Source organism: Corythoichthys intestinalis, chromosome 11 (genome assembly GCF_030265065.1).
Source record: "Corythoichthys intestinalis isolate RoL2023-P3 chromosome 11, ASM3026506v1, whole genome shotgun sequence".
In the NCBI taxonomy this organism is placed as follows: Eukaryota; Metazoa; Chordata; class Actinopteri; order Syngnathiformes; family Syngnathidae; genus Corythoichthys; species Corythoichthys intestinalis.
In genome coordinates this window covers 23816612-24230209 of record NC_080405.1, presented here as the reverse complement: position 1 = coordinate 24230209, position 413598 = coordinate 23816612, and the positions used below count along the sequence as shown (strand labels likewise).

The 413598-nt window shown below is 39.8% G+C and overlaps 8 protein-coding genes across 57 annotated transcripts; 7 read left to right on the top strand and 1 right to left on the bottom strand.

Annotated features, from left to right (window-relative positions):
* The first annotated feature begins 19366 nt into the window (after window positions 1-19366).
* Window positions 19367-332542, top strand: LOC130923821 (protocadherin gamma-C5-like). 50 transcript variants are annotated; one of them, XM_057849867.1, is made up of 5 exons: window positions 19367-21850; window positions 321369-321427; window positions 324890-324943; window positions 326104-326201; window positions 330480-332542. In XM_057849867.1, exons 1-5 carry the CDS (start codon window positions 19466-19468, stop codon window positions 330761-330763), a joined length of 2880 nt encoding a protein of 959 aa, XP_057705850.1. In that variant the 5' UTR covers window positions 19367-19465; the 3' UTR covers window positions 330764-332542. The 50 variants fall into 50 exon arrangements, with proteins under 50 accessions (XP_057705850.1, XP_057705834.1, XP_057705844.1 ...); XM_057849851.1 differs by lacking the exon at window positions 19367-21850 and adding an exon at window positions 45659-48270; XM_057849861.1 differs by lacking the exon at window positions 19367-21850 and adding an exon at window positions 49247-52494.
* Window positions 23474-123795, top strand: LOC130923830 (protocadherin gamma-A11-like). The gene is made up of 2 exons (XM_057849889.1): window positions 23474-26145; window positions 123705-123795. Exons 1-2 carry the CDS (start codon window positions 23776-23778, stop codon window positions 123711-123713), a joined length of 2379 nt encoding a protein of 792 aa, XP_057705872.1. The 5' UTR covers window positions 23474-23775; the 3' UTR covers window positions 123714-123795.
* On the top strand, window positions 32369-35560 carry LOC130923827 (protocadherin gamma-A11-like). The gene has a single exon (XM_057849886.1). It carries the CDS (start codon window positions 32528-32530, stop codon window positions 34952-34954), a length of 2427 nt encoding a protein of 808 aa, XP_057705869.1. The 5' UTR covers window positions 32369-32527; the 3' UTR covers window positions 34955-35560.
* Window positions 36895-40135, top strand: LOC130923828 (protocadherin beta-16-like). The gene has a single exon (XM_057849887.1). It carries the CDS (start codon window positions 37253-37255, stop codon window positions 39677-39679), a length of 2427 nt encoding a protein of 808 aa, XP_057705870.1. The 5' UTR covers window positions 36895-37252; the 3' UTR covers window positions 39680-40135.
* On the top strand, window positions 116582-120449 carry LOC130923829 (protocadherin gamma-A6). The gene has a single exon (XM_057849888.1). It carries the CDS (start codon window positions 116902-116904, stop codon window positions 119317-119319), a length of 2418 nt encoding a protein of 805 aa, XP_057705871.1. The 5' UTR covers window positions 116582-116901; the 3' UTR covers window positions 119320-120449.
* Window positions 161319-163913, top strand: LOC130923825 (protocadherin gamma-A3-like). The gene has a single exon (XM_057849883.1). The coding sequence runs from the start codon at window positions 161319-161321 to the stop codon at window positions 163809-163811; it is 2493 nt and encodes an 830-aa protein (XP_057705866.1). The 3' UTR covers window positions 163812-163913.
* Window positions 212098-217180, top strand: LOC130923826 (protocadherin gamma-A5-like). Its single transcript, XM_057849885.1, has 2 exons — window positions 212098-215149; window positions 217154-217180. Exons 1-2 carry the CDS (start codon window positions 212762-212764, stop codon window positions 217163-217165), a joined length of 2400 nt encoding a protein of 799 aa, XP_057705868.1. The 5' UTR covers window positions 212098-212761; the 3' UTR covers window positions 217166-217180.
* A 31386-nt stretch (window positions 332543-363928) lies between the features above and the next one.
* Window positions 363929-404658, bottom strand: LOC130923724 (protein diaphanous homolog 1). The gene is made up of 14 exons (XM_057849651.1): window positions 404636-404658; window positions 404403-404543; window positions 402302-402385; window positions 399674-399741; window positions 393857-393955; window positions 390492-390586; window positions 390308-390409; window positions 385277-385516; window positions 384793-384922; window positions 384546-384670; window positions 382164-382328; window positions 381642-381774; window positions 375772-375861; window positions 363929-365782 (listed from the first exon to the last, which is right to left on the bottom strand). Exons 1-14 carry the CDS (start codon window positions 404656-404658, stop codon window positions 365598-365600), a joined length of 1680 nt encoding a protein of 559 aa, XP_057705634.1. The 3' UTR covers window positions 363929-365597.
* Between the last annotated feature and the right edge of the window lie 8940 nt (window positions 404659-413598).

Genomic DNA, 413598 nt, shown 5'->3' with positions numbered 1-413598 from the left:
TGAAGTATGCAGTGCAACAAAATCTGATTAATATACAAAATATGGATGTATGGGTTGGATTGCATGTATGGGTTTCACAGTACACTGTGACGAAATGGTGGGCCAAAAATATGGGCCCCTTTGCGTTATTTTGCTTAAGGCCCCCAAATGGCCTGGGCCGGCCCTGATATAGAGTTTAGACATGCACGTGTGAAGTGGTCAGCCATGTATAGTTATCAACATGATCACCTCAAGACTGAACTGATTGAATGAACGCCATCGGATGACCCTTCATGTGATTCTTCTTGGATACAACGCGTCATACAAAGCCCCACACTTCCCTTCTTGTGAGCAACTTGATCCTCACAGAACAATAAATAAATCTCTCATTTCCATGCAATTTGTGCCTTTCCACTACACTCAATTTGATTTGGCAAATGTTGTAAGTTTAGATTTGGCCTGTTCCATCTTTATGAGTTCATCATGATGACGGGTATCTTGGCTAAGCTTTTTGACATTATTTGAGAATAATGGTTAATTAGCTTATTTATTATTTTATATTATTTATTATTATTATTATTACTATTATTATTATCATAAATAGTAAAAATAAATAAATACAAATTACACAGGCTATTACTTAAGCTAGGTTTTGTTTGTTTGTTTTGTGTGTAAAAATTATTTTCTGTATTATTAAATATTAATGTGTTTTTTTTTTTGAAGAAAATAAGTTGACACTTTCCTGACTGGTCTAACGCTATGCGTGTGACAGTTTTCATTTGGTTTCTGAGGGGAATGATGTTCAGGACTTTTGCACATGTCAAACTTTTCATCACTTTTCATTCTCATTCATTGGTCTTCAACTTCTCCATTAAACAGGCTTTTATTTATGTTTTTTTAAGTTTTTTTTGTTTTGTTTTTGTTTTTTTAAAGAGGGCCTCACTTTCTTTAACAACAGGAAAACAGAGAAGAGGATAACCAGTCATACCCAAGAGGTGTAATTTCATAGTATATGCCGACAACACTGTTGGCTGTTAATATTATAGTGCATCATGACTATACAGCTTTTAGGTAGAGTAATTTTCATGAACAAAATCAAAGTAATTACCTTTTTATTAGCAATAAGAAAATGTTTCATTCTAAATTTGGCCCATTTGAGTTAAATACAAAACCCCAACAGATGGAGAAACTGCTAGCAGATAATTAGCATGCAGTATACCTAGACTTTTAAGTGAACATGAATGCATGTTTCAGCAGATTCTGGAGCACTCTTGAAATGTGATTTTTTTTTTCTTTTTCTTTTACAGTATGTGTTCAACTTAGAAACAAACATGTCTATCATGATCAAATAATGTGTTTTTATTGTTTGATTTTATTTTCAAAACAAAGGCACTGGAACAATTATTTCAGTAAATGAGGCAAATATTAGAATGATAGTATAGTATATTTAAAAATGGAATCAGTCTTTGAAAATGTGATCAATAAACCTAATGCAGGGGAAGCGAGGTCCATTTGAAAGTAGTTGCATCCGTTTGACCTATAGAGCATAAACGGATGCTGACATCATTCACAGTGACTCATTGAAGCATCATCCTGCTGCTGTGGGAAAACAAGATAGGCATTGAATCTTTGAGCAACAATGAAGATGAAGATATAATGAAGTGTTGGAACAATACAGGTAGAATCAAGTCAAACAGTCAAAACACATGAATCATATTGACAGTAATTTGTGCCATGATGACCACCAGTAATTGTCTGTCCTTGCAGTCCAAGTTTAGTCTTCGCAATAAGGTGCGTGCTGATAATAAAATTTGTAAGTATTTAATTTCCTTTTTATTAGCTCGGACACAATAAGGCTTTGGGAAGTGGGCTGCTATTAAAGAGAAAAGGCACATGCTCACCATTGTGTAATAATTGATTACAGGCAATCACCATGTAACTGGAAATAGGTGACCCAGATCTACGACAGTTGATATCTGGTCTGTGCATGCAGTGTATCCCGATGTTGGGGTTAAAGGTGGAAGTCATTTGAAAGTGTTTCTCTGTGTTGTGTCGTTAAGGGAATTATGTACAAGACATATTACATGCTTCCATACACACTAAATGGAAGATCATTAGAAAAAAAAATAAAACACACATTGATCATAGGACTGTGTTAAATGATCGTGTATAAAAGTGACTATTAAAATGTTTATGTAGGAACTTGCATCACCAGCAGATCGATAACATAGATTTCTCATGTATTTCCTGCATTCATCGACCACCTTCTTCTACACGAGCCTACTGGTGACAGGAAATGAATGAGAGCTCGAGGTCCTATTTGGAGAAGTCATGAGTATAAGGCGCCATCTTCTGGGTAAAATATCATAGCACATTGACTCAACATCATTGAGAAGTGAGAAAAGAATGACACAGACTGTTCTGGAATACTCCGCAGTTAATAAAAGGGTGTGATATCATCAGTTACTCTCTGAACAAATATCCTTGATTCCTAGAGGATGTATGCTTATTTATAGCAGGGAGCTACAGTATTAGTTCACCACACATAGGGTGACTCCAGTGTCAAACACTCCCATTTTAACATAATAATTGTAGTCGGAAAATGCTCTTTTGAATAAAATAGTCATTTAAATAATAATTGAAGATGTATTTCTGGCTTAAATACGGAAAGCAGAAATCACTGCTCCTCCTCTTCTGGAATTATTGCACAGGCTGGTCATATTCAATTGAATCAGCAGCGCCTCTGATAGGCACCATGTGGAAATGCTGGACTAGACCCACAAATCTTCACTAAAGTGTATCTCAGTATAAAATACTGTACCTTGCTGTCATTGTGATACTAATAATGAAACCACTGTTCAGAGCATTGAATTTTTTTTGTTTTTATTTTAAATGTATGTGTTTTTTTTCTGTACGCATGTCTCGTATGTGAATGTCAAACAACAGTTATTATTTGACAGATGTTTTGGGATTATTCTCTTTTGTAATAATCACCATACTTTAAGATTTTAAAAATACAACAACCCAGTTGTGTGTTTTCGTATGTGCATGACAGCTGCGTTAATGAGAAGAATTGTATTTAAGAATTATTGTTATTATTATTATTATTATTTTATTTTTTTATAAGAATATAGTGATAATGCATATTAAACATGTACTGTATTTAATTTTGAAAACTAAACAAGTATGATTAAAAAAATCATTTTGAACATCCGGGTTTATGATGTACTAATACTATTACTGCTACCTCTACTACAAATTATATAACTACGAGGGGTATTCTAAAAGTAATGCACCCAACTTTATTATGTACAAACAAATTATAATAGCAACATGTATTATACATCAAAATAAAGGTACAAGTGTGAGGATTACATTTTTACTCCTCCACATAGTCTCCACCTCTCTCAAGAGCTACAGTCCACTTAGGAACGAGGGCATGTATACCAGTGTTGTAGAACTCAGCCGGTTGATCTCTAAACCAATTCTTGACAGCAGTTTTCACTTCATCGTCATTGCCATATCGGTTGCCCTGGAGTCCTTCTTTCATTGGACCAAAGAGGTGGTAGTCTGACGTTGCCAAATCAGGAAAATATGGCGGATGTGGTATCACAGTCCATCCAAATTAAAAGATGACCTCCATGGTCCTGATGCTTGTGTGAGGACGTGCATTGTCATGCTGGAGGAGCACGTTTGCCATGTCCAAGTTGGGCTGAACACGTCGAATTCTTGCTTTGAGCTTCCTGAGAGTCTCAATGTATACCTCCACAAACCAAATCCACAAACCCTAACCCTCAGAGGGGTTTCTCCCTCTGCAACAAGGAATTTGATTACAGCTCTTTGTTTCTGACGAGTTTCAAGAGGGGCAGCCATTTTGAAAGCTTAAACTAGTTTAAACTTTAAAAATCTGAAAATAACAAAAACACACATAACAATCGCACAAAGGTGTCTCCTATCATGTGTGTGCCAAATATGAACAAGATTGGTAAAATCCTGTACGAGCTATGCACTTGAGTGCATTACTTTTTGAATGCCCCTCGTACATATGAATTTTGTGGACTAATTTTATGGTCAAAATTCTTTGTATAGGTATATTTAAATCCTGAGAATTAATCCAATGCTCTTCACTTATTATATGTTTATGTAAAGATGATATGCATATCTGTATTTGATAACTTTATTGTAAATTGTATATATTTGGTTTGCCTTTTTGTTACTTAATGACGCTAGGAAAATGAAGGTATAGATTGAGACCAGTTGTGAAACTCTGGCTCATGCTCTTAATCAGTGTTGTTAATAACAGCGTTAGAGTATAACGGCGGTACTAACGGCGTTATTTTTGTCAGTAGGGAGTAGGGATCTAATTGATTACTTTTTCAATCTTTGCAATGCCGTTACCGTTACTAAGGATATGAAGGCTCTCGTCACTGGAATTTGGGTGAATTACATGGGAGACACGGAGATGGCCAGCAGAGCAGGAGGGGAGGGAGGAGGGAGGAGGGAAGGGCGTTGTGACGCAATGGCGTACCGCACGCAGGCTATTTTTAGACCGTGACGTCGCATCGTAAAGCGGAAGTAAAGCCGAAGTGGGACATTATAGACCCGCCCTCGCATAGACTCCACGTAAAAAGTGCTACTTTTCGCCGGTAATCTTTCAAAAACGAACATGGCGATCACGCATTGCTTTTTTGGAATTTGTAGAAACGACTCTAGACATTACGACCATGAAGGATGTTTTCTTCATACGTTCCCGGAAACCAAAAACTCGGGAGGAAAAAATGTGAAAACCGAATCAACATGCGCGGACTTTAACACCAGCTCGGCGAATCCATTCACGTTTCATATGCAGTAAACATTATGTTGGGTTGGCATGGTCTTTCAGAGGACAAAGAGGTAAGCCATTTTTATATTTTTACTTTATTTTTTTTAGCGTAACGTTGTGCCGTACTGCTTCTGTCTGACAATGAATGACCTGAAAAAACTACAATGGTATCTGACTGCCACTGTTACCGTTTCTGTTATATATATATATATATATATATATATATATATATATATATATATATATATATATATATATATATATATATATATATATATATATATATATATAAAAAACTTTAGTAAGGGGGAAGTGTAAATAAATTATAGGATTAAGATGTGTTATCAATGAAAAAATTTCAAGTGTTCGTTGGCTGTCACTGAGTAGCATTTGCGACCGCTACACAAAGCTAACTAAACTACCCCCAAGAACGGTAAGAGACGTAGGACAACCAGAGGATATATAAGAAAGACAGGGCTGATGGTAAAGGATAGCTTGTTGAAACCGGAGAATGTCATTGTCAGTCGCGTCAATTAAAAAAAAAGCTAAAGCTATGCTTAGGTCGGCTCGTTTTTTTTCGTCTTTTTCAGCCTTCGACGCTAAAGCCATCTCTTTAACTGAACATTTTTATGTTCTTCCACATCTATGCCAGTCAATTTGGCACCAGGCACATCATTTTCGGAGAGAATTGGTAGGTTTAGCGCTGTAAACATCTCCTTCGTACACGATTTCCATTCATTTCCTATTAGGGACAAATGGTGGCTTGTCCTTGCATAGCAACCGTAGCTAATGCCATGAATATTAATGAGCGGAAGTGACGTGTTGCTTGCGGTACGCCATTGCAAACGCAATGCTAGGTGGCTCAGAGCGTTAGCATAGCATTCCCGTTTTCGCTAGCATTAGCATTTAGCATGGCGAACGTCATTTTTAAACTCTCGGGCAACTTTTATTTATTTATTTATTTTTTGTTTTTTTAAATACAATTCAGGTGAGTACAATCAATTGAAAATAATGGACTGTTTTCCTGTTCTGTTCGCAATATCATCACCAACTGGGAGTTGTCCTTGCTACAATATGATAAAAATTTGTTTTTTTATTACCAAAAATAGTCACTTGCCCTAAACTTTTCTTGGATGACGTATCCATAAACTGTGTGTGATTTTTTAATTTTTTTTTTTAATCAAAACAACTAGAGCAAAGATAGAAGAGGGAAGAGATGCAGAGCCTCACCTACATATTGAAAAATATTTCTATATATATTACGGGTGTGAGGTTACACACAAGTCACGGTTTGGTGCGGGTTGAGTACAACAGATAAAACAAAAAGGCTTTTTTTTTCTCACAGCATGTGACAGTATGTTTTTTAGTAATGAAAAAGACAGTTCAATTCAATTAGTTAATATAAACATATTTGATGTGAAAGACCTTATAGAATGGATCAAGTAGTAACGTGTTGAACATGAAAAGTAACGTCAGTTACTTTGCCGAGTAACTAATTACTCTTATGTTAAGGTAACTGAGTTACTAACGCGTTTACTTTTAAGGAGAAGTAATTTGTAACTATAACTAATTACTTTTTAAAAATAAGATTACCAAAAATAAGATTACCAACAGCGCTCTCAATACTTAGGATGGACGAAATAACATTTTGTATCTGTCCGTGGTGCTGAAATATGAACAGTACAGTACAGTATGTAATTTTTGTTTTCTGAAATGGAACAGAATTGATATAGGTTTAATATATACTGCCTTTGCTTGAAATTGATTAAGTCAAATTACATTTAAAATTCTGAACATATAATATTTAGTTTTATATCAGACCACAGAACATATACCGTAATTTTTGGACTATAAGCGGCTTCTTTTTTCCTTAATTTTGAATTCTGCGGTTTATAGTCTAGTGCGGCTTATTCATTGATTTATTTGGGTTAATAGGTCTACTTTATTTGACAGTGGTGTCGTGTTAGTGACATAATTTGCCGGATGACACTTAAAGACATCTGTCATAGCATTCAGTAAAGCCCATGATAGTGTCATGTCATTATTATGACGGTCTTATGATGCCACTGTCAAATAATTTGTTACCAAATACCATAAATAGCTATATATGACACAACTTAAACAGTAACTGAAGAAATAGTTATCACAGAACATGAATTTTGATTGTCATTTACATCTGTAGCGCTGCAATGCATGCTTGAAGGCATTGTGGATAACAACAGTGTTGACAGCAGGTGGCAGCAGTGGTTGACTGTCTCCCCGAAAGGAGCAGCGATGGCCAAATTAAGCTTCTTGAAGCAATAAACCAATTGGCTGCAAAGCTTTATGGTGGTTTATTTGGTCTTATGACAGTCATATGATGCCACTGTCAAAGAAAGTGTTACCGGTCAATGTCTGTTGGTGTAAACACCCCGTAATACACTGAAGACAGCTGCGGCTTATAGGACGAAAAGGTCGGATCAAGCAGGTTGGGTCAAGTGCGATGATCAGCTGAGGATGGCCAACGAACAGCATCGTAGATGAACTGACACTGACTGTTTTGTGAGCAGTGGCAGCTGATAACAAGATATAGTTGGCAGTGATCAGGTCAATGAGCTGATGAGCTTCCTGATAGGTACAATGGCAGAAGGCAGGGTGTGGTAGAGTATCATCCCATTCGTGGAACAGGGAGCAAACTCATGACATATATAACTGAAGCTGTTATTGTAATTATAAAAAAAAAGTCTATTCAAAATAAAAATATTGGTCATGCATTGTCATGTAATAATATATTTAATATATACTGTATATATTGTTTTAGGGAAAATAGCTTTTCGTTTGTAGGAAAAGATACAAAAAGGATGGAATACTTTCATTGGCATGTCGCATGTTATCGTTATTATTTTTTATAGTGATTAAATGCATGAGGTGAAAACCTATGAATTGTCCAGAAAATGATCTTGTTTAAATGTCTTGACTAAAAATGGACTCTTGGTGTCGCTCTTGACTTGTACAACGTAAATCCACACCCAGTCCACTTTTACTGCACGGATTCTGGTCGCTTTGTCTTTCTCGTGAATGCGGATGGTGGGAACCTTGTAAATATTTTTGTTCTGACCTTTATCCCATTTGAAATTGTCTAGAGCCTCTGATTGTCTGTTCTGGACAGGATATTAAACACATTTTGGATTATTTCTGTCAACATGGGAGTCCGGGATTCATCTCTGCGACGTGTGATGCATGTTTTTGCCCTCGTTGTTGTTCAGATGTGCCTCGTCGAGGGAGACCTGAGCTATTCTCTTCCAGAGGAGATGAAACGGTCATCTGTTGTTGGAAATATTGCCAAAGACCTGGGTGTTGACCCGAGGACATTGTCTGCACGGAATGCTCGAATTGATGTTGAAGGGACGCGTAAGCAGTATTGTGAAATTAATATGAGCACTGGTGACTTGATCACAGTGGAGCGAATTGATAGAGAAAGTCTTTGTGACAAAAAGCCCTCATGTATGATAAAACTGAATCTGGTGTTAGAAAATCCACTGGAACTGCATCGCATTGTTATTCATATTCAAGATGAAAATGATAATTATCCTAAATTCAAAAACAATTTGATTGAAATGGAAATATGGGAGTCAGCAGAAAAGGGCAGCTGTTATTCCATTGAAAAGGCTCACGATGCAGATATTGGCCAAAATGACGTTCAACGATACATTTTACAGAAAAATGAGAATTATATTCTTAATATTGACAATAATAAAGTTGAGCTTGTTCTCGAAAATAAGCTTGACAGAGAAAAGCGAAGTGAGATGAATTTGCTTCTCACAGCTTTAGATGGCGGCTCTCCTCAGAGATCAGGTACCGTAGTCATCCACATTACTGTACTGGACGCTAATGATAACACCCCTGTATTCAGTCAGGCCGTTTATAAAACCAGCCTGCCTGAAAACTCTCCTTCAGACACAATTGTGATTAAAGTTAGTGCTACTGATGCTGATGAAGGAGTAAATGGAGAAGTGACGTATGACTTTGGCCATGTCTCAGATGATAATGTGAATGTATTTTCCATTGAGCCTTCTACAGGGGTGATTAGAGTCAAAGGTTTAATTGATTTTGAAGAGAAAACTTCGTATGAGATGAGTATCGAAGCTAAAGATGGTTTAGGCCTAACGTCCTATGGAAAGTTAGTTGTAGATGTTACTGATGTAAATGACAACTCCCCTGTGATCAATATAAAGTCATTGTCTAATCCAGTCGCAGAGAATGCATCACCTGGCTCTGAGGTGGGCATTATTAATGTGCAGGACAGAGACGCTAAGAAAAACGGACAAGTCCGCTGCTCCATTCAACAAAACTTTCCCTTTAAATTAGTTGCTTCAATTCCAAACTATTATTCTCTGGTAACTACTGGACAACTGGACCGTGAATTGGTGTCTGATTACAACATAACAATCAGTGCTACTGATGAGGGATCGCCTCCTCTATCCTCCTCTAAGAGTCTTCATTTGTCTGTAGGAGATATTAACGACAACCCACCCATTTTTGATGAAGATTCCTACAGTGCTTATGTGAGTGAAAATAACCAAGCAGGCTCCACTTTATGTTCCGTTAGCGCCCGAGACCCCGACTGGAGACAGAACGGTAGCGTGATTTATTCTCTGTTAGCCACAGAGGTGAATGGTGCCCCAGTATCCTCCTTTGTGTCTGTTAACGGGGACACGGGGGTTATTAACGCCATCAGATCATTTGACTATGAACACTTGAGGAGTTTTCAAGTCCGTGTCATGGCCAGAGACAACGGTTCTCCTCCACTGAGCAGCAACGTCAGCGTCAGTGTGTTTGTCTCAGACGTAAATGATAACTCTCCTCAGATACTCTTTCCCGCTCCAGAGGGCAACTCCTTCATGACCGAGCTGGTACCCAAAGCTGTGCACGGAGGCTCTGTGGTGTCTAAAGTGGTCGCGGTGGACGCAGACTCAGGACAAAATGCTTGGCTGTCCTATCATATAGTCAAGTCCACAGATCCCGGACTTTTCACCATCGGTCTCCACAGTGGAGAGATCAGGACTCAGCGGGACATTTCGGAATCTGACAACATTAAACAAAACCTGATAGTGGCAGTGAAAGATAATGGACAGCCCTCTCGCTCTGCCACCTGCTCCATGTATTTAGTTCTTTCCGATAACTTGGCTGAGGTGCCAGAACTGAAGGACATTTCCTACGAGGAGAAGAATTCCAAACTGACCTCTTATCTGATCATTGCCCTGGTGTCTGTGTCCACCTTCTTTCTGACCTTCATCGTCATCGTCCTGGGTGTGAGGTTTTGTCGCAGGAGAAAGCCCAGACTGTTGTTTGACGGAGCAGTTGCTATCCCTAGCGCCTACTTACCTCCTAATTACTCAGATGTTGATGGAACGGGAACTTTACGCAGCACCTACAACTATGATGCCTACTTGACAACGGGTTCCAGAACCAGTGACTTTAAGTTTGTATCTTCCTACAACGACAATACGCTGCCTGCTGAGCAGACGCTGCGGAAAAGTCCAAGTGACTTTACTGATCCTTTTGAAGACCTCAATAAGGCTGGAGAGGTAGGAGCCCTGTTTTACTCCAAATCAAATATAAATATGTTTGTTAATTCAAATAACTTTTTTTTGGCAATTATATTTGGTGGGTGGTCTCCTTTAACAAGAGAGAGCGAGAGAGAGAGAGAGAGAGAGAGAGAGAGAGAGAGAGAGAGAGAGAGAGAGAGAGAGAGAGAGAGAGAGAGAGAGAGAGAGAGAGAGAGAGAGAGAAATATTAGAAATATTATCATAGTATTGTTGTCCGTGTCAAAATAGATAATTTATCTCGCATTATACCCTCCCTGCATCATACCTATGGAGTGGGATTTGTGTCAAACAAGATTCAAATAATACTTTTGGATTCAAACAAAGCTTTAGGATATATAATGGTAATCAAGCAAACTACGCCATTTAAAAAGTAATACTCAAAACGTATTAGGTTTACGCTGCAATTTCTTCGTTTTAACTGCCCAGACTTATGCTCTCAATGCCAAGAATTCTCGCATGCGCCTCATGTCTTTTTGCATGGGAAACAGATTTCTCTGTCGCGCTGCCTTTTTTCTCTCTAAAACTGACAGTGAAGTACTACTTTTACAGGCACGTTCCACGATATATTTGTTGATGACGAACACACGGGGGCAAAGACACAAATTAACATGTTTTTAAACGTTTACAAATTTAAAACCCCTCCCGCTTCACACTTTTTTTTTTTCATGCAGTGCTGTTTATGAAAATGGACTCTTGGCGTCGCTCTTGGCTTGCGAAACGCAAACCACAACCAGTCGGTCTTTTACTGCACAGATTCTGGTTGCTTTGTCTCATGCATGCGGATGTTTCGAGCATTGTGTACATCTTCGTTGTCGATCACTGTTGAATTGGAAATCGTGTGCAGCATCAGATAGTTTGTGTTCGACAGGAGATTGAAATTTTTGATCACTGATGTCAACATGGGAGTCCAGGATTCATCTCTGCACCGTGTGACGTATTTTTTGGTCGTTGTTGTCCAGATGCACCTCGTCGAGGGAGATCTGAGCTATTCTCTATCAGAGGAGATGAAGCAATCATCTGTTGTTGGAAATATTGCCAAGGACATGGGTGTTGACCTGAGAATATTGTCCGCACGGAAAGCCCGTATTGACGTTGAAGGGACACGTAAGCAGTATTGTGAGATTAATATGAGCACTGGCGACTTGATCACAGTGGAGAGAATTGATAGAGAAAGTCTTTGTGACAAAAAACCCTCATGTATGATAAAACTGAATCTGGTGTTAGAAAATCCACTGGAGCTGCATCGTATTGTTCTTCATATTCAAGATGTAAATGACAACTATCCAAAATTCCAAAATAATTTAATTGAAATGGAGATAAGGGAGTCGGCAGATAAGGGCAGCCGTTTTTCCATTGAGGAGGCCCATGATGCAGATATAGGTCAAAATGCTGTTCAACAATATATTCTTCAAAGAAATGGAAATTTTATTATTTCTATTGACAACAACAAAGTTGAACTCGTTCTTGAAAATAAGCTTGATCGAGAAAAGCAAAGTGAGATGAATTTGCTTCTCACAGCTTTAGATGGCGGCTCTCCTCAGAGATCAGGTACAGTAGTCATCCACATTACTGTACTGGACGCTAATGATAACGCCCCTATATTCAGTCAGGCAGTTTATAAAGCCAGCCTGCCTGAAAACTCTCCTCCAGATTCAATCGTGATTAGTGTTAGTGCAACTGATGGAGATGAAGGAGTAAATGGAGATGTGACTTACGATTTTGGCCATGTCTCAGATGATAATGTTAATGTATTTTCTATTGAGCCCACTACAGGTGTAATTAGAGTAAAGGGTTTGATTGATTTTGAGGAGAAATCCACTTATGAAATTGGTATCAAAGCTAAAGATGGTTTAGGCCTGACATCCTATGGTAAAATTATTGTAGATATTACTGATGTAAATGACAACACCCCTGTGATCAATTTAAAGGCACTGTCTAATTCCGTAGCAGAAAATGTGTCACCTGGTACTGAGGTGGGGATCATTAATGTGCAAGATAGAGACTCTGGGAAAAATGGACAGGTCCACTGCTCCATTAAGCAAAATGTCCCCTTCAAGTTAGTTTCGTCTATTCCAAACTATTACTCCCTGGTAACGACTGGACAACTGGACCGTGAGTTTGTGTCTGATTACAACATAACAATTAGTGCCACTGATGAGGGCTCACCTCCTCTGTCCTCCTCCCAAATTCTTCACTTGACTGTAGCAGACATTAATGATAATCCACCCATGTTTGAGGAAGAGTCTTACAGCGCTTACGTGAGTGAAAATAATAAAGCCGGCTCCACTTTATGTTCCGTTATTGCCCGAGACCCCGACTGGAGACAGAACGGTAGTGTGATTTATTCTGTGTTAGCAGCTCAGGTGAACGATGCCCCAGTGTCATCCTATGTGTCAGTAAACGGAGACACGGGGGTGATCCACGCCGTTAGGTCGTTTGATTATGAACGTTTGAGGAGCTTTCAGGTCTACATTATGGCCAGAGACAATGGTTCTCCTCCTTTGAGCAGCAACGTGACCGTCAGTGTGTTTGTCATAGACGTGAACGACAATTCTCCTCAGATATTGTACCCCACCACAGAGAGCAACTCCTTCATGACCGAGCTGGTCCCCAAAGCTGCACAAGGAGGCTCCATAGTTTCCAAAGTGATAGCTGTAGACACAGACTCAGGACAGAATGCCTGGCTGTCCTATCACATAGTCAAGTCCACAGACCTGGGACTTTTCACTATTGGTTTGCACAGTGGAGAGATCAGGACCCAGCGGGACATTTTGGAATCTGACAGCATGAAACAGAACCTGATTGTGGAAGTGAAAGATAATGGACAACCTCCTCTCTCTGCTACCTGCTCCATGTATTTGCTTCTTTCCGATAACTTGGCTGAAGTCCCAGAACTGAAAGACATTTCTTATGAGGAGAAAAATTCCAAACTGACCTCTTATCTTATCATCGCTCTTGTTTCTGTGTCCACCTTCTTTCTGACATTCATCATCATCGTCCTGGCTGTGAGGTTTTGTCACAGGAGAAAGCCCAGGCTCTTGTTTGATGGAGCAGTTGCTATCCCCAGCGCATATCTTCCTCCTAACTACGCAGATGTTGACGGCACTGGAACGTTACGCAGCACATACAACTATGATGCCTACTTGACGACAGGTTCCAGAACCAGTGACTTTAAGTTTGTTTCTTCTTACAATGACAACACTCTGCCTGCCGAACAGACACTGAAGAAAAGTCCAACTGACTTTTCTGACCCTTTTGAAGATCTTGAGTACTCTGTGGAGGTAGGAGCATTTCTACTTAAAATATTTATTGCAAATCTTTTTGCCATTTGCACAAAGTACTATCTGGGTTCCTCACATAACAGCTATTTTGAAATACTTAGCTACACCACAGGAGTTTGGTGAGGTAAATTTTCTTCACTTGTTGTATTGATTTTGCAAATTAACCAAATCAAACCAATCTTCAGTTTATTGTTTTAGGCTCAGAGCGAATTATTTGAAAAAAAGCCCTTGACAGAATTTTTTAAATGGTGACTACCACCAGTTAACATTTGAATATATTTCAATAAGTGTGATTGTTTTCAACCCTTGCTTGACCACGTGTCAGGTAACATTTGAATAGATGAAGAAAGCATGACATGGTCCTCCTTTACATTACTTTTTGTCTATCCTTTTTAAAGCACTCCAGTTTGTGAACTGCAAAGCAAACATACATGTGCAACTTGTGTCATCAGGGTTTTTTTTAATAGTGTCAGCCGGCTCTGGCTGAGACATTCTTTTGGTCTATTTGGGTTTGGTTTGCATGTCAAGCAAAGTTAAGTCCCATTCAGTACAGGCATTCATGCAGAGTGATAAATATTTTTGGTCCATAGTTGTCTGTTGATTGGACTGATTCATATACATACTGTAGCGCTCGATTAATGGTCATGTAATACTTTACACTTTTACATAAAAAGCAAAATGGATAGCTTCTTATATTCCTTTATTTTTTAGTTTTGTGTGAACTTCATTTAAATCATATAAACAATTGAAATGCTCACTAAAGATGCCCATTTTGTTCACTGTTTACCAGCAACTGGTAACACACCATTAATGGATGGTAAATGATCCCTGTCAGATTTTCAGAAAATCTGGTGGAACAGTTTCAAATATACACATTGGTTTATTCTAATGTTTGTCGAGTGAAAATGTGGTTTTATCAAAGTGTTTTTTCTTAAAAGCACATAATCAACAACTCCAATATGACATATACACACCTGAGTGTGTCGTGATTGAGAAGATAACAACAGATTGCATTCTGTGTGTATTTGTTGAATGACTTCACCACCACCATCATCTAATGGTTTCATTTTTGGATGGTTTCGGGAATTACATTATTTTGTTGAACCGTTCAACTCTTGAGAAAATATTTGTTCTCTTGTTGAATTAGAGTAATTTCCACCTCTCTGTCCATGGTGCTGAATCCAGTCTTTTCTACAGTCCACTGACTCTTCAGCCTTTTCTATCATTTCTTTTTTTGGGATCTTAGAATACTGTATCTACCATCACTTAGAATACTGTATCTACCATCATATTAACATTATATTTAAATACTTTAAACTGACTTTATATTAGAAAATGCACCTTTTATTCATGTAAAATACTGTATCTGCAATGAGATGAGAAACGCGACCACAGCTTTCGTGATGTTCATGATTATCCAATAACGTTCAATAACAGTAGGTGTTATTCCGTTAATTGCACTCTAGAGGTCAGTATGCACTAAAGAACAAAACTGCCTAAAAAATTCCCACCCATTCAAGTCGACACGCAAATCAGATTTTAGTATTGTGGAGCTCTGATCTAAACGTCTGGTTGAGACTGCGTTCGACGAATCTGAGAATATACAGGAAACGATCATATTAACACCATCATTCATTTGCTACCAAATTAGAAGGGATTTACACATATTTTCAAGAAGATGGGGAACAAAGGATATACCCCGTTTGGCTTCGGCCTTGTTTTTCTTTTCCTTTTCCTCCATCGCATCACAGGAGACGTGAGTTACTCTATTCCAGAGGAGATGAAACGTGGATCTGTAATCGGGAACATTGCCAAGGATTTTGGAATAAATGTGGGACAGTTGTCTACTCGTAAAGCCCGCATTGATCCGGGGGATAGCGACGTACATTATTGCGGCATCAACTTCAACACTGGTGATTTGATTGTTCAGGAAAGAATTGACAGAGAGGGGCTGTGCGGTAAAAGAGCATCGTGTGTTTTAAAACAGGTACTTGTATTGGAAAACCCATTAGAACTACATCGCATAAGTATCCGTGTGGTAGATGTGAATGATAATTCTCCACAGTTTAATGAAGACCTGCTAAAATTAGAAATTAGAGAATCAGCAGACAAAGGAGAGCATTTTCTTCTTGGAGAAGCACATGACGGAGACATAGGAGAAAATTCTGTTCAAAGCTACACCTTGCAGCAAAATGATCATTTTAAATTAAATATTAATTCTAAACCAGGTGGACGAAAGTACTGTGAATTATTATTGGACAAAGAATTAGACAGAGAAGATAAAAAAGACATGACGCTCTTGCTGACTGCTTATGATGGGGGCTCTCCAAAAAAATCAGGCACTGTAGTCATACATGTTACTGTGCTGGACGCTAATGATAATGTACCAGTGTTTAGTGAGATGGTCTATAAAGCCACTCTGCCTGAAAATTCTCCTGCTGATACATTAGTGATCACAGTAAGTGCAAGTGATGCAGATGAAGGTTTGAACAGTGAAATCACATATGCAATTGACCATGTATCTGACGACAATGATAATGTCTTTGATTTACACCCAAGATCTGGAGATGTGAGAGTGGCTGGTGCTGTAGATTTTGAAAAAGTCAAATCATATGAAATGCAAATAAGTGCTAAGGATGGCCTTGGATTAGTCTCTTATTCAACATTACTTATTGACCTTACTGATATAAATGACAACCCCCCTATGCTCAATTTGAAGTCGCTATCTAATTCTGTAGCAGAGAATGTGCCACCTGGCACTGAAGTGGGCATCATTAATGTGCAGGATAGAGACTCTGAGCAGAACGGGTTGGTCCGCTGCTCCATTCAACAAAGCGTCCCCTTTAAGTTAATTGCTTCTATTCCCAACTATTATTCTTTGGTGACTACTGGACAACTGGACCGTGAACTGGTGCCTGATTACAACATCACAATAAGCGCCACTGATGAGGGTACTCCTCCTCTGTCCTCTTCTAAAAGTCTTCACTTGTCTGTAGCAGACATCAATGACAACCCACCTGCGTTTGAAGAAGAATTCTACAGTGCTTATGTAAGTGAAAATAACAAAGCCGGCTCCACTTTATGTTCCGTTAGTGCCCGAGACCCTGACTGGAGACAGAATGGCAGTGTGATTTATTCTCTGTTGGCTGCTGAGGTAAACGGTGCCCCTGTGTCCTCCTATGTGTCTGTTAACGGGGACACAGGGGTGATTCATGCAGCCAGGTCATTTGATTACGAACAGACGCGAAGCTTTCAAGTCCACATCATGGCCAGAGACAACGGTTCTCCTCCACTGAGCAGCAACGTGAGCATTAGCGTGTTTGTCTCGGACTTGAATGACAACTCTCCTCAGATACTGTACCCTGCCCCGGACGGCAACTCCTTCATGACTGAGCTGGTCCCCAAAGCTGCTCAAGGAGGCTCTGTGGTGTCTAAAGTGATAGCGGTGGATGCGGACTCTGGACAGAATGCCTGGTTGTCCTATCATATCGTCAAGTCCACTGATCCAGGACTTTTCTCTATTGGTCTTCACAGTGGAGAGATCAGGACGAAGCGGGATATTTTGGAAACTGATAGCATGAAACAGAACCTGATTGTGGCAGTGAAAGATAATGGACAGCCCCCTCGCTCTGCCACGTGCTCCATGTATTTACTGATTTCAGATAACTTGGCTGAGGTGCCAGAACTGAAAGACATTTCTAGTGAGGAGAAGAATTCCAAACTGACTTCCTATCTGATCATTGCCCTCGTGTCTGTGTCCACATTCTTTCTGACCTTCATCCTCATTGTCCTGGGTGTGAGGTTTTGTCGCAGGAGAAAGCCCAGACTTTTGTTTGATGGAGCTGTTGCCATACCCAGTGCGTATCTCCCTCCTAATTACGCAGATGTTGATGGCACGGGAACTTTACGCAGCACCTACAACTATGACGCCTACTTGACCACGGGTTCCAGAACCAGTGACTTTAAGTTTGTGTCTTCCTATAATGACAACACGCTGCCTGTTGATCAGACACTACGGAAAAGTCCAAGTGACTCATCTGATCCTTTTGAAGATCTGGAGACACTTTCTGAGGTAGGAACAATTCTCAACATATCCCAAGTTTTGTCTGACTATCAAGACAAAGGTGGTGCGAGTGAGGAGGTACAAGCAGTTTTTGACTGTGGCCGTGTGGACTGTGTCTGTGACTTATGGAGGTAAATTTGTGCCACAATTCTGAGCGTGCAATGATAAATTATGAGCACAGAAAAATAGATTTTGAGCAGAGAAAACTATATTCAGCAAAAAAAAAAAAAAAAAAAAAAATCTACTCTGCTCCATAATTGTGTTTGCATGTTAGTTTTACCTGCTCACTTCTACCCTCCCTCTCTCGCTAAATCTCTCGACCACAGCGCACCCGGTTTGTCCTCTGCGCGCTCAGTTTGTCACTCCCGTTACAAATGTGTAGAAGCCAACCAATCAGAGCTGGGGAAGTACACTCTGATTGGCTGTTTGCGCTCCAATTAGATCACTTGTTACATTCGCCCGGATAAAATAGAAAATCAGGAAGTCTTTATGGGCGCACCAGAAGTATCTGGCTTGCTGACTGAGGCCTCTAAAGTACAGACGCCTGATGGCTTGCACGCAAACTTCGTCCATGAACTGACCACTGGATTAAACGAAATACATAAAAAAAAACAATTAGATGATTAAAGACCAAATTTAAACTTACTTTATTTAAGGGTACGTCTTAGTAAAAGTGTTTCCTGACATTTACTTTGACGTTAATGTACCTGCAGCAAATGCAATATCATAACATATTTCCTCAATAAAAGGCCTAGGAGAGTGACATAATATTATGTTATTTATTGCACTTTACCCATGTCTCGCTTTCGTAACACAGGGCGATTAAAAAAAAGAATGTGCCAAAATCATCACGCAATTATTCATTTTAAAATAATTGAAATAGACTGAATTATTAATTGATTATTAATTGGTTTTTGCACATTTTTTTTTAATAACCCTGTATACTACTTTCTGGCTTTTATGTACTTAATGTAATTATAATTCTGTTATGACCACCCAAAGGTAACGTGTAAATTATCACGAACATTTGTCGAATGAAATGTAGACATGAGCTCATATAATGATATAATGATAAAGACTAGTCATTTTAAAAACGTGCTTATCCTCCCTCTCTCTCTCTCTCTCTCTCTCTCTCTCTCTCTCTCTCTCCTAGAGAGAAATACCTTGTTATGATTACAGTAATACTATTTTTTCTTAATTATCCGATGCATAACTCTTATCATTTTTGCAATTCTGTATTTATTATTATTGAAAAAGTAACAGTATTTATTACTAGCATTTTTACACATGGTGTTCTTGTTTATTTGTTAAGAATCTTATTTTTAGTTGCACTGATCTTTGTGAATCAAGGACATAAAATCTAAGTTTAGTCTTTTTTCTTCTTCTTTTCATTAATTAAAACCAATATAATTGCTTATGCAGTTTATTATTCGGGTATTATAAAGAAATAAGCGGCGGTAAAAAAAATTCTTACTGCAAATTTTATTTTATGAGCGTACTTTAAAAATGGAAAACGGACTGAAGATGTCGCCCTCGGCTCGCAAACCGCACACATGCACCACCCATGGCTGTAGGCATATAATAAAAATTGTGAGACGGTCAAACAGGGATTTGTTCAGCGTGTACTCCATACTACTCTATTTTCTTTTGTTCAATTTATTGGTCTGCGCGAGTGCCTGACTCTTGGATTGTGCGACCATTTCCGCCAACACCCGACGTGTTTTGTGTCAATATGGGGGACAAAGGATTTTCCGTGCTTGTTGCAATCCTCTGCATTGTTTCCTTCGTCGTAATGGTGCCCTTCGTTTATGGAGACCTGAGTTATTCTGTTCCAGAGGAGCTCAAGCAGGGATCTGTTGTGGGAAATTTAGCAAAAGATCTTGGAGTCGATCTGGTGAATTTTGCAGCCCGAAAGCCTCGGTTTGATTTTGAGGAAATCCGGAGACGTTACTGTGGAATTAATATGCGCACCGGAGATGTGATCACATCGGAGAGGATTGACAGGGAAATCATTTGTGGAACGAAACCTTCATGTGTCATAAAAGTCGATCTGGTTATGGAGAACCCTTTGGAGCTTCAACGTGTGAGTCTTCATATTCAAGATATAAATGACAATTCACCAAAATTCCGTGAAAAGATAATTGAAATGGAGATAAGAGAGTCAGCAGATAAGGGCAGTCGGTTTTCCATTGAGGAGGCCAATGATGCAGATATAGGTCAAAATGCTGTTCAACAATATATTCTTCAAAGAAATGGAAATTTTATTCTTTCTGTTGACAAAAACAAAGTCGAACTCGTTCTAGAAAATAAGCTTGACCGAGAAAAACAAAGTGAGATGAATTTGCTTCTTACAGCTCTTGATGGTGGCTCACCTCAGAATTCAGGGACAGTAGTCATACACGTCACTGTGCTGGACGCTAATGATAACGCCCCTGTGTTCAACAAAGCCGTTTATAAAGCCACCCTGCCTGAAAACTCTCCTCCAGATACAATTGTGATTAATATTAGTGCCACCGATGCTGATGAAGGAGTAAATGGGGATGTGACATATCATGTTAGTCACATATCTAATGATGACACAAATGTCTTCAAAATTGATTCCAAAACGGGTACAATTAGGCTATCAGGTAAGACTGATTTTGAGGAGAATAATTCTTTTGAAATGAAAGTTCAAGCTAAAGATGGGCTAGGTCTGACGTCCTATACGAAAGTTATAATAGATATTACTGATGTGAATGACAATGCCCCTGTTATAAATATAAAATCTCTGTCCAATCCAGTAGCCGAAAATGTGTCACCCGGCACTGAGGTGGGCATCATTAATGTTCAGGACAGAGACTCAGAAAAGAATGGACAGGTCCACTGCTCCATTGAACAAAACGCCCCCTTTAAGTTAGTTGCTTCTATTCCCAACTATTATTCACTTGTAACTACGGGGCGACTGGACCGTGAACTGTTGTCTGATTACAACATTACAATCAATGCCGTTGATGAAGGCTCTCCTCCTCTGTCCTCCTCTAAAACTCTTCACTTGTCTATAGCAGATATTAACGACAACTCGCCCATGTTTGAAGAAGAGTCCTACAGTGCATTTGTGAGTGAAAATAACAAAGCCGGCTCCACTTTATGTTCCGTTAGTGCCCGAGACCCTGACTGGAGACAAAATGGTAGCGTGATTTATTCTCTCTTAGTCGATGAAGTGAATGGTGCCCCGTTATCCTCTTATGTGTCTGTTAACGGAGACACTGGGCTGATCCAAGCCGTCAGGTCTTTCGATTATGAACACTTGAGGAGTTTTAAAGTTCACATCATGGCCAGGGACAATGGTTCTCCTCCACTGAGTAGCAACGTCAGCGTCAGTGTGTTCGTCTCGGATGTGAATGACAACGCTCCTCAGATACTGTACCCCAACACGGATGGCAATTCCTTCATGACTGAGCTGGTCCCTAAAGCTGCACAAGGTGGCTCTGTGGTGTCCAAAGTGATTGCGGTGGATGCGGACTCTGGACAGAATGCCTGGTTGTCCTATCATATAATCAAGTCTACAGATCGGGGACTTTTTACCATTGGTCTTCACAGTGGAGAGATCCGGACCCAGCGGGATATTTTGGAATCCGACAGCATGAAACAGAACCTGATTGTGGCAGTGAAAGATAATGGACAGCCCCCTCGCTCTTCCACCTGCTCCATGTATTTACTTCTTTCTGATAACTTGGCTGAGGTTCCAGAACTGAAGGACATCTATTACGAGGAGAAGAATTCAAAACTGACCTCTTATCTTATTATTGCTCTGGTGTCTGTGTCCACCTTCTTTCTGACATTCATCATCATCATCCTGGGCGTGAGGTTTTGTCGCAGGAGAAAGCCCAGACTGTTGTTTGATGGAGCTGTTGCCATTCCCAGTGCATATCTCCCTCCTAATTATGCCGATGTTGACGGTACAGGAACTTTACGCAGCACCTACAACTATGACGCATACTTGACAACAGGCTCCAGGACCAGTGACTTTAAGTTTGTGTCTTCATACAATGACAACACGCTGCCTGCTGAGCAGACGCTGAGAAAAAGTCCAAGTGATTTTGCTGATCCTTTTGAAGATTTTGAGCCCTCTGTGGAGGTAGGAGCCTTTGTTTGTTGTAGATATCTATTTGCCTTTTTCGCTTTGCTCTCCTAGACAATTACAGATATTTATATGAAAATAAATAAAATTTATCTACTTCACTAGCTTTTAGTGGGGCAAATCTTCTTGTTGTACCGCTTTTGCAAATTCACATAATCAAAGATGCACTTTATATCACTTTAGTCACAATATTATTAATTGAAAAATGCCCTACTACTGCTAGTTTTCATGACAATATATCACTAGGATTTTTTGGGGCCTACATATGAATAAAAACACTCTAAGTATTGTCCTATTGTTTTTGCTTTATTGCTCTTATTATTTTGTTTTAAATCTCTTGCTTGTGTTGTGTTGTTATGATTTGGACATTGAGTCTGTTAATGAATATAGGAATTGTGGAGCCAGCACAAAAGAAATACTGAGTTCTGTCGGACATTTACATGCGGGTCAATTGCTAACCGACAGTTTGTTCAGTTGTGAGAAATGTTTCTTTGATGGATCTTGGAACTCTCCAGTTATTCAAAGAGAGAAAAAGCCTCTAAATAAACAACATGATTATTCTTATATGAAATTATTCTTATAAGAAATTTGTATCTCAGCTAGAATATGTCAGTGTAGAGTTTGCGTCTTGACTTTTTGATGCTTGTTTTCGTCTGTCTATCTAGCTCTCACATCCTCTAAACATATATTTTTGCAGTTTGTTAAATTGTGAGAAATGTTTCTTTGATGGATCGTGGAACTATGCAGATATTCAAGGAGAGAAACATCCTCTAAATAAACGAAATGATTATTCTTAAGTGAAATTATTCTTATTTGAAATTTGAATCTCAATAGGAATATCTCAGTGTGGAGTTTGTGTGTTGACTTTTTGATGCTTGTTTTTGTCAGTCCATCTATCTATCTCTTACATCATCTAAACATGTTTGTCTGATCATTATAAACAAGAAGCTGCCAATAAGTGTTAATGTGATTTAGAACAGTTGTGTATGGTTAAATAATAAGAAAAGTTACTTTGGGTAGTCTTCGGTTACTGGTGTGTATGTTCACAAAAAGTGTAGAGAGTTGTAGCTTTGGATTTCACTGTTATTAAAGCAAAGCTTGAAAGTTACTCATACAGCATGTAATATAGGGAATGTTCACCTACTTTGTTTAAAAAAATTGAGTGAAATGAATTCAAGATTTAAGTGTTTTACATTGTGTTTGATTTCTTGGTCAATTTTGCTATAACAACAATGGTCTTCAAATTGTGTGTGCTTTTCCCATTTCTTTTTAATAATGTCAAGTGGGCAATCTATGCACTGTGAGATAGACGACAATCCGATCGGTTTCAAATTTTCTGGTTTTGTATTTGTGTCCAGGTCAGTTTGATATTTATCATAATTTTATTTTCATTCACATACTGGCCATGTAAAAAAAGGTAGTTAAAATGCCCCCCCCCACCCCCCCAAAAAAAATCATGCATCTCTCCATGGTGCTGAAACGTGATGTGGTTACTTACCTTACTTTAAACGGCGTGAGATTGCAGATTGATGGCTCTTCTTAGTTCTTGCTTTTTGAATAAATCACTGTACAGGGTGTAGGTTTGATTAGAATATTAGTTGTTGTTACAGTTGAGTCTTAACACATATTGTTGCTTGAAATTTCACACGTAACAGCGCTTGAATTCGAGTGACTTTCCCAATTGCCACAATTTCATAATTTTCAACAAAGTAAAAATTCTTGGACAATTAAAAAAATGAACTCCTGGTGTCGCTGTCGACTTGTATAACACCGCCACCCTCTCTCACTCCACACACTATTGTTCTGCTGGCGATGGTTACAACTTGCAAATGCATTTAGTGTGTCGATACTAATTCGTGAAGGACGTGAATCCGTGTGGAATATTCTTGTTTTGCAACCCATTTTAGGCAGGCTTTGTCACCATGGGATATCTTGGATTTTCAGAACACCGGATCGTTTTTATTTTTGCCTTCTTTGTTCCAGTGCACATCGTGCATGGAGATCTGAGCTATAGTCTTCCCGAGGAGCTGAAACGCTCGTCTGTTGTTGGAAATATAGCCAAAGATCTTGGTGCTGATCCGAGGACGCTGTCAACACGGAATGCCCGTGTTAATGTGGCGGGGACAAGTAAGCAGTATTTTGCGGTTAATCTGAGTACAGGAGATTTGATCACATCGGAGAGAATAGATAGAGAAAGCCTTTGTGGGAAGAAGCCATCTTGCATTAATAAGATTGATCTAGTGTTAGAAAATCCTCTTGAGCTTCATCGTATAAATCTTCATGTTCAAGATGTGAATGACAATTCCCCCAAATTTAAAAATAATTTGATTGAAATGGAAATACGGGAGTCAGCAGAAAAGGGCAGTCGTTTTGCAATTGAGGAGGCCCATGATGCAGATATAGGCAAAAATGATGTTCAAAGATACATTCTGCAAAAGAACAACAACTTTATTCTCTCTGTTGACAGCAACAAAGTTGAACTTGTGTTGGAAAATAAATTGGACCGAGAAAAGCAAAATGAGATCAATTTGCTTCTCACAGCTTTAGATGGTGGCTCCCCTCAGAGATCGGGTACAGTCATCATACACGTCACTGTGCTTGATGCAAACGATAACGCCCCTGTGTTCACTCAGACCACGTATAAAACCACACTGCCTGAAAACTCTCCTTTTAGCACATTCGTGATTAATGTTAGTGCGACTGATGCTGATGAGGGAGTGAACGGAGATGTGACGTATGATTTTGGCCATGTATCTGACGTAGATAATTTATTTTCTATTGATCCAGCATCAGGGGAAATTAAAGTAAGTGGTTTAATTGATTTTGAGGAAACTATTTCTTTTGAAATAAAAGTAGAAGCCAAAGATGGTTTAGGTTTGACCTCATATGCCAAAGTTGTAATAGATATTACTGATGTAAATGACAATGCCCCTGCCATCAATTTAATGTCACTGACCAATCCAGTAGCAGAGAATGTCTCACCCGGTACTGAGGTGGGCATCATAAACGTGCAGGACAGAGACTCGGATAAGAACGGACAGGTGCACTGCTTGATTCAAGAAAACGTCCCCTTTAAGTTAGTTCCTTCTATTTCAAACTATTATTCTCTGGTGACAACTGCACAACTGGATCGTGAACTGGTGTCTGATTACAACATTACCATCAGTGCCACTGACGAGGGCTCTCCTCCTCAGTCCTCCACTAAAAGTCTTCACTTGTCTGTAGCAGACATCAATGACAACCCACCCATATTTGACGTGGAGTCCTACAGCGCTTATGTGAGTGAAAATAACAAAGCCGGCTCCACTTTATGTTCCGTTAGTGCCCGAGACCCTGACTGGAGACAGAATGGCAGTGTGATTTATTCTCTGTTGGCTGCTGAAGTAAACGGTGCCCCAGTGTCCTCCTATGTGTCCGTTAATGGAGACACGGGAGTCATCCACGCCGTCAGGTCATTTGATTATGAACACTTGAAAAGTTTTCAAGTCCACGTCATGGCCAGAGACAACGGTTCTCCTCCACTGAGCAGCAATGTCAGCGTCAGTGTGTTTGTCTCAGACGTGAACGACAACGCCCCTCAGATCCTGTACCCTGCCCCGGAGGGCAACTCCTTCATGACTGAGCTGGTCCCCAAAGCTGCTCACGGAGGCTCTGTAGTGTCCAAAGTGATAGCAGTGGACGCAGACTCCGGACAGAATGCCTGGCTCTCATATCATATAGCCAAGTCCACAGATCCGGGACTTTTCACAATTGGTCTCCATAGTGGAGAGATCAGGACCCAGCGGGACATTATGGAATCTGACAGCATGAAACAGAACCTGATTGTGGCAGTGAAAGATAATGGACAGCCCCCTCGCTCAGCCACCTGCTCCATGTATTTACTTCTTTCTGATAACTTAGCTGAGGTGCCGGAACTGAAGGACATTTCTTATGAGCAAAATAATTCCAAACTGACCTCTTATCTGATCATTGCCCTGGTGTCTGTGTCCACCTTTTTTCTGACCTTCATCATCATCGTCCTTGGTGTTAGATTTTGTCGTCGGAGAAAGCCCAGGATGTTGTTTGACGGAGCAGTTGCTATCCCAAGCGCATATCTCCCTCCTAATTATGCAGATGTTGATGGAACTGGAACTTTACGAAGCACCTACAACTATGACGCTTACTTGACAACAGGTTCCCGAACTAGTGACTTTAAGTTTGTGTCGTCGTACAATGACAACACGCTGCCTGCTGAGCAGACTCTGAGAAAAAGTCCAACAGAATTCCTCGATGCTTTTGGTGACATTGATGAGGTAAGCCTCAAAATATTTTCCTATATGACATATTCTACTTCATAATTTTGAAAACAAAATAATGCTCTTTCACAGAAAAAACAGCATGTTAAATTGTATTTGCATTTGTGCTGTTTCATGTAGATCTCATATGTGTTTTGGCCATATTATGTCTTCACCTTTCTCATATTTGCCTGTTAAGTCATGCACCGTCAGATGCTGTTTATATCAGAAGTCTTCAGGTTTCGTGAGACATGGGTAGCAATGTCTGTTTTTGACAGCTTTTACTGTTATTTCTTCTTACACACTTACACAATTAGCTCATGAGTCAATAATGAATTTTGTACATATTTTCTTGGAAGACTCCATTCATACACAAAGCTGCCATGCAGATTTAAGAAATACAAACACACTTACCACACACACACCTGTATTATGCATATATCACAACTACACACTCCGCAGCCTTGTTACAGTCTTCGAATGTGGTGTAAACAGGTGGTTAGTCAGGGAACTGTAATTCCCCTTAGCAATGAACGCCTCACTGCAATTTTATTGCATGCCCCGCCTCTGGTGCGGTCTATTACTTAGTTTATGCACAACATCTGTGCATGCTTCTGCGTTGTCTGTGTCGCTGGCCTGGTGGAGAGACATTAGACCTGCTGGGATAAAATGGTTCCAGAAACTAGTTTGAGTTTAGCTGCACCTACCGTGTTTTAGAAGTGACCTATTGTGAGAAAGTTGCTCCGGGGAACATTTTGATCCTCGCTCGGCCGTGCATTCTGTCGCTGCATAATTGAGCTCCCTTGCTTGATAACAATTTAAATCAGGTTCTCACGCCAAGTAGCCCTTGACAAAGCTCTCAATTTGAGTAGAGCTTAAACCCCTATAGTAAATCGGAAAAACACTTTTTTGTATTTTGGCTGCAGTTGGTATATACACTGTATATGCTGGGTTGACGAGGCACCGAGAGAGTGGCCGAAGTGTACTATATGCATATTGCTACTTTGTCACTTTACTGCCAAACGGTAACACCTGATGGACCTTAATATTTTGCAGGCAACATTGTTTACTGACATGCTAATTCCATGACCTCTAAAATTATTAAGGCCTATGTATTATTTATATCTTGATATAGTCTAATATATATATACATATAGGGTGATTAAAAAAGAATATGCCAAACACATTGCGGTATATTTAAATTTTTATCAATTGTTTTTTTTATTTTATTTTGTTTAAAAAAAATAAATAAATAAATAAAATAAAATTAAAAAAAAAACAATAACTTGGATACAAGTATTGTATATAACTTCAAGTTGTTATATCATTCTTGTGCTCAATGTGACCACCACCAGCGGCACGGACAACATCAAGCCGATATGACTTTTAATTTGTTAAATTTACTTGTTAAAAAGACTTGGTTCTCATTATAATTCTTATAAATTTAATAAATGTAATTAATTTAATTAATAATTCAGTTGATTTCAATGATTTTATATGATTTTGGCACATTCTTTTTTAATCGCCTTTGTATATGTATTCTTTGCTGCTTATATGTACTTCTATTGAAGGCAGTTTGATTGAACTCTCCGTAACTAATTTTTATTAAGGAAAATAAGAATCTCTAATGATTAGGCATTCAGACGAGTTTGCCTTTCTTGATACAATTTCTCCTGCTTTGGGAGAGAACATTTGCACGACACGGAAGGGAGAAAGCTCTGACAATTGCTACATTTTACCTGCAGAAAAAAAAAAAAATGTTTGTTGCATTCGTTTTGATATTATTAGCGCTGGTTTACCTATATCGGTCAAGATCATCTAATACTCCAAATAAAGCAAATGTGATATTTTCGTTTTGTTAGACATTTGTGAGTTTGCTTTGCAAATATGATGATTTTTGCTTCAATGGTTATGGAATTATATTTTAATCTGTCAATGGCGTTATAAACATTTCTAGCTGGTTGTAAAAAAATTGAGTTTGTTTATTTGTTAATAGTCTTCATTGTGTGCTGTACATATTATTATCTATCTTTTATTTATGTTTTGTGATTTGAGCAAATTATTCCCGAGGGTGATGTCATCAAGCACAGGCCTGCATGGCAGTAATCCTATTAAGTGAATTTTGTCATTAATTCGTTCGTGTTTTTCCTAGTTTGTGCCGTGAAAAGCGTTGGAGACGGGTTTTTAGGACCATGCAGACGGAAAAAACGCGCTGTTTTGGATATATTTCAATGTTAAAAAGGAATTGACAAAGATTAACTCCAAAAAAATTCTTGCATGGCTATATCGTTTGTCCTGAAATGCAAATTAATTGCTTTTACATCACTTGATTTAAAATATCAGTCACTGCAATTTAACTTAAAAGCTGTTTTTACAAATTTATTAGCATTGTTTTTCTCACGTTTTCCTCTAATCGATTGCTTTATACTTTTACACCAAATAACATAGATTTAGTTTTTTTTTCAGTAAGTGTTCTTTTCACATTCTGTCGTATTTTAAATCCTTCCACTCTGTCTTTCATAATTCAATCACATGCACCATTTTTATATGAACGCTCAGTGTCGCTGTCTAACAACGTACTGGACTTGCAGTATTCGTTGCACATCTCCACCCATTTCGTATGGCTTTGTTATCCCATGTAGTGTCATCAGTGATCACAGCGATAGATTTTAGTCGAGCATTTGTCTCATTTCAACACTGCCCCCAAAACGCATTTTCACGTCAAATTGGATACTATTGGATTGCAATTTTGGATTACATTTTCATCTGACAGGATGGCAAACGAAGTCTTTTTGACGCTTGGCCTGGTTATCCGCTTTGTCTGCTGCCTCCTTGTGCTTCATCCTGTATCTGCCGAGGTCAGTTATTCCATACCGGAGGAAATGAAACCGGGAACTGTCATTGGAAATATCGCCAAGGACCTCGGTCTAGGTTTAAATGCATTGTCAGCACGCAAGGCTCGCTTTAGTGAAGGGAATAATGACCGATTTTGTGCAATCAATTTGAGAACTGGTGATTTGAATGTTGCTGAGCGGCTTGATAGAGAGAGCCTTTGTGGTGCTAAACCATCTTGTGTTGTAACACAGGAGCTTGTGCTGGAAAACCCATTGCAGTTACATCGTATAAATATACACCTTCAAGATATAAATGATAATGCCCCAGAATTTAAAAGGGAAATGATTTCGATGGAAATTCATGAATCAGCAGACAAGGGCACTCAATTTTTAATTGAGGAAGCACATGATGCAGATATTGGTCAAAATTCTATTCAAAAGTACATTTTAGAAAAGAACGAATATTTTATTCTCGTGGAAGATGGCAACAGAGTTAAACTCGGTTTAGAAAATAAACTTGATCGAGAAAAGGAACAGCAGATAAGCTTGTCTCTGAAGGCAGTGGATGGAGGCTCTCCACAGAGATCAGGGACAGTAATGTTCCAAATAGCTGTGCTTGATGCAAATGATAATGCCCCTATATTTACTCAAGATGTATATTCAGTCAAAATTCCTGAAAATTCTCCTTTTGATACAGTTGTGCTTAAAGTGAGTGCGACAGATGCAGATGATGGGATCAATGGTGATGTTACTTATGATTTTGGTCTTGTTTCACAGTCTGATTTGCAATCGTTTTCAATTGACAGCAAAACTGGGGAAATAACTGTGAGTGGCATAACAGACTATGAGAAAAAAAGTACTATCGAACTAAGGGTTGTAGCGAAAGATGGACTCGGATTAAATTCATATGCCAAGGTCCTCATAGATCTGATTGATGAAAACGATAATGCCCCGGCAATATATTTCAATTCACTGTCTAATTCAGTAGCAGAAAATGTGCCATCCGGAACTGAGGTAGGCATCATTAATGTGCAGGACCGAGACTCTGAGCAGAATGGACAAGTCCGCTGCTCTATTCAACAAAATGTTCCCTTTAAATTAATTCCTTCTATTCCAAATTATTATTCTCTGGTGACTGTTGGGCAACTAGATCGTGAACTGGTGTCTGATTACAACATTACAATCAGTGCCACTGACGAGGGTTCTCCTCCCCTATCTTCTTCTAAAAGTCTTCACTTGTCGGTAGCAGACATAAATGACAACCCGCCCATATTTGAGGAAGAGTCTTACAGTGCTTATGTAAGTGAAAATAACCAAGCTGGCTCAATTTTATGTTCCGTTAGTGCCCGAGATCCAGACTGGAGACAGAACGGCAGCGTGATTTATTCTCTTTTAGTCACTGAGGTGAACGGTGCCCCTGTGTCTTCCTATGTGTCTGTTAACGGAGACACGGGGGTGATCCACGCTGTGAGGCCGTTTGATTATGAACACTTGAGAAATTTTCAAGTCCACGTCATGGCCAGAGACAATGGTTCTCCTCCACTGAGCAGCAACGTGAGCGTTAGTTTGTATGTCTCAGACGTCAATGACAACTCTCCTCTGATACTGTACCCCGCCCCGGAAGGCAACTCCTTCATGACCGAGCTGGTCCCTAAAGCTGCGCAAGGAGGCTCTGTAGTGTCCAAAGTGATAGCGGTGGACGCCGATTCCGGGCAGAATGCCTGGCTCTCTTATCATATAGTCAAGGCCACAGATCCAGGACTTTTCATTATTGGTCTCCACAGTGGAGAGATCAGGACCCAGCGAGACATTTTGGAATCTGACAGCATGAAACAGAACCTGATTGTGGCAGTGAAAGACAATGGACAGCCCATTCGTTCTGCCACCTGCTCCATGTATTTACTTCTTTCTGATAACTTGGCTGAGGTGCCAGAATTGAAGGACATATCTTACGAGGAGAAGAATTCCAAGCTGACTTCTTATCTAATCATTGCTTTGGTGTCAGTGTCCACCTTCTTTCTGACATTCATCATTATTGTCCTAGGCGTGAGGTTTTGTCGCAGGAGAAAGCCTAGACTGTTGTTTGATGGAGCAGTTACCATCCCCAGAGCGTATCTCCCTCCTAACTACACAGATGTTGACGGCACAGGAACTTTACGCAGCACCTACAACTATGACGCCTATTTGACAACTGGTTCCAGAACCAGTGATTTTAAATTTGTATCCTCCTACAATGACAACACACTTCCTGCTGAGCAGACGCTGAGGAAAAGTCCAAGTGACTTTGCTGAGGTTTTTGATCAACTGCAAGACTCACCAGAGGTAGGTTAGCAATAAACATTTTAACACTAAGTTTTTCAAATGTAGTATTTTATAGTTTTGCATGTCCAATTAAAAAATGTCCATTTCCAAATTTGCACAGTCAACACCACTGAGGATATCATACAAAAGTGATGGTCTTTGGTCCCAGTTGTAAAGATCTTTTGTTTCTTGTCAGTTCCATGCTTACGTATAGCTGAAATCAGCTGTCCAAACTTGGCTTGTAAGCTGGGTAGTAATTTTAAATGGCAGAAATTCATCTTTTTTTTTTTTTTGTACTTTAGATATCAAACTAAGCTTTTTGTCTTGTCTTTGAATCTAGCCACCATTGCTTTTCTGTAATATAATTTACTTTGGAGGCTGCCAGTCCTCTAGCTGGTCTCGAATGCTTTGGCTCGCCTTTTAACTGGAACATATACAAAGAAGCATATAAATCTTGCCCAGGCCTTCTGCCTGGACACGTTCGAGTCAATTTTGTGAACATACTACTTGTCTTTTTAGCTCTACTTAGTTTCCCCCGCCTTCTCTCCATGGCTATGTTGCTCTTTCTCACTGTCCCTGCCCGGCTTCCTCAGGTCAGCTGATTGGCTGGTCCTGAGGTTCCAAAGTGTGAGCAGAACTTTAGGGGACATCAACCTTTTTCTTCTGTGGGTCTGAAATTAATTATCTAACCTGAGCACAATAAGCAAGGAGCCGTTGTTGCTTTTGTTTTGCTTTTGAGACAGCATTTTGTATTTTGCCTGCAAAGAGAACAAAAAAAAAAAACAATTTAGACAAGACATACCAACATTTATTTTGATTCGCTATAACTTTTTCTTTACCGTTACAACAACAAATTGGAAATGGAAAGGTTTTTAAACAATGAAATTCAAAATAACAAGGTCGCGTCAACACAAACACTGTCCATGGTGCTGATTTACGATGTCACTCTGTAACTGTTACCGGAAATTACAGGAAAAATATTTCCTAGACACAGTAGGCAAGTGTTTACTTTATACAACTTTATACGTTTCTATATGTGCAATATTGAAAATAGACTCACGATGTCGCTCTGTACCTGTAGATAAGAAACGATGGTATTTTTTTTCCCCCATTCCTCCCTACACAGAGCAGGCGTGTTCAAACATTACGAACCAGACCAGCTATTGTTTCCGGAGAAACGTTCATTTCTTTAAAAGGATTGTGTTATTTTCTTCAATCAAAGATACCAGGCAAAATTAATAGTGCCTATTTTACCAAATTAAAAAATGGATCCTCGAGCTCGTTTGCTGCTGCTCCTTCTCTACGGCTTTGTCCTTTGCACCGGGGCCACCATTGCAGAGCTCAGCTATTCTATTCCGGAGGAGATGAGACCCGGATCCATTGTTGGGAATATCGCCAAGGACCTCGCAATTGAAGGACGGTCCTTGATCTCTCGTAAGGCCCGCATTGATACTGTTAATGAGGATGTGCGTTACTGCGACATTGACATCAAAACGGGGAATTTTATGATCCGGGAGAGGATTGACAGAGAGGAGCTGTGTGGAGAGACTGTGACATGTGCACTTAAATACGAATTGGTTTTAGAAAGCCCGCTGGAGCTGCATCGCATTACGGTTCTTGTCCAGGATGTAAATGACAATTCACCTGTCTTTCCAAAGGATCATATAAAGCTGGAAATACGTGAATCAGCCGACAAAGGAACTCGATATCGCATTAATGAAGCAGATGACGCAGACATTGGTCAAAATGCTGTTAAACAATATTTCTTACAAAACAATCCTCATTTTGTTTTATCCGTTCGAGAAAACTCGGATGGATCAAAGAGTCTTGAATTGGTGTTAGATAAAGAGCTTGATCGTGAAACAGAAAATGATTTAAGTGTGGTTCTCACTGCCAGTGATGGTGGCACTCCACAAAGATCCGGAACGGTCCTCGTGCACGTCACAGTGCTGGATGCAAATGATAACGCTCCAGTGTTTGGTCACGAAATTTACAAGGCTAGTCTTCCTGAAAACTCAGCACTTGGAACTGTTGTTATTAGAGTGAGTGCAATAGATGCAGACGATGGCATTAATGGTGAAGTTACATATGATTTTAGTCGTATTGCAGAAAAAGCTAAAAAAGTGTTCTCAATTGATAATAAAACCGGCGAGATTGTAGTAATAGGGTCACTTGATTTTGAAAGTAATTTCAAATATGAAATGCGGGTAGATGCTAAAGATGGTTATGGGCTTTCATCACATTGTAAAGTAGTGATCGACATTTCTGATGTAAATGACAACTCGCCTGTAATTAATATTAAGTCACTGTCTAATGCAGTCGCAGAGAATGTGCCACCAGGTACTGAGGTAGGCATCATTAACGTGCAGGATCGAGACTCTGAACAAAATGGACAAATTCATTGCTCCATTCAACAAAAAGTCCCCTTTAAGTTAGTTCCTTCTATTCCAAACTATTATTCTCTAACGACTACTGGAAAACTGGATCGTGAACTTGTGTCTGATTACAACATTACAATCAGCGCCACTGATGAGGGCTCTCCTCCTCTGTCCTCCTCTAAAACCGTTCACTTGTCCATAGCAGACATAAACGACAACCCACCTGTGTTTGAGGAAAAGTCCTACAGTGCATATGTGACTGAAAACAACAAGGCTGGCTTAACTTTATGTTCTGTTAGTGCCCGAGACCCGGACTGGCGACAGAATGGTAGTGTAATTTATTCTCTATTAGCCACTGAAGTAAATGGTTCCCCAGTGTCCTCCTTTGTGTCTATTAACGGAGACACAGGAATAATCCATGCCGTCAGGTCGTTTGATTACGAAAACATGAGGAGCTTCAAAGTCCACGTTATAGCCAGGGACAATGGTTCTCCTCCATTGAGCAGCAACATTAGCGTCAGTGTGTTTGTCTCAGATGTAAACGACAACTCTCCCCAGATACTGTACCCCGCCCCGGAGGGCAACTCCTTCATGACTGAGCTGGTCCCCAAAGCTGCACATGGAGGCTCTGTGGTATCCAAAGTGATAGCGGTGGATGCCGACTCCGGACAGAACGCCTGGCTTTCTTATCATATAGTAAAGTCCACAGATCAAGGACTTTTCACCATTGGTCTCCACAGCGGAGAAATCCAGACCCAGCGGGACATTTTGGAATCTGACAGCATGAAACAGAACCTGATTGTGGCAGTCACAGATAACGGGCAGCCCCCTCGCTCTGCCACCTGCTCCATGTATTTGATCCTTTCCGATAACTTGGCTGAGATGCCAGAACTAAAAGATATTTCTTATGAGCAGAAGAATTCCAAACTGACATCTTATCTGATTATCGCTCTAGTGTCTGTGTCCACCTTCTTTCTGACATTCATCATCATCGTCCTGGGTGTGAGGTTTTGTCGTAGGAGAAAGCCCAGACTGTTGTTTGATGGAGCAGTTGCCATCCCCAGTACATATCTCCCTCCTAATTACTCAGACGTTGAAGGCACGGGAACTTTACGCAGCACCTATAACTATGATGCCTACTTGACAACTGGTTCCAGAACAAGTGATTTTAAGTTTGTATCCTCTTACAATGAAAACACACTTCCTGCGGAGCAGACCCTGAGGAACAGTCAGAGTGACTTCATTGATGAGTTTCAGGATTCTTTCGACCCATTGGAGGTAGGCAGTTTTCTTCATGTTAAAGCCTCTTATTGATCAAACTTGAACAATACATTCATCTGGGAGCAGAACTTTGTGTTTCCATTTAACCTCTTTTAAAGTAAAAATGACATTTTATAAAAGTAGTTTGTGGTGTTTTAACCGTTTAGATTTTTTTAATTTATTTTTTTTAAATATATTTTGTATTGCATTCCTTTGATGAAAACTTACTCTCCCATCATACAAGATTTATTAAATGTTACTGACCCATGAGATTGATCATTTGGTGAATAAAGCACTAATTTCAACACTTCAAAAAACTGTTTTTCAACTAATGTGAAGTTCCTTCTATATTTTTTTGTCACGTAATTATATACTTTAGGGTCGATTATGTAAAATAACTTGGTGATAACATTTGATTCAGAAACATATTTTCCCATAGCAATGTATTTGCAAATTTGGCAACTATACAAAGCTTCATCTGTCTACTTTTTTTTTTTCAACTTTTGGGATGAATAATGTTTATTTTTTTATTAAATCGTAGGAAAAGTCATATCATACTATTTTGATTTTCAATCCATATTGTACTGAGGCCAAACTATTTGGTTTTAACATGGATACTGTATTGCTTGATGAATCCTTAATGCACTTGATGAGAGACACAATAATGTCTGATTGGGTATTACGAAAGTGAACATCCACTTTTCAAAATACAAAGCTTCTGTTAAAAAGTATATTTAATATAAGACATTAAACATTGATGACTAAACCTGTGTAGTTTACTGTATATACAAAAACGTGTTAGCAATTTGTTACTGATAGTGGGCTAGTACATTTGCGTGACTCTTTTGCATCCAACATGGATCCATGCAGTCCGCCAATTGATGGTGTGAATGTCAGTGAGACCAGATTCATCTCCCTGTATGATGTCTGCCTTCCACAAATGGTTGAAAGGCAGAATTTGCAGGGTCAGCTTTGCAAAGTAAATTGGGATTGGGTCCAGCTCCTGGCTTCCACATTATAAATATGTATTTTTTTTTTTCTTTTAAATAATCTCATTATTTTGGATGATTATAAATGGTGGTGGTGGTATGGTGATATTTTTGCAAAACGTTCCAAATTTTATACATTTTAATATCCCTTTTTCAGTTCGGCCCTAGCTCGGCCATTCTTCTGCAATAGCCATTTTTAAAAATCAGATTTAGATAAATGTCTCAAACTCAAATTATTTTTCCACTTATGCTTTCAATAATGCAGATCCCTCAGTATTTGGTCGAAATTATCTGCTGTGTGAAATGATTTGGACCTTTTTGTTATTAGCAGAATTGGTTATCATTACTTGTTGTGGTTTGCAGTTAGTAGAAATGTGGAAACAGTGGCATTGTAGAAGTTACTCCAATCCACTTCATAACCACTGTATGTGCCTCTCTTTTTTTCTTTTCTTTTTCTTTCTTTCTTTTTTTTCTTTCTTTTTTAAAAAAAATATTTTTAACAAGATGATACTACATTGCGTATACCTTTTGAGTTTTGTATGAAGTCTTATTAGTGAAAAGCTAATAACTCAATTTCATTCATCATTTTAAACCAAATAGATAATTTTTTTGAAGCACCCAGAACCTATCTTAATTGTGAAGAAGACTTTTGATGATTGTTTCCTTCATTTTGATTTTTACATGGTGAAAATAGATCCTTCAAGTCTGTTGAAATTAAGGGGGGGGGGGGGGGTGCATTTATATACCAACGTTTTATGTTCATATGTCTTTGTAAATTCTGCTTAAAGGCATTCTTCTTGAGCACTTTTACCCATATATAGAACTATTCTTTCAACATCTTGGTGAATCTCGTTTCAATAACACGGCTTATCCCTCTGTCCATGGTGCTGAATTCTGTCAAACCGTTTCTTTACAGACTCAGCTTTTTCTTTGATTTTCGTTTGGTATTTTGGAAGATCAAAAATAATTTCTCGATTATTAGTAGAATTCAACTTTACTCTTGAATAAATACACCCTCTTAAATATGTAAATGGACTCTTATTACCTATTAATTCCGTTGCTAAAAGTGAAAAGATGACAAAACCAGAAGGTTACTCATATGTGAGGTTTATGACTATCCTGTAATATTGAGGTGTTGTGTCATCAAATGCACTCTAGAGGTCAGTATGCACTCATGAACAATAGCTGCCTAATAATTTCCCACCCATTCACATTGCCAGCAAATCAGATTTTATTTTTGTAGGGCTCTGGTCTAGATATCTGATACTGACTGCGATCGACGAAGCTGTGGAAAGGAAAGGATCATAACAACATTGTAGATTTGTTGCAAAATTTGAAGTGATTTTGAAATCTTTTCAGCGGAATGGCAGAGAACAAAGGATACGGCCACAGACTGGTTTTTCTTTTGCTTTTCCTCCACCCCGTTAGTGGCGACATGAGCTACTCTATTCCAGAGGAGATGAAACGTGGATCTGTAATCGGGAATATTGCGAAGGATTTGGGTTTAAATGTGGGCCAGTTGTCTGCTCGTAAAGCACGTATTGATCCAGAGGACAACGACGTACATCACTGCGGCATTAACCTCAACACAGGTGACTTGACAGTTCAGGAAAGGATTGACAGAGAGGGACTGTGCGGTAAAAAGGCATCATGTTTTTTAAAACAGCAACTTGTACTGGAAAACCCATTAGAACTACACCGTATCAATATCCGTGTTCAAGATATTAATGATAATTCCCCACAGTTTAATGAAGACTCACTAAAATTAGAAATTCATGAATCGGCAGACAAGGGTGCTCGTTTTCGTCTTGGAGAAGCACACGATGCAGATATAGGAGACAATGCTGTTCAAAGCTACACTTTACAGCAGAATGATCATTTAAAATTAAACATTAATACTAAACCAGGTGGACGAAAGTCCTGCGATTTGGTCTTGGACAAAGAATTAGACAGAGAGGATAAAAAAGACATGATGCTCTTGCTGACTGCCTATGATGGCGGCTCTCCTCAAAGATCAGGCACTGTAGTCATACACGTCACTGTGCTTGATGCTAATGATAACGAACCAGTATTTAGTCAGACCATCTATAAAACAAGTCTGCCTGAAAACTCGCAAATTGATACATATGTAATCACAGTCAGTGCAAGTGATGCAGATGAAGGTTTAAATGGTGAAATTACATATGCCATTGACCATATTTCTGACGAGAATAGTAATGTCTTTATTTTAAACCCCAAAACTGGAGAAGTGAGAGTGGCTGGGGTTGTGGATTATGAGAAAGTAAAATCATATGAAATGCAAATAAGCGCTAAAGATGGTCTTGGCTTAGTGTCATATTCAACATTAATTATTGACCTAACTGATGTAAATGACAATCCCCCTATTATCAATTTGAAGTCACTGTCTAATTCTGTGGCAGAGAATGTGCCACCTGGCACTGAGGTGGGCATCATTAATGTGCAGGACAGAGACTCTGAGCAGAATGGACAGGTCCAATGCTCCATTCAACAACACGTCCCCTTTAAGCTCGTTGCTTCCATTCCTAACTATTATTCTCTGGTGACGACTGGACAACTGGACCGAGAACTTGTGTCCGATTACAACATTACAATCAGTGCCACTGATGAAGGCACTCCTCCTCTGTCCTCCTCTAAAAGCGTTCAATTGTCCATAGCAGACATAAATGACAACCCACCTGTGTTTGAGGAAGAGTCCTACAGTGCATATGTGACTGAGAACAACAAGGCTGGCTCGACTTTATGTTCCGTTAGTGCCCGAGACCCGGACTGGAGACAGAACGGTAGCGTGATTTATTCTCTGTTAGCCACTGAGGTAAATAATGCCCCAATATCCTCCTTTGTGTCTGTTAATGGAGACACAGGGGAAATTAATGCCGTCAGGTCGTTTGACTATGAACATTTGAGGAGTTTTAAAGTCCACGTCATGGCCAGAGACAATGGTTCTCCTCCACTGAGCAGCAACGTGAGTGTCAGTGTGTTTGTCTCAGACGTGAACGACAACTCTCCTCAGATACTGTACCCTGCTCCGGAGGGCAACTCCTTCATGACTGAACTGGTCCCCAAAGCTGCACACAGCGGCTCTGTGGTGTCCAAAGTGATAGCGGTGGACGCAGACTCCGGACAGAATGCCTGGTTATCTTATCATATAGTCAAGTCCACAGATCCAGGAATATTCACCATTGGTCTCCACAGTGGAGAGATCAGGACTCAGCGGGACATTTTGGAATCTGACAACATGAAACAGAACTTGATTGTGGCAGTGACAGATAACGGACAGCCCAGTCGCTCTGCTACCTGCTCCATGTATTTACTTCTTTCCAATAACTTGGCTGAGGTTCCAGAACTGAAGGATATTTCTTATGAGGAGAATAATTCCAAACTGACCTCCTACCTGATCATCGCCCTGGTGTCTGTGTCCACCTTCTTTCTGACCTTCATCATTATTGTCCTGGGTGTGAGGTTTTGCCATAGGAGAAAGCCCAGATTGTTGTTTGATGGAGCAGTTTCCATTCCCAGTGCGTATCTCCCTCCTAATTACGTGGATGTTGACGGAACAGGAACTTTACGCAGCACCTACAACTATGATGCTTACTTGACTACGGGCTCCAGAACTAGTGACTTCAAGTTTGTTTCATCTTACAATGATAACACGCTTCCTGCAGAGCAGACGCTGAGGAAAAGTCCAAGTGACTTTGTTGATGAGCTTCAGGAATCTTTTGACCCCTTGGAGGTAGGCAGCTTTCCTTTCCAAGAAACTCCTTTATCCTAATCTGTGTTTACCGTATTATTGTATTTCAAAGTATGAACAATTCCGACATTTGTTAGTAGGTGTTTATTGCCTTTCAAACAGAAATCCCTCAAGCCTTGTGGAAATGTTTTCAAAATTACAGAATATTTCTTGGCAATTCAATTATGAGAATCTATTGTACCTCGTTGTGACTTTCATGTTTGAATATTTTCTATCAGTATCTTCCTACAATGCCCACGTACAAATAGGTAAACTTACAAATGGTTAAAGGACTTAAATTGTGCTTTTACCGCTGAGGTACTCGAAGCACTTTGACACTCTATCCTTATTTAACTACTGATGACGCCGCATCAGGAGAAACATGGCGCGTTCAGTATCTTCCTCAAGGATACTTAGACAAGGTCACCAGGGCGGGGAACCGAACCCACAGCTGCTGGGCTTTTTTTTTTTTTTTTGTCATTTAGAAAATCTTGAAAATTTGTTGGCATCAAATATGCAATAAAAATATATTTATAATGAATTACATTTAACAGTGGAAATCATCAAAAGGATTGGCTGTCTCGCTTTCATACGAAAGCTTACATGTGCGTGCAATAAATAATTTAATGTGTGTAAGATGACAATAATTGAACAAACTAGAAATTGCATGTCATGGTCGACTACATATTTAAGAGATTTGTGCATGTTAAATTAAGATGAGGCAATCATTTTTCTAGGGTGGAAATGGCATCACAAGTTTGGAGGAGTACAATTGAAAAGTTAACAAATATGGATTTTCATTGACAATCTTGGTTGAGGCCATGCGGTTGATTGGTTTTTATGTTTACAATGTCTGCATGTGCATATTTTCCGGATATAATGGTGTCCTCACACAACGCCAACATGACTTGGATTGGAAATTAATCCAAGACTAAATTTTCCTCATGTGTAACTTTAATTTTATTAACAGTAAATAAACTGTAATACTTTGAATATATATAATTGTATTCAACTTGTTCTGTAAATTAAGTCCAAACCAAGTCCATTAAGAGAGACTATAATCAATAAAGAAAAAAACCTATTATATATATATGTAAATTATTTTTATAATTTTTCCAGTTAAAAAAATATATTGTTAAAAATGTTACATATAACGCTCATCTGCCAAACGCATATCTGCATTATAAGTGAATGATTTTTTTTCCCTGACAAAATATAGGTGTTTTAATATACCTACAGTTATTTATTATTGATTTTGCCCGTGTATTTCTGTAACGAATAAAGCACATATATACGAGAACGAAATAGTTTATATGTTGTTTAGACTGCATTTTAATATATTAAAATGCGCTCTGGTGTCAAGCTCATGCGTAATATTAAAAATACGCTCTTAGTGGCGCTGTCTACCAGATGAATCCTTTCAGGCTGCATGTCCACGGCCACAGCTCGTAATCATTTGGTCACAATTTGCTGAATGCGGCAGAGGAACAGATTCGATCCCTGCCTCTGTTGTATTGTCGGCGGACATATTATATTTATATTTTTGCAATTCATTTGTTTCTCTCAGTCAGTTGTACTTATTTGCTTGGACTATGAAAGACAAGTTTTTTTTTATCTTGGATCTGGTGGCTTTGTTGGGCTTGTTTCTCTTTACGCCGCATATAGTGTGCGGGGATGTGGCCTATTCCATTCCCGAGGAGATGAAGAGTGGATCTATTGTCGGAAATATAGCAAAAGATATTGGAATTGAGGTGGCCAAGCTGTCTGTTCGACGGGCTCGTATTGATGGAGACGGCTACAGCAAACGGTATTTTGACATGAATTTGAACACTGGAGATATTATTGTTGCAGACAGGATTGACCGTGAGGGGCTTTGTGTCAAAAAGCCATCATGTATTTTGAAGCAGGAGCTCGTTTTGGAAGAGCCTTTAGAATTGCATCGCATCAACATTCACGTTCTTGACATTAATGATAATTCACCTCAATTTAAAAAGAACACAATAGATTTGGAGATTCGTGAATCTGCAGATAAAGGAAGTCGCTACCGTTTAGATGAGGCTCACGACGCAGATGTGGGGCAGAACGCTATCCAGAGCTATGCTATTGAAAAAAATGAACACTTTAGATTAAATGTTGTTGCAAAGGGCGCAGGCGGGAAGTATGCGGAGTTAATAATAGAAAAGGAGCTTGACAGAGAGCAAGAAAAGGAGCTAACTATTGTACTTATTGCAACAGATGGGGGCGCTCCTCAGAGATCAGGGACGGTAGTTGTGCACGTCACTGTGCTGGATGCTAATGATAACGCCCCTGTGTTCAGCCAAGCCATATATAAAACCACTCTGCCTGAAAACTCTGCTCCAGACACAGTTGTCATCAAAGTAAGTGCAGCTGATGCTGATGAAGGAGTCAATAGCGAGGTAAAATATGAGTTTGATCACATCTCTGATGAAACCAATAGCGTGTTTAAACTTGATAAAGAAACAGGAGAAGTGACTGTGAGTGGATCAATAGATTATGAGGAAGGTTCATCTTATGAAATGCAAATTACAGCCAAGGATGGCCTAGGCTTAGTTTCATCTTGTACATTAATAATTGACGTCACAGATGTTAATGACAATGCCCCTCTAATATTTATTAAATCTTTGAAGAATCCTATTCCAGAAAATACCCCAACTGGTACTGAAGTGGGTATCATTAATGTGCAGGACAGAGATTCTGAGCAGAATGGACAGGTCCGATGCTCCGTTCAACAAAATGTCCCCTTTAAATTAGTTGCTTCTATTCCAAATTACTATTCTCTGGTGACTACCGGACAACTGGATCGCGAACTAGTGTCTGATTATAACATCACAATCAGCTCCACTGATGAGGGCTCTCCCCCTCTCTCCTCCACAAAAAATATTCACTTGTCAGTTGCAGACATTAATGACAACCCACCTGTGTTTGAAGAAGAGTCCTACAGCGCATATGTGAGTGAAAATAACCAAGTCGGCTCCACTTTATGTTCTGTTAGCGCCCGAGACCCTGACTGGAGACAGAACGGTAGTGTGATTTATTCTCTGTTAGCCAGTGAGATAAATGGTTCCCCGGTGTCCTCCTATGTGTCTGTTAACGGAGACACTGGCGTGATCCACGCCGTGAGGTCATTTGACTATGAACATTTGAGGAGTTTTCAAGTTCGCGTAATGGCCAGAGACAACGGTTCTCCTCCTTTGAGCAGCAATGTGAGTGTCAGTGTGTTTGTCTCAGACGTGAACGACAACTTACCTCAGATACTGTATCCTGCCCCAGAAGGTAACACTTTCATGACTGAATTGGTGCCCAAAGCTGCTCAAGGAGGCTCTGTTGTGTCCAAAGTGATAGCGGTGGATGCGGACTCTGGACAGAATGCATGGTTGTCATATCATATAGTCAAGTCCACAGATCCAGGACTTTTCACAATTGGACTCCACAGTGGAGAGATCCGGACCCAGCGGGATATATTAGAATCCGACAGCATGAAACAAAACCTGATTGTGACAGTGAAAGATAATGGACAGCCCCCTCGCTCTGCGACCTGCTCCATGTATTTACTTCTTTCCGATAACTTGGCTGAAGTGCCAGAACTGAAAGACAATTCTTACGAGGAGAAGAATTCTAAACTGACTTCTTATCTGATCATCGCCCTGGTGTCTGTGTCCACTTTCTTTCTCACCTTCATCATCATTGTCCTGGGAGTAAGGTTTTGTCGCAGGAGAAAGCCCAGACTGTTGTTTGATGGCGCAGTTGCCATCCCCAGTGCGTACCTCCCTCCTAATTATGCAGATGTTGATGGCACGGGGACTTTACGCAGCACCTACAACTATGATGCCTACTTGACAACGGGTTCCAGAACTAGTGACTTTAAGTTTGTTTCTTCTTACAATGACAACACACTGCCTGCTGAGCAGACGCTGAAGAAAAGTGCATCAGACTTTGTTGATGACCTTCAGGATTCTTTCGACCCCTTGGAGGTAGGCCTCTATTGGCTATTTTTAATATTTTTGCATTGTTTGCTCTGCACAATAAGTAAACATTTTGAAGATTCAAGATGCAAAGTTTATTTTTTAAGTCTCCATATGTACTTGAGATCATGTAAAAGAATCAAAAAGGCGTTTCTTTACTTCCTAGACAAATACTGTATAACAACAGGACAAACATTAAAAAACAGAAAAATGTATCGTTTAAGATAATAGATACAATCTAAAACCAGTGTGCAACAGTGTGCATAAAAGCATGCAGATGTGCAAGGGTAAAGGCATTCTGTCTTGGCACAGTGTGTAGTTTGTTAAATAATATCGGCAAAAGTACAAAAGTAGAGGTTGAGGTGTGGGAAGGTACAGGTATTACTAACCTACTGGCACTACATGCTGGGGCAGAGTGTTCCTTCAGCACTCGTTGCTTTGCTTGAGGGGGAAAATATTTTACCATCACCACACATCTATTTAATATTTGTTGCTTTCCCTTTGTAACTGTAGTACTGATTTAGTTCACTAAACGACCTTTGACATTGGTTCTATCAAGATTTTTGTTGTTTTTCATTTTGCTTAATTTGCTAATAAATGGTAAAAGTTGCTTTGACTGTAAACCAAATTTGTGGTTTTATCTTTTTTATTTTGTTTTTTGATGATGAATCTCAATCTCAAAATGTGTCTGCAAACTAGCTTCTGAATTGGATGGCAGTGTTTCAGTCATTTTGGATTGGTCTCAGCCTTCTCCTGAACCAAATATTAAGTGAGGGTTTAAAATACTAAAATGTATGTTGTATCAAAATGTATTTAAGTTGAAATAACACAGGGTAGACATTTTTTATGCTCAGGTTTCATTAGTGGTGGAAAACCATGAAAGAATAGTGAACAAATTTTGCCTCACACTTCAGAGGTTACGGGTTCAAATACATGTTTTGGCTTTCCTGTGTGTGGAGGTTCTACCTGTGCATGTGTAGTTGTTTTCTGGGTACTCTGGTTTCCTCCGATGTTCCAAAAACATCCGTAATGGGTTAATTGAGACCTCAGAATTGTCTGTGTAGGTATAAGTCTGACCTTGGTTAGTATTTATAGACAGATCCTGCAATTACATTTACTAATTAAGCATAACAAATAGGTTACCCCCAACTGATTTTGAAGAAATGTTGAAGAAAATAACTGCCAAATTCTGAGAAAATCTTATTAATGTATACATATTTTCTCTGGCTTTATTGAAGTTCATTGACAGAGCTATTTTTTCAGTGAGTTATTGTTTCTTCATTTTCGCCAGACCACTATCGTTGCCATTTTAGTTGTTTTTAGAATTATCTCAATTATCTGATGGAGAAAGTAAACTCATTCTGCATACGCTATTTTCTGTACCTACAAGGGCTGTTTACTTCAAATCTCTGACCTTGGTGCTGAATCATGCAGCTTTTCATCAGAAACATTTTTGGAGTCAGTTACCCCTTTACTTGCTCTCCCTTCATTGCAACCATTAAATGTGTCTCCTCAAATATCCATGTATCATTTTAAACACTAGACTTTAGAATAAAAGGAACTTTGGAATGGCCATCCATTTATTGACGTAGCTTTTTTTCCCTTGTTTTTTTGGGAGGATGAAGTAAGGGATTGAGTAGATTTCAACATACATGGATTGATTTATTGTATGTTTATTTTTGTCTCACTGAGGCAAATTAAAGTTTCTGCTTCAATGTAAGTCTTCCAAACAAAGAAAAAAGTATATCCTTGCTTTGGACATAATCTTTCTCTGGTGTGAATGTTGAAATGGTCGTTATTATGATACAAATGGTAACATTTGATATTGCTACTGTTTTGAAACAACCGGAAAAGCATTATCAGCAAATCTTGAGTACTTTATAAGACTATCAAAGCCTTAAATGTCTACTCATTCAATTGTGTGTCAGTCTTTTAAATTATTTGCTGTGGCGAGGAACGCACATTCTACAAGCATTTATTAAAAAAAAAAAAAAAAAAAAAAAAAAAAAAAAAAAAAGGTAAAGGTACACTAGTTTATGTTAAAAAGATCACTTTCATGTTTGCTATTCTCGCAATATTTTATCTGGACACATGGTGTCACCCTAGACCAGCGGAGGATTCATAATGGAATGGAATGTTGCTCCCCGCACATTCAAATCCGTGTTCTTCATTGCGTTCAAATCAGAAGACAAAAGAAAAGGCGAGTCGTTCTGATTCAGATACATTTGCCGCGCAGGATTTTGTGATTTTATCAGGATGGCACTTTTATGGAAAATAATGTGCAGCTGGAGCATTGCCTTTTTCTTTGTTCTGGTCGGATATGCGCACGGAGACCTCAGCTATTCTGTACAAGAGGAATTGAAACGCGGATCTCTAATAGGAAATATTGCCAAGGATCTCGGACTGGAGGTGGGAAAATTGTCTGCTCGCAAAGCTCGTGTTGATATGGAACGAAACAACAAACAGTATTGTGCAATAAACATGCGTACAGGGGATTTGATGGTTGCTGATAGAATTGACCGAGAAGAGCACTGCGGAGAAAAACCTTCATGTGTTCTGAAATTCGACTTGCTGCTTGAAAATCCTTTGGAATTGCACCGGTTGTCTTTACTAATACAGGATGTTAACGATAATTCCCCCAATTTCTCTAAAGATTTAGTGAAACTAGAAATACGTGAATCGGCTGACAAAGGAGCAAAATATCGCATTCATGCAGCACATGATTTGGATATTGGATCAAATTCTGTTCAAAGCTACATTTTGCAACAAAATTCCAACTTTGTGTTCCACATTCAGACAACAAATGATGGCAACAAATATGGTGAGCTGGTTTTAGATAAGGAATTGGACAGAGAAGAGCAGGAGGAAATTAGTATATTGCTCACAGCTGTGGATGGTGGTTCTCCTAGGAGATCTGGTACTGTAGTCATAAAAGTCATTGTACTTGATGCAAATGACAACGCCCCAGTTTTCACTCAGGGTGTGTATAAAACCTCTGTGAAGGAAGATGTGGCCTCAAAAACTCCAGTTATCACTGTGAGTGCATTAGATGCAGATGAAGGAATGAATGGAGGAGTTACATATGAATTCAGCAGACTTTCTGATAAAGCGAAAAGTATGTTTTCCCTAAATGAGAAAACTGGAGAAATTGTTGTGATAGGTGAGCTAGATTATGAAGATGAAACAAACCATGAAGTGTTGGTTGAGGCCAAAGATGGTTACGGTCTTTCTTCTGAGGCAAAAGTAAATATTGATATAATTGATGTAAATGACAATGCCCCTGTGATCAATTTAAAATCAATGTCTGATACAGTAGTTGAGAATGTGCCCCCAGGTACAGAAGTGGGTATCATTAATGTGCAGGACAGAGACTCAGAGCAGAACGGACAAGTCCGCTGTTTCATTCAACAAAATGTCCCTTTTAAATTAGTTCCTTCTATTCCAAACTATTATTCCCTGGTGACGACTGGACAACTGGATCGTGAACTGATTTCTGATTACAACGTTACAATCAATGCCATTGATGAGGGTTCTCCTCCTCTATCCTCTTCTAAAAGTCTTCACTTGTCTGTAGCAGACATCAATGACAACCCACCTTTGTTTGAGGAACTGTCCTATAGTGCATACATAAGTGAAAATAACAAAGCTGGCTCCACTTTATGTTCAGTTAGTGCCCAAGACCCCGACTGGAGACAGAACGGCAGTGTGATTTATTCTCTGTTAGCCACCGAGGTGAACGGTCTCCCAGTCTCATCCTACGTGTCTGTTAACGGGGACACGGGGGTGATCCATGCCGCTAGGTCATTTGATTACGAACACTTGAGGAGTTTTCAAGTCCACATCATGGCCAGAGACAATGGTTCTCCTCCACTGAGCAGCAATGTGAGCGTCAGTGTGTTCATCTCAGACGTGAACGACAATGCCCCTCAAATCCTGTACCCTGCTCCGGAGGGCAACTCCTTCATGACTGAGCTGGTCCCCAAAGCTGCTCAAGGAGGTTCTGTTGTGTCCAAAGTGATAGCAGTGGACGCGGACTCTGGACAGAATGCCTGGTTGTCCTATCATATAGTCAAGTCCACAGATCCAGGACTTTTCACTATTGGACTTCACAGTGGAGAGATTAGGACCCAACGGGACATTTTGGAATCTGACAGCATGAAACAGAACTTGATTGTAGCAGTGAAGGATAATGGGCTGCCCCCTCGCTCAGCCACCTGCTCCATGTATTTACTTCTTTCCGATAACTTGGCGGAAGTGCCAGAGCTGAAAGACATTTCTTATGAGGAGAAAAATTCCAAACTGACCTCTTATCTGATCATCGCCTTGGTGTCTGTGTCCACCTTCTTTCTGACCTTCATCATAATCGTCCTGGGTGTGAGATTTTGTCGCAGGAAAAAGCCCACACTGATGTTTGATGGAGCAGTTGCTATCCCTAGTGGATATTTCCCTCCTAACTACTCCGATGTTGATGGCGCAGGGACATTACGCAGCACCTATAACTATGATGCCTACTTGACAACTGGTTCCAGAACAAGTGATTTTAAGTTTGTATCCTCTTACAATGACAACACACTTCCTGCGGAGCAGACCCTGAGGAAAAGTCAGAGTGACTTCATTGATGAGTTTCAGGATTCTTTCGACCCATTGGAGGTAGGCAATTTTCTTCATGTAAAAGCCTCTTGTTAATCAAATGTGAACAATACATTCATCTGGGAGCAGAAATTTGTGTTTCCTTTTAACCTCTTTTAAAGTAAAAATGACATTTTATAAAAGTAGTTTGTGTTGTGTTTTAACCGTTTAGATTTTTTTAAAATTTTGTATTGCATTCCTTTTATGAAAACTTACTCTCCTATCATAAAAGATTTATTAAATGTTACTGACCCATGAGATTAATCATTTGGTGAATAAAGCACAAATTTCAATACTTCAAAAAAAAAAAAAAAAAAAAAATCAACTAATATGAAGTTCCTTCTATATTTTCTTTCACATAATTATATACTATAGGGTCGATTATGCAAAATAACTTGGTGATAACATTTGATTCAGAAGCATATTTTCCCACAGCAATGTATTTGCAAATTTGGCAAATATACAATGCTTCATCTCTCAAAAATGTTTTTTTTTTTTCAACTTTTGGGATGAATAATGTTTATTTTTTCATGAAATCACAAGAAAAGTTATATCATACTATTTTGATTTTCAATCCATATTGTACTGAGGCCAAACTATTTGGTTTTAACATGGATACTGTATTGCTTGATGAATCCTTAATGCACTTGATGAGAGAAGCAGTAATGTCTGATTGGGTATTACGAAAGTGAACATCCACTTGTCAAAATACAAAGTTTCTGTTAAAAAGTATATTTAAGATAAGACATTAAACATTGATGACTAAATCTGTGTAGTTTACTGTGTATAATAAAATGTTAGCAATGTGTTACTGATAGTGGGCTAGTACATTTGCATCCAACATGGGTCAGCTCTGCAGCGTAAATTAATTGGGTCCAGCTCCTGGGTTCCACATTATAGTTTTTTTTTTTTTTTTTTTTTTTTTTTTTTTTTTAATAATTTCATCATTTTGGATGGTTATAACTGGTGGGGATGGTATTGTGATATTCGTTCCAAATTATATATATTTTAATATTCCTTTTTCAGGTCGGCCCGAGCTCGGCTATTCTTCTGCTATAGCCATTTTTAAAAATCAGATTTAGATAAAGGTCTCAAACTCAAATTATTTTTCCACTTATGGTTTCAATAATGCTGATCTCTCAGTATTTGGTCGAAATTATCTGCTGTGTGAAATGATTTGGACCTTTTTGTTATTAGTAGAATTGGTTATCATTACTTGTTGTGGTTTGCAGTTAGTAGAAATGTGGAAACAGTGGCATTGGAAAAGTCACTCCAATCCACTTCATAATCACTGTATGTGCCTCTCTTGTTTTCTTTTTTTTTTTTTCAACATCTTGGTGAATCTGGTTTCAATACCACGGCTTATCCCTCTGTCCATGGTGCTGAATTCTGTCAAACCGTTTCTTTACACACTCAGCTTTTTCTTTGATTTTCGTTTGGTATTTTAGAAGATCAAAAATCATTTCTCGATTATTAGTAGTATTCAACTTTACTCTTGAATAAATACACGCTATTAAATATGTAAATGGACTCTTATAACCTATCAATTCCGTTGCTAAAAGTGAAAAGATAACAAAACCAGAAGGTTACTCATATGTTTATGACTATCCTGTAATATTGAGGTGTTGTGTCATCAAATGCACTCTAGAGGTCAGTATGCACTCAAGAACAATAGCTGCCTAATAATTTCCCACCCATTCACATTGACAGCAAATCAGATTTTAGTTTTGTAGAGCTGTGGTCTAAATATCTGATACTGACTGCGGTCGAAGAACCTGTCGATACAAAGCAAAGGATCATAACAACATTGTAGATTTGTTACAAAATTTGAAGTGATTTTGAAATCTTTTCAGCGGAATGGCAGAGAACAAAGGATACGGCCACAGGCTGTTTTTTCTTTTTCTTTTTCTCCACCCCACCAACGGTGACATGAGCTACTCTATTCCAGAGGAGATGAAACGTGGATCTGTAATCGGGAATATTGCCAAGGATTTGGGATTAAATGTGGGCCAGTTTTCTGCTCGTAAAGCACGTATTGATCCAGAGGACAACGACGTACATCACTGCGGCATTAACCTCAACACAGGAGACTTGACGGTTCAGGAAAGGATTGACAGAGAGGGGCTGTGCGGTAAAAAGGCATCATGTTTTTTAAAACAGCAACTTGTACTGGAAAACCCATTAGAACTACACCGTATTAATATCCGTGTTCAAGATATCAATGATAATTCACCAATGTTTAATGAAGACTTGCTTAAATTAGAAATTCAAGAATCGGCACATAAGGGGGCTCGTTTTCGTCTTGGAGAGGCACACGATGCAGATATAGGAGACAATGCTGTTCAAACCTACACTTTACAGCAGAATGATAATTTTAAATTAAATGTAAATTCCAAACCAGGTGGACGAAAGTCCTGCGATTTGGTCTTGGACAAAGAATTAGACAGAGAGGATAAAAAAGACATGATGCTCTTGCTGACTGCCTATGATGGCGGCTCTCCTCAGAGATCAGGCACTGTAGTCATACACGTCACTGTGCTTGATGCTAATGATAACGAACCAGTATTTAGTCAGACAGTCTATAAAGCAAGTCTGACTGAAAACTCACCAACTGACACATTGGTAATCACAGTCAGTGCAAGTGATGCAGATGAAGGGTTGAATAGTGAACTCACATATGCCATTGACCATATTTCTGATGAGAATAGTAATGTCTTTACTTTAAACCCCAAAACTGGAGAAGTGAGAGTGGCTGGTGTTGTGGATTATGAGAAAGTGAAATCATATGAAATGCAAATAAGCGCTAAAGATGGTCTTGGCTTAGTGTCATATTCAACATTAACTATTGACCTTACTGATGTAAATGACAACTCCCCTATTATCAATTTGAAGTCACTGTCTAATTCAGTGGCAGAGAATGTGCCACCTGGCACTGAGGTGGGCATCATTAATGTGCAGGACAGAGACTCTGAGCAGAATGGACAGGTCCACTGCTCCATTCAACAAAACGTCCCTTTTAAGCTAGTTGCTTCCATTCCGAACTATTATTCTCTGGTGACGACTGGACAACTGGACCGTGAACTTGTGTCTGATTACAACATTACAATCAGTGCCACTGATGAAGGCACTCCTCCTCTGTCCTCCTCTAAAAGCGTTCAATTGTCCATAGCAGACATTAATGACAACCCACCTGTGTTTGAGGAAGAGTCCTACAGTACATATGTGACTGAAAACAACAAGGCTGGCTCAACTTTATGTTCTGTTAGTGCTCGAGACCTGGACTGGAGACAGAACGGTAGTGTGATTTATTCTCTATTAGCCACTGAGGTAAATAGTGCCCCAATTTCCTCCTTTGTGTCTGTTAACGGAGACACAGGGGAAATTAATGCCGTCAGGTCGTTTGACTATGAACATTTGAGGAGTTTTAAAGTCCACGTCATGGCCAGAGACAATGGTTCTCCTCCACTGAGCAGCAACGTGAGTGTCAGTGTGTTTGTCTCAGACGTGAATGACAACTCTCCTCAGATACTGTACCCTGCTCCGGAGGGCAACTCCTTCATGACTGAACTGGTCCCCAAAGCTGCACACAGCGGCTCTGTGGTGTCCAAAGTGATAGCGGTGGACGCAGACTCCGGACAGAATGCCTGGTTATCCTATCATATAGTCAAGTCCACAGATCCAGGAATATTCACCATTGGTCTCCACAGTGGAGAGATCAAGACCCAGCGAGACATTTTGGAATCTGACAACATGAAACAGAACTTGATTGTGGCAGTGAAAGATAACGGACAGCCCAGTCGCTCTGCCACCTGCTCCATGTATTTACTTCTTTCCGATAACCTGGCTGAGGTTCCAGAACTGAAGGACATTTCTTATGAGGAGAAGAATTCCAAACTGACCTCCTATCTGATCATCGCCCTGGTGTCTGTTTCCACCTTCTTTCTGACCTTCATTATTATTGTCCTGGGTGTGAGGTTTTGCCATAGGAGAAAGCCCAGATTGTTGTTTGACGGAGCAGTTTCCATTCCCAGTGCGTATCTCCCTCCTAATAACGTGGATGTTGACGGCACAGGAACTTTACGCAGCACCTACAACTATGATGCCTACTTGACTACGGGCTCCAGAACTAGTGACTTCAAGTTTGTTTCATCTTACAATGATATCACGCTTCCTGCTGAGCAGACGCTGAGGAAAAGTCCAAGTGACTTTGTTGATGAGCTTCAGGAATCTTTTGACCCCTTGGAGGTAGGCAGCTTTCCTTTCCAAGAAACTCCTTTATCCTAATCTGTGTTTACCGTATTATTGTATTACAAAATATGAACAATTCCGACATCTGTTAGTAGGTGTTTATTGCCTTTCAAACAGAAATCCCTCAAGCCTTGTGGAAATGTTTTTAAAAATTACCGAATATTTCTTGGTAATTCAATTATGAGAATAATTATTGTACGAATGTTTGAATATTTTCTATCAGTATCTTCCTACACTGCCCATGTACAAATAGGTAAACTTACAAATGGTTAAAGGACTTACACTTGAATACTCAAAGCACTTTGACAATCTATCCTTATTTAACTACTGATGACACCGCATCAGGAGAAACATGGCGTTCAGTATCTTCCTCAAGGATACTTAGACAAGGTCACCAGGGCGGGAAACCGAACCCACAGCTTCTGGGCTTTTTTTTCGTCATTTAGAAAATCTTGAAAAGCCAAGTTGGCATCAGATATGCAATAAAAATATATTTATTATAAATTACATTTCACAATGGAAATAGTCCAAAGGACTTGCTGTCTCTCATTCATACGAAAGCTTACATGTGTGTGCAATCAATAATTTAAAGTGTATAAGATGACAATAATTGAACAAATCAGAATTTGCATGTCATGGTCGACTACATATTTAACAGATTTGTGCATGTTAAATTAAGATGAGGCAATCACTTTTCTAGGGTGGAAATGCCATCACAAGTTTGGAGGAGTACAGTTGAAAAGTTAACAAATGTGGATTTGCATTGACAATCTTGGTTGAGGCCATGCGGTTGATTGTTTTTTATGTTTACAATGTCTGCATGTGCATATTTTCTGGATATAATGGTGTCCTCGCACAACGCCAACATGACTTGCATGGAAATTAATCCAAGACTCTAAATTTTCCTTATGTGTAACTTTAATTTTATTAACAGTAAATAAACTGTAATACTTTGAATATATATAATTGTATTCAACTGGTGTAAATTAAGTCCAAACCAAGTCCATTAAGAGAGACTATAATCAAAAAAGAATAAAACGTATTATATATATGTAAATTATTTCTATAATTTTTCCCAGTTAAAAAAAAAAAAATAGTTAAAAATGTTACATGTAACGCTCATCTGTCAAACGGATATCTGCATCATAAGTGAATGAAATGGTTTGTTTTGTTTTTTTTTCCCTGACAAAATATAGGTGTTTTAATATACTTACAGTTATTTATTATTGATTTTGCCCTGGTTTTTCTGTAACGAATAAAGCACATACGAGAACGAAATAGTTTATATGTTGTTTAACAAATACTGTAGACTGCATCTTAATATATTAAAATGCGCCCTGGTGTCAAACTCATGCGTAATATTAAAAATGCGCTCTTAGTGGCGCTGTCTACCAGATGAATCCTTTTAGGCTGCATGTCCACGGCCGAAGCTCGTAATCATTTGGTTACAATTTGCTGAATGCGGCAGAGGAACAGATTCGATCCCTGCCTTTGTTGTATTGTTGGCGGACATAATATATTTTTATTTTTGCAATTCATTTGTTTCTCTCAGTCAGTTGTACTTATTTGCTTGGACTATGAAACACAAGGGATTTTTTATATTGGATCTGGCGGCTTTGTTGGGCTTGTTTCTCTTTACGCCGCATACAGTGTGCGGGGATGTGGCCTATTCCATTCCCGAGGAGATGAAGAGTGGATCTATTGTCGGGAATATAGCAAAAGATATTGGAATTGAGGTGGGCAAGCTGTCTGTTCGACGGGCTCGTATTGATGGAGACGGCCACAGCAAACGGTATTTTGACATGAATTTGAACACTGGAGATATTATTGTTGCAGACAGGATTGACCGTGAGGGGCTGTGTGTCAAAAAGCCATCATGTATTTTGAAGCAGGAGCTCGTTTTGGAAGAGCCTTTAGAATTGCATCGCATCAATATTCACGTTCTTGACATTAATGATAATTCACCTCAATTTAAAAAGAACACAATAGAGTTGGAGATTGGTGAATCTGCATATAAAGGAAGTCGCTACCGTTTAGATGAGGCTCACGACGCAGATGTGGGGCAGAACGCTATCCAGAGCTATGCTATTGAAAAAAATGAACACTTTAGATTAAATGTTGTTGCAAAGGGCGCAGGCGGGAAGTATGCGGAGTTAATAATCGAAAAAGAGCTTGACAGAGAGCAAGAAAAGGAGCTAACTATTGTACTTATTGCAACAGATGGGGGCGCTCCTCAGAGATCAGGGACGGTAGTTGTGCACGTCACTGTGCTGGACGCTAATGATAACGCCCCTGTGTTCAGCCAAGCCATATATAAAACATATCTGCCTGAAAACTCTGCTCCAGACACAGTTGTCATCAAAGTAAGTGCAGCTGATGCTGATGAAGGAGTCAATAGCGAGGTAAAATATGAGTTTGATCACATCTCTGATGAAACCAATAGCGTGTTTAAACTTGATAAAGAAACAGGAGAAGTGACTGTGAGTGGATCAATAGATTATGAGGAAGGTTCATCTTATGAAATGCAAATTACAGCCAAGGATGGCCTAGGCTTAGTTTCATCTTGTACATTAATAATTGACGTCACAGATGTTAATGACAATGCCCCGCTAATATTTATTAAATCTTTAAAGAATCTTATTCCAGAAAATACCCCAACGGGTACTGAAGTGGGTATCATTAATGTGCAGGACAGAGATTCTGAGCAGAATGGACAGGTCCGATGCTCCGTTCAACAAAACGTCCCCTTTAAATTGGTTGCTTCTATTCCAAATTACTATTCTCTGGTGACTACCGGACAACTGGATCGCGAACTAGTGTCTGATTATAACATCACAATCAGCTCCACTGATGAGGGCTCTCCCCCTCTCTCCTCCACAAAAAATATTCACTTGTCAGTTGCAGACATTAATGACAACCCACCTGTGTTTGAAGAAGAGTCCTACAGCGCATATGTGAGTGAAAATAACCAAGCTGGCTCCACTTTATGTTCTGTTAGTGCCCGGGACCCTGACTGGAGACAGAACGGTAGCGTGATTTATTCTCTGTTAGCCAGTGAGATAAATGGTTCCCCGGTGTCCTCCTATGTATCTGTTAACGGAGACACGGGTGTGATTCACGCCGTGAGGTCGTTTGACTATGAACACTTGAGGAGTTTTCAAGTGCGTGTAATGGCCAGAGACAACGGTTCTCCTCCTTTGAGCAGCAATGTGAGTGTCAGTGTGTTTGTCTCAGACGTGAACGACAACTTACCTCAGATACTGTATCCTTCCGCGGAGGGTAACACCTTCATGACTGAATTGGTCCCCAAAGCTTCTCAAGGAGGCTCTGTTGTGTCCAAAGTGATTGCGGTGGACGCGGACTCTGGACAGAATGCATGGTTGTCATATCATATAGTCAAGTCCACAGATCCAGGACTTTTCACTATTGGACTCCACAGTGGAGAGATCCGGACCCAGCGGGATATATTAGAATCCGACAGCATGAAACAAAACCTGATTGTGACAGTGAAAGATAACGGACAGCCCCCTCGCTCTGCGACCTGCTCCATGTATTTACTTCTTTCCGATAACTTGGCTGAAGTGCCAGAACTGAAAGACACTTCTTACGAGGAGAAGAATTCTAAACTGACTTCTTATCTGATCATCGCCCTGGTGTCTGTGTCCACTTTCTTTCTCACCTTCATCATCATCGTCCTGGGAGTAAGGTTTTGTCGCAGGAGAAAGCCCAGACTGTTGTTTGATGGCGCAGTTGCCATTCCCAGTGCGTACTTCCCTCCTAATTATGCAGATGTTGATGGCACGGGGACTTTACGCAGCACCTACAACTATGATGCCTACTTGACAACGGGTTCCAGAACTAGTGACTTTAAGTTTGTTTCTTCTTACAATGACAACACACTGCCTGCTGAGCAGACGCTGAAGAAAAGTGCATCAGACTTTGTTGATGACCTTCAGGATTCTTTCGACCCTTTGGAGGTAGGCCTCTATTAGCTAATTTTAATGTTTTTGCATTATTTGCTCAGCACAATAAGTAAACATTTTGAAGATTCAAGATACCAAGTTTATTTGTCAAGTCTCCATATGTACTTGTCATCATATAAAATAATCAAAATGGCGTTTCTTCACTTCCCAGACAAATATAACAACAGGACAAACATAAAAAAAAAAAAATAAAAAAAAACTGAAAAATGTCTCGTATAAGATAATAGATAACATCTAAAACCAGTGTGCAGCAGCGTGCATAAAAGCAAAAAGATGTGCAACGGTAGAGGCAGTGTGTCTTGGCGCAGTGTGTAGTTTCTTAAATAATATCGGCAAAAGTGCAAAAGTAGTAGCAGTAATAGGTAGAGGTTGAGGTGTGGGCAGGTAAAGGTATTACTAACCTACTGACACTGTAGATGCTGGGGCAGTGGGTTCCTTAATTCAGCACCCGTTGCTTTGCTCATCACCACACATCTATTTAATATTTTTTTGCTTTCCCTTTGTAACTGTAGTACTAATTTAGTTCACTAAACGACGTCCGACATTGCTTCTATCAAGATTTTTGCTGTTTCCCATCCTCGTTAATTTGTTGATAAATGGTAAAAGTTGCTTTGACTCAGTAAACCAAATTTGTGGTTTTATCTTATTTATTTTGTTTTTTTTATGATGAATCTCAATCTCAAGATGTGTCTGCAAACTAGCTTCTGAATTGGATGGCACTGTTTAAGTCAATTAGGATTGGTCTCAGCCTTCTCCTGAAGCAAATATGACGGGGGGTTTCAAAATATTTAAATGTATGTTATACCAAAATTCATTTAAGTTGAAATAACACAATGCAAACATTTTTTTTATGCTCAGTTGTCATTAGTGGTGGAAAACTATGTATGAATGGTGACCAAATCTACCCTCGCACTTTAGAGGTTATGGGTTCAAATGCATGCTCTGGCTTTCCTGTGTGTGGAGGTTCTAGCTGTGCATGTGTAGTTCTTTTCTGGGTACTCTGGTTTCCTCCGAAGTTCCAAAAAACATCCGTTATAGGTTAATTGAGCCCTCAGAATTGTCTGCGTATAGGTATGAGTTTGAGCTTCGTTAGTAATAATAGACAGATCCTATGGAATTGGGTTACTATAACTAACCATAACAAATAGTTTACGCCCAACTGATTTAGAAGAAATGTTGAATAAAATAGTTGCCAATTTCTTTGACAATGTTCTTCATGTATAAATTATTTCTCTAGCTTTATTGAAGTTCATTGACAGAGCTATTTTTCAGAGTGTAATTGTTTCTTCATTTTCTACAGACCCCTGTTGTTGCCATTTTAGTTTTTTTTTTTTTTTTTTTTTTTTTTTTTTTGCATTATCTCAATTCTCTGATGGAGAAAGTAAGCTCATTACTCATACACTATTTTCTGTACAATTACATACAAGGGCTGTTTACTTCAAATCTCTGACCTTGGTGCTGAATCGTGCAGCTTTTCATCATGAACATTTTTGGAGTCAGTTACCCCTTTACTTGCTCTCCCATCCTTGCAACAATTTAATGTGTCTCCTCAAGTATATGAATCTATATATCATTTCAAACACTAGTCCTTAGAATGAAAACAACTTTGGAATAGCCATCACATTATTAACGTAGTTTGTTTTTCCTTGTTTTTTTTTGTTTTTTTTTGGGGGGGGGGGGGGGGGTGAATTAGGGGATTGAGTACATTTCCGCATACATGGCATAATTTATTGTTTATTTTTGTCTCGCTGAGGCAGATTAACGTTTCTGCTTCAATTCTAGAGTTCCAAACTAAGAATGAAATTACCCTTGCTTTGGACATTATCTTTCTCTAGTGTGAATGTTGAAATGGTAACGTTAACATCTGATATAGCTAATTCAAAGTTTTGAAACAACCTGAAAAGCATCATCAGCAAATCTTTAGTGTTTTATAAGACAGTCAAAGCCTTAAATGTTGTAATATATAAATGTAAATATATTCAATTGTGTGTCACTCTTTAATAATTTGCTGTGTCTAGAAAGGCAAATTCTACAAGCATTTAAAAAAAATGTCTGTCTGTAAAGGTAAACTAGTTCATGTAAAACAGGTCTTTCAGATTTACTACTCTCGCAGTATTTTATCTGGACACATGGTGTCACCCTAGACCAGCAGAGGATTCGTAATGTAATGTAATGTTGCTCGGAGCACATTCAAATCCGTGTTCTTTATTGCGTTCAAATCAGAAGACAAAAGAAAGGACGAGTCGTTCTGATTCTGATACATTTGTCGCGCAGGATTTTGTGATTCTATCAGAATGGCACTTTTATGGAAAATAATCTGCAGCTGGAGCATTGCCTTTTTCTTTGTTCTGGTCGGGTATGCGCACGGAGACCTCAGCTATTCTGTACAAGAGGAATTGAAACGCGGATCTGTAATAGGAAATATTGCCAAGGATCTTGGATTGGAGGTGGGGAAATTGTCTGCTCGCAAAGCTCGTGTTGACATGGAAAAAAACAACAAACAGTATTGTGCAATAAACATGCGTACAGGGGATTTAATGGTTGCAGATAGAATTGACCGAGAGGAGCACTGCGGAGAAAAACCTTCTTGTTTTCTGAAATTCGACCTGCTGCTTGAAAATCCTTTAGAATTGCACCGGTTGTCGTTACAAATTCAAGATATAAATGATAATTCTCCCATTTTCTCTAAAGATTTTGTGAAACTAGAAATAAGTGAATCGGCTATGAAAGGAGGCAAATATCGCATTAATGCAGCACATGATTTGGATATAGGATCAAATTCTGTTCAAAGCTACATTTTGCAACAAAATTCCAATTTTGTGTTCCACATTCAGACGACAAATGATGGCAACAAATATGGTGAGCTGATTTTAGATAAGGAACTGGACAGAGAAGAGCAGCAGGAAATTAGCCTATTGCTTACAGCTGTGGATGGTGGTTCTCCTAGGAGATCTGGCACTGTAGTCATAAAAGTCATTGTACTTGATGCAAATGACAACGCCCCAGTTTTCACTCAGGGTGTGTATAAAACCTCCGTGAAGGAAGATGTGGCCTCGAAAACTCCAATTATCACTGTGAGTGCATTAGATGCAGATGAAGGAATGAATGGAGAAGTTACATATGAGTTCAGCAGACTTTCTGATAAAGCGAAAAGTATGTTTTCCCTAAATGAGAAAACTGGAGAAATTGTTGTGATAGGTGAGCTAGATTATGAAGATGAAACAAACCATGAATTGTTGGTTGAGGCCAAAGATGGTTACGGTCTTTCTTCGGAGGCAAAAGTAAATATTGATATAACTGATGTAAATGACAATGCCCCTGTGATCAATTTAAAATCACTGTCTAATACAGTAGTTGAGAATATGCCCCCAGGTACAGCAGTGGGCATCGTTAATGTGCAGGACAGAGACTCAGAGCAGAACGGACAAGTCCGCTGTTCCATTCAACAAAATGTCCCTTTTAAATTAGTTCCTTCTATTCCAAATTATTATTCACTGGTGACGACTGGACAACTGGATCGTGAACTGATTTCTGATTACAACATTACAATCAATGCCATTGATGAGGGTTCTCCTCCTCTATCCTCTTCTAAAAGTCTTCACTTGTCTATAGCAGACGTCAATGACAACCCACCTTTGTTTGAGGAACTGTCCTATAGCGCATACATAAGTGAAAATAACAAAGCTGGCTCCACTTTATGTTCAGTTAGTGCCCAAGACCCCGACTGGAGACAGAACGGCAGTGTGATTTATTCTCTGTTAGCCACCGAGGTGAACGGTCTCCCAGTCTCATCCTACGTGTCTGTTAACGGGGACACGGGGGTGATCCATGCCGCTAGGTCATTTGATTACGAACACTTGAGGAGTTTTCAAGTCCACATCATGGCCAGAGACAATGGTTCTCCTCCACTGAGCAGCAATGTGAGCGTCAGTGTGTTCATCTCAGACGTGAACGACAATGCCCCTCAGATCCTGTACCCTGCTCCGGAGGGCAACTCCTTCATGACTGAGCTGGTCCCCAAAGCTGCTCAAGGAGGTTCTGTTGTGTCCAAAGTGATAGCGGTGGACGCGGACTCTGGACAGAATGCCTGGTTGTCCTATCATATAGTCAAGTCCACAGATCCAGGACTTTTCACCATTGGACTTCACAGTGGAGAGATTAGGACCCAACGGGACATTTTGGAATCTGACAGCATGAAACAGAACTTGATTGTGGCAGTGAAGGATAATGGGCTGTCCCCTCGCTCAGCCACCTGCTCCATGTATTTACTTCTTTCCGATAACTTGGCGGAAGTGCCAGAGCTGAAAGACATTTCTTATGAGGAGAAGAATTCCAAACTGACCTCTTATCTGATCATCGCCTTGGTGTCTGTGTCCACCTTCTTTCTGACCTTCATCATAATCATCCTGGGTGTGAGATTTTGTCGCAGGAAAAAGCCCAGACTGATGTTTGATGGAGCAGTTGCTATCCCTAGTGGATATTTCCCTCCTAACTACTCCGATGTTGATGGCGCAGGGACATTACGCAGCACCTATAACTATGATGCCTACTTGACAACTGGTTCCAGAACAAGTGACTTTAAGTTTGTGTCTTCATACAATGACACCACACTGCCTGCTGAGCAGACGCTGAGGAAAAGTCCATCAGACTTTGTTGACAACCTTCAGGATTCTTTTGACCCTTTGGAGGTAGGCATATTGTTGCAGCTTTTAACATTATTGCATATTTTTGCGCTTCACAAACAGTATATAAATAATTTCTGCGGACACTCGTTGCTTTGCGTCAGGAAAGGATAATATTTCCCAACCACCACATGTCTATTTGAGAAACTTTTTTCCCTACTTTGAAACAATACTACTGATCAACCTCTTTGGACAAATTCACTTCAGTTCATTAACTGATCAATACACTGTTGACCTTAGACATTGGTTCTATCAAGATTTAGCTATTTCCGTCTTCCTGAATTTGCTTATAAATGGTAAAGGTTACCTTTGCTTTGTAAATTACTAGTAAATTTGTAGCTGTGGCTCTTTTGGGTGGGGATGGGGTAGGGTTTCTGAAGTAACTCACAGGTGTACCTCATATTTCAAGGGTACTCAAGATTCAGGCAGTATATGGCTCTCAGTAACATGCCAAAGCCAGTGAGCATATCTGAGGTTGTGTACAATGAGCTGTTTTCTAATATGACAGCCACATTAAACTTGTCCAGTGGAAATGCATTCTGCTGAGGGCCTGTATTCTTAATCAGCAGTTCGAGCTTCATCCCTGTCATTATCACATTGAGGGTTTCGCTGCAAAACCTAAGGACATATTAAGAAATATACATATTAATCAACATCGCCAAGTTTATATCATGGCTGCCATTCTAATAAAGGCTATAACTGCCTTGTGAATGCTTCTATATAATTATTAGACTGTTGTAATTCCTTGTATTTGATCAAATATGACATTTCATTTATTTATTTATTCAAGCTGTTGAACACTTTGGATTGTATTTTATTTATTTAATTTATACACTTGCCTTTCTTGAATTCTCATCATTTTCATTGAAGACTGGTCTTTATTGAGTGGCTTCGCATTTCATAAACGTAGAGTTAATTACATTGGTGCAATTTGTGTTTTGTTCATGTGGTCCTGGCTTGAATAGCATTATAGTGTGGCCTGTTTGCTGTCGACTTTTTTGTTCAAAAGTTTTGTGGATGTAGCTTTGAATGTGGACAGACACTTACCATCAAAATTCCACCTGTTTGTTTGGGACTAAATTGTGTCCTAAAAACCATTGTAGGCTCCCTCCCTCTTGTAGCTCATCAAGAAAATGGCAGTAGTGTGCAATTAAGTAATCAGAGCAAAGTGTGGCTACTATAGAGATACTCGAATGTTATACATGTTTTTAGTTATTTCACCTTTTTTTGCTAAGTACATAACTTCACATGTATTCATTCAAGTTTTATAACCTTCAGTGAGAATTTACAATGTAAATAGTCATCAAAATAAGGAAAATGCATGAATGAGAAGCTGTGTCCTAACTCTTGCCCCGTACATTAACATTAACATTACCATTACATATTTGAAATTAAAATACTGTAAATGAATTTCACGAATTAAGAATATGATCAAACCTAAGAAATATATAATTTACTTTCATTCATCCAATTCAATGGAAATATTTCACTGGACTTTCATGCATACTTCAGAACTTAATACTCAACAAACATCGGCCGACTGTGTTCTGATGAAGACACTCGAAAAACAGTGGGATAACGGACACAAAATTGGTATATTGCTGGTAAAAAAAAAAAAACGGGACCAGCCACCATTTGGGTTAATCTGACCCTCAAATTTGTGTTCTTTAAGTTTTGTCAAGGCAACCTAAGTGGAAAATGGTCCCTTTTTGAACCATTTCTTGTAAGATACAGACTGAATTCAGGGTCTAGCTCAGCATCTGTTGAATTAATCATTCCAAAAAAATTCTGTATTGATGTGCAATTATCTTTTTTTTTTTTTTTTTTTTTTTAATAATTTCACAAGAGGTGTTGGAAAGTCATGATGTTTTGTGTCATGGTGTTTCAAATATAGACAGACAAATTTATGATACTATTGTTGTGTATATAGGCTCTTTGATTTAGTTCCTAGTGAAGCTTTAAGTGAAAGTATAGGTATTTTTTTGAAAACAAACTGTTTCAGTCTACTGTCGCAAGTATGGTCTTATTTGGAGTCGCACAATGTCTGCATGGTCTGTTGATACATTTTGCAGCGATAACAGCACAGTTGGTCAACTAGTATTTTCCGAAAATGTTTGGTCATTTCGAGGAAACCACACTTCACTTTAATCTCTGTCCATGGTTCTGAAACGTTTCCAAATAGCCCCGCTATTAACAGCTCACTTAACAAATAACCGCCACCCAAAAAAAGAATAGTTTAACTGATGCATGATTGTGATTATTGTACAGTACTTATGTCACGTAGGAATTGGTTACATGACCTAATTTGTACACTAGATGTCAGTATGTACTTGTGAACAAACGCGCTTTCATTTCCCACCCATTTGTGGACACACAAACCAGTTTTATTGTACATCTGGACCCGTTGTCTCGACGCTTTTTAGCAAGACTGCGGTGTAGGAACTGGATTAACAGGAAAATCTTAGTTTTCTCGTTGCTGATCTGGTGGTTTATCGTTTGGTTTATCAGCTGCGCATGGAGAACAATGGATATGCGCCGTTTGTCTACGGCCTGTTTTTTCTTTACCTTCTTCTCCACGTCAGTGGAGACGTGGGCTACTCAATCGCAGAGGAGATGAAACGTGGATCTGTAATCGGAAATATTGCCAAGGATTTGGGACTGAATGTGGGCCAGTTGTCTGCTCGTAAAGCACGTATTGATCCGGAGGACAACGACTTACATCACTGCGGCTTAAACCTCAACACTGGTGATTTGATTGTTCAGGAAAGGATTGACAGAGAGGGGCTATGTGATAAAAAGGCATCGTGTGTTATAAAACAGCAGCTTGTACTGGAAAATCCTTTAGAACTTCACCCCATTAATATCCGTGTTCAAGATATCAATGATAATTCACCACAATTTAATGAAGACTCGCTAAAATTAGAAATCCGAGAATCAGCAGTGAAGGGTGCTCGTTTTCGTCTCAGAGAAGCACATGATGCTGATATAGGAGAAAATGCTGTCAAAAGCTATACTTTACAACTGAATGACCATTTCAAATTAAATGTGAACACAAAAGGTGGCCGGAAGTTCTGCGAATTGGTCTTGGACAAAGAATTAGACAGAGAAGATAAAAAAGACATGATGCTCTCGCTGACTGCTTATGACGGGGGCTCTCCTCAGAGATCAGGCACAGTAGTAATACACATCACTGTGTTGGATGCTAATGATAATGAACCGGTGTTTAGTCAGTCAATCTATAAAGCCAGCCTGCCCGAAAACTCTCTTATTGATACCTTGGTGATCACTGTGAGTGCAAGTGATGCAGATGAAGGTTTAAATAGCAAAATCACATATGCGTTTGATCATGTATCCGATGACAAGAGTAATGTATTTTCTCTAAACCCCATGACAGGGGATGTGAGAGTGGCTGGTGTTGTTGATTATGAGAAAGTGAAAGCATACGAAATGCAAATAAGTGCTATAGATGGTCTTGGTTTAGTGTCTTATTCAAGTATAATTATTGACATAACTGATGTCAATGACAATGCCCCAGTGATCAATGTAAAGTCACTTTCCAGCCCAGTAGCTGAAAATGTGTCACCTGGTACAGAGGTGGGCATCATTAATGTGCAGGACAAAGACTCTGGACAGAATGGACTGGTCCGGTGCTCCATACAACAAAATGTCCCCTTTAGGTTAATTGCTTCTATTCAAAACTATTATTCTCTTGTGACTACTGGACAACTGGACCGTGAACTGGTGTCTGATTACAACATTACGATCAGTGCCACTGACGAAGGTTCTTCTCCTCTGTCTTCCTCTAAAAGTATTCACTTGTCTGTAGCAGATATCAACGACAACCCACCTGTGTTTGAGGAAGAATCCTACAGCGCCTATGTCAGTGAAAATAATCAAGCCGGCTCCACTTTATGTTCCGTTAGCGCCCGAGACCCTGACTGGAGACAGAACGGTAGCGTAATCTATTCTCTGTTACCCACTGAGGTAAATGGTTCCCCGGTGTCCTCCTTTGTGTCTGTTCACGGAGATACGGGGGTGATCCACGCCGTGAGGTCGTTTGACTATGAACATTTGAGGAGTTTTCAAGTCCGCGTCATTGCCAGAGACAACGGTTCTCCTCCTTTGAGCAACAACGTGAGTGTCAGTGTGTTTGTCTCAGACGTGAATGACAACTCCCCTCAGATACTGTACCCTGCTCCAGAAGGTAACTCATTCATGACCGAGCTAGTCCCCAAAGCTGCGCAAGGGGACTCTGTGGTGTCTAAAGTGATTGCGGTGGATGCAGACTCTGGACAGAATGCTTGGCTCTCCTATCATATAATCAAGTCCACAGATCCAGGACTTTTCACCATCGGTCTCCATAGTGGAGAGATCCGGACCCAGCGGGACATTTTGGAATCTGACAGCATGAAACAGAACTTGATTGTGGCAGTGAAAGATAATGGACAGCCTTCTCGCTCTGCCACCTGCTCCATGTATTTACTTCTTTCTGATAACTTGGCTGAGTTGCCAGAACTGAAAGATATTTCTTACGAAGAGAAGAATTCCAAACTGACATCTTATCTTATCATCGCTCTGGTGTCTGTGTCTACCTTTTTTCTGACCTTCATCATCATTGTCCTGGGCGTGAGGTTTTGTCGCAGGAGAAAGCCCAGACTGTTGTTTGATGGAGCAGTTGCTATCCCCAGTGCATATCTCCCTCCCAATTACGCAGATGTTGACGGAACAGGAACCTTACGCAGTGCCTACAACTATGACGCCTACTTGACAACAGGTTCTCGGACCAGTGACTTTAAGTTTGTTTCTTCCTACAATGACAACACGCTACCTGCTGAGAAAACCCTTAGGAAAAGTCCAAGTGACTTTGTTGATGAGCTTCATGATTCTTTTGACCCTTTTGAGGTAAGCACCATATTATATATAGTTATGGGAATAATTGCATTTGCCATTTTAATACAATTGCAGGAAAGCAGAGCTTGCAGGTTTTTTCAGGTGCTTGTGCGGTCATCAAGAAAAAAGCACCAAAAAAAAAATCTTACTCATAGTTGTACATAGTTTTCTGAGCAAAGTGTCAGACGCAGGATCCATTGTAGTGAGATCATGAACCAGTACAGAGCAAATGTTTTATCCTTGACAGGCTATCAACAGGGCAAATGCACGATGAATTGACTGCCTGTCAGTACATTGCAGTAAATGGGTTCTTTCCTCCTTTCCATTTCATTACCTTTTGATAATCTTGACATATTTGTGTGATCCAAAAGACTATGATTTCCACTGTATATGCTAAAACTCTAAATATCATCATACAACACTTTCAAACGGAAACACTTTATCAGTGTTTGGGATGCTGACTGCTGATTGTTTTATTTGCTATATCATCTATTCGTGTAGTGGTGCACTCAACTGACATTCATGCACCTGTGATTTTGAACACTGACAATTTGTTGGAATGTTTGGCTGGTATTATATGCCCTGAATGATTAGTGACTTTTCAATGGTCTGCCTTTTTCCCAAAGTCAGGTGACATGGTTTCCATGTGTCACCCTGAAAGCTTGAGCTGTTAAAATTGATTGTTTGGTATTAGCTTAATTTTCATTTTGTCTTCAGAGTCTGGCAAATATTTCCAGCCTTGTAAAAAATGAGACAACTTTTGCATAGTTGGCATTTTGGAGAGTTGGTCCATCTCAGAATAGACCAACAATAAATCAAGATTTATGTTGGGTTTTATGCCTACACTCATTTTGTGTGCACGTTGAAAGGAAAAACTATAAAGTTTAAGATTCAGTTTGAAAATGTAAAGCTGTTTATGTACAGCACTGTAATGCAAGTCCATATAGGGAATGTATTTATTTCTTTAGTGGGTGGATAGCAAATTTGACCCACAAACAGGAGATGTTGGTTTTAATCTCTGATGAAACATTATGTGAGTTTGAGTACTCCTTGCACTTGAATGAATCATTCAACTTGCACTGACATAACCATGAAAAACATAAATGCTCTGTTGTCATTTGAAAGAAGGAATATCCAAAACATTATCACAACTACTATTACTTAAAACATTCATGCAGGTTAAAGGTCGAGTCTAAAGTGGCCATTGGTGTGATTTTGGGTGTGTATCCTTGCTTGGCTATAGGTGCTGCGATTGACTGGCAACCATTAGTCCATGGTGTATTTCAGTTGGTTAAATTGGTTAAAAAGCCACCATTATTATCCAAGTTGAAGGCCTTTTTTTTTTTTTTTTTACTTGTACTCATTTATATGTTATATATTAAAAAATATATAGAAAATGGATAGGCAAATTATAGGCATCTGTATTGATCGGTTGTTGTAGCTCACATAATGCAAGTAATACTTTGTTACTCATCTGCTATCAGGCATTGTGTTTACTGTGAGATGCATTAATAGTTTATAACTTATCAACTTGTTTAGAAAGTACTATGTACAGTCCTTTTTGTTCCACATTTTAAAATATATTTTCCTTTTTTTTTTTTTTTTTTTAATTATTATTAATTAATGTATTTATTTATTTGAGTCTTCCCAGTCTACTTATGGAGTGCTGTCTGAGTCTCTGTCCATTTGACTGAAATGCAGTTGCCATGGATGTTTTTGCTGACTCTTCTCCGAATGTCTCTTTTGTACAAATCCACCATTTTGCAGTCAATACGTAAACATTTGTATTGTATTGTATATTATGTACTAATATTTGATTTTATTATCTCTCTTGCTCGTGCAATAATTCAGTCTCTTAATAGGTCCTCTTGGAGTGGCATTTTTCAGTGTAGATGTTGTGACAATGAAAATACTCTAGATGTCAGTATGTTACTATAAACCAAAAAAATTATGTGCACATAGAGACTCTAACACGCCCCGGTTTTTATGTAGCTCCGGTCTTTCTACACGCTTGACACAACTGTGGTGTGTTACGCTGTGGATATCCGTGGAGATCATTTTTGTATTTCTTTTGCAAAAGGGAACGTCGTCTAATTGTGGAGAAATGGAGAGCAAAGGATTTACATCGTTCAGCTACGGCCTGGTTTTTCTTTTGGTTTTCCTGCACCCTATAAATGGAGACGTGAGCTACTCGATCGCAGAGGAGATGAAGCGTGGATCTGTAATCGGGAATATTGCCAAGGATTTGGGACTCAATGTGGGCCAGTTATCTGCTCGTAAAGTACGCATTGATACGGAGGATAGCAACATACAACACTGCGGCATCAACCTCAACACCGGTGACTTGATTGTTCAAGAGAGGATCGACAGAGAGGGACTGTGTGGTAAAAAAGCATCATGTGTTTTAAAACAGGAACTTGTAATGGAGAACCCTTTAGAGCTACATCATATAAGCATCCGTGTTCTTGATGTAAACGATCACGCTCCACAGTTTAATGAAGATTCATTAAAATTTGAAATCAGAGAATCGGCAGACAAGGGGGAGCGTTTTCTTCTGAGAGAAGCACATGATGCAGACATAGGTGAAAATGCTGTTCAAAGCTACACGTTGCAGCAGAACGATCATTTTAAACTTAATATTAATTCTAAACCAGGTGGGCGAAAGTACTGTGAATTGGTATTGGACAAAGAATTAGACAGAGAAGATAAAAAAGAAATGATGCTCTTGCTGACTGCATATGATGGCGGCTCTCCTCAGAGATCAGGCACTGTAGTCATACACGTCACTGTGCTGGATGCAAATGATAATGTACCAGTGTTTAGTGAGATGGTCTATAAAGCTACTCTCCCAGAAAACTCTCCAATTGATACTTTGGTGATTAGAGTGAGTGCAAGTGATGCTGACGAAGGATTAAATAGCGAAATCACATATGCATTTGACCATCTATCTGATGACGATAGTGATATTTTTACTTTGCACCCCAAAACTGGACAAGTATCTGTGGCTGGTGTTGTGGATTATGAGAAAGTGAAATCTTATGAAATGCAAATAAGTGCTGTTGATGGCCTAGGATTAATTTCTTATTCTTCTTTAATTATTGACATTGTTGACACGAATGACAATGCCCCTGTAATAAATCTAAAGTCACTATCTAATCAAGTACCAGAAAATGTTCCAGTTGGTACAGAAGTGGGCATCATTAATGTGCACGACCGAGACTCTGAGCAGAACGGACAGGTCCGTTGCTCCATTCAACAAAATCTCCCCTTTAAGTTAGTTCCTTCTATTTCAAACTATTATTCTCTGGTGACGACTGGAGAACTGGACCGAGAACTGGTGTCTAATTACAACATTACAATCAGCGCTACCGACGAGGGCTCTCCTCCTCTATCCTCCTCTAAAAGTATTCAATTGTCCGTCACAGATATTAACGACAACCCACCTATTTTTGAGGAAACGTCTTACAGCGCATACGTAAGTGAAAATAATAAAGCCGGCTCCCCTTTATGTTCTGTTAGTGCCAGAGATCCTGACTGGAGACAGAATGGTAGCATAATATATTCTCTGCTAGCCGCTGAGGTGAATGGTGCCCTGGTGTCTTCTTATGTGTCTGTTAACAGCGACACAGGGGTGATCCACGCTGTCAAGTCCTTTGATTATGAACACTTGAGGAGTTTTCAGGTCCGTGTCATGGCAAGAGACAATGGTTCTCCTCCACTGAGCAGCAACGTGAGTGTCAGTGTGTTTGTCTCAGACGTGAACGACAACTCTCCTCAGATACTGTACCCCGCACCAGAGGGCAACTCTTTCATGACTGAGCTGGTCCCCAAAGCAGTGCACGGTGGCTCTGTGGTATCCAAAGTGATCGCAGTGGATGCCGACTCCGGACAGAATGCCTGGTTGTCCTATCATATAGTCAAGTCCACAGATCCGGGACTATTCACAATTGGTCTCCACAGTGGAGAGATCAGGACCCAGAGGGATATTTTGGAATCTGACAGCATGAAACAGAACTTGATTGTGGCAGTGAAGGATAATGGGTTGCCCCCTCGCTCAGCCACCTGCTCCATGTATTTACTTCTTTCTGATAACTTGGCTGAGGTGCCAGAACTGAAAGACATTTCTTACGAGGAGAAGGATTCCAAACTGACCTCTTATCTGATCATCGCCTTGGTGTCTGTGTCCACCTTCTTTCTGACCTTCATCATAATCGTCCTTGGTGTGAGGTTTTGTCGCAGAAGAAAGCCCAGACTGATGTTTGACGGAGCAGTTGCTATCCCTAGTGGGTATCTCCCTCCTAACTACTCCGATGTGGATGGCACAGGGACATTACGCAGCACCTATAACTACGATGCCTACTTGACAACGGGTTCCAGAACTAGTGACTTTAAGTTTGTGTCTTCATACAATGACACCACACTGCCTGCTGAGCAGACGCTGAGGAAAAGTCCATCAGACTTTGTTGACGAACTTCAGGATACGTTTGACCCTTTGGAGGTAGGCATATTGTTGCAGCTTTTAATATTATTCCTATTTTTTGCTCTTCCCAAACAGTATATGCATAATTTCTGTGCACACACGTTGCTTTGCTTCAGGAAAAGTATAATATTTTTTAACCACCACATGTCTATTTAAGAAACTTTTTTCCCCACTTTGAAACATTACTACCAATCAACCTCTTTTGACACATTCACTTAAGTTCATTAACTGATCAATTCACTGTTGACCTTAGGCATTGGTTCTCTCAAGATTTAGCTATTTTCTGTCTTCCTGAATTTGCTTTTAAATGGTAACGTTTACCTTTGCTCTGTAAATCAAATTTGTAGCTGTGTTTTTTTTGTTTTTGTTTTTTTTGGGGGGGGGGCTTCTGAAGGAACTCAAAGGTGAACCTCATACTTCAAGGGTCAAGATTCAGGCAGTAGATTGCTCTCAGTGGCATCTGAGGTTGTGTACAATGATCTTCTTTCCTACGCAGCCACATTAAAAATGTCCAATGCATCCTGCTGAGGGTGTTTATGTCCAATCACCAGTTCAAGCTTCATACCTTCCATTATCACATTGAGGGTTTCGCTGTGAACCTAAGGATACATTAAGATATGCATATTAATCAACATCTCCAAGTTTATATCATGGCCGCCATTCTAATAAAGGCTATAGCTGCCTTGTGAATGCTTCGATAGAATTATTAGACTGTCGTAATTCCTTGTACTTGAACAAATGCGACATTTCATGTATTTATTCAAGCTGTGTAACACATTGGATTTTATTTTATTTATATATTTTTACAGTTGCTCATCTTGACTTTTCATCTTTTTCATTTAAGGCTTTATGGTTTAGGTTAGGGTTTTAGCTGGTCTTTATTGAGTGGCTTTGCATTTCATAAACGTAGTGTTAACTACATTGATGCAATTTGTGTTTTGTTCATGCAGTCCTGACTTGACAAGCATGAGTATGGCTTGGTTGCTGTTGAGCTTTTGTTCAAAAGTCATTTTTGCGGGTGTTGCTTTGAATGTGGACAGACACTGTACCATCAAAATTCCAACTGTTTGTTCGGGACTAAATTTTGCCTCCACTATGAGATTGATTCACAACCATAGTTGACTCAGTTAACTTTTCACAACCATAGTTGACTCAGTTAACTCGATTCTTTGTTGTTTAGACTAAGAATCAATGTTTGACTTGTTACCTAGCAACAACTGTATTTTTATTATTTGCTCTTAACTCTCTTAGCACCATTGACGATAATAGATGCCAATCATGTGGCGTCCAGTCATTCTTATGCAGTAAACTGAAATGAGTTTGGAACTATGAGACATGCAATCCATTTGAACTTGAAGGGTTGGTGGCAAATGAACATTCGCTGACAGCCTGTCCACTTAAAATGGATTGGACATCTAGTGCCATCAGTGGCAACCAGCGAGTTAAAGAGTTAAAGACTGAGCTTGAATGTAGAAATGATGACTTTGATAGCCTGTTGTTCCTTGTAAAAAACATCAAATTCATTAGCCAGTGAATAGTGCTGTCATTATTGATGCATTGCTGTCAAACAAAAAAAAAAACTATTTACAGAAAATTTGAATGGAGTTCAGAAGCACCATCAAAACACATACAAAAACACAAGAAGCACAGATGGGAATATGATTTAAAAAAAAAAAATTCTGCTCTGACATTGACCTCTAGGATTTTTCTGAAACAGGGGCCAATAAGGGGCCATATGTAACCCTCAGGGACCAAGTGTTGCTGCCATCTTTGTTCAGTTTTTGTTTGTTTGTTTGTTTGTTTGTTTTAGTCAACAAGGCAATATGCAGATTATCCTGCATGTGGCTGTAAAAACATGACAGTGTCAAGCAAAGATGAGCCAGTAAAGTTTGTAATAATTTGGTATTTAATCATACTGTGTGCAAGTAAAGATAAGGAACAATAATTTTATCACTTTTTGAAAAGCCATTTTAAACACGAAAAGCAGCATTAATATTTAATATATTCTAGAAACAACATTATCACATTCTCTCTCTCTCAGAAAAGGAGGATTCACCGATTGCCATGCTTCTTGCTAAAATGGGAACGGGGCACTTCAGTTACCATTCAAATTAGAGGTGGGACCAGTCCCCCTTTGCCCCACCCCTAAAACCACCACTGGATCCACCCACGCCCCTCTTTACTTTAAAAATGTTTCTTTTTAAACCATTAGCTCCTCCCCTCAGGAATCACCTGATCCCAAAATACGCGGGAATTTTTCCCATTTAAAGGTTCCAAAAACCCCACGCCTGTTTGGCCCTCCTGTTTGTGGCTCTATATGCCTTGCCGTGCCTCCTCACTTCCTCATTGTCGGTAAGAGCTCTTAGAATGAATGAATGACAATATATTTGTTTGACAACGTGTAGAGCGGCGAGTGTGCGCCCCCGGTCGTGATACTAATTGCCAGGGAACCTTAGCAATTGAAACGTGTCCCGATTGTAGTCCAAACAGCAAAAAAAAAAAAAAAAAAAAAAAAAGCGAACGACGAGTGTCGTGGTGTGCAGGTGCAGTTGCTGTCTGTGAGAGAAAGAAATGTTTCTGATATTGCGTCTGATTTTGATTTAACAGCGGCCAATAGTGCACCCATAAAACCGCGATGGATAACATACAGAACCGGAAAATAACGAACAACTGATACTGTGTGAGAGTGCGGGCGTCTGTACTGCTGGATTTCCCGTGGGTTCTGACGGGGTTGCTCCAGTTCTCAGGCCTAAATTAGGACTTCTTTAATGCACAGTGTGTGAAAATTTGTGCCGCCAACGGCTGTGCCTCTGTTGATCTGCTACTAGTTGATTTAAATACCATACCCAATGACTTCATTCATTTTCTGAGCAAACTTTAAGCCTGCCAACAATTAATTTTATATTTTTAAATGTATATATCATCATTGTTCATAGTTTCTTTTTCTTGGCTGGCGCTTATTTATTCATTTAATTATTACAGTAACTTGAGCCACCAAGTGCATCGTAACTTGAACTTTTCATTTAAATCAGCATTATAAACTTGGAAATTTACCTGACTGTTCAAATTATTTTTTTTTACATGGGCTCTTTGACTTGGAAAGGTGGAACCAATTGTAGAGGACACTGAAACTGCTCTGAATTTTGAAACTGTTGTTGTCGTTAAAACCAATTATATTAACAACAATCATGATACTGATCAGGATGATAGTTCTAATATTGTTATTGATAAATCTTTTGAATTGTTATGTTAGGGGTAGCGTGGACTGCAACTGCTGTGTTTCGGTAACTATTAGTATTACAATTTAAAAATAATACTAATAACACTAATATAGTACGGGGCTGAGAGCAACTGATTTTCATCTTGATAAACAATATCGAAAAACAATTTAAATGATGGTAGCATATTAATAATAATAATAACCGCAGTAATAATAATAATAATAATAATCATAATATAGTAATGTATATTTTTGTGATTTCATTAATACTACAAGGACTAACTATAATAATAAAATGATCACCATTATTATAACATAAAGTAGCATTGCAATGTTTGCTTGAAATAGTCATTGTTGGAATGATTTATTCATTTATTTTTTCATTTCAAAATAAACCCCAGCGCCGAGCTGTTATACCGCAAATAATACTCGTGGTGTCAGTATACACCAACAGACGGGGATAGACGTTCATTCTCTTTCTTTGTGAATAAATTTATGGGCACAGTCAGCTTTTGTGTCGGTGACTGTGTTGACTTGCAGCGGATTCTCGCTGTATTACTCTTCTGATGGAGTTTTGACCAAACATTTTTATTCCATTTGGATTTGATTGTTGAACCAACATTCTCTGCAGCGCAAATGAAACACTGCAGAATGACGCTCCGTTACGGACTTGCTTTTGTGTTTCTCACCCTCCATTCCGTCCAATGTGATGTGACCTATTCCGTTCCAGAGGAGATGAAACGCGGATCTGTAATCGGGAATATTGCTAAGGATCTTGGACTGGAATCCGGTAGGCTCGCTGCTCGCAAGGCCCGCATTGACACGGAGAATAATAATTTAAAATGTTGCGGAATTAATCTCAACACCGGAGACTTGATTGTACAAGAAAGGATCGACAGAGAAGGGCTGTGTGCAAAAAAGCCATCGTGTGTTCTCAAACAAGACATTGTTCTGGAAAACCCGCTTGAGCTGCACCATGTTAATATTCGTGTTCAAGATATAAATGATAATACACCGCAGTTTAAGGAAGATGTGCTGAAATTGGAAATCAGTGAATCTGCAGCCAAGGGTGCACATTTCCTTTTGGATGAGGCCCATGACGCAGATATTGGCGAAAATGCTGTTCAGGGATACTCCCTACAAAAGAATGATCATTTTTCATTAAATGTGAAGGCAAAGGGTATTGGACGGAAGTATGGTGAATTAGTCCTAAATAAAGAATTAGACAGAGAGAACCAAAACGAAATTGTACTTCTGCTGACTGCATATGATGGTGGATCCCCTCAGAGATCCGGTACAGTAAGAATACACATCACTGTGCTGGACGCGAATGACAATGCACCTGTGTTTGGCCAGACAGTTTATAAAGCCAGTCTGCCGGAAAACTCGCCTATCGGTACATCAGTGATTACACTGACTGCTATTGACCCTGATGATGGAATAAACGGTGAAGTGTTTTTTGGATTTGATCACGTTGATGAAGATCATTTTTTTTCTCTCAATGCAAAAACAGGAGAGGTCACAGTAACGGGGATGCTAGATTTTGAAAAAGAATCAACATACGAAATGCAGATAAGTGGCAAAGATGGGCTGGGCTTGGCATCATATGCAACACTAATTGTTGACATTATCGACATTAATGACAATGCCCCTGTGATAAATATAAAATCACTATCTAATCCAGCAGAGAATGTTTCACCTGGTACTGAGGTGGGCATCATTCATGTACAGGACCAAGACTCTGAGAAGAATGGACAGGTCCGCTGCTCCGTTCAACAAAACGCCCCCTTTAAATTAGTCCCCTCAATTCCAAACTATTATTCTTTGGTGACTACTGGACAATTGGACCGTGAACTTGTGTCTGATTACAACATTACGATCAGCGCTACTGATGATGGCTCTCCTCCTCTTTTCTCCACAAAAAGTATTTACTTGTCAGTAGGAGACATCAATGATAATTCACCTGTGTTTAAGGAAGAGTCCTACAGCGCACAACTGAGTGAAAATAACCAAGCCGACTCCACTTTATGTTCTGTAAGCGCACAAGATCCTGACTGGAGACAGAATGGTAGCGTAATTTATTCTCTTCTACCTACTGAGGTGAACGGTGCCCCAGTGTCATCTTACGTGTCTGTTAACGGAGACACCGGGGTGATCCATGCCGTCAGGTCTTTTGATTACGAACACTTGAGGAGTTTTCAAGTTCACATCATGGCCAGAGACAACGGTTCTCCTCCACTGAGCAGCAACGTAAGCGTCAGTGTGTTTATTTTGGACGTGAATGACAACTCCCCTCAAATACTGTACCCAAACACGGAAGGCAATTCCTTCATGACCGAGCTGGTCCCGAAAGCTGCGCATGGAGGCTCTATTGTGTCCAAAGTGATAGCGGTGGATGCCGACTCAGGACAGAATGCCTGGCTGTCCTATCACATCATCAAGTCCACAGATCCGGGACTTTTCGCAATTGGTCTCCACAGTGGAGAGATCAGGACACAGCGTGATGTTGTGGAATCTGACAGCATGAAACAGAACCTGATTGTGGCAGTGAAAGATAATGGACAGCCCCCTCGCTCTGCTACCTGCTCAATATATTTACTTCTTTCCGATAACTTGGCTGAAGTGCCAGAACTGAAAGACATTTCTTATGAGGAGAAGAATTCCAAAATGACTTCTTATCTGATCATCGCTCTGGTGTCTGTGTCTACCTTCTTTCTGACCTTCATCATCATCGTTCTGGGTGTGAGGTTTTGTCATAAGAGAAAGCCCAGAATGTTGTTTGACGGAGCAGTTGCCATCCCCAGTGCGTATCTCCCTCCTAATTATGCAGATGTTGATGGAACAGGAACTTTACGCAGTACCTACAACTATGATGCCTACTTGACAACGGGTTCCAGGACCAGTGACTTTAAGTTTGTATCCTCTTACAATGACAACACACTTCCTGCTAATCAGACTCTGAGGAAAAGTCCAAGTGACTTTGTTGATGAGCTTCAGGACTCTTTTGACCCCTTGGAGGTAGGCAGTTTTCCTTAAGTGAAATCCTAGAAATTGTCCTTTATCAAACTCAATACCAGTATAGGTATAGATTACATCCAATTCCAGTCAAATATTTCTACTGTTACAAATACACGTTACTGCACAAAATTAATCATTACAATTCATAATCTAAAATTGAAATCAGTGAATCAATTATCAATGAATTGATCAAACCCAATAAATATGTATTACATATACAGTAAATCACTTTCATTTATATAATCTAATCAAAATATTTAATCGGGTTTTCATGCATGCTTCATGACTTTATACTTATACATAAGACACGGCCACTTTATGCATGCAGCTGGATGTGTTCTGATGAAGACACTCTAAAACAGTTCATGAGTTAACAAGGGGAAAAAATGCAATATTGCTGGTAAAAACAGACCCAGCCACAATTTGGGTTAATCTGACTCTCAAAATGGTGTTGGTATTAAGTTTTATCAAAGTAACTACGTGGTAATCGTGCCGTTTTTGAGCCAATTTTTGCACTACTGGTAAGTTAACATTAAGTAATATAGAATGAATATAGGAGCCAGCTGAGCACCTGTTGAATTCATCACTCAATAAATATTTATGTAGTCATGTGACTTCATCAGTTTTTAGTATCATTTAATGAGATTGATGGAAAGTCTTCAGGTTTTGTGTCTTACTGGTTTATATAGAGATGGACGACTTCATTATTTTGTTGTTGTGGATATGGGCTCTTTGTTTTGGTTTCCAGTGATACAGCATCAAATGAAAGTATGGGCACACTGGGTAGAACCAAATTTTTTCAGCCCACTGCAGCAAATATATTTTTATTTGTAATTGCACAATGGTCTGGTGATTATTTCTTCAGCTATAAAGGCTCAGTTGGTCAAGTAACATTTTCAGAAAATGCCAGGTCATTTCAAGGAAAGGACACGCCATTATAATCGCTTTAACAAATGAACTGCTACCCAACGAGAATAGTTTAACTGATGTATGATTGTGATTTTTGTAGTTATTTTTAAGTTACAACTGGTTACATAACCTGATTTGTACACTAAATGTGCAGTGTGTACTCACGAACAAACGCTCTTTCATTTTCCATGCATTTCTCGACACACAAACCATTTTAATTGTACCACACATCCCGTCATCTTCTTTTCAAAAAATATATACTATGTAACGGAAAGGCCATGTCAAATTAAATGCAAACGCAAAAGGTGGCCGAAGCTTCTGGGAATTGGTCTTGGAGATAGAATTTAAGAAGATAAGACATTATGCTCTTGCTGCCTGCATGGTGGCTCTCCTCAGAGATGATGCAGGAACAATAGTAATACAGGTCACTGTATTGGATGCTAATGATAATGAACCAGTGCTTAGCAGTCAATCTATGAAACCAGTATGACAAGTAGTAAAATATTAACTTTAAACTCCAAGATACGGGATGTGTGCGTGGCTAGTGTTGTTGATATTGAGAAAGTGAAATCATATGAAATGCAAATAAATGCTAAAGATAGCTTCGGTTTTGTGCCTTATTCAGCAATAATTATCAACATAACTGACAATGAGAAGGTTACTGTGATCAATACAAAGGCACTTTCTAATCCGGCAGAAAATGTGTCACCTGGTACTGAGGTGGGCATCATAATGGGCTTTGTCTGTTGCTTTGTTGTTTGTCGTAGGATATAAATTTGCCCCACAAACAGGAGATATTGCAGTAAATATCTAATGAAACCTTGCCATGTAGAGTTTGAGTTCTCCTTGCACTTGAATGGGACCCCAACTTGCTCTGACATAACCATGAGAAACATAAATGCTCTGATCATCTTTGAAAGGAGGAATATTCAAAGTATTATCATAATTGTCATTATTTAAAGCATGTACAGTATGTCAAGTTAAATGTAGAGTATTCATTGGCCATGGATGTGAATCTGAGTGTTTATCCTTGCTTGGCTATACATTCTGCAACTATAAGTCCATGGTGTATTCCAATTGGATAAATAGTTTAAAAGGCCACCAGTATTCGACAATTTAATGACATTTGTCCCTGTTCATTTATTATATATATATATATATATATATATATATATATATATATATATATATTTTTTTTTTTTTTTTTTTTTTTTTTTTCAAAAGAAAATGGATAGGCAGATTATATAGGCTTCTTTATCCATTGGAAGTTGTAGCTCACAGAATAGAAGTAATACCTTGTTACTCATCTGCAATCAGGAATAGTGATTTTGGGTGGGATGCATTAATTCATATAGTTTATAATTGATTACCCTGCCTACAAACTAATATGTAAGTCATTTTCGTTGAAAATCCAAATTTTAAAATATAACTGTTATTCTTCCTTTTTTTTTTTTTAATGTATTTTTTTTATTTTTATCGTCGCTGTCTTTTTGTGGAGCGCTGTCCATAGTGCTGAAATGCAGTTCCAATGCATGCGTGTTTTTGCTGTCTTTTCTCAGCACGTCTCTTGTAAAAATCAATCAATTTGCAGTCCATACATTTGTATTGTTTACATTTGTATTGTATGTGGTGTACTTATATTTCATTTTATAATTTCAGGGAAAAACAGATTTGATATATGAACGCTCGTGCAAAATTTAAGTCTCAAAAAAGATGCGTAATAGTTAATATTGGTTAACTACTACTTTTTTAGTAGTAATTGTTGTGTCAATGAATATACTCTAGATGTCAGTATGCAACTATTAACCAAAAATGATGTGCACAGCGTCTCTAACACGCCCCGGTTTTTGTGTAGCTTCGGTCTTTCTACACGCGCGACACCATTGTGGTGTGTAAAGCTGTGGGTATCCGTGGATACCATTTTTATATTTTTGTATCTCTACTACAAAAAGGAAACTCCTTTTATTTGTGAAGCAATGAGGAGTAAAGGATTTAAACTGTTTGGCTACGGCCTGGTTTTTCTTTTGTTTTTCCTCCACCCCATAAATGGAGACGTGAGCTACTCGATCACAGAGGAGATGAAGCGTGGATCTGTCATCGGGAATATTGCGAAGGATTTGGGACTAAATTTGGGCCAGTTATCTGCTCGTAAAGCACGCATTGACACGGAGGATAGCAACATACAACATTGCAGCATCAACCTCAACACTGGTGACTTGATTGTTCAGGAGAGGATCGACAGAGAGGCGTTGTGTGGTAAAAAAGCATCGTGTGTTTTAAAACAGGAACTTGTAATGGAAAACCCTTTGGAACTACATCATATAAGTATCCGTGTTTTTGATGTCAATGATAACTCTCCACAGTTTAATGAGGATTCACTAAAATTTGAAATAAGAGAATCGGCGCACAAGGGGGAGCGTTTTCTTCTTAGAGAAGCACGTGATGCAGATATCGGTGAAAATGCTGTTCAAAGCTACACTTTGCAGCAGAACGATCATTTTAAATTAAATGTTAATTCTAAACCAGGTGGACAGAAGTACTGTGAATTGGTATTGGACAAAGAATTAGACAGAGAAGATAAAAAAGAAATGACGCTCTTGCTGACTGCATATGATGGCGGCTCTCCTCAGAGATCAGGCACTGTAGTCATACACGTCACTGTGCTGGATGCGAATGATAATGTACCAGTGTTTAGCGAGATGGTCTATAAAGCCACTCTGCCTGAAAACTCTCCGATTGATACTTTCGTGATTAGAGTGAGTGCAAGTGACGCAGACGAAGGATTAAATAGCGAAATCACATATGCATTTGACCATTTATCTGATGATGATAGTGATGTCTTTACTTTACACCCTAAAACTGGACAAGTAACTGTGGCTGGTGTTGTTGATTATGAGAAAGTGAAATCTTATGAAATGCCAATAAGCGCTGTTGATGGCCTAGGTTTAATTTCTTATTCTTCTTTAATTATTGACATTGTTGACATGAATGACAATGCCCCTGTAATAAATCTAAAGTCATTATCTACTCAAGTGGCAGAGAATGTGCCAGCTGGTACTGAGGTGGGCATCGTTAATGTGCAGGACCGAGACTCTGAGCAGAACGGACAGGTCCGTTGCTCCATTCAACAAAATGTCCCCTTTAAGTTAATTCCTTCTATTGCAAACTATTATTCTCTGGTGACGACTGGAGAACTGGACCGAGAACTGGTGTCTAATTACAACATTACAATCAGCGCTACTGACGAGGGTTCTCCTCCTCTATACTCCTCTAAAAGTATTCAATTGTCTGTAGCAGATATTAATGACAACCCACCTGTTTTTGAGGAAAAGTCTTACAGCGCATACGTGAGTGAAAATAATAAAGCCGGCTCCCCTTTATGTTCTGTTAGTGCCAGTGATCCTGACTGGAGACAGAATGGTACCGTAATATATTCTCTGCTAGCTGCTGAGGTGAATGGTGCCCCGGTGTCCTCTTATGTGTCTGTTAACGGTGACACAGGGGTCATCCACGCTGTCAAGTCATTTGATTATGAACACTTGAGGAGTTTTCAGGTCCGTGTCATGGCAAGAGACAATGGTTCTCCTCCACTGAGCAGCAATGTGAGTGTCAATGTGTTTGTCTCAGACGTGAACGACAACTCTCCTCAGATACTGTACCCCGCACCGGAGGGCAACTCCTTCATGACCGAGCTGGTCCCCAAAGCTGTGCATGGAGGCTCTATTGTGTCCAAAGTGATAGCGGTGGATGCCGACTCAGGACAGAATGCCTGGTTGTCCTATCACATCATCAAGTCCACAGATCCGGGACTTTTCACTATCGGTCTCCACAGTGGAGAGATCAGGACACAGCGGGATGTTATGGAATCTGACAGCATGAAACAGAACCTGATTGTGGCAGTGAAAGATAACGGACACCCCCCTCGCTCTGCCACCTGCTCAATATATTTACTTCTTTCCGATAACTTGGCTGAAGTGCCAGAACTGAAAGACATTTCTTATGAGGAGAAGAATTCCAAAATGACTTCTTATTTGATCATCGCTCTGGTGTCTGTGTCCACCTTCTTTTTGACCTTCATCATCATTGTGCTGGGTGTCAGGTTTTGTCGGAGGAGAAAACCAAGATTGTTATTTGATGGAGCAGTTGCCATCCCCAGCGCATATCTCCCTCCCAATTACGCAGATGTTGATGGAACAGGAACTTTACGCAGCACCTACAACTATGATGCCTACTTGACAACGGGTTCCAGGACTAGTGACTTTAAGTTTGTCTCTTCTTACAATGACAACATGCTGCCTGCTGACCAAACTTTGAGGAAAAGTCCAAGTGACTTCGATGAGATGTTTGGAGATGCTGAAAGTTCTCCTGAGGTATGATAAAGACTCCACTTTTGCTGTTGGTTCTTGTCAACAATTTATTGTTTCCCAAAGGCCTTTATGTAGAGATGCGGTTCTTTGACAAATTCATTATGATGATCTGTTTTTTTGGGATGCATAAAGATCCATATGTGTTTTTATATTCATGTATGATTTATTTGACATTTAATTCATATTTTTAACCTTTAAATTATTCCTATTGTGGATTACTTAAATCCAAGTTTGGTTCAGTTGGTTGTTGCTATTGGCTTATACTGTATAGTAAGTCTGTGTGCTATCGATCCTGCAAGGGTTTTTTTTCTTTGGTGGTGCAATGTTTCAGTTTGTCACATGAATCAGGACTGGTGAATTGATTTATAAAATGAAAATAGTGTTTTATAGTCAATATAATAATTCTTCAGTTCCTAATGTTTTCCTTAATAGTGTCGTATTTTGCATTTCAGTTACAATCATATTAAACATTATGCAAGTTTTGGTGCAGTGTTAAAACGTGCTTGTGACTTAATTTTTTTTTTTTTCCCATAAATTGGGAGGACTATAGTAGCACTACAGTCTTTCCGTTAGTAATGTTGGTTACCATATTCCATTGTGAAAATATACGGTGTGATAATGAAATTGAGTGTTTTCTGCTGTGACAGGTGCAAAAGCATTTATCAGAAATAATATTACAGAAGAAAAAGATACTATTAACCATTAAAATTAGGTATTATACACTCATGCCTTGCCTAAATTGAGAGGCATACATGTTTCATTTTTGCCTCTTGCTGGTTTCCTTGAATGCATAACTCACCCAGCAACATCCAACTAATAAGTGGCCTTTTTTTTTTTTTTTTTTTTTTTTTTTTGATCAAAACAAAGAACAGCAAAGTCGGATGTGGGTTAAGATCAGACATTTGTATTCTTCCCAGCAACACTGGAAAAAAAAAAAAAAAAAAAAAGCCATGGCTGAATATACATTACTGCGCTGCTGTTTATCAACCATCTTTGCCTATAGGCACGCCACATGTCTCCGTCATATTGCCATTGCAAAACGCAATGCATCCACATTTTTACTTGTCAATAATGAGTAACTTAAATGTTTCAGTACAATTTGTCTGATGTTCGGGTATGTGCTGATCGGTCTGACAAAATAATTAAATGCAGTACAATGTGTTTCTGCACATGTATGGGGTACGTTACAAAGTATCTTCATTAGACTACTGTGAAAAGTGCCTGTAAGCTACTTACATTAAGTAACATTTGTTAACAGCATTATCAATATCATCAATGTTAATGTTAAAGTAAGAAGGATTGTTTTGGACATAAAACACTTTGAAAATGGTAATACAAGACTCCTTGTGAACAACTGGATCAGAAGCTTCGATTAATAGTTTTGATTAGTATGTTGAATATGAGCAAAACATTGCAATGACAACAAATTCTGAGCAATATGTAAGGAGTGTATTTGTTTGTTGTATGAAAAAAGAAGAGCTCAAGCAAGATAACATATCATACATACTGCTGTACCGGTAACAACATTGGCTATGATGAACACCATTGCTCTCCACAAAGAGAAAGCGTGTCATATGCTGCCCCACAGATTATTCTTAGCAGTCGTTTTTTTTTTTTCATTCAATCAATATTAAATTGACAAAGCATAAAAATAACAAAATGCCCCTCTAACTTCTTGTTTTTGAGGGTTGCAGTGTGACTGATACTATACCTCTGAGTCAACCTTATTGAACTGCCTACATAATCAACGTGAAACAAATTTATTAAATTTAAATACTTTGTTGGGGAAAAAAATGTTTGCAGGAGGCTGGTTTGATCAACATTTGAATGACTACAGTATATCTCATATGCTGTCATGTGCGTTTGGGAATGTTTGAGGTTGCATTCAAGAGCTGCTTGGTGTTAATAGATTACATACGTGTTTTTTCCACGTTGTTAAACAAACTCGGTGCGTTTTATGAAAGCAAATTGTTTTTGCCAATGACGTGGGATCACTCTTGTTATAGTCTGGCTGGCAAAAATTGGACATAACGTGTCCGTACTTTGACAGGGACTTTGAGGATTTAATTGATTGATAAATCAAACATTTATTTCATCATTAGATAAATAATTGTTTTCCAGTGTTTTTGTTTTTGTTTTTACAGTTTTGGGGGTGGGGGGGAGTAATTTGAGTTAAACTAATCATTTATTCTTAAGCGTTAACAACATTTGTTTGCAACATCATTGAGGTCTATGTTATCGTGCAAATTGACTCAAGGTGGCAGTATAGACCATGAGTCTTAAATTGCTGTCTCTCTCTTTTATGGAAGGGCGTTTTGGCTGCCCAAGCGATCTGGACATACAGTTGTAGCAAGGAAACGTCAAATTGCTGTTGCTCTTACGTGAACGATTACCTTTTAGAACTACGTTGTATTTATTTCCCTGTCTTCTGATTTATTTTAAATGATGGCTCATTCAACCACCACCATGTTTCCAACGCGGACCTTTTATTTCCTCTTCCTTTTGAGTCATTTGACGCACGGAGACGTGAGCTTTTCTCTCCCTGAGGAGTTGAACCGTGGATCGGTGATTGGGAATTTGGCCAAGGATCTCGGATTGAAAGCGAGCGCGCTGGCCGGCAGAAAAGCGCGCATCGACGCTGACGGGAGCGGAAAACGCTTTTGTGATTTGAACTTGAGAAATGGAGAGCTGATTGTGTCCGACAGAATTGACAGAGAAGGGCTTTGCGGCAACAAAGCATCGTGCGTCCTGAAGCATGAGCTTGTGTTGCAGAATCCACTGGAGCTTCATCGAATTAATCTTCATATACAAGATGTTAATGATAACGCACCAATATTTAATGATGGCTTAATTGATTTGGAGATACGGGAGTCTGCCATTAAAGGAGCTCGTTTTGTGATAGAAGAGGCTCACGATGCAGACATAGGACAAAATGCAGTGCAGCGATACATCCTTGAGAAAAATGATAATTTCATTTTAGCTGTCAGTGATAACACAATAGAGCTTGTTCTTGACAAAGAGCTCGACCGTGAACAGCAACAGGAAATTAATTTGCTGCTTACGGCTTTAGATGGGGGATCACCTCAGAGATCAGGTACAGTAGTCATACATGTCACTGTGTTGGATGCTAATGATAACGCCCCTGTATTCAGTCAAGCTGTATATAAAGCCACTTTGCCTGAAAACTCTCCCCCAAACACAGTTGTTATTAATGTCAGTGCTACCGATGTTGATGAAGGAGTGAATGGAGATGTTACTTATGATTTTGGACATATAACAGAAGATGTGAAGAAGATATTTAATATTGATCGGAAAGCGGGCGCAATAGCTGTAATTGGCAATATAGACTATGAATCAAGCACATCATACGAAATACGTGTGAAAGCCAAAGATGGACTAGGTCTATCAACCTATGCCAAAGTGATTATTTATGTCACTGATGTGAATGACAATCCTCCAGTGATACATATCGAATCAATATCCAGTTCTGTACCAGAGAATGTGTCACCTGGAACTGAGGTAGGCATCATCAATGTGCAGGATAGAGACTCTGAGAAGAACGGACAGGTCCACTGCACCATTCAACAAAATGTCCCCTTTAAGTTAGTTCCTTCTATTCCAAATTATTATTCTCTGGTGACTAATGGACAACTGGACCGTGAACTTGTGTCTGATTACAACATCACAATCAGCGCAACTGACGAGGGCTCTCCCCCTCTGTCCTCCCATGATACTCTTTACTTGTCTATAGGAGACATTAACGACAACTCACCGGTGTTTGAGGAGGAGTCCTACAGCGCCTATGTGAGTGAAAATAATCAAGCCGGTTCCACGTTGTGTTCCGTAAGAGCCCGAGACCCGGACTGGAGACAAAATGGTAGTGTTATTTATTCTCTGTTAAGTACTGAGGTGAACGGTTCTCCAGTTTCTTCCTATGTATCTGTTAACGGGGACACAGGAGCGATGCATGCCGTCAAGTCATTTGATTATGAACAATTGAGGAGTTTTAAAGTCCACGTCATGGCCAGAGACAATGGTTCTCCTCCACTGAGCAGCAACGTGAGTGTCAGTGTGTTTGTCTCAGATGTGAATGATAACTCTCCTCAGATACTTTATCCCGCCCCGGAGGGCAACTCCTTCATGACCGAGCTGGTCCCCAAATCTGTGCACGGCGGCTCTGTGGTATCCAAAGTGATAGCGGTCGACGCCGACTCTGGACAGAACGCCTGGTTGTCCTACCATATACTTAAGACCACAGATCCGGGACTTTTTAGCATTGGGCTCCACAGTGGAGAGATTAGGACCCAGCGGGACGTTTTGGAATCTGACAGCATGAAACAGAAATTGATTGTGGCAGTGAAAGATAATGGACAGCCCCCTCGCTCTGCCACATGCTCCATGTATTTACTTATTTCTGATAACTTGGCTGAAGTGCCGGAACTGAAAGACAATTCTTACGAGGAGAAGAATTCTAAACTGACATCTTATTTGATCATTGCCCTGGTGTCTGTGTCAACGTTTTTTCTGACCTTCATCATCATCGTCCTGGGTGTCAGGTTTTGTCGGAGGAGAAAGCCCAGACTGCTGTTTGACGGAGCAGTTGCCATCCCCAGCGCATATCTCCCTCCTAATTACGCAGATGTTGATGGAACAGGAACTTTACGTAGCACCTACAACTATGATGCCTACTTGACAACGGGTTCCAGAACCAGTGACTTTAAATTTGTGTCTTCTTACAATGACAACACGCTGCCTGCTGAGCAAACGCTGAGGAAAAGTCCAACTGACTTCATTGATGAGCTTCAAGATTCTTTCGACCCACTTGAGGTAGATGATTTTTCCTATTTAAAACAAGATGAAAGATGTTTCAATTACAAGCATGATTAAAAATAGTTTTTCACTTACCATTAGAAAATAGAGTAACAAAATGGAACGTATACATTTGATGCAAACCAAATAGTGGATTGGTAACAATATACGACTGTAGACCAAAGGCCTCTGTTTTCACATTTTCTAATTGATGTAATTGTTGGAATGGACTATTAATGTATATTTAAAACACATCATATTTTGTTTTCCACTCACAGTGTGTGAATATTTGACTAGCTGAGCATTCGTTGAGGAGTTACCACCGGTCCGGTGAATAGTTTGTGTGCCTTTTGTCAGTCTGAACTGGATAAGAAGTTGAAAATTGTGATTATGATTTCGATATGTAATTTCACTTAATTTGCAGTGAGTTGTCTGTATTATTCAGCCTTGCAGATGAGTGGATTACTGTTGGTTAACAACAGTTACCAGTTTGTTATGTTTGTTTTAGGTCCTTGAATTTAAAATGCTGGCACTCAGATAAAGTGGTGGACTCTTGCAGTACTGTAAACAACAAATTCCCTTTTTGTTCTTTTGCTGAAATTGTGTGAAATATGAGAGGAAAGCTTCCTGTCCAGACTATCAGATTTATTCATTAGCTGTCTACTCTAGTTGGTGTACTTTCAAATGCTAGGAATCCATTGAATGAAACTGCTTTGATTTAATCCAAGAGATTATTTTAAATAACAATTAAAGAAATTATTTTAAATTGAAGCTGTTTGATTTTAGTTGTTACTTCTTTTAGTTACCTGTCTGATATTGGTACCCAACTGTTCCATGAATTTAGACGGTTTGTCATGATTGTTTTGTTCTGTTTCATTTTTTGAGCTTCATGTCATGTGTTATCTTGTTTTATAAACACCAATAGACAGACAAACAGATAGACTGACTTTATTGCCCCATATAGGGAAATTCTTTTTCAGAGTCTGTTAGACACCAACTTTAATACAAGGACTCATCACACAATAATGTACAACATATATACTGTATATATTCACTATATGACCACAGTATTACACACCAAATGCAAAATAAATAAATAAATAAATAGACAAGGTGACATATACTCAGAAAGGTTGGCTTTTCGTAAAACCTGGCAGCCCTTAATCGATTACTTGAATTGATTAATCTCTCCAGAAAGCAATTAGAGGCCCTGACACCTCCCCACTTTTCCCCTTTTAACTTGACCTAATTGAATCTTATTGAATTTTGTTTATCATCTTATTCATGCTAGTTATTGTGTTATTGAATGTTCGGATTATGCGCTTTTTGTGGTGGTTGTTGTTTGCTGAATATATATATATATATATATATATATATATATATATATATATATATATATATATATATATATATATATATATATATATATATATATATATATATATATATATATATACTGGACTGTCTCAGAAAATTAGAATACACAATATTCTAATTTTTTGAGACAGTCCTGTGTATATATACAGGACTGTCTCAGGAAATTAGAATACACAATATTCTAATTTCCTGACTGTCTCAGGAAATTAGAATATTGTGTATTCTAATTTCCTGACTGTCTCAGGAAATTAGAATATTGTGTATTCTAATTTCCTGAGACAGTCCTGTATATATACACAGGACTGTCTCAAAAAATTAGAATATTGTGTATTCTAATTTTCTGAGACAGTCCAGTATATATATATATATATATATATATATATATATATATATATATATATATATATATATATATATATATATATATATATATATATATATATATATATATATATATATATATATATATATATATATATATATATACAGTGCCTTGCAAAAGTATTCGGCCCCCTTGACTCTTGCAACCTTTCGCCACATTTCAGGCTTCAAACATAAAGATATGAAATATAATTTTTTTGTCAAGAATCAACAACAAGTGGGACACAATCGTGAAATGGAACAACATTTATTGTATAATTTAAACTTTTTTAACAAATAAAAAACTGAAAAGTGGGGCGTGCAATATTATTCGGCCCCTTTACTTTCAGTGCAGCAAACTCACTCCAGAAGTTCAGTGAGTATCTCTGAATGATCCAATGTCGTCCTAAATGACCGATGATGATAAATAAAATCCGCCTGTGTGTAATCAAGTCTCCGTATAAATGCACCTGCTCTGTGATAGTCTCAGGGTTCTGTTTAAAGTGCTGAGAGCATTATGAAAACCAAGGAACACACCAGGCAGGTCCGAGATACTGTTGTGGAGAATTTAAAGCCGAATTTGGATACAAAAATATTTCCCAAGCTTTAAACATCTCAAGGAGCACTGTGCAAGCCATCATATTGAAATGGAAGGAGCATCAGACCACTGCAAATCAACCAAGACCCGGTCGTCCTTCCAAACTTTCTTCTCAAACAAGGAGAAAATTGATCAGAGATGCAGCCAAGAGGCCCATGATCACTCTGGATGAACTGCAGAGATCTACAGCTGAGGTGGGAGAGTCTGTCCATAGGACAACAATCAGTCATACACTGCACAAATCTGGCCTTTATGGAAGAGTAGGAAGAAGAAAGCCATTTCTCAAAGATATCCATAAAAAGTCTCGTTTAAAGTTTGCCACAAGCCACCTGGGAGACACACCAAACATGTGGAAGAAGGTGCTCTGGTCAGATGAAACTAAAATTGAACTTTTGGGCCACAATGCAAAACGATATGTTTGGCGTAAAAGCAACACAGCTCATCACCCTGAACACACCATCCCCACTGTCAAACATGGTGGTGGCAGCATCGTGGTTTGGGCCTGCTTTTCTTCAGCAGGGACAGGGAAGATGGTTAAAATTGACGGGAAGATGGATGCAGCCAAATACAGGAACATTCTGGAAGAAAACCTGTTGGTATCTGCACAAGACCTGAGACTGGGACGGAGATTTATCTTTCAACAGGACAATGATCCAAAACATAAAGCCAAATCTTCAATGGAATGGTTAAAAAAATAAACGTATCCAGGTGTTAGAATGGCCAAGTCAAAGTCCAGACCTGAATCCAATCGAGAATCTGTGGAAAGAGCTTAAGACTGCTGTTCACAAACACTCTCCATCCAACCTCACTGAGCTCGAGCTGTTTTGCAAGGAAGAATGGGCAAGAATGTCAGTCTCTCGATGTGCAAAACTGATAGAAACATACCCCAAGGGACTTGCAGCTGTAATTGGAGCAAAAGGTGGCGCTACAAAGTATTAATGCAAGGGGGCCGAATAATATTGCACGCCCCACTTTTCAGTTTTTTATTTGTTAAGAAAGTTTAAATTATCCAATAAATTTTGTTCCACTTCACGATTGTGTCCCACTTGTTGTTGATTCTTGACAAAAAAATTAAAATTTTATATCTTTATGTTTGAAGCCTGAAATGTGGCGAAAGGTTGCAAGGTTCAAGGGGGCCGAATACTTTTGCAAGGCACTGTATATATATATATTTTTTTTTTTTTTTTAAATAGCGTGATGTACAGTATGTATGGTTCGTGTAAAATAGATGGAAGTTTTGGTCATGTTACAGCCAAACACAATTATGTTTTCCCTTGGAATTTTGGCAAGCACTATTTAATTATTATTATTATTAATTTGTTTTTCTTTCATCACGTATGGAGCATGATGGGGATTCATTTTTACCTTTGGTTTGGCTGATAGCTACTGGATCATGTTTGTATATCAAAAAGTTCAAATAAAAAAGAAGTATTCAAAAGAAAGGTTGGCTCCTTCAGGTTTATCATGGGAGGGTATTGAGTGCTGTGATGGTAGATGGGGCAAAGCTTTTACTAATGTAAGCCTGTCTCCATCTCAGAGTTCAGTGTCTGTGACCAAAAGGCAGCAGTATCGAGTGTGGGTTGAGATGTTGGTCATTGACAGTGCCGGGTCACTGCTCTGTGGTTGAGCTCTGTGAGATTGGGTGTAGGATGGTTAATGATCTTGGATGCAGTGTGTGTTATTTCAGTCAGTTTGACCCTGTTGGTGGTGGACAGCATGTTATGAAACCAGTGGAACAGTACAGAAGGACGGGTAGAAGGATGCTTGTATACAGTAGTGACAGGTGGGAGGCAACAGAAAGAGCACAAAGTTTATGAATATCATGGAGTCTGTTGAGACCTTTTCTGGATATCTGTGATGTGTGAGGGGCTGAAGCAATTCTATACAGGTTGTGGAGGAAACCGCAAAGGACACAATCCTGCAGAGCCCTGGTGTTGGTGATGATGGTTGATGACTGTGCCTATCCTCACAGCCTGTGGTCTATTGGACAGGAAGTTGTGGACCCAGCGGATGAGTAGTGGAGATATGTTAAGATGAATGTTGAAGGCTGAGCTCAAGTCAATGAAGAGTGTGGATGCAAAGGTGCCAGGTGAATTCAGATGTTGAAGGAGGGGTTGGAGGCAGTGGCGTTGTAGGCCTATTTAATATTCCTAAGCCCCCCTAAATGATTTGTTGTTTTTTTATTTAGAAAAATAAATTAATTAATTAAAATATATATATATCAGGGGTCGCGTTAACCGAATATTTTCCGTCGTTGACCGGTTTTTTAAAACGGTGACGGAAAAAACTGAAGTCCGTCCGTCATTTTGACAGGTTGCAATTCACACCCCAGACCATATTGTGTATTCTAATTTCCTGAGACAGTCCTGTATATATACACAGGACTGTCTCAAAAAATTAGAATATTGTGTATTCTAATTTCCTGAGACAGTCCAGTATATATATATATATATATATATATATATATATATATATATATATATATATATATATATATATATATATATATATATATATATATATATATATATATATATATATATATATATACTTTTTTTTTTTTAATATATGCTGATATATTCACTATGAAGTTGCCAAAATATTAGTTTAAATCAATAATAAAAATTGTCATTATTAACTTAAATATGATCAAGAATCTGTCGGTTTACTCTCACACGTTTCCCTCTTCCTCACTTCGTAGAGTAGCCCCCTCAGTGCGTCGTTATCCAATCCATTCCATTTGTTCATACAGAGAACGCCGACGTCACTGAAAATCCAGTCCGCGTTTTCCCTTTGACCTTGCTCACAGTCGGTACCGTGTGTGGGTACCTCTGATGCACACAGTAGAGCGTAAATAGATGGGTGAAGGATGAACATAAGAAATATTTCAAGAAAGTGAGTATTTATCACTGCTGGTAGTAAGAGTTAGTTAGCTCCAGTCCCCAGTTTACAGCAGAAAGTACCATGTAATTAATAAACCAAATGCTCTGTGTTTGACAAATAAAAACCTGGCTTGCACACTACACAAATATTTGAGAACAAACAATTACTGTGTTGTGAGCGAAAGTCATGGCTTTTGCCTCTATGGTTAAATATTTATACTGTATATACGTAAATTATCAGTCTTTGTTAGCTGTTTGCAAAGTTTTGTGCTTGTACGCTGTACTCCTGGGGGCTAAGTCCCCCCTGTTCTTAAAACCTAGTGACGCCCATGGTTGGAGAAGATTTGCTACAGCATCCTCTGTTCCCCGTCTGACCGCATTATGCAAACTTATGTGGGTCTAGGCGTTGACTGACGACTGGCAGGGTAATGGGGAGATTTTTTTTTTTCTATTGGCCTTTTATCATGATTATAAGTGCAACTGGATGGCAGTGATTTGGCTCAGAGGGGGTATGTTTTTTTTTTCTTCGATATCGGAATGATGGCTGATTGGCTACAAGAGAGTTTTTGTCGAAAACTGCAAAATGAAGAAAGCATATTTTGCAAAGTATCATCACTGTATTTATGTATATTTTAGTCCGTAGTTGTTTTCTTCATTTACTGTAAATTGTTATATATTTCTATAAGTGTCACTTAACAATTATTCGTAAAAAACAATAATTAAATCCCACTTTTATGTTTTCCTGAAAATAAGTGTGACAACAAATGTACTTAGACAGTTTGCTGTGTTTTGCATGTCACAGTTCCTTTCAAGAACTAATTAACTGACTTCCTTGCGAGAACTGGTTTGGAGGATTTTTTTGTTTGTTTTTGTTCAGTTAGATAATTAACGTTTTCAAAAAGTCAACCTGCTCATTTTGCCCTTTTAGCATACTCTGTGTGGCTCTTAAATATGCTTTCATCTCTGTCCATGGTTCTGAAATGATCGTTTCCGTAGTTAAAAGTGAAATGTTTTTAACCCCGATTTTTCTCCTGTCATAACAAACATTGAGCTGCTCGTAATTTCAATTTATCTACATTTGTTTTACAACTTTTATTTATCTTGATCATTTCTTTTAACTCTAAAAGTACACATATAAGAATCCACTTTTATGAATTTTCCCCACATCAAATTTAAGAGTGTATGATTAGAATTATTTATGCAGAAATTTCTTTAACAACTGCTGACGACAGATGTTATGACAAAAAATGCACTCTAGATGTCAGTATGCCCTAATGAACAAACGTTTTATACTTTCACACCCATTTGTGCCCGTGCACAAACGATTATACTATTGTGGAGCGTTGCTCGAGACGCTTGATAACGTACATTCGGTGTGATAAACTGTGGCTATCACAATAGCTTAGCTTCATCTTGTTTTACCATTAATTTATTTTTGTTTGCTGCGCAATGGAGAACAAAAGATATGCACCGTTCAGCTGGAGCCTAGTTTTTCTTTTCTTTTTTCTATACCCCACCAATGGAGACGTCAGCTATTCTGTACCAGAGGAGATGAAACGTGGATCCGTAATAGGGAATATTGCCAAGGATATGGGACTAAACGTGGGCCAGCTTTCTGCTCGTAAAGCACGCATTGATCCAGAGGACAACGACGTACATCACTGCGGTATCAACCTCAACACTGGTGACTTGATTGTGCAGGAAAGGATTGACAGAGAAGATCTTTGCGGTAAAAAGGCCTCCTGTGTTTTGAAACAGGAACTTGTACTGGAAAACCCATTAGAACTGCACCGTATTACTGTCAGGGTTCTAGATGTTAATGATAATTCACCACAATTTAATGAAGACTTGCTAAAATTAGAAATTCGGGAATCAGCAGCAAAGGGTGCACGTTTTCCACTTGGAGAAGCACACGATGGAGACATCGGAGAAAATGCAGTACAAAGCTACACTTTGCAACAAAATGAGCATTTTAAATTAAATATAAATACAAAAACAGGTGGACGAAAGTACTGTGAACTGGTCTTAGACAAAGAATTGGATAGAGAAGATAAAAGAGAAATTATGCTTTTACTAACAGCAAATGACGGCGGCTCTCCTCAGAGATCAGGCACTGTAACTATACACGTCACTGTGCTGGATGCTAATGATAATGTACCAGTGTTTAGTGAGCCGGTCTATAAAGCCAGTCTCCCCGAAAACTCTCCAATAGATACCTTGGTTATGACAGTGAGTGCAAGTGATGCAGATGACGGATTAAATAGTAAAATAACTTATGCATTTGACCATCTATCTGATGACAAAACTAATGTCTTTACTCTAAATCCTAAAACTGGAGACGTGAGAGTATCTGGTATTATTGATTATGAGAAAGTAAAATCATATGAAATGCAAATAAGCGCTAAGGATGGTCTTGGTCTAGTGTCTTACTCAACAATAATTATTGACCTTAGTGATGTAAATGACAACAGCCCTGTGATAAATATAAAGTCATTGTCTGATCCAGTAGCAGAGAATGTGCCACCTGGTATGGAGGTGGGCATCATTAATGTGCAGGACCGAGACTCAGAGCAGAATGGGCAGGTCCGTTGTTCCATTCATCAAAATGTTCCCTTCAAATTAGTTTCTTCTATTCCAAACTATTACTCGCTGGTAACGACTGGACAACTGGACCGTGAACTTGTCTCTGATTACAACATTACAATCAGTGCTACTGACGAGGGCTCACCTCCTCTGTCTTCCTCTAAAAGTATCCACTTGTCTGTAGCAGACATCAACGACAACCCACCTGTTTTTGAGGAAGAGTCCTACAGCGCATATGTCAGTGAAAATAATCAAGCAGGCTCCCCTTTATGTTCTGTTAATGCCCAAGACCCTGATTGGAGACAGAATGGTAGCGTAATTTACTCTCTCTTACCTGCTGAGTTGAACGGTTCCCCTGTATCCTCATATGTGTCTATTAACGGTGACACGGGGGTGATCCACGCCGTCAGGTCATTTGATTATGAACACTTGAGGAGTTTTCAAGTTCACGTCATGGCCAGAGACAACGGTTCTCCTCCTTTGAGCAGCAATGTGAGCATTAATGTGTTTGTCTCGGATGTGAATGATAACTCTCCTCAAATATTGTACCCTGCCCCTGAAGGCAACTCCTTCATGACAGAGCTGGTCCCTAAAGCTGCACAAGGCGGCTCTGTGGTGTCCAAAGTGATAGCGGTGGACGCAGACTCAGGACAGAATGCCTGGCTGTCCTACCACATAGTCAAGTCCACAGATCCGGGACTTTTCACCATTGGTCTGCACAGCGGAGAGATAAGAACCCAGCGGGACATTTTGGAATCTGACAGCATGAAACAGAACCTATTAGTGGCAGTAAAAGATAACGGACTGCCCCCCCGCACTGCCAGCTGCTCAATGTATTTACTTCTTTCTGATAACTTGGCTGAAGTGCCGGAACTAAAGGACATTTCTTATGAGCAGAAAAATTCCAAACTGACCTCTTACCTGATCATCGCTCTGGTGTCTGTGTCCACCTTCTTGTTGACCTTCATTATTATCGTTCTTGGTGTGAGGTTTTGTCGCAGGAGAAAGCCCAGACTTTTGTTTGATGGTGCAGTTGCCATCCCCGGTGCATATCTTCCTCCTAATTACGCAGATGTTGATGGAACAGGAACATTACGTAGCACATACAACTATGACGCCTACTTGACTACGGGTTCCAGAACCAGTGACTTTAAGTTTGTGTCTTCATACAATGACAACACACTTCCCGCTGACCAGACTCTGAGGAAAAGTCCAAGTGATTTTGATGAGATGTTTGGGGATGCTGGAGGTTCTCCTGAGGTAGGAAATAAAGTGTTATTTAACTTTATTATTTTCGCCAAAGACTTGCTGTTAATGTTTTTTGTTTGTTTGTTTTTTTACATTTTCAACAAAGTTGTTCAAAAGTCTAGTTAACAATCGTGGAACTTCTAGGTTTCCTCCTTTGATTTTTCCACTGTTCAGTCACAGAATCCATCCATTTTATAATGTTTTTTTTTTATTTTTTTTTTAATATTCACAGGTTATATTTCTACAGTTCGAAAAGTATTCACTCAGAGTGAGCGCTTTTCCATCATATAATATTCTTCGAATAAATTTACTCTTGTCACCTTTTCTTTACCAACAATTCCTTCTGGATTGTTTCACGGCTTGAATTGTTGTCAAAGGTCAGAACATTTTACTTCCCTAAGGGTTCATGTTGTTTTTCTGATGTGGGGGGTGGCAAGCACCGATATTAGTGTTTAAAGTTGCTTTTTGGAATTTTTTTCTATTCAGCAATATTGATACATCGATTTTTAACATCACACTGCAAATGAATTTGTATTCTGTGGCCTCAGTCAAAAAATTGTGTTGTGCAGTAGCATAAACATAGCAAATTCTGACACATTTAGAAGGTTTGTATTCTTTGGGAGTGGGAAAATTTAATACTTTGTTTATTGCTCCTTTAAATTTGTATTTATTTGACCTCTAATTAATTTTAAATATACTTTATTTCCAATAGTTTTCAGTGGCTTGTATTAGCAAGTTTTATGTAGCTGATCCTCATGTTGATACATTAATTTTAATTTTAACATCTTAGGTATAGTTAAGGTGTTAATTTTCTGTGTTTTTTATGTGACCAACTATTATTGCCAATCCATACAATAGCTTTGGGTATGGTATTTATTTTAAATGTAGTTTGCTTCTTTACTTGCTCTTTTACCACATTGCCAATGGGCCACGGCCACAAAAATTACATTAAATAACTGGCAGCAATTGACGAGTATTGTACTGTAAAAATAATTTAAAGTACTTAAAGGAAATATTCAAGTAATTTACTGTATAAAATAATTACAGTAATTAACTTGCAATAATTAGTAAAACACTGTAAAATTCTGACTGTAAAACGTAACACAGTAGGTTCCTGTAAAAAAAAGGTACAGTAACTTATTGTAATTTGAGAAAAACATTTCACACACATTTTTATATTTTTTAAAAATACATTTTCATTTTATTATCATTATTATTATTATTATTATTATTATTATTATTTTTTTTTTTAAATACACTTTTTGTCATTGTAAAAAGCAAGTCACATTTGTCCCAACTTGGCTTGGTTGGTCGGTACAGAACATTTACAGCATCTTATACAAGATGTCTTCCGCCTCACAGTTCTGCCACTTCTAAAACTTATTTGGGTATTGACTGTGTAATTGGTGTAATTTTGATTGAGCAATAGAAATATAAATACAAGTTATACATCTCTTGGACCATTTGATGATAAGATCATTTTAACAGTATATTCCTCTCAAGACGGATCAATAGGTTTTAGAAATTAACCTGAAATAGAAATTTGAAGAATTAGTCAAACATTTTATCGATCTGTAAAACAGAAATTTGTCAATTTGTGTTCTTAATAAACAGCTTGCCCCGAATGAACAAATGGGCAATCACTTTAGAATTCATCTGATTTTGTCTTAACCGAGTTAATACAGAGGACATGTACCATGTACAATGACAAATACCTGCTAAACAGCTAAAAGAGTATACTGTAAATTCTCCCTTTTTTTTTTTTTTTTTTTTTTTTAACGATTTCTGAAATAGCATTCATTTATAAAGTTGAAGTTCCACATGAGATCCTAGACTCTTCTCTGCCTATATCTCCATCACACATCCAAATCGGATTTTATTGAAATATAGTTTTACATGTGCAGTGAGCCCCGGTGTGCTGCAAGATAAGTTGTTGACAATTGAGTTAAGTCAAGAGAAAAGTAACACAAAAAAAAAATATATATATATATATATATATATATATATATATATATATATATATATATATATATATATATATATATATATATATATATATATATAAAGTGATGCTCCAACTCTACACACAAGCTATATCGCCCTTTTGAACGATAAATGGCGTTAACATAAAGTGCAACATCCTACACAAACGAACACACAACGTTCGATTGATTTAATTCAGGAAAGAGATGTTATACTTGCAATTGTGGTATGACGCTCCACATAGCCAGCCCTTGCTCATAGAGAGCAGAAAGGGCATGCAGTCGTGTAAAGATTTACGTGATCTGTATGCGTGGGAGTGGTACCCAGGGTTGCCAAATTGTAAAGACAGTTATGAGTACTGCCTGGGAACCGTCAGGTTATGTGTGCGCATGCGCGTAGAGTACAAAGTGACGCGCGCGCTGGAGTGAATTTTTATGTGTGGCGACGTTTGAAGCAGCCGGGCGCTTTGTGTTTGCGGCAATTAAAAGTAATTCTGAGCAGTCTTTGTCTTCCAAATTTCACTCCAAAAGTCAGAATCAAGGGAGGTGACAACAGCCTCCAGTACAATCACACCATAAAACCTCATCAATTAAAAAACAGCCCAAATTACAACCTCCCGTTCGTGATGAGATTTTTCCCAAATAAAACTCTTATTTTTCCGTATTATGACCAGATAAAAGAGGTTAATAATGGCAAAGATTAAATCGGGTGTATTCCATCGCTCACCCTAAAAATATTTTGTGCTTGACAGTTGAAGCTGTTTCAGTCTGATCTCTTTATTCATATGATTGTAATTATGCAAATATCGGGAAAATTTGGATTGCAAGTATTTCATCCTCTAATGTATTTTTTGTGCATGTGTTCCATAAACAATGTTATATTACCTGATGATCAGGTATATACATTGGTGCATGGCTAAAGGGGAAGTTTATTTCATATTGCATTTGAAAAAATAGTTATTTTATAAGGTAATTCAGTATTCTTTTACTGTAGGCTTTGGGTCAGTCCTTTAGTCAATATTTGTACTTTTCGCACAACAATATAATGATTTTTGGAACAATCATTGGGGTCATTGACTAGCTGAATTTTAAGAACATATAACCCTTGTCTTGTGTTTGAAATCAGCCCATATTTTTGCTAGTGAATTAAATTTGATCTGTAAAGTAACTTTGGCCTGAAAATACTAAACCTTTGCAGTACTTTTGCAGTACTATTTTTGGTTCAAGATTGACCCGTTTTCAAGTTTGAGTATGTCAAAAATACCACTGATTTTTGCATATGAAAATTTGAAAACAGGAAACGAAACGAAAACATTTTTTTTGAAACAAAAAATCTGACCCAAACACAATACGAGGGTTAATTTATGTGAATTCATTTTTAAGTTAAGTGTTTTAGAGATATTATATATTTCACCAACAAACTCCACTTCAATGCGGTTAGATATTTATTATCATTATTATTATTATTATTATTATTATTATTATTATTATTATGACAATATAGTTAAAGGTATACAATAATAGTAAAAAAAAAGTAACGATTGGATTATTTATTTATTTATTTATTTATTTTTGCTACAAAGCAACCTACTCATAACCTTTTTTTAGGTTTGAAATTAATTGTACAATGCAATCCAAATGAGAAAATATCGAATGAATAACATTTAATTGAGTTTTAGATCAATTATATAGCATCATCTTCTTCCTCTTGATGATTCTATAACCTAAAACATTGTAAGTAACTTTAAAATTTGCATATCACATTTGTTAAAAGGGGGGAAAATCGTTTCATGCTGTCTGTTTTTACATTTATCTGCACTCAAGGTGGCGCAATAGACCAGCATTTAAATTATTGAACGCCCTTTTTTTGACTAGACTGACGTTATAGTAGACGTCAGTGATTTTGTGAACCACATTGTTCTAGCTTGTTACGAAGGCGACCATGATGGATTCGAAAATGTATTTTTTTCCATCGCACACCGTTTTTTACCTCCTCCTTTTCTTTCATTCCGCAAACGGAGACGTGAGCTTTTCCCTTTCAGAGGAGTTGAAACGTGGATCGGTGATTGGAAATTTAGCCAAGGATATCGGATTGGGAACGAGCGCGCTGTCCAGCAGGAAAGCGCGCATCGACGCTGACGGTGGTGGAAAGCATTATTGTGATCTCAACGTGAGGAATGGGGAGCTGGTTGTGGCCGACAGGATTGACAGAGAGCAGCTTTGTGAAGACAAGGCTTCTTGCGTGCTAAAATATGAGGTGGTTCTGGAGAACCCATTGGAGCTGCATCGAATCAATCTGCACATTCAAGATATAAATGATAACCCACCTGTTTTTAATGAGCACTTAATTGATTTAGAGATACAGGAGTCAGCTGTCAGGGGGGCACGTTTTGTGTTAGAAGAAGCGCATGATGCGGACATAGGACAAAATGCCGTGCAGCAGTACGTCCTGAAGAAAAATGATCATTTCATTTTGGACGTCAATGATAAAACAATAGAGCTTATTCTTGATAAAGAACTCGACCGTGAAAAGCAACAAGAAATTAATTTGCTTCTCACAGCTTTAGATGGAGGGTCCCCTCAGAGATCAGGTACAGTAGGCATACACGTCACTGTGTTGGATGCTAATGATAACGCCCCTGTTTTCAGCCAGGCAGTTTATAAAGCCACTCTGCCTGAAAACTCTCCTCCTAACACAGTCGTAATTAATGTTAGTGCTACTGATGCAGACGAGGGAGTAAATGGAGATGTGAGTTATGATTTTGGACATATTACAGAGAATGTTAAGAAATTATTCAACATTGATCGTAAATTAGGTGCCATCACTCTAACTAGTACTGTTGACTATGAATCAAGTACATCATATGAATTACGTGTAAAAGCCAAAGATGGGCTCGGTTTGTCCTCCTATGCAAAGGTGATTATTTCTATCACTGATGTGAATGACAATGCTCCTGTTATAAATATAAAATCAGTGTCCAATTCTGTAGCAGAGAATGCATCACCTGGTACAGAGGTGGGCATCATTAATGTGCAGGACAGGGACTCTGAGAAAAATGGACAGGTCCGCTGCTCCATTCAACAAAATGTTCCCTTTAAATTAATTGCTTCTATTCCGAATTATTATTCTGTGGTGACTACTGGACAACTGGATCGTGAACTGGTGCCTGAGTATAACATTACAATTAGTGCCAATGACGAGGGCTCACCTCCTTTGTCCTCCTCTAAAATTCTTCAGTTGTCTGTGGGAGACATCAATGACAACCCACCTGTGTTTGAGGAAGAGTCCTACAGCGCATATTTAAGTGAAAATAACCAAGCCGACTCCACTTTATGTTCAGTTAGCGCACAAGATCCTGACTGGAGACAGAATGGTAGCGTAATCTATTCTCTTCTACCTACTGAGGTGAACGGCGCCCCAGTGTCCTCCTATGTGTCTGTTAACGGCGACACTGGGGTGATCCATGCTGTCAGATCATTTGATTACGAACACTTGAGAAGTTTTCAAGTCCATATCATGGCCAGAGACAACGGTTCTCCTCCTCTCAGTAGCAACGTGAGCGTCAGTGTGTTTGTCTCAGACGTGAATGACAACTCTCCTCAGATATTGTACCCCGCTCCTGAAGGCAACTCCTTCATGACCGAGTTGGTCCCCAAAGCTGCACAAGGCGGCTCTGTAGTGTCCAAAGTGATAGCAGTGGACGCTGATTCTGGACAGAACGCCTGGCTCTCCTATCATATCGTCAAATCAACAGATCCGGGACTTTTCACTATTGGTCTCCACAGTGGGGAGATCAGGACGCAGCGGGACATTTTGGAATCTGACAGTATGAAACAGAATCTGATTGTGGCAGTGAAAGACAATGGACAGCCCCCTCGCTCTGCCACCTGCTCCATGTATTTACTACTTTCCGATAACTTGGCTGAAGTGCCGGAACTAAAGGATATTTCTTATGAACAGAAGAATTCCAAACTGACCTCTTACCTGATCATCGCTCTGGTGTCTGTGTCCACCTTCTTTCTGACTTTCATCGTCATTGTCCTGGGTGTGAGATTCTGTCGCAGGAGAAAGCCAAGACTGTTGTTTGATGGAGCAGTTGCCATTCCCAGCGCGTATCTCCCTCCTAATTATGCGGATGTTGACGGAGCAGGAACTTTACGTAGCACCTACAACTATGATGCCTACTTGACTACGGGTTCCAGAACCAGTGATTTTAAGTTTGTTTCTTCTTACATGGACAACACGCTGCCTGCTGACCAGACTCTGAGGAAAAGTCCAAGTGATTTTGATGAGATATTTGGAGATGCTGATGATTCTCCAGAGGTATGATCAAGAGCCCTATTTCATCTTTTTTTAATTAGTTATTTCCCTGTGGTATTCATCATTTATGCTGTGAGTTGTGACTCAGTTGCCCCTCACTGATTTTGAGTGCAAGTCAGACCTTTATTGAATTGGTGAACACTCAATCCATACGTTCATTCCTTTTTATTTTACTAAACATACAGTACACATTTTGTTTTCTTACGAAAACTCTTTCTCAAATGGTTTTTGGCTTCGTTTGTTTTCCTTAGTCAGCTCATAAGTTATAATGAGATAAAATAACAAGTTGTTACCATCTAACCCTGCATGCATGCAACATAATTAATGGTTCCCATGCAGTCCATATTACCTCTGTTGAGTTTCATGGAGATACAATTCTTTTATAAGTTTTACTCCAATTAGCAAACTTGAAATTTCCCAAAATATATATTTTTAGCATTGAGTCTGCTATATCCTGCATGCAACATAATTGATTGTTGCCAATACATAATACCTCTGTTGAGTTTCATGGAGATACAATTCTTTTATTGAGTTTTACTCCAATTAGCAAACTTGCAATTTGCCAATTACCCATGTACTCTAGTTGGATATTGACACTCGAACAGATCTTTAGTGGTAAATGTATTTGCTATAGTATTCACTGAATTAATTTCTATTTTCTTGCAGGATTTCATAACCCCCCCGCCCCCGCCTCCCAAAGGGAAGCTCTTTAGTACTCATGTTTTTTGTTTTGTAGCTGCAATACCTGCACACTTTTTCTCATGTTTGAAGCCTTTATTTGATTTTTTGATTTGTTGTCAGATTGATAAATATGTAGTTGTTTGGTGATATTGCTTTTTTATGCATTTGGTAGGCGATCCTCATTTCACTCCAACTTGGTACTCTTTTTCTTACATGTATTTTGTTGCACACATGCTTTTTTCCTTCTCGTCATATTTTAGATGGGACAACCTCTAAAATTTGCCTGATTTTATGACAAAATTGACACTGTGATGCTTAGGAAAAAAAACATTTCAGCTGTCATCTTATGTACATTGATTAGTTTGTTTGGATAGTGGTCGTACAGCTTGATTCAAATTTGATTTTTCCCCCTATCGTAACAGAAATTCCACGGCAGCCTTTAAGCATTCATGATGCAAGAGTTTCATTACCTTTCCAGCTTTCCTCGGATATTTTTTCTGTGATGCTGCATGCAAGTAGATGCTGAGCATTTGTTGAAAAAATAAACATTGTTTAATGCTGTGATTGGCTCAGTCTGGATTGACCAGTGTTTCATCCAGCAAAGATAACCGTAATTATATTTGTAGTTAAATTCTTTCTAATCACAGATAACCCCAAGTGTAAAAATAATGACACTTGAAATGCCTGTAATAGGGACCCGTGCAAAACATTATTATTATTATTATTTTAATTGTAGGGCCCTGATGTTTTTTCACTTGTCCCCAAATATCAGTGCTCCTCAGTTTCTAGCTGATTAAGTAAAAACCTCTATTACCTGATTACTGAGGTAATAATCTGGAGCTGCTTGTTCCCCTAGACATCTGCAGTCTATTGACATTGAACAAAATATGAGCAGTTGTTGTTACATGTTGTTGCATTGCTTCTTGTAGTGCCGGGAATTTATGTGGTTTAAAAGCAATAAATCTATACTCAGAATTCATCTTCATGGTATTTTCAACTTCTACTTTTATAACAAGGTGTACAAATAGTTTTTGGTTTTCTTGCATTGAATATTTGTCATCTGATCGAATTACATAAGGTATTATGAACAATTCGAGTCTACGAGGTGACATAGTTCACGGTGTATTTACAGAATATTTGTGTTTTGTAGTGCACATAAAATTATGCATTTGTCAAATAACATGAAAACCCACTAACTTAAAACACACTAAATATTTTTTTCATATATTAGTTATTGCTCCACAAATTATATAAGGTGTTTCCTTCATCAATAGTTTGATTTTTATAATTTATTTCTCTAGTACCACATTTTTGTTTCATTTTGCTCAAAACTTCTCGGACAGTAAAAATATAATGATATGCTTCATTACCAAATATCAATTCGTACAATTTATTAAAACTTAATTTTACAGTTTTAAAAAAGAAAAGGGAGCCTTTATTTACTTATTTTTAGCAGTAACACGTTCAGAGTAACGCATGTTTCGTTTGAATGCTGAAAAGAAATGATATTGATGATGTCGACTTCCAAACTTTACTCACGGTGGCGCTATAGACCAGCCTTCAAATTGCTCAACGCCCTTTTTTTTTTTTTATTTTAGACTGACGTGAGGCTCGGATATACGTGATTTTGTAAACCACATTGTTTCGTTCTTCAACCTGTGAGGAAGGCGTCCATGATGGATTCTAAAATGTCAACGTTTCCGTCGCGCACCTTTTATTTCCTCCTCCTTTTGTTTCATACCGCACACGGAGACGTCAGCTTTTCCTTTCCGGAGGAGATGAAACGCGGATCGGTGATTGGGAATTTAGCCAAGGATCTCGGACTGGAGGCTAGCTCGCTGTCCAGCAGGAAAGCGCGCATCGACGCTGACAGGAGCAGAAAGCGCTACTGTGATCTCAACGTGAGAAATGGAGAGCTTGTTGTGGCCGACAGGATTGACAGAGAGGGGCTGTGTGGCGACAAGGCTTCATGTGTCTTGAAACATGAACTTGTGCTGGAGAATCCTTTGGAGCTTCATCGCATTAATCTGCATATTCAAGACGTAAATGACAACGCACCAATATTTGATGATGACTTAATTGATTTGGAGATACAGGAGTCTGCCGATAAAGGAGCTCGTTTTGTGATAGAAGAGGCACATGATGCAGATATAGGACAAAATGCAGTGCAGCGATACATCCTGAAGAAAAATGATAATTTTGTGTTGGCCGTTAATGATAACACAATAGAGCTTGTTCTTGACAAAGAGCTTGATCGTGAAAAGCAACAAGAAATTAATTTGCTTCTCACGGCTTTAGATGGAGGGTCTCCTCAAAGATCGGGTACAGTAGTCATACACGTTACTGTGCTGGATGCTAATGATAATGCCCCTGTGTTTAGTCAGTCTGTTTATAAAGCCACCCTGCCTGAAAACTCTCCTCTTAACACAGTTATTATTAGTGTTAGGGCGACTGATGCTGATGAGGGAGTAAATGGAGATGTTAGTTATGATTTTGGACATATTGCAGAAGATGTAAAGAATATGTTCAGTATTGATCGTAAAGTGGGTGCAATCACTGTAACAGGCGCTGTTGACTATGAATCAAGCACATCATATGAATTACGCGTGAAAGCCAAAGATGGGCTCGGTTTGTCCTCTTATGCTAAAGTAATTATAACAATCACTGATGTGAATGACAATGCCCCTGAGATCAATTTAAATACTCTGTCTAATTCAGTGTCAGAGGATGTGCCACCTGGTACGGAGGTGGGCATCATTAATGTGCAGGACCAAGACTCTGAGAAGAATGGACAGGTCCGATGCTTTATTCAACAAAATGTCCCTTTTAAGTTAATTCCTTCAATTCCAAATTATTATTCTCTGCTGACTACTGGACTACTGGACCGTGAACTCGTATCTGATTACAACATTACAATCAGTGCCACCGATGAGGGCGCTCCTCCTCTGTTCTCCTTCAAAAATCTGTACCTGTCTGTAGCAGACGTCAATGACAACCCACCTGTATTTGAGGAGGAGTCCTACAGCGCTTATGTGAGTGAAAATAACAAAGCTGGCTCCATTTTATGTTCCGTGAGTGCCCGAGACCCTGACTGGAGACAGAACGGCAGCGTGATTTATTCTCTGTTAGACGCTGAAGTGAACGGTGCCCCAGTGTCCTCCTATGTGTCTGTTAATGGAGACACAGGGGTCATCCATGCTGTCAGGTCATTTGATTACGAACACTTGAGGAATTTTCAAGTCCATGTCATGGCCAGAGACAATGGTTCTCCTCTGTTGAGCAGCAACGTGAGTGTCAATGTGTTTGTCTCAGACGTGAACGACAACTCTCCTCAGATACTGTACCCCACTTTGGGGGGCAACACCTTCATGACTGAGCTGGTGCCCAAAGCTGCACAGGGAGGCTCTGTGGTGTCCAAAGTGATAGCGGTGGATGCAGACTCTGGACAAAACGCCTGGCTCTCCTATCATATCGTCAAGTCCACAGATCCGGAACTTTTCAGCATCGGACTCCACAGTGGCGAGATCAGGACCCAGCGAGACATTTTGGAATCTGACAGCATGAAACAGAACTTAATAGTGGCAGTGAAAGATAATGGACAGCCCCCTCGCTCTGCCACTTGCTCCATGTTTTTACTTCTTTCAGATAATCTGGCTGAGGTGCCAGAATTGAAGGATATTTCTTACGAGGAGAAGAATTCTAAACTGACCTCTTATCTGATCATTGCCCTGGTGTCCGTGTCCACCTTTTTTCTGACCTTTATTATCATCGTCCTTGGTGTGAGATTTTGTCGTCGCAGAAAGCCCAGGATGTTGTTTGACGGAGCAGTTGCTATCCCGAGCGCATATCTCCCTCCTAATTATGCAGATGTTGATGGCACGGGAACTTTACGCAGCACCTACAACTATGACGCCTACTTGACAACAGGTTCTAGAACCAGTGATTTTAAGTTTGTTTCTTCTTACATGGACAACACGCTGCCTGCTGACCAGACTCTGAGGAAAAGTCCAAATGATTTTGATGAGATATTTGGAGATGCTGATGGTTCTCCAGAGGTATGATCAAGAGCCCTATTCCATTTTTTTTTTTACTTGGTTATTTCCCTGTGGTATTCATCGTTCATTCTGTGAGTTGTGATCTGGCTCAGTTGCTCCTCACTGGTTTTGAGTGAAAGGCAGACTTTCATTGAATTGGTGAACACTAATTCCATAGATTTATTCCTTTTTATTTTACTGACCACACAGTCAAGATTTTGTTTTCTAACAAAAACTCCTTCTCAGTTGCTTTTTGGCGATGCTTGTTTTCCTTAGTCAGCTCCTAGGTTTTATAACAAACAATATACTCACAAATGTGAGTCCAAATCTTCTAATTAGCCCAGGGGTGTCCAAACTTTTTGCAAAGGGGGAGAGAATCGGTGTGGTAAAAATGTGGGGGGACAACCTTGGCTGACATCCTTTACATAGAACAATATATTTATGCAAATTTTACCAAGCCATTCTGTGTGTCACAGTTGCTTTATAATTTTTTTTTTAATTAATAATTTCCACAAAATCTTGCAACTAGCCTTTGTGGCGTTCTCTTTCATCTCTTGGGCTCTTGCGAAATACTGCTGCTGTAAAATTAAACTAGCTTTAAGTTGCTTCAATTTCTCGCTACTTATCTTCCCTGTAATCTTGTCGTACATGTCAGCGTGTCTTGTTTAGTAATATCGCCTCACATGGAACTCTTTCAAAACAGCGACTGTCTCTTTGCAAAGGAGGCAGACAATGCTTTTGCGTATTTTAGTGAAGAAATCGTCCAATTTCCACCTATCATTGAAGCGTCGGCCGACAGTCAACTTCCTTTTTTTTTTTGTTGATTGTCGCCATTTTAGAAAATTAGGAGTAAAGGGTCACGCGGGGTAATGTTGCTTAGAGTGCTGCTGCCTTTTAGTAAGTAAATGAGGAACAGCATTTAGTGTGTAAGCTACTTCATATGCTGGTAGCAGTACTGCTGACCAATTTATTAGGTCTGTGTGTGGGCCAGACATTATTGATTTTATGACACAGGCTGGGGGCCGGATGAAATTTGACCACGGGCCGCTTTTGGCCCCCGGGCCGCACTTTGGACATGTCTGAAATGTATTAGCCATTACACTTTCTTTCCAAACATTAATCTGATAATATCTAACCCTGCATGCATGCAACATAATTAATGGTTAACAATATACTGGACTGTCTCAGAAAATTAGAATACACAATATTCTAATTTTTTGAGACAGTCCTGTGTATATATACAGGACTGTCTCAGGAAATTAGAATACACAATATTCTAATTTCCTGAGACAGTCAGGAAATTAGAATATTGTGTATTCTAATTTCCTGAGACAGTCCTGTATATATACACAGGACTGTCTCAAAAAATTAGAATATTGTGTATTCTAATTTCCTGAGACAGTCCAGTATATTACCTCTGTTGAGTTTCATGGAGATACAATTCTTTTATAATTTTTTACTCCAATTAGCAAACTTGCAATTTCTCAAAATACACTGTATATTTTCAGCATAGAGTCTGCTATATCCTGTATGCAACATAATGGTTCCCAATACATATTACCTCTGTTGAGTTTCATGGAGATGCAATTATTCTATTGATTTTTTTACTCCAATTAGCAAACTTGCAATTTATCAAAAATATACATATTTTTAGCATCGAGTCTGCTATATTTTGAGCAAATGTTGATTACCACTGACTTTAGTTGGATATTGACACTAGAAATGATCTTTAGTGGTAAATGTATTTGCTATAGTATTCATTTAATTATTTTCTATATTCATGCAGGATTTCATAAACACCCCCCACCCCAAAGGGAAGCTCTTTAATGGTTCATGTTTTGTCTTTTATAGCTGATATAACTGCACCTTTTCTCATGTTTGAAGCCTTTATTTGCTTGCTTGTTTTTTTTTTTGTCAGAATGATAAATATGTGGTTGTTTATATTTGGGTGTTGATATTGCTTTTTTATGCATTTGGTCGGCGATCCTCATTTCACACCAACTTTTTACTCTTTTTCTTACATGTGTTTTATAGCTCAAATTTCTTTTGACCTTCTCGTCATATTTTAGCTGGGACAACCTTTAAAATTTGCTTTTTTTTGCAACAAAATGGACACTGCGATGCTTTGGCAAAGAAGAAAAAAATGTTTCAATTGTCATCGTAGAACTACATTGTTTGATTTGTTTGTTCGGGTAGTGGCCGTACAGCTTAATTGAAATTTGGATTTTTCCCCACTGTTACTGAAATTCCACGGAAGCCTTTGAATATTCATGATGCTCTACTTTCATTACCTTTTCAGCTTTACTCAGATATTTTTTTCTGTGATACTGCAAGGAGATGCTGAGGCTTTCTTGCAAATAATAAACATTGTTTAATGGTTTGATTTGCTCAGTCTGCATGGGCCAATGTTTCATATAGCATAGATAACAGCAATTATATGTGTGGTTAATTTTTTTTTTTAATCACAGACAACACCACGTATAAAAAAAAAATAATGGCATTTGAAATGCCCGTAATAGGGACCCTTAGAAAACTGCATTTTTTTTTGGTTTTTTGATTTTTAATTCATTTATTTTATCTGCAGGGCCCTGATGTTTTTTTCACTTGTCCCCAAATATCAGTGCTCCTCAGCTGATTAAGTGAAAACCTGTATTACCTGATTGCTGAGGTAATGATCTCAATCTGCCTGTTCTGCTAGACATCTGTGCAGTCTATTATGAACAAAATATTATCAGTTATTGTTGCATTGCTGGTATTCTTGTGGTTTCAATGTTCTGGGGGGAATTTATGTGGTTTAAAAGCAATCAGTCTACTCAGAATTCATCCTCATGGTATTTTCAACTTCTACTTTTATAACAAGGTACACAAGTAGTTTGTAGTCTTCTTGCATTGAATATTTGTCATTAGATCAAATTAACATAAGGTATTATGAACAATTCAAGTCCACAAGGTGACATAGTGCATGGTGTATTTACAAAATATTTGTGTTTTGTAGTGTACACACAAGTCTGCATTTGTCAAATAACATGAAAACCCACTGAAACTTGAAAAACCCTATATATTTTTGGGTTTTTATTAGTGATTGAATCCACGAATTAGATAAATTAGATAAGGTGTTTTCTTCATCAGTAGTTTTATTTTAATAAATTATTATTCTACAGTGAGCGGCACCACATTTTGTGTCATTTTATGCAAAACCTTTCAGTTAAAATCTAATGAGATTCTTCGTTACCAAATTTAAATTAGTACAATTTATTAAAACTTATACAGTTTTAAAAAATTAACAGGGTGGGTTTATTTGCTTATTTTTAGGATAGTGTACTGTAGACAGTAACACCTTATGAGCAGCACTTAAATGCTGAAAAGAAATTATGTTGTTGTTGTCGACTGCCAACTTAACTCACGGTGGCGCTATAGACTAGCCTTCAAATTGTTTAACGCCCTTTTTTATTTGGTGGAGACTGCCGTGAGGCTCGGATGTACGTGATTTTATAAACCACATTGTTTGGCTCTTCAGCCTGTGAGGGAGGCGTCCATGATGGATTCTATCATGTCTACATTTCCTTCGCGCACCTTTTATTTCCTCCTCCTTTTGTTTCATACCGCACATGGAGACGCAAGCTTTTCCTTTCCGGAGGAGCTGAAACGCGGGTCGGTGATTGGGAATTTAGCCAAGGATCTCGGACTGGAGGCTAGCGCACTGTCCAGCAGGAAAGCGCGCATCGACGCTGACAGGAGCAGAAAGCGCTACTGTGATCTCAACGTGAGAAATGGGGAGCTGGTTGTGGCCGACAGGATTGACAGAGAGGGGCTGTGTGGCGACAAGGCTTCATGTGTCTTGAAACAAGAACTCGTGCTGGAGAATCCTTTGGAGCTTCATCGCATTAATCTACATATTCAAGACGTAAATGACAACGCACCAATATTTAATGATGACTTAATTGATTTGGAAATAAGGGAGTCTGCCGTTAAAGGGGCTCGTTTTGTGATAGAAGAGGCACATGATGCAGACATAGGACAAAATGCAGTGCAGCGATACATCCTGAAGAAAAATAATAATTTTGTGTTGGCCGTTAATGATAACACAATAGAACTTGTTCTTGACAAAGAGCTTGATCGTGAAAAGGAACAAGAAATTAATTTGCTTCTCACGGCTTTAGATGGAGGGTCCCCTCAAAGATCGGGTACAGTAGTCATACACGTTACTGTGCTGGATGCTAATGATAACGCCCCTGTGTTTAGTCAGTCTGTTTATAAAGCCACCCTGCCTGAAAACTCTCCTCTTAACACAGTTGTTTTTAATGTTAGTGCGACTGATGCTGATGAGGGAGTAAATGGAGATGTGAGTTATGATTTTGGACATATTGCAGAAGATGTAAAGAATATGTTCAGTATTGATCGTAAAGTGGGTGCAATCACTGTAACAGGCGCCATTGACTATGAATCGAGCACATCATATGAATTACGCGTGAAAGCCAAAGATGGGCTCGGTTTGTCCTCTTATGCCAAAGTAATTATAACAATCACTGATGTGAATGACAATGCTCCTGAGATCAATTTAAAGTCTCTGTCTAAATCAGTGTCAGAGGATATGCCACCTGGTACTGAGGTGGGCATCATTAATGTGCAGGACCAAGACTCTGAGAAGAATGGGCAGGTCCGATGCTTTATTCAACAAAATGTCCCTTTTAAGTTAATTCCTTCAATTCCAAATTATTATTCTCTGCTGACTACTGGACCACTGGACCGTGAACTAGTATCTGATTACAACATTACAATCAGTGCCACCGATGAGGGCGCTCCTCCTCTGTCCGCCTCCAAAAATCTGTACCTGTCTGTAGCAGACGTCAATGACAACCCACCCGTATTTGAGGAGGAGTCCTACAGCGCTTATGTGAGTGAAAATAACAAAGCTGGCTCCATTTTATGTTCCGTAAGTGCCCGAGACCCTGATTGGAGACAGAACGGCAGCGTGATTTATTCTTTGTTAGCTGCTGAAGTGAACGGTGCCCCAGTGTCCTCCTATGTGTCTGTTAATGGAGACACGGGGGTCATCCATGCCGTCAGATCATTTGATTACGAACACTTGAGGAATTTTCAAGTCCATGTCATGGCCAGAGACAATGGTTCTCCTCCGTTGAGCAGCAATGTGAGTGTCAGTGTGTTTGTCTCAGACGTGAACGACAACTCTCCTCAGATACTGTACCCCGCACCAGAGGGCAACTCCTTCATGACTGAGCTGGTGCCCAAAGCTGCACACGGAGGCTCTGTGGTGTCCAAAGTGATAGCAGTGGATGCTGACTCTGGACAGAACGCCTGGCTCTCCTATCATATAGTCAAGTCCACAGATCCGGGACTTTTCAGCATCGGGCTCCACAGTGGAGAGATCAAGACCCAGCGGGATGTTTTGGAATCTGACAGCATGAAACAGAACTTAATAGTGGCAGTTAAAGATAATGGACAGCCCCCTCGCTCTGCCACCTGCTCCATGTTATTACTTCTTTCGGATAATCTGGCTGAGGTGCCAGAACTAAAGGACATTTCTTACGAGGAGAAAAATTCTAAACTGACCTCTTATCTGATCATTGCCCTGGTGTCCGTGTCCACCTTTTTTCTGACCTTCATCATCATCGTCCTTGGTGTGCGATTTTGTCGTCACAAAAAGCCCAGGATGTTGTTTGACGGAGCAGTTGCTATCCCTAGCGCATATCTCCCTCCTAATTATGCAGATGTTGATGGCATGGGAACTTTACGCAGCACCTATAACTATGACGCCTACTTGACAACGGGTTCTAGAACCAGTGACTTTAAGTTTGTTTCTTCCTACAATGACAACACGCTGCCTGCTGAGCAGACGCTGAGGAAAAGTCCAAGTGACTTTGATGAGATGTTTGGACGTGCCGAAGGTTCACCAGAGGTACTGATAAAAGCACACGATTACTTTGCTTGATAATTTCTTGAATGTGATTTCCTCATTTGAGTCAAAATCCATGTAATCTCTCTGTCCATTTGATTTTTTTTTTTTTTTTCCCTCGTACAGTATATTGAGATTAAGTATCTATCTTTGCTGTTTAATTTTTCAGCTCTGTGGCAGTTATCTTCATGATAAGATTTTTTTTTCCTTTAAATAATATATCCGTCTCCCCTTATATTTTCCATTTTACAGTGAACCTGCTAACAATCTGGGTATCACTTATTCATTTTAAAACTTGTTTTCATCTAACTGACCTCTTTTTACACTTTCTTAAATGATTAATAATGCATCAATCTATGATGTTGGTTTCAGTTTAGTAGGCTAATAATGTGTGACAGTTTACCTAAATGAGGAAAATAATGACTGCGCAATGCCAATTTATATTTGCAATGTGTGTTTCACACTGTCATCCCAAACGGCTGAACTTGTCATTATTTAGTTGACTGAGTTAGAACGTTTCAAGTTCTGATAAGATTCTTGCCACTTTAATTGAATAGGGCTTAATATTTTACAGCTAATTTGCGTCAAATGTTTCTAAAAAGATTAGGAACCATACTGTACATCACTAAAATAGTGTTATTTCTTATATAAACATTTTTGAATCTGTGACTGTAACAGGGTTTACAGTGTAATGAAACTGAATTTAAATGTAAAGAAGGAATCCAAATGAGAAATTATTATACATTTCTCGTGATGATGAAGGTAACACTTGTGTTTCTCTGCGGTTTAAGAAAGTGTTGGCTTGGACATCTGAGCTTATCAAACCCCTATAGCTACAATAGTCATGTTAAATCAGTCACATTACACTAATTAAGTCTGCTACTCGTAAAACAATATCAACTTGACATGCTTTTTATGTGATAACTGGCAATCATGCACAAATATTTAGTATTTATGCATGCTCACTGTATGTTTACCATAGGCCTTACTTTTTACTTTTTAATAAAAGGAGAGAGAGAGAGAGAGAGAGAGAGAGAGAGAGAGAGAGAGAGAGAGAGAGAGAGAGAGAGAGAGAGAGAGAGAGAGAGAGAGAGAGAGAGCGTGCAGGTGCCCAGCGGGGGTGGGGGTGGGGGGGGGGGGTAAAAAAAAAAAAGGTAACATTTGAGCAAAAGAAAATAAATAGCAATTAGTTAAAAAGTCTACACACCCCTGTTTGGATGACAGGTTTTTATATTTTAAAAAACTTTATTTTTTTATTTTTATTATTCTGATCTCAATCAAACTTTACAGTTCAATTTGAAGGTACTGTATGGAATTTTTAGGAAAATTGTAAAATACTTTTCTTCTCCATGCATGCTCCACCAGTGCCCTGATGACTACACAAGTCCTAACTGAGACTACCCCTAAAAGCGCCCATCAAGTGTTCCGCTCGAACAGGCGTCTGTGCACGTTTATGTTTTTCACCTAGTCCTCAGCCTTCGTCTAGTCTTTGTTTGGCAAAAAATTTTTTTAACCAACTAAAGACTTGCCACTAATAGTAAATAATAACATTTGCTGTTTTTGTTTCCGGTGCTTATCTGATGAGCCATACGCCCGTTGCTTTATGCTCATGCTTATACAAAAATGCACGCCATGGACGAGCTTAACGCAGGCTTCAGTTACATTTATGGAGGTGGCAGTCACGGGTATATAGTGACAAACTCCATATAGCAGATATAACAAAAAATATCAGAAGAAATACTGTAAATAAGATAATGTTATTCGATGCGCACACCCTTGGCAGTTGTCTGCCTTTGCCAAGAATATACAGTGCCCTCTATAATTATTGGCACCCCTGAAAAAGATGTGTTTTTTAGCTTCTAATTTTTTTTTTTTTTTTTAATTCAAATAATATGGGACCTTAATGGAAAAAAAGAGAAAAATCCAACTGTCAATACAAGTGCATTCATTCAGTGGGGAAAAAATCCCACATAAAGAAAAAAAATATTTGACACCAAATAATGTGTGTCACAATTATTAGCACCCCTGGTGTTAATACTTTGTACAACCCCCTGTTGCCAACAAAACAAGGTCTGGGGACTGAGATGGCCATGGGAGGAGCTTGATTTTGTGTCTGGTGAATCATTTCTGTGTAGATTTGGCCATATGTTTAGGGTCATTGTCTTGCTGAAAGACCCAGTGACGACCCATCTTCAGCTTTCGGGCAGAGGGCAACATATTTGATTTAAATTGTCCTGGTATTTCACAGCATTCATGATGCCATGCACCCTAACAAGGTTCCCTGGGCCTTTGGAAGCGAAACAGCCCCACAGCATCACTGACCCACCCCCATACTTCACAGTGGGCATGAAGTGCTTTTCAGCATGCCCATCTTTCGTGGCACGCAACACCCACTTAGAGTGTTTGTTGCCAAAAAGCTCAATCTTGGTCTCACACAAAAATACACACGGTCCCAGGCTTCAACTGGGACCGTGTGCTTTGGTCAGATGAGGCCAAGATTGAGCTTTTTGGCAACAAACACTCTAAGTGGGTCTGGCGTGCCACGAAAGATGCGCATACTGAAAAGCACCTCGTACCCACTGTGAAGTATGGGGGTGGGTCAGTGATGCTGTGGGGCTGTTTCGCTTCCAAAGGCCCTGGGAACCTTGTTAGGGTGCATGGCATCATGAATGCTTTGAAATACCAGGACATTTTAAATCAAAATATGTTGCCCTCTGCCCGAAAGCTGAACATGGGTCATCACTGGGTCTTTCAGCAAGACAATGACCCTAAACATATGGCCAAATCTACACAGAAATGGTTCACCAGACACAAAATCAAGCTCCTCCCATGGCCATCTCAGTCCACAGACCTTGTTTTGTTGGCAAAAGGGGGTTGTACAAAAGTATTAACACCAGGGGTGCTAATAATTGTGACACACATTATTTGATGTCAAATATTTTTTTTCTTTATGTGGGATTTTTTCCCCACTGAATGAATGCACTTGTATTGAAGGTTGGATTTTTCTCTTTTTTTTTTCCATTAAGGTCCCATATTATTTGAATAAAAAAAAATATTAGAAGCTAAAAAACACATCTTTTTCAGGGGTGCCAATAATTATGAAGGGCACTGTACTTGATAAAAATATTCAATCATGTTTTGAAATGTTACGAAAACACATTTGAAATCTTCTAAACAAATGTTGTGGGTGGTGGTGGTGGGGGGGGGGTTATTCTGATGAAACCAAGATTAAAAATTTGGCCATTATTCCTAAATGTGTTTTTAGTGAAAACACAACACAAAAAATCTCCAAAATAATGCTTGTTACATATAATATATATAATATAGTGGATGGAGGAAATTATGAAATTGTAAAAAGTTTGAAATCACACAAAATATTCAGGCTTCAGCTACAAAGTGGGGAAAAATAACCTGAGAAGGCTAATAAAAAGCTGAAATGTACACTGCAACTTTATAACATCTTAATGAGATTGTTTTTCTTCTTTTTTTTTATTTAATTCAATACACTAGATTATGCTCTCGCATTTTTAACTGTACTATATTTTGCATAACGCATCTTAATTGCTGAAAATTGTTGTTGATCATAAAGTAAAACTCATATGGCATGTTTCTGTTGTAATTATCCCTTTGTCCTCGTGGCGACGCTCTTATAATGTTTGAATCATGGATGGCGTGTTCTTCTGTAACTGTGTCAGTGAAACTGGAGCATTGGGTGAGAGCTGAAGGCTGTGTGCATGAGTCTGTATGCGCGTGTGTGTATGTGTGATGTAGGCAGAGAAAAAGTGTGTGTGTGCTTGCGTATGTATGTGTATGTGTGATGGAGGCAGCAAAATATCACATGTGTGGGTGTTTGGAGAGGGATGGAGAGGGAGAGAAAAAGAGAGAGAGATGCAATGGGAATAGAAGAATCCAAGCTGACAGCTTCCCTAATAGAGCATGAGTAACTCGGCTAGAGAAGCAGGGAAGCGTTGGATTGCAGCAGAATTTTCACTTCGACATTTTCAAGAGCACGTTTAGGATTTTGATCGTTTTTTGACTGTTTATAAGCATCAGAGAGGCTCTAAAAATGGACCCGGGAATCCACTTTGAACACTGGAGAGAATTCTTCTTTTTTTGCCTGATTTTTTCTGTGTCGTCTGGAGAGGTGCGTTACGTCCTTCCGGAGGAGATGCTGACAGGTTCTGTAATCGGGAACATCGCACGGGATCTGGGTCTGCAAGTGAGGGAGCTCGGTGCTCGTCGCGCCCGTGTTGTTGCAGACGGAACGAGCCGGCTGTGCGAACTGGACTTGTCATCTGGCAATCTTTTAATCAGCCAACGGATCGACCGAGAGGAGCTTTGCGCACAGGGAAGCGTGTGCACCATCCAGCATCAGCTTTTACTAGAGGACCCCCTCCAAGCATTCAGTCTACTTTTAGACATTGCAGACATTAACGACAACACTCCAGTGTTTGCTGCAGAGGAGATTAATCTTGATTTGGTTGAATCCACTGTGCTTGGGAGACGTTTTCCACTGGAGAGTGCGCATGACCCTGATCTGGGCACCAACTCTGTCAGTGAATACAAATTAAGCCCAAATGACCATTTTGGCCTGGAAATGAGTACCCAAATAAATGGTAATGCATATCCAGAGCTTGTTCTTAAAAAGGCACTGGACCGAGAGGCTGAAGCTGAACATGTAATGAAAATCAATGGCATTGACCGGGGAAGTCCAGCCAGAACTGGGACTGCTTCTATCCGTATCCGTGTTTTGGATGCCAATGATAATGTCCCAGTTTTCAGCCAACGCGTTTACAGAGCATCTGTTCCAGAAAACTCTGTCACAGGAACTTTAATTGTGCAACTGAATGCCACAGACTCAGATGATAGTTTATATGGAGAGGTTACATACTCTTTCAGTCATCTGACAGACAAGACGAGAGGAGTTTTTCACATTGACCCTCTGACCGGTGAAGTTCGAGTCGCAGGTGTCATTGACTACGAGGAGGCGAGTACTCATGAATTGGACGTCCAAGCTAAAGATGGCGGCGGCCAGGCCTCCCATTGCAAGCTGATCATTGATGTCATCGACGTCAATGACAACAAACCCGTGATTGAAATAAAGTCAGCGTCAGCAAACATCCTGGAAGACGCCAAACCCGGAACAATGGTGGCCCTCATCAACATTTATGACATGGACACTGCGAATAGTGGAAACGTTGCATGTTCCATTCCTGACAATGTCCCGTTTCAAATTGAATCAGAAGTGAAAAACTATTATATGTTGGTGACATCTGACATGCTAGACAGAGAGGTTCAATCGGTGTATAACATTACTGTTACTGCCACTGACTCGGGCACTCCCCCTCTGGAGAGTGTAAAAGTTTTAACAATAGTGATTAACGATGTAAATGACAACCCCCCAACTTTTACCCAGCACGAGTACACCGCCAACATCCTAGAAAACCAACCTGTTGGCACGTTTGTTTTGAAAGTCACAGCGCAGGACATGGACGATGCATCTAATGCTAAATTAATATACCAAATATCAAAAGAGACCGATTTGGAAGTTTCCTCTTATCTTACCATTAACATGGAAACAGGAGAGCTTTTCACATCGCGGCTTTTTGATTATGAGAAGTCAGTTTACTTCCAAATCAAGGTGGAAGCCCGCGATAGTGGCGACCCCCAACTCACCACCACCTGCACTGTCAACGTTTTTATAAAGGATCAAAATGACAACACGCCAGTCGTTCTATATCCTGTACAAGCCTTTGTAGCTGAGGATGTAGTACCCTTGGAAGCACCGAGAGGCTATTTAGTCACTAAGGTGGTTGCTGTAGACGCCGACTCGGGCCACAATGCGTGGTTGTCTTACAGAATAATCAAAGAAACACAGCCCAATCTGTTTATGGTGGGATTACACACCGGTGAAATTAGAACTCTGCGAACCTTTATGGAGTTTGATGAACCTAAGCAAACAGTTATTATTGCGGTAACAGATAACGGGGTAGAAGCCCTGTCTGCAACAGCGACAGTTAGTATCGCCATTGGAGAGGGGTTGCCAGTTCTACAAGATCTCTTTGAACTAGTTGATGAATCCCAGGACAACGATAGTTTGAGGCTTTATTTGATTATTGCCCTGTTCACCGTTTCTTTCCTCTTAATACTTTTAATCATCGGAGTTTTTTATTTCAAGCTTTGTCGCCGTAGTTATGTCTACCGTTCAACGGCAGCTAGTCTTCCTGTTTTCCCCACGTACTATCCACCTAGTTTCACAGATTTTAGTCACTGTGGGACATTGCTGAAAGATGATCGGTATGATCCGTTTCTGACCACAGGCTCATGGAGAGGCGATTTTCGCTTCGGTTCAAACACAGACACCGACACGCTAAAGAAAAGAAGCGCCGCATACCAAAAGAACACCTTAAGGCGCATCAGCGCTGACAGATCAACCCTGAAGGTTCGGGCTGGTCCGTCACATCCTTGTTATGTGGTCACTTGAAAAAGTCTGCACACACCTGTTCAAAAAGCAGGATTTTAAGGTATTAAAAAAATATGACAAGGATAAATTATTTTAAAACATTGCAAAAGTGTGCACACCTTAGAGTTCATAGCTAACCGATCACATTCAAACTCCATGAAATGTGAGTCTGTCACACCGATTCAACCTAAAAAAAAGAAAGACAGAAAGAAAGAAAGAAAGAAAGAAAAAAAAAATCTATTTTAATTCATGAAAACCTCTATTTGAACAGGATTCTGTACTTTTCTAATACTAAATGAAAAACATGTTGACTATTCAAACACATTAACACTCTACTTCATTATACTATTTGTTATATGATCTAAACTATGCACTACATTATAATACAGCACAATTCGAAATCTCTACAAAGTGGAAGCATAATAAAAGTATTTTGAATTCAATATCTTTGCTACTTTAGACTGTGCTGACGATGTAGCCATTGAGCTTAGTTTGTAATAAAAAGCTGTAAAGATTTGAATAGAAACCAAGGCATCAAGTTATATTTTTAAATACATTTATTTTGTGCAGTTTTGTTCTGTATATATGCATGGAACTATTCACCTTTAAAATAATTTTGTGAAACCAATTAAATGTTTAATTAGCACGTAAATTGATCTTTGTTTTGTTTTGTGTTTGTTAATTAAATGCACTTTTCTTCTAAATACTTCTTTTTCTTGTATCGTTAGTTAAGCTTTGTTGTTCTTTCATTGCTGCAAGTCACTAAGAACACCTCTCAACTGCAATATTTTCTCAATTGTTTCCTCATTTTCAACTTTCTCTCATTTGCTATGAAGAAATATCTTGCTATTGTGCCATGTGACCACCAAACTTGTAAGACCTGTAAAACATTCATTTACTAGCACAGGTTGGTGATTTCTAATTCACCTGACTTTTCCATACTTTCCCTCCACCCCATGTTTTTTTAAAATCATTTTTACAGCATGTGTCAGCTTTGTCTTGTTCACGCAGGTCAACGCTGTTCCCTTTTTAATCTGTGGCCATGAGTAATTCTATAATAAGTCTTTGTTATGTGACACTGCAATGCCATGTTGTAATCAAATGTTTGACTAAATTCTTAAATAAATTTTGATTTTGTAACAAAACATTTTATTTGTTTGTGACTCTTTTGAATGAGGTACAATCAAGCACAATTTACAGCCCTGAGCCACAACTATTATAATGCCAGTCTTACTACTAATAATAATGGTAAAGGCTGAAGATTAAGGTTAACATTAACTGTGAGGTCAGTGGTTCAAGCATAATACACCAGATTAATGCTGTCTGTGTAGTTTTTGTCTTACTAAAGTCCATGCAGCCACTGTGGTGAAACAGAGAAATAGTCAAAACAAAAAAAAACAAAACAAAAGGAGAAACACTTTATTTTTAAATTCTCCCTAATTACGATCATCATGTATGACAAACAAGATACGAGGAGTCAAGATCTCAACATTGGTAGGGACGCTATAACAGCCTAACTTGCATGTACACTTTTTGCAGGGGACGAGACATAAATGAGACCAAACAGATAGGGTGAACAGGGGTCATGGCTACATTTCTCACGAATATGCTGATGCGTTTCCTACTACTTAACTGATACACAAGTTTACAAGGTACTTCGCTTTACTTCCTTATTTTTGAAAGCAACTCCCGTTTTAGAATTTCTCCATTCAAAACAATGGTGGAGCTGGAGTAACATTACTCATCAAATCCCTTAAAAAAGACCATTTGGATATACCGCATCCATCTGCCCTCATCACGACAGGGGAGGACAACATGTTCATGAAGACAGATGTGGCACCAAGCTCGTGCCACCACAAAGACCAGGTGTTTTTGTAGCCATGTTGCCACTGTGTTATGGAAGGTATGTCTGCACGTTCATGTGTCGAGTGCTCGAAAAATACTAAAGCTAAAATCTTGCGCATGAAGCGACTTATTGCTTTTGATATTGTTATTACGATGATGATTGTAATTTTGGTGATCTTTAATATTATTTACTACAACTACTGTTATCTGCTACTAGCCTGTTGCTTATCAGTACATGTAGATGGCACAATTATGTCAACGCATAAAAGCAAATGTTACAAGTTTTTTGTTCGTTTGTTTACAGGTGGATAACGTTGTTAGGCAAGAGAAGACAAGTTGATGTGCCTCACTTACTGTACGTTGTTGGACATAAATCGAGACTACGTGCGTTCTCCCTGTGGGCGGCCAGGAGGCTGAGGCTGCTGGAGACGGTGGCTCGCCTCGATCCCGAGATCCAACTACGAGCTTTTTAACTGCAGCAACTTTAAGATACGCTATTCGAAGTAGAATACCGAGGACAGTGGGAAAAAGCCTGTCTGTAGGCCGCCAATGGTCCGGATAATGTCGGCTCAAAGTTTGGCGAGGCTCTCAAGCCGCTCCGGAGCTCTGCTGCGTGATATCACATTCTCATATGCTATTTTTTCAAATAATTTTATAAATTGTGATTTACTGACCTGTTTTGCACATGCGCCGATCGTTTTAAATAAAACAAGAAATGAAATCATGTTGTCCAAATGTTTTATTGCAATCAATATCTGCAATAACAAAGAATGACATAGTATTTTTGCTTATATGTACATACCTTGTAGTATTTCTTTGTAACAACAAAATCCGTGTCAGCCTATCTGCATTCGGCAAATGCGGCCGGCGTATAAATCTATACCTCACGTCAACACAGTCTGACAGTTTGCTATAATTTTGTCCACAAATGATCTATGAAGTGATAAGAACAATGATACAATCTCATCTACGTCTCATCTACGTCGTGCTGAATCCATTTTTGGGGATTCCGTGGGTTTCTCTGGCTTGATTTTGCTGTTTTAACTTCGTCAACACACTGCTGACTTCAGCCGCAACTCATGAGTTTTTTTCTGAACTGGAGGTGAAATTTTCCAAGATGGCGCCACCCATTTTTCGCTCAGGAAACGTGTCTATTAACCAATACATCGAACTACATGTTAGCTTACATTCTTTCCACAAGAGTTATACAATGTTTTAATTGATTGTCCCTTTTTATCTACTTTTCCCTTATTTTAATCTCTAAAGTGCATTAGTGGTTTGAGCAATTATGGAAAAAAATCTCAATCGAGATTAATTAAACTTTTTACCTACCTTACAATTTCCGTAATATATGATTGTCTGAAAAATGTCTGCATTGGCTACAAATAAAATTATTATTTTTTAAAAATAAATAATGTAGAAAATAAATACATTTTAATGAATTAATAAATGCTCTTATAGGTATTTGGTTTCAAATGTTTTAAAGTCACAACATTAACTACCCTTTTTCCTTCTAAACTAGGCCATTTACAAGGAGAAAAGCAGCAGCATGTTTTTTTCTTTTTCTTTACCGTCAACACTTTTCTGTTAATGGAATGGAACCTCTCTCTAAGCAGCTTCTTGCTCAAGTTTTGCTTGTTCCATAGTTTCCAGCAGAGTTCACTACATTTCTCACAGTTTAATTAACGTTAACATGAAAACACATACAGGAGGACACTTCTCTCTAAGCAGCTTCTTACTTGCTCTAGGATTTGGGTTGGACTTTCAGTAGTAAAATTAGTAGCGTGTCCCCACCTCTGCAACATTGACATATTTTTACATTACTTACAGTGGCTGTTGCTGCTGCTGGCGGGAAAAAAACTTCTAATATCCTTCCTCCCTGAAGGGTGCGGAGAAGGCAGCATGTAGACATGTATTTCTGTTGCGGTTGTGTGAGTGTGCGTATATGTGTGCGGGGTCGAGTCATCAGCCAATCAAATGTGCGTTTTAGGGGAAAAAAATGGACAGGCACATTCAGCAAGTGAAAAGGGGTAAATGTAAGTCTGAACATAATTAAATTAACTCACTTAATAATGGTAGGGTGAATTCTTTCCTTACAGCATATTGGAAGACAATGTAAATGACCTATACAACTGAAGTTATTTTATAATGTAAATAAGGTTGCTTAAAAGTTGGTGGGGACAATTTGAGCATCCTGAAAAGTTACTAGTATTATGTCCTTACCGTCCCTATGCAAACCTATACCCTTGCTAGAAATGACAAGCTGGAAAGTTGGAATAATGGGCAGCTGCAAACTGTGCTCATATTATTTTCACATTTAGTGGTAATAATTGTATAAAAATGGCACTATTTGTCTGGAGAGAGTTGGAGAGAGTAGAATTACCAATACATGTTCACACTCATGTATGTGAATTTTCTCTTTGTATAAAATGTCTCGGGCATTTCATGCGACAACACAACTTTTTAAGTAAATGTCATGATTGTGCTTGACACTGACATATTATTCTTTCTCTTTCTTTTTGGTGTTCTCCGTCAATGCAACTTCCAATGTGGGCACACAGGTAAGCTAATTTTCAATTATTTCACTTGTCACATGCACCCTACGGTTTTATAGTATTCAGAATATCACACAAACGTTAGTCTCATCAAAAGCACCAATTAGCTGACACAATCAATATGATACTGTCGACCCAGAATGTGTTTCCATTTGTGCAATCTCTTTGCTTTAGCCTCTTTTTTCACAGAACACTCTGTGCCAACAAACATGTTTATCATTCAGGTCATCCAGCTCAGAATCTTTCCTACACAAGGCTTACATACTCTAAGTCACCATTTGCATTCATGTAACTTATGCAGGAAAAGTGATCCTACAGGGAAGAAAAGTGTTTCCAGTGTAAGCTCCGTGAATATTAATAACCTGCTGTTGCTGTGCAGACTTGGCGTTAAGAATGCACCATCATGATGTGTACAAGACTATGCTCAGCAGCTGCATGCTGAAATGAAGTACACGATCGCAGGGGTGGGAGGCACAGACATGAGTCCCTGTGCTGGCTTTAATGTTGCAAATATGTGGTATTGATGTTAGGTCAAGGGACATTCATTGTGGATGCTCATTTCATACGGAATGTTAATACCTCACAATGTAGGTCACTGCTATTTGATAAGCCCTATATGTATCCGTCTATCTGTTTTGTAACATGCCTCAATGTGTTAGTCACGCTGGTGTGAGGAGCACAGTTTTGTGTGTCGTTCTACTTTATTTCCGTTGGCGGTGCTGCTGCATCAGCCTTAAAAGTGCATTTAACCACTTCATCAGCATATCATTTAAAGCAAATAATTACAAGGTATCTTAAACTATCACTTCATTTGAAATGACATGACGAATATGCAACCCATGGGACACAGTTTAGTAAGCATACACAGGACTGATTCTGATGCATCACTTGCAACAAGCTGACATCAGAAAAAGTCAACTTTGGTAAGTGGCATGTCAACATTCTTCCTTGTTTATTGCACTAATGATATTTAAAGAGTGCCAGAAAAGTGATCTTATAAATGAAACCGTAAATGTCATGTTTTTAAGTTGGTAAACCCAGTGTTGCCTGAGGAAGTTGTTGTACATTGCATTGTACCTTTCCTTATCATTTTGCTGCTACTTCACCACTCTGATAATCAATTAAAGAAGGCACTTTTGCAAAAAGGTCCCTTCAATTGTTATTTTACATCTAGTTTTTAAATATGTTTAAATGCAAAGGCCAGTATCTCCTTCACATAAAGCTTTTGGTTGATAACAGTCCATATGTCTGCATAAACAGCTACGATGGAAAAACAAGATAATTGCAAAATTCAAAATTGCAAAAGTTTATTGCCTACAAATTATTTGAGATGCAAAAACAGTGTCATTTCGTTTTCTGAAAACTTGGCTTTTATTGTGACACAAGGAACAGCAAGCAGCATTGAAATCCACCCTGAAATTTGTCTTTTCCTTTTTCACTTGTTAAAAATTAGCCCCCTTCCTCTTCCACCCCCTCCGCGACCCTCGTCGAGGATATCAATGAGGAATGAATGAATTGCAATGAGAAGCAAGACACTGACAGGTGGAATTGTGAGAACTGGCTGTTCTGGGTCTCTAGCCATGGTGCTGAATTACTGTTTAAATCATTGAAGGCTAACTGCACGTTCTCTGAGGAATACACGATTGGTGTTAAAAATGTACAGTATACTGTACACGTATAACAGCAATTTTACAATTGTATGGACTGCTGTTTGAGTGCAAAATAGAATTTTAGACCAAAGCATGAATGGCGTCTCCTTCTTCTCGTAGGCGTATTCTGTTTTCCTAATGCGCTCGTATCGAGAATATATATAGTATATGTTTTGTTTTGTTTTGTTTTATTTTTCTCCCCCCATTTGAACCTTTTGACACAACTAGCCTAATTGCACAAGATCGCCTCTAAGAGGCGCTGTTACATGAGAAATGAATATGTTCGTGCTGCATAATGCAGTGCAACTCCCTTCTCTATGACTCCCATTTCGCACAAGATATCTTGACTCGCACGACGGAACTAAAACAGTGCTAGAGTATGATTTGAAAACAACTGACTTTTTTAGTCATATTATTTTTTTTTTTTACATTGGTTCCTTTTATTCGAATATTACATTTCGACATGGAGTCAAAAAATGATAATCTGAGAGGAATACCATTGCGACGGTTTGGGCGACGTGCTGCCTGCCTCTTTGTCATTTGGGGTATTTTTCTAAATGCAGCGGTTGCACAAATACGCTACTCAGTCCCCGAGGAGATGAAGAAAGGCTCGCTCATCGGGAATGTGGCACAAGATCTCGGTTTGGATCTTAAAAGACTACGGTCTGGGCGGGCCCGCATTGTGACTGGGGAAAACGTCGAGTACACTGAGCTGAAGGCGGACAAAGGGCTGTTGGTTGTCCAAGAGAGGATAGATAGAGAACAGCTTTGTGGAGACGTGACGCCATGCAGCTTCACCTTTGAGATTTTATTGGAAAACCCCATGGAACTGCACCCCGTGACGATCGAAGTTTTGGACGTCAATGACAATGCCCCCACCTTTAAAAATAGCCATTTGCAATTTGAAATAAGTGAGTCTGCTGCGCTTGGCTCCCGTTTTGTTTTGGAGAATGCACACGATGCTGACGTGGATGCAAATGGTCTGCAGGGCTACATTTTAACACCGAGTGATAATTTTATTTTGAAACAACACGCGAGTCTAGGAGGGAAAAAACAAGCTGAAATGGTGCTTCAGAAAGCCTTAGACAGAGAGGAACAGCCGCGGCTCGCTTTAAAATTAGTGGCTGTGGATGGCGGCAATCCAACGAGATCAGGTACAGTAAATATAGATATTATTATCTTAGATGCAAATGATAATGCTCCTATCTTTAATCAAACAATTTATAAAGCCAAATTATTTGAAAATGCACCAAAAGACACCCACATTCTATCTGTAAATGCCACTGACACAGACAGCGGCTCGAATGGAAAAATAACATACTCATTTTCAAAATCTAATGCAGAAATTGCAGATTTGTTTCATATAGACGAGGTTACAGGTGAAATATATGTAATAAAACAAGTAGATTACGAAAAAGACAAAACAATAGAGTTCATGGTTGAAGCTAAAGATCAAGGTGGACTTACTGAGTCCACCAAAGTGGAAATAGAAGTGATGGACTTAAATGATAATGTCCCAGTCATTAACGTTATGTCTTTCACGAGTCCTGTGTCAGAAGACTCCCCCGCTGGTACCACTATTGGTATCATTAATGTAAAAGACTTAGATTCTGGTGAAAATGGTCACGTGAGGTGCGGGATCGAAGGCCGCGTTCCATTTAAAATTAAATCAAATGTGAGAAATTATTTTGCATTGACGACTGATTCTGACTTTGATCGTGAAAGTGCGTCAGAATATAACATAACGATTGTTGCCTCCGACAGTGGCTCACCTTCCCTCTCCACTAAAAAGACTTTTCATTTAAAAGTTGCAGACGTAAATGACAATGCTCCCATCTTTTCGGTCAGCTTGTATCGTGCAAGTATCGCAGAAAATAACTCTCCGGGTTGTCCGGTACTAGTAGTAAGTGCCAAAGACCCGGATGAAAACCAAAACGCTCGTGTCTCATATATGTTGGAACATAGTGAAATTGGAGGAAGTCCAGTTGCTGAATTTGTATCTGTTAATGCTGAAAGTGGAGTTATTAGTGCAGTACGATCATTTGATTATGAGCAAATCAAAGAAGTGATTTTTATCGTCAGAGCTCAGGACGGCGGCTCCCCTCCTCTCAGCAGCAATGTGAGCGTAGCCATCCTGATCCAGGACGCCAATGACAACGGTCCTCACGTACTGTACCCCGTCCAAACGGGCGGATCAATGCTGGCTGAAATTGTGCCTCGTTCGGCAGATGTGGGCTATCTGGTGACAAAAGTGGTGGCTGTGGACGTGGATTCCGGACAAAACGCTTGGCTCTCATATAAAGTGCAGAAAGCCACAGACAGGGCACTATTTGAAGTGGGCCTGCACAATGGAGAAATAAGAACTATCCGGCAAGTGACTGATAAAGATGCTGTCAAACAAAGACTGACTGTTGTAGTGGAGGACAACGGACGACCCTCTCGCTCAGCTACAGTCATTGTTAACGTGGCGGTGGCAGATAGCTTCCCTGAAGTGCTGTCGGAGTTCACTGACTTTAACATGAATGATAAGGACTACAATGACAAGCTGACTTTTTACTTAGTCTTGGCTTTGGCAGTGGTTTCATTCCTCTTTATCACCTGCTTGTTGCTTATTATATCAGTCAAAGTGTACAGGTGGAGACAGTCTCGCATCCTGTACCACTCCAACCTGCCAGTTATTCCGTATTGTCCGCCCCGGTACTCGGATACTTTAGGGACGAGGACTCTACCGCACGTGTACAATTATGAGGTGTCCAGGACCACAGATTCCAGAAAAAGTGACATGAAGAATATGCAAGCTATGAATCAAAGTTTAGTGAGTGTGGATGGAGTTAATGCTGAAACACCACATGAGAACAAAAACATCGCAGGATATCTCTCCCAGATGTCAACTTTGGTGAGTGAATAATATTTCACCTTAATATCTTTTGTGGTTTGATTATATTAATGTGGTTTGTTTTTACTTTAGAAAGACATTTATCTGACCTTAGTGAACAAGTATCCACACAATGTTAATGTCTGTGTGAATGATTGTCTGCTTCATTATGTGCCGCTGGATTTACTGACGACCAATTCAGGGTCAGTTCTGCCTTTCAGAAATGTCCGCTCTACCACCTTCAATAAGATAAGCAATGTTGAAAATGTTTGTATTTGTTTCAACGGATATGAATAGAAACACATTGGAACAGTGTTGTTGCTGTGCATTTTTCTGGGTTTTAGGCCTAATTGTGTATTTTTCTGATTAAGTATTTTTCATTTTGATATTTATGGGTTTCTATCCATGATGATCACTTAAGATGAAAAAATAGAACTTTTTGGTCAAATTTGGTAAAATGTGTTCAGCGGATGCTCATTGTCGCTGTCCATGGTGCTGGAAATGCTGAAAAAGAAATCCAATCCATACACACGTTACTATAGCGTAAAGGAAATGTTCCTCATCACCTGTGCTTTTTTTTTTTCAATTTACTTAAACTGTTTATTTCTATAAAATGTTGAGTACAATAACGTGTAAGTATACAGACTTAGCATCTGTGTATCACAAAAATGTAGGCTAGTTTATTTGAATACATATACGTTTGATTGTTAGAGAATAATCTGGATTCAATATTGATCTCATAAAACCTGGCGTCTACAAATGTGGATGACATCAAATTTTGGTTATGTATGCCACAATATATATGCACAACATATTTGGTCTGGAAGTGTGATCAATATTACAATATATGATTTCCTCAAATCAATCTTTTGGAATCTGTAAATGTGATTAATAATTATGATTTTGTCAAACCTATTAAAAATGACAAATCCCTATCATTATGGACCATGTCTTGTGCATTGTTATTTTAGTAATTTTGTCATATGAACAAAGAGTATACTTATATAAAGTAGGTATACGTAATGGAAAAAATGTACAGAGAATGTATGAATGTTTAGGCCAACGTGCACTACTGTGAACATGCTCTGAGGGACGCTATTGTAGCGTCATAGAATCAGAATGAAAATAGTCCGTGCAGCAGACCTCGTCTTGGACTCATTTTAGAGCTTCGCTACCAAGAAAGAAGGCGCCATTCGAGGAGAGATCTTTTCTATTGATTCTCGGGTATATTTTGGATTGTTCAATTGAGGATCATGTTTTCATTTTAAAGGATTTATCACGATATTTTTGGATTCCCGATGGATTTCACGAGAGTGCGTGTTTTCAGAGACCAATGGCGTATTCTGTTTGTCATTCTTTGTCTCTTTGAGCTGCGCTCCGTGACTGGACAGGCTCGCTATTCAATACCGGAGGAGCAAGTGGAAGGCTCTATTGTTGGAAATATTGCAAGAGATTTGGGCTTGGATGTTGCTAGACTCGTGGCAGGTAAAGCTCGTATTATTGCCAAAGGAGGCCGACAATATGTTGATTTAAAGCGGGACAAAGGGACTCTTGTTATTAAAGAACGCATTGACCGAGAGGAGCTTTGTGGAAAGACGACGCCCTGCAGCTTCAGTTTTGACATCATATTAGAAAATCCAATCCAACTTTATCGTGTAACAGTGGAGGTCGTGGACATTAATGACAACAGTCCGTCCTTCCCTCAGACTGAAATTAACATGAACATTGCTGAAAATGCTGCAGTGGGAACACGATTCTCCCTTGCCAATGCGGTGGACGAAGATGTTGCGATAAATGACATACAGAAATATGCACTAAAACCATCAGATCATTTTAAATTGGAAATAAATAATCAACCAGACGGTGAGCGTTTTCTTGAAATGGTTTTAGAGAAACCTTTAGACAGAGAGCAAGAAGAGACTCACACATTCATGATGATTGCTTCAGATGGTGGTGAACCGCATAGATCAGGGACGGTGAGAATTCAAATAACTGTGCTTGATGCAAACGATAACGCACCAGTGTGCAGTCAACCTGTTTATAAGGTTGAAGTGCCAGAAAACTCACCTTCAGGAACACTGATCATTGCTGTTACTGCAAAAGATGCAGATGCAGGCCTCAATGGTGACATCACATATTCCACTCCTCACATTACCAAAGGGGAAAAGCAGCTTTTTAGTATAGATGGTAAAACGGGAGAGATTAAGCTAACTGGTGTCTTAGATTTTGAAAAATTAAAGAACTTTCAATTCAAGGTTCAAGCAAGTGACCACGGAGGTTTATTCGATACATGTAAAGTTATTGTTAACATAATTGACGAAAATGACAATGTCCCTACCATAGAACTCATGTCATTTTCAAAATCCCTACCTGAGGATTCTCCCCCAGGTACAACTGTTGCTGTTTTTAACGTGAATGATGACGACTCAGAGAGCAACGGTGTTGCCAAGTGCTCTATTAACTCTGACGTCCCTTTTAAAATTGAGTCTTCATTAACAAGTTATTACACTATACTGACTGAAAATTTCTTAGACAGAGAGAGTCTTCCTGAATATAATGTTACCATAGCAGTTCAAGACCAAGGCTCTCCACCTCTGTCTAGTAGTAAAATTATAAATGTTAAAATATCTGATGTGAATGATAACCCACCAAAATTTCATCAGTCAGAATACAGTAAAGCTGTACCAGAGAACAATGCTCCTGGTTTATCTGTGTTTACTGTCAGTGCTAGTGATGCAGACTGGGGTCAGAATGCCCAAGTGTCTTACTTCCTCGAGGAGAAAGAAGTTAATGGTGTGGCTGTGTCTTCTTTTGTATCTGTAAATTCCGAAACTGGTGTCATCCACACAGTCAAATCATTTGATTACGAGCAAATAAAGTCCTTTGACTTTAACGTCACTGCCCGTGACTCTGGATCTCCTCCACTGAGTTCCGTAGTTACAGTCAGCATCCTGATTCAGGACACCAATGACAACGGCCCTCAGGTGCTGTATCCTGTCCAAACGGGCGGCTCAGTGCTGGCTGAAATGGTGCCTCGTTCAGCAGACATGGGCTATCTGGTGACTAAAGTGGTTGCTGTGGATGTGGACTCTGGGCAGAACGCCTGGCTCTCATACAAGATGCAGAAAGCCACAGACAGGGCGCTGTTTGAAGTGGGCCTCCACAATGGAGAAATAAGAACTGTCCGCCAAGTGACTGATAAAGATGCTGTCAAACAAAGACTGACTGTTGTTGTGGAGGACAACGGGAAACCCTCACGATCAACCACAGTGATTATTAATGTGGCGGTGGCAGACAGCTTCCCTGAAGTGCTGTCAGAGTTCACTGACTTTAACATACATGACAAGGAGTACAACGACAAGCTTACATTTTACCTAGTTTTGGCTTTGGCTGTGGTCTCCTTCCTCTTCATTACCTGCTTGCTGCTCATCATATCGGTCAAAGTGTACAGGTGGAGGCAGTCTCGCATCTTGTACCACTCCAACCTGCCTGTAATTCCATATTATCCCCCACGCTACTCAGATACTTTGGGGACGGGGACCCTTCCGCACATGTACAATTATGAGGTGTGCAGGACCACAGATTCCAGGAAAAGTGACATGAAGAATATGCAAACCATGAGTCAAAGTTTAGTGAGTGTGGATGGAGCAAATGCAGAAATGCCGTATGAGAACAAGCAGATGTCAGGAAACCTTTCACAGATGTCAACATTGGTGAGTCAAAATGTTTAAAATATGTTTTAATATTTGCAGGGTTTGTCTGGTAAAAAAAAAAAAACATGGGAAATTTAAATCTAACCCTATTTGTATTTGAAAACTACTAAACATTTGTCACAATGTTTGACGTACAAGGCATGCATTAATACTCGAGTTACAGAAAACAATTTTGGTAAATGCTCAACTTCGAAGAATATTGGTTGAGTGGACATCATGGAGAATCTGACTTGAAGTTTGGGCTTCTTAAGTATCGATTATACTCAGCTCATATTGGAAGAAAAGTATACTAAATTCATAAAAGTAAAGGTTTTTCAGTGACTTGTTAGAATTCCTTTGTACATGTATTCTCGTCACAATTTAAATTATTCTTTAATTTTACTTGCAATGTCTCATAAAGACTGCACCATGACGTCAACAACCTATAGGTCTTTGGATTTCATTTTACCAAAACAGCAACAAAGTGTGGTCTGGAAGCCGAAGACATTGTATTGTATTGGATATGTATAGGAAGACATTCTATTTCAGGAACAAAGTTGAGAAAAAGTGAAAGCTGCCAAAAATATGTCAGAATTGTTGAGAAATAAAAGAATGTACTAAATGCAGTATTTTCTGGCTGCTCAGTTAAGTTGCAACAACTATACCTATATGTGTTTAGGCATTTTTCAATATGATTTGAGAACTGTGCGCCAACTTTCTCATTTTGATGAATGCATTATGTAGACTTACATTTTTTTATGGAAAGTTTGCACAGTCAAAGTCTAGACTTACATTTCCTCCTATATGTTTGTTGTTCTTTTGTTATGGACATTCAACCTCGCTGGCCATGGTCCTGAAATGCTTGTGGTTAACATACATTAAAAAAAAAAATAAATAAATAAAAAAGTCCTATATATAAAAAAATAAAAAAGTACTATCACTTCAAGATATTATTGTTACACACACTTTTAGTCCTGCTCTTATTTTAAGCATAATTTAATTGAATATTTAAACATTCAGATCAGTTTGAAAACCACTCATTTTCTGGCAAGATTGTAATATTTTTTTTTAAATCATTCTTGCAATGTGTGTGACTTATAGGCCTGGAAAATGGAATTTTGACCGTTTTAAAAATATATATTGATACAAAAATAAATACATGGGCCAATCGGTATGAAAATATACTTTTAAAAATCAGTACATTTTTAATAGATTTTGTTAAAAAGAATACTTTTAAATAGTCAGTAAAGTACTGTATTTACATTTGCACGTGTGAAATATTTAAAATTATTATTTAAATTCATTATACCAATGCCATGGTCACTTAATCATGTTAAACAGTTAATTGTATATTAGTATAGTAATATGGTTTACGGGCATTTATTCCACTTTAGTAGAAGACCGACATAAAAATGTTTTGAAATCGCACTATTGTGGGACGCAAAATAAGGAAATGCATTACAGTGAAAATACTCAAGGCGCCGCTCGTGATACATCATTGGATTTGAGGAAAACCATGCAGTGCGGGAATCCTCCTCTTGGACTCATTTTAGCGCGTCCCTGCTGAAAAACAACGCTCTGCTCGCCATTTGAAGGAACAATTCAGGGGAAAAAGGAATGTTCAATTTGACTTTTTAGATTGTGGCTCTCCTGCACTTATTTTAAAGGAGTCATCTTGACATTTACGTATCCATGATGGATTTTACAAGAATACGTGATTCTGAAGGCCGATGGCGCACGCTGTTTGTCATTCTTTGTCTCGTTGAGCTGCCCTGCGTGACTGGACAGGCTCGCTATTCCATACCCGAGGAGCAGGCGGAAGGTTCTTTTGTTGGAAATATTGCAAGAGATTTGGGCTTGGATTTGGCCAGACTCCTAGCAGGTAAAGCTCGTATTATTACCAAAGAAGATCGACAATATGTTGAGTTAAAGCGAGACAAAGGCACACTTGTGATTAAAGAGCGCATCGACCGAGAGGAGCTTTGTGGAAAGACGACGCCCTGCAGCTTCAGTTTTGACATCATTTTAGAAAGTCCAATTCAGCTTTATCATGTAACAGTGGAGGTCGTGGACATTAATGACAACAGTCCATCCTTCCCACAGCCTGAAATTAATTTGAAAATTGCTGAAAGCGTCGCATCAGGGGCCCGTTTCTCGCTCGAGAATGCTGATGACGCTGATGTTGGAATTAATTATATTCAAAAATACATTCTTAAACCATCAGATAATTTTAAATTGGAAATACAAAATCAACCAGATGCAGCAAAATTCATCGAAATGGTTTTACAAAAGCCTTTAGACCGAGAAAAAGAGGAGACCCACACACTGATGTTGATTGCTTCAGATGGTGGTGAGCCACATAGATCAGGGACAGTGAAAATTCACATCACTGTGCTGGATGCAAACGATAACGCGCCTGTGTGCAGTCAACCTGTTTACAAGGTAGATGTGCCAGAAAATTCACCTTCAGGAACGCTGATCACCACCGTTAGTGCAAACGATGCAGATGCAGGCCTCAATGGTGACGTCACATATTCCACTCGTTTTTCCAAAGACTTAGAGCAGCTGTTTGATGTAAATACTAAAACGGGAGAGATTAAAGTTACTGGTAAATTAGATTTTGAAAAAGCAAGCAGTTATCAATTTAATGTCCAAGCTCGAGATCATGGAGGATATACTGATACATGTAAAATTTTCGTCAACATAATTGATGAGAATGACATTGTTCCCACAATTAAGTTTATGTCATTTTCTCAATCCATCCCTGAGGACTCTCCTCCAAGTACAACTGTTGCTGTTTTCAATGTAAATGATGAAGACTCTGGGGGCAACGGTGTGGTCAAGTGCTCCATTAACTCTGATGCCCCTTTTAAAATTGAGTCTTCCTTAACAGGTTACTACACCATCGTGACTGAAGACATCTTAGACAGAGAAAGTGTTCCTGAATATAATGTTACTATAACAGCCCAAGACCAAGGCTCTCCACCACTGTCTAGCAGTAAAATTATCAATGTTAAAATTTCTGATGTGAATGACAACCCACCCAAATTTAATCTTTCAGAATATAGTAAGACTGTACCAGAGAACAACTCTCCTGGTTTTTCAGTCTTTACTGTCAGTGCGAGTGATGCAGACTCGGGTCAGAATGCTCGAGTGTCTTACTTCCTTGAGGAGAAAGAAATTAACGGTGTCGCTGTGTCTTCTTTTATATCAGTGAATTCTGAAAATGGTATCATCCAAGCAGTAAGGTCATTTGATTACGAGCAAATAAAGTCATTTGACTTTAACGTCACTGCCAGGGACTCGGGATCCCCACCACTGAGTTCCATGGCCACAGTCAGCATCCTGATTCAGGACGCTAACGACAACAGCCCTCAGGTGCTGTATCCTGTCCAAACGGGCGGCTCGGTGCTGGCTGAAATGGTGCCTCGTTCGGCAGACATCGGCTATTTGGTGACAAAAGTGGTGGCTGTGGATGTGGACTCCGGACAGAACGCCTGGCTCTCGTATAAGGTGCAGAAAGCCACAGACAGGGCGCTGTTTGAAGTGGGCCTCCACAATGGAGAAATAAGAACTGTCCGCCAAGTAACTGATAAAGATGCTGTCAAACAAAGACTGACTGTTGTTGTGGAGGACAACGGGAAACCCTCACGATCAACAACAGTCATTATTAACATAGCGGTGGCAGACAGCTTCCCTGAAGTGCTTTCAGAGTTCACCGACTTCAGCATGCATGACAAGGAGTACAATGACAAGCTGACTTTTTACTTAGTCTTAGCTTTAGCGGTGGTCTCCTTCCTCTTCATCACCTGCTTGCTACTTATCACATCAGTCAAAGTGTACAGGTGGAGACAATCTCGCATCTTGTACCACTCCAACCTGCCCGTCATTCCGTATTATCCGCCACGTTACTCGGACACTTTGGGGACAGGGACTCTCCCGCACGTGTACAACTACGAGGTCTGCAGGACTACTGACTCCAGGAAAAGTGACATGAAAAATATGCAAGCCATGAGTCAAAGTTTAGTGAGCGTGGATGAAGCTGATGCTGATATGCCACATGAAAATAAACAGGCATACGGACTATGTTCCCAGATGACAACATTGGTGAGTAAAATATTTCACCTTTTGCAGTGTTTTTCTAACTCTCATATTGCAAAGTTATGATTTCTTGTATTGGATGCATGTCTCTTCATTGGAATTATGCTATAACAAATTTTTAAAGGATGATGGGGTGCAGGTCTGATCATAATTTTCTGCACCTGTATGGAACCACGGGGTTCTCAACAGTTTTCATCCATCATACCTACTTTTCCCCCACTCTTTTAGAATTTAAACTAAGCACAATACAATTTTTTGAAAAGCTGCGCAATATGTCCTGTACATAAAACTATTAACTAATTTGACTAATAATCTATGCAGTAGTTATTTAATAATTTATCAAGTTTATCAACTTGTGGTTGAATCAAATATTGAAAATACAGAATATAGGGTAACACAAATATGTATGTTTGTATGAAAGCCTTTTGTTTTAAAAGAACAGTGCGAATATGCAAAATCCAACTTCACAATGCAACGTTAATGTCATTTAATTCTCAGTGCACAATGATGACCATTTTTGTCATATTTCCTTATTAGAAAAAAGTGAAAATAAATAAATAAGCCAAATGTTTTATGAAAACATTAGACTGCCAGAATTTTTCAGTGTCTGCAGTTTAAAGGTAAAGTCCCAAGGATCGTGGGCATGAAATTATTTGTTATTATCATTATTATTATTTTCTACTCCTCCCTGACTGCTAATTTCGATTTTGACATTTTTTAAAATATGATCGAAAATGAAATAAAATGAATGCAAATTGATTGTTCTGACAGTTGCCACGTTTACATGGAGCCAAATATTCCAATTACAATCGGAATATTTGTTCAAACCGAATAAATGTGTTCCATATAAACACCTCATTCGGAATGAACAGGCCCAAACCGAATGGAATTTCATTCCGATTCACAGGGGTGGAATATTCCTTTTCCCAAACCGATTAGAAGTAAAATTATATCATGTAAAAAGGGAAGCTGAATGGTGTCTGGTTGCGTTCTTTCTGCGCATGCTCCGTACTGACGTGGTGACGTCACTTGGTGACGTAAGTAACGTCACTTGCAACATGGCTTCCAAGCACACGCGCAGCGCACCCACACAACTTTTTAAATGAACGGCGTATCATTCTGAAGTTTTGTTTCCACTCGAAAAGTTAAAACAGCAGCTGATCTGACGATCGATCTCCATGTTTTGCAACGTGACGCTTTGTTTTGATTAATCTGCGCATGTCAGACGGCAGTTGTCAAACGTCCTTTCGGAATAAAGGCAGTCACATGTAAACGCTGGATCGGAATAGATGAAGTGACATGTAAACAGCTGATGTGAAATTTCCATTCGGAATGATTTGAATCGGTATGAATAAAAGTCGGCATGTAAACGTGGCTAATGATAGTTTTTCAAGTCCTCAAGAACATAATTAAGCAGAAAAACATATAATTTGAAATAACCCTTTTTATGATCAGCTGATTTTTTTCTTTTATCCCAGACAATAGTTATTGGTTGTTTTAATTATCTGGCATGTTTCGGCGAACACTTCCGCCTTCATCAGCGAGGGCAGCAGAGGAGTATGTCAGATTGACAGGCGAGTCGCCCTCTGCTGCCTAATGCTACCTGCTGCCAATCTATAAATGTAGACAAAATTCACTAAATACAACAATGTTTATGATCTTCCTGATCTTGTTTTCTCAACCTTATTATTAGACATTTCTTTTTTTTTTTTTTCCCCCTTTGTCCTGGACCCAACCGTTATGTCAAAAGTAGGTCTTCAAGTTTTTATTTAGTGACTAAAAGTTTTGGGGAAACTATTGGAATATTATTAAGAAATTGGGCGGGAAAATATTGTAGAATACACATGACAGTTGCCAGCAACGTAAATAAAGAAGTCATGAATAAACTGTAGAAGTAAAGCAACGTCTTAACCCCGTAAAGCAGATCCCAAGTTATATCAAAGGACAATAGGTGCACTATACTTTTATGCATTTTAAGAATGATCACAATTATTTTAAAATTCATTATTACGATCGCCATTAAATCTTTTTCATGGTATCATTGCAATATTTGAGTAGCATTGACAAAACATAGCTTTCTGTCGGGTTTCTTCTACCGAGTTGTCCATGGCCCTGAGAGTGTTTGACTGACACATCTATGTCCTGCAATCAAAGATAATAGATCAATCTATTCTTTCAAGGCGGCATTGTTGCAAAACGGCGCTGACTTGCTACTTTATGTTGCATGTTTTTGAGAGCATTTGATACAATATTTCACCATATTGTAATGTGATGATTGGTTTACAGATGGTTCCTCCTTAAAATATATATTTTTTGTGGACGTAGACTCATGGTAATCAGTTTTCATAAGTGTTCTTTTATTTCGCGAATACTGTGTGTTATGGTCATGATCAGTTTTAGTTAGATATACATGACTTTTGAATCATTATAACATTGGGGCACATTGGAAGAGTGGTATAAGCACAGCGGCCTCACAGTTCAATAACTGTTGTCCCTGTGTAGAGTTTGCTTGTTCTCCCTGTACCTGCGGGTTTTCGCCAGTACCCCGGTTTCCTCCCACATCACAAAAACTCGCATATAGACTGATTCACCACTCCAAATCATCTGTAGGTGTGAGTGTAAGCGTGAATGGTTGTTTCTCTCTTTGCCCTTCGACTGGCTGGGAAGCAGTTCAAGGTGTGCCCTGCCTCCTGTCTGTTATTGGGTGGGATATCTGCTCCAACACCCCCACAACCCTCATGAGGATACGCGGCTCAGATGATGAATGAACGAATTTGACATTAAAATTGCTGTCCATGGTGCTGAAAATGCTTGGACCTAATTTATATTTTGGGTTTTCACGTGTTTTTAACTAATTTGTGCTTCCATGGTTGTGTTTTCTGTTCTTTGAAATCAATTTGTGGAAACTGATTTCAAAGTACAGAAAACGCAGCCAAAGTAAATCCATAAACAACAAAATTACATCAATTTAATAATGTTCACCATTCATCGTAATCGCATTCGCCATATTCATTTTATATGGATTTCGATGTGTAATGGATTGATTCCAATCATGATATAAGTCAAATAAATAAAAGGATTATACATGTTTTTTTATTTTACCTCAAATTGAATTGTATATTTTAAAATTGCATATTTAATAATAATAATAATAATAAAGCTAATTTTGATTGACATTTTTTATTGAGGGGAGTGACCCTGTTAAGTGAAAAAAAAAATAAAGTATGCAGTACAACATTCATTTTTCAAGCCATACTGTTTTATTTGTTTCGTAATTGAATGCCCTACCCCAACCCCCCAATGGCAATGATAAAAAATATAATATGACTTTGCTCATAGTATGGAAGTGCACTACTGTGATGGTACTCTGGGCGCCGCTCGTGATACATCATTGAATTGGAGTGAAATAGTCGGTGGAGTCATTCCCCTTTTGGCTTCATTTTAGAGCTTCACTGCTGAGAAACACGACGCTCTAGTCACCATTTGAAGGCAGAATTCCGGTGGATTGTGATTATTATTATTATTTCTTTTTTAATTGAGGAGTATCAGTTTTTTAGTGGGAGTCATTTTGGTGTTTTTGAGTTCACAATGGATTTGATGAGGATGCTTGTTTTCAGAGGACGATGGCGCACTCTGTTTGTCATTCTTTGTCTCTGTGAGCTGCGCCCCGCAACTGGCCAGGCTCGCTATTCCATACCGGAGGAACAGGCTGAAGGCTCTTTTGTTGGAAATATCGCAAGAGATTTAGGATTGGATGTGGTCCGACTAGTGGCAGGTAAAGCTCGTATTATTACCAAAGGAGGGCGACAGTATGTTGATTTAAAGCGAGACAAAGGTACACTTGTGATTAAAGAGCGCATCGACCGAGAGGAACTATGTGGAAAGACGACGCCCTGCAGTTTCAGTTTTGATATCATATTAGAAAATCCAATCCAGCTTTATCGTGTCACAGTGGAGGTTATGGACATTAATGACAATAGTCCGTCCTTCCCTCAGACTGAAATTTATTTTAAGATAGCTGAAAATGCTGCAGTGGGAACTCGCTTCTCACTTGAGAGTGCGGATGACCCCGATGTTGGAATTAATAGTATTAAGAAATATGCACTGAAACCTAATAATGATTTTAAATTGGAAATGCAAAATAATCCAAATGGAAGGAATGTTATTGAAATGGTTTTACAGAAGCCTTTAGACCGTGAGAAAGAAGAGACTCACACACTCATGTTGATTGCTTCAGATGGCGGTGAACCACATAGATCAGGAACGGTGAAAATTCAAATAACTGTGCTAGATGTAAACGATAACGCACCAGTGTGCAGTCAACCTGTTTATAAGGTGGATGTGCCAGAAAATTCACCTGCAGGAACATTGATAACGACTGTCAGTGCAAAAGATGTGGATGCAGGACGCAATGGTGACGTCACTTATACAACTCGTTCTTCTAAAGACTCTGAGCGGCTGTTTGATGTAAATGATAAAACAGGAGAGGTTAAAGTTACAGGTAAATTAGATTTTGAGAAATTACAGATTTACGAGTTGAATGTACATGCTAGTGATCATGGAGGATTCACAGATACATGTAAAGTTATTGTGAACTTAATTGATGAGAATGATAACATACCTTCAATGGAAATTATGTCATTTTCTCAATACATCCCTGAGGATTCTCTCCCAGGTACAACTGTTGCCGTTTTTAATGTAAATGATGAAGACTCAGAGGGTAATGGTGTTGTCAAGTGCTCAATTAACCCTGAAGATGTCCCTTTTAAAATTGAGTCTTCATTATCAGGTTACTACACGATAGTGACTGAAAACCTATTAGACAGAGAAAGTGTTCCTGAATATAATGTTACTATAACAGTCCAGGACCAAGGCTCTCCACCTCTGTCTAGTAGCAAAACAATCAATGTTAAAATATCTGATGTGAATGACAACCTGCCCAAATTCTATCAGTCAGAATTCAGTAAGTTTGTACCAGAGAACAACTCTCCTGGTTTTTCAATCTTTACTGTCAGCGCTAGTGATGCAGACTGGGGTCAGAATGCTCGAGTGTCCTACTTTCTTGAGGAGAAAGAAATTAACGGTGCTGCTGTGTCTTCTTTTGTCTCGGTAAATTCCAAAAGTGGTGTTATCCACGCAGTCAAATCATTTGATTACGAGCAAATCAAGTGGTTTGACTTTAATATCACTGCCAGGGACTCTGGATCACCTCCTCTGAGCTCCGCAGTCACAGTAAGCATTCGGATCCAGGACGTCAATGACAATGGGCCTCAGGTGCTGTACCCAGTCCAGTCGGGTGGCTCGGTGCTGGCTGAAATGGTGCCTCATTCAGCAGATGTGGGCTATTTGGTGACCAAAGTAGTGGCTGTGGATGTGGACTCTGGACAGAACGCCTGGCTGTCATATAAAGTACACAAAGCTGCAGACAGGGCATTGTTTGAAGTGGGCCTCCACAATGGAGAGATAAGAACTGTCCGCCAAGTGACTGATAAAGATGCTGTCAAACAAAGACTGACTGTTTTAGTCGAGGACAACGGGCAGCCCTCTCGTTCAGCTACAGTCGTTGTTAACGTAGTGGTGGCCGACAACTTCCCTGAAGTACTCTCGGAATTCACTGATTTTAGCATGCATGACAAGGAGTACAATGACAAGATGACTTTTTACTTAGTCTTGGCTTTAGCGGTGGTTTCCTTCCTCTTCATCACCTGCTTGCTGCTTATCATATCAGTTAAAGTATACAGGTGGAGACAGTCTCGCATCCTGTACCACTCTAACCTGCCCGTCATTCCGTATTATCCACCACGTTACTCGGACACTTTGGGGACGGGGACTCTCCCGCACGTGTACAATTATGAGGTGTGCGGCACCACTGACTCCAGGAAAAGTGACATGAAGAATATGCAAGTCATGAGTCAAAGTTTAGTGAGTGTGGATGGAGCTGATGCTGATATGCCGCATGAAAATAAGCAGACATCAGGCCTCCGTTCCCAGATGTCAACATTGGTGAGTAAAATATTTCACCTTTTGCCTTTCTTTGTAACTGTTGCAAGGTTATTATTTCCTGAATGGCATGCATACGTCTTCATTGGTTATATGCTATAATGGATGTTCATGCGAAACTAGTTAAATTAAATTGATGGACAAAATAGTGTTGTGTAAGTGCTTCCGCAATTTTTTTCAAGATTCGTAGTGTCATTTACTTAATTTGTACTTTTATTTAGAAATGTGTAATATAAATATATATGAAGGTGTAAATGTGTTGTGATTCTTCTTTAGCCCATTTTTATTTCCTTTGACATAACGGTTGTTGTGAACCTTTTTATGTTTATGTCTGAGCAAGTACTTTAATAATATTATTGTACAGGATGAGTTCTTGTTTTGAACTGTAGTAGGTTTGTGAGTTTTTGTCATTTCAATTTGAAGATACATTTACTTGCACTTGATTTGGGCATCATGGATGAATCTTACTCTTCATAACAGGTTAGTTTTCTTTTTCAGGTTAGTGTTTTGTACCTGTATTGAACTGCCTTTGATGTATAGATGAAGTGAACTTTACAGTTTACCAGTTTAAGCAGGAGAGCCATCATCTCACTTGACATTGTTTTAAGCAGAAAACATATTTGTATGTGATTTTTGTGAGGCATTTTTGTGACTCATTGTATTTTATAGCGCTCAAAAACATACAGTAGTTAGAGTGGTATATATATAGTGAATATTTACACAAATGCAGTGTATCAATATTATGTTTTTTTAATATCATAAGTGGGAATAGAACGCATTGTGCTTTTACAAAAAATGGATAGCTTGACCTGTGGCCTATACTACGAACCGAGTTCAACCTCCCCAGAAGTAATCCAGTTTACCATCGGGTAACCGGAGTTGACAAAACCTGGTTGTCTAGTTTGTGGTCAATCGGTGCTACGACGCTGATTATGAGGTTGATTAGTCGAACCTGTGTCAACCCAGTCAGAGTTACTGCGCGTTCACATAAAAGGGGGCGGTGACCAGAGTCAAACACTACTTGTGACGATGGCACGGGCACCTTACTTCACGGAGGAGGAATGCGCGATGATCATGCGGAATTATGAGGAATTAAAATCCACCCTCACCGCGAAATCCAACACCGCTTCGGCGAGTAGAGCGCAACGGGTCTGTTGACAGCGAATTTACAGATCGTGTGATTTGTGAATGCGTCAATATGCCAGTTTACTTATGTCCATGAAAAGAAATAAAGCCTGCTGTCAGGACAATAAAATAAGATTTCGTACATTAACAGTAAGAAATAATTGTCACGCATCACCACACGAAACAGGATGATTGTATGTTTAGTCCCCTTGACTGTACGAATACGTATGTTCTTTTTTTTAGTTTGGGCCTAAAAAATCCAGCCCGACCCGACCCGAGTCCGATCAATAAACTTGATTTGCAGGCCCGAGCCCGACAAACCCCCCCCCCCCCCCCCCCCCCCAAAAAAAAAAATTATGTTATATTTGTGAGGACTCAGGAGAAGATGGAAATGCGGGGATGCCATGCGTTGTTGCGTAAATAAAAGCCCGTCTTTTGTAACGATTTTTCACAGTTAAACAAGACTGTAAGATGCATATTCAATAAACATTTATATCTTTTATATTTGTGCGTCTGTCCTATCAGTGGATTTGACATTTAATTTAATCTCCTCGAGTTGGCAGAAAAAAACGCAAGTTTTCTCAATGTTTAAATAGTCTACATATTTCTATGATTATTATAAATGCATCAATTTGAAGCGTTTCCATACCCCACTCCGAATCGCAAGGCATACAGTGTTCTTACGCAGATATTCAGCATCACCGATGGAATACATATATTGTCCCTGGCGAAAGAGTGCACGGACAGGCACACACAATCTGCGCGGTTGTGAGGGCCTGACTCGGCGGGTTACATTAGTGACGTCTGCCTAGATCAGTTGGCACAGGTAAAGAATTCCCTCAGCTGAAAATCTATATCTTTCATGGAGAACATCTTCCGGGTACGCCAGCGGATTCTGGCGGTCCCGAAATACCCGTGCCCTCCGGAGAGAGCCCCTCACAATCCGCGCGCCAATGTCGTATGGGTCGTCCAAGTACGCTGTCATTGTCAGGAGGACACGTCCGCGGAGGAGTGCTGTTTAAATAGAGTGTGGTTAATTGGAATCCTGATGTTAAGCAAGAGCTAACTCTGACACGACCACGGCGTGTGTTGCCATGGCAACACACGCCGTGGTCTAAACCCTTTCGTAGTCTCGCATAGCCGCGAACTTACGTCGCACGTGATAAAGTTACTTTCGAAGTTACCCTGCTAAGCTAGAAAACCGGCTTCGTAGTATAGGCCACAGGAGTGAGAGGCGATCTCCCTTTTCAGCTTTGCCTCTGTCCATGGTACTGAAGAACAGTTTCTAATGGATTTGTTGACATTCACTCACTATAAATTAAGAAATTTACCATGTTTTTTTAAGTATTATTTTTTATTTATTTAATTATCTTATTTAAACCAGAAAAACAAGTAAGAAATCACGAAAAATCTTGCAAGTTTCTCTCGCATTTGGTGTATTTTGGTACTGGTTTTGAAGGTTTTGTACATACATGCTAGATTTTGCAGGGTTTTAATATTGTATAAAATCATGTAATTTGGTTGACCCACTGTATGTGCAAAGAATACTTACTATACTAATATATATATACTGTATATATACATATATATATATATATATATATATATATATATATATATATATATATATATATATATATTTATTTATTTATTTATTTATTAATTTCCACTCATTCTCAACGTGATAACTCAATAGCAAGTACGTTATTCAAACATGTTTATTTCCCCATTTTTAACATAATAGTCACAGGAGAAATTTATATTTCCGCCTCTTAGGGGCGCTGTTACCTGATAAATGGAAGTGTTCGTGCTTTGTGAAGCGGCGCAGCTCATTCCTCTGTCACTGCCATTTTGCTCTAGAGAGCTTCGTGTGAAGAAGGTGTAACCATTGTGCAAAAAGAACGCTAATATTGGGATCTGGATGCGCCTGGTATATTCCATGCAGTGTTTCTTCGATTGATTTACGTCATTTGGGAGGTTTTCACTTTCATTCATGGGCTTCAAAGAAATTCATCTAATCCGAGAAGGAATATGGCGACGTGCGGTTGGCCTCTTTGTCTTTTGGTGTATTTTTCTAAATGCAACGGATGCACAAATCCGTTACTCAATCCCCGAGGAGATGAAAAAAGGCTCACTCGTCGGGAATGTGGCACAAGATCTCGGTTTGGATCTGAAAAGACTCCGTTCTGGGCGGGCTCGCATCGTGACAGGGGAGAATGTCCAGTACACAGAGCTGCGGGCGGACAAAGGGCTCCTAGTTGTCCATGAGAGGATAGATAGAGAACAGCTATGTGGAGACATGACACCGTGCAGCTTCACCTTTGAGTTATTATTGGAGAACCCCATGGAGCTGCACCCCGTGACCATAGAAGTATTGGACGTCAATGACAACGCTCCCACCTTTGAAAACAGTAATTTGCAATTTGAAATAACTGAACTGGCAGCACTTGGTTCCCGTTTTGTTTTGGAAAGTGCACATGATGCAGATGTGGGTACAAACGCTGTGCAGAATTACATTTTAACACCAAGTGATAATTTCGTTTTAAAGGAGCACGACAGTCCGGGTGGTAGAAAACATGCAGAAATGGTGCTTCAGAAAGCCTTAGACAGGGAAGAACAGCCACGTCTCACTTTAAAATTAGTGGCTGTGGACGGTGGAAATCCACAAAGATCAGGTACTGTACATATAGAAGTTATTATTCTCGATGTGAATGATAATGTTCCCGTGTTTAATCAAACCTTTTATAAAGCAAAAGTAATTGAGAATGCACCAAAAGGCACCCACGTTCTGACTGTAAATGCCACTGATGCAGACAGCGGTTCAAATGGAAAAGTAGCTTACTCATTTTCTAAATCAAATGCAGGAATAGCTAACTTGTTTCATGTAGACGAGACAACAGGGGCAATATATGTCGCAAAACAAATTGATTATGAGAAAGACAAGACCATTGAGTTTATGGTTGAAGCTAAAGATCAAGGTGGGCTGACAGAGTCCACTAAAGTGGAAATAGAAGTGCTTGATGTGAATGATAATGTCCCAGTCATTAACGTTATGTCCTTCACTAGTCCCGTGTCAGAAGACTCCCAGGCTGGCACAACTATTGGTATCATTAATGTAAAAGACTTAGATTCTAAAGAAAATGGTAACGTAAAGTGCGCAATTGAGGGCCGTGTTCCATTTAGGATTAAAACCAATGTAAGAAATTATTTTGCATTGATGACTGACGCTGTCTTGGATCGTGAAAGTGTGTCAGAATATAACATCACAATTGTTTCATCCGATAGCGGTTCACCGTCCCTCTCAACTAAAAAAATGTTTAATTTAAAAGTTGCAGATGTTAATGACAATGCTCCCGTCTTTCCCGTCAACTTCTATCGTGCAAATATTTTAGAAAACAACTCCCCAGGTGTTTCTGTGCTAAGAGTGAGTGCCAAAGACCCGGATGAAAATCAGAACGCTCGTGTCTCTTATATGTTGGAGCAGAGTGAAATCGGAGGAAGTCCAATTACTGAATTTGTGTCCGTAAATGCAGAAAGTGGCGATATTAGTGCGGTTCGATCATTTGATTATGAGCAAATCAAAGAAGTAACATTTATCGTCCGAGCTCAGGACGGAGGCTCCCCTCCTCTTAGCAGCAACGTAAGCGTGGCCATCCTGATCCAGGACTCCAACGACAATGGCCCGCAGGTCCTGTACCCGGTCCAAGCGGGTGGGTCAGTGCTTGCTGAAATGGTGCCTCGTTCGGCAGATGTGGGCTATCTGGTGACTAAAGTGGTGGCTGTGGATGTGGACTCCGGACAGAACGCCTGGCTCTCGTATAAAGTGCAGAAAGCCACAGACAGGGCGTTGTTTGAAGTGGGCCTCCACAATGGAGAAATAAGAACTGTCCGCCAAGTGACTGATAAAGATGCTGTCAAACAAAGACTGACTGTTGTAGTGGCAGACAATGGGCAGCCCTCTCGTTCAACTACAGTCATTGTTAATGTGGCAGTGGCAGACAACTTCCCTGAAGTGCTCTCAGAGTTCAGTGATTTTAGCATGCACGATAAGGAGTACAATGACAAGCTGACTTTTTACTTAGTCTTGGCTTTGGCAGTGGTCTCCTTCCTTTTCATCACTTGCTTGACACTTATAATATCAGTCAAAGTGTACAGGTGGAGACAATCTCGCATCCTGTACCACTCTAACCTGCCCGTCATTCCGTATTATCCACCACGTTACTCGGACACTTTGGGGACAGGGACTCTCCCGCACGTGTACAATTATGAGGTGTGCAGGACTACTGACTCCAGGAGAAGTGACATAAAGAATTCACAAGCTATGAGTCAAAGTTTAGTGAATGTGGATGGAGCTGATGCTGAAACGCCGCATGAAAACAAGCACATGTCAGGAAACTGCTCACAGATGTCAACTTTGGTGAGTCAAAGCTTTCCTTACATATTTGTAAATTTCAATTTTCAGAGTTGCATTGAATGGCTGCCATGCACAATACTCTTTCGCTTTTGTTTTGAAGTAACATAGTTACAACATTTATGAAGTGATGAAAACACATTGTGGAATGTTTGATCTTCCTATACTGAAGATTTTTGATACATGATCACATGTTACTAGCTTCACAAAAAATACAAATACAAAATATGCTTGTGATAATGCATTTTCTGAGTCACCTTTACAAGTACTTTTCTTTCTAAATCTTTTTTTTTAACCATTTTATTTCCCCAAAAAATCTACTGCATATAACTTTGATGTGATACCTTTCAATTGTTTTGAACCTATTGCTTCAACTTAGCAGTCTTTATTTATGTGTTAATCATGCTTTTTCCACCCCGACAGTGTAAAAATGATCTATCATGCAAGATTATGACAAAATTGTTAGACTGCGTCCCTTTTAGTTTTTTATTCACCATGCACACACAATCACTTGAAGAAATCTATTTAATTTCTTCCATATTGTCAAACAATATTGCTATAACTCAACTTTGACATTTCTGCCTCAAAATAACTACCGTATGTATCACAAAAGTTCAGTGCTCATTTTGACATGCAACAATGCAGGCATTGAAGATCACATTAAAATAAACAGAATTTTAATCAACAAAACAAACTGTTGTTTTCTTGATAAAGACATACGTTTGGGACATTGGGGTTGTGTTTTTGTTGTATTTTTCATTTTCATCATTTAATTTAGTCAATATGTCAAAATATTATTACAGTGTTTGAGTCTTGATAAGGTTTCAGCACCATAGACAGCGTCATTTGGAGTCAATGCACTCGTATTTCAATTTGTATTATTTTATCATTGTTATCTTATAACTTTTGCTTTTTTGACGTCACACCTTAAATTTTTATGATGATGGTGTATGCGGGTCTCTTTTTATCTTATATATATATATATATACATACATATATATATATATATATATATATATATATATATATATATATATATATATATATATATACTTTTTTATTCATTATAAGATACGTAATTGAAATATTTGTTCGCAAATATGATTCAATCCCACAATGAACTCAATAAAACAGCAAAATATTGTTATAAGATCAACCATAAATACATGGGAGGCGATATTGTTTGTAATAATCCAAGCATTCATCATCAGCATCACAACATTCATCAGATGTTGTATTCAGATAAATATATCAAGTAAAACCGTACTGAACAATACAGTAATTAACAATTATCATAAGCCAATGTTGTTATACATGTAAAATGTCTAAATTACTTTGAATGATATCGGATTTGATTGTTTTCCATGCTCTTTCATGAAACTTGTCAGAAATTCGAGGAATTGTAATGGAAATTCCATCAAATCAGAAGCGCATAAACCACAAATATCGATACACTGTTGATATACTGATTTTTTTAAATTGTTTATTTATTTTTTTCTCCTGCATACTTTCAAAAATACATATTTTATTCTCATTAGTGAAGTCCAATTGCACTATCACTACTCTCTTCCTAGCAGTTTTGAGAATGTTAGCAATCACAATCCGTTCAATAATAGTATTTAAAAAATGGTCCTATGACCAATATATGTTTATGGAAAATAAGCTTATGATTAGTGAATTATTATTTGACTTTTAAAAACATGCTCCAGCAATAAATATTTCCAAATGTTTGTACTTGCTCACGCAGTACTGTGAAAATGCTCTGAGCGCCGCTGTTGACTCGTCATTGAATTGAAGGGATAACAGTCCATTCAGTTGCCTCCTCTTGTGCTCTTTTTAGTGCTTCGTTGCTCAGAAAGACGACAGTCGATTGTCGCTTGAAGGGAGAGTGTTTATTTTTTCAGATTCGAGTATTTATTAGTATTATTATTACTAGTAATATTAGAAACAACTCCTTTTATTTTAAAGGGGCCATCTTGGTATTTTTGTATACACGATGGATTTCATGAAGATGCGTGTTTTCAGAGGCCAATGGCGCAATTTTTTGCTGATTCTTTGTCTCTGTGAGCTGCGCTACGTGACTGGACAGGCTCACTATTCCATTCCCGAGGAGCAGACAGAAGGCTCTTTTGTTGGAAATATTGCAAGAGACTTGGGCTTGGATGTGACCAGACTCGTGGCAGGTAAAGCTCGTATTATTACCAAAGGAGGCCGACAGTATTTTGATTTAAAGCGGGACAAAGGCACACTTGTGATTAAAGAGCGCATCGACCGAGAGGAGCTTTGTGGAAAGACGACACCCTGCAGTTTAGGTTTTGACATCATTTTAGAAAATCCAATCCAGCTTTATCATGTAACAGTGGAGGTCCTGGACATTAATGACAACAGTCCATCGTTTCCACAGCCGGAAATAAGTGTGAAAATAATTGAAAATGCTGCCATGGGCACTCGTTTCTCGCTAGCAAATGCAGCTGACCCTGATGTTGCTACTAATGATATTCAGAAATATGTTCTGAAACCATTAGATAATTTTAAATTGGAAATAAAAAATCAACCAGATGGTGATAGTTTTATAGAAATGATTTTACAGAAGCCTTTAGACCGGGAAAAAGAAGAGCATCTCACGCTCATGTTGATTGCTTCAGATGGCGGTGAGCCACATAGATCAGGGACAATGAGAATTCAAATCACTGTGCTGGATGCAAACGATAATGCACCAGTCTGCACTCAACCTGTTTATAAGGTAGATGTAAAAGAAAATTCACCTTCAGGAACATTGATCATGATTGTTAGTGCAAATGATGCTGATGCCGGTCCTTATGGTGAGGTCACTTATACCACTCGTTTTTCCAAAGACTCAGAACAGTTATTTGACATAAATGTTAAAACAGGAGAAATTAAACTTACTGGTGTATTAGATTTTGAAAAATCAAAGAATTTTCAGTTGAAGGTCCAAGCTAGTGACCATGGAGGTTACACAGATACATGTAAAGTTATAGTGAACGTAATTGATGAAAATGACAATGTACCGTCAATGGAAATTATGTCATTATCTCAGTCCATCCCTGAGGATTCTCCTCCAGGTACAACTGTAGCCATTTTTAATGTGAATGATGAAGATTCTGAGGGCAACGGTGTTGTCAAGTGCTCTATTTCGTCTGACGACGTCCCTTTTAAAATTGAATCTTCTTTGACGGGCTACTACACCATAGTGACTGAAAACTTCTTAGACAGAGAAAGTGTCCCTGAATATAATATCACCATCACAGTCCAAGACCAAGGCTCTCCACCTCTGTCAAGTAGTAAAATTATCAACGTGAAAATATCTGATGTGAATGACAACCCGCCCAAATTTTATCAGTCTGAATACAGTAAGACTGTCCCAGAGAATAACTCTCCTGGTTTTTCCATCTTTTCTGTCAGTGCTAGTGATGCAGATTGGGGTCAGAATGCTCGAGTGTCTTACTTCATTGAGGAAATAGAAGTTAATGGTGTCGCTGTATCTTCTTTTGTATCAGTGAATTCCGAAAATGGCATCATCCACGCAGTCAGATCATTTGATTATGAGCAAATCATGTCATTTCACTTTAACGTCACTGCCCGTGACTCCGGATCCCCTCAACTGAGTTCTGTGGCCACAGTCAGGATACTAATCCAGGACGCAAATGACAACGGTCCTCAGGTCTTGTATCCGGTCCAGACCGGTGGCTCGGTGCTGGCCGAATTGGTACCTCGTTCGGCAGACGTTGGCTATCTGGTGACTAAAGTGGTGGCTGTGGATGTGGACTCTGGACAAAATGCCTGGCTGACGTATAAACTGCACAAAGCCACAGACAGGGCGCTTTTTGAAGTGGGCCTCCACAATGGAGAAATAAGAACAGTCCGCCAAGTGACAGATAAAGATGCTGTCAAACAAAGACTGACAGTTGTAGTGGAAGACAACGGGCAGCCCTCTCGCACGGCTACAGTCATTGTTAACGTGGCAGTGGCGGACAACTTCCCTGAAGTGCTCTCAGAGTTCACGGATTTTAGCATGCATGATAAGGAGTACAATGACAAGCTGACTTTTTACTTAGTCTTGGCTTTAGCTGTGGTCTCCTTCCTCTTCATCACCTGCTTGCTACTTATCATATCAGTCAAAGTGTACAGGTGGAGACAATCTCGCATCCTGTACCACTCCAACCTTCCCGTCATTCCGTATTATCCGCCAAGGTATTCGGATACTTTGGGAACGGGGACTCTTCCGCACGTGTACAATTACGAGGTTTGTAGGACCACTGACTCCAGAAAAAGTGACATGAAGACTATGAAAGCCATGAGTCAAAGTTTAGTGAGCGTGGATGGAGCTGATACTGATACGTCGTATGAGAAGAGGCAGATATCAGAAAACTGCTCACAGATGTCAACAATGGTAAGACAAATGTTTCACCATTATTTGTTTTGCTTTTTTATGGCTTTTTCTGGTAGCAATTTTCTGCACCTGTGTGGAACGCAGGGTTCTGAACAGGTCTCATCCTTCATACCTATGGATACATTCATTTCCACACTTTTAGAAGTTAAGCCATGCAAGCACTTGTTTCTTGCATAATTAACTTCTGAAAAGCCATGCAACTTATGTATAAATATATTTGTCTAAGAATCCCTGCAACTTTTATGTCAGAACTCATCAAGGAACTTATGGTTCAATCAAATATTAAAACTACTAATCTATAGTGTGTATACTGCACTACATAATACTGTACACAATACTATTGGGGAATAAATTTAGACTTTGTAAAGAAAATGTTTAGTTAAACTTTTTGTGTAAAAAAAAATCATGCTAATCAACAACCTGACTTTTCACAATGCAACAGTAATGTCCATTTTAATTATTAATGCACAAAGATGACTATTTTAGTCATATTTATTTTGGGGTAACAGATACTTTGCCATCGTTAATCCTCAAGAAAGCTCCAAATGCAAAAAGTTTTCTGAAAACGCTGAACTGACCTTTTCAATGCTTCACTTTCAAAGTCGAAGTCCGAAGAGCAGATGGGATATAAGTAAAAATAAATGTAATATATATACATTAATATAAATATAAAATAAATATTTATAAATATAAAATAAATGTAATATATATATATATATATATATATATATATATATATATATATATATATATATATATATATATATATATATATATATATATATATGTGTATATATATATATATATTACGTTTATTTTTACTTATCTCTGACTACTGAAAACTTCAATTTTCCATTTTTAAATGTAATTGAAATAAAAAACCTTAAAAAAAAAAAAAAAAAAAAAACTTTAAAGAATTCACACTGATATTAGAGTACACTTACTAACACTTCTAATTAACGTCTTTACAGAATAAATGTTGTGCGAATACGGAGAAAATACATATTGATGGATAATTATTTTGATGTAAATTGTTTGACGTTTTTTGAAAAATCAAGTTACTAATCGTGTTACATTTTCATGAATACTTTTGAGTACCACATCAATGATGTACTATACACATTTGTATCTGTCGAAGTGCTCATGGCAATTTTACAGTGACAACTCTATAGTCATATGAATGTGTTAACTGCGTTTGAAATCACCGTTTTTTATTTTTAGCATAGAAGTTAAAACAACAGGGGCGTCTCCGTTTTAAGAGTATTTTGTTTTGAAGTTGTTGTTTAAATTTCTAGGAACATTATATGTTTTTTCTAAGATATTTCGCTAAGTCAATTTTCTTTACTCTTCAGAATAGCACTTTTGTTTTTCTGCAAGCACCTTGGTGGGCAATTCATGAGTGTTTTTTGCACTCCTTACACCTTTTCGACTCTAAGAGACGCTGTTGGCTTGGATATGATTTTGCGTGCGTTACCGTCATGCAGCCCTACATTGACGAGACACGGGGAAGATTTTCGCTCTTTTGTTGGCAGTGTGGGCAAGAGAACAACGGTCTGGGCTTTACATTCATTTGTATGTAAACCTGGAATATTTCTTCATAAAAGGATTATTTACAGGAAATTCAAATTAGCGCACTGCTCTTATTTTTGTCGTCATGGATAATCACCGACCTCGCTCGTGCACAACATGGAGGCTATTTTATGGATGGCGATGGCAAATTGGAACGCTCATGTTCCTGCTTCGTTTGGTCACCACGGTAGGTGGTCAGATTCGTTACTCTATTCCCGAGGAGATGAAAAAGGGCTCGGTGATTGGAAATGTGGCGCACGATCTCGGTTTGGACATGAAGAGACTCATTTCAGGGCGGGCCCGCATTTTGACAGAAGATAATATCCAGTATACGGAGCTGAAGGCAGACAAAGGGCTTCTGGTCGTCAATAACAGAATAGACCGAGAGCAGCTTTGTGGAGATGTGACGCCATGTAGCTTCAGCTTTGAGATCATTTTAGAAAACCCGTTAGGACTGCACAGAATAATTGTTGAGATTTTGGACGTGAACGATCATGCTCCCGTCTTTCCAAGTAAAGAAAAAGCTCTCATTTTTGAAATAAGTGAATCTGCTGCAATAGGGGTGCGCTTTCCTCTTCAGAGTGCAGAGGATCAAGATGTGGGGCAAAACGCATTGCAAAATTACATTTTATCACCAAATGACAATTTTATACTCAATCAGCATGCAAACCCAGATGGCGGTAAATATGTTGAAATGGTGCTTCAGAAGCCTTTAGACAGAGAGACACGTCCCCATTTGTCTTTAAAATTAATTGCAGTTGATGGAGGAACACCACAGAGATCTGGTACCATAAATATTGAAATAAATGTCTTAGATGCAAATGACAATGAACCCATATTTAACCAGTCAGTGTATAAGGCAAATATTATGGAAAACACATTGAAAGGGACCAGTATAATTACAGTAAATGCAACAGATGCTGACAGTGGTTCAAATGGATTCATCACTTACAGTTTGTCTAAAATGAAAGGTAATGCAGCAGATATATTCAATATTGATGAAAACACTGGGACAATTTATGTCTCTGGACAAATAGATTATGAAAAAAACAAAAAACATGAAGTAAGGGTGGAGGCAAAAGATCAAGGTGGGTTGACTGGAACCAGTAAGGTTATATTTGAGGTTAATGACATGAATGACAATGCACCGGTAATTAATATAAAATCATTTTCAAGTCCCCTGTCTGAGGATTCACCTCCGGGCACAACAATAGCAATTCTGAACATAAAAGATGTCGATTCTGACCGAAATGGACAAATTGAATGTTCAATTGATGGAAAAGTTCCATTTAAAATCGAGCCGTCTCTCACAAAATATTACAACTTGATTTCAGATCAAAATTTTGACAGAGAATCTGTCTCAGAATATAACATAAGAATTACAGCCACCGATCTTGGAACTCCTCCTCTTTCTAGCTCAACAAAGTTACATCTTATAATTTCGGACATTAATGACAATGCACCATTATTTGAAAAAAATATTTATACAGCCTACGTCCCGGAGAATAATTCTCCCGGTGTTTCCATATTTTCTGTCACTGCTCGGGATGCTGATTTGAATCAAAACGCTAGAATATCTTACCTTTTAGAAGACACCCAGATTAGTGGCAGTCTAATTTCTACTTTTATTTCTTTAAATTCGGAAACTGGTGTTCTCAGTGCGGTTCGATCATTCGATTACGAGCAAATGAAACAACTGGACTTAGTGGTCCGAGCTCAGGATGGGGGGTCCCCTCCCCTAAGCAGCAACGTGAGTGTGGCCATCTTGATTCAGGACGTTAACGACAATGGCCCTCAGGTGCTCTACCCGGTCCAGACGAGTGGCTCCGTGCTAGCCGAAATAGTGCCTCGTTCGGCAGATGTGGGCTATCTGGTGACCAAAGTGGTGGCTGTGGACGTGGACTCTGGACAAAACGCCTGGCTCTCGTATAAACTGCACAAAGCCACAGACAGGGCGATGTTTGATGTGGGCCTCCACAATGGAGAAATTAGAATTGTCCGCCAAGTGACTGACAAAGATGCTGTCAAACAAAGACTGACTGTTGTCGTGGAAGACAACGGGCAGCCATCTCGCTCATCTACAGTTATTGTTAACGTTGCGGTGGCAGACAGCTTCCCTGAAGTGCTGTCAGAGTTCAGTGACTTTAGCATGCATGACAAGGACTACAATGACAAGCTGACATTTTACTTAATCTTGGCGTTGGCTGTGGTCTCCTTCCTCTTCATCACCTGCTTGCTGCTTATCATATCAGTCAAAGTGTACAGGTGGAGACAGTCTCGTATCCTGTACAATGACAACCTGCCCGTCATTCCGTATTATCCACCACGCTACTCGGATACTTTGGGAACGGGGACCCTTCCACACGTGTACAATTATGAGGTTTGCAGGACCACTGACTCCAGGAAAAGTGACATGAAGAATATGCAAGCCATGAGTCAAAGTTTAGTGAATGTGGATGGAGCTGATGCTGATCCGTCACACGTGTACAAGCAGATGTCAGGAAACTTGTCTCAAATGTCAACTTTGGTGAGTGAAATTTTGAAGTATTTCCTGTATTTGTTGCAGTATTAATTATTTGTTCACAGTCTAACTAGTCAGTTAAATGTAAACAGTTTTGTGTCAAGTTATAATATATTTCAAGATTCCTAAGTGGCTTTCCAGTGGCTTGATATCTTTGCAAATTCATGGAATTTTGGTCCGGTATTTAAACAAACAAACAAACAAACAAACAAACAAACAAACAAACAAAATGACATGTTTCCCAATTTTTGTTCAGCATACACAAAAACATAATTTATTGTGTCTACAAAGTGCTTTACTGGTCACACAACGCTAGACAGCACTTTTTTTTTTTATGCATACAGTAAATAGATTTTTTAATAGTAACGTACAGGTAATAGAAATTAAGAATTTTATTCCAGTCTATGATGAGCAAGACATAATTTGGAGCCCAATTCCATGTCTAAGAAATATTTCAATGCAAGTAACAACAACAGAGAAATTATTTAACATTTTTGTGGAATTGTAAAGGAAATGTGCAACCTTCGCCCATTATTTAGGTTAAAACCAAATACAAATAGAAATTCTGAACGTTCCCATCAAAGTATGCTTTTGCTCAACTTCCACTGTCCATGGTGCTGGAATTGCTTTACAACGATTCTTTCATAGAGAATGTCCAAGACAGTAACGCCATTTAGACATGGTCACATCTACAGAACAACATTAATGATAAAAGCACATCTAACTAATTGATTATAATGTTGTTATATATTCACAGATTGACATTGAGTTAGGTAAAAAGATCAATATTGATACATTGACTGGTTTTAGCAAGAAAAGATTAATATACGTAGTTAAGGGATTTGTACAATGACTTTTAAAATAATTTAAAATTTGTATCCCATTGCAGTGGATTCGCCTTTAACTGGAATAACTCTAATAACTTTATTTTTATTTTATTTATTTTATTTTTTTCTGGGGGGGGGGGGGGTGTCTCTTTTCCAATTGAGCTTGTTGTTGTTGTTTTTTTATTTTTTTATTTGTGAATATTCAGGCGTGTACTTTTGGTGATAATTTCAATTATATTGATTTAGCTCTATAGCTCCTTATTCTTGCAGATTGTTTTGCTAAGATTTATTCTAATTGCATTATTGAATTTAACTTTGGGCTGTGGGTGCATCATTCATATCAGTGCAGTGCTCGTCCTTACACCTTTTCGACTCTAAGAGACGCTGTTGGCTTGGATATGATTTTCTGTGTGCTGTCGTCATGCAGTCCTCCTGTCTTGACGAGACGCTGAAGAAGATTTTCTGTCATTTGTTGTCGGTGAGGGCGAGTGTGATAACCACGGTGTGTTTTGGATTTATTTACATAGCTGTGTTTTTTTCTGCAGAAAATTATTATTTACAGTTCATTGGACATCGCTCTCTTCTTATTTTTGCCGTAATGGATAATCATGGCCCTCTTCCTGACTGGTACGCAACATGGAGGTTGTTTTATGGGTGGCAACGCCAAATTGGAATGCTCATGTTTCTGCTTGGTTTGGTAACCACGGTAGGTGGTCAAATTCGTTATTCTATTCCCGAGGAGATGAAGAAAGGCTCAGTGATTGGAAATGTGGCTCAAGATCTTGGTGTGGACATGAAGAGACTCATTTCAGGGCGGGCCCGCATTTTGACAGAAGATAATATCCAGTACACGGAGCTGAAGGCAGACAAAGGGCTTCTGGTCGTCAGTCACAGAATAGACCGAGAGCAGCTTTGTGGAGATGTGACGCCATGTAGTTTCAGCTTTGAGATCATTTTAGAAAACCCGTTAGAACTGCACAGAATAATAGTCGAGGTTTTGGATGTGAATGATCATGCTCCCATCTTTCCAAATAAAGATAAAGTGCTCGTATTTGAGATAAGTGAATCTGCAATGGTAGACGGGCGCTTTCCTCTACAGAGTGCAGAGGATCAAGATGTGGGGCAAAACGCATTGCAAAATTATATTTTGTCACCTAACGACAATTTTATACTGAATCAGCATGCAAACCCAGATGGCAGTAAATATGTTGAAATGGTACTTCAGAAGCCTTTAGACAGAGAGACGCATCCCCATTTGTCTTTAAAATTAATTGCAGTTGACGGAGGAACACCACAGAGATCTGGTACTGTAAATATAGAAATAAACGTGTTAGATGCAAATGACAACGTACCCATATTCAATCAGTCAGTGTATAAGACTAATGTTATTGAAAATACAATGAAGGGAACCAGTGTAATTGCAGTAAATGCAACAGATGCTGACAGTGGCGTTTATGGACTCATCACTTATAGTTTGTCTAAAATGAAAGGTAATGCAGCAGATATATTTAATATTGATGAAAAAACTGGAACAATTTATATCACTGGACAAATAGATTATGAAAGAAACAAAAAATATGAAGTAAGGGTGGAAGCAAAAGATCAAGGTGGGTTGACTGGAACTAGTAAGGTTATATTTGAGGTTAATGACATAAATGACAATGCACCAGTTATTAATATAAAATCATTTTCAAGTCCCCTGTCTGAGGATTCACCTCCTGGCACAACAATTGCAATTCTTAACATAAAAGATGTCGATTCCGACAGAAATGGACAAATTAAATGTTCAATTGATGGCAAAGTGCCATTTAAAGTTGAGCCGTCTCTCACAAACTATTACAACTTGATTTCAGATCAAAACTTTGATAGAGAATCTGTCTCTGAATACAACATAACAATTACAGCCACCGATCTTGGAACTCCTCCTCTTTCTAGCTCAACAAAGTTACATCTTATAATTTCGGACATTAATGACAATGCACCATTATTTGAAAAAAACACTTATACAGCCTATATCCTGGAGAATAATTCTCCTGGTGTTTCGATAGTTGCTGTCACTGCTCGGGATGCTGATTGGAATCAAAATGCTAGAATATCTTATCTTTTAGAAGACACCCAGATCAGTGGCAGCCTAGTTTCTACTTTTGTTTCTTTAAATTCAGAAACTGGTGTTCTCAGTGCAGTTCGATCCTTCGATTACGAGCAAATGAAACAACTGGACTTGGTGGTCCGAGCTCAGGACGGAGGCTCCCCTCCGCTGAGCAGCAACGTGAGTGTGACCATCCTGATACAGGACGCAAACGACAATGGCCCTCAGGTGCTGTACCCGATCCAGACGGGCGGCTCGATGCTGGCTGAAATGGTCCCTCGCTCAGCAGACGTGGGCTATCTGGTGACAAAAGTGGTCGCTGTGGATGTCGACTCTGGACAAAACGCCTGGCTATCATATAAAGTGCAGAAAGCCACTGACAGGGCACTTTTTGAAGTGGGCCTTCACAATGGAGAAATTAGAACTGTCCGCCAAGTGACTGATAAAGATATTATCAAACAAAGACTGACTGTTGTCGTGGAAGACAACGGGCAGCCATCTCGATCATCTACAGTTATTGTTAACGTGGCAGTGGCAGACAGCTTCCCTGAAGTGCTGTCAGAGTTCAGTGACTTTAGCATGCATGACAAGGACTACAATGACAAGCTGACATTTTACTTAATCTTGGCGTTGGCTGTTGTCTCCTTCCTCTTCATCACCTGCTTGCTGCTTATCATATCAGTCAAAGTGTACAGGTGGAGACAGTCTCGTGTTCTGTACCATGACAACCTGCCTGTTATTCCGTATTATCCACCACGCTACTCGGATACTTTGGGAACGGGAACTCTTCCGCACGTGTACAATTACGAGGTTTGCAGGACCACTGACTCCAGAAAAAGTGACATGAAGAATATGCAAGCCATGAGTCAAAGTTTAGTGAGTGTGGATGGAGCTGATGGTGATCCGTCACACGTGAACAAGCAGATGTCAGGAAACTTGTCTCAAGTGTCAACTTTGGTGAGTGAAATTTTGAAGTATTTCCTGTATTTGTTGCACTAGTCAGCAAACTAGTCAGTAAAATGTAAAGTTTTGTGTCAAGTTATAATATATTTCAAGATTCCAAAGTGGCTTTCCAGTGGCTTAATATGTTTGCATACTCATGGAATTTTGCTCCGGTATTTAAACAAACAAACAGACAAAATGGCATGTTTCCTAATTTTTTGTTTAGCATAGTCACAAACATAATTTATTGTGTCTACAAAGTGCTTTACTGGTACAGAAAGTCACACGGCACTATTTTTACTGCATACAGTAAATAGATTTCTAATACTAACGTATACTGCAAATAGTAATTAAAATTTTTATTCCAGTCGAAAATGAGCAAGACATAATTTGCAGCCCCATTACAAGTCCAAGAAATATGTCAATGCAAGTAACACAAGAACGGAGAAATTATTTAACATTTTCGTACTTGTAAAAGAAATGTGCAACCTTCGCCCATTAATTTAGGTTAAAACCAAATACTAATAGAAATTCCAAACGTTCCCATCAAATTTTGATTTTGCTCAACTTCCACTGTCCATGGTTCTGGAATTGCTTTACAACGATTATTTCATTAAGAACGTCCAAGACAGTAATTTCATTTGGTCATGGTCACATCTACAGAACAACATTAATGATAAAAGCACTTCTGACTAATTGAATCTGGTTATATTGTTGTTATATATTCACAGATTGCCATTGAGTTAGGGAAAACGATCAACATTTATACATTGACTGGTTTTAGCAAGAACAGATGAATGTACGATATTTGTTGAGGGATTTGTACAATTACTTTTAAAATAATCTAAAATGTGTATCCCATTGCAGTGGATTCACCTTTCACTGGAATAACTCGGGTCTTTATTTTTATTTTATTTAGTTGATTTTTTTTTTTTTTTTTTTTTTTTTTTTTGGTGGGGGGGGTGGTCTCGTTATCAATTGAGCTTGTTGTTGTTGTTTTTTTTTATTATTATTTGTGAATATTCAGGCATGTACTTTTGGTAATAATTTCAATTATATTGATTTAGCACTATAGCTCCTTATTCTTGCAGGATGTTATGCAAATATTTACTCATATTTCAAGGGTAAACTTAATTTTGAGCTGTGGGTGAATTATTCATGTCAGTGCAGTGCTCGTTTTTACACCTTTTAGACTCTAAGAGACGCTGTTGGCTTGGATATGATTTTCTGTGTGCTGTCGTCATGCAGTCATCCTATATTCACGAAACGCTGAATTAGATTTTCTGTCATTTGTTATCGGTGAGGGCGAGTGTGATACCCACGGTGTGTTTCGAATTTACGTGTTTTTTTCTGCAGAATATTATTATTTACAGTTCAAAGATCGTTTCTCTCTTTTATTTTTGCTGCAATGGATAATCATGGCCCTCTCCCTTTCTGGTGCGCAACATGGAGGTGGTTTTATGGATGGCGACTGCAAATTGGAACGCTCATGTTTCTGCTTGGTTTGGTAACCACGGTAGGAGGTCAAATTCGTTATTCTATTCCCGAGGAGATGAAGAAAGGCTCAGTGATTGGAAATATAGCTCAAGATCTCGGTGTGGACATAAAGAGACTCTTATCTGGACGAGCCCGCATCGTGACGGGAGGAAACATCCAGTACACGGAGCTAAGGGCAGACAAAGGGCTTCTGGTCGTCAATGACAGAATAGACCGAGAGCAGCTTTGTAGAGATGTGACACCATGCAGCTTCAGCTTTGAAATCATTTTAGAAAACCCGATTGAACTGCACAGAATAATTATAGAGGTTTTGGACATAAATGATCATACGCCCACATTTTCCAATAAGGAGAAAGCGCTCATATTTGAAATAAGTGAAGGGACTGCAACCGGAGTGCAATTTCCACTGCAGAGCGCAGAGGATCAAGATGTGGGGCAAAACGCTTTGCAAACTTATGTTTTGTCACCAAATGAAAATTTTATACTGAATCAGCATGCAAACCCAGATGGCAGTAAATATGTTGAAATGGTGCTTCAGGAGCCTTTGGACAGAGAGAGACGTTCTCGTTTGTCTTTAAAATTAATTGCAGTTGATGGAGGAACACCACAAAAATCTGGTACTGTAATGATAGAAATAAATGTTTTAGATGCAAATGATAACCGACCAGTTTTTAATCAATCTGAATACAAAGCCTCGGTTATTGAAAATGCAATAAAAGCAACTAGTATAATTACAGTTAATGCTACAGATGCTGACAGTGGTTCAAATGGACTCATTACTTACAGTTTGTCTAAAATGAAAGGAGGTGAGGTTGATATTTTTAATATTGATGAAAACACTGGCACAATTTATGTGTCTGGGCAAATAGATTTTGAAAAGGACAGAAAATATGAAGTGAGAGTGGAAGCAAAAGATCAAGGTGGGCTTACTGGAACCAGTAAAATTGTATTTGATGTGATTGATATGAATGACAATGCTCCGGTAATTACTATAATGTCGTTTTCAAGTCCTTTGTCTGAGGATTCGCCACCTGGTACAACTGTTGCAGTTTTGAAAATAAAAGATGAAGATACTGACAAAAATGGACAAATCAAATGTTCCATTGATGGAAATCTTCCTTTTAAATTGGAGACATCTCTTACAAACTATTACAATTTAATTTCAGATCAATATTTTGATAGAGAATCTGTCGCAGAATATAACATATCGATTACAGCCAGTGATTTTGGGTCACCTCCTCTTTCTAGCTCAACAAAGTTACACCTTAAAATTTCAGACGTGAATGATAATTCACCATTATTTGACAAGAACATTTATACAGCTTATGTCGCAGAAAATAACTCTCCCGGTGTTTCTATATATGCTGTGACTGCTCGAGACGCCGATTGGAACCAAAACGCCCGAATATCTTATCTTTTAGAAGACACAATGATAAGTGGCAGTCCGGCTTCAACTTTTGTTTCTGTAAATTCAGAAACTGGTGTTCTCAGCGCGGTTCGATCATTCGATTACGAGCAAATGAAACAACTGAACTTAGTGGTCCGAGCTCAGGATGGAGGCTCCCCTCCTCTGAGCAGCAACGTGAGCATAGTAATCCTGATTCAGGACGCCAACGACAATAGCCCTCAGGTGCTTTACCCTGTCCAGACAGGTGGTTCGTTGCTAGCCGAAATAGTGCCTCGTTCAGCAGATGTAGGCTATCTGGTGACAAAAGTGGTGGCTGTGGACGTGGACTCAGGACAGAACGCCTGGCTCTCGTATAAAGTGCACAAAGCCACAGACAGGGCGCTGTTTGAAGTGGGCCTCCACAATGGTGAAGTAAGAACTGTCCGCCAAGTGACTGATAAAGATGCAGTAAAACAAAGATTGACTGTTGTCGTGGAAGACAACGGGCAGCCCTCTCGTTCAGCTACAGTTATTGTTAATGTGGCAGTGGCGGACAACTTCCCTGAAGTGCTGTCAGAGTTCAATGACTTTAGCATGCGCGACAAGGAGTACAATGACAAGATGACTTTTTACTTAGTGTTGGCTTTGGCTGTGATCTCCTCCCTTTTCATCACCTGCTTGCTGCTTATCATATCAGTCAAAGTGTATAGGTGGAGACAATCTCGCATCCTTTACGATTCCAACCTGCCCGTCATTCCGTATTATCCGCCACGCTACTCAGATACTTTGGGGACAGGGACCCTCCCACATGTGTACAATTATGAGGTGTGCAGGACCACTGACTCCAGGAAAAGTGACATGAAGAATATGCAAGCCATGAGTCAAAGTTTAGTGAGTGTGGATGGAGTTGATGCTGATACGCCACATGTGAACAAGCAGATGTCAGGAAACCTTTCACAGATGTCAACTTTGGTAAGTCAGATATTGCCCGTTAAAGTTTGCCTCAACATCTGTTGAGTTTCGAGCAACTGTGTATAACCTGCACATTTTTAACAGGTCTCACAATACAGTAATACACAAACTTGAACATGGCAATTTGATAGAAGTAAAATTGAGCAGTTATTTACCGAAACTAGCTTAGAACATATTTAATTTACTATATACAAAAATAATGACATTTTAAAAGGGTGTGGTTTTTTTCATGGTTTGTTAATCAAGGAACTTGTGAATAAAACTGTATCATGATATTTAGAGCTGTTAAAAGGATGTCAACTACAATATTATATGAAAATGATAAAATACAGGATTGTGAATCTAGCCTTTTGAGTTAAAAAGTATTTTCAAAACAAATGTCGCAAGAACATATTAATGGTTTTTGTGTAATCCTCGCGCAAACATTTGAGTCTACTTCAATCTTCTAAACCTTTTTCATAAGAAAGATAGAAAATCAAAAACTTCTCAGATGTCAACTTTGGTGAGTGAAATTATGAAGTATTTTCTGTATTTGCTGTACTGTGCAGTATTTGTTCACAGTCAAACTAGTTGAATGAAATGGAAACAGTTGTGTGTCAAGTTATAATATCTTGCAAGATTCCAAATTGGCCTTCCAGTGGCTTAATATAGCCACATGCTCAATAAGTTTGGGTCCAGGATCTAAACAATAAAACAAACAAACAAGATGTTTCCTTTTTTTTTTTGTTTAACATAATCAAAACATAATTTATTGTATCTACAAAGTGCTTTACTGGTACAGAAAGTCAGACTGCACTATTTGTACTGCATACAGTAAATAGTTTTTTTTTTTTTTTTTTTTTTTTTTTTTTTTTCTTAGTATCATACTGGAAATGGAAATTTAAAAAAAATATTCCAGTCGAAGATAAGCAAGATATAATTTGCAGCCCTATTACATGTACAAGAAATATTTCAATGCAACTAACACAACAACAGGGAGAAATTGTTAAACATTTTTGTTGACTTGGAAAGAAAATGTGCAAACTTCACCCATTTATTTAGATTAAAACCAAATGCAAATACAAATACTGAACGTTCCCATCAAATTTTTATTTGGCATAACTTCCGCTGTCCGTGGTGCTGTAATTGCTTTCCAATGATTCATTTATTATGAATGTCCAAGACAGTCATGCCGTTTGGACATAATCACATGACAGCAATATAAAGGCACTTCTTATATGAATTGAATCCGGTTATAATGCTGTTATATATTCACAGATTGCCACTGAGTTGGGGGCAATGTAATATTTGTATCCCTTCGCAATTTATTCACCTGAGTGACTTGGATCTATTTCTTCTTTTTTTTTCTTTTGATCATTTGTGAATATTCTGGCATGTATTTTAGGTAACGGTTTCAATTATATTTGATTGAAATTGTGTGGCATTAACTCATTATTCTTGCACTTTATGTTTTGCAAATATTTATTCATATTTCAAGGGGAAATTTAAATTTTGAGCTGTGGGTCCCATAACTCATACTGTGTGATGGTCGTTCTTACACCATTTCGACTCTAAGAGACGCTGTTGGCTTGGATATGATTTTCCGTGTGTCGTCGTCATGCAGTCATCCTATATTGACGAGACGCTGAAGATTTTCTGTCTTTTGTTGGCGGTGAGGGCGAGTCCGATAACCACGGTTTGTTTTGGATTTATTTACATAAACGTGGATTGTTGTTTCTGCAGAAAATTATTATTTACCGTTCAAAGATCGTTTCTCTCTTTTATTTTTGCTGCAATGGATAACCACGGCCCTCTCCCTTTCTGGTGCGCAACATGGAGGTTGTTTTATGGATGGCGACTGCAAATTGGAACGCTAATGTTTCTGCTTGGTTTGGTAACTACGGTAGGTGGTCAGATTCGGTATTCTATTCCCGAGGAGATGAAGAAAGGCTCATTAATTGGAAATGTGGCTCAAGATCTCGGTTTGGACATAAAGAGACTCTTATCTGGACGAGCCCGCATCGTGACGGGAGGAAACATCCAGTACACTGAACTGAGGGCAGACAAAGGGCTTCTGGTCGTCAATGACAGAATAGACCGAGAGCAGCTATGTGGAGATGTGACGCCATGCAGCTTCAGCTTTGAGATCATTTTAGAAAACCCAATTGAGTTGCATAGAATCACAGTTGAGGTTTTGGATATAAATGATCATGCGCCCATGTTTCCTAATAAGGATAAATCTCTCATATTTGAAATAAGTGAAGGAGCGGCGGTTGGGGTACGTTTCCCCCTGCAGAGTGCCGAGGATCAAGATGTGGGGCAAAACACACTGCAAAATTACATTTTGTCCCCAAATGATAATTTTATACTCAATCAGCATGCAAACCCAGATGGCAGCAGATATGTTGAAATGGTACTTCAGAAGCCTTTAGACAGAGAAAAGAGTCCTCGGTTCTCTTTAAAATTAATTGCAGTTGATGGAGGAACACCACAGAAATCTGGTAGTGTTTCTATAGAAATTAATGTTTTAGATGCAAATGACAACGAACCCATTTTTACCCAATCAGTGTATAAGGCTAATGTAATTGAAAATACTTTGAAAGGAACTAGTATAATTAGAGTAAATGCTACAGACGCTGACAGTGGTTCAAATGGACTCATCAGTTACAGTTTGTCTAAAATGAAAGGTAAAGCAGCAGATATATTCAATATTGATGAAAACACTGGCACAATTTACGTATCTGGGAAAATAGATTATGAAAAAGACAGAAAGTATGAAGTGAGAGTGGAAGCAAAAGATCAAGGTGGACTTACTGGGACCAGTAAAGTTATATTTGATGTGATTGATGTAAATGATAATGCTCCAGTAATTACGATCATGTCATTTTCAAGTCCTTTGTCTGAGGATTCGCCACCTGGTACAACTGTCGCAGTTTTGAACATAAAAGATGAAGATACTGACAAAAACGGACAAATTAAATGCTCCATTGAAGGAAATCTTCCTTTTAAATTGGAGACATCTCTTACAAACTATTACAATTTAATTTCAGATCAATATTTTGATAGAGAATCTGTCACAGAATATAACATATCAATTACAGCCAGTGATCTTGGGTCACCTCCTCTTTCTAGCTCAACAAAGTTACACCTTAAAATTTCTGACGTGAATGACAATTCACCATTATTTGACAAAAACATTTATACAGCTTATGTCGCAGAGAATAACTCTCCCGGTATTTCTATATTTGCTGTGACTGCTCGAGACGCTGATTGGAACCAGAACGCCCGAATATCTTATCTTTTAGAAGACACAATGATAAGTGGCAGTCCAGCTTCAACTTTTGTTTCTTTAAATTCAGAAACTGGTGTTCTCAGTGCGGTTCGATCGTTCGATTATGAGCAGATGAAACAACTGGACTTAGTGGTCCGAGCTCAGGATGGAGGCTCCCCTCCTCTGAGCAGCAATGTGAGCATAGTAATCCTGATTCAGGACGCCAACGACAATGGCCCTCAGGTGCTCTACCCTGTCCAGACGGGTGGCTCGGTGCTAGCCGAAATAGTGCCTCGTTCAGCAGATGTGGGCTATCTGGTGACAAAAGTCGTGGCTGTGGACGTGGACTCAGGACAGAACGCCTGGCTCTCATATAAAGTGCAAAAAGCCACAGACAGGGCGCTGTTTGAAGTGGGCCTCCACAATGGTGAAGTAAGAACTGTCCGCCAAGTGACAGATAAAGATGCAGTAAAACAAAGACTGACTGTTGTAGTGGAGGACAATGGGCAGCCCTCTCGTTCAGCTACAGTTATTGTTAATGTGGCAGTGGCGGACAACTTCCCTGAAGTGCTGTCCGAGTTCAACGACTTTAGCATGCGCGACAAGGAGTACAATGACAAGATGACTTTTTACTTAGTGTTGGCTTTGGCTGTGGTCTCCTTCCTTTTCATCACCTGCTTGCTGCTTATCATATCAGTCAAAGTGTACAGGTGGAGACAATCTCGCATCCTTTACCATTCCAACCTGCCCGTCATTCCGTATTATCCGCCACGCTACTCAGATACTTTAGGGACGGGGACCCTCCCACACGTGTACAATTATGAGGTGTGCAGGACCACTGACTCCAGGAAAAGTGACATGAAGAATATGCAAGCCATGAGTCAAAGTTTAGTGAGTGTGGATGGAGTTGATGCTGATACGCCACATGTGAACAAGCAGATGTCAGGAAACTTTTCACAGATGTCAACTTTGGTAAGTCAAATATTGTTCGTTAAAGTTTGCCTCAACGTCTGTCGAGTTTCGAGCAACTGTGTATAACCTGCACGTTTTTAACAGGTCTCACAATACAGTAATACACAAACTTGAACATGGCAATTTGATAGAAGTAAAATTGAGCAGTTATTGACCACAACTAGCTTAGAACATATTTAATTTACTATATACAAAAATACTGACATTTTAAAAGGGTGTGGTTTTTTTCATGGTTTGTTCATCAAGGAACTTGTGAATAAAACTGTATCATGACATTTAGAGCTGTTAAAAGGAGGATGACAACTACAATATTATATGAAAATGATAAAAATGGAAAAGTGGTATCGTAAAAAAATAACCCTTTTTCGTTTTACTAGTAGCAAAATCATAAGCAGCATACAGGATTGTGAATATAGCCTTTTGAGTTAACAAGTATTTTCAAAACAAATGTCACAAGAACATATTAATGGTTTTTGTGTAATCCTAGCGCAAACATTTGAGTCTACTTCAATATTCTAAACCTTTTTCATAAAAAAAGATAGAAAATCAAAAACTTCTCAGATGTCAACTTTGGTGAGTGAAATTTGAAGGATTTTCTGTATTTGCTGTACTGTGCAGTATTTGTTCACAGTCAAACTATCATACTGGAAATGGAAATTTAAAAAAATATCCCAGTCGAAGATAAGAGATAATTTGCAGCCCTATTACATGTACAAGAAATGTTTCAATGCAACTAACACAACAACAGGGAGAACTTGTTAAACATTTTTGTTGATTTGGAAAGGAAATGTGCAAACTTCAACCATTTATTTAGATTAAAACCAAATACAAATACTGAACGTTCCCATCAAATTATTATTTGGCTTAACTTCCGCTGTCCGTGGTGCTGTAATTCCTTTCCAATGACTCATTTATTATGAATGTCCAAGACAGTCATGACGTTTGGACATGGTCACATGACAGCAATATAAAAGCACTTCTTATATTAACTGAATCCAGTTATAATGCTGTTATATATTCACAGATTGGCACTGAGTTGGGGGCAATGTAATATTTTCATCCCTTCGCAATTTATTCACCTGAATGACTTGGATCTATTTCTTCTTCTTTTTTACTTTTTATCATTTGTGAATATTCTGGCATGTATTGTAGGTAATGGTTTCAATTATATTTGATTTGAATTTTGTGGCATTAACTCATTATTCTTGCAGTTTATGTTTTGCAAATATTTATTCATATTTCAAGGGGAAATTTAAATTTTGAGCTGTGGGTCCCATAACTCATACTGTGTGATGGTCGTTCTTACACCATTTCGACTCTAAGAGACGCTGTTGGCTTGGATATGATTTTCCGTGTGTTGTCGTCATGCAGTCATCCTATATTGACGAGACGCTGAAGATTTTCTGTCTTTTGTTGGCGGTGAGGGCGAGTCCGATAACCACGGTTTCTTTTGGATTTATTTACATAAACGTGGATTGTTTTATTCTGCAGAAAATTATTATTTACAGTTCAAAGATCGTTTCTCTTTTATTTTTGCTGGAATGGATAATCACGGCCCTCTCCCTTTCTGGTGCGCAACATGGAGGTTGTTTTATGGATGGCGACTGCAAAGTGGAACGCTCATGTTTCTGCTTGGTTTGGTAACTACGGTAGGTGGTCAAATTCGGTATTCTATTCCCGAGGAGATGAAGAAAGGCTCATTAATTGGAAATGTGGCTCAAGATCTTGGTTTGGACATAAAGAGACTCTTATCTGGACGAGCCCGCATCGTGACGGGAGGAAACATCCAGTACACTGAACTGAGGGCAGACAAAGGGCTTCTGGTCGTCAATGACAGAATAGACCGAGAGCAGCTTTGTAGAGATGTGACGCCATGCAGCTTCAGCTTTGAGATCATTTTAGAAAACCCGATTGAGTTGCATAGAATCACAGTTGAGGTTTTGGATATAAATGATCATGCGCCCATGTTTCCTAATAAGGATAAATCTCTCATATTTGAAATAAGTGAAGGGGTGGCGGTTGGGGTACGCTTCCCCCTGCGGAGTGCTGAGGATCAAGATGTGGGGCAAAATACACTGCAAAATTACATTTTGTCACCAAATGATAATTTTCTACTGAATCAGCATGCAAACCCAGATGGCAGCAAATATGTTGAAATGGTACTTCAGAAGCCTTTAGATAGAGAAAAGCGTCCTCGGTTCTCTTTAAAATTAATTGCAGTTGATGGAGGAACACCACAGAGATCTGGTAGTGTTTCTATTGAAATTAATGTTTTAGATGCAAATGACAACGAACCCATATTTAACCAATCAGTTTATAAGGCTAATGTAATTGAAAATACTTTGAAAGGAACTAGTATTATTAGAGTAAATGCTACAGATGCTGACAGTGGTTCAAATGGACTCATCAGTTACAGTTTGTCTAAAATGAAAGGAAGTGAGGATGATGTATTCGATATTGATGAAAACACTGGCGCAATTTTTGTGTCTGGGAAAATAGATTATGAAAAAGACAGAAAGTATGAAGTGAGAGTGGAAGCAAAAGATCAAGGTGGACTTACTGGGACCAGTAAAGTTATATTTGATGTAATCGATGTTAATGATAATGCTCCAGTAATTACGATCATGTCATTCTCAAGTCCTTTGTCTGAGGATTCGCCACCTGGTACAACTGTTGCAGTTTTGAACATAAAAGATGAAGATACTGACAAAAATGGACAAATTAAATGTTCCATTGATGGAAATCTTCCTTTTAAATTGGAGACATCTCTTACAAACTATTACAATTTAATTTCAGATCAATATTTTGATAGGGAATCTGTCACAGAATATAACATATCAATTACAGCCAGTGATCTTGGGTCACCTCCTCTTTCTAGCTCAACAAAGTTACACCTTAAAATTTCAGATGTGAATGACAATTCACCATTATTTGACAAAAACATTTATACAGCTTATGTCGCAGAGAATAACTCACCCGGTGTTTCTATATTTGCTGTGACTGCTCGAGACGCTGATTGGAACCAAAACTCCCAAATATCTTACCTTTTAGAAGACACAATGATAAGTGACAGTCCAGCTTCCACTTTTGTTTCTTTAAATTCAGAAACTGGTGTTCTCAGTGCGGTGCGATCGTTCGATTATGAGCAAATGAAACAACTGGTCTTGGTGGTCCGAGCTCAGGATGGAGGCTCCCCTCCTCTGAGCAGCAACGTGAGCGTGGCCATCTTGATTCAGGACGCCAACGACAATGGCCCTCAGGTACTCTACCCGGTCCAGACAGGTGGCTCCGTGCTAGCCGAAATAGTGCCTCGTTCAGCAGATGTCGGCTATCTGGTGACCAAAGTGGTGGCTGTGGACGTGGACTCAGGACAGAACGCCTGGCTCTCATATAAAGTGCACAAAGCTGCAGACAGGGCGCTGTTTGAAGTGGGCCTCCACAATGGTGAAGTGAGAACTGTCCGCCAAGTGACTGATAAAGATGCAGTAAAACAAAGATTGACTGTTGTCGTGGAAGACAACGGGCAGCCCTCTCGTTCAGCTACAGTTATTGTTAATGTGGCAGTGGCGGACAACTTCCCTGAAGTGCTGTCAGAGTTCAATGAGTTTAGCATACACGACAAGGAGTACAATGACAAGCTGACATTTTACCTAGTTTTGGCTTTGGCTGTGGTCTCTTTCCTCTTCATCACCTGCTTGCTGCTTATCATATCAGTCAAAGTGTACAGGTGGAGACAGTCTCGCATCCTTTACCATACCAACCTGCCCGTCATTCCGTATTATCCCCCGCGTTACTCGGACACTTTGGGGACAGGGACTCTCCCGCATGTGTACAATTATGAGGTGTGCAGGACCACTGACTCCAGGAAAAGTGACATGAAGAATATGCAAGCCATGAGTCAAAGTTTAGTGAGTGTGGATGGAGCTGATGCTGATTTGCCACAAGTGAACAAGATGATGTCAGCAAAGTGCTCACAGATGTCCACTTTGGTGAGTGAAATATTTCACTTTTCTCCCATTTTTGTGTCCAATATTTTTTTCATCTTGGCATTTGAAGTGTAAGCCATCTCATTGCCTTTCATCATGGTATATTGGAAAATGCACATTTTCATGGCATCAAGCTTTTTTAGTGTAACATCTAAGTTTTTCTTCATGGGACCTTTAACTGCTTTTTATATGAGTTTGCCTTCTTCATTTCTTGTAAAAATCCTTAGTGGGCCTTTTGTATAGCCACTGATTTTCTTAATTCTGTCATGATAAAAGCCTCTAGTTCATTGTTTAACTCATTGACTGCTATTGTACATTGTGCAACTGATTTGAACTGGGAGAGCTGCCAATGCTCCCGGTTCAAATTAATTTGACATCAATTGCCATCAATGGCAACTGAGTTTATAGGCCAGGTCTTTTTCATTCAAGTTCCATGTGAGTTATTTCGAGCTGACACTTTGCAGTTTTGATATATCCATTCAAGATAGATAGATTGTGATGATGTTTATGCGATAATCGTGATGGTGATGATCATTATGGTGAGATGGTGAAAGTGATGTGATTGTAGTATGATGATGAACCTTGTTGGTAATTACTATTTTGTCTAGATAAAAAAGATTTAGAGATTTGTCTAACTTGGCATCATTTGTCTGTGAAAAATGAAGCCAACTATTTTGAAAATAAAAAAATAAAATAAAAATAAAAAACAAGGAGAGTAATAACAAAATAATAAATAAAGTAAAAAGGAAAATATAACAATTATTAAACAGTTTAGAGGAATAAATCATTGTCTCATCAAAATTAAGAATCATTAATTTCTAAAATCCAGTGAAGTCTCAAAAAATTATCACAGTTTTAGTGCTCTATATTATTTTTTTATATATGTTTATAGTTATTTTATTTTTTTAAATCACATTGTTTCATTTTTAATAATTTTCAAATGTGCATGTTACTTTATTTCAGCGTTATTTTTTCTAACTAGCACGCCCGTTCTTACAAAAAGAAAATCTCTTGCGTTACTCATTTTTAACTCCAAGGGACGCTGTAGGTCAATCCAACAGCGAGTCTGTTATTCCAGTCTTTATCTTCTCATTTGGTGGCAAGCATCTTTTGAGCCGGCTGTGAGAGGAACGGACGCACCTCTCTTGTTCCCCATAGAGGCCCTATGAATCCAGCATTTTTGTCTATTTTTGGCATCATTTGCTTTGACGAGAAAACGCATCGTTTTGGAAAGATAATTTTGTAGCACATTTTATAGTTGAATTTTCAAATGGCAAACGGAATACATTTCAACGCTCTGTGCAGAAAATGGCGCATCGTCTGCTTGCATCTGTCACTTCTCCTTTTTCTCAGCCGGCCAGTCGACGCAAATATAAGGTATTCAATTCCGGAGGAGATGAAGAAAGGTTCTGTGATTGGAAACGTAGCACAGGACCTCGGTTTGGATGTGAAAAGACTTTTGTCCGGGCGGGCCCGCATCGTGACGGGAGACAGCAATGAGTACACCAAGCTGCTGCCAAACAAAGGGACTCTGGTGGTCAATGAGAGAATCGACCGAGAGCAGCTTTGTGGAGATATGACGCCGTGCAGTTTCAGTTTCGAGGTGATTTTAGAAAACCCAACGGAGCTCCATCACGTTACTGTTGAAATTACAGACATTAACGACCACTCCCCGACGTTCAAAAGAAACAACATCCATTTTGAAATTAGTGAGTCTGCAAATACTGGTGCTAGATTTTCTCTGACTAGTGCCGAGGACCCCGACGTGGGTATGAATGGTCTGCGTGAATATTTTTTGACTGAAAATAATTATTTTGTGTTAAAACAACATTCGAATATAGATGGCAAAAAATATGCGGAGATGGTTCTCCAAAAGCCGTTAGACAGGGAAACGCTCCCAAATCTGTCTTTAAAATTAATAGCAGTGGACGGTGGAAATCCACAACGGTCGGGTACGGTTAATATTAATATTTCTGTACTTGATGCGAACGACAACGCGCCTGTTTTCAACCAATCGGTTTACAAGGCCGCCGTCATGGAGAACGCTGCTCTCGGTAATTCCGTCATTATTGTTAATGCCACTGACGCAGATTTTGGGTCTAATAGCCTTGTAACCTATCATTTTTCAGATATGGACAGCGGCCTGCAGGATGTGTTTGCAATTGATGAAAAAAGTGGTGTTATTTCGGTGAAGGGCTCTATTGATTTTGAAAAAAATAAAAAGTTTGAGCTGAGAATAGACGCAAAAGATCAAGGGGGTTTGACGGATTCCTGTAAAGTGGTCGTTGACATAATTGATGTAAATGACAACGCTCCCACGATGAGCGTCATGTCCTTCACAAGTCCTGTGTCAGAGGACTCCCCGCCTGGGACAACAATTGGTATCATCAACGTTAAAGACATTGACTCGGCTGAAAACGGACAGGTAACATGTAGAATCGAGCAAAATTCGCCTTTCAAAATAAAATCTAACTTGAGAAACTATTATACGTTGTTAACAGACGCGCCTTTGGATCGTGAAAGTGTGCCTGAATATAACATCACAATTGTTGCTGCTGACTCAGGACTTCCAACTCTGTGGACAAAAAAAACTTTTAATTTGAAAATCTCGGACATAAACGACAATACTCCTATTTTTTCAAACGCTGTTTACAGCGCGATTATCACAGAAAATAACCAACCTGGTGTTTCGATTATGACTGTTAATGCTAAGGATCCCGATGAAAATCAAAATGCACGTATTTCTTATATTTTAGAAGAAGCAAGTATTAGTGGCTCTCGAGTGTCGGACTATGTTTCCATAAATGCAGAAAGTGGAGTGATCCATGCAGTCCGATCATTTGATTATGAGCAAATTAAACAACTAAACTTAGTGGTCCGAGCTCAGGATGGAGGCTCCCCTCCCCTAAGCAGCAATATGAGCGTGGGAATCCTGATACAGGACGCCAATGACAACGGCCCTCAAGTCCTGTACCCAATCCAGACAGGTGGCTCTGTGCTGGCCGAAATGGTGCCTCGCTCTGCAGAGGTGGGCTATCTAGTGACTAAAGTGGTGGCTGTGGACGTGGACTCTGGACAGAACGCCTGGCTCTCATATAAAGTGCACAAAGCTACAGACAGGGCACTGTTTGAAGTGGGCCCTCACAATGGAGAAATAAGAACTGTCCGCCAAGTGACTGATAAAGATGCTGTCAAACAAAAACTGACTGTTGTAGTAGAGGACAACGGGCAACCGTCTCGTTCAGCTACAGTCATTGTTAATGTGGCAGTGGCGGACAACTTCCCTGAAGTGCTCTCAGAATTCACGGACTTTAGCATGCATGACAAGGAGTACGATGACAAGCTGACTTTTTACTTAGTCTTGGCTTTGGCTGTGGTGTCCTTCCTCTTCATCACCTGCCTGCTGCTTATCATATCAGTCAAAGTATACAGGTGGAGACAGTCTCGCATCTTGTACCACTCCAACCTACCTGTAATTCCGTATTATCCGCCACGCTACTCGGATACTTTGGGGACGGGGACTCTCCCCCACATTTACAATTACGAGGTGTGCAGGACTACTGATTCCAGGAAAAGTGACATGAAGGATATGCAAGCTATGAGTCAAAGTTTAGTGAGCGTGGATGGAGATGACGCTGAAACAAGCAAGCATATACCAGGAAACTTTTCTCAGAGGTCTACATTGGTGAGTGTATTTTTTATACATATGTTTTTACTGGTTTCATCAATTTATCAATTTTGGACTCGTTACATCTTTGTCAGAGTGTTTCGTGAAGTTGTATCATTCGAGGAATACAATAATTCTTAACTGTAAATAATTTTGCAAGAAGATATAGTCATGCATTTAGACTTGAGTACTTGACTTATTATATAACAGCAAAAGGTTGGCTTTGTTTAAATATGAATTGTAATTTGCTTAGATTACATACAGTACTCAAGTATTATAGCAAACTTTTTTTCAATAGTGGTTAGAATTAGAAATGGATTATATTAGCTGTTTTATCCACAATTGCATTTCTTCTACTTGAGTGTGTTATGCTGGCTTTAGTGAGAGTATTTAGACGGGCCCTCACGTGACGCTACGTCTATGACAGCTAGTGAGAGTCACTTCTGGTCCACCCTCATTTAAATAAAATACCTCGACTGGCAAACCCAACACATCATTCAACATTCATTGGCTCTGTGCGGTTTGGGTAAATGTATTGGAATGCATTCACTTTTGGAAATGTTTGAGGAAAGTGAAATCAAACTAAATTGGGTACAAATACGTAAACATATACAGAAGTACAGTAACGGGGTACATGTGAGCTACTAATTTATTACAGCATGGCAACTCGGTCAACATGTCTAGGTATTGTTTAATTTTAACTCAGATATACGGGGCTTAATAGGGGCCAAACGTATTGTAATGTAGAAAAAAATTGAAAGACTGAAAAAAAAAATGTTGAAACCTAAAGCAACACTAGGTAACTTTGCAGTTTTAGTCGATTTTAGCGATGCCGGTGGACAAAAACGGTAATGTTTTGCCTTAAGGAAGAGTGCGTTTCCCATGAGGACCAGCGCACACCAGCACAGTGTCGTGAAATCGTGATCTCCCGGTCGCCTGTAGATATATTAAACGACATTTCTGTTTCCAGCGGCTGTGTAAAGGATGAATAGTAATAAGGTAATGAATCCATAGTTGTGGCTGAACAATAGCATGACGGTTAGCAACCGTGTGGCTTAGTGTGGCTAACACCCCACTCCACAAGAACTCGTCAGCATTGACGAGTTCGGGAGGGCTTCACGCCAGCGAGTGAAGGCCGGACCAATGTTTATTCTTGAGTATCCTTTTACCCCTGGTGGCCACCCCTTTTTTTCCCCTCCTCCTTTTGTTGTTCTCCCATCTTTGCAAAATAAGCACGAAAGCGTTCGCATTTACCGTCTTTATAATGAATGGGGAAAGGGGAAGTGACATATGCCATAAAGCAGTGTGTACATTTGTAGTTTTTTTGTGTGGCAGGGTTTCTGCCACCCTCTTCAAAGTTAGAGTCGGTGAAAACGATACAGACCACTCTCAAGATATAAGAGAGGTGTCATTCAACTAGTTGTCAGTCGACATATAACAAATGTTATTAAAATATTTTACAAAGATTGAAAAGTTACTTAGTGTTACTTTAAAGTTTCAGGATTTTTTTACGGATTTTTTTTTTACGTAAAATCACACTTTTTTCAGTAATAAAGTTGAAATTTTCATCTCCAAATATTACCTATCGGTTTCAGTTCTTTTTTTCAACTTAAGATTTTTTTTTAAACATTCCAATCTTATTTTTCACTTTCATAATCTTTTTTTCCCCTTTCAAATATTTCTGACTTTAAGATCTTTTTTTCCCTTTGTCTTTCAAACCTTTGTCCTTGTTTTGGCGTGGGGGAGGGAGAGGGCCGGCCCCCAAATGTTACCTTCAGGAAACCTGGCCACTTAGATAGATAATGACCCCCACTCTCTCACGTTTATTTTCTTGATATCTTTAAATAAAGAAATACTAAGAAAGGGTGTTTTCAAGTCATTCTGCTTAGTTTTGATATGAAATGAAAAATATGTCAGCTTGACGAAATCCAAGCCAAGCGAAGGCAGCGGTTTGAAACGTTACCATGGCGTCCGACTCGTCTGGGCAACCTGCAGGTGCAGGCACACATGCAAGAAATGTCGCCGATAAGATGCAGTTCAAATTAGGCTAAATAGCAGTAACTCTTTAGCTTTTGAGACATAGGGTCACCCAGAAAGACATTTTTGTGTGTCTGCGAATTAGGCAAGCTTTAGGTCAGCATGCTTGAGCTATACGTGCATGCAAGCTGTGAAGAATTACTTGCAAAACTCACCCCGCCCCCATTTTGTGCAGCATTACTTGAAGTGTCCACTTTTCATGATGGGAACATCACTGGTGGATGCCAAAAAGTCCAAAAACTTGTGAAGTTGAAAATATCAACTTTTTAACTGAAAAGAAAATGTGTTATGTTTTGCCAGATTCATGAATAAACCTGAATCTTTCGCTTTCAATATTCTTTTTTTCATTCTTTTTTTTTTCAGATCATAATATTTTTGTCCTCATTTAAGCTTCATATTGACACACAATGATTATGATTCATAACCAGTCAACTAATCCTCAACAAAATAATGAAATATAGACTTTATGAGCATGTAAATATTTGCGCAACCAAAATCGAAATTATTTAACTTTACCAATCAGTTTCTTGTTTTTTTCATATGGATGATCCATAATTTTGTCCATGACACTGAAATCCTTGTGGCTACAATACACGCCCTTCAAAATAAAAAAATAAATAAAAAATGTTAAATGAACTCAAGCAATATATAGGGTCATTTAAAAAGAATGTGCCAGAATAATCACGCATTTATTCATTTTAAAATCATTGATATAGACTGAATTATTAATTAATCATCAATTAATCAATTTACATTAATTAATCAAAAATGGAATACGAATTAAAAATAATAATAATAATAATAATAATAATAATAATAATTTTAACAAATTAAAATATCGGTATGATGTTGTCCGTGCCGTTGGTGGTGGTCACATTGAGCACTTGTAAAGCATGAAATGAGAACTTGAAGTTATATACAATACTTATAGCTAGTTATTAATAGTTTTTTTTTCTTCTTCTTTTTAATATACCGCAATGGTTTTGGCACTTTCTTTTTTTAATCACCCTGTATATTCATTTATCTTCAGCATGGCTTATCTTCAAATGCCGCTGGGGTGCTGGAGCCGATCGCAGCCAACGATGGGCAGTATAAAAACACAACTGTTACAAGCTGTATTACTAAATCTTGAATGCTTTTTCTTTCAGAATTTATTGAAATGATTTATTTGATTATTGAAACAACCAATTGCCTTGTTGCGACTGTATTATACGAATCACTTACTCGCATAATGATGACTGACATTCAAACTTTGGTTATGTTTTGAAATAATTAATAAACATTGCTACAAGCGTAAATGCGAGACATACTGTACGTATGTATCAAAAATACTTTGTTGTCGAAATGTAAAGTTTGTATAATAGCTTTCGATAAAAATATTAGGTGTTTTTTTAGCTCATCATTTGACCTGTTTAATATTCAAAATCATCATTGAACTTAATTATAATGTTGTAATATTGTAAACAAAAGAGTAACCATTCCAATATTAATATTTTTTGTAATTAATGTGTTCGGGAAATTTACTTTTTAATATTAGATGTAAATCCAGATTTAAAAAAATATATTGCATTGATGTTGAAGGACGAATAATTTGGAGTTGTATTACTCTTAAAATGCTCTTGGCGCCGCTCGTGATACATCTTTGAATTAAAGTGAGCTAGTCCGTGCTGTGGTCCTCCTCTTGGATTCATTTTAGAGCTTCCTTATGGAAAAACAGGACGCTCTGTTTGCCATTTTAGGAGACCATTCGGGTGGATTATAATTTTCGGTTTGAATTTTGGCGTTGAGGAACTCCTGGTTTTATTTCAAAGGAATTACCACGATATTTTATTTATTCAGGATGGATTTTATGAGTTTACGTGCTTTGAGAGGCCGATGGCGCACACTGTTTGTCATTCTTTGTCTCTGGAAGCTGCGCTTCGTGGCTGGACAGGCTCGCTATTCCATACCGGAGGAGCAGGCGGAAGGCTCTTTTGTCGGAAATATTGCAAGAGTATTGGGTTTGGATGTGGCCAGACTCGTGGCAGGTAAAGCTCGTATTATAACAAAAGAAGATCGACAATATGTTGAATTAAAACAGGACAAAGGCGCACTTGTCATTAAAGAGCGCATCGACCGAGAGGAGCTTTGTGGAAAGACGACGCCCTGCAGTTTAAGTTTTGACATCATTTTAGAAAATCCAATCCAGCTTTATCATGTAACAGTGGAGGTCCTGGACATTAATGACAACAGTCCATCTTTTCCACAGCCTGAAATAAGTGTGAAAATAATAGAAAACGCTGCCATGGGCACTCGTTTTTCGCTAGCAAATGCAGCTGACCCTGATGTTGCTACTAATGATATTCAAAAATATGCCCTTAAACCATCAGATCATTTTAAATTGGAAATAAGAAATCAACCAAATGGACGAAAAGTGATCGAAATGGTTTTAAAGGAGCCTTTGGATCGAGAGAAAGAAGAGACACACACACTCATGTTAATTGCTTCAGATGGTGGTGAGCCACATAGATCAGGGACAGTGAAAATTCAAATAACTGTACTGGATGCAAACGATAATGCACCAGTGTGCAGTCAACCTGTTTATAAGGTAGATGTGCTTGAAAATTCACCGGTGGGAACATTAATCACAACTGTTAGTGCAAAAGATGCAGATGCAAGCCTCTATGGTGACATCTTGTATTCGACTCCTCATATTACCAAAGAGGAAAAGCATCTTTTTGATATAAATGCTAAAACGGGAGAGATTAAAACTGGTGGAAAATTAGATTTTGAAAAATCAAAGAGCTACGAATTAAACGTCCAGGCTAGTGATCATGGAGGTTTTACAGATACTTGTAAAGTTATTGTTAATTTAATTGATGAGAATGACAATGTCCCTACAATTAAGCTACTGTCATTTTCTCAGACCATCCCCGAGGATTCTCTCCTAGGTACAACTGTTGCTGTTTTTAATGTGAATGATGAAGACTCTGAGGGCAACGGTGTTGTGAAGTGCTCCATTGACTCTGATGCCCCTTTTAAAATTGAGTCTTCATTAACAGGTTACTACACCATAGTGACTGAAAACATTTTAGACCGAGAAAGTGTTCCTGAATATAATATTACTATAACAGTCCAAGACCAAGGCTCTCCACCTCTGTCTAGTAGCAAAAAAATCAATGTTAAAATATCTGATGTGAATGACAACCCGCCCAAATTCCATCAGTCAGAATACAGTACGACCATACAAGAGAATAACTCTCCCGGTTTTTCCGTCTTTACTGTCAGTGCTATCGATGAAGATTGGGCTCAGAATGCTCGACTTTCTTACTTCCTGGAGGAGAAAGAAGTTAACGGCGTTGCTGTTTCTTCTTTTGTCTCGGTAAATTCCGAGAGCGGTATCATCAACGCTGTAAAATCATTTGATTATGAGCAAATCAAATCTTTTGACTTTAATGTCACTGCCCGTGACTCCGGATCTCCTCCACTGACTTCCATGGTCACAGTCAGCATTCTAATCCAGGACGCCAATGACAACGGCCCTCAGGTGCTCTACCCCGTGCAGACAGGTGGTTCGGTGCTTGCTGAAATGGTGCCTCGTTCAGCAGATGTGGGATATCTAGTGACTAAAGTGGTGGCTGTGGACGTGGACTCTGGACAGAATGCCTGGCTTTCGTATAAAGTGCAAAGAGCCACTGACCGGGCACTATTTGAAGTGGGCCTCCACAATGGAGAAATAAGAACTGTCCGCCAAGTGACTGATAAAGATGCTGTCAAACAACGACTGACTGTTTTAGTGGAGGACAACGGGCAGCCGTCTCGTTCAGCCACAGTTATTGTTAACGTGGCAGTAGCGGACAGCTTCCCTGAAGTGCTGTCAGAGTTCACTGACTTTAATATTCACGACAAGGAGTACAATGACAAGCTGACTTTTTACTTAGTCTTGGCTTTGGCTGTGGTCTCCTTTCTCTTCATCACCTGCTTGCTGCTTATCATATCAGTCAAAGTATACAGGTGGAGACAGTCTCGCATCTTGTACCACTCCAACTTACCTGTCATTCCCTATTATCCGCCACGGTACTCGGATACTTTGGGGACAGCGACCCTCCCTCACGTGTACAACTATGAGGTGTGCAGGACCACTGACTCCAGGAAAAGTGACATGAAGAATATGCAAGCAATGAGTCAAAGTTTAGTGAGTGTGGATGAAGGTGATGCTGATACACCACATGTAATCAAGCAGATGTCAGGAAATTGCTCACAAATATCAACATTGGTGAGTAAAATTTTCACATTTTTAACTTTGTTATGACCTGTACAGATTTCAAGGTTGGGGCATTTGGTTTGCATGAGCGTTCACTGCACAAATACTCCGTCTACAATGTGATATTGTATAAATATTAATTTGATTTAAAACAAAAAGTCAGCGTAGAGGAAGTTATTATTATATTTTATTATGTTATATTATAAGCTATACAGACAGTCGATCGTTTTATTCATCTTGATAGATTAAAAATGCATTAACTTTTATTTTGGATCAATATGGATGTTTTGTGCGTGGTTCTGTAGCCGAATGCGTTTTTCCTTCGTCACATTCATTGTTAGTCGATGAGATCTTGGATGAATCTACAGAAGGATTGTTGGTTATTTTTGTGGAGTTTCAATTTGAAAGTAATTCCAGCTGCACTTAAATTGAGCATATTTTATTTTCTCGGTTTTGGAAGTGTTTTGTTCTTATATCTTCTAACACTTTCGTGCCCTAAATGCATTCTTCACTTCCATCAGTTTGAACATCAGTGTCAACAACAAAGGCTATCTTCTCATTTCAAATTGTTTTGAGTGGAACGTAGTTGTTGCTTATAGTCAAGTGCCTCTTCATGACTCATTTATCTAATTCCCCAAAATATTCAGTTTCAAAGTGTTCACTCATTGATTACAAGCTTTGGAGATGCATATATGGTTAATATTCAGTATATCATGCGAACACATGATATATCATTATCATTAATTAATGTTTTGTTGTGAGTACTGTACAGTATAAGTATAAGAATGGAGCTATATGTCCCAAAGTGGGCAAATGGGTTCCTCCTTAATCTTCGGCACTGTCCATGGTCCTGAAGGACAGCTTCCAACACGCGGTCGCGCCAAATAATTCAAGTCGATCTTTATCTGGGATTCTATTTGAATTTCATTTACTTTTTCAACTTCACCCATGCAATTTTGTTGGATGTCATTTTGGCAAATACATAGCTGTAATTAGATATAAATCAGTTTATTATTATTATTTTATTATGTCATTTTGAATCATATTAACTGAGGATTTTTTTTTTTTTTTTTTTTTTTTTTTTTTTATAAGAGGTGAAATGTTTACAGTTCTTTCCCCTTGCTGAACGTATTAGCCAACCGGAAAATTTTCCACAAATTGGCCTCTAAGGGGCGCTGTTACCTGATAAATGGAAGTGTTCTGTGTGTGTGAAATTCATCGCAGCTCCCTCCTCTGTCACTGCCATTTGGCATAAGAGAGCTTCGTGTGAGCAACGTGTAACATTTGTGCTAGAACAACGCTGATTTTCGGATCTGGATGAGCCTGATTTTTTTCTATGTGGTCTTTTTTCGACTGACTAACTATATTTGAATATTTCTTACATTCATTCATGGGCTGTAAAGAAATTTGTCTAAGCCCAGGAGGGAAATGGCGACGTGCGGCCTGCCTCTTTGTTTTTTGGTGCTTTTTTCTAAATGCAACGGATGCGCAAATCCGTTACTCAATCCCCGAGGAGATGAAAAAAGGGTCGCTCGTCGGGAATGTGGCACAAGATCTCGGTTTGGATCTGAAAAGACTCCGTTTTGGGCGCGCCCGCATCGTGACGGGGGAAAACGTCCAGTACACTGAGCTGAGGGTGGACAAAGGGCTGCTGGTTGTTCATGAGAGGATAGATAGAGAACAGCTCTGTGGAGACGTGACTCCGTGCAGTTTTACGTTCGAGATTTTATTGGAAAACCCTATGGAGTTACACCCAGTCACCATCGAAGTATTGGATGTCAATGACAATGCTCCTGCATTTGAAAATAGACATTTAAATTTTGAAATAAGTGAGTCTGCTGCGCTTGGCTCCCGTTTTGTTTTGGAAAATGCGCACGACGCTGACGTGGATGCGAATGGTCTGCAGAGTTACGTATTGACACCGAGTGATCATTTTGTTTTGAAACAGCACGTCAGTCCGGGAGGCAAAAAATATGCAGAAATGGTCCTCCAGAAAGTCTTAGATAGAGAAGAACAGCCGAGACTCGCCTTAAAATTAGTGGCTGTGGATGGTGGAAATCCACAAAAATCAGGTACAGTAAATATAGAGATTAGTATTCAAGATGCAAATGATAATGCTCCAATCTTCAATCAAACTTTTTATAAAGTGAAATTAATAGAAAATGCCTCAAAAGGCACCCATGTTCTTTCTGTAAATGCCACTGATGCAGATAGTGGTTCATATGGAATTGTACTGTATTCGTTTTCAAAATTAAATGCAGGCATAGCAGATTTATTTCATATAGACGAGAAAACAGGATGGATATCTGTAGCAAAGCAAATCGATTACGAAAAGGACAAAACAATTGAGTTCATGGTTGAAGCTAAAGATCAAGGTGGGCTGACTGAGTCCGCTAAAGTGGAAATAGAAGTACTGGATGTGAACGATAATGTCCCAGTCATTAACGTTATGTCCTTCACTAGTCCCGTGTCCGAAGATTCCCAAGCTGGTACCACTATTGGTATCATTAATGTAAAAGACTTAGATTCAAATGAAAATGGGAACGTAAAGTGCGCAATAGAAGGTCGTGTTCCATTTCGGATTAAAACTAATGTAAGAAATTATTTTGCATTGATGACTGATGCTGTCTTAGATCGTGAAACTGTCTCAGAATATAACTTCACACTTGTTGCGTCTGATGCAGGTTCACCTCCCCTCTCAACTAAAAAGACTTTTAATTTAAAAGTTGCAGACGTGAATGACAATGCTCCTGTCTTTCCAGTTAGCTTCTATCGTGCAAACGTTGAAGAAAACAACTCTCCAGGTGTTTCTGTGCTAAGAGTGAGTGCCAAAGACCTGGATGAAAATCAGAACGCTCGTGTCTCTTATATGTTGGAGCAGGGTGAAATCGGAGGAAGTCCAATTAGTGAATTTGTGTCCATAAATGCAGAAAGTGGAGTGATTAGTGCAGTTCGATCATTTGATTATGAGCAAATCAAAGAAGTTTTATTTATTGTCCGAGCTCAGGATGGAGGCTCCCCTCCTCTGAGCACCAACGTGAGCGTGACCATTTTGATCCAGGACTCCAACGACAACGGCCCGCAGGTCCTGTATCCGGTCCAAACAGGTGGGTCAGTGCTGGCTGAAATGGTGCCTCGTACAGCAGACGTAGGCTTTCTGGTGACTAAAGTGGTGGCAGTGGACGTGGACTCTGGACAGAATGCATGGCTGTCATACAAAGTGCACAAAGCCACAGATCGGGCACTTTTTGAAGTGGGCCTCCACAATGGAGAAATTAGAACTGTCCGCCAAGTGACTGATAAAGATGCTGTCAAACAAAGACTGACTGTTGTAGTGGCAGACAACGGGCAGCCCTCTCGTTCAACTACAGTCATTGTTAACGTGGCCGTGGCGGACAACTTCCCTGAAGTGCTCTCAGAATTCACTGACTTCAGTATGCACGACAGAGAGTACAATGACAAGCTGACATTTTACTTAGTCTTGGCTTTGGCCGTGGTCTCCTTCCTCTTCATCGTCACCTTGCTGCTTATAATATCAGTCAAAGTGTACAGGTGGAGACGGTCTCGCATACTGTACCACTCCAACCTGCCCGTCATTCCGTATTATCCGTCACGTTACTCGGATACTTTGGGGACAGGGACCCTCCCACACGTGTATAACTATGAGGTGTGCAGGACCACTGACTCCAGAAAAAGTGATATGAAGAATATGCAAGGCATGAATCAAAGTTTACTGAGTGTGGATGGAGTTGAACCTGATGCACCAAATGCAAGCAAGCTCATATCCGGAAACTGCTCACAGATGTCAACATTGGTGAGTGAAATATTTCCCATTTTAAATGTTGTTTTCCCAAATTGCACTGATTGTAGGATAAAGTACATAGTTAGCATGAGTCGTCACTGCGCGTGAAAATACTACTGTCTATAATGAACCAGTGATTTTCCAAGTGTGGTACGAGTACCACCGCAGTTGTACTTGGGCTCTCTCTAATGGTACCCCAAAGAATCACTGAATTGAGTACAATCAAATTGTTAAGGGTGTAACGGTACATGTATTGAACCGTTTCGGTACGTGGTGCTCGGTTCAGAACGGAGGCGTACCGAACGAGTTTCTGACATAATATAACGCTCACTTTTGGAGGCTGTGAGTCGATCGGGTTACAGTTTCTTTGTGTAGATTATATTTACTCCGTCTTCTCTACTATAATGAGGACCAACACGGTATGACAGTATAACTCAGAAACGTCAACGGCGCGACAACGTGGCCCCCGCGAGAACGCAGTGAAACGCGGGCGTTAAAGTCAATCAGCCAATGCACACCAGTCGCAGTGCGGCCGCGTGTTAGACGCGTCCCAGAAGCGGCTTTATGAGTCCATCAGATCTCTTGAGTGGTAAATCGGGGCACATATGACTTGTCTTTGTTGATTTACTGCTGTCTTCTCTGCTATAATAATAACCAACATGGCCCCGTGTTCAATACAAAACCCTCCTACCACAACAAAACAAGTAGGAACTAATATTCACATGGGAACTAAAGTTATACAACATAAAATAAACAATATAAATGAATACTACATCACATTTGTAAAATATAAACACATAATAAAATAAATAATAGCTCATTTGAATAAAATAAATTGAAATGAGCTAAAACACTTGCAATTGAATAATAAGAATGATACACAGATCCTGCTTACACAATTAAATTTATCAATTTCTGTGTGGCGCTGTAACTTGAGAAAATCCACCAATAAAGCTTTTGAAAACATTTCATAAGAAAAAAAAAAGATTCATTGAGGCATTTCATTTGTAAAATACATGTTAAAATCTTTGTCATTGGGAATGATTTTCTCTTTAGCACAGGACTTCTTTTTTTTTTTTTTTTCCTTTCAGAAAGAAAGCTGACCAATACGCGGGGTCTGAAAGGCAAATTGTTGTTGAATTATCTTTAAATACCCGCTACTTTTTGAGCAGAATTCTAGCTTTGTATAGGCTAATGTTCCTGTTGTTGAAAGCACAAAGGTGTGTAATAAACAACTAGCACATTTATATTTTGCATTTTGGTTTCTTACTGTACCGAAAATGAACCGAACAGTGACCTCAAAACCGAGGTACGTACCGAACCAAGATTTTTGTGTACCGTTACACCCCTACAAAATGTACAATATTCAAAATAAGACACACAATCAATCATGTTTTAATTACGTTATAGCTGTCTGTATACATGATTTTAAAAATCTAGTACTGTACAGTTATTACTTTTCAAGAACAATACATTACTTTGAAAATAATTCGGTTCAGTTACTTAAAGTTTTAGGTATAGTGAAGACTTGTATCACTGATAAGAATAAAAAGAAAAAGTGCAATTATTTATTGATATAATTGAAAATTCAATCATATATATACTGTTAACCCCCTTTAACATATTTAAGAACTATTTTAATGTTGAAACAATAATAAATATAGCTTTGATAAACACCGACACGCTATATTACTGTATTGTTGATCTCTTCTTGCAAAGCTCTGTTACCTTTGAGGTGGTACTTATTCAAGGGTGTAAAATCACTGTTATACTGCAAACAACAGGTTGATGCACAAATTGTGTTGTGGGATTTCTAATTATTTTTTAAAGTTACGGGTATCCTAACATGTTATATTTCTTAATCTATAAATACATATACAGGTGATACACAGTAAGAAACTGAATTCATTTTGGTGTGGTTCTTCTTCAGCCAATTGTTGTTTCCTTGGCCAAATTTGTTGTTGTCATACTTCTGTCTGAGGAGGTTTTCTTGTATAATAATTTTTATCATATTGAATATTTGATCTTGCATGTGGGCCTCTCGAAACAATTCCGGTGTATGTTTTATGATTTCAATTTGAGGATAAGTCCACTTGAACTTGAGTTGAGCTTGAGTTGGATCAATGGTATTCTCCTCAACTATTCAGTCAACCTTTTTAGCTTTGGTAATGTTTTTTGCCTGTATTTGCCTTTGGTGGACACAAGTGCATATACCACAATTCCATCAATTTCAAAACGAGCACCTTCATTTTAATTTGCATTGTTTTAAGAATAGAGGACTGTAGTTGTGATTATGCATTAGTGCTTCTTTGAGACGTGTTTTTAAGTCCCAATAATATGCAGTTGCAAAGTGCTCAGACCACTCATTACCAGAGTTAGTGGCATTCATATTGAATATTTTGTATATCAGAAATTGATTATGTATCATTATTATTATTTATTGTTTTGTTAAGTATAGGCCGGAATCAATACTTGTATTACATTTTATTCAAAGGTGAGTAGAGTCGCCAAAATTTTACTCAAGTAAGCGCAGCATTACTTCAAAATAATTTTACTCAGGTAAAAGTAAAAGTAGTTGTCCAAAAAATGTATTCTCAAGTACAAGTAAAAAGTATATAGTGAAAAGAAGACACTAAGCCAAAGAAATACGGAAAAAAAAAAAAAAAAAACATTCTGACGAGAGAAAAAAAAATACATCGAGGAAACATTATTCGTCCAAAGAGCATGATTGCCCTCTGGTGGAGAAAATTGTTCCCTGTTTGAATAGTCAAGAGTTCCTTCATAATTATTGTTTTGAAATTTAAAGGATCATATCTCCGGTTTTCTTTGGTCAATCGGTGTCAAATAAAAACTGGGAGAGAGTTTAAATCCGCGCTTACAGGCTGTCGTAAAGATAGAATGGCAAACTTGTGTTCCATTGGTATAATGGAGTCATGTGATTGTTGTTGTGATGTCTAATTGGTGAAATCGGTAGAGCTACTCTTAGCATCGCTGGCTAAAAAAATAATAAATCTAATACATGTGTAAACAAAAGAGGAAAAATGTAACAACTCTTGTGTCACCCAAAGTAGCGGAGTAAGAGTAGCGTTTTTCCTTCACAAATATACTCGTATAACGTATAGCTTTGTAAAACTACTCTTAGAGGTACATTTTTCTCAAAAAGTTACTCAAGTAAATGTAACGGAGTACATGTAACGCGTTACTACCCACCTCTGATTTTACTTTTACTCAAAATGTATTTGCTTGTCCCAAACAATAAGCAGTGAGCTTCTTTTGTCCCCAGCTTTATCTCTGTCCATAGTGCTTAAGGACATCTGCCATTCTTTTTGCACGAACTATATGAAGAAATCAGTGGTCATCAATGATTTGATCACCTTTACGTCCACATTACATTCATACAAATGGTATAAGTTTAGCACCAAAAAAATACTTTGATCGGGGGGAAATATATTGTTTTTGTCATTCAGGTTAATTTTCAATGTGGTTATTATTTAATAGGGCACATTTTAAAGCTGTGTCTCTCCCAGTGGTGAACATTGTCATCCACTGGACAAATTTCACATATTCTCCTCTAAGGGGCGCTATGAGCTGATAAATGGAGTGTCCGTGCTGTGCAATGTAGCGCAGCTTTTTTTCTCTGTCACTGCCATTTGGAATGAGAGCTTCGCGTGAACAACATTGTTGTTTTATTAACGCCGATCGGGTCTTGATGCGCCAGGTTTATTCTTATAATTTCGATTGATCCACTTCACTGGACTATTTTACATTTTATTCATGGCGTTCATTAATCTAAATCCAAACCGAGGAGGAATATGGCGACGTGCGGCCTGCCTTTTTTCTTTGTGGTGTTTTTTTCTAAACGCAACGGATGCACAAATCCGTTACTCAATCCCCGAGGAGATGAAAAAAGGCTCGCTCGTCGGAAATGTGGCACAAGATCTGGGTTTGGATATAAAAAGACTCCGATCTGGGCGGGCCCGTATAGTGACGGGGGAAAACGTCCAGTACACCGAGCTGAAAGCGGACAAAGGGCTGCTGGTTGTCAATGAGAGGATAGACCGAGAACAGCTGTGTGGAGACGTGACGCCGTGCAGCTTCACCTTTGAAATATTATTGGAAAATCCCATGGAATTGCATCCTGTGACCATCGAAGTATTGGACGTCAATGACAACGCTCCCATATTTGAAAGTAGACATGTAGAATTTGAAATAAGCGAGTCTGCTGCTCTTGGCTCCCGTTTTGTTGTGGATGCTGCATATGATGCTGATGTGGGTACAAACGGTGTACAAAGCTACATTTTGACACCTGGTGATAATTTTGTTTTAAAACAACACGTCAGTCCTGTAGGAAGTAAATATACAGAAATGGTGCTTCAGAAAGCATTAGACAGAGAGGAACAGCCGCGACTCTCGTTAAAATTAGTGGCTGTGGATGGAGGAAATCCACAAAAATCGGGTACAGTAAATATTGAAATTGACATTCAAGATAATAATGATAATGCTCCAGTCTTTAATCAAACTTCATACAAAGCAAAAGTGACTGAAAATGCACCAAAAGGCACTCATGTTTTGACTGTTAATGCTAGTGACGCAGACAGTGGCTCAAATGCTCATGTAACATACTCGTTTTCAAAATCGAAGGCAGGAATAACACATTTGTTTCATATAGATGAAATAACAGGATGTATATCTGTTGCAAAACAGATTGATTATGAAAAATATAAAACAATAGAGTTCATGGTTGAAGCCAAAGATCAAGGTGCATTGACAGATTCTACCAAAGTGGAAATAGAAGTACTGGATTTGAATGATAATGTCCCAGTTATTAACGTTATGTCCTTCACTATGTCTGTGTCAGAGGACTCCCCTGCTGGTACCACTATTGGTATCATTAATGTAAAAGACTTGGATTCTGGTGAAAATGGTCATGTTAGTTGTGTAATTAATGGTCACGCTCCATTTAGGATTAAAACCAATTTGAGAAATTATTTTGCATTGATGACTGATGCTGTCTTAGACCGTGAAAGTGTGTCAGAATATAACATCACAGTTGTTGCATCTGATTCCGGCTCTCCTTCCCTTTCCACAAAAAAGACTTTTATTTTGAAAATTGCAGACGTAAATGACAATGCTCCCGTCTTTCCCGCCAGCTTCTATCGTGCAAACATTGAAGAAAACAACTCTCCAGGTGTTTCTGTGCTCAGAGTGAGTGCCAAAGATACGGATGAAAATCAGAACGCTCGTGTCTCTTATATGTTGGAGCAGGGTGAAATGGGAGGAAGTCCAATTAGTGAATTTGTGTCGGTAAATGCAGAAAGTGGAGTTATTAGCGCAGTTCGATCATTTGATTATGAGCAAATCAAAGAAGTAATATTTACCGTCCGAGCTCAGGACGGAGGCTCCCCTCCTCTGAGCAGCAACGTAAGCGTGACCATCCTGATCCAGGACTCCAACGATAACGGCCCGCAAGTCCTGTACCCGGTCCAAGTGGGTGGGTCAGTGCTTGCCGAAATGGTGCCTCGTTCGGCAGACGTGGGCTATCTCGTGACTAAAGTGGTGGCTGTGGATGTGGACTCTGGACAGAACGCTTGGCTTTCGTATAAAGTGCAGAAAGCCACAGACAGGGCGCTTTTTGAAGTTGGCCTCCACAATGGAGAAATAAGAACTGCCCGCCAAGTGACTGATAAAGATGCTGTCAAACAAAGACTGAGTGTTGTAGTTGAGGACAACGGGCAGCCTTCTCGTTCCGCTACAGTCATTGTTAATGTGGCAGTGGCAGACAACTTCCCTGAAGTTCTGTCGGAGTTCACTGACTTTAGCATACATGGCAAGGAGTACAACGACAAGCTGACTTTTTACTTAATCTTGGCTTTGGCGGTGGTCTCCTTCCTCTTCATCACTTGTTTGCTGCTTATCATATCAGTCAAAGTGTACAGGTGGAGACAGTCTCGCATATTGTACCACTCCAACATGCCCGTCATTCCATATTATCCGCCACAGTACTCGGATACTTTGAGGACGGGGACTCTCCCACATGTGTACAATTACGAAGTGTGCAGGACCACTGACTCCAGAAAAAGTGACATGAAAAATATGCAAGCCATGAGTCAAAGTTTAGTCAGCGTGGATGGAGCTGATGCAGAACCACCACATCAGAACAAGCAGATGTCAGGAAACTTTTCACAGATGTCAACTTTGGTAAGTCAAATATTCAATCATCTGTGTGTATAACCTGCACCTTCTTAACATGACTCACAATACAGTAATACACAAACTTGAACATGGCAATTTGATAGAAGTAAAATTGAGCAGTTATTGACCAAAGCTTCGAACATACTTAATTTATTTACAAAAATACTGACATTTTAAAGGTATGTGTTTTTTTTCATTGTTTGTTCATCAAGGAACTTGTGAATAAAACTGAATCATGACATTTAAAACTGTTAAAAGGAGGATAACAACTACAATGTTATAGGAAAATTATTAAAATGGAAAAGTGGTAAAAATAAAAATAACTGATAACGTAAAAATACGTAAAAATAACTGATATTTAGTTAAGCCCTTTTTCTTAGTAGCAAAATCATGAGCAGCATACACTATTGTGAAAATAGCCTTTTGAGTTAAAAAGTATTTTCAAAACAACTGTCGCAAGAAAAGGGTAATGGTTTTTGTGTTGTGTTGTGTTTGTGTTACTTTAATCTTCTAAACCTTTTTCATCAGGAAGACAGAAATTCAAAAACTTTTCAGTATATTAACATGGAATAATAAAATGCACCATGTTCACCAATAACTGAATGATTAACATTTCTGTAATTCAGCATTCCGTATTTTGAGCTGCACTTTCGCTGTCCATGGTGCTGGAAATGATAATAAGAACCCCTGAAAACCCAATGTCATTCATTGTTACGGCGAAGACCTTTAAAAATCAACATTTATGAACGTGCTGATAAATATGCTGTGTTTTGATATATATATATATAATAATTCTAATAGTTTCCATTTATATGATATTGGGGGGGGGGGGGAATCATGTAAATTAAATTATTATCATACATTTTAAATAGTATAACAGTTAACATATCCCGTTTTTCTATGCTGTCACTAGCAAAAGTTATAATTTCCATTATATTGTATTGAAGAAAAAATTATATTGACATGGTTTTACGGCGTCTGTTCATAATTTTATGCAATAGAAAACTATACTGTACTTCAATATTGTATGTCTAGTCTGCTTAGCCGTGCTCGTTCTTACACATTTTCGACTCTAAGAGACGCTGTTGGCCTGGATATGAATTTCTGTATACTGTCGTCATGCAGTGCTCTTTATCGACGGGGAGATACTTTTTTGTCTTTTGTTGGCTGAGAGGGCACGAGAAAGAACAACGGCGTGCTTGGTGTTGACTGACAAAAGTGGAATTTTCCACCAGAACACAGATTATTTACAGGACATTTAGAATATCACTCTATAGTTATTTTTTTCGTCATGGATAAACGCGGACCTCTCCCTTTCTCATGCGTGTCATCATGGAGGTTGTTTTATGGATGGCGACGAAAAATTGGCACGCTCATGTTTTTGCTTCCTTTTTTAACTACGGTAGGTGGTCAGATTCGCTATTCTATTCCAGAGGAAATGAAGAAAGGCTCGTTGATTGGGAATATAGCTCAAGATCTGGGTTTGGACGTAAAGAGAATTATTTCTGGACGAGCCCGCATCGTGACGGGAGGAAACATCCACTACACGGAGCTGAGGGCAGACAAAGGGCTTCTGGTCGTCAATGACCGAATAGATCGAGAGCAGCTATGTGGAGATGTGACGCCATGTAGCTTCAGCTTTGAGATCATTTTAGAAAACCCGTTAGAACTGCATAGAATAATTGTTGAGGTTTTGGATATAAATGATCATGCGCCGATATTTCCAAATAATGATAAAGCCCTCGTATTTGAAATAAGTGAATCGGCTTTAGTAGGTGGGCGCTTTCCTCTGCAGAGCGCAGAAGATCAAGACGTAGAGAAAAACGCATTACAGAATTACATTCTGTCACCAAACGACAATTTTATACTCAATCAGCATGCAAATCCAGATGGCAGTAAATATGTTGAAATGGTGCTTCAAAAGCCTTTAGACAGAGAGACACGTCCCCATTTGTCTTTAAAATTAATTGCAGTTGATGGAGGAACACCACAGAGATCTGGTACCATAAATCTAAATATAAATGTATTAGATGTAAATGACAATGAACCCATATTTAACCAGTCAGTGTATAAAGCTAATGTTATGGAAAACACAGTGAAAGGGACCAGTATAATTACAGTATATGCAACAGATGCTGACAGTGGTTCAAATGGAGTCATCACTTACAGTTTGTCTAAAATGAAAGGAAGTGCAGCAGATATATTTAATATTGATGAACACACAGGCACAATTTATGTCGCTGGACAAATAGATTATGAGAAAAGCAAAAAATATGAAGTAAGGGTGGAAGCAAAAGATCAAGGTGGACTGACTGGAACCAGTAAAGTTATATTTGATGTTATTGATGTAAATGACAATGCTCCAATAATTTCCATTATGTCATTTTCAAGTCCTTTGTCAGAGGATTCTCCTCCTGGTACAACGATTGCAATACTGAACATAAAAGATGAAGATTCTGACAGAAATGGACAAATTAAATGTTCTATTGATGGGAAAAATCCTTTTAAATTAGAAATGTCTTTAACAAACTATTACAATTTGATTTCAGATCAACATTTTGATAGAGAATATGTTTCTGAATATAACATAACTATTACAGCCACAGATTTAGGAACGCCTGCTCTTTCTAGCACAACAAAGTTGCATCTTAGAATATCAGACGTAAATGACAATGCACCATTGTTTGATAAAAATATTTACTCGGCTTACCTCGTAGAGAATAATTCTCCTGGTGTTTCCATATTTGCTGTCACTGCTCGAGATGCTGATTGGTATCAAAATGCCAGAATATCTTATCTTTTAGAAGACAAACAGTTAAATGGCAGTCCAGTTTCTACATTTGTTTCTTTAAATTCTGAAACAGGCATTCTCAGTGCAGTTCGATCATTCGATTACGAGCAAATGAAACAACTGGACTTGGTGGTCCGCGCTCAGGATGGAGGCTCCCCTCCTCTGAGCAGCAATGTAAGCGTGTCCATCCTGATCCAGGATGCCAACGACAACGGACCTCAGGTGCTCTACCCGGTCCAGACAGGCAGCTCGGTCCTGGCCGAAATAGTGCCACGTTCAGCAGACGTGGGCTATCTGGTGACCAAAGTGGTCGCTGTGGACGTGGACTCTGGACAGAACGCCTGGCTCTCATACAAAGTGCACAAAGCTTCAGACAGGGCGTTGTTTGAAGTGGGCCTCCACAATGGAGAAATAAGAACCGTCCGCCAAGTGACTGATAAAGATGCTGTCAAACAAAGACTGACTGTTGTAGTGGAGGACAACGGGCAGCCCTCTCGTTCAGCTACAGTCATTGTTAATGTGGCTGTGGCAGACAGCTTCCCTGAAGTGCTGTCAGAGTTCACTGACTTTAGCATGCACGACAAAGAATACAATGATAAGCTGACCTTTTACCTCGTCTTGGCTTTGGCTGTGGTGTCCTTCCTCTTCATTACCTGCTTGCTACTCATCATATCAGTCAAAGTGTACAGGTGGAGACAGTCTCGCATCCTGTACCACTCCAACCTACCTGTCATTCCGTATTATCCGCCACGGTACTCAGATACTTTGGGGACAGGGACTCTCCCTCATGTCTACAATTATGAGGTGTGCAGGACCACTGATTCAAGGAAAATTGACTGTACATTGGACAGGGCTGCAAGTCACAATGTTCTGGGTATGGTCCCAAGTTCTACAGGGACAATCCAGAAGGTATACAGAGAGAAAAACATCCTGGATGAACCTGACTCACCTTTAGAGGTTAGTTAAACAACATTTTAATGTCTTGTCTTAATTATTCATTTTGTTGAGCGATTTGTTGTAACATTTCTACACAGATTGGATTTGCTCATTGTGATACATACAGAACATGAAGCTGAAGTAAAGTGAAGTTTAGCTTCAGCACCTTGGAGAGCATATCATTTTAAGTGGTAGCTCCCAAGGGCCTCTTCTAAAAGAAAATTTAATCACTTATATGTCTCTGTTTTGGTGCTGTTCTTAAATGGCGAAAAAAAAAAAAAAAAAAACATCATCACTTACTAGCTGCATCAAAAATTCTAACAAAAAACTGTAAGCTTAGTTAAAATGGTGCTCCATTAGACAAGGAACAACAGTAGGAGGATCTCTCACCAAGTAATTTAGCAAGTGTGTTACAGTATGTCAGTCGCGTATATCACAGTGTCTTCTTTTGCATTACTCTGAAGTGGCTTACAAGTTTTAAAAATGTTGGTGACATTTGACACTCATTCAAATTTCACTGTCATACTAATTGTTTGAATGTATTTTATTTATAGTACTGCATGTGTTTTTCACAAGTTGGACATGTGGTTAGTACATTTGCCTAGCCAGGGAAGTGGATTCAAATCTTAGAAAATCTCTTAACAGGTTTTTTCTGACTGGTCTTGTCTCCCCCTACATTCAAAACTTATTAGGTTCACTAAAAGTTGTGCTATCCTGTTGGTCTAAATGTGAGTGTGGATGGTTGTTTGTCTATGTGGTGTGCTATTAATTGGTGAAGAGTCCAGGGTGTAATGGACATTTTGCTGGGATAGGTCTCCTACATACCAGCAAAACCTAATGAATGGTTCAGAAACAATGAACAAATGGGCCGTAAGACTCATATTCTATATAAAGTGGCATTGCTTTCGTTTGTTGACAAAGAAAAATGTCACTCACGTTGTAGATGAGTTTTTGTTGTTTTGTGGACATTGAAGATTTTTTCCATTTTTTTCTTTCTTTCTTTGTAGAGAAAAGCAAACGTCATTAACTTGTAAAAAGCTTGGTCCAACAAATATTGCTTATCAATATGTTTGAAAGGAACCAATATGAATTTGATATTTGAATCTAAGCCCCCCTCCCCCCCCATCATCAATGATAAAGCTATTACTACGCAGGGTTGTCATTCAATTACATTAAAATTATCCCATTAGTTTGGATAAAAGTTTTCCATGCTTCCTTACTTTGATTTCCTTACTTGAATTTAAAATATTACTCGTAAAAACACTAGTTTATTGGGTGACAGTGGCTTAATGGAAGTAATATAACCTTTTACCAACGTTGCAGATTTAAATCCACTCTCTTTTATACTCATATGTAATCCGTAAATCCAATATGTGACACAATGGTAACTTTAAAGTTACCATTTAAAGTTTTAAAGTGTGTACATTGGACATCTGTGTTCTTATGTCATACCAGCAGTCAATCAGAGCTTGGAAGAATAGTTATATGAAGTATTCTGTAAAATTTCAGTGATTTGTGAAAACTTGTCAATCACTTTTTGATTGTGACACACAAATCACGGTGTTGTATTGTGCCTTGCGCTGGATGTAAAACTTATCTATTTGGTCATGTTTGTTGTGTTTTGGAAGTAGAGCTGTCTTGATCCAGCCTGCAGTGCTGCAATATGGACTCTTAGGGACGCTGTAGACTAGAAAGTGGATGAGTGGGGCAGCAGGATTGGAGCCAGCGCCTGCCATGTTACGTCGGCATAACAGAAGAGAGAACACGACGGGAGAAGAACGGATAATTCGACAATCAAGTCAAATTTATACTATTTTTTTTACCTAATGATGATTAATTTCGATTAAGGCTGGATTATAGTCGACATTTACCTGCGTGGAGTATATTTTTATTGGAATATAAGTAGAGTGGAGCTCCGCTGGGGAGAATTGGACAGAACAATGAATGGGCAAGTACTGATGTTTGTCTCTCTCATCGCCCTCGACGCAGTGTACGGCCAAGCCAGCTATTCTATACCAGAGGAAATGAGCAGAGGATCTTTAGTGGGCAATATAGCAAAAGATTTAGGTTTAGAAATACAGCGTTTGGTTTCTGGTAAGGCTAAGATCTATTCCAGGAACAATGAAGAATATATCGAGTTGAACCGAGAGAAAGGAGTCCTCCTCGTTAAAGAGAGGATCGACAGAGAGGCTCTTTGCGCACACAACGCGCTTTGTGCGCTGCATTTAGAAATTATTTTGGAGAATCCAATCGAATTTTACAGTGTCACTGTGCAGATAACAGACATTAATGACAATGCGCCAAGCTTTGAAAAAAATGAGATGAAATTTAAAATAAGTGAGTCAGCAGCCAATGGAGCGAAATTTGTTTTGGAAAGGGCAGTAGATCTTGATGTTGGAATTAACGACCTTCAAAATTATATATTAAAACCAACGGATCATTTTGCCCTAAAATTGCAAAATAACGCAGATGGAAATAAAAATGTGGAAATGGTTTTACAAAAGCCTTTAGACCGAGAAAAGGAGGAGCAAATGTCTCTTGTGTTAACAGCTGTAGATGGGGGAGAGCCGCGCATGTCAGGAACGATGTTGATTCTTATTACAGTGTTAGATGCTAATGATAATGCCCCCATTTTTACACAATCCACATACAAAGCTACTGTTACTGAGAATTCACCTTTAGGAACAAATGTGGCCACTGTTTCTGCCTCTGATGCAGATGGAGATTTAAACTCTAAAATATCGTATTCAATCACAAATACACTAGACAATGTCAGAAATATATTTGTTGTAAATAAAGAAAATGGTCAGGTTTCATTAATTGGAAATATAGATTTTGAAAAGTCAAAACATTTTCAAATCAATTTACTCGCAAGTGACGATGGGGGTCTCACAGATTCTTGTAAATTGATTATAGATGTCCAAGATATAAATGACAACAAACCTGAAATAAACATAATGTCCAAAACAAATACAATACCTGAGGACGTAAAAGTAAACACTGTTGTTACTGTAATAAATATAGAAGATTTGGATTCAGGAGAAAATGGAATTGTGGAATGCTTTATTAGTGAAAATATACCATTCATTTTGAAAAGCTCAAAAAATAATTTCTATAGTTTAGTAACAGATAGTGAATTAGACAGAGAGAAGTCCGGCCAGTATAATATCACAGTGCTGTGTTCTGATGAAGGTGTGCCCTCTCTCTCCAGCAGTGTCACTCTCACTTTACACATCTCAGATGTAAATGACAATGCGCCTATCTTTGAGAGGAGCTCATATGAGGCTAACATTGTTGAAAACAATACACCAGGGATATCTATCTGCACAGTAAAAGCCAGTGACGCTGATTGGAACCAGAACGCTCGTGTTTCTTATATCCTTGAGGACTCCTCTGTGAACGGAGTTCCAGTCTCCTCATACGTGTCCGTTACTGCAGAGAGTGGAATCATCCACGCAGTTCGTTCTTTTGACTACGAACAACTCAAAGAATTCCACTTCCGGGTCAGAGCTCAGGATGGAGGCTCCCCTCCTCTGAGCAGCAACATGAGTGTGGTAATCGTGATCCAGGACGCCAACGACAATGGCCCTCAGGTCCTCTACCCTGTTCAGACAAGTGGCTCTGTGCTGGCGGAAATGGTGCCTCGTTCGGCAGATGTGGGCTATCTAGTTACTAAAGTGGTGGCTGTGGATGTGGACTCTGGACAGAACGCCTGGCTCTCGTATAAAGTGCAGAGAGCCACAGACAGGGCGCTGTTTGAAGTGGGCCTCCACAATGGTGAAGTGAGAACTGTCCGCCAAGTGACAGATAAAGATGCAGTAAAACAAAGACTGACTGTTGTCGTGGAGGACAACGGGCAGCCCTCTCGTTCAGCCACAGTCATTGTTAATGTGGCAGTGGCGGACAGCTTCCCTGAAGTGCTGTCAGAGTTCACGGACTTTAACTTGCATGACAAGGAATACAACGACAAGCTGACTTTTTACTTAGTCTTGGCTTTGGCTGTGGTCTCGTTCCTCTTCATCACCTGCTTGTTGCTTATCATTTCAGTCAAAGTTTACAGATGGAGACAGTCTCGCATTCTTTACCACTCCAACCTACCCGTCATTCCGTATTATCCGCCACGTTATTCGGATACTTTAGGGACGGGAACGCTCCCGCATGTGTACAATTATGAAGTGTGCAGGACCACTGACTCCAGGAAAAGTGACTGTAAATTGGATAGAACTGCTAGTCACAATTTGCTGGTGATGGACCCTACCCTGACGAGGACCATGCCGATGAGACAAAGTGAAAAGAATATTCTGGATGAGCCTGATTCTCCCATAGAGGTTAGTTTTAACATTTTGATTTTGTATTCTCTGATTTGGTTTTGGAATTGTTTTGATCAATTCCTTCGTAATTTTTCATTCACCATTCACGTAGTTGTAAAGGCAAACCCACAAGTTTTTCATTTACTTGAGTTTGCTCGTTGAGGAACATGCAATTGTTGAGTTTCAGTACCATGGAGAGCATATTATTTAGTTGTAGCCGTAAAAGACCAGGAGAGTAGTTTGAGGCCTTGTTCTAAAACTAGCTCATTTGTGAAACAGCTTAGGTCTAGTGGCAATTTCTCAAAGGCAGTCATTCTATTACCTCCTTTATGCACAAGTATAAGTAAAAATGTTGAGGTTTTCTTTTATTTTACTTTGATTTTTTTCACTGATTAACATTCATGTAGTTTAAGTATAGGGCTTTTAGATTCATGCTTTTCTAGACTGGTAAATTTGTTTAAGTCAACTTTGCTTCGTCATTTTTCACTCTGTTGACTGCTAAACTATGACCTCATGTCAGCTTTATATTCGGTTGTGTTTCATACAATCAAGCAATTGACATTTTATTTCAAACATCTTAATTTTGCATATAGTGATGTTTGTTTTTTATGACATCTACACAGACAGTAGGCTAAATCTTAGTTTTGTCTCTATATATGAATTATTTATTGTTCCTTCTGCACTTTCCAAATCCTCCTTAGGATAACTAAAGATCTTGTGTAGATTTGAGTTTATGGATGTTTGTCTATGTGACCTTTGACTGATTGGCAACCAGTCAATGGTGTAACCATCCGGTCGCCCATGGTCAGTGTGTCTTGAGCTACAAACCTGCAAATGTAAGAAGGACAATCCTCTCCCCATCACATGTTTTAAGAATGTCTAAACTCTTGACGATTAATGTGAAAGATAACTAATAACATTCCCCTGTATCATATCCTTAAAAGTAAACACTGTTACACAACAGGGAAGATTGGGCGAAAAAAAGTTTACGTTGTTTCAAGGCAACTTGTATGGACTTGACATTTTAATTCAATTACCCCCAACATTGTGCAAAATAAAATTGCAAATAAACATGATTATCACTGTCATTGCAAAGTAATCCCATTGTCTAAAAAAATGATTAAAATTCTTTGTTCCTTACTTGTATGAATATGTGATTAGATAATAATGTTTGGGAATTTTCAAAATATTTTAAATGTCCTCCAATCTATTAATGCTTAATAAATAGCAAATGTTTCTTTGAGTTTCAGAGGAACTTGGCTAATTTGTAGTTGAAATTCCAATAATCAATATAAAAAGGACTATTGCTTATTTCTTAAAATTACACACAGTATAAGAAACCACTGAGTTGTTGTTAAATGGAACTAATTCCATGCTGCCTTTGTGAACTGTTAATGTGTGACTAGTATGTGTTAGGCATGTTTGTGTACTGTCGCTGAGGATTTGGTTTGCTGACTGAATTAGAGTTGTGAACCCACAATATGTTGTGTTGTGGCAGCATAGAATAATATTTCTCAATTTCACATCGTCAATTGATTTACTAACTCATTTTTATCTGGGTTGCGTGCGGTATTGTTCTGGCGTTTGTAATACTGTGGAAATAAGAGTTGATATGTTCCATCCTGCAGTGTTGCAAAATGGACTCATAGGGACGCTGTTGACCAGAAGGTTGATGATTGGGAGCAGGATTGGAGAATATAGGCTCCCGTGGTACGGAGGCAGAACACAGAGAGAACAAGACGGGAGGAGCACGGATCATTCGACGTGTTTGTCAAATAGAAAACACATTTTGACCTAATTATTATGTACTTCGATTAGGAATGGATTAATTTTGATATTTGACAGGAAAGAGATTTTTTCATTGGGATACAAGCAGCGTGAAGCTCCGGAGAGGAGAATTGGACAGAACAATGAATGGGCAAGTACTGATGTTTGTCTCTCTCTTCGCCCTCGATGCAGTATACTGCCAAGCCAGCTATTCCATAAGAGAGGAAATGAGCAGAGGATCTTTAGTGGGCAACATAGCACAGGATTTAGGTTTAGAAGTACGACGATTAATTTCAGGAAAAGCAAAGATCTATTCCAGGAACAATGAGGACTATATTGAGCTCAACCGGGAGAAAGGAATCCTCCTCGTAAAGGAGAGGATCGACAGAGAGGCTCTTTGCGCACACGACGCGCTTTGTGCGCTGCATTTAGAAATTATTTTAGAGAATCCAATGGAATTTTACAGCGTCACTGTGGAGATTACAGACATTAATGATAATGCGCCAAGCTTTGAAAAAAATGAGATGAAATTTAAAATAAGCGAGTCTGCAAACGTAGGGGCAAAATTTCTTTTAGAAAGGGCGGTAGATCTTGATGTTGGAATTAACAACCTTCAAAATTATGAGTTAAAACCAACAGATAATTTTGCTCTTAAGATGCAAAATAATGCAGATGGAAATAAAAATGTGGAGATGGTTTTACAAAAGCCTTTAGACCGAGAAAAAGAGGAGCAGATGTCTCTTGTGTTAACTGCCGTAGATGGTGGAGAGCCCCGGATGTCAGGAACAATCCTGATTCTTATTACAGTCTTAGATGTGAATGATAATTCCCCTGTTTTTACACAACCCGTATACAAAACCACTGTTGCAGAGAATTCACCTCTAGGAACAGTTGTGGGCACTGTTTCTGCTTCTGATGCAGATGGTGATTCGAATTCTAAAATATCATATTCAATAACCAACACTCGTGACAACATTAGAAATATATTTGTCGTAGATAAAGAAAAAGGTCAGGTCTCGTTAATTGGAAACATAGATTTTGAAAAGTCAAGACAATTTCAACTTCATTTACTTGCAAGTGATGAGGGCGGTCTCACAGATTCATGTAAGGTAATTGTAGATATAGAAGATGTAAACGATAACAAGCCAATAATTAACATTATGTCCAAATCAAATGTGGTATCAGAGGATGCTGAAATGAATACGGCTGTTACAATGATCAATACAGAAGATCTAGATTCAGGAGAAAATGGAAACGTGAATTGTTTCATAAATGAAAATATTCCATTTGTTTTGAAAATCTCAAAAGATAAATTCTATACACTAGTAACAGATGGCGAATTAGACAGAGAGAAATCAGGCGAGTATAATATCACAGTGACTTGTTCTGATGAGGGCGTGCCCTCCCTCTCCAGCAGTGTCACTCTCAATTTACACATTTCAGATGTGAATGACAACAAGCCTGTCTTTGACAGAAGCTCTTATGTTGCCTCAATTGTAGAAAACAACTCACCAGGTGTCTCTATATGCACTGTGAAAGCCAGTGACACTGACTGGAACCAGAATGCTCGCGTTTCTTACATCCTGGAGGATTCCTCTGTCAACGGAGGGCCAGTCTCCTCGTACGTGTCAGTTAGTGCTGAAAGTGGAGTCATTCATGCAGTTCGCTCGTTTGACTACGAGCAACTCAAAGAGTTCCACTTCCACGTCAAAGCTCAGGATGGAGGCTCCCCTCCTCTGAGCAGCAATGTGAGTGTGGCCATCAAGATTCAGGACACCAATGACAACGGGCCACAGGTCCTCTATCCTGTCCAGACAAGCAGCTCGGTGCTGGCTGAAATGGTCCCTCGTTCGGCAGACGTGGGCTACCTTGTGACTAAAGTGGTGGCTGTAGACGTGGACTCTGGACAGAATGCCTGGCTATCGTATAAAGTGCACAAGACCACAGACAGGGCGCTGTTTGAAGTGGGCCTCCACAATGGAGAAATAAGAACTATCCGGCAAGTGACTGATAAAGATGCTGTCAAACAAAGACTGACTGTTGTCGTGGAGGACAGCGGGCAGCCCTCTCGCTCAGCCACAGTCATTGTTAATGTGGCAGTGGCGGACAGCTTCCCTGAAGTGCTGTTAGAGTTCACCGACTTTAACTTGCATGACAAGGAATACAACGACAAGCTGACTTTTTACTTGGTCTTGGCTTTGGCTGTGGTCTCCTTCCTCTTCATCACCTCCTTGTTGCTTATCATTTCTGTCAAAGTGTACAGATGGAGACAGTCTCGCATCCTGTACCACTCCAACCTGCCCGTCATTCCGTATTATCCGCCACGTTATTCGGATACTTTAGGGACAGGGACGCTCCCGCACGTGTACAATTATGAAGTGTGCAGGACCACTGACTCCAGGAAAAGTGACTGTAAATTGGACAGAACTGCTAGTCACAATTTGCTGGTGATAGACCCTACCCTGACAAGGACCATGCCGATAAGACAAAGTGAAAAGAATATTCTGGATGAGCCTGATTCTCCTTTAGAGGTTAGTTTCATTATATTGATTCTGTTTTCCCCGTCTGTGTCTCATTTTTTTTTTTTTTTTTTTTTTTTTTTTAAATCAATTCCTTTATATTACATACACCAATTCCGGATTTTCAAGGGCAAACCACATTGCTTTTCATTTACTTAAGTTTGCTCACTCAACAACATGTTATTGTTGAGCTTCAGCACCATGGAGAGCATATTATTTCAAACAGTTGTAGCTCCAAAAGATCAACAGAGTAGCTTGAGGCCTTGTTCTGAAACTAGTTGATTTGTGAAATGTCTTAGGTTTAGTAACACTCTCTAATAGCCAATCATTCTATAACCTCCTTTCTGCACAAGTATTCAAATGTTGACATTTTCTTTTAATTTACTTGAATTTGTTAACTCAAAAACATTCATACAGCTGAAGTAATGTTTATATCCAGCACCCTTGAGTGCTGGCTTTTAGATTCATGTTTTTCAAGACTCTTAAAACTGTCGAAGTCAACTTTACCTCGTCATTTTCCATTTTGATGACTGCTAAGCTATGACCTAATGTCATGTTCATAATAGCTGGAGTTCAATAGAATCTGTCTTAATGTTTGCTAAAAAAAAAAAGTGGCATAATTGAAATCAAACGTCTTATTTTTTCACACTGATGTTTGTTTGTTATGATTGCATCTCCATAGTCAGTAGACTGAATCATAGTTTTGTCTCTATATATGAATTATTTACTGTTTCCCCTGCACTTTCCTTCCATGTTCCAAAAACATCATTCTTAGGATAAATTGGCTGTGTTGGATATGGTATAAATTTGCGTGCATATGCGTTTTTGGCTTTGTGACTTTGACTGATTGGCAAATCAGTCTGTGGTGTAACCATCCTCTCGCCCATGTGTTTGGCTACAACTACCTCCAAAGTAATATGGACAATCATTCAAAGAAAAGAAAATTGATCGCTTGATGGAAGTGTCTTTTGTCTTCTAAGTTGTGTTCTTACTCGATTTAGAATTATATTGTAAATGTCTTTTTCATGCTTTGGACCTTTGGTCTAGTTTGTCATTCTCTTCTCGTCAATGATTCAATGATTGTTTATGTTTAGACACATTTTATTTAGCCATTAATATATTGTCCTCTAAGCTTTTTTAGATTTTGGAGGGGGCGTCCTCGTTCATCTCAACAGTGAAATTTGTCATCTGTCGTTAAATTTGGAGATGTACTTTATATGTAGCACGATAAAAAAATGCTTCCTAAGAAACTGCTTTACTGCTCAGGAGCCTCTGCAATCATGTCAGATAATGCAAAACTTTTGATCAGATAAGAAAATACACTCTATATTATTCTGGGGACTGGGGCGTAATCTGCCCGTAAGGCTGAGATATTCAGAGAATTTACAAGTCATCCTTTTGTTTTGAAGATACTAAAGCAAAAAGGCAATCTTTTTTTTCTCCTTTTTTTCCCCCCTTGATGATTGATTGGTAGATTGGGATCGACATGATTTGTAGATTGTTGTAGATGCACTATATGAAGCGCTATAAAAACTACTTTATAAGAGACTGCTTAACAAATTTGAATGCTCAGGTGCCACTATCATGATGTCAAATAATGTCCAATATGTGCAAGACTTTTAATCATATAAGAAAAGCACCTATACTGGGAGTGGGGGGTAATCTGCCGATATGGTTGAGCTATTCAGTGAATTTAAAAGTGATCCTTTTGTGTGGAATATATATTATATAAACTTCTCTACACTTCCCTGTATCTTCTCCTTAAAAGCAAATACTGTAACACCACACTGAAGAAAGGTTGAAAATTGTTCTTTACATTGTTTCAAAAGAACTTGCATGGATGCAATATTTATTAATGCAATAACCCCCATCATGCCAAATAAAATTGTAAATAAACATGACTATCACTCAGTCATTGCAAACTATTCCCATTGTTCCAAAAATGGATCAAAAAATACATTAAAATCTTTTTTTGTTGTTGTTGTTGTTGTTCTTTACTTTTATAAGATTGTGATTAGATAATAAGGTTTGAGGCATTTGTGCCATGAGATGCATTCCTTACTATAGTGTAAATTTTTACCTTAAATAGCTTGCTGATGTAAATTCCCTTTCATTAATATTCACACTATTTTTAAATGACCGCCTATCCGTTATTGCTTAAGTAATAGCACATATTGAGAGCAAATATTTGAGTTTCAAATGAACTTGGCCAATTTATAGTTGAAATTTGAGTAATCAATATAAAAAGGAATTTTTTCCACATAGTAAAAATAATTCCTGAAAATAAAATTATAAAAAAAGAAAATAATAATAATAATCCCCTGAAATGTGTCAAAAGAGCTGCACAATTGTTGCAGCAGGAAAAAGAAACCACTGAGTTTTTGTTAAATGGGACTGTTTACATGCAACATTTGTATTCTGTTCATATGTGACTTTAGGATGTCTTTGGCTTGTTTGTGTGCTGTCGCTGCAGAATTGGTTTGCTGACTGTATAACAGTTGTGATTGTCGTCTTGTGGCAGCATAGAATAATATCCCTCAATTTCGTATAATCGATTTAGTAACATTAATTTCTATTTGGGTTACATGCAGTATTATTGTGGCGTTTGTAATGTTGCATGTTCAATCCTGCAGTGTTGCAAAATGGACTCTTAGGGACGCTGTTGACTAGAAGGTTGATAGGGAGGCGGATTGGAGGATAGGCACCCATGTTACGTCGACAGAACACAGAGAGAACAAGACGGGAGGAGCACGGATCATTCGACGTGCTTGTCAAAAAAAAAAAAAAAAACACATTTTGACCTAATTGTTCTCTGTTTCGATGAGGAGTGGATTATTTTTCATATTTGACAGAAAAGATCATTTTTCATTGGAATAAAGCAGCGTGGAGCTCCGCAGAGGAGCCTTGGAAAGAACAATGAATGGGCAAGTACTGATGTTTGTCTCTCTCTTCGTCCTCGACGCAGTGTACGGCCAAGCCAGCTATTCTATACCAGAGGAAATGAGCAGAGGATCTTCAGTGGGCAACATAGCACATGATTTGGGGTTAGAAATACGACGATTAATTTCAGGCAAAGCAAAGATCTATTCTGGGAACAATGAGGACTATATCGAGCTGAACCGAGAGAAGGGAGTCCTCCTCGTTAAAGAGAGGATCGACAGAGAGGCTCTTTGCGCACATAACGCGCTTTGTGCGCTGCATTTAGAAATTATTTTGGAGAATCCAATGGAATTTTACAGCGTCACTGTGCATATAACAGACATTAATGATAATGCGCCAAGCTTTGACAAAAATGAGTTGAAGTTTAAATTAAGTGAATTGGCAAACGTAGGAGCAAAATATGTTTTAGAAAGGGCATTAGATCTTGATGTTGGAATTAACGGCCTTCAAAATTATGTATTAAAACCAACGGATCATTTTGCTCTAAAATTGCAAAATAACGCAGATGGAAATGAAAATGTGGAAATGATTTTACAAAAGCCTTTAGACCGAGAAAAGGAGGAGCAGATGTCTCTTGTGTTAACTGCTGTTGATGGAGGAGAGCCGCGGATGTCAGGAACAATCCTGATTCTTATTACAGTGTTAGACGCTAATGATAATGCCCCTGTTTTTACACAACCAATCTACAAAGCCACTGTTGCTGAGAATTCACCTGTAGGAACGGTTGTAGTCACTGTTTCTGCTTCTGATGCAGATGGCGATTTAAATTCCAAAATATCATATTCAATCACCAACACTCGTGACAACATTAGAAATATATTTGTTGTGGATAAGGAAAAAGGTCTGGTTTCATTAATTGGAAACATAGATTTTGAAAAATCAAGACAATTTCAAATTAATCTACTTGCAAGTGATGAGGGCGGTCTCACAGATTCTTGTAAGGTAATTATAGATGTAGAAGATGTAAATGACAACAAGCCAATAATCAAAATCATGTCCAAATCAAATGTGGTATCAGAGGATGCTGAAATGAATACGGCTGTTACAATGATCAATACAGAAGATTTAGATTCAGGAGAAAATGGAAACGTGAATTGTTTCATGAATGAAAATATTCCATTTGTTTTGAAAAGCTCAAAAAATAACTTCTATACATTGGTGACAGATGGTGAATTAGACCGAGAGAAGTCAGGCGAGTATAATATCACTGTGACTTGTTCCGATGAGGGCGTGCCCTCCCTCTCCAGCAGTGTCACTCTCAATTTACACATTTCAGATGTGAATGACAACGCGCCTGTTTTTGACAGAAGGTTTTATGAGGCCTCAGTTGTAGAAAACAACACACCCGGTCTCTCTATATGCACTGTGAAAGCAAGTGATGCTGACTGGAACCAGAATGCTCGTGTTTCTTACATCCTGGAGGATTGTTCTGTCAACGGAGTGCCAGTATCCTCATACGTCTCCGTCAATGCTGAGAGTGGAGTCATTCACACAATCCGTTCTTTTGACTTTGAGCAACTCAAAGAGTTCCACTTCCATGTTAAAGCTCAGGATGGAGGCTCACCTCATCTGAGCAGCAACGTGAGTGTGGCCATCCACATCCAGGACGCCAATGACAATGGGCCTCAGGTCCTCTATCCTGTCCAGACAGGTGGTTCAGTATTGGCTGAAATTGTCCCTCATTCGGCAGACGTTGGCTACCTTGTGACTAAAGTGGTGGCTGTGGACGTGGACTCTGGACAGAATGCCTGGCTCTCATACAAAGTGCACAAGGCCACAGACAGGGCGCTGTTTGAAGTGGGCCTCCACAATGGAGAAATAAGAACCATCCGCCAAGTGACTGATAAAGATGCTGTCAAACAAAGACTGACTGTTGTCGTGGAGGACAACGGGCAGCCCTCTCGTTCAGCTACTGTCATTGTTAACGTGGTGGTGGCGGACAGCTTCCCTGAAGTGCTGTCAGAGTTCACTGACTTTAACTTGCATGACAAGGAATACAACGACAAGCTGACTTTTTACTTGGTCTTGGCTTTGGCTGTTGTCTCCTTCCTCTTCATCACCTGCTTACTGCTTATCATTTCAGTCAAAGTGTACAGATGGAGACAGTCTCGCATCCTGTACCACTCAAACCTGCCCGTCATTCCGTATTATCCGCCACGCTACTCAGATACTTTGGGGACAGGGACTCTCCCGCATGTTTATAACTACGAGGTGTGCAGGACCACTGACTCCAGGAAAAGTGACTGTAAATTGGACAGAGATGTTAGTCACAATTTGTTGGTGATGGACCCTACCCTGGCAAGGACCATGCCGGTGAGACAAAGTGAAAAGAATATTCTGGATGAGCCTGACTCTCCTTTAGAGGTTAGTTTTAACATTTTGATTTTGTATTCCCTCTCTTGCTTTGGTAATTGTTTTAATCAAATGGTACATCATATTATATTCACATCACATATTTCCAAAGGCAAAACAAATAGTTTTTCATGTACTTGATTGAGTTTGCTAGCTGAGGAACATGCATTTGTTTAGCTTCAGTACCATGGAGAGCATATTATTTAGACCAGTTATAGCTTCAAAAGACAAACATAGTAGCTTGAGGCCTTGTTTTAAAACCAGCTCATTGGTGAAATGTCTTAGATTTAGTAGCAGTTTCTCAAAGCCAATCATTCAATTACCTCCTTTATGTAAAAGTATTCAAATATTGACGTTTTCTTCTAATTTACTTGAATTTGTTAACTGATGTTTGTATCCAGCACCCTAGAGAGCTGGCTTTCAGATTCATGCCATTCATCCAGCACCCAAGAGAGCTGGCCTTCAGATTCATGCTATTCTAGACTGTTAAAACTGTTGAAGTCAACTTTACATCGTCATTTTTCATTTTGATGACTGCTAAGCTATGACCTAATGTCTTGTTCATATCAGCTTGAGCTCAATAGAATCTGACTCATTTTTTTTTTTATCAAAAATTGGCACAACTGAAATGAAACATCTTATTTTTTCACATTGATGTTTGTTTGTAATGATGGCATCTCCACAGTGGGTAGACTGAATCTTAATTTTGTCGCTTTGTTATTACTAATATACTTTCATGTTCCAAAAACATCCTTCTTAGGATTGCTAAAGCTATAGTGTAAATTTGTGTGCGTATGGGTTTTTGTGTTTGTGACCATTGACTGATTGGCAACCAGTCCATGGTGTAATAATCCTCTTGCCCATGGTCAGCATGTGTTTGGCTACAGCTACCTATAAATGTAATATGGACAATCATTACAGAAAAAAAAAAAAAAAATTCCGCCTTATGAAAGTGTCTTACTGTCTCCTACTTTGTGGTCTTGCTTGATTGCGTTTTACATGCATGACATTTGGACAAGTTTTGTCATTTTGTTCTCTGCAAGGATTCAAATATTGTTTTATGTTTAGACACATTTTATATCGTCATTAATATATTGTCCTTTGAGATTTTTTAGATTTTGGAGGGGGCGTCCTCATTTATCTCAACATTGTAATTTGTCATCTGTCGATAAGGTTGGAGATGTACTGTTTATGTAGCGCTATAAAAAGTGCTTCCTCAGAAACTGCTTAACATATATGAATACTCAGGTGCCTCTGCAATCATGTCAGATAATATAAAACTTTTGATCAGATAAGAAAATACTCTCTATTATTCTGGGGAGGGGGGCATAATCTGCCGATAAGGCTGAGATATTCAGAGAATTTACAAGTCATCCTTACTGTATATATACACAGGACTGTCTCAAAAAATTAGAATATTGTGTATTCTAATTTCCTGAGACAGTCCAGTATGTTATGAAGACACTAAAGCAAAAAAGCAATCTTTTTTTTCCTCCTTTTTTTCCCCTTGATGATAGATCTGTAGATTGAGATTCAGATGATTTGTCGATTGTTGTAGATGAACTACTTACTTATGCAGCGCTATAAAAACTACTTTATAGGGAACTGCTTAACAAATTTGAATGCTCAGGTGCCTCTAGCATCATGTCAAATAATGTCCAATATGTGCAAGACATTTTCATCATCAAGAAAATCACCTATATATTATTTGGGGTGGGGGGTTGTCTGCCGATATGGCTGGGATATTCAAATGGTAAATGGAAATTACTTATATAGCGCTTTATCTACATTGTTACAATGCCCAAAGCGCTTTACATTAGCACACATTTACCCTTTCACGCACACATTCACACACCAATGGTGCTGCTGCCATGCAAGGCGCTGCCAACCCATTGGGGGCAAGTTAGGGTTCAGTGCCTTGGCCAAGGGCACTTTGACTGTGGGCAGTCATAGCTGGGAATTGAACCGCTGACACTTCGGTCCCAGGACAACTCAGGCTATCAACTGCGCCACGGGCGAAGAGAATTTTAAAAATTGTCCTTTTGTTTGGAAAAGTGTATATATATATATATATATATATATATATATAACTTCTACCATTTCCCTGTATCATATCCTTAAAAAGCAAATACTGTAACACCACACTGAAGAGTGGTTGAGAATTATTCTTTACAATTTTTATTTGCAATATTTATTAATGCAATAACCCCCATCATGCCAAATAAAATTGTAAATAAACACGATTATCACTCAGTCATTGCAAACTATTTCCGTTGTTCCAAAAATGGATTAAAAATAAATTGAAATCAATTTTTTTGTTCCTTGCTTTTATAAGATTGTGGTTAGATATTAAGGTTTGAGGCATTTGTGCCATGAGATGCATTACTTATGAAAATATTTAACTTAAATAGCTTGCGGATGTAAATTCCATTTCATTAATATTACCAATATTTTAAAATGACTGCCAATCCGTTATTGCTTAAGTAATAGCATAGATTAGTAGCAAATATTTGAGTTTCAAATGAACTTGGCCAATTTATAGTTGAAATTTCAGTAATCAATATAAAAAGGAACATTTCTCACTTAGTGAAAAAATAAATAAATAAAATTATAAAAAAGAAAATGATAATAATAATTACCTGAAATGTGTCAAAAGAGCTGCACAATTGTTGCAGCAGGAAAAAGAAACCACTGAGTTTTTCTTAAATGGGACTGTTCACATGCTACATTTAAAATATGTTCATATTTGACTGTTGTATGGGTTTGGCATGTTTGTGTGCTGTCGGTGCAGAATTGGTTTGCGGACTGTATTACAGTTGTGAACCCATAATATGTCGTCTTGTGGCAGCATAGAATAATATCCCTCATATAATTAACTGATTTAGTAACATACGTTTCTGGGTTACACGCAAGTATTGTTGTGGTGTTTGTAATGTTGCATGTTCCATCCTGCAGTGTTGCAAAATGGACTCTTAGGGACGCTGTTGACCAGAAGGTTGATGATTGGGAGCAGGATTGAAGGATAGGCACCCATGTTACGTCGACAGAACACAGAACAAAACGGGAGGAGCACGGATCATTCGACGTGCTTGCCAAATAAAAAACACATTTTGACTTAATTCTTATTTACTTTGATTAGGAGTGGATTATTTTTTATATTTGACAGGAAAGAGAATTTTTCCTTGGAATACAAGCAGCGTGGAGCTGAGCAGGGGAGAATTGGACAGAACAATGAATGGGCAAGTACTGATGTTTGTCTTTCTCTTCGCCCTCGACGCAGTGCACGGCCAAGCCAGCTACTCTATACCAGAGGAAATGAGCAGAGGATCTTCAGTGGGCAACATAGCACAGGATTTGGGGTTAGAAATACGACGATTAATTTCAGGCAAAGCAAAGATTTATTCCAGGAACAATGAGGACTATATCGAGCTGAACCGAGAGAAAGGAGCCCTCCTCGTTAAAGAGAGGATCGACAGAGAGGCTCTTTGCGCGCACACTGCGCTTTGTGCGCTGCATTTACAAATTATTTTGGAGAATCCAATGGAATTTTACAGCGTCACTGTGCATATTGCAGACATTAATGATAATGCGCCAAGCTTTGACAAAAATGAGTTGAACTTCAAATTAATCGAATCGACAAATGTAGGAGCAAAATTTGTTTTGGAAAGGGCAGTAGATCTTGATGTTGGAATTAACGGCCTTCAAAATTATGTATTAAAACCAACAGATCATTTTTCCCTAAAATTGCAAAATAACGCAGATGGAAATAAAAATGTTGAAATGGTTTTACAAAAGCCTTTAGACCGAGAAAAGGAGGAGCAGATGTCTCTCGTGTTAACTGCTGTAGATGGAGGAGAGCCGCGGATGTCAGGAACAATCCTGATTCTTATTACAGTGTTAGACGCTAATGATAATGCTCCTGTTTTTACACAACCAATCTATAAAGCCACTATTGCTGAGAATTCACCAGTAGGAACAGTTGTAGTCACTGTTTCTGCTTCTGATGCAGATGGCGATTTAAATTCCAAAATATCATATTCAATCACCAACACTCGTGACAACATTAGAAACATATTTGTTGTAGATAAAGAAAAAGGTCAGGTTTCGTTAATTGGAAATATAGATTTTGAAAAGTCAAGACAATTTCAAATTAATTTACTTGCAAGTGACGACGGTGGTCTCACAGATTCATGTAAGGTAATTATAGATGTTGAAGATGTAAATGACAATAAGCCAATAATTAACATCATGTCCAAATCAAATGTGGTATCAGAGGATGCTGAAATGAATACGGCTGTTACAATGATCAATACAGAAGATTTAGATTCAGCAGAAAACGGAAATGTGAATTGTTTTATAAATGAAAATATTCCATTTGTTTTGAAAAGCTCAAAAAATAACTTCTATACATTAGTGACAGATGGTGAATTAGACAGAGAGAAGTCAAGCGAGTATAATATCACAGTGACTTGTTCTGATGAGGGCGTGCCCTCCCTCTTCAGCAGTGTCACTCTAAATTTACACATTTCAGATGTGAATGACAATGCGCCTGTCTTTGACAGAAGCTCTTATGAGGCCTCAGTTGTAGAAAACAACACACCTGGTCTCTCTATATGCACTGTGAAAGCAAGTGATGCTGACTGGAACCAGAATGCTCGTGTTTCTTACATCCTGGAGGATTCTTCTGTCAACGGAGTGCCAGTATCCTCATACGTGTCCGTCAATGCGGAGAGTGGAGTTATTCACGCAATTCGTTCTTTTGACTTTGAGCAACTCAAAGAGTTCCACTTCCACGTCAAAGCTCAGGATGGAGGCTCCCCTCCTCTGAGCAGCAACGTGAGTGTGGGCATCCACATCCAGGACGCCAACGACAATGGGCCTCAGGTCCTCTATCCTGTCCAGACGAGCGGCTCAGTATTGGCTGAAATTGTCCCTCATTCGGCAGACGTTGGCTACCTAGTGACTAAAGTGGTGGCTGTGGATGTGGACTCGGGACAGAATGCCTGGCTCTCATATAAAGTGCACAAAGCCACAGACAGAGCGCTGTTTGAAGTGGGCCTCCACAATGGAGAAATAAGAACTGTCCGCCAAGTGACTGATAAAGATGCTGTCAAACAAAGACTGACTGTTGTCGTGGAGGACAACGGGCAGCCCTCTCGTTCAGCTACTGTCATTGTTAACGTGATGGTGGCGGACAGCTTCCCTGAAGTGCTGTCAGAATTCACTGACTTTAACTTGCATGACAAGGAATACAATGACAAGCTGACTTTTTACTTAGTCTTGGCTTTGGCTGTGGTCTCCTTCCTCTTCATCACCTGCTTGTTGCTTATCATTTCTGTCAAAGTGTACAGATGGAGACAGTCTCGTATCCTGTACCACTCCAACCTGCCCGTCATTCCGTATTATCTGCCACGTTATTCGGATACTTTAGGGACGGGGACGCTCCCGCACGTGTACAATTATGAAGTGTGCAGGACCACTGACTCCAGGAAAAGTGACTGTAAATTGGACAGAACTGCTAGTCACAATTTGCTGGTGATGGACCCTACCCTGACAAGGACCATGCCGATGAGACAAAGTGAAAAGAATATTCTGGATGAGCCTGACTCTCCTTTAGAGGTTAGTTTTAACACATCAATTTTGTTTTCCGTCTCTGTTTCGATGTTGTTTTGATGAATTCCTTCATATTAAATACACCAATTCCATATTTACAAGGGCAAACCATATTGTTTTTCATTTACTTGAGTTTGCTCACTCAAAAACATGCATTTGTTGAGCTTCAGCACCATGGAGAGCATATCATTTCAACCAGTTGTAACTCCAAAAGATCAGCCAAGTAGTTCTAAAATGTGTGAAATGTCTTGAGTTAAGTAGGTATTTCTCAAAGCCAGTCATTATTTTTGCCTCCTTTCACAAGTATTTAAATGTTGTTGTTTTGTTTTGTTTAATTTTACTTGAATTTGTTGATTGATAAACATTAAAAACAGTTAAAATAATGTTTATGTTCAGCACCATAGAGAGCTGGCATGTGCATGCTTTTCTTCAGTGTTAAAAAAATTGTCAAATTTGCGTTGATATTTTCCATCCTGATGACTGCTAAGATGTGACTTATTCATATTCATTTGTATTCATATTAGATTGTCTCTAATACAAAATATGACAATTACTACAAAACAATTGGCACATTTTTATTCAATCTCATTTTTTCACAATGCGGTTTGTTTGTTATGACTAGATCTCCACTGTCAGTGGACCGAATCTTAGTTTTATCTGTACATGTGGCTTACGACCTTCTTAGAATAACTAAAGCTATAGTGTAAATTGGACTATATATCGAATTTTGTCTATATGACCTGCGACTGATTGACAGCCAGTTGTGCGTGGTTCTATCAGCCTCTCACCCACGGTCAGCTTGTGTTTGGTTACAACTACATGCAAATGTAATTAGGACAATCATTCCCTAAACAATGATGAGCTGAGGAATGTATCTTTTGTTTCGTTTTGTGGTCTTGCATGGCATAAAAATAGATACTCTAATTGCCTTTCAATGGCTTGGACTTTTGGTCTTGTTTGTCATTTTGCTCTTGGCAAGGACTGAAATACTTTTGAATGTTTACACACTTTAGCTCTGTTTGATCTTCTTTGGGCACTTTCATTCATCTCACATTGAATTGCTTTCGAATGAAGCACTATAAAAACTACTTCTTAAGAAACTGCTTAACAAATTTGAATGTTCAGGTGCCTCTATGTCAAATAATGTCCAGTATGTGCAAGACTTCTGATCATATGAGAAAAGCACCTTGACTGGGGTTGGGGGGGTAATCTGCCTATAAGGCTGAGATATTCAGAGAATTTACAAGTCATCCTATTATGTGGAATATATGTATATATTAAGGGTCGCAGTCGCAGTGCGGCCGCGTGTTAGATGCATCCCAGAAGCGGCTCAACGCAACACACGCGAAAAGAACGGCAGAGTTTATTATTTGACACGAGACGCGGCCCTCCTCCGTCAATACTACTAGCTAGGATGGGGCTGGAAGTCACTCGTGTAATAATACGGTGGATCCGGTCGATTTTCAAACTAATATGCAATCGTAACCTAATTTTTGACTCCATCAGATCTCTTGAGTGGTAGATTAGGGCACAGTTGACTTGTCTTTGTCGATTTACGGCTGTCTTCTCTGCTATAATGATAACCAACACGGCCCCGTGTTCAATACAAAGCCCTCCTACCACAACAAAACAAGTAGGAACTCATATTCACATAGGAACTAAAGTTATACAACATTAAATATACAATATAAATGAATACTACATCACATTTGTAAAATATAAACACATAATTAATAATAGCCCATTTAAATAAAATAAATTGAAATGAGCTAAAACACATGTAATTAAATAATAAGAATAATACACACATCCTGCTTACACAATTAGATGTATTAATTTCTGTGTGGCGCTTTAACTTGAGAAAATCCACCAATAAAGCTTTTGAAAACCGTTCATAAGAAAAAAAAATGTTTCATTGAGGCATTTCATTTGTAAAATACATGTTAAAATCTTTGTCATTGGGATTGCTTTCCTCTTTAGCACGTCTTCTTTTTTTCTTCTTTCTTTCAGAAACAAAGCTGACCAATACGCGGGGTCTGAAAGGCAAATTGTTGTTGGATTATATTTAAATACCCGTTACTTTTTGAGCCAAATTCTAGCTTTGTATAGGCTAATGCTCCTATTGTTGAAAGCACAAAAGTGTGTAATAAAACAACTAGCACATTTATATTTTGCATTTTGTTTTTTTACTGTACCGAAAATGAACCGAACCGTGTCCTCAAAACCGAGGTACATACCGAACCGAGATTTTTGTGTACCGTTACACCCCTACTTTTAACATTTCCCTGTATTCTTTCCTAAAAAGCAAGTACATCGAGGAGCCATTGCATTTTTTTTTTTTTAATACATTGTTTCAAAGAACTTGTATGGACGTGATATTTTGACTTAACTGCCCCCACCATCATGCCAAGTAAAATTGCAAATACACAAGATTACAAGTCTGTCATTGCAAACTAGCCTCATTGTTCCAAAAATGTATGACAATATTCTTTATTCCTTACTTTGTTAAATATGTGATTTGATAATAACTTTTGAGGCATTTTTGCCACAACATACATTAGCTACCATTAACTACTAGTGCACTGGACTCACAGAGCCTTTCTGCTATCCAGCGAGTTAAAGGCCTCCATAAAATAATTTACAGAAGCTAGGATGGGTTTGGACCTCAATTTACATGGCAGGTGTGAAACTGTAACATCGAATTACACAAAAACAATTAGTGTGCTTTACAATCAGACACATCTTAAATATTAACAAAAATGTTTGGCATTCCCTTTAAATATACAATGTAAGAACTTAAAATGTGCCACACATCCACACAATTTACATTTCTTTTCTACCGAGCTTGGACTGGAGCACATTCGCGCGCACCAACTTCCTCACTGTCTTGAAGGGTCAGTGCACCCGTACAACACATGGCAATATTAAGGCAAAATAAAGGGGGCAAAACAACTAGAATGTACATTTTTACCGTGCTGCTTGCTGATGTAAATGACCTCTTTAAAATTCACTTTTATTTTAAATGACTGCCAATCAGTCACACATTGTGATTTATTGCAAATGGTTCTTTGAATTTCAAGGAACTTGGCCAGTTCATTGTTAAAATTTCAGAAATCCTTATAAAAAGAACATTGCTCAGTTGGTGACAATAATTCCTAAAAATAAAACATTGAAATAAATAGGAAAAAATCTATAATGTGTTAATAGAGCTGCACAATGGTTGCAGCAGGAAAAAGAAACCACTGAATTATTGTTTAATGGGACAAATGCTGAATTTATAAACTGTTAATGTGTGCCTTTAGCATGTCTTTGGCATGATTGTGTACTGTCGTTGAGGAATTGGGTTGCTGACTGCAGTACACTTGTGAACATGTGACACCATAGAATAATATCCCTTAATTTCAGTTGATCAGTTGATTTCGTAAAATCAATTTTTATCCAGGTTCCATGCAGTATTGTTCGGCGTTTGTAATGTGGAATAGAGTTGACATGTTCCATCCTGCAGTGTTGGAAACTGGACTCATAGGGACGCTGTTGACCAGAAGGTTGATGATTGGGAGGAGGATTGGAGAATAGGCTCCCGTGTGACGTCGGCAGAACACAGAGAGAACAAGACGGGAGGAGCATGGATCATTCGACGTGCCTATCAAATAAAAAACACGTTTTGACCTAATTATTATATACTTCGATTAAGAGTGGATTATTTTTTTTTATATTTGACCGGAAAGAGAATTTTTCTTTGGAATACAAGCAGCGTGGAGCTCCGTAGTGGAGAATTGGACAGAACAATGAATGGGCAAGTACTGATGTTTGTCTCTCTCTTCGCCCTCGACGCAGCGTTTGGCCAAGCCAGCTATTCTATACCAGAGGAAATGAGCAGGGGATCTTTAGTGGGCAACATAGCACAAGATTTAGGTTTGGAAATACGACGTTTGATTTCAGGCAAAGCCAAGATTTATTCCAGGAACAATGAAGAATACATCGAGTTGAGCCGAGAGAAAGGACTCCTCCTCGTTAAAGAGAGGATCGACAGGGAGGCTCTTTGCGCACACACTGCGCTTTGTGCGCTGCATTTAGAAATTATTTTAGAGAATCCTATGGAATTTTACAGCGTCACTGTGCAGATTACAGACATTAATGATAATGCGCCAAGCTTTGAAAAAAATGAAATGAAATTTAAAATAAGTGAATCAATGACAGTTGGTGCAAAATTCGTTTTGGAAAGGGCAGTAGATCTTGATGTTGGAATTAACGACCTTCAGAATTATGAACTAAAACCACCAGATCATTTTGTTCTTAAACTGCAAAATAATGCAGATGGAAATAAAAATGTGCAAATGGTTTTAAAAAAACCTTTAGACCGAGAGAAGGATGAACAAATGTCTCTCGTGTTAACAGCTGTAGATGGAGGAGAGCCACGTATGTCAGGAACGATGTTGATTCTCATTACAGTGTTAGACGCTAATGATAATGCCCCTGTTTTTACACAATCCACATACAAAGCTACTGCTACTGAGAATTCACCTGTAGGTACAATCATGGCCACTGTTTCTGCTACTGATGCAGATGGTGATTTGAATTCTAAAATATCATACTCAATAACAAACACCCTAGACAACGTTAGGAATATATTTGATGTAGATAAAGAAAACGGCCAGGTTTCATTAATTGGAAATATAGATTTTGAAAAGTCTAGACATTTTCAAATTAATTTGCTTGCAAGTGACGGTGGTTTCACCGATTTTTGTAAGTTAATAGTAGATGTACTTGATGTAAATGATAACAAGCCTGTAATTAATATCATGTCCAAATCAAATGTCGTGTCTGAGGATGCTGAAATAAACACGGCCGTTACAATGATCAATACAGAAGATTTAGATTCGGGAGAAAATGGAAATGTGCATTGTTTCATAAATGAAAATATTCCATTTGTTTTGAAAATCTCTAAAAACAATTTCTATACACTCGTAACAGATAGCGAATTAGACAGAGAGAAGTCAGGCGAGTATAATATCACAGTGACTTGTTCCGATGAGGGCGTGCCCTCCCTCTCCAGCAGTGTCACTCTCAATTTACACGTCTCAGATGTGAATGACAATGCCCCTCTCTTTGACAGAAGCTCTTATGAGGCCTCAGTTGTAGAAAACAACACACCCGGTCTCTCAATATGCACTGTGAAAGCAAGTGATGCTGACTGGAACCAGAATGCTCGTGTTTCTTACATGCTGGAGGATTACTCTGTCAATGGAGTGCCAGTCTCCTCATACGTGTCTGTCAGTGCTGAGAGTGGAGTCATTCACGCAGTTCGTTCTTTTGACTTCGAGCAACTCAAAGAGTTCCACTTTCACGTCAAAGCTCAGGATGGAGGCTCCCCTCCTTTGAGCAGCAACGTGAGTGTGACCATCCACATCCAGGACTCCAATGACAATGGACCTCAGGTCCTCTATCCTCTACAGACGAGTGGCTCAGTATTGGCTGAAATTGTTCCTCATTTGGCAGACGTTGGCTACCTAGTGACTAAAGTGGTGGCTGTGGACGTAGACTCTGGACAGAATGCCTGGCTCTCATACAAAGTGCACAAGGCCACAGACAGGGCGCTGTTTGAAGTGGGCCTCCACAATGGAGAAATAAGAACTGTCCGCCAAGTGACTGATAAAGATGCTGTCAAACAAAGACTGACTGTTGTCGTGGAGGACAACGGGCAGCCCTCTCGTTCAGCCACAGTCATTGTTAACGTGGTGGTAGCGGACAGCTTCCCTGAAGTGCTGTCAGAGTTCACTGACTTTAACTTGCATGACAAGGAATACAACGACAAGCTGACTTTTTACTTGGTCTTGGCTTTGGCTGTGGTCTCCTTCCTCTTCATCACCTGCTTGTTGCTTATCATTTCAATCAAAGTGTACAGATGGAGACAGTCTCGCATCCTGTACCACTCCAACCTGCCCGTCATTCCGTATTATCCGCCACGTTATTCGGATACTTTAGGGACGGGGACGCTCCCGCATGTGTACAATTATGAAGTGTGCAGGACCACTGACTCCAGGAAAAGTGACTGTAGATTGGACAGAACTGCTAGTCACAATTTGCTGGTGATGGACCCTACCCTGACAAGGACCATGCCGATGAGACAAAGTGAAAAGAATATTCTGGATGAGCCTGACTCTCCTTTAGAGGTTAGTTTTAACATATGTATTTTATTTTCCCTGTCTCTGTTTGGTAATTCTTTTAACCAATTCCTTTATCAGATTACATACACAAATTCCATATTTCCAAGGTCAAACCCAAATGTATTTTTAATTACTTGAGTTTGCTCACTCAGAAACATGCAATTGTTGAGCTTCAGCACCATGGATAGCATATTATTTCCACCAGTTGTAGCTCCAAAAGACCAGCAGAGTCGACTCAGGCCTTGTTCTAAAACTACCTCATTCATGAAATGTGTTAGGTTTAGTGGCTATTTCTCAAAAGTCAAAAGTTATTTTTACACAACTATTTAAATGTTGTTGTTTTGTTTTATTTTACTTGAATTTGTTCATTGATAAACATTAAAGCAGTTAATGTTTATGTTCAGCACCATAGAGAGCTGGCATTCAGATGCATGCTTTTCTTCAATGTTAAAAAGTTGTTAAAAAGTTAAATCTGCCAAAAGGCTGAGATATTCACAGAACTAACAAGTCATCCTTTTGTTTTGAAAATATATACTGTAAATATGTATATTATGAACTTTTAACATTACCCTGAATATCCAAAAAAGCAAGTACTGTAACCCCACAGAGACGAGCCGTTGAAGTTTTTATTTTATTACATAGCTTCAAAGGAACTTGTAAGAACTTGACATTTTGACTCAACTGCCCCCACTATCATGCCAAATAAAATTGCAAATAAAAAAAGATTATCACCCTGTCATTGCAAACCAATCCCATTGTTCAAAAAATGGATTCCAATATTCTTTATTCCTCAATTACATTAATATGTTTATCAATTGTAAAGTCTGAAGTATTTGTGCTACAACATATAGTAGAATTTACTGCACATCTTAAATGCATTGCTAATGTAAATTCCCTCTCTTTAAATATCACTTTTTAATTTTTTTAATGACTGCCAGTCCATCACACACCCTGATTAATTGCAAATGTTTCTTTGAGTTTCTACGGAAATAGGCCAATTTATTGTTGAAAATTCAGGAAATCAATATAAAAAGGAACACTGCTCAGTTAATGAAAATAATTCCAAAAAATAAACAATTAAAATAATAAACACGATCCTGTAATGTTTAAATATATAGAGCTGCACAATGTTTGCAACAGGAAAAAGAAATCACTGAGTAATTTATAAACTGTTAATGTGTGACTTTAGCATGTGTTAGCATGTTTGTGTACTGTCGCTGAGGAATTGGTTTGCTGACTCCATTACATTTGTGAACGCATAATATGTCACCTTGTGGTAGCATAGAATAATATCCCTCAATTTCACACATATCAGTTGATTTAGTAACATCCTGCAGTGTTGCAAAATGGACTCTTAGGGACGCTGTTGACCAGAAGGTTGATGATTGGGAGGAGGATTGGAGAATAGGCTCCCGTGTTACGTCGACAGAACACTGAGAGAACAAGACGGGAGGAGCACGGATCTTTCGACGTTCCTGTCAAATAAAAAACACATTTTGACCTAATTATTATTTACCTCAATTAGGACTGGATTATTTTCGACATTTGACAGAAAACAGAATTTTTTTATTGGAATACAAGCACCGTGCAGCTCCGCAGGGGAGATTTGGACAGAACAATGAATGGGCAAGTACTGATGTTTGTCTCTCTCTTCGCCCTCGACGCAGTGTACGGCCAAGCCAGCTATTCTATACCAGAGGAAATGAGCAGAGGATCTTTAGTAGGCAACATAGCACAGGATTTAGGTTTAGAAATACGACGATTGATTTCGGGCAAAGCAAAGATCTATTCCAGGAATAATGAGGACTATATCGAGCTGAACCGAGAGAAAGGAGTCCTCCTTGTTAAAGAGAGGATCGACAGGGAGGCTCTATGCGCGCACACCGCGCTTTGCGCGCTTCATTTAGAAATTATTTTGGAGAATCCAATGGAACTTTACAGCGTCACTGTGCAGATTACAGACATTAATGACAATGCGCCAAGCTTTGAAAAAAATGAAATGAATTTTAAAATAAGTGAGTCAATGACAGTTGGTGCGAAATTCGTTCTAGAAAGGGCAATAGATCATGATGTTGGAATTAATGACCTTCAGAATTATGAATTAAAACCATCAGACCATTTTGCCCTTAAATTGCAAAATAACGCAGCTGGAAATAACAAAGTGGAGATGGTTTTACAAAAGCCTTTGGACAGAGAAAAGGAGGAGCAGATGTCTCTCGTGTTAACAGCTGTAGATGGAGGAGAGCCACGGATGTCAGGAACAATGTTGATACTTATTGCAGTGTTAGACATAAACGATAATGCTCCAGTTTTTACACAACCCACATATAAATCAACCGTTACTGAGAATTCACCTGTTGGTACAATTGTGGCCACTGTTTCTGCTTCTGATGCAGATAGCGAGTTGAACTCTAAAATAACATACACAATAACAAACACTCATGACAACGTTAGGAATATATTTGATATAGATAAAGAAAATGGCCAGGTTTCATTAATTGGAAATATAGATTTTGAGAAGTCCAGACATTTTCAAGTTCATTTGCTCGCAAGTGATGATGAAGGTTTCACTGATTCTTGTAAGTTAATAATCGATGTATTAGATGTAAATGACAACAAGCCCATAATTAACATTTTGTCCAAATCAAATGTTGTATCTGAGGATGCTGAAATAAATACGGCTGTTACAATGATCAATACAGAAGATTTAGATTCAGGAGAAAATGGAAACGTGAATTGTTTTGTAAATGAAAATATTCCATTTGATTTGAAAATCTCAAAAAATAACTTTTATACATTAGTGACGGATAGTGAACTCGATAGAGAGAAGTCAGGCGAGTATAATATCACAGTAACATGTTCCGATGAGGGCGTGCCCTCCCTTTCCAGCAGTGTCACTCTCAATTTACACATCTCAGATGTGAATGACAACGCACCTGTCTTTGACAGAAGCTCTTATGAGGCCTCAGTTGTAGAAAACAACACACCTGGTTTCTCTATATGCACTGTAAAAGCTAGTGACGCTGACTGGAACCAGAATGCTCGTGTTTCTTATATCCTGGAGGATTCCTCTGTTAACGGAGTGCCGGTCTCCTCATACGTGTCCGTTAGTGCTGAGAGCGGAGTCATTCATGCAGTTCGTTCTTTTGACTATGAGCAACTCAAAGAGTTCCACTTCCGCGTCAAAGCTCAGGATGGAGGCTCCCCTCCTCTGAGCAGCAACGTGAGCGTGGCAATCCTGATCCAGGACTCCAACGACAATGGCCCTCAGGTCCTTTACCCTGTCCAGACAGGCAGCTCTGTGCTGGCCGAAATGGTGCCTCGTTCAGCAGACGTGGGCTATCTTGTCACTAAAGTGGTGGCTGTGGATGTGGACTCTGGACAGAATGCCTGGCTCTCGTATAAAGTGCAGAAAGCCACAGACCGGGCGCTGTTTGTAGTGGGTCTCCACAATGGAGAAATAAGAACCGTCCGCCAAGTGACTGATAAAGATGCTGTCAAACAAAGACTGACTGTTGTCGTGGAAGACAACGGACAACCCTCCCGTTCAGCCACAGTTGTTGTTAACGTGGCAGTGGCGGACAGCTTCCCTGAAGTGCTGTCAGAGTTCACTGACTTTAGCATCCACGACAAGGAGTACAATGATAAGATGACATTTTACCTAGTCTTGGCTTTGGCGGTGGTGTCATTCCTTTTCATCACCTGCCTGCTGCTCATCGTATCAGTCAAAGTTTACAGGTGGAGACAGTCTCGGATCCTCTACCATTCCAACCTGCCCGTCATTCCATATTATCCTCCACGGTACTCAGATACTTTAGGGACGGGGACTCTCCCTCATGTGTACAATTACGAGGTGTGCAGGACCACTGACTCCAGAAAAAGTGACTGCAAATTGGACAGAGCTGCTAGTCACAATGTGCTGGTAATGGACCCCAGTTCTACAGGGACCATGCAGAAGATGTACAGAGAAAAAAGCATCCTGGATGAACCTGACTCTCCTCTTGAGGTTAGTTTTCCTACATTTTAATGTGTAATATTAGAGGGATATCTTGGAAGTCTCCATTTTACTATAACTGACACCGAATGCAAATATTCAAAGTAAGAGGTATTGTTTTCATTTTACTTGAGTTAGCTTGCTGAGAAAAATATGCACAGTTGTGTTTCAGCACCACGGAGAGCTTACCTTGAGTAATCATGTCATTTTCAAATATATTTTATTCAGTCTCATTCAAAAATTAGCTAGAGTGTATTAAATTACACTACTGGACTGTTCTAGTTGATAATGTGTGTTCTTCCATACATTAATATTGTATTCCGCATCTGAATGATCATTGATTCACAAATAATTAGTGCAGTTTGTCGTAATATCGGATCCGTAATCAATAAATTCACTGAAATTGCATTGCATGTTTAGAGTAGTAAAACAACCAAGTTTTGCGCAATTCACTTTATTAAACTATTTCGACGGCATGGTGCTTAGCGCATCTTCATCCCCGTCAATCAAAATAGGTTTATAGCTCCAACATGTCTTGTTTGCCTTGTATTGAAAAAAACTGAACATGTGAATAGATTTCTGCCTTTGATGCTGTGTTTGGCATTGAAATTATTATATTTGTGCTGGTTGGATCTTTGAAATTGGTTATCTGTCTTGGTTCCCTCAGTTAGAATTCAAATAATTTGAGTCCACACCTTGGACATTAATAGCTCTGTGTCAGTCAGAATGTTGATGCTGTTATTTAGCAGACAATCAAACATTTTCTTTTCTTTGTGAAAAATCAAAATTCTTTACTTTGAACCATATTATCATTTTCAATATTTACCTACAGTATATGCCAATATAGATATAACTTTCAAATAAAAGCTGCCAGCATTTGAAAATGTTTTTTTACAATAAGTTTCACAGGAAATTAATTGAATGATATTTGACCGCAGCTGCCCCTCATGCCAGTTATTTTTTTTCCAATGTTCCCTTCTTTGATTTAACTATAGAGTATGATTTAAATGTTTATAGAAGACAGTGTCTTGTCCTCAGCATGTTAATTTTCTAATATACTATTTTTACCATTTGAAAAATAATGCACTCTCTTTAACTTTTACTTTTCAAGCCAATAGCCTAATTGACAATTAAAGAGTGACAACAAGTGAAATACTTTCTTTTTAAAAATGTATCAAATGAAAATGTTCAATGTACAATACATTAAGACCAAATCAACAACAATAATACAGAACTATGTCGTAACAACCATCAATTATACAAAGTGATTTGTTCAAACGTCCCCGTATAGTTTCAGTTTATTGACGTGGTTACAGTGACAAAAGAAAAAATATTTATTACAGTATGTATATAGCTAATATATTAACCAGCCTATCATACTTGTGCTGTTTAATTGTTGTTTTTTCAGGTCCCGAGTGTTGTATAGCTGTAGTAAGTCAGTCTTGTTTGTTAGTAGTCGTTGATGCAGTTCTTTTCTCTCTTTTTTTTTTTTCTTTTTTTTTTTTTTTTTATTTTATCAGGCGTCAATTTATTTTGTTTTACATTGATTGTACAATACATGCGTGATACTGAGGTGTGCCATCTTGTGGCAGCACATAATAATATCCCTAAATTTGATGTAGAGACAGATTTAGTGGCTTCTACAGGTTATATGCTGTCTGTCTCAGGATTTTTTTTATTTTTTGGAAACGGACATGGCATTTTCCATCTTGCAGTGTTGCAATATAGACTCTTAGGGACGCTGTAGACCAAAAAGTTGGTGACTGGGAGCAGGAATTGAGGCGAGCCTCCTATTTTACGTCAACGGTACAGAGAGACAACAAGACGGGAGGAGAACGGATCTTGCGACGTGCTCGTCGAATTAAAGACATATATTTGGACCTAATGATGATTTACTTCGATTAAGAGTGGATTTTTTCGACATTTGTCTGCGAGGAGTATCTTATTTTATTGGAATAAAAGCAGAGAGGAGCTCCGCCGGGAAGAATTGGATAGAACAATGAATGGGCAAGTAGTGATATTTGTGTCTCTCTTTGCCCTCGACGCAGTGTACGGCCAGGCCAGTTATTCGATTCCAGAGGAAATGAGCAGGGGATCTTTAGTGGGCAACATAGCACAAGATTTAGGTCTGGAAATACGACGTTTGATTTCAGGCAAAGCCAAGATCTATTCCAGGAACAATGAGGAATACATCGAGTTGAGCCGAGAGAAAGGAGTCCTCCTCGTTAAAGAGAGGATCGACAGAGAGGCTCTTTGCGCACACACAGCGCTTTGTGTGCTGCATTTTCGGATCATTTTGGAAGATCCTATTGAATTTTATAGCATCACTGTGCAGATTACAGACATTAATGATAATGCGCCAAGCTTTGAAAAAAATGAAATGAAATTTAAAATAAGCGAGTCTGCAAATGTAGGAGCCAAATTTGTTTTAGAAAGGGCAGTAGATCTTGACGTTGGAATTAACGACCTTCAAATGTATGAGTTAAAACCAACAGATAATTTTGCTCTTAAGATGCAAAATAATGCAGATGGACATAAAAATGTGGAAATGGTTTTACAAAAGCCTTTAGACCGAGAAAAGGAGGAGCAAATGTCTCTCGTGTTAACAGCTGTAGATGGAGGAGAGCCACGCATGTCAGGAACGATGTTGATTCTTATTACAGTGTTAGATGCTAATGATAATGCCCCCGTTTTTACACAATCCACATACAAAGCTACTGTTTCTGAGAATTCACCTTTAGGAACAAATGTGGCCACTGTTTCTGCCTCTGATGCAGATGGAGATTTAAACTCTAAAATATCATATTCAATTACAAACACCCTAGACAATGTGAGATATATATTTGGTGTAGATAAAGAAAAGGGCCAGGTGTCATTAATTGGAAATATAGATTTTGAAAAGTCAAAACATTTCCAAATTAACTTACTCGCAAGTGACGACGGAGGTCTCACAGATTCATGTAAGTTGATCATAGAAGTACAAGATGTAAATGACAACAAACCTGAAATAAATATTATGTCCAAATCAAATGTGATATCAGAAGATGCAGTTGTGAATACTGTTGTAACTGTAATCAGTGTAGAAGACTTGGATTCGGAAGAAAATGGCATGGTAAAATGTTACATCAATGAAAATATTCCATTTATGCTCAAAACGTCAGAAAATAACTTTTATAGTTTAGTGACAGATAATGATTTAGACAGAGAAAGGTCATCCGAGTATAACATCACAGTGACGTGTTCTGATGAAGGTGTGCCCTCGCTCTCCAGCAGCGTCAGTCTAACTTTACACATATCAGATGTAAATGACAACGCACCTGCTTTTGAGAGGAGCTCCTATGAGGCCTACATAGTTGAAAACAACACACCCGGTCTGTCCATATTGGCTGTAAAAGCCAGGGATACTGATTGGAACCAAAACGCTCGCATTTCTTACATCCTTGAGGACTCCTTTGTTAACGGAGTTTCAATCTCCTCATATGTGTCGGTTAGTGCTGAGAGTGGATTCATCCACGCAGTTCGTTCTTTTGACTATGAGCAGCTGAAGGACTTCCACTTCCGTGTCAGAGCTCAGGACGGAGGATCCCCTCCCCTGAGCAGCAACGTGAGCGTTGCCATCTTAATCCAGGACGCCAATGACAACGGCCCTCAGGTCCTGTACCCAGTCCAAACAGGCGGCTCAGTGCTGGCTGAAATGGTGCCTCGTTCCGCAGACATTGGCTACCTGGTGACTAAAGTGGTGGCTGTGGACGTAGACTCTGGACAGAACGCATGGCTCTCGTATAAAGTCCAAAAAGCTACAGACAGAGCATTGTTTGAAGTGGGCCTCTACAACGGAGAAATAAGAACTGTCCGCCAAGTGACTGATAAAGATGCTGTCAAACAAAGACTAAATGTTGTTGTAGAGGACAATGGGCAGCCCTCTCGTTCAGCTACCATCATTGTTAATGTGGCGGTGGCGGACAGCTTCCCTGAAGTGTTGTCTGAGTTCACTGACTTTAGCATGCATGACAAGGAGTATAACGACAAGCTGACTTTTTACTTGGTCTTGGCTTTGGCAGTTGTCTCCTTCCTCTTTATCACCTGCTTACTGCTCATCATATCGGTCAAAGTGTACAGGTGGAGACAATCTCGTCTGCTGTACCACACTAACCTGCCCGTCATTCCATATTATCCACCACGGTACTCGGATACTTTGGGGACGGGTACTCTTCCACACGTGTACAATTATGAAGTGTGCAGGACCACTGACTCCAGGAAGAGTGACATGAAAAATATGCAAGCCATGAGTCAAAGTTTAGTGAGTGTGGATGGACCTGATCCTGATACGTCTCACTTGAACAAGGAACTGTCAGGAAATTTTTCCCAAATGTCAACACTGGTGAGTCATAAGTATCGCCATGCCTTTGTATTTAGTGAATGTGTCTTTGAGGGAATTTCTAATACCGCTATGGTGCTGTCCTTAGTACTGAATGGTTGATGTTTAGAATTTCACTGAGATCTTATCATCCTAAACCAGGCTGTGACAGTATTAATGTAATGTAGCTGAAAGTGGACATATATCATAAATGTATTTAATCAGAGAAAGAATCCTAGGTCACCCCCCCCCCCCCAACACACACACACATCAAACACATAAGTTTACATAAAAAGGATCCACTTACTCTGTGTGAAATATGTTGGAGAAATTGTCAGTTCTGGCATGGGATTTTATATATGAATATACTGTATAGCTTCACTTTGTTATTGTTGATACCTGGCAACTTGTGTAAAAAAAATCAATTTGTGTTAAATCACTCTTTTGGAATGCATGGTCATTTGCGTCCACTTCGTGTTGCTTGCATGGTAGGTATTGCAAATCAAATTGATTTTATAATTCTCAATGTTGGCTCTTTAAATGTCAGTATAATACAGGGTGATTCAAAAAGAACGTGCCAAAATTATCACACATTTATTGATTTTAAAATCATTGAAATAGACTGAATTATGAATTACTAATCAATTAATTTAATTAAATAATTTAATTTAATAAGAATTAAAATAAGAATCAATCTTTTTAACAAGTAAGTAATTTTAACAAATTAAAGGTCATATCGGCATGATGTTGTCCATGCTGCTGGTGGTGGTCATATTGAGCACTTGTAAAGCATGAAATAAAAACTTGAAGTTATATACAATACTTGTATCCAGCTAATTATTAATAATTGTTGTTATGTTTTGTTTTTAATATACCGCAATGGTTTTGGCAAATTATTTTTGAATCCCTGTATATCTATCTAATTGTTTCCTTGGGCTTTAAGCAAATTAAGCTGTGATATTTTTTTCTTGTTGGTCTTTTGAATTGATTTATTTGGGTAAAACGGGTTATGACTGATAGAACAAGTAATTTATATCTTCTATTCTGAATAGAATAGAATATAGGATATATTACTGATTATATTACAAAGCCTTTAACGTAAAAACAATATTGGAAAATAAGATTAGGAAAAGTGTCTTTGTCGACACAACGATACGTTCATTTGCTCCAGCATTATTGAGTTAGTAATTGTTGAGCTGAATGAAAATATAGCTCATAATTTTATGAATGTTATTTAACTTTACCTTAATTTAACTTTTTTTTTTTTTATGTTTGTGAAGGTACGCGGTAGGGATAATAATTGAATGTATGAATGTATAGAATTATTATCAGTGTTCAGGGGTGAAACCAAAGCATGACATACATCATTTCTACTCTAAGGGACGCTATTGGCCAGTTTAAGGTTCATTCTTCCATTCTGTCGGTACTAGGCTGACTGCGCAGTGAAGCTACTCGCTCTGTTCATTTTAGTTTGAGGACACAAAAGAATGAACGCGTCGTTCCAAGCGGTTTTGTCTCTCGATCATTTTTATCTCCTGAAAACGGATAATCTAAAAAGGAAGCTGTGATATTCAAGCATTTGGAGTATTATCTAACGTTGGAATATGGCACGGCGAAGATGTTTCCCCGACGCGCACTGGAGATGGCGACTGTTTTGTGGAACACCAAGCCAGCAAATGCTGAGTATTTTGTTCTTTTTTTGCATGTTAAATGCAGTGGCTGCTCAGATTCGTTATTCTATTCCCGAAGAGATGAAGAAAGGCTCCGTCATTGGTAACGTTGCACACGATCTTGGCTTAAATATAAAAAGGATGAGAGCAGGGCGGGCCCGCATCGTGACGGGAGAAAACATCCAGTACACTGAGCTGAGGGCAGACAAAGGGCTTTTGGTCGTCAATGACAGAATAGACCGAGAGCAGCTTTGTGGAGATGTGACGCCGTGTAGTTTCAGCTTTGAGATCATTTTAGAAAACCCGATGGAGTTGCACAGAATAATTATAGAGGTTTTGGATATAAATGATCACGCGCCCACGTTTCCTAATAAGGATAATGCACTCTTATTTGAAATTAGTGAAGGGACTGCAACCGGAGTGCAATTTCCACTACGGAATGCAGAAGATCAAGATGTGGGTCAAAACGCTTTGCAAAATTATATTTTGTCACCAAACGACAATTTTATATTGAATCAACATGCAAACCCAGATGGCAGCAAATATGTTGAAATGGTGCTTCAGAAGCCTTTAGACAGAGAGAGACATCCGCATCTGTCCTTAAAATTAATCGCTGTTGATGGAGGAACACCCCAGCGATCTGGTACAGTAAATATAGAAATAAATGTTTTAGATTTAAATGACAACCGGCCAATATTTAATCAATCAGAATATAAAGCCTCTGTTACTGAAAACACAATGAAAGGAATTAGTATAATTACAGTCAATGCCACAGATGCTGACAGTGGTTCAAATGGACTCATTACTTACAGTTTGTCTAAAATGAAAGGAAGTGCTGCAGATATATTTAGTATTGATGAAAACACTGGAACTATTTATGTCTCTGGTCAAGTAGACTATGAAAAAAACAAAAAATATGAAGTGAGGGTAGAAGCAAAAGATCAAGGTGGGCTGACTGGGACAAGTAAAGTTATATTTGATGTTATTGACGTAAATGACAATGCTCCAGTAATTAATATAATGTCATTTTCAAGTCCTCTATCAGAGGACTCACCTCCCGGTACAACAGTTGCGATTCTTAACATTAAAGATGTCGATTCTGACAGAAATGGAAAAATTGAATGTACCATTGATGGAAAATTTCCCTTTAAATTAGAGACATCTTTAACGAACTACTATAATTTAATTTCAGATCAGTTTCTTGATAGAGAATCAGTCTCTGAATATAATATAACAATTACTGCCACAGATCTCGGAACACCGCCTCTATCCAGCTCATCAAAGTTACATCTCAGAATTTCAGATGTGAATGACAATGCACCACTTTTTGCCAAAAAGATATTTACAGCCAATGTGGCAGAGAATAATCCTCCTGGTGTTTCCATATTTGCTGTCATCGCACGAGATGCTGATTGGAATCAAAACGCCAGAATATCTTATTTTTTAGAAGACACACAGATTAATGGCAGTCCAGTTTCTACTTTTGTTTCCTTAAATCCAGAATCTGGTGTTCTCAGTTCAGTTCGATCATTCGATTACGAACAAATGAAGCAATTAGACTTTGTAGTCCGAGCTCAGGATGGAGGCTCCCCCCCTCTGAGCAGCAATGTGAGCGTCGCCATCCTAATCCAGGATGCTAACGACAACGGGCCTCAGATCTTGTACCCAGTCCAGACAGGTGGCTCAGTGCTGGCTGAAATGGTGCCACGTTCGGCAGAAGTGGGCTATCTAGTGACTAAAGTGGTGGCTGTGGACGTGGACTCTGGACAGAACGCCTGGCTTTCATATAAAGTGCACAAAGCAACAGATAGGGCGCTTTTTGAAGTGGGCCTCCACAATGGAGAAGTAAGAACTGTCCGCCAAGTGACTGATAAAGATGCTGTTAAACAAAGACTGACTGTTATAGTGGAGGACAACGGGCAGCCTTCTCGTTCAGCTACTGTTGTTGTTAACGTGGCTGTGGCGGATAGCTTCCCTGAAGTGCTGTCAGAGTTCACTGACTTTAGCATGTATGACAAGGAGTACAACGACAGGCTGACTTTTTACTTGGTCTTGGCTTTGGCAGTGGTCTCCTTCCTCTTCATCACCTGTTTGTTGCTCATCATATCAGTCAAAGTGTACAGGTGGCGACAATCTCGCATCCTGCACTCCAACCTGCCAGTTATTCCGTATTACCCGCCAAGGTACTCGGACACTTTGGGAACAGGGACCCTCCCTCACGTGTACAATTACGAGTTGTGCAGGACTACTGACTCCAGGAAAAGTGACTGCAAATTGGACAGGGCTTCTAGCCACAATATTCTGGTGATGGACCCCAATTCTACAGGGACGATGCAGAAGTTATACAGGGAGAGGAACATCCTTGATGAACCAGACTCACCTCTCGAGGTTAGACTTCCCTCTCTTTTTCCCCCCAAATTGTGCTTAATTCATACCATCACTGTGTTGTGAATCAGAACCATGGTCAGAGACATAAGGGCACCATTAGCTTATAACAACTGGTTTTTAAGAATGGTGTTTCATATCACTGAAAGTGGTAACAAATTCATCGAATTTCTGCTATCTCCAAATAATCTCCTCCAATTATGTTTCTTCTTGTTTAAAAATGTCCGTTCAATACATACAGTGGGGAGAACAAGTATTTGATACACTGCCGATTTTGCTGGTTTTCCCACTTGCAAAGCATGTAGAGGTCTGTAATTTGTATCATAAGTTCTCTTCAACTTTGAGGGACGGAATCTAATACAAAAATCCAGAAAATCACGTTGTATGATTTTTAAATAATACATTTGCATTTAATTGCATGAAATAAGTATTTGATACATAAAAAAAAAATCGAACTTAATATTTGGTACAGAAACCTTTGTTTGCTATTACAGATACCAAACGTTTCCTGTAGTCCTTGACAAGGTTTGCACACACTGCAGCTGGGATTTTGGCCCACTCATCCATGTCGATCTTCTCCGGAGCCTTCAGGTTTCGGGGCTGCTGCCGGGCAACACGGACTTTTCAGCTCCCTCCATAGATTTTTCTATGGGGTTCAGATCTGGTGACTGGCTAGGCCACTCCAGGACCTTAAGATGCTTCTTACGGAGCCACTCTTTAGTTGCCTTGGCTGTGTGCTTTGGGTCGTTGTCATGCTGGAAGACCCAGCCACGACCCATCTTCAGGGCTCTCACTGAAGGAAGGAGGTTGTCAGCCAAGATCTGGCGATACATAGCCCCGTCCATCCTCCCCTCAATACGGTGCAGTCGTCCTGTACCCTTGGCAGAGAAGCAGCCCCAAAAAAATGATGTTTCCTCCTCCATATTTCACGGTTGGGATTGTGTTCTTGGGGTTGCACTCATCCGTCTTTTTCCCCCAAACACGACAAGCCGAGTTTAGACCAAAAAGTTCAATTTTGGTCTCATCCGACCACATGACCTTCTCCCATTGCTCCTCTGGATCATCCAGATGGTCAGTGGCAAACTTCAGACGTGTCTGGACATGCACTGGCTTCAGCAGCGGGATCTTGCATGCGCTATAGGATTTTAATCCATGACGGCGTGATGTGTTTCCGATGGTTTTCTTCGAAACTGTGGTTCCAGCTTTCTTCAGGTCATTGACCAGGTCCTTCCATGTAGTTCTGGGCTGATCCCTCACCTTCCTCATGATCAGTGATGCCCCACGAGGTGAGATCTTGCATGGAGACCCAGAACGAGGCAGATTGACCGTCAACTTGAACTTCTTCCATTTTCTAATAATCGCTCCAACGGTTGTTACCTTCTCACCAAGCTGCTTGCTTATTTTCCTGTAGCCCATCCTAGCCTTGTGCAGGTCTATTATTTTATCCCTGATGTCCTTACACAGCTCTTTGGTCTTGGTCATTGTGGAGAGGTAGGAGTTTGTTTGTTTGAGCATGTGAACAGGTGTCATTTATACAGGTAAGAAGTTCAAACAGGTGCAGTTACTTCCGGTCATGAGTGGAGAACAGGAGGGGTTCTTAAAAAAAGAACTAAGAGCCAAAATATATACTAGTTGGTAATGTATCAAATACTTATTTCAGGCATTTGAATACAAATTTATTATTTAAAAATTATACAATGTGATTTTCTGGATTTTTGTATTAGATTCCGTCCCTCACAGTTGAAGAGAACTTATGATACAAATTACAGACCTCTACATGGCTTGCAAGTGGGAAAACCAGCAAAATTGGCAGTGTATAAAATACTTGTTCTCCCCACTGTAAGCTATTAAATTAATTCTTATTTCAATATTGAGACTGAAAATAGTTACTGTCTAACGTGTTGTTTAGCTGACACTAAAAAAATCTAAACCATTAGCTATTCACGCATAAACTGGGCAAATAGTTGTTGTTTCTTTTTTTTTTTTTTTTTTTTTTTTTTTAAATCCTGTTTTTGTCATTTTTCCTTTTGCGAAGACAAAGTAAGACAGATGAAAGACTTAACAGCTTTTGTTGATGCAACATGCTTAGGAGAAAGCAAAAAGACTGGCAGTTGACCCAGATGGCAAAATCCAAGTCCACATATTAAATAATAATGTTTGTGTTAATTTTTCATTGTCTGGCACTATACCTGAATGATATCATTGTCTTTCTGGAACACGGAATATTTAAATATTTACAGTTTTGTCTCTGCGCTTAGTGTAATCACATTGAAGTTTTTTTACTTTGCAATAAATGTAATAGGATTTGAAGAAGTTAGTCATCTGTGTGACAAATGATTCATATAGTGGTCAACTTATTTACTTGTATGCATCAGATATTGACTCATGAAGTGCATATTATTATTATTATTATTATTATTATTACTATTTTTTTTTATTCACTTCATTCTTAGCATTTTTCTTTTTTTTTTTACATATAAATGGACTTGTTCTCGCCATGAAATTAATTTTTTAACACAATTTACTATTTTACCTAATATCAGTTTTTCTTCTTTTAAATTTAATACATTACATTACATTAATTACATTACTTCCCCAATGTTCTTTTTCCAGTACCATGAACATTTTACTGTGCCTGCTTGAATATTTTGCATGCATGCAAAATATTGCTTCTAAAACCACAATGCCCTGCCTTTTTATGTAGCCATTTTGTGCTGACTCATATATGTTGCTCTCGTCACACATATTTCACATTTCAAAGTGGTTATGTCATATTTTTATATCCCGTAAAGGGTCAGAGCTTAAAGTATGGCTCATTCAGAATCACATATTTGCAGTCAGCCTGCATGATTTATCATATTTAAGCAATCTGTGAAGATATTACCCCTAAAAAAAATCAGTCATCTTTGATGTCATGAATCGTCTTTACAATGTAAACATATTGCATGGAACAATGCAAATACATATTTTTTTTAAATTGCAATTCCAGAACCTGAGAATTGAAAAAGCAGGTGACTCTGCATGGGGTGTATTGAATACAAGCAGTGAGTGTTTATAGACGCCCCTCAAATATCAGCCCCCTCAATGCTGCGCCCTCATTTACTTTTTTTTTTCCCTCAATATGGGTGGTTAGGAAATAATTGTTTTCCTTTTGGATTAAATGTCAACAACTTAATTGATGACAATTTGACATGTGGGGGATTTTTATTTTAGAGCCTGAAATAAATTGATGGTTAACATATTACCAGCATCACCTCGTACAATAATATATCGTTTTTCCTTCCAATATAAATTGATAGCTTTGGGGCGACTTTAAATGCGAATTAATACCTGCAGGGCTCCTCGCATTGCAATTGGCCTATGGGGATGTATGTCCTGAATGCAGTACAAGTGTTTGGACTCTTAGGGACGCTGTTGACCAAAGATTGCCCCGTCATTTGTCCTTTTTCCCAGCACACAAAGATCCACATCGACATTACACCATTAGAAGAGGGAACACGCGAGCATATCCAACCGTTGAGTCGTTTTTTCCTCTCTCTCAACCAACGCGGATATATGTATTTTCTAATTTTGAGTCACTATTTGGATTAAAGGGTCGAATTGCGTTTTGCCTCTAATTTGGATCATCACCCGTCGTTTGGAACAATGAAGAAGCAAGTACTATTGTTCGTCTATGCGTGTTTTGTCGGCTCTGTGCTTGGGCAGGTCACCTATTCCATTCCCGAGGAAATGAGCAAAGGCTCCCTGGTTGGAAATATAGCGCAGGATTTAGGTGTGCACGTGAAAAGGCTGAAATCTGGGAAAGCTCGCATCTACACGGAGGGCAATGCAGATTACATGGAGCTGCATAGAGACAGAGGGGTGCTCGTGGTAAAAGAGAGGATCGACAGGGAGGCGCTGTGTGGACAAACAACGCCGTGCGCGATACATTTGCAAATCACTCTGGAAGATCCTATTGAATTCTACACCGTGACCGTTGAAATTAATGACATTAACGATAATGCGCCCACTTTTAAAAAGGATAAGATGACTTTTAAGATAAGCGAATCTGCTGTTATTGGAGCCAAATTCGTGCTGGAAAGAGCTGTGGATTTAGATGTGGGTGTGAACGGATTGCAGGGCTACTCGTTAAAACCAACTGATCATTTTCAACTAAAATTAAAAAATCAGCAGGATGGAAGCAAGAGTGTGGAGATGGTCTTAAAGAAAACTCTAGACAGAGAGACCATAGATCATCACTCTTTAGTTCTCACTGCAGCTGATGGAGGTGATCCACAGCTGACTGGAACAATGCGTGTTGAAATTACAGTGCTAGACGTGAATGATAACGCGCCTGCATTTACGCAGGAGACATATAGGGTCACTGTGATGGAGACTGCTCCAAAAGGTACCGTAATGAGCACCGTCAGTGCTGTTGATGCAGACGAAGGCACAAGTGGAAAAGTCTCATATTCAATAATGAATACAATGGATGATGTCCCTGTTTACTTTAAAATTGATGAAGAAAGTGGAGTTGTGTCTTTAATTGGAAGCCTCGATTATGAAAAGGTGCACCATTATGAAATATTTATACAAGCGAGTGATGGCGTGTTGACAGATTCATGTAGGATTATTGTTGAAGTGACTGACACAAATGATAACCCCCCATCTATAAATATCATGTCAAAAACCAGCTCTATATCAGAAAATTCTACACCAGGTACTGTGGTCACTATATTTAATGTTCAAGATCCTGACTCAGAAGAAAATGGCAATGTTGAATGTTTTATTGAAGAAAACATGCCATTTCTGATGAAACATACTTCTAAGAAGTTCTTTAGTTTAGTGACAGATGGCAATTTAGACCGAGAGAGGTCAGGCACATTTAATATAACTGTGATTTGTTCCGATGGTGGCATGCCCTCTCTTTCCAGCAGCGTCATGCTCACTTTACACATCTCAGATGTGAATGACAACGTGCCTGTCTTTCAAAAAAGATTATATGCGGCCAACATCGTTGAAAACAACACACCCGGTCTCTCTATATTGACTGTGAAAGCCATTGATGCTGATTATAAACAGAATGCCCGCATTTCGTACATCCTGGAGGACTCCTCTGTTAACGGAGTGCCAGTCTCCTCATATGTGTCTGTTAATGCTGAGAGTGGAGTCATTCATGCAGTTCGTTCTTTTGACTTTGAGCAACTCAAGGAGTTCCACTTTCACGTCAAAGCTCAGGACGGAGGTTCCCCTCCTTTGAGCAGCAACGTGAGTGTGGTCATCCACATCCAGGACGCCAACGACAATGGGCCTCAGGTCCTCTATCCTGTCCAGACGAGCGGCTCAGTATTGGCTGAAATTGTCCCTCATTCAGCAGACGTTGGCTACCTTGTGACTAAAGTGGTGGCTGTGGACGTGGACTCTGGACAGAATGCCTGGCTCTCATATAAAGTGCACAAGGCCACAGACAGGGCGCTGTTTGAAGTGGGCCTCCACAATGGAGAAATTAGAACTGTCCGCCAAGTGACTGATAAAGATGCTGTAAAACAAAGACTGACTGTTGTCGTGGAGGACAACGGGCAGCCCTGTCGTTCAGCTACTGTCATTGTTAACGTGGTGGTGGCGGACAGCTTCCCTGAAGTGCTGTCAGAATTCACTGATTTTAGCTTGCATGACAAGGAGTACAATGACAAGCTGACGTTTTACCTAGTCTTGGCTTTAGCTGTGGTCTCCTTCCTCTTCATCACCTGCTTGTTACTCATCATATCAGTCAAAGTGTACAGGTGGAGACAGTCTCGTCTGCTGTATCACTCGAACCTGCCCGTCATTCCGTATTTTCCACCACGGTACTCGGATACTTTGGGGACAGGGACTCTCCCCCACGTGTACAATTATGAAGTGTGCAGGACCATTGACTCCAGGAAAAGTGACTGTAAATTGGACAGAGCTGCAAGTCACAATGTGCTGGTGATGGACCCCAGTTCTGTGGGGACCTTGCAGAAGATATGCAGGGAAAAGAACATCCTCGATGAGCTCGATTCTCCTATTGAGGTTGGTCACTTGAGCTTTATAAGTTTTACAACAAATGTTTCTCTTTGAATCTAATAACTATATATTGCATATAGCGGTGTAAATAACCACAATGTATTCCATCTTATCCACATGTCAACGATAATGTGTAGTATCACCAATGCAGTGAAAGTCATGAATTTATCAAATTTTCTTCTGGAATTTAATGACATTGTGTGACAACTTCTTGCTATTATTAATACATTAGAATTAGAGAAAGCCATGTTGACACATTTGGCAAAATATTGAGGACTTTAGTATTCAATTTAATTTAATTTATTTATTAGTTTTTTACAAATGACTTAATATCTCATGTGAAAAGAATATCCGTGAAAAGGGAGAGGTTAAAATGTGTCATGTTAGGCCTGCAAGGCAACTATCAAAGTCCACCACGGTCAATTTCAGCACCACGGACAGTGCACACTTTGCTCAAGTGGCCTCATGTATGCTATGCTACTTTGTCCTTTAAAAATTCACTATTGACTACACATTTGAATCATTCTGTTAAGCGCATGTCACTCAGTTGTTACTAAATTAATCAACTTACAAATGTAATAATTATAAAATATGTGTGTTTTATATTATTTGTGTTTTAATTTTATTTCCCATATTTTAATTTTCGTTACATGCTGGTGTATTATTGGTGTTTATTAAACTTCGAGTTGTAGTTTTTAATTTTCATCTCAAAGCGGCGCTGTTGTCATGCGTGTTGAGACGCAAAGTCTGCCCCCCCCCCCCCCCCTTCTTTGTCCTGCCTTTCCTGCTGCTGCGTTGGTATAGCACAAATAGAACATTCGTTGCTCCCGACACGGACAGTGAGCATTCATGATCTGATTGGATTTTATTTTGTTTGCTTTGGATTTTTGCCCTTTTTCCCATAGCACATTTTCTGATGAAGTCGGGATTGGTGGATTGCATTTTTTGAAGGAAAACACGCTCCACGGGCAAAACAATGAGACGGCAAGTACTGTTGTTCCTCTCTGCTCTGTGCCTTCGCTCCGTGATTGGGCAAGTCAGCTATTCCATCCCTGAGGAAATGTCCAAAGGCTCTATAGTTGGAAACATTGCACATGATTTAGGTTTAGATCTCAAAAGGCTGAAATCCGGCAAGGCCCGGGTTTACACCGGCCGCAGTGTGGAGTACATAGGCATGAATAAAGAAGGAGGACTCCTGGTTATCCACGAGCGGATAGACAGAGAGGCTTTGTGTGCAGAGACCTCGCCGTGCGCTCTGCATTTCCAAATAATTCTGGAAAATCCAATGGAGCTATTTCGTGTTACAGTAGAAGTCACAGATATCAATGACAACACGCCCAGTTTTACTAACGCTGAAAAACGTTTTGAAATTAGCGAGTCTGCCATTATAGGGTCAAAATTTATATTAGAGAAAGCCATCGATTTAGACATAGGAATGAATGGCTTACAACAATATATACTTACGCCTGCTGATAACTTTGTATTAAAATTAGAAAATGAGGCTGATGGTAGTAAAAAGGTAGAAATGGTTCTGCAGAAGCCTCTCGATAGAGAAAAGCAGGATTATATAAGGCTGATATTAACTGCTACTGATGGAGGCGAGCCGCAGCTGACGGGCACTATGGAGATATATGTTAGTGTATTAGATGTCAATGATAATGCACCAACTTTTGAAAAACGTATGTATAAAGCGAAAATACCTGAAAATTCACCCAAGGGCACCAGTATCACGAGTGTGAGTGCGACTGATAAAGACATAGGGGCAAATGGCCAAGTATCATATTTGATATCTCCTGGCAAACGGCTTATTTCAGAAATCTTTAATATTAATCAGCAAACCGGTGTGATCACCCTGATCGGTGACATTGATTATGAAAAGGCCACTTCCTATCAAATGGATGTGGAGGTGGTCGACAAGGGAGGGCTGTCTGATTCAACCAAGGTGGTGGTTGATGTCATCGATATAAATGACAACAGCCCTCATATTAATGTTGTATCAAAATCAGACACTATATTAGAAAACTCGCCTCCTGATACTGTTATAGCTATGTTAAGTGTGAGTGATGAAGATTCAGAAAATAATGGCAAAGTGGAGTGCATGAAAGATCATAACACTCCTTTTAAAATTCAAATGTCATTAAATGGATTTTATACTTTGGTTACAGAGGTTGATTTGGACCGAGAGCAATCGGGCCAGTACAATATTACAGTGACATGTTCTGATGAGGGTGTGAACTCCCTGTCCAGCAGCGTCACTCTGACGTTACACATTTCAGATGTGAATGACAACATGCCTGTCTTTGACAGAAGCTCATATGAGGCCTCCATTGTAGAAAACAACACACCTGGTCTCTCTATACTGACTGTAAAAGCCAATGATGCTGATTGGAACCAGAATGCTCGCATTTCTTACATCCTTGAGGACTCCTCTATTAATGGAGTGTCAGTCTCGTCATATGTGTCTGTTAACGCTGAGAGTGGAGTCATCCACGCAGTTCGTTCTTTTGACTATGAGCAGCTGAAGGAGTTCCACTTTCGTGTCAGAGCTCAGGATGGAGGCTCCCCTCCCCTAAGCAGTAATGTGAGTGTGGCCATCCTAATTAAGGATGCCAACGACAATGGCCCTCAGGTGCTGTACCCAGTACAGACGGGCAGCTCCGTGCTGGCCGAAATGGTGCCTCGTTCGGCAGACTTGGGCTATCTAGTGACAAAAGTAGTGGCTGTGGATGTGGACTCTGGACAGAACTCCTGGCTCTCATATAAAGTGCACAAAGCCACAGACAGGGCACTGTTTGAAGTGGGACTCCACAATGGAGAAATAAGAACTGTCCGCCAAGTGACTGATAAAGATGCTGTCAAACAAAGACTGACTGTTGTAGTGGAGGACAATGGGCAGCCCCCTCGTTCAGCTACTGTTATTGTTAACGTGGCGTTGGCGGACAGCTTTCCTGAAGTGCTGTCAGAGTTCACTGACTTTAGCATGCACGACAGGGAGTACAATGAAAAACTGACTTTTTACTTAATCTTGGCTTTGTCAGTGGTCTCCTTCCTCTTCATCACCTGCTTACTGCTTATCATATCAGTCAAAGTGTACAGGTGGAGACAGTCTCGCATCCTGTACCACTCTAACTTGCCAGTCATTCCGTATTACCCGCCAAGGTACTCTGACACTTTGGGAACAGGGACGCTCCCTCACGTGTACAATTACGAAGTGTGCAGGACTACTGACTCCAGAAAAAGTGACTGCAAATTGGACAGGGCTGCTAGTCACAATATTCTGGTCATGGACCCCAGTTCTACAGGGACGATGCAGAAGATATACAGGGAAAAGAATATCATGGATGAACCCGACACTCCTGTAGAGGTTGGTTACCCACTCAATTTATAGTGAATGTTTGTGTGTGGCTTGTTTGTTGTTGTTTGACATTTCCAAGAGCAATTTCATTTCTATTCAGCACATTACTGTAAGTTCATTTATTTACTCAAACTGATATTGCTTCAGCAGTTTTTGCCCAACTGCTTTCATAAATTTCACATGTACTGAAAATTAAGTAAGAATTCTAATTGGTTTGTTCAACAACGATGCTGATGATGTAGTATAATCATCCTCATGGATTTATTTTAAATTTCATTTATACATTTATTTTACACTAATTGATGTTCTAGATCCATTTAAAAACGAAAACAACAGTCAAAATATAAATTACAAAATGAGAATGTATAAATAAAAATGTTTTAATCAAATATTCCGGGGAAGAGTATATTAGAAATATGATTTGTTATTTTGATAACGTTAAGGGCGATACCACTCAAAACCATAGTTAAAAATAATCTCTTACAAATGATCAGATTACAAATGTGTCCAATAATACTGATTTCAATTATATATTAATATTATTACCATCATAATTTGTGTGGTGACTCATGAATTGTATTTGAATTGATGTATCTGTGATTGAAAAATATCAACACAACTAAAATGTTAAAATTAGAATCTTTCATGCAGTGACAATAAAATGGCAGGTTAGAGGTTAATTCGTTTTTTTGGTAAAATGTAGTTGTGACTAAAACCAATTAACGTTAAAAAATAATATACAAATAATAATAATAATAAATATATAAAATAAAAATAAAAGGCCGCAAAGGGCAGTTACGTTCAAAATCCTTAAAGCACTTGATCCTTTTCACGAATTTTTTATTTATTTAATTTTTTAATTAATCTATTGGAATAATTTGCACAAAATATTTGCACATAAAATTCCATGACATGCATGTTTTTTTTAACTTAATATGCACTGAATAAATGCAAGCTTTTCTTGTTACGTGCTGAACAGAACAGGCCGCTTGCGGCCAGAGTGTGGCAGTCTACGACAGGTCTTCAGTATGTCCCTCCCTTGTACACAATGACGTTTTCAACAACAAAAAAGCAGTCATTTCCAACCAGTGCTCACTAACAGTGGACGTGAACGGCTCCTGTCTCTTCAGACCTTTTTTATTATTATTATTATATTTTAATATTACATCGTAATTTATCGGATTACATATGAAGTGGAAAGGGAATGGAAAATTGATTTAAAAAGATGATGCATCAAGGAGGCCTGTCATTGTTCATCTTGATTCTATATTTCACCTCCGTTTTCGGCCAAGTCAGCTACTCGATCCCGGAGGAAATGGAGAAAGGCTCGTTGGTTTCAAATGTGGCTCAAGATTTAGGCTTGGACCTGAAAAGGCTGAAATCCGGGCGAGCTCGCATTCATTCTGGAGACAATGCGGAATATATCGAGTTGGATAAGGATAAAGGGCTGCTCCTTGTGAAGGAGAGGATAGACAGAGAGACACTGTGCGGTGAGACGACGCTCTGCGCTTTGCATTTACAGATGATTTTGGAAAATCCTATGAAATTATTTCGCATCACTATTGAAATCACAGACATAAACGACAATGCTCCACGTTTTGCATCCAGCAGTAAACGTTTTGAGATCAGCGAGTCGGCCGTCGTCGGCTCCAAATTTGTGCTAGAAAAAGCCATTGATGCTGATATAGGTTCAAATGGTCTCCAAAGTTACTCGCTTAGTCCAACCAATAATTTTCATCTGAAATTAGAAAATCAAGCAGACGGGCGTAAAAAGGTGGAGATGATATTACAAAAGGCACTAGATCGAGAACAGCAGGAGAAGATTTCCTTGTTATTAACAGCCTTTGATGGCGGAACACCGCGCAGGTCAGGAACAATGCAGATTATTATTCATGTATTGGATGTAAATGATAACGCTCCAGTGTTTACTAAGACTTTATACAAGGCAAGTATTAGAGAAAATGCACCCAAAGGGTCCAGTGTAATAACAATTAGTGCATCTGACAAAGACAGCGGCTCTAATGGACAAATATCATATGTAATATCCCAAAACGTGCTTATATCCAAATTATTTGAGATTGATAGTGCAACTGGGGATGTTATTTTAATGGGTGATATTGATTATGAGAAAACAAAATTATTGGAAATAGATATTGAAGCTGTAGATAATGGAGGCCTGTCTGATTCGAGCAAAATCTTGATAGACGTCATTGATTTAAATGACAATTCTCCTCAAATAAAAATTCTTTCTAAATCAGATTCAATTTCAGAGGACTCTCCTGAGAATACTGTTGTCACTATGTTAAGTGTTAATGACCCTGACTGGGGCAGCAACGGAGAGGTGAAATGTAAATTCAGTGATGATATTCCATTTAAGATAGAGAACACAATGAATGGATTTTATAGTTTAGTAACAGAGATAACTTTGGATAGAGAATCTGCTTCCGAGTATAATATAACAGTAATATGTTTTGATGATGGGGTGCCCTCCCTCTCCAGCAGCGTCACTCTTACTTTACACATCTCAGATGTGAACGACAACCCACCTGTTTTTGAGAGGACTTCATATGAAGCCTCAATTGTTGAAAACAACACACCAGGCCTTTCTATACTCACTGTAAAAGCCAGTGATGCTGACTGGAACCAAAATGCTCGCATTTCTTACATCCTGGAGGACTCCTCTGTTAACGGAGTTCCAGTCTCCTCATATGTGTCAGTTAGTGCTGAGAGTGGAATCATCCACGCAGTTCGTTCTTTGGACTTTGAGCAGCTAAAGGAGTTCCACTTCCGTGTAAGAGCTCAGGACGGAGGATCGCCTCCCTTGAGCAACAACGTGAGCGTGACCATTCTAATCCAGGATGCCAACGACAACGGCCCTCAGGTTCTGTACCCAGTTCAAACAGGCAGCTCAGTGCTGGCTGAAATGGTCCCTCGTTCTGCAGACGTAGGCTACCTGGTGACTAAAGTGGTGGCTGTGGATGTAGACTCGGGACAGAATGCCTGGCTCTCGTATAAAGTGCAAAGAGCTACAGACAGAGCATTGTTTGAAGTAGGCCTCCACAATGGGGAAATAAGAACTGTCCGCCAAGTGACTGATAAAGATGTTGTCAAGCAAAGACTGACTGTTGTAGTGGAGGACAACGGGCAGCCCGCTCGTTCAGCTACTGTCGTTGTTAACGTGGCGGTGGCGGACAGCTTCCCTGAAGTGCTGTCCGAGTTCACTGACTTTACCATGCACGACAAAGAGTATGATGACAAGCTGACTTTTTTCTTAGTCTTGGCTTTGGCGGTGGTCTCCTTCCTCTTTATCACCTGCTTGTTGCTGATCATATCAGTAAAGGTTTACAGGTGGAGACAGTCCCGCATCTTGTGCCATTCTAACCTACCCGTCATTCCATATTATCCGCCGCGCTACTCAGATACTATGGGGACAGGGACTCTTCCTCACGTCTACAATTATGAAGTGTGCAGGACCACTGATTCAAGGAAAATTGACTGTAAATTGGACAGAGCTGCAAGTCACAATATTTTGTGTATGGACCCAAGTTCTACAGGGACCATGCAAAAGATATACAGGGAAAAGAACATACTGGATGAACTTGACTCTCCTCTTGAGGTTGGTTATTTTACTTTTAATATTGCAGTATATCTTTTGATATTTTTCACAACTACAAATTCATAATTTTAAATGCACCACTTTATCATAACAGTCCAATTTTTGACACTGTATGTACTATTGTCATACTCCTGCTTTTCTTCTACTACACTAGCATATAGGCAGATACGGCACAATAAATATAAAGCTGGTTATGATCTATTTTTTAATTGAAATTACCCAGTTGGTCTGTGTCAAAATTTAGGACATATTGTGGAGTTGTGTTCTTAGAAAGGAATTCTCAAAATGGCTAATCTCCTGTTTCTTAAGAAAGGTAAATGACAAAACGCCAAGCTACAGTTATATCAGCATTATATTAGTCCAGAGGTCGGCGAACCCAAAATGTTGAAAGAGCCATATTGGACCAAAAAAACAAAAAAAAATTAAAATCCTCATAGTGAAGCCAACAAATAGTTGATGTATCTGTATTACCTATATTAGCAAACTGTCAAAATGACTAAGTTGGCTACAAATGCATCATGAGCCTTCATGGTTGAACGTTTATTTTCCCTGCAGTGCATCCTATAGAGAATAATGAACCACGTGACTACAGCTGTTGTATGATGCCGCCTCAATTTTAACTTCATTACAATATTAATGAATTAGAAGAATGTTTGTGTCATGTTTGTCTTCCTACAGAAACCATATGAACAAAAAATATGTTTCCCTCTCCCATCTTTTTCCATTTTCAAACATTTTTTGAAAAAGCTCCAGGGAGCCACTAGGGCAGCGCTAAAGAGCCGAATGAGGCTCTAGAGCCGCGGGTTGCTGACCCCTGTATTAGTCTATTATTTTGACAACCTGAGTCTGACTCTGCTGTATCAATTCAACTATGGTTATCAAAATCTAATCACATACTGTAGCTCTGGTCTTCCCTCGGGTTTTATCTTGCCTTGTAAATATACAGTTGGTATGTACATTTTAGTTCCTGAGGAAATTTCAAATTTGTCAACAAATTAAATACGACCGTGGGGATATAATTTGAAGCAGATATCAGTGGAATTAGAGGTTTGACTTCACTGCTGTTGCACTTTTAGAGTCCAGCATCTGGTGTCAGTACTTTGAAGAGAACCACTTTTTGTCCTTTGAATCTCTTCTTTCACACTCTTCCCTGATTATGTCAATTTGATAGCAGCATATAAAATTAATCTATCAGAACTATATTTGTACAATATAACTATGTTGTTCCAATTGTTTTAATATCTGTTTTAGTGCATAGAAGCAAGAGCCTACCTTGAAGTTGGTTACTTGTAATACATTGAGATATATTGAGCATATATGCGTTGAGTGGCACTTCAAAGCACCATGGACAGTGACATTGAAGTCTGTGCTCCACATGGAAATTTGACTCTTGCCTGCGAGGTCAGGCCTACACAATTTTCTCGTCATTAATAACCTGTGTTGCCTTAATTTAAACTCTACCCCTTTATCAATCTCAATATTATATGTTAACAGTGTACTGTAATAAATTACCCATATCGAACTTATTTATATATTTCTCTTTTGGGGTAAAAGGTATGTTGTCTGAGTGCATTTGAAGTTACAGAAAGGTTTAAAATAATAATAATAATCCCTGGTGTTGCAGTTGCATTATTTGAACTCTACGAGACGCTGTTGGCCCATGCTTTTCAGTTAGTCCTTTTGTTTTTGTAAGATTTTGTCACATTTCCTCCCAGTCGGTTTATGAAATCGTGTCAGACGCTTAAGTGGCGCATCGTTGACGGATATTTCATTCGGAGATCAATGAAGTCTCAAAATATGGACTAAAATTCAAGTTTTCCTCGTTTTTGCTCTACGTTCAGTGGACTCCGTTAAGGAATAAAGAAGTATCTTTTGTGCAGCCGGGGAATCGGGCAGGCAGAACAATGAGACGGCAAGTACTGTTCATGTTCATCTTCTACCTCGACTCCGTGATAGGGCAGGTCACCTATTCCATTCCGGAGGAAATGGCAAAAGGCTCTTTAATAGGTAACATTGGTCGAGATTTGGGTTTAGACGTCAAAAGGCTGAAGACTGGAAAAGCCCGCATTTACACGGGAGACAGCGCTCAATATATCGAGCTGAATAGAGAGCGTGGAGTCCTCCTTGTCAAAGAAAAAATGGACCGCGAGGTGCTTTGCAAGCAAACGACGCCTTGTGCTTTGCACTTCCAAATTACACTTGAAAATCCGTTGGAATTATTCCCGATCACGGTGGAAATCACGGACATCAACGACAATGCACCAGAATTCCAAAAAGACGAGAGAAAATTTGAAATAAGCGAAACTGCCGTCGTGGGTTCTAAATTCATGCTTGAAAAAGCGTTTGATGCTGACGTAGGACGGAATGGTTTGCAGAAATACACCCTGAAGCCGAGCGACAATTTTATACTTAAGCTGCACAGTCATTCGGACAGCAGCAAAAAAGTCGAAATGATTTTGCAAAAGCCGTTAGACAGAGAAAAACAAGAGCACTTATCTTTAGTTCTAACGGCCGAGGATGGAGGAGAACCACAGCTGACGGGAACAATGCAGATCCACATCACTGTTCTGGATGTAAATGACAATGCGCCAGTATTCAGCAAGGCTGTTTACAAAGCAAGCATCACTGAGAATTCACCTATAGGGACCCTCATTACTAAAGTGAGCGCGACAGATGCAGATAAGGGCGCAAATGGAGAAGTGATGTATGTAATAGGAAACAGCCCAGCAGTGTCAAAGTTATTTCACATTAATAGGGAGGGCGACGTCATTCTAAATGGTCAAATAGATTATGAAAAAGAGAAAAATTACCATATCGACATCGAAGCTATTGATCAAGGGGGGCTTTCTGATTCCAGCAAAATTATTATTGATGTCATTGATGTAAATGACAACAGCCCTATTGTGAATACGATTTCTTCATCTGGCTCAGTACCTGAAGATGCCCCAATCAAAACTGTGATAGCTTTAATGAGCGTCAGTGACCCTGATTCTGAATCTAACGGGCAGGTCAATTGCATAATAGGTGAAAATATTCCATTTGCAATTAAAATAACATCCAATAATTTCTATAGTTTAGTGACAGACAGTGATTTAGACAGAGAGAGTTCGTCTGAGTATAATATCACAGTGACATGTTCAGATGAGGGGGTGCCATCCCTTTCCAGCAGCATCACTCTCAATTTGCACATCTCAGATGTGAATGACAACACACCTGTTTTTGAGAGGCTCTCATACGAAGCCACCGTTGTAGAAAACAACACACCAGGTCTTTCTGTATTCACTGTAAAGGCCAGTGATGCTGATTGGAACCAGAACGCTCGCATTTCTTACATTCTGGAGGACTCCTCTGTTAATGGAGTGCCAATCTCCTCATACGTGTCTGTTAGTGCTGAGAGTGGTGTCATCCATGCAGTTCGTTCTTTTGACTACGAGCAACTCAGAGAGTTCCACTTCCACATCAGAGCTCAGGATGGCGGCTCCCCTCCCCTGAGCAACAACGTGAGTGTGGCCATCCTGATCCAGGATGCCAATGACAACGGCCCTCAGGTCCTCTACCCAGTCCAGACAGGCGGCTCGGTGCTGGCTGAAATGGTTCCTCGTTCGGCAGACGTGGGCTACCTTGTGACTAAAGTGGTGGCTGTGGACGTGGACTCTGGACAGAATGCCTGGCTCTCTTATAAAGTGCACAAAGCAACAGACAGGGCGCTGTTTGAAGTGGGCCTCCATAATGGAGAAATAAGAACCGTCCGCCAAGTGACTGATAAAGATGCTGTCAAACAAAGGCTGAGTGTTGTAGTGGAGGACAACGGGCAGCCTTCTCGTTCAGCTACAGTCATTGTTAATGTTGCAGTGGCAGACAGCTTCCCTGAAGTGCTGTCAGAGTTCACTGACTTTAGCATGCACGACAAGGAGTACAATGACAAACTGACTTTTTACTTAGTGTTGGCTCTTGCTGTGGTCTCCTTCCTTTTTATCACATGCTTGCTGCTTATTATATCAGTCAAAGTGTACAGATGGAGACGGTCTCGCATCTTGTACCACTCCAACCTGCCTGTCATACCGTATTATCCGCCACGCTATTCGGATACTTTGGGGACAGGGACTCTCCCCCACGTTTACAACTACGAGGTGTGCAGGACTACTGACTCCAGGAAAAGTGACTGTAAATTGAACAGGGCTGGTAGTCACAACGTCCTTGTGATGGACCCTAGTTCTACAGGGACCATGCAAAAGATATTCAGAGAAAAGAACATCCTGGATGAACCTGACTCTCCTTTTGAGGTTGGTTACTTTTGCTTTTAACATTGCACTAAATCTTTATTTATTTGCCAATACTAGAAATTCATGATTATCAATGCACCATTATATCCTAACGGTCTAATTGTTTGAGACTGTATGTATTAGTGTTGCTCTCCTCCTTTCCTCATATTATATATAGGCAGATTGAACACAATAATATGAAGCTAGTTCATGTTGTTTTTATTCAAAATACCCATGTGTTTTCTGTGTCAAGATGAGGACACTGTTGTATAATACTATTAACGTCATTACCAAGAGATTCTCACAATGGGACACAATCTCCTGTTCATACAGTAAGGTGAATGACACATATCTACAAAGAGTCCAAGCTACAATTATATCAGCATTATTAATAGTTGTATAATTATTTTTGACAACTTGATTCTGACTAAATCTAGCAATTTAAATCTATCAATTCAACTCTTCACCAAATCCAATCAAATAGCTTTTGTCTTCAGTCAGGTCGTGTATGTATTCATTTGGTGTATATACTTTAGTTCATGAGGAAATTCCAAGTTTGTAAACGAATTAAACCGGAACATAGAGGTATAATTTGCAGCTGAAGTCAGTGGAATTAGAGGTTTCACTTAGCTTCTGGTCCACTTTTAGTTTCATCATCCAGTGTTCCTTGGAGGGTCTTTCACACTTGGAATTCACTCATCCATTACTATTTTAATTTGATAACAGTATGTAAATGAACATTAGTGGACTATGTTTACACAGTATAACTGCTGCATTTTTTTATTATTTTGTTTCATTATTTTTCAATATCTGTTTTAGCTCCTGGAGAAAATAGCCTTTTGAGGTTTGTTACTTGTCATAGCAGTGGGATAAAATTGACCATTAAAGGGCAATTGAAAGTGATCAGCACCATGGACAGTGACATTGAGTTCACTGTTCCAAATGGAAATCTGACTTTCCAGCGAGGTCAGCCATAGACCATTTTCTTGTTTACAATATCTGTTGCCTAAAATAAAGTTCTATCACTCTATCAATTCTCAATAATATATGTTCCCAGTCCGCATTAATTAATTCCCCATGTGAAATTTAGGAATATTTGTCTTTGAAGGGAAAAAAATGTCTCAAGGTGCATTTGACGTGACAATACATCATCCTTTTCTTTTTTTTTTTTTTTTTTTTCATATTATTTTTAAACTCGTTTGGATTGCACCTTCACAATTTGAACTCTACGGGACGCTGTTGCCCCATCATTTTCAGTTGGTCTTTTTCTTGTAAGCTTTTGTCACATTTCCTCCCAGTCCGTTGATAAAATCGTGTCAGTCGTTGAAGTGGCACATCGTGGACGGATATTCACCGCGGGAAACAACTGATGTCTCAACATTTGGATTAAAATCACGTTTTGCTCGTTTTTGCTCTACATTCAGTAGACTCCGTTAAGGAATAAAGCAAGACGTATCTTTTGTGTATCAGAGGAATCGGGCAGGCAGGACAATGAGACGGCAAGTACTGTTAATATATATCTTCTACATCGACTCCGTGATAGGGCAGGTCACCTATTCCATTCCGGAGGAAATGGCAAAAGGCTCTTTAATAGGTAACATTGCTCGAGATTTGGGTTTAGACGTCAAAAGGCTGAAGACGGGGAAAGCTCGCATTTACACGGGAGACAGCGCTCAGTATATTGAGCTGAATAGAGAACGAGGAGTCCTCCTTGTAAAAGAAAAAATGGACCGCGAGGTGCTTTGCAAGCAAACGACGCCTTGTGCTTTGCACTTCCAAATCACACTTGAGAATCCGTTAGAATTATTCCCCATCACGGTGGAAATTACAGACATTAATGACAATGCGCCAGCATTCCAAAAAAATGAGAGAAGGTTTGAAATAAGCGAATATACTGTAGTGGGCTCTAAATTCATGCTGGAAAAAGCATTTGATGCTGACGTAGGACAGAATGGTTTACAGAAATACACATTGAAGCCTAGTGACAATTTTATACTTAAATTGCACAGTCATTCGGACAGCAGCAAAAAAGTCGAAATGATTTTGCAAAATCCGTTAGACAGAGAAAAACAAGAGCACATATCTTTAGTACTAACGGCCGAGGATGGAGGAGAACCACAGCTGACGGGAACAATGCAGATCCATGTCACTGTTCTGGATGCAAATGACAATGCGCCAGTATTTAGTAAGGCTGTTTACAAAGCAACTATCACTGAGAATTCACCTACAGGAACCCTCATTACTAAAGTGAGTGCGACAGATGCTGATAAGGGCGCAAATGGAGAAGTAATGTATATAATAGGAAACAGCCCAGATACAGTGTCGAAGCTATTTCACATTAACAGCAAGGGGGAGGCCATTTTAAATGGTCAAATAGATTATGAAAAGGAGAAAAATTATCACATTGACATTGAAGCTATCGATCAAGGGGGCCTTTCTGATTCCAGTAAAATAATTATTGATGTCATTGATGTAAATGACAATAGTCCCATTGTGAATACGATTTCATCTTCTGACTCAGTGCCTGAAGATGCCCCTGTCAAAACTGTGATAGCTTTAATGAGTGTCAGTGATCCTGATTCTGATGCTAATGGTCAGGTAAATTGTGGAATTAGTGAAAATATTCCATTTGCGATAAAGATTACATCAAATAATTTTTATAGTTTAGTGACAGACAGTGATTTAGACAGAGAGAGATCATCTGAGTATAATATCACAGTGACATGTTCAGATGAGGGCACGCCATCCCTTTCCAGCAGCATCACTCTGAATTTACACATCTCAGACGTGAATGACAACGCGCCTGTTTTTGAAAGGAGCTCATACAAGGGCGCCATAATAGAGAACAACACTCCAGGTCTTTCTATATTCACTGTGAAAGCCAGTGATGCTGACTGGAACCAGAATGCTCGCATTTCCTACATCTTGGAGGATTCCTCTATTAATGGAGTGCCAGTCTCCTCATATGTGACTGTTAGTGCTGAGAGTGGAGTCATCCACGCAGTTCGTTCTTTTGACTATGAACAACTCAAAGAGTTCCACTTCCTCATCAGAGCGCAGGATGGAGGCTCCCCTCCTCTGAGCAGCAATGTGAGCGTGGCCATCCTGATCCAGGACGCCAATGACAATGGCCCTCAGGTCCTGTACCCAGTCCAGACAGGCGGCTCGGTGCTGGCTGAAATGGTTCCTCGTTCGGCAGATGTGGGCTATCTGGTGACAAAAGTGGTGGCTGTGGACGTAGACTCTGGACAGAATGCCTGGCTCTCATATAAAGTGCACAAAGCCTCAGACAGAGCACTGTTTGAAGTGGGCCTCCACAATGGAGAAGTAAGAACCGTCCGCCAAGTGACTGATAAAGACGCTGTCAAGCAAAGACTGACTGTTGTAGTGGAGGACAATGGGCAGCCTTCTCGTTCAGCTACAGTCATTGTTAACGTGGCAGTGGCGGACAGCTTCCCTGAAGTGTTGTCTGAATTCACAGACTTTAGCATTCATGACAAGGAATACAATGAGAAGCTGACCTTTTACTTAGTCTTGGCTTTAGCTGTGGTCTCCTTCCTCTTCATCACCTGCTTGCTGCTTATTATATCAGTCAAAGTGTACAGGTGGCGACAGTCTCGCATCATGTACCACTCCAACTTGCCTGTTATTCCATATTATCCGCCAAGATACTCAGATACTTTGGGAACAGGGACTCTACCGCACGTTTACAACTATGAGGTGTGCAGGACCACTGACTCCAGAAAAAGTGACTGCAAATTGGACAGGACTGCAAGTCAGAATGTTCTGGTGATGGACCCCAGTTGTACAGGGACCATGCAGAAGATTTATAGGGAAAAGAATATCCTGGATGAACCTGACTCTCCTCTGGAGGTTTGTCAAATGAAATATTTGTTCTATTCACCACATTGAATTGCAGCATGTTCACGTGCGTACTCAATTTTAGTGTGACAACATGATGCCACGTTTTTTACTGACTAAAACTCACATTTATTATCTTTTTTTAATTTTTTTTATTTAGTGTCCATTTAATTGCTCATTCATTTAATTGCTTCATTCATTTAATTGCTAATGCAATTGCTTTTCCTTGTTATTGTGTCAGTGTTTCAGCACCACGGATAGAGTCAATGAGATAGTGAGAAGTTGCATAAGGTATCATTATTACATTATTATAATTAAAATAATGAAGTCAGGGTTGGCAAGTTTAGAAAAGTAAGGTTGACATCTTTTGTCTGTAATCATAAATTGGAAGTGGTGGCCAACTCTGCTGAAATGTTCTCATTTAAATGGAAATAAAATATTTACTCTATTCATTTTAAAATTGCACTATAGCTCGAGATTTGCATCAACCATTTAGTGGGCACATATTCAAATGAAAAAATTAAAACATTATTCATCAACAGTAATTTGAGTGCAATGCTTAACATTGTCTTTTGTGTTTTTTTTTTTTTTTTTTCAGACATAATATTAAATTGTATTTTTGTCACAGTGATGAAATTTCATCATATTTTGTTAAATTTTGAAAATATTTTATTTAGTTATCTGGGATATTTAGTAGTGAGATGACATACACTTCTTTTCTTTCACTATGATGGCCATAGGGTCAATTTGGTTCATCCATTTAATTCATCAAAAATGAAGATATAGATAAATTAACGCTATGTTGAAGCATTCGTCCTGCAGTTTCCATTTTGAACTCGTAGGGACGCTCTTGTACATGGTGTTTTTCATACTGCCGAGTTGTTTCCTGTTTTATAATGCGGTCGAAGGGAGGAAAAAAAGACAAACCACACGAGAGACGGTCAGGACTGCATCATATATTTTGCTCGGACTATTTTGTTTATTTTTGGGGACTGTTTGCCAGGATTTACTTATTACAAGGATATTATCTTTTTGATTTTAATTTTTGCTTCTCTGTTGTATTTGCCGTGTTGAACATGAGGCCAAGGAGAACAATGAAACGGCAAGTAGCGTTTTTCACCTCCTTGCTGTTCATTAGCGCTGCATTCGCCCAAATCAACTATTCCATTGATGAGGAAATGCACGTTGGCTCTTTAGTGGGAAATATAGCCGAGGATTTGGGTATTGGCGTAGAAAGGTTGAAGTCGCGCAGTGCTCGTGTTTATTTTGGGGAAAGCAAGCAATATATAGAGCTGAATAAAGACAGGGGCGTTCTCCTCATCAAGGAGCGAATAGACAGAGAAGCGCTTTGCGCACAGTCTATGCCGTGCGCGTTGCACTTCCAGATTATTCTAGAGAAACCCATCGAATTTTACAAAATATTCGTTGAGATTGTCGATATCAATGACAACTCTCCTGCCTTTGAGAAGAATGATATTAAATTCAAAATCAGTGAATCTGCAGTGATAGGATCAAAATTCGATTTGGAGCAGGCATTGGATCTTGATGTTGGAATTAATGGTCTTCAAACATACGTTCTCGAACCGTCTGATAATTTTGAATTAAAAAACCACAATCAGGTTGACGGCTCCAAAAGTGTAGAGATGGTTTTGAAGCAATCTCTGGACAGGGAGAAAAAGGAACATATGCATCTTGTGTTGACGGCTGTTGACGGAGGGCAGCCACAGATGTCTGGCTCAATGCAGATCCTCATCAAAGTATTAGATATCAATGACAACGCACCCATTTTCACAAAGCCTGTATACAAAGCTACTGTTGCAGAAAATACATCGAAAGGCACAGTTGTGACTGTAGTTAGCGCATCGGATGCTGATGACGGAGTCAATGGTAAAATAACATATTCGATCAGACACACAATGGATGATGTGAGACATTTGTTTAATATAAATGAAGATACTGGGGAGATCACGCTGATCGGAACTTTAGACTATGAAAAAGCTCGCAACTATCAAATTAATTTGCGTGCAAGTGACGATGGGGGACTAACAGACAGTTGCAAGGTAATTGTTGACATTGTGGACGTGAATGATAACAGCCCACTGATTAATGTCATGTCTAAGACAAATATAATATCTGAAGATGTTAAAAGTGAAACTGTTGTAACAATAATTAACATTCAGGACCAAGATGATGGTGAAAATGGCAAAGTGGAATGCACTATTAATCCTAATATTCCCTTCTTGCTTAAATCGACTGATAGTAATTTCTATAGTTTAATGACAGATGGTGAATTAGACAGAGAGAGGTCATCAGAATATAATATCACAGTAATGTGTTCAGATGATGGTGTGCCCTCCCTCTCCAGCAGTGTCATTCTCACTTTACACATCTCAGATGTGAATGACAATGCACCTACCTTTGACAGTAGCTCTTATGAGGCTTCCATTGTAGAAAACAACACACCTGGTCTTTCTATATTCACTGTAAGAGCCAGTGACGCTGACTGGAACCAAAATTCTCGCATTTCTTACATCCTGGAGGACTCCTCTATTAATGGGGTACCAGTCTCTTCATATGTATCTGTCAGTGCGGAGAGTGGAGTCATCCACGCAGTTCGTTCTTTTGACTACGAGCAACTCAAAGAATTCCACTTTCGCATCAGAGCTCAGGATGGTGGCTCCCCTCCTCTGAGCAGCAATGTGAGCGTGGCCATCCTGATTCAGGATGCCAACGACAACGGGCCTCAGATCTTGTATCCAGTCCAGACGGGAAGCTCAGTGCTGGCTGAAATGGTGCCTCGTTCGGCAGATGTGGGATATCTGGTGACTAAAGTGGTGGCTGTGGACGTGGACTCCGGACAGAACGCCTGGCTCTCGTATAAAGTGCACAAAGCTTCAGATAGGGCGCTGTTTGAAGTGGGCCTCCACAATGGAGAAATAAGAACCGTCCGCCAAGTGACTGATAAAGATATTGTCAAACAAAGACTGACTGTTGTAGTGGAGGACAACGGGCAGCCTTCTCGTTCAGCCACTGTCATTGTTAATGTGGCAGTGGCGGACAGCTTCCCTGAAGTGCTCTCAGAGTTCACTGATTTTAGCATGCATGACAAGGAGTACAACGACAAGCTGACTTTTTACTTAGTCTTGGCTTTGGCAGTGGTCTCCTTCCTCTTCATCACTTGCTTGCTACTTATCATATCAGTCAAAGTGTACAGGTGGAGACAGTCTCGAATCCATTACCATTCCAATTTGCCTGTAATTCCGTATTACCCGCCACGATACTCAGATACTTTGGGAACAGGGACTCTCCCACACGTGTACAATTATGAGGTGTGCAGGACCACTGACTCCAGAAAAAGTGACTGCAAATTGGACAGGGCCGCTAGTCACAATGTTCCTGTCATGGACCCAAGTTCTACTGGGACCTTGCAGAAGATATACAGAGAGAAGAGCATCCTGGATGAACCTGACTCTCCTCTTGAGGTTGGTCACTTGAGCTAATTCGACTTCATGTTTTTAATTTTCTTCAGGACCTTTCTTGTCCTTTCCTTTTTAATTGTTGATCAGTATATGTCATTGCACCTACACCAAATATTTCATTAGATAAAGGAAGATTTGTGTCTTACCTAATATATTGTATTTTGGAATCCTTGCCAAGATGCAAAACCACAATTGGCAATTATTTCTAATATTTCATAAACACATTATGAATGCCATCGCAGTTTTTTTTTTTTTTTTTCTTTTAATTGTAATTGACACCAAGTCCAACATTAATCGACGGCCAAAATTATTTAGATTTGTACCAATAAGCTCTTTTGGTACAAGCCTTTAGTAATTATATATTACCATAAACTGGGGGTCAGCAACCTGTGGCTCTAGAGCCGCATGTGGCTCTTTAGCACTGCCCTTATGGCTCCTTAGCTCGTTTTCAAAAATGTTTGGAAATGGAAAAAGATAGGGGAGCGAAATATATTTTTTTGGTTTTAATATGGTTTCTGTAGGAGACAAATATGATTCTTATTCATTGATATTGTCATGAAGTTCAACTTGAGGCTAAATCATACAACAGAGTAGTCATGCAGTGTGTCAATGTCTTTAGAGTGCACCTCAGGGAAAATAAACATTTAATCGTGTCGGCTCATCATGTTTTTGTAGCAAATTTACCAGTAGTCATTTTGATAGTAGGCTAACATAGCTAATATAGATACATACAGCTTGTGTTGCCTTCATTATAAGGCTTATATAAGGATTTTATTTTTTTGTGGCTCCAGGCATATTTGTTTTTTGTTTGTTTTTTTGGTCCAATATAGCTCTTTCAACATTTTTGGGTTGCCATAAACCAGTACTTCTCAAATAGTGGGGCGCGCCCCCCTGGGGGGGCGCAGAGCGATGCCAGGGGGGGCGCATGTGACCTCGGGGAACATGGTTTTTTGTTTTTTGTTTTTTTTTTTCCTTTTTTTGCCGTACTGGAATAAAGTGTACTTGCACATCCACTCAGTGGGTGGCAGTGGCGCTCTCATTTTCAGAGTGCGCGCAGTATTTTTGAACTAAGGAAGAGCACTCAGCACACACAGAAAACAGATATGAAGAGCAGTGTGCCGCCGCCGTTTTCGAAAGCCGTTTTCCCACCGGACTCACTCACGCAGCGACCCACTTTATTGTCCGGTTCTCACGTTGCCACCCGAGAAGTGCCATTTTCGGCTTGGGATCGTCACGACGACCGCCCTCACCTACGGTTCTACCTCGGCCGCCGAGAATGCGCTTTTTTGGTGCCGTTTGCCTTTTAGCTTTGACTTTTAATGCAGTGGGTAATGAGGAAAGACCACTGTTTACTGTGTCTAAAAATAATTATAGCGGACAGCCAGAAGCCAAATCAATTAAGACGCCACTTAAAGACATTAGACCCCAATCTCATTGATAAGCCGCTCGATTGTTTTTCAGTGAAAACGTGCCGAATATTGCCAACAATCGTCCTGCTTTGTCAGTGTTATATCAGTAAACCAGTGAGTATTGTTAGCATGCTCATTGCAAAATCACTCCACACCACAAGGAAGTAAATACTGTGAGCAGCAAAAATAAAAACTGTCTTTCTGTCCAAGGACACTCTTTTTTTTCTTTTATTGAGTTTTGTTTTTTCGGTCAAATTTTTTTGGCATATTGTCCTCATGAGTGAATGTTTCTAATCAATTTTAATTTATTATTATTTACTGATTTTATTACAGTTTATTTTTCTGTATCAAATGGTCAAAAATGTACCTTGAGTGTATTCTTTACAGTTTGGATGTGACTTTTTTTTTTTTTTTTTTTTTTTTTTTTTTTTTTAATTCAGGCAAATTGATGAGCGTCAAGTCTTCTCTGTTACAAACAAAACAATGTTAATAAAGTTATACTTTATTATAAGTTGATCTAAGTTACTTTTTTTCTTTATTAGAAAAAAAGGACACAATGTTAGGCAGATGTGTATTTATAATAGTAATTTTATAGACAAATGATACTATTTACAGTGGCGGCAGAGAGTTTGGGGGGGCGCGAAACATTTACGTCTTCCTTGGGGGGGCGTAACAGAAAATAACTGAGAAGCACTGCCATAAACTAAACATTAAAATCCCATGTAAAGAAAAATAATATCATTATACAAGAATATTTGATAGATTATTAATAACAATAATAATGATTATTATTTATCATTGATATAACGTAACTGCTCTGCAGATATATGGATTGTATTTATCCTTGTATTAAATTTGTATAATTGTGTTGGGATGGTGTAATAATACCAATTTACGTTATATATGTACTGGCGGTACATCAATTTACCATTCATTGACTATTTTTTTTAGATGCACGTGAGCCACCTTTTCAACCACAATGAAAATATCCATGATGATCCATTAATATCCAAAAATGTTACCAACGTCACATTAAAATAGAATCACAATTTAAAAAAGTGAACACTGCTTAAATTAATCTCAATCTAATTTTAATTGACTTAATTAGTATTTTGTTTTTCGTATATAAAGTATAGGCTTATGAATATATATGTACAGTACAAAGAAAACTGGATATATCAGCGTATTGCAGGCCTCTGACATTCGTATCTTTTAGTCGGGCTTGTATGCATTATATCTAATAAAACCTCATTGGTCTTTTCTAAAATAATACATATAAAATGTATCTTATTTTAAAGACATTCCGTCATATTTATAAATGTTATTTTTGGAGTGTTTTTCATTTTACATATGCAGACTTTTTTTGCGTGCTGAACAGAATAGGCCGATTATGGCCAGAGTGTGGCAGTCTACGACAGGGCTTCAATACGGCCCTCCCTTGTCCATAATGACGTTTCAAACAAAAACCATGCATTTCGAATCATTGTTCACTAACAGTGGACGTGGACGGCTTTTGTCTCTTCAGATATATGTTGTTATGTTTTGACGGATTACATGTGAGGTGGGAAAAGAATGGAAAATTTATTTAAGAAGATGACGCACCAAAGGGTCTTATTTTTGTTCACCTTGGTTATATATTTCCCTGTCGCGTTCGGCCAAGTCAGCTACTCGATTCCGGAGGAAATGGATAAAGGCTCGTTGGTATCGAACGTGGCTCACGATTTAGGTTTGGACCTGAAAAGGCTGAAATCCGGGCGAGCTCGGATTCATTCTGGGGACAATGCGGAATATATCGAGTTGGATAAGGAAAAAGGGCTCCTCCTTGTGAAGGAGAGGATAGACAGAGAGACGCTGTGCGGTGAGACGACGTTATGTGCTATTCATTTGCAGCTGATCCTGGAAAATCCTATGGAATCGTTTCGCATCACTATTGAAATCACAGATATAAATGACAATGCGCCGAGTTTTGAATCCAGTAGTAAACGTTTTGAAATCAGTGAGTCAGCGGTCGTCGGCTCCAAATTTGTGCTTGAGACAGCCATTGATGCTGATATTGGTACAAATGGTCTGCAAAGCTACTCACTGAATCCAACGAATAATTTTCAGCTGAAATTGGAAAATCAAGCAGACGGAGATAAAAAGGTGGAAATGATATTACAAAAGGCACTCGATCGGGAGCAGCAGGGGAAAATTTCTTTGTTATTAACAGCATTTGATGGCGGAACACCGCGCAGGTCAGGAACAATGCAAATTATTGTCCATGTTTTAGATGTGAATGATAATGCTCCCTTGTTTACTAAGACTTTATACAAAACCAGTATTAGAGAAAATGCACCGAAAGGAACCAGTGTAATTACTGTTAGCGCATCAGACAAGGACAGTGGCTCTAATGGAGAAATATCATATGTAATATCAAAAACCAAGCGTAAATTGTCAGATTTATTTCAGATTAACAGTGTAACTGGAGAGGTCATTTTAACTGGTGACATTGATTATGAGAGGTCAAAATTAATACAAATAGATATAGAAGCTGTCGATAATGGAGGACTGTCTGATTCAAGTAGGATCTTGATTGACATCATTGATGTAAATGACAACAGTCCTCAAATGAGAATACTTTCCAAATCAGATTCCATTTCAGAGGACTCTGCAGAGAATACTGTTGTCACGATGTTAAGTGTCAATGACCCTGACTCTGGCAGCAATGGAGAAGTGAAGTGTAACATCAAGGAGGATGTTCCATTTAAAATACAAATCACAACAAATGGATTGTACAGTTTAGTAACAGATGTAGCTTTGGATAGAGAATCTTCATCTGAGTATAATTTCACAGTAACATGTTCTGATGAGGGTGTGCCCTCCCTCTCCAGCAGCGTCACTCTCAATTTACACATCTCGGATGTGAATGACAACGCACCTATATTTGAGAAGAGCTCATACGAGGCCACTATTGTAGAAAACAACACACCAGGTTTTTCTATATTCACTGTAAAAGCCAATGATGTTGACTGGAACCAAAATGCTCGTATTTCTTACATCCTGGAGGATTTATCTGTTAATGGCGTGCCAGTCTCCTCCTATGTGTCCGTTAGTGTTGAGAGTGGAGTCATCCATGCAGTTCGTTCTTTTGACTATGAGCAACTCAAAGAGTTTCACTTCCATGTCAGAGCTCAGGACGGAGGCTCCCCTCCTCTGAGCAGCAACGTGAGTGTGGCCATCCTGATCCAGGACGCCAATGACAACGGCCCTCAGGTTCTGTACCCAGTTCAAACAGGCAGTTCAGTACTGGCTGAAATGGTGCCCCGTTCCGCAGACATAGGCTACCTGGTGACTAAAGTGGTGGCTGTGGACGTGGACTCCGGACAGAATGCCTGGCTCTCGTATAAAGTCCAAAAAGCCACAGATAGGGCACTATTTGAGGTAGGCCTCCACAATGGGGAAATAAGAACTGTCCGCCAAGTGACTGATAAAGATGCTGTCAAACAAAGACTGACTGTTGTTGTGGAGGACAATGGGCAGCCCTCTCGTTCAGCTACAGTCATTGTTAACGTGGCAGTGGCGGACAGCTTCCCTGAAGTGTTGTCAGAATTCACTGAATTTAGCTTGAATGACAAGGAGTCCAACGAGAAGCTGACTTTTTATTTAGTTTTAGCTTTGGCGGTGGTTTCTTTCCTCTTCATCACCTGCTTGCTGCTTATAATATCCGTCAAGGTGTACAGGTGGAGACAGTCTCGAATCCTGTACCACTCCAATCTGCCTGTTATTCCATATTTTCCACCAAGGTACTCGGATACTTTGGGAACAGGGACTCTCCCACACATGTACAATTACGAGGTGTGCAGGACCACTGACTCCAGGAAAAGTGACTGTAAATTGGACAGAACTGCTAGTCACAATGTGCTGGTAATGGACCCCAATTCTACAGGGACCATGCAGAAGATATACAGGGAAAAGCACATCCTGGATGAACCTGATTCTCCTCTTGAGGTTAGAATGTCTTAAATTCACTTTTATTGTTTGAGTGAAACACGTTGACTGAGGACGTTTCAGAACTCTGGACAGCGACATAACTGGTTTCTTTTTCCTTCACTCAATGCCTATGCAGATTGTGCTTCCTATATTCTTTCCTCATTGCACTCATTTGTTTTTTGCTTAAAAGAAAAACAAAAACAAATAGGAGAGTTTTTTTTTTTTTTTTTTTTTTCAAGTAAAAGTTACTCAAGTGAATATCAATTCTATTTTAAATGAGTAATTTATCATGGACTTATTTGATTTTGTCCATGTTAGTCATACATTTTTGGTTGCGTGCTCAAATTATACATTCAGTGGACGTAATGTTCAGTCTGTATGTAGTTACATGGTATGGACTCGTCGGGCCGCTGTTGCCCTTCGTCTGAGTATTTTTTTAAAGTGTGCATTTATATCAGCACATCTCCCGTGCTTGCTCAGTCAATAAAGGACATGGAAACGTAACAGACAGCCCGTGCTGGATTGAATACCACTCCCGGAAAATTACTCTGGCATATTTTCAGCACATTTGTTTTTTGTTGGGTTTTTTTGTCATTGGGCTTTGTTTTCGTGTATTTTTCCTCGCATTCCAAACGGTGAAAGACGACTGCATTTTGAGGCGTCAGGCAGAGACGTCTCGTTAAACAATGAGACCGCACGCGCTGTTATTTATCTGCGCGCTCTGCTTTCCTTCGGTGCTCGGACATGTCAGCTATTCTATTCCCGAGGAGATGACCAAAGGATCGTTCATCGGCAACATAGCTCAGGATTTGGGACTGGACATCAAACGCTTACAGTCTGGTAAAGCTCGCATCCACACGGGGGGCAGCGCTAATTACGTCCAGCTCGTCAAGGAAAAAGGAGTGCTGGTTATAAACGAGCGAATAGATCGCGAAGCTATATGTGGCCAGACAACGCCTTGTGCACTGCATTTTCAAATCGCATTAGAACAGCCGATTGAAATATTTCCCGTGACTGTTGAGATCACGGACATAAACGACAATGACCCCGTCTTTGAAAAGGAAGGTAGGGTGTTGGAGATAAGCGAGACTGCTGTTGTTGGTTCTAAATTCATGTTAGAGAAAGCAATAGACCCTGATATAGGTTTGAATGGGCTTCAAAGCTACACACTTAAACCGACTGATCATTTTATTCTCAAATTACACAGACAGTCCGATGGCGGTAAAAAGGTGGAAATGGTATTACAAAAGCCCTTGGACAGAGAAAGACAGGAATTTGTAACATTGCTCTTAACGGCACAAGATGGAGGCGAACCACAGAGGTCAGGTACAATGCAGATTCAAATCAAAGTGTTAGACGCTAATGATAATGCTCCTGTTTTTACACAAAGTCTTTACAAAGCAAGCCTGAATGAAAACTCCGCCTCAGGGACTCTCATTACTCAAGTGAGTGCATCTGATGCAGACAAAGGGTCAAATGGAGAAGTGAATTATGTCATTGGAAACAGCATGAGGAGCATTTCCAAACTATTTGACATAACTCAAGATGGAAATTTTCTATTGAAAGGTCCTATAGATTATGAAAAGGCCCAAAAATATGAGATTGATATAGAGGCAATTGATCGAGGTGGTCTCTCTGATTCAAGCAAGGTGATTATTGAAGTGGGCGATGTAAATGACAATACTCCCCTCATTCAACTTATTTCATCATCTACTTCAGTGGAGGAGGATTTACCTGCCAATACAGTGATAGCAGTGATGAGTGTAAATGATCCAGATTCTGAAGAGAATGGTAGGGTAAATTGTGTTATTAATGATAATATACCTTTCAAAGTCACATCCAGAAGTACTTTTTACAGTGTTGTTACAGACGGGGACTTAGACAGAGAAAGGTCGTCTAACTATAATATCACAGTGACATGTTCTGATGAGGGTGTGCCTTCCCTTTCCAGCAGCATCACTCTCACTTTACACATCTCGGATGTGAATGACAACATGCCTGGCTTTGAGAGGAGCTCATATGAGGCTAACATTGTTGAAAACAACACACCTGGTCTCTCTATAATGACTGTAAAAGCCAGTGATGCTGACTGGAACCAGAATGCTCGCATTTCCTACATATTGGAGGACTCCTCTGTTAATGGCGTGCCAGTCTCCTCATATGTGTCTGTTAGTGCTGAGAGTGGAGTCATCCATGCAGTTCGTTCTTTTGACTATGAGCAACTCAAAGAATTCCACTTCCGCGTCAGAGCTCAGGATGGCGGCTCCCCTCCTCTGAGCAGCAATGTGAGCGTGACCATCCTGATCCAGGATGCCAACGACAATGGCCCTCAGGTCCTCTACCCAGTCCAGACAGGCGGCTCTTTGCTGGCTGAAATGGTTCCTCGCTCGGCAGACGTGGGCTACCTTGTGACTAAAGTGGTGGCTGTGGATGTAGACTCTGGACAGAATGCCTGGCTCTCATATAAAGTGCACAAGGCCTCAGAAAGGGCGTTGTTTGAAGTGGGCCTCCACAATGGAGAAGTAAGAACTGTCCGCCAAGTGACTGATAAAGATGCTCTCAAACAACGACTGACTGTTGTAGTAGAGGACAATGGGCAGCCCTCTCGTTCAGCTACAGTCATTGTTAATGTTGCAGTTGCAGATAGCTTCCCTGAAGTGTTGTCAGAGTTCACTGACTTTAGCATGCACGACAAGGAGTACAATGACAAGATGACTTTTTACCTAGTCTTGGCTTTGGCCGTGGTCTCCTTCCTCTTCATTGTCTGCTTGCTACTTATCATATCAGTCAAAGTGTACAGGTGGAGACAGTCTCGTATCATGTACCACTCCAACCTGCCCGTCATACCTTATTATCCGCCACGCTATTCGGATACTTTGGGGACAGGGACTCTCCCGCACGCTTACAACTATGAGGTGTGCAGGACGACTGATTCCAGGAAAAGTGACTGTAAATTGGACAGGGCTGCAAGTCAGAATGTTCTGGTGATGGATCCAAGTTCTACAGGGACCATGCAGAAGATTTATAGGGAAAAGAATATCCTGGATGAACCGGACTCTCCTTTTGAGGTTAGACTTTGTTATGATTACAGTACTTTTTTGTTCAGCATTTATATATAATAACAATTAAAAAAAAAAAAAAAAGCTGCCATTTGTAATGCGCCACAATTTATTAATTGGTTTCTGTTGAGGCCATTAACCTGCCCATCAAATAATCTTTATTTTATTAGCTTTTCAACTAGGTTTTTTAGTCTTTAATCCAACTGCTCCATGGATTTTTAATAGCACTGACATTTTTACTCAGCAGCTAACCCATGTCATAGCACTACCATCATGCCTGAAACATGAGCTCTGTTCCTTCCTCACCATGGTTCAATCTTATCTTATGAAAGAATCTTTTGTGTTCTTTTAGTGCCTAAAAGCTTTTTGAAATTGTTGAGCTCACAAGTGCTTTCTCTCACTCCCTCCTCCTCTTTGCCCAGATTTAGATTTTTGTTTTATGCCAGAGCCTCTGTCAAAATTGGCATATTTGCACATTTCTGCACAATAACTCTGAAATTACAATTGAATGAGACCACTTGAAATACCAGCTTTTTAAATCCTTAGTGTGTAGACGAAAGAATAACTAGACGTATAAGTTCTTGTCAGAGTCTAAACACAGCTGCAACTGCAAGGCCTCGTATTTCAGAACCACGGACAGCACCTTGAATTATCATCGTCTGTTCTGTCTTCCACTTGGATTCCTTTTGGTTCGATTAACATTTATTTAGCAAACTAATTATTTGAAACACTTTTATGACATTCTCATCTTCGGAAGTTTGTTATTATGTGCAACATTGAAATTACTTTAGAAAAAATATCAGTCCAAACCCAAGTCTCAGTTCAATCTTAGAGTAGATGATCCAAAATAATATATTTGCCATCATGCTCTTTAATGTTAGTTCTGTATGCATTCATTTCAATTGCTATTCAGTAACTGCAATATCTATTTTGGTCTCTAAGTGCCGCTGTCGGCCAATGTGAGGATAAAGCAAAAAACATGAGAGTACGTCTGCTTGTTTTATTTGGTCAGTTTCATTTCGTGTCGTACAAAGGCGCAGCGACTGAACCGGTTCTCGTTTCCCCACAAACTCGATGCACTTGATTGGTGGAAGGATTTTATTATTTTAATTTTATTTTTAAAAGGGAAAAAACACAATGCGTTTTTTCTTTTTTGTTTGGAGGTCGCTGTTTTTCTGCCTGTATGTCGCAGATATGGCAGCCACACATGTGCGTTATTCCATCCCCGAGGAGATGGCTATAGGATCCATTGTTGGGAATATCGTACAGGATCTCGGTTTGGATGCCAAGAGAGTAAAATCCGGCAGAGCAAGAATATTTACCGAGGACAGCAGTGAGTACATTACTCTTAATGTGGAGAGAGGAACGCTCGAAATCAAGCAGAGAATAGACAGAGAGGAAAGGTGCGGCCAAGTGTCTCCTTGCTCTCTGCATTTCCAAATCATCCTAAATAACCCCATGGAGCTCCATCATGTCGATGTCGAAATTCTTGACATAAATGATAACGCACCTGTATTTGCAAAGAGGGAAATGCATTTTGAAATTAGTGAATCGGCAGTAAAGGGGGCTCGCTTTCCACTCGACAGCGCCAAAGATCTAGACGTAGGTTCGAATACACTGCATTCGTATAAACTTAGTCCAATAGATCATTTTAAATTAAATATACTGTCTCGCCCTGATGGCACCAAATATGCTGAAATGATACTTGATTCTTTGCTAGACAGAGAAATTCAGGAGGAACACAAGCTGACTCTCACTGCCTATGATGGCGGCGACCCTCCCAAATCAAACTCTATAAAAATAAACGTCATTGTAGTGGATGCAAATGACAATGCACCAGTTTTCAAACAGTCCGGTTACACAGTAACCATAGCTGAAAACGCACCAGGGGGAACGAATATTTTACAAGTTAGTGCAACGGATGCAGATAAAGGAGCAAATGGTGAGGTTTTGTATTCATTCTCGCAGAACAGCGACGTGGCCTCTTCTGTGTTTAGTATTAATGCAAATACAGGTGAAATCTCCGTAATGGGTGAGCTCAATTATGAAAAAGTCAAACAGTATGAAATAGACGTGGATGCTACAGATAAAGGAGGATTGAGGGACACGTGTAAGGTGTTGGTCGAAGTGCTTGATTTAAATGACAATGCGCCTGTCATAAGCATTCTTTCACTGTCCAATCCAATATTGGAGGATTCGCCCCTTGAAACAACAATAGCCATGCTGAATATTAAAGACTTAGACTCTGGTAAGAATGGTGAAGTCAAGTGTTTCATTAGCCTGGATTTGCCCTTCAAAATAAAATCTTCATCGCACAATTTCTACAGTTTGGTTTCCGATGACGTTTTAGACCGAGAAACAGTGCCGGAATATAACATAACAATAACAGCAATAGATGAGGGCACTCCACCTCGCTCTACTAATAAGACCATTCATTTGAAATTATCAGACGTAAATGACCACGCTCCCATGTTTACACACACGTCGTATTCTACCTCTGCTACTGAAAATAACTCCCCTGGTGTGTCACTTCTTACCGTCCAAGCCAGCGATGAAGACGCAGGAAACAATGCGCGTGTTTCCTATTTTCTTGAAGATGTCAAGCTTAACGGGATGTCAGCTTCTGCCTATTTTACGGTGAATGCAGAAAGTGGGGAGATACTTGCCGTACGTTCTTTCGACTATGAGCAAACTAGAGAGTTCCACATCCGCGTCAGAGCTCAGGATGGAGGCTCCCCTCCACTGAGCAGCAACGTGAGTGTGGCCATCTTGATCCAAGACGCTAATGACAACGGGCCTCAGGTCCTATACCCAGTCCAGACAGGAGGCTCAGTGCTGGCTGAAATGGTACCTCGTTCGGCAGACGTGGGCTACCTTGTGACTAAAGTGGTCGCTGTGGACGTGGACTCTGGACAGAACGCATGGCTCTCGTATAAAGTGCAGAAACCCACAGACAGGGCGCTGTTTGAAGTGGGCCTCCACAATGGAGAAATAAGAACTGTCCGCCAAGTGACTGATAAAGATGCTGTCAAACAACGACTGATTGTTGTAGTGGAGGACAATGGACAACCGTCCCGCTCAGCAACAGTCATTGTTAATGTGTTGGTGGCAGACAGCTTCCCTGAAGTGCTGTCAGAGTTCACAGACTTTAGCACGCATGACAAGGAGTACAATGACAAGCTGACTTTTTACTTAGTCTTGGCCTTGGCTGTGGTCTCCTTCCTCTTCATCACCTGCTTGCTGCTTATTATATCAGTCAAAGTATACAGATGGCGTCAAGAACGCCTGTTTTTTAAATCAAATGGAAAACTCCCGGTTATTCCTTATTACCCGCCACTTTACGCTGACGTAGACGGCACTGGTACGCTGAAGCCGGCGTTCAGCTATGACGTGTGCGGAACTACTGATTCCAGGAAGAGTGACTTGATGTTTTCACGACAATTCAGCCAGAACACTTTGAATGGTGAACATAGTAGGACAATACCAAGGCCTAAAACAGACTCTGAAACTTTGGTGGCTGAGGTGAGATTTGATTATTTGGTTCCCTTTTAAAAACTACTACCTGTTTAGATACTGCATACTAACCATAAACATCGCTTCAAACACTGAAAACATTTTTTAGGATGTGGACATATAGGTCGTTTTTTGTCCTTGATTGTGGTAACTTTTTTTTACATCTTATTTTACACACTCTACTTCAGCTGTCCCCAAACTATTCCACATAGGGCAGCAGCGGGTGCAGGATTTCTTTCCAACAAAACAGGATGGCACATTTGCACCAATCTGGTGTCCTACAAACAAGGGTGTAGGATTGGTTTTAGTATTGGTAGGGACGATATAACAGCATAACCTGCATGTACACTTTTAGCTGGGAACGGGACATTAAAAAACCAAACAGATTGGGTGAATGGGGGTAAGGGCTACATTTCTGACCAATATGAACCTAATTAATTGAAAGGCTAAGTGATTAATGCAAAATAAATCTGAATCGACTTACACTAACTTTCACACTGCAAATTTATAACGTCTTTATCAAATATTTTTTCATAAATCTAGTCGAATAATTTTCCCCATTCTTGTTTTGAGTGTTAAAGGCTAGTTAACAGATTAATGTGTCAAGAAAAAATTGCTTTCAAATAATGTTTGGACTTTTGAACAATATCTATTCTTGAATGAAAAACATTTCTGACAAATAAGTTTTTTAAATTATAAAAATTCAAGGTTTTTTTTTTTTTTTTTTTTTTTTTTTTTTGCTTAAAATAAGTCTGTTTATTTTCAGCTAGCTATTTTTCTTATTTCAAGAAATCAGAGTAAAATTTACTTGACACACTAGAAGATAATTTCACCTGTTTTTAGTAGATTTACACTGAAAACAAGGTAATTATCTTTTCCAGTTTAAAGGAGGTGGGTTTTTGCAGTGCATATGTACTGGTTCAGGTGATACACCGTTCGATTCAAACCTTTGTTTTCAAAAACTACTAAATAAACATTTTGAAAACTTCCAGAATAAGTGTCTGGATTTCATAAGCAAGTTTAAACACAAATTATATTAGTATACGCAAGAAATACAAACTTGTTCATAATCTCTTAACTAGCCAGGAATACAAAAAATAAACGGTTCTGCGCATGCCCGTAATGTTGAAAATGGCCGCTAATACAGCGGTTTCAAAGTAAACTCCACAAACTTTCGATAAAGAAAGGCATATTTACTCACGTTTGATCATGGACGGACATGTTGAAAAGTTCTCCTCAGACACATCCTGCCATATGGCTGCCCACAACTCAACTGCACAGGGCTCTCTCACTGTTAACGTCTTCGCTGTGTCTTTAAGCATTTATTTATGCCATATTCATGTTGGAAGTGTATGTTTATGATGTAACTTGTTTATTTAGCACCTTTGGATAACATTGAGAGACCAACTGAATGTAAAAGAGTGCTTATCCATCACCACAAAAGCTTCGGGAGCAAAATATTATCAGGGTGAAAATTTTGACAGAGCACCGCCTGTGAACGAGTTTCTGTGTTTGTGTAGGGAGGGGAGGGGTCAAGTCATCAGCCAATCAAACTTGTGTTTGAGGAAAAAAATGGACTGGCACATTCAGCAAGGAAAAAGGGGTCAATGTAAGTCTGAACATATTGAAAGTACTGTAATTCACTTAATAATGATAGGGTTAATTCTATACTTATAAAGACAAGCTAAATTACCTATATAATTGAGTCATTATATAATGCAAATAAGGTTGCGTAAAAGTTGGTGGGGACAATTTTACCATCCTGTAAAGTTGGTAGTGCTGTGTCCGTCCCGTCCCAAAGCAAACCTGCGCCCTTGCCTACAAGTATAATCAATTGATTGTAGCCATGTGCTGCTTGTGTTTGCAGAAACCTCAATGGTTAAACAATCTGTGCTCAATCGGTAGGTACAAAAACCAGGACCCATAGTGGCCCTTGAGGACCAGTTTAGGCACCCCTGCTTTATGTCAAACCAGTTGTGATGACCATAGCCCTTTAAAGGACAGTGGTCGCTACAGTGAGCAACTATTCAAAAGTTGACACCTAAGATCTTTAGCCCTTTGTTGGGCAACTGGCATTTTTTTGTCATTAAAAACGCTTACATATCAATATTTATTTTTATTAATCATTATTGTACTTTTAATTTTTTTTTTTTATTATTATTAATATGTTAATAAAAGCTAAATTCATTAAATACAAATGAATGAAAACAGAAATACTTTACAGAAATAACACTTATTGCATCCTATCGATGGTGACAGACATCCAATTCATTTAAACTGGGAGGATTGGCAGTGAATCTGTGATCTTTCAGTGCCAGTGATGGTTAAAAAAAAAAGTATATGAAAGGAGTATATGAAAGGAACAACCTATATCTTTTATTGTTTTATGTATCTATTTATTTATTGTTTATTTGTGTGTTCCCCCTTGTCCACCATCATAAACAAAGCACAGTTAACTGTTTCTCCCTTTCAAGTCATAAGTAATTCTGGATTTTTTTTTTTTTTTTTTTTTTTTACTTAAAATGTGGTGAAGAATTGCTAAATAATTATATTTAATCATGGTACATTAAGATTTCTAATACTTTTTTTTTTTGTAACAAAATCTTCTATCACAAATACTTGACAGTTTGATTGTTGAGTGACCATTGACTTTATCACCTGTATATTAAAATAACAACAGATGTAGAACAACATGCATCGGCATTCCAAATAAATGAATATGGCCTCTAACTAAGATGTTAAATGTTTCATATTAGCTATTAAAATGGCCGCTTGATGAGCTATTGTATAAACTTCCTTAATAATGATATAAACAGCAAGATTAACATATGTATGAGTTCTTTAAAACCAATTCCATTCACACATATTTAGTTTGTATATGTAGTATTTGTCGGTATGTGTGTTAATCAGATTCTTTGTACCAGGTAGTTGCTTCATTATATTTGTAATCACGAAAAACTCTCTAGCAACACAGGGGCGTTTTATCCCTACTCAAGCTCATGGCTGATGTCTCTCACACAGAAAACACAAGCATGCAGTGCACTACTTTTTCAGTGACCTATTTCCTTAACATGCCTGGTACAGCCACACATGGGGACAAAAAAAACCAGAATAGACAGCTAATGGAATTTATAATACAAATTGTGTTGCAATACTGTAATTTTCATGTGTGTTTCAATGAGAGGATTTAATGCTTAGTCTGTGAGTGGGCGAAATCAGCGTGATGGAGAAAGGGATGGAGGCAGGCAGCGGGGGAGGGGAAGAGGCACATGGTCCAGCATCCCTGTGCAGCACTTTCTTGTGTTTGTGATGTGCGGCAGCCATTTTGCTCCGCAGCTGCCTTTGTGAATTAAAATGTGTTGCGTGCATGGCAACAGTTATATTAGGCTGCAAGCACTGGGATAGGCAGAGACTGTGAGCTTTTTAAAGTGGCGGAATGAAAGACAAAGGGATAGGATGGAGGGGGAGAGGTTATGTAACTAACTATGAGTGGATGTTTAAACTAGGACAGTGGGTGAAAGTGGGCTAACTAACTGATTATGGAATGACAAGCAATGAGACCTCACAGCTGTGGCGGTTTCACACAGACTGTTATTGTGTTGTTGGTCAGGAACACTGCCTGCAGTGCATGTGTCATTTGTGGATGATGCTCAGTGGGAGGGTGTGGTGTGATGATGACAAAAAATTTGCTCTTGTTCTGGGAAAAAGGCTACCAGTAACTGCCAACCCAATTATAGTTTATGCATGTCTTTGTTTTTAGCTCTTAAATGAATAATCCTTTCCTCTCCATATCCTTATGTCCCTCGCTAATTGTAGTTTACCTTTTCTGTTATTCTGTTTTTCTTTATACAGTTTTCATATTGCATCTCTTTAATGTTGTGACCATGGGTGCTGTGCAGCCCAGACATGTGGATTTTATTCATTAAATCTATTTTGCAGCTTCATTTGGAGTAAAACAAAACAAAAATTAATTGGTAAAGAATAGTTTTTTTTTTTCTAGATTAAAAAATATTTTTGGGGATAAAGCTCTTGAATTAATGTACGGATTTTTTCGTCCCTTTATATACAGTATAAAATTTTTTTTATTTATTTTAAATTTTTACACAAAAACACGGACACGACACTGCCCACAACAGAGCAAACACCAACACCAAACATAAAAGAAAAATAGAACTAGTAAGCACCAAACGAGCCTGTGTTCCCCTCTATCATGATGAGTCAGAGTTCCATATTATACACCTTTTTCCCTGTAAGTCATCCACTTCCCCCAGTTTTTCCAAAACAAATATTCTTTTATCTTCAGCCTAATGTGTTAGCCGCCAATTGGACTTCTTCCATTTAGGAGATTGTGACGTTGATAAGTGTGATCGCCACATGTTGTTCCATTTCTCCTCCGGTATAAGTTCGCCCAGCTCTTTCCCATTTCATTTTCACATATAGTATTATAGTACTTATTTGCAATATCTAAAAAATAGTCTTTGTTAGATATAGTATTTTTCAGTTCTTGGAAACTTTTTATTTCTCCCCTTTTAACCACTTATAGCTGTAATTCCTTTATTTGTCCTTAAATGTTTCACTACAGAGTACCATACGTCTAATGTAAAAGACATTACCACATTGCCAGCTCGATCCTCGAATTTTTTGAGTTAGGTTTTGGTTTTGTCCAATTTGTGATTGTACCAGGTACTTCTGTGAAAAAAAACGTCTTTATCTTTCCATTTTGCCGTATATCCCTCATTACACCAACAGATCAAATGTCTAAACTGTGCATCTTGAAAATAGTGTTTCAGGTTTGGAAGCGCCCACCACATTTATCTTTACTTATTTGTAATGTAGTGTATCCTATTCGTGGTCTTCCCATAAAAATCGAGTTATGCTCCTATCCCATTTGAGAAAGTGGTCTTTTGGAATATTAACAGACAAGGACAAAAACAGATAAAGTAGACGTGGCAATATATTCATCTTTACTACGTTTACCCTTTCACCCAATCCCAGTGAGTAGGTAGGCTATCTTTCCATGTCCTCTCTTATTGTCTCATCTATTTGTGTAATATAATTACTTTGATATAATTTTTTAAAAAAAAATCTTTATTTATCTTTATGACCAAGTACTTAATTGATTTTGCATCCCAATTTATTTGCCATTTCCTTAATTCATGAGCTGGTAAACTGTTTTTGTCCCTTTCTAATATACTGTGTTATATCTATCAATATTAGATGTATTTATGTTGAACCATGTGTGCTTATCACATTGACAAATGACTGTGTGATTGTTTTCAATACTGCCGGAAGATTGTGTTTTCTGAGCGTCATTGTCAATCTGCAATTCTGCATCTTTTTTTGGGGGGTGGTGAGCATCATAAAGAGCATCATGAATTCCATCACATGCCCTGTCCTTTGCTTCGCCAGGTCCCTTATTGTTCTTTGTACCCTGTAATAATAAGAACAGGGCACAAAATTAGAACAATGTGATGAAGCAACTAGAGCACATTCCCTTGCAATGGTCGACGTTTGTTTACTGTGTTCTCAAACTGGTGACAATAACCTCATTACCATATTGCATTCATGTGCGGACATTATGCATGTTTTATGGTGTATGTCTGCATTAGTTTGTTACATATCGTTGGCCTAATAGCATAATCACCATACTGATATTTGAATGTTTCAGAGAACAAGAACAAACAAATTTTTCTGCAAGTTTCCAAGGATTCTTTGATTCATACTGTAAATGTATCATATGAATAGTATGCTGGTCTGGGAACAAAGGCAAAAAGGCAGGATGACGCTGCAGTGATAGGAAAGTATCAGAATTTTAATTACAATTTGGCCAAAATATCACTAGGCTAACGATATTTGAGGTCTAGTGGCATCCTTGTTTTCGGCCGACTGTGCTTCATTTTAATTTGCCTGTCAGATATAAATGATCATAACAATACTTCACATATCGTAGAGAAGGTAGAATGTTATTGTTGAGTACAAGTGTATGATATACAGTATATTTTGCAATTGTTAAGGAATGTGCGCTTTTGTAGTCTTCTTCAACTGACCAAATCTCAGCTCAGGATTACATTAAAGATTAGCCATGACAGTGTAATGTGGGACATTGGCCAAGGTGTCAAGCAGGCAGAGACATAAGTCCATCTGCACACTCTAGTGTTGAATCTAATTCTATTGTATAACATTTATTTGATACTATACATCCCTCAAAGATATTCTAAAATAAATAGAAAGTGACACTGCATGGTATAATGCTTTCTTATCTGGTTAAATGTTTCAATGTTGCAGTCATATATGCAATATTTTAGGCTTCTTTCATACTACAGCATGTATCAAATAGGACATTAACTTATTGTTTAAGAGCTACCTCCTGACATAAAAGACGGCTACTGTGCCATAACCATTCTTGTTTCCCCCAAGTCTTGCTGCCTCTTTCCTCCTGATCTGCTTGTCTGCAAGCACCCCTCCCCCGCTCCAGCTGCACCACTCTGCAGCAAAGAGAAAGGGAGCGATAGATTGCTAAGTGAGACTTCCATTTTATCCTTTAAAACGCTCAAAGTAAAATGATGTAATTTCTTCCTTATTATAGATGACCTTGTTTTAGAAGTATGAGTTTTGTGACAATTTCCTGCAGTCATTATTGCATCTTAAAGGACACACTGTCATCTATCAAAGCCTCATGTTAATTCATTTTTTTTCTTCAGTCTTGTTTTTCCACACTATTTCCCCGTTTCTTATACCACAGTTGCCAACATATAGGAAACTGGGTGGGATGCAAGGTTGGATGTTACCATAGCAACAAGCTGACTCACTGGCAGGGTTTTACCATTTTGAGTTATAGGGGTGAGCAGCAGAGGCATCTCTTATGTGTGTCCAGGCTGAGAACAACAAACACCCCTGTTTTAGGCAGGGAGGTGCAGCATTCTCATAACAGGAGGGGGTGGCTGATACTGTCGATGATGAGGATAAGGGAGAATAGCAGGGGGGGGAGGGTGATCACGGTTGCTTTTAAAATTTGTTGTGATTGATGTAGCCGATCTATTTGGTTAATATGGCCCAGTTACAGTAAACATCACGATTACAGTGACACGAGTTTACAAGGCACATGCATTCTTAGTGGTCATGTTACCGGTATATGCCGATAATAAAATGTTATTCTAATTAAATGCCCATGTAGTTTTATTTTGGAGACACAATGTTTGCTGTGAACAAACTGCAAGATTCCTGATTGAATATAATGTATTGTTATGTATTTTATTATAATCTGCATGCACAAAGGCTGTCGGCCATTATAAAAAGTCATTAATAAAGAAAGCATTTGACACTGGCCATCGCCTCTAGGCCCTCTGCTGTTGCTTTGAGGGTACTGACGTTGTGAGCCAGCAGATTATAGGATTTGTGCTTGGATCATAAATGCAGGGGTTTTTTTTAGTATTGCCTCCTATTATTATCATCGTGTTTGTTTGAGAGTAGTCATTTTATAACAAAGATTATTTGTATATTCAAGCCCTTTTAATATTTTGTTCAAACCTACTACCCGTCTCCCAAAATACAACAGGGAGTTGCAATGGTTGCATGAATATACTTACTATTACTTATTTGGTCTGATTTTTGTCTTTCAGCATGAGCCCCTATATACATATCTTGTAGTAGATCTTGTAGTGGTTTACAGTTCATATTTTTAAATCCTTTTGTTGCAGCATTATCTTTTGTATGCCAAAATTGTGCTATGGAAGACTTGCTCTAAAAAAGAATGAGAAAGAGAGGCTCACATACAAATGGAAACACATTGCCATTAATTAGAACACAACTATTCTAATACAAAAGGGACATTTGTATCAAAACTAACCTAATTTTAACACACACAAATGATGTCACATTTTTGTGTAAATCACATGGTAAGTATGTTGGTTTTCAAGCTTGCCAAATCCAGAGTAAGTGTTTTTACCACCATTCTAACCACTATGCCTTTTTTCCCGTCTTTTTCTTTCTTTCATGTCTCCTTTGGTCGACTAATGACGATCTCTGCATCCTTTACTCCTCTTCAACCATCTTTCTCCAAAATAAGGTAAGAAAAACTTCCTCTATTTTTAACACACACTTTCAAGCACATGTAAACAAAGCAATGTTGAGCAAACATCTATTGTTGATCATTGCACACATGTGCCGGCAGTACATTATGACACTTCTACTTTGGCTGACACATCTATGTACACCCACCATAAATGCTGCAAAAGACGGAAGCAAATGGATTATCCTTTTTGTCTGTTTTGTTTGGTCAAACTGAGATGAAATGCATCCAAAATATAATATTCCACCACAAATTCTTCAAAAGGTTCCATATCTACTAACCAGTAAGCCTTTTATATGTATAAAACATTTTTTAAAATCTTTTTGTAGTAACTGTTCTTCAATGTAAGACTTGAGCAGTAAGCATATATGTTGACCAATATAAAAACTTTCTTCCCTAACAACATTTGGTCATCAAAAAAAACACACACACACACAAAAAGATTCAATTATTGTGCATTATGCCATACAGAAACTTCAAACGTTACAGACTTCATATTAAAGTATGTCTATCTAAAGATACGTGTTTGAATTACATTACATGGATATAGGGGGATTATTAAATTCAAAGTATGAAAGTTTTGTCGGCACATTTTATGAAGTCATATCCTCAGCTAATTGATTTGATTCCATCATCTCTACCCAAACCTAGCCTAACTTCAATGAATCAATGATTACTGATGTAAACATTTGATAATTGTCAACATTGTACCTCAATGGTTAACGAAGTAGAGAAAAACTGCACATCATTAATAATTCACTGAGCATTCGAACACCACGCATATGATACAAGCTACATCCTGATGTCATTTTATTGTACTTTAATCCTATATTTGGCTTTGTTTTAAATTCTACACATAATGTCTGTTTTTGGTTTTTGTTGTTTTACTTCTTACAGTACATTCTTACCATAGCACAGTTATCCTCCAGTGAGTATGGTTGAAAACTACAGCTGAGTGGTTTTATCTGTAGTGTTCACACCTCCTCTTCATCAGTACCACATTTCTTTATGTAATCAGGTGACCTCCTTCCGACACAGCAGTACACTACTTAAGTGTGTGATGAGAAATTGCTGTATCTTTGGCTCTTATAAACCAGGGGTTTTCAACCCAGTCCTCAAGGCACACTGTGGGTCCTGGTTTTTGTTCCAGCCGATCCAGCAGAGACAGTTGAACCAATGAGGCTTCTGCTAAAACAAGCCACACCTGACTGCAATCAACTGATTGCACTTGTAAAACACCAGATTGGGGAAAAAGTGTTGTCATCTTGTTTGGTAAGAATGAAATCCTGCACCCACAGTGTGCCTTAGTGGAATAGGTTGGGAACCACTGTTATAAACAATATGGGGCAAATGTCTCACATTGACAAACTTTATTTGATACATGAAACCTCAAATAACATCTATATGAAAAAATAAGGATATTAATTTATTGGCTGCCAATGACATCAGTAGACGTCCAGTCTATTTTGACACGGAAGGGCATGGCAGCGAATGATTGCTAGAATGCCCTCCCAGTTAAAATGAAATTGACATCTTTCACTCTCAATGGCAGGCTGACAGCCGATGAGTTTATGAGAAATTGTGATTCGTGTTGACAGTTAGTTCCTCCTTCAGCAGCCCATCAACTACTTTTGTAGTACTTTTGCAGTGGAAAAAAACTTTGTAAACTTGGGGTTGCTTATCTCAGTTTAGAAGAAGATCCAAATCCTATTTTTTATCAAGCACAACTAAAAAAATACGCATGTTTAGTACTGTAGTACTCTGATTTTGTATTGCACCTATAGCATGTCTACTTTTCAATCCACATGATTTTTTCTCCTAATAACACTTGAAAAATGCATTAACATATGTTTGGGCAACAGAGCAGCTTATATAGCACAGTTACACCACAACACACTTGCTGCAGCAAAACAGTGGTGCTTAGAGCATGCACAGTGATATTTGTCCTATATTGAGTGTGGCTTGCAGATGCAGCAGTTGGCCGCCTGTGTGGCGCTGTCCACTCACGTGGTGCTGAAAGCAGCTCCCTGGCTCTCTCACCCACCCTCTCTGCTCTCTCCATCTCCTTCTGTCGCCCACATCCCAGCACAAAGTGACGCCGGTATCATGCACCTTAAAAAAAATGTTTGTATTGTGTATACTAACATGTGGCTTCATTTTTGTATCATCAGTAAATATTTCCAGTACATGCAGGATCTATTTACCATTCACAATGTAATGTAAACTACTAATAGGTATTTTATCATTTTATTGTAATTATGAATATTATGTGTGAATATGAATATAATATCAAAGCAATTATCGTTTTTGTCTTCGCAAAAAGCGCTTTTCTTTATGGCTCATTCATATTGAAGTTTCCCCGCCCCACCCTTCTAGTTTGCTCTACAGACCTCCATCCGGGTATGTCACGAGCTAAGGAGGATTATTTTGTGCAGTGGTGACGTGACAAGCTGCACTTGCTCACTCGAGCCACAGGAAGGCAATGATCAGCTTTGTGAGCCGGAGAGGACGCGTGTATGCATTAAGTAAAATTCAATCCGTGTTGAATTTGGTTTGCATGACTTGTTTTCATATTTAACAAAATATTATTATGAAAACGTCTAAATTTAGATTTTAAACGGTTAATATGAATTTTCTTTAAATGATATGTATCAATACCTTGTAATATTAAACGTATATATATATTTTTTACTGAGTTAAATATTGATTAAAAATAATTAAATGTGTTAAATTAGGTTAGCGCTTCACTTGTTTCGCCAAATAGGATTGTGCCACGTTTGATTGATCCTTTATAAAATGTTTAATACATAAATTAAAATAAAGAACTCATGGTAAATTGCGGTCTGTAGTTTACTCATTTCATTTATTTAATTCATACTTTCAACTAAATACATTACATGCAGTACAGTACTTGCTATTTCATTAAAAAATAATAATAATAAAAACGAATGGTCTTTAAATTCACATTTAAATGCATGTTTGTGTGTGTGTGTGGTTTTTTTTTTTTTTTTTTTTTTTTTTTTTTTTTTTAGTAAATTGGTGTTGTCAGATAATACTGTTTGAGCGGAACAATTATAATGATTAGCTGTGTTTTTTGTGACAACGCATACATCGTTTACGTTTCTTATTTTGTATTTAAAATAAAGAATTTAGGTTTTTTACTTGTTTAAAAAGTCGATGAAAACGAATGAATTTTATAGAATCTGAGTGTTGCTCCTATTTTGTACTATATTAATAAAATAAAGACGGAATTATTTTTGTCATACATCCTGCTGTAAATAGAAAAGATGCAGTGTGGGCAACTTTTTTTTTTTTTTGTATTTTGTAGAAGTATTAATGGTCTATATAATATAAATTGAAATACATTATGCTGCTGGGTTGGTGATGTTGGGCTATGCAATTTTTAAGTGTAAAAAGTATATGGAATCTGTTCGTTCGTTGTGTGACGCCACATAACACGTTTAAATTTCTATTTAAAAACGTCAATACGAAATACCTAATACTTGTATAGATAAATAAAAGCATGCACATAAAAGTACTGTAACATTAAATGAGTTTGTTTCAATATTTGATGAAAAATAATGCATTTTCTAATGCAATTTATATTTGTATTTTCTATTTTTTCTCAATAAAATTAATGACAGTTTAAATAATTCATCCACCACTGTAAATAAAATGCATTACTGTATTTGATCTTTTATGTATATGTATATATATATATATATATATATATATATATATATATATATATATATATATATATATATATATATATATATATGGTGTTTCAGCACAAATTATAATACATGATTTTGTGGATTATATTCGAGTGGCTATATCATGATGAAGGATGTTTGACGTCACTATCAGTAGGGCATTTCTGGTTGGATCTAACGTGCTCTGCAGTGCACCAATGACAGTGAGGCGAGTACAAAGAGATCTGGTCTTGCAGCTTCATCGCATTTGCCTCCAATGTAGAGCTGCATGGGGGAGGGCTACATGCACACAAAGCATGACTGTCTTTTATATACGAGGACGGTTTTTTGCTTGCTATTTTGGCATCACGGTAGACGATTCTGGATTGGGCTGAGTGGATTTATTATTTGATCATGGGGCAAAAATTGCCCATATGGCAGTTGCTGTGGTGGTGCCATCATTTCGCCTTGTTGTGGAGTACAATAGAAGGGCAGACCCGCTACAGCATCCCGGAGGAGCTCAAACGGGGCTCAGTAGTGGGAAATCTTGCTAAGGATTTGGATTTGGTCGTTTCTGAACTGCATCGACGTAAACTGCGGATAACGTCGGAGGCTGGTAAGCAGTATTTCAGTGTGGACCTCGGGAAGGGAGACCTGCTGGTGACTGATCGAATTGACAGAGAGGAGCTGTGCGGACAAAGAAACGCGTGTTTATTGCCCCTAGAGCTGGTTATAGACACCCCCTTGCAGTTACACAGGGTTGAGATTGAAATATTGGACACTAATGATAACTCTCCTAGTTTTCTTACGAAAGAAAAAATATTAAAAATAGCAGAACTCGTCAATCCGGGTGCGCGGTTTCCTTTGGAAAGTGCACAAGACCCTGATGTCGGCCCCAATTCTGTTCGTTCCTATTTTATCAGCAAAAATGATAATTTTAAATTAGCTGTCAAAACGCACAAAGATGGGAGAAAAATCCCCGAGCTTGTGCTCGAAAAGCCCCTCGATCGTGAAAAGTTTCCTGTCCACCATCTCATCCTCACAGCTGTGGATGGTGGGGACCCGGTCCGCTCGGGGACGTCTGAAATTACTATAACAGTGCTTGACAATAACGACAACGCACCCCAATTTGAGAGGCAGCTTTATGAAGCAAATGTCAGCGAAAAGGCGACTCCAGGCTCGCATATATTACACGTGAAAGCGAATGATGCAGATGAAGGCCCAAACGGTGAAATTGAATATAGTTTTGCAGAGCAAACGAATGAAGACATTTTATCATTATTTAGTATTGAAGCTGCAAGTGGAGCTATTATAGTTAACGGAGAATTAGACCACGAAACGAATTCTTTGCACAGGTTCGACATTACTGCAAAAGATAAAGGCAATCCTAAAATGGAGGGACACAGTGGCGTCGAAATAAAAATAATTGATGTTAATGACAACGCTCCCGAGATAATTGTGACGTCTCTAACCACCCCAGTGCCTGAGGATTCCCCCATAGGAACAGTTGTTGCGCTCATAAGTACAAGGGACCCTGATTCAAAAGATAACGGCAAAGTTACATTGCGTCTGTCCTCTGAAAATCATTTTAAATTAAATCCGTCAGTTTCTAACCACTACTCGTTAGTGACAAACGGGCCGCTTGATAGGGAAATAAATGACCATTATAATGTTGAAATAACAGCCATTGATGGTGGGAAACCTCCACAATCGAGTACAAAAATACTTGTAGTTAAGCTTTTAGATGTAAATGACAACCCGCCGGTTTTCTCCAAGCCTCATTACACTATTTATGCAAACGAAAATAGTGCACCAGGTCTTATTTTATGTTCAGTGTCTGCAAGCGACGTGGACGCGGGGTTAAACGCCAAAGTGTCCTACTCGATCTCGGAGTCTAAAGCGCACGACGTTTCCGTGTCGTCATTCGTCTACGTGAACGCTGACAACGGCAGTATTTATAGCATGCTCTCGTTTGACTACGAGAAAGTCAAAAGATTTGATGTTCTGGTGGAGGCAAAGGATCAGGGCTCACCTTCTCTCAGCAGCAACGCTACCGTGCATGTTTTCATCCTGGACCAGAACGATAACGCCCCCGCCGTCATCTACCCCTCCCCTCACGCCGCCTCCCACCTTAGACTTCCCCGCTCGGCCAAGGCGGGACACCTGCTTACCAAGGTGACAGCCGTGGACGCAGACTCGGGGAATAATGCGTGGATTTCGTACAAAGTAGTGGAAGCTACGGACTCCTCCCTTTTCGCGCTAACTTTGTACACGGGGGAGGTGAGGACTAAACGCGCAATATCCGAGCAAGACGACTCCTCTCAGAGGCTGATCGTTGAAGTCAAGGATGACGGGGAACCGGTGCGCTCGACCACTGTCACGCTGTCCGTCCTGCTGGAGGATGGCGTGAGCGATTCTGTGTTGGAGCTGAGACACAAGACCTCATCCGAGCCCAACAAGAAAGGTGGCAGGATCACGCTTTACTTGATTGTGTCACTAGCTTTGGTATCCTTGCTGTCTCTTCTCACCTTGCTAGTCTTGGCGGTGAAATGCATGAGAAGTAGCACAAGTGGTGCTAGTTGCTGCTTGAGACGGACACACTGTGATGAGGACAAGAAGCCCAACAGAAATCTGCACATTCAGCTCAACACCGATGGACCTATCAAATATGTGGAGGTTCTGGGAGGAGACGTCATGTCTCAGAGTCACTCCTTCAGGTCCTGCATGTCTCCTATGTCAGAGTATAGTGATTTCACTCTGGTCAAACCCAGCAGCACCACTGACTTTAAGGAGGTCATCAGCGTCTTGGATGCCTCCTTACCTGACAGCACATGGACCTTTGAGAGCCAGCAGGTGAGCATTACTTTGGTTTTAAGACATAATGTCTAGAGTTGTTTCTACAAGTTCCATAGCAGCAGTGTTTGATCGGCATGTTCTTTTTGAAAGATTACCGGAGAAAACAAGCAGAATTAACATGGTTTGTATGCAAGGGCATGTCAATAATGTCCCACTTCCGCATTACAATGGCGACGTCACGGTCTAACAATAGCATTCGTGCGGTACGCTATTGCAGACTCCTCCCAACATTTGCCTTAAATTAATTTACATTAGCAAATATTGTGATTTTGCATCGGATTGGAAATAGCTTTAGTTCAAATTAGCAACACGGCTGCTATCTTTAAATACATGCAAAACTCAAGTTTTCATTGGAATGTTACTAAAGCTCTAAAAGATCACAAGTGCTCAACCACAGAATATCAATAACGTTTGCTCTTCGCATTTTGCTTTGGTGACCATGCGCGGATGCCTTGCCAATGTCTTGAACAAAAACATTTAAAATACGCCCCTCATAAACGGGAAATTAAAAAATATATATAGTGCCAGAGTAAAGTGATAAAACTAAAAACCGATTCACAGACCATAATAATAGTCTTGTAGAAGAGCAAATCAGCACTCTAAGTGTGGACAGCTACTTTAGAGCAAGTCAAACACACAGTGCGTGTCTGTTAGTGTATAATTTTATCACATTCTTAACGGTAATTATTGAACAATATTATGTTTTATTTCAATAAAACTTTTGTTGCATTTTTTTTTTTTTTTTTTTTTTTTTTTGGTTAATTTCTGCGACATGTATCACTCTCAAATTACTATTTTCAATGTATAAAAAAACAAAAAAGAAAACCACTATTTTTCATCAGCAATTTGAAACGGATGTTCTATTGTTACATTGTTAATCATGAATTTGACAATGTCTAATTGGACCATTTATTAATTTCTTTATGTAAAAACTATTTTAAAAAAAATAATATTTTTTTTTAAAAATGGTGTTATTTAAACTGACATATACAGTACAGTATATCAAGCAGTGTGCATATAATTTCCATTCTTGCAAAAGTGAAGAGGAGCTCTGAAGGGAAAGAGCCATGGCTTTAAGAGAGTATGAGGATCAGCTTCCTTCTCATTGGCTTGTGGTAGTAGGGTTGTGAACCAATAGTGTTGAAGACTGTACAAAGCAATCTTGTCCCTACCCCCACGCAGCTTCACTAGCACATAGAATGCACTAAGCTGCGGCACACAGAGAAAAGAATCAGCTCCTTTTTTTTTTTTTAATATCTAAAAAAAATATTTTGATAAATCTCAAATGGCTTGAGATGGTAATTTTGGGGAAACACGTGTACATGGATATAACCATCGCTGTGAAGAGGATGTTGATGAGGGTGTTTCCTTTATAACGGAGGAAAGATGACAAAGACAATAGGATACCGAGACTGGCGATGGCTGTCTCTTTTGTGGCATTTTCTTTTGTGGACAACAGGGGACGCACAGACGCGTTACAGCATCCCAGAGGAGCTCAAACGAGGTTCGGTGGTGGGCAATTTAGCCAAAGATCTGTCTTTGGGGCTGTCTGAGATATTTGAGCGCAAGCTGCGTGTCGCCTCCGAGGTTGGTAACGAGTATTTCATCATAGATGAGGGGAAGGGTGAGCTGCTGGTCAACGACAGAATAGACAGAGAGGCTTTATGCGGTCAAAGCGCCACCTGCATGTTGCCTCTGCAAGTGGTGCTTGAAAAACCTTTACATTTGCATCGAATTGAAGTAGAAATTCAAGACATTAACGACAATTCACCCCTGTTTCATACGAACGAACTTTCTTTAAAAATACCAGAATTGGCTACAGTAGGTACTCGTTTCCTTTTGGAAAGTGCAGAGGATTTAGATGTTGGAAGTAATTCAGTAAAAACCTACACATTGGCTAAAAATGACTGTTTCACGTTGAAAATGAAGGAGGTTGAGGACGGTAAATTAGTTCCCGAGTTAGTGTTACAAAAGCCACTAGACAGAGAAAAAAAGGCTTCCCATCAGCTCCAGCTAACTGCTCTGGATGGAGGGAATCCAGTCCTGTCTGGTACTGCACAAATTACTGTTTCAGTGCTGGATATAAATGATAATTTCCCTGTGTTTGACAAAAGTCTATATAGAGCATCTTTACAAGAGAATGTGGCAAAACATACATTTATACTAAAATTGACAGCAACGGATGCAGACGAGGGACCGAATGGCGACATAGAATATATTTTTAGTTCACGCACGCCCGATGTCATGCTGTCTATGTTTAAATTAAATTCAGTAACAGGTGAAATATTTTTACAAGGAGATTTAGATTACGAAAAAACTTCATCATACAAAATTGAAGTCACTGCTAAAGACAAAGGGATGCCTGAAATGGAGAGTCATAGTCGTGTGCAAATTGATGTTATTGATATTAATGATAATGCTCCAGAAATCATACTTACCTCGGAACCGCAACCGGTGAGGGAGGATGCACCAAGTGGTTCAGTGGTGGCTCTGCTGACATCACGTGATGCAGACTCGGGTAATAATAGCAAAGTAACACTACAGCTAGCTAAAGGATTCCCCTTTACTCTGAAACCATCCTTTTCTAATAATTACGCTTTAGTTACCAGCGTTGCTTTGGACCGAGAGAGTGTGTCTGTTTATAATATTGAGATTACAGCCAGTGATTCAGGCTCCCCTCCTCTATCTAGTAAAAAAACAATAGCTGTCAGCATCACTGATGTTAATGACAATCCTCCTGTCTTCTCTCAGAGCTCTTACAACGTTTATCTAAAAGAGAATGGAGCAGCAGGTTCCATACTCTTTTCTGTGTCTGCAAGCGACCTGGATGTAGGCGAAAACGCTAAAGTGTCTTACTCCATTGTGGACTCTAAAGCTAATGACATTTCCGCGTCGTCTTACGTTTATGTGAACTCTGACAATGGCAGCATCTACAGTATGCACTCGTTTGACTACGAGAAAATCAAAGTGTTTGACGTTCAGGTTGAGGCAAAGGACCAGGGCTCTCCGTCCCTCAGCAGTAGTGCCACCGTCCATGTTTTCATTCTGGACCAGAACGACAACGCCCCGGCCGTCATCTACCCCTCCCCTCACGCCGCCTCCCACATGAGGTTGCCCCGCTCGGCCAAGGCGGGCCACCTACTCACCAAGGTGACGGCCGTGGACGCGGACTCGGGCCACAATGCGTGGATTTCATACAAAGTGAGAGAGGCCACAGACGCCTCTCTCTTCATGCTAACTTTAAACACGGGGGAGTTGAGGACTAAACGCGCTGTGTCCGAGCATGATGACTCCTCTCAGAGATTAATCGTTGAAGTAAAGGACGACGGGGAACCAGTCCGCTCAACTACTGTCACGCTGTCCATCCTACTGGAGGATGGTGTGCGCGAACCCATATTGGAGCTAAGACACAAGGCGGCATCAGAGCCCAGCATGAAAGAGGGAAGAATCACACTTTATTTAATTGTGTCACTAGCTTCGGTTTCCATGCTGTCACTGCTCACTTTGCTGGTCTTAGCGGTGAAATGCATGAGGAGCAGCACAACCGGCGCTATTTGCTGCGTAAGACGGACGCACTGTGACGAGGACAAGAAGCCCAACAGAAATCTACACATTCAGCTTAACACAGATGGACCTATCAAGTATGTGGAGGTTCTGGGAGGAGATGTCATGTCTCAGAGTCACTCCTTCAGGTCTTGCATGTCTCCCATGTCAGAGTACAGTGATTTCACTTTGGTCAAGCCCAGCAGCACCACAGACTTTAAGGAGGTCATCAGCGTCCTGGATGCCTCTTTACCTGACAGTACCTGGACTTTTGAGAGCCAGCAGGTGAGCACTGCTTTGGTTTTCATATCAATTGTAGTACGCTTTTTTCCTGTTATGTCCACTTTGAAACTATTCATGTTCAAGTATTGGCGATTCATCGTTTCAGTCAGCACTTTCTATTTTTATTATAAGGGCATTCAGATGTATTGGAGGTCTCAAATTGGAAAAATTCAGCACCACAAAAGTGGACAGTGACTTTGAAAAGTACAACAAAATGTTTTTTGTGACACCAATTTCAGATTGTGTTTGTTAAATACTTGAATTTGTTTCCTACTTAATATGCATGGAGGCTTTTGTTGCAAAGTGCACATTTATCACTTTCCTCGAAAAATCAATCAACAAGAGTATACTAAGTGATTGTTGGTGATTTATGTATTGTATTTGTATATAATTGTAGCTACAAAAACTAAATTTTGGTGACCTGCAATACACATAAAATAATTGGTTTAATCTATATAATTAAATACAGAAAATTCAAATTGAAAATTGTAAGTATACATTATAAACATTAGCTGTCCACATTAACTCGACATGTAGACTGACTACTCCACAATGACTGAAACATTTTCTTGCATTGTTTCCAAATTCATACATGAACTCTGCCAGGCTTAAGAAAACAATCAATATTGTATTACAATAAATGATATCAAGAAGGCAAATTATGATCTTAGATGGCTAAAGAGCAGATGTAGCCAATAGCTTTCGCTCAACGAGCTATTTTCCAATGCACTCAAAGTTCAAGCTAATTGTTCCCCCAATAAATTCAAACCACATAAAGACTTTTATGTCTCGAAATCATAGCTTCTTTTATGCATTTCATATTGGTGATGAAGACACAACACTAATGTGTGATTATTCAAATAACCTAATGAGGATCCAGGGCGTCCAAGAATGTGCATAACTAAAATTAAAAACCCATACAAAACCAATTGATATAGGAATAAATTATAGCAATGAGTCTGAGTCTCGTTCCCTCCTTCTTGCTGTCTCCCTCTCTCTCTCTCTCTCGCTCTACATGTCCCGTAAATATCATTTTTATTATAGTTACTATGTGGATGAAAATGATGATACATATTATCACCATCAAAGTCGCTTTGAAAGCCGAAAATCTAGACCTTGGTGTATGTTATATTGCTCACAAAATAAATTCGAATATGCAATGAAGTTAAATAACATTGTTGGAAATGCAACAAATTATTGCCAATTCATTTTATATGTATTTTTACATGCATGAAAAATTAAGAGTATGTCGTTATTTCCTATGCTTTTTTTTGTTTTGTTTTGTTTTTTTTTTGTGAAAAGCTATCAAATATTATTTATATTTAACATCGTTAAAATGGCAATTGAGCTTCCTGCACATAGTTGCCATGAGAGCACCAGGCTCGCAAAGAGGTGGGAAAGAGTTGTCTTTAAGAGGGAATGGGGATCAGCTTCTTTCTCATTGGCTTGTGGTAGCCAGGCTGTGAACCAATAGGCTTGACAACTGTACAACGCAATCTTGTTCCTACCCCCACGCAGCTTCATCTCACTAACACGTAGAATGCGCTGAGCTGCGCACACAGAGAAAGGAATCAGCTGCTGATTTTTTTTTTTTTTTTTCTTTTTACATTGACTCGAATTTAATGTAGTAATTCTGCATGCTCAGATGGCTTGAGATGGTTGTTTTAGAAATGCACTCCATGTTTATGTGGAGATAGCCACTGCTGTGAAGAGGCTGTGGATGAGGATGTTTGCTTTGTGAAGGCGCAAGGATGACAAAGACAAAAGGATTCCGAGACTGGCGATGGCTGGCTCTTTTGTGGCATTTTCTTTTGTGGACTACAGGGGACGCACAAACACGTTACAGCATCCCAGAGGAGCTTAAACGAGGTTCGGTGGTTGGTAACTTGGGCAAAGATCTGTCTTTGGGACTATCTGAGATATTTGAGCGCAAACTGCGTGTCGCCTATGAGGCTGGTAAGCAGTATTTCAGCGTGGACGCGGGGAGGGGCGAGCTGCTGGTCAACGACAGAATAGACAGAGAGGCTTTATGCGGAAAAAGCGCCACCTGCGTGTTGCCTCTGCAAGTGGTGGTTGAAAATCCTTTGCGGTCGCATCGCATTGAAGTAGAAATTAAGGACATAAATGATAATTCGCCTCGTTTTCCAACGCATGAAATTAGCCTTGAAATACCTGAATCAGTTGCAATCGGTACACGTTTTCCTTTAGAGAGTGCAGAGGACCCCGATGTGGGTGGTAATGCATTGAAAAGTTATTCTCTAAATAAAAATGAATATTTTTCAGTAAAATTTAAAACAGAAAAGAATGGTCTAACTGCCCCAGAGCTAGTGTTAGAAAAATCATTAGACAGGGAAAAAGTGTCTTTTCATCATTTAATATTAACATCCCTTGATGGTGGAAACCCTGTCAAATCTGGAACATGTAAAATTATAATACATGTGCTTGATATCAATGATAATGTTCCTATATTTGGTGAGAATGAGTATGCTCTCTCTTTAAAGGAAAATAGCACCAAAGGAACGTTTGTATTGAGCGTAAAGGCGACAGATGCTGATGATGGTGCCAACAGTGAAATTACATATTCTTTTGGGTCTCGCACTCCAGAAACTGTTTTATCCACTTTTGATATTAATGAACATACAGGACAAATTGTTTTGAAGGGTCAATTGGACTATGAAACATCCCCATCTTATCTAATTGACGTAGTTGCAAAAGACAAAGGTGTACCCGAAATGCAGGGCCACTGTCGCCTGCAGATTAATATAGAAGACATAAATGATAATGACCCAGAAATTATTCTAACTTCTAAACCTAGTCCTGTACGGGAAGATGCACCTTCTGGCACTGTAGTGGCTTTAATTAGTGTCAAAGACATTGACTCTGGTAATAATAGCAAAGTAACTTTACATCTTCCCCGAGGTTCACCTTTCTCCCTGAGGCCATCGTTCTCCCAAAATTATGAACTGGTCACCAGTAGTGGTTTGGACCGAGAGCGGATGTCTGAGTATAATATTAAAATTACAGCCACTGACTCGGGCTCGCCCCCTCTCTCTAGTAGGAAAACAATAACTGTCAGCATCACTGACGTTAATGACAACCCTCCTGTATTCTCTCAGAGCTCTTACAACATTTACGTAAAAGAGAATGGAGCATCAGGCTCCATAATGTTCTCCGTGTCTGCGAGCGACCCAGATATGGGAGAAAACGCCAAAGTGTCTTACTCCATCGTGGAGTCTAAAGCTCATGACGTGTCCGTGTCGTCTTATGTCTATGTGAACTCTGAGAACGGCAGTATCTACAGCATGCACTCATTTGACTACGAGAAAGTCAAAGTGTTTGACATTCTGGTGGAGGCGAAGGACCACGGCTCTCCATCTCTTAGCGGCAACGCCACCGTCCATGTTTTCGTACTGGACCAGAACGACAATACCCCAACCGTCATCTACCCCTCCCCCCACGCCGCCTCCCACCTGAGGTTGCCCCGCTCTGCCAAGGCAGGTCACCTGCTCACCAAGGTGACTGCTGTGGACGCGGACTCGGGCCACAATGCATGGATTTCTTACAAAGTGGTGGAGGCCACCGAATCCTCCCTCTTCACGCTAACTTCGTACACGGGGGAGGTGAGGACTAAACGTGCTGTGTCTGAGCACGATGACGCCTCTCAGAGGCTGATTGTCGAGGTCAAGGACGACGGAACACCAGTCCGCTCGACCACCGTCACACTGTCCGTTCTGCTGGAGGACAGTGTGAGCGAGCCCATGTTGGAGCTGAGACACAAGGCAGCGTCCGAATCCAGCATGAAAGGTGGCAGAATCACACTTTATTTAATTGTGTCACTGGCCTCGGTGTCTGTACTGTCTCTGATCACTTTGCTGGTATTGGCGGTGAAATGCATGAGGAGCAGCATGAGTGGTGCTAGCTGCTGCGTGAGACAGACAGACTGTGATGAGGACAAGAAGCCCAACAGAAATCTCCACATTCAGCTTAACACCGATGGACCTATCAAGTACGTGGAGGTTCTGGGAGGAGACGTCATGTCGCAGAGTCACTCCTTCAGGTCCTGCATGTCTCCTATGTCGGATTACAGTGATTTCACCCTGGTTAAGCCAAGCAGTACCACTGACTTCAAGGAGGTCATCAGTGTCCTAGATGCATCTTTACCTGACAGTACTTGGACCTTTGAAAGCCAGCAGGTGAGCACTGCTTTGGTTTTAAGACAACAGACTTCTTGTCATGCCCACTTTGTTACAGTTTCTAATTATCGATTACAGATTCAAAATTTCACCGCGTACTCATGTGCAGTGTGTTAAAATTAACTAAAATTCGTTTAAATTTTGGTTAGCTACTCACATCCTTACAATGCTTTTTAGCAATGTTGTGTTTAAATTTCAAGTCGTTCAGAAATGACAACTGATATCCAATTTAAACATTAAAATATATATTCCGCTGTCCAAGAAGATACAGAAAATAATTGTTTGAATTTTTTTCCCCACAATATATAAGCACAAACATTAGCTGTCTCAAACATTTGACATGTTTGAGTAACACAGTGACTGAAATATATAATAGCATTAATTCTGACTTGGTCAACTTTTTTTTTCTTTTTTTTTTTTTTATCACACTCAAAGCTGATGTTGACTGTCCAAAAATTGACCACTATTGTTTTGTCTGTCTGAATATTTTATTCTCCCATGTTGTGTACGTGATGAACGCACGATTAGCACAGAAAAACACAAAGGACTCCATTAAGATTAAAGGTTTACACAAGTCCCTGACTAAAAAAACTACGTGAAACTAAACAATGGGAGTACAAACGGTGAGTCTGAGTCGCTCTCTGAGACAAAACTCAGCCACAGATTATGCAGTGTTAACATAAAATGTTTGCCAACCCAACTTTAATTATGGCTTTTTACATAAAATCACAAATCAGCACTTCAAGTGTGGACAGCGACTTTAAAACAAGTGAAAGCACCACTCCTGTTAGAAACAATGCTGCAACTCGGTGTATTTCCATTAAAATATATATTTTTTAATTTCTCAAAATATAATTGAAACGTTGTTTCAGGTAAGTGCTGCCTCGGTGATCAGTCTCCAATCATTGGTTATTAATATTGAAATTGACACAGCACATTTTTTTGCTCTTTTGGAGAGCACAAAAAAGGAATAAATGCATGGCATAATCCTGATATAAACTACTCAGTGCCATGGAAGGAGACACATCACATTTTTTATGCAAGAAAGTTGAGACTTGAAATCGTATTGTATGTGATTTTACTTCATTAAAAACTTTCAATTAATTGTTTTATCTAACCTGGCATTCTTAGGTTGTAGCAGTGTTCCCATCTTAGGTTGTAGCAGTGTTCCCATAATGCCCATGAAATTACTGGTTTAATCGTAAGGCTTGAAAAAAGGAAGCAATGCTTTGAAGGGAGAGAGTGCTGTGACTGAGAGACTATGGAGATCAGCTTCCTTCTCATTGGCTGGTGATAGTCGGGGTGTAAACCAATAGATTTGAAGACTGTACAAAGCAATCTCGTCCCTACCCCCACGCAGCTTCATCTCAGTAACACGTACAATGCACTGAGCTGCGGCACACAGAAAGGGACCAGCTCCTATTTTATTTATTTTATTTTTTTACATCAAAATTAATTTAATGAAATAATTCTGCTCAGATGGCTTGAGGTGATAATTTTGGAAATAACCCTCATTTTTGTGGATTTAACCATCGCTGTGAAGAGGATGCTGATGAGGATGCATGCTTTATAATCGAGCAAGGATGACAAAGACAATAGGATATCAAGACTGGCGATGGCAGGCTCTTTTGTGGCATTTTCTCTTGTGGACTACAGGGGACGCACAGACACGTTACAGCATCCCAGAGGAACTCAAACAAGGTTCGGTGGTGGGTAATTTGGCCAAAGATCTGTCTTTGGGAATATCTGAGATATTTGAGCGCAAGCTGCGTGTCGCCTCAGAAGCTGGTAAGCAGTATTTCAGCGTGGATGCGGGAAAGGGCGAGCTTCTGGTCAACGACAGAATAGACAGAGAGGCTTTATGCGGACAAAGCGCCAGCTGTGTGCTCCCTCTGCAGGTCGTTGTAGAAAGTCCCTTACAATTGCATCGAATAGAAGTGGAAATAAGAGACATTAATGACAATTCTCCTCATTTTCTAATGCAGGAAATTAACCTTAAAATGCCAGAATCGGTTGCTGTAGGCAAACGCTTTCCTTTGGAGAGTGGAGAGGACCTTGATGTTGGAGGAAATTCCTTGAAAACGTACACTTTAAGTAAAAACGATTATTTTTCTTTAAAGTTCAAAGAAGCAAAAAATGGTAAAACTGTGCCTGAATTGGTGTTGGAAAAATTATTGGATCGGGAAAAAATATCAATCCATCAACTGCTTTTAACAGCACTGGATGGAGGAAACCCTGTTAAATCTGGAACATGTAAAATCACAATTGACGTACTTGATATTAATGATAATTTTCCTGTATTTGATGAAAAAGAGTACTCAATTACTCTAAAAGAAAACAGCACAAAGGGTACATTTGTGTTAAGTGTAACAGCTAAAGATGCTGACCAAGGCATAAATGGAGATGTTAAATATTCTTTTGGGTCTCGCACTCCAGCAGCAGTTTTATCAACATTTGAAATTAATGAACAAACAGGCCAAATTCATTTGAAGGGGGGGCTGGATTATGAAACAGCCCCTTCTTATCTGATTGACATAACTGCCAAAGACAATGGGGTACCTGAAATGGAGGGCCACTGTCAATTACAAATAGATGTAGAAGACATTAATGATAATAAGCCACAAATTGTGCTTACTTCTGAACCTAACCCTGTACGGGAAGATGCTCCAACTGGTACAGTGGTGGCTTTAATTAGTGTCAAAGACCTGGACTCCGGTAATAATAGCAAAATAATGTTGCATCTTCCCAAAGGTTCACCTTTCTCACTCAAGCCATCTTTTTCCCCAAATTATGAACTGGTCACTAATGGTGCCTTGGACCGAGAGAGAGTGTCTCAGTATAACATTGAGATTACAGCCACGGACTCGGGCTCTCCTCCCCTCTCTAGTAAAAAAATAATAGCTGTCAGCATTTCTGATGTCAATGACAACCCTCCTGTATTCTCCCAAAGCTCTTATAACATTTATTTAAAAGAGAATGGGGTAGCAGGCTCTATACTGTTCTCGGTTTCTGCGAGCGACCCAGATGCAGGCGACAACGCCAGAGTGTCTTATGCGATCATTGGGTCTAAAACTCATGACGTGTCTGTATCGTCCTACGTTTACGTGAACTCTGAGAATGGAAGCATATACAGCATGCACTCGTTTGACTATGAGAAAGTCAAAGTGTTTGATGTTCATGTGGAGGCAAAGGACCAGGGCTCTCCATCCCTCAGCAGTACTGCCACCGTCCATGTCTTCATTATGGACCAGAATGACAATGCTCCCGCCATCATCTACCCTTCCCCTCACGCCGCCTCCCACTTGAGGCTGCCCCGCTCAGCGATGGCGGGGCACCTGCTCACCAAGGTGACGGCCGTGGACGCGGACTCGGGCCACAATGCGTGGATTTCATACAAAGTGGTGGAGGCCACGGACACTTCTCTTTTCATGCTAACCTTATACACAGGGGAAGTGAGGACTAAACGTGCCATGTCTGAGCATGACGACTCATCTCAGAGGCTAATCGTAGCGGTCAAAGACGACGGGGAACCGGTCCAGTCAACTACCGTCACGCTGTCCATCCTGCTGGAGGACAGCGTGATCGACCCCAGTTTTGAGCTAAGACACAAAGCGACGTCTGAACCCAGCATGTCAGGGGACAGAATCACGCTTTATTTGATTGTGTCCCTGGCCTCAGTGTCTGTGCTGTCTCTGATTACTTTGCTGGTCTTAGCAGTGAAATGCATGAGAAGCAGCACGAGTGGTGCTAGTTGCTGTCTAAAACGGACACACTGTGATGAGGACAAGAAGCCCAGCAGAAATCTGCACATTCAGCTCAACACTGATGGACCTATTAAGTATGTGGAGGTTCTGGGAGGAGATGTCATGTCTCAGAGTCACTCCTTCAGGTCCTGCATGTCTCCCATGTCAGAGTACAGTGATTTCACTTTGGTCAAGCCCAGCAGCACCACAGACTTTAAGGAGGTCATTAGCGTCCTGGATGCCTCTTTACCTGACAGTACCTGGACCTTTGAGAGCCAGCAGGTGAGCACTGCTTCGGTTTTCAGACCAATTGCGGCACACGCACTCCTCATCTTGTCCACTTTGTCATGATTTTTATTCATCCATTAGTTATTAATCAAGTGCAGTCTGAAAAAGATTTAGTGACTATTTTGCACCACATTCTATATTCATTATGAGGGCAATCTGATGCATTGCAGTGCTCACGTTAAAACATTTCAGCACCACGGCAGTGGACAGTTTCTTTAAAAGCGCAGCAAAATCGTATTTGTCTCAAAAATTTGCATTTGTGTTTGATAAAATACTTATTATTTTACATTTGAGTTGGCCTCTTGGATCATGAAATTACTTTTTTCAGTATGATCACATGGTGTGTTTGTCGTGAACCTGTACAAAATGTGACGCATTCCCACACAAACACTCTATAAACAAAAGTATATGCAGTGCATTTTTAATGTGTAGATGTGCTTGCACCGGTATCCCTTTGGCCCAGAATTACTGTATATAGCCTACTAGTATATGTGTGATGAGCAAGACTCAGGAACTAATTTTCGTTCTATCTTTATTGGGAATGTCAAAGGAGCACAAATTATATGGAGAAAGTGCAAACTATAAGCCCTGCAAAAAAAGAAAAAAACTCGAAATGTTGGATTACACAATGGCTGAAACATTTTTTTCTATTGTAACCAACAGCATTTGCGTTAACGCAACTGTTTTCTTTTTAGCAAGCATTTGCTTTAACCACAATTATTACGGCAAGTACAGCCATAACTGGCAAAACAGCACGATAGATTTGACCCTGAAAGCTGACGTTTCTTGACCCAACAATTGTTTAAAGCTCACAAAGTAGACCGCAAAATATTGCAATAATATCTTGACTCTCTTTACAGTCAACGTGGAAGTGTTAAGAAGTTGCATTGACTAACAAAAAAAAATGACAACTAAGCAGAGTTATAGGATGGCGTTATTATACTTGACAATTCAGCACCTCGATGATGGACAGCAACCTTCGAACGAGTGAGATGCATAATGTGTTAGTACTAACATTTACTCGAAACTTTATCATTTCTGTTTTTGAAATAGAATCGATCAGTCTGCATAATCTTTTCTAGCTTAGTCTAAATGTATGTAATATTATAGTTAGGGGTATTTGCTGTTGAGTTTTAAATTCATGACAATTATTATTTTTGTCAGAGTTATTTTGAGTGCAGAAAATCATCATCAATGTAAACATAATTTTACATATTCTTCAAACAATTCCACAACATAGAAGTAGAGTAATACTAATAATGAAATAAAATCACATCGATAGAATTGAGACTATGTCTCATTATTATGCTTTTTTTTTTTTGTCAAATATTCCTTTCTTAAAATTTCACATATAGTTAGATTAAGACAATTAGGCACTCTGCAGATAAGTCATGAAAGCACCATAAGGCTCGCAAAGGGGTGGGAAAGAACATAAGGAGTGAATAAGGATCAGCTTCTTTCTCATTGGCTGGTGGTAGTGGAGCTGTGAACCAATAGGGTTAAAGACTGTACAAAGCAATCTCGTCCCTACCCCCCACGCAGCTTCATCTCACTATACAGAGATTGCACTGAGCTGCAGCACACGCAGAAAGGAATCAGCTACATTTTTTTTTTTCAATCACCAAAATATATTTCCTAATTTTCCTCAAATGGCTTGAGATATTACTTTTGGGAATACTCCTTGTTTTTGTGGATACAACCATCGCTGTGAATGGGATGTTGATGAGGATGTTTGCTTTATAACGGAGCAAGGATGGCAAAGACAATAGGATACCGAGACTGGCGACGGCAGGCTCTTTTGTGGCATTTTCTCTTGTGGACTACAGGGGACGCACAAACGCGTTACAGCATCCCTGAGGAGCTCAAACAAGGTTCGGTGGTGGGCAATTTGGCCAAAGATCTGTCTTTGGGACTGTCTGAGATATTTGAGCGCAGGCTGCGCGTCGCCTCAGAGGTTGGGAAGCAGTATTTCAGCGTGGATGCGGGGAAGGGCGAGCTGCTGGTCAACGACAGAATAGACAGAGAAGCTTTATGCGGACAAAGCGCCAGCTGTGTGCTCCCTCTGCAGGTCGTTTTAGAAAATCCGTTACAATTGCATCGAATAGAAGTGGACATTAAAGACGTCAATGACAATGCTCCTAGTTTTCTTAAAAGTGAACACGTGATTGAAATAGCTGAATCCGCCATTGTAGGTATAAATTTTCCCCTACAGAGTGCAGAGGACGCTGATGTTGGAGCACATACCATAAGGTCATATACACTTAGTAAAGATGAATGTTTTACATTAAAAATGAGAGAGATTGAAAATGGAAGAAAAATGCCAGAATTGGTGTTGAATAAATCACTAGATCGTGAGAAAAAAGCTGTTCATAATTTAGTTCTTACAGCTAAAGATGGTGGTGTTCCTGTAAAATCGGGAACTTCAAAAATTATAATAAATGTTCTGGACGCTAATGACAATGTTCCTTCATTTGTTCAAAAATTATATAAGGTATCAGTACATGAAAACAGCCCAAATGGCTCTTTTGTCATTGCAACGAAAGCGACAGATATAGACGATGGTCCAAATGGCGAAGTAGAGTATTCTCTTGGCATACACACGCCACCATCGGTGCTCGAAATATTTCATATAGACCCGGTAAGTGGGGATATATTATTAATAAATAATTTGGACCATGAAAAAATATCCTCTTTTCGTATTGATATAATTGCAAAAGATAAAGGGCTACCAAAAATGGAAGGTCATTGCAGCGTGCAGATTGATGTATTAGACGTAAATGACAATGCTCCAGAAATGTTATTGACTTCCAAACCAAGTTCTGTACCAGAGGACTCTGCAGTTGGAACAGTTGTGGCTTTGCTGAGTGTACGTGATCCCGACTCTGGTAAGAATAGTGAAGTAACTTTACATCTTCCTAAGGGCTCCCCTTTTTCTCTCAAACCATCCTTTTCTAATAATTACGCTTTGATCACCAGTGGTAATTTGGACCGAGAGAGTGTGTCTGAGTACAACATTGAGATAACCGCCACTGATTCAGGCGTTCCTGTTCTGTCTAGTAAAAAAACGATAGCTGTGAGCATCACTGATGTCAATGACAACCCTCCTGTATTCTCTCAGAGCTCTTACAATGTTTATCTAAAAGAGAACGGCGCAGCAGGTGCCATACTGTTCTCTGTGTCTGCGAGCGACCCGGATGCAGGCGAAAATGCCAAATTGTCTTATTCAATCGTGGACTCTAAAGTTCACGACATGTCTGTGTCATCTTACGTTTACGTGAACTCTGAGAACGGAAGCATTTATAGCATGCACTCATTTGACTACGAAAAAGTCAAAGTGTTTAACTTTCAAGTGGAAGCGAAGGACCAAGGCTCTCCGTCCCTAAGAAGCAATGCCACAGTCCAGGTTTTCATTGTGGATCTGAATGACAACGCCCCTGCCGTCATCTACCCCTCCCCCCATGCTGCTTCCCATCTGAGGCTGCCCCGCTCAGCCAAGCCAGGCCACCTGATCACCAAGGTGACGGCTGTGGACGCGGACTCGGGCCACAACGCGTGGATTTCGTACAAAGTGGTGGAGGCCACAGACACCTCTCTGTTTGTACTGACTTTATACACTGGGGAGGTGAGGATTAAACGTGCAGTTTCCGAGCATGATGACTCCTCTCAAAGGCTGATCGTAGAGGTCAAGGACGACGGGGAACCGGTCCAATCGACCACTGTCACGCTGTCTGTCCTGCTGGAAGACGGCCTGCTCGAGCCCATGTTGGAGCTGAGACACAAATCGGCATCTGAGCCCAGCATGACAGGGGGCAGAATCACACTTTATTTGATTGTGTCACTGGCCTCGGTGTCCATGTTGTCTCTCCTCACTTTGCTGGTTTTAGCCGTGAAATGCATGAGGAGCAGCACAAGCGGCGCTAGTTGCTGCTTGAGACGGACACATTGTGATGAGGACAAGAAGCCCAACAGAAATCTGCAAATTCAGCTTAACACTGATGGACCTATCAAGTACGTTGAGGTTCTGGGAGGAGACGTCATGTCTCAGAGTCACTCCTTCAGATCCTGCATGTCTCCCATGTCGGAGTACAGTGATTTCACTTTGGTCAAACCCAGCAGCACCACTGACTTTAAAGAGGTCATTAGTGTCCTGGATGCCTCTTTACCTGACAGTACATGGACCTTTGAGAGCCAGCAGGTGAGCCACTGTTTTGGTTTTAAGACAACTTCTAGCTGACTGATTTCTTGATGTGTATGTCCCCATTTCAATATACAGTAACTATTAGTGATTCATCAATTCCCCCAGCACTTTTGTGCAGCTTTTTGATGTTCTTGCAGTATGTTTTTGTAAAAACAAAGCAATCTGACGCATTGACGTGCTCACATTGAAAAAATTTTGCACCCTAATAGCCGAAAGTGACTATGTTTGTGACAACATGAACTTTTGTTTGTCAGTCTGGTACACGTTTCCTCAAACACTTACTGTAATTAGTTTTGGCTTGGTTGACTTTTAGCATCAAAACATTCATATTTATCCGATTTGTTGTCAAGTCATGCTGTTTTTGTCTTTTTCTGTCTTCCGTGTTGCCTATCCTCACGAGGGTCGCGGGTGTTTGGGAACCTATCCCAGCTAATTATGGGCAATTTAGAGTGTTCAATCAGCTTACCATGAATGTTTGCTGTTTCTTCATTCTTCGATCAAAACAATCCATCAACATGAGATTGCACAGTGAATCTGCAGAATTTATATGTCTTTATGACTTGTACCACTTAAACAGTGTGTTCGAGCCACAAAGCATCGTACACATTTAGATGTAGAAAGTCCAAACGGTAGCTGTCCAAAACAGTTTGACATGTTGTAGGACACAATGGTTGCTTTTTTATTACTCACAAAATGATCACCAAATGATCTCCCAAATGGCCTCACAGACAAAAAGTTGACTTAAACAGTTGATTTTTAAACACACTGAAAAAGTCTTGGTTGTCCTTGAATTTTTTTCAAAAGGCCAAAAAGATAATGCATTACTTGTTTTTTCATTTGTTTAATCTCCTTAAGTATTTTTATCCAGCTATGAACATTGAAGTGTGGAAAGTCAAAGGACCCAGTTAGAATTTCGAGATGTCCAATAAGGTGCCTGACAAAATTGAAAATAAATACGACTAAGGGAAAACGTCACTGCCTTTGACCGTAATAGTCAGCTACAGCACATTGTTTAAACAAAGTAACATGTTTAGCAATCCAATTTTTACGAAATATTTTTTTACTGAATAAAAATTCAGCACCTGGGGTGTGGACAGTGATGTTGACATAAGTCAAGTGTGTGTGAAGGTACTTTTACTTCAATACCATTAAAATGGCGATTGCTGCTTCACTAGACTGCTATTTTTTTAAATATATTTTTACATGGAGGTTGTGGTTATAGTTACTGCCAAATTCCTGTGCATCAAACTAAATAATATGTCTATTGTAATCTTTATTCTTGTCATCAGATTTGTTTCGAGTTCAGGAAAATGTGTCAACATAGATATTTTTTTGACTCATATTGTCACACATATCCTGCTCATGGAAATAATTCAGCAACATGGAAGTAGAATGATAGACTGAAGCAAAATTAGTTTTAGAAGTACAAATAATTACCAGTACATTTTGTAAAGCATGCATAAAAGTTGATATTTTGTCTTTATCATATCCTTTATTTTTTTGAAAGGCTATCAAAAATGTGTTTTATTTATTCTCACATGGATGTAACGACAATTGAGCATCCTGCATTAAATTGCCATGAAAGCACCATAAGGAAGAGCAATGTCTGTAACAGAGTGCATGAGGATCAGCTTCCTTCTCATTGGCTGGTGGTAGTCGGGTTCTGAACCAATAAGGTTGAAGACTGTACAAAGCAATCTCGTCCCTACCCCCACACAGCTTCATCTCACTAACACGTAGAATGCACTGCGCTGCGACACACAGAGAAAGAAATCGGCTCTTATATTAATATAAAATTTAATATAGTCCAGTAATTCTCTTCAAATGGCTTGAGATGTTAATTTTAGGAATATTCCTCGTTTTCTTGGATACAACCATTGCTGTGAAGAGGGTGTGGATAAGGATGCATGCTTTATAACCGAGCAAGGATGACAAAGACAATAGGATACCGAGACTGGCGATGGCAGGCTCTTTTGTGGCATTTTCTCTTGTGGACTACAGGGGACGCACAGACGCGGTACAGCATCCCAGAGGAGCTCAAACGAGGTTCAGTGGTGGGCAATTTGGCCAAAGATTTGTCTTTGGGACTGTCTGAGATATTTGGGCGCAAGCTGCGCGTCGCCTCTGAGGCTGGTAAGCAATATTTCAGCGTGGATGCGGGGAAGGGCGAGCTGCTGGTCAACGACAGAATAGATAGAGAGGCTTTATGCGGACAAAGTACGAGCTGTGTGCTCCCTCTGCAGGTCGTTGTAGAAAATCCGTTACAATTGCATCGAATAGAATTGGAAATTAAAGATGTAAATGACAATGCTCCGAGTTTTCTCAAAAGTGAACATGTAATTGAAATAGCTGAATCCACAATTGTAGGTATAAATTTCCCCCTTCAGAGTGCAGAGGACCATGATGTTGGGACAAATACAGTAAAGTCATATACACTCAGCAAAGATGAATGTTTTACATTAAAAATCAGCGAGATTGACAATGGAAGAAAAATGCCAGAATTGGTTTTAAGTAAATCACTAGATCGGGAGAAAAAGGCTGTTCATGATTTGATTCTTACAGCTATGGATGGAGGAAATCCTGTTAAATCGGGAACTTCAAAAATTAGAATACAAGTTCTAGACGTTAACGACAATGTTCCCTCATTCTTTAATCAATTATATAAGGTATCAGTACAAGAAAACAGCACAAATGGCTCTTTTGTTATTACAACAAAGGCGACAGACATAGATGATGGTCCAAATGGTGAAGTAGAGTACTCTCTCGGCATACACACGCCACCATCAGTGCAGGAATTATTTTATATTGACCCATTAAGTGGAGCTATATCACTGAAAAATCATCTGGACCATGAACAACAGTCCTCATATCGACTTGACATTAGTGCCAAAGATAAAGGCTTCCCTAAAATGGAAGGTAGGTGCAGAGTGCAGGTTGATGTAATAGATGTAAATGACAATGCTCCAGAAATTTTATTGACTTCCAAACCAAGTTCTGTACCAGAAGACTCTGCAGTTGGAACAGTTGTGGCTTTGCTGAGTGTACGTGATCCTGACTCTGGTAAGAATAGTGAGGTAACTTTACATCTTCCTAAAGGCTCCCCTTTTTCTCTAAAACCATCCTTTTCTAATAATTATGCTTTGATCACCAGTGATGCTTTGGACCGAGAGAGTGTGTCTAAGTATAACATTGAGATAACCGCAACTGATTCAGGTTCTCCTGCTCTCTCTAGTAAGAAAACAATAGCTGTCAGTGTCACTGATGTCAATGACAACCCTCCTGTATTCTCTCAGAGCTCTTACAACGTTTATCTAAAAGAGAACGGAGTAGCAGGTTCCATACTGTTTTCTGTGTCTGCAAACGACCCGGACGCAGGCGAAAATGCCAAAGTGTCTTACACTATTGTGGACTCTAAAACTCATGACATTTCTGTGTCATCTTACGTTTACGTGAACTCTGAGAACGGAAGCATTTATAGCATGCACTCATTTGACTATGAGAAAGTCAAAGTGTTTAATGTTCAAGTAGAGGCGAAGGACCAGGGCTCTCCAGCCCTCAGCAGCAACACCACAGTCCATGTTTTCATTTTGGATCTGAATGACAATGCCCCAGCCATCATCTACCCATCACCCCATGCCGCTTCCCATCTGAGGTTGCCCCGCTCAGCCAAGGCAGGCCACCTGCTCACCAAGGTGACGGCCGTGGACGCAGACTCGGGCCACAATGCTTGGATTTCATACAGAGTGGCAGAGGCCACAGATTCCTCCCTGTTCATGCTGACTTTATACACTGGGGAGGTGAGAACTAAACGTGCTGTGTCCGAGCACGATGACTCCTCTCAAATACTGATCATAGAGGTCAAGGATGACGGGGAACCGGTCCGTTCGACCACCGTCACGCTGTCTGTCCTGCTGGAGGACGGTGTGAGTGAACCCGTTTTGGAGCTGAGACACAAAGCAACGTCTGAGCCCAGCATGAAAGGGGGCAAAATCACGCTTTATTTGATTGTGTCACTGGCCTCGGTTTCCGCGCTGTCTCTCCTAACTTTGCTGGTCTTGGCGGCGAAATGCATGAGGAGCAGCACCAGCGGCACTAGTTGCTGTGTGAGACGGACACACTGTGATGAGGACAAAAAGCCAAACAGAAATCTTCACATTCAGCTCAACACTGATGGACCAATCAAATATGTGGAGGTTATGGGGGGAGACGTCATGTCTCAGAGTCACTCCTTCAGGTCATGCATGTCTCCCATGTCAGAGTATAGTGATTTCACTTTGGTGAAGCCAAGCAGTACCACTGACTTCAAGGAGGTTCTCAGCGTCCTTGATGCCTCTTTACCTGACAGTACCTGGACCTTTGAGAGCCAGCAGGTGAGGACCACTTTGGGTTTAAAATAACTTGAAGCACACGGACTTATTATGATTTATGGTAACCATTTAAATTGTGTGCACCACTTTTAAGGTTCTTATTTTTCAAAAACTCAGTCTCAAATTGTTATCTTGTTTTCACTATATGCATTTTGTGTCAGCCATCAAGGGGTATAAAGTCCATCCCATATAAGATCCAGAGTTGTCCAAAAAGATGTCCTTTTAATTCGAAAACAAATTCAAAACTCAACTTTGAGAAAACAATTACAGTGATTTTGAGTCACCGGCGATGACCTTGAAATTCAGTCTCAGCGCATTGTTCTGACAAAGTGTAGCGTGTATGGCACTCCAACTTTTAAAAAGGCATCCCCATGAAATAAATCTTTTCCTCTCGGCTTGAATTTTGAAAATCAGCACCTCCGTTGTGGACAGCGACGTTGGAACAAGTCAAGTTAGTGAGGTTTTTTTTTTTTCAACGCCAGTCATTTTATTTGATTGAACTATGATTACTGCGTTAATAGTCAAATTTCCTTAATCTTTACATGTATAAACCAGTGTAAATCAAACAAAATCATCATTTAATGTGATGCATGATTTTATTTTGTTGTTGTTGTTGTTGTTGTTGTTGTCATCAGAGTCAACATAAGATATTATTTTGATAGATCTATGTCATATAGCTCACTGAAACAATTCAGGCACAGATTTGTAGAATCATACACCACAATTAAGCAAAATCGGTGGTGGAATAACAAAAATATTGCAAATGCATTTTGTTATTCATACATCTAAGTTGAGACAGTGTCTCATTATTTTTGCCTTCTTGTGTGATGACAGGCTCTCCAATACTAGTTTTATTTCATACATATAGTTTCGCGATGAATATTAAGCAGCCTGCAACTCAGTGTCATAAAAGCATAAAATGACCTGCAAAGTGGAGTGAGTGAGAGAGCTGTGACTAAGAGTGAATGGGGATCAGCTTCCTTCTCATTGGCTGTTGCTGTTGAAGCTATGAACCAATAGGGTTGAAGACTGTACAAAGCAATCTCGTCCCTACCCCCACGAAGCTTCGTCTCACTAACACCAAGAATACACTGAGCTGCGGCACACACAGATGGGAATCAGCCCCTATTTTTCAAATATAAAAACAAATATATTTCCATTATTCTCCTCAAATGGCTTGAGATGAATATTTGGGGAATACTCCTCATTTTCATGGATATAACAACCGCTGTGAAGAGGCTGTTGATGAGGATGCTTGCTTTATAACGGAGCAAGGATGACAAAGACAATAGGATACCGAGACTGGCGATGGCAGGCTCTTTTGTGGCATTTTGTCTTGTGGACTACAGGGGACGCACAGACGCGTTACAGCATCCCAGAGGAGCTCAAACGAGGTTCGGTAGTGGGCAATTTGGCCAAAGATCTGTCTTTAGGACTGTCTGAGATATTTGAGCGCAAGCTGCGCGTCGCCTCCGAGGCTGGTAAGCAGTATTTCAGCGTGGATGCGGGGAAGGGCGAGCTGCTGGTCAACGACAGAATAGACAGAGAGGCTTTATGCAGACAAAGCACGAGATGTGTGCTCCCTCTGCAGGTTGTTTTAGAAAATCCGTTACAATTGCATCGAATTGAAGTGGAAATAGGAGACATTAATGATAATTCCCCTCGTTTTCCAACACAGGAAATCAATCTTAAAATACCAGAATCCGTTGCAGTAGGTAAACGTTTTCCTTTGGAGAGTGGAGAGGATCCTGATGTTGGAGGAAATTATTTGAAAACATACACTTTAAGTAAAAATGATTATTTTTCCCTAAAGTTCAAAGACGAATCAAATAGTCTTACTGCACCAGAGTTGGTACTAGAAAAATCATTGGACAGAGAAAAATTGTCGTTACACCAGCTGCTATTAACTGCATTGGATGGAGGAAACCCTGTTAAGTCTGGAACATGTAAAATCAAAATTGACGTGCTTGATATTAATGACAATTTTCCTGTATTTGATGAAAAAGAGTATAAAGTTTCTTTAAAAGAAAATAGCACAAAGGGAACTTTAATTTGGACACTGAAAGCTGCAGATATTGATCAGGGTGTTAATAGTGAAATTACATATTATTTTGGGGCTCGCACTTCAGAAACTGTATTATCTACATTTGAAATTAATGAACAAACTGGACAAATTGTTTTAAAGGGGGAACTAGACTATGAGGCTTTTTCTTCATATCTGATTGACATAACCGCTAAAGACAAAGGTGTGCCTCAAATGGAGGGCCACTGTCGGCTACATCTTGATATTGAAGACATAAATGATAATGCTCCAGAAATTATTTTGACTTCTAAACCAAGTCCTGTACAGGAAAATTCTCCACTTGGCACAGTGGTAGCACTGATTAGCGTCAAAGACTTAGACTCAGGCGATAATAGCAAAGCATTGTTGCAGCTACCAAAAGACTCCCCATTTACTCTTAAACCATCTTTTTCTAACAATTATGCCTTGGTCACCAATGCTGCTTTGGACCGAGAGAAAGTGTCTGAGTATAATATTGAGATTACAGCTACTGATTCAGGCTCTCCTCCTCTCTCTAGTCAGAAAACAATAGCCGTCAGCGTCTCTGACGTCAATGACAATCCTCCTGTATTCTCTCAGAGCTCTTACAATGTCTATCTAAAAGAGAACGAAGCAGCAGGTTCCATACTGTTCTCTGTGTCTGCGAGGGACTCGGATGCGGGTGAAAACGCCAAAGTGTCTTACTCCATTATGGACTCTAAACCTCATGACATTTCTGTGTCGTCTTACGTTTATGTGAACTCTGAGAATGGCAGCATCTACAGCATGCACTCATTTGACTACGAAAAAGTCAAAGTGTTTAACTTTCAAGTAGAGGCAAAGGACCAGGGCTCTCCATCCCTCAGCAGCAACGCCACCGTCCATGTTTTCATCCTGGACCAGAATGACAACGTCCCTTCTGTTATCTACCCCTCCCCCCATGCTGCCTCTCACTTGAGGGTGCCCCGTTTAGCTAAGGTGGGCCACCTGCTTACCAAGGTGACTGCCGTGGATGCAGACTCGGGCCACAACGCGTGGATCTCGTACAAAGTGGTGGAGGCCACGGACGCATCTCTTTTCTCGCTGACTTTGTACACAGGAGAGGTGAGGACTAAACGTCCCATGTCAGAGCATGACGAGTCCTCTCAGAGGTTGATCGTAGAGGTCAAGGATGATGGGGAACCAATCCGCTCGACCACCATCACACTTTCCATTCTGTTAGAGGACGGCCTGCTCGAACCCATGTTGGAGCTGAGACACAGATCGGCGTCTGAACCCAGCATGAAAGGGGGGAGAATGACACTTTATTTAATCGTGTCACTGGCCTCGGTTTCCGTACTGTCTCTCCTAACTTTGCTGGTCTTAGCGGTGAAATGCATGAGGAGCAGCACGAGTGGTGCTAGTTGCTGCTTGAGACGGACACACTGTGACGAGGACAAGAAGCCCAACAGAAATCTACAAATTCAGCTTAACACTGATGGACCTATCAAGTATGTGGAGGTTCTGGGAGGAGATGTCATGTCTCAGAGTCACTCCTTCAGGTCCTGCATGTCTCCCATGTCAGAGTATAGTGATTTTACTTTGGTGAAGCCAAGCAGTACCACTGATTTTAAGGAGGTTATCAGCGTCCTGGATGCCTCTTTACCTGACAGTACCTGGACCTTTGAGAGCCAGCAGGTGAGCACCAAAAACAAATATTAGGAAATGGAGGTTGCTGTTATTGGTGTTTTTGAAAAGTTATTTTGCACATCATTTAAAAAAAAAAAACATTTTGAAAGAAAAAAAAAAAATTGGCTCCCTGGTGACCTTCATGGAATTCCATCAAGAAACTTTAGCCCCCTTCACCCTTGCACCCCATTTGAAACATCTTGGTAATCACATATTTCATCTCCTTTTGCATTTTGCATTGGAAATTAGCTTAGATTCAACACAGAAGTGTGTTCACGCAAAGGGCGCAATAATGATCCATCGGCGTCCGTGACGCTGCCAAACAAAAATATTGAAATAATCCCACATCAATCCAAAACTAAATGGGGGGAAATAATAACGATGAATTCGGCCTTCAGTAGATTACTATTAAAGTCAGCCACAGCACAGTGTTGATACGCATTATTGTGTTTGGCAAGCAGACGTTTTTGAATGGCTTCAATCAGTAATATAAGAATTCAGCACCACAAATCTGGACAGCGACTTCAGAGCAGGCCAAATGCACCGAGTATTTGGATAATTTAATTTCAACATCATGATTTTACATAAAATAAATACTTTGCTTTCAATTGAAATTTATTCCTGAATAACGTGTACCTTGGTTTTGATGTTTTAATGTTTGCATTATTTAGTAATCATTCTTGCCTAACCTGTGTGAATTAAGCAAGTCATGATTATTTACTTTATTTCATGATGCTTATTCCTATCATCAGAGCTGTTTTGATTGCACCCCCCCCAACACACATACACAAAACAGTTAAGAATGCTGACGTTATTTTTTTACATAAAATTATCCACAGAGACAATTCAACGACACTTAAATGATATTACAATGAAGAAAAAGCGTCAATGCATTTTGCATGCTAGTGAATTTGACACATTTTCTCTATATTTATTTAGATTTTGGGGGGGGGGGTTGTTTATTGAAAGGCTATGAATTTCTTTCTTTTTTTTTTTTTTTCGTTTTTTTTTTTTTTTTTTTTTTATCCCACGTTGTTAGGTTAAGACAATAAACAGCCTGTAAATCATTGTTATAAAAGCACAATAAGAATCCCAAAGGGGTAGGAAAGAGCTCTGGCTTTAACATTGAATAAGGGATCAGCTTTCTCCTCATTGGCTGGTGGTAGGCGGGCTCTGAACCAATGAGTTTCAAGACTGTACAAAGCAATCTCGTCCCTACCCCCACGCAGCTTCATCTCACTAACGCGTAGAATGCACTGAGCTGCGGCACACACAGAAGAGAATAAGCTGCTATTTTTTAATATTAAAACAAAAGTATTTCTGTAATTTTCTTCAAATGGCTTGAGATGAAATTGTTTTGGGAATTTTCCTCATTTTCATGGATATAACTATCGCTGTGAACAGGATGCTGATGAGGATGTTTGCTTTATAATGAAGCAAGGATGACAAAGACAATAGGATACCGAGACTGGCGATGGCAGGCTCTTTTGTGGCATTTTCTCTTGTGGACTACAGGGGACGCACAGACGCGTTACAGCATCCCAGAGGAGCTCAAACGAGGTTCTGTTGTGGGCAATTTAGCCAAAGATCTGTCTTTGGGACTGTCTGAGATATTTGAACGCAAGTTGCGTGTCGCCCCTGAGGCTGGTAAGCAGTATTTCAGCGTGGATGCGGGGAAGGGCGAGCTGCTGGTCAACGACAGAATAGACAGAGAGGCTCTATGTGGACAAAGCGCCACCTGCGTGCTCCCTCTGCAGGTCGTTATCGAGGACCCACTGCAGTTGCACAGAATAGAGGTTGAAATACGAGACATTAATGATAACGCCCCTATTTTTATTTCTAAAGAATTATCCTTAAAAATAGCCGAATCTGCGGCTGTAGGAACACGTTTTCCTTTAAAGAGCGCAGCTGACCCTGATGTGGGAATCAATGCTATTCGATCATATACTTTAAGTAAAAATGACTGCTGCTCTCTTAGAATAAAACAAATAGAAGGTGGAAAATCGGTTCCTGAGCTTGTGCTGGATAAACCTTTAGACCGAGAGAAGAAGGCAATGCATACATTTGTATTAACAGCATTAGATGGGGGCATTCCGGTCAGATCAGGAACATCAGAAATAACCATAAATGTACTTGACAATAATGATAACTTTCCTGTGTTTGAGAAAAATCTCTACAAAGTAACCCTGGCTGAAAATGTTGTAAAAGGAACAATTATTATTAGAATAAAAGCAACAGATGCGGATGATGGTTCAAATGGTGAAATTGACTTCTCATTTAGCACGTCAAGTCCAGATTCTGTATTATCAATGTTTGATATGAATCCCACTACTGGTGAGATGAGGTTAAAAGGGGAGTTAGATTATGAGAAAACAAAGTCATATGATATCGATGTAACAGCTAAAGATAGAGGCAGCCCTGAGATGGAGGGTCATTGTCGCGTGCAGGTTGATGTGATGGACTTTAATGATAACCCTCCTGAAATTGTCCTCACCTCTCAGCCCAAACCTGTACGTGAAGATGCCCGTAGTGGTACTGTCGTGGCTCTCATTAGTGCTCGTGATCTTGACTCGGGTGATAATGGTAATGTGACATTATATCTAAAGAAGGGATCTCCATTTGAACTTAAAAGTTCATTTTCTAATAATTATGCTTTGGTGACCAAAGGTGATTTGGACCGAGAGAGTGTGTCAGAGTATATCATTGAGATAACAGCCACAGATTCAGGTTCTCCTGCTCTCTCTAGTAAGAAAACAATAGCTGTCAGCATATCTGATGTCAACGACAACCCTCCTGTATTCTCTCAGAGCTCTTATAATGTTTATTTAAAAGAGAACAGAGTAGCGGGCTCTATATTGTTTTCCGTGTCTGCGAGCGACATGGACATTGGTGAAAACGCCAAAGTGTCTTACTCCATCGTGGAGTCTAAAGCTCATGATGTGTCGGTGTCGTCTTATGTCTACGTGAACTCTGATAACGGCAGTATTTACAGCATGCACTCGTTTGACTACGAGAAAGTCAAAGTGTTTAACGTTCAAGTGGAGGCGAAGGACCAGGGCTCTCCGTCCCTTAGCAGCAACACCACCGTCCATGTTTTCATCCTGGACCAGAACGACAACGCACCTGCCGTCATCTATCCCTCCCCCCACGCTGCCTCCCACTTGAGGCTGCCCCGCTCAGCTAAGGTGGGCCACCTGCTTACCAAGGTGACTGCTGTGGACGCGGACTCGGGCCACAATGCGTGGATCTCGTACAAAGTGGCGGAGGCCACAGACACCTCTCTCTTCTCGCTAACTTTGTACACAGGAGAGGTTAGGACTAAACGTACGGTGTCCGAGCAGGACGAGTCCTCTCAGAGGCTGATCGTAGAAGTCAAGGATAATGGGGAACCAGTCCGTTCGACGACTGTCACCCTTTCCATCCTGCTGGAGGACGGCGTGAGCGAGCCCGTGTTGGACCTGAGACACAAATCGGCGTCTGAGCCCAGCATGAAAGGGGGCAAAATCACGCTTTATTTGATTGTGTCTCTGGCCTCGGTGTCCGTGCTGTCTCTGCTCACTCTGCTGGTCTTAGCAGTGAAATGCATGAGGAGCAGCACGAGTGGTGCTAGTTGCTGTGTGAGACGGACTCAATTTGATGAGGACAAGAAGCCCAACAGAAATCTACACATTCAGCTTAACACTGATGGACCTATTAAGTATGTGGAAGTAATGGGAGGAGACGTCATGTCTCAGAGTCACTCCTTCAGGTCCTGCATGTCTCCCATGTCAGAGTACAGTGATTTCACTTTGGTCAAGCCCAGCAGCACCACTGACTTTAAGGAGGTTATCAGTGTCCTGGACGCCTCTTTACCCGACAGCACGTGGACCTTTGAGAGCCAGCAGGTGAGCAGACAGTTGCCACATTGAGTCATATGATTTTAGGATGCAGACTGGGTGTCGCTAAGGTTTAGTATAAAGGAAAACAGCACCATTTCATTATGAACAGTAGTTGTTGTTTATTCCTCCATTTTGAAACTCAAACATTATTCCTTATTAGTTGATATTAATATTATTAATTATTCCTAGGGAGGATATAAGACTACAACAGTACACTGCAGGCAGTAAAACAAAAACACCAATAAATGCATGTGCCTTAATATTATTACCACTACTGTAAAATTGTGTGTGGATAGCTGATTTATTGTTTTATTTGTATTTTTATTCGGTATTGCCAATGTCCATTGCCACTTAGTAGTGCCTGTTCCAAAAGGTTCCAAAAATGTTCTGTGATTGGCAGTGCAAGACAACAGACAGTGCAACTGATATTCATATAAAAGACATTTGTTTGAAGTATTTAAATATGCAAATTCTGGCTTTATTAGATCTTCAGTTAATGAAAACATTTCAAAAAAATGTCAAAGGTGCAGCCATTATTATATGTCAGTTATGCCCACTCACATACACACTTTTAGAGTTAAGCAAGTACGCATATCATAATGGATATTAATGACCTAACGAGGGAAGATGATTGGGTAACTTGGGATAAAATAGTACCAGCAATGATAAAATGTCTGCTTCAATGCTGGATGGCCACTTGCAGGAAATACTGTCTTTTTTTTTTTTCACCGTTTTTTTTTTTTTTTTTTTTTTTACACATAAGAAAAAATAAATTATTTATTTTTTCAATGTATTAAACAAGATTCTTTCAGCTAGGATGGACATTATAATAGCGTCTTTTCCTTAAAATTGAAAATGGTTTGTTCAGCATTAGGGACAATATGGGGCGGAGATGATTCTATATTTATTAATGTATTGAGTAAAGTCGCAACTAAATTCCAATTAATGTTTACACAAACTTTTGACCGGTTTTTATTGTGCTGCTCTGCCAGTTTGGATCTGGCGCCCCCTAATGGGTAAAAACTTTGACAACTTTTTTTCTCCACTTACAAAAAGTGAATGCCAAAATACAAAAATACCCAGTGAAGTGCGTGCGTGACGCCCTTAAAGTTGTCAATAAGCGAGTGTCATCATGACACTTTTGTATTTAAAGAAAACAAAACTGACACTGCTGCTTCTATCAAATGTAGGAGAGACTATGAAAAAGTTTTGAGCGCATGTGGGAAAGTGTGTGCGTGAGTGTGAAAGACTTTTGTGTGTGTTCCAATGAGTGGGAAGGCCTCTGTTTTCCTTTCCCCACCCACCAGTGAAGTGAGGCGGGAGAGGGGGGAGCCAGTGCGAAGTTGGAATGGGGCAAAATAGCTGAGTTTTCCGGCCGCGTTTTCTCGTGAAAGTCGGCGGTCATGATTGCGTCAAAACGTCCCGTCACTCGTCTCCTAAAGCGGATACACTCGCCACCGAACCGGCCGGGCTCATCTTAACCCGAAATGAAAATGGATACTAAACGGTGAGGGGAAGAAGTTTCAGCGTTTCCCGGACAATGGCCCCCAGGCGCTCGGGAGGAGGGAGCCCGCTGTCGAGGCTCTGCTGCTTTCTGGTCTGCCTCTCCTCCGCCTCCGCCCAGCTCAGCTACTCCGTGTCGGAGGAGCTCAGCCCGGGATCCGTCGTGGGGAACATCGCTAAAGATCTGGGCCTGAGCCCCCAGAGGATTGTCCAAAGGAGGCTGCGGGTTGAATCCGAATCGGCTATTCAGTATTTTGAGGTGAGGCAAGCGAGCGGAGATTTGGTGATTAAGCAGCAAATTGACAGAGAGCAGATGTGCGAGTCGAGCTCGTCCTGCTCGCTCCACCTTCAGATCCTTTTATCGGATCCTTTGGACATCCAGCGCGTCGTGGTGGACATCGTGGATGTGAACGACAACGCTCCGCAATTTTCCACCGACAGCGTGTCTTTGGAGATATCCGAGGCCTCCGCGCAGGGCACAAGATTCCGATTGGAAAGTGCGCACGACCCGGACGTGGGTACCAACTCATTACGCACGTACCACCTCGCTGAAAATGACTTTTTTACTTTGAATGTCGAGACCAAAAGTGACGGAACAAAGTTTCCAGAGCTTGTGGTAGACAAACTTCTCGACAGGGAGGCGCAGGCCTCCTTTGAGCTGCTACTTACTGCTGTGGATGGGGGGCAGCCGCAGAAATCAGGCTCTACGCTTCTTCTTATTAAAGTTCTGGATGTAAATGACAACGCGCCTATTTTCGAGGAGTCTGTCAACAAGGTGAGCCTTTTAGAGAATGTCGCACTGGGCACTTTAGTGACGAAATTGAACGCCACGGATGCGGACTCGGGTCGCAATGGAGAAATATCATTCATGTTTAGTAAATACACGCCGGAGCGTGTCCTTAAACTTTTCACTGTGGATGCTAAGACTGGGGAGATTCGTGTCAACGGTGAGGTGGATTATGAAAAGGCGTCATCCTATCACATAACGGTGCAGGCCCGAGATGGTGGCTCCCCAGCCATGGAGGGCTCCTGTAACGTCATTGTTGACGTCACGGATGTCAATGACAACGTCCCAGAGGTCACGCTGACATCACTCACAAGCCCCATTAGGGAAGACTCCGCACCGGGGACAGTGATTGCCCTCATCAGCGCTCGCGATCTTGACTCGGGCAAGAATGGAGAGGTCAGTTTGACCATCCCGCACGGACTGCCTTTTAAACTCAACTCTGCTTTCGGGATGCACTACAGTCTCATCACAGCGGGGCCCCTCGACCGGGAGACAGAGTCCGAGTACAAAGTGGTCATCAGGGCTTCTGATGGCGGCTCACCCCCCCTGTCGTCACAAAACACCTTTGTTGTGAAACTCTCCGATGTAAACGATAATGCACCTATCTTTTCCCAAAATTCCTACTCCTTGGACATCCCTGAGAATAATGCCCCAAGCGCCCCCATAGCTGCCGTTTCGGCAACTGACCCGGACCTGGGCGACAACGCCCGCATCACCTACTCCATTCTCCCAAGTATGGTTCAGGGCTCACCCATTTCCTCTTATGTCTACATTAACCCAGACAACGGGCAAATCTTCAGCATGCGGTCCTTGGACCACGAGCAGATTAAAGCATTCCGTATTGAGGTTCAGGCCCGGGACGCCGGAGCGCCCTCCAGGACCACCAATGTCACTGTACACGTGTTTGTGGTGGATGTGAATGACAACCCACCTGTGATTGTACACCCTGAAATTCCAGAAGACAAAGGACTGCAGCTTATTGTGCCCCCCTCCGTCGGACCGGGGTACCTTGTGAATAAACTTGTGGGGGTGGATGCTGACAGCGGGCACAATGCTTGGTTGTTCTACTCCATCGCCCCCGGGCCGCATGCTGGCATGTTTCGCATCGGGGCGCACTCCGGCGACCTTCGCACAGCGCGAAAGTGGGCCGAGGAGGAAGAGGGCTCCATTTACCACATTGTGGTCATAATCCAAGACAATGGCGAGCCGCCAAGGTCGAGCACGGTGAACATCACAGTCACCGTGGACGAGAAGGGAGTAGCCGACGACGCCCCGGCGCGACCTCACCACACGGCGTTCTCACCACGCAACGGGATGTCAGACATTACCCTGTATCTCATCATCTCGCTCGCCTGTGTCTCAGGCGTGTCTTTTATCACTTTCGCCATCCTCATGGTGCGTTGCCTGAGACACCGCGGGCATGGAATGGGCGATTCCGACTGCTGCTACTGCTGCTATGGCAACCATCGCGTTGGCCGCTACCACCAGAGGCCAAGTAAGGATCTGCACCTGCAGCTTAACACGGACGGGCCCATCCGTTACATGGAGGTGGTGGGAGGCCCCCAGGATCCGCACACACGCACATATAGACCCTGCTACTCCACCATATCCAGCAGGAGTGACTTTGTTTTCATGAAGACACCCATGCTGAGCCACAACAACACCCTCAACACCACCCTCAGCAGGAAGAACCTTATGAACTCGGCCGGTGAGGTGAGGAAACTAATGTGGGTTTAGGAGGGCACAAAATGTCGTTGGGTATACCAGTACTAAAAAAAATCTTCTTTCCTTTTTTTGACAGCTTGGTTGCCATTAGGCATGTGCTGGTATGACATTCTGACAGTATGATAACCTTAAGCCAAAATATCATACGGTATCACAGTATTGGTATTGCAGCTCTAAAATGTGTTACTTTGAGATAATCTGGGTTAAAAAAAATCCATTGAACAAGATTTTTATTTTTCATAAAATATAAGAAAATTGGAACATAAGTGTAATGTTAAGTTAAAATATTTACAAAAAAAATAACAAAATATTCTAAATAAAATGAATATAAATGCAGTCCTTTAGGAGAGCCTAAGTCCACAGCCACAGCTCAGCCTTATTACCATCAGAACAAAAATGATTGAATTATTTTCCATAATAAGCATGTGTGTATGACATGTATCATGTTTACATTATACACACAAACTCTTTCTCAACACGGACAGTTGACAGAGAGAAAAAAAAATGCCACCTTTTACAACCGCTAAACACACTAAACACGCTCGAGTTAACCCTCGTTGTTGGTGGGAAACGTTCATGACAGTGTTTACTAGAGTAAACTTTAATTTTGTATAAATGCGAAATCATATTGGAGGTATTGCCTTCTCGGCAGCCACCCTCCGCAAACATGTTTTACATGTTGGTTGGCCGTCTGCCTCGACGCCGCGACCATCTGTAACTTTTCTGTAGCCGAAGTATTCCCATACCAGAGATTTTGTTTTCTTCGTTGGGGGAAAATTTTCAGGAGTTTCACCTCCTCTAGCCATCGTCTAGCGCAGCTGACTCACTGACACAGAGCAACAACCAGTGGGCGGAGGTTGAGCCTGACGGCTGCAAGCGAGAGATTTCTCCATGCATTTTTGGGACATAAAAAATAGCTAATATATTAGGGACAGAATGACAGAAAATTTGGGCGGTTTTGAAACCTTGATGTTTTCATACCACGGTATACCTTGAAACCAGTAATCGGCACATGTCTAGTTGCCATAATGACAGAATTTGAAAGGACACGATTTCGTCTCATCTTACATTGGTGGAGCTTATGTGCTGAAATTTCATATACTACTATAGTTTCTGCTTTAAATGCAATGTCTAAAATGAAAATACAGTCAGGATTTGGCGCCATTTTGGGGAAAAGCAACTCTGTTGTAAGGTAGGGAGGAGCTTTAGTTATTCAGGCCATAGCTTTGTTTTACATCACATCTTGTCACATCTAAAGTAAATTATAAATTATACATAAATATTATTCATTTAGGGGGGACATTTATTAATTGATGATAGTCCTATTGGCAGAGTAATATGATTTTTTTTTTTAATTTACCAGTGTATTGTACTTCAACATGACTGCAAACTATACACATTGTTAGCCTAATAACAGCTGCCCAAGTCATATTTAACTTGCCTCAATTAGCAAGTATACCTGTTTGGTTGCGTTTTTTTTTCCCTGTCTTCTGAAAATGTTTAAATGTGATCTAAGCAACTATGATAATAGGCTGATACATCAATAATATTAAATGTAAAGTAGAATTTTTAATTAGATTTCTTTACACTGTTGGCTTAGTGGCTGGAAAAGATGAGCGCAAGGGTTCAGTAGTGAAAATAGGTGAGGAAGGTCTTAGGAAAGAAACTAGTCAAAGGAATGGAAGAAAAAAATACTACGGTTCCAAACAGGAAGTCACAGGGTCATTTGTATGACCCCTGACTTCCTGTTGTCCACTGATAATTAGTTACAGGGTTCTGCTCTTACTTCCTTGGTCAAAGCTTTGCTTTCCTGTGGAGTCAGATGTTCGACTCATGCTTAAAGTATCTCGGATAGGTTAATTACATCAAGTCAAACAGACGTACAGTACTTAAAAAAGATGCTCTTTACTTCATATGCTTTATCCATTTAACATACTTCCCCTACTCTGAATTAGCTCGGCCCGCAAGTCAGCAACGTGCCATCTGTCGCTAGATTTCCACGTGACACGTGGTCGCAATGAGGACAAGACGACTAAGAGCACTACATAAAGGGATAGAAGGCGCTTTCTGTAATGCTTTTAGTTCGGTGGCCATCTTATTTGTCCGCCTCTATGTGTGGTTTTAAGCATTATGTGTTACAGACAGCGAGTATAATTTTAGAAATGAACCCCGTTGACTAATGTTCCCTCACTTCCATTTCCATTCTTTTGTAATGTGCTAGTTGGGAACACTTGATTTAACATGCCCTTGGCAATATCTAAATATAGAGCATCCGTTCATGTCTACTCACCATTGAAAGCATCCATTCTCATTTTGAGTTTTTGAATACCCTGTTGTGTTTGCAGTTAATTATTTGCACGTTTGCAAGCTAGTCAGGTTGTTATGCAAATACAGAACACTTATATGGACATTAGCGCATCACATGCACCATACTGGCTCCTGCAGATCTGGGAAAATGTCCTTAGGGCATTGTCAGTTACCTGGCTTTGTTTGTGTAGTAAAATCAAACACTCTTTGTGTTTCCTACTGTTTGTTCTTGCTCAAACTCTGATCTCGGAAAATCTTGCTCTTTTTACTTGACATTAAAATTTTAACAGCAGATAGTTACATATGTACTGTATGTGTGCGTGAGAGAGAGAATGATCGTCAGACAATCAGAAGGGGGAAAAAAAGACTTCCTCTTTCTGCTTGAGCACCAGGTGCAGTTCAAGCCAAACTATTTTAAACATCGTACAGTTCATCATCTGTGTACTGAGAGGCCAAATTCTTCCATAAAAAGCGCCAGATGTAGCAAAGAAAACATATTGTATTGTCGACATGAAAAAAATCAAGTTACACCAGTTGAATGCAGCCTTTTTGGTGGTTCATGTACAATTACAAAAGTATTTTTTATTTTAACATAACAGATGTTGGCCATCTGCACTCATGCACTGACGAGGCAAGTCAGGCAGCTCGTAATTTGTTTGTCTAACTCAAATATGTGACAGATGCAGACAAGAAGTGCTTTAAGCAGATATGCAGGTCAAATCTACACTCGGACTGGCTGAGATGTTGTAGTTTTCAGACTAGCTTTGTAAATGACGCTGGTACAGGATGGTAAAGTAAATCATTATTTCGTAGACTTTATCTCTGACCTTGATGTTTGTTTTTTAAGCGCCAGTCACACCGCTGGGATTCCGGGCCTCTTCCTGGATGTTTGTCTTCACTTGCGGATCAGTCCTTTTCTATCAGACTAAACACCCATACCCATTTTTAGAATGCAACCATTGGCTAAGCTGTAGAATAGGATTGGGATCAACCGCTCTTTTAATTCACAGCCACTGTGGTGTAATATTTCCCCCAATATTGGAAACTTTGATGCAACATTTTTTAACATAACAGATTGTTCCTTGCATCTTTTCATCACACCCCAGGGGTTGAACAACTCTTTTAATAATGCACCGCATCATTTTCCCAGCCTCTCACTCTGGTGTCAATTAGGCGGCACAACATGGAGCTCAGCCACCCTCCATTCACTGCATCAGTGCACAACAAGTAAAGAAAGAGGAAAGAGATGGAGGCTGGAAAGAGGTGGAAAAGCCTAACCAGTAGGGACTTGATGGGTCATAACTCATAGCTGGTTCTCACAAGAATTTAATATTTTACACCAAAGGTTTTTGACTGAGTGGGCAAACCGAAATCTTTTTTTGGTTATTTTCCATCTATTCTTTTACTATATTACAAGTTGTAGGCTGACCAAATTAACTTTGAAGGTGCCATTACGAATGAGACAATAAATAGGTTTTATCTACAGCTATTTGAACTGCCTAAATTGCGATGTTTAGATAGAACATCTTTTGTCCATAAATTGTAATTGGATATTTTCATTTTTCTTTTTATTAACAGTATTTATCTTTTCATGCAGTTTCTATGTTGTTTAAATGTGGAACATTTAACTGGGTGTTGCATTTACAGAAAAAAGGAGGGAATTATGCTTGGTTTTCTTCTCATCAAACAAGCCTGTATGGTTTTTCTTTTTAAGTTTGGTCACTGTTAGTTACTCCAACTTTTTGTACTGCTCATTTGGCATTCTCTGCCTCTTAGCCGCATGAGTGTGCAAATGTTTTTTTGTGCCTCTTTTATAGTGCTTCAAAACTGCAGAGGTTTTTAAACACACATATGCACAGATGTGTCAGCCAAAAAAGCAACATTACACGACCTCCAGTAAGCAATGTCAAGTTTGTTGATCTTGAATGCACTATTCAAGTCGCAATTTCTCCTCTCTTTACAGCAAAAGCCTCCCAACAATGACTGGCGCTTTAACCAGGGACCAAGACCAGGACCCAGCGGGTTAGTAAACTTCCACTTCTCTAACTCACACTCACAGAATGGAGACGGTGATGAAAAAGGAGAAACAGCAATTAAACAATTTAAGCCGCTTTTATAATCTTTTACCACGTGATTATATTTTAAAATCGCAGTTTGATGTCGCATTCCCCCTCACACTTTCCCAGAGCCGCATCCCTGCTTTAGAAAATGGCTGCCGCAGCCTCTTCTCCCCCTCCCCCTCGCATTGCTCTCCTCTCTTCTCGCTCAGTACTGCAGACGAGCGATGGCGGCCAGAGATGATGGGGGAGGGGAGGATGCAGTTGTTCTCGCCTCCTTTTCTGACATCTGACGGCTGTTTTTATCCATCCGACAGTGTGATATTTCTGCATTTCAAACTACATTTTTGATCCGTGTGTCATAGTTGCAGGTGATTAATCTTGCTTTGTGTCTTCACGAGGCAACATTTTATAATGATTATTGCACAACACAGCGTTTGTCCTAAAACATGAGCTGTCGAGGAGTGATCAAGGATACATCAACCCTTTAACATCTGAGCCTATTTTGTCCGAATTTGCATGCATTTGATGTTGCCTTTATTTTTAGTAGAAAAAAATTGTTCACAATAGCCTGGTTGGGTCAGTTTTTTTCAGGACACCACACCTTTCATGTCCAAACTGTTTTTTTCTTCACTGACCAATTGTAATCAATAGTTTGGACCCAAAAAGGCAAAAAAAAAAAAAACTTTTGTCAAAATGTGTAATATTGATGTCCATCCAAACATGCTCGACGGACCATTATGGAGCTCAGTAACAAATATTCAACTTGTTAGGATAAACATTCAGCAGAAAAAAATTTGACTGAATAGTTTTATATTTGACAATTCAACACAAACAGCAGCAGCACAGGCGTTTTTGGCCTTTTATATGGTCAAAACAGGTTATATACAGTAGACTAGCAGTGCAAAATAATATATATATATACATGGCGGAAAACACTCAGGTGACTTGAAGTTCCGCTCTGAGACCCCCAATTTGGCCTACTTTCAAAATTGTCCGGTATGCATGTTTGACACATCATTGGAAATCTTAGTCTCTATTCTCTGGGGTAATAACAATTTTGAACAAGGGGGATTTAAAAAAAAAAAAAAAAAAGTTTTTTAAACAGCAAAATGGAGGTGAGAGGAAGCGACAGAACGCCATGACTTTAACGAGATATTATCGTGTACTTACCTTGTTTCGATCCAAAAACTCCATGTAGCATGTATCACCGAGTGTCAAGACACAGCTGTGAATGGCCACAGCTGGATTTTGGGGGATTTTATTGGGTGAAACATGGTAATATAACAAGAGTAGCGGTGCAGAAATCGCAGACATCAAGGAGTGGTTGAGATTTTCTTTTTCATATATTTACCCTTTTAAACTTCTTTTTTTCCAACGTTTCTTTGTTTGGATCGATTATTTATCATCTAACATATCGTAGAAAATGCGACAGTAAAATGAAAAAATACAATTAAGCGATAGTTATGAGGTAGATATGCGTGACTTTTTTACAGACGCCATTTTTTTCAGTGTTATAATTTGTTTAAAAGTTTAAAATATGCGAGTGAATAATTTTTTTAAGTCTGTTTTTTTTTTAATGAAATATGAGACATCAGTTAATGATTCTTAGCTATAAACGACATACATTTTGAATAATAAATATAATAAATTACCTTCGTTTTATGGCTGTGTTGAAACAGAAGCGGTTGCGCGACGTCTTTAAACGGGGGTTTTCAGGGTAAAACGGACAAATTAGAAATAGTTCTGGGGCTTAATGTGCCATGAATCTGCTATGGCAGCATATAGACATATTGCTCTATCAAACAAAACTGTTGTTTTGCCTTAAAATACAGCAGTTTCTTTTAAAGAGGAGTGCAAGAGCAGAAACTGCTTTTTCAGTCTTGTCTGTGTTCTCTGCCATATCATCTAACACAAAAAGGGTTTGGCGGATATCTCTTTGTGAGGTTAGGTATTGTACCCATCACCTTATTAAAGTATATACATGCAATGAAGCTTCTCGAATACACACATCTATATACGAATTGAAAAGATTGATAGTGAAAAACAACAAATATAACATTGAAAAGAAGTTTTTTCAAAAATATTGATAATAAACTAGTTCAGTTCAGCTTTTTCAGGCATGCCACTCTGTTCCCCCTTGAACAGGTGCAAATGGCCACGTCATGCACTACGTCACACAGCCCACTCTTCCGCCTTTTGCGCCATCAGAAAATGACAAATCTGGTTCATCCTGTTCCTCGAGTTGATGAAATAATGCATTAGCTTGCGCTAAATACAGTTTTCGATTCATTCCGCACGTTTCAAAGTCGCTCGCTCAATCTAACCAGCTGTTGCTCGCTACCTAGCCTCCCTCTCCTTAGGTGGCGCCATCTCAGTAATTTACTAAAAATGTTGACATTACATCCGTTCTTCTTGACCTCACAATGGCTCCTGAGATATCTAGTCTTTCGAGGTGCTTTGGGTTTTGAAAAAGGACAACAAATGATGGAAGTATGGACATAAATACATGGTCCATGCAGCGTTTTAATGCTTATTTATGAGGGAAATAAAACTATCAAACTCAAATGATATCATCTCCCGTTTTACTTGGTCAATCGACTTCAAGTAAAATTGGGCGCGGACCTCAACTTCCGCACTTTCAAATGAGACCAACCAGCGGCACGTGGGTGACGTAATTACAGCGTGACGAGGCTTCAAAGATGATACACGTAATTTGGTTGGCGCTGACACGTTAAGCAAACTTGCTTTCCATTCATGATATTTAACACTGGTAAGATTCAGTACAGGAACTGGTTCAAACAGTCTGCTTTTAGTGTAGCAGCTCTCAAATCATTGAATAGAGCAGACGCCCACCAAGGCTGAAAAGTCATTTTGAATAAGCCAAGAGTTGTATGAAATAGGACTGAGGATTTATGAATTACTCCTCGAGAAACGACTTATCACCTCCAGTCATGATAACAATGACTCATCATTTGAAAGAAAGTTGTGTATTGCAATGTTCTACCAGAGTTGAAATGTAGTAGTAATGTAGTGTTGGATGTTATTATAATATTTGATTTTGAGTGACACTGTCAGAGGTATTGATTTAACTTTTTTTTTTTTATTCTTTTTTTTCTTTTTTTTTTTTTTTACGTACTTGCAGTGTTGCATTGCGTCTTACTGAGAGATTTTACCATAATATAGCTGCCGGAGAGTTGGGAAATTGTTAAACAGCTTGCACCAGTACAAACTCCAATCACAATGAATACTTCTGTGACAGTGCCAAATCAAAACTGAACTTTATTAGCTTTCTAATATTCATACATATCTCGCGACTGTAAATTAGGCTCCATAGGCAAAATTCTAATGTTATTTCCCCTTGGCTAAACCTAATATTTACAAAGTAAACATGTCTTTCAGACTGTGTAACATGTTGTGTTTTTAGTCCCCACATGCCATACGGTACACATATACGCTGGACGCCGAAGAGTGGGACAAGGTACTCATTTAGATGTAGAAAGTCTGGCCACTCTCTGCCCTTTGTAGCTGATCGGTGTTTATGAAAATCAATTGGATCTGATTGGTTTGTAAGGGCAGAGAGTTTCCTGTGATAGTGCAACCCAGGCTGAGTGTGTGTGTAGCTGTATCTAACTCATAGAGCTTGTGTTAGTCTCCCTAAAGGTTTGATGGGGTTTGTCGAGCCGTGTGCGTTTAGGCCACAATGCCTGCTGTGGCGTAGAAAGCACTGCGGCACTTCTTGGCGTGCAGTGTCGTGCCTTATATGTGTGCAAAAGCAAACAAAATGTAGCTTGTGTAACTTCCACGGGCTTGACTGTGTTGCCTTAATGTTTGTGTGTGCTTAGTGGTTGTAGCCCAACATTATCACATGTGGCTTTTCATGTAATCTATCAAGCGGACGGCCGGAGGAGGCTGCCGTAAAGAAAACGATACAACGAGTTGATCTTTAGAGGTCGCCCTGTGGTTATCTGCAAATTGAGGCTGGATGTGCTTCAAATGTCCCCAGAGAGGCAATGAAACACGGCCGGAGCCACGACTCCCAATCTCGCCCACAGGAAGTGATAATACTGACCACGGGAAGTGCGCAACAGCCACAGGATGTGATAAGTGAGAGGTTCGTTTAGCGTAAATGAAGCGATTTGCTGATGAGAAAGAGATGGCAGACTCAAATTAGGGCCTGGTTCTCGAATATCTCCATTTTCTCCAAGTTGTCACGAGGAGCAGTGTTGTTTATGGTTTGCTTGTCAGTTGTTGTGCATCACTAGTATAACCCAGATTAAAATCAGACTGACCCACTTGTTAACAGCACAGCTTGTGTTCGTGCAGCACCGGCATGACTACGCGAGAAATAATAGATTGCAGGTCTCCTTTGTTCCGGACGCACGCAAATGGCAGTGACTAGATAAGCCTGTGTAGTTAGATTTGGCTACATGGAAATGATGTGTTTGCATTAGTTCATGGAAAGCGTGGACTTAGTTTACTAGTTTTCAAAGGGGCAAACACGCTTGCTTCTGTGACACATCACCACTCCACTTTTTGTCAGCTGCTTTGCCACCGACACCCAAAAAATGTTAAGCGTGACTCGCCGCCTAGTTACAGTCTGACTTACCTTCATCTTCTCCCCCCCTCCTGCACGCACAGGGCTGCCGGAGGACCAGAGGTTGCTATGGGAACCGGCCCTTGGCCCCAACCCCCAACTGAAGCTGAACAGCTCCAAGCCCTGATGGCCGCAGCCAATGGTAAGAAAACCTAGTTGTCATCTCAATCCTGCTGCTTCAAAAGAACTATCATTAGTTGAATTCAATAATAATGCACATAACATGTATAACCTGATGCTATTATAAAAAAAGTGTTATATCATAGGCAGGAGGCTTTGGAATCACAACTGGTCATATAGTCTTTCTCCCTCTTTTGTTTTGTTGCCTTTGCTTGCGAGCAAAACAGCTGGACTCATTCGCTGCCATTGACTGCGATTTACGTAGAACTGGGCGGGCTAACCTAAGCCAATTCAAATTGAATTACAGTCACTTGCTGGGGCAGTGCATGATAACCTCTTTGGCAGCCATTGACGGTGATAGATGACCAGTCCATTTTGACTGGGAGGGGCTCTAATGGTCCATTTTGACTGGGTGTGGCTCTAATGATAGCTGCCACTGTTCTGATGAATGGGTATTCCTTGTCAAAGTAATATTCCCGCTGTTAATAGCATCTTAATACTGAACAAATCTACTTTACGTTTTGACACGTCTATTTAGATATATTATAGATATATTATTAGATGAAAATATTTAGATACTCCCGCTATAATGTCAATATTCTGTCTTGAACAATAAACACTATTAAAACCCAGGCGACCCACATGTTTACTGCTTATCGAACAATGTTAACATCCCAACGCTATTATCTCGCAATATCATCAGTATTCTATTGTAGTCTTTCGTACATATACGTAATTGCTTACAGAATCTAGTGGTCAAAAGACACTTTAAAAGGGAATGGCGTGTTTCCCATGCGCATGCTCAGTAGCGCTTTGGATATCAATTTGACCGGGATACCCATTCATCAGAACACCACCTCAAGGTTGGAATGGTTTGGTTGTCTATCTCTGTTAATGTGTGTTTTTAATGTAAATTTTATGAACTACCACAAAGCATATGCTATCAGTACAATACATACAGTACGTATATCTGGTCTGATAGCGAATTATTTAGGAGTTTCAGATAGGCTGAGGACAAATAAAAGAGTGACAGTTGTTTGTGCAATTTGAGTCATTTCAGTGAACGGGATTAACCGTCAAACATGCAAATACAAAATGAAAACACTCGGAAGGAACATGAAGTCACAATGAAACCGTGCCAATCTAAGTAGGAGACAGATCACCTGATGTTACTCCCCTAGGCCACACCCTTCAAAAGTACACATCAACACGCATTTAAACAGCTATTTTTTCTCTATTCTCTTCTCTCTTCTCTATTCATGTTTTTATACTCCTATGATCTCTCTTCCTTGCACTCATACCAACCGATGACTCATCTCTGTGTCATAACGTGGAAAAGGAAACATAATGTGGTGTCGGAGGGCAATTTTTTAATTTGAAATACTCAGACATCAAGGAGAAAGCAGATCTTTGGCAAAGAAGCACTCAAGTCATCAGTCAAGTTTCCACTGCTGTTTTTTCATCTCATTGTCGACTTCGTGGCGAAAAAAAAAAAAATTGTCCTTTCGTGTGCTCTGATGTACTCGCGTCAGCACAACATGAGCCCGAGCAGCCAGTACAAGTGATATATAATGAAGGTCATCTACATAGTCGGCGGTAGGAAGGAAGAGTGATATAGTGCACATTTGTCAATACAAGGAGTGTAAGGTATTTTCCATAAGTGTTTACGTAAAGCAGCGACCTGATTGGTGGTGTCGGTGGGGGAAGCATTTGTGGCTCTGCATTGCAGAGGTTGAGGAAGAATTATGAGCTAAGCAGTGAGGCACACAGAGTGCAGAACAAGAGCGGGGATGAAGAACTCGGGCAAAATAGCAGCGCTAAAAGTGTATAGAAGATACATGGAATACATTTACAGGGAGATGTATGTTTAGTTAGCTCAAAGTTTTCAAAAAATTAACCTGTGTTTGCAGGTCAAGGATAGTAGATAGGATGTCCTTTACAGTGTCATACCACTATGATTGGCTTTTCAACCGAAAGGTACCAAAATGTAGTACATATCAAATACCTTGACTGACATGATGAATTTATTCTTTGACCAAAGTTATGCCAGAATTTATTTGCATGTAAAATCAATTTTTCCATGCTATTTAATCCATTCCTGCACTTCCAAAATACTAGAATAGAATTATTTTATTATAAGACTGCATAGTAAAACATGAATATAAAACATGTGTAATTTGAAATAATAAAAGTACTCTACAATAATACAAGCACTGTAGTGACTGAGGGAATCAGCAACTCTTAGTCCAGCTCCGATGGGCCTTTCATCATATGTTTAGTTTCATGGGAAGGTCTTTACTTGCTTCTCGTATATCAAGTTTCATTTTATATTTGTGTGTGTGATTATATGAAAAAATCTATTTAAAACTGGGTTATTTTGACTCAAATGCAGCCGTGCCTCTCCCTCACGCTATCCTCTGATTGGTTAAATGGCAATGGTAAATGAAGTTACACTTGTATTGTGCCTTTCCACCTTTTCAAGGCCCTCATAGCGCTTACCACTATGTCCTCATCTACCTACTGGTGACACAAGAGCAACGCGGGGTGTAGTATCTTATTAAATTGTACTTAGACGAGGTCATCAGGGCGGAGAATCGAACCAACAGCCTCTAGGTTGGGGAACGACTACTCTACCACTCAACCATGCCACCCCCTGTTAGTAGCTATTATTTTCTATTTGTGTGATTCACTAAACATCCTTTAGGCATTTCATTGTCAATGTCCAACGAAGAGAAAAAAAACATATATAAGTCGCACCAGAGTATAAGTCGCATTTTGGGGGACATTTACTTGATAAAATCCAACACATAGAACAGATCTGTCATCTTGAAAGGCAATTTAATATAAATATACAATAGAGAACAGCATGCTGAATAAGTACACAGTGCATGAACAACGAAATGCGAATATAGCCAGGACGCTACGGCTCGGTCCTGGCTATACAATGAGCTAAACTCCCAAATAACGATGCTTGACATCCGTATAATTTGCGGAATCAATTCCGTCCTCGATACCAAACAGGTTCGCATCATTGTAAATAAATGATAACTTGGTGCTGTTACAACAATGTCAAAACAGTTAACATGCGTTCACTAGCATTAGCACATCGTTCAAACAACCACACAACTGGCTTTAAGTGTCCGATCGCGGGTGGAAAACACACACAAACAACAGATAAGATGATATACACAGGCGTTGACTCTGTAGAGATATTTTACAAGCATAAACAATGAACGTAGGTTCGCAGCCGTGTTTCTCTCTCGCTAACTCGCACACTCAAGCTGCGTAGCTGTCCGTCTTCTTCTAGCGTGTGGGCGGTCTTCTTCACGTGAACAAGTGTGAGTGCGCCGTCACGTGGGCGTGAAAGCGCCACAAACTAAAAGCATGCATTTCAATATAAAAAGTCAATAATACAATTGAACACACATTGCCAAAGGCAGAACGCGAACATGGCCATAGCTATTAAGTTATTCAGATAACTATAGCATAAAGAACATGCTAACAAGTTTACCAAACCATCAGTGTCACTCCAAAACACCAAAATAACATATGAAATGATATCATAATGTGTTAATAATTTCTCACATAAGTCGCTCCTGAGTATAAGTCGCACCCCCAGCCAAACTATAAAAAAAAAACTGCGACTTATAATCTGAAAAGTATGGTACTAATAATCGGTATCGGTCCTGAAAAACCAATATCGGTCGATCTCTTATTCTAACGTGCAGCATCATCTGGTCAAACATGCTAACTACTGCGCTACTCCAGACTTATTGTAGGAAGTGCTGCGCCTTTAGAGGGTTAAGAAAACATGACACCCTGAGAATTTTAAAAGAATTTACTGGCAGCGCGACTGTGCTATTGGCCCAGTAGTCAGCAAAGCTGATTTCTACAGTGACAGAAGAGGCTCAAACTCCAGCTGGAGATGTAGAAGAACTTGAACCACCATCAGACTGGTTACACATATGTACTTTTTACAGTCATTTGATGAAAAACAACAGTTATACAATAGATAAATATATAAAATAAAATATATTTTTACCGTAGTATGTTGTCAGTGAATGTTTCACCCCACCTCCCAACACACACACATACACACGCTTTTTTACCGGTACTATTCTGGCAACTATAGCTGCCAGTATTTTACCTTAAATTGAAGGGGTTTTTGTTTGTTTGTTTCACAATGTATATTATTTTGGTGCAGCAACACCTCAAGCCATGTAAAATGTTCAACCTTCTTAGTTTTCGGCCACTTTGCAAGTTGTTGCTTTCTAACCAGTTGTCGTCTTTCTCTTTTTAGTGAGCGAAGCGACTGGCACCCTGGGACCCGGTACCATGGGCCTGAGTACCCGCTACAGCCCGCAGTTCACCCTGCAGCACGTGCCCGACTACCGCCAGAACGTCTACATACCCGGCAGCACGGCCACGCTCACCTCCAACCCCCAGCAGCAGCAGCAGCAAGCGATGGCCCAGCAGGCCAGCCAGCAGGCTCTGCCCCCGCCGCAGCAGGGCCAGCCCGAGCCCCCGAAAGCCGCTCAGACCCCCGCTTCCAAGAAGAAGTCTACCAAGAAGGAGAAAAAGTAGAAAAAAGAAGCAAAGGAATGCTCTACCCGGTATGACGAGATATAAAACCCCTCACACCCCACCGTCAGGTATCATTCTAGTTGAGGTCTGACTGGGCCACATGGACGGTTTTGATGGTTCTTTAGAAGTGTCTTGAAGGCATCCATTGATATTTGTTGGTTGGGTATGAGGGGTTCTTGTAATTTTCTTTTCCTTTCTTTTAAGACAAGAAACCTCCCGAGGTTGATGAGGCTTATAAAAAGCAAGTGATATATACAGAGAAATGTTATCATCTTTCATGTTGGATTTATTGTGCTCTTTCCCTCAAGCGGGAAGTCGGCTGTTGTGAGTATGCTAGTCGCCATGATATTTGTATGTAGGCTCAGCCTTTAGCTGGTTCTTCAAGCGTGGAGATTATAAGGCTGTTCTTTTACCGCTATTACAAACTTGTCTGCATGCTCTTTAAAGGTTCAAACCACATTTTACTAGTTTAGAGTTGCAAACTATGCATTGCAAAAGAGGAGGATGCCACGCCCTCACCCCCTGCCAAATCGCCGGTAAACGGAATGCACATGTAGCATTTACCCGACGAGAAAAAGACTTTTGTAACCATAGTTTGAAAAAGTAAGAGGTTAATCTCCTGTTATCATCTGCGCATGTATCCACAATGAGAGGCAACAGGTGGTGTCCAGCTGCAAGTCCCCCCCACCCCCACACTCCTATTGCCCCACATTAAGAGCCAACCTAAAGTATTGCACTGATGCCGGATATAAATCTCGTTTAAATGAAGTATTCGCCCTTGCTGTCAATGTTATTTTGTTTGCTACAATAGCGTCGAGCAATTGTATGCGTAAGATATGAAATCTGGCTCGTGAGCGCTCGCAAATCATTTTCACTTTGGTCCGAAAGGGTCAGCAACACTTGGCTCCAACCACTGAATGTACAGAGGAACCACTGTTGACCAGCCCGCCACTTACTCATTTGACCCAGGCTGGGGGTTAACAACTTAACAAGGCGATACCACTCGTCGTACTCGTCCTTCGCCACTATGCCCTCCGTCCCCGCTCAAAAATCCTCCCCCATCTGCTCACTTGTAAATATACACAACTCCCGTTGATGGTATGAGCCAGGTGTTTGTGTTGTAGGGAGCGCCGCCGTCCGACCTTCTCCAAAATATTAAATCCTTCTCCGCAAAGCGTGGCTCACTACTGGAATGTGTTGCATTTTGTTTTGCAAGAAAATTATGAAAAACACAGACTTAAAAAAAAAAAAAAAAATCTAAATGAAAATCTGAGATGTTCTTCAACAGTTTGTGTTGCAATGTAGTAACTAAGCACCATGCCAACTAACTCTTCAGTGTAAATAAAACAAATTAAAGATTTAAACTTTAGATAAGGTGACACACGTAGACTAGTTAACTTGTGATATGTGTTGCGCATATTTTTGTGTTCATTTTCTCGTTTATCTTTTATCACCCTGTAAAGAAACGACAAAAAAAAATGAATATGTTTCTATCCTTCTGTAATCTCTCAATGTTCTTTTTGCAGTGATTTGACCTTGTGCATTCTCTTTCTGTCCATATGAACAAATGACTATAAATATTATATATGTGTATGTCCGTCCGCTGCTGAATTAATACTACTCTATCCTGCTGTACTATCTTTCTTATCAAATACTTAGCCCCCTTCTCTCCCTTGCTTTATCCCTGTGTTACTCTTATTTTTATGCTAATATTTATATTGCTGTTTTATTTTCTCTTGAACACTGACATTTCAAATAAAAGATACTGAAATAACTTCACTTGATTTTGGCCTTATTTTCTCTCTATAACCACCATTACAAACAAAGGCAAGAAGGTTCTACCACGGAACATCATTAGATTGTAAAGGTGAATTGTGTGTTAATAATGTAGCGCAGTAAAAATGCTGTGTTAGAATCCTTGGTCAGATGTATGAAAAAAAAATCATTAATGTTTTACGACCAATCAGAATATGCATACATGGGAGAAGACCGACAGCAGTGTATTAGGTAGCTACTGCAGAACTTTCTTTGGATCTTTTTGGACGCCATCTTACACAACAACATTGGCAGCTATAAATAGCCTCTCGAGATGTCACCGTGCTGCAGATGTTGGGGGAAGGAAGCAGGGAGGTGATGTGGAGCCAGGGCAGGGGCCTGGTGCAGCTTTTTGAACGTGTGAAACAAATGTGACACATGATTTAATATTCTTTAATTTATACTTATGCAAGTCATATCTTGTTTGGTTTACTAGACATGATTAAGCCAAAAGATCTTTTCATAAGGTAACTATGGCTTAATTGTTAAGATACTTAACGGCCAAATCAGTCATTAGTGACAGCTAAGAGTCAGCAAGTGTGGGAAATCCATCTATGACAACATTTTCCATCAATACATGACATGAAACAGTAAAGCAATGCGATGCCTTTTTTGTGTTTTTCAAAATTAATATTTAGGTCAATCAAAATTCTATATAAATGGACTGAAAGATCGATCAAAATATTGAATAGATTCATTTTTTTTCTTCTTATGTTTTTTTTATAAAAAAGACAAACACCAAACTAAGGATCTCAAACATGGTCATTTGCATACCCAAAATGGCTGCCTCCCCGCCCCCCCACCACTCGCTGTCATTGTGTTCCACGGTTTCTATGGCAACTGTCAGCCCCAGTAAGCACGCTGATCTCCCTTCACCGCATTAAACATGTGCAGCAGCCATGTTGGCGTGGTCCTGCTGAGCTGCAGGAAGAAAAACACATTGAACCATTAGCCAGAGACTAAATACAGGAATTACACACACACACACACGGATGAGTAAGACATAGTAAAGCACTTTGACCCAGTTATTCACTGTTCAAGTGTGGTTCAATATTCTGAAAGAATCCACAATTGATCTGTACCAGATAAGATTCTTAATCAGTCCAATTTGAAAACAAGTACATTAATCCCTCCCAGTGAAAATGGATCAGACGTCTAAAACCATCAGTGGCAATGAAAGATGGGCATTCACAGCCAGGCATCCCTATTTAGATCAATTACACGTCTACAGACTATCGCCGTCAGTAGCATGCAATGAGTTGAATATTATGAGAAAAAAAAATCTACTTTTGAGTGTTTCTTGTTGTTGTAACCAATGTATTTCTGTTTTTATTTATTTTAATTTCATTAATTTAGCTTTTATTAACATTGTACTAATTTATAATGACTTTAAATGACTAAAGATAATTTAAAAAATATACTAATGATAAATAATAAAAGAATAATGACATAACAATAATTGCTAATACCATCATTTTCGGACTATGAGGCGCATCTGACTATATGCCGCCTTCCACCAAATTTGACACAAAAATGGCATTTGTTCATGGATAAGCCGCACTGGACTGCAAGCCGCAGCTGTCCTCATTGTATTATGGGATATTTACACCAAAATATATTAACCGGTAACACTTTAGTTGACAGCGGCATCATAAGACTGTCATAAGACAAAATGAACCCCCATGAAGTTTTGAACCAATTGGCTGCAAAGCTTCATTGCTTTAAGAAGCTTCATTTGGCCATCACTGGTCCCTTGAGGGAGACAGTCAACCTCTGCTGCCACCTGCTATTAACACTGTTGTCTTCCAACATGCGTCCTAGCATGCACTGCAGCACTACAGATGTAAATAGCAATCAAAATTGATGTTCTGAGCTATTTATTTCTTCAGTTACTGTTCCAGTTGTTTCATTAATTGCTAGTTATGGTATTTGGTAATACTTTGACAGTGGCACCTTAAGACTGTCATAAGGCCATCATAATTGTGACATGACACTGCCACGAGCATGTCATAAATGCTTATGACAGATATAATTTTGTGTCATCCGGCATATTATCTCACTTTTGAATGGATGTAAAAGATCCGAGCTGGACATAAATGCAGTTTTTGACATAAATTGCCTGATGACACTTAATGACCTCTGTCATATGAATTTATTAATGCCCATGATAGTGTCATGTCATAATTATGACGTATGGCAGTTTTATGGCGCCGCTGTCAAATAAAGCGTTAGCTTTTAACTAGGAGTGGGAACTTCTTGGTACCTCACGATACGATACAGTTTGCGATACAAAGCTCACGATAACGATGATCTGACGATACGGCGATACAACGATTATCGATACATTGGTCATTCTAGGATATTCTAAAAGCAACTAATAAGCAGAAAAACAAGCTTCTGCTATGAATTGGAATGAGTTTATCACTAGTAGACGTTCAATCCGTTTGAAGTGGGAGGGATGGCAGCGAATGAACAAATGTCTATGGCCGTCAGTAGCAGCCAATGCCAGGCAATGAGGTAATTTTGGGCCATTTTAGTTAATTTACCTGTTGATTTTCAGTTACTTCCTGTTGATTTTGGGGTATTTTATGGGTCACTTCCTGTTCATTTTGCGTTACAGAAGAGGAAGTGACTTGGGAATCACCCAAATGAATAGGCAGTGACTCAAACTAAACAGGAAATGGGTGTCGAGCATTGTCAAGGCAGCCATAGAGTTAACTGAGACACTATTATGGTGGAAGATTTTGGTAGCAATTTGTTGGTTCGTTTTTTTTTTTTTTTTCTTTTTTGACACCACATTGACACCTTTTTAAAATGATATCTCGATTCTTGCAGGAGCATATCGATAACCTTTTGGGATACAAAGTATGATTTATCACGAATTTTTATCACGAATATCACCATTTCGATATTACGTCACACCCCTACTATTACCCCAATAAATCTACAAAAAATGCCATACTGGACTATAAGCCGCAGGATTCAAAATGAGGGGGAAAAAAATAGCGGTTGTCTGAAAATTACGTTTTTTTTTTTTTTTTTTTTTTTTTTTTTTTTTTTTTTTTAACGACCAAAAATAGTCACTTGCCCTTTAAAGGGCTGAAGGTCTTCAGAGTTAGCTTTTGAATTGCTGTCCACTGCAGTGACCACCGTCCCTGAATGGGTTAAAACAAAAAATTGTAAAGCAGAACATGACCGTATTAGGCCCAAAAAATACACCAGTAACATTGAATTCTGACTAGAAAGATGAACCATTCCCTGTTCAAAGAGCGTGAGTGCCATTAAGTGGAGAAAAAAAAAAAACATATTTCCTACCATGAAATTAAAACAATCATATCTCTGGTTTTCCGTAGTCTATCGTTGCCAATTAAAAACTGGGGGAGAGGTTGAAATCTGTCCTTTTGAGTAATTATGATTTCTGTCAAATACTTTGAATTTTACGGTGCTTTAGAGACGCCATTTGAATTAATAGGAGGCGTAATCATAGGACTGCAAGCCTGTGTTGTCATGATTTTTGTTATGTCTGGTTGGTATAATGGAATCATGTCATGTTATTGTTGCGATGTCTCATTGGTGAAAACAGTATAGCCACTGCCGGCATCTCTGGTAAAAATAAATAAATAAATAAATAAATAAATAAATAAATAAAAATCTCGTTCTCTATGTAAAATAAAGGGAAAAAATGTAAAGACTCTAGTGTAGCCCTAAGTAGCAGAGTAAGAGTCACTTTTCTTCTTCACAAATCTACTTAAGTAAAACTAAAAAGTATGGTGTGGTAAAACTACTCTTAAGTCCATTTTTGTCCAAAAGTCACACAAGTAAATGTGTACGCGTTACTATCCACCTGTGCTTTTCACTGAATATCATAAAGAACAGCCAAACATACAGTATATTGCCATCAATGTCGTCAAAGCATTTAAAAAAAAAAAAAAAAAGAGGCCCAATTTAGTATAATAATAATAATTTACTGTCCACCCAGTGAGTAAAGTTAATATACTCGAGTAGCACATGACCAATGAAGGGGGGTTGGAGGGGGATAAAAAGGATCTTTATTGTGCTGCATCTAATGTATAGCTTCAAAGTCACTTTATCAGCTGATGACTCACAGAGACTGGTTGTGTCCCCCGTCTCTGAATGTGGTGACAGAGAATAGAGCAGTTCTTGTTCTCTTGTGGCCCCGTCACAGCCCCCCAGTCTCGCCTAATTAAGCACATTCCCACTCATTAGACACAGATTTACACAATACAGCAACACAGATACAAATGCAGATTTGAAGAAAAAACATCTAGTGATGTACAGCGGAATTATTCATTGTAATGGATGACCCCATTCACTTAATAACATTAGTCAGAAAACAAAGACACAGTCAGGCCTAAGTGGACTCGTATTTTAACGTGTCTGCTGTATTTATTACAGTATCTACATATAAATGTTACAAATTCTTCGGTGTGCCTGTTTCCTCACCAGCGGAACAGCTTCTTATTGATTTATGTATAAAAAAAATACACTAGTCTATATTCAATCTGTGTTGAGCAACAACCACAAAGAGACAGGACCTCATTTCCCGCCACTATGAGTAACATCTGATCCTCATTAGGAAAAAGCGGGATGTGATGTCATGTCAGTGACTGGCGGGACAGGAAGTGAGTTTTGCTCCTCTTCGTCCTCGTGTGTCCGGTGAAAAGGAAGGAAACCGCCCTCCTGCAGACTTCCCCTCTTCCCTTCCCTTGATTCCCCTGCTCCCCCCCGCTATGCTGCAGCTGTGGGTCATGACGGCACCACACGTCGCAGCGCACAGTGCTACTCTGTGCTTGAACAATGTGCTTGATTTACTCCCAGCAGACATACATGACTTCATCAAAGGAAAAAAACTTTGGGGGTGGTATGTACTGTATATTATTTACAATGCCACCATTGACGAAAACGCCAAATGACACACATTTAGGGAAAATAGCGTGTGAAGCTTCCAGCGGGAGTTCGTGTCTTGAAAACGAGTAGATGAAGATTGCACTTTTTTTTTCTTTAGATGGGCACTTCTCATAAAAAATGGAAAAGGAGATGAACCAATTTTCTCCTGACTTTCTCCACAATCTCCTAAAATGCTCTTTTTAAAATTATAGGATATACAGTAGGTTAGTCCTATATTCACTCATTTTTAAAAACATAACAAAATAAAACAAAAACAAACACAAATAATATGAGGAATACTTACAGTAGACCTGGCTTTTATAAATGATGTTCAGTGCACAGTTTAAAAAAAAAACATTGTCAGTGAGAAAATATTTCAACAATTAGCAAGTTACCCATACTATGGGCACTACTAACACACCTCCATACTATAACAGATGCTGCCTTTTGAACTTTGCGCTGACAGCAGTCTGGATGGTCTTTGTCCTCATTGGCATGAGGACATAATGAGGCATTTGTCGAGAAATTGTTTAAGGGCGCTTTCATACTAGCACTGTTTGGTCCTTTTTAAACGGACCAGAGTTCTTTTTCTCAGATAGTTTGTTCAAAAAGAACGATTCAAGAAAGAACAATGGTCCTCTTGGTCTAATGTGAAAGTGCCCCTAGGAAGGTAGGAATTTTTGTTTTTATTTGGAACAGACAGTAAGGGCGCTTTTACACTTTTGCACTGTTTAGTCCGTTTTAAACGGACCAGAGTTCTTTTTCGCATGACAGGCCACTTCGTTTTGTAAATGGGAACGTGCATGTCACGTCTCTGAGGTCTTAACGTTTTGTGTAGATTCATGTCAGATCCTTTTATTTTATTTTGGTAGTGGTGTGCCTTCATGAGTTAACTTTACTTCCTGCCCTTGCCAATCAGGCTAATCATGTCCATCTGTGACCCTCTGTATAAATAGCCTGCTTCTAACCTTGCCCAGTGTCGGTTTGTCTGCTATCCTGCCATGTCCTACGCCACGTCCTTGTGTAAGCCCCTTTTTGAGAACGATTCATGTTTTTGAACCAATGCCTTTTTTGTTTCTAGTGAAATCTACTCAGTTGATTGATGTCCAGCTGTTGCTGTGAATTTTCGTTGATTAATATCCAGCCATTGCTGTGAATTTTTGTTAACTTCCTTTTTTGGACTTTATGAACTGGAAAATAAATCTTTGTTTGGATTGAACTGTCGAGCATTTGGGTCCTTTAGTGCATCCTTGTCAGTACAAACCGACCAGTATGGACCCAGCCGATTCTGAGCAGCTCCAGGCCGCATTGCGGCATCAAGGAGGTCGTTTGAAACAACATGAGGAACAGCTGTCTGTTGTTAACCAAGGAATCAGGGAGCTTCACAGCCAACAAAGTGAATTCCAGACTTCGATAACCCATCAACTAAAGCTTTTTACAGACAGACTCCAACAGTTTTTGAACCCCGGGAGTGGCCCACCTCCCGGTTCGTCCCCCACTGCTGCCACCTGTTCGTCAAGAGGTGTACCTGAAAATCCAGTGTCAGTCCGTCTGGCAGCTCCGGAAAAGTTCTCTGGGGTTTCTGGTGACTGCAGGCCTTTTTTGGTACAATGTGAACTGCATTTTAGTCACCAACCTGTCATGTACCAGACTGAACAATCCAAAGTGGCATTCATGATTTCACATATGACCGGCAGAGCAGCAGCCTGGGCCACTGCTGAGTGGGCACGTAAGTCAGAGATTTGCAACTCGTCTCTGCTCTTCAGTCAGACACTGAAGAAAAATTTTGACCACACCACCCCAGGGAGGGAGGCGGCTCGGGCATTAGTTGGAATGAAGCAAGGCCAACGCAGAGTTTCTGACTATGCTATTGAGTTCCGGACGCTAGCGGCTGATAGCGGTTGGAACGATATGGCCCTCCTAGATGCCTTTCTGCATGGACTTTCAGATTCCATCAAAGACCAGCTTGCTCCTCTGGACCTTCCCTCAGACCTGGACTCTGTCATCGCCATGGCCTCCCGGATTGACAGCAGAATCCGTGACAGAATCAGAGACAAAAAACAGACCGCACAGTTGCCGATTCCCCCATGGGGGCACTCCTACGTTCAGCTGACAAGAGTTCCGTCTGTTTCAGCTCTCCCTCCCACAAGAACAGCACCCTCGAGCGATCCCGGTGAACCTATGCAACTGGGGGGGACAAAGCTGACTCCACAGGAACGCCATCCTCGCTTCATGGAGAGACGCTGTTTTTACTGCGGCGAACTGGGACATGTCCTGGCAGCCTGCTCCGCAAAAGCAGATCGATCTAGCAGAAGGAGGAAGGCGCCGGTGAGTTCTTTACGGGTTACTGTTCCCCCTTCACGCACCTTGACTCAAGCAATGTTACAATTCCAGGGGCGTAACAAATCTGTTGGTGTGATGATTGATTCAGGGGCTGATGAAAGCCTAATGGATTGGACTTTAGCTAAAAAATGGGGCCTACGAAGTGAGGCCTTAGACCAACCCCTAAACGCTAGAGCGCTTGATGGCAAGCACTTGTTCAGTGTGACCCATGTTTCTGAATCTGTAGTCTTGACGATGGCGGAGGGACATTCGGAAGAAATCCGGTTCCATCGTTTCCAATCTGCTCAATACCCCCTCATCCTGGGTTTTCCCTGGCTCGTGAAACATAGCCCTCACCTTGACTGGAGACGGGGAACTGTATTGCAGTGGGGGGAACAGTGCAGGAAAGATTGTTTCAAGAATGATAATGAACCACCCAAGAATGATAAAGAGCCACCTGATACCAAAAGTCAAGAACTTTATCCAGATCTTTCCAAAGTACCCGAATGCTACCTTGATTTGAAAGAAGTGTTTAACAAGGCCAAGGCCACTTCTCTTCCTCCCCACAGACCCAGCGACTGCGCTATCGAACTCCAGCCAGGGGCGGTCATCCCAAAAGGGCGCATCTACTCCATCTCCGGACCGGAGAGGGAGGCCATGAACGAGTATATCACGGCATCTCTAAAGGCAGGACTCATCAGGTCCTCTTCTTCACCAGCAGGGGCAGGTTTCTTCTTCGTGCAGAAGAAAGATGGAACACTACGTCCGTGCATTGACTACAGTCACTTGAACAACATCACAATAAAAAACCGGTATCCCCTTCCGCTCATGAATGAAGCCTTCGATCTGTAACAGGGTGCCAAGATTTTCACAAAGTTAGACTTGCGCAATGCCTACCACCTGGTGCGGATACGTGAGGGGGATGAATGGAAAACTGGGTTCAACACACCTACAGGGCACTATGAGTACCTCGTTATGCCTTTTGGGCTGACAAATGCTCCAGCAGTATCTCAGGGATTAGTCAATGATGTCTTGAGGGACTTCCTGAACATTTTTGTCTTTGTGTATCTGGATGATATTCTGATATTTTCCCCAGACGAGAAGACACACATTCAGCACCTTAGATTAGTTTTGCAGAGGCTGTTGAAAAATAAACTATTTGTCAAGGCCGAGAAGTGCGATTTCCACGTCACCACCATCTCCTTCCTTGGTTTCATCGAACCAGACCAGACAAAGATGGACCCCACTAAGATCAGTGCAGTGCTTAATTGGCCAATACCTACTAGCAGAAAGCAGGTCCAACAATTCCTGGGCTTCGCAAATTTCTACAGGAGTTTCATCAGGAATTTCAGCTCTGTGGCTGCACCGCTCCATGCCCTGACCTCAGCTAAAGTTCGCTTTGATTGGAATCCCCAAGCAGACACTGCGTTCCAACGGCTCAAAGGCCTGTTCACGTCTGCCCCTATCCTCACTGTTCCAGACCCACAGCGCCAGTTCATTGTGGAAGTAAATGCATCCAACGAGGGTTTAGGAGCCATCTTGTCACAATGCTCTGCGGCCACAGACAGGCTTCATCCATGTGCCTTTTTATCGCGCAAATTCTCGTCTGCTGAGCGCAACTACGACGTCGGTGACCGTGAGCTCCTTGCTGTTAAAGCTGCGCTAGAAGAGTGGAGACACTGGTTGGAGGAGGCTAAACACCCGTTCATTGTGTGGACAGACCACAAAAACTTAGTCTCTTAGCCTTTCTTATATACTCTAAGTGCACGTCAGGCCAGGTGGACATTGTTTTTTAACAGATTCAACTTTATACTGTCTTATCGACCCGGTTCCAAGAATGGTAAACCTGATGCCTTGTCTAGACTGTTTCCAATTACAGGCAATCCCAAAGAGCCCGAGCACTTCCTGCCGTCAGATCGTGTGGTCGGAGCTGTCACGTGGCAGATTGAGTCTGTTGTCAAGCAGGCCAACAGTGGATGCCCAACACCTAGTGGCTGCCCATCAGATCGCCTGTTTGTGCCGGACAGTGTGAGGTCCCAAGTCATTCATTGGGCTCACACGTCTCTACTTACGGGTCATCCAGGGGTGAAGCGCACGATGTTTGACATCAAACGGAGGTTCTGGTGGCCCTCCATGGAAAAAGAGGTGAGGGATTACGTGGCAGCCTGCACTGTCTGTTGCAGGAACAAGCCTTCCTCCAGAGCACCTAAGGGACTCCTGCATCCGCTCCCCATTCCCAAAAGACCCTGGTCAGACATCTCCCTGGACTTCGTCACAGGACTTCCACCTTCACAAGGTAACACTGCCGTCCTGACGGTAGTGGATCGTTTTTCCAAAATGGTTCACTTCATTGCGTTGCCCAAGCTACCGTCTGCCAAACAGACGGCAGAGGTCATGATGAACCATGTGTTTCGCATCCATGGGTTCCCGAAAGACATTGTCTCAGACCGCGGCCCACAATTCATATCACGTTTCTGGAAAGAATTCTGCTCCCTCATTGGTGCTTCTGCAAGCCTTTCTTCAGGATATCACCCACAGTCCAATGGGCAGACGGAACGGCTCAACCAGGAGCTCGAGACAGGCCTGCGGTATCTCGTGACCCAGAACCCGGCCTCATGGAGCACTCACCTTACCTGGGTGGAGTTCGCACACAACACCCTTCCCACAGCAGCAACAGGACTGTCTCCTTTCCACTGTGTCTAAGGCTACCAGCCTCCTGTTTCTTGTGGGGGAAAGCGCAGTGGTGGTTCCGTCAGCTCATGCCCTGGTTCGACGCTGCCATCAAGTCTGGGCTGCAACACGGAAGGTCCTCATCCGCAGCGCTGCGCGTATGAAGAGGGTGGCAGATCGTCGTCGTTTTCAAGCTCCAGACTACAAGCCCGGGCAAAAAGTCTGGTTGTGTGCCAAGGACCTGCCCCTTCGGGTGGCCTCCAGGAAGTTGGCACCTCGATTTGTGGGCCCTTACCAGATTGCCAAAGTAATTAACCCTGTTTCTGTGCGCCTCCGTCTTCCCAGGTCCCTCCGGGTTCACCCCACCTTCCACGTCTCCAGGATTAAGCCGGTTAAGGACAGTCCCTCGTCCCACCTGTCAAGCCGCCGCCTCCGCCTCGCATGCTGGATGGGGGTCTGGTCAATACGGTCCGGCGGCTTCTGGATGTGCGGAAACGTGGGCGTGGTCGACAGTATCTGGTGGACTGGGAGGGGTATGGCCCGGAGGAGAGGTCGTGGATTCCCGCAAGTTTCATTGAGGACAAGGACCTTATCAAGGACTTTGAGGCACAGCGGTCTCGTGGGTCGTCTGGAGCCGCCCCTAGAAGGGGGGGTACTGTCACGTCTCTGAGGTCTTAACGTTTTGTGTAGATTCATGTCAGATCCTTTTATTTTATTTTGGTAGTGGTGTGCCTTCATGAGTTAACTTTACTTCCTGCCCTTGCCAATAAGCTAATCATTTCCACCTGTGACCCTCTGTATAATTAGCCTGCTTCTAACCTTGCCCAGTGTCGGTTTGTCTGCTATCCTGCCATGTCCTATGCCACGTCCTTGTGTAAGCCCCTTTTTGAGAACGATTCATGTTTTTGAACCAATGCCTTTTTTGTTTCTAGTGAAATCTACTCAGTTGATTGATGTCCAGCTGTTGCTGTGAATTTTCCTTGATTAATATCCAGCCATTGCTGTGAATTTTTGTTAACTTCCTTTTTAGGACTTTATGAACTGGAAATTAAATCTTTGTTTGGATTGAACTGTCGAGCATTTGGGTCCTTTAGTCAGTGCATGCGGATTCGGACAAAACAAACAAACTCTGTTCCACTCAAAAATCATAGGTCCCAGTCTGCTTTAAGCGCACTGTGCTTCGCTTGTGAATGCAAGCGAACCAAGATGTGCTTATGCTAGATTACATGCAGCTGCTGTGATGCTCCACGCAGAGGTATTTCCTCTTCTAAGTTTGTCCAATCAATGTGTCTGACTTCATCAACGTGATGCTGTTTGGAAAGTTTGGAGCAGTGTGAATACTGAACATTTTCAACAAGGCATTTGTGATCTTGCGAGGTAGCTCTCCAATCAGATCCTGGTCCTCTTGGTGTAATTTGAAATTGCCCTAAAGCTATCACTCCCTCCTGCTCTCATTCCCTACCTATTATCCAATATAAACAGGATATACCAAATACTGTACCAAATATTTTTGTTTCATCAGAAATTTTTTCAATGAGGAATAAAATGGTCTAACATTTATTTACCCATATATATAATTATATATAAATACATTCCAGAGCTGCAATCTCAACATCGTTTTACTGCGATATTTTTACTCAAAGTAAAGGTACTGTTAGAATCTGATCTGATCTGTCCCATGCTTAGATACAGCATCCATGATTTCCAAATCATATTGAAATGTGAATTTGTCAGAACACATCACAATTTCTTACTTTGTGCTAGTCCATCTCAGATGAGCTCGGGCCCAGAGAAACTGGCTGCATTTGTGGGTGTTGTTGATATATTTATGTGGCTTCGCATGCTAGCATTTGAACTCTAAGCAGCAATGAACAGTGATCCTACGTGGCAATATCCTTCACATAAGATGCCGTTTTTTTTTTCCTTTTTTCTTTTTTTCTAACGCAGTGCCAGAATCAGAATACACTCACCTGTTTCCAATAAAGCTATTCGCACTTTAAGCATTCCTCTTTTTCTTAGAAATGACATTCATCATGTTCAACATTTAACAATAATAGTCTTTCTTGTCTATTCAGTTTAATGTAGTGTTGGTTGAAAATAATTAGCAAATTTTATTGGGTTTGTATTTGAAAATTTCCAGGGTTTGTACTGTCCTTGCAAAACTACTTTTTATTTAGCTGTACTCCACGATCCTTGACAGATGTACAGTGTATCACAAAAGTGAGTACACCCCTCGCATTTCTGCAGATATTTAAGTGTATTTTTTCATGGGACAACACTGACAAAATGACACTTTGACACAATGAAAAGTAGTCTGTGTGCAGTTTATATAATAGAGCTAATTTATTTTCCCCTCAAAATAACTCAAAATATAGCCATTAATATCTAAACCCCTGGCAACAAAAGTGAGTACACTCCTTAGAGACTACATCCCTAAATGTCAAAATTGAGTATTGCATGTCATTTTCCCTCCAAAATGTCATGTGACTTGTTAGTGTTACTAGGTCCAGGTGTGCATAGGGAGCAGATGTGTTCAAATTTGTAGTGCAGCTCTCACACTCCCTCAAACTGGTCACTAAAAGTTCCAACATGGCACCACATGGCAAAGAACTGTCTGAGGATCTTAAAAGACGTATTGTAGATGAAGATGGCCAAGGGTACAGGGTAAAGATTGCCAACACCCTAAAACTAAGCTGCAGCACAATGGCTAAGATCATCCAGCGTTTTAAAAGAGCAGGGTCCACTCAGAACAGGCCTTGGGTTGGTCATCCAAAGAAGCTGAGCGCACATCAAAATGCTTTCTTTGAAAGATCGTTGCAGGAGTGCTGTCAGCATTGTTGCAGAGATTGAAGAGATGGGGGTCAGCATGTTAGTGCTCAGACCATACGCCGCACTCTACATCAAATTGGTGTGCATGGCTGTCACCCCAGGAGGAAACCTCTTCTGAAGACGGTACACAAGAAAGCCCGCAAACAGTTTGCTGAAGACATGTCAACAAAGCACATGGATTACTGAAACCATGTCATATGGTCTGATGAGACAAAGATTAATTTGTTTGGTTCCGATGGTCTCAAGCATGTGTAGCGGCGACCAAGTGAGGAGTACAAAGATAAGTGTGTCATGCCTACAGTCAAGCATGGTGGTGGGAATGTCATGTTCTGGGGATGCATGAGTGCTGCAGGTGTTGGATAGTTACATTCCATTGAGTGAAACATGAACTCCAACATCTACTGTGAAATACTGCAGCAGAGCATGATCCCTTCCCTCCAGAAACTAGGTCGTAGGGCAGTGTTCCAGCATGACAATGACCCCAAACACACCTCCAAGATGACCACTGCTTTACTGAAGAGGCTGAGGGTAAAGGTGATGGACTGGCCAAGCATGTCTCCAGATTTGAACCCAATAGAACATCTTTGGGGGATCCTCCAGTGGAAGGTGGAGGTGCGCAATGTCTCAAATATCCGGCAGCTCCGCAAAGTCGTCATGGAGGAGTGGATGAGCATTCCAATGGCAACCTGTGAAGCTCTGGTCAACTCCATGTCCAGGAGAGTAAAGGCAGTTCTGGATAATAGTGGTGGCCACACAAAATATTGACAGTTGACATGTTGTTTGTTAATATTGACAACTTTCTTTAAGGGGTGTATTCACTTTTGTTGCCAGAGTATTAGATATTAATGGCTATATTTTGAGTTATTTAGAGGGGAAAATAAATTAACTCTATTATATAAGCTGCACACAGACTACTTTTCAATGTGTCAAAGTGTCATTTTGTCAGTGTTGTCCCATGAAAAGATATACTTAAATATCTGCAGAAATGCGAGGGGTGTACTCACTTTTTTGATACACTGTAGATTTGCACTATCTGTCAAAAATGTCAATGTGATAAAATACAAATGTAAACAATGAAAAACTCTTTATTTGAACACACACAAGGAATGAAATAATAACTGGTGAGGAGTAGTTGATAACCAATAAGGCAATTTACATTTTTAATCAATCCAGTACCCCAACGAACCTTGTGAGGATGACAAAGTTACTGATTTTGAAATAATAAATTACGATGATGATAAGTGCATATATTGCACTGTTATATTAGCATTAAAAATGTTTAAATATGACTAAAGTTGTTATAAGTTCCTTGAAGTCTTGGGCCAAACAGTAAATAATTTTGGCTAAATCAATATATTTAAAAGTAAAAAAATAATAATAATGCCACAAAAATACATTCTGCAATCCTTTTTGTCTATGGTTTAGTCAAAAGCCAATTAGCATCTTTCTCAGAGACTTGTAATTTGTCTTCTTTTGAACTCAAAGAAAAGGCGGTGCCTATTAAATTGGAGCACTGAGGCACTGGAGCCTGAATGTTGCTATGGCTAGGACTAGCCTGATTTAAAGAGACACAGTAATGTGCTGGCTGCAGACTGAACTGAATCACAGCAAAGAGCACAATGCTCCCTTTCAAAGTTCCCAAACTTATTTTTTTCCCCCTTTCCATGAGAAAAGGCCCTCTCTGCGCTCACTGCAGTCATCTTCTGGCCTCATCTACTCTGCCAAGAGCTCTCGCGCCTGTTTTGTCAGCTGGGAGGACGGAAAAGAGAGAGAGGGCTAGGGCGTGCATGCAAAGATTCATTGAGGAAGGCTGAATTCAGGCACAGAGAGAAGCAAGTGCAAAGGAATTGTTGGTAATGCCTAACACCTTCGACTGTTCTCTGGTCTTCAATTATTGGATGTTGATGGTACAGGTCCATGGGCCATTGAGAACAATGGGTTCAACGACATTTTCTCCCATTATGACTTGCATGTTTAATACAAACAAGCACAAGTTCCCACCAGTTTTTTTTTTTTTTTTTTTTCAACGATAAAGCAAACATTTTTTTTCACATAATGGTGATGTGGCTCTGACGAGCTGGCCTTTTGATGAGGAAATGATGATTTATGGATTTTTTTATTTTTATTTTATTTTTTTTTTAAGAAGAAGCGACTGGATGAAAATATTTTTTTGATGTTCTGTCAGTCCTTAAAAATCCACACCGGCCGTAAGCCAATTGTTAAAACTAAAATGGCTGCTAAAAACAAAACTGGCTCCCACTAATGACGACAACAACAACAAAAAAATCGATGTTTTATTGTGTTTTTAAAGGTAAACTTTTTTTTTTTTTTCATCATAATAAAATATGCATACTTTTGTTTTGTTTTACATGAAACAAAGCATGTTGGCAAAAGGACTCAACTACGCCGTCACAAAAAGATACCGCACGAGGAATTTATTTTAGCAACGGAGCTAGCATGTGGAAAAATACACAACTCAGGGCAAAAAGCAGCATTACACAACAAAATAGCAGGGATACTAAAAACGGTCAAACCACCAGCACCAATATTACAAAACAGGAAGCAAGAGCAATCACAACACTATCAAAAAACAAAGACATCACAATCTCCCAGCATAACAGTAGTAATTATGGACACGGACACATATGAAAAGTAGATGCAGCAGTTACTACAGGATGGTGCTTATGAGCTGTTAAAAAAGGACCCAACAGAAAACAAGAAAAATAAACTTAAAGCGCTACTCAAAGAAAATAAAATAGACAAACAGTCATTTAACTACTTATTACCCACAGCAAACATCATCCCCAGGAGCTACGACACACAAAAAATCCATAAACCAGGTATACCTCACCGCCCCATAGTAGACAGCATAGGATCAGTCACATACAACCTTTCAAAAGCACTCACAGAAACAATAAAACCACTACTTGGACTCACATATCAACATTGCAAAAACTCAAAACAACAGAACTCAAAAACATAAAAGTACAGAAAGATTAAATGTTCATATCACCTGATGTCATTTGACTCTTTCTGTTTTGTTTTACATGAAACCGGTCTGTGCTGCAAAATGTTTGGAAGGCCCCTTTTTGGGCGTCAGGAGTGTCCATCTGGCACAACAAGGTTTCCCGGCGTCTCCCGTGCCACATAACCCCAATCCCACTGCTAAAATCCCTAAACCTCATGAACACCCCCCACCCAGACTCACACACAATCCTCCCTGCAGGCACCACACCCATAGTGCAGCTCTCAGTATCCCATCAGCTTCCCTTCACCACTGCCATCGTCATAGAAACTGATGATTTCCCCCATGTGATCCATGATGTTGCCGCGGAATTAGTGCAGCTACTGCATGGATATTTGGGAATGACAGGCATGCATAAGCTTCTCCGTCATCGCTTGGCTTCTGGCTCAAATAGGACAATTGGGACATTAGGTTATTGCATCTTTAGGAAGTGGAAGGATAAGGTTAGTTGATGAGAGCTTGGGGTTTTGCCAGAGTAAAGATATCGTTTTTGGTTGTGGTTGTGTTTTGTTTAATAGCTAGTATGATGACTTTGGTTTCAGGTTTTACCATTTTAAGGGTTAGGTTTAGGCCAAAGTTCTATTAATCCTACTGCTAGCCAAGACACAAGTGAGAATAGACTGTTTGTTCAAAGTTATGTGATTTAGTACATTTGTGGAATACAAGGGACCAGAAATTGCCTCGGAGAGAACATGGGGAGAGGGGAGGAGGGTGTGCACATTGGAAGAAACAGTGGCAGATGTGCACTAGCACCAGTGGTGCACCTGTTTTCTCTATCAAGCAGGAAGACGGGCAAACAGAAAAATGACAAAAAGACAAAGGGAGCTCCTATATTATGCACGTCTTGAAGATCACATTTTTAAATACAAACATTTTATATTTGAATATGACAGCATGAAATTGTTAGGATTAATTGAAATGAATGTGGGAAGGAAAACAAGTTCCAGTGTCCTGCTTTAGCGATTTCCATTACAAATCAGCTTGCCTCCTTACATCCCCCCTGCCCACCTACGCTTCTACTCCACAGTTCTGTGTCTACACACGCAATCACCATTGTCATATTGTATCGAGTGGAACGAGTTCCTTGCCACCTAACCCAGATAAGAAGATGTCCTAGATTGAAATAAAAAAAGAGGTCTGCCACTCTCCCATTTTGAGACCCCTCCTTCTATTCTGATCTCCTCTTCACTCATCATCCGTTTCACTCTGCTAGGACTAGGTCAGTATTTATGTATGTCACTGTGTCCGTGTCCATGAATGTCAAAAATTCATGCGACTCTTCAGAACCCCACAACAAGAGATGATGTCTGCACCGGAGCAAAGCAGACTGCCAGTTTCCATGGTAACCTCCATCATCCGCACCCAGCCTCCCTCCCGACTCAGCCGCACCTCACTTAAGATATGTACGAGCATAACAGATAGCAGCAGGTGGTAGCATCTAAAATAATAATGATATAAATACAAACTCAACCTAAAATAGATAGTGTATAAAAGAAATCTAAATACTGAAAGTCAACATATATATTCTTGCATGTCTGTTTGTCTCAGCAGCCCCATACTGAAGCCACCATAAGCTGCTTACTCTAATACTGCTGCACAATAGCCTCTGCTACTCCCCATTTACTATAAGCAGCTCCCCACCAACCCAGCAATTCTGATAAATGTGCCTCATGTTTCCATCTCCAACCTGGGAGACAGTGCACACCTAGGGCAAAAGCACTTGCTAACTTGCCACAACCTTTTTAGATTTTTACTGTTTAGTATGAAACGCTGGCCATCTTATTCAATTGTGCAGGTGTACCTAATGTTTTGGGCTTACTGGCGCACTGTGCAGCTGTGCCAGCCTTCTCTGTGCAGCCGTTGTTTAGCCGCTCCGCCTTTTCTTCTCATCACATCACCATTATGCTTGCCAAAATGGGTATGAATTAAATGATTGAGAAGAATATCTGTAGATGGCTGCTGATAGACAGGCTTCATTCGTTAAAGAAATAGAAGAACATGCTCAATATAACCATTAAACAAAGGACCAACACATCCAGGAAAGTGGGTATAAATACCTCATTCGCCCCTCAGCAGATGTAGGTGTAACTATGGTAACTGAGCAAAGGAATGATGTCATTGCCTCTGTCTTCACCCTCAGTATTTTATTGTCTGTCATCAGCAGCCTAATGGCAACTCTACTTGGTCGGACTAATAACAAAAATCTTTCTTTGATTCTTTGACAATGCATCTTAACGATCGCATCAGTGAGATTAAATACATCTACAATAATCATTTATTAATAATTCTTAATAACAATCGTTGTTGCAAATTCCCACAACTCATTGCCAAATCTTCAGACTGCTTATTGAGCCCACATGCACTGTATATCACACATCAATTAAAATCTACTCAAGCAGAAGCACTTTCTGATCTTTAAATGTCTACTAGAAGCAATTGCAGCCTCTAAATGTCACTGTGATGCAGCATCTAGCATGACCCCCCTTCCTACACTCACCTCGTGGTATGGGGGGGAAAGACAGAAAAGTAGATCTCCCGGAGGAAATCAGACTGCTGCAGGCTCATCATGATGTAGGTCAATTGACTGTTTACGAACCATCCGTCTGAGGAGATGGACAGATAGGGGGCAGTAGGGTGGGTCAATAAAGAAATTTAAAAAGAAAAAAACAATAACTAGAAATGGGGGGGGGGGCATGTTGATCAACAACGATAATGTCATAAAGTGGGTCATTTTCTGAGACCCTCGTTGTCGGTGTCAGACAGCAAAAATGGCCTGAGGTGGTTAAAGTAGGGCTTCTCTATTTTCCATATCTTCAAAGTGCACTTCTAAATAACACCGCACTGTTTGCCGGCTCTGCCAGACTGTTCTCCCTGTATTTTTCAAACAATGAGATTATAGTCTGGGAACCAGCCCATTAACGGCCTCTCGAGCAGGTACAAAATCAATCGACAAATCAGATTCGTTTATTTGTGAGACGTGTTCTTAACGAGCAACGTCACTCTTGCGCGTCGAAAGTCGTCTCCACAACAACACAGATGGTGAACGGGAGAGCCGAGAATATGTTCCAATCCACGGTAAAATCAGTTTTAAATTACCAAAAACACATCGACACGAGTCATTGACAACAGTCTGTCTCGCGCTAGCCATGTTGAATAAACTCCGCTCTCTTCGTATGTTTACTTCCGCGCGCAAGTCCCTCGTCCTTCCCTCATCATTTTACTAACGTCACGTCTGCCCGTCGCTGATTGGTCCACTCCGCTGTCTGTTTGCTGTGGCTTGCTCCGCCCTGGAAATTGTATCCGCGTGAATGGTGGCCAGACTCAATAGCTGGAACAGCGGTGAGTCTGGTGTACCAGGCAACCGCACTGTCACAATACAATTTTAAAGACCATCAACATAATACACCAAGGTAAAATAACGGCATGCAACATACACTTGTGCACCATCAGAAATAACACGACAAAACAAAATGTTGAAAACTAGAGGATCAGTTTCCGCCTAAGCAGCCATATTCAAAGAATCACCATATTGCTGGACTGAGTGATCTATGACCCTTTTATTTTGTATTCATATCACCTAACCCGCAAATCTGAGTAAAATGGCTAAACCGTTATCAAGTTATTTCAAAATGCCTTTTCTGTCCTTTGTGACCTTTACCCACCCCCAAAATAACCACATCTTCCGTTTCATATTACGAACATATTCTGCAAGTTAGAGAATTATACCTTTGTTCATAGACTTCATAATGATATTGACGGGACACTGGACACGGGGGCGATTAATAGGGGGCCTGCATCGTTGGCGTGGCCGTCAAAGCTGACCGAGTGAAATCACAGACAAAGAGCTTTTTTCATTGAAAATTTTTGTGAATAAATGCTTAAATCTCTGAATTATTTGTAGATATGGACATAAAACAGTCTCTATTCTTGGTTTAAAAAAAAAAAAAAACCTTGTCCAGTAAGCATTTATTTTGCGTAAATATGTCGAAGTACGATGCTCGTCTGTCAGTCAATGAAGTGGCCGCCATATGTAAACAGAGGTTTCCGGTGAAAATTCATGTGAATAAATGCTTAAATCCCGGAATTCTTTAATGACATGGACGTAAAACAGTCTAGATCAGAGGTGGGCAAACCGGTCCTCAAGGGCCGCAGTGGGTCCTGGTCTTTTTTACAACTGATCCAGCACAAGCAGTTTAACCGATGACAGGTCCGGGGAAACGTGAAACACCTGACTGCAATCAACTGATTGCACTTGTAAGACACCAAATTGGTGCAGACAAAAACCCGCACCCACTGTGGCCGTTTGTGGAATAGTTTGCCCACCCCTGGTCTAGATTCTTAGTCAAAAGCTAAGAAAAAAACAAAAACAAAACAAAAACGCGCAGTTATCATTTTTTTTACATAAATATGTCGAAGCACGATGCTAGTATGTATTTCAATGTGGCGGCCGGCATATGTAAACAGAGCTTTTGCGGTGAAAATGCTTGTGAATAAATGCTTAAATCCCTAATTTTTTTTTTTTTTTATAGATATGGACGTAAAACAGTCTCGTTTCTTGGTTAAAAGAAAAGAAAAAAAAAAAGCAGGTAGAGTTTATTTAACATAAATATTGTGAACAATGAGGCTAGTCACAAAGGAAATTAGCGGCCGCCATATGTAAACAAAGAGCTTTTTCCGTTGAAAATTCTTGTGAATAAATGCTTAAATTCCTAAATTCTTTATAGATATGGACGTAAAAGAGTCTCGATTCTTGGTTAAAAGAAAAAAAAAAAAAACGTGCAGGGACAATTTATTTTACGTAAATAATGCAAAGAATAATGCCAATGCTGCAGCGGCTAATTTCTCCCATTAATTTTTTTCACAACGTTTCAAAATGCATGCATGGTACGAAAAATATAATAATTACCTTCAATCCTCGAACAAAACACTCCTGAGACAATCCTTCCTGTTTGTATGTGGTACAGCTTTCGTACTTTTTCAACATAAATCCAGCGTTGGATCGCTGCATGTGTTGCTGCGACCGACTGCGAATAACTATAGCGGATTGTGGGATAGCCCCCTACTTGAAGGCGTGGTGCACTGAAGGTCGAATCTGACCTGTCAATATCATTATGAAGTCTATGCTTTGTTCATTAGTTATCTTGAAGACATACTGTACATACAGACAGACAGACAGACAGACAGACATGGAAAAAAATACATAACCTCCGTCTTCCATAGTTTTACCTACTGCTAGAGGTAATAAGAATACATCATCCCTGTACTGTAAATTATGTTCCTACCAACCATCGGACTGTCTGATAATGTAGAAAATAATGTTAAAACAAAAAAATAACAGTTTACAAACAGGCGTTATGTGATGTCAATTATACTCACACACCTATAAATCAGTCAAAAGTTTTGAGACACTCTCATATATAAATGTTGAAATTCTAGAAAACCTTTGATTGAGTCTGTACACATTGGAAGACTATAGCGCAAGTGCATGTGAGTAAAGACATCATGAGGTAGGGTAGGCAATTTAAGACACTTACCTTTGATTGGCTAAATTAGTACTGCATTGATTAAAAGTCTTCCACCATGTGTGGCAGCCACTTCCTGGAAATATTATCATTTATGTACATTTTCCCTTACTATTACACATCAAAAAAGTGAAGAATCTTCATTCTTTCAATTTATCAAACAAGATTCCTTCCACCGGGATGGACATGTTTTCTTTCTCTTTAGGGTTACATCGGCCAGGCCTAAAGATTTAGAAGGTTAGGTTCGATTGATATGGCAAAACATAGTTAATGAAATCTGATTAGATAACAATGATTTATATGTACACAAACTGGAAACAGTGAAGCTAAAATAAACACAACGGAATGAAATGAATAGAAATTTGGGAATGAATTAAGGCCATTTCTTTTAACATAATGTTAAAATGGTGCTTGTATGTACAGTAGCTCAGTGTTTGTAATACACAGAAGGGAAGAACTAGCTGGCAAAAATTCCAGAACCACACGGGGGGACCTAGTGAATGACCTACAGAGAGCTGGGACCACAGTAACAAAGGCTACTATCAGTAACACAATGCGCCGCCAGGGACTCAAATCCTGCACTGCTAGACGTCTCCTCCTGCTGAAGAAAGTAAACGTCCAGGCCCATCTGCGGTTCGCTAGAGAGCATTTGGATGATCCAGAAGAGGACTGGGAGAATGCGTTATGGTCAGATGAAACCAAACTAGAATTTTTTGGTAGAAACACAGGTTATAATAATAATAATAATAATAATAATAATAATAATAATAATGCATTTTATTTATAAAGCACTTTACATTTGAAAAACAAATCTCAAAGTGCACATTGCCAAAAAAAAAATAAAATAAATAAATAAATAACATAAATAAAAAGACTAAAAATAAAAGAGTAAAAGCAAAATACACTCAAGCACAGATAAAATCAGATACCAATCAGATAAAAGTAAGACAGTCAAATAAAATTAGCTAGAATAAGCTTTTTTAAAAAGGTGAGTTTTTAGTCCTTTTTTAAATGCATCCACCATCTGCGGGGCTCTGAGGTGGTCTGGGAGGGCGTTCCACCGACGGGGAGCAGCAGCTCTCGAGGTTCTCGTGTTTGGAGGAGAAAGAATACTGAATTGCATCCGAAGAACACCATACCGACTGTGAAGCATGGGGGTGGAAACATCATGCTTTGGGGCTATTTTTCTGCAAAGGGACCAGGACGACTGATCTGTGTAAAGGAAAGAATGAATAGGGCCATGTATCGAGAGATTTTGAGTGAAAATCTCCTTCCATCAGCAAGGGCATTGAAGATGTGACGTGGCTGGGTCTTTCAGCATGACAATGATCCCAAACACAAGCCAGGGCAACAAAGGAGTGGCTTCGTAAGAAGCATTTCGAGGTCCTGGAGTGGCCTAGCCAGTCTCCAGATCTCAACCCCATAGAAAATCTGTGGAGGGAGTTGAAAGTCCGTGTTGCCCAACGACAGCCCCAAAACATCACTGCTCGAGAGGAGAGCTGCATGGAGGAATGGGCCAAAATACCAGCAACAGTGTGTGAAAAGCTTGTGAAGAGTTACAGAAAACGTTTGGCCTCCGTTATTGCCAACAAAGGGTACATAACAAAGTATTGAAATGAACTTTTGGTATTGACCAAATACTTATTTTCCACCAAGATTTGCAAATAAATTCTTTAATTCAATTCAATTCAATTTTATTTGTATATCCCTGGATCACAACAACGTTGTCTCAAAGGGCTTTGCAGAGGCAATATGATACACAATCAGAAACAGCAAATGAAGCAACAAAGATGAATAAATTCAAGTCCTGGGTATCCCCCATCCTTAGACCCTCTATGTCGGCAAGGAAGAACTCCAAAAACTCCAGAGTCTTTGGGAGAAAATGAGAAACCTTGGGGAGTACCACAGTCAGGAGAGATCCACTGCGTGGACGGATAGACAGGAAGCCCCAGGACTGCTAATGGGAATCAGCAGGTGAAGTTACAGTACGTAAAGATGCAGTGGAGTAAAGGAACAAGAAGAGGTCCATCTAGCCAGATGAGACGGGGGTAGCAACGAGGACGTCCATCCAGCCAGGGGTCCGGACAGTCAGGAGGCTGCAGCTGAAAAATAGCCCCTCCCCTTAGGGGACATCGGGTGACTAGTGATGAAGAGACTAGACAACTACGTAGATATTAACATTGGAAAATAGAAATAAAGTAAGATAAGTGGTTTAAAAATCAAACAATGTGATTTTCTGTTTGTTTTTTTTTTCCACATTCTGTCTCTCATGGTTGAGGTTTATCCATGTTGACAATTACAGGCCTCTCTAATATTTTCAAGTGGGAGAACTTGCACAATTAGTGGTTGAATAAATACTTGTTTGCCCCACTGTAAGTTACTGTGACGTGACTTAATACTGATTAGGTTTAGAAAAAGCATACCCGTAGAAGGCACTTTGTACTGACTACTATAAGCAGACAAACAGTAGAGACAAATCTGCATAGTAGACAAATAAGAGATGAGGACATGTAATAAGTAAAGGATGGAGGACATCCGTAGTAAACAGAAAGATAGTGTTGTTCAGTGATGGACACGTCACTCAAAAGCATGATAGCACAGCCGATCAGTTGACACTTTGGTGGCCCGTGTTAATTGTCTCCTAATAATGTGTCACACATGTGATGTCATACAAGTAGCCATGACATTTGATTAAGGGCACATTAAGATATGATGACCAGGGAGCAGGTGTGCAAAGTCTTGGAAGCAAAGTAATTTAGTCACATACTGGATTATAACATTAAAAAAAAGCTCTTGGCTGTATCAAGACTGTTTTTGTGTGGAACTGCATTCCACCCTGGGCCTGCTGGAAAGTTGAAAAGTGTCCAATGTGAACAAATGAGGGCAGGCAATGATCCAAACTTGTCTGAAAAAGAGAAAAAGTGAGTATGGTCCAGGCAGGAATGAACAGCCAAGTAAAGTTAAAATGAAACATTTGATTTCAGATTGCTGCTGGCAACACCAATAAAAGAACAATGAACACAGACACACATAGAGAGAGAAACAAAATATTTATTACAAAGGTCTAGATTATTGCAAGTGCGCGTGCGCTTATTGTTTTCCTACGTTCACAGATGGGGACATGCTTCCTCTTGTACCCTCCCTTTCTCCATCCACTTCTCCAAAGGTTCACTTTGCTACCTGGAGACCGACAGCCTGCCCCAGGCCAGCCAATCAGAGGTTGAGAAAAACATCCTCCTGCAAATCCATTGGCCGCCCGCCTCTGCTATCAATGACGGTGTCATTCTGTAGTCTGGCACATAATACTGCCCTCTTTCTTTGTTCCGACTCCCCTTTTCTGACACCTCCTTTCCAGACTATAAGGTCAGACGCACACGGGAATACAAATACACTCATGGGTTTTCTCACAACACAAGAAACTGAAGCATTGTTGGAAAACAGAAAAGCCACACTGTTTTTTGGCAGTGACGCTACAGAGAGATTAAAATGTGTTTGATATATTTCATCAAGACAAATCAGCATTTTGCACAAAATTTCTTAATTGAGAAACTATCATTTTTACTAAGAAACACATGATAAGGTATTACATGGATGACATTTATTTTTATAATAATTAACAGTTTGACTTTGGTATTAGTTGTCTAAATCAATTCCAAATTACATTTGATCGTGTGTTCATTCCAATCTGATTTGTAATTCAATTTTATTGATGTTAGTTGCCATGTCAGCTAATCGCTAAAGCCACATAGCTGGGTGATGCCACACGTAACTTTACAGTTTTTCTACATAACTTGTGGTATTCTCGAGAAGCAGTCTCGTATTACTTTGTAGATGTAACATGGTACCCATATGATTCAAATATCTACCAGACTCAGTTGTTTGTAGCTTATGGGTGTAGTACCACCACTGTCAAAAAGATGTGTGCATAACCAGTCATTCCTATTAATTTGATGCTGTCCATATGTGAGTCTAAGAAAAATATTTGAGATTTTCAACATCATCTCATTAGTTAGTGATTTCACGCACGCAAATCCACAGGCATGAATTCATCGCCGTAGAGAGTTGCGTTCACAAGACTTTGCGCACCCCGTTTTTAGATTTGTAGTGATTCATTCATTGAAACAATTCAAATTCAATTCAATTAAGGAACTATGCGTAAATAATACACTTCACTGGTCCTTGGCATACATCTAATGGTGTTTGATAAACCTCTTCTTCTGTCAGCTTTACAGGTGGAGTTTGTTGGCGTCCTGCCCTGTGCCGTTCCGTCGCCGGTCTTGGCCCCCGGGATTTTCGGCCGGGGCTTGTCTGGTTGCGTCTGGCTGTGCGGGGGTCCCGTCGGGCGCGCGCTGGTGTCGTGGTCGGATGGGGGTGCCGCGCGGGTGCCGGGAGGTGTATGCGGCGGCCATGGTTCCCTCCTGGGTTCGCCCGGCCGGAGCCGCGTCTCCCTGTACTGGGTGCCGGGGAGGTGCCCACTGGTGTCATACCGTGCGCCCCTCCTGGTCCGGGGGTGGATTGTGGGGGGTGCGCTTCCGTCCCCTTGGTCTGTTTCCGGCCCTGTCCGCCTCCCTGGGTCGCGGCGGCCGCCGCTGCCCCCCGGCCGACGGGGTTGTCGACAGAGCCTCCTGGGGCCCGCGGGGCCTTGGGTGGGGCTTGCTGTCCCTTGCCGGTGGGGTGGACGTCCCCTGGTCGCCGGCGCTTGGCGTGGCGCCTGCTCGGAGTGCGGGGTGGGTGCTCGGTGAGTGGGGGGGGGGGGGCGTGGGTGGTCTCGGGCGGGGATTGATCGGGGCCCTGACGCTTCTCCCGCCCTGCGGCCGGTGGTTCCGGTGGACGGGGCCACACCCGCGGGAGCCTGCCTCTTAACTCACGCACTTCTCACTTTGGCACTGTAAATATCTTTCACCCTGGCACTTACATGCTCATACATTTCTCCGGGGAGAGTTGGGACGGGGCTTTACAGTCCCGGCCTGGCTCCCCCCTGTTTTTAATGCACCACACACCAAGGTTGTCGGATGGTTGGGACCTGTTTGGGGGGGGGAGGTACCTCACGGTTGCCTCCTCACCACAGGCCCCGCCATCCCTGCACCTTTTTTAAACGCACCACACACATCATACTCCACAGGAGAGCTCCGGCAAAGGGCGGTGGGACGGGCGGCTGGGCAGAAACTCCATGCTGCGGTCCCACTGCCCCAAGCCAAGCTCTCCTATTTTAATGCATACATTGCACTACCCTCCCCTCACAATCCCATCACGGTGCTGGGTGATGGCTGCCAGCCTTGAACCTGGCAGCCACAGTAATAGGGTCGTAGGTGGGTCCCACACTTTTTTCTTATGGCGTGGCTCCTGGGGTGTGACCTCCCCTCTGCCTGGGCTGCCGGCCGCGGGAGTGTGTTGGGGAGGTCGGGGCTCCGATCTTGCATTGCCCCGTGGCAGTTCCTTGGCGTTCTCCTGCCTCCGCTTTCCCCTCTCTTCTCTGGCTGGGCATCCACCCTGCGCTCCATCGCGGGTCGCTGGCTGGGCACCGGTGTATCAGCGGGGTGTTGCCTGCACCGGCGGGGGACCCTGCCCTGCCTTGGGCTTGGTGGGCCGCTGGGGGTCTCCTGGCGTGCCGTGCCGGTTGGGGGGCTGCGGCTCGTGGCCCGGGTGGGCGGGCGGGGGTGGGGGTAGGCGTGGGGTTGGTGGTGCGTGCCCTCCTGCCATCCCTGAAGGCCGGTTGATGGGTGCGCGGGTGGCCCGGGGGACCACCCTGGATCCCGGCGGGGGGGGCGATGGCTCCTTTGCTGGGCTGCGGGAGGAGGGATGGGCTGCCTTTGGCCCCCCACCCCCCCGGCCGCCCTCCCTCCCCGGGCTGGGTTGGCGCCCGTCTGACTGGCTGTCGCGCGGCCGGCGGGGTCGCGTGCTGCTGGATGTGGTAGGGCATGCTTGGGTTGGGGGTCCTGGTGCCGGGATTGGCGATGGGGCGGCGTAGGGTTGGTCGCCAACGGGCTCACACTCATAAGACATTCACACGATTACTGCGTTCTAGATCACAGAACTGGTTTGTGTACATTCTACCCCTTTCAATCACTTAGCTTATAGACACCCCCACCCCCGTCCCCCTCTTTCACTGGCCAATAGGCCCCCACATGGTGTAAACCGGAAATACATCTTGCTGACGATGGTACCAGCATATTAGTAATTAGTCTAGATGTTCAATATATTTCTTGTTTGTGTATGTGTTTTTCTTTTTTCTTTTGTGTTTCTTTTCTTCTCTCCCCCCATAATCCCTTCCTGTTCGCTGCTTCGCTGACTCTCAATGTGAAACATTAAAACTGTTCAGACTATCCGGGCACTTAGACTTCCATTCTCTGTGTCAAACAGCTGGCTCAAGAGAGAAACAATTCAAACACAAACAACATAAATTCATAGTCACATATTTAAAAACAGGGAAAAAAAACACATTTGAAATTATAACCTAAATAAAATTCCTATGCAGTGTACTTACATAAAAATTACAAACTCCCAAAAATTTATTGGACTCAAGTATTAACAGCATAATACAGATTCGAATGCCTAGTTGTGAACACGTTTTTTTGACATATTAAGAACATGCATTTCTCACTTGCCAGGTCATTCACTCTGGGCTCATATGGAGTAAGGTCATTGGTGAACTAAACCACTCTACACCTTTTAAGAGGGGGTGTCCCAGAATGTTGGAGGACTGTGATTTAATAGTTAATTTTTTAAATTTATGTTATCAATATATATGTGAAATAAATTACCAATTAATTGGTGTCTTAAATGAACACAAAAGTCTAGATTTCTTTGGGTAGTCAGGTCCACTTTTACTGTCACTTCCACACCCATGGTTATGCCTGTACTGCATTTTCCACATTACACTTATACCTACAGGCTCAATAATTAATCACAGATCAATTAATTATCGACCACTATACAAAAATGAATATGTACAGTAAATATCAGGCTTTGAGGATTAATGCGAACATTTGCCTAGAATACACTGTACCTACCAAATTTCATTGTGACCTGTCCAGGAATAGATAAAATAGGTAAAGTGCTCAATTTCTCTCAGAAAATGATTGCAATTACAAATGCTTTGGTAGATATATCTTCCTTTATTTTGCTTGCAATGAAAAAATACAAAAGAGAATGGGGGGGGGGGGGGGGGGGGGGAATCATTATCATTTTACAAAGAAACTCCTAAAATGGGCCAGCCAAAAGTATTGGCACCCTTTGAAAAATCATGTGATGCTTCTCTAATTTCTGTAATTAACAGCACCTGTTACTTACCTGTGGCCAGTGTTGAAAATACTTGAAAAAAAGGAATTAATTAGTTACAAATGACTTCTCCCAAAAAGTAATTGCGTTAGTAACTCAGTTACCTGAATGTAAGAGTAATTAGTTACTTAACAAAGTAACTGGTGATAATTTTCATGTTTGTTTTTTCTAAAAAACAAAAACAAAAAAAACATCACACCTTCTAAAGTTTAAAGGTTTTTTGGGGACAATTGGCCCTAGCCTAATTCTTTACCCTAAACTTAACTAGACACAGGTGTATTGCGGATATTGCGATAACTAGATAACAACCTTTGCTATGTGTGGAAGCCATTTAATGTTGTGAATCAACCGTTAAAGTTGTTAAAATTGCTCCCGTTATTGCATTAGTTCTTCCATCTATTTTCGACATGTGTAAGTTTTAAAACTGTTTCATCATTTAAAGATTGATTTAAGGTAAATTTTGCAGATTCAGGAGCATTTTAGACAAAAAGTGACTGAGGTTCGCTAGGAAAACATAAAACATAGCCTTCATGACAATTCTACTGCTTAAAGAAGGCGGCTGTTTACTAACGCATCTTGTTCTTTATTATATATGTTGCTAATGTCGCCGTATCTGTCATTTGCATCTAGTTCTGTATATATGTGATATCTACTGAAGCATCATGTGGGCATAGTTTGTAGGGTATCGGCTACAGTCAGGTATTATTGGAGCCACCTAGCATTGTAGCATCGCGTTTGCAACAGCGTCACACTCCCTTGCCTCCTCCCCACTACTGCTCTGCTCTCTCATCTCCGTCAGTCCGTCTTTCGCAGACTTTTCTCGCGTCAGTCAATCAACATAGTAACGCACGCCTTTCTCGCCTCAGTAACGGTGTGTAATTAAGTAGATTACTCACAACAGAAGAAAATAACGTCGTTAGTAACACAGTTATGTTCTAACAGTTATAAACAACACTGCCTGTTGCACATAACAGGTGGTGGCATTAACTAAATTACATTTGCAGCCAGTTAAAATGGATCAAAGTTGACTCAACCTCTGTCCTGTGTCCATGTGTGTGCCACATTGAGCATGGAGAAAAGAAAGAAGACCAAAGAACTGTCTGAGGACTTGAAAAGCTAAATTGTGAGGAAGCATGGGCAATCTCAGGGCTACAAGTCCATCTCCAAAGACCGGAATGTTCTGTGTCTACCGTGCGCAGTGTCATCAATAAGTGTAAAGCCCATGGCACTGTGGCTAACCTCCTTAGATGTGGACGGAAAAGAAAAAATGAAGAGAGATTTCAACGAAAGATTGTGTGGATGGTGGATGAAGAACCTCGACTAACATCCAAACAAGTTGAAGCTGTCCTGCAGTCTGAGGGTACAACAGTGTCAACCCGTACTATCCGTCGGCGTCTGAATGAAAAGGGACTCCATGGCGTGATGCCCAGGAAGACCCCACTTCTGACCCAGAGACATAAAAAAACCCAGGCTGGAGTTTGCCAAAATTTACCTGAGAAAGCCAAAAACGTTTTGGAAGAATGTTCTCTGGTCAGATGAGACAAAACTCAAACAGTTTACAGGAAAAAAAATGAGGCTTTCAAAGAAAAGAACATGGTCCCCATTTTAAAGTGTTCTGTGTGTCTTTATATAGGTTTGTGTGGGTGGGTGTTAATCATATTGTAATAACAATTGTAATTTATTTAATGCATTTGTTTTTTAAGTGTTTTCATTGGTGCTTTTGAATAGTTATTACAGCATTTTTCTTTTAATTTCTGCACTTGTTTGTTCTTTTTTTAATATAATAAATTACAGAGATAACATGGTTTTTCAGTGTGTTTAAATATATGTGGTGGAAATGGGGGGGGGGGGGGGGGGGGGGCAATAAATATGTTGCCAAGGGGACCAAATTGGTCAGGAACGGCCCTGCAGCCAATGATAGTAAAAAGGGAATTTGAGCAAAAAACCCAGGGTCAATGTCATGCTTAACTGTGTTTTTAAAAAGGACAATCAAAAAGTGGAAAATTTGATCGTTTACTTCAGTTTGGGAGAAAGGCCGAATTAATTGAGTATCGTGGAAAATAAAACATTTTCCCCACTCTTATACAGAGTAATGCATATGGACGAGTTTCACTTCCCCCGGGAGTAACAAAAGTTCAACATAAGATTGCTGTTGTGTATAATAGATAAGGAATAAAGCATTGGGAAACCCAAGCTATTACGCAAATAATTAAATATTCCCTACGGAAACTTTGCACAAGATCTGTGGGTAATGTGTTGGATGAGTTTGAATGGGGTGCACTCAGCCAAGCATGCCAATGCTAGTCCTGCGAAATGGGCCTTTCACAAAAGTGGAAGTATTAAAGGGCAAGTAAATGGCATAAATGAAGGTGAAGATAAATGTCCGTATAAAGTGGATAAAACATACACATCTACTCTACATGTCAGAGAAAGACCAAGAATTCATGCTGGAAAACCCATCGGGAAACATCTGAGCTTCAGTGAGCCTGGAATGCATCTGCAAAACGAAGTAGTTTCCACTGTTTATACATTCCTCTACTGTCATCTGGCAATAAAATAAGGGCTTTGCAGAGTGCAGTAACTTTCTGCCATTTCACTCAAAAATGTTTTATGTGTATAGAGCGGGGCATAACATGCTTCACCAAAATACAGATTAAGGTGAAAATGAACTAGAATTCATTCACAAGTGTTACACAAATGAACATTCTGATGATGCAAGAATTTTTGATTACATTTCAATCAACAATTTTGGGTTAAGAAAGTAATGAATAAACCAAAACAAAAACAGGATTACTTCAAGAAACTTTAATTGTTCTGCGTAGCAAACAGAAATATGTGCATTGTTCTCTATACATACAGCAATATCTGGAAAAAGCACATGCATTCAATGAGATTAAAAAAAAAAAAAAAAAAATCATTTGTAAAAATCGTCATAGAAAATCTTAAAAAAATAGAAAACAAAACTTAGATTCCAGTGATGTGTTCCTTTTATTCTGTATTATCCTCCCATTAATGTTGAAATGAGCCACATTCCAGTAGCTGGCACATCCAAACACGTAACATCCTTGGCTGGTCAATAGGTACAGCAGGTTTTTGTGCTTCGCCACACTCATTAAATGTGCAACTAACAGAAACCCCAGGTTGTTAATTCAATGAGGATATCCTCCCTGAACAACAGATTTTCATCATTCCTCCATGTCACATCATGAAAAGAATTGAATCAGTTGATATAATTCAATCCCGTTATTACATGTTTATAAAGGATGACAAATTTACGTATTTTGTTTGCATAGGAATGTTATAGATACTGCATATCTGCTGACAGACTGCATCGAAGCTGCAGTTTGGAATTGAGTAGAAAAGAGTGAGTAGGGTCAGTGTTAGGTGCTAATGATGGCATCCATCATTTTGGACCCACAAACTACATCCAGCGTCACACATATAGCAGATCCCCTGTGTTCGAACACCAACGAAATACACACACAGACATGGGCACTTTTGGCCAGATTTCCAGTGTGCCATCTCTGCAAAAACCACAACGTTGTTTAATAAAACTAGAATGTATGATGGAGAGGTGGGTATAATAATTTCAGAAAACACAGGCACGTGACACACACCGCACACATAAGTACGAACTAAAAATAGATGACTCACATTACATGCTTATAAAACACACAGGCATGTAAAGTGCTTTTTGAAAGGGTGTTTCCAAATAAATGTGGCCCAGGCAAAAACGCTTGGGATTTGCTTACTCTGTGCAAGAACTTTCTCTAATAACACTGTGGGCAAATCAAAGGAATGTTCATGTCATTTTACTGTGCTTGTTTTCTTCAATTTGGTGCATCACCCTTTGAAAAAATTGTTGGGGAGAAAAAAAAAAAAACTCACACAAACGAGTGTACACCCTTGGATAAACTTATTTTCCCAATGTGTGAGCTACAGAAAGCAAGGCTTTTACTGTGAATGAAATGACAAGACTGTGGACTTCTATTCATTGGCACATTTTTCCAGTAACAAAGTGGAATCATCAGCATTTACAAATTGAAAAGCACAATGTATCAAACAAGTGCAGAGAAAATCTATTTTTGGGCTAAAAAACGTGGACGTCTTGCGGTGCATCCAAAACTAACCGTTTGAAGCAGCTATATGGGCCCGATGTTCTTACGAGAAAAAATTAGGACATAATGGTGAATCGCTCCAATAATGGACAAGCTGTGAATTCATTGATTATGATCTATGTTAGGAACGAGAAAGTGTTTATAGAAAAGTCAGCAACTTTTGCCCATGTTATCCATTTTTATGATAATTGCAAAATTCTCATGGCTGAACTTTCATTTCTGTAAAGTACGGTGTATGATGATTACATTACATTTAAGAGCAATATTGGCTGCAGCAATAAGAGGAAAATCTGCATAGATGCACGTGACACATACACATAAAACAAACGAAAATGTGCCCATATCGTCTAACTGGAACGAGCAGGTGTGGCTTCCAGTAGCTCCTCTAATGAATCCCCAACTTCTGCTTTGTGGTTGTCTGTCTCATCCAACTTCCCCTTGGTGTTTGCCTTCTTGGATGCAGGTGCATCTTCCTGCATCAGTTCTTTGGCCAGCATGTTGGTCACTGCATGACCAGCTCTTCTGTGGTTGGCTGAAAAAAGCCGCAAACACACTGTGAGCGAGTGACGTCAGCAAATATGCACAACCGTGTGAAATATTGTTGAACACATAACAAGTCAATGCAGGCAAGACAGGGGTGAACTGTAAGAGTGTAGTTTCAGCACTGCAACCTATTCAAACAGTTTAATTTTTCAACATGGATGTTTGAGCTACATGCACTCACGCACACGCATAAACTCACAAACATGCTAATGGTGCTAAAAGTACCTGCATTAGCGAAAAAGTAAATTTGCTTCCAGAGAAAGTACCATACTTTTGATTGACAAAGAGAATTCATCAAACACTATTTTCACTTGTTGTAACGTGCATTGGGGTAAACAGCTATTTATAGTCATGTGAAAAAATTTGGACACCCCATTAAATATTCAATTCTTTATTACAAAATGTTCACATATTAATGTGTGATCATATTTTTCTTTATCTTTGGAAAAGAAAGTGATTTAATAGCTGGTAATCAATAAAAATTAACATTGTTTCACTCATTAAACCAAATATATCAACAAAAATGCATATTCTAACTGAGGAAAAAGTTAGGACATCCTGCCACCTAATAGCTAGCATTACCCCCTTGGCTGAAATAACTTTTTGTAGCCATCTACCAATGTATGAAATTGGTCTGAAGAAAGTTTGCCCCACTCCTCAAAACAGAATACTTTCAGCTGTGAGATTTTTGATGAGTTTCTTGCATGTTTCAAGTCACCCCACAGCATCTCATTGGCATCAAGATCTGGGCTTTGACTCATCCATTCCAGGACTCTCTCCCTTTACAGACAGTCCATGGAGGATTTACTGGTGTGTTTTTGGTCACTGACATGTTGCAGGGTCCAGATTACTTCAGCTTTAATTTTTTTACAGATGATCTCACATGTTCCTCAAGCACCCTCTGATACACGACAGAATTCATGGTAGATTCTATGATGGTGAGATGGTCAGGTGCAAAGCATCCCCAAAGCATGACACTTCCACCTCCATGCTTCACAGTTGGTATGAGGTTCTTCTCCTGTAATGCTGTATTGGGTTCAGGCCAAACATGTCCTCTGCTCTGGTGTCCAAATAATTCAATTTTAGATTCATCTGTCCAAAGAGCATCATTTCAGAAGTCCTGGTCTTTGTCTACAGTCACTCTGGCAAACCTCAGTCTGGCCTTCATGTTCTTCTTAGAGAGCAATGGTTTCCTCCTTGCACACCTCCCATGAAGGTTTAACTTGTGAAGTCTGTTTCTGATTGTAGGGAAATGGACCATCACATCAACAGTAGCAAGAGCCTGCTCTGGGTCCTGTGATGACATCTTAAGGTTTTTTGAGAGATCTTGCGGTCTGCTCTCGGGATGAACTTGCTTGGACGGCCGGACCTGGGCATGTTTGCAGTTGTTTTGAATGTCTTCCACTTGTAGACTACTTTCCGCACAGGGGAATGGCTGATTTTATATTTTTTGAGATCTTCTGAAATCCCTTACCAGACTCATAAGCATCTACAATCTTCTTTCTGAAGGCCTCAGACAGATCCTTTGATCTCACCAGGCTGTTTTCTCTCACTTCAACAGTACGTCACTGTTGAAAGTATTCTGCATTGAGGAGTGGGGCAAACCTTCTTCAAATCGATGTCAGACTGGTAGATGCAAACAAAAAGCATCTCACTGAAGTTATTTCAGCCAACAGGGGTAACACTAGCTATTAGGTAGTAGGGAGTCCTAACTTTTTCCTCTGTTAAAATATGCACTTTTGTTGACAAATTTGGTTTAATAAGTAAAACAATGTTAATTTTTGTTGTTTACCTGCAATTAAATCACTTCCTTTTCCAGAGATTAAGAAAAACAAGATCAGACATTGACACGTGACATTTCCAAATAAAGAACTGAATATTGAATGGGGTGTCCTAATTTTTTCACATGACTGTATGTACATAGGTAAATATATTGTAAAAGAAACATCAAAACATTACAAATTCATCTGTTTTGATGCGTATGATTTTTGCTCAAAGCAAATTACACTCATAATGAACACATTGTCCTTTTATACCAGTCAGTAACAGTTTTAGCATTAAGCAATGCATATTAAATCAGTATTTTAAAATAAAAAATGGATAAAGTGACTACTTCAATTTCCTTTTTAAATGTCAAGTATTTCATCATAAAATTCATTTAAGGCTTGGATCAAAAGTATTAAATTGAAAAACAGGCCCCAGGATAGATTTTTATTTTAATTTGTAATTGGTCGGGTTTACATAATCCAGTTTGGAAACTGCCACAATCAGAATAATATGGACAATTATGTATTATTCATGGCAGTTATTCACAATAGTATCACTAGGTGCTGTGCAGACATCCTCCAGTTGCGGGCTATGAACAAGAATGAAACCCCAAATAGAGCTCAGTTGCACTTAACTTTTTAGTGGTACTTGTTGTATTTAGCTATGTGCAGTACATTTTAATGCACACTGTTAATGATCAAACTGTGCATAAAACATCAGCGACATATGATAATACATTTGTCTAAGACTAAAACCTCTGTCACAATTTTGACTAACCCTTAAACCTCTGTGTGTTTTAATGTTGTCATGATGACGGTACAGTACTCGGAAAGCTAAGTGTTTTAAAAAAAAATAATTAATGAGAAAACATGAAATTTGTCAGAGGCCACTCCGTCTGCATTTTCCCCCCCAACTCATTTATGGCCAGACAGAAAACCACATTTGGACCAGTACACTTGTTATTTTCAGTCTTCTGTCAAACTATGTAGACATGAGGAACTGTGTGTATATCTGTATTTACTGACTGTAGAGGCTAAAAAGCTTAAGTAGCTTGTAACACTGGTTACCAAATTAGGTCACGTAAACACGTAATCAAACGTGAACGTAATGTCAATCTTGGTCCTGTTGCATGTTTTTTCCTAATTTATGATTTTTGAATTATGAAAAATGTGTAATGTTTTGAATGAAATCGCTGGAGAGATACAGCCGTATTAGATGGATGTTTTAAAGGTGTTTTTGAATTGTAACGCGAATGCTGTGGATGATCAAATATTGTTCACTTCCTCTCCATACAGCATACTCGCACATGCATTACCATGACACACATACGGGACAGCTTAGCGCGACACACATACAGTATGTGCGCAGGATTAGTGCCAAACATGGCAGAAAAATAGATGGGTAAGAGAAGGAACAAGTGGTGAGGCACAATATTGGATGACTGAATGAAGTCCAAATCCTGACAGCGGGTAGGGAGGTGCTCAGAAATCAGCAGGATGGAGAAAAGCTGTTGTCTTTTCTCCTACCTGATCTCCTACACTCTCTTGAGGCAGCTGTGGAGCAGCAGCCATTTTGAGCTAAATAGGTCAGGCGGAGATTGCATTGGAGCGTTTATATTTGTTCAATGTCAGACGGTTTATCGCAGGACCTCTTTGTCAGTGTTATGACGATGCAAACCACACATGCAACGTGAACCATGGAAACAAACACACATCAACCCAAAACACAACTCATGGTTCTAATGGGGGTGAGGGAAAAAAATCCAGTTACCGATCAAGTCTCCAGAATAAGCTGTGATAAAGACACTATAGAGTCTGGGAAGAAAAGAGGAAAGGAAGATTGTGAGATGTTTACTAATACAAACCTGCAGTGTGTATTATATCCCTGCATTTTCTAATACACAGGCCTCCTGTCGGGATGCCCTTCTTATAACAAAGACTTGTACATTTTAGAAAGCATTGCATTTCTAAACTGGAAATATATAAGCATGATAGATCATATAAATCTGTGTGGCTGGTGCTTCATGAATACATGTTCATTGAAGACAGATAATCCAGTGCAAGAGCAAATTGTGCGCTCCTCCTCTTCTCCCACAAGAAAGATGTGAACAGGAAGACATATGGAAATACAGCTCAAGATCAGAGGGCTGTATGGAATAGTGTTGAATTTTGACAGACTGAAGACTTGCAGAGTAGGATAGAAACAAATGAGTTGATTGACAAACCTTTTGACTACCTAGAGGAAAGGAATAACCTAACTTGAGCAACCTAGTCAGTACATGAGAAATGTTTTATGCAAAGTTAGAAAAACTATTTAATTCTAATACACCTAATAAGACAGTTTCCAAATGAGAGCTAGGACTTACAATGCATGCTAAATCAGCTCTATATACTGCAGCTTAGGTTTCTGCAATATATTATTATTTTTAGTCTCATTTATTTATCCACTTATTTTGGCAAATATTCTCATATCTTGAATTTGATGTACGTATTGCCTCGAAAAATCTGGTACAGAAGCATTAAAAAAAAAAAAAAAAAAAAAAAAAAAAAAAACGGCAAAGTTATGGAATGCAAACGAAGAAAAACATCTGTCTGTGGAGGATTCAACAAGTTAACAGGTTAATTGGGAATATCAGAAGAAAAAGGCCATCCAGATTATTATCAGCACAAAGTTCATGGCATGTTTGAGTGATGATGGCAACATTAGTGCTGAAAACCATAGGTTTTGAAGCAATATACACTGTGTACTCCCATCCAAGCAACGTCTTGGACAGCCGGGCCTATTTTAGCAAGCTAAATTATGACAGCTTGGCTTTAGAGTAATAGAGTGCAAGTACTGGAGTAGCCTGCCAGCAGTCCAGACCAGTCTCTAATTGAATATGTGTGGTGCATTATGCAAATATGAAAATGGAGAACTGGACTTTCAAAGAACTGAAGTTGTACATCAAACAAAAATGAGAAAGAAACTTAAAAAGCTTTGACAATTATATGTCCTGAATTCCCAAACACTTATTAATGTTGTTAAAAGAAAAGATTACCTCACGCAGTGGTAAGCATGACTGGTCCCAACTTTATTTTGGAATGTGTTGCAGGTGTTAGATGACTACACATGAAAACTAGCCTGAGAGCTAAAGTAATTCTGGGATTTTTAACTTTGTGTGATCATGTATTTAATAAAATTACACTGTCCTCATTCAAATAAATTAACTTAAAACTTAAAAGCAATCCAATTCAAAATGAGTTAGCACAAAAAAAAAGTATTGATTTGAACATTGAATATCTATTCTTTGTAATTTAATAAGTTGAATGAATTATTGAGAAGAATTCACCGATCATTGTATTCTGTTTTTACTTCCATTTTACACAACGTCCTAAATTTACTAAAATCGAAAATGGCACATAACTTAATCAAACACCAGTTAGAAGTAACAAAATGTAAATAATTTTTGCGCTGACTTTACACAGGACTTTTCGAATTGCTCCCAATAATTTTCACAATAAAATGGTTCTTGTACAGTATAATGTCTCGAGCAGGCTTTGGAAGGGGGCTGGGTGGAAAAATTAAGCACTAAATTATTTCCTAATTTTTAAACAGGTGGCACTACAAACAGAGGAAATCCTCAGCATGTCTCAGGCTACCAAGTAGCTGGCACATTGACTTAATGATCCATGGGTTTGGCATGACGCCTGGCTGCGCAGCAAATAGGAAATGGGGCGTCGCGACTCAGATCAAAAGGTTGGTGTGGGAAAGGAGTGGCGGTGCAGTGGGGATTTCAAAACTGAGGCGAACCTTGAGGGGCACTTAGGGTTGGGAGGAACAGATTGTAACACATTATACTTTAGCAGACTGCATGGTGAGGGAAAGAATGTTTGACTGTACAAGTTGTAAATGCCCCACTTAAGGAGAACATGAATCAATGAAGAGAATGATCAATTAATCAAAGCCTGATAATGGATCACAAATCCATCTTTATGCCTTTTGTTTACTATTGCAGCAACTAGTGTAAATACAAAGTCAGATGACATTGGCACAAACAGCACAAGATCCCAGTTTAGGAGGGATCTGTAGCACCCCCCTATGGCTACACTGCATAACATAGATGATCCGCAATTGCTAATTCCCAATGCATTTGAAGTGGATGCAAGTCCACTCACCCCTGTTCCTGCTTGGACTATGCAATTTAAAAATTAACCCTAGATAATGCATTTTAAAACTATTATTACCTCCATTATCAAGATATAAATTAACAACAACACATGGGTCACAATTTACTCTAACTTAAAAAAAAAAATTCTGCTCTTGTAGTATTTCGCCCCCTGGTTTTTCTCCTTTATCACAGGGGTTCTAATTAGAGATCATAAGGTCCAACTGATTACATCAGACATAACACATAACACATGGATAGAGGTGATTTTGTTAAAGTTCCATGAAACTGTTTCAATTTTTTTGGCCGTACAGTATCTCCAAGTCATGGTTGGCGCAAACAAAACTGCTAATAAAAAAAAAGTAAACCATAACCACAGTTAAGTCTAGACAGTAGAAGAGTAATGTTATTGGGATGTTTTTCTCTAGTTATAAGCATGGCCTTAGTCAAATTATAAACGGTTCCAAATATCAGCTGATGTTAGTATAAACATTGAGGCCTACGCTAGCATTTTATTTTTAAGAAGAAACTTGACAAAAAGAAAGTAGAATAGTTTAATTTTTAAGAGGATGCACTTTAGCGGGTGTGTGTTGACTCCCATTTGACACGCGTTTGTGATTGGTATGAACACAGCCACATCATGAATCATAAGAAGGTGTGCATACTTGTGGAACCACATTATCCATGTTGTTTTGTTTTTACTTCCCATCTTGAACATTTCTAATGTGTAGAGGTTATAGCTAACATCAGTGGTGGACAACTCTTTGTCTCACTTTTTATTTAAGAAATGACATTTGAAAAAGGCTGAGTATACTTTTTATGTGGCCTATGAGTTATGGGAGCCAATTGTGTATCAATGGGTGCTAAAAGACAAGTGTGTGTGGTGTCATCTCTTCTTCAACAATGAAGTGATCAATGAATACCCTCACCAAAGGTCTCAATTGTTTCAGTTGTGTTTGTGTGTCCTGCGCATGCTGTGAAAGAGCAGGGATTTCTATAGGGGCAGCAGACGGTGTGCAGAGCCAGCGTGTGCCTCCATTGTTGCCATCCTCTTCATCTGTGCTGCTTTGTTGTGATTGGTGCTTTGTCAACTGGTCACTGCACTGATTGGACGTGTTGTGACTGAGCAGATGGGCTGGTGGTGAGGGATTAGACATATTCCACCACGTATAAAGTGCTAATACATTGCATACACTGATAAGATTCAGGTGTGTATTGTACACTGTAACATCAAGAGATGTTGAAGAAAAAGACTGAGTTAGTGGGGAAAAGTATGGAAGTGTGTCTGTTTTTTTTTGCAATAAGATTCAGAAGATGTATTGGTATGCAAACATCCATGTGTGTCTTTGTATTGGCATGCAGACATCTGCTGTGTGTGTTCTCATGTTTGAGCGGTTGGCAGACAGAGGGGGTTAGACAGCTGGGGCTACCTCAGGCTGCCCACCCATTCTATACAACTAGCACAAATACCCACAGTGAGCTGAGGTACAGGTCAAAGGTGACTGCTATAAAGCATGCACAGCCTCGTGGCTTCCCATTCAGTCACACAGCTGGACACAATGAGCTTGGTGGCAAACTCAAAAGGCCCTGCTAAATCTTTTCATCCCACGTGGGTGACATTCGCTGCAGTTGCCACAATTGTGAAAAGAATAGGGGGTGTAGATAAGAGGGGCATTTATGACATCATAAGGCCATAAAGATAAACAATAGGGCTATTTATTACATACGGCAGTCTGAAACACTGAAAAAAAAAGACTCAAGTTATTAATATATTTAAGTACTGAGTAAAAAACAGATTTGAATAGGCTAAAGCTCCATTTCAAAAGGGCAAAAGCTCATATGTTCTGTCTTTTCAGGGAGTATTTTATTTATTTATTTTTTTTGCAGACATATTTTTTTATTTTCTTAAATCTAGTACTATAAAATAAGTGCCAATGTTTTTTTTTTTTTTTTTTTTTTTTTTTTGCATCACAGTGATTCTTTACGTACATATAATATCAGATGAGCCAAGACTGAATGAGCTTCCTCCTTTGGTTTCCTAAATTAAGCGCTGACTCACACACTGCCAAAGCCAAAAATGTAGAAGCCTGCTCTTTATGGGTGAGCAGCCCCTCCCACGCAGTCTGAAAGGATGAGTAACACTTGTAAATTGTTGTAAAGTAGTAGGTACAAACTCTTAACAAAGCTGAAACATAACACTGCCTCTTAGACTGACCATTAGTTACAATTACTTCATGGTCAAAGCGAGGAATTAGAGAGGATTTAAGATGAAATGAGATCTGCGACAACATATGTGTTTTCTCCTTTCTACCACAGCTACGTATGCACACTCTCGACACGTTCAGCTATTTCCTAGGAGGAATATGGCAGAATTACAATTTACAGTAGTATGCGGTCCTGGCTATAAACCTACGTACTCTAGCCATTTTTATTTTAATTTATTCCTGTCAGTCTGACTTATTAAAACAGTATCATTAATCCAAAGTGTAGTCACAAAGAAACGCTTGCAACAGCAACTGTTGTTAATACACATTGTTTTCATGTTGCTCTTCTTTGTAAGAAAGACTAAAAAAACAAGAAGGAAGAAAGAATGCAGTCTACCCGCCAACTCTGAGACTCCGCTTCACATCTGGCTTCTATTGATGGTGGGATTGGGTTACACAGTCATACCCTCATGTGCGAATGGCCGTGTACATACACAGAGACAAATTCAGGCTTCTTGAAACAATGAACACTTAACAAATCCCATTTCAAATCTTAAAGCAAAGTTACTATTGTGACAGCTCACATTGCTTATCATTTTCAAGAGTTGCACTTCCGAGACAAGCAGAAGCTATATTTTTTCAAGTTCAATATGCGTTCGTGTATAAGCCCCCGTCCAAATCACCCTTCAAAGGCAGTGTTTCTTTCTGCTCATGCATTATGCGCTTATCCCATTTCCTTGCATCCATGCTCAAGATTGTGGGTCCGGAATTAAGTTATAGTTAACTATATAGATATACAGTATATACTGTATATAAACTTGGATTTGGTTGTGTTCTCATGAAGTGCTGTAATTTCTCTTCCCCAAAAGCCCTCTTCAGCACAACACTGTGTTCATGCAAATAGGAATAATAACACTGATCTACAAAAGTTTGGAAAATATCTGCTTCAGAGATAAAAATGGCTGAATCATACTTGCTGTGGTGACATAGATTGGAGAGTAAAAGATTTTTAGTGCTGGTCAGCTAAAGTATTCGGGATATTTAATATTAAAGTTTGATTACAGAGATACATTGGTGTAATTATACAATATCAGTTTTACAATTATATCAGTTTTAATAGTTGTTATATTTGACATGATAGATCAGTGTGTGCCACTGCTTATGAAATGTGTCTACATTCATGCATTTTGTCTACTTTCAAAACACCAAGATTTATGCAAGACATTGAAAACAGCATATTATGTCAAAGCTCTTGCCTACTGTAGACGATTATAATCTGAAATGGTAGACAATTTATTTTAGGTAGATATGTTTACCCAGAAATAACCATTTTCATTTTAATTAATACAAATTTTTGCCTAAAATTGCTTGGATTTTAATATTTCTAGGGTTTCTGGTATTTTCTGGTGAAATTTATTCGAGTTTTAAATATCACACTACTATCGCAATACATATTGCAATACATCGCAAACCCCCAAAAGTCGCAATATCAGTTTTTTCCAATATTGTTCAGCCCTAGTTGGTGATTACAGGTACGTGACAAAAACAAGACTGCTTTTAAATTGATCTATAGCATATAATTAGACATAAATATGGATGTATACAAAAGTCATTCTAATTTGTGGTAACTACTGATTTGGTTCGGTACTACTAAGTAAAAATTCACGTGAACACAGCAGTACAAACACATTAGTGTAACGACATCACGCAGTAGGCACCGCTTTCACAATTTAAGCATAAATCAAAAACACTATGGCCCCACAGCCACTATATGCCACTAACATAATGGCTCCATAAGAAGCATGAATAATAATTTGTATATAGTAAAATAATAATGTGTAGACCAGTTACTGTATGTATTACCTGCTTGCCGTGGTCCTCTCTTTCTCCGGAATGCAGCGCCAGACTGCAGTGCCTCCAAGAGGCCATCCATGATGCCAGTTTCGTCACCCTCTGAAAGGACATCAAAATATAACATGAGCAATGCATTAACAAAAACAACAAAAAATATATCACTGGGACTTGGATTTCTTTCCCTCATTCATGAAATTTATAATAAACTAATGAATGTTTTCTAACTTTGAGAAGTTTTATTATGTCTGTCTATCAGTTATTTTCTCAGACCCACGTGGGTCAGTCAGCCATGTTGGAAGATTTGCAACATTAACCCAGATAGGCGCTGACCTAGATCCTCTACTGACACTGTGATGGGCTTCCTGCTGGATTTTACAAGTAAAGCAAATCTCAATAAATTTCATAAAATTGAAAATCATACATGCAGTTTCCTGTTGCACGGATGTTAATTTACCACTTTCCCGGTGGTTCTCAATCAGACTACGTGTACGTGTGTGGTTGTGTATGTACAGCACATGTGTTTTTGTAAGCATTTTAAATGGATCCCAAGATTGAGTAAAAATGTATGAGTGAGTCCATGTCAGAATTTAGCAGCACAGCTCAGCTCAGCAGCCAGGCAGATGGTTTTAATTATTTCAGAGTAGGACGAAAAGAGTCTGGAAAAGGAGGCAGTGGGGTTAAAGGTTTATGTCACCACCAGCCAACCCCTCCCCAGACGCACACACACGCATCCTGCAATAAGCCATGCGGCAGATGGCTTGTGGCTTCCCCTGACAAGCCAGAACGCCTTACACATTTCCCCTCAACAGCTCACATACACCTCTCCGTGTCGATGGCCGGTAACTACATGGATGCTTGATGGTGATGTAGGCCATGTTTTTCTCCTTTGAGGGAAGCACATTCGACACAAGTCTGCTTACACTAATCACATGGTAGCTTTAAACCACCAGTTAAAGCATACAGACAAAAACCAGTGCATTGAATGCTAGTGTAAACATAGTTGTTTAGGCTGTGTATGGCCTTGAGCAAAACTGTTTGATAAAGACATCATTCTTTTCTTTGAATGGAGGTTTTTATTTTATTTCCTGAGAGTCAACACCACAGCTAATTATGCACTTGATGATGATCATACTAGTACATTCTATTAATCAGCTGCTTTGTGTGCCAGTCAAAAGCGTAGCAGATGTAAGAGTTCAGTCAATACAAAGATTTGATATAAAAAGTAATACCAAAAGTCAAGTCTAAGCTATTCACATTAGCACGTGCACCAAATTGGAAGATCCTGCCTATGGCCACAAAGAACATAAGATTAATTTCTCTAATAGCATTAGACTGCGAGAACTCTTAAAGGTGACTATCTGGAGCCAACTGAATCACAAACACAATCTGGCACCTCCACAATCATTGTGAAGGCAGTACCTTGCATGTAGTAATGATCAAAATTCGCATGAAGTTGGTGAAAATCAGACATTAGTATATTGGAACAGATATAATTTGTGGCGTGACTGTAATGTCTCACCCTGTGTTTCACCTCTGTTCTCCTCAATATCTACACTCAACTCCCTACACATCAATAAACAACATCGGTGTGTGTTTGTGTGTGTGCGTGTAGGGGTGTGAGTGTGTGTAAGCCTCAACAGAGCAGCAGCAGCTGCTGCAGTCTTCACTTCACCATACCATCCCCCACCCTGATCACAGAAGCTCTTTGCATGGAGCGTGAGCACACCAAGCGGTGGTTCCCATACCAGCATCTGCGTGGGTCTGTAGGTCACACATGCGCACATCCTCATCTCTCATGGCAATGCAGTATTTTTTGCAGACTCTACTGACACCTAGTTGCTGGAATAACGTACATCCCATTCCTTAGTGGTCGGGTTCCAACCACATTGTTTTTCCAGAGCATATGGGAAGTTCCAAGCCAAACCAAAGAGTTTGAATGTGGACTCTCCCTGGTTATTTTCTCAACTTTAAGGACATGAGGATGAAATACGTTCCACACACACAAAAATGGGGGTGGACTGCCTTCACTTCTGTCTGACTAACTCACAAAGCAAAGCCAAAAACCAAACTGACCTTCCAGGGTTTAATCAACAACTGAGCTACTATGCAGACAGTGATAGCGTGTGAAGGAAGGACATTTTGGAATTTCAGGAGATAATTACCTGGTCTTTCCTTTGGAAAGATCAGGTAGTGAGATTCTACAACTTCCTCCCTATATATTATTGTTTTTTTTTTTTTTTGAATGGGAATCCTTCGGCGCGCTGCGCAGCACGAACCGCTTGACCGATCGGCACCATTCAAGTACCGACACATCCGGAATTTTTGCACGACGATGGGAATTTTTCAAACGACCCCGAAAAAATTTCCGTTTGCCCGTAAACGGCAATTTTCCGAAAAAAAAAAAAGCAATTTTCAAAATGTATCTAGTCCTACAATTTTTTACCAAATTACATAACTTAGGTATCAAAAATTCCGGGACGGTGAGGGGCATAAAAGTTGTATACAGAATTTGGAAAAAATTTACGGTTCCCCAGAAATTTGACAAAAACTTGCCCATTCATTTTTAATGAGAAAAAAAAGTTTCAAAATGTATCTAGTCCTACAATTTTTCACCAAATCACACAATTTGGGCATCAAAAATTCCAGGACGGGGAGGGGAATAAAGGTTATTAACACAATTTGGAAAAAATATACAGTTCCCCGGAAATTTGCCAAAAACCTGCCCATTCATTTTTAATGGGAAAAAAAGACAACTTTCAAACTGTTACTAGTCCGTCAATTTTTGACGAAAACACACAAGATGGGCGTCAAAAATTCCGGGATGGCGAGGGGCATAAAAAATACCGAGAAAAATTTTTTGATAAAATGTACGGTTTCCCGGCAAATTGCCAAAAAACTGGCCCATTCATTTTTAATGGGAAACAAAGAAAAGTTTCAAAATGTATCTTGTCCTTCAATTTTTGACCAAATCACACAATTTGGGCATCAAAAATTCCGTGACGGTGAGGGGCATAAAAGTTGTATACAGCATTTGTAAAAAAGAAACTCGCCAAAAACTTTCCCATTCATTTCTAATTGGATAATTTCCCATTCACTTCCAACGGGATTTCCAATTGAATTTATACATTGTATTGATGCCATTTTCAAATTGTTACTAGTCCGTCAATTTTTGACGAAAACACACAAGATGGGCATCAAAAATTCCGGGATGAAGAGGGGCATAAAAGTGACAGAGAAAAATTGTTTGATAAAATGTACGGTTTCCCGGCAATTTGCCAAAAACTGGCCCATTCATTTTTAATGGGAAACAAAGAAAAGTTTCAAAATGTATCTTGTCCTTCAATTTTTGACCAAATCACACAATTTGGGCATCAAAAATTCTGTGACGGTGAGGGGCATAAAAGTTGCATACAGAATTTTGATCAAAATTACGGTCCCCCGGAAATTTGCCAAAAACGGTCCCATTCATTTCTAATGAGAACATTTCCCATTCACTTACAATGGGATTTCCAATTGAATTTTTTACACTGCATTGATGCCATTGACGGCCATGCATGTCAAATTTATTGATGCAAATGTACTTGGATTCAATTGACTTTATGGATGTCGATGCCATTGATGGCCATGGACGTCCAAAATGTTTCCCATTCATTTTCAATGGGGAAAAAACTAACTTTCCCCAAATCAACAGATAATGACCAGGTATCAATAGGACCTGTCCCCCAAACATCCCTGACTCCATTGACGCTTATGGGGTGCTGCCATTGACGTCCATGGGCGTCCAAAATTTTTCCCATTCATTTTCAATGGGAAATGTTTTTTTTTTTCCCACAATCAACAGAAAATGACCAGATATCAATAGAACGTGTCCCCCAAACTTCCCCAATTCCGTTGACGCCCATGAAGGGTGCCGCCATTGACGGCCATGGACGTCCAAATTTCCCATTAATTTTCTAATGGCATTTCAGCATGTTTTTACATTTTATTGATGCCAATGTACTTGGATTCCATTGAAGCCTATGTAAGTTGATACCATTGACGTCCATGGACGTCCAAATTTTTTCCCATTCATTTTCAATGGGAACATTTCCCCCCCCCCCAAATCAACAGAAAATGACTGGATATCAATAGGACGTGTCCCCCAAATGTCCGCGATTGCATTGCCGCTTATGGAGGGTGATGCCATTGACGTCCATGGACGTCCAAACTTCCCATTCATTTCCAATGGCATTTCTTCATGTTTGTTCATTCTATTGATGCCATTGTACTTGGATTCCATTGACGCTTATGTAAGTTGATACCATTGACGTCCATGGACGTCCAAATTTTTTCCCATTCATTTTCAATGGGAATTTTTTCCCCCCCCCAAATCAACAGAAAATGACTAGATATCAATAGGACGTGTCCCCCAGATGTCCACGATTGCATTGACACTTATGGAGGGTGATGCCATTGACGTCCAGGGACGTCCAAATTTTTCCCATTCATTTTCAATGGGAATTTTTTTCCCCCCGAAAATCAACAGATAATGACCAGATATCAATAGGACATGTCCCCCAAACTTCCCCAATTCCATTGACGCTTATTAAGGGTGCTGCCATTGGCGGCCATGGACGTCCAAATTTCCCATTCATTTCTAATGGGATTTAATTTGTTTAATGCCATTGATAGGCATGCTTGTCCATTCTATTGATAGCCTTGGGCGGGGGGCTACGATCTGTAAAGCCACACAGGAAAGACCAGGTGTAATTTCTCCAGAAATTGCAGTTTCTAGTTCTCTAATAATATGCTTGAAGGACATAAAGAAAAAAGGGAAACTAGGAAGAAGGGAACATGCAAAAATGCCACTACTGAAAGCAACCATTGTGTCTATTCATCCAGTATGAGGGTTACAAACAAATACAGCACAAAGACCAGGTGTGTGTGTATTTGTCTGTGGTTGAATTCAAATAGAGGGTTTTAAGTGACTCGAGGCATTCAAATATGACACCTGTATGCAAATGATATTTAACCCTCATACAGGCACCATATCCTTGAAGCTCTAATATACCCTCACTCACATGCTTATAGAGTTAGGAGGCTCAATGTAAACTATGAATACTCCTGCTTTCAACAATCAACCCTCAGCTCCATATGTCTAACGCACATATGACATATTAGATGTGATGCCACTAGGTCACTTGGAGATTTAATTGAAAGGCAGAAAAATGAAGGAATAAAAAAGGGTGACAGACCAAAATAAAAAGTAAGAAGCTTGATGCACTTTACCACACTGTTTATGAGCCATGCTTTCTAAAGAGAATCACTAACACGCATGCATGTTTCTTTTAAAATGGAATTAGGATGAACTTGGGGCTGAAATGAATTTGGAATCCTTGGAGATAAAAAGGGGAGCCACAGAGAAGGAATGCACTAAAACTAGGTCATGCTCTTGGAAATGAAGGAAAAAGTGCTGCCATGAATGTGTGTGCTATGGGGGATTCTTTCTGTGTATGTAGGGATGACTATGGAAATTAGACATTATTTTTGTCATAAAAACAATGTTCTTTAACACGTAAGCAGCTCTCGTTCACCAAAAGAGTTAGAAATAGGTCGAAGTTTTGTATTATTTTTTTTTAATATAGTGTATCCTCTCTGAACTCACTTTCTGCTTTTATTGATAAGTGTGCAAGTCATCTACTTTAGATTATCTCTGGTGGTTATATGGTGATGTGTCTGTCATGGTCTCACACACACCCCCACCCCCACATCCTGACACACATAGAAATACTCCACTGAAGTGTGGACTCTGACTGCCCCCAACTGGTGTATGACGGAAGTAACAGAGCAAAAGAAATTTTTTCCTCCTAAAATCACATATTCCATAGTAAAACAGTAACCTGTGTTAATGTCCAGAAGTTGATTCCTTTTTAGTTTCTCTTCCTTTTCCCTTTCTGCCTTTTCCCTGGCAAGCTTGGCTCGTTTAATCTTTTCTTCTGCTTCCTTCCTCTTCTGATTATCCTTCACCGCTTGCTGGTGGAGGGGGAGAAAAATAACTATTAAGTTATGCAATAATTTTTTTTTTTTTTTATAGTTTTGACTTCTGAGCAAAAAAAAAAAAAACAATCACAAATTGCAGGATTAAAATGACTATTTAAACAATGTAGATTGTAGCAGATAACAAATTAAAACAAGGAAGGCAGTTAATCAAAATAGTTGACAAAACAAGTAAACTGACAGGAAGCCTTCCAAACAAGTCACAGTTGATGTTTAAACAAATAATACATTAGTCATGCCCTTAATATTATGTCAATAGAAGCAGGTGCAAACTTACTTCCTTTGTCTAGTCAAAAAAAAAAGGACTTTGGATGGACATGAACACACCTGTCAAAAAATAGGACTTTGGATGGACATGAACACACCTGAAACATGTTCTTGAATGTGTTGAGGTCTCCAAAGAACTCCTCCACTGAAATCTTTCTCGGGTCAAAGACAAAATAGCCTCCCAGGTCTGTATACTGCTTCTCCATGTTTTTATACATCAGATCCAGCTTCTCATACTGTTCACGGGCAGTGCTCACAAAATTGTGAACAAATTAAGTTAAGGAAGTCAGAATAAATGTCTATATATCTTTATGCAATGAGGAGCGGAAGTATTTGCACTCTTTGTTATTTTGTAAATTCACCCACTTAGAAAATGGGTAGAGGTCTGAAATTCCAATCATAGATGCATTTACACTTCTAGAGACATAATCTAAAAAATAATCCAGAAATCACATTGTATGATTTTTTAAAAATAATTTATTTGTAATTTACTGGGGTTCATAAGTATTTGTACCTCTGAGAATCAGCAATTATGACACTCAAAGAGTTGTCAGTCCACCTTAAAAAAAGTCCACCTTTACCCCATGAGTAACCACCGACCCACTACCCGTTTCAGCTCAATATTGTCACCTGTGCACCCCACTTTCAGTCATAATCCAACTGCTACCATGGGCCAGACCAGAGAGCTTTCGAAAGACACGAGAGTAAAAATTGTTGCGCAATGTCCTGAAGAGAGCTGGATGCACAGTTTCAAAGGCTTTTGTCAGTAAAACCCTACTGTGCAGTGGTTTAAAATCATGCATTGCTCAGGTTCCCCTGTTGATGCCAGTACATGTGAAGGCCAGTCTGATGTTTGCCAGGGACCATCTGAATGATGCAGAGGGGTCATGGGAGGAAGTCATGTGGTCAGATGAGACCAAAGTAGAACTTTTTGGTGCAAACTTTACTCGTCATGCGTGGAGGAAAAAGAAGGATGAGTATATATATATATATATATATATATATATATATATATATATATATATATATATATATATATATATATATATATATATATATATATATATTAGGGCTGTCAAACGATTAAAAATTTTAATCAAGTTAATTACAGCTTAAAAATTAATTAATCGTAATTAATCGCAATTCAAACCATCTATATAGTATGCCATATTTTTCTGTAAATTATTGTTGGAATGGAAAGATAAGACGCAAGATGGATATATATATATTCAGCATGCGGTACTTAAGGACTGTATTTGTTTATTATAACAATAAATCAACAAGATGGCATTAACATTATTAACATTCTGTTAAAGTGATCCGTGGATAGAAAGACTTGTAGTTCTTTATGAAAAATGTTAGTACAAGTTATAGAAATTTTATATTAAAACCCCTCTCAATGTTTTCGTTTTAATAAAATTTGTAAAATTTTCAATCAAAAAATAAACTTGTAGCCCGCCATTGTTGATGGCAATAATTACTTACACTATAAAATCAGTCGCACCCAAGCGCCAGCAGAGGGCAGCAAAACTCCGCAAAACACAATTAACAAGTGGGCCTTTCACTCCTCTGTCATTTAAATCTGTCTGAGCTGGGCCAAGTGCGTTAATTGCGTCAAATTTTTAAATGGGATTAATTTAAAAAAATAATTAACGCCCGTTAACGCGATAATTTTGACAGCCCTAATATATATACATACATATATACAATCCCAAGAAAACCATCACCACTGTGAAGTATGGGGGTGGAAACCTCATGCTTTGGGGCTGCTTTTGGCAAAGGCGACAGGATGACTGTAGAGTATAAGGCAGAGGATGAATGTTGAAATGTATCGTCAGGTTTACAGCCACAACCTCCTTCCCTCAATCAGCGACTTGAAGATGGGTCTTGGCTGGATCTTCCAACATGACAATGATCCGAAGCACACAGCCAAGTTGACCAAGGAGTGGCTGCGTAACAAGCATATCAAGGTTCTGAAGTGGCCTAGCCAGTCTCCAGACCTGAATCCAGTAGAAAATCTTTGGATGGAGCTGAAACTTCGTGTTTATCAATGACAGCCCCGAAACCTGACAGATCTAGAGAATATTTGTGGGGAAGAATGGGCCAAAATCCCAGTTTCCATATGTGAAAACCTGGTGAAGAACGACAGAAAGCGACCTCTATAATTTCAAACAAAGGCTTCTGCAATAAATATTAGAACTGACTTTCTCAGGGGTACAAATACTTAGGAACCCCAGTAAATTGCAAATAAATTATTGAAAAATCGTAGGATGCGAGTTCCAGATTTTTTAAAAATTATGTCTCTATAAGTGAAAATGCATCTATGATTAAAATTTCAGGACTCTCCCTACTTTCCAAGTGGGTGAACTTGCAAAATCACAAGGGGTGCAAATACTTCGGCTCCTCAATGTATTACACCCTAGTAATTTAATGAATATCTTTAACAGCTGAATTATCATAATCTAGTAAAGAGAGGATATCGACATCTTTTCAACAAATTGGTCCTTGTCATTTTGTGCAGGAGGAAAAGTTTCTATGTCTTTCTCTAGGTTCTTGATCTGACGACCCATTACTTCAACATTCTTCTGAAGTGTCTCTGCAGAAACTATGAGAGAAAAACATGATGATTGCAATTGTTTATGCGTATCGCTCCCCTTTTTGTTTGGTTTGTTTGTTTCAATGCGTAGATGAAATGAAGAATACAGAAAAGTCTGATATACGGTGTACCTCTGCTGGCCTTCTCCACATGGATGAGTTCGTCAGGAAAGCTCATGACTTCTGGGTACTGCTCCATGCAAACATCAGCGAGAAAGTGGAGCAGGGTCTGCTTTAGGTCAGCCGATTTTGTGTCACGTAGCTGATTGGAGGAATATTTAGTATAAATAAAGTCCACTGGTAAAGCCATTGATCGAAAGTACACACAATTACTGGTGCTGCCACAGTGTTCTACATTCTAGTAGTGAAATGTTGCTGCCAATATTCTATCAGTTTTGAATGAAGTAGACATTATGTACGAAATTAACCATAAATAGTTTACTTGTGAGAACACTTTGAAATGCCACAGTTAACATGGTCTCAAAAAGGAAGAGAAGATTATGCCTATTTACTAAGTAGACAAAGCTAAGAAGTGGAAACATCTCTGTTCCTTAGTTGACTTATGTACACTAGAGTTATCATTTTATTTCATTTATTGATTGACTGATTGATTTACCTTGCATAAGTAGGATATGGAAAAGCCAAAGGCTTTACCATTGCGGGAGCCTGCATTCATATAATTGCCAACAAGAAGAATAATCTGCAGCAGTTTGGAGAAGGCAGCACTTTTCATAAGCTCCTCACAGGCTGCCGTCACAGACACCACATCCGGTTTAATGTTGTTTAACTGTTCTTCAAACTGCAGCTTGAACAGGATGGCCTGAAGCCGTGGCCCCAACCGTTTCACACTAGACATCTGGAAAAAGATAAAGATATAAATTGTGCATGACTGAAGGGGATTTCACCCATATATACTAGTACACGAACGTTCAAAAGTTTGGGTTCACTTGCAAATTTCCTCATTTTTGACAGAAAAGCACAGTTTTTTTTTCAATGAACATTAATCAGAAATACACTCTATACATTATTAGTGTGGTAAATGACTGTTCTAGCTGAAAATGTCTGCTTTTTAATGCAATAACTACATATTTGTATAGAGGCCAGTTTCCAGCAACCATCACTCCAGTGTTCTAAGGGTACATTGCGTTTTCTAATTGCGTTAGAAGGATAATGGATGATTAGAAAACTTTTGTGCAGTTATATTGGCATAGTTGAAAACAGTTTAGCTGGTTATAGAAGCTATAAATCTGACCTTCCTTTGAGATAGTTGAATATCTGTAGCATCACATTGGTGGGTTTGAGTAAACTCTCTAAATGACCAGAAAATCAAACTTTAATGTACAACTTGGCAGTCTATTAATGTCCTTAGAAATGAAAGTTATTCCATAAGAGAAATTGCCAAGAAATTCAAGATTTCCTACAATGGTGTGTACTACTCCAGACCCGTGCAGTCCATAAGGCAAGCTAGGCAAATGCTAGGGGGCTCGCAGCGTCTAAAAGGGCGTCAAGAAAAGTGTTCAAATAATATTTGATGATAGGAGTATTAAAAAAATATATACAAGACCATAAAATAAACATTAATTCATTCGATCATTTTCCATGCCCTCACGAGGGTCACGGAGGTGCTGGAGCCTATCCCAGCTAACTACGGGCAGAAGGCGGGGTACTCCCTGAATTGGTTGCCAGCCAATCGCAGGACAATAAATAACGCCGTTAGAATATAACGGCGTTACTAACGGCATTATTTTCTTCAGTAGTGAGTAATCTAAATAATTACTTTTCTAATCATAGCAACGCTGTTCCCGTTACTGAAACGGGAAAGGCGTGCGTTACTATGCTATGTTGGTTGACTGATGCGAGAAAAGTCTTGAGAAAGACGGGCTCACGGAGATGAGAGAGCAGCGCTGGAATGGGGAGGAGGCAAGGGAGTGTGACGCCGTTGCAAACGCGATGCTACTATGCTAGGTGGCTCCAATAATTCCTGACTGTAGCCGATAGCCTACAAACTACCCCCACATGATGCTAAGGTAGATATCACATCAGGGGTCGCGTTAACCGAATATTTTCCGTTGTTGACAGATTTTTAAAAACGGTGACGGAAAAAACTGAGTTGGCCTTACTCTGAAAAAATGTCAAGGCAACTGAGTGTCCGAGGTTTCTTCAAAAAGCCCCAAAACGACGATGGTGTTGATGAAAGAGGTGAAAAAACAGGGACTGCACAAGCGGGCACGCAATTCAAGTCCATGCGCACCAGGAGGAAAGTGTGAGACTACGTTCAGGCCACAGCAGGTGAACTGTTAATTTCATTGTTCCATATGCTACATATGGTAGGCTACGTCTATGGTAGTGACGTTTCTTATTCTCGCTATATGATTATACCACTTTAACATTTGTTAATAATACGCTCTGTGTGTAGTATCATCCATCGCTTTTCCTTTTTAAATGGGCACTTATAAGCGAACGCAAGAAGTAACAACGGGAACATTTTTAAACAGGCATTTCACGGGAGAGCATTTCGACTCTTCCGCCAATCATATAGCGAGAGCGAGTGGATAGTGAGGGGACCGCGCACCGCTCTTAAGTGTCTCTGTCACGTGACTGTCGTAGCCGGTGTAGGCGCTTGAACCTACACCGGTAACGCGCTCGGCCAAATGGACACACAAGTAAGGAAGGTGAATTATGCCAAACAAAGGGTCACCACAATGTCATTATCATCATTTTAAAAATTTAAGTGACGGGTAAAAATAGATTATGACCGGATTTTTATGACCCTGTCAGTCAAGATGACAGACAACGAAAAAGTCTAGCGCAACCTCTGCATCACATATATACAGAACTGGATGCAAATGACAGACACGGCAGCATTAGCAACATGTATATAGAACTAAATGCGTTAGTAAACAGCCGCCATCTTAAAGCAGTAGACTTCTCAGGAAGCCTCTGTTGTAGAGAACCTTCCTAGTGAACCTACAGCCCTTTTCACACATATATCCAGGGAAATTCCCGTGTAAGGTGACGCGGGATTTACCCGCGTCATTGCTTTCACACAAAAAAAGTTGTCCCGAGAATGAAGCGGGTTGGAGCTTACACTGACTTGACTCGTGTTGCCCACTGGCGCTCTCTGTGCGTGGAGACTGCTGGCGCAATTTTATAACCCGGATATTACATCATTTTTGGTTGGCATCGGCTGTCACAATAACGTTGGTCAAATCGTGTTCTGTTACAGAGGGAGCGTTCTGATGTCACTGCAGCCAATTTAAGCTCAAGACTGTATTTAAACTAAAAGTAAGATCGGGCCTAAAAAATCCAGCCCGACCCGAATCGGGTCCGCGGGTATCCCGAGCCCGAAAACATAAAACGAAATTTTATATTTTATTTGTAGGCCCGAGCCCGAAACCCTAATTTTATGTTTTATTTGTGATGACTCAGGAACAGGAGGAAATGGAGGGGATGCCATAAAAGCCTGTCTTTTGTAACAAATTCTCAGCTGGCAGAAAAGAAACCCACACATTTTCTTAATGTTTAAATAATTTACATATTTGTATGATCGTTATAAATACATTTACACAATGAAATAACGCATGAAAAGTTTGTTAAACATAATGTTGGTCAAATCGTTTTTTTTCCCCCGGAGGGAACATTCCCGACGTCGTAATTGCAGCCATTTTCAAATCATCAAGACTGTATTTAAGATAGAGGTAAAATCGGGCCTAAAAATCCAGCCCGACCCGACCCGGTCCGCGGGTATTAAAGCCCGGCATGGCCTGAGCCCAATCAATGAACTTTGCAGGTCCGAGCCCGAAAACCTCCCCGAAATTTAATGTTTTATTTGTAGGCCCGAACCCGGAAAAAACCTCCCGAAATTCTATGTTTTATTTGTGAGGACTCAAGAGGAAAGGGAAGGGATGCGCGAGTCAGACGTGGACAGAGCACTGCTTGCTGCTTGGGAAAACAGACTGGTTGCGTTTTGTGTGATCAAATTTGTGACGATGCATGCCTGTACATTAAAGTCTGTCTTTTTTAATGAATTCTCGTTTGTCAAGAAAAAAAATGCTCTTACTCAATGAAATAATGCTGGAAAAGTTTGTAAATATAAATAAACAGATGCGGCTTTGCGGACTTGCAAAGGGGAAGATTCTTAAAAAGAGGGCACATAGCACGCTCTGGCAATGACCATACTGCACCTTCTCTTTTTTTATCCAAATTATTTATTTCATAACAAGTATTTCTTAGTTTAACATCCATACATTGTTTTAGTTTACATATATAAATATATATTTATTTTAAAAAGTTAGCGAGAGAGAACCCCGGCCCGCCCCGAACGTAATAATTGACTTTTTAATTTCGTTATGTTTTCAGTTTAAGTTAGATATTTTCATCTTGCTATGTTTATAATTCTGACGTTTTTTTACCGCTTTTCGTCTTACTGCGAAGAGGGAGGAAGTGACGATCGGCCCGCCATGATATTAAAGTCATCAGCCATCTGCTGGAATCCCAGGAATTTAACGCCTGCTTTCACGCAAACCGCTTCCCGAGAAAGTCCTGGACATGATACTAGGACGCGACCCCTGAAATGTGAGCGTAATCTCCATGTCACTCGACACGGGAAATTGTTTTCACACACAATTGCTGTACGGTTAAGTCCCGCAATATTCCCGGTGTTTCGGAGTATGTGAAAAGGGCTTAAGTAACTTTTTATCTAAAATGCTCCTAAATCGGCAAAACTTAACTTAAACCTATCTTTAAATGATGAAACAGTTTTAAAACTTACACATGTCGAAAGTAGACGGAAGGGAACTAATGCAATAACTGGAGCAATTTTAACAACTTTAACGGTTGATTCGCATCATTAAATGACTTCCACACATAGCAAAGGTTACTATGTAGTTATCGCAATATCCGCAATACCCCTGTGTCTGGTTAAGTTTAGGGTTTAAGAATTGGGCTAGGGCCAATGGTCCCAAAAACCCTTTAAACTTTATACATTGTCCCAAAAACCCTTTAAACTTTACATTGTGTGAGCTGTTTTTCTTTTTTTTTTTTTGAGAAAAAAAAAAAACATGAAAATTAGCACCAGTTACTATGTAATACTCTTACATTCAGGTTACTGGGTTACTAACGCAATTACTTTTTGGGAGAAGTAATTTGTAACTGTAATTACTTTTTAAAAGTAAGATTAACAGCACTGAATAAAACAAAAGAACAACAATATATATAAGTCTTTAAATATTAATGAAATAATTTCTCTAATGCGCCTTCTGCATGTTTCAGTGTTTGTGATGGAGTAATTTCACCACAGTTTCTAATCTCCCCTATGGCATTTATATATACCATATCTACTGGTATATATAAATGCTTATTTCTAACCTTGTCATTTTGCAAATCATTTGAAAGGAAAAAAATTTGAACGGTAGTATAGATATTTCCTATATACAGTATATGTTACTTAAAGGACAAAATGTGTCTGGTTTTGCAAGCTAAACAACTTGCGTGACTATTATATGAACAATGGTGGAACTTCATTATCTGTTGTTTATAATTTTTTACAGAATGTCACATTTTGCATCACATGCCTTTGGCTACTTGCATAAATGTATGTAAAAAACAACAACAATGATGTGCTTTTTAAAAACTGCGGGCCGCTTACCACAACTCCAAACTGTTCAGCCTCAGCTAAGTCGTCGTATTCATCTTTCATCCCTGCCAGTTCACTTAGCTGCTCGGGTGCAGGCAGCTGTTTGATCAGGTTCTACACAAAAATACAATGCTTTGCTTATAACATATGAAGAGATACATAAAACGAGTTGTATAGAGCAGAGTAGAATATGTACCTGAACCATGGACTCTGTGAGGACCTTTTCATTAACTTCCAGGATGCAACTCTTGATTTCTTCATATGGAAGACGGAACGATCCAAGAAAAATGGCTACGTTTAAAAACATGCACAAAAGTTGATATTGTATATGATGTCATGTCAAGGTTGTAAGGCAATGAGGTTGTATTGTGTGTTTTGGTTTGTTCCTTCCCTTAGAATTACAAAACAAAAATATACTGCAGTATATAGGAATATATCCTACAACATATTAAGCAATAAGTTTTGCGATGCTTCACATACATCATGTGTAATATTTTCTGTAATTTTCAGACGAGCCGCTACTTTTTCTCTCCATTTGAACCCTGGGTTTTTTACAATCAAGCAGCTTATTTATAGATGTATTCTTTGGATAAACAAGTTTAATTTTTTTATCGCTTTAAACAGGACATTTTATTCTCATTTAATTTTGCTCCGTGGCCCGGTGCGTCATGAAGACGTTGCCACATGGTATGCGTTCACAGGTTCAAACAATTAGTGCGAGTGTTCCATTTGACAACACTCGAGCTCTTGTGCGGTCCAACACAAATGCATCGTTAGCTTTGTGGTAGCGTTCCGAAATATCCATGTGTGAGAAGGCAATATTTTTTAATGTAAAATACCAGATTGTTGCCAAAAGAAGACCTTTGGTGGCATTACAAAAGAACCATTTATATCAAACCATGGAGTGTTAGACATCTAGGCTACAAACTTGCCACCGCTTCAAAAAGAGATTTTATAGATGTATAGAACTAGCTCTGATACCATGTGCCGGTGCATAAGGATACAAAAGGAAAACATTTGAAAAGGATGGATATGGATATTGCTAGGACGAGAAGATGATATGTTAGCGCCGATAAACCATTTTCAACGAGCACTCAGAGGAGTTTACTGCCGATGAAGGCTCCGTCCTATGATTGATGCCATTACAAAAGACCAGTTTAAGGCTAGCCATGGGTGTTTTGACAGATTTAAGGAGGACGGATAGCCACAGTAAGCAACAACAAAGCTGCTATGCTAGCACTGATAGTCATTAGTCCTGAGTTAAGAAAATATCCTATAATGGGGATTTTTAAGAGTACTTTGTCCAATGCAGGCATATAGAGGCCAAAGTAAAGTGTATTTTATTATTATTTGCCTCAGAGACGATGGGTGAGACTTGTGGTGTGTGGCTTGCTATACAGGTCGTTGTCTGCTGAGGACGGACCCGGCTATTGCTCTTCTACCTGAGGGAGCTGAGGAGCCACAACATCCCCAGACTGCTGCTTGTGAACTTGTACAGCTGTGCCATCAGCAGCGTTCTGACATATGCATTTCTGGCTTGGTACTCAGGCTCCACCAAAACAGGCCAGCAGACACTCCAGTGTGTGGTAAAAACAGCAGGGAAAATCACTGGGTGCCCCCTCCCAGAGATAAGCACCATCTACAACACATGCTGTCTCAACAGACTGCAGAACATCCTGCCTCAGGTAGAAAGTACTGGTCCATGAACAGCTGTACTCAAAGACTTGCAAAGAGTCTGTACCCTCAGGCCATAAGACTGCTGAACTCACAAGTACACTGAAACTGCTGTTGTGGGGTCATGAGGATGATTATCATTATTCGTTTTGCACTTGCCACTGTGGGAGCAGGGGGGTGGGGGGGGGGGCATGAATGGCTATGCAAATTTATTGATATTTATGATTTATTAAAAGTGGGAATTGTGGGGGGCTCTGGGGACACTTTACCTTTATCCTGCTCTGCACCAAGCACTTTTGATGGGTACGGACTATGTAGTGTTGTTGGAATCCAATCTGAATTTCATTTTTATCCTGACAATGACAAATAAACTCTGAATCTGGTATTGATGAAAATTGGGCTTTGCGGCTTGTAGCCAGGTGCGCTCTTAATTGAGGAAATTATGTTAATTCCATGTATTAAAATTAGGCCTGTCAACAATAACTCGTTAACGACCATGATTAATCTGGAAATATTAACGCATTAAAAAAAATAACGCAATTTACCGCTCGCACTAAGTTTGGCCACAACTGCCTCCCGTAGTCCCACGCGGTGATGTTTACATTCTCCGCGCGGCAATGCAGGACAAAATGCAGCCAGCCACGATGAGTGAGGATGATGACCCAGGACTGCTTCATGGCAAATTCCATTTTAAAAAGCTGCCTAATGGAAATCTGGATAAAACAAAAGTTGTGTGCGCATATTGCTGTGATGAACTGTCCTTCCATCGAAGCACAACCAGCCGAAAGTACCACCTTCGGGCAAAGCATATCTTCGCTAGTGTTCGCAATGACGCTAACACCGCAAAAACAAGCCGCAGTCATCAAGCTACACTGGCAGAGTGCGGACTCGGACTTGTCAACAAAAGGACAACAAGTAGGTTGACTACTGCCATCGCTAGATGGGTATCCAGAGACTGTAGTAGACCCATTAACTTAGTCGAAGACAAGAGCCTTGAAAATCTCATCCAGATAGCATCGGGCGACCCAACATACAGAACACGTTCACGGGCAACTATTGCCACAAAAATTCATGAACTTTTTGAAAATGAAAAGGCAACGAAGGTGGAGCAACTAGCCAGAGTTACGTTTGTTGCAATGACAGAAGACCACTGGACAAAAAAAGGTTATGACTGGCTAACTTAAGCAGTGTTTCTAAACACCTTTACACACATTTTAGTGTAATGTTTTTCAGTTAAGTGTGTGAAAATTGACAAATTATTATATTATTTTTTTAAAAATCTAACCGCTTTCAGGCCATTTAGTGTAAAACTGCAAATGCTGCATTTATTTGTGTGAAATGTTTAATTTAACAGACAAGTTGTTAACACATTTTTTGAAACACTAGCTATTGTTACTGTATTGTGCTTGTCTGCTCTTTAAGTTGGCAGTTAATTTTGGGCAATATGCCAAATGGTACTTGAGCCACATTGTTAGTCTGTGGCACTTTAATCTGTTAAACTCTTTTCTGTATAATACTGACAATTTATTTTATTTTATACGAGCTGAGTTGTTAAATAAAATTCTTAAACTATTTGGTTAAGTATTAATTTATTCATATATCATACATTTCATCTGAAAACAAATTTTCAGTCAATTATAGTATTTTCCTAGATTTTTTTTCCCTGAAGAGCGACTTTATTCCTCCCGAGGGAAATGTGATTAATGATGATTAATCACACAGTTGACATATGATTAACTAGATTAAAATTTTTAATCATTTGACAGCACTAATTAAAATATATAAAACATTAGGAAAATTACATTAAATTACAGTATATTTGAAGTGATATGTACATTATCAAATATCTATTCCTTATGTAAGGTTTTTTAATCAGTTAAGACTTACACAAATTTTGTGAAGACTTGGAATCAAGGACCTTCAGCTCCTTGACTTTCTTTTTCTGCAACTGCTTCTTCTCATCTGCACCTTCAAGCTCCTTTTTGGCTGTGAGTAAAGAGCAAGAAGAGAAATGAACATCAAATCATATAAAGGACCTTTTTGAAGGACGATTCCTGAAAAAAAAAAAGTTATGAAGTAAAATGAAAGCAAAGTGATGTGGACATGAGACAAGGTACCATGTGTCCGTGTGCCTAACTGGTGTTATACTTGTATAGCGCTTTTCCACCTTTAAGGCGCTCAAAGCGCTTTACACTTCATCGCCATCCACCTACTGTCCGCAGCACAGCAGCACTAGAAGCAATGTGGGGTTCAGTATCTTGCTCAAGGATACTTATGCGAGTTCATCAGGGCAGAGAATCGAACTCACGACCTCTGGGTTGAGGGACAAGTACTCTAAAACTGAGCCACGCCAACCTAAAAGTAAGGCTTATGAAGCTCATGCCCACTAAACGTTTAGAAGTTCATCAGTATATGCCCTCAAATTCGAGCTCAACCACTCCTTGCTTAGGAAGCAGGACAATGCCCTCAACTGTGCGAGCAGGTCCACCTCTGACTAACTTTACAAAAAAACAAGATTTGTCAATAGCCAAGAAAAGTCTGGGTATAAATCCAACAATATGTGCATATATCCAATATGCTATTGTATGATCTTGAATGAGCAGTTCACACTTGAAAAAATTAACTCACAAAAGCATTAAAATAATTCTGTGATGAAGATTGCTGTGGATGAATTTTGGCCCCATGGAAAACAATGTCTTTACTAGGGATGGGAATTGATAGGCTTTTTACGATTCCGATTCCATTATCGATATTGCTTAAGGATTCGATTCTTTATCGATTCTCTTATCGATTCTAATTTAGGGAAAAAGAAGAACAAACGTTTTGATTGCCATCGAGTTTGTTTAATCAGAAATCACAGCCTTACAAACTCACAACGAGGTCAAAAGAGGCCCAAAGCCTCAATATTAACTGTGGCAATAAGTGGCAAATGCACAAGAATGTGTAACATTTTACTGAAACATTTTTCAAATAGAAATAAAAAATATTGGTATATATTGGCATATAGGTCGTTTTTCTGCCGTTGCCAATATGGGTTAAAGCATGGGTCCCCAAACTTTATCCTGTGAGGGCCACATAACTTTTAACTGATGAGGGTCCGGGGTCAGTTTGAACAGAACACAGAAAAAGTGTGACGATTGCAGGAGTGCCGAAATGTAAAAAATTATTGATTTTCAGAAAGCCGCAATCAAATAACCCTTTCTGGATTCTTCACAGAACAAAAGTAAATAAAATAAAAATAATAATATAATATAATAATAATAAATAATAACAACACTATTAATCAAATAGATAATAACCAAATAACCCTCTCTGAGTTCTTCACAGAAAAAGGCCAGAAAATAAATAGCACTATTGAGGGAAAAAAAAAATTCAAAATGCTCTCTGGTATTGTTCAGGGGCCGGACCAAATGTGGGGATCCGGCCCGTGGGCCGTAGTTTGGGGACCCCTGTTAAAGTGTATTATTTACCAGTATATTGAAATGCATGCCTTTTAGTTTTTATGGCGCTTTCACGCTCAAGTGGGGCGCTCTTGCGCTTCCTCACGTGAAGAAGAACGCGCTCACGCGAAGTAGAGCGCGCTTACACGCGAAGAAGAAATGCCGCATCCAAGCGAGTGAGCGAGTTAGTGAGAGAGGGGAAACACTGCTACGAGCCTACGTTCTTTTTTAATATTTGTAAAATATCTACAGAGGCAAGGCCTGTATGTATCATCTTTTGTGTTGTTGTGTGTTTCCACTCGCGATCAGACACTTAAATCCAGTTGTGTAGTGGTTGAACGATGTGCTAATGCTAGCGAAGGCATGCTGACCGTTTTGTTAACACTGTATTAGCAGCTAATCATCGCTGATTTACGTTGATGGAAACCTGTTTGTTATTGGGGACAAAATTGATTTTTTTTCATTTCTATTTTTAGTTTCACTCTTCAAGTGATGGTTGAATAAAGTCAGCAAATTATACCAACGTCTTTTGTATCCTCATTTGGGAGTTTAGCTAGCTGTATAGCCAGGACTAAGCCTTAGCGTCTCGGTGAGGACAGTGCAGTCGTATTCCCTCCCGATGCAGTTATCTCCACCTTCCCTCCCGATGCAGTTATCTCCACCTTGCAAGACTGCAAGTCGTTTTGTTGTAATTTTTCCTCGTGAAGTGAAGACACGCTTTCGAGCGTTTGAACCTATGTGCTGTCATTGTTACGTTTACGGCTGCAATGCTCATGCTAAACCATCGTAACCTTTCATTTTCACCCTCTTTCCTGGTGAAATGTAGCCAAACTTTGGAGCGGGTGGTTCTTGGCGCCATGCTAGTTTGATGCGTCTGGACAACAAGACATGTCACGACGCAATATGCGTCTTTAGGAATCGTTCAGGCTTTTTCATTGTGATGTCGAGGCCTCGAAACGCAAGGAACCGGTTCGGAATTAGAATCGGATTTCGATTCCCATCCCTAGTCTTCACCAGATTTCACAATTGATTGAGTTCAGTAATTGCTGCCAAGAGTGGCCACAGACTATTCAGGGGTCACCTACTTTTTCGAAGTAGGACCAGAAAGTTTGGATATCATTTTAGTTTTTATAAGTATAGTTTTGATTTAGAAACTGATGTTGCTCGTACCATATTGTATAACCATCACCAGAGTTTTCTTTTTCCATCAGCTCTGCACACGGAAAACTGACATATATGTGCGAGACCATGGTGTGAGAGGATAATATTGGGCAAGGAGTCCCTGCGGCCTGCTAAATGTGCTTGGACATTTGTTCCCTGTGAGGCACGTTAACTTTTGCAATAGGCTTGCAGATACAGTACGTTTTATGACACATTCACACTTGACTAACACTTTTGTGTTAACATGGTTGGACAAGGTCACATTTGTGACTAAGGATGTGTCATTTAGTGCAGAGTGTACAAAAATTATAGGCCTGAAGATACACAAGTTCATGGATTCCCCACAGACCACCCCCTAGGTCAAGCCTGTACTGCAGCAAGGTCATTTGGATTCAAGGTCAGCCGAAAAGTATATGTCACCGATGGTGGTTAATGTCTATGTAGACAATATTATTTTTGGTTATCACAATTTTAATCTAAAATGCAGCGCAAATGGCCTATATCTGTTTTTTTCATGTTATAATTTAATGACTTACTTCATAACAGCTAAGCACCCAAGAAATGTAATGGTTGAGTTATTGAGTGTCAAGAGTCCATGATCACATGTCCTTAATGATTCTGGACAGCAATTTTGCCATAACAACAACAACATTGCAACAGTGTGTGATGATGAAAGCTACAGAGAGACACTTGTAAAACAAAATGAATGTGGCAAACCCTTCATGAATTTATTTAAATCTTTTGTTCGCAAGTTTAGGCCTCCTGATGAGCTCCACTCCTCATCTTTTAGCAAATGAGTTTGAACACAAATTCTGCAGTCTCAGTATGTGTCATGCTTCGCTAGCTGCATGGAAGATCAACAATTAACCATGTGTCACATTGTAAGTATATTAGAAATCTTAATATTAATCATTTCCATATTGCACTATACGTCTGTCTATCACAAATCAAATATTCAAATCAACATTACATTATCCCTGATGTAGTGTTATATGTCTCTAAGAGCTGGAAGCCAAATCCGGAAGACAAACACACACCAACATATTTAAGCACACACAAATATCTGGACAGCTGTGAGGATTTTTTTTTTTTTTTGCACTCAGAAAGGAAGTGACAGTCATGCTTGGGAGCACTTTAGAGTACACAGAATAAAATCAAAATGACTGAATAAAATCAACTTAATTTGGTTGCATCAACCCCACAATGAGAATACCGATTTATTACATTCTGTTTTTCACTGTGACTGTTTTTTTATGTATTCTTTCAAAGAGCATACTGCCCACAATCTTTTTTAAAGACACACACGGTGTAATGCAAATAAATCTCATGACAATTCATGCCATACAATCTCCAACAATTCAGTTAAGCTGGGAGACCTTTTTAATCATGTCATGCACTAGGTTAACCCTTTAACACCGAACGTGTCGGCAGCGACGCGTTTACGCATATCGTCTTTGAAGCTTCGTCACGCTGTCATTACGTCACCTACGTGCCGCTGGTTGGTCTCATTTGAAAGTGCGGAAGTTGATGTCCACACCAGTTTTTTTTTTTTTTTTTAAGTCAATCGGCCAAGAAAAACGGGAGATAATGTCATTTGAATTTTATATTTTTATTGCACTCATAAATATGCATTAAAACGCTGCATGGACCATGTATCTATCTCCATATTTCCATCATTTCTTGTCCTTTTTCAAAACCGAAAGCAGCACAAAAGACTACACTTCCCAAGAGCCGTAGTGATGTCAAGAAGGACGAACTGAATGTGATCATTTTTAATAAATTTTCGCCTAAAAGCGAGGCGCCAACTAATGAAAGGGAGGCATGCGAAGCAAGCAACGGCCAGTTGGTTTGCGCGAGCGACTTTGAAACGTGCAGAATCAATCTAAAACTACATTAAGCGCAAGCTAATGCATTATTTCATTAACTCAAGGAATAAGATGAGCCGTATTTGTCGTTGCATTCCTGGGATGAGTCGGCGTCTCGGGAGTAGAGGTGACAGCAGCGCGCAAACGGCGAAAGAGTAGGCTGTGTGACATTGTATGTGACGCAGCTCCGTGACCTGTTCAAGTGAGATAGTGTAAAGCGCTTTGAGCGCCTTGAAAGGTGGAAAAGCGCTATATAAGTGTAACACCATTTAAAAAAAAAAAAAAAAAAAGAAGCTTCAGTGAGTGCTCAAAAAAAAAAAAAAAAAAAAAACTTTATTGAGTCGCATGCCTGAAAAATTTGAATTGAACTGAACTACTTGTCAATATTTTTTAAAACACTTTTTTTCTATGGTATATATATTTTTTCTTCGCTATAATCTTTTCAATTTTATGTAGATGTGTGTTCAAGAAGCTTGATTGCATGTACGTATATAATTTTGATAAGGTGATGGGTACAACACCTAACTTCACAAAAAAATCCTCCAAACCCTTTGTGTGTTAGATGATTTATATATAATCTTTTTTCTCACTATTTTGCACTGTATATAACCTGTTTTGACCATAGTATGTGTAAAGGCAAAAAATGCCTATGACCATACCTGCGGTTTGTGTTAAATTGTCAAACTATTCAATCTTATTTTTTTCTATTGAATGTTTATCCTTACAAGTTGAATAAATATTATCACGCTTCAAAACGGTTGATCGAGCATGTTTGGTTGTCAATGGGACATCAACATTACAAATTTTGAAAAAAGATTTTGGGATTTTTTTTTTGTCTTTTTGGGTCCAAAATGTGGATTATAATTGGTCAGTGAAGAAAACAACTGTTTAGACATGAAGTTCAAGGTGTCCTGAAAAAAGGGACCCAACTTGGCCATTGTAAACATTTTTTTCTTTGAAATATAAAGGCAACATCAAATGCATGCACATTCGGCCAAAATAGGCTTAGGTGTTAAAGGGTTAATGTGTAAATCATGACGAGGGAGCATGCATGCATATGTGTGTATGTGCTTCATCAGCTTCAATGTCACTTGCTTGCAAGCCAATGGAATGGAGCTAGAGGAGATTACGTCACAACTGATTCATGAAATGGGGGTTTGGAGTAATACAGTTTGTAAAATGGCTGCTCTGTGGTATCCACATTGCTCAGCCAGCTTCCATTTGTAATCCTATGGCACCTCTAGGGGCGGCTATGGAGCACTGCGCCACGTTGCACTTAATCATAGCGGGGGAGGACAGGAGCAGGCTAAATACATAGGATGAGAAACACAAATACTAACGCCACCACATTAGAGGCTAATATATACAATATGTGTAGAAATACACATTGTAAAAAATACTTTTATTAGAACCAAGTACTGAATATGTCTCATTTTTCCTTCTCCCCCTTCTTGAGTCTGTCCAACAGCTGCTTGGCTTTGAGTGATGAGAGGGGAAATTTTAAGGGGGGCAGGAAGGTGTCCGTGTGTGTGTAGTCAGGCATATTTGTACATTAAAGACCCACTAAATTCTTAATTTCTCACTTAGACTTTTAATAGAATTTATCAGAAAGTAGAAGGGGGGGGGGGGCGCACAATCACGAGGAGTCAAGTCATGCAGAGGTCTCTGTAATTTTGTGTGTGTGTGCGTGTGGGGAAGGGGGGGGGGGGGGGGGGGGAGTCTGGACAAAGAGGAGTCTGTTAGTCAGCAGATCAGTGTGTGCCCCTCACTCCCCCTTCAATTCTCTCCCTGTATCCTTAAAAGGAAAAGAGTGTGGTGTTGGTGTTATGTGAACAAAAGGGAAAAAGTGGGCAGATTAAAAACAAAGTTGGATAAACAGGATAGGAGATTTTTCATCACTGTTGCCTGCATGCAGTTTATTTTTAACTGACTAAAAGCTTTCAGATGATGTGCTCTATTGAATGGCGCAAAACAAGGTTTTCCATGAGCCCTCTGGAGGCACAATTGGAGACACCCCCACCCCCACACACAACTTTAACACTTATATAACTTTTTTCCATTTCTGAAAGCATTCCAGGCCTGGAGATTGTCGTAACTGGGACGGAGAAGAAGGTTTTAAGTTTCAACAAATGTGTATGTGTGATGAGCGATTCATTGGAAAAAGCATTCCAGAAATACGACACAAATGTTTTGCCAACTTTTTTTTAAGGGAACAAAGAAAAACTTGTGTTTTTGAGAACAATAAGATAACTTTAGGACTGAAATAGGCAAAGCATGGCATCACGTTCTTTGTGCAAACAAGCGTGTCGTCAACAGGGGAACAGCTGTAGTCTTAGTTCCTTTAAACTTTAAATGTCCAACATGCTGTCACTTTATACAAGTGTGTTGGAGTGTATGCATGTGTGTCACTATTTAAGTGTGTTTGATAGAAGAATAGGGGGGTTTCCAAGGTAACTGTGGCCTGAAAGAGGGCCTTCATCCTGTTTTTCTCCATGAAAGGAAACAGGAAGAAAAGACTGGATTGTGTTGGTGTGTGCGTGTGTACGCGTAATTGTGTGAAAAGGACCAGATGGCAGGGTGGGGCAGAGGGGAGGGGGCATGGGGGCAGGATGTGGGAGGGCCAGCGCTTAGGGGGAAGTCTTATGGGAGGGGCTAAGACTGTACTCACTTGCGCTCCCCTGGCGCATGTAGAGTGTAACTACAGTTGAGTATAATATATCCACTAAAATGTTATCCTCACATTTGAGTTATACATATATATTAAATAACAAAATATACAAAGAAAAATAAAATTAAGTAATATCAAGGGGTAACTACACCATTTCGGTTTAATATCATAGCCTTCACCCACTCATGAATAAACTTGGCTTGGAGAAGTCATTGAGTAAAAAAAATTGACATTTTAAAATTCATAATTGCTCTCATTTAGATGCTTGACAGAAAAAAAAAAAAATACAAATCATAGTCATCTAGGTGCGCACAAAGGTATTAATCATGTATTTATCTCTATATGGTTGATGTCATGTATAATAATTCACTGAAAAATTAGTATTTCCAAAAAATTTTTAATGCAATTTTTATATATATATACATATATATACACATTAGCACTAGGGGGAAAAAAATCTATTTAGAGGCCTCGTAATTAATCTCCATTAATTGCATTATAAATACACAGCAATATTTGTACAAAAAAAGCTAAATTTTTAAATTGAAAGGATTTTTGTGGACTAATGAAACAAATAGGACACTCTGGAAACATGCCTTTAATCTAATTTCTTTTCAAAACAGAAAAAAAGCACGCTACTCTGAGCATTTAACAATAAATTGATGTTAAAGTGTCATTTTAGGACTTTTTTGATGGTCAAAAGTGCACTTTTTTTGTGTGTTCGAAGATTAAGGGGGGAAAAAAGCACTACTATATGCGTTTCTTTGATAGAAAAGTGACTACTGGAGACAAAAAGTCAGGCACAGTCAGTGTAGCTGGCTGTTCAACGATGGAGCCACAGTGCCCTCCAGTGGACATATTCATGTACTGTCAATAGATGCTGCAAATCTCCCACTTCCTACACGACAGAATATTTATTACCTACACCCTCAATCTCTTCCATCATCAAAGTTGTGTGTGAGAAAAATGTGTAGGGAAAAAGTATGCTGGTGTAAAAAAAAAAAAAAAAAAAAAAAAAGAGGAGGAAAGGGCATTTGGGATGGAGAATATAGGGGGACACGAATTGGACAATGTGAGTGTGTTGTTCTCTCAGGGCTGTGGTGACCTCTCTGCTCTTCTGGCCATGAAGGTCCTCAGCAATGACGCACAAAACAGCATTACTGATGACACGCATGTGAACACAAAAATACACACTAACAGAATACGCAGGTCACATTGCTGATAAGGGCAGCTGGGGTTGATGTACCAATACAACACCACCTTGAACTTGAAATCGCACTTGCTGAAACCACACAAAAAGCCCATAAATCCTCATTCCAAATAACACACACGTGCATGCACTAGTGTGGACACACATACACACACACACGTACACGGGGTGAGGTGAGCTGCAAGGGTGTCCTTATTAAATCAGTCCTATATCAGCCAGTCTCATTGGGAAAGCAGAAAAAGATTTACTACAGCAATTACACCAGCTAATTACAAGGAGGGAAGATAGAGCAGAGGAGAAGGATGGAGCACTGGAGTGCAAGAAGGGGAAGGAAATCAAATCAAGGAATAGGAGCAAAAATGAAGAAGGGAGGGGGTACAGAACTTAGTTTAAAGGACAAAGATGATGAGGAAGTGACCTTGAGTAATTTACAGCAGCAGAGCCACGAACAAAGTAAACACAAAAACACACACCCAGCACACAAAGTTTAACCTTGTCTGGCTGCAATTGTGAGTGGGTGACTGACTAAAAAAGTGACTCACTGTGAGGGGGGAGAGGTGGGAGGCATATTTGTAGTGATGTTGTAGCACCCTGACAGTCTGTGAGGCACTTAGGTTTTCTATTTTTGAAGAGTCAACGTCCTTGATTTAATAGCCTTCATCGCGGAGTGCTCCCTCTAGGGGGAGGAGAGTGAATTGCAACATGAGCTCATACTGTTGATTTACACTCACCGGCTACTTTATTAGGTACACCATGCTAGTAACGGGTTGGACCCCCTTTTGCCTTCAGAACTGCCTCCATTCTTCGTGGCATAGATTCAACAAGGTGCTGGAAGCATTCCTCAGAGAGTTTGGTCCATATTGACATGATGACATCACACATTTGGTGCAGATTTGTCAGCTGCACATCCATGATGCGACTCTCCCGTTCCACCAAATCCCAAAGATGCTCTATTGGATTGAGATGTGGTGACTGTGGAGGCCATTTGAGTACAGTGAACTCATTGTCATGTGCAAGAAACCAGTCTGAAACGATTCCAGCTTTATGACATGGCGCATTATCCTGCTGAAAGTAGCCATCAGAAGTTGGGTACATTGCGGTCATAAAGGGATGGACATGGTCAGCAACAACTCAGGTAGACTGTGGCATTCCAACGATGCTCGATTGGTACCAAGGGGCCCAATGAGTGGCAAGAAAATATTCCCCACAGCATTACACCACAACCACCAGCCTGAACCGTTGATACAAGGCAGGATGGATCCATGGTTTCATGTTGTTGATGCCAAATTCTGACCCTACTATCCGAATGTCGCAGCAGAAATCGAGACTCAGACCAGGCAACGTTTTTCCAATCTTCTATTGTCCAATTTCGATGAGCTTGTGCAAATTGTAGTCTCAGTTTCCTGTTCTTAGCTGAAAGGAGTGGCACCCGGTGTGGTCTTCTGCTGCTGTAGCCCATCTGCCACAAAGTTCGACGTACTGTGCGTTCAGAGATGCTCTTCTGCCTACCTCGGTTGTAACGGGTGGTTATTTGAGTCACAGTTGCCTTTTTATCAGCTCAAACCAGCCTGGCCATTCTCCTCTGACCTCTGGCATCAACAAGGCATTTCCGCCCACAGAACTGCCGCTCCCTGGATATTTTTTCTTTTTCGGACAATTCTATGTAAACCCTAGAGATGGTTGTGTGTGAAAATCCCAGGAGATCAGCAGTTTCTGAAATACTCAGACCAGCCCTTCTGGCACCAACAACCATGCCACGTTCAAAGTCACTCAAATCACCTTTCTTCCCCATACTGATGCTCGGTTTGAACTGCAGGAGATTGTCTTAAACCATGTCTACATGAAAAAAATAATATGATTCAGCTCCTGTCATTTATGCAAATGCCCTTTTGATGGATGACGTAATCAACGTCCCTTTTGTGCAACAGTCAAAAATATGGTATTGTTAGGTGTTCCTTTTGACACCAGTAAAAGAACTATGGTTATTGGGTGTCTCTGAAGTCTGGTTCGCGTGTAGGTGTGAGAGGAAACCTGTGGAGCTGAGGCGCCAGGGTGTCTGGTAGTCTTTTGTTATTTGGGGTCTCCCAACGTGGCGATGGGGTTTAGGAGGATGTGGGCTGTGTGTTCGTGGTGAGACACTGCGTCTGCGGTCAGTAGGGGTCCGCCATGCAGGTGTTGCGGGGCCGTCTTTGATGAGAAGAATAGTTGAGACATGTCCAGACAGCCCCACCTATGTTGGACCACGTGATCGGCGTGGGGAGGTCCCAGCGATTAGGTTAGTTTAGCCATGCAATGTTAAAAAGTCATTTCTGGTTAGCCTACCTTAAGAGCGCGCTGCGAAGCATCTTTCCTCCCCGGCTGTGGACCAAATTTCCCAGGCTTTCACAGTTTTGTTGAGCTAAAAGTTTTAAAAGTCTTTTCAACGTGAGGACAGGACCGACCATGATCAACGAGACATGTGTGAATATTACCCGTGGGCGTCCTAACGTGAATGGAGAAGCCCCACGCAAGACTCAGATGTACCTACGCCGTGTACAACGACCCCCAAACGAGGAGTTGTCAGTGGAGAAGCCCATTTCTGACACAGGTTCGTGGGGCTTCAAATTCAACTATGCTATGGGAGAGTTACGCTTTTTTTCACGGCGTGAGGGGGAGGATGGCCAGATGGTGTCTTCAGAAACAGCCAACGTAAATTCAAATGATTGGGGTGTGTTGTGTGATGTCATACCTGGGGTAGTGGAGAATTCCATGAACTCAGCTGAGGGTTGGGACGACTTGAGTTTTGTATGGCTATCCAGATCCTCCAATGGCGGGCGTTGGTTTTTCCGTGTGATGATCACTCAGCAGCCTGAGTTGGACAAGGAGGATGGCGAAGCCATTGACCACGGCGATTTGGATTTCCAACTGGATTCGTTTAGCAGCGAATGCGGTGTATTTGAACCCATCCTATCATTGCCTCTATCTGACTGGAGTGCTACCATGGGCCGGTATGCGACACGAATCTCCGCCCTTTTCCAAAATGCGAGGTTGTGGCATAACATTATAGGTGTGAAAAAAACGCTGACGTATGTTTAAACCAGGCCCCCTGAGAAAAAGACCCACCTACAGACCCGCCCACCTCAACAGTTTTTATAAACGGCCACAGCCTGACTGTGAGTATACCAAGTAACCACGAGAGAGCCAATCACATCACCTTCTGAGCAGAGACCTGTGGAGATGGAAGCACGCACGCTGAGACGCATACAAACAACATGGACTCCCTTTGAGGATGGCGTTGTTACACCATCTACAGCGCCTTCGGTTTTTAACGGTCCAGAGGTCGCCATTAGCCACCGTGCCACCGAGCCTGAGGGTGGGGGGTCAAACGCTGCAGTGACCATGCCTGGTTCACCATCTTTTTGGCCTGAAGAGCACCCCCCACCCACACGCCCTGTGAGACTTGGAAAAAGGCGCGCAGGTCTGGAAGCGGCGCTGACAGGGGGCTGCGTATCACCTGTGTTCCCGTCGGAGGACCCCAGGCCGCCCGCGTCACCGGCATCACCGATCTTCCCAAAGGAAAAGGATACGTCACCACCATCTCCCCGGATCACTGTGAACCCCTCCCCTCCCGAGAAACCTGCCGAGATTGACGAGTCCTCCACAAATTCTGAGGACTACGTGGTGGTTGACACACCCTATCATTCTCTAAAGAAGGCTAGAACACCCCGTTGGGCTGGAGTATTTTTCCGGGAAATTAGAGAAGGTTGGTTGACCCCCGATGAATATGATTGTATTAAAAATACCATATTCTACCTGTTTGAAAGGGTGCTAACTAGCTTTATTAAACAAGATTGTTATGGGTGTAGAGTCGGCCACCCGAGTCAAGAGCAACACTCTTGCTTATACATCCCGGAAGAGTACTACCTAGGCATTCAGTTTCGTCTCGTGATCCAACGTCTGTACAAGCCAGAGTTTATTCCCAGTATACAATACATGTTGAGACTCCACGGCTGTGCAATTGGTCGCAAAAAAGTCGAAGCGGCGGCCGAGATCATTCTACTCGAGCTCCAACGGGCTGACTTTATTTTTAAGACATTGGAAGCAGTAAACAAGGACTCATTTACACCTGATCTTAAACAGAGTTTGGATCAGATTTACTTTGGACTTTGAGGAAGAAGGAGAAACATGGGTAGCCGCAGCTCACGTCTGCTGGAGAAGGAGGAGGAGAAGGAGGAGGAGGAGGTGGAGGTGGGGGCTGTGAAAGCACCGATAAAGAGATCTGAAGCGTGGGATACCACGCGCTGCCAGCAGGAGGCTTCCACAAAGTATGATTGGAAGGATATTTTACACAGGACCATTCGTTACAACCGTGACACTGCCATAGATGATCATGTGGAGGTATTGATGTATTTGTTGGATTTGGCAAGACCTTTTTCAGCCATGCTATTTAATATGCGATGGACCGGTTTTGTGAAGTACGTGGTTTTACTGAGTATATTTACGTGTACAGCCAAAGCACGTCTAGCAGAGACCTGTGACAATCTATTACAAACTTGGGGGGACGTCCCCTCTGTAGGTAGGACGATGACGATGATTGCCTTGTTTGTTGATGCCGTCAAATTTTGTTTAGACAACAACCACCCTGTCGATATAATGTCAGAACTGGATGCTTTTGAATGTGTTATGAAAAAAAGAATTCCATCACAGATCCTGACCAAGATCTCAAAGACCATTCACAAATAATTTGTATTCCTTTGTATAAAGGTGTCATGCTGAAATGTATTTTGTACCTAACAACATGTGTGCAATAAAAAAAAAAAAAAAAAAAAAATTAAAAAAAAATAAAAATAAAAAAAAAAGACTTGTCAGTACATTATTTCCCATTTTGCATAAAAACATACAGCTTCACAGATCTGGTTCATTCACCATCATGGCCTTGAAGAGGCGTATGAAAGAGATTTACTACGATGTAGGTCACCCTGCGAGTCTCGGGGGTGTGGCCAGACTGCGCCAGGGGGTGCAAGATGAAACGGGGAAAAAAATAAAACGTGATACAGTTATCAATTTTTTGTCCGGTGAAGATGCTTACACCCTACATAAACCAGCCAGAATTACATTCCCCACGAATAAAGTTTTTGTGTCAGCCCCACTTTCACAATTCCAGGCAGATCTTTGTGATATGAATAGCTTATCAGAGTTTAATGATCAGTTTAAATTTCTATTGACAGTCATTGATATTTTTTCTAAAAAGGCCTATGTACAAGTTTTGAAAAATAAGACAGCTATCGAGGTGACCAACGCATTTAAAGCTGTTCTATCGCAGAGCGGTGTTCCAAAAAAAATACAAACTGACGCCGGTAAAGAATTTTTTAACAAAAGCTTCCAAAAGTTGATGAAACAACATAAAATTACACATTTCGCGACGGCATCAGATAAGAAGGCTTCAGTGGTTGAGAGATTCAACAGAACTCTTAAAACTCGCATGTGGAGATATTTCACATTTAAAAACACTCATCGTTACATTGACATTGTCCAGGATCTAGTGGCTAGCTACAATGACAGCTATCACTCTAGTATTAAAATGAGGCCCAACCAGGTTAACGCAGAGACAGCGCAACAGGTGTTTCGTAACTTGTACGACGGGTTCATATGCCCGCGAAGACGTCGGCCAATGAAATTCAAAGTAGGTGACTTTGTTAGAGTGTCAAAATTGCGTGGAGTATTTGATAAGAAATATGAACAGAGCTATTCTGATGAGGTCTTTACCGTGGTGGAATGCCTGCGTAGAAAACACCCCGTCTACAGACTAAAAGATAGCGCCAACGAGGTGATAGGAGGAACGTTTTACGAAGCAGAACTCCAGAAAGTGAAGTTAGCAAAAGACTATTTGTACAAAGTTGACAAAATATTGAAGAAACGCAAAGTGGGCGGGGTTGAACAATTTCTAATCCGCTTTAAAGGTTACCCAGCCAAATTTGACACGTGGTTGCCTTCGAGCCAGGTCATTGACATATAAAAGCAAATAAACTATCAGGGTTATTCTCATTCAAGCTATGAATCCGAGCTTAACGGACGGGTTTTACATCACCCTGCCTTCCAACGCCAGCTCCCAAGTCTTTTCAGACAATTCGATAGCTCAATTCAGAGTAAGCTTGGCACAACACCTCGATCTACAAGGCGACTGGGAGGTCGGGCTGGCTGAACTGTCATACCCACATACTTGGCTAAACGTTCCAGAAAACCGGACTACTTTTGACGTCATACACTTGAAGTGTGATGAGGCTTCTAAGGGGAGCGCGACGGAGCGCAGAGAATATTCTGTCACAAGTCTACAGATTCCTGAGGGGTATTATGATTCACCTGATAAAATTACCAAGGCCATACAAGCTGCCTTGTACAAAAGATGTGAAAACCACATACGTTTTCTCTACAACTCGCTGACAAGTCGATTTTTTTTTCAAGGAACAGGGGACTACAAAATACGCTTTAATCCGCCGTTGACACATATTTTAGGTCTAGATGCAGGTGTATGGTACACCTGCGACACCCGGGGCACTCAGGCTCCGCACCCCGCGGATATAAGTGCGGGGCTTTCACATTTTTTTCTTTATACCGATGTTATTCAACACCAACTGGTCGGTGACGTACTGGCTCCGCTACTAAGGACAATCACAGTGACAGGGGCGCCCAAAGAAACAGTGTTTAATAGCTTTAACCCAGTTTATTACATGCCAGTTAACAGGAAGCATATTGAGGACATCTCGATCGAGGTCAAGACAGACCAGAACAAACCTGTGGAGTTTAAACACGGAAAAGTTATCGTCACACTACATTTCAGACCCCGTTTTTTAAAAAGATGGTAATGCTAGAGACACACCCGGATCTCCATCGATTTGTGGAATACTATGAGACTCAGGCAGGGGGCGCTCTACCAGGATTCCACGGTACACCTGTTCAATATGGCCGGGGGTTGGGTTCCATCTTCGCCAAACTGTTCCGTTTTGTAAGCCCGCTACTCAGGAGAGGTTTCAGCATGGCTAAGCCTCATCTACAGACAGCAGCTAAAAACATAGCGTCGGACGTAGCTGGGCGTGTCGTGGAACGATTTAAAAACAATAACAAGGTGTCCTCACAACAAGGATCCGGCTTAATGGTCCTAGCACGCAGGCCTGTAAGAAGACCTACGCAAAGACTCGTCAGAAAGGGGCGGGGTCGTCAGAAGCAGCGTAAAAAGCGACGCAGCGTGTCTAGGAGGAGAACAGTCTCCAGAACAAAGCGTAGAAGAAGCAACTTGGATATCTTTTCCTAATTCACTCTGACACGAAATGGCGCTGATCCACCACCGGTCTCAAGAATGCAGCATGGCCGAGCTGGATTTGTTTAGCCCACCATTAACGCAATTATCCATCGACCATAGCCATTATGTCGAAATGCTACCAATATCAGCTCTCACCGAAGGAGGCCCTATTGAGTTTTTTATTCCAGGGGATGGCTCAAAGTATTTGGATTTGGCTGACACATTGCTTCAGCTACAATTAAAGGTTACGCGCGCCGATGGATCAGACCTACCCGCGCAGGAGCGCGTCGGCATAATTAATTATCCACTAAACAGTATTTTTTCACAAGTAGATGTCACGCTCGGCGACCGTCTTATCTCTCAATCGAGTGCCACGCATCCATACCGAGCTATCATAGAAACTTTATTAAATTTTTCTGATTCGACTTTGAAAAGTCAATTTACAGCGTCGATGTTCCATAAAGACACGCGCGGCCAGATGGAGTCCACTGCTCTCGAGGGGGAAAATGTGAACGAAGGGCTAGTTAAACGCGCCCAGCGCGTTGTGGGTTCGAGACCCTTTCAAGTCATCGGACCTCTGCATGCGGATATATTATTTTGTGAACGTCTCTTACTAAACAATGTGGATTTGCGCATCAAACTTATTAAAGCAAACGATGACTTTTGTCTCATGGCTCCAGCCGGGTCCGATCACAAATTGAGGATATTAAGCGCCTCCCTCTTCGTGAAGAGAGTCGCCGTCTCGCCGGCCATAGCCCTCGGCCACGCAGCTGCACTCAACAAAGAAAACGCGCTGTACCCGTTATCACGTATTAACATAAAGACATGATGGTGTGTGGATAGTAATTGAAATCTGGTGAATATCCGTAAGCGTCAAAAAAAGTAGCTGTCCCGTTCGACTCCATCGTTAATGCCAGCCAGTGTTCTCCGGGTCGGCTTCGCGGGTGTGTATTCACAATATAAAATGTTGTTGACGCGGGGTTTAAATAAGCTAGTTCATCCGAAGCATAAACACCGCCGAATAACTTGCCTTGGAGTCGTTTCATAAGCGTTTCCAGTGCTTTGCCATTCATCCTCTATCAGTAATAATCCAATAACACCTCGCGTTTAGAATTTATTTCCAAAATGGAGTCGTAGCACGCGTAGACAATTAAGGTGACGGTTTGGGGCAATGCTGCTCGGAACCTCATCTCCAATCGGACGCTGCCGCTAGTGAGCGCGGAAAGAGCAGCAGAGTCGTCACTCGCCGCCAGGTTGAAGACGTACAGGGCATAGCCGGATAAAAAGTCATCGCGATCAATGCACAGAGGTAAGTCTTTCAAATGTCTTCCAGTCGCCGTGTACAGATTATAGAACTCTCGCTCCACGTTACCGCCGTCAAATTGCGGCTGAAACGCTTTAGACGGGATCTGACGTCCTTCCGAGCACAGGGAGAGAAATTCTAAGTCAAAATGATGAAAATTAAACGGATTACCGTGCCTCCTCCCGACAAAATTATTGTGGGATACTAGACTTAAAACCACATAACGTGGAATCGGCCCAAGAAAAAGATTGTCTTGTTGACAACTCCTCGAATTTTGTGGAATGGTATATGTCTTTATGTTAATACGTGATAACGGGTACAGCGCGTTTTCTTTGTTGAGTGCAGCTGCGTGGCCGAGGGCTATGGCCGGCGAGACGGCGACTCTCTTCACGAAGAGGGAGGCGCTTAATATCCTCAATTTGTGATCGGACCCGGCTGGAGCCATGAGACAAAAGTCATCGTTTGCTTTAATAAGTTTGATGCGCAAATCCACATTGTTTAGTAAGAGACGTTCACAAAATAATATATCCGCATGCAGAGGTCCGATGACTTGAAAGGGTCTCGAACCCACAACGCGCTGGGCGCGTTTAACTAGCCCTTCGTTCACATTTTCCCCCTCGAGAGCAGTGGACTCCATCTGGCCGCGCGTGTCTTTATGGAACATCGACGCTGTAAATTGACTTTTCAAAGTCGAATCAGAAAAATTTAATAAAGTTTCTATGATAGCTCGGTATGGATGCGTGGCACTCGATTGAGAGATAAGACGGTCGCCGAGCGTGACATCTACTTGTGAAAAAATACTGTTTAGTGGATAATTAATTATGCCGACGCGCTCCTGCGCGGGTAGGTCTGATCCATCGGCGCGCGTAACCTTTAATTGTAGCTGAAGCAATGTGTCAGCCAAATCCAAATACTTTGAGCCATCCCCTGGAATAAAAAACTCAATAGGGCCTCCTTCGGTGAGAGCTGATATTGGTAGCATTTCGACATAATGGCTATGGTCGATGGATAATTGCGTTAATGGTGGGCTAAACAAATCCAGCTCGGCCATGCTGCATTCTTGAGACCGGTGGTGGATCAGCGCCATTTCGTGTCAGAGTGAATTAGGAAAAGATATCCAAGTTGCTTCTTCTACGCTTTGTTCTGGAGACTGTTCTCCTCCTAGACACGCTGCGTCGCTTTTTACGCTGCTTCTGACGACCCCGCCCCTTTCTGACGAGTCTTTGCGTAGGTCTTCTTACAGGCCTGCGTGCTAGGACCATTAAGCCGGATCCTTGTTGTGAGGACACCTTGTTATTGTTTTTAAATCGTTCCACGACACGCCCAGCTACGTCCGACGCTATGTTTTTAGCTGCTGTCTGTAGATGAGGCTTAGCCATGCTGAAACCTCTCCTGAGTAGCGGGCTTACAAAACGGAACAGTTTGGCGAAGATGGAACCCAACCCCCGGCCATATTGAACAGGTGTACCGTGGAATCCTGGTAGAGCGCCCCCTGCCTGAGTCTCATAGTATTCCACAAATCGATGGAGATCCGGGTGTGTCTCTAGCATTACCATCTTTTTAAAAAACGGGGTCTGAAATGTAGTGTGACGATAACTTTTCCGTGTTTAAACTCCACAGGTTTGTTCTGGTCTGTCTTGACCTCGATCGAGATGTCCTCAATATGCTTCCTGTTAACTGGCATGTAATAAACTGGGTTAAAGCTATTAAACACTGTTTCTTTGGGCGCCCCTGTCACTGTGATTGTCCTTAGTAGCGGAGCCAGTACGTCACCGACCAGTTGGTGTTGAATAACATCGGTATAAAGAAAAAAATGTGAAAGCCCCGCACTTATATCCGCGGGGTGCGGAGCCTGAGTGCCCCGGGTGTCGCAGGTGTACCATACACCTGCATCTAGACCTAAAATATGTGTCAACGGCGGATTAAAGCGTATTTTGTAGTCCCCTGTTCCTTGAAAAAAAAATCGACTTGTCAGCGAGTTGTAGAGAAAACGTATGTGGTTTTCACATCTTTTGTACAAGGCAGCTTGTATGGCCTTGGTAATTTTATCAGGTGAATCATAATACCCCTCAGGAATCTGTAGACTTGTGACAGAATATTCTCTGCGCTCCGTCGCGCTCCCCTTAGAAGCCTCATCACACTTCAAGTGTATGACGTCAAAAGTAGTCCGGTTTTCTGGAACGTTTAGCCAAGTATGTGGGTATGACAGTTCAGCCAGCCCGACCTCCCAGTCGCCTTGTAGATCGAGGTGTTGTGCCAAGCTTACTCTGAATTGAGCTATCGAATTGTCTGAAAAGACTTGGGAGCTGGCGTTGGAAGGCAGGGTGATGTAAAACCCGTCCGTTAAGCTCGGATTCATAGCTTGAATGAGAATAACCCTGATAGTTTATTTGCTTTTATATGTCAATGACCTGGCTCGAAGGCAACCACGTGTCAAATTTGGCTGGGTAACCTTTAAAGCGGATTAGAAATTGTTCAACCCCGCCCACTTTGCGTTTCTTCAATATTTTGTCAACTTTGTACAAATAGTCTTTTGCTAACTTCACTTTCTGGAGTTCTGCTTCGTAAAACGTTCCTCCTATCACCTCGTTGGCGCTATCTTTTAGTCTGTAGACGGGGTGTTTTCTACGCAGGCATTCCACCACGGTAAAGACCTCATCAGAATAGCTCTGTTCATATTTCTTATCAAATACTCCACGCAATTTT

Bases quoted from the DNA above. Each gene is read 5' to 3' on its own strand.
- LOC130923830 (XM_057849889.1), top strand. From the start codon at position 23,776: ATGGGATATCTTGGATTTTCAGAACACCGGATCGTTTTTATTTTTGCC.
- LOC130923827 (XM_057849886.1), top strand. From the start codon at position 32,528: ATGGATCCTCGAGCTCGTTTGCTGCTGCTCCTTCTCTACGGCTTTGTC.
- LOC130923828 (XM_057849887.1), top strand. From the start codon at position 37,253: ATGGCAGAGAACAAAGGATACGGCCACAGACTGGTTTTTCTTTTGCTT.
- LOC130923829 (XM_057849888.1), top strand. From the start codon at position 116,902: ATGGACCCGGGAATCCACTTTGAACACTGGAGAGAATTCTTCTTTTTT.
- LOC130923825 (XM_057849883.1), top strand. From the start codon at position 161,319: ATGGATAATCATGGCCCTCTCCCTTTCTGGTGCGCAACATGGAGGTGG.
- LOC130923826 (XM_057849885.1), top strand. From the start codon at position 212,762: ATGAATGGGCAAGTACTGATGTTTGTCTTTCTCTTCGCCCTCGACGCA.
- LOC130923821 (XM_057849829.1), top strand. From the start codon at position 255,731: ATGCGGTCGAAGGGAGGAAAAAAAGACAAACCACACGAGAGACGGTCA. The intron at 258,317-321,368 runs GTTGGTCACTTG...CTCTCTTTACAG, and splicing joins AACCTGACTCTCCTCTTGAG to CAAAAGCCTCCCAACAATGA. The intron at 321,428-324,889 runs GTTAGTAAACTT...TTGTGTTTTTAG, and splicing joins CCAAGACCAGGACCCAGCGG to TCCCCACATGCCATACGGTA.
- LOC130923724 (XM_057849651.1), bottom strand. From the start codon at position 404,658: ATGCTTCGCAGCGCGCTCTTAAG. The intron at 404,544-404,635 runs GTAGGCTAACCA...GGTCCAACATAG, and splicing joins CTTCGCAGCGCGCTCTTAAG to GTGGGGCTGTCTGGACATGT. The intron at 384,923-385,276 runs GTAAATCAATCA...TCCTCCAATCAG, and splicing joins CCATATCCTACTTATGCAAG to CTACGTGACACAAAATCGGC.